General features: G+C 43.9%; 40 protein-coding genes and 1 non-coding gene across 55 annotated transcripts; 14 read left to right on the top strand and 27 right to left on the bottom strand.

Annotated features, from left to right (window-relative positions):
* Positions 1-818: 818 nt before the first annotated feature.
* Positions 819-12,045, bottom strand: LOC133931834 (neurabin-2-like). The gene is made up of 2 exons (XM_062378779.1): positions 10,050-12,045; positions 819-977 (listed from the first exon to the last, which is right to left on the bottom strand). The coding sequence occupies exons 1-2, from the start codon at positions 11,355-11,357 to the stop codon at positions 819-821; spliced, it is 1,467 nt and encodes a 488-aa protein (XP_062234763.1). The 5' UTR covers positions 11,358-12,045.
* Positions 12,046-13,909: 1,864 nt separating this feature from the next.
* sgca (sarcoglycan, alpha) lies at positions 13,910-17,408 on the top strand. Its single transcript, XM_062378373.1, has 10 exons — positions 13,910-14,046; positions 14,179-14,330; positions 15,289-15,355; positions 15,453-15,651; positions 15,733-15,901; positions 16,238-16,446; positions 16,571-16,597; positions 16,853-17,035; positions 17,132-17,158; positions 17,234-17,408. Exons 1-10 carry the CDS (start codon positions 13,998-14,000, stop codon positions 17,235-17,237), a joined length of 1,086 nt encoding a protein of 361 aa, XP_062234357.1. The 5' UTR covers positions 13,910-13,997; the 3' UTR covers positions 17,238-17,408.
* Positions 17,409-19,000: 1,592 nt separating this feature from the next.
* Positions 19,001-35,059, bottom strand: col1a1b (collagen, type I, alpha 1b). Its single transcript, XM_062413974.1, has 51 exons — positions 34,840-35,059; positions 33,198-33,389; positions 32,585-32,613; positions 32,401-32,436; positions 31,647-31,739; positions 31,169-31,240; positions 30,977-31,021; positions 30,715-30,768; positions 30,378-30,431; positions 30,072-30,125; positions 29,829-29,882; positions 29,662-29,715; positions 29,508-29,552; positions 29,326-29,379; positions 29,153-29,197; positions 28,942-28,995; positions 28,233-28,331; positions 28,070-28,114; positions 27,886-27,984; positions 27,719-27,772; positions 27,525-27,632; positions 27,165-27,218; positions 26,947-27,045; positions 26,778-26,831; positions 26,578-26,676; positions 26,364-26,417; positions 26,200-26,253; positions 26,032-26,085; positions 25,861-25,914; positions 25,531-25,575; positions 25,342-25,440; positions 25,080-25,187; positions 24,561-24,668; positions 24,202-24,255; positions 24,023-24,076; positions 23,789-23,896; positions 23,603-23,656; positions 23,461-23,514; positions 23,188-23,349; positions 22,989-23,096; positions 22,651-22,758; positions 22,466-22,519; positions 22,222-22,329; positions 22,078-22,131; positions 21,863-21,970; positions 21,712-21,765; positions 21,359-21,466; positions 20,982-21,261; positions 20,709-20,899; positions 20,343-20,585; positions 19,001-20,246 (listed from the first exon to the last, which is right to left on the bottom strand). The coding sequence occupies exons 1-51, from the start codon at positions 34,919-34,921 to the stop codon at positions 20,100-20,102; spliced, it is 4,353 nt and encodes a 1,450-aa protein (XP_062269958.1). The 5' UTR covers positions 34,922-35,059; the 3' UTR covers positions 19,001-20,099.
* Positions 35,060-58,435: 23,376 nt separating this feature from the next.
* On the bottom strand, positions 58,436-64,277 carry si:ch1073-13h15.3 (inactive all-trans-retinol 13,14-reductase). The gene is made up of 11 exons (XM_062413650.1): positions 64,040-64,277; positions 62,882-63,064; positions 62,135-62,376; positions 61,842-62,037; positions 61,287-61,484; positions 61,076-61,195; positions 60,854-60,992; positions 60,398-60,507; positions 60,025-60,191; positions 59,709-59,868; positions 58,436-59,440 (listed from the first exon to the last, which is right to left on the bottom strand). The coding sequence occupies exons 1-11, from the start codon at positions 64,194-64,196 to the stop codon at positions 59,286-59,288; spliced, it is 1,827 nt and encodes a 608-aa protein (XP_062269634.1). The 5' UTR covers positions 64,197-64,277; the 3' UTR covers positions 58,436-59,285.
* A 1,566-nt stretch (positions 64,278-65,843) lies between these two features.
* gngt2b (guanine nucleotide binding protein (G protein), gamma transducing activity polypeptide 2b) lies at positions 65,844-66,802 on the bottom strand. Its single transcript, XM_062413649.1, has 3 exons — positions 66,643-66,802; positions 66,386-66,474; positions 65,844-66,212 (listed from the first exon to the last, which is right to left on the bottom strand). Exons 2-3 carry the CDS (start codon positions 66,467-66,469, stop codon positions 66,084-66,086), a joined length of 213 nt encoding a protein of 70 aa, XP_062269633.1. The 5' UTR covers positions 66,470-66,474; positions 66,643-66,802; the 3' UTR covers positions 65,844-66,083.
* A 2,036-nt stretch (positions 66,803-68,838) lies between these two features.
* tmem101 (transmembrane protein 101) lies at positions 68,839-71,680 on the top strand. Its single transcript, XM_062378860.1, has 4 exons — positions 68,839-69,018; positions 69,756-69,936; positions 70,130-70,276; positions 70,596-71,680. The coding sequence occupies exons 1-4, from the start codon at positions 68,888-68,890 to the stop codon at positions 70,902-70,904; spliced, it is 768 nt and encodes a 255-aa protein (XP_062234844.1). The 5' UTR covers positions 68,839-68,887; the 3' UTR covers positions 70,905-71,680.
* A 1,267-nt stretch (positions 71,681-72,947) lies between these two features.
* Positions 72,948-78,636, bottom strand: lsm12b (LSM12 homolog b). Its single transcript, XM_062413850.1, has 5 exons — positions 78,471-78,636; positions 76,532-76,665; positions 75,522-75,631; positions 74,120-74,246; positions 72,948-73,571 (listed from the first exon to the last, which is right to left on the bottom strand). The coding sequence occupies exons 1-5, from the start codon at positions 78,595-78,597 to the stop codon at positions 73,479-73,481; spliced, it is 591 nt and encodes a 196-aa protein (XP_062269834.1). The 5' UTR covers positions 78,598-78,636; the 3' UTR covers positions 72,948-73,478.
* A 130-nt stretch (positions 78,637-78,766) lies between these two features.
* On the top strand, positions 78,767-81,947 carry g6pc3 (glucose-6-phosphatase catalytic subunit 3). The gene is made up of 6 exons (XM_062413849.1): positions 78,767-79,173; positions 80,072-80,178; positions 80,260-80,350; positions 80,450-80,568; positions 80,800-80,941; positions 81,018-81,947. Exons 1-6 carry the CDS (start codon positions 78,956-78,958, stop codon positions 81,358-81,360), a joined length of 1,020 nt encoding a protein of 339 aa, XP_062269833.1. The 5' UTR covers positions 78,767-78,955; the 3' UTR covers positions 81,361-81,947.
* A 239-nt stretch (positions 81,948-82,186) lies between these two features.
* On the bottom strand, positions 82,187-198,853 carry tanc2b (tetratricopeptide repeat, ankyrin repeat and coiled-coil containing 2b). 5 transcript variants are annotated; one of them, XM_062413844.1, is made up of 31 exons: positions 198,440-198,853; positions 186,976-187,092; positions 169,482-169,586; positions 146,004-146,075; positions 143,209-143,388; positions 123,579-123,695; positions 118,575-118,723; positions 114,188-114,371; positions 113,292-113,540; positions 107,645-107,776; positions 101,128-101,166; positions 99,935-100,216; positions 99,665-99,789; positions 97,775-98,006; positions 96,956-97,125; positions 96,270-96,548; positions 95,356-95,523; positions 94,978-95,138; positions 94,256-94,364; positions 94,021-94,143; positions 93,607-93,843; positions 93,313-93,519; positions 93,041-93,134; positions 91,333-91,466; positions 91,075-91,198; positions 90,799-90,974; positions 90,528-90,660; positions 87,872-87,963; positions 87,186-87,332; positions 86,888-86,988; positions 82,187-86,751 (listed from the first exon to the last, which is right to left on the bottom strand). In XM_062413844.1, the coding sequence occupies exons 3-31, from the start codon at positions 169,546-169,548 to the stop codon at positions 84,681-84,683; spliced, it is 6,354 nt and encodes a 2,117-aa protein (XP_062269828.1). In that variant the 5' UTR covers positions 169,549-169,586; positions 186,976-187,092; positions 198,440-198,853; the 3' UTR covers positions 82,187-84,680. The 5 variants fall into 5 exon arrangements, with proteins under 5 accessions (XP_062269828.1, XP_062269830.1, XP_062269829.1 ...); XM_062413846.1 differs by lacking the exon at positions 123,579-123,695; XM_062413845.1 differs by lacking the exon at positions 186,976-187,092.
* A 6,940-nt stretch (positions 198,854-205,793) lies between these two features.
* cntd1 (cyclin N-terminal domain containing 1) lies at positions 205,794-209,738 on the bottom strand. The gene is made up of 8 exons (XM_062413784.1): positions 209,677-209,738; positions 209,411-209,578; positions 207,690-207,765; positions 207,441-207,606; positions 207,186-207,348; positions 206,954-207,098; positions 206,309-206,405; positions 205,794-206,190 (listed from the first exon to the last, which is right to left on the bottom strand). Exons 2-8 carry the CDS (start codon positions 209,556-209,558, stop codon positions 206,053-206,055), a joined length of 933 nt encoding a protein of 310 aa, XP_062269768.1. The 5' UTR covers positions 209,559-209,578; positions 209,677-209,738; the 3' UTR covers positions 205,794-206,052.
* A 30-nt stretch (positions 209,739-209,768) lies between these two features.
* LOC133975795 (cytochrome c oxidase assembly factor 3 homolog, mitochondrial) lies at positions 209,769-211,792 on the top strand. Its single transcript, XM_062413783.1, has 2 exons — positions 209,769-210,098; positions 211,195-211,792. Exons 1-2 carry the CDS (start codon positions 209,897-209,899, stop codon positions 211,296-211,298), a joined length of 306 nt encoding a protein of 101 aa, XP_062269767.1. The 5' UTR covers positions 209,769-209,896; the 3' UTR covers positions 211,299-211,792.
* Positions 211,793-211,833: 41 nt separating this feature from the next.
* On the bottom strand, positions 211,834-247,564 carry wnk4a (WNK lysine deficient protein kinase 4a). Of its 3 annotated transcripts, XM_062413779.1 has the most exons (21): positions 247,351-247,563; positions 246,498-247,130; positions 232,337-232,509; positions 231,897-232,117; positions 230,983-231,140; positions 228,499-228,587; positions 227,742-227,961; positions 226,101-226,467; positions 225,363-225,514; positions 224,907-224,980; positions 223,077-223,212; positions 222,580-222,696; positions 221,122-221,295; positions 219,560-219,614; positions 219,107-219,238; positions 217,067-217,893; positions 216,396-216,483; positions 214,286-214,913; positions 213,773-213,978; positions 213,580-213,674; positions 211,834-213,477 (listed from the first exon to the last, which is right to left on the bottom strand). In XM_062413779.1, exons 2-21 carry the CDS (start codon positions 247,095-247,097, stop codon positions 213,475-213,477), a joined length of 4,515 nt encoding a protein of 1,504 aa, XP_062269763.1. In that variant the 5' UTR covers positions 247,098-247,130; positions 247,351-247,563; the 3' UTR covers positions 211,834-213,474. The 3 variants fall into 3 exon arrangements, with proteins under 3 accessions (XP_062269763.1, XP_062269764.1, XP_062269765.1); XM_062413780.1 differs by lacking the exon at positions 219,107-219,238 and having other exon boundaries at positions 247,351-247,564; XM_062413781.1 differs by lacking the exons at positions 246,498-247,130; positions 247,351-247,563 and adding an exon at positions 237,605-237,785.
* Positions 247,565-248,415: 851 nt separating this feature from the next.
* Positions 248,416-252,839, bottom strand: vps25 (vacuolar protein sorting 25 homolog). The gene is made up of 6 exons (XM_062413782.1): positions 252,730-252,839; positions 250,811-250,956; positions 250,449-250,502; positions 250,186-250,274; positions 249,520-249,595; positions 248,416-249,254 (listed from the first exon to the last, which is right to left on the bottom strand). Exons 1-6 carry the CDS (start codon positions 252,774-252,776, stop codon positions 249,142-249,144), a joined length of 525 nt encoding a protein of 174 aa, XP_062269766.1. The 5' UTR covers positions 252,777-252,839; the 3' UTR covers positions 248,416-249,141.
* A 919-nt stretch (positions 252,840-253,758) lies between these two features.
* Positions 253,759-276,101, bottom strand: arhgap27 (Rho GTPase activating protein 27). Its single transcript, XM_062414379.1, has 17 exons — positions 274,049-276,101; positions 263,371-263,844; positions 262,201-262,443; positions 261,904-261,984; positions 261,473-261,595; positions 260,183-260,269; positions 258,615-258,682; positions 258,376-258,463; positions 257,886-257,987; positions 257,159-257,257; positions 256,626-256,728; positions 256,330-256,464; positions 255,675-255,773; positions 255,497-255,574; positions 255,215-255,346; positions 255,009-255,114; positions 253,759-254,906 (listed from the first exon to the last, which is right to left on the bottom strand). The coding sequence occupies exons 1-17, from the start codon at positions 274,769-274,771 to the stop codon at positions 254,729-254,731; spliced, it is 2,919 nt and encodes a 972-aa protein (XP_062270363.1). The 5' UTR covers positions 274,772-276,101; the 3' UTR covers positions 253,759-254,728.
* Positions 276,102-277,606: 1,505 nt separating this feature from the next.
* LOC133932002 (U5 spliceosomal RNA) lies at positions 277,607-277,720 on the bottom strand. The gene has a single exon (XR_009911940.1). It is a non-coding gene; the product is annotated as a U5 spliceosomal RNA (small nuclear RNA).
* A 1,534-nt stretch (positions 277,721-279,254) lies between these two features.
* mfsd13a (major facilitator superfamily domain containing 13A) lies at positions 279,255-286,658 on the bottom strand. Its single transcript, XM_062378487.1, has 9 exons — positions 286,508-286,658; positions 283,620-283,882; positions 283,109-283,188; positions 282,336-282,785; positions 282,123-282,243; positions 281,719-281,815; positions 281,350-281,521; positions 280,475-280,668; positions 279,255-280,172 (listed from the first exon to the last, which is right to left on the bottom strand). The coding sequence occupies exons 2-9, from the start codon at positions 283,785-283,787 to the stop codon at positions 279,922-279,924; spliced, it is 1,533 nt and encodes a 510-aa protein (XP_062234471.1). The 5' UTR covers positions 283,788-283,882; positions 286,508-286,658; the 3' UTR covers positions 279,255-279,921.
* A 5,883-nt stretch (positions 286,659-292,541) lies between these two features.
* ngfrb (nerve growth factor receptor b) lies at positions 292,542-317,096 on the top strand. The gene is made up of 6 exons (XM_062378871.1): positions 292,542-292,852; positions 296,675-296,816; positions 301,925-302,281; positions 311,376-311,604; positions 312,514-312,674; positions 313,765-317,096. Exons 1-6 carry the CDS (start codon positions 292,805-292,807, stop codon positions 314,106-314,108), a joined length of 1,281 nt encoding a protein of 426 aa, XP_062234855.1. The 5' UTR covers positions 292,542-292,804; the 3' UTR covers positions 314,109-317,096.
* Positions 317,097-329,237: 12,141 nt separating this feature from the next.
* On the bottom strand, positions 329,238-356,164 carry LOC133931833 (IgGFc-binding protein-like). Its single transcript, XM_062378778.1, has 54 exons — positions 356,114-356,164; positions 355,721-355,784; positions 355,620-355,643; positions 354,989-355,012; positions 354,778-354,801; positions 354,575-354,598; positions 354,372-354,395; positions 354,155-354,178; positions 353,944-353,967; positions 353,741-353,764; positions 353,616-353,639; positions 353,461-353,484; positions 352,499-352,614; positions 351,960-352,238; positions 351,769-351,864; positions 351,474-351,639; positions 350,728-351,128; positions 350,062-350,638; positions 349,392-349,975; positions 348,692-349,244; positions 348,010-348,605; positions 347,581-347,735; positions 346,999-347,399; positions 346,690-346,886; positions 345,705-346,100; positions 345,325-345,608; positions 344,831-345,108; positions 344,566-344,685; positions 344,255-344,439; positions 344,002-344,162; positions 343,448-343,699; positions 343,165-343,324; positions 342,785-342,887; positions 342,594-342,682; positions 338,709-338,987; positions 338,098-338,263; positions 337,336-337,736; positions 336,666-337,242; positions 335,996-336,579; positions 335,300-335,852; positions 334,615-335,213; positions 334,294-334,451; positions 333,785-334,185; positions 333,483-333,679; positions 332,593-332,988; positions 332,215-332,498; positions 331,857-332,134; positions 331,642-331,761; positions 331,242-331,426; positions 330,945-331,105; positions 330,461-330,712; positions 330,216-330,375; positions 329,997-330,090; positions 329,238-329,846 (listed from the first exon to the last, which is right to left on the bottom strand). Exons 2-54 carry the CDS (start codon positions 355,764-355,766, stop codon positions 329,758-329,760), a joined length of 12,369 nt encoding a protein of 4,122 aa, XP_062234762.1. The 5' UTR covers positions 355,767-355,784; positions 356,114-356,164; the 3' UTR covers positions 329,238-329,757.
* A 9,607-nt stretch (positions 356,165-365,771) lies between these two features.
* LOC133931533 (neurexophilin-1-like) lies at positions 365,772-367,145 on the top strand. Its single transcript, XM_062378436.1, has 2 exons — positions 365,772-365,831; positions 366,218-367,145. The coding sequence occupies exons 1-2, from the start codon at positions 365,772-365,774 to the stop codon at positions 366,977-366,979; spliced, it is 822 nt and encodes a 273-aa protein (XP_062234420.1). The 3' UTR covers positions 366,980-367,145.
* Positions 367,146-368,121: 976 nt separating this feature from the next.
* Positions 368,122-378,906, bottom strand: LOC133931532 (speckle-type POZ protein). The gene is made up of 10 exons (XM_062378435.1): positions 378,781-378,906; positions 373,721-373,923; positions 373,514-373,635; positions 373,101-373,252; positions 372,847-372,974; positions 372,580-372,757; positions 372,394-372,449; positions 371,609-371,731; positions 370,983-371,125; positions 368,122-369,885 (listed from the first exon to the last, which is right to left on the bottom strand). Exons 2-10 carry the CDS (start codon positions 373,796-373,798, stop codon positions 369,741-369,743), a joined length of 1,125 nt encoding a protein of 374 aa, XP_062234419.1. The 5' UTR covers positions 373,799-373,923; positions 378,781-378,906; the 3' UTR covers positions 368,122-369,740.
* Positions 378,907-379,587: 681 nt separating this feature from the next.
* cenpt (centromere protein T) lies at positions 379,588-385,665 on the bottom strand. Its single transcript, XM_062413675.1, has 13 exons — positions 385,349-385,665; positions 384,445-384,565; positions 384,215-384,359; positions 384,034-384,127; positions 383,782-383,918; positions 383,556-383,613; positions 383,310-383,455; positions 382,232-383,152; positions 381,585-381,875; positions 381,290-381,389; positions 380,978-381,154; positions 380,731-380,835; positions 379,588-380,070 (listed from the first exon to the last, which is right to left on the bottom strand). Exons 1-13 carry the CDS (start codon positions 385,432-385,434, stop codon positions 379,941-379,943), a joined length of 2,511 nt encoding a protein of 836 aa, XP_062269659.1. The 5' UTR covers positions 385,435-385,665; the 3' UTR covers positions 379,588-379,940.
* A 457-nt stretch (positions 385,666-386,122) lies between these two features.
* ndufa4b (NDUFA4 mitochondrial complex associated b) lies at positions 386,123-388,467 on the bottom strand. The gene is made up of 4 exons (XM_062413687.1): positions 388,295-388,467; positions 386,927-387,015; positions 386,692-386,752; positions 386,123-386,422 (listed from the first exon to the last, which is right to left on the bottom strand). The coding sequence occupies exons 1-4, from the start codon at positions 388,340-388,342 to the stop codon at positions 386,366-386,368; spliced, it is 255 nt and encodes an 84-aa protein (XP_062269671.1). The 5' UTR covers positions 388,343-388,467; the 3' UTR covers positions 386,123-386,365.
* Positions 388,468-389,110: 643 nt separating this feature from the next.
* Positions 389,111-396,452, bottom strand: LOC133931697 (glucocorticoid-induced transcript 1 protein-like). The gene is made up of 8 exons (XM_062378636.1): positions 395,570-396,452; positions 394,272-394,417; positions 393,523-393,618; positions 393,090-393,206; positions 392,263-392,391; positions 391,950-392,130; positions 391,373-391,544; positions 389,111-390,959 (listed from the first exon to the last, which is right to left on the bottom strand). Exons 1-8 carry the CDS (start codon positions 395,691-395,693, stop codon positions 390,665-390,667), a joined length of 1,260 nt encoding a protein of 419 aa, XP_062234620.1. The 5' UTR covers positions 395,694-396,452; the 3' UTR covers positions 389,111-390,664.
* Positions 396,453-398,196: 1,744 nt separating this feature from the next.
* Positions 398,197-404,571, bottom strand: rundc3ab (RUN domain containing 3Ab). Its single transcript, XM_062414360.1, has 11 exons — positions 404,370-404,571; positions 402,051-402,166; positions 401,690-401,817; positions 401,002-401,087; positions 400,826-400,915; positions 400,650-400,730; positions 400,314-400,479; positions 399,972-400,129; positions 399,716-399,835; positions 399,437-399,531; positions 398,197-399,339 (listed from the first exon to the last, which is right to left on the bottom strand). The coding sequence occupies exons 1-11, from the start codon at positions 404,447-404,449 to the stop codon at positions 399,197-399,199; spliced, it is 1,263 nt and encodes a 420-aa protein (XP_062270344.1). The 5' UTR covers positions 404,450-404,571; the 3' UTR covers positions 398,197-399,196.
* Positions 404,572-406,160: 1,589 nt separating this feature from the next.
* Positions 406,161-413,136, bottom strand: pth3r (parathyroid hormone 3 receptor). Its single transcript, XM_062378447.1, has 13 exons — positions 412,925-413,136; positions 410,727-410,832; positions 409,857-409,967; positions 409,653-409,777; positions 409,271-409,365; positions 408,920-409,073; positions 408,644-408,797; positions 408,492-408,552; positions 408,342-408,408; positions 408,172-408,266; positions 407,848-407,989; positions 407,688-407,729; positions 406,161-407,585 (listed from the first exon to the last, which is right to left on the bottom strand). The coding sequence occupies exons 1-13, from the start codon at positions 412,988-412,990 to the stop codon at positions 407,145-407,147; spliced, it is 1,659 nt and encodes a 552-aa protein (XP_062234431.1). The 5' UTR covers positions 412,991-413,136; the 3' UTR covers positions 406,161-407,144.
* Positions 413,137-414,388: 1,252 nt separating this feature from the next.
* LOC133931772 (translational activator of cytochrome c oxidase 1) lies at positions 414,389-417,159 on the top strand. Its single transcript, XM_062378725.1, has 6 exons — positions 414,389-414,473; positions 414,605-414,893; positions 414,980-415,086; positions 415,757-415,890; positions 416,290-416,452; positions 416,756-417,159. The coding sequence occupies exons 1-6, from the start codon at positions 414,393-414,395 to the stop codon at positions 416,963-416,965; spliced, it is 984 nt and encodes a 327-aa protein (XP_062234709.1). The 5' UTR covers positions 414,389-414,392; the 3' UTR covers positions 416,966-417,159.
* Positions 417,160-417,818: 659 nt separating this feature from the next.
* kcnh6b (potassium voltage-gated channel, subfamily H (eag-related), member 6b) lies at positions 417,819-424,537 on the top strand. Its single transcript, XM_062414333.1, has 12 exons — positions 417,819-417,945; positions 418,413-418,523; positions 419,581-420,006; positions 420,534-420,927; positions 421,038-421,237; positions 421,323-421,575; positions 421,670-421,863; positions 421,960-422,068; positions 422,211-422,477; positions 422,584-422,764; positions 422,876-423,068; positions 423,528-424,537. Exons 2-12 carry the CDS (start codon positions 418,422-418,424, stop codon positions 423,789-423,791), a joined length of 2,583 nt encoding a protein of 860 aa, XP_062270317.1. The 5' UTR covers positions 417,819-417,945; positions 418,413-418,421; the 3' UTR covers positions 423,792-424,537.
* A 5,956-nt stretch (positions 424,538-430,493) lies between these two features.
* Positions 430,494-451,605, bottom strand: erbb2 (erb-b2 receptor tyrosine kinase 2). 2 transcript variants are annotated; one of them, XM_062378922.1, is made up of 27 exons: positions 451,345-451,605; positions 445,170-445,321; positions 444,897-445,077; positions 444,639-444,779; positions 444,286-444,351; positions 444,071-444,186; positions 443,821-443,962; positions 443,578-443,706; positions 442,804-442,945; positions 442,033-442,106; positions 441,824-441,914; positions 440,860-441,062; positions 440,382-440,511; positions 439,773-439,863; positions 439,406-439,560; positions 439,266-439,313; positions 438,632-438,770; positions 438,390-438,512; positions 438,189-438,287; positions 437,910-438,095; positions 437,168-437,323; positions 437,007-437,082; positions 436,745-436,891; positions 436,326-436,423; positions 436,002-436,193; positions 435,438-435,831; positions 430,494-435,255 (listed from the first exon to the last, which is right to left on the bottom strand). In XM_062378922.1, the coding sequence occupies exons 1-27, from the start codon at positions 451,415-451,417 to the stop codon at positions 434,912-434,914; spliced, it is 3,888 nt and encodes a 1,295-aa protein (XP_062234906.1). In that variant the 5' UTR covers positions 451,418-451,605; the 3' UTR covers positions 430,494-434,911. The 2 variants fall into 2 exon arrangements, with proteins under 2 accessions (XP_062234906.1, XP_062234907.1); XM_062378923.1 differs by having other exon boundaries at positions 435,438-435,828.
* Positions 451,606-454,645: 3,040 nt separating this feature from the next.
* On the bottom strand, positions 454,646-460,566 carry pgap3 (post-GPI attachment to proteins phospholipase 3). The gene is made up of 8 exons (XM_062378497.1): positions 460,066-460,566; positions 458,933-459,030; positions 458,667-458,819; positions 458,456-458,518; positions 457,839-457,900; positions 457,321-457,457; positions 457,007-457,211; positions 454,646-456,872 (listed from the first exon to the last, which is right to left on the bottom strand). The coding sequence occupies exons 1-8, from the start codon at positions 460,280-460,282 to the stop codon at positions 456,809-456,811; spliced, it is 999 nt and encodes a 332-aa protein (XP_062234481.1). The 5' UTR covers positions 460,283-460,566; the 3' UTR covers positions 454,646-456,808.
* Positions 460,567-461,265: 699 nt separating this feature from the next.
* Positions 461,266-464,628, bottom strand: mylpfb (myosin light chain, phosphorylatable, fast skeletal muscle b). The gene is made up of 6 exons (XM_062378881.1): positions 464,479-464,628; positions 463,840-463,938; positions 462,732-462,912; positions 462,402-462,480; positions 462,263-462,311; positions 461,266-462,165 (listed from the first exon to the last, which is right to left on the bottom strand). The coding sequence occupies exons 1-6, from the start codon at positions 464,479-464,481 to the stop codon at positions 462,064-462,066; spliced, it is 513 nt and encodes a 170-aa protein (XP_062234865.1). The 5' UTR covers positions 464,482-464,628; the 3' UTR covers positions 461,266-462,063.
* A 2,122-nt stretch (positions 464,629-466,750) lies between these two features.
* Positions 466,751-469,682, bottom strand: LOC133931860 (sesquipedalian-1-like). Of its 2 annotated transcripts, XM_062378805.1 has the most exons (4): positions 469,567-469,682; positions 468,980-469,073; positions 467,867-468,170; positions 466,751-467,328 (listed from the first exon to the last, which is right to left on the bottom strand). In XM_062378805.1, exons 2-4 carry the CDS (start codon positions 469,058-469,060, stop codon positions 466,904-466,906), a joined length of 810 nt encoding a protein of 269 aa, XP_062234789.1. In that variant the 5' UTR covers positions 469,061-469,073; positions 469,567-469,682; the 3' UTR covers positions 466,751-466,903. The 2 variants fall into 2 exon arrangements, with proteins under 2 accessions (XP_062234789.1, XP_062234788.1); XM_062378804.1 differs by lacking the exon at positions 469,567-469,682 and having other exon boundaries at positions 468,980-469,560.
* A 675-nt stretch (positions 469,683-470,357) lies between these two features.
* On the bottom strand, positions 470,358-473,343 carry LOC133931682 (zinc finger protein 596-like). The gene is made up of 3 exons (XM_062378620.1): positions 473,122-473,343; positions 472,191-472,381; positions 470,358-472,088 (listed from the first exon to the last, which is right to left on the bottom strand). The coding sequence occupies exons 2-3, from the start codon at positions 472,378-472,380 to the stop codon at positions 471,124-471,126; spliced, it is 1,155 nt and encodes a 384-aa protein (XP_062234604.1). The 5' UTR covers position 472,381; positions 473,122-473,343; the 3' UTR covers positions 470,358-471,123.
* Positions 473,344-473,406: 63 nt separating this feature from the next.
* LOC133931684 (zinc finger protein 79-like) lies at positions 473,407-475,742 on the bottom strand. 2 transcript variants are annotated; one of them, XM_062378622.1, is made up of 3 exons: positions 475,493-475,742; positions 474,847-475,045; positions 473,407-474,759 (listed from the first exon to the last, which is right to left on the bottom strand). In XM_062378622.1, exons 2-3 carry the CDS (start codon positions 475,034-475,036, stop codon positions 473,942-473,944), a joined length of 1,008 nt encoding a protein of 335 aa, XP_062234606.1. In that variant the 5' UTR covers positions 475,037-475,045; positions 475,493-475,742; the 3' UTR covers positions 473,407-473,941. The 2 variants fall into 2 exon arrangements, with proteins under 2 accessions (XP_062234606.1, XP_062234607.1); XM_062378623.1 differs by having other exon boundaries at positions 475,500-475,742.
* A 491-nt stretch (positions 475,743-476,233) lies between these two features.
* On the bottom strand, positions 476,234-480,138 carry pkmyt1 (protein kinase, membrane associated tyrosine/threonine 1). The gene is made up of 8 exons (XM_062378611.1): positions 479,990-480,138; positions 478,734-479,138; positions 478,384-478,621; positions 477,988-478,267; positions 477,783-477,889; positions 477,522-477,694; positions 477,076-477,296; positions 476,234-476,956 (listed from the first exon to the last, which is right to left on the bottom strand). Exons 2-8 carry the CDS (start codon positions 479,094-479,096, stop codon positions 476,575-476,577), a joined length of 1,764 nt encoding a protein of 587 aa, XP_062234595.1. The 5' UTR covers positions 479,097-479,138; positions 479,990-480,138; the 3' UTR covers positions 476,234-476,574.
* LOC133931688 (elongin-B-like) lies at positions 480,132-483,455 on the top strand. The gene is made up of 4 exons (XM_062378627.1): positions 480,132-480,272; positions 481,085-481,219; positions 481,768-481,876; positions 482,430-483,455. The coding sequence occupies exons 1-4, from the start codon at positions 480,270-480,272 to the stop codon at positions 482,540-482,542; spliced, it is 360 nt and encodes a 119-aa protein (XP_062234611.1). The 5' UTR covers positions 480,132-480,269; the 3' UTR covers positions 482,543-483,455.
* Positions 483,456-484,483: 1,028 nt separating this feature from the next.
* On the top strand, positions 484,484-492,569 carry LOC133931678 (transforming growth factor beta-1-induced transcript 1 protein-like). Of its 5 annotated transcripts, none has more exons than XM_062378613.1 (12): positions 484,484-485,045; positions 487,299-487,415; positions 487,717-487,865; positions 487,992-488,047; positions 488,408-488,544; positions 488,634-488,715; positions 488,901-488,985; positions 489,811-490,002; positions 490,282-490,455; positions 490,555-490,636; positions 491,007-491,155; positions 491,694-492,569. In XM_062378613.1, the coding sequence occupies exons 1-12, from the start codon at positions 485,033-485,035 to the stop codon at positions 491,958-491,960; spliced, it is 1,503 nt and encodes a 500-aa protein (XP_062234597.1). In that variant the 5' UTR covers positions 484,484-485,032; the 3' UTR covers positions 491,961-492,569. The 5 variants fall into 5 exon arrangements, with proteins under 5 accessions (XP_062234597.1, XP_062234596.1, XP_062234598.1 ...); XM_062378612.1 differs by having other exon boundaries at positions 487,717-487,889; XM_062378614.1 differs by having other exon boundaries at positions 484,485-485,045; positions 487,365-487,415; positions 487,717-487,889.
* Positions 492,570-493,322: 753 nt separating this feature from the next.
* patl2 (PAT1 homolog 2) lies at positions 493,323-499,048 on the top strand. The gene is made up of 19 exons (XM_062378607.1): positions 493,323-493,459; positions 493,593-493,764; positions 494,229-494,515; positions 494,602-494,664; positions 494,740-494,793; positions 494,883-495,032; positions 495,314-495,388; positions 495,488-495,636; positions 495,754-495,828; positions 495,924-496,047; positions 496,134-496,251; positions 496,636-496,742; positions 496,835-496,888; positions 496,971-497,113; positions 497,239-497,395; positions 497,469-497,609; positions 497,683-497,780; positions 497,870-498,010; positions 498,078-499,048. The coding sequence occupies exons 1-19, from the start codon at positions 493,436-493,438 to the stop codon at positions 498,109-498,111; spliced, it is 2,166 nt and encodes a 721-aa protein (XP_062234591.1). The 5' UTR covers positions 493,323-493,435; the 3' UTR covers positions 498,112-499,048.
* Positions 499,049-513,897: 14,849 nt separating this feature from the next.
* On the top strand, positions 513,898-517,131 carry cmn (calymmin). The gene is made up of 13 exons (XM_062378777.1): positions 513,898-513,949; positions 514,112-514,159; positions 514,261-514,332; positions 514,426-514,497; positions 514,712-514,783; positions 514,876-514,947; positions 515,033-515,101; positions 515,194-515,256; positions 515,343-515,408; positions 515,492-515,530; positions 515,626-515,895; positions 516,137-516,193; positions 516,983-517,131. Exons 2-13 carry the CDS (start codon positions 514,129-514,131, stop codon positions 517,129-517,131), a joined length of 1,032 nt encoding a protein of 343 aa, XP_062234761.1. The 5' UTR covers positions 513,898-513,949; positions 514,112-514,128.
* Positions 517,032-519,357, top strand: paqr4b (progestin and adipoQ receptor family member IVb). The gene is made up of 3 exons (XM_062378776.1): positions 517,032-517,359; positions 518,391-518,609; positions 518,921-519,357. Exons 1-3 carry the CDS (start codon positions 517,194-517,196, stop codon positions 519,355-519,357), a joined length of 822 nt encoding a protein of 273 aa, XP_062234760.1. The 5' UTR covers positions 517,032-517,193.
* Positions 519,358-519,740: 383 nt separating this feature from the next.
* On the bottom strand, positions 519,741-524,816 carry pelo (pelota mRNA surveillance and ribosome rescue factor). Its single transcript, XM_062378619.1, has 13 exons — positions 524,445-524,816; positions 523,643-523,735; positions 522,937-523,087; positions 522,686-522,776; positions 522,177-522,340; positions 521,825-521,885; positions 521,489-521,650; positions 521,369-521,415; positions 521,205-521,278; positions 521,045-521,116; positions 520,784-520,858; positions 520,653-520,684; positions 519,741-520,192 (listed from the first exon to the last, which is right to left on the bottom strand). Exons 1-13 carry the CDS (start codon positions 524,483-524,485, stop codon positions 520,098-520,100), a joined length of 1,158 nt encoding a protein of 385 aa, XP_062234603.1. The 5' UTR covers positions 524,486-524,816; the 3' UTR covers positions 519,741-520,097.
* A 153-nt stretch (positions 524,817-524,969) lies between these two features.
* LOC133931685 (serine/threonine-protein phosphatase alpha-2 isoform-like) lies at positions 524,970-531,573 on the top strand. Of its 2 annotated transcripts, XM_062378625.1 has the most exons (8): positions 524,970-525,197; positions 525,270-525,393; positions 526,576-526,707; positions 527,396-527,626; positions 528,385-528,489; positions 529,623-529,846; positions 530,155-530,289; positions 530,679-531,573. In XM_062378625.1, exons 2-8 carry the CDS (start codon positions 525,339-525,341, stop codon positions 530,772-530,774), a joined length of 978 nt encoding a protein of 325 aa, XP_062234609.1. In that variant the 5' UTR covers positions 524,970-525,197; positions 525,270-525,338; the 3' UTR covers positions 530,775-531,573. The 2 variants fall into 2 exon arrangements, with proteins under 2 accessions (XP_062234609.1, XP_062234608.1); XM_062378624.1 differs by having other exon boundaries at positions 524,970-525,393.
* Positions 531,574-538,111: the final 6,538 nt, after the last annotated feature.

Genomic DNA, 538,111 nt, shown 5'->3' with positions numbered 1-538,111 from the left:
CTCGTTAAACAATTACAGAACCAGTCTTTCACTATTTAAAACCGTATATTGTTTATATCAATGTTTGTTTGATTCTTGTTCACTGTCTTTGTTGGAGTATAATCTATCAATGCTACCAAGACGCTTGTGGTCTGCGTCTTCTCAGCACGTAATTACATTTTTTCCCGAGGTGCAGGTCCTAACTCCTGCCTTCGTTTGTTCCTGACTGAATTAACAAAGCCAGGACACCCAGTGGAAAATAATGTATAAAGAACATATGGTATCCTGTGTAATCCGCCCTGTACACAATTCTAAATAAAGCTTTCTATAAATATATTAATGCACCATAATGTTGCAGGGCTGATGGTGGTGTGGCTCACTGGGGAGGGAGGTAAAACCATAGCACTGTCTTTGCCCTGTGGGAGACGGGGGGGGCTGACAGACGCCCGGGTGTGAACACTGAGGGGCACTTTGAATAAATCAGCACCGGTTAGTGCGTCACTTTAAAAAACGTTAAAACACGTCATGTCAGACTTCATATGAACTGAGAGAATTTCCCCTCATGGAGAAATAAAACTTCCAGGTCCTTTAATCTATGATTTTCTCTTTTCTACTGTTTTTATTGAATCACATCTGAGAGTTTATAATTAATCCCTTTTTATTTAGGCCTGGGTTTTTCTTTCCTTCAGCTTGAGTGCTTGGTTTGTGACAATCGGCTACACACTACTTTTCACTATGCATTATGGGAAACAATGAATGCACTGTATGGGGTATAACAATTCTAACTAAACATTTGGACAGCCCTTCCTTCACAATGTCAGGCTCTGGGGACTTTAGAGTCAGTAGTTATCATAATGTTCAGTACCTTTCTCCAGCTCCGCGGGGAACAGGTCCAGCCTCTCCACCCTCTTCTCCAGCTCGTACTCGGCAGACGCGGCCATGGGATCCACGTCCTCGTTACGCCGGTCATAGTCCTCGTTGGGGTAAGTGGCAAACACCTGCCGGAGGAGAGAGAGACACCGGGTCAGACTGAGTCACCCAGTCATCCCAGTACTTATCTGATCATAGTTTTTGGGATTTCCTGGAATAAAAGAGACAGTTTGACACTCTGCTTCGAGTTAGACGCTAAAAGCTGCTTTCAGACATGTACTGTATTCCGGACATTTCCCTGAGTGAATGTTTCTGACCCTGACAATGTCCAGATAAGCTCTTCAAGGCCCAGACTCAACTTTCTGGAGATTTTCCAAAGGTCAATTCCGATAATGTCAAAGTCCTCCTTAAAAAAAAGTACCTTCTGACTCTCACTGCCTTGTTTTCACTCGGCAGAGAGGTCAACCAGCAAAGGTTAAACCTGCGGGAAAATGAAATGTGCGTTTCCTCTCTTTTCTCTGCAGCCACGCTGACATATCTCTGCTTTGTTCTTCTACCCACTTCTTCTTGGATTGTTTCCAAATATAGCGACGGCTACTGAAAACAGAAAAAACACTCGACTTCCTGTGCACCGCGGGGAAACGCTGAATCACTGGTGTGGATCAGCAGGTGAAAGGGGAAAACACATTCACACAGACAATGTTGTAGATTTCATATTAATCTTGTTTGTGCATGAATGTTCACATTTAAATCCTCACCTATCATCTGCTGAGACTAAACCAAATAGAAACTAGTTTTAAAAAGGTTTGTTATCATTTAGCTTCAGTTCAATGAGGGTTTTTTTCAGCACTTGTGTGAACAACTTCTCTAGAGAGTCTGGTGGTTTTTAAAAATAGTATTGAACAATTGAAAGTTCCAGTAAACAGACTGTTCTCATGAAACCGCATTTAAATTCACTAGATCCTGATTTGTATTCGCATCAGCAACAAATTCCCACACACACTCACAAATTGTGCAGAAAGAGGAAAGTGTAGAGAAAGTGAAAGAACATTTCCTAGATCCAACCCCTGAACAGCATCTGTTCCAAGATGTCAGTGGTTCTTCCCCGACATTCTGTGTATTTTGTACTCAGGAAAAACATAATCTAATACTAAATTCAATTAACACCAAATCCTGGGAGTCGGACTCAGCCGAGACGAGTCCGACTCGTGGTTTTGATAATAACTCGCCACCGCTGTTAACACAGACATGATTCAATTGAAATTCATCGACCAACTGATCCGAGGAGGCCGCAGCGTTTCCTCGAGGCCTCGGAGCCGGATCGCTTCACCGTGGTAATGTGCACCGAAAACACTGTGGCGAGAAAAATCAATCACAGCCACTGAAGTAGCTCCCATGAAGAGAGAGGGAGAGAGAGGGAGAGAGGGAGGGAGGGAGAGAGAGAGAGAGAGAGAGAGAGAGAGAGAGAGAGAGAGAGGGAGGCCTCTGTTTCCAGGGTCCCGGCTTCCCACATTCACTCTGGTCGAACAGCATGAAAGTTTACATAACCACCTCCAGCATGCTAATGGAGGCCTACTGCAGCTGCGCACACACACAGACACACACACTGACACACACACAGACACACACTGAGCTGAATCTTTAAAAGCCCTCACTTCTTCCGAGGTGATTATGCATGCACCATCTTGCACGGTCCACTAGCCTCACTGATTCAGAGCCGGACCTTCTTCTTCTTCTTCTTCTTCTTCTCCTCTCACACATTCTTTATTTATTTTATCTCTACACTTCTCTCCTTTCATCCCTTTGTTCTCTCCGCTGCCACATTTTAACACTTTTTTTCTCCTCTCTGTTTACTTTGCTCTCTCTCGCTGCCCCCCCCCCCTCAGCTGTTCAGTTTGTCCATCTGTGATACAACCGCTCGTAGCTTCATCTCGACTCCTCCAGTCGCCTCCTCTCCCTGGCAGCCAGCACAGTAAAGAGCCTGTCAGTCCTGACAGCGGCTTTGAAATGCAACCAGCCCCTCCGCTCTGCAGCCATTCAGCGCGGTTGTGTTTTCATGCTTCATCGAACACTGTACACGCTTCTGTTTCCACTCTTCAAGGCTCCATCACCCACCGGAGCAGAGGTTAAGATATCTTTTTCATCTCATCATCACCGTGAGATCACACAAGTGCTGACGAAGCACAAATCACACTGAGGCTTAAATATTACATTTACTCTGAAGTTGAACTGGGGTCAAACTATTAAATACATTTCAAGAACTACTCCCACGTATATTTAGTGCGAACTTAATCTCCCATTGATTAATGAACTGTGGTTTTTTAAGCCTTATTTATATGTACCAGATTGAAAGGGGCAGGGGGTGGAGCCTAAGTCTCATCTTCATATCAACTATACAAACACAACAGAGGTAAGAAACTGCTCATATAACTATATGTTTATCTGATCATCCTCAAATCCACCATTTAGCATTTAAAGATGCTAAATTATCAAATGACTGTTTCAAGCTTCTCAGATGTGGATTCAGGTCAAATTTCTGATTAATATCATTTGAACCTGAATATCTGAGGATTTTAGTTGGAAAAAACAAACGATTTGAAGACTTTCACTTTAAAATGTGATTTTTACACTTATCTTTAACCTTTTACAAACTGTACAATCCATCAGAAAGGGAATCGACATATGAATCCACAATGAAAATAATAATTACGTGCAAATACGACTCCACTGACACGATTTAAATCACAGTTTCTGACACCAAACTGGACCTGACCCCGTTGCTGATGACAGATAGCACGGCAGCAGCACTGACATCTAATGGCTTCTGATTTAGGTTACCTTTGTATTTAGAGGGATTAGCAGAATGTGGATTACAGACGATCAAACTACACTGTTGGCATCCTCAGTAAAAACAGCATAAAACAACAACAGCGCACGCCAAAGCCTGCGTGGCCCCCGTGCACCGCTCCGCTCCTTGGGTTTAAAGATCAAGGGGCCACAGCTGGTGGCCCCCGTGCCCTCATTCCACAGCCACGCCGCTGCAGAGGATCAGACCACCAGGCTCTGCTGCGTTTCAACGTGGCACTGGAAAAACATTGTGGGGTGCTGGGACCTGCAGCCTTGAGCGAGCAGCCTTGAGCGCTGAAGGCCGGGCGACACTCTTGGCCTCGCGGACACTTTCGCTTCCTGACGACAATGATCCCACTCTGGGACCCAGACTGGGCTAATTGGATCCCAGCATGATGCAACACTTCACCTCACATCCAGCCTGCAGCGTGGTAGAAGAACTCCTCGGACAGTGAGGTGGCTATCTTTGGAAGACAAACATTGGGATTAAAGGCAGGGTGGCGGAGGGGGGGGGGGGGGGGGGGGGTGGAGACGGACACTGTTCCAGTTGTGGCAGAGAGTAGGTCAGAGGAGCTAACAGATGGCCAGGAAACTCCCTTCCTCCCTCCCTCCCTCCCTCCCTCCCTCCGTTTCCAGCCGCATGGGATGTCCTACAAAGCTCGGCGAGCAGCGAGCAGCTCCGGAGCCTCGCACCAGCTCACAGATTGTGTTTTGCATCTATAACGGGCGCCGGCTCGAGACAGTAAAGAGTATAACACACAACCGACATGTGACAGCTAACACTTTACAATGCAGCTGCCGTGACAGGCGATGGCTAAATGATAGAGCTGCAGCAGAAGGCCTGGGCTCCCCCCCCGCATGTGGTTGCATGTTGATGGACCTCTGGCTACAGTGTGATGTAACACTGTGGTGCTCTAACCAGCAGGACAGAGCATACCCCCCCCCGAAACCTCACCACACCCCCCTGCCCACAGCAGCAAGTCAACCACCATGTTTCTTTCCCTCTGCACTCTCTTATTGTGGATTCAGCCAATAGGAAGTGAGGGGTTGGTGCCATTGGTTTTTCCCCCAAACAGAAATAGCACCTTTCCGCTCAGTCTCCCAACTTTCCACCACTTTTATTGACCTTTCGACTCTCGCAATTGTTTCAGCCGGTCTCCACTTCTGCTTTAAAACGCTGCAGTGTTTTAAGGTGATTACCGAGCCTGATGGGAGCTCGGTGAAATGGCTGCTCCTGCTATTTGGCTGGACCAAAAGAAGCTCTTCTCCTCTTAATGGACTAATGACACCCCCATTAATTGCTTTCCCAAACGACCACAGGTCAAACATGTCCAGAAGATGCAGCTGCTCCTGCTATTTGGCTGGACCAAAAGAAGCTCTTCTTCTCTTAATGGACTAATGACACCCCCATTAATTGCTTTCCCAAACAACCACAGGTCAAACATGTCCAGAAGATGCAGGTGATTGATCCCAAATCCTCCTAAAATTGGGGGTTAATCCAGGTCCCAGATGTACGACACGCAGATAGAAAATAGGGACGCCACCCCTCATGGCCGCCGCACTGGGCCGCTCTGCCCGGCCAACAAAATGGATATAGTGGGCTTGTCATCGTAATGGCTGCATGGCACCAGAGTTCATCCATTTTGGCAGGACAGTGTTTGGTCAGCAGTCGTATTTAGGCTTAGCACTGACTCCGGGGACAGACATGACAGCAAGAGAATAAGGTCAGCCACAGACAACTCAATAGCAGGATCGTATCTGGATGATGGAGACTTTACAACTACATGATAACTATACTGCTCACATCACTGTATCAATATTTATCTAGATATACTAGTATTATTTGTGTAATTTGTATTATACTTCATTATATTCGGTAGTCGACTAACTACCACATTATTTTCTATATATGTTGTTTGACAAGATATGAATAATTTAGGTTAAATATGATAATACATTTTATTCCCCGGCGCCTTTCTACATACCCAAGGACACCTGACTATATATAAAACAAATAAACACATGAATAATTTAAGGTAAACCATCAAATCACGACTAGACAATCATTGCTCGGCCTTGGCAGAGGCATTTCATCGTCACATAAATTGATTTGAGGACTTTCTGCAGTTTTATTTTTGCACATATTTGTTTTCCCGTATTTCTATGCACATCCCTTGTGTCGCTGTTAAATTAAAAAAATCACACACTTCACCGACAGTATTGTGTTATTCCTCTGTGCCACAGTTACCAACCGCTTGACAACACACAGCCTGGGTTGGTGTGTAATTGTTTACATGAGTCATAAGCAGACAGAATATTTCATTCAGAATCCCATTTGAATCTTAAACAATTAGCAACTCATGTAAACATCATGATCTAAATAATATCTGTATAATATCCGAATACTTTCCATGTGAACAGGTCTAGTGAGACAGTGCTGCACTGGTTAACATGGGACCTGCATCAAAACAATGGGGAAAAGTGTCGTAGAACAAATCTCGATCGCTTTGTGCTATGGAAATATAAAAAAGCATCTGTCTTATCTCTTAATTTCTCCGTTGGGAGTCAAAAAGCTGTAAAGTCTGGGAAGCTCTATCACTTCAGTCACTTCAACCAGCGTGTGTCGTTCTGTAGGAGCTCATCAAGACGAGGGCAGGTCTGAGGAGAGGACTTGTAATCCGTCTGCCCCCCCGCCCCTCCCGCCTGAGAGCAATTTACTGTACGGAAACGCCTCTGAGTCTAAGTAATAGACGGTTTGAGGATAACTCTGACATATGGTGATGCATCACCTCTCCCCCTGGGGCCGTCGCTCACCGGCTGACCCCAGCGGCAAACACTGAACATCCAAAGGGTTGCATTATGGGTACTCTTTCTTTCATGGTTTACAGCCATTCCTCCTCACTGTGCGTTTGTCAGATTTCAACACCCTCAGTTTATGATAATCTAAGAACAGTGATGGTTTTTGCTAATGATAGAGTGTGAAAGAAAATCATAGGTGTTCTTTGAGCCGAGTGGAGGGGCGGCTGCTCGGAGGCGCGTAGGCAGCAGAAACCCAGGTGTGTGTCTGTCTGTGTGTGTGTGTGTGTTGTGGTGTTGATTGAGGGGAGTGTGAGAGTAGGCAAAGAGTGAGAGCGAGGTGATGAGGCTGCACGGAAAATAAATCTGATTATTTTTGGTTTGGAGGGAACACAGTGTCAAGCCAGGGGAGATTATCCATTTCATCTTTTCTACAAAAAATCCCTCTCCACCAGGAGCCCAATACGATCAATACTAAAAATACAAATCCCCACATGCCAGGGGACCACGACCTGAACTTAACCATCCACAGACACCCGAGTGATTAGAGAAGGAAGCCATAACAAACAGGGAATAAATAAGACGGCTTCCTGCGCTGGACGGCGAGGCGGCCCTGAGAGGCGAGGCGGGTCTGTGACGATAACAATGCTGCTATTTTTACTAACAGAAGGAGACTGGTGACAAAGAGCGAGAAGGGAGAGAAGAAGGGAGCGGGAGAGAGAGAGAGAGAGAGAGAGAGAACGAGGAGGAGCAGACAAAGGCTGGAGTGTGAACTCTATTTTTTGCCGATTTGAGACGGCGAGGGGAGACAGAGACGAGCGTTCACAGAGACAGAGGACATGTGCCCAGACGTCCAACCGCCATCGCCACAACAAGCCGTGGCTGTGGCCCAGAGCTGAGGGGGGGAAATATGCACTGACATAAATGGCCACTTCCTGTTTGGAGCTGACACCGTGACTTCACAGCGACAGAGCCGTTATACAGTCGCATGACATTTTGAGCTGCATAATAACGCCCCTCCCATTTGACCTCGCTCCCCCGCCTCTCACCCAGCCCTGCATCAATCTCCATAACAAAGGCCACAATGATACAGTGTGAAGGGACGCAGCGGGAGGTTGTTCTCTGGTGACGGCAGCAGTGTCACAAACAAGTTCTGCTTTTTGTTTTTTATAATCCAAGCCTGAGATTTGACTTCTTCATCGCAGCACAAATAAAAGCTTCCTCCTCCGGCTCCATCCTCGATCTCGTGAGGATGAAAAGGCTGTTTTCTCATTTTCTCCTGCTTTAAACTCACAATGACGGAGACACTAAAGCTCCGGAGTGAGTAATAAGGGATTTATGGGATTTTCAGCACGGGTGAGGAGGGGGGTAGAGATCATTGTGTGGATATTAGAGCTCAACAGAAGCTCAGCACAAGTACTGGAGGTTTTTTTTATTTCTCATTTGCTTCAAAGCTGCATTTCTTTTTATTTGTTTAGTTTTTAACGTATTTGTAAAGCTATTATCATTTTCCGTCCTTTCCTTGAGGAGATAAGTTTACAGCCAGTGTTTCTCATGCATCATTGATGTCTCGACAAAACAGTTTAATGAATTTCCTTCCTCATAAAATAAACAAACATTTACAAAGCTAAATTTTATTCTCATTGTTTACCTCCTAGCTGCTCGATTGGGAGATTTCTTGAAGCACTGTGCCCGAAAAGACCAAAGCTTCGTCAATGGGAAACAAAAGTGACTCCTCAGAGCAAGAAACACTATTCATACAAATCAGCAACAGGGGGCGCTCATGCTCACGACCAGCACACGCTGCTACAGCCCTTTCACCTACAGAGGACAGAGCTACTCGATTGCGATGGCTCCAGATGTCAGTGACTGCAGTAGAACGTTGCTATAACAGTTGAAGTTACTCGAGATAACGTGACCAAAACATTGGCTGACGCACGCCGGACCAATCACGAGCCAGCTGACGTCTCAGCTGTCAATCATGAAGCTTCACCACATTGTATAAGCCTCAAGAACAAGGGGATGAAGATGCATTGGGCTTTACTTTAGCTGAGCAGTCAGGTCGGCCATCTTTGTTTACAGTCTACGAAGAGAACTCTGGACAGACACACAGATTGCCCCATTTGTTGGTACCTATTGTCGTGGTAATGCTCATCAATAGCTGGGTCTCAATTCTTTCTTCTGCGTTTGAAGACCTAGCAACTGGGAGACTAGTCTGTTCCAATTCAAAGGCTCCCACAAATGCCCCCCCCCCCCCCCCCTTCGGAGCACTGTAGGCTCCCCCAGGCTCAAAATATACCATAATACATTGGGCTTCATCCGAATTCATTCATATATGGAAGTACTCAAGTGATCAGCTAACAATGCGATCTATGAAGCTCCTCACACAGCTTAGGAATGTGTAAGGTGGAACTTCTGAAGGACCCCTAAAGGAGGGGGTGCCTTCAGTTGCCTGTTCAAATATTAACCATCAGTCTACAATATTGCTCAGGTCTCCTTTACAGACCTTAAGCTCATACACACGTTTCAGGACCTGGTGGTGAAGAGTCAATGTGCAGCCGGAAGAAGAGAGCAACTTCCAACTCGACTGGTCGTGATACGGGACAGGAGCCCTTTGTCACTGGGATGGTTTCAGTGTGAGGGGATGTGTGTCTGTGTTTTTGTGTGTGTCTGTGTTTTTGTGTGTGTGTGTGTGTGTTTTTGTGAGATGTTCAGTGTCAGGGCCCACTTCAGCTGCCTCAGACCTTGAGGCAGAGCAGCGAGTCTGAGCTGCTGAGGATCCGATGCTCCTCTCCGGATCATTACACCACCCACAGACACGCAGAGACACTTTAAATCAACTCTACCTCCTCCTCCCCACCCCCCCCTCTCCCATCTCACTGGTCCAAGAGGAGATTTCTCGCTTCCCCTCTCTCTCCCTCTCTCTCTCTCGCTCACACACAAATAACACTCCATTACTCATTCAGCTCCTCGTCCACTGTCCACTATCCACTCCTCTAAAAACAGGGCTAACTATCCAGGCCATCTTTTTTGTTCCTCCTCCTCCTCCTCCTCCTCCTCCTCCTCCTCCTCCTCCTCTCTCTGCACCCCCCACCAGGCAATTATTTACAGAAGCAGCTCCAGATAAGTATCTACATTGCAGCTCTTTAGGGGCCCGTGTCAGCTGCACAGCAGGAATGCACAACCTTCCGCTGACAACTGGGGACACTGGCCAGAGAGGGGCCGTGGGGGTGTGTTTTAGTGGTGTGCACTGCCACCCCCCCCCCCTGCGTTGGAACAGGGGTGAAAAATCAAAAAGGTCAGCATCATTGTGACACCGGCAGAGGCTGAGTGAGTTCATTAAAAGAGCTGACGGAGAAGACTGCGACTAAACCGCCGGTGGAGGAACTTTGAGGTCAAGTTCACACTTGACAGGCGGAGGAGAGAGAGGACAACCAGGATTCAGCTCCTCAGCCTCAGAGGGGGGGGGGGGGGGGGGGGGGGGTCTCACCTCCTCATCTTCATAACCTGGAATCAGAGCTGTTAGTTTGTTGTGTGTGCGGATCACGTGTCCTCACCTTGATGACGTCCGTGCTGAAGCGGATCTTCCTGGACATGGGGGGGCTCTCCTCCGCAGGCAGCCCAGCAATCTCCACACAGCTGGACTCCGGCTCGTAGCTGTCGTCCTCCTCCTCCTCTTCCTCCTCCTCCTCCTCCTCCTCCTCGTCCACTTCCCCATCCTCTCCCACCGCGCTGTAGGTGCTGATATCCAAAGAGTCCAGAGCCGACCGGTCGTCCCTCACAGTCCTGTCCTCCTCAGCATCCTTGTCCCTCTCCTGCCTCAGCATCTCTCCTCCCTGCAGGTCTTCTCCGTTCTCCACGGAGATGCGGATGTCTCCATGCTGTGTTGTGCTGGAGGACTCCGAGAGTTTGACCTCAGCACCTGCGTCTGATACAGTGCGTCCTCGCTCCTCTCCCGCACTCAGGGGACGCTCAGACTTTGGGGAGCCTCGGCCAACACTCTGGCCCCCATTGATGCCCTCAGACGGGGCAGCCATCCTTCCCCTGGGGGCCCTCGGGGGCCCCTCTTGGTCCCTCTGATAGCCTGCATCCTCGTCCTGGCCTCCTGCTGCAAAGGCACTGACTCTCTTTGTGATTATTTTGGAGTTCAGCACACCCACCTTGGCGCTGACCCCTCGGGAGGGCAGCGGCGGGGTGGAGGAGAGGCGGTGGAGGTTGTTCCGGAGCTCGGCGGCCCGCTCGAACACGGCACTGAGCTGGCTGACGGTGGGGGACACGGCCTCGCTGGTGTCCAGGCTGTCCAGGGACTCGGTGCTGCCGTTGAACCGAGCCATCACGTCCAGCCTGCCCTCCTGGAAGCTCGAGGCCTTGTCGGTCTTCAGCAGGACCCGGGTGGTGGCCAGCTTCTCCTGCTGCTGCTGCTCGAAGATGCGGCGGGTCTCCTGCAGCTTGGAGTAGCTCGGGGACGAGGCCCGCTGGTGCCCGTTCTCCGGCTTGGGGTCGAACTTGTTGACGCGCTCGGACACGGAGGACCCGAGCTTCAGGAGCGCGCTGTGGTCCACGTTCTCGTTCAGGCTCCCGGCTCTGGGGAGGGAGAGACGCACGGATTTCTCCGCGCTCCTGTCGTCCTCCTCCTCCGCCTCTGCGTCGGCCGGGGCCGTGGTCTGCATCTGCTGGAACATGTTCTTGATACGGTGCACGTTGGAGCCGTACCTGCGTCCCCGGGGGCCGTCCTGCATGTCCCCGTTGGAGGAGACGGGCCTCAGGGCCTGCATCCCCGCCTCGTACGCGTTCCTGTGCGGGGACGGGCTCCGGAGCGTGGAGCCAGAGCCGGTGCTCTTGGATGTGGATTCGGTCTTCATCATGGTCGGGTCAGGCGGCGCAGCGGATGCTCACGGACGGCATGCCTCCTGTCTCGAGCCCCCGGCGGTGAAATCTGTGCGGAGAGCCCGACGAGCCCGGCAGATGGAGAGAAACAAAAACAACAGATCGCATTAGAGGAAGAGGAGGAGGAGGAGGAGGAGGAGGAGGCCCTGTCTGCATCCGCTGCGACTCACGTCCCGACGCTACGGAGAAAGTGTGCACGATGCATCTGTCATTAGCCCGCTCCCCGCTACACAATGAGAACCTGCAGCGGAGAATCGCGTTGATGGATAAAGAGCAGAGACGCAGGAGAAGCGGAGCAGCGCGGATTGACCGCAGCTGAAGACAGATTGCTTACGTTTAATCCCTTTTTCCACTCAGCATCATTTTGATCTGTTCATTCTGGAAGCTGCAGATTTCTGCTGCTGCTGCTGCTGCTCACAGCTGCTGCTGCATGGAGGAGCGAGCCCCGGGTCCTAGTGCCCGTCCTGTCTCCTCCTCCTCCTCCTCCTCCTGTGGGTCTGTGTCTGCAGCTGCAGCAGCATCACTGAGACTCATTCATTTATAACCTGCAGGAACCGATAATGATAGCATGTGTTTGTGTGGGACATTTCATCCATAACACACTGGAAACAGGTTTTAATGGTGCAAAGTTTGGGATAAACAAAGGAGTCATGATAGAATATTATAGATACAAGAACAGCTCCAAGAGATAAACTGTCTAAAATGAATGAAAGAAATGAAGGCTCAAAGCAGTGTGTGTAATATATATGTGTGTGTTTGTGTTTTTATATAAGAATGCACTAGTTTAATTGTAAAATATAGAGTAAAGTTAAAAATAAGATAATAAGGTAAGATAAGGTAAGATCATTTAAGGTCAGATAAATTAATGCAAGATTATTCGAGATGGGGTAAAATGGTAGAACAAGGTAAGATATGAGAAGATAAGGTAAGCTAATAAGGTTGAAGAAGGTATGTAAGTAAATTTAAGATAAGATAAGGCAAAATAATGAGGTAAGGTAAGAAAATAGAAGAAATTCTGCATTCCATTCCATCTCAGAGCTCGTAATTACTGACCCCGAGTTGGAAGCTGCGACTGGAACTTTGTACACTTGATGCAATATGAATAAAGTTTTTTTAGTATCATTATTATAATTTCCCACATTTGAAAAAACCCTCTAACTCCATCTGACAGGTCAACCTGAGGTGTTCTGAACTCGACTCTCATTAGGACCCAGAGAAGCTTCCCTCACGTCAAATCTCTGGTAACACATCCGTTCTTCTCAGTCCACATTGTTGCTTCCTGCGTCCTGCGTCTGTCAGCACAGATGCAAACATACACTAGTATAGACAAAGCCCCCCCTGCTGCTCTCACACTGATCTGACTGTAAACTGATTCACCTGCACAAGGATACACACTCTGAGTCTCCATGGGACCACAACACACTGAACTCACTCTGTCTGACAGCAGAGACTCACTGAGGCTGAAGGACACAACTGCAGGGAGGAGGTCCACAGAGGCTGAGCTGCTGTCAGTGAGGCAACAGCGCCCCCTAGCCCTGCAGGGAGAGTCATGGTGTGTAACCTGAGGAAAGTGACTGAGAGTGAAAGAGTTGAATGAATAAAATTAATTTTTTTCTAACTTTAAATCAATTCTTGTAAGATATCAGTTTAGAAAAAACATTTAATCAATCAGAGTACATACGTTTTATTACGTTATTATTGTGTTGCTATTATTTTAACGTTTATTATTGCTGTGTGTGTTGTTATATTCCCTGACCTTATTTACCTCCTTAGCCCTGAAACGTTCTCATCCAGTTTAAAACATTTAAAGTTCTTTGTAACTGTGTTTTTTAAAGTGCTGTATAAATAAAGTTGATTATTTACTAACTTGTGCCGCCAGTAAATAAAGAGTAAAATGATTTTCTAGATATATGAATATTTAAAACTGCTGTCATCCATTCTTTCAGATGCATTAGGTTCTTCAATAGAAATTACATGGAGAAAAAAAATATGTAATCTATAAATCTACAATCTTACTGTGATTACTCTAATTAAAAATCTCAGTTTACCTCCAGCTTTAATAAAAGAACTGATCATACAACCAGGGGCAATAGTCCCGCCTCTGATTCCCTCCACATTTCACAGTGAAGCCGTCCGGATGTTATTATAGGTGAGTGAAGTATAAATAGACGTGACACGTCGCGGGCTGAGACCAAGCCCCTCTCCGCTTGCCCCTGTCAATCAAAAACCAAAACAAGATGGCAGGCTGCAGGAGCTGGGTCCTCTTCTTCACAGGCAAGTTTATTATTTCTATTCTATTATTTCCACTTCCTGAGACAACACAACAGCAGCAGGCCTCCATCCGGCTGGGGTATCAGATCTGTGGGTTGTTTAAGTGTAAACATGATGTCAGCTGGGAAGGATCAGAGGCCCTACTGTTAACTCTCCAACATCAAGGGGGGGGGGGGGGGGGGGTCTTTTAAGTGTTTAAAGTCAAGTTAAACTTTGTGAACATTCAGATTCATCTCTGTGCTTTTTCTCTCTACCTCGTCCTCCCAGTTTGTGCCCTCAGCTGGTTTGGGGCCGGGGCAGAGATCAAATTCACCATTCCTGTTGGGAAGTTTTTCACATACGAGCTGATGAGAGAAACTTTCCAGAACGACTTTGAACCTTTGTCCAAACTCTACGGTGAGACCCCAAAGTCCTGAAGTTCACCCATCAGACAAACTTCAACTGTGCTATTGTGTGTGTTTATTCATCTGCTCCTCTCTCTCCCTCTCTCTGTGTGTGTGTGTGTGTGTGTGTGTGTGTGGAATGAAGCCGGGTATTTGTATGATGACCCCATGATTTTTAAGTGCAACAGGCAGAACTTCCCCGACCTCCCGGAGTGGCTGCGCTTCACCCAGAGGCATCCCTACGATAACGGCTTCCTGTACGGCACGCCGATGTCTCCGGGGAAAAGTATCATCGAGGTAAAATGTCAACTCAGACGTGCACAACCAGGAAACATGTGTTACTGTAATAAACTATGTAGAAAATGCACAATACATTTAAAAATATGTTTACTTCTTGTTTTCTTACTTCAGGTTCTTTATATTTGGTTAAATTTGTGTTTTATTTTTATTTATGATCAAGTTTATGGTTAAACTGTATCAATCATTTCTTTATCATAAGGGTTTGATAATAATATTTATAAGCCACTATATCGGTATAATAAATTATTTTACTTCCCTTCAATATCAGCATCTGTTCCTAAAAATCCTAACCTCAACCGTGACCTCTGACCTTATTTAAGTTATATTCTGACATCTTGTTTTTCCTGTTCCTGTAATAAACCTCTCAGACATAAATTTCTACTGCAGCTAAAATGAAGGGGAATCTGAAAAGTCAATGGAAAACGTCAGGTTTCTTTTTGCAACCCTCGGAGACAAAGGCTTGAATTTCTCTCTGGTTCATCAATAATTCAGCAAGAAACTGATCTTTGAAGAAGAAGAAGAGAAACACAAATTTCTGAAGTTTCACTTTAGTCTAAAACAGAATTTATTACAACTTGAAAACCAGCACTGCTACATTTACATGTAGCCTCAGTTTACAGCTGTTCACCCGAACTCGACCCTTTACCCTCTTCAGACTTCATCACACACACATGAGATTCTTTTGGAGCACAAAGTCAAAGCTTTAAATCTAACTTCTCGTTTCTTTTGTACAAAGCTGCCAAAGACCTAAAGAAAATACACAAAAAATGACCAGAAATGCACAAATCTTTATCGTCAGTCACTTAAACAATTATTTTTCAACATTCCAAGGTTGTGTGTGCAATTTTGTCATTATTCCAACTAATTTTGCGCCTATTTCATGGAAAGTGTAACACAAAAAATTCCCTGTCACTTGATTTATTATTCTAATTAACTGTTATGTCCTTTCTGACAGGTCTACGCCATGAACAAGCGGAACTATGAAACTACCAGACAAATATTCGTCATTAAAATTGTTGCAGGTATTTAAATCATATCATAGATGTATAATTAACTTTACTGGTGATGATGAATAATTTGTATTTATATATAATTTGTATATTCTCATGTCTGGCTCAGAGAAGCTTCTGCCTTATCAAGCTGAGTTCTTCATCAAGCTGAGGGAGATTGAGAAGGTGCTGCCCTCTGCTGTCCAGGATGAGATACAGCAGGATCTGCAGAAGCTGTGGGACACTGAGGCCTTGGAGATCCTCAACATGACCAATGCTCTGGACCGAGGAGGCCGAGTTCCCCTCCCCCTCGCTGGACACTTCGAAGGGTAGACCCGCAGATTCCTGCTGCCTCATTGTGTGGACTGAAATGTGTGTTGGTTTAAAACCCCTCTGCCTCTCTTTGTCAGTGTGTATGTGAAGGTGGGGTCCGAACAGTACTTCTCAGACTGTCTCCTGAGGGCCCTGACCCCCCAGTACCAGAGGCAGTGCACGTCGGGGGCCAAGGTCAAGATCCCTGGAGGCTGTAACTTCTGCAGCATTCCCAGCAACTGCATCAGCTGGTGCAAGATGGAGCTGGTGAGGCAAACCCACTTCTGCACACTTGTAGTAAATGAAAATATAAAACACAAGATTACTTCAATGTTTTGAGATGAGGAAAAGTTATATGCAAAACTAATTATCTCTCAATATAATAATAATAATATATGATGTAAAGCAGTTAGTGACTTTTTACACACTTTCCTTGTCACTCCTCTCCTCCTCCTCCTTCTTCTTCCTCTCTCATCTTCTTCCTCCTCCTCCTCTTCATCTTCTCTCCTCCTCTCTCCTCATCTCTCCTCTCCTCCTCCTTCTTCCTCTCTCATCTTCTTCCTCCTCCTCCTCTTCATCTTCTTCTTCTCTCCTCCTCTGCAGTTTGATCTGACGAAGCGGGAGCCGGCTCCTCCTGCTCCCACCATCGGCTCCGGGATCCTGGAGGCCGCAGGGGACTTCATCCCCCCCGAGTCCCCCCCGAGCAGGGACTTTTTCCCGGACTACCTGGTGACGGTGATCGTTCCTCTGATCCTCGCCATCATCCTGTGTCTGCTGCTCGCCTACATCATGTACGGCCGACGAGAGGGAGTGTATGTATCTTTATCTTTACCTCCAGCCCCCCCCCCCACAACCCCCCACTACAGGGAGAGCCTTTGTAAACTCTTCATTGATCCCAGTGAACTTAGACATGTTGTTCTTTTGTTTTTATTTCAGTGAAAAGAGGAATGCAAGGACGAACCAGTGAGTACAATTACTTTTTCATTCTTTTCTTACACTTGCTGTTACCAGACCTTTTTTTTTTGTTGCAGTGGTGATATGTAACTAAGTACATTTACTTAAGAACTGATCATAAGTACAATTGTAAGGTGCTTTGATGAAAGGGGAATATACTATTTACTCATATTAAACTTGTTCTGTATAATAAACTATTTAAAAATGACGTGAAGCCTTTAGAAAACCCACCTCACAGTGAGTGATGCTCTGTTTTTCTTGCAGGATCCAGCTCTACCACCACCACACCATTCACGGCAACACCGACGAGCTGAGGAGCATGTCGGGGAGCCGCGGCGTCTCTCCACCTCTGTCCACGCTGCCCATGTTCAACAGCCGCACCGGGGAGAGGGCGTCTCCCTCCCTGCAGTCCGACAGCCCCACCATCCCCCTCATCATGGCCCAGCAGTAAGACCCTCACCCACTGACTCACCCACTCTGATGACTCCTGTCCCTTTTCCCTGATTGACTAACACACATTTGTTTTTCCTCCCGTCTGTACAGTGATCCCTACTGTGACACGCTGCCCAGGTAAACACCATCATCGGACTTCCTCCCATTCTTTATTACTGATGATTCAAACGTTTCGTTTCCTTTCTTTTGCAGATAATAAGATAAAGGACAGAGAACGTGTCGTTCATGCACCAGTCAGCTGCCACAGATGTAGATTTGCTGTGACAAATGTGTTTTTTCTTCTTTGCCATCTATTTAAATAGATGAAGTGTGCAGTTTTCATTATTCCACCCCTGTTGGATTATTAATAAAAAAAACATCAAAAGCCTTTATTTGTTGTATCACCTCTAATCTGCCCTTTATAGATAATTAACATCCACACCCTCCATTCTATAGATGCCTCACACAGCTCATTGCTACAGGAGCAGTTTACAAATTACACAGTGTATAAAAACAAGGACTTACCTCACCAGGCTCAATATTTGATTTCAAACTGAATGGAGGTCAGAAGTGCTCTTCTGTAAAACTCCGGAGTCGTGCAGGAGCCAGACCACCTGTAGCCGTACCATGTGACCTCAAAGCCTCAGGGTCTCTGAAGCCAAAATAACATTAAAAAAATAAAACATGTTAGCTGAAATTTAAACCCCAAAACAACCTCAGAGCAACAGAAATGACGGAGAATCTCCATCAAGTTTCCATAAAGCTCCACTGACGACCTGATGGGATTCAGGAGTTGTTGATTCAGAGGAGGTGTGGCCGACACTGTCAGCCTCAACTTGCATTTAGATGTATGTGTGAGTGGATCTCCCACAGTCCAAAGACATGCAGATTGGGGCTAATTGGTATAGATGATTAATGGATTTGTGTTAGTCTCAACCCACAATACAATGGATGTTGGCTACTTGATGGGGCCCTCCTGGTCTTTTTGTGGCCCAGACAAAATGGATATGAGTTTAAAGTGTCCCACTAAAAAAAAGCAAATATGGCCCAAATACCCCAAAACAGATGCCGGCCACTTGTGGTAAGCATGCAAGGTGTCATCTGGCTGTGAACCTGAAGTGGGCCATGTGGTGAATGGTGAATATGGTCCAAATGGCACAAAACTAATTTAGGCCACCTCTGCTTGACAGCAGCAGTATTGCCTTAGCTCACTCAGGGCCCAGATCTGGTAAAACAGGAAGTGGGATGTGGGCCAATCCAAGTGGTTCTCAATAAAGGGTCAGGACCCCTCCGATGAGTAAGAGGTGTCAAAAGAAATAAACACATCTGTGAAGATTCTCTGCCTGAGAGCTGAAGACTCAAACAACTCCTGGAAACGAATGACACTCTTTACACCTCCTCAGTCTTTTCTCAGCCTCTTTTACATTATCCAGTTTTGCCTGGGTGAAGGTCAAAGGTTAAAAACACTTAGTGCAGCAGCAGGTTTCTGATCCTGTTTGGTTCAGTGTTGATTTAAAGTCGCGAAGTCCAGAAGAGGTCGCTGGTGTAGTTCTTCTGTTTTTGTTGTGTTTTGGATTTTAACACATACACACACACATCTTCTCCCCTTTTAAAGGTGAACATTTATTTCCATGCAAATTCTTTTCCCTAGTTTAAGTCACATGCTAACTGACGACGACAAAATGTCCGATGAACAATTTTAGCTGTAATTCATTTTAAGGAAAACTTCTGATTAGATATTGGCCTTGTTTTCACTGCTGCTCATTAGAAACACATTCAGTGCAACTGCTGTGGAACAGATGATTTCTACTTTGCTTCCGAGCCGGAACATGCACCGTCTTTTCTTCTAAAGTATAAAAATTGCAGCTTCAGTGAGGAGCCCAGTGTTTTTTAAACCAAATCCTTAACCCCTGATTGTTTTTTTTTTGTTTTGTTCAGTTTCACAACAATTGCCAAACGGGACAGTGAAAACTCCGCCTCTGAGTAGACCACTTCACATGCTTTATTTCAGCACCCAAAATAATTAAAAACATCTCGATTTATTATACATGTACAAAATAAGTACAGAATCTCTCTTTTAAACCATGAAAAGTGGGTCTGCTTCAAATTTCTTTTTTAAGAAACCTTTGGCGGAAAAAAAGACATCAACAAACAACATAAACAACAGGGTGGGATGAAGTGTGCTGTTCTTTCTTTTAGTGAAGAGGAGGTTGGTAATTTTTTTTTTTCCACAGGGGCAAACAGACAGAAAAAGATCAACACTGAACACACGGGCAGGGAAATGAGATTTGAACCAGTCACTTGCTTCTGTTGTATCTACAGAGACATGCGTAACATGTGCATCGACCTCTGTCGTCAAACCAACACTTAAGAAGAAAACAATTGCATTGCATAGACAACAAATCAATTTAGTAGCACCAAAGGTTCTGCAGGCATTAGTGGCAGAGATTACAGTATTGACGGCTTTTAGTTTCACCATCAAACACCAATAACTGGACCTCTTTGATTTAGTAATAGCACCTTTGAATGTTTTCTACTCCCTCGAATACTTGTTTGTGTAAAATATACCCTTTTCGTTTAAGAAAAAAACAAAACACGGGGGTGACTTCTTGTTATGAGGTAGCCATCTACGCATTGTGAGCCTCTTTGTCTTTCGGGTGTTTCTCTTTCGTGAATTTAGAACAAGGAGACACTTCACACTTTTTACAATTTATTTAACACCAGAAAAATGGTACATATCACTTGTTGTTTTCAATGTCCTTCCGCACGGGTAGAAAATGGCAAAAGTCACCTGTGTTTCATTGCGTGTGGGATGTTTTTCTTTTTTTCTCAATCTCCAGGGGGACATTTTACACAAGTATATATTATATTCTTGTTGCCAGTGGAAACAAACGATTCTTTTTAAAGTGTCCTTGTGGTCGGTTTCAGTTGAAGTAACACCGTCTTCAGTAGAGTGGTTTTAAGCATGTGGACCAATGGCAGCCGAATGAGTTTTTGAATGCATAGAAAAAAGGATTTTTAGAGATGACCGCTAGAAAAAAAAACAACAATGTCATGTCCATATTTCTTTCTTTTTTTTTTACAAGAAGCAAACGGGGCCAACTTCGACGCCAAATTCCTGATCAGATGCACCAACATCCATAGGAGCAATGTCAATGATGGGCAGGCGGGATGTTTTTGATGTCTTGTAGTCGATGACTGTCTTGCCCCATGAGCCAGTGTGTGTCTGTGGAGAGAAAGAGGAGGAGAGAAGGTTAGAAGCAGCTCTGATTACATGTGCACAAGTGCTACAAGGAGCCAAATCTGTCCTGGAGGAACTCACCGTGCAGCCATCCTCGCTGACGCTGTATGTGAAGCGGCTGTTGCCCTCGGCTCTGATCTCGACGTCGTTGGAGCCCTGGAGGAGCAGAGCCTTCTTCAGGTTGCCGGTGGCGGCGTCCATGTAGGCGATGCTGTTCTTGCAGTGGTATGTGACGTTCTGAGAGGCCTGGTTGGACATCAGGCGCATGAAGGTCATCTGGATGCTGACATCCTCGGTATCAGCTCCATCGGTGCCGTACTGGAACTGCAGAGTGGAGGAAAGAGAGGAAAGCATGAGTAACTAAACGTTCTCCTGCAGTCTATCAATGGATGAGGAGGATTTCTGGAAGGTTTTTTGACTCTTTTCTTTTTCCCTCGACCTCCTCACCTGGTATCCACCGGTCATGGCCTCGCTGAACCAGACGTGCTTCTTCTCTTTGATGTTCTTGCTGTTGTACCAGTTCTTCATGGGAACGGTGGACTCGCTGGGGTAGACGCAGGTCTCTCCGGTCTCCATGTTGCAGTGGACCTTGATGGCATCCAGAGCAGAGCCCTGGTTGGGATCGACCCAGTAAGAGCCTGTAACAGAGACATTAAACATTGTGAATCAGAGCTTATCCTCATGCTATACTTAATCTCAAGGTCCCAGCCATGCACTCACCGCTCTTCCACTCAGGGTGGCACATCCTCAGGTCACGGCACATGCGGGCGGGGCTCTTCTGGGTACCGTCGGGGCTGCGGATCTTCTCGACCTTCTGGGTCAGGGTCTTGAGGGTGGTGTCAACCTCCATGTCGCGATCCTGCATCATTTTGGGGTCGTCAGCGCGGTATCCTCCACGGAAGGGATCGGGAGCCTTCTCCTGAGATGGCTGGCTGATGAAGTCGAATCCGCCACCGGGAGAACCAGGGGGTCCGGCAGGGCCTGGAGGTCCGGGAGGACCCTGTTTGGAGGCACCAGGGGTTGACAAGCTGTAGCTTCTTTCAAAGTGTAGCATTTTACAAATCTGTGGATATAATGTAGACAGCAGCGCAACTTACAGCAGGTCCCATCTCTCCATTGCGACCACGAGGTCCAGGGGGTCCGATGGGTCCGGGCAGACCGTTCATGCCATCCTTACCAGGGGAACCATTAGATCCAGCAGGTCCCTATGGAGTAAACACAATATGATGAGCAAGTGAAGAGACAATATCAATTGATAAGCGTCATGCTGGTGCTTTATATATTGTCCTGGTTATCACGCACTTTGTTTTATTAGTGACCATGAGTCAATGAAAGAATATCAAGTAAAAACTCCTCAACGCTAAGTCCTGGATTGGTCTGGAATTGTTTTTATTCTGTGTTGAAAGTAAACTACCAGTAAAGTGAGAAATGTGACATTAGTTGTACTTACTCTGGGTCCAGCGGGTCCAGAGGTACCAGCGGGTCCTCTCTCTCCAGATGCTCCCTACAACCAGATGAGGACATCAACATCAAATTAATTGTTTCTGAAATCTACAAACTTTTTTTATTGCTTCTGTGTAACTTTGGAGACAGTTACTTACAGCGGTACCGGGCAGACCTGACATTCCGGTGAATCCTCTGTGTCCCTTGTGGCCTCTATCTCCAGCCTCACCAGCCTCTCCTCTGTCTCCCTTGGAACCAGCTGGGCCCTGAACAGAGACAACAGGAGGTCAAGGTTTCATCTCAGGCTCTGCATTATTTAAAAAAATGATGCCAATATGTGTAAATTATGAATATTGTGTAGAAATTAACGTACAGCAGGTCCACGGACACCAGCGGCGCCAGAAGGACCAGCAGGACCAGCGGGACCCTGGAGGACAGAGAGCAAGTGGGAAAGTTATCTTCTCAGTCAGGTTCCAAATGTACAATTTTTACATTTATTTTGTAAAGTTGAACTTACAGCCTCTCCACGGTCACCATTCTTGCCAGAGGGGCCGAAAGCTCCGGGAGCTCCAGGAGCACCAGGGGCTCCAGGGGATCCAGCATTACCAGACTCTCCACGGTCTCCCTACAGGGGGAGCAAACCTCCAGTCACACAATGCTAGGTGGCTTAAGGCTAACAGTCATGTTTATGCAGGACTCAAGCAGAAGCTTTGTTTTCAAATATTATTTGGTGACGATTGAAAGAGGAACAGGAAGGTTACCTTGGGGCCAGGAGCTCCATCGCGACCAGGGGCACCATCGTTACCAGTAGATCCCTGTGGAGGAGCAATCATCACAGGGTTTGATGGTCAGCAAACCATTTGCTTGGTATCCGAGCTAACACAGTGCATCCTTAGCCAATAAATTAATAAGTGTTTTGTCCCTCCTGTCAGAGATTATCACGTACCTCGCGACCAGCCTCTCCGGTAGCACCAGACAGTCCAGGAGGTCCTGAAGGTCCAGGGGGTCCACGCTCTCCCTGGAGTCCAGAGGGTCCCTGCTTACCAGGCTCACCCTGAAGAGACACAAGAGAGGTTAGCGCTCTGCATGTAGGTGGACAGAAATATTGATGTGCTCAGGTGTGGTATATAATTATGAGCTGAAGCTCGTTCTACATTCATATACCTGTGTGTGCAGTACTGAGTTAATGCAAAGAAAACAATACAAATTCTAGCAATATTGTGTGTTTTGCTGTTATTTAGCCCACAGACAATTTAGGATGAACTTTAACCAGAGGGTACTCACAGCGGGTCCAGAAAGTCCAGAGTTACCACGCTCTCCACGCTGTCCAGGGAGACCGACCATACCACGATTACCAGCAATACCTTGGGGTCCGGGAAGACCACTGGAACCCTGCACAAAGAGACACAGCGAGCAGTGAGCAGGCACAGAAAGGAAAATACCTTGACACAACATCTAGTGCAAAGTCACAGCCGCAACTCACAGGGGCACCATCGGGACCAGCAGATCCCTTCTCTCCATTCAGACCAGGGGCTCCAGAAGAACCAGCCTCACCAGGGCGACCAGCAGGGCCAGTCTCACCACGGCCTCCTCTTGCTCCATCTTTGCCAACGGGTCCGACGGGTCCAGCGGGTCCGGAAACTCCCTGGAATTGAAAGATGAGTCGAGATATTGAGTCGAACTGTGCTGAAGACCATGATGGTAATATACAAGCAGGTTGAAGACAACATCACGTGTTGGTTGTGATGGTACTTACAGAGGGGCCAGGGGGTCCAACTCTGCCAGCGGGTCCAGGGAAACCAGTAGCACCCTAAAAGCACACATACACAGAAATGAAATCCCAAATGGAACTTTAAAAGCAACTTTGCCAAATGTTAAAATGTCGATGGGATACTCACAGGAGATCCAGCACCACCACGAGAGCCTTTAGGTCCAGGGGGTCCAGCAGGTCCCTGTTGACGGGAACATTTGCAGGTTAAAGAAGGACCACAATCCAATCATTTATCAGAAAAAATAGTTTTACAAATTTAGAAAGTGGGACCACATGCAAAGAACAGCAAGTTTCATCTGATTTGTGGGTCTACCTGGGGACCGGCAGCTCCAACAGGTCCAGAGGGTCCAGGGGCACCAGCATCTCCCTTGGGTCCGCTGTCACCAGACTCTCCCTTGGCACCAGGCTGACCATCAGTACCCTGAGGTCGGAGGTCAAGAGACAACACAAGTCAGCACATGCTTCCTTAATCCAACGCTGATCTCAGGTGTAATTTCACACAGTTGCAAGCATCTGATTCCTGAAATCGAATTATCAAAGGACTTACAGGAGGTCCAGCGAATCCGGCGGGTCCTGAAGGTCCAGCCTCTCCACGCTCACCCTGTTTGAGAAATAATGGAAGAAGTCTTGGGGTCATTCAAACGTAAGTGAGTCGAAATTAAATACATTTTCACTTTGTCTGGGTTTTTAGTCTGAAGCTAGGTGTGTGCTGGGAGAAGAGCTTACAGGAGAACCACGAGGTCCACTGGATCCAGCGCCACCAGGGGCACCACCCTCACCCTAAAACGAGAGGGGACAGGGAAAAAAATCATGTCAGCAGACAAATCAGTTGGTTGTAAATACTTATTTCACAGCTTGATATGAGCTTGATGATTCATCATATTGTTTAAAATAATAATGAAGGATAAAGTACGGGGACATTTCTAAAACTGATCTCAGCTCTGTATACTGTGTTTATGAATAAAGCTGCTGGGACAAGTGATGACAGACTTGACTTAATTCGTGATAACATAACAAAGCCCAGGCATCGTGAACCTGGATCTGTCATAGTTGCAGGAGAAGAGAAAAGCTGTGTCCGGTCTCACCTTCTCGCCCTGAGCACCAGGAGGTCCAGGGACTCCAATACCACCAGACATACCACGTGAGCCGTCTTTGCCGACTGCACCATCAGTTCCCTTGACACCAGCATCACCCTGACACGAGAACAAAGTCATGAAGGTCACTCTTGATTATATAGTTTAGCCAGTTTTGATTCATAATAAAAACCTAAATTTGTCAGTACATAATATTTTGCTGATCAGATAAGTGAGTGTACTACTAGCATTTTGATATTCCTTAATAATCTTCATATTTTCTGAATTATTGTGGTCTATGCTCCTGTCTTACATATTTTGGAGATTTAAGATATGTTTTTCTACCATGAGAAGTCAACTTAATATCTGAAAGATGAAATGATGTGACAGAAAGGAAATCTTTTATTTCAAGTGAAACTACACACCGAGATAGATTTTATCCCTTGTGACCAATAATTTAAACTGTCTCTCTTTTGGTTTGGGTCACGATAAACCTAAATAAATCAAGTGTTGTATTTGTGCAAAACTCACTCTCTCTCCCTTGGCACCGGAGAGACCAGAAGCTCCGCGCTCACCGGGCATACCCTGCATACCGGGGGCTCCAACAGCACCAGGGCCACCAGGGGCACCGGGCTCTCCCTGTAAGCAAACACAAAAACATTCAATAATCACAGTATTTATCTGTCGATTGATCAAATCTGCAGCAAGTCAAGAAGCCACTGGACATGATCAGAGGACAACAACGTCAGGTAAAAGTGCAAACGCTGTTAGTATTATTATTTATTGAACCAACCTTAGCTCCATCGTTACCACTAGGTCCGGGGGCACCACGGGCTCCAGTTGGGCCAACAATGCCGGAAGTACCGCGCTCACCAGGGAAACCTCTGTCGCCCTGAAGGAAAGAGCGGAGACGCGTCAGTCATGAACCTTTTAGCTAAAGAGGAGCTGAGGAACAGTTATTGGATTTGGAGGAGATACTCACTCTGGGTCCGAATGGGCCAGGGGGTCCAGCCTCACCGTTGACACCCTGAAGAAGAGAGGGGAAGTGGAGATGGTTATCATGGATTCTGAATTACTGTGACGAATTTTGAGCAGCTTGATCAGCAATGAATCTCCAGAAAGGAGTATAATGACAAAATATGTTGTTTGTGTGTGTGTGTGTGTGTCTGTGTGTGTGTGTGTGTATTAACTATATCCATGTTTTTATTTGGTTTATATCTGGTTCTGTATGAGATCTATGAATAGCAAAAGATTTTTACATTATACACAAAGGCCTAGTTAAGATACAAAACCAATTCCCTCTGACTCTTACCTGCTCACCAGGCTTGCCAGTCTCACCAGTAGCGCCTTGGGGTCCAGGAAGTCCCTGCGCAAATAAAGAAACAAGAAAAATGTGTCATTAATATTTAGAATTGTGACACAGCTCAGAAACACAATAAAACAATTTTTACAGTGAAAGAGGTCAGGCTGCAGAGAAACCGACCTGGAATCCAGGAGAACCAGCGGGTCCCTGCTCTCCCTTCTCTCCAGCAGGTCCCTGAGGAAAAAGAAGCAAAGTCAATAATGAGAAACTCTGGAATGGTCTTAAAGATGGGAATTTTTTCTATAAAATAAGCAATATGGGGCTAAATGAAGCAGTTGAAAAACCTACAGCAATGCCAGAAGGTCCTGGTGCACCAACGTCACCATCTTTGCCAGGAGCACCCTGTGAACACCAACATGAGCCAAACCAATTATCAACAGTTTTTCAGCTTGATCTGCATTTATTTTGAATTTAAATAAATTTACAGAGTTTGAAAATATACAAGTACTTACAAGAGCTCCAGTAGCACCAGCAGGTCCTCTCTCGCCGGGCTTTCCACTCTCACCCTGTTAACATGAACACAGTCCACACTTACTTCTGCTGATTGAGGATTTTACATCACCTTAGTTGTAGATTTAGTTCCAGTTTGTGATCTTATATTTCAATGAAAACTTTTTTAAATTTTGCATTTGAATGTAAACAATTGGCGATGTTCTGTTTACTCACACCAGGTCCCTTAGGTCCGGGGAATCCCATGACTCCAGGCTGTCCTCTTGATCCAATGGCACCGGCAGGTCCGGAGCGGCCATCTTGTCCAGGAGTGCCCTAACAGGAGAAGAAAGAAAACATTAATAATTGATCACAGCTGCAATCTTCTCCATTTAATAAAAAACTATATCAGATTCTACTAATGGCTCAGTACTTACGGTGGGTCCAGCTTTGCCATCAGGGCCAGGGCTTCCTGGGCTACCAGTCATACCCTATGAATACAGAGGATATGAGATTCACTGAGCATAATGAAAAACAATGAGTTTTATATAAATAATGAGTTTTAGTTTCATCAACACAAATGAAGGAATATGCAGTAGAACTCACCTTGGATCCAGGAGCACCAGGAGCTCCGGAGTTGCCAGACTCACCAGTGGCTCCCTGAGATCCCATTGGGCCGGGGGCACCACGCTCACCAGGGATTCCCTGTCAGACAAAAGAAGAGTCAGGACAAACAATGGGGTAAGTCTATGTCCATTTTTAAATCTCTGCTACTGTGAATTTGACAGACTTACTACTGATATTGGAAAGGCCGCCTAACTCACCTTGCCACCAGCAGCACCATCAGAACCAGGGAGACCACGAGTTCCAGGGCCACCCTAACAGGAAGAAGAGAGACAACAGACCATGTCACTAACTGTGGTCTCAATGCTCAGCAGTAAATCCCCTTGGGAATTTAGCATAGCGAAATTGTGCAAAATCCTGTGTATGAGCAGTGATAACAGGATGTAAAGAAGGAGATGTGATGTTGTGTTATTTCAATACAAGAGGGAGGTGTCATGGTCATTACAAATATTATCCTTAACATTTGGCCCATGATGCAGTCCAACCTCCTCCTTAAATCAGTGGCAACTACAGCATCAGACAGAAGTTTAGATGATGAAGGGAACGAGGGGGTAACGTACACGTTCTCCATTAGGTCCACGAGCTCCAGCACCACCGGGCTCTCCGCGACCTCCTCTCTTTCCCTCCTCACCAGCGGGTCCAGGGAGTCCCTGAACTCCAGCGGGGCCCTGGAAGAGACAGGAAGGTCATCGAAAACCAAGGTCTTCCATCTCTGGTTATTTCCGAATATCAATATTTTGTTACTGAAACTTACACCATCTCCCTTGGCACCAGGCTCTCCCTTAGGACCGGAAGGTCCATGGTCACCCTGTTGGAAAAAAACGAGAAAAGTTTTCATTCAAGTCTTCATATGATCCAGGATCTCTATAACACTGAGGAGCCAGGTATGTTAAAACTAAAAATGCACAGTTGTGTACTCACATTGTTACCCTTGGGACCAGGAGCACCAACGGCTCCCTGAGCTCCAGCAGGACCACGGGTTCCAGGGAAACCAGGAGCACCAGCAATACCAGCGTTACCCTGTGGGATGGAGAATCAATAAGTTACAAAACCTTAAATGCAGCAGATATGTGCCGTGAATGTGATCAATGTGCATGAGACTTACAGGAGCACCCTTGTTACCGGGGGCACCATCAGATCCGGGGTTTCCCTGATGAAAGAAGAACGACATAAAGTGTTAAGCATGAATAATACTAGATTTATTAATTTACGATATTAATTTTACAATGTTTGAAAGAGCGCATAGAGCGAGTCCAGTGTCTACTCACAGCAGGTCCAGCGGATCCAGCAGGTCCTGGGTTACCGGGCTCACCACGGGATCCCTGGGGTCCCTCGGATCCACGGCCTCCCTGAGGGCCAGTCTCTCCCTGTGGGGGGAAGCAACAGGCTCATCAATATTGTGACTAATAATGGAAAATAAAACAAATGACAGTAAAATAGCCCCGACACTAATCTGAAACAGTCCTTTCAAAAACAATTTTTTTCTCATCGTAGCCCAGCTCTTGTCTCTTCAAATAGTCAGAGTGTGTGTCTGAACAACAGGTGAGAGTTAGAGCAGCTGCAGCAGAGAGGAGGCAACAGGAAGTCAGGTCCATTTTACAGGTCAGCTGATGTCTTCTTGTGCCAACACATTTTGTTTTGTGTTTCCTCAGGGCTGACTCTGGAGCCTCGAGGGGGTCACTTATTAATCGAACTTGGACTTAATATAATTTTCCTCCTAATTAGCATAATCAGGGAGATGATGAGACATTGAGACAAAGTGAGGGAGGGGCTGATCAATTAAAATATGGTTTCATCAATAACAACATTAGCAAAATAGATTTAACGAGGCAGACCACAAAATAGTCTGATAATTGATAGACATGAAGCAGGAGAGCAGAGAGTTACTGCTGCACTGGATCTATGGATAATTAACATACTAAGCCAATTGTCTATTGGGATGTGATGTGAAGCTGTCTGGAGTATAAGGTCACCTACCTTAGCTCCAGCACCACCGGGGAATCCAGGAGGTCCAGCGGGTCCAGTGGGTCCCTGAAAAATAATGATACATGATGTCAGCAGAGAAAATGTATCCTCTAAAACATCCAAAGAATTCTGTGCTATCATCCTACAAGCATTTTGCATTAGTGTCACTATAAAGTTCTAAGTAGCCTGCATGAATCTGCAAGTTGCAAAAATACAAACTCACAGGAGGTCCAGAGCCACCAGAGGTGCCATCGTTTCCACGAGCGCCCTGGGGAGGAGGAAGGAAAATGTACGTGTGTCAAAAGATGACATTTTAAACTTTAACACATCTATGTGGCTAAAGATCAGAGGTAGACAGAAACACAGGTGTTTCAGTAAAGAGATAAGTTTACTCACAGATGGGCCAGGGGGTCCGGGGCGGCCTCTCTCACCAGGGAGACCACGTGCACCCTGTAAAAGACAAAAAAGGTTAGGGTTAGAACAAGAACAAGATAAACTTCACAGTGCAATGACATTTTTTCATATCAGCTTTTCTATGCGCAAACCAACAAAATTGTTTGACATGAACCCAAACCTACCATGGCACCGGGGATACCGTTCTCACCGGAGGAACCAGGCTCTCCCTGTGGACGAACACAGGACGGAATAAGAGATTAGACGGCTGTAACCTGAAGGTTCAAACTAAAACAAACGAGTAGATTTTGTCACGTAGAGCACATCCTGATATCTCACCTTAGGTCCAGCAGGTCCGCCGTCTCCCTTGGCTCCATCAAGACCGCTGAAACCCTGTGGACAAAAATCAATGAGCATTATGAAGCTCAGTCACTAAGCTGCTCACGACGACAGCACAGGGGTTGAGAAAGGAGGATTTGGGCTGTTCGATGCTTTTCCGCACTCACTCTGTGTCCCTTGATGCCGGGGAGTCCGGGAGTTCCGGGGAATCCACGAGCACCCTGCAGAAGGACAACATGATTCATATTAGATTCATATCTAATAGGATTTATTCTGAGTTTTGAGAACTAATGTTGTGGAATTATTTAAAATTACTCCAAAACAGATCATATGAGATATAGATACCAAACTATGGTAATGTTTTTTGGCTGACCACCTCTTGACCTTTGTCCTAAATGAGAATCACTCACCTGAGATCCAGCAGCTCCGCGCTCACCGGGGCGTCCAGGTTTGCCAGGCTCACCCTGTTGAAGACACACAGACACAAGGTAACGGGGTGTGGAAGAATCAACAAGAGATCCACAATAAGTAAATAAATAGTGTCTTAGTAGAGTTTATGACATATTATCAAATGATGCCAATGACTAGAACAACAGAACAAAGTAAAAAACAATATTTAAGACACTTTTAGCGCTGTCTTTCTGAAGGTCAAGTCTGAACATGACTCCTCTTAAACCAGGATAGACAGGGAAGGAAATAATCAATAAGTCACTTACATCATCTCCGTTCTTTCCATTGGGGCCAACAGGGCCGCGGGGACCCATGGGACCCTAAAAATACACAATAAATGACTTTATTAGCATCAATCAATTAATGATGAAAATTTACTCGGTAGAGTAAGGGAGTGGGGAGGGTGTGTGTAACAGGAAGTGGAAGAGAGAGAACAGGAAGTAACGTGTGAAACTTGGATAACATCTTATTCATCAATGATAGTAATGTAGATTCATGGTTTTTTTTCGTCAATGTGGACAAAGCCTATGCTTTTCAGTCAAACTCAACTTCCGCATAAAAGTGAACTAAGATTAAATTATTATTTTGATTTGATATACTCACAGCAGCTCCAGGCTCACCAGGCTCACCAGAGGGTCCAGTGAAGCCCTGAGGACCCTGAAAGACAACGAGACAAACAGATCAATCCAACAGCTTCTCTCTCTTACGTTTTTATGCATTGATCCTGTGTCATACATCTGTTGTAAGATGAATTTAAAAAGAGATGACAAATATTTTATATCTTTGGAAAAACTGTCAAATAATTACAGCACATTGCCAAAATGAATCACTGAGCTAGTCACATATTAGATAAGAGAACACTTACAGGGGAACCAGCTGATCCAGGAGCACCACGAGGACCCATAGGACCCTGTTGATCAAGAAACAAAAATAAAGCCTTAACAACTGACCAAACATGGAACTGGATTTCAAAAGTCTACTACTGACAATAATGTAAATATCTAAACTGGGAAATTATTGCTTCATATTTAGCAGTAAAGCAAAAAATCCTTCGTACCATTGGGCCGGGAACAGGTGGGCCACTGTTTGATTTGGAGTGGTCAGTGTAGCTCATCTGAGGAGAGAAGTTCTGCAGAGGACAAAACATAAAGGGTCAGTGACTGAGCTTCATGGAACCACAATTAAAAAGTACTGTCCAGTGTGTTATTTTATACAGTTGCTGTGACTTGGTTAGTTGTGTAAATCCTATAGTAATGTATTCTACCTCAGGAGAGGAGTATGACGTGCTAACGCTACCCTCTTCTTAGAGCCTGTAGCACAGATTCTTAGGTCAACATGTTAAAATAGTATAAAATGTTAATAACGCTAAGATATTCGGCATCTTCCCCAAACCTAAACCCTGAGGACCAGGAAGCTGTCTGCCCTCCCGGCACTGAGATGCAAACAGAGGAGATTACCCAGATTCTTTACGCCTCGGATTCACTTCTGATGAAACCCAGATACATTTATAGATGTTCTGACTCGGTGATACTTACTCCGCCAAGGCCAGGGGGGCCAGGGGGGCCGGGTGGGCCAGGAAGACCGTTCTGTCCGGGGAATCCATCATTGCCAGGAGGACCAGGCAGACCCTGTAGATAAAAGCCAAGCAGACATGGTGAGTTGGTGATATTATAAAATATGTTATTCATTTTTTTATTTAGTGTCCCTTATTTAAAGTCTATATGGCTTCACTTTAGATAATTTTCTCCACCTTTAATACACAAATCAGCTGTTTGAAGCACAACATTTTGAAAAAAATATATGAACATTATTTATATTCATAATAAATAATACAATAATAATATTCATTTAAAATGTGTAGGTTTGGTGTCTTCCTATCATCTTCAATTCCTTTCTAATCTAACTTGAGCGACGTGACTTGAACTTTTAATGACCTGTTGACCTAATTATCAAAGGTCATCAGCAGCTTCATCGGTGTGTTGGGGCTCACCCAGGAAATGACCGATACAAAGTACATGTTTTACATGTTTAAGTCACTAAATGGATATAACAAAGAAACATATTTCTTATAGTTAAGCATGTGCAGTGCATTAAAGTGGCCTGATTTGTGCCAACATTTTACATGTTACAGAAACTGAGAAGAAATGCAACATGTGCATCTGCCCAAACATTGCTCTTATCTGTCCCTAAAGCTACCATAAGGACAATACTTTAATTATTATTAAAAATTAAACATTTGAATCTAAAGACAGACAATGATGGTAAGAGGTGAAGTGAACTGGAACCTACCCTGTCTCCCTTGTCGCCAGTGGCTCCCTGTTCAGGCTACGGAGGAACAGAAAAAGGGAGTTAGGCTGCGTCGGCCATGTCGACCTCTCCAAGGAGAGAGATCATTATGATGTTCAGACAGGAGAATCAAACCTAAATACACATTAACGTCAGTATCAGTGAAGGTTAAAAAGGGGCAAAATACCTGAATCACTCCTTGGCCATCATCAATCCCTACAGAACCAACGGAGAAGAAAGTGTCAACACCTCTTGAACATTTATGAGAGAAACATTCGTTACTATGGACATTTACAAAAGGAAACGTGGCAGCAAAGGTGTTTGGGTGAGGATTAGCATTAAACTGAAGCTCACAGCTATCTACAGCGGGTCTAAACAAGAAGTCAGTGCTGACTCGAGTATGAAATACAGAGTGATTGTGAATCAAAGGTCGGCCTCTTTGATTCAAAATCATTTCTGCAAAAGAATAAGTGGAAAACAGAGTTTTTGGGGGGAGAAATGAGACATGTGTAGGCCATGTCGCAGCCTGCACAGGTAAGCATGATGATGAGAAATAAAAAATCACGGCCAGGCTTCAGGAAAGAGCAGGTGTAATCCGTCGTTAAAAGAAAGCATATTGAAATTGAAATGAGGTAAATCCAAAGCCACTGAAAATCCTCAGACAAGCAGGCAGGCTTAGGGCCTCGATCCATTCACGGCCCAGGAGCCTCAGATTGCCAGAGACAAGGCGGGAAGGCACTAGGTGGCGCCACAGAGCTTGTTAACCACACAAAAGGCTGAGGAGGATCAAGGCGCTGTACCATCATCGGGGCAGATGGGGCAGCACTCTCCGTCTGGGATGATTGGGTCGGCGCAGTCGGATGAGTCCTCGCAGATCACCTCGTCGCACATGACGGTTCCACTGTCGCAGACGCAGATCTGACAGGGCTCTGGTTTCCATACATCCTTGTCATTGTACAGCTGTCCTTCTAATGTGCAGCTGCTGAATGACACTGAAAGGAAAGAAGAGAGCCGCGATGAGTTTGGTAATAGTCAGAGTAAATATCCCCCCCTCAAAATAACAGAGTGATCAACTTGGTTTGAAGTTCTATGGGAGCCAGATGAGTCCCTGCACCAGACAAGGCAACTTAAAACTCATGAAAATAGCGCTGCTTGGATCCAATGGGACACACAAAACTTAAAATTCAGCAAAATATTGCCTTCTTCATTATTGTACTTGCACTGAACGCTGATATAAAGACCTGACCTCTGGCATGAAGCTCGGACCCTTTGGCCAATTTTTATTTTTGCAGACAGCAACCTTTGACCTTTCTGTTCCTTGATCTCTGTCATCCAGGCCACATTCAGATTGAACCTGGAACACGTTTATTGAAGGATTTGTGAACAGAAACAGAGTTTCTATGGAAGTTTAACATCAGGAATTGTTTTCTAGGTAACCTGGGCCTGTGTCACGTCAGAATACAGAACTTCATGGAGCAGAAGTAACCACAAGTCATTATCCAACATCTGCTAGACTGCAGTGAAGGACTTGCTCCTGTGGAAAATAACTCTGGGCATAATCACATTTCAATCTGGTGGTCGGGAGTTTGAGGCCTTAAAGGAGCGAGCACCGATGGATCCACAGTTCCAGTAGTGGCCACAGAGCTGCGCTGTTGGCCCACATAACTGTGTCTTCCGCACCCTTCTTCTCCTGCTTGGTGATTAATTGATGTCTAGACCTTTTTTCACTGTCGACGTCAGACTTTAGCGATTTTTTCCACTGCTGCTTTTTTTCCAGTAAGTTTAATGCAAACAGGACAAATGTTGTTTGATTGTGTGTATGGTAATTTCCCAAAACTTTTTTACTGCAAAATCTTTTAAAGCCTTATGAAGCCAGAAAAAGTCTCTATTGTCACGTTTTGTTCCTCAACAAACGTTTGTTTACCCCTCTCTGAAGAAGGTGAAGCTGTTGGGAGGGCAGGGACCTAAGGGGGGTTTGGGGAACGTATTGGCACAGGGTTGAAAAACCTTTCTCTAAACCTGATCTCCAAGCAAAGTATAACCAAGATTTCATTCAAGGCACTTTGGCCCTTTTTCCTCCAGATGTCTTAAATGCTTGTGCTCTGCTTCAACTCTCCCTGAACCCACAGTTCTGTCAGTGCGCTTCAAAGAGAACGCAGCTGCTCCCCTCAGGTCTGCGCTCCAGCAGGAGGACGCGCACTGAGCGTGTGTCTGCACGTCAGGGGGACAGCATCAAGCCCATCAGAACAAATCCAAGTCAATGAATTCCTACTGGCTTGCAGCCTCACTGGTTAACACCTCACCCCCATCACTGGAGCCAGGGATCCCGTAGAGGGCAACCAGTCCCAGCAAACAGCGCAGCATCCTCGCGCTCTACCCACATCTCGAGGGGGCCACAAGTCCCAAAAACAAGTCAAATCAAAGTGTGAAAGTGATACTTACTATCATCCTCGCCTTGACCTCTTGCCAAAAGCACTGCTGCGCTCAGCAGCAGCGCTAACCGAATATCCACAAAGCTGAACATGTCTAAATATTAGACATGTAGATTCTTTGAGATAAGGGGGAATCCTTTTTTTCCTCAGACACCACTCATGTACGGTAGGGTCCGGTCTTTGCGTAACTCCAATCCAGACCCTAGCAGAAACTCCCTACTGCTTAAACAAATGACTTAGCTTGGCTTTTATATGCCCAGAAGTTTTTGGGAGGTTCCGAGCGCAGCAGATCACTTGTACATGTTCAAGGGGCAGAGTCCCTCCTTCATCTGAGAGAGGGGCCGTCTCAAGAAACCATGTCACACAAGTTCACGTTTCAGCTCAAACGTGGACGATGAGCGCACTCGTCTTTTACGCACCGGCTCTCCACCGTTCAGACGTGTTCGGTCGCCCTCCTGTTCGCAGTGGATTTTCATAATTGAAACTTTTGTACTTTCGGCATCAAACCTGAGACACTGTGTCGCTGAGCTGATTTTCTATTGTTCGTTACTGGATGGTTTTCGTTTAACGCAGCACATCAGTTGCAGATTATCTCGGGTTTATTTCCAAAAGAAGCTGTTTTCTGTTATGCAGAAGGTTATTGTGTTTGAAAGTTTATAGGAAATGGTCATTTGGACTTAATGGTTTCTTTACAAAAATGGAGGAAAGGGATCAGAACTATGTCTGGTGATGCAGAATGAGGTTTGCGCATTTTACGCACAGGGAGGAAACCAGATGGAGACGAAAACGTTGCCAAGATAATTTCAAGCTCCAGTGTTTTAAGACTAAATCATTTTCTATATACAAGTGAAACATATCACCCTTCTTTTCAAGGTAGAATCACTTGGTGTCATTCACCTGCTACCAGGTGCAGATTCATCATGTCACACAACCATTGCATCCAAATAAAATCTACCAACCAGAGGTCAATATGAATTGTGAATATTCCCTAAATCATTCATATATTGTCTGTTTTCCATTTGAACCCTTCTTCTACCAACTTTCTAATGAATAATATGTGCCGATATAATTTACAATATCTGTCAATCCCTATAAAGTCCACAGTAAAACAAAAGCACACAAAACAGAGATTTAAACAAACATTGTACGTCAACCTGTGCATAATCCACCTTTCCAAAAGAGGCATGGCCGTCCCATGATGTTAGAGACAGGGAGGGAGGGAGGGAGGGAAGAAGGGAGAAGAAAAATCTGGCAGATCCACAAAGCATTCTGGTTACACTGTGGACACGTTGCAGCTTCTACAACTACAGAATGGCCTGATTCGAACTCTGAGTTAACCTCTGCTGCCGTCTCCTCCTGACATTCAAACCCAATGACGCTTCCCCGTCTTCACTAGCTGGAATCAATATAGGATTCGGACAGTAGATATTTAAGAAAATGGAGAAAGTATTACATTCCAACAAAGAAGCATTAGCACCATGTAAGAAAAATGCAGGAAATTTTCAAAACGAAAAAACTCAGTTGCAAGAGAAAAAATTGCATTTTAGTTTGCATGAAAACATCATACTAGGAATGAGAATTATCTTTTTCCACATTATCATGAATTCATCATTAAAAAGATGCACCCCCCCAAAAGAAACATAGCCAAACTCATTCAGATCTGACAACACAACACAACCACAGAATTCCCTGTGGACGTTTGTCTCCTCCACGTGTGCACACTCAGCACAAACTTTGTGTTATCTTCTCTGTGTTAGGTAGAAGCTCGGCTGCTGAGAAAATTAAAAGGTTCCAGGCAAAGAAACGTGTGTGGTTAGTGATTTTGTTTGCACTAAGTAGGTATTTTTTAGTTTTGTTTATAGCACCTGTTGCTCATCTAATGAAAGCAGCACGTCTGCTCAAACAACTCACACTAGAGAGACAGCTGTCAATCTTCACTTCAGCGACGCTACACATGTTTCTCCTCACCCTCTGTCTGAGGGAGGCTTATATAACAAGAAGATAATAGTGATATGTGATGTACACTGATATCTGCATTATGTGCATCTTCTTCGCGATTACCAGAGCATTAAAACTGTTCAGCATCTTTGCTATGTGATGATTAAAAAAGGGAAATAAGTCAACAGGGAAATAAAATAATATCAATAATTACTGCAGAATAATTTTCATAAATAGCAATTTAACAAAAGTTATAATGACAATATGTTGATATAATGCTAATGCATTGTTGAAGCACATTGAGGAGGTATAACTATATAAAAAAACAAAACATATATCAATATGACTATATAAAATGGATAAAATGACAGTTTCTCATCGTTCTTAACTCAGGAGCTAAAGACCAGTATGAAATAATATTGTGATAGTTATCAATATTGACATGAACATTTTTATCTTGATATCATTTTTAGGAGAAAGCTTCAGGCTATTGTTTGCAGCACATGCATTCTGCAACAATAGAATTACACAGCAGGACTGGAGCTTCAAGACAAGAGACACCATCTGAGGGAATTTTATTTCAGATAACAAAACAGTGGGGAACTGTAAAGTACAGAATATCTCATGTCTTCACGGTGCTTTGAAGGAAGTATAAATAAGGAAGTCCTGTTTCACAGAGTGCTGCTGTTTGTCCAAGAGGAAAAGTCATTTGATAAGACCTGTGCCGGCTCTCTGTGATTTTAACCTAAAACCAAACTGATATAATCGACTGGTTTCATTCTCACTGCAGTTTAAGTCTTCAGGCAGTAACTCACACATTCAGAAAGACTTTCCACCAGTGAAATGAAGCTGTAGCTCACAGGACGGTGTTTAAATAGAACCGGTAATTTTCTGGTGTTTGCCTTGGACTCAAGTTGCTGCAATCTATAATATATTTTTTTCTGTGGCGACTCTCTCTGTGTTCAGACTGGTGGTTTGGGTGGAAGTGCTCAGAATGAGCTTAGCTGTATTCAAATATTCTTTGACTCTGCTTGAAGCTAAGAATTTCCTGACTGACTGAAGATATTTAGCACCGTGCAGATGAGATATTACTGTCAAGAGAATCAGAGACATTCTCCAACTCTAATGTTTTACCAGCGTGTACAGGTTAGATCTAGAAATCCATCCTTCTCAGACAGTGAGTGTGTAACAACAGCAGAAGGGGAAGGAAAATAACTGAATTAGAGCCACCGAGCTCGGGGGAGGAAATTCCATGTTTGTCACTGGCAGCTTGTGGAGGTAGACGAGCCCAAGATGTAACAGGTTGTGGGAAAAGGTGTCTCCACACCCACTGCTACAGCTTTTGCCACGACTTTCTTTTCTGTTGACAGGCTTCAATTGCAGGAGCAGGAACTGAAGCTGTTTCATGGCAGAGGAAGAACACATCTTTGTTAAAAAGAGGTGGAGCCCCTCAGAAGGGGTCAACTCATGTGGGTCCTGTATTGGTGCAAGTGGAGCTACAGAATCACACAAGACAAATCAGTAAATCAGCATCAATCCGTTAGCTCTTATCCTTTGAGAGTCGCGGAGGATGCTAGCACCAATCCTCGCTGATACCGGGCGAGATTTGGGGTACACCTTGGACTGGGAGCCAGCTTTTCACCATATCTGTCAACTAAGTCTCCATATAATCTAAACCAAATCTGTATGTCTTTGCACTGCGGAAAGAACAAGCAACTTCAGACATATCTGTTTATTGATGTCTTTCAGGCCACGAGGAGGATGTGTTTTAGAAACGACTTACCAACTCTGTCTAGCTTTGCGTAAGTATAGGCCGACGTGCAGCACCGGAGCTTACACTGAAACTGAAAGGGTCTAAACTGTGCATTCCCCAGCAAGCCTCTGAGCTATAGCCAGCAACACGTAGCATCTGCCTGGCTCTGTCCACGTGTTTCTACTTGTAGGACACTGCAGCCTCTGCAAAGCCTCTCTCTCCGTGTCCCTCTCTCACTCTGCCTGTAGCCCTGGTTCTCCTCCGCCCCACGTAAAGGTGCCATGGGGGCATTTATTCATTGGTTGCTTGGGTCTCTTTAGCTCAAACCTCTCCTTTTGAGATAAGGCCACCATTTTAAACCATTGCTCGGGGCGTTTAGGATGTTTGTTAATTATTTTCAATGATGGGTTATTGCACAGACATTTCATGCTTTGTTTAGGTAGAAGCCCGTTGGAGGCCCACCTGCTTCAGACAAATTACAGGGTATGATGAGGAAAATTGTACAGTATCACAAATAAAATCATTAACTGTACGGTATATCTTTAAGATTTAAATGGCTGTTTTCAAGTGTACCAACAAACTGTAATACTGTTTATCAGGACAGTTTCCCCAAATCATGTGTTTGCTCATGACAATACTCTGAAATCAAATAAAAAGTTCTTCAAGATGGTTTCTAGATAATTCGTATCACACTGATGTTTGTTCAAGTGCTAACTGTTCTAGTTTTGCTTTAATTAGTTATTTGATCCTATATAAACAGAGTTGTGTCATGATTGACAGCTGAGACTGACTCCCCATCGGTGTACTGGTGGGATCCATCCCCTGATCACTACTGCGCAGACTCCAGGCAGGATTGGAATCTGGGATACTTTTGTTAAATTCTGGATGGAGGGAGGTAGTGGACACACATCATCCATCTTTATTTAAAGTTTAAAAGAGAATGGTTAAAAAGAATCGCTCGTAATGGAAGTGATAACAACTAATGTGTTATCATCCGACACATCTCAAATCATTCAGTGTTTCACACACTACAGTGTAGTTTTGTCCAAAAGCAAAAAAGCTATAGACTCCACTCTCAGCATCTCATAATCGTTTCCTGATTCACAGTCAGGACAGTGAGACCCTGCCGTGTACGTGTACAGACGGGAAAATAACTAGTGTGACTACAACAGTCGCCTGCATGAAAGTCAACTTTCCAGACTCTACAAGTTCATTCAAAGCAGCAGAATCCATTGAAAAAAGAAATGAAAAAAGGGACTTCCACGCGGCATTATGGGTAAAATGCTCAATTACAGGGTGAAGGCTTGAGCGCAATACTGACTGTTACTTCAAGCAGATCCCTATGTGAACTGCAATCATCTCATGGAGACCTGACTTTTGTCTCTTCAGTCTCCAGGCTGGCGTTCTTGCTCGCTGGCTGAGGACCAATCTCACCACTGCAGCAATCATTTACTGTGAAGACAGTGATTTTTGCATCTGTAGGACACTGTATAGATCAGATAGAAGATGCTATACTGTTCATTTGCTAAGCTGAACGAACCATCTTCTGGCCGGGGAACCTTGTGAGAGGTACTGAACTTGTTGAGTCATATATTAGGGATAGATTCCATAGACTGTAAATAAAGATGGAAGACATGTCAGATCCCCAAAATTGAAGCCCACTGGGTCGCTGTACAGGTCTTTCACTTTTTTAAATACACTTTGGTAATGATGGATATTATCACTATTATCCCCATCAGTGTCCAAGAAGTATTATCAGAGTTCCTGGACAGCGTAATATCAATATGGTATACTAATCTTTATATGGTTTACAGATAGCCCAGCCTCCTAAACTTAAGGTAAAGGGTAAATGGATGCCAGAGTATTTAAGTAGTTTAGCTTCTGAACGTACCCAGTGGCTCATGAACTCCACCCATCATGACACATCACCTCCCTTTTGGGGCGTGAGAGAACCCAAACCCACAAACCCTTAACCCCCATCGTGGCACCACGTCCTTCCTTACTCTAAATATAAACTGTTTAATGTTAAAAAGATGAGAGTACTGTTTTTTATTATACGCACATGGCACAAGTTCTGATTCGAGGTGTGCTGCACAGTTATCTCTTGGCTTCGCTTCGCTCACACAACTAAAATACGAGCAAAAGCCCATTTTTCTCTCTGTGTCCTGGTCTGCTTTTCTTCTTGTCTGCTCATCTGGCTTTCTCCACTGACCCAGCACCCCCTCCTACCACGTCCAAACTCCAGCTCTCCACCATCCCTCCCTCTTTCGCTCCCTCCCAGCCTGCTCTATTTTCTCTCGTCCCTCCACTCCGCCACCAGTGCAGACATCCAGTCAGACACAGAGAGCGGATGGAAAATATGACTGGATCCTTCCCTGGCTTCAGATAATGTGTGAGGCTGCTGGCGAGCGTGGCACCACTAAAAACAGGGGGAGCTCTGAGAGGGAAAGAGCAGGACAGGCTCTGAGAGGTTTATCTGAAGGGCTGCTCTTATTATCTCATAAAGTAAAGCAGAGAGTTTCCACTTTCTCCTGGTGAACGTCTCAAACTGCACAGGATGAAATGATCCATACATGTGCACAAGCGTCAGAACAACTTGTCCCTAGAAATGCGACACTGACATTTTATTATAGTGGAGAATCAGAGGATAAACCGTCTTAGTGACCCCTCATGCGACGACGCTTTATGTTGATTATTTACACGTTAGCGCAACGTCAGAGGCCACAGCACAGACCCCAGAGAGCCCCGCTGAGTGTGTGGGTGTCATGTTTCCCTGCCACAAGAGCTCCAGCTGTGGGAGGACCTTCTGCAACGCAGGCGGCGCATGCGAGTTAAAACAATGATGTCGGGATGGAATATTAAATTCTGGATGGGGAGACACACACACAGAGGAAAAGGAAAAAGTGATACAAGCTTTCAGCTGAGTGTGTGTGTGTGTGTAGAAACAGGATACCTATGCTACCTATTTTGAATCATTAACTCCAAGTTAAAACTAGAGAAAGCTTTCTCTGACGTGTTAACAACAAACAACTATTCAGTCGAAAAGCAAAGTCCCCCCCCCCCCCCCCCCCCTTCTCCTCTCTAAATGTAGATTCCAGATGACCTGCAGTCTCTTCAGGATGATTTCACGCCAGCATTTCTACCATCTGGGAAAGTTAACCAGTGTCTAAACCTCGCTGTCTTGTCCTAAATTTTCCTTGTTGACTCTTTTGCTTTATCTGCACAGCAAATCAAATGGTTATAAAAGCTGAAGTTTCAGAATAATCCACTTTTCTCTGTGTTTTGTGAATCTTTGAGTCTTGCTGAGCACTTTAATGTTTAATCTGTGAAGTTCTACTTTATAAACAGTGTCTCAGAAGCAGAATTTGAGGCAAAAGTCAGAGTCTGTCCCAACGTGAGTTTGCAAGGAATGATTCGGGGGGGGGGCGAATGAGCTCAGAGATCCCGTCTGGAAATGCCGTTACTCCAGCTGCCCTGCCTCCCTCTGCAAGAACTCATAAATACTGCAGCCTACAGAGATGTTCACATGTGAGGAAACACGGTGGGGAAAGTAGGAGGTACAGCTGAGAGGGGAGAAGGAGAAAGACAGAGCAAGAGAGAGAAACAGAGAGAGGCAAGGAGAGGAAAAATAAGTGGGAGGAGGCCGAGGATTCAAAGCGAAAATGGGAGTTTTACTCTCTATAATAGACCCCCATTACTTCTATAGAACTAACACATAGAGAAGAGCAGAAGAAGAAGAAGAAGGGATAGAAAGAAAGGGCAGAACAGACAGCAGGTAACCTCAAACTTAGGAAGACTGGAGATGGAAATAGAGAAGCCTGTAACTATGTGGGGGGAAAAATCCCATCTGTTGGATGACTCATACTCTCCCCTCGGCCACAGAAAGAAAATTAACAAGGTCCCAGTTTCCTCTCTGCTCGGACAATGATATTCTGGGCAAATATTTTAGGAATATTTATATAAACAAAAATATTTTGTCATCTTTACATATTTAACTTAAAGTCTAGAAGCACTTTCCATCTTTAGTGTGTATTACCCTAAAGACTTCAGATGGAATGTGTGTGTCTATATTTTGGGGTTAAGATGAGTTCATATCAATAAAAACCTGTTAATACTTCTGATTGTATAATAAGAAAATGGCCGGCCTGTGTTACCTGTCCAGGGTTTTTGACTGCAGGACAGTAAAATACAAGCTGTCATGTTATCTCAGTCTTGGCGATGTGCATCATTTAAGATTTTCCCTCTCAGTCACTTTTTCCCATACAGACGAGCAGAAGGTGAAATCATTAGTCTACCTGGCTCAGCCGCCGTCCACACACTGGATCTCTGGTGTTTTCTACTAGCTGCAGAGAGGAGAGAGAAAGATACGTAAAGATCGTAACATTCATATATTCTTTTATTGCAAATTCTGATATTCTGATAGCTTTGAATATAGAGGCACTGTTTGAACGTGACTTTTACATATATACAATCCATTTACCATTTAATTGAGCATTGATGTTTTGCAGTTTAACCACTAACTCCTAACAGATCTTTTCTGCAGGGTTTAATCTATAAAATAAAAGTTTTGACATCGGAAAACACAAATGAACCAATATGTCTGTGAGAGGCTCAAATCAACCGACACTGCTCCGTCATGTACTCAACTACAGTCGTTTCAATTGAATGTCTCTAGAACAGGGGCAAGAATGAATTATTGTGAGATATAAGAGGCCTCCTCACTTATTTAACTTTATTTACTACATTTCTTACAGACAGAATAAACTCTTTAACCTCGATTTAATCACCCTTATTATTCTGTGTTTTTTATTCTTCAGACTTTTCAAACTCTATTTTCCATTACTTTTTTACAACTGTTTTGACATGAATTGCCTGTTTTTTTTTTTTAATTAATTGTTACAAAAGCACATATAAAGTTGACACTATACTTTTAAAACCTATTTTTGTAAATACTGTTTCACAAACTGTATTAATGTGTAAGTTCTCACCGGGAGCTGGACCAGGAGGTCATTCACATTGTTAGCATGGGTTAGCTGTAGCCTAGCTTAACCCAGCAGCTAGGAACAGTTAGCATAGTTAGCTTCCCATCATGCTCCCACCTGTGTCTGGTGTGTTGAAGTCTTGTAAACGAGGCTAATTTCCTGCTTTCAGACTTTTACTATTTTTTAATTAAATTAATTGTTACCAAAGCACTTGGTCTGAATTTCATATCTGAAAGAAGCTATATATAAAGTTTACACCATATTTTTAAACCTATTTTTGTAAAAAATGTTTCACAAACTGTATTAATTGGGTAGATGTAAAATTTCACCGGGAGCTGGACCAGGAGGTCGTTCACATTATTAGCATTTGTTAGCTGTAGCCTAGCTTAACCCAGCAGCTAGGAGCAGTTAGCATAGCCTATCAGCTCCCACCTGTGACTGGTGTGTTGAAGTAAACAAGGCTAAATTCCTGCTTTCATACTTTATGCTAATCTTTGCTCAACAAAACACACACACACACACACACACACACACACACACACACACACACACACACACACACACTCAACTTGTTGTTATTAATATGATATGCTGAAAGTGCTCAACTTGGAAAGTATACTAATGAATGGAGTTCTGAACATGTTCTTCCTGTGTTTCTAATGGTAACACGTGTCTCATCCTTTAACAAGGCTGTGAATCAGTGTTACCTGATGGAACCCTCTCCTCACATTCTCCCCACTTTGTTTGCCCAAGGCCCCCGAGGTCCTAACACTTGACATCACAGCACATGGCAGCAAAGGATGAAAAGATAGCCCCTCAGCTTGGACTCCCTCCAGGGCTGAGCAGGAAACCACAGGAATGGTGTGCGGAGGTAAACGACCCTCGGTGTGTTTGTTTGTTTTATTTGTGGGAGAAAAAGTTGTGTGTTTATGGTTGCAGTGTCCAGGCTGGTGGGCAAATTAAGTTAGCCTTTACTAATCCCTGTCCCAAAACTGTAATGGGATTCCTCATTATTTAGTGAGCAGGGTAAACACATTTAATGAAAATAGTAAATATCCTGAAAAACACTCAAAGTGGTGCTTGAAGCAGTTTGACCCTTTTTCTCATAAGCTACTGTTCTGAAATGATGATGGATGAATTGAGTCTCTAAAAAGCTTTTCTCAGGATTATTCTAGCACCCAGTTCAGCTTCTTTATTGAGTATTCTGCTGGATGCTTCTGGAAACTGTGTCTGCTCGGAAAAATAGGAAACATCAGCCGGCAGACGTTGCCTCTGAGCATGAGCAGTAGATCCCTCACGGCTCCATTAGGTCGAGCTCTGAGTCCGGCCCGACGTTTGTTGAGTGCTTCAGAACGTTTGAGAAGAAAAAAAGTGACCTCAGTACAAAAGAATGCAATGTGGTCGGTTCTCCCTCCCCTACCATCCAAAAAAGCCTTCTCTCAACCCACTGTTTAGCAGAGGGAGTGTATACGGACGGAGACGTTTAAATGGCCACATAGCCGTCTGTGTCTCCCTCCTCACTCCTCTTCCTCCCTTATTTTCACCTCCTCTTTTCATGGGGAGGATGCGAGTAAAGTTGCCACGTTAAAGGCTTTCTCTCTTTCTCTTCCTTTTCTGTGATTGTTCTCACTTTGCAAAGAGGTTGATTTAAAAGACAAAGCTGCTGCTGGCAAACTCCTTTGTCGTTGTCACACACTTACACACACTCAAACACAAGTTATGATTGCTTCGTCTTTGTAGGTCACACCAACGTATGGCAGACGCTCTGCCTACTCTCAAGCTCTGTTGATATTTTCAGTCTCAGCAGAGGGTTTGGAAATACCAACTCATTCGGTCAAGTAAACAGATTCTGATCACACGTCCTGATAGCAGTGTTCGTTAACTTCCTTTTGCCTCGCCTTCCCTTTTTTTTCAGGGTTTGTGCATAATTATCCTGCCTGCAATAGTGAAAATGATCCTTGATTATCTTCCTCCTCGCCCGTTTAACCCCTTTACTTTGGGGTTTTACAGCAATTGGAACACAGGAAAGTTTAAAAGAAGAAAACATGTATTCTAACAGATATTTACTCATGCACAGTACAGTTGAATAAATCGTAATAAGGCCGTATTAAACTAATAAGAGACACACAGGATTTTCTGAATCTTACCATTTGAAATGTTCGCAACCTAAGGCCTCGAAAAGAACTGAATCTCATCCTAATTGCTTTTGTGGTGTTAATGTCTCTGATACTGTCATGTTGAGATTCTACCTTGGAGGCCTCAGGAGGAGAGGTTTCATGCCTGCTGAGGTGTCCTGGTGCCAGGCAGCCACATGTTCACAGCCCGCTGCTGCTGCTGGAGGAGGAGGAGGAGGAGTTTAGATTTATGCTTGCCTTCTGTGTCACCCTGAAAATGCAGGACTAACAGCTTTCAGATGTGTGTTGCAGAGGAAGTACGGAGGATGGTGGAGCTGGGATTAGAGGGAGTTGTGTGTTTGGATTGTGCTTCACAAAGTTAACTAATTATCTTTTTTAATGTAGGTATTTAAATATGTATGATTTATAGTGTGACCAGCAGAAGTACGGCAGCAGGGCAGCAGGGTCTGGTGTGCAGTGTGGCAGCTGTGATAAACCTTCAGACTTATATTGTATCATATAAAGTTTCTGTTTTCATTTCATTTTACACAGTTTTATTCATTCATGTGTCACGTTTGATTATTGATAGATTTAAATAACACTTAAGTGTTTGTTGAGACTACAGTTCCATTTCTTTGATGGCACAACAACTTTGTGCACAAGGTTCTACATAGAGAACAGAATAGAATAGAATAGAATAAATGCCCTAATGGCATTGTAAACCAAATTAGAGATGTTACTTGTGTATGTGTTTGTCCCATTTGCAGTAAACTTGTTAACTACATTCTTTAAAAATAAAAATAGGAAAGAATCTCCAGCAGAGCAGTATTTTAAATTGCTTTAGTCTTCATGTTAACGAGCAGGGATTCTGTTCTATATCTTTATAAAAAACAGTCAAGTAACACTGTGCTTTGCCCGGGTGTCTGTCAAAGTTAAGTGATGACTTGATGACAGCTCACATCATGCTTCTTCCCATTATTCTTCCCCCGGTGACAGTAAGGGCTTGGGCCATTCCCACTGAAGCCCTTTTCTGTCATTAAAACATCCCACTATAATTTTTTGCTGTGCTCTGTGCACCTGCAGGTGCGCTTCTGTTGCACGGACACCTGGATATTGCTGAAACCAGGGGAGCTAGATGATCTCCGTACAGGTTCGGCCATTTTTACTGTAGCGTGAGTCTGCAATTCTGCATTTAACTGCATCTGTTAAAATGTCAAATAAAGAGAAAAGAGTCTCTCCTTTGACCCCAAGGTTCGATTCCCAGGTAACAATTTCTAGTCACTCAGCCGTCCGTTAAAGGGGACATATTATGCCCATTTTACCGCAGTTGATATGGCTCATTGGGGTCTTAATGAAATGTCTGTAACATATTTTGGTCAAATTACCACAAGGATCATTTAAAACAGCACCATTTTTACCCTGTCTAAAACAGCCCACCTCAGATTGACCTGTTTCATTTGCTCTTATCCTACCAACATTGTTCTTCAACATAAACATGTCTTCAAATAAACTGCTCTGAAAATCATTGTCCTCTCAAGAAAGTCACAGATGAAAAGGGAGGACAGCGAGTGAATATCTCTCCCAGGCTTTTTGCATTGCACTATGTGACTTGAGTTCAATAAACTCTCATCCTAAAATACACGCAAAATTACAGGGTTATAGAGTGGAGGAGAAAAGGCCACTGGGCTGGGTTCTTGGCCCCACGCACAAGAAGTTTCTGCAGTTACTTTCCTGTGTCCTATTATTCCTGGTCTGCTGCCTGGATGAGACAAGAGAGAAAAAACTTTTGAGAGACCGAAGACGGGAGAGAAGGAGAGTGTCTGATGGGAGGTGAGACAGGGATAGACAGACAACGAGGAAGACAGAGAAAATCACAGGGAGAGGTGGAAGGGATGGGACAGAGCGGCTGTGTACTGCCTCCTTCAGTGTTTAAAAAACAAGCTTTGAATGACAGAGTAATGTAGAAAACTTGGGAGGTGTTCAAGTGCAGCCATTTTGTGAGAGCACTGGTTTCAATCCACACTAACATTTAAAAAGTGTACATAAAAACCCAGTTCGCATATCAAGCGCTTGTGTAGGAACAGTTCTTCACCAAAACCCAGGCAATAAACCAAACATGCTAAATAGTTCATTCTGACTCGTGGACGAGACATTCTGCACGAGAATCCATTCATATCAGAGGAATTTATATTATAAGTTGATTATTTGTCAGCTTGTTGGAAAGTAAAAAAATCGAGAAAGCTACCTGAGCTTATTAGCTGTGTCCGACAAACAGCTTTTACTTAAGGCGTCCCTGTCGGAGGTCGCAGGTCGCCAACATTACATTTATTTTTAGCTAAAATCACTTGAAGTTGGAAGTTGGAATCTGTGGCCCTCCTCTCGTAGTTGCTCTAGGTATTAGTCTGGATTTATCATCGATCACAGTGACTGGAAGTCCATTGACAGGCTGGAAATACGACAAACTAAACAGAAACTGTTATCATGTTCCTCACTCACACAAACATAGTTTTGTTCCATCCAGTGCTGGATGTTATCTATCGTTTTCCAAACACCGTATCCTCTGCAGGATTTCTCTTCCAGTCGAATTCTTTTTCTCGCGGCTGAGCCCTGATGTTTCCAAGAGTGACAAAGCCAGATGTTGTTGGACGCTGGTGCTGCAACCTGAGCGAACATTGTCCCTGCAGCAGACATCTGTGTGACACTCAGAGTAAAACAAGGGGCCTGTTGGAAATCTTCCTCAGTGAAAACTTAAGTGCAATATTCATCGTGTGCATTTCAGTTTTGTCAAAATTTGCATTTCCTGTTGTCACATCTGTTTTTATTGTATCATATAAAATGTATTTAGGAACCTGGGCCTCAGAAAAATCACAGACCAGCTTGTTGGTTTGGAGGAAAAGAGGCTTTTGCTCGAGTGTTTAATAGAGTAAGTCGAGATTCACAAGCAAGGGCCCTCACAGTCCACATTTAAAAGAGGCTCTTAGCTGCCTTCATTATTTACTAACTGTGAAGATCAAGGTTTTTCAGCACCACTTCGTGTTTTACAATAGCTATAGTGCTTCTGTTGTTTAACTAGGAGCCAGAAACCAGTTTGTGGCCCTTGCAAAATCTACAGTAACAGGGGTGATGGTCATAAAGGCCCCTACTGCGCTATAATAGGGCTTCATCTAATGTTCATTCAAAATTCATACTGAAAAATGTCCTCTCTTTTTTTGTACGGCTGTTCATATACTGTGTCTTTGATGCTTCATGATAAATATACATCCACTTTGCATAATGCATTGGCAATAGCCATTTTGTGCATTATTTTTAATAACAGGCAACATTAATCATTTCGGATTCTAAAGTTTGGTGTCACGGTATTCACTAAACCAGCAGTAGTGACCACAGCCATGTTTGTGTCTCCCTGATAAATACAAGTCTTATGTTTGCTCCCTAATTAACTCTCCTCCAGCTCCTGATGAAGGTGTCTTTCTACTTAATAGAATAAGCTCCAGTAGCTAAATGCTCGACTGAGTTCATCAACTTTGCGGTTTGGTTTATTGCCGAGGAAAGAAAAAGTACCTGCATCCTGCTGCTAAACACTAAAAGAGTGCTGAGCTAAAGAACTTCAGTTTGGAAACGAATGCATCACAACACTGAGCTGAGTGAGGTGATGGTTCTCTGTGGGTTCACTTCAAGCAACGTCTTTCACATGATATAATTATTTTGTGATTTGTTTAAAATCATGTCACCAGATATTTGCAGAATGTTGTGACACAGTGGTCAAGACAAATTAGGCTAAATATGAGTTCTTCTCTGCTTTCTCCTCACCTCACATAGTTATCAAATTTATATCTTGGGGTTTTCTTGTTAAAGACCAAACTGTTAAGCAGCAGAAAATAATCATGGAAGATAATGAAAATAATTGCTCGTTTCAACCCTTTTTTAATTGCCCATAAGAGTCAATTGACATCCATGGCCACAAACCAAAAGAGCAGCACTCTGACTAAATGACAAAAAATCTAACAAGAATAACGTTTAGAGTTTCTATACCTGAGCCAGAAGTACTGATTGTTGCCACCGGGCTTTAGGTGGTTATTCAGCAGTTTAAGCTAAGTGGGGATCACCTCTAGTTCAGAAACCTCTGGTGGGTGGGAGCGGGCTGCAGGTCCATATGTGGAGCACAGACAGCTGGTGACAAAGCTTTATGAGATGCTGACGTGACTGCATCCTCACGACCAGGTAGCTTCTGTCCCTACTTGTTGTTTAAGACCAACTCTGAGAGTATAAAGCAGCTCTCGTGTCCAGCACCTTCAGATTGTGTCCAAATCCAACCACGTTAGAAGCCCGAGGTACAAAGCAATCTGCAGACATCATTGTAAACTGTCCATGCCTCAGTGTTTCAGCTGCGTTTCAGACTTTGAGACTGACTCCTAAGAGGAAACACCATGACAGACGCAGAGAACAGAAGAGAACAGGTGTTCTGGAGCCAAACAGCAGCAAAAAGGCCTCCACGTCACAAGTTTGACTACAATAAGCACCGGCAGAGAGTTTAGGGCGAGTTGGGGAGTGGGCGGGAGATAGCTGGATGCTCAGCTCTTGATTGGACAGAACCAGTTGCCCATATTTAGATCAGCGTCCCTCCCTGGTCTGTGTTCAGCTGTGCTTTAGGAATGAGAGGCAAGATGTCTGGTTGCTCTCTCGCTCCACATCACATCATGGAAACTCACTGGGAGCTCGTTCACTGGCTCTGAGGCTCTGTCTTTTATTAGTGGAGGAGGAGAGCCATGGAAGTTTTGTTCCTTTCTTTCCTGGCTTTTCAGATTGTTGATGTAGACTCAAAGCAAATAAATGATCTGTAACACTTAAATTATCTGTTTGTCCCTTGTAGCCACGCAGAGTCAAATGATAAGATGAAGTCTGGGTTATTAGGGATTACCAGCTCTGATGTGTTTTTACAGGGATGAAAGACTCAACCCCCTCTCTCACCCCCATTTCCACTTTTACTTCCCAAAAATCACTGTGAAATAGAAAGAAGCATGTCAAAATTTAAATAAACAAACCAAGACCAGACGGGCCTGTCCGCGGCTCGTGCTTGCAGGCCGCCACTAGCCATTTGTCAAACCCCGACATTCTGTGTCATTGTGTTTGCTTCCCAAATTATCTGTCCACGTTTGCAAGCAAAGAATAAAAAAAAAAAAGAAGAAGAAGAAGAGGAGGAGGAGGAGGAGGAGGTGCTCTTCTGAGCCTTACATGAAGCATCAACTTTTCATTTCCCAGGCCTGCCACATCAACAAAGGGAGTGCACTTGGCCGAAGCGCAGAGGAGAGAGGAGGAACAAAAACAGCGTCGAGACGAAAAATGTAAGAATTGACCACAAGGGGGTTATGGGGGGGGATGGGAGCAGTTCAATCGGGTAAAACTGAGATTGTATGGTGAGGGTGGAGGAATATTTCACCCTGTGACACAATTCAGCCTACACATGGTCCTGGTGTCTGCTGGTGATGCTGCCACTGTTCCTGCACCAAGATGCAGACATAGAATTTATTTGATTCTAGATATTTGAAAATCTACATGAAATTAAAGAATCTGATGAGAAGAGCAGAGCTTCTTCCTGTATATCAAATGTGCTCTTGATGAAGGAAACATTTTTGTGAGGCAAGGTCTTCGCGGAATGACTCATCTCATCGCAGAGCACCAAATATCTGACTTCATGTGAAACAGATGGTCTCAGTTCAAACACTTTGTGTAGCTCAGGAAAGAATTGGGTTGTCCTATGATAGAATAAAATAATCTATATATTATGTGTTTGGTCCCAATCACACACGTGCCTGAAGTTGTGTCAGAACCACTTCAGTGTGCGACTGGCAGTTACCGAGGCGAGACTCTTCATTATCTTTAACGGTTATACTTAACCTGATAATGACAGTGGCCACCCACAGTTAGGACGCTTCCTGCCCCTTCCAGCCCCTCCGAGTCTAACGACTGCGCTCGAGCTGCAGGGCCACCTGGCTCATGGTTCGGCTCACTGACAGAATTAGCTTCAAGGATTATTCTTTAATCATATTTTCACGTGCATCATGTTTTCTTGATGTGGCATGTCGTTCTAATGCTGAAAGCCTGTTACCCCTGAGATAACGGAGGATGTAAACCTCTACTGAACTGGACTCTCTCTCTCCCTCTCTCGGCCCAGCGCCTCTCCCTCAACATGTCGAGACACTCAACAGTCTGCATTCCTACTTCCACTTTTTCCTGGAGCTCAGCCGTCGCTTAACAAGACACCGTTACAGAACAAAATCTGCTGATCCCATCATGTGCGACAGAAAATGTGTGATTTCATATCTAATGGCCGGTCCTGTCTGTTGGGATGAGGCTGTGTCCGCCTTTATTTGTTTGTGCTGCAGCAATTTTGCCGGAAAACAGACTTTGATTAAGTTCAGATTTGATTGTTGGTGCTTCATCTGTTTCTCTTTGTCGGCCACATATTCCTTCTCCACCTCTGCAACACATTTTGCCATCTCTCTCTCCCCTCTCTCTCTCTTTCCCTCTCTCTCCTTCTCTCTCTCACCCTCTCTCTCACTCTTCTTTAATTCTCCTGTCTCTACCTGCCTTTGCGCATTTCTGAAGTTCTTCCCCTCTCTTCAGTTCTTCCACCCCCCTGCCTCCCTCTCCTCCCTATTAAACACCCCTCATGCAGTGGGAGGGGGAGAAGCACCCAGTCTTAAAAGACTTGCCACCCCGGGGCGACATAAGAGTGTCAGGCTCCTCCTTCTCCCACGTCGGCTAAACCCAGCCCCAGCCCCACCCAGCTTCTCTCAGCTTTACCTATAGATATGTTTATCAACATTTGACTTTTGTCACTCAAATTCACAGAGGTTGTTTATGCAAAGTAGATGCAGGGTTGGCTGGTTTCTCCTTCTCCTTCACAGCAGTAAAGTTTGAGAAAAGATTACAGCTGTGTGACACTCCTCCCTCTTCCAAGCAGGATTGCCTTTGTTCCACATTTTCCAAACTTTTTTTATTGTTCTATATTCTTGAAATCTGATATCCCAGCTTGAGGGAAGACTCTAAGTTGTGTGCATCCCCCACAAACACAGGTAACATCTCTGAGTGTCTGTGTGTGTGTTTGTTAGGAAGCTGGAAAGAAACATATGAAAGTTACAGAGAATCGTTTGGATAGGGGTGGGGGGGTTGGGGGGGGACATCTTTTTGTTCTGTCTCTGCACATGAGTTCAATTCTTACAGCATCTGGAATCACTCAAAGCTGCAGTGCTGGCTGCATCACGTTCAGCTCTGCTCTGTGACTTCAGCTTCTCAACCAAAACCTTGAGGAGGAAAAATGAAAACACTCCTGAAACAGTCAATGTGGAGGGTAAAAGGTTTTTTGGTTACTTACAAAAATAAAGTATATATAGGTCTGGATATGCTCACAACTGTGCAGTGATTAATCCCAACTATCCCAACACATACAATTCACTGACAGGATTGTGTCACTCTGTCTTTACTTATTAATGAACTGAAGTTAAAAACAGACCCAATCAAACTATGCCGCGCAAATGTGTTTGTGTGAATAGCCAGTAATTTGAACAACCTAAAAAAAGGTGAAGTTTAAATATCACGGTGGATGTTTTTGTCCATGACCAAGACTGATAAGAACCAATCAGGAAGGAAAGGAGAGAGATTGCGTCATCGTTTCCAAACGATACAGCTTTTCCCTCAGATGGTTTCTGTCCTTTCACTGAGTTCTATCACACTGATGTTTGTTCAAATGTTAATTGTACCGTTTGAATTAATCGCTTGATGCTTCAAGAAACATCATGATTGACAGCTGAGGCTGACCAGTGATTGGTCGAGCAAATGTATAGGTGGGATCTCAACATCGTGTCTTAACACAACGATCACCACTGCGCAGACTCTGGCTTCAAATGATGAGGAAAGCACAAGATGGTGGCATTTGTGTTCATCAGCTTCATTTCAGTACCAAGGGAGAAGTGGAGATGCATCATGTGAGTGTGAGTGTGAGTGTGAGTGTGAGTGTGAGTGTGAGAGAGAGAGAGAGAGAGAGAGAGAGAGAGAGAGAGAGAGAGAGAGAGAGAGAGAGAGAGAGAGAGAGAGAGAGAGAGAGAGAGAGAGAGAGAGAGAGAGAGAGAGAGAGAGAGAGAGAGAGAGAGAGAGAGAGAGAGAGAGAGAGAGAGAGAGAGAGAGAGACCTGCAGTCTCTGTTTATTGCTTCAGTACCTTTAAGGCAGTGCAAGCCATAACAAGTAGGCTCCCTCCTCACCTGTCACCTGTAGCCATGAATACTTCACCCACTCACACTCTGCTCAGTTACAGATGCACAGGCGGCTTTGTTTCTTCCGAAGTGGATTCTTGACAATTTAAGGTCAAGCTGAAATGATCAGTTAGTTAATCATTTTGGATCGACCCGTCTCTCATCGTCCAATTAATAACATTAATTGGTCTCACTGGGACAGTAACACGCAGCCAGCTGGAAGACCAGACATTTGAGTTCAGAGGATGAATAATCGGCCATCTCTCCTCTTTCACGTTCTATGTGCAGTAGAGAGGAAAGTGTTTTTATATATAAATGTTCATAAACCTTAGAAAAGGGTAAAGCAGAATAGGATAATCTGTAAACCTTATATTTGACACCTGGAAACCTTCCATGTTGTCTCAAGTGAAAGGTCATTTCGCCAACGTCTCAGCGCTGAACACAACACATGTAGGTACGACCCCTCTGAGATCATCGCCCTGTGAGGCCTTGTCCTGAGACCTGGGGCCAGAGAGCAGAGGCCCACAGGAAAACAGCATCAGCCAATGGGAGAGCAGAATGGACACTTGGGATTTCACAGGAGATCAGGACCAAGGATTTTACATCAGTGGGCTGGAGACTGGAGCTCAGGGGGCAACAGAACAGATCCCCCCCGAAAGAGCAGTGTCTGTTTGTTAGTTGTGTTAAAGTAGCTAAAGTGGATAATCCAAGGAAGGTGCAGTGTCTCATGTTCAACAGTGAGGTTTAGCTGCAGCACTTTGACATTGCGCTCACAAAGTGCATGTGGGTTTGCCACGTTGTGTCCAAGCGCTTCTCATATCTGTGCAAAGAGGAAAAGTAAACAGTTAGTGTGTGAAGATCGAGACTCAAGCATGTGTCAGCAAACTGTGAAACACTGCAACATGTGGACAAAGCAGTGAAACTGGGCTCGAGGAGATATAAGCTAAAAAACAGAAATTACTCTAAATTCAAATTTTTTTCTTCAGTTGAAAGTTTCTTCCAACAAGTTGAATTCCTTCATGTTTTGAGCTCATCCCTTGTTTTTAAATCTTAAATCTGTGCAGCCCCATTCTCCCAGAGATGTTTTAACAATCTGTAAAGCATTTAACACCAGTCTCGGGTCGGGAAAAAGGAGAAGAAAGAAAAACGCCACGTAAAGAACAACGGTATTCTGTCTGTATCTGAGCCATGTGTTGAGGAGTCATCTCCCTGTGAGCGTTGGCCTGGAGCTGCACCCTCAGAAGAGCCCCCTCTAGCGCTCAACGTCCCTGAGTTTGGCTCACCCCTATCTTCACTGGCTCGCCATGTAAACACACCAAGGCAGAGAGAGCGGCGATGACGAATGCGGATGCGTCGCCCGTGATGAGGATTACTCAGTGGAAGGGTGGGCTTATTCCATCGGGAAAACGTGGAGGGGGGAGGCGGGTGGGAGAAGGTGAAATGTGAGCCTCTGGATCATGTCTGAAGCTGGAAGGAGGAGCTGCACTCACATAGTGCAGATGGGTGTGAAAAGGAAAGAGATTAACTCTTTCATTCGGGTTATTATTGGTTAAATGTGGGTTTCATCCTTTTTTTAATATGCGAGGTAAATGAAAAGAACAATTATTTCAGTATTCTTCTTTTCCCTGTCACAGGATGAAAGCTTCTGTGAAACACTGTGAACTCTGATGATCAAACAATAGAGTGTTGTAGCTTTGTGGTTCAACGGGTGGTGATTACTTTTGTTTTCTCCGTAACAACGTGTGTCTCCCTTTAGATTCAGCTGCAGCGCTTTAAATAAATGTAAAGAATGACGATGTGAAAACAACGTGTCACTTTAAAAGGGTAGAATTATCACCTGCAGCTTCACAGTGAGCTTCTGCCACAGGCTCCTCATAAACATGGACGACGTGACGACTCCCTGAAAGCTCCTCCTCCTCCATGTTAATGGATGGGGCACATGGTCTAGACTAAAAAGGTCAAATTAAACAACAAATAAATTTTTCTCAGAGATTGTTTCTGTCATTTTTAATAGTTCATATGTTTGCTTTTAATTATTTATTTGGTGCTATAAAAACAGGATGAAACTTTATGATCTACAGCTGAAACTGACTTAAGATTGGTTTAATTATTTATATAAAGTCTGGTATTTCACCTCATCGTGTTTGCTTGTTCCTCCTAGCCTTGTTTTTTGGTACAGAAGATAGCTGTTTTTACAATGTAATACATATACAATGTAATAAATAATAAACTCTAAAAACAAATAATTAAGACTCAATTGACAAGCTGGGAAATTGAATATTTCCTATTGTAGCTTGAAATAGTGAATCTCACTAAAAAGTGCATATGTGTCTCTTGTTTTTCTGCCAATAGACTAATCAGCTCATTGTTTCCGCTCAGTCCAAATCCTCATTTATGCATATTTAACAACAACATGACTGACTGTATTGTAGAGCAGAGAATAAAGATCTAACCTACGCACAGTGTACAACCGCTGTCTGAAAGACTGTCAAAAGAAGAGCAGAGAATCAGGGAAGCTGCAATTTTCCTTCGATTTTCCACCTAGCTCAACATAAAGTTGGCCTGGAGCTGCAGCTTCTAGCCGACATTAGAGACGAGGCTATCTGTGCAGAGCAGGAAAACATCTACAGTTTGACTTGAGGAATTCTTTGTTTCTCTCTCTCATTTCCGATACGCTTGATAGGTTGTTACCAATCAAGGGCATTGAGTATCTAGTTGTTTTCCATCACCTGCTCAGGGCCTGTAAACCCAGTCTGAGCCTGGCTGCTTTCTTTAGACTGGGTCTTGCGCTCATCTGGATTGTCTGAAACTTTCTTCTGAGAGTGTTCAGATTGATTGCAGCTGTGGCTGTTGGCTGGGTTCAAGCTGTGGGAGGCTGCAGCCGGCCAGCAGGGAGGAGCTTCAACATCTGGAAAAGAAGGAAAGCTGGCTGAGGCACAGAGACGAGAGCGCAGCGACATGGTTTTGCTCTCTGAGCCAGTGCTGCTGCCAGAGTGTTTGCAACTTAACTTTATGTGAATTAAAGGTTTCAGATGCCGGTGTTGTCGGATGAGCATTGAACCGATGCAGTGTGTGAAGTTTATTTAAAAAGCGTTTGTCTGATTGAGAGAGAGAGAGTGAGACAGAGGGGTCGGCCCAATGGAAAGAGTGGGGTGCTGTTGTTGAGATCCGACCCTATGGGCCCCTCTCGATGTTACAGCGTGTCTGAACATGTGGGAGCCGCCTGTAAAAGGAGAAAGAAGGAAGGGGGCGTTGAGTTTGTGCTTGTGCTGGTCAAGAAAAACTTTTCCTCCTCACATCTTTTTATTTTAGTGGACTTAACACACATTTCTTTCAAAAACCTTTATGTCTTTCTTTGATAAATCACTGATTTCCTCTTCAGTTCATTGTCTCTGTTCTTACTTTGTACAATTTCACTAAAAGAAAACCACCAGTAATGAACAGATTCCTTCAGTCAGTGATTATTAGAAGGATTTAATAACCACAAGTACAACTTACAAAAATAATATCGTAAATAACCTTCATATGGTCTGCCTGACCCTAGTTTTTGCGCAGAATGTGCAGAAAATAAATTAATTGTTTTAATGACAATATTTTAGTTGACCTTGAACTCATCTGGAGATATCCTCCAAAGTAATGTTTCCACTCAGATTGGTGAATAAATAATGATAAAAATTTGGATAAACACCTCATGGTGCTCGAGGTGAAGACAGGAGATAACCTGTTAAGTTCCTGTCGCACTGAATCCAATAGTTATGTAGATATTTCAAAATATGGCTACTTCTATTATTTGTATCGACTTTAGTATTTTCTTAAAAGCTGGTTTTACCGGGTTTAGGTGCGTCTGTTTATTTCCTTGTGAGTCAGTGAGAGGCACAGCGCAGGAAAGTGAGTTACTGTGGATGGATGTCACGTTTATTTCTGGTGGAGCTGTGCACTTTATCATGCAATGGTAATTATACGGTTTGGTCGGCTAGAAGTTCCAGCCAGGCAGAGTCAGTATAATTAACTTCTCTCTCCCATTTTGATCCTCAGCGCTTTAACTTTTCCTTCTCAGGCCCTGGTGGTGAACGTGTGCACCCAGCAGCTGAGGCAGAGAGAGAGAGCCATCCCTGGGTTTGCACAGCAGAGGGATGGAGGTTAGCAGAGCGAGAGAGGCACTGGCGTCCCACCGGCAGCCTGGACAGAAGGGGCATTCATATCTTCGGATCCCCCCGGTCGTCCCCGACAGACCACAGTTTGTCGGCAAATCTACTCGCCGTTTACTGAGGAAATGTTCACTTAGTGCAGGAAGTCTGAGGTTTCCCCCCAAACGTTTGATTCCAGAAGTTACCCAAACAACAGCAGGGTTATAGGCAGGGTCAGAACAACATAGGTGGGAACTAAATCCTGAGGAGCTTTAAATGTCACTGAACCAGCAGCTGATATATAAACAATTAGTAAATAAATACTCACCTATTACCCCTGAAGCTATATGATTAGTTTTATCACTAATACTCTCAACATTTAAAACATTATAATCTTTTAAAGTTTATTGAGCAAAAATGCAAATGTATTTTTCACAAAACAAAAATAAAGCAAAAGGAGTTACTGTACATTAAGAAAAAAAATCTTACATAGGTCAGTAAAATAAAGACAAATGTTTTTCCACATAGTTTTTTCTGTTTCTATCTGCATGTGATTATAGTAAAAACAATATATTATTATTTAAAAGTATGTAAGCAGAGGATAAACATATCAGGTAGTAAGCATAGAAAGAAGCACAGTGTTTATAGGCTGCAAATAAAGATGGACAACATGTCTCAACTCTCTGAAGTTGCAGGCTCTCGACCAATCACGAGTCAGCTGTCAATCATAGTGTTTCACCCGTTTTCATATCGTCAAATAACTAATAAGAACCAAACTCAAAGGGAAAATTGACATTCCAACAAACAGTGTGTTAAGAGCTTTGCCTAACTTAACAGAGACTTTTCGTTTGGTCCATTTCCACTTAGTGAAAGTTAAGGTTTGTGATCAACACTGCAGCCAGCCACTAGGGGGCGATCAAGGGGATTCGGCTTCCCCTCTGGGAGCTGTCATGTCCAACTTTTTATATAAGATCTATGGTTGGCAGCACTAGATTGAACGATCTACCAGGAGGGCATTGATCACGCTGGAGTATTTTACAATCTACGGTATGTTTCCAAGATAAAGGTAATTCAAGTTGGAAGGCTTCACCTTGTGACATTTTCCATGTCCACAATGTTCATCTTCCAATCTGTTCCCTTAATGAAAAGTGTCTTTTGAGAAGCGTATGCACAGACGTAGGTCGTATAGAACTAGGACACAGTGGGGGGGTGTTCCCGTCATAATCAACGGTCCTTCTGCATCAGGTTAGTGCAGTTTCACTCATGTCCTGCAGGGGAAGCACAACGCCGACTCACTGCAGTTTCTTCAGTTCTTTGGCTTTCCTCCTCTTCAGCTTCTTCTTAAGAAGCAGCAAGTCGATGTAGACGATGTGATCCAACACGGTAGAGGCGCAGAGGAGTCCGCCATGGAGAGCTCCTGCTATCCCACAGCTGAACACGTCTTGGCCTGGAACAGAGGGACACAAATTACTTGATGAGAGAAGATACTTGTATATTTGGACCTGGATCCAGGCTCTTGTCTGTGTTCCCCTTGAGATCTCAAAAATGAATACAATTTCCTCAATGTTTAGTTAGAAAATTCCTGCATTCCATAAAGTTATCAACCGTCCCACCTCAAGCAAATCAATCTGAGGGCTCATTGAGGCGTCCCTATGCCTGGGACACCTTCAGTCATCAATCACAAATGCATGTGCAGTAGTTTGAGATCTCCATACCTGACATGTAGAGGTTTTTGACGGGGGTGTTGCACCTGTTCCTCGCCACGGCCTCCGCATAGAAACGCTCAATGTTATGCTCTGCGGAGTACATGGCTCCACGTTGGGCACCCAGGTAGTGCATGTTGGTCAGCGGGGTCGCCACATCCTGGAAAACCAGCTGAGAACAAAAGATACGCTGCAGTTCACATTCAAACACAGAAAAGTCTCACATAGCTAATAAATAGATCTTATTTAAGTACATGAGATGTTTTAAATCATTGTCATGTTCAGGCCCAGACAGCAGAGCTTAGTTTTGAGATTTTGCAACATCTACCTTGTCTCTGATTTTAGGGAACAGCGTGCAGGCCCAGTCGAAAAGGTTCTTCGCAAACCGCATTTTGTAGTCGTAGTAGTCGCTGCCCCGTTTCCGCACGGTCGTGTCCTTCCACTCCTCGAACCACTCGTACTTCACCATGGTCAGAATTGTCATGCAACATTTTCCTGTGAACACGAAACACACAAGGCGTCACATTTTATTCATCTAGACTCTCAGATGGGTAATTTTTACGTCAGATCATATCAAAATACATAAGGTAAGGACTCATTGTAATTGCAGTGCAGCTTTAAAACATGTTTTATTAGGGAATTACCCTCAAATCTTTAATTTTATCTGTAACTTCTGTTATTATGATGGGTGTTGTTTGTACCTGGGTTTCTGATTTTGGACTCTGGGTCTTTAGCAGACGGCATCGTGATGAACATCATGGGGATGTTATCTGGTGCTTCCTCTTTGCTCAGTGCAAAGAAGTCGTCCATCCTAAAAAACAAATGTAAAATGATACATCAAAATACCAAAGTCAGAGCATCATCATCATCATCTGATCCTCGACGCCATCTAGAGGATGAAAAGGGGATTTCTAACTCCCTCATTGATTAAACTACTTAATATACAACATGTTCCTTTATTTAAACTTCACAGTTAATCTTAAGTTACAGTGTTATATCTCTCTACTGATGGATAAAATGTGGCCCATACCAGAAATTATAAATATGTTCAATGCCCCTGGTCTTCATTGAGGAGTCAGATGTATCACTTCTGCTTATACAATAGCTCCCCCCTGTGGTAACCAAATGCCAGAGAGATCACTGCTCCGTTTACTTACGACTTGTCCATATCATTGTTCTTGAACAGCCAGAAGTTTGTGGACTCGAGGCCCACCTCCTCCTCAGTCCCATCGAAGCCGCTGAAGACCAAGAACGACCCTCGGGCGTGTTTCATCATGTTCAGCCGCTCCTGGATATCTAAAATAAGTCACATTACGGATATTGACTCGTTTTTTACACAATAATGTAATTCTTCCATTAGGGTTATATCTGTCGCTCACCTTGCTTGACCCGGATCTCAGGTGGAAGAAGTTTCTCGAAGGTGGTGAAGATTCCACAGTTGGAGACGACCACAGGCGCGTGAACCTCCAGCTCCTCCTGGCCTTTCCTCACCTTCACGCCTGTCACAGAGATGAAGCCATCAGGTCAGTTCCCTGGACGACATCTCTTTACCTCTAACTGGTTCGTTAATGAAGCGGCTGCGGTTCTCACCGTACGCTGCCCCCTTCTCATTCACCAGGATCTGGGAGACAGGAGCTCGGACCAGGCAGTTTCCTCCGTATCTCTGGATGGTGCGGACGATGTGGAAGGCGATTTCACTGGCACCACCTCTGGGGTAGTAGGCCCCTCGTTTGTAGTGATGAATCAGGAGGGCGTTGATCAGAACGCTGGAGTCCTTCGGAGGAACGCCTGAGTGTAAAGAGTAAATACTTAATTATTCATTTAGCATAAGTTCAAGTCCCTCTTTCAACTCGTAAATTGAAGTTGATTGAATAACATGGAAATTCATGGTTTCAAATCCATTCCAATGTAAAATCAAATCCATTGATCATAGTCACTGTCCAAATATTTATGTACCTGACTGTTTATATAAATGGTCTATAGTATCCTCTATTCAAAACTATACGACAACACCTTATTGGCCCATAGTCAACTGTTCCATTTGAAAGTCAGGTGAGTTCAAGTTCAAATCTGACATGTCTCACTGTCCTTCTTTCCGTCTCTGCACTGTACTTTCTGCCATAGCAGCTTCTTTGTGGAACCCACCGTAGAAGAGGTAGGAGAACATGACGTGGAGGTCCTTGTTCTTCGTCAGTGTGTTCACCAAACCGGACGCGCCTGTGCCAGAGAGGCGGAAGACCTCGGAGAAGAGGTCTGCGATGCCGGACTTCAGCAGGAAGAGAGCAACCCACTGAGGGATCAGCTTCAGCGTCGCCAGGTAGTGAGTCTTCTTCGCTGAGATCTGAGGGAACATGGAGGCAGTTTGAAAAGGGAGGTTTCAAATGTGTGGTTTGTCCTCTGGAGGCCCGGCGTCACACCGATGGCATCACGCGTTGTACCTTCATGATTTTGAAGAAGGTCTCGATGGCCTCGGTTTCATCTGGAAACTGCTTCATCAGATGAGTTTTCATGTCCGTCTTACCAGACACCATGGTGTACTCGCGCTTGTCCTCGCCCAGGCCGATCTGGATGGTGTCGAAGTGGGGGTTCAGCTGCGTGAACTCCAGCTGACCCTCAGAGATCTGGTCGAAGGCGATCCGCAGCAGACTGTTCTCGTGGACCTGGCCAATGTAGTGAAGCCCTGGAGGAGAGAGAGGCAGAAAAGGAACCAGCTATTTCCTGCAGGTACTGAAGGCGTGAAGGTGTTTCTTATCTCAATCAAATTTACATCTTTACAACTGACATATCGAACCCATGAAAACATATGTGAGCAAGAATGTCTCATTAAGATGATGTTTAAATGTATTTGTGTTTTCTAAAACCTCTTGTAAATGAATCCTCTCAATTCTTTATCTGCAGTTCCTTTCTTTCTTTCTTTTTTTTTACCTTTAGGCGGTTGTGTTTTCACCCCTGTCCGTTTGTTTGTTGGTTTGTTTGATTTTTAGCAGGATAATGTAAAAACTACTGAAGGGATTGTTATGAAACCTGGAGGAAGGTTGTGATATAGGTCGTGGAGGAACCCATTAATTAAAAAAAAGGTCTTCATAGGTCTTGATGAAAAAAATTGGCACATTTAGGTAAATTCTCTCTATTAGTGGGAAAAAGATGAATAGCTGCTCCCTGCATCACATCCCCAGTTTTCTTACCAACATCAAACTCGAAGCCTTTCTCGATGTAGGTGTGGCAGCAGCCGCCGGCCTGGTCGTGTTGCTCCAGCACCAGGACTTTCTTCCCGGCTTTGGCCAGCGTGGCGCCGGCCGTCAGTCCGCCGATACCACTGCCGATGACGATGACATCCAGACCCTCAGGAACCTTGTCGAGGCTGAAACCTGGAAAGAAACGCACAGAGCTGATTGAAACGTGGTCAAACTGATCCAGATATCTTCAAATCAAGTATTATGAATAAGATTATAATTGTTATATTGTAAATGTGTTGTATCATTGGGTTACACAATTCGGTCTGAAGGTTGCTCTGCACACCTGTGTTTCCATGCTGGCTGTTAAAAGTATATTAGTATGCAAAGTTAGTCTTTAGGTCATAATCCAATTAAGATAAAACACATGGATGAAAAAGAATTACTGTTCTTCTGCTTATCTAAATGACCTGTTTGTTGGTATGGTGCAGCTAACAGGGTAATTTAGATAAACTTGTATCAGCACAGATCTGTTGTAAAAACGAGACTGAGTTAGTTATATATATAATTAAAACGTTTAAACCAAATTTTACTTTTTATATAGTTAGAAACACATTCATACATTTTCATTAATTGTAAATTTAATTTCTAGGGATTCTCTATCTGATTTGTTTCGATTTGGTCAAGCTGCACTTTGAAACACAAACAAAAGCTCCTCGTAAATTTAATCAGAAATATAATTCTTTATTAAAATCATGACCAATGTGGTTATTATCTTATATTTGACTGAAGTGGAACTAATGACAGATATTAAGTCTTCCATTTAGATTTCATAGATACATTCTACAGCTCTGACATATCCAATAACTCCATGTTCCATGAAATGTTTACTTCTACACTTGCTATGAATATAACTACAGATATAAAGAATTTTAACGATTACACAATAAGTAGATATGTTATTTAAGTGTGAATTCATTCAAGGTTCTTCAGATTATCGTAGTGAATTTATATCACAACATTTAAACTATTTAAACTATATTTTAGGTATTGATTTATTTTGTGTTAAATTCAGTTCCCACCTAGCTCATCAGGCTTAACTGGTAGAAGAGCATATATCAAAACTTTACATCACTTCCACTGGGATGTTCCTGACTGTGGCCGTTGTACCTTGCTTGATGACCTTGTCCCGCTTCTTCTGATCAAACTCTCGAGGTCCTGGTGGTCTCAGCGACTCCAGGGAGAACGGACTCGGTTTCCCAAACAGGTACCAGTACGTCCCGCCGGCCCATATCACCAACCACACTAAGAAAACCAGCAGCCACATTGTGGAGGAAGATGCCTGCTACAGCTGCAGAGCCCAGTGATCCCAGTAGCTTCAGAACTGTGCTGTCCTCACAAGGCTCCTTTTATAACGCCCAGAGCCGAAGGTCTGCAGGACAGGAGGGATTTCATGTTCAGGTGAGTAATAAAGATAAAGACCCATTTTCTCTAGTTATGAAACTGCATAGATGAAGGGTGCTGGCTGCTGCCCGCCTTAAACAATACTTAACATTTCACTTGTTTCCCTAGATATTAACAGAAAAACATATGTGTAAAGAATCTGTATATTAATATGTGAAATGCAGTAGTTTTGAATTAAATGGGCACATCCCCACTAAGGTTGCAAACTAAAAGTAATAAAATGTATATATGTCGTATGAAGAGCATTTATTGATTCCAAGGAGCTTATGGTGAATAGATTAGAACTATCCACCAATGCTCTTATCAGATAAGACAATTAAGATAAAGAATAAACTATGAACTAAAAGTCCGAGGCGTTTACACACTGTGTCCGGGTTGATAACTTTACAAGAGACCTAAACCTGAACGAGAGTTTCAACACTTCAGACGTGAATACAACAAGAAATCCAGATTCTACTTTGTAAATCTTTATACAAAAACACAGAAAGCAATAATCAACTCCATCTTCAAACACTTTCTTCTGAGAGAGAATAACAAGCGTGACTCGAATCTCCTGTGATCTCTGTTATTACTTTGTTTTCCGAACACACTTGTTTTGTGTAATCTCTGCATGGACTTTGCGTTCTGGTGAAACACTTCATCAGTTGACTTTGAGCCAGAGACGTAATCTGCAGCCTCAGATAACATGAAGCCCAGACGAAGCTGTACAGTGAATATTTAAACCTGTCAAACTGGGCGGAAGCTGCTGTAACTGATCATTTTCTTTAATTATGGATTTGTCTCACTTAGTTGATCCCAGGCCAGGGTCCTGTTATTCTAAGGTTAGGTTACAATACGTGTGTTTAACAGGGAATAGAGAGATCTTCAGAAGTTTGTTGGTTTTTAATTTCCTTGAAAATGTTCACCAAAGCAATTAAATATAAATATAAACAAGGATATTATCATATTTGAACCCATTCAGATAATTTTGACCTCCATCAAGGTGGTTATGTTTTCTTCTGTGTGTGCGTCAGTTTGCAGGATCACACAAAACCTCCTGACCAGTGGTTTTATCTGCATGTATAGTGGAATAAGTATTTTTATTGTGTGTGTGTTGAATCTCAGATTACTGCTCTCTGATGTGTAATCGGTCCTCACCAGCTCAAACTTTAACCCTGTGGTGAAACACTGATTCATCACCTTCGTCCTCTAAATGATAAGTGACCCATGGGTAGGTCACTATATTCTCGTCCAGGGCGTATTTTGTTGTTGCCTCGGATTGAAAGTGACAGTAATTGGATGCAGAGCTCGAAAGGCAAGGAGCTTAAGGACTTTGATACAGGAAGCAGCTCCCGTGTCACCGACTGCTGCAGATAAAGAAATCCTATTAAGAATTAGACTAAGCGGCAGCTGCACGACTCCTTTGACTTTGCCCTGTTCTTGTGACACCGGTGAGTTTCACCTGTGAGTGTCATGCAAGAGCAATAAAAGTGAGATTTACTAATGTGCATCAATAATCAGAGGAGCCAGGTCAGGTCAAAGCTTTGTACAGCTATTTGCATTTAATTACAAATTGACACATGAACATTTTTCACATCCACACATACAGACAGTAATCCAGTGATGGATTTCTCTTCTTGCAGTATTCTCTTTGTTTGCTCTCTACTGTACAATCTTGATCCACAATAACTCCTCTACAGGGGAAAATTTACAACAATGCAACCAGCTCCCGTATAAAAACCGTGTGCCGTTTCTCTGGTTGCATTGTGTGCTATGTTATTATGCAGCCTCCCTTGTCTCCCTTGTAGGGGTTCTTGTCGTCCGAAACGCCCTTGATCAGCGGGTCGTTTGGCAGCAGTCCCTCCACGAACTGAATCGTATCTGCACAGTTTGCATTCACCTGGAGAGACGGACACCAGAGCAAGAAATTAGTATTGTTATTATCATTGCAAGGCAGGAAACATTTAAACGTGCATGCTTTCTTTTTGATGCCTTAAATTAAAGAAAATGTTTTTTATTTCTCCCACACAGCTAATTTCAAGGAAAATATGAAATTCTGTTGTGTTGACTTACTGGTGTTCTAGGGGTGCTCACTTCCTTCTTCAGCTGATCCAGCTCCATTTTCAAGATTTCCTTATCTGACATATCCCGAGCCATCTTGGCTGCAAGAGGAAAGCAAGGTTGTCGTTTTGAGAGAAGTTAAAACATCACAAACAGTTGATAAAGTGCTCAAATCTGTAGTTCTCGTTCCTATTTGTGTTCAAATTTTAATAAATACACTAGATATAAATCCAGGAGAGACACAAGCATCATTAAGAATGACTCCTCACCTGTTGAATGGTAGGACCCGCGTCAATCTGAGAAATGTGTTGGCTCCTAAGAGCTGGTCCGATAGCTGCTTCACACTGACTGACTGATCTGTGCCGTCCCACTGCTCTTCATCCCCGGCTGATCCCCGGCTGCCGGCTTTTGGGCGAGGTCGGCGCAGGATTGGGCCTGATGTCACCAATCCCCCGTGATGAGATTAATCAATCAGGTGCCATAACCCCCCCACCCTGAACAGGAAGGAGGAAAGGAAGCGAGCACATAGATTTCCATCAGCTGTGAGAGAAAGTGTGACAGAGAAATAGAAGTGATAGATCTGTCTCTGAGTGTAAACTGTGGGACTCAGTTTTACCTGTGCATTGTCTGTTGGCGGCTTTTCTCAATATTACATCAGTATAATCAAAGCATTCAAAAGGATTTAGCCGTTATAATAGTTTGACTTTGCAGATGTTTTGTCTTGGAGAAAGAATATTAGCTCTGACGTTAATTTTCAGATTTGCATTCGTCTTTAATTTGAGCTGTCGTGCATCATGGGCACATTAGGGCCCGGTGCAAAGAGGAAGGAGGCCAAGTCTTCATCGCTGATTTGATTATTGATGTCAATCCAATCAGTTCCTCTTAGGGTTTGAACATCAGTCTCAAACTAGGAAACAGACGTTTAAAATGTAGGACAGGTTATCAAGCTTTTAAGAATAAAGTGATTAGTATGGTTTTGTTTTGGGCCTTTTACAGATACAGATTTATTCCTGTTTATAATGTTTTGGGGAAATCTAACTACTGCATATATTCTCTTTACGGACTTGTGAAGCACTTTTCATGCCACTGTGTTTCTTTCAATGCAATCTGAGGCGTTCTTTGTCACTGAAACCCAACTGGTTTCATCTATATGAACCGAAAAACCCAGTTTCATTAACAGCGATGATTATGGAGTTGATGTAGCTGGATCTGGAACAAACAAACTACCTGCACCATGCATAGTGAAATGTTCCTACATCTTATATAAAGTGAGATCCTCTCTGCTGTGCCTGTCGCCTTCACCTGACTTTTCACCTGAGACATCACAAGATACTGATCCTTCACTAAACCGTCAGCAGGACTCACTCTGAGCCTTCTTCAGGATCTGGGTTAGTCTCATCTGCTCCAGATTAACCTCACACACGTCACTGGATTAACAGCAGAGTGGTGGAGATGCTCCTGATCAGGAAGTGCTGGTCACCAAGAGCAAGATTAAACACTTTCATGCCTTTTGCATCTGGTTTTGTGTTTGTTTTAATGTTTCAAGACTTGTATGATGTTAGTGTGATATTGTAGTGAAATTTAAATCTCCAGGATTTTGATTTATGGGCCGACACAAGAAGCAGAAGACACCATGTTGTATTGTTTCAGGAGCTTCTATAGGTTTATAAATCTGATGAGGTTACATTGTGTTTAAATACATATATAATAAGTATAAAACTGCTAATAGAACCATTTATTTAAGATAAAAAGTGGATTTCTTTATCGCACCAATTATGACATTGTTGTGAAGGCTCTTGAGAAGTATAGGTCATCAGAAATGTTTTAAAATATTGAGATCGGAATCTGACATAAATCTTTTAAGGATTAACAGGGAGACTTTTGTCTTGGTTTCAGCCAAAAAATGTTTTTCCTCGAAATACACTTTATTTTATTGTTTGTTTATTCTGATTATCTAATTTTAAATGTACTTCTACGAGCAAACCTTTCCTGGTTTCATCTGTGCTGTTTGCTAATTGTATTATCTGCATATTAAATTGATTTGTTGAGATAAGATAAAATAATCCTTTATTAGTCCAAGTGAGTTAACTTTACCATATTACAGCAGCTAGAGTCAAAAATAGGCATCAACAAATAAGAATAAGTAACACGTAATACTTAAGTCTAACAATATATAAAAAATATAGAAAAATATGAATGTTCTTCTTATTGTTACTGTTTAATAAGGGCTTTATAAATGACATTTTCTGTGATTCACTTTTCCACCTGTAGGTGACGCAGTCGAACCTTTCGTTTCTCCAGGTCACTTCGACCTATCAACCAATCAGAGGACGCCTGTGCCCCGGAACAGAAAATCTTTTCAAAACAAGAGCTTCGGCTCAATACTTCGCGATTTCCTAAAATTACGTGGAGCGCTTCGTGGGCTTATTCTGAAAGGCCGCTGGTGTTTTGACCGGATATTCCTCTCAGGTTCCGGCGCTCTGTCGGCGGATGGGTGAGCGCTGAGCAGCAAACATGGCGGCTCCCAGCAGGAAGCAGGTTTTAAAGTTCATCAGCCAGTTGGGGGCTTTTATTCTGACCCGGTTCGGCTTCTGGAACTGCTTCTGCATGTTGATGCTGTTCGCGGAGCGCGCGGATTCCAAACGGTGAGAGGAGCTTAACGCTGCGGGAGCTAACGCGAGCTAACGCGAGCTAACTTAAAACTCAGACACTTTTACATGAACACATTTCTTTTTAAAACACATTTATCTAAACGGTTTATATCTGGTAAAGTGTTTTAATAAAAATAAAAAATGCGTACGTACCAACTTTTTCTGATTCATTTCCCTGCTAATGTTAACTAGCTACTTACCTCTCCAGCAATTAGACGGGGCCCCTCGAGCGAAGCTGCACACATGAGGAGTTGTTTAAATCCACCTCTGTTCCTCCTGGTCTGTAATTTTCTGTGTGGACAGAGTAGAGTCCCTCATGTCCCGCATTGAAACCGTAGTTCGAATCTCTGGTGTTCAGTGTGTGTGTGTTGTGAGTCTGCGGTGGGTGGGTCTGCCCTGAGGGAACCACACCCCTCTGAATTACCCAGTACTTATCTGAGCCTGTGTTCATGATCCTGAACTTTCATCATAGTTTCCTTGGCATGAAAGTGCAGCTCCAGGTGCTTCAGAGGGTTGATGTTTAAAAAACAGATCATAATTAGACAGAGGAAGTAAAAACAGTCAAATCTTTAAGGGGGGGGGGGGGTTGGGGTGTAAAAGTATTGTTAATCAATGTTTAATGTTCATTAGATGTCGTTGCTTCTTATCAGAGATAATGTAATCGCTGTAAAAATGAAATCAGGCCACTTTGTGTGATTTTAATTTGACTGTGTGTTCACTGTCGTCTCCAGGAAGCCAGACATCAATGTGCCGTACCTGTTTGTGGATATGGGGGCGGCTGTGCTCTGCGCCAGCTTCATGTCCTTCGGGGTGAAGAGGAGGTGGTTTGCGATGGCCGCCGCCGTCCAGCTGGCGGTCAGCACGTACGCGGCATACATCGGAGAGCAGGTGCACTACGGGGACTGGCTCAAGGTGAGTCACCGCTCCATTAATAGAGTTTATTAAAAAACAATGAAGCAACATTTCTTGGGAGGTCTTTTCTACTTTGTGTCACACGTGAAGGGACGATTTGGATTCTGGGTCACCACTACAGAAGTAGAAGGGGATTTATCAGAGAATATGACTGCAGCAGGAACTTAACAGCTTGAACTGTGTTTCCCTGCAGGTACGAATGTATTCCAGAGCGCTGGCAAACATCGGCGGCTTCCTGGTTCTGGCCAGCGGGGCGGGGGAGGTGTACAGACAGAAAGCTCGCAGCAGGTCCTTGCAGTCCACGGGACAGGTTTTCCTGGGAGTCTATCTCATCTGCATGGTAAGACCCACGTTGGATTTACAGATTGTTTGAGCTCAGAACCAGGAGGAGAGTCAGGATGAGACAGATCAAGTTTTCTGGACCATATCATAAAGTGTATTTGTTAAAACATCCCATAATTGTTAACTGCTGTTAAGTTCAACTTCAGTCTCTTTGAATTCAGTGTCTGACCAATACCATTTAGTGTTTATTATGCACTTTGTTGATGTCAAGTAAAACATGAATTAACCTTAAAAGTGAAGGAGTTAAATCAGAGTGTGTAAAACATGGATGTTCCAGTGTCCTTTTAAATGATGCAGTACCACTATCTTCCCACTAGGTGTACTCCCTCCAACACAGCAAAGAGGACAGGCAGGCCTATCTGAACCACATCCCCGGGGGGGAGATCACCCTGATGGCCTTGGAGTTGCTGTTTGGCGTCCTGGCTCTGGCCTTCCTCTCCGGCTGCTACATCCGTCTGGCGGCTCAGATCCTCGCCACCATCTTGCCACTGGTGATCCTGCTCATCGACGGCAACCTGGGCTACTGGCACCACGGCCGCAAGGTGGAGTTCTGGAACCAGATGAAGCTGATCGGACACAACGTGGGCGTCTTTGCCGCTGCGCTGATCCTAGCTACTGACGGCTGAACCCCCCCCACCACCGGACTCTCACAGGGAACTTTAGCGAACAGAGATGCTCTCGTGTTCGGGGGACGGGATCGTTGACCTTTACTGTTCGTCGCTGCCCGACTTTGATCTCAAAGTTTCAGTGACCCGCGGGACTCAAACGCTCCGAGCTGAGACGACTGGATGTAAAACTCGATGATTGTCTCTGCCTTCCAGTTTGTAACTTGACCTGCAAGAACAAGAAAACTCCAAGCTTCCGTTTTTGCGATTTAATAATTTATTTGAATTCATGTTTACATTTTGTCCCTCTGCTCTGAAGCATGACGCTGAGTAATGATGCTGTAAAGCTACATGAAACAACACCTGCTATTCCAAAATGTAAAGTTTCAAAGGTTTGATAATGTTTTTCAGTTTATGGTTGAAGTTTTTCACAGGTTGAGGGGAAACTGTAATAAACGTTTGTGGTATTGCTAATGAAATGGGGACGACTACAGCTCGGATCATCTGATAGGAAACACTATTGTTGCTTTTATCTGGTGCATTATTGTATCTAGACTTCCATTAAATTTAATAAGCAGAGTTTTTTTTTTATCTTCTGTGTAAATTGTTCATTTTTATACAAAATAAATTTAGTCGAGATCACAGCTGCTCCACGGCTCAACTGTTCCCTGAACTTCAATGAAGACTCGTGAATTATTCTGTGGGACATGGTTGAAAACGTCCTTGAACGCCCTTCATTGTTAAAGTGGTATTAAAGTGAATGACAAAAATAAAATCATCTAAACTGAAAATAATTATCTAGGGGCCTAATCTCCTTATTTCATAATACCTTTGTTCTTTGATTATTTATAGATTCAGAGTCAGTTTAGCTCTAAACTACTTCTGTACATCCACTTTACACTAATAGTACCAACTCCACTGAATTAAAACCGCTGATTTTCTCCACTTGAGGTCTAAAACTAAGTATAAAATGTAGAATAAGCACAATGAAATGAAATGCTTCTTTAAACTAGAGCAGTACCTGTGGCAGCAGAGTTTGGACATCAGGAGGATCAGGATCCACGACACTTTCAGTCCAACAGGTCGGGGGATTCGAGGAACAGGCCGGAGCCGGGACACAGCTTCATGCCCAACGCCACATTCATGAGAGGTGAATACTTCAGAGTGTAATCTCTGAAAGTATTTCCCTCAGGGCAACACAACTAACCGGTTCCAGTGCAGCGATACTGACGTGAGTGAATGTGAGCAACATCGAATGTTTTTGATTAGAGGGATTATGATAATTCAGATAATCACAGGACATTTGTCTGGTGAATAAACCAGGTCTGTTCTTTATATGAATGCAGTTACTGTATCCTGGAATTTCAGCATCACAGTGCAGAAGATTAATAGATTATTCATGAATAAATCTGGTTCAGGAAACCAGAATTGTTATTCTTGTCTTGACTAGTTGTTATGAGATGTCATGTCAAAGAGAAATCAAATCTTCATCGACCACAAGGTAAACACCACAGGGTGTTTTCCAAACTGTGCTCTGAGCAGCACCAGGGGAAATTACTTTCACTTTATTCTAATCTGCATCGTTTTTGTATTCCGCCATTTTATAAACCAAACCATTCCCAGATCAATAGAGTGTTAAGTTAACGTTGGTTGCTGCTCTGAGATAAATACACATCAAAACACTCGAGCCAGATATTTAGTTGCATTTCCACCTAAAAATCACAAAATCCCTGGTGCTCTTCAAACGTTTACCAAATAAATCCAGAGCAATTAGCTAAATTGATTTAACTTCATAAATCACATTTTTAATTAACACATTGAAAACACTTGCTGTCAAGTGTCGCCCAGAAACCAATTTAATTATTTGGAAGTGATGGCTTCAGTTGCCTGTAGTGTAATAATGAAACTTAAAAAAGAATCCTGTTTGTTTAAGAACAATGTGGAATCAACTCCAGACAGATTCAATTACCCCTCACCGCTCAGATGCTTTCCAATAATCCTCATGATCTCAGGCGGAACCAGCAAAGTTGGAATGTGTTCAAAAACTTGTTGAAAATTACAGTATTACAGTCAGAATTTTTGTTACTTTTATTTTAGAAAATGTCCTTTAAAGTGTGGCATTTCAAGTCACATTTTGTTTAAAATACAGAAAATACAGACAATAGAACATGGATACAGCAAAAAAGGAAACAATGACAGAAAATAAAGCTAACAAGCCTTTCTGACTGCGCTAGTTTTCTCTTTTTGAAATGGAACTGAAGGCAAAGGAAGAAGGGTGGAAAAAAAGAAAAGGCTTCAGGGGACAGGAGGGGTAGGGTGGGGGGGAGTGGGGGCAGAATGAGACAAGTTAGTTAAGGAAACTATGGATGCTTTATGGTTCATGTTTAAATTATTCTTTATAAAGTCTAATTTAAGATTTAATCTTTCCTCTTTCTTTTTTGTCTTTTTCATTTAATGGTATTTTGATCTTCTGGATCCAGGGCCCTCAGCGCTCCTCCTTGTGGTCTCGGACTGAGGACAAGGAATGCCGACTTCGTCTGGCAGCGGGAACAAAACCACCTGCGTCGCCTTCCCCCGAACGGCCGCGCTGCCAACTCAAGAAGATAAAGTGGAGTCCTTCTGTGTTTGCTGTGCTTGTGAACGTTGCATGGACTTCTGACTTTCCACGTCTCTAAAATGTTTCTCGACCTGCGGGGGGGGCAGAATAGATCGACATCAGTTCTGAGACTAATCTTAACGAGCCACTCAAGCTCCCTGACATTCCACCGAGTGCTGCCCTCTTACACTTCTACCAAATTAGTTCCGATTTTTTGTTTCATGCCCAGGGACCGAAGAAGACAGAAGAAAACACAACACAGTGCATCATCTCCACTGATAATGGACCAACAACCTGCAGTATTTTTATATTAAAAACAAATGTTGGCCAATAAATCATTGCAGATTCTTTAATTAGCAGTGTCTTAGTCTTATTCCTGTGGAGCAAAAGGTTTCAACTTCCTAAACGTGAGAATTTGATGTTCACTGGATTTAAAGAATGTATATAATCACTTTGATAACTCAATAACTTTCAGGGCGACCAAAATGATCTCAGGGTCAAATGCCCGTATATTATTTATTAATGTTACAAACTGAGTTTTGCGTGACCTGATGATTAATCAAGGAAAAATGAATCTGCAAACAAACCCAGAAGCGATGCAGCGTTAGTGAGATATTGTAAAGATATGGAGCTTACTTACTATTTTGCGTACATGACTTAAAGCGCTTCCCTCTTTGCCTTTGCAGTTCTCGACCTGGTAAGGCGGTGAGATTACGACGTCGTCCATCACAATAATGTTCTTCTCCTGCCATTTACAGTCTTTGATGCTGCAAAGGAAAGGGGAAACATTACAGGATGATTTATATCAAATGTAATGCTTTGTAAGACCTCGATAAATGTCAAAACGTTTATATAAACCCAAAATATTAGAATACCAACATTGAGTTAGGGTAATAAATTTCAAGTGCTCACTAATCTTTTACACAAACCTGACGACCACACAAGAAAGTTCTGATTTACCACAGGGGGATAAACACAGGCTACCACCAGAAGTGTCAAGGTAACGGTAGTGTCAATAAAAGCTAAAAACAGACAACTGACATGGCGCTGTGTCATGCTCTGCCCACATGAATACTTAATATTCAGTGTAGAATAAGTCTACGCCCATTGATGTTACGTTTTAAAAACTGGCAGTCTCTAAGTACTAAAGGTTTAAAGACGTGTTTAATGGTAGACGCTGTTTGTGTGACAATTCTCAGCCATAAATGCATCGCCTGCTAATTTAATGCTTTTTGATTAATTTATGGTCAATTTAATTGATTTTAATTGAAGACTTTTTAAGGAGCTGTGGGAACCTCATCATATCTGTGAAGCAATCAATGCAACATGTGGTTTTACACCAACAGGCTTAAGGCTGGAAACAGTGTTCACTCCCTACAAGAAATTGTGTTCATTGAAATAGTGTCGTGAACACTGACTGCAGTTAGAGCTGTTACACAAAGTATGAAAACACCCATGCAGGTTTCCAATGACGGATTTACACGACTAAATCCAGATCCCATTTAATACGTCACGTTAATTTGACACAAAGCAAAGTGAAACCTGTTTACAGAGGGAGACGGAGGACATGATCATGATTAGGTAAAAAATGAATAAACCCAAACACTGAATACAATATTTGTTATTCAGATATTAAAATAAATTGCTTGACAGCTACACTAAGATCCTGCAACAAAATCACCAACACAACACTGGTCTTGATTGAAACCTTATCCCCTGATCATCAGGGGAGTGTAGCTGTTTTCATACTTTTGGGACTGACTACATTTTGAATCATGTTTAAACGTCCCAGTCTTCCTTTCTGAAACAAAATTTGCATGGCTTTCCATGGGATGTTTCAGATCAGACTGTCCCGCCCTTTACGTTGAGGTCAGCCAATAACAGATGGCATAAGAGCCTGTTATTATTTTGGTGAGGACACACCTAGAGTGTATATGTTCTGATGTTTCTGGTCATCACTGTTAAGACTTTGCTTTGGCTCTACTCGATCCTGCTGCCCTGATGAGGGACATCCGGGAGAAGAACATGACGGAGGTTCTTACGTTTTGTGAATAGTCTGGAATAGCTGTTGGCCCTCCACAGAAACCCCAGCACTGATTGCATAGGCTTGGGACAGCTTGTCCTCCTTTTCTGACCGTGCTCGATTGGCAAGCTGTGAAAAGATGAACAGAACAAAGGGCTTGTTTAACATTAAGGGTTGAGGTTTAACAGCTTTCACCAAGGAACAGCCTCTTATTCCTAATTGTGACTCTGGGTCAACAGTTCAGGCTTAGTTTACACCAATATACAATTCATAAGCAATCTATTAACATTAGGTTTTTCTTCAGTTCAGGGTCAAGACACTGAATAATCCATATTCCCACAAAACCAGTCTGGTTTTACAGGTTCCTCCAAATGCAGTGAGAACTTCAGCGTGAATGTCCCGTCTCACATGTTTGGAGCAGTCCTGCTCATCTAGAACATGTCAGCCTCATATTTGCATTCCCATAGAGACCAGTCACCAGTATACACAGTAACGGAACTGGACTATAGGGACTTCACTATGTAAAGCAGACTGTCCATCATGCTTTCAAGCAACAAATCCCATTAACCTCCCACTGCAGACCGTTGAGTAAACTTTGGATGAACTTTTTAAACTTTACAGTGGATGAACATTCCCATTAGTTTGGTTTTCTTTCCTTGGAGGAGAAGCTTTTGTGGGTCATGTCTGTTGGAAATCTGCACCGAACGTTATTAAAAACATTCCAGCACACGTCTTACTCGCAGTGATTTGTATATTTGCTAAGTTTCAGTGCTAGACCTTCATTGAAGCCCGAGCACCGAAAGAACACAAACATATCACTGCAGGTAACAGGCCGTGATGGATTTTTTAATTAACGTTTGGTCCACTTACTTCTTCCTGACGCACCTGTCTCTAAGAACACAGGAACCTTACATCACAGAAACTTTTCATTTCAATTAAGACTCACATTTCCCTCATTATCATCAATGGAGGGATAAAGCAAAACACACGCACACACACAAACAACAGAAACATATAATACAGACTCACCTTGCTAACATTCAGTGATGCTAGTGGGGGTGGAGTCTCGGTGCGGTCATTTATTATGTCCACCTCGGAAACATAGGCTAGGTTGATCAGGATGACGTCGTAGAGGTTCGGCTTTCCGCTGGAGGAAGCACATTCTTCAAGAAATTAAGTTAAGGGACACAACTACATGACAACTACTGACCTCTGACCCCTGATTAACCTGAACACCAGTAGACGCACTGCACAGAGGTGCGTGTGACACAGAGCGCTGTGTCTGATGGACATGGCCAGTGAAAGGTGGTGCTGTTACAACCGGCCACTACCACAGGCTGTGCTGCCACCTATAGTGACCGTGGATGAATGAAGACTTGTTTGACAGGAGTTGAATTGTGCAAAGCTCCTGCACGTTACACCGAAAAGCATTTCCTGAGATTTTGAATGACTTCCTTTGGTTGAAATCCACTAAATCAAATAACGGTTTGGGTAAATTAGCCGATGGCAGTTTTCCGACATTCTCCTCCACTTCAATAAGTCCTGGCTTATTTTGTGCTTGATTAACACATTAAAATGACTCATTGGTTCTCTGTCTTTAGTTGCCCCCATTTCCTGTTGAATGAAATCCTCCCATTTCTTTTTTCAGGAAATGTTTCTCCATCTTAACACAAACCTCTGGTTTTCCCTGACAGTCCAAATGCTTGGAGGCGTGAACCTCACATGTCCTGTCAGTGACACAGACGGCTGGTCAGTTGTCTTTTTGTGGCTTCTGGTGAATCGCAGGCGTTTCCTTGTATTTTAGACCAAATTGTGAACAGAAGCAGATAAATTCAACCTAATGTCAATTTAAATTGAACATGCAACTCATTCATTAATTCAGCAGATCACACGCCTACATTAAAAGACAGCATCATGCATTTTCGTTAACTGCTCTAATGTATTGGCCGGTTTGCTAAAAAAAGAATTTACCTGTGAGGTTATTAAAATATCATGCAAAACGAAATACTGTCAAAATACTCAAGCCTGTGATGTCAAATCCACAAAGTATTAATATATAGATTCATCTGGTGTCTCGGTCAACTGCATGTCCACCTCACGTATTCATTTAAATCCGTGTAAAACATGATGTGGTTCAGGAGTGACCCCTGAATGATGTTACACACACACATCATGAATGGGTGTAGACACGTCCACCAGCGAGCTAGCATCGGTTCTAATGAACTCATGATGCCCGTGTCACTGGAATCACGTTGAAAAGCCTCCATGTTGGATTAAATATTACATTATGACTGGATTGAGGTGAATGGTGGTTGATGAAGCTGTGGATGCTAATTACGTCGGATGAGCTGGTAGCGGCCGTGTGTGTGTGGATGACCGAAACATAGCATGTTAGCCGAGCTAGCATCGAACCGACTGCAGCGTGGAAACCCCTCGGTCTCCATTCATCGTTAGCATTTCGAAATAGCTGTTAGCATCCCCGCGTAAGGGCGCCGCGGACCCCGGGGGACAGGATGGGGGGCGAGGCAGAAATAAGTGTCCGCACGCCGCACGGCGAGGGACGCCCGGTGTCAGCTAGCTAGCAGGCTAGCTGGCTAACTAGCAACGGCTTGTGCCTGTGGAGAGCGCACAGCCATGATGCCTCTCCGGGACCCGCTGCCAGATAGTGATCCGTGTTAAGGTCTGGCACCACAATGAGTGGATCCAGAACACATGCACCCGGTGGCGGTCGGCGCGAGAGCCGCGGTGCCGAGCCCGCGACACGGTCGAGCCCCGCGCACGCCGAGCCGCGAACGGAGGACGAGCTCGGATATTAAAGCCACTTTAACGCGGTTAGGAGATGTGGAGCTCGGTGACCACCAATTACGCCTGCGCGGATCACTATTTGACACAGCGTCGGTTACCCTACAGGCCCTTGCAGCCCGGCAGGCCAGCTCGACGTCCGGCGGCCCAAACCGACAAAGGATACTCAGGGTCAGCATCTTGGACTGGTAGTCGAAGGCGACCACCTCTCCTTGCAGACGTTGGCCCAAGCAGGTGAGGCAAGAGACATGGCTCCCGACGTTGAAATACTCCCCCGGTCCAGGAGCCGCCATCTTCTCCGCCAGGAAACCGGAGCGCCTGCCCTTACGTAAAAAGCGACGTGGTGACGTGGATCCCGACGCGACCTGGGCGTGGCCAAGCGCGGCTTTTATTCGATTATTTTAACGCTTTGGATTAATTTAAACTCGCTTTAAATCAGTAGATGACCCATATGGTGTTTTATTTATCGATTAAATTGGATTTTATTTGATTAATTGAAGAAGGCAGTTGTGGGCTTTGTCTCCCGGTTCAGAGATGGCCTCCCCCTGCTGGAGGTGAGCCGACACTGCGGGTTCCCCCCTCTCCTCCCATAACAAACACCATCTTCACTTTGTCACTTTTTCGTGTGTTTTTAAGAAGAAGCTCGTGAACATGGAGGCGCTCCACACTCAGGGGGTTCTAATGGCCGCGTCCCTGCAGCAGAGGACGATGGACCAGGAGAGGCTGTGGCAGGTGGTCACTCACATGGGGGACCCCAAGGCTGCCTTCCTGCTCCTCTTCCCCTTCACCTACTTCATCAGCCGGCGAGCCGGGGTGGCAGTGCTGTGGGTGGCGGCTCTGTCCGAGTGGCTCAACCTGGTGTTTAAATGGTAAGGCCGCCATTGTGTATGTTTGTTTTTTAAAACAGGGATTTTAATGTGCAGAGTGATGCCCCTTCAGTGGTCTGTAGCATGCTAGCATGTAGCTAGCTAACGTCCAACCCCTCCCATCCCTCCTCATATTGAAGCCTGTCAGTGTCACACAACACAGGTGTTATTTTTCAATTATTATCAATGGCAACAATGACAGTTAGCACACAGTTGTGTATTTTATTTTGTTGATGTCGGAGTTTCCGGGACAGAACTGTAAATGGTGGGGTCCCACCTCGGTTCAGCTCTCTGTGTCGTCCGGTGTAAAACAGACTTGAGAGGAACCAATAAGTTCTGTCCAGTTTACATTTTTATTTTCAGTTAAATATCAACATTAACCACATGTAGAATATATTGATATGATAGAAATCGTTTTAAGTATAACTAAATAAACTAAAAAGTCAAGGTCATGTTCTTTTATTGATAGAATTTAAACCGATCAAATATCAAGCAAAGAACAATAGAAATTGTCCAATATTCAAGTTGTTAAAGTGAAATGTATTGCTTAATTAGGAGTAAAGTAAAGAAACCATGAACTGATGAGCAAATAAACAGTTCTGTCAAAAGATGATTTAATGTTCATTATTAACACACATTTGGATAATGAGATCCTGCCAAGTTAAACAGGACAATTATATTAAAGTGAGAGGGATTATTATAGAATGTATGTAAGAGGTGAACTGTTAGGACATACAGGATTCAATTCAAGGTTATATATGAATAGGTTAGGGTTAGGGTTAGACACAAAGACAGAAACCGGTTCATAATTCGAAGTGCAAACATGAAGTCAGGATTCAAACTGGCACAGTGGGTGGAGACAGTCGTGTCACTTATTTGTTGTAAATGTTTTTTCCCCCAGGATGCTGTTTGGAGAAAGGCCGTTCTGGTGGATTGGTGAATCTCGTCTATTTGTGGACAAGCAGCTGACAGTTCAGCAGTTTTCCTCCACCTGTGAGACTGGGCCAGGTGAGATGTCCTCACTATGTAACACAGAAGAAACTTACTTCATTGTCAAGTCAGAGCTTTAAACTGGCCTCTGTTTCCCAGGCAGTCCGTCGGGACATGCGATGGTGACAGCGGCATGCTGGTGGGTCGTGGTGTCCTCGCTGGGTTCATTCCTGTACTCGCGCACCCGCAGGTAAGCTGCTTGCAATAAAATTATGTCTAAATGAGCACAATATGAAAACTGAGCACATCAGAGCTGTTTCCCTATTAAAGTCTTTCTCTGTGTCTCCAGTTTGGTGTTATCAGCTGCTCCCTTCCTGTTCTATGTGCTGATGCTGGTGGCCGTTGGAATGTCCAGGATCTTCATCCTCGCCCACTTCCCTCACCAGGTCATCGCCGGCTCCATCACAGGTCTGTGTACAGCGACATGTACAAGAGGGAGTATGGAGTATGAGTGGGCTGCAATGATTCAATCCATAACCAGTACTTCTTCACACTGATGAATCCAAAATTACCATAAAATCTCTCGGTTGATTTGGATTCCTGCTGCAGCCTTGTCTTAAGGACAATGTATACTGTCTTGTGGTATATATGTCATGAGGATTATTTGTTTTTTTTAACTGATTATTTGCTTCATGTCAGGTTTCATTCTGGGGGTTGTCTTGAGCTGCAGAGTACCAGAAGGTCGCCCCCTGCTGTTCTTCTTTGGCGTCAGCATGGGTCTGCTGCTAAGTGCTCTGTTGCTGCATGCTGGATTAGAGCAGCTGGGAATCGACCTCTCCTGGTGAGTAGCGACACTGACTGATCCGTCAGGTACCAGAAACCTGTCCTACCTTGATACCACATACTCTTTCCCACAGGTCTATTGCTTTGGCTAAGAAATGGTGCAGCCGCGCAGAGTGGATTCGACTGGACACAGCTCCGTTCTCCTCCCTGACCAGAGATTGCGGGGCCCTCCTCGGTTTGGGCCTGGCGCAGTACTGGAAGCCTGGAGGATGGTCTCTGCCTTGGGCTCCACGCGCTTTATCTTTGGCCATTTCATCCATGGGACTGTACCACGTGAACCGGCTGCCACTCCCAGTCCGACCACAGGGCGTCTTCTATGGCCTCTTCTTTGTCAAATTTGTCATCGTGCCTCAGATTGTTATAGTTCTCGTCCCTGGAGTGGTTCACCTCTTCACACACAAAAAGAAGAAGGACTAGACACTGTTCTGTCCATCAGGGGGTTTCCACACCTCAGGGGACTGTAGCTTTCCTCTTATAGGCAGTGTTTGTAAATACTTTGAACACCTGATGGATTTCATTGGTACTGTTGTAGGTACGGTCCCTGCAAATCATATTCAACAGCATTTGTCTTTCCACATCTCAGCGTCTCATCATTCCGATCATTATTTATTAAATGTTTCATTTCACAGAGCTTCATCAGGTCATCGATTAGATATAAAAAGATGACGGGTCTTAAACCTCATTGATGTGAGTGTAAATAGTCTGGGTGGATTTATTATATGTTCAATAATTTAGATTTATAAATCTGTCAATGAGACCTGATAAATTAAAACCTTTCAGTTTTTCGGGATATTGACACAAGGTCAGAGGTTTAACAGAGTGAATACCAGTGATACTAATATTGTTCCATGTCTGTTGTTCACTGTTGAGGTTCATCATAAAATAATAATTCAGTTGTTTACAGTTTGTTCTGTTTGTAAGCTTTACACATGTTTTTGTCATTGTACTGAATTGCTGTATATTGTGATATAGTGTGTTATAAAAGTTATTGATTTATAACGTTATATGTTGTTTCTTGGACTAAAATCTAAACTTTACATTTGTTCTTTGAATGCACACGATGGGTAAAATAAATAACTGACATGCAGGGCGTGTTTCAGTTGGTAACCATTTATAAATATGCTCTTTTTTGTTTTTGACTGTACAGATTACAATCAGTTATCATGAGATAAAAACACATTCTTTTTATTTGTTTTTAATTAAACTTTTTGTCACAGCGATCTGAAAGCTCACATTTACAGACAAGAGAACTCTGCTCAGCAAGCAAATACATTAAAAGAAAAGAAAAAATAACCTTTTCCCTTTTGTCTGGTGAGGTTTGAGGAAAATGATAAGGACAGTTCAGGGATCGCAGTCTCCTTATCTCGATCCAAACACTGTATCACACACCAGAGCCAGGACACTGCTATACATGTTTCCGCTTGAGCTCGTGGAAAGAATAGAACATGCATCAGACTATGTACAGCAAACTAATATACACACACAGCTTGAAACCATACACCCTCAACTGAGAAGTCCAGTTTAAATGAAGTATCTTACAGTTTATACCTTAATCTCTGTAAAGATAAGTCCGGCGATTCTCTGGTAGAAGGTGAACTGAGGATAAAGAGGAGATGTCTCCTTTTAGATATTCTTTATCTAGAACCAAAATAAAATGTTACAGACAAACGGTCTGTAACCTTTTCCCACATATACAAATAACTTGAATATTCTCATTATCCCACTTTTTTCAAGTCAAACTCCAAATACAGAGTTTCTGAAATGTCAGTCTTCGTTATTTTTTGTTTGCAGTAGATTCCAGTTATTTTCAAGGCGTGTGCAGGACCAGTGGATTGGACTGGCTCATTCGGAGACTTATTGATTTTTTTTATTTTATTTTTTTATCATTACTTAAATATGATCGGCTTCTTCAAACAGACTTTGCTTAACTAACGAGCCCGAGCTGGACGGAGTGGAACATCTGAGCCAGTATATACAACTTGTGCTAGAAAGTCTATACATCTTCACCTGTTTAAAAACATTGTTTGCTCTTCATATTGTCATTCATCACTGCTTTGTAAATCATATGGTATTAATAATAATAATAATAATAATATGTGTCCTTGATAGTCTGGTATCAGCGGCCAGAGGTCTGACCCATCACACACCCACGTTCTCCAACATTTCAACAATCAGAACAACACAGTAAGTAAAATACATAAAGTGCACCCTTAGTTAGGAACTTAACAGGCATTTTTAGTGCAGAGGTGACGGCGTAAAAATGCATTATGGGTAAAAAGAAACGGCAAGAGATAATGCAGGAGTCAGGGGGAGACCGTCTGCAACAGTGGTCATGTGTATGCATCTGCTTGCTTATAGTCTCTGAGCACTAACCATGTTTACCCATCACTAGCAAGTTGTCCCTCGTATGAACGTACTGTGTCGTTACGAACCGAGGAGGGACGGAGACGAACTTTGATCCTTAAAAGATTAATTTAGTGTTTATCATTTGATCCGGATCATTCAGATAAAGATGATTGATCGTTTCTGTCGACAAGGCTTCGAACTGTAAACACAGTTATTGCACTTAAGGCCTTTTTTCTTTTCTCCTAAGAGAACAAACTTTCCTTGTTATTGACAAGGAGCTGGAGACAAATATGTTATAAAACGTTCACACGAATGATGCTTCAAAAAGGATAAACAGAAAAATCTAGTGTCTCAACCTCAGAAATGTTTCAACCTTTTAAAGGTGCACGTATTTACTTTGACTGTTCTGGGATCAGTTAGATCCTGTTTCATCGACTCAAAAATGAAACAGTTTGTTAATTGATTGACGGGCAATTCGACGGGCAAGTGATTTGATAGTGAATTCATCATTTCAGTCAGATTTAGCTTTTTTTCTGTATCTTTGGGTTTTGGACTGATGGTCGTTTGTCTCATTATCATAAAGAGATAAATCAGAAACATGTGCTGGAGATTAACAGAAAATGAAAATCATCGGTTGCAGCAGTAGTTTACATCGAGGGCGTATTGCAGCAGAAAAAGCATAAACCACAACAAAGTATTATTTTTCTTCTATTTTGACAAAACCCGAGGTATTAATGTCTCTCAAAGTCGGTCTCCGTCCCTCCTCCCTCCTCCTGGCCGGTTTCCATATGACTAGCAGTGGGACACAAAGGCAGGAGTAACAGAATACAATTCAAACGCAAACTATGTTTTGTTTTTATTTCTATGTACAATATATAACTTAATTATAAATATTGTCATATTTCTCTAAGTACTGAGTTGTTGAGCCATTTTTGTTTTTTTTCTGAGCAATGTACAGTATTGAACATATAGTATTGTGTTACATAGAATAGAGCCTACTAGCAACCTTGCTTAAGAGCACACTTTGTAAGAACAGAGGATGGATGCAGAGTCCACGAGTAGAGTCCGATTATTGGTACTTTTCGCTCTGTTGTGTTCACCTGTGGGAACTTTGTGCCTCACCACCATTTTGGAAGTGCACTGGTCTTTGAATCAGTGTGAGATCAGAATTTGTGGAGAGCCTCCCGTTTTCTTACCTGTGTGCAGAGTATGAGAATGAAATAATCGCTTCACCATTGTGCCTGCTGTGTGGTTTTCTCTCTCTCCGACTGGATCTGTCTCTCGTCAGTTTCTGTATGACTAGTTCGTCCGTGTCACATGTACAAGGGTCTGTCCAACCGTCCGTTCGCCTCTAACGAGCCCAGTCCCACCGACCAGTCACAGACAGGCCATCACACGTTCGACTCCACAAATGGTCTCTTTGGTTTGATGGGGGACGTGGGGCCTTGGGAGCGGGAGTCACGCGAGAGCTGGCGGTACATGTTGTCCTGGTAGGCCTGTGCCACGGGCAGAGTCCTCGCCACCTTGACGTCCGGGTAGGTGGGCACCTGGCTGACCCGCTCCAGGATGTCCCCACCGCCGCGGGAGCCGTTAGACAGTTTGCCCAGGGAGGGGGGCTGGGGCTGGGTGTAGTAGTCCTCCTCCAGCAGGTGTCCGTTTTGGGCGTTGTTAGTCTTGTTATAGTAGGCGATGTTGCCCAGTGAGGCGGGGGGGCTGTAAGTGGAGCCTTGCTGGACCAGCTGGCCGGGAGAGGTGGGGCTAATCGCAGAGTCCATGGACGTCATGCCCCTGGACCACGTGGGCTGATGCAGGTACTGCTGAGTCCGCGCCGTCTTGTCGATGATGCCCATGAAGGGCGTGTTCCGAGAGCGGCTGGTCTCGCCCTGATACAGCCCCCCGCCGCCCTGCGAGGGAGAGATGGGAGAGATGTCATCACAGCTGCGCTCATATGAAGCCTGCAGGGGGATCTCCATCTGCTGAATGGAAGAGGAAGGCCTGAAGCCTGGCGCCAAGTTTGAGGTGGATCCAGTTGAGATGTTGTTGCTGGAGGGGGAGAACCGAAGGCCTACGCTCTGGGAGTGGATGAGAGGCCTGGGGGTGGGCACGTGCTGCTTCAACTCAGTAGTATTAGCACTGACGGGGCGTCTCACCATGTGAGGGATCTCAGGCGAGCCCAGCTGACAGGGGGGCATGGCGTTTGCGCGCTCCAGTATATGTTCAGAGACTGGGTAGTAGGCGGCCGACTGGCTGCGGCTGATCTGAGGTGTCTGGCTGTAACGGATGCCCCCTGGGCCCCCGCTGCTGGCGCGGTAGGCAGAGGAGGGGCGCTGGGGTAGCTCTTCCTTCAATAGGTTCGACTCCATAACCCCTCCTCGGCCGCCGTGCTGACAGAGGGCCCCAGAGCTGAGGCTGGCCTGGACCTGTGGCATGGACCGTCCATCCAGGGAGGGCTGATACACCAGCCGGCTCTCCACATCCACCGAGCCCCCTTGGTAGCGACCACCCATGGAGTGGCCCATCGGGCCTCCGTAACTGCTGTTGCCCATTACATTGCTGGGCTGGTTTGTACGGACTATCTGGGCTATAGAAGGCTGGAGGCGAAGGCCCTGGGCTTGGTGGTGCCCGGAGGATAACGAGGGCTGGGAGCTCAGTTGGAAAGAACGCTGACTGCTCATCTTAGAGAGGGGGGATTTGGGTCGGCCGGGGTGCTGCTCTGTCTGGTAGCGCACAGGAGACCCGGACTGGGACCTGTACAGACACACACTCTCTACCGGCGGACTGGCTCTGTATTGTGCAGCCCGACGTAAAGGGGAAGGCGGTGGGCTCTGGTGATCCATTCCCTGACCCCCGGTGCCCATAGGAGGTGGGCTGAAGCGGTAGGATGGCTGGTGCACTGGGGAGGTGTGAGGCGGGCTATGGCGGTAGTGGGAGTTCTGATGCGTTGGGGATAAAGAGGGCGACGTTGAATGGTACGTCCCGCGAGTTGGAGAGGACATGGAGGACGAGGTGGGGTGATACTCGTAGGGCTGGCCCATGGGCGAGCCTCCGGTTAAATAGATGTGATCTGGATGTGTGGGGGAGAGCGGTGGGCTATGAATGATGGGAAGGCTGGAGGGGTTGGAGAGGGAATCGGGCGGGGGCAGACCCATCGACATGGCCTCCAGCTCCTGCTCCAGGTAGTCCTCATCCTCAAACAGGTCCTGGACAGGCTCCATGTCCTCCAGGCGGGGCTCTGGCGGAGGGGGGAGAGGCATGGAGAGGGACAATGACTCCTCCTCTTCCGGGGGAGGCGTAGGAGGCGGGGAGGGAGGAGGCTCCAGTTCCAGGTCCTGCTGCTGGTGCTCCTCCTGGTCGAGCATGTGAAACTCCTCCTCCACCCGCTGGAGCAGCCGCTGGATCTCTCGGTTGTTGGGGCACTGCTTTATGGCTTCATTCAAGTCCTCTAAGGCTTCAGGAAATTGTCTGGAAAGGGGACAATGATAGAAAGATGGATAAACATGAAACAATTGACGAAATGTCTGTGAGCATGAGTCAGAATGTGATTCATTACGATGGCACGTATCGACTCTGTGATGTGTGGCGGTGTGAGAGTGTGTACCTGCTGCTACGCTTGGCGCGGGCCCTGGCGTAATAAGCCTCGTAAGAGTTTGGTTTCAGTTCAAGTGCCTTCGTAGCAAATTCCTCAGCCATCCCAAAGTCCTGGAGAGATGGAGCAAAGCAGAACGATTATGGAACAACACCCACACAGGAAGAAGTGGTCGACAGCAATATCCTCAGTATCGTGCGATGTTTAAATTTGGTTTGGTGTTTGGTTTTATTCTAAAAAGTTCATCTAACACTGTGACGTTCTTTGCAGTTTTTACCAGACGCTCGTTGTTGCGATTCCGCCGACTTACGTTCATTTTCCTCCGACATCGGGACAGGTTGAGGAAGAGCGATACTTTGAGTTCCCTGAACGTCTTGAGGTCCTCGCTGAAGCCTTCGCGTGGAAACTTTTTGAGGGCATACTGATAACGCTGCGCCGCCTCCTTCACCTTCCCCTTCTGTCGGGACACACAGAGAGAAAAACCTGGTCGTCTTTCGTTCACCATGAGATGAAGAAATAACTCGGAAACCGGAGCTAATCACGAAAAAACATCCATTGCTGCTAATAATTAGCAGGGTTAAGCAAAAACTATTCAGGGGATTTCCATGAAATTTTGTAAAGACTCAAAGAAGAACCCATGAACCCAGGAACTTCTTTCTCTCTCTTTAACAAGGTGATTTTGAACGTGTTTAACTCAGTTTAATTCAGAGAATAATTCCAGGATCTTGATGAAAAACATGTTTGAAATTTGATGCGGTTTTAAATTCAAAGGGACTGTTCGACCGTGGAGGAGGGATAACATTCTAGTTCTTAATAGTATGCAGAAAATGCCGTACAATTTATCCCCAGTGACCTCAAACAAGAACGACACTAAACGGATCAGTCTTTGCTGGAAAAGCATCTTTCCGTTTCACATTTAAAGGATATTAATCGTATCACATGATGTTTTGTAATTCACACTCTGAAATGTGAGCGGCAGATCAGCGGCTCTCTGACCTTGTAGAAGCCGTCCCCCTCCTCGATGAGTTTGCTGAGTAAGATGATCATGATGTCGGGTTTGGAGGTGGCCATGGCCCATGTGGCCGGACCTGGGGAACACAGGGAGGAGCAGATGGAAAAGAAAACCACAGTGAGACCGACTCGACAGTCCTGTGCAGAAGAGGAAGGAAGGAAGGAAGGAAGGAAGGAAGGAAGGAAGGAAGGAGCGACTGGGAGTCACACTACATACAACATTAATATCAGGGATGAGTACAACAGCCAAAATGGTTAATGGATGAGAAAAGACAGGCAAAGATTACAAAAAAATCTGTGGTGAAATCCAGAGAACACTGTGACCTCGCTGTGGGACGTCCCACCTGAGCCAAAGAGTATTTGCTGATAACAATGAGCCTTTTTAAAAACCTGCTGGGAGTCGCAGGGAGCTGGAAGTTGGTCTGACTGAAGTGCAGAGTGAGCACGATTTGAATTTCTCCTTTTAGCCTTTCATCAAAAGTAACTTTAGCGATTATCTGCAAATAGGTTTTGGCCCAGGTTAACTCACTGTAGATGTACTATACAAAAAAAGAAAAGTCACACGGTCATGTCTTTCAGTTGAGACGCATTTCTCTAGTCTTGTCAAGAAGTGCAGATGGAACTACCTCCACCAAGGAGGTTTTGTTTTCCTCTGCGTTCGAATGTCTGTTAGCCAGCAGGATTACTCAATGACTTATGGACGGATTGACATTGAATTTGGTGGAAGGATGCGGTGAAGGTCAGGAAAGATCTGGATCATGGGGCGTATTGCTATTCTACTGACAATTTGGTGCAGATCCAGGTCTAAATCAGGATCTAGTGAATTTGAACGTGGCTTCATGGGGACAAATGGACCTTGGCGGAGGTTTTCTAATCGATGTGCTACTGACTAATTCAGTAACGGCAGAAAAGCAGAAGAACACTCATCTCCCTTTAAATAAACTGGAGCTTCACATTTCTTCACACTTCCTCACCGCACAGTGTTTCATGACTGACAATCAAACACAATCCCTTGACTGGAACTGATGTGCATGTTCTGTAACTGAGCGACAGCAATCCTTGACACACGGAAACACACACACACACCACAGAGATGGAGGAGGAGGGGGGATCTTGCACAAGAGGGGGGGGCACAGGGGCAGGTACAATAAACAAGAGAGGCAAGCAGGAGGGGATATAACAGAGCTCTGCAGGCGTTAGCTGTCCTCCGAGCTGGAGGAGGTGGTGGAGGAGGTGCAGGAATGCTGCTGACTGGCCTAGCTGACACTGACGAATCGTCTGGGAGATGAGCGATGCACAGTACACTGGTGTGTCACCCCCGGTCTGTGGTGGTGGTGGTACAAAGGAGTTAACAAATACATGCACTTCCGCTAAATCACGACCCACGCAAGTGTGACTGAGGGCTCTCCGGCATGCGTCTGTGGGATGGGAGGTCAACACCTTGGCACGACGTCACAGGCTGGAGGTTTCGGGCATGCTGTCAATGACCACTTGAATGTTAGCGTCTACCTCTAGGCAATCCCCCGACTGCGCCACTGTCAGTGCTAATACCTTTGCGTGTTATTATTTGTCAGTTTGAGATGGTTTTGGTAGCTAAGCTCGCCTGCCGACACTTAGGACGACACAGACAACACAGAGAGAGGAGATAGAGCTGTCAAAATGCCTGGTGGGGTGAGAAGTCGACAGCCTTGGCTTTACCTCGGGGCCGACTGGGCAGCGTCTGACATCCTGGGGCCGGAGAGAGAGAGGCGAGGGATGGGGGGGTAAAAGAGAGAGAGAGAGAGAGAGAGAGAGAGAGAGAGAGGGGGCGGTGGGTGTAAGGAGGTGGAAGAAAGAGGGGAGGAGGTCATGAGCGAGGGAGAGGAGTGTGAGAGGGAGGGCGACAGAATTGCCAGAGAAAACAGGGGTGTGGGAGTGCGTAGGAGCGAGAGGAGAGGAAGAAAGACAGAGAGAGAGAGAGAGAGAGAGAGAGAGAGAAACAGCAGGTGGGTAAGAGAGGTGATGGTGGGTGGTGGTGGTGGATGAGGAGGAAAAGTGAGAAAAAGGAACACAAAAAAGCAGCAGTGAGAAGCGGAGATAAGAGCCTCGGCAAAATAAAAAAAAATAAAGGAAACATCAAAAGAAACACCACAAGCGCTAATAACAACCTGTCTCTGAGCAACCGCAGAGGAGGAGAGGAGAAGAGGGAGAACTGGGAGATATCATAAGCGATAGAGACAAACATGACAGAGAGAGAGAGAGAGAGAGAGGCAGCAAAACAACAGTGGTACAAGAAGAAACGGAAAAAACACATCAGAGCCATAAATAGCTGAGGATGATGCGGCAGCGTGGGGGGGGGGGGGGGGGGAGAGAGAGGATGACACACGTACAGTAGCAGGAAGTGGTTTAAGCTACATGGAGACACCATCCTGAATCCATGGCTTATTGCAGTTAAATGCCACGGTGCTCGATAATAAGCAGCGGGAGGCGAGAACTAAAAGAATAAAAGAAAAAAGGGAAGCGTGTTCCATCACTGGATTCTCCGTCATGCAGCTCATGCTTTAGCTCCAGAGCGGGATCCTTTTTTTTTATTACGATGCTGCGGGGGTGCAAGAGTTCCTCTGGGTGCTCAACGGGTTCAGTCCGCCAACGCCGCTCTTACCTATCTTGGCTCCTTTCTTGAGCAGGGCGACCACCACCGACGTGTTCCTGCAGCCCACCGCCCTGTCGAGGGGTCGCATCCCGCTGTAGTCCACGTGCTCTATCATGGCCCCGTGGTCGACCAAGAACTGGACCTGACCAACAGAGAGAAAGGTTGTGAGAAGACATCTGGACATAAAATGTGCAATTTCCCCTCAAATACAAAATCCCTGAAGAGATCTGATGACCCGTGTTTATACGCTGTAGGCAGAAGTCTTTAACTGGCCACCTACCACTTCAGAGTCGCCATAGAAAGCGGCCAGGTCGAGGGGCGTGCGTCCATTCTTGTCTGCGTGGTCGGTGGCCGCTCCGTTCTCCACCAGGCAGCGGACCACAGGTAAGTGGCCCTTCAGACACGCCCAGCTCAGAGAGGTCAGACCCTCCTTATCCATCAGAGACAGAGAAGCTCCTGGAGGAAGACACAGAGGAGGTGAGACACAGCAACCTGCCTTTAAACCGAACATCTCTTATGCATGTATTACATCACATACTTTCTAATGGTGATTTACCTTGAGATAGTAAATACTCCACAGTGCCCAGGTGTCCCTCTGAGGCGGCCATCATCAGAGGGCTGCGACCCTGCTTGTCCGCCAGGTTGACATCGGCTCCGTGTGTGAGGAGGAGGTCCACGATCTGAAAAGTCATTATATTGTGAGGTGAAAATCTTATTATCCATCAAAAATAATGTAGTTGCGACTTCTTTAGTGTCTTTTTTAATAATCATTTTTCCAGAGAATGTTCTCCATGATGAAGGGAAGATCACCAACCTGCCAGTGTCCCTGTCGGACGGCGCTGAACAGCGGGACGATGCCTCGTCTGTTGGGCTGAGCCACGGCCGCACCTTGTTCCAGTAACAGGCGACAAACCTCCAGCTTCCCCCGACCGGAGGCTGCGGTCAGGGCTGCAAACACACAGACACACAATCGGGGAAGTTAGTCTGGTAAACACGATGTGGAGAAATGAGACCTTTACATCTTTACAGTGCCGTCATGTTTGAGTTTATAACAGAAGGGAATAAAAAGGTCTGTGGGCAAACATCGGGAAGGATGAGGAGGGGAGAGGAAGAGGAGAAGTAAGAGAAGAAGAGGAGAGAAGATAAGAGAGAAGAGTAAAGAGGAGAAGAGGAGAGAAGAGAGGAGAAGATAAGTAAAGAGGAGAAGAGGAGAGAAGATAAGAGAGGAGAAGATAAGTAAAGGAGAGGGGAGAAAAGAGGAAAGACGAGAGGAGAGGAGAGAAAGAGATAAGGAAAGATAAGATAAACAAAGAGAAGAGAAGTAAAGAGTAGAAGAGAAGAGAATAGAAGAGTAGAAGTAAGAGGGTAAGAGAAGAAGAGAAGAAGATGAGAAGAGGAGAGAGGAGAAGAGAGAAGAAGAGAAGTGAACAGGAGAAGAGGAGAGAATAGAAGAAGAGGAGAAGAGAAGAGAGAAGGAAAGAGAAGACAAAAAAAGAGAAGAGAAGTAAAGAGTAGAAGAGGAGAGAAGTAAAGAGTAGAAGAGGAGAGAAGAGAATAGAAGAAGAGGAGAAGTGGAGAAGAGGAGAGAGAAGGAAAGAGAAGACAAACAAAGAGAAGAGAAGTAAAGAGTAGAAGAGGAGAGAAGTAAAGAGTAGAAGAGAAGAGAAGAGAAGAGAATAGAAGAAGAGGAGAAGAGGAGACCACTCGAGATGTTTTGGGAGCAATGGCCTTTGAACAGACGTCTTCTCAAATGTACTGATTATGATGTGAATAATTAAAGCAGAGTGAATGTATGACTCATAATCAGAGGCAGCGAATGGAAGCATGACCCTGGTCAAGCCTCTACAATCCCCACAGTTCACAGAGAGTAGTACATACATATATATATATATACATATACTCCCTCAGGCTGAATCCTGTACTTTCAGTTGACCTACACTGCAATGCATGGTTAAAAAAAACGTAAAACATCCTTTAGAATCATGTCCCTCTGACCCCTGATGAACGAGGAGATGACGTCTGAATGAGAACACGTCCTCTCTCTCTCTCCTCCTGACAGCGAGGAGCGGCCGCTCCAACCCTCCCACGGGGGGGGGGGGGACAGCTCTGGAAATGAGGTTTCATCGCTCCAGGTAACGATGGTACATTATATTCCTCAACACCATTCCACAGTGCAATCAGACTCGTCATTTCTGAGCACCCTGGAGCACACTCCCCCCCCCCCCCCCCCCCCCCCCATCCTCTCCTCTGTGTGAGCCCAGTCCCATCTCTGCTCCAATGACACCACTGCACTGCCAGCAGCAATCTGACGCAGCAGCAGACACACACAAACACACACACACACAATCCCTCACATCCGCACTGCAGCGCAGAGCACACACACACACACACAACACTCCACAGATGCTTTACAAACACACACACCGTAGACAATATGTTTGATGATACCACAACTACACAACACATCAGCCATTCCCAGTCGTGTGTCTGTATTGATTCCAGGGTTCTATCGGTATCCCCACCTGTCTCCCCCCACAGGGTGTCGAAGTTATTGATCTGAGCCCGCTCCACCTCCTCTTCGTCTTTCTCCGGCAGGTCCAGCAGGTAGGACACAATCTAAGGGGGGGGGGGGGGGGGGGGGGGGGTACAAGATGTGACACGGATTAACCTCAAAGTTCGCTTAATGAAGATGAAGATGTTTGATACAAATATAGAGAAAATAAAATCATTATTTGTTAAATAAATGTATTAATCATCACCACCATCACCACCTTCATCATCCCCCCCCCCGTACCTCTGTGTATCCCATACTGGCTGCGGCGATGAGCGCCTGCTGCACGGCGTGGCTCTTGGTGAACGCCGTCTGTTGTTGTGTCTGTGGTGACTGTTGCTGCTGACCCATGCTCCAGTCGCACTGGATGAGGAACTTCACCACCTCCATGTGGCCCCTCAGCGCCGCGTGCACCAGGGCGCACTGGCCGTTCTTATCCAAGTGGTCTACCTGTGGACGGGACACGGATTGGAATCAGGCACACGAGTAAAACACAGGAGGCGGACCCTGGCGTTTATCAGATCGGGAGGTTCTTACCTTTGCTCTCCTGCGGCAGAGGGCGGTCACGATGGACATGTGTCCCCCGGCGGCGGCGTAGCCCAGCGGCGTCAGACCGCTTTCAGACGGGGCGTCGACAGAGGCGCCGTACTCCAGCAGCAGAGCCACCATGTCCATGTAGCCCAGGTGGGAGTGGACGCACAGGACGGGGGCATTGTTCAGCACCTCCGTCCGGTAGTTCACGTTGCCACCGCCCATCATCAGTAACCGGCTCACCTTGGACGGAGAGGAAAACGGGTTAACACAGAAGTTATATGTGAGGATTCAAACTTCATCCGGAGAGATGTGGACGCCTGTGGAGCACATTTCAAATTCTCTTGATGCCCACAACATGTTGAAATATTCTCCAAGCATGACCCCCGCCCCCCCCGGCTGCCACCAGAGAGCCTGTACCTTGATGTTGGGGGTGTAGAGGTTTCTCAGTGAGGAAAGAGCAGCTGAAAGGCCCTCGGAGCTGTAGGATACCCACAGGCCTTGCAAGATAGATGAGGAAACACCAACTTTCTTGCTGAGACCCTAGAACAGAAAGATGTAGAGAACACATTAATTACTCTGGTCAAACACCCCCCCCCCCCCCACTGCTGTGCATGTATACTGCAGACAGAGGTTGGAGACCCGTGTGGTTCACCTTGAAGATATGTGCTTTGAGGATGTGATGGCCCTGTTCGATAGTCTGTTGTCTGTTCAGCTTGTTCTCCTGCCGAGAAAACCAGAAGGCCAGAAGGGTGTGACCGCTCCTGCAGAGGCGACAAGCACAAAGCGTTTCAGTTCTCCAGAGGTCGTTACCCCGCCAAGCCATCCACAAAATATAATACAAGGAATAAAATGTTCCAGGTTGAAATATAATACGTCCCCTGCTAAATAAATATAATGTTTCATGTGGCCGACAGAGCTGCTTGTAGAAACATCAACCATCAAATTTCTGTTAAGGCAATAAAATGACTCATTTATACAACTAATGCGGTCTACAGACATTTCATTACAGACTCAAATGAAGTTGTGTGACCTTCGACCAATCGAAATCTGTTAATTTACGAGCCTAAGTGAACATGTGCAGCAATTTTGGAAAGGATTCTCTCGAGACTTTCATAAAACCTGCAGGATAATGTGACATTATAGTGAGACAGGGCATTTTGTTCTTGTTTTAATTCCTTTGCTTTAATGGTCCCATTCTTTTCTCTGTCCCACCCCGACGTCCTCTTTCCACCTGGGGGTGATAAAACCTCCTGAAGCAAAACGTCTGATTTCCAGTGTCCTTACGTCAGTGCTGTCTGGGAACCTTCAGTCTCCAAATACAATCACTTTCAGCATCACAGGAAATAATCCACCGTGTCTCCTGTCCGTCCTCACCTGGGGTCACACAGGAACTTTGTCTTTTCTCCTTCCTCTCTCCAGATCAACCACTCCCTGAAGGACGGGTGAACGAACATCCTGGTGCCGTCCCTCCTCTTCACCAGGAAGACCGACAGGTTGTCCACACGTTGCTGGAAGTCCTCCCAGTCCAGGGTGCCCTGCAGCCACAGACATGGGCTCCATGTTACTTTATAAAACACAGTTTGTGATTGATTCCTGTATGTTTCTATGTCAGTGCAATGAATGTTTGAAAAAAATTGTTTAAATGTATTTCTCTGAAGATCAAAATCTTCCAATTCTTCTACTTCCTGCAGAAAGTCACCAAATGAGGGTTAAAAAGGTTAAAGGTCACCAGGTCGGAGGTCGTGTTGGTACCTGCACCGAGCCGGCGTTGATGGCCTGGTATATCTGCTCGTCGTTCAGCGGATGCAGCGACGCCACGGCCACGTTGAGCAGAGGCAGCGCCCGCTCGAACGACGACTGCGTGGGGAAGCGCATGTTGCACTGCAGCAGGTAGACCTCGGCCAGGTTGACCGGCACCACCTGTGGACGGGAGGGAGACAACGTGCGTCACAATGCTGATCACCACTACACAGCATGAATAATGGATACAGTCTGTCAAGCACATCTTCATCCTCGGGGTCTTCCTCAGAGAGGAGAGAGCATGGAAGCACTTCTGAATACATGAAGGTAAATGAATCCGGAGCTGTGAGATAAAATATTTCATCAAAGGATGTCGAGTGCAGGTACAAACTAAATCACCATCTCTTCCCTGTTGCTGTGAACTCAGTACTTTCTGCTGTGGGCTACAACTCCAGCTGATTATTGCATGTGACACCTTGAAATGTGCTGAATGAGCCATTAGCAGGTGATGTTTTATAAGAGCAGTGGCTGACAACCATCACTGGGGGACTATGATACTAAAGAGAACCTGATTTCTCTCAGGGAAAAGTCTGGGGCTCTAAGAACATTCTTTTCCCAGTGGACATGTGGATTTTTTCATGACTGACTTAATAATAAACTTGCAAGGGAAAGAAATAAATCTTAAAATATGTGCGCTAGTTCTATGTGTTGAGATTTTAATTAATTTCCTCTATTTTCTCAACAACCGTTCATTTTATCGGCTTCAGTGTTGATGCGATTTGGACAGGGTGATTTGTTCTTTATTAATAAACTTAATTAACAAGCGATCTGCAGCATCAGTGGCTCGAACGTATCAACACAACAATCTTCACCCATCTTTGTCTGCCTCCACATCTCTGAGCCTGTGAACATCACCACACACGCACCTTATAGCTGGAGCTTTTCAGAACCAGGTATCCCTTCTCGATGAGGTCAAAGGTGAGCTTGAGGTACAGATAGGAGCCCTGACTCAGGGCCTTGAGGTGGGCGCTGAGCTTGCCGAACGTGGTGTTGTCCATCTTGCCGTTGAGCGAGATGTTGTTCTGGATCTCCGGGCTGCTGTGGATGCGGTGCAGGATGTAGCCCTGCAGGTCCTGGTCGATGGCATCGTTCTCCTCCAGGCCGTCCAGGGAGATGCGGTGGAACGGCAGGGCGGAGGTGATCTCCTGAGGAATCAGATTATTCAGTCAGGGGACTTGTTTTTGGCAAAATCATCTTAATAATAGAATGGCCGACATACTCCCTAACACAGGTAGATGCTGTGACACGCTGTGAATAACTAGTGGAGTTCTTCCTCATGAATAAAAGATGAAGTGAAAGGACAGAGGAGGCAGACACCAAACCCCCAAAAAATCTGATTAAAGTCACTTCTATCCGTGTCGTCTGCATAATGCTCGCAGAGGAACGAGGAAAAGGTCGAGACAACGAGGGCAGAAACGCATTCAAGACAAATTCAATATTGTTGGTTAGTGGCCCCACAGGTGATGCAAACATAACCCCCTGGAAACGCTGATGTAAAACCCTCCTGCTGAAATCAGAGGTAACACTGAGATGTGGATTTACTGTCCTGTACCTGTAACGTGGTTCTGACTGTGACCACCAGCTTCAGCCAGGGAGGGAACTTGTGGACGGTTTTGGTGAGGAAGGACACGATGGTATCTCCGTAGTCCGGTTTGTGGAACTCTGCCTCGTTCAGGCCGTCGATGAGGATGATGAGGTCCTCCTCCGAGCTGATCTTCCTTTCTGGAAAACATTTATTTTAAAAGAAAACTTGCCTGTGAACTTTGATGTTGATTAAATTAAGAATACTCTTACAGAAGAAGGAGTCTTAACATCAATTCCTGTTCAATTTACAAAAACATCAATATGTGAAAATTGATAAATGAGAGTGGAAACAACGTCTTGTTTTTAACTCTGTTCAACTCAAACTGATTTTTATGAGCAGATAAATGAATTAAACACTTTTCTCTTTTTTTAATTCCTCATCAAAATTAAAATATGACATTTGTATATTTATAACATTGATATAAATTTTAAAACTTTGTCATTCACTATTACGATATTAATTTGGATTCACGTCTCTCTTCTTGGATACTTTCACATCTGTGATTATTGATGAGAAACTGTTGGGTTCAGTATTTTGCCCGAGGCCTTCAGAAGGCAAACTGGAGGAGCCGGGGATCGAAACACGACTTTCTGGTTAATGGACCCTAATGGACAACCCTCTCTACCTCCTGCACCACAGCCCAAGAGTTTAAAAGTTAGTTTTTTACCTAAATATTTTATACTCTTATAAAGATTTAGGTAAAATCTTAATCTGCAAAATAAGTGCAGTGAAAAGTACTTTGGCCTCTCTGGGACTCAACACTATTTCCACCTGCAGCCGTCTCACCTTTGTAAAGTGTATCCAGGGGCTCGAGCACCCCCCTCCTGAAGGAGGCCAGCGGGTCCTGGACGCAGGAGCGCAGGCTCAGGATGCTCTGGAGGTGCGGCTCCCTCAGCAGCTGCTCCCTGTAGGCCACGAGGTGTGGCGAGCGACACAGCAGAGCGGCCACGTTGTGCACGAACTCCGGCACCAGGCAGGTGTAGGCGTTATCCGCCTGGCAGTAGTGATACGCCACCACCTGGGGGCGACAGAGAGTTGGGAGAAGATGATGAACCAGTAGAGAAATGAGAAAGTGAGTGTGTTGGTTCCCGTCTAGTTAATCCTCACCTCAACAACCTTTGAATATTGCAAAAACCGATTGATATCAGTGTCACGGAGCACAGGACCCGGAGGACACGGTTATAAAAACAAGTCTTCTTTTCTCAGGGCTCTGCCAGTTTTCTACAACTCGTGGGATTGACTCAGCTTCATGGTGGATGGTTGCAGTGTAATGAAACATAATACTTCTCGTTTCGCTGCACGATTTCAGTCATTAATAATTCATGGCTTCCGGCTGGAGGTAGCTCATGCAAGCTCATGTGTGAGATGTCTGTGGCACGACGGAGTCAAGTGTTAAACTGTCGTATTTCCCCCGGCTGTGTAGTCAAATGAATGTTTAAATGCATTTTAAAAAGTTGTGTGAGGATGGACGTGCAGCGAATAGGAGGAGCCGAGTGGATGTTCAGAGCGTTTAGCATCGAACACACGAGCAGCAGGTGAGACCGAGAGCTCAGAGGGACGGAGAGATCACAAAGAGTTGGGTTTTTCAGAGGATGGTGGCGGTGATCAGAGGGCAGCGGGGGGGAGGACAATACAAAAAAAGACTAATCAAAATTAGAAGCAAATTTTTGGTCACAATGGAATAAAGAGCTTTTAAAAAAAAGGGGGTGAAAAAGGGAGCGAGCTCAATTATTAATGCACAGAGTTAACACGATCTAATAGCCTGGCTGGGAAATGGCTTTCTGCAGGTATACATATTTCATAAGGCTCCCTGGCAAAGTTGTTTTTTCTTTTTTAAACACATCTGCATAATGCATCAGGCTGGGAGAGCGGATGCAGATGGCTGAGCAGCAGGGGAGGGGTGTGGGGGGGGGGGGATCCGAGGCGCAACAGCAGACGAGAGGAAGAGCGGGAAAAAGAGGCGTGTCACACATCGGCCCCGGGAACAAGAAGCAAAAGTTGCTCATTTATCGTAACTTATTTTGAAGTTGTGAGTCGATGATATTGCGCTGATGGCGTAAAAACGTTGATTCTAACAGGACCCGAGCCACGTGCACGTTTGAACCACGAACGTGCACTTTCACGAGAGCGTATCATTGGCTTCCAATTAGAGACAAACTGCGGTTTGAAGATTTCACCCTGAACCACAAATTCACTATTATAGTAAAATTAGCTTTTTTAATTTTACAACAAAATTTTTCCTTTGATGGAGTAAAATATGAAAGAAAAAGACTATTAGCAAGCAAATGAGACCCTTGACACAATATTTGGCTATTCAATTTGTTTTTGTTCATTTTAAATGGTTGTGAATAAAAGGGAAATGGGGGGGTGGGGAGGCAGAAATGTGCTTAAGTGGCCTGGGAATGTGCACTCGTCTATTAAATGAGAGAAGAGGATTTTATATTAAAATCATCACAAACACACTTGTTTGAAGAGTATGGCTGAAACTTTTGAATAATTCAGAATTGCAAAAAGGAGGCGATGGGAGAAGAAACAAATGGACCATTAGAATAAAGCTATTTCTAAGTAAATGTTCCACCTGTATTAATCTGGATGTCTGGGAGGTTGTGTCTGAATTGTAATGTGTGGGATTACGTGTGTGTGTGTGTGTTTGTGTGTGTGTGTGTGTGTGTGTACCTGAGACGCCAGCCTCCTCATGCCTTCTTCCTGACGTCGCCTCATCTCAGGGGTCCCTGGACAGCTGCCTCCTCCCAGGGTGCCGTGCGTGGGCTGAGGCTGGGTGAGAGGGAGCCCCTCTCCATCTGGACATAACAGGACGAGACAAGGCAGCACACTCAGGGGACAGTTGCCTACTTGTGTCACATTCATGCAATCTCAAAACAAAGGGCTTGCACGCTTTTGTCCAGCTTTTTTCTAAAGGATGTTTGGATAAGTGTGGGGGCCTACGTTTGGGCGAGGCCTGCGGGCTGTCCGAGGCGATCTGTCTCATGCGGGTGCCGTGGCAGCTGAGCGCCACCAGGCGGGACATGATCGCGGTCTTTCCGAAGCCGATATTGCCGACGACCACCACGCCGCGGTTGGTGGTGGAGTTGGGGCTGTTGAGGTGGGCGTCGATCTCCTGGAAGAGCCACTCGCGGCCCGTGAAGACGGAGTCCATGGTGATGCTCGGAACCTCGAACAGCAGAGGCTTGAGGGCGATGTCTTGAGGCCGATAAGGAGCAAACCGTACTGTCGGGTCAGGGAAACAGAAAACTGGTTATTAATATTACAGAGTTGTATTCTAAAGGTTTTACAGGTGAAATCTCCCCTTGGGAACTAAAATAAGATGAGTTACTGTGTTCAAATACTTGTGATACTCAGTAATGGGTGCAAACATACTGTACAGCTGACAACAAAATAAACACAATCATATCTATGAATAATAAATCATGCATAATCAATAATTATGTTTCATTATGTGTATATATTTATAATAAATCATTATAAATGGTATTTATATTATTTCCCATTAAAGAGGAAGAGCCGGATTTAAAATGTCACAGCAAAGTTTAATTTGATGTGTGTTCTCCATGAATTCACTTTGAAGTAAAGTACAGCTTGTTTATTGTTGAGCTCAAAGTTTAAAGCCGATGACTCATTTTAAAGTTCATTCAAAAAGTGTCATATTATTCCATTGCGTTGACGAGCCTTTAATTTACAGAGAAATGTAAGTGTGTGTTTTCACTCGTTCTGCTTCTGAGCAGAATCTGCAGAAAAGTCGAGGGAGCGGCTGTTGGTTTTACTCACTAGGGGGCGTCGTTCAACTAAAGTCCTCCAGAGGTCGGGCTTCTTTTAACCACAACATATGGACCATTAAAGGCTAACGAGGGTAAAATGGATCTGGTTTGAACTTCTGAAGCAGCGCGATAAATTCTGTGTTACAATTTGCTCTCCCGGGTCGGCTGCTTTAAACTGATCTGAGCTTTGAGAATTAAATGTTATAAATCACACCAGCTTCCGAATGAATGAGTGACACAAACACTTTGCTAGGGAAGTGTGTGTGTGTTTGTGTGTCTCTCTGTGTGTGTGTGTGTTTGTGCTCCAGAAAGCAGGACAGAACAAGCTGCTTTATGCAACAGATGAAAATCAAAGTAACTTACGTGACTGGGATTGCCAGGCATTGCTGTTATTTGCGGAAGCTGCGACGGACATCAAGCAAAAGACAGAAGACAGACAGAAGACAGACAGAGAGAGCGAGAGAGAGAGAGAGAGTGATGAGGGAGGGAGGGAGGGAGGGAGGGAGGGAGGAGAGAAAAGGCAGTGAGTGTGGCTGCATTGTTGTCACAGCACAGGGCAAAGGTGTAGCTCAATGAAACACAACACAACGGGATGAGGCAGTAGTAGAGCCAGCCCATCGTGATGTCAGAGGTATTGGGAACCACCAGACTGGAGGTCGATCACTAATTGAAATCCAGTGAATTAAGCCGAACGCATTCCTCAGCGTGTCTGCGGGGGGGGGGGAGATGCTGGGGAAGGTTCGCACTTTTGGGAGAATCTAATTGGTTCCACTGCGCAGGGGCCGAGATCAATCAATCCCCATAAAAGTGGTGGAATCCAGTCAGAGCAGTAATTCAACCTCAACTCCAACCACAGTCTGTAGTGTGGGTATCACAGGCTGCTGAAGTCAGGTCAGTTCATTTCAGTGTAAGACAAAAAACAATTCCAAAAAATAACATACACATAACATAAATACACAAGGCCAACCTGATTTTGATTTACTTTCACAAATCCCATAGCAAAATCAATTATAATTTAATTAATAGCCATAATCATAACATAAATATTTAGTATTTTTTTATTTGCTTTTGGTTTGTAACTAAAGTAAATCTTTAGTTTGTCTGTTTTCATGTTATCCAACATTGAACTTGTTTATACGTCTGTAAAACAAACAAGGGTCTAATATTAGTTTTTATATGTTACCCCACAATATGTAAGAATATGTGAATACAAAATATGAAGTGTCTAAAGTCTCCCTTGCTTCGTACAGAGCTGCAAAACTTCATCTCACTTTCCTCTGTATATATTTACACCTCATCTATATGAGTTTTTTTCCCCGAGTAACTTTGTTAGTTACATCTCACCACAAAGCAACCCACTGCAGAATGAGACGAGTCCAGAATTTGGAGTTATTACAGGGGAGCTAAAACAAACTGTTAAAATGATATCTTCTCCTCTCGGCTCCTTTGACTTGATCAGACTCTCGACCGGGTGCTGAGAGAAATACACGGCTGCTGGTCAGAGACCGGGACGAGTGCAGCGGCTCATTTCACACTCTGCAGCGTGCGAGCAATAAGCACAGTGAGTCAGGGGCCGTATGTATCATATAGTGGACCGGCAGGATCAGACGCTGCTGGATTTCTAAGTGTCAGCAGAAATGTCTTCAGTGTGTGAGTGTGTGTTGCATTAGAGCCGCGTGTGTTCTGTAAACGAGTCCAGTCCAGATTCAGAGCGCGGGGACAGAACCTAATGAGCTGATATGGCTCTTCATGTTATTCTTTTACCGCACATCACACCAGAGTGCTGCAACAAGCAGGACCTCATCTTTCCAGGAAATGCTAATTATACAGAATGAGAAAAGAACTGTGATGAATATATTATATAATACTTAATCAGCGAAAAAGTGGCTGCTATACCTGAAAGTGTGTGACGAGCTTCTACAGAGTCAAACGAGTTCTGCTGCACCGAGCTCAGAGCCGGGCTGCAGCCCAATGTAATAACAGACATTTCATCCATATTCCCCAGTCAGATTATTTTAGCACTAACACAACACACACACGCACAGACACACACACAATCAGAGAGAGACCGACGACTCTATTACGTCTATAATTCACAAACTGATGCAATATTCCTCCAGTTGTGTGTCACGCTGTGAAAGAATGGACCTGACGCAACTCGGTGATGGGAAATGCAAAAAACTCCTCCGACGCTGGCATCTCTAAAAGCCCGGGCCCCCGAAGTGAGAGGCTAAATACCCAAAACCTTCTCCCTCTTAAGTGCCACTAACTCAATTAACTTGTGGTCGACTTGGTGCCAAGCGTGTCTTGGAAAGCTCCGGTCGCTCCTCGTGGAATTGTAAAACACACACTTCTCCAAATGGCAGAAGCGATTACACGTCCTGCGCATGAAGTCGTGCAGCCACTGCTGCTCCTCTGCGTCAGGTGTTCCAGGAAAAAACATGGCAGCCATGTTGTGAAGGGCGTCCGGGGGAGTTGTTCCCGGTGAGTGAGCGCGTGAGTGAGGGGCGGATGGATGGCAGTTGCTCGTAATCCAGCCCATAACGCTCCCCCTCAGGCAACACTGAGCAAGGTATCACCCCCCCATCCTCCCTCCATGGCCAGACGGAGCAGAGTCTCAGACGTTTTTAATTATTCACCAGGTGAGGATGACTCACGGTGGCTGAGCAGGCTTGAAAGGGAAGAGGAGGATGAAGAGGAGGAGGAGGAGGAGGATGAGGTGCGGAGGAGGAGAAGAGGATGGGTTCTGGAGGAGACCGGAGTTGGCACAGAGGTGGAGAAGGAGAGGAAATGATGGGAGGAGGAGGAGGAGGAGGAGAAGAGGATGGGTACTGGAGGAGAGTGGAGTTGGCACAGAGGGGGAGAAAGAGTGGAAATGAGGAGGAGGAGGAGGAGGAGGAAGAGCGGCTCAGATGATCAAATGCTTTCAGTGAGGGTTGTGGGGAGTGCAGCGATGGTTTATCTAAGGTCAAGCCTACGACCCTTGTGATGGCTGATGTGGGAGTTGGTGGATTTGTGAGTTTGTCGAAGGATTGTGGTTTTTATTTCTCCGTCTGGTTTTTCAGACCAAGGTTAAAATTCCAGACGTCTCTTCTCACAGCGGACGCAGAGCGACACAGCTAGCATACGCAACAGCAACAGGATCTTATGCAATTTCCTTCTTCCAAAAGAAAAAACCTAATCTTATGTAATTTGCACAGCAGGTTTATAGAGCAACAGCATAAATCTACATGTTCCTATATTCAAAATAAACCCTAATCTTCCTGCAAAGATTGATTCAACACTATATCCCTGCTGATGTTGACTGACAGAGTTATACAAGATTTAAAAAAACCTGCGACTACAAGACAGACCACACATTCCTTCTCAAAGTCCAGATTAAGTTAAAAAACACATTTATCAGATTAAGATCAAATCAAAGTGGCCGCAGACAAGCTAACGAGCTGAAACGAGTCATGGTTGTTTTGCTGTAATCAGGTTCCTGCACCGTCATCCCATCTGGACTCTTATCTCCTCCCTTGCCTGAGACAGCGATAGGGGCCTGTTTGCTGTAAACACATGTTTACTAATGGATTAGAGAGCGCACACCTCCGACAGGGCCCATCAGAGCCCCTCAGGAAAACACATCCACATTGCCTAGATCCAGATTGTTATTTGGATTTGCACCAAAAATTGCACAAACTCATAAATATCTAAACATGTCCTCGTGTTCTCATCAAGATCCATGAATTATTTCCTGGGAAAATTGGTCAAAATGTAAAATAAGACTTTTCTTGAATCCATGTTCCAGCCTTCCAACAAGTGGATATAAAAATAATAACATATAATCAACAATGTGTCTATGTCACACCTACTGAATAAATTGAACTGTATTTATCTTGTGCTTTTTTCCAGTCTCAGGGACAATTTGGATTCAGTATGTTGCCCAAGGAACTGGGGATCAAACCACCAACGTAATGGTTAGTGGACGACCCTCTCTACCTCCAGTACCTCAGAGTCTCCAATTAACACGAATGTCTTTAGACTGTGGGAAGAAACCAGAGTACCCAGTGGCAAGGGTGAGAACATGCATACACCACACAGGAGTGTCAGATTCAAACCCTGCGCCCTCTTGCTGTGACCAACCACTGGACCACTGTGCCACCCATCTATCTGTGGTAGTGGGCTCAATGCCTATAGCTCTTACTCAAGATGAAGACCAAATCCTTTTTTTGGTTTCATTATTTTAAAGGCTCAGTGATTTCCTAAGCATGACTGGGACTTAGTAGTTTTTCACAAACCGTGAGTGAATTAGTTTGGGTCTATTTTCAGCCGTGGTTTATTGCAGCAGCAGAACACTGTATGTGGAATTGACTTGAAGTAAATTACAGGGCCAAGCTCAACAACAACAATGGAGCTCTAAACTCTGTCAGGCTTCGGATACACAGACAATTCCTGTATTAAGAATCAATTCATTGCTGCTCTGGTTTTTTTTTATCAGGGATTTGACGGCTGTGAGAAAGATCTTCATTCATCAGCGGCCTGATCCTTTAAATGTCTGATCGATTAAAGCGCCTGGGTGGATTTCTGCGACTCATTATTATAATTTTTCCAGGGTCAGAGTGTGTATATGTTATAAAAACAAAAAGCTAGAACACAAGGCCGGCTCTGTGTCCGAGAGCAGAGGGATGGAGGAGGGACGGAGACGGAGCGAGGAGGACCAAAGAGAAACAACGGAGAAAGTGTGTTTGCCAGTGTTTCGGTTACGTGATGGAGTTTTGCGGTGAACAGATATAGGTGGGTGGTAGATCTTGGACGTAGGCAGGCGGGAGGAGCAAGAAGGTCCATTACAGTCTGACTCACACTCCTCAAAACAGCAGCACAGCTCGGGCCCCCGATGGCCGACATCAAATAGCAGCTTCGACTGAAGCCGGCCGGAGATAGAGCAGCCTCAGTCAGCTGGTGAGCACCGGACCAACACATAACCAGAGGACTTCTCTCCTCATCGGCTCCTCACAGACTGAATGAGACCAAATATCTGAGTTATCTGAGGCGTGAGGCTTCAAATATTACAATAAATGCCAAAAAAAGTTAGTTAAATTCCTGATAATGTCACAGAGTTGGAAAAATATTAGAGAATTAAGGAGGTTGTGTTTTCTTCTTTCCATTTGTTTGTTTGATGTAGATTCAAAGGAAATCACTGTGGTTCATGAGGTGGCTCAGTGGAGCAATAAGCGGTATCGATAATGGAAGGATGGAAGGATGTGGTTCATCTTTCTGAACATCAAACCAGTCAGATGATATCATGTGGACTGGGCCGAGGGTGGAGCTGGACATGGTTGTGATGGAGAATGTTCTGGGGAAGCGTGAATGTGTTCCCTGAGGACCATGTGATAAAAACATCAACCAATCACATAACAAACTCCTCATTTATCCGGTGATTCTTTACCCATTAGTTTCTTATTACAACTACCTTATAAAATCAGAGTCTGATGTTCAACTTGCTCTCCTCTCTGTCTCTGTCTCTGTCTCTGTCTCTGTCTCTGTCTCTGTCTCTGCCCTGTCTCTCCTGGTGAGGCGGCAGGAGCCGTGCACCCGGGGAGCAGTGACGCTGATCCGAGGAGGCAGGAAGCATGCTAGGACGCAGTCGGCTGGCTTGTAAACACACTTGGCCGCCCTTAGAGGACGAAGGTTGAATCAAGTGGCTGTGGCAGTGAACAGTGAAGCTCCTGCTTTACCTTTTCTCTCCCTCTTTTCTTCCATCCCTCTCTCTTCTACCCTCTGCCCGTCTCCTTCTTTCTCATGCTCTGTCACCCGGGCAGGGGAATCACATCGCCGCTCAGTGGAGCGAGCTCTCAGCTAAGTGGGGTCTTAACAGGTGTTTAAAATACACACGGACGCATATTTGTGTTCGCTTGGATGGCAGAGGGCGGCCATTAGGAAGCTCGTTACTGGCTAAGTGACGCAGGAAGAGGGGCGAGGGGGGGGGGGGGGGGGGGGGGGGCGCTCGACGATGTGACATCAGGCTGTTTGGTCATTTGGTGAGGAGGCCGAGGAGCGTGTGCTGTGTGCTGGACCTGAACGCTGATCGTGAATCTTTAGTGCAGAGACAAATCTTTATCTCTTTGGCTGAGTGGTGACACAACGTGACAAAATGCTCCATGTGTGTTGCCTCAGTCTCTCTCTCTCTCTCACACACACAAACACACAAACACACACACACTCTTGCAGACGCATCTGCCACATAACGAACTGCAAATCAACCGTCACCGACTTTTCATTTGAATTTTTATAAATAACTCGCCCGTCATGCTGCCGTCGCCTTGCGATGCTCAGCTGCTTTGTGTTGTGTGTGGATGGAGAACAGAACAGTGTCCTATTGTTCACGGGGGCACTGTGTCTAATGTGAAGCTAATCACAGCCCGGCCTGAGACCAAACTGCATTTCTACAGCTAAAAGAAAATCTAAGTAAATGATGGTTGAATGCTGAGACTTGTGGTTTGAACTGTTTTTCACCTACACTGAGGTTCCTAACCACAACCAGCATTTACTTTACAACATCTCTTAGCTTAGTGTTTCTTTTAGTGTATTTTTATTGTGGATCCAATATTTGTGGTGGCTGAGGGGTTTATACACTGCAGCCAGCCACCAGGGGGTGATCAAGACACTTTGGCTTCACTTCTGGGGAGCCGTCATGGCGTCCATCTTTATATAAAGTCTATAAACATCACATAGCATATTAACACAGCGTTACATCACTCAGTGTGACTGGCAGCACGAGACACACCTCACAGTCTCAACAGCTTTCAGGGCACATGCATGAAGGCCTTTGATTGTGCGGTCGCGTGTGTGTTTTATGTGTGTGTGTGTGTGTGTGTGCTCTCTCAGGCTGGTCACTCACCTCTCAGGTCCTGCCCGGAGCGACCCGGCCCACAGGTGGTGCTCTGCCTGGGCATGCGCAGCGAGGTGCGTAGCGGCGTGTGCCTCTGCTCGTCCAGATAGGCCAGGTCCTCCAGGTGGGCGGAGCTAGTCGCTGCGTTCATGTGGGGGATAGATGGACAGAGAGAGAGGGAGGGGGGGAGACAAAAAAAGACACTGCTGTCAACATATGTTCACATTATGCAACATATATAGTCAAAAAAAGCCCATCAATGCACAGAGAAGAAGGCGGCAGTGGGTCACGACCAGCCGGTGGCGGTTTGTCAGGTGACCAGGACTCGACCCTGTGTGGTTCTGCTCCAGACTCCCTCCTCTCAGTGTCTGTCACGCGGCACGGAGGCAGATGCCATCCGACCCCTCTCAGGATTAATTAGCTCTGCAGACAAATGTTTTATTCATGGCCTGAATGTTGTCTAACGCCGGCTGCTGGAATGTTCACACCTCGCCGTGTCTTCAGGGCCGACGCTCAAAAACCAGTGAGTGTTAAATGAGATAAGACGTCGGCGGTGAGGGCGAGCGACAGACTCGGTTCTCCGTCACACCCTGAACCCCGAAATTCAGTTTGGGGTGAGGGAGGATTAAGAATCTTTAGCATCCAGAGGGTCACCGGTACCTTGATGGGTGAGGGGACTCCATCAACGACTTTGAATTTCAACTCAGTGTTTCCATCAGTCATGAAAACACTTTTATTCACTGTAGAAATATCGGAGCATCTGAGGAGCATCATTAGAATGCAATGGGGCCGAGAAGCACGAGGAGTCAGACGAGCAGATTGGGAGATTTATTTGGAGGTGAACCTGAAAGTGAGTGCACATGAAATGTCAGTAATAACGCCTGAAAGCAGCGAGAAGCCAGTCTGTGAACTGTGATAGATGCTCCCGACAGACAGCCTCGCTCATAACTTTTACAGTTATCATCTTTTTCTCTCTTGAATAAATGTGACGAGCTCGGAGGTTGGGTTTAAATCATGTCGGTTCTGGCTGCTTGTGTTTCTTGCTCCATTTGATTAATGCGTTCACCGGATCTTGGCAATTACCTCAGTGAAAACAGATCCAGAATCATATTTATTGCCAAGTCGTTTTTTTTGTGAGAAATAGCTGAAGCCAGATAAAAAGGACGTTCTTCAAGTACAAGATAAAGACAGGAAGTTAAGAAGTGAAAGACGAGAAGGGGAGCTCAGTATCACTGCCACGGCACGACCTCTAAATAAACCTGATTGTTTTTCATCTAGACTTGTGAATTATTATCTGGGAAATTGATGAATTGGGCAAAAACATGAATGGATCCACTTCGTGATCCAGACCAAACTTTAATGGGTTCTTTCCTGACCAATACAAAGATCCTTCCACCGAGTTCCATGGCAGTCTGAGCAGTAGTTTGATGTAACGTAGATGAAATACAAAACAATCTATAATAGAGAATATGTACAATAAGATTGTACTTTTCCCTTTTCTCTACCACTCTACCTGTAATAGTCTGAGTTCCTGAGTTCCCAAGTCAAATTCAAGGAGTTGAGGGAGGCAGGAACTGTCAATGGCTGCTTCTTCTCAGTAATATCCTCTGTGTGTGTGTGTGTGTGTGTGTTTGTCTCCTGTCGGTCCAAACAGTAAGGCCCAATAATCCCTCGAAATGGCCGACCTCTGAGCCCAGCAGCTCTCCCTGGTGTAAAACTCAACATCAACCCTGATCCTGATCTGTCCTCCGTTCAAACAGCGGTTACTGTGACGGGGGAGTTAAGCTCAGTGAAGTGCTCAGTGTGTGTGTGATTGTGTGTGTGTGTGTGTGTGTTGCTGACTGCCTGAGTCACCACAACCATGGACCCAAAAAACGAGCCACATGGGTTTTCCCAAAATGGAGGAAAAAGGCAGCTGAGAATGCTGGAGGCTTGGCCCCAGTGGGAACGAGGGGAAGGGGCCTGCTGGTCACCAGACTGGGCTCCCAGCGGAGACAGTGGAGGCATTAATCTGCAGCTAAACCCGGGAGGACTGACTCAGGGCTGACATGTCCCACGTTTCTGCTCGTCTCTTTCAACTGCGTTTTGAATGTGAGGACTGGAATCTGTGCGCTCATCATCTCTATCTGCAATGCAGCAGGCTGCTGGGGATCCCATCCACAGCTCCTGTGCCAATGCGCTGAGACTGCACGGTGAGGAGGAATGAAGAGGAATGAGAAACCGAGTGAGGAAGACAGAGAGTGAATGGACAGAGGGAGTGGAAAAAAAGTAAATGAAAGTGATAAAAAGTGCAGCAGCAGAGTGCTCGGGCGCTTTGGGTGACGATACATCAGACACTTCCTGTTCCAAAGAACGCATGCTCACTCACACACACACACAAACACACACACACACACACAGACACAGACACACACAAGCTGGGCTGCCTTCCAGAGCCAGTCCCAGTATCAGCTCTGATATGAGGCTGCTGGTGATTTAAAACACCTCAGTATTCTCCTCACATCTCCCCAGGAGATAACCTGGGACGATAAATAACGGAGGTCCTGGTATTTAAACAATAAAGCTTCCGGGTGTTACTCAGTGTGGACGAGCAGACCAGAGACAAACAGGAAATCAGAGGAAAGACGCTGGAAAAGGAAATCGATGACACTCGTCCGGCCCTCAAATTGAAAAGTGTTGTCTCCGATGAGCTGTTATCTTCATTTAGTGAAATTAGAGGCGAGCGAAGGAGAAGCTCCCAGTGTGGTTTATATCCCTTTAGCCTTTGTTTAAGTCGGAGGGATTCCTCACTCCAAAGGCTGTTACATAAGCTTGTGCATATAGATGCTTCATCGTGGCTTAAAGGGTCAGTTCACACAGATTAGAAAGATAACTTATCCGGGTGAGGAGGCGATTTCTCAGCTTTTAAATCTATATCTCAAAGATGTTTGTGCATCAACCCCTAAATAAGAGAAGTGGATTAAACTATCAAAATATCTGTGGATTATATAAAGACTAAAAGCTGAATTGTTTCAGGAAAACCTGAATTTGCTTATATTAAAACAATCGGACAAATTAATCCATACTTCACCTAGACACTCAAGCTGTTGTTGTATGAGTTATTATTTGAAAAAACATCCTGTTTTCAAGCTGATTAAATTAAAATTTCAAACAAATCCACCAAAACAACATTTTCAGATGAACACAGCGATCAAACAACGCACCGAGACATCTGTGGCGCCGCCTCTCTTCACCTGGGGTTTGTTTTTTGTTTAAATGCAAATGTAATTTCATATCCAGATTCAAACAGCCTGCAAATATCAGATGTTAACGGGGCTTTAAAGTCAGGGATCTGCTCAATATCAATTTATTGTTTCCTCTGCCATGGTTTGTCTGTTTGTGAGCAGCATTACGCAAAAATGACAAATCAGATTATCATGAAATTTGGAGGAAGTAAGCGGATTGGATCAGGAACGAACCCATGGAATTTTGGCGTGGAACCAAAATCAAAATCTGGATGCAGTGAATTTAAATGTGGTTTCAAAAGGTTTCATCTTCCACATCCTCCCTGACTTTAGCACTATTGAATCTGCTGAACACCCCTGTGTGGATTCATCTTGTAGGGATCTCTGCTTTACACAAGCAGGACCGGTCTCTGCTCTTCTTCTCTGTTCTTACTTATATATATTTCCCTGAATGAAAACTTAGAAAAAACCACTGAGAGATTCACTCCTCTCTAAAACTCCATCACCACAAAGGGTAGAGATAACTCGGTCTTGGTTACTCCTTCCTCCGTATCCATCTTCAGCTCTGCCAACGCACTGCCTTCATTAGGTAATAGAGTACCCCCCCCCCCCCCCCACCACCACCACCACCACCACCATCACCACCCGCCTCCCTCCTCATTTTCTTCCCCAGTCGCCTTCTGCTCGTGCTCAGTGTCTCTCTCCCTCTCTCTCGCCCCCCACTTCAAAGTGCGAGTGTCTCTCTGTCACTCGGGGGGGATAGAAACGGTTAATGCCTGGGGCTTTGATGTTCCACTGCTGCGTGAGCCCAGCCAATCCTCCGCCTGCCGCTCTCCCTCCCATCCCTGCATCGTCTCATTCTTTGTGGAGGAGAGAGGAGGGAGGGAGGGAGAGAGAGAGAGAGAGAGAGAGAGAGAGAGAGATTATGAAACTCTCTTCCACTCCTCTGCCGCACGTATCCATCCCTCTCCTCGATATGGAATTCCTGTTCCTGACACACACACAAACGCCATCAGGTTGTTTTTTTTTCTCACTCCCCCTCTATTTTATTTTGGTTTGCATCATCTGCAGCTCATAGTTTTTCATGTTTCTTCTTCTTTTTTAAATCTGTCTGCGGCTCTAGCTCAGTATCTTTTGAAGGTCTGGGCACGGAGGGGCGGAGAGGAGATCAAGGGTTCATCTCTAAACCCGGCAGAGTCGCGGCGCTGCCAGACGGCCGAGTCAAACAGCCGAGCACGACCAGCATAGAGAGCGGGTCCCGGCGACCGGCCTCGTCAGGCACATCTACAGTGTTTAGTGAAATGCAGACGTGTGTGTGTCCACGCTATGTGCACACACACACACACACACATTATTTTCCAGTGGGAGTGCGAGAAGCGCAGAGTAGAGCTCATCGTCTGATGATGGGAACAATAACACAATCAGGCCCATTAGGGCGGCCCCCGGCGTTATGAAACCTGCATTTCTCCTGATATATCTACTGCTACTTTCGGGAGCTTTTCTGAAGCAGCTGCGGTCGACAATAACACACATCAATAAGACCCCAGTCAGCGACACAAATGGAAGCTTTCCTTATGCGATATTCTCCCAGTACGTTCTGCTGAAGCTGCTCTCTGGTTTCACGCCACACGAGAGGCATGAGAGTTTAGAGAACTAAATACCTCTGCGGATTTGCAGCTACCCGAAAAATCCAACTTAGCTATTTCCTCACTAAATATACATTTGATACCATGATGCAGCTCTTTCAAAAGGCCAGGCTCAGATTTTTGGAAGTTAAAGTTGATTTATCACAGATTTTCAGGAGAAATGTGATATGGAGCATATTTTTATATCTGGTGAATAAATGTGGGCCTCCTGAAGACAGAACTAGTCCCGATCATATATACAATTATGTGAGCTTTGTATATTACAAATCTAGATTGTTACCACACTACTAATAGCCAATGAGAGACGAGATAGTAATGTATTGACTGTAAAGAGGAGGGGTTTAAGCCATGTCCCACCTCGGTACCTGGCCCTCAGAATGACATCACATCTGAATAACCACAGTTGAAAGCATTCTAGTCTAACAAATAAAATCGTATAGTTCTCCCCGTTTAAAGTTTGAACCTTGCGTGAAGTTGCTCCTCCAAACCACAGATATGTTCTTCTCTTTTCAACAGGGTTCCATTGCTGCATTCGGGGGCCACACAGTCGGACATGGAGGAATTCAAAGGGAGGGATCACAGGTCACCTCGGCAGAAAACAGGCGAGGAGAGAAAGCTCGACGGGAGTGAAGAGGGAGCACGAGGACTGAAAACCAGCAGTTCAATCCAATTTTTGCCACAGACAGCTCTCCGCCTTGGCAGAATATTTACAGCATGCTCATGCACTGCTAAGAATCTGCTGCCTTTCACAGGGAGAGAGAGGGGGGGAAGGAGGAAGGGACTCACCTGCCACAGAGTTAGGGCGGGGCATGAGGTACAGAGGGATGGAGTGGGCGGAGTGGGAGGACATGCTCTCCAGGCTGCGCTCAGGGATTTTGTTGAGGCTGTAAGTGGAGGCGGTCATGTTCTCATCCACCCTGTACAGGAACGAGTCCATGCCTGATTTCTGGGACTGCCACAGCTTGAGGTTGGCCCGGGAGCCCTCGCCGTATTTGCCGCCTCGCTCCACGTTCTCGGAGTAGCTGGTCAGAGTGGCTGCAACAGAAGGAGAGACACCGTCACTTCACCCGTACATGTATCACTCTGAATCGACCTGCAGCTTGTTGATGTGATGTTTGCATCATCAAGCTCCAGCTGCTGCCAGAAAACATTGAATGACACAAGTCCTGATATAGTATTTTATACCAACAGCCCAGGAACGACCCTGCTGATGTCTACATGACAGTGGCACTTGATTCATCTTCCACAGACGGGTTCATGACAGGTTACCACAGTCTGACTGGAAACTCAAGACAGAGAGGAGGGAAGTGAGGAATCGTTTGCATTCATTTTGCCGAATCTCAATGTGAACCCCGCCCTAGTTTCAACTTATCGACCAATAGGGTCGGCAGTGAGATATAATCACTTTGGGGTTAAAAGAATCAAGCTGTGACCTCGGGCATGTTCCTGCCAACTGTCACAGGCTTTGATCTCTTCACAGATCCCAGACTTTGGAGCTGGTATCACGTGTTTTGTAGATTTGCTTTTATGATGTCACTGCCTTGCCTAAATTTTTACCATTAATAATCTATCGTTATTAGGATTTATTGTGTATCCCCCACAGCAGGGAAGTGTTTTTACCAGTCTTATCCTTTATATACTTTTATACATGTATTTGTAAATCCGTTTCCAGCTAATCTCACCGATGATCCCGCTGTCCCTGCTCTCCAGTGTTGAGGTGGGACTGGTGACGGAGCCGTAGGCGCAGTCCCTGCCGCCGGCCTGGCCTGGCATGGCAGGGGGGAGGGTGGAGCAGGGGCTGCCTGCAGGGGGGGAGGCAGTGCTGCTGGTCAGGGTGGAGCACGGGCTGATCCTCTGGTTCTGGCCCTGGAACAGAGACGCAGATAAAAATAAATAAATAATCACATTTCATGAGCTCCATTTGGTTTTAAATGAGCTCGATGAGAACACGTGGCAAAGAACAATGTCTGAACTTCTAATGTCTGAGTCAGACATAAAGGAAAATGTCATTTCAGTATTGCAGCTTTCAAAAGCTCAGCCCCCCCCCTGCTGCTTTCACCACATGAGTCAAGTCCTTCTTAGGATCGTCTCTCCCCCACACTCACAAAAACACAGTAATCATCATCATATCTAATGATTTGTGGCATTTTTGTGGGAAGCTGCCTCACAAAACAGACAATACTACAAAGCAAGTACAAAAATACAAGTATCCAGTGGGTTTAAATACCCAAACCACCTGTAACATCTACAGTCAGTGTGCTAATGTTAAAAATTATACTGCGGATGGGTTTCTCTATAATCCTGTAAGATCTTATTATATAAAGTGCCATGAGATAATGTTTGTTGTGATTTGATGTTAGACAAATAGAACTGAGTTGGCAGAACAAACCAGATGTTGTGTACACATCATGTGATGCACGACATGTAAATGCAGTGGGGAGGGGAGGTTTGCTGAAGGTGCGGGACAACCCTAAAAACAAACTGGAGTAACTGGGCCAAATAGATCTCATCATCATTTCCCTGAACACGCCCGATTTTCATCATCACGGTGGGAAAACTGACGCAGATCTGCAGCAAAGTGTAATGGCTTCTTCCATGACCCATGAGCCATCCTTCCACAAAGTGCCACCATCTTTCCTGGGGATCCCACCAGTAGTTTTTCCATAATCTTGCTCAATAACAAACAAACCAGCAGAATGGACTGGGGTGAAAACCTCGTTGGTGGAAGTTATAAATAACATGATGGATCTTACGCTCACTGACAAATCTATTTTCATTTGTTTTCCTCTTGACTGCCATGACTACAGTTAAGTCTAAAAAAAAAAGCAAGTGCCTGTGTGTCCTTTCCAGCCCCGGCAATGTTCGGGCCCCCTGCTGTGACCCTCTTCTGCTTCGGTTCAGGTGAGGAGACGAGATACCACGGGGGGAACAAAATAAAAAACACTCCGCTGTGTCTAATCTGCTGCTGCGAGGACTCACAAGTGCACAAACACAAAAGGCACACTTAACAAAAAGAACCACGCACACACAGGGATATACAGAAGCACGAGAAAAACAAGGAATACCGAATCTTTGCAAAAAAGAATCACAAGGTGTCTATTCAACAGTTAGAGAGAGAGAGAGAGAGAGAGAGAGAGAGAGAGAGAGAGAGAGAGAGAGAGAGAGAGAGAGAGAGAGAGAGAGAGAGAGAGAGAGAGAGAGAGAGAGACTGAAAACTAAAATGTTAATTTTCCACGTTTCTTGAGGATGACTGACAGGACAAGCTGAGCTGATAGCCACACCCACACATGTTTACAGTGAAGAGCAGGGCTGCACCTCATCATCAGTTTCATCATCGATCGATCTGTCAATTATCTGCTGGGGCGGCTGAGGCTCGTCAATTAAACACGTGGTCGGTCGGCTCAACTCCAAGTCCTCGAGTGAAACTCAGTGAAATAACAAGCCCCTGTTGGAAACTGTGTTCATGCACAGTCAGGCTTTAGAGCTTGCTCACATTGACACCACGTGTTCAGCAGGTTGTGAAGTTTTCATTTGAGACAAAAAGCCCGAAAAGGAGGTGCAGCTGTTGGGCCTGTCATTAGATTTGAGCCGAATTCGATCATAAACCAAAGTTTTGGACGGATTAAAAAGTCCTTCATGAGATTATTTCAGTTAATCCATGAGGGCAAATCTGAATTTTGAGCACTTTATTTAATGGCGATCGATTCAGTCAGTTTTCGACCCATTTCACTTAGAACCAAATGACTGGAGCTGAAGCTGAAGGGAGAGTCAGAGGATCGGCGTCAGGATTTATCCTCAGGAAACCAGAGATATCTGATCCATCGACTAGTGTCCAAAACAAAGTGGAGGCCTGATCCATCGTCATCCCTAAAAGCTGCACTGCGAGCAAATCCCAAAAGATCCAGATTTTTTATTTGGATCGACATCAAATTGCAAAAACAAAGCCCAGCCGTGCGTTTCTCCCTTGCTAACGATAATGTTCGGTTTCCATCGACACTGTCAGGAAGGTGTTATTAAAATCTTATTTACAGCCACTGGACACAATCAGACTGAGGGTTTCGCTCCGTCCATTTACAAACCTGAAGCGGAAGAATATTAGAAACACAAGTCGATATATTGTAAAGCTTTCCAACACAACAGGACTCGCTAGGAGCTGAGTAGTGAGCACTCAGATCTGTCGGAAACAAAACACAAACACTGGCCTTGAAGGACTGTGAATGATATAAAGCTCTTTCCCAATGTTATCCACCATAACGTGGCATTCACCGAGCGTGGGGTTCAGCATTGTGCACCTCTGTTCCTCCTGAGCCACAGGATCACACACACAACATCTGTAAACACACCATCAACACGCTGTCTATCAGGACACGTGACCTCTGGCCTCTGCTGTGTCCAACTGATTGACTGAGAGAATGAGAAACAACTCGCTCAGGTGTCATGTTTACAGGAGCTTGACCCAGTCGCACAACCGAACAACCACCCACACACACACACAGACACACACATGAATGGATACACCTTCAGACCTCTGCGCCCTGCGGCGACAGCGCAGCTCCATCCGGCGGGCTAATGAACCTCGTCTTGTGCAGGCCTGACCTTAAACGCCACGCGAGGATTGGATTGAACTTGGGAACGCTGCGTCTATTCGGGGAGCGAGAGCACGAGAGGCAATTAACTGCAGCGTGTCTGCGAGTTAAGGTCACCTTGTTCCGTCAGCTGCTGAGGTCCTGCACACCTCAGCTACTGAAGGAATCTAACCACGACGATAGGATATGAAAAATAATGTTTAACCCTCAACCTGTGGTTCCTTTTTGTCATTTTTTACAGTTGTTTACCTAGAGATTAATACACAATGTAAATATAGTCTCCAAATTAAACCTACTAAAAGTGTTTTGTTGAATTTACTTAATTTCTTTGGGCCAAATGGTTGCAAGAAATATCTTCATGTAAATCGAGACACATCTTCTAAGTTATCTACGAATGATTTTTAGGTGAAGTCCAAGTTAAGTGTACTTGTTATGTTTTAGATATGTTAATATAAATATATCTAAACTATTTTGAGAATTGTCTACTCAATTGTTTGATGTTAGGTATCCAAAAATATATTATGTACATTCAATTTAATTTAATTCTACAAACTAGATTTAAGTTTCTCAAATTAAATCCTAAACAAATGACAACAGTACCAACAGAAGCCTGCTCTCTCCTGTGTGCTCATCAGATGTTGCTCTTGTAATGTTTGCTGTTTAATGAGTCAAACAGATTGACAGTGTCGAACAGCATTTGGAGCAGATATCCACTAATAATACGTTTGTGCTGCGTGAACGATCCGACGCGGTGCTCTCGAGTATGAGTCACGTCTCCAAAAAGTGCCGCTTGAATAAACCTCTCTCAATTTACACCCCCCCACTGCAGCGCTCACATGGAGCACAGGCAGGAACCATCAGCCTGTAATCGCTTATCCACACCGCTTTAGTGGAAACCTCGTACCTGAGGCCTGCTCCAAATACTTTATGCAACAGTTTCGCCCTCCCCCATCTCCACCGTTACTCCCTCTCCCTCTGTGTTTCTGCCTCAGTTTGGAGAAACTCAAACCCGTCAAATCAGGTTTAGGAGGAGAAACGAGGGGATCTGCTACAGGGCTTCAAGCAGGAACCTTGTGCTGAGAGCTGTTTGTTGAACAACTGGTAAAGAGAAAAGGTTCGGCTGCAGGAGAGAAGCGTTAAGAACAACCTGCTGCAAGTCAACATCCGTCGGACAGAAATCTAAAGTTACAGATATGTGATGTTTTATGGGAAGGCAGGAATGACCCGTGTCTGAGAAGATCTGGTTTTTCCTGACTTTCAAAACGAGTGCAAACAAGGATGTGACAGAGATAAATGTCAAAACGGCTCAAATCAGACAATTGTGCTTTTGTTCAAGTTCCCCACTCAAAACCTCACTTATGATAAAGCACATCAATAGCGTTTAGGTTGATTGATTGATTTTTGACACCAGTCCAACCACAAGTCTCCTTTTATACCCCCAGGCTCCTGGAAAAGGTTTCTAATTGATTAGTGGGACCATTACCTGTCTCGCCTCGGGTTCCTCCATGCTGTACTGGGTGCCGGCTGGCCCCTCGTTCGCTTTGTCTCCCAGAAGGAAACCCAGGCGCGTCATCAATGTGTTGGCTGCCTCGTCCACCGACGGAGGGGGGCCCAGCTCCCGGCTTGACTCCCCTGCAGAGGCACAGCGATGGGAGGAGGAAGGAGGAGGTGGAAGAGAGAGAAGACGAGAGATGAAGAGAGAGAGAGAATATGTGTCAGTGGTGGGCAGGAACACAGCAGCAGCTTTTTTTGGACATTTTTTACACGGTCGAAAGAAAACCACCACTTAATTCTCTCTTTCTAGAAACACACAGGTTTTCCACAGCTCTTCTTTCACAGCAGACCTGGACAGAGGCTACACAGCACCTGCGCTCAGGAAATGAAAAACACCCTACCTGAGTTTTGCTGGAGCTCAGAGCCGTGCATTAAACACTCATTCCTCAACAGCTGGACCTTTTTTGTAATTTTTTTTCCCGTCGCTGCTTACATAAAGTCCAAAATCCCTTCAGCCACCGCCAGGGTAATCCGTTCAAACTGTTTACAAAAGCCCCCTCTCTCCACGCCGACGAGCAGAAGCCATATCAACACTGACGGCTACTCCTTCCGCACCAGCCGTCACCACTGCACCCTGTGTAATCAGATACGCCCTTCACCTGCATGTGTGTGTGTGTGTGTGTGTGTGTGTGTGTGTGAGAGAGAGAGGGAGGGAGGGAGAGAGGGAGGGAGCAGGGAGAGTGAGAGAGCAACAGCGTGTGACTTTTCAAAGTGGGTGTGTATCCACCTCCTTATCCCCCTTATCCTGTTTACAGAGGACTGAGAGCACTAAAGAGAGAAACACCAGGGTGAGCCTGCGTGATGATCAGATGATCAAAACACACACACACACACACACACACACACACACACATAGACACACACACTCACAAGCAAACACACGCTCATGGAGCTGAGGTATTTCAGTTGCCAACCATGAACCAAAACCCAAAACTAAAAATCCCTACACAAACTAATCTCTTTTTTCGGTGTTGCCAGGTGACTGCCCAACCCACAACAAACCGTCGCCTGTGGTGTCGTGTTTTTCCAAAAACACTTGGCCCTGGCAACCCCCCCCCCCCCACACACACACACACACACACCCCCCCCGAGGTCCTGACTATATCAAATTCAATTCAATTTCCCCCTTATTCACTAGTATCACTCTAATTACTCTCCCCGGTCGTAGAAGGAGTAACTGGTGGCGAAACACTAACAGCTGTAATTGGATCGTATCAGCCGGTGAATTGGCCTCGACATTGAGGATGTTGACGGCAACAGAAGGAGATGGCTGCTTGTTTAAATAAGCCGTGGCCAGGAGGCGGCTAGCAGCCGGGCTAACCGCTCTCTGCTCCTCCTCCTCCTCTCCTCGCTGGGTTTCCTGCAGGACAGGTTGGACCGGACTGACAGGTAGCTGCTGCTGAATCCTGACTGACGACCAATAGACAGGCCCGGGCCACAGCTCCACCCCCCTGAGGACAGACAGCTCGACTGAAGACCTGTGGGCCTCTCACTCTCGCCTGCTCGGGGGAACCTGGAGACAGATGTGAAGCTCGGATCCCCCCCCCCCCCTCGCCGCTGGACGGACAGCCAGGCCAGTCTGGGTCCCAGTTCCATTTACTCCACGAGAAAGACGGGGAGTTTTCTGAGGAAGCTTTGAAGCAAATGGAGATGACATGTTGCTGTGCCTCAACACACACACACACACACTCACACTCACACACACACACACACACACACACACACACACACACACCAATAATGAGCTAATCGCAGCATATTAGGTCCAAAGCGGCTAATTACGTATATGAGCTGTGATGAGATGGATATGGCTGCTCAGGAATGCAGCTGGACACTCTTAGCACGCAGCTGCACACGTTAACGAAGGCCCCCAAGGTCACAGACTCCCAGAGGGGGGGGGGGTCATGGAGAAGCTGCAGGTAGATGGAGTCAGGTGGATGCTGCACCTACATCTAATATCACAGGGGAGCGAAAAGCAAAACGTCTCCTCATTGTACCCTGTGTGTGTGTGTGTGTGTGTGTGTGTGTGTGTGTGCGCGTGTGTGTGTGTGTCTGTCTGGACATGGAGGCAGTGAAGGCCTCCTAGTTGACAGACTGGCAGTAGTAAGCGGTGAATACATTAGCACTGATTAGTCAAATGCTCCTGGGGGGGGTTTGTGGTCGTGACTGTGATCGAGCTCTGTCTGTCTGTCTGTCTGTCTGTCTGTCTGTCTGTCTGTCTGTCTGTCTCTCTCGGTGTGAGTGTTTGTCCTCGTCCCTCTCACCCGTCTCTTTGTCTACCTGTCGCTCTCACTTCCTGTTTCCCTCCGTTGCCCTTTTCTTCTTCTGATTTGTTACGTTTGAAACCCACAGTCCCCCCCCCTTCAGCTAAACATAGACCGTCCCCTGTGCATCCTGAAACTCTAAATTAAACCTACAACACAATCTAACACACAATGCTGTTTTCAACTACATTGTCAAATTAGCCGTCAGAATCTTTACGTTTGATTTGATGATGATAATGAAGACCATTTCATCTACATCCTGTTTTTTACACCTTCCTCTGAATGAAACCAAACACTAATGAGCTTCCATCAAAGGGGAAACATACAGGACATCACCATAATGCTTTTGTATTGATTTCTTTGTGTGTATCGGTTTATTTTTGTTTCTTTGAATGCACATGATGACAATCAAACGCACACGTCGTCTCACTAACGCCACCGACACGACAAACACGTAGACGCGGCTTCAAAGCCTCACGAACACTGAGCCACTCGACCCTGGGGGGGGGGGGGGGGGGGCATTCTCTCTCATCACAGTGACATCGTGAAATCCTTAATGATCACATTTGAATATGAAAAAAAAACTTATTTTTCTATTTCTCTTACACACACTACACACTAACTGTACAGACAAATACACACACACACACACACACACACACACACACAGACACACACAGACACACACTCCTCTCTATTGGATTCCTGAGCTGCGAAGGAGACAGATGGTCGCCATGGCAACTATCTTTGCGCGCAGCTCGGAATGTGTTTCTGTGGTGGCGCATCCGCTCCTACCCCCGGACCGTCCGCAGGTCTGCCCTCGTGCAGCCGAGAGAGAAGGGAAGCATGTGTGCTGCACGGGGGGGGGGGGCACAGGAGATTAGAATCAACGGGGGGCCCGGAGCTGCAGGTGAAGATGAACCATGAGGTGGCTACTGGTTCAACTGGGAGTTCTAGCTCAGTCCACACAGAAGCCAAGATGCAGACGTGCGGAATCCTTCTGATCAAAAGGTAAATACGTAGATTCACACTCGCTCCAGAGCTTCAGGTGTAATAACAGATATGAATAACAATGAGCAGATATTGAACGTGTGCACTGGCAGACACATCGAGGGGGTGGGAGGCTGATTCAAGAGATAAGAGGAGTGAATATCACATTCCTCATGTGCACGGTTTATCTTATCTACAAAACAACACTTAGATGTCTCCGGTATAAAAGCACCCAGCAGGACTCAGGATCAGTATCCACACCTATAGTCCCGCTGCTCGCTGTAAAGCAGGTTGAGCGCTAACATCAGTAGAAAAGCTTTCACTCCATAATGTACGGAGGACGGCTGGAGGCGGATTGTACAAGCGAACCTCACAAATTATTCACAAACCATATTTACGCCCCCTGCAAAATCTCTTTGTGGGCTCGTAACGATCAGCTGATACCTGACTTCCTTCCTGGCAGCAGAGAGCGATCCGATGATTACGTCACCGCCCCCCCGCTGCGACCGGTGCCAGCGAGTCCTTGTTAAGAGCTAAGATGTCCATCTGTCCACCTGGGAGGTCGTGAGACGTCACGCCTGAGAACTCTCTCCCTCTCTTTGTCCCCGGCCCTCCTGGTGCAGACAGCGGGCTCCTGTTTGTGATCATCTGTTGTGCTGCCTCCTCCCCGTGCAGCAGAGATTACCACTCCCACCCCCGAAATGTCACATCTGCAGCAGCTTATAGCCGCTCGGCGCAAACCGGTAGATTATTCCAAAGTCGGCTTCACGGGAGTGACGCGAAAGAAAGCGACAGTTTTTTTCCATCCTGTGAGATTTCCAACATGCATGTAAATCCAGGTGCTATAGCTCAAGGTTTCATCCCACGGTTCTACAAAGTATTTAGACTTATCTGCTATATACTCGAATACAGATCACCTGCTTAGAGCTCCCATTGAGCAGAGACTCAGCAGAGGAGGCTGACAGATGGAGAAAGATGGTAGCACCCTGTCAACCATTTCCCTTCTAAGTTACCACACTTAAGCCCCTAACATTCCATCCCTGTTTCCCTCGAGTCTTCGTCCACCTCGGGGGGGGGGGGGCTCGTTGACACTCAAGCCAACGAGCCGGGTCAGGAAGCTTACGCTGCGTTTCTCAGCAGCAACAGGAAGAGGAGAGGCAAGATGAGAGGGCAGATATACCAGAACCAAATCTCAGCAGAGCGCTATCCTCGAGTGACCCTTGTTACTGTCCTCCCTCCGGTGAGAGGAGGGGCTGGACAGGGACGGATATACAGGGGGGTGGGGGGGAAATCTGGACTGTCCGCGGGATTACAGAGCGACCGCCGACCGTGAACCGAAAACGGCAGCGCCACCGAAACAGGCTCTGCTGCCCGGGATCTGAGCGGAGTTGGGAGGGAGAGGGAGGAGGAGTAGAGCGAGGGAGAGGGAGGAGGACATGATGGTGGACACAGTGGGAACCAGCTACTCCTTTAATGACCTTAGCAATGTTTTCATCTTCACAGCAGCCTGCACCATAACTGTCCAAACCGATAAATGATCCTCATCGCCGTATGTACGGGTGTGTGCTCTCTCTCTCTCTCTCTCTCTCTCTCTCTCTCCGACAGGAACCGGCCAGCGAGGAACCGACATGCAGAAAGGCAACACAGCGGAATGAGGGATGAGCCGGCCAAAAACTTACCAGGGCAGAATGTGTCCAGGTCTGGATTCTTGGCAGTGGTGCAGGTGTGTGTAGGGGAGCCAAGCTCTGATTGAGGAATGCGCGGGCTCTCCACAAACTTTGCTTTCCGCAGAGGGGCTGGGAGCAGAAAGCACACACACACACATAGAGAGGGAGACAACATGCACACACACACAGACACACACACAGATCAGGGAGATGGAAGAAAGAGAGGAGTGACAGGCACAGGGACAGAGAGGGAGGAAGACAGTGAGTATGAACTTGAAGCAGCACACTGATAAAATGAAGACATCCGCTAAAGCTCTCTGAGGCAGGTTTGTATTCGTCTGGGGTCAAATAGAGCTAAAGCAGGAGCAGACAAGCACAGTGGCAAGTCGGGTACTGAGCTGAAGCGAAACATCTAAACCAGAAGTAGCTCAATGCACCAACTGGAAATATAGTTTCAGAAAACTGAAAAGATGCAGAGAATTAGAGATGTTCCTATTCCTGTGTCGGACCAAACCAATACCACGTCTTTATAGTAAATGAGTTTAACCAAGATTAAACTGACATTTTCTTCTTCTCATCCACTTCTTTGTTGCTCAATCATTGCTGAATCTCAAAGTATTTTATGAATCATCACACGAAACAGCACAAAGACTTCACCAAGCCCAAAAAGGAAAACAGGAAACCAATCGTTTTAAACTTTGCGATAAATCCGACTAAGACACACCCTCAAAGGAAGAGAGGTAACTGACAAACTTTTTAAGTTTATTCTATCTCTGTAGAAAATAAAATAAGTTCTAAGACATTCATTCTTTGTATACATTTGTTTTTCCAAGGGTTTTAACATGAGCAAGGTCGTACAGCAATAATACTGATCACTTCCATACAGGATTTCACACAGCTTCAAATACATGGTTATTTCGGTAAATGCACTGGCATCCGATCGGCACCAGGTATCGGGATCGATGCCCGGAAGGTGAAAGTGGCATCGGAACATCTCTGCAGAGAAAACGCCCGCTGTGTCTGCTCCTCCAATGTCACGATCACACCGAGGATGCAAATGAGATCCGTTTTGGGAATGTCCTCACGCCCCGAGTCGAGCGCAAAGTCTGAGACATCAAACGAGCCCCTTCACCACCAAGTTCACAGCGACAGGGGGGGGGGAGGGAAGGAGCCATTGGTGCTGGATGTGACACGATCTTTTTCTGGGTTCTCGGGCACGACACAGGGATTCACAGCACTGTTTCCCACGCCAGCTTGTAGTCTGCATATGGTGAGTGCGAGCAGTGTGGCAGCAGCAGCAGTAAAGTGACAGGAGTCTTCTAGCCGACAATGTGCAAACATCCATTCAGTGTAATCCTGCAGGTTTTCTTATTGTAAAAATCACAGATTGTGCTTGAATTAAACGCAACACTAGTTTCTTTTATCTAATCTTTTCTTTCGTTTGTACTGCTGAGGATGTGGGACGAGCAGGAGCTCTGCATAATTTCTCCATAATGGACTAATCTGGTTGAATTAGGGTTTAAACTCGATTATGCACTATATGCTGCAAAGTGTTAACTATTCATACCGCGGGTGAGTGCACATGTCCAAAGCTATCGGCTGCAGCAACACGGCACTGGAGCAGGAGGAGCAGGAAGTCAGGAGGAGCATCTGAAACATGTGTATGAGCAACAACGACTAGAGAACAAGCACAGGCTGCTTAAGATCTGTGTTACAACTACTGCTTGTATATTGTGTGTGTGTGTAACGGTCTACACACTGTGTGTCTTAGTTTATCAAAGAGACATTAGATCAGACCAAACTGCAGCTGTACAGATTTTTAGCTTTATGAATAAAACACAACTTGAGTGTTTTTGATGTTGTGGCTGATCTACTCATTCTACGCCAGCGGTAATGTGATTTAAAACCCTACAAATGTTAAAACTTTCAATTACTTTCACTAATTCAATGGGTTTTGAACATATGTCAGTGATAGAACATCTCCACCCATAGGGGAACATGTAATCCTTCATTTTGTACCTGCACAGGACCACGGGCTGTGTTTTAATGATCTCAGCTCTCGGTCTGAGGAACATGGAGCGAGTGCGTTTAGGGCGTGTCCCAAATCCATTTGTGTTAGTTTTACTGCTGCAGGTGCATGGATCAGACTCCCGGTGTTGTAATTAATCATGTGTGTGTTTTGGGTAACACATAGAACTAAGGAATTGGAGCAACCCCCCTTCCCCTCTTCTCCTAAAGACCCCCGGTGTGTTTACCCCTCAGCTTGTTGTTATGATAGCAGCTCTGCAGCTGCCTATGGGTGCATGTGTTATCTCATTCATCTGAAAACACTGCACCACTGACTTCACCACCATCTGGTTTTTGTTTGGCAAAAGTGAAATTGCCTCCCACTGCTTAAAGACAGCAACGCAACACAACAATGATCCTGACCACAGCTCATTTTCAGACTAACACGCCTATGGGTGCTCAGAAGGTCGCAAGTATCATTTACTACTTGAACAATGACAGCGCTTGACAACTTTGTGCCGACAACTTTCAGCCACACAACCTCCACAGCTTCTTTTAAACCTTGACTTAAAACTTCTATCTTTCTGAAAGCGTCTGGCCAATGTCCTTGTCTAGTTTTGAATTTTATGGTTTTACCTCTGTTATGAAATAAACTTTATCAGTTATATTATTAATTGTCTGATACAGATGTGCTAGCTGCTTAGTGAGGTCGTACTGCACCGTCATGCTTAGAGCTACAAGTGAACATTCTAAAATGTTGATGTTTATAATGCTGGAATTGTCCTTGTGTAGCATGTTAGCCGAGAGTGTTGGTGTCCTTAGTTTTGCAGGCACTTGCTCACGAAACAAATTTGACAACATGAAACTTTGACCTGATGTCGGTGCTGGACTAACGTTTTTAAAACAATTCCCGCTGAGGGTATAAATGTCATTCAGTCAAAGTACCAAAAGACCAAGTGACAATTTCATCCCGAGAGACAAACTACTCCTGTGGCTGAAAGAAAAACACAGAAAATCTGTCAGAGATGAAACACTGACTAATAATATGATGCAAGCACCAGGTATTTTTGCAGCGCCCCACATTGCAATGTTTTCCAACCAAAATATTTCCTGGATCCAGATCGGCTCTAAAAAACTACTTTTCTTTGTTTCCTTGACTTTTTCTTTGTGTTTCCAACAAAACACAGAAATCTGTTGTCAAGATTTGAGACATTCTGCTCACTCACATAACACTCAGTCAAACAAACAACAACAAACTCCACTTGGCAAGGGCCAGAGAGTTCTGTATTGGAGCTGCGTGCATGCATGTGAAGTAGATGGGTGCACGTGACACACACACACGCACAGAAATAGTGTTAATACTCTATGTGCGTGTGTGTGTGGTCTGGAGAAGACTCTGGTAATCGACCACATCTTGGAAGGGAGCCAGCACAGATGCCACAGTGAGAAACTACAGCTGACAGCCAGGCGGACGAAGGGACCTGAGTTATCCACGACTGGATCCATCGCACTGACAGAAACCAGGAGGGAGAGGCACATGATGTATTCTGACATGGAACCCTTCTGTCCCTGCTTGAGAGGAATCCACATCAGGCCACTGAGAAGGTGGAAACATATGGTGGTCTGCATGGGCTGGCGATTCTTTAGTCCATCAAGTCATTCCTCTATTTACTCCCTTCACACCACAGCCCTGACTTATATCATTAAGCTGCTTTTGCACCTGCACTGGCAAGCTTGCAACAGCTTGCACAAGCTTGTAACCAGCTCCAAGGTGAGTGTGAAGGACTGAGCCTTCACGTGACTGTGTGTCTGCAAGGGCATCAGCCTAGAGATACTCATGTGTGTATATATATATATACATGCAGAATCTGAATTTACCTTTACTCTGCAGTTTTTAGACCCTTTTTTTTTTAAATTGTATTCCTCCTGCAGAATATCAATTTCTGGATGAACCTACGGTGGATGGGAGATTACCTTTCCTTTTGTGTTTGCCTCCCTGATCTCACCTCTATAAAATGGTGAAGTGACACTGTCTATTGGAGTAAATCCCCTCTGTGGCACCGGCTCCAGCAGACTAAATCCCAGGGACTTCTCTCCTCTGCTGTTGTCACCGTGTGCCAGGCTGAGGATGGGTGACAGTGTGATGGATGGCAGCAGGCAAATCAACTCCTCTAATGAGCTTATGAATAAATATCTCTAGTCCGGGGTGTGCAGATGCACATGGCCGTGAAATAGATATTTGTTAAATGTGCTGGATGTGAGGGTGTGAATATGAATATGCATGTGGCGTGTATGGAAGTGTACATGTGAGATTAGAGCGAGAGGGGGGAGGCGATGCGGAGAGAGACTGGTGTCAATAAATGGGGCTACACAACAATGTGAACATTTTAAAAGAGCTGATCTCTATTCCCAAGATTGTCAAGCCAGCGCACACACACACAGACACACACACACAATGCCTTTGGTGAAAATATCAACAAGCCCTAAGTCAATATTGTGATTCAAATTCATGTGGCGTTGTGCATCTGAAAGAGCGAAGCTTCTTTTCAACGTGACAGTCCCCTCAGACTCAACCTGGGCTCTCGAGAAACACCTGACAAGATGTGAATATGAATCAGAAACTCTCATTTGCTTCAGATAAGAGGCCGATGAGCAAGAGCAGAGACACACTTCCACATGATGCAGTATCGTCTGCAGCGTCTCAGTTACATGTCACCTCGGGCACATGCTCAGACAAAGACATGTGCCCCACACGTGCGCACACTAACACACACACAACCACACACATATATATAGAACAATAATGTGGGTGTGGACGTGCACGTTGCCCAGCTGTCTGCACACAGCTCTACAGAAACCAACCACGCTGCCCCCGTGGCTATGGCAACACCGGAGCACGGGGAAAAAGACGCGTCCTGTCCACTCGTCTGAGGCGGCGGCAACAAACGCCGGAAGACGGAGATTCCACCGAGACCGGAAGCTTCAAGGGTCCCCGCGCATTTGCTGAGATATAATCAAACAGCTTGTCGGTGTGGACAGTTCTCGGCTGCTTCACGGGACCTGGGTCCTCCCCCCCCCCCCCCCCCCCCCCCCCCCCCCCCCCGTCCTCGCTAGTCAGAAAATTCAGCTCAGGAAGACGCTGGGGACGACACTTTGACATTTGAAGCTGTTAAACCCACTTTAGCAAGTTTCCTTAAAAAATGTGAGGACAACAAAGACGCCTTTACAGTTATTTTACATATGTTCGAGTTCCTGCATTTAGAATATATCCCCCAATAGAGCTGGAAGATCTGGTTCAATCATTATCACATCACTGTAAAATACTTTATTCAACATATAGGATATAAGACAGGGAAACTGATGCTCAAATGAGACGTAGTTTTGAGCCGAATTATTAATTTAGAACATAAAACAGCTGATTTATTAAAATCTTCAAGATCAAGACTATAAATTGTATTTAGAGGTGGAAAACCCTGCCTCCTCCATGTGAATAGAAGTCAAACGTCAAAGTATACATTCAATTTTAGGTAGTCCTCGTCTTTGTCCGAATCTTTGTCCCCTGATCACTACTGGGCTGACTGGTTTTAAATGTCACACAAGATGGTGTCCTTCATTTCCAGAATATTCTATGATAATCTATGATCAAGACTTTGTTTCAGGGACAAACAATAAAAAAAGATATGGATAATATAATATTCACCATGTAAATGCTGAATTTATTCTGAATGAATCCAACAAACAAACAAACTATGGTAAATAACAACATGACCTCCTCAACAAAGGTAAACATGTTTTTGATCACGTGTCGTCTGTGAAAAGGTCAAGCAGGACTTTGAATTCAATCTTCTCCACAACAAAGCAGGTTGTCTCCACACGGAGGCTTGTGAATTCAAAAGAGATGCACGTACAAAAGATTTAGTCAATTCAATAATAACCCTTCTAATCTTCTGTGACTCATTTGATGCATTTTCCCATGAATAAAATCACACAGATGTTGCTGATAAACAGTCGGGGGCTTAGCACTGAACCTGCTGTTTCATATGAATTCCACCTGTTTTATAATGTCTGACCCAGAGGCTTGTTCCCAGCGTGTGGACAGTTATCCGGCTCAGGGAGCTCAGGGGATTTTCCTGCGCTCGTCTCGTTTGACTTGTTGAACAAAACAATGCAGATGTGCAACACAGCGAGTCGTCTCAGTCCCGGCCTCAAAACACAGGCTGCTGACACTCAGCAGCAAGTGTAAGTCCATTAGCTTGGCTGCCTCTGCCTCCTTTTGTGCATGCGTGCGAGTGTCTGCGTAGGAGTGTGTATCCATCATTACAGCCCTGGGAGGATTAGCCAGGCAAGGTGAAGCACAGGCAGAATTTTAAGAAGGCGGAAGGAGGAGCTGATGTTCTAAGAACCTTCATTAGACGAGCTCTCCCTCGCCCCGAAAAGACGCTAATTCAGCATTTCACGTAACCTCATTGAGCTCGGATGCTGCTCACCAGTGATATCAAAGCTGCATCAACAAATGAGCAGGATAATGTGGAGGCCCTGAATGGAGGCGCGGGGGGTGGGGATGTTGTCGTCGGAGCTGTTTATCCACCAGAAGCACAGGGATTCTTCACAAAGCGTGGATCTGCATACAGAAGCACGGCCTCCGACTGAAATGTGTTTGGGTTTCAAAAGATTTGGAATCAGAGTTAGCTTCTGCTCACACGGGGCTTACAGAGCGGCTCCTCAAGTTACGACTGAAGTTGGACCCAAAGCACATGAGGAACATCCTCAATCAACAGTTCAGGATTTTTGTACATTTATAGCATTTTTAAATGTTATTTATCAAGTATATATGTTTTTTTTACAATCATTATTCAAGAGGGTGGTCTTTCAGGACTTATTGATTATCATATTTTTAAATGCTTTCACTCAAATAGCTTTCTTTGTTGGACAGATTTCCAGCTCGCCAGCTTCAGCTCTTCTCCTCGCACTCAGGCTGATTCTGTTAATCAAAATTCCCCAACTAATAAAATGCCAGGTGTTGACAAATGAACTGTCCCGCTTTAATTCTATGAGACCCCAGTACGGGCGGTTACTTTAACTGGGTTTCCAGCAGAAGCAACAAGGAGAAGAGCTGAAGCAGAAGATAGCTGACACGTTAAAGTTAAAGCATTACAAAATCTGACCGTGAAATTTACAAGGCCTGCTCTGAAACTCAAAGACCACACTCTTGTATAAAGAGAAGGAATAAAAACCCAGTGTGGCGTTTTATTAAAATTCACCACACCGAACCTTTTACTTGCTCCGAGCTGCTTTATTTTTTACCGTCACATCTCCTGGTCCCTGTCGTGTGTTTCCCCTTCACGTCCTCGCTGAAAGCTCTGTGGCCGGCTGTCTACTCTGGTGAACAATCCCTTCATTCTTGAAGGACTCCGGCCATTATGTCTCCGCCGTAGCAGCTCTGCAGCAACTGTTAACTTCCTTTTCACATGGTTCTGATCCTTCTGTGACAGAATGACACGGAGGCCTGACTCCGAACTTATCACACGCCCCCCCCACCACCTCCCCTCCTCAGCATGGGGCCACAGAGGCCGGCTCTCCTGAGGTCCGGGGGGATACACCAGCAGAGCTATGAAGTTAAATGTGACACCACTTTAACAGAGGGAAAGTAGCGTAATTGCCAAGGACACAGCGGTCTAATAATAGCCGGGCTGCGTTGACCTCTGTCCCCGGTGGAGATATTTTTAACCTGCAGGCTGCACATACCCCCGGCGACCACGCCCTCGTCATTGAGAAAAACCAGGACGAGCTTTGAGTTTCCTCTGTTGCTTTTCAATTAAGGAATTCAATTAAAGCAAGTCCATAACAGAGGGGAAGCTCCACATGACTGAGTTTTAAAGCTTCCAATCAAGCTTCTGATTAAGATGTTGAGATCATCTGCTGCTATATTTAGCAGGACATGAAATGAACAGCAAAGTCGCCGCCGCCCCTGAATTCCTCTCATGTCTGACAAACGCACTAATCAATGGTTGCTCTTATGCAACCCGGCAGACGCACAGTAGTTAGCAGACCGACTGCAGACGCTCAAAGTCAGAGCCGTGATCCAGACAAGTGCCTCATCGCGGTTCAGCGCCCTGAAATGACTGAGCAAATAAGTTAACGGCAGACAGACAAGTGGTGAATGCTAATGCAGAGGCTGGTGTCCTTGTGCTGCTGTCTGGAAGGGGTTGGGATATGCATGGACACGCGTACAAACACACACACACACACAACCACACACTTCTTCTTAAGGCCCCTATGTTTGCGTATCTCGCAGGAAAAACGTTTGCTCAGCTCTCCACCGCCAGCATTCACAGAAAGCAGTGAGGTGGTGTATGTAACCCACTGCTCTGTTTTGTAAGCAAATCATTATCACGGCTATTAATAGCACACTGCGGGTTTCTCTTTCCCACTTTTTTTCCCCAGACGGTGCTGCTGAAGATCCAGGTAAAACCAAACTTTATTTATAAAGCAGCTCTCATGAAAAGATCGATATCCCTCCGCTAAGCCCCGTTAAATTCAATGCAGACACACAATTACAAACACTCATATCAGAAATCATAAAAGTCCAAACAGTATTTTGTCTGAGAACTAACAGACGAACAAACAAATGCCAATGAAAACCAGGCGGAGTTAAAAAAGATGGGGTTTCTTATTTAAAAATATAAGACAGAGCAACTTCTTCTATTCTAGGATCAATTGGAAAAGCTATTTCACAAAAGCGCAGCCTCTCCAGTATAAGAGAAGCGGGGATGATATAAGGGTGGTAGCTTGTTTCAAGATAAAACAAACTATAAGAACCAGTTCAGCCAGTACAGAGTCACTAGCTGTGGCTTAATGTGATCTTTTCTCTTAACATTTGTTAAAGCTGCAGGAGAAGCGGTTATCTACGTCCCCACAGCTAAAGACTCTTGATATTATTATTATAGCAAATTGAAATTAAAATTAAGATTCAGCTCCCCGAGACTGAAATCGCTCTTAAATCCCTGAATCTTGGGCTGACGGCTGAATATCTATTCAAGTTCACAAGTTCATCTCTTTCAACCGAGTCCTACGTGAAGAAAGTCTTCTCCTCCTTTAACTCTGGAGTTTGCTCGGCCTCTGGGAATTTGTCTGGTTACAGAATTGGTTTTAAATATTAAACAGTGTATCGTCGGCATAACAGTTTAAGAACACTGATCACAGTACCAGGAGGTATCATGTGTAAAAGACAGTGGGCTGAGAAGAGTTCCTTGAGGAACACCAAAGTCAACATCACCAAAAAAAGTATGTTAAGTCAACGAAGTGTCACAGAAACTTGTCAAACACTAACTCCTTGTTTGCATCAACAAACAGTCTCAGTTTCTGAAGCGGCTATTTCTGTGCTGTGGCTTGTTTGAAAACTATTCATAAACTTTTGTAATATGCTGCTGTCAGCGAGACGACTGGGCATGTGGGTGAAACAGCTTCCTTCAGAGGTCTACAAGGAGAGGGAGATAACAGATGTGTCTATAATTGTACGGTCAGCCCTTGAATGGGTAACGTTTCTTCAGCAGATGGTATACGGGAGCTGCTTTGAGAGGCTTCGGGGGAAACAGGCCTAATTGCAGGTCGTTACCTGGCACAAACACTAGAAGCTGACTTAATAGAGCTCGGTCCTGGGGGGGGTCGAGAACACAAGAGGGTGACTTCATCTTGCTAATGGCGGCACTGACTGCAATTTCCCTCATCATAATAAGAGACGCTAACTCTAGATCCCGGGGAGTTTTTACCCAAGTCGAGCCATATTGCCTCTCTCATAGACTTATTTCGGATTATATTGAAAATGGCGCCTCAGTTCCGAATTCACGGGGAACACGACACCCTCCCACGAGTTCAGGGCGACCCCGGCGTGCGGCTCATCATTAGATTCTTCTTGTATGTGCAGGGTTTAGAAGGACAGAGGTGTCACCGGTGTGTGATTTACAGCCGGGGCGTCTCGCATAGAGCGGCGTGTAGCCACCTGTCAATAGAGCCGCTAAGTGGACAGCTTCGGCAATCAGGTTTCACCGGTGAAACACAAAACTCAGATGCCGCACTGTCACTACATCCCATAATTAAGACCATATTCATTTTCAGACCCACTCAAGATAAGTCCAATGGCGTTTGTTCCGTGGGAGGCTGCATGTCAAATGCTCCGACATATTTATTTCATAACTTATCTGACGCTCACAGGCCATTAGTCTGACACCGGCTCACAGGGATTGAAGGGAAGGGGAAATTGAGCAATTACATAAATCAATATCACTCTGAAGCGCAGCAAAAGGTACGCAAGGTCTATTTGGCGGATTTTCAGGGGAAAGTGGGCGAGAACGATTGAGAAGCTTTGAGTGATTTGTGTTAAACATAATATCTGTGAACTCGCCGGCGAGGACGTGGGCCACAACTCGGGCAGAAGCGGAAACGCTGAGATGAAAAGTAACCTTGGGAAAGACACGGTATCGCATATCCTCTCTGACAAAGGAGCCCATTGCGAACTGTCTCAAAGACTCGTCGGCGCCTGTTGAATAGCTGTAACTATCTTCTTCAGACATAACAACTTCTCGCATTAAATGTCCAGAAAGACAGGGAGAGGACAATCCTGTGGACGGACGCTCTCCATCATCACGGACGAGCCTTCGCCATCAGAGGCAGAACAAACCCCTCGACCCAGGAAACGCTCACAAACACAATCACGCCTCTTTAACCACCCTGAAATCTGAGTCCTTTGTGTCACTGGCCGACTCGTCCTCAATGACAGCTGACAGGCTCGGCTCATCAAACCACTCTCCAGGTGGTGACGCTAAGTGGTGCGAACGCCGACTGTGGGCGCCTCATCAAAACCCATTCACCTGAGACCGGCGCTGGCAGCTGCTGATGAGGTGCTTGTGTTTTGCTGGCAGATAGTGTTATTGAGACATTTTGTTCTGTTCACACACCAGCTAGCGGTCCCCTGGGACGAGGCAGGGAGGCAGGGAGCCCGCGGCACCGGGGCTGGAAGGAGGAACCACATCTCGGCACATGACGCGGTGATTCTGGTTCACAACAACAAGCTGCTGCTGCCTGCACGGTGTGAGGGGGGGGGGGACTCTCCCCAACAACCCGTTTATGCAACCGTATGGTAGATATGAGGCTGTGCTCTGGAAAGAAAAGTGAGACGCACAATAACAAGAACAAGCACCATTAGCCACCCACACCTTGTGCTTGGACACACACACACACACACACACACACACACACACACACACACTCTCAAAGACAATTGAATGCTCACCCACGCTGACGCATGAAACAGACCAGCTCGCCACGAAAAATAGCACTTGGCGTTGTGGTTGATTCACAGGTCCTCGAGCCTACACTGTCATCACAGTGCAGCCCTTTGACAGATGCATCGTTTCAGGGAGAGAAATCACTTTCCTGCACTCCTCCCTCCCGTCAGCCCCGCGTCCGCATGAACGTCATTCGATACGGCGACTGGTACCGCCGCCCCGGCTGCGGGATCAGCCAGCGCACGGAACCAGGAGCCAGCTCGGGCCGGGCAGAGGTTGAGCAGCAGGTGACAAGGGGAGGAACGGTTTCTCAGGCACAAATGGAGGAATGGAACAAGCAAAAGAGGGTGTGGCGGTGCTCACCATTCTCAAACCAGATCTGGCATTCCTGAAGGCTGGAGTACGGCACCCGCTCCCCACCTTCCCCCTCCAGCGACACGAGCAGTCCTTCCTCCCTGAGCGACGACCAGCTCATCAAAATCAAGAGGAGAAAAAACGGGAGGAAGAGGAGGAACGTCTGCAGCGGAGCAGGGGAGGATGAGTGCGGAGGTGCAGATGCTCTCCTCCTCTCCAGTTCCTCCTGTTTCCTTTGCCGATGAAATCTCCACAGGTTTCAGTGCTGATGCTGCCGGCTCAGCTCAGTCGCAGTAAGTGAAACGGAGCCAGGCAGATATGGTAGTGACGGGAGGAGCGAGAGAGGAGGAGGAGGAGGAGGATAGAAAACGGAAGGAGGGAGGCAAAGGGAAGGAGGAAGGAAGAACGGAGCAGTCACTGTGTCACTGGGGGAAAGCGGGGGGGAGGGGGGGGGACACAGAGGTGACACTGGCGGCACGCACCGGGGGGCCGAGCGGCGACCGAAACCTCCGCCGCTGTATGAAATAAATAAAAAAAATATGAAAAAGGACCACAGGGCAGAACAGGGAGTCGAGCACAGATTGGACCGAGCTGCTGGCCGAGCTCTGCGTGACTGCATCGGCGCTTAGCGTGTTATGTATAGATGTGAGAGGGCGCTCGCTCGCTCGCTCGCCCGCTCGCTCCACGGGAACAGGAGCTCAGGTCTCCAACAGATGAATGGTGCAGTGCTGCTGTTGTCATGGCAACCGCGGAGCAAAAAAAAAAAAGGAGGGGGAGGAGAAGGGTGGGTACTGGGGGAGGAAGGAGAATGGCATAAAAAGAAAAAGAACGGAGTGAGGGAGGAACGGGAGTTTTTGGCCGTTTGTGGACGAGGCGATAGGGAGACATCGGACCACGAGAGGGAGGTTGGGGGGGGGGAGGAGGAGGAGGGGTGTTATATGACAGGAGCAAGAGTTTCAATAAGACCTACTCCATCTTCCTCTGGGGCTGAAGCATCCCCGTCTGTCCTTGTTTTACCCTTGAAACTGTATTTGCACAGCTGCGGCCATGTTTTAAAGCTCTTTAAGGGGCTCGGGCCCTCGAAGGGACGGAGGTTATTGGGGAGCGTCTTCGTTTCTGTCCCGACTCTTTGTCAGACCACTATTTTCAGAGTATTTCTCTTTTATTAATCTCTTCCGGTAACACTTATTTCCCCAGGGCGACATTGCCCAACCCCGGAAAATGTTGCCAACAAGCCTTAAAAAGACGGTGACGGGGTCAAAGTGTTCAAAGTGCCCACGTCCCCTGACCCTCAGAATCCTCCTCTCATCAAACGTCTCATTCTTCTGCCTGCGTTGAACTTAACATTTAGAATCTGAGGAATGATAAGAGCGGAGTGTGTGTTGTTTGTGTGTCGCACGTTGTCAAGAAAAGGCAACGGGATCCAGTGGAATTACGAGTGGGGGTGGCTGATCACATGCTCGGCTGTAACTGTAGGCTTTTGTCCGTGGCTGGTGATTGTAAATAAAAATACTTTTAATGAATGAAAGCAGTTAGATGTTATATCCTCTTTATTCCCCTTGTAACATAATTTGTGTTTTTCTTAATAAGCAACAATCAGTAGTTTGTTTTATGTTAGAAACTCTTTAATGCTGAAAAGCTTAATTAGTTGTTTTGTGTAATTCAACATTATTCCCTTTGGGTTTGATACCTATTATACCTATTATATTTTCTAATGATCAGTGATCTCATTTTCCACGTTTATTATTTTAATAGCATTGTTTTTCACAACATCTTTAATCAATAAACTTGGTCTAAGATAATTTCCTTTTTGCATCCCAGACTTGAACTTTAGATATTGTTTTTTAAATTCATGTGTAAACTGAGCGATGAAGTTACAGCATAAACAAAACCCTGTGATGAACTCCAGCATTTCATATGAGGCGCTGCATATTTGATTTTGTGTGTCAACACACAGACGAGATTTCATCAAACCGAATTCCTTCCCTTTCTCTGATATTTGCAGTGAAAGTTTTTTGTTTGTTTGCATCAGTCGCTCCATGTTTCAGCTGTTGACCTGTTCCTTCTTCTCATATTCTGCATTTGAAAATACTGCAACAAATGTCAGATACAGGAATGTTTTCATTCGCTTCGTGCTGTTACATATACGCGGGCAAAAGGCCTGATGTTTACATCTAATAGAGAATAATGGAGATTTGCCCATGATATCTCATCACTGAAAGATCCAGACTACTTGGTCGAGGACTCAACTATGACAGGAATGTCTGTCACAGCACTTGATCCAAATGGTTCTCTACTGCTCCTCCTGAGGGCATCGCACTTCCATTTCAATTACTCCTTTCTGCACTTAACCGTCACTCTTTGTGTTTCACCTGTGACAGTGGAGCTGAAAATGTCACATTTCCTTTCAGCAGAACAAATGATTCAGAGGGTCCGCAGCGGCCGGGACGGGTGAAGCAAGAAATAATGACAATAATTGAAGAGCGGTTTCTCTCTGGGCGCTGCGCTGGGTAAGGAGGCGTGGAGATTGAGATGTCCCAAATGTCAGTGTTCATCTGGAATATTCACAGAGGATACAGATGCCATATAAACGCGGCGCTGGGTAAGGAGGCGTGGAGAGAGGGAGATTGAGACGTCCCGAGTGTCAGCCTTTCCTTTCTAGGAAGCACTGAGCGGACAGGATGTCATTAAATGTATTCACGAGTCGAGATGGCACAAAAAACAGAAGTGATGGATTTATACACGTTAATATTTTCTGATGCAACTGAATGTGTTGCTTCCTGACACCTTCAAGTGAATTATCTTTTAATGGTACTTTTACGTATAAATGACTTTTACTCATTGCATTTATCGGACTGTTGTTGTTACTTGTTACTTTGGAGGTTACGATTTTAAATGAATGGGTTGCTATAAATGTAGCTACCCAGCAGAATAAAATTTATTAAGCTACATAAAAATGCTAAATACATGTTGATACTATTGGTTTATGCACTTATTATCTGGCAATACAATGCAGTATAATATGATGCAAGAGCAAATAAGTAGGAGCTCTCTAAATGTTTTAGCTAGAGTGAAGATCAGGGCTATAACTCATCAATTAATACATTTTCTCATTAAATCCAATAATCATTTAGTTGAAATGAGCCCCAACATTTCCTGAAGCTCATCAAGATGTCTTCAAATGTCTTGTTTTGACCAAACAGTTCTAACTCCAAGAGAATTAATATAATATAAAGTTTAGATGATGAAAAGCAGCAAAATTCTCACATCCGAGACGTCGGAAACCTGAGATGAGTTACTTGGTCGATCTCATATCTAAATACAGATAATCAGATAATCACTGCAGGGCTGTCAGACAGATTTCCTGATTATAATCCACTGTATCTGGACTTGGCTCAACAGGATCATCCCTCACGTCTCCATTCGGAAACAATTATCTTCCCTAAATGAAAAATAGACTCAAGAATAAAAAAAGTTCTCAGAAATGCAGCATCCGTCACAAGCAGCTCCTCCACCAGAGCTTGTGTGTATTGTTCACTGCGGGTCCTTTAAGACCCCCCCCCCCCACACGCTGAGCTGTGAAACCTGACTAAGCAGTTCTTCAGACTGGTTCATCCCGACCCTCCTCACTGCAGCTGAGCACTTTCCTACCTTCATCACGTCCAATTAGAAGTGAGCTTACTGTAGTGTATCACCACTCCATTCATATACCGCTCTCACTGTAAGCACCACGGAGACAATGGATTTCAGATATACTCTTATTACTGTAATAATTGCAGTAGGAGTAGGAGTGTGGGGGGGGAAATAAGGTGCTATAATTAAACCACATCAAGCCTCGGCCTTGGCGTTGCATTCCGAGGGGAGGCTGTAATTGTATTGATTGCTGCCATTAATTAAGAGAGGGCATTGTGATCTGGAGAGAGTTGTTGAAATAATTCAATCGGGGGGGGGGGGGGGGGGGGGTTGGAGGGCGTAGCTGAGCCCCCCTGTGCTAAGGCACAAATAAGCAATCAGGTGATTAACCCTCATAACAATCAGGTGCTGAGGTATCACCACGAGACGGAGCCATTTTTGGCCCTCGAGGTCTCAGGGGGCGGCACTGAATAAAGGGAAAGAAGTTGATGAGGTAAACACAGGGGGGGGGCAGGAACCTGGGAATGCTGCAGATCTGAAACCAGGTGAGTACGTTCAGTATACTGCACTTGGAAGGTACTTTACTTGGGTATTTCCATCCCATGCCACTGCTGCACCATCACAAATCACAGAAGGATATTGTACTTTTCACGCCACTGTATTTCTGCAACAGCTGTACCTGGATTTTACATAAAACATTCATCATAACTGAATAAATGAACATCGCATAAGTTCTTTTTAATTTTGCAGGGACCTTTGTGGATAGTAGAGATGTTCTTATACCGCTACCAACATCGAAAATACCTCCAATACCACAGAAACCCGATTCTTTAAAGTAGTTGTTAGAAATCATCTCGACTTTGTGCGTAATTTCTGGAAGTGTGAAATTAGCCGGAGCGAGATAAAAAACTTTGATGTGAGCTGCTCTGCTTGACACTTACAGGTTGTTTATTTTTATCAACTGTGGAACTATTGGAAGGAAGTCACTTTTGGGTCTTTAAAGATTCATTTATTTGTGTTCTTTTTCCAGTTATAAGAAGTTACTTTCATTGTGTGTCTGTATTTTTCACATTTTCTTTTTAGTTATTCTTGTCATGTATTGTTTATATTTGTGTTTATACAAGAGTATTGTCAGGAGTCTGTGCCTCTAAAGAGATTTGAATGATTTGATATGTATATACAATGTTGTGTTATAAAGTGACCCTGAAGTGAAACATTGTGTTTTATTATTAGTAGTATTATCAGTACAAATGATGTGTCCATGTTCTAAGACAGTTAATTGTGTTTAATAACTGTGGTTTTTTTGGTCACTGATTTTCTGAGAAAGATCCAGGAAGAAACAAGTACATTTTTAATGACTCACTATACGAGACGATCTAGGTAACATTAACAATTCATTTGGAATTCATTAAATATAATCGTAGCAGTTGAACAGTCTGTACATTTTTCTCATAATTAGCAGCAAATTAAAACAGATTCTTCCAGGAAGATGAAATTACAGCTCCATGTGATTCACTCTCTGGTCATTTAGAAGAGCAATGGAGTAAAGTGTTCAAACTTTTATTTATGATAATTAAATTATTGTATGTCAATTATACTTTTACTTTGTAAGTGTTGCTGCTGTGATTTACATAAAGAAAGTGTTATTAGGACAGAGCGAAAACTATGTCTATAGCTCAATATTTGTAAGTTGTTTAAGTTTGAAGCAAGTCTTCTTTGAGAATAAAGTCTATTTGCTAAATTTACAGTATCTTTCTCAGACATATATTGTTTTTAAATGTATGTAATCTTTGTTATGTAAAAAGAATATGAGACAATGAAATGCAGGATTTCTTCTTCTCACTTTTCTTAGAGTCTTCTTCCTTTTTGGGATAAACTAAGTGGAAAAGTGCTTTTATATTCAATAATGTCCAAAGAAAATCCGGTGTGACCATCCGAGCACACCGTGACAGTGCAGCTCTGTACGGGTCCCTGCCTGTTCCACAACTAGAGGGCGATTAAATCAGAAAACTCAGTGATTCTCCAGAAAGGTCAGTTTTCGTAACCATCAGAGCCGAGAGGTGGAGTAACTCACCGGCACCACTTTGCCAGACGGGAGGGAAACGAGAGGGTGTGGTTGGCGGAGGCCACCGGGGGAAGATGACAGAGTGCCTTCAGACCTGCTGCTGCTCGCTCTCTAATGCACTTCTCCGTCACCTCTCTTTCTCCCACCTCTGCCATCTCTCTGGCATGGGAGCAGATCAGGCCTCACACACACACACACAAGAGCTCAGTACTGTCAAGCTGTGCAGGAAGTGGTGCTGAGTTGAATTAATTAAAGGGTGAGAAAGCCGGGGTGGATGAGGCCTAACAATCTGGTGCTCGATGCCACTTGAGAGCAGACGCAGGTCTTTGAGGGACTTGAAGGAGAAGGCACCTCCAGGCACCTCCAGGCACCTCCAGGACTTTTGTGCACATTGTCGTGACGCGAGAGCCGTTTAGCCGCCATGAGCCGAGTGAGGTCATATCGAAAAGTGATCTAAATACGACAGAAGACAGAAGCAATATCCCCTTTTTAGATAGAGAGTCCCGCGGTGCGACGTGTGTCACACACACCGGACACAGAGACACAAATCTGGAGGGATTAACACGCCGAGCGACTAATCCTGCCACAATTAAATCCCTCAGTGTCGAGCACACAAACACACACGGACACTTAAGATGACAAGTTTAAGTGGACAAATTGTCCAAAGGTAAAACAAATCAGACAAGGCGGAAAAAGCAGGAAAACACACAGTCGAGAAAAGACAATTCCTCGTTCCCACGTAAAAATCTATAAATACAACACAACACCCTCGCAACCAGCATCACCTGACTGGTAACACACATCAAGCCAAGTGACGACACGTGCATTAGTACGGCAAAGACACGTCTCCCTGCGTCAGGTGGGGAATAAGAACAGGAGCAAAGAGGAAGCATTGATCATTCACACAGAGAAACAATTGCAGCCATCTATTCAGGCTGAATCTGGGGAGCAGAGGGAAAGCCAGAAGGCCGGTGGTTCGATCCCCAGCACCTCCATTCTGCGTTGTGAAGTGGCCTTGGGCATCTGTGGATGCGACTTGTACTGTTAAGTGCTTTGAGTGAGTATTGCTAAACAAGCACAGTTCATTCAGCATCTATCTGCCACTGAACACTGTAAAACAAAGGACAAAGAGCTCAGAGAATCAAAGTGAAATATGGAGATTTGGCCCCGACTGTGTCTCAGATCTCTCATTTCCATTTCTCTCCACCAGCAGCTCGATCCCGTCGCACACGGAGCCCTCCACGGTGACGCGGCTCGCCCACTTACCGAGGCTGAGAATCTGTTTTGGCGTGCTTCCTCTTTAAAACCAACAGCTTGGAAGACCCGCGCCGGGGAAAGACCATAAATCGTTCTGTGTGATGTAAAAAAATCCTGGTCCCCCTGGCGTCATCAGAACCAGTTAACGATCTGAGGAAGCTGAGAGGCTGGTGCACCCTAGTGGTGGCTTCTGAATCCAGCTTGAGAAGTCCTTCACACCCACTCTCCCGTCACTGTGGAGGCTGTGCTCACATTACAGGCAATGCTTCATTTTCTCATTTTGAAATCCGGTGCAGCGGCGAGCCTCGGACCACAGCTTCCACCGAAGCACCAGAACAGCGCACACACACACACACACACACACACACACACACACACACACACACACACACACACACACACACACACACACACACACACACACACACACACACACACACACACACACACACACACACACACACACACACACACACACACACACACACACACACACACACACACACACACACACACACACTCATAATCCAGTTAATGGGGTTTCATCTGTTCTGGAGATGAGTGTGGAAGGAAACGATTAGCGGTGGGAGATAGAGTGCAATAAAAGGAAGCGGCTCACAGTCCGTCAGCTGTTCTGGGCACTGTCAATTAAGCAGGACTTTAGTGTTTACAAGAATTGGAAATTACAGTGTTTGCCACACGCCGCAGCTCGGCACCGGCTTCATGCTTCCTCTGCGGTAAGTGATTACTGCCAATCAGCGAATCAAACCACTCCTCTTCACTTTGACTCACAGAAGCTCCTTTAATTCCGAGTTTGACTCTCTGATTGGATGCAGGGGCACGGTGAAGGGTTAAACGGGGGGGGGGGGGCTGTCTTAGTACAATGAGTCCATGGGGGAAGACAAGATAGATCTGATCCAGATTCAGCTCACATCTCTGTTGGCTTCTTCCCAAAACCAGCTTTATTTGAAAACTCCCTAATTTAAAAAAGTAATTTAAATCCTGTGTGAATCCCCTGTGAGTGGGATCACAGGTTCTTTACCTGTGAGCTTCTTCACAGGCTGCAGCCGGACACTGATGGTCTGGTGGGTGAGCATCGGGGAGGAGGGCAGCGAGCGGGACACGCCCTCCATTATGCGAATGTGCTGCATGCCCTCAGTCATGGAGAGCGGCGGCACCGCGTAGTCTCCTTCGAAGGCGCAGTCGCTGTCGATGCTGCCACCTGCAGGACGGGAGGGAACACAGAATGTAGTGTGAGATGCTTTTAATAAAAATCTAAAAGACATTCTAACACTGACAGAGACAGTTTTCACATTTAAAGACTTCATGGAAGGACAAAAAGATAACATTCAACTTTGCTGAAGTTCTGCATTTGAGGATAAATAAACAAAATGATTTTTCTTCCTGAGAATGATTATGAGCTGATATTTATTTGTCATAGTTAATGAGATTGGACGAAACAACAACAAATAATCTATTAATGCACTGCAACACGACTCATATCCTCTCTGACACACTGACATCACTCATTAGATTCTCAATGTCTGTGTTTTGAACCTCGACAAACAATCATTTCCTCTGCAAATTAATTTGTTGATAAGATTTTCCTTCAGTTAAAGGTTCAGGGTGTAGAATTGAGTGACATCTAGTGGTGAAATTGCATGTTGCAGCAGAATACCCCTCCCCTTCCCCTTCAGTTGTCCTAAAAACTCAAACTATGTTTAGTTTGTCCAGTCTGGGCTACTGTAAAAGACCTGGTAGCCTCCGTAGAGAGGAGCTAATCATGATGTAAATATAAAGTATTTAAATATAAAGGGCTCATTCTAGTGTAAAGAAAACAACAATTAGGTCAATTTAGATGAAACGCACGTCTTTATACTTTATTATTTATTTCTGCCAATCGATCCCTTTCACCTAAATGTTACACACTGGACCTTTAACTGATTTAACAAGCTACAGCTTCTGTTTATCATTTTCATTGATGAACGACAAACAGCAACTTTATAATCGAACGGTGAGCATCACAGTGTTTATCTGACGGCTCCTGTTGGATTGCGGTGCTGTTGCTGTTTGTCGAGCTGCTGCAGAAAGTGTTTTTAACGACAGACATGAGTATTCTGAGCGTACGGCCTCTCCCGCTCCCTGGATTCTGGTCTCGGTGCAGCACCAGTATCGAGTGCAACAAGATTGGCGTGACCCAGAAGAGGGAAACAGCCCTGCAGGCAACACGAGCTGTTTACATTCACAGTTGTGAGCTACACACACTGTGTGACCTCTGAGGGACCCATGGAAACACAACACCCCACAATTCTACAGTAATTAGGGAGGATTTGTTCTAACCATCTGAAATATGTGTTTAAATAAACCAAATAAAAAGCAGCTGGGACCTCGAGAGCGCATTTTAATTGTAAAATGACAATGAGCAGTAATTACAGCCGGAGCACAAACAGCCACTCTCACTCACTCACCTCCTCTTCTAAAGCCACAAATCATGACAACTAAGGATTTGTTGCTTTTTTCCCCCAAAACTTCACACAATCGCTCCCCAGTGAACACAACCAGCCAGCTGTCTATAAACACAACATCCATTTTGTGAATCAGCTCCGGCTCCGGCTGCCCAGTCTCCCAGCAGGCGGAGCCGCGAAACCAACTGGTCAGGCAACAGTCTCACATCACACAGCGAGACGTGAAGCCATTATCAGACACCAGTCCCACAGGAAGCCAGCCCCATGTCTGAGGTGGAGATTCAGAACGAGCTCAGACACACTTGCACACAACGAAGAAACAACAAACACACACGTACACACACACACACACCCTCACACAGTCTCTCCCTCTCAGTGCTGGAGTCAGTCCACCCATTCACTGGGGAATGTCACTGCAAAAAGCAAAAACAGCAGCCAGAGCTGTGGTTTCATCCCCCGCCAGGAAATTCTCCTCATGTATGCAGAGAGCGGAGTGAATACCAAGTTCCCCCCCCCTTGGTATTTTGGTAGCAATTATCAGTGGTTGAGATCCAACTTCATTTGAATGCGTGCCAGTATTGGATTCTGCAAATATCTTACAAGCATCTTAAAATCAACAGTGATACCAAAGAGCTGCATTTAGAATTTCTGAGTTAAATTTATTTTCTTAATCATCTCGAACTAAAAGGTGTGATTCAGGGGGAAGGTGGCGAGGGAGGAGACATCCCCCCGAGTGAACACTTGGAGAGGAAATGATGGTCTTTACTTTTATATACGATGAGTGTCAGGTTCCCTCCATGACTGGAAATCAACACAAACACCTACCTGTCGAGGTGCTCGGCTCAAAACACGAAACGAGGAGGAAAACAAAAGGTGAGATGAAATTATAATTGCCCCAAAACATTCCCTGCCATGCGCTGACATCCCCCCGCTGTTGATAAACATCCACCGCTGTGCTGGAGGCAGCCGATTACCCCCCCGGAAGAAACTCAAGATTTACAGACAGAATTACAAGACTGTAAAATTCATACACTGTAAATATGACTTCAATTCCAGTAGTCGTAAACTTTTTTCGCTGGGAAGTCGAGTAAAATACAGCTCGAGAACTAAGGCCTCCGAGGGTTTCCTTCACGTGAAAACATTAAAGGAGAAGAAATGGAGTCTGGAAAGAGGCCGAAGGGAGAGAAGAGTGTAAATCAGGAGGAAAAGGTGGGAAGAGTTATTGATCTCAATCATTTTGCTTCTGATTCCCTCACATACACATAGTCACAGCTTCAAAATAAGACGAGCCACTGCTGGGATGCTGAAACAGGCACAACTCGTGAATCTGTGATATTTACAGCTTATATAATAATAAATGTTCTTAGCTTACCTTGGCCGACGTGGCACAGGTGAGGGTCTAGACCGGGCGAGCGGGCATCTGCCAAGTCCTCGCTCCCGCCATCTGCAGAGGAGGAGCACAAAGAGAAAGACAGGGATTGAGCTCGGCGCTGCAGGAAGCATCGTGGGAAGGTGCCGGCCAGCAGCAGGGCCACCTCCTCCTCCCCGACCAGCCAGGTGTGGGAGCGCAGGACTCCCAGCAGGCTGCTCACACACAGCCCCTCCACGCCCTTCCTCCTGGGGCCCAGGCGGCCCCTCATGGTGGCGAAGGGGGACCGCGCCACCACTCTCCACTTTTTCCTCCTCCCCATCGTTAGACTAAACATCGGCAGGGCCTGCCCATGCAGATAACAACGCAGTTTACATTACAGCCACTGTAGCATGAAGAAAGTCCTGTGGTCGAGCAGCAGTCCCCGAGCTCACTGGGCTCCATGGTCCAACGAGCAGGGACTAGCAGTGAAACAGTGGGCGTCTCCCTGGATGGATCCACATACGTTAATGATACGAGGATCAATTACGCCCCAGGGAGCGGGCAGGCCGAATTAAGCACAGTGGATGGAGCTGGAAGGGTAGGGGGGAGGGGGGGGGGTAGCATCACAGGGCAGCACAGTCAGTGTCACTGGGGATCATTTCATAATCCTGTTCAAGTGTGGAGGGATCTACTGTAAAGCACGACAGGCCGGCAGAGGAGCTTTGGAGCAACTGATTTATACTCTGAATAAATACGTCCCACTGGAATTAAATGGGCTATTAATACAATCTAAACTAAGCCACTTGTGTAGGAACTGGTCTGAGCCCATGGATTTCCTATGTGTGTGGAAAGATCAAACGCAGGCGAAGAAAGGAGTGGTTTTATCTGTGTGTTTCCATCGCTAGCTCTCGCCACCAGCCCGGCACAAACCCAAACAACTACGCAAAGAATTATCTCCACCATCACAGGCTTACACACTCACACACACAGACACACACACACACATTGTGCGGCAGCAGCCATGCAGCAGGCTCGATTGGCTCGCTGGTGGAAAGATCAAGCTTGTCGATGGACGGATAGAATAAGCCGTGGGGCATGATTGTGTGAGAACTGGGCCAGGCCGAGATTGACACCGATTGTGGGAGGAGTCTTCCGCAGAGAGAGTTTGTCGGCACTCGCTTACAGACGTGAACCAATGAGGACAAGTCAAATGAACACGTATACTGGAATGAGAAATGTGAGGCAATCTGAACATAGAATGGGAATGATTTAGTAAAAATTCCAGTAACTTTGCAGCAGTATTATGCAAAAAACTACTGGATGCATTTCCCACAAATCTTCAGGGGTCGGATCCAGAAAAGTTTTTTCACTTTCTTTAACATTGCGAGATATTTTTAACATTTTCACTGATTTTTCAGAGAATAACGTTCTAGTGAAATGTGGTTTCATACAGGTGGAGGTAGGTGTAGCTGGGAAATGCGATGCAGCCTTAGAGGCTTGTTTCGAGGGTCAGGGTCAAAGGACTGTTGGGCCTGGGCGGAGATATCTGCACTCCTGAGTGTCACTTTAGTTTTCAGGTGATTTTAAAACATTTTCAGCTTTTTCATTCTTGCTGTTAAAAAACTAAATCCTACATCCTGCTGCCGGCACTTCCCCATTCTGACGTCTCCATGTCTCCATGTCTCCATCGCAGGCACATCAGACCAAAAATAGCTTCTCACCTCGCCTACCTGATGAGCCCTATCGGCTGCAAAATCAATGTCGTGAAAGTCAATACGGGCTTTGAAGAGGAGCACTCGCTGTGAGCCCAGCTCGCACAGTGAGCCGTGAAAAAAGCACAACACATTCACATGCAAACACGTATGAAGAGTGTGATGCTGCGAGCGGAGAGCCCGGAGACATACAGTCACAGATTCTGCACGCTAGCTGCGCTCCTGTGGCGGAGCTGATTAGCACCTCGGTGACGTCTCGGAGCAACGTGCTTGTCATCAGATGAGTTGAGAAGCTGGAAATGTCACGACTGAGTCTTCTAATCTTTTAAATTGAACGGAGGACAATAAGATGTAGGATTAGATAGAATAGAGGACACATCTCTTGAGCCTGCTCTTCTTCAGGTGCGTGGGTCTGCAGGTTGTTTAATTGCCACAACTTAATTCTCCTAAAAGTAAAACACGCTGTTTTATGGCACAGATTTGATCTGAAGCTGAAAAGAGCTGCAAGCTTTGCTGCAAATGGAATAATTCTTATTCACGTAGGATTCCAACCAACATTCCTCCCATTTAATGACAAACATCTGCATTTTAAATCCTTGTTTACTGATGTTTCAGGTAAATTCCTCACCGGGCTTCACCTCTTTACCGCAGCCTCCTGTCTCCTGACTGAAGTTTCTTTTTTGGCTTGAGAAACACATCTTTTGTGTCTCTCATTTCAAAGAGTAAGCTTCTATTCTTCCGGGCCGATTGCTCTCTTGTTACCAGTGATCACTCTGCATTGTCCTGACGCACAGATCAATGGCATATTAAGCAGGGAACATGAAAGGGGAGGACCCACGGCCGTCAGAAGACAGAGACGTGTTTTCATCGCAACCACAGGGACACACAGTGGATATCAATCTTCTTCTCTACAGAACATCCGTCAACCTCTCGTGAGGATGCGACTGCACACGGCTCAGTGTCTGATTCCAAGTCAGTACAGACGGTCTGTGCTCTGTAACCACATCCTATTCAGCTGGAAAATCAAAGCTTTACTCCCTCTGAAAGTAAAAGCAAAGAAATAATGGTGCACTTACTCTGTTGGCTATTCTCTGCAGCCGTAATGCCTTGGTGGGGTGTCGGGGTGTCAAAGGAGCAAGCCAATTTCGCACTTTGACAAAGAGTCATTACGGGAGAAGTCAGTGTGACTTCTGATCAAGATCCCGCCGAGCGCGGAGGAGAAGTCTGCTATCATTAGTGTTCAGGCTGACTTTGATGAACCTGTCTGTGTTCGACGTGACCTCTGCTCCAACACCAAGCTCCTCTCCCAACTACAGAGTTATTACTATAAATTGTGCTCATTTGTATGATAGCCTTTGGCATAAAGAGAAAGACACACAGCTAAATCATTGCTGGTTATGACATGAGCGGGTTTTTGGATGTTTTTGCTGGACATCCCCAAAAAAACGGGGTGGAACAAATTAGGATCCGAGATGATTCGGTTCCTTTTTGCTGCGAAGGATCAATCACGTTACGCTCAAAAGGAACCGATGTACTCGCCACAAAATACAGTCGCCGCCAGTCTTTCAGATGAGAGTCGCTCCAACATGACCAACAGCAGGAGGAGAAAAAGAGATTGCAACTAAAGTGTGGAATTTAAGCTTTTTTCAGACCTGCACTGAACTCTGGATATTCCTGAAATAATCCGGAGGAGTTGTATGTAAGAGGAGAAAAGCGATTTCAACGTCCTACCTCCTGCATCATCTTCTCAGACGCCATGCACCCTCCACTTGAATGCTATGGAGGATTTCCTGTTGTAGTGTCTGACCTGGACAATCCCCTTCTATGTTGCTCATTGAGATTGAAAGTCTGGACCCAGTTGTCTGGATTCTTTCCAGAGTTCATTTCTGAAAACGTCCTGAGTCACCTTCCGTACAGGAGCCCTGAGATTAACTTCCTCCAGCTCAATAACTTCACCCCCTGATTTAAGGTTCAGCTCCTTTCTACCTTACCTTTGCTTATTGCCTCCACAGGGCCCTAATGTTGTGGTGTGGCCAACTTGTTTGTCAAGCCCCAGGAAGGAGTTGTAGTCTAATTAAACACCAGTTAGTCACAGCAAATCTTTCTCCCCATTCATCAAAATAATATCCCAGGTTAGAGGTGCAGATTTAACATCTATTTTATCACAGCTCCTTTGTTACGCTTTACTACGGACACAGAAATCCTGTTTGCACTTTGCATAAAACGTCTCAGAAGACAGGATAATAAAAGATTGATTCAAGAAATGATACATTTCTAATGAAGTGCGTGTCATCCTGGCAAAAGCCTGAAAGCCTGTTATACACTTCTTTTTCCAGCGTGAGCTAAATGTTTAACGATTTTAAATCCTCATAAATCAGATGCAGAAATGCACGAGCTGGGATATTAAGACACGCCGACATTTATTCAGGTAACTGGCTCACAGATAAAAAGTGAACACTGTATATCACAAGGAGCCGCCGCTCGTGTGAGGAGGAGCACCCTGGGTCATTTACACAAATAGACTTTGATTGTGTTAAAGATAAGCTGGAGGGGAAAAAAAAAAAGCTGATTCCTGCAGAGAGTAATAATCAGTGCTGAACTGCAACCGTTCAAGTGTGTTACAGGAAGTCAAGTTTATCCTAGAAATGACAAAGCTGCAGATGTATGAATCAACAAGGCCTCCGATTATGATGATTATCAATTACAGCATAATTAGTTTTGACTAACTGAAAACCATTTGTTCCGTAAATGTTTGAAAAGAGGGAAAAATGCTCAACGGGAGTTATTAGAGCTGATTCTCGAGACATATTCCTGAAATGATCTGGTGTCGCTGTATGTGACGATACTAATGTCAGAGTTAGTGTCTCCGAACATTTTCTAGAACTTTTCCTGTCAGCACCCTAAGAAAATGTCCCTTGTTTGACCGACAACCTGAAACCCAGAGTTATTCAAAACACTGTAAAAAAAGCTGACCACTTTAGCTCAATTTGACTTCAAGAACTTTTTGTTTGTTGATTCACTAATTAATTCATCAATTAATCGTCGCACCCTTTCAGCACAAGTATGCTAAAATGCTAAAGTGTGCGACTGAGGGTTTGGTCTCGGATAAAAACTCTTTAATCAGATTCACAACAAAGCGGAGCGTCTTAATGAATCACTCCACCGCAGCGCGCCGCACTGAGCCGTAAGAGAGCACAGACATCTGCTCGCTTGTAAAAAGTTGGCAGACAGCTTCATTAGCATGAGCCTCGGTGTACGCTGACACACAAGTTCATGCGCAGAATGATAAACACACACGTACACGTGTACACACACACACAAACACGTCCGCTATGAGAGAGCTTGTCGAGTGTTGTGTCTCCATTTCTGAAGGTTCTGACATCCTGGCACTGAGTAATGGGAATCTGTTTATCAAACCCTCAACACACACACACACAAACCAGACTTGGATAAATCCACATCTGGACAGCAGGCAGATGTGGAGGTCTCACTCTCCCAAACAACTATGAAGACAAATTATCCAGCGATATCCTCCCTGCAAAATATGATTCAAAGTGGATCTGTGGAGTTGTGCAATCTGCATTGACTTGGGTAAAGTTCAGAGAATCCACCTCTGGTTCAGTTATTCAGACTTTTGTTTTGACAAATCACACATGAAAAATGGAGAAGTGGTGATGGAAAAACAGCAGAATTAAATTAAACATATGGTAAATACACTAGTTGTATTTCTCTGTTAAAGCCCCTGACAACTTGGTTTGAAATGTTTATTTCCCTCAACTGTTGCCACAATTCGAAACTAATTCAATCTATTAAAAAAATCTCTCTGTAAAAATACCATTTTGAATTGTGGCCGTTTGAGATGCCAGCTAAATTACAGCTGGGACAGCAATTCAGAAAATACATTTAAATAATTTAAATAACTTTTTATGTATCCTGGATGTGCGAGACGGGACATGTTGCTCAGTGTTTCAATCATAAACTGTTTGTAAAGATGAATGACCCGTCAGCACTTCCTCCATCTTGCCCTTTTGACGTCATTTGGAGACGGAGTTTGCACAGTTCTGATGCAAATGTTCACTAAACAGTCAATCATCATGTTTCACCCCGTTTTTATAGCATCAAATAACTCAAACGTACACTTGAATAGACATCAGTGTGATAAGAACTACCTAAAAACTGTATTACCTGCCCTGACAGACCAAAAGACGAGCCTGTCAGCACTTAAACAATCCTCGATCGAGGGAGGACAAACTGCACCGGTTACGAGGACTCCCAGCTGAGGGAAGATGCTGTTCTGGACCTCTGTAGTTGTGAGTCTGTGGGGACGCCATAACGATGCTGATCCGGATAGTGGGAGGAAGATTGAGGGAGGGAGGGTTCGACGAGCCGGTAGTTTCACAAGCTGTTAACTGCGTTTAGGACAATGCCCACATCGGATTTGATTTAATATGTGTTTCCTCCTACTTCACAGGCAAGAACTGTAAAAAAAAAAAAAAATCCAACAACATGGTGGGCTGTGTGGGAGCAGACTCTTGTGAATCTTTCTGTCGGCTGAAAGAAGCAATAATGCAGCAGAAAACACTACCTACCCAACGTCAGGCCTGAATGCACAGACTGGATTTCAACAGACTGACTTCAGATAATTATTTTTTGTACTTGAGTCTGTTTATTACGAGAGGAGAAAGCAGGGAAACAGTGAAGCTGCAAACAATGAGCTGAGTGCAAAAGCACAATGAAAGGTAGGGGAGCTTCAGGTGATTATTCTCTGGAGGTTTGTCACTAGGAATGAACTCTTCAGTAGTTTCATCTTGTCATTAAAGACACTGTTAATATGAATACAGATTATTACTGTTTAAAATGAATAAAATGTACAAACCATGATTCATGCGTTTAAAGGTTCAGTGTCTAGGATTTAGTGACATCTAGTGGTGAAGTAGCATGTAGCCGCTAAATACCTCTCACTTCACCCTCCCCTTCCAAGCTTAAAAGAGGAAAGGTATTTAGTTCGTCCAGTCTGGGCTACTGTAAAAAACATGGGGGCCTCCGTAGAGAGGCCCGGAAGTATATATATATATTTGTATATATATATTTAAATATACAAATTAGAATAACCTAGTACAACTACACCGATAAAGTTTATACATCGGACAATATTAGATTTGCTGCATATATTAAATCTGTGTACAATAAATTGTTATTTCACATTTTAATGCATTTTTTTTAGCTGTAAACTAAATTATATGACTGTTATTTGATGAAACAAAACATTTATGACTACATTTGATTATTATTTATTATTATTGTCATTTATAGCGGCAAAGACCAAGTCTTGGCTGTGCCAGTGGTTCAAATGGTTCAGGATCTGTAAAGAACAAATCCTTATCCTCATAGATCGATTGAAAACATCTGATTTTTAAACTCTGAAATATAAATATTGGCACTGATTTCTAATAACCGTAAAGGCTTGCTTTTAACCTGTACATCTCCAGTGTACAGAATGCATGTTTGGTGTGTTGAGGACGTGTTTCCTTGGCTGAACATAACTATCTATCGCCTCCCACCTTCTAGAGAAGCCCAGCGCATGTGACCCCTGACCACGGAGGTATATCTGGAGGACAGTGAGCAGCATGGCGGCGGCGGTGGGCCAGAGAGGTGACGCATACATGAGTGGCTGAGTGCGTCAAGCTCTGGCTGACAGCACCACGACTCAGCAGTGTCCTGGATGGATGGACGGAGGTGTTATGATGGAGGAAGCATGAATAGAAAATGTGTGTACGTGTAGCTCGGAGAAAGAGAGAGGAAGCGAAAGAGAGAGAGAGAGAGAGAGACGGGGAAAAAGAAGAGTGATTCCTCGACTCCTACACGGCCATCCGATGCTGAAAAAAGCTGTGTCGCAGCACTGAGTGGGTGGGCTTCGTTTAAAAAAGAAAAAGAGTCTGGAAAACAAAGAGCGGCTGCATCAAGCATCTCCTACCTTCAGTCTGACACACCACTGGGGTTACATCACAGAGCGCAGAAGTGAAAAGCATGCAGCAAAAAATAACCGAGCGGAAATGGAAGTGTTAGAGGTAGGCTTTTTTTTTTTTTATTTGTTGCTTCGGCTGCCTTGAGACTGAGAGAGTGACTGAGAGCAGGAGCAGGGAGATAAAAAAAGGCTGGTACGGCTCCTGGACTTCCTGCAGGTGCTCCAGTGAAGAATGATGCGGTTGTTTCGGTGCCTGACAATGACATAGAGGGACCCCCCCAAAAAAAGACTGTGAGGTCTGTCCATTATATGCTGCAGGAACTCTCCACTGCAGGATCCAGGGTCTAAATTAAGTTTAGGGGGGAAAGTCCCTGCTCAGGGGCTAGTGCTTTAAAAGAGGTTCAACACTAGAGATGTACTCCAGCGTTTTTATTTCAACTAGTCAAGCTCCTCAATCGTTTGTTTTGTTGGTCATGCTCGTCTAAGTTCCCGGGACAAAAGGTTCCAGGTACTGTTGGTCACAACACAGAGAGAATGACATTTCCCCTTGCTAGCAGCCAATGAAGGTTATGTTTGAAAAGATATTAATCTAAATTTATATTTAACTTATAGTATTTGCATATCTAAGAACTAACACTACATTGCAAATATATATATATATATATTTTCAACCCTAACCCTTTTATATGGATCATCAACTGTTGAGGGTGCCAACGTTTTTCATTTGACCTCTAAGCTTTAGCCTTTTAGCACAATACACAACATGTGATACAGTCATCAAGGAGAAATTTAAGATCCTCTTTAGACAAAACTAATTCAAAAATCTGAAGGAATCATTTGATGTGAGGAAGACACGACGTTGACAACCAACTCATGGAGCTAATAATCGTTTAATCATCTCGCCGGCTGCATCTGATTATCATTTCAGTCACTGGTTAGAAATGAGAAGCAGCATTATTCTAACGTCCGTCTGAAATCAAGAAGCCATGGTTTAAGAAATACAAATAGATCTGCATCAGTTATCACTCTAAACTGCACATGAGCCGAGCAAAAAGAGAAAGGAGAGCAAACCATCGAAGGGAAATTCATTTTCTGTCGTCAGATTAATCGATAAGTTGACAAATCTTTTCAGGATTTGTTGATTCTTAAGCAAATAAAGACGTAGACCGATGTAAACATTATTCCTGCTGCACCTCCACCACCGTACTGCACCTGCTACTAAGGTAACCTGAGGTGTTGTCTCCTTGTCTCTGTTAAATCGACACGTCTCGGTCTGCAGCACAAACGCAGCCTCACCTTTCGTCCCCTTCGACCTGAGACAGACGACAGTGAGAGGAAGGACGTCTGTGACTCCTGCTCAGCTGCAAGTGTTTGTCTCTGTCCTTAAGAAGAGGTTTGAACCCTGATACATTCACACAAGGAAGAAGCCACTGCTGCAGACTGTTCATGATGGTTACTGCATTTCAAATGACTGCCTGAGTAAGTGACAGTCAACTGTTGCCATACAGGAGATATTATGCTCATATTCAAGATAAACATTTTCATTATGGTATATGGTATACTGTAAAAGGTTTTCATGCTCCAAAGTTCAGAAAACACTTTCCTCAACCTGTCCATCGCTGCAGCTCCTCTTTTAAGCCTCTGTCTGAAACACTCGGTTTTGAGCTCCTGTCTCTTTAAATCCCAGTCTGCTGTGATTGGCCAGCTGGCCCCTCTGTTATGATAGGTTAACCACTTCTACTGCTTCTAGAAATCTCTGCCTTCATTTTGCCTGACTTTGTTGTTATGCCAGACTGGCCAATAGGCATGCATTACACAAATGTTCGGGGATTGAGAAGTAAATGACAACAAGATGCAAAAATGGATGATTCACGAAAAGAACAACTGAGAGCCTCATACGTCTCCTTTAGAAACGTATGTGCAGGTTAATTCCTTCTTCCTGTTGCTCAGCGTTTTTTCTGCAGCGTCATGAAGGGAGTTTGACCAACTCTCACCCTCGTCATCTCCGCCGAGGACGATTTAGCTCAAATTAAATTCAAGGCACTGTTTGCTTCAAGAAAAAAATCAATGTAAACCTGTATACACAAAACTGAACTCTCTTCAATTCTATACTGCAAAGTCATAACAACGCCCGCAAGCAGCAATTACCTTCCCTCTTTGCTTCTGCCTTTCACAGAAAGAAAAAGTCATTCTAACAGCATCTTCTATAAAAATAAAAAATAAATAAGAGACTAAAAATGCTACGCCATGTCTCAAATACAGACAACCTTGTGTAGAATTCACAAAGCTCAATTAAGGCGATGGGTCAGTGTTGTGTTCAGGCTCAATGAAACAGCTCCAGGCTCTGGATTACTATATGAAGCCACATTTAAAGTCGTAATACTCTCTCGCAGGTTCACGCAGAAGTCAAGCCAACTTCCTGTGAACCGTCTGTGAGCTGTGTGACCAATGGACATCATCTCGTCGAGTGGCCTTTTGGACACATTCATTTTTTGAAAGTTTCCCCTTATTTTTAATGAATTAATGTGGGATGTCCTTTAGGCCCACAGCCACAGGGAGCTCCTCTCCTCGTGGAAACAGCAGCTAAATCCCAGAAAACCAACCACACAGACATGGAAATGATGTTTTTCAAAGTGCAAAGCTTTCAACCTGCAAAGGGAGGGTAAGCAATTAGGGGAGGAAGGAAGAAGTGGAAACAGCCAGATAGAGAAATAAAAGGAGAGGTGGCCATAGTAACAGATGAAGCATGGAGGACGGAGGGAGGTGAAACAGAGAGATGACAGAGGCTGTCCTTGCTGCTGCGCCCTCTCTCACTGCGCTCTGTTATTCTTATCCTCTGCTTGCCCACAGCGATGCAATAATTCACTGTGTTCTCAGTGTCACTGTGACGATAACGGGGGGGGGGGCGACTACTGCATGCACACACAGGGAACACACAGGCCCATCTCAACTGCAATGGAGATGGGTGTACAGTTGCAAACAAGGAGGCCTGAATAATGAAACGCACATTAAATATAGAGCAGACTGGGGGACTGTGCAGTGCCACAGCAGACACCAACACTTGCCCACGGTGAGGAGAGAGCAGGCTGCTGCACGAGGCTGGGTCGTCAACATGACAGCTACACCCGGTGCTTCAGTGTACATGTGTGATATGTGTGGATATATAAATATATACGCACGTGTTTAAACATTTGCAAGTGTCCTGGAGTGAACTGCTGCTGCTCGATGATATTCAATGGGACCATATCACATCTAAAAACTCGTTTGTTATATTCCACAAATCCACACACACACACACACACACACACACACACACACACACACATACCCACAAGTGAAGACGGAGGCAGTTATACAGAAGCTAAATAACTGTAGGAATTGGCTCAAGCTCAGAAACAATTGTGAATTCCACAATATGAGTCCGTGTGCAGATCCCCACAGGTCCAAACTAAAAGATGTTTATGTTTAGGACTTGGTTTTATGGTTCTTGTTGAAATGACATTAAAGGAGTCGTGATAATCTCGTCCTCCCAGTGAGTGTCAGCAGGAGTTACACCGATTGAGTCACAAACATGGCTGCCGGATACCGACGACAGAGGAGGGACCAGACAGTCAGACGGACGAGGACAGACACACACACAGAAGGTAGGTTGGAATTCACAGATGGCTCGAGAGCCGCCGTCAAATTCGAGACAGCCGAGGGAACGCGTGTCGGACGCACAGCTGGCCTGGGTTCGCCGTGGCCCCTCGTTCTTCCTGTGAATGGAAACGAACATCGCCGCTCAGTTACGCAACGTTGTGTTATTTTCCCGCTGTCTTTATTATGCGGCACGAAGAAACACAACATCCCTCAGTATGCTCAGCTAGCAAGGACACTTCCTGCAATTCAAAGACACACACAAAGCGTTGAGAGGCAATAATGAGCCCATCCACTTCAAGAGGAATAATGAAAGCCCATTTTCTCCCGACTGGCAAAAGACAAAACAACAACAACAACAACAATAGGAAGCTGCTGCAGTAAGCAGGAGAGTGGGGGTGATAAGTCCGGCATGGCATAAAAAATTTAAATGGGCCACCACCGTGTTATTTCATATTTGTCACGGCTAAACGCACAATTCAGCAGGATGCTTTGTTTACGGTGGATTTCAGTGTGGAAGGAAACAGGAGGGTGCAGATTGAGAGAAGGGAAATGGTTAACACAAGTGTAAGTGAGGACACGGAGTGGCAAACAGTTAACACCTGTAATTATGAGAATAGATAGATGATGAATGGGTAGGAAGACAAAAAAGGGGAAGATGAGGGGGAGTAAAAAAATAACCTCTCCTCACGGAAGGGGAATGAACGAGAGAGAATAAAGAGATGTGATGTTTGGACTGATGAAGTATGAAGGGATGATGGAGGAGGAACACGAGCAGCAGTGAGAAATGGAGAAGAGGTAAATTACTTTAAGGAGTAAGGTGGGCAACTTTGCTTATGAGATGATGTGGATAAATGGAGACAGAAGGACTTGAGAAGAGAGGCGGAGGACGGGAGGAAGAGAGAGGGAGAGAGAGAGGGAGGGAGGGTGAGGCGGTGAGGACTCATTAGCCTACGCAGGGCCGGTACATTAAGCCTTCCCTCCGTGCTCTCTCCCTCTCTTCTCACCCCTTTTGTTCTCCAGAAATATCTGAGTAGGTGGAGGAGAGAGTAGCAGCGTGTGCTGGAGAGAGAAGGAACACTTACAGTAACTGCATTGATGACAGAGTGAGGGGGAGAGAGAGAGAGAGAGAGAGAGAGAGAGAGAGAGAGAGAGAGAGAGAGAGACAGACAGAGGAAGTGAGCCAGCCTGACATCTTCAGACGCCTTCAGATGAAACAGCGACAGAGCCAATGAGATTCCTGATTTTCATTTTCCAGTACAGTTATTATTTGACGTGGTTTTATCGGTTTAATGATATTTTAATAGAGAAAACAACAGGAGAGAGTGAATCAGTAGGACTTAAAAGATAACGGGATCTCCGCTCACGTCAGAACAAAATGATTTCATTTTTTTGTGAAATATTAGGCTCATTAAGCTCCAGGGGAAAATAGGCAGTCGCACTAAATCACAGAACAAAGGCCGAGGATTTAATGAGCGACGCAGATTGGCTGAAGCCCTCGTCGGTTCTGAAGTTGCAGCAGCCGGGTTAAACAAAATCATAAAAGGAAAGTGAAGGCAAAACATTAAATTATTACCCAAACTGTCAGTATAAATATAAAACACTGCAGAGCTGAGGGCAGCAACCAATAAGCTGATAAACAGACATTGATAAGCAGGTGTTTTGATATTCAATTAATAGGTAATATGTCAATTGATCGTGGCATGGTTTTTGATATCTTCAGCTACTGGATTCACTTTAAATCACTAATTAACCAATTAGGTCCAGCAACAGTTAATCTCTGGTTTCAGGTCTGCAGTCCATCACAGTTCAATCCAACTACCTTCAACATACCTGTACCTGCTCCATGAGGAATGACTAAGCATTCAATACACGCTCACTTTTACTTTAACCTTGAAATACAAAGGCTTGTTTACTACATGTCGGTTTCTCATCCCCTAGGAGTTATTTTGAGCCAGTCGTGCTTCTGATTGTCTCGAATTCACTATATTTTGTGGTTACTGGTGTAGACAGTGGAGATCGAGGCCCAGACTCCGGTCTCCTCTCGGTCTCACACAGTCCGACAAGTTTCTTTAATCAAATGCATCAAGTTAATGTTTAATTTCCCAGTGATTTATTCTGTTAAACATTAGGACGAGCTGCTTATTTACAGAATTCACACTTATTTCAACTGTGCCACTGTGTCACACCCACGGTAAAAGTTAGGCTAGTTCACGTGGCTCAAAAGGGACAAAATACCAAACTGGGTCCACAGACGCTCTGGGCTTCAGCAGCCCAAAGACGTGGAGATGCCAACAGACAGAGAGACTTGATGCTATTAATAAACTTAAATATAAAGAGCGACAGTTGTGAAGAGCAGAGAGAATCAATATCTCAAGCTCTCATTTTATTCCCCAGACAGTTCTCTCCTCTAATGATGCTGCTAACTGCCTCTTGATCTATTTTCAGTTTGTATTCTACAGTAACACACACACACACACACACACACACACACTCGGAGTCTGTGCTCAAGGTGTGGCACGATGCCGGCGAGGCACTGATTGCTGACTACCTGGGTCAAGGTGACACCGAGCCCAGTCGCCACAACAGTCGCCAAACAAATCAGCCAAGAGCGAGACAACACACACTGCTGACACCGGGAGAACACACACACACACACACACACACACACACACACACACACACACTCTACACTGCTCTTAAATCACATACTTGAACCCTTCACCTCTCAAAGTACACACCGAGACGCCTACACACAGGCTGGGCGAGCGGGGAGCTGCTCAGACATGCACTGATGTGAAGAGACCAGGACAAATAATTAACAGCTGGATCCTCATGAATAGAGGCTCTTTGCAAACCCAGTTTCCACCACTCCCCTTATTCACAGCTGAATTCGGAGATCCCCCGCTTGTACATCCCTCCGTCCTCCCATCCATCCACCCATCCATCCGTCCATCCATCCATCCATTCTCCCGCCCTCGACTCCTCCGGCTCACCTTTGTCAGCCGAGCGCCTCGTCTGCCGGGGCAATAAAAATCCTGCCGCATAGTAAGAGAGATCCTAAACAAAAGGAAGAGGCTGAAGGGGCACGGAGAGGAAGAAAGGCAACATGGGAATAAAGGCAGAGAGAGGAGGACAAAAGATAGAGGGAGAGAATAGAAGGGGGAGAGAAAGAGAGAGAGAGAGAGAGAGAGAGGGGTAAAGAGTGGCAGACAGGCAGAGAGCGCTCCACAATGTGAGCAGCGAGGAAGGGCGAGCGCCAGGTGTCAGTACGCATACACTCAGAACACACACACACACACACACACACACACTCAGAACACACACACACTCAGAACACACGCGCACACACACACACTGAGGCAGACAGGCAACTCTTTCTCGCTCTCACCCTCCTTCTCCTCTTCCTCCGTCAGCAGTAACTCTCCTTCATCCTCCTCTCTCTCTCTCCCTCTCTCCCTCCCTCTCTCTCTCTCTTCTTTCAGGGTAAAATGAAGTCATTCTAAATCGATTCATCTCCAACAACACTCGCCCTTACTTCTTCTTTAATGACAAGTGAACAATTTGATTCCCTCTCTCAAAACCACAATTCCAAAATCACACACACACACACACACACACACACACACACACACACACACACACACACACACACACACACACACACACACACACACACACACACACACACACACACACACACACACACACACACACACACACACACACACACACACACACACACACACACACACCACTTGTAAAGGCTGCATCGCCCCATGCATTCGTCCATTTGGGGGCAGCAGAATGCAGAAACACCACCATTAAGTCAGAGTCACGTCTGCAGCCACCTGGTGAATATAAGTAACATTTTCTTTATCTCTAACTGATTGAATGAGCTCTCTGATAGGTGGCCGATGATGAGATGGTACAACAATGGTCGCTACAGTAAACAAACGGGCAAAAATGGTCATGGTCACGTCCCTGTATCGTACTATAAATTGATAACGTGACCCCCGAGAGTTTCCTCACCAAAGATACCACACACAGGCTGAACGATCATCCCTGAAGGTTCTCCCAGGTCATCACATGTTCAAGGTCTATCGCTCTCCATGACCACAAACCTCCCTCCGTGTTATCCCTGTCAGTCGCCACCGAAGACAGGAGGACGCCACATCTATGTCACAGCAACGGCAACGGCTAAATATCTGTCACGCTCCAGCCGTGAACACGTCCCTTTAATCAAGCTGTCACCGCGAACACAAAGAGCCGACACAGATCCAGCGTGAAGACGCAACAAAGGGCCGCTCGCGTTACAGGGGCACCATCATCCTCAATGTTCTGCCCACAGAGCGAAAGATTAGCAGGAAACTCACTGAAAGGAAATGAGAGGGGGGGGGGAGGCCACAGAGGGAGAGCAGGAACGTGAGGTGAGTAAAAGGAAATGGACACGTGGAGTGGCCCGGAGGGAGGCTTCCCACTATTGACGTTGTGATCAGAGAACGGGTCAGACCAACGTGAGTTCACCCACGCACCGGCTGCCCACTCCCTACCGCTCCGAGCTCGGCTCCCTTCACAAAAGAGCTGCATGGGAGAGACACGGCTTCGGACTCTGGTGCCGGTCTCCATTTTTTCTACATGGCGAGCGAAAACTACCCAGAGCGCGGTGAGATCAGCCATGAAACCAGGGCCGGAGTCAGTGCCGGGGGGGGGGGGGGGGGGGGGGGTGTCCAGACCCCGCAGAGGGCCGTCTCAGGGCTGATGGAAGGAGTCTAACATGCACTGTGCTGACTGTGGACATGCACGGGGCCATAAATACAGATTTATGACGGCAATCAATCCGGAACTGCTGAAATAGAAAAAAGGCCGACTGGTGTGGGTTGAGAAAGTGCGACATGATTCATGCCGTCTTTCACACACAAGAGTGTAGCGTAGCAGAAATCCATAAGAGGATCTACTTCACTGTGCTTATTGCGACAACGGTGATACAAACAATGTGCGGCTGAGCACCACTGGCAGCGGTGAGAGTCGGCCATTACAGCCGAGGATGCACTTGACAGGATTGTTTTTTTATTCAGTTGATAGAAATAACTGTATATTGTTTTTAAAGTGTTTCTATAAAGTAGTGCGACTAAAGAAGGGAAACAAATTACTTTTCCACTTTTTGATTTATCATAATAAGAAAAAGCACTTGTGTTATTCAAAATATTAACGACAATCCTCAGTCGCCTTTTTTCCATCTCAATGTGGTTTAAACTTTAACCAAATCTTCCAACAACAGTGCCAATGAATAGTGGAGAAGTGGACCAAGACTTCAGTTACTCTCTGATTTCATGTTATTGGATTTAACCATGACCTCCCTCATCTCTCGAGTCGATGGTTGAAGTGGTTTCACAACGTCACATCGAGCCGGAGGACTTGAAGGAGGTCATTCAGCCGAGGCCGGCGGGGACAAGGGTGGTGTGTGCGTCAAGAGGCGCCACTGCACCGTAATGATGGGCCGGTAAGAGCCTCCTACACTCCCCCTGATAGGAGAGAGCCACTGCAGACACTCGGGGCCCATCGCCCCCCCCCCCCGAGGATCCTCTGAATTGTCTTTGACCTTCGGCAAGCTTTTCGTTTTGCCACAGCTTTGTTGCCATGGCTTCCCGGTGACGGGGCCACAGGTGGCGGCTGAGGAGGTTGGCCGCTCCGGGGGCCGTGTTGCCCCCCCCCATCCGATCTGACGCTGGTGACCCCGCCTCTGAACCTGTGACCTTGAAAGGCTGACGTGGGCACAGGCGAGGAAGTGATGAGGTCTTCCAACCCGAGGGCCCTTTACGTCAGCCCCCGTGAAACCTCCCCCCCCCCCACCACCACCACCCCGACACAAACTTCTAATAAGATGAGGAAATTATACGGGACAACCCTCAGGGGACAGAACCCAAACCAAGAGCCTAAAACAAGCACTAAACACTTCCTCTCTTGAGCTCTGATGAGGAAAACAGATTTATCTCATTCATAAGGAGGTCGCTCACAGCTCTCACCCGCCCTCGATCCAGCAGCTCAGACGCTCAGTGCTCAGTTGCTCAGTCACAACCGCACAAAGGCACCTCGGAAATGTCAAAAGCTGAAGGAGGGGGGCTAAACGACACGTTGCTGTGAAGCTCGAGGAGTTTGAAGACATCACACGGTCGTCTTTAGAAACCAAAGGTCAGAGCTCCACTCGACAGCTGGGCGCCGTATTGATCCACAGATTCATCGTCTGCTTTCCATTACGTTTTCACACGACATCTAAACGTTCACATTAAAAGAGAATTAAGACTTAGAGGGTTTACTTAAGCCCAGCGTGAGATAAAGAGGAGTTGACAGATGAGCTGCAGATTGTATTTGCAGATGTGATTGTTGAATGATACAAAATGCAAACATCAGCTGATTAGGAATCCAGAAGAGAATAAATATTAAAACAATAAATGGCAACAATTTAGAAGAGAGAATTAGTCTTTAACTCATTTTAAATCAAAAATATGTATTCAGGTCTTTTCCGTTGTGAGAAGTTTACTGTTTTGTATCATCACCTCCAATAAGGAACAAAACAACGCATCTAAACTCTCAATTTAATACATTTAGAGTTTAGATGCGTTGTTTTGTTCCTTATTGGAGGTGATGATACAAAACAGTAAACTTCTCACAACGGAAAAGATCTGTAGATTTAATAATTGACACAAATGGTCATTACATGTTGCCTTAAATTTCAAATATCCATCATTTACAACATTCAAAATAAAGACCTAACGCCAAATGTATTTCGCTCTTATGTGGTTTACAACCCACCATATAAAGGTGGTTTATAGGATGTCTCCATACAGGAGTACAGTGATTCCTCTTAACAAGACCTTTTCCATGAAATCATCCATTCACATGTTACCTCTCCAGGGCTCATTAAGACAGGAAGGAAGGAGACATTCTGTGGAGCAGTAGGTGCCAATCTGTCGCAGGGTGGAGATCCGCCAGAACCAGCACATGTTCAGCTGCTGCTCATGAAGCCGTGTAGACTCATCCGATGATATTCCACCAGGTGGAATGATTCATTTCCATGCACTCAACCCGGTCACTAATGTTCACCGGATATTCTGAGGCTTTCTTTGCATGTAAGTAGCAATATATATGTAAATGTGCATCATCTGCATACAGATTGATCCCCCCCCCCCCCCCCCATTCCATTTAATAGATCTTAAAGTACACCGGCTACTCAACAGATACAATAAATATAAATGTAAATGCAAACACAATAATGGGAGGAATAATAATACACAAACGTCTCACTGACTGGTTTTGGGTACTGCTAATTTAACATCAGTCAAAGGAGGGATTAAACCATAAATGAAGTCCTCAGCATAGACTGGAGATAAAGATGGATGACATGACTGCCCCGTAAAGGTGAAGCCAGAGAGACTGGATCTCCCCCTGGTGGCAGGCTGCGTAATGGTCATAAAACCTGCCTCCTTAATGTTAATAGATGTATAAAAGTAAAGAGTACACCAATCATTTTTTTCTCAAAGATGGTTTCTGTCATGTTAGGTTGTCCTTTTCAAATTGGTGTATATGAAGAATTGTAAGTGTTGGAGAAATTCCTCAGCAGACAGGACGTTTATCTTTTCAACCACTAACAACTTTTTTTATTTTTTACAGACAGCAACAAAATGTTATTAAAATATAAAAGTGAAGCATTGTAAGAACTGTACGAGTGGGGCCACTTCTCTAAATAGAAAAAACATGACATTTTGTTTTCCATTTGAACGACTAAACTACACATAGATTCAATTTTGAGATATAAAACAAGTTTACTCACATTCTGACCAACCCTAATTATATGGGAGGAACAGAAACAGTTTTTTGCTCTATAATATATAAAACAAAGGTAAAGCTCTTTCCAGTTACTGCCCAGTGCAAGTGGTCTTATCCGCGGCTCCTCAAGATTGACTATAATTGCCTGCACACTGCATTAGGCCGGGCTGTTGTGTCACTCCTCGTGCCTTAGAGCTCGGAGCATGTTTGCTGATCTGATGATCTCTAATTAGATTTCCCCGGCACTGTGGAAAATGAGCCATCAATTAGTGAGCTGTGATTAGGAAGGGGAGGGGCGGGGCTGCCATTTGATTCCTGTCAAGCACCTGCTGCCGTCAGACTTGTCGAGTTACTGGAACATTCCGTCTGTGCTCGGTAGAATATCTTTGAAAAAACAGGATTGCTCGGCTTTGTATTTCGTTTAGTTAGTATTTAAATCAATTAGGATGAATTGGACGCTGACGTGCAATATGTGACTTCGGCCACTAGGGGGTCTCTCAGTCAATACAGAAACAGAAGACCTGGTTTGATGGGGTCATGGGGGTCATGGGAGGTGTAGCAGTGAATAATCATGATCCACTACGAGAGACCAATACAAACAACTGGTTAACAATGTGTTTTCCCTTTGTCATGTGTCGTTTGCCGAGAAGTTAAAGCAGAGAATGACAAGTCCAAAATGAAAGGTCCTGATCCCTTGAATATAATTAGATGTTTCTCTTGGGTTGAACTTTGCTAGAAACATTTCAGGTTCAGGGATTTCCCCAGCTCCATCACAAAATGAAAAAGGGCCGATTGAGCTCATGTCCCTCTCTTAAGTTCCTCAAATGAAACGTGGCGACTCCACAGTCCCATATTATTAGTATCTTTGTTATTAAAGGACAAGATGTCTCTTCTTGTCCCGTCTCTGTCTGTTCATCATCCGTTATGACATCACAAGGTCCAGGCACAGTCTGGAACATTATTGCTAAGAGTGAGGTTTTTCATTCTTTCAGTGAACAGCAGAAGGGATGAATATAGCAGAAGGTGCAGTGGAGCGAAACATGACTTGCATTTTTCTGTTTGAATCGCCCACATGATGATGCAGGATGACAACTGACATGTGGAATGTGTCTGAGTAGAGTTGTGCGCTGCCGTTTGATCTTAATGTTTAACCCTGAAGCCATTACTCTAAAATACGTTTTTATCTTCCATTTCAAAGTGAAGAAAACCTGAATATTTGACCATTTGTGGTTTTGAAATGATCCTCAGGTTCATGCCGGGTTCAGACGTGGTTTCTACTTTTAGAAATCATTGTGGTTCGGTCGGATTCGGACCCAAAAGACAGGCTCGGTCAGTTTTCTCGAGACACGCTCTCTCGTGCATGTGTGTGTCTCAGGGCTGATTAGTCATGCAACAGCTCCCTGTCCACACACCCCGACCTCTCAACCTCATTTCCCATTCCCCAATCAGCCAATGTCACGAACCGTAATTGCCGCGTCAGGCTGCTGACTCCCCCCCCCCCTTCCATTTGGGATCAAGAAAGAGATGGAGGTGAAAGTGTTTCCCAAAACGCAGCAAAAAAGTGTAACTAATGCCGACACACTCCCGGCTCTCACACACAGATTCAGGCGAGAACATCGAACGCACAACGTAATATCTGAAACCACGAGGGGATACTTTGCTTCTTGTTCACTTTACGGTTTTCCAGGCTGGTGAACTTGTCGTAGAACTGCTGAAGGCAACACTAACAGTTTGAAATAAAAAGTCGTACATATACACACACACACACTCACACTCACACACAGGCTGAGGTCTGATCTTTGCCTTCAAAATAAGTGTGAGATCTGATACACAAACAACGCTGCAACAATAACACAAACGACATTTCTTTAAACGCTCTCAGTCTCAAGTGAAACATTAATTTTGCTGAATGGTGTCTGATTAATCATAGAAGAACGAGTTGAAGGCCACATGATGCATTTACCCAGAAGATAAACACACGTCTGCATCAACGCAATCAGCTTATCTGTTTTATTCAATTAGAAACAAAATGGCATTCAAACAGCTCATCAACTTTGGGCTACAGCAATGTCTCCGGTGCAGATCCGGGGACAAGGGGGTTCGTCTGTTGCCTATTCTCCCTTTTGGAGCTCCTGCAGCCAGACACTTGCTTGTAGATGCATCAAAGACAGAGGATGATCATCTTATCTCACAATCTCACATCTGTACCGAACACTCATTTCATCAGCCGGTGCATCCATATATAAAAAGGGGCAGTTTTCGGATTGATAAGTCTCCCACAGTGGCAACAGAGGGATGTGGCTTTCTAGCACACCCTGTCTGCCGTAAGCTGATAAGTCAGGGCTGCTGGATCCAGTCCTTCAGACGTCCTTGGAAGGAACAGAGCAGCTAAGAGAATAACATGTCTGTGTGCTCTCTCTCTACCCGGGGCTCACCCTCTGGGCAAACAGGGTTACAAGTGTTGGTGGCAGCAGAGTGTGCACGTGTGTCTGTTGGAGCATGTATGAGGAACCCTGCATGATGTTTCAGTGGAGGTGGATTGTGAGAGTTGTTCTGTTGTGGAGGAGAGGACCCCCTGCAAAGTGACAGCAATATACCGGAGGGTGCTCCAGTCATGCGCTCGGTCAACTCTCCACTTCACACATTCAGTAAAAGCACAAACACACAACGGGCGGGAAGGGGGTCGGGTTTTGTCAGCAGCTAATTTCATCTTTGGAGCCTTTGTAGTGACGGACATCACAATATGAACTGCACTTGAAATTTTGCTATTCAATTTGAATTCTATGATCATACTTTGCCAATTGCATGTAGTCAAAAATAGAGTCAGCTGTGACAACAATGATTTCATTGAGAATACAAATATGTAGCAGTAAAAGCGGATCAGCTCCATGAGGAGAAGTCAAACACCGAAATCAGGGATTGTATTAAATGTCCTCTTGAAGTCTAGACGGAAAGAACTAGTGAATACTGGCAGCTTAAGAGCAGCTTTTATCTTTAACTCAACATCTTAAAGGTTGCCACAGAACCAAAGCTCTTTTCTGACTAGAACAACACTCAGTGGAGCGCTCCTCTCCACCAAGGACAAACAGTCCAGCACAGGTTTGTCTCTTTCTTATAGTAGGAATATAAAAGAAGAAGGAAGTGGACTGAAGTGTGGGAAAGATATCTTGTATCTTCCCCTTTATCCGCATCAGCACCAACATGTTACCAACATCCATGGTGACAATGATATGACATTCAACAGGCTACTTGCTTCAAACACAGACTCTTTCATAAACACGTCCACTGAAGTACAGTTAGATTGAAGGAAGAGGCGGTGACATAATAAACTGTGGGATATTTCAGGCTCGACTAAATTCATTCATCTGTGCAAATCAAGTGGGCGTCTGGACAAAGGCCCTTCGCAGGCACATTTTCACATTGTAATAAAAGACGTGATCCAGTAGAGACAGTTGGGAGAGTGGAGCGAGGCCGGTACGTTCACCTCACCACACAAAACGTATTAGATTCAAATAAGAACGACTGAGCGGTCTGGTGTCTGGACGGGATTAGACCACATCAAAGACCCCTGGTGTTTCAGAACGCCCGAGTGACAGTAATACATGTGCTGAGACAAAAGGTGGTTTTCCCAGGAACCTTGAAGTAACTCGGTTCCTATTAGTTCACCTGACTGTGGGAAAAGGGGATGTGGAGGTTGGTTTGTGTAGCACACAGAGAAATGGTTTTGTTTCAGGGGGTCAGAGTGAATGCTTAAAAAAGATCTACGATCAAGGTGAGACTGTTTAAAGGAGGCATGTTATATTTATTCAGGTTTTCTTTCCTTTAATGTGCTATATAGGTTTTTGGGTGCTGAATGTACAATTGTGGAAAGTTAAAAAGGTTAAAGTCCAGCCTAAAGAGAGAAAATCTGCTGCTGAATACATCTCCTCTAACAAACTCATTGGTCATACCAGTCAAAAATGATAATTCCTTGTAATCTTACTTGTAAATTGTTCAACGAAGCCGGTTGATTCTCCATGTACTGTAGCCCACATCATAAAACCATGTTTAAATACAACAAGAACAAATATTAATGAACAGGCCTCGACCTCTTGATCTGTTGAGCGAATTCGAGATTCACCCAAACTACAAATAGTGAGTGACTGGTGGGAAACTTGTCCTGTGACACAGGAAGTGCTGAGTTTGCTTTGCAGCAGGAGAATCATGTTGTTACAGGTCGGGCAGCGCGGCGCAGGAACACGATAATTCAACAGTGTGGTTCTTATCTGGTAAACAGAAGACAGGAAGAAGGACTGAAACGATCCTCCGGTGACAAACAGCGATGGAACCGGTAACTACGGGATTAACTCAGAGACTTACCACTGCTGCGACTCTTGCGGTTGGCCTTCCCCCCCGTCAGCAGCATCTTCAAGCTGTTCCTGAACATCACTGCAGCAGATGCCCTGGACCAGACTACAGAGAAATCTGTTGGGAAACACACAACACACATTAAATGCTTCTGAGATCTTGGGATCTTAACATAATCCTCGAGTTTAAAGCATCACCAGAGCGATACAAGGAAGACAGATTAACAAGACAAGAGAGGAGAGAGAAACTTTAAAAGAAATTCATGTGAATTATTTTTTCAGAAACTGGGAAAAATCTGACTAATGGTTCATAATTTAATCTTATGTAGGTCAGCTAAGTGCAAAGCTTCCTCATAATTAGGGCGAAGTACAGGGAAGAGCTTTTATTACTACTTCCTTCCAAATAACTGTATTCGTACAGACAGTGGTGTGGTCCATGCAGACTGCTTACTATACATTTTGTTTTTTAAACGTGGCTCATAATTCCCAGTCACCCACAGATGGGGGGCGCTGCCATGCATGGCCTTCGGGTCCGACTGGGATCAGTGTCTTTTCCAAGGACGCGGACATGTGGAGGCAAGAGGTCAAGGAATCGAACCACCAGCCGTGCAGTTAATGTTCCGTCCGCTTTACCTTCAGAGCCACAGTGGAACCATAACTTATTATTGTATCCCTGTTATAGTGCACTGTTATAAAATCCATCAAACTTTCCTCTAAAGACAAAAATATAATCCTACAGCTGAATCCATGCTGTCTATATTAACTGATGTGGAGGAGCATGACAAATGTGTTTATTCCTTTGAGTTCACTTTGATAAAAATATTGTAAAACTAGCATAAACTAGCGACCTATACTGCAGCCAGCCACCAGAGGGCGATCAAGATACTTTATCACTGTATGGACACGAAGCAGCGACATGTTGCAAATTTACAGGATGTGATATATGCGGGTTGTGTCGCATGTGGAGCAGACATATTGTTGCCGACGATACAAATCATACTTTGTAGAGTATCGTAGAACTACAGGCGATAGATGGGAGTTCCGGTACAAAGCAGGAGGGCCTCCGCTGACAGATAACACTTTAACCCACGAGATAATCTCCCCGTCTTGACTGCAACTCCCTCTATTCCACTAATTCCTCCTCCTCCTCCTCCTCCTCGGCTCCACATTCTCCGACAACCCCCCGCGGCACAGAGCCACGGTACAGACTCCTCTGCTGTGGGTCCTGGTAGTATAAAAAAAAAAAACATGGCAGCAGATTTTCTTCATTAGGTGGGAGTGACTCAGCAGAGCCCCACAGTCAGGATCCAGCCAGAGGGGGGGCTTTGGAGCCAAACAACAATAATGACCAATAAATGTATAAATCAGCTGAAAGAGGACGATGAGGTGTGCCCCCCCCCCCCCCCCCCCCCGTGACCTTGAGTCTTAAAAGGCTCCAGGATCACAACGATACAGGCGAAGAAACGACAACGAGACCGTGATTGAAGGTCAAGTGGGATGAAACCGAGCCGAGAAACATCTGTTTGTCTTTACTGATTAATTTAGATTGTTTGCCTTTTTGAGAGCATGCTAGGAGAGGAAGTCACACTTAATAATTTAAGCCCCCCGCTGTCTGTGGACGACTTGAAGTTTATTGTCTTGAATTCTAGTTAAGTTTAACCCTCGTCTCCGCCCAACAAACAATTTAGAAAACATGTTTTTCTGTCTTGGGGTCGTGTCTGGCCGGCTTTTCTTTGGAGGAACGGAGTCGTTTGGAGTAAGTCTCACTCCGATTGAAAACTGAGCAGCGCTGGCAGCTTCACATTTTGGGTTTAGCTCAAGTGCAAAGTGAAAAAAGAAAACCGAAAGAGAAGTCAATTTGAAGAACAACAAAAACATGGGATATTTGAGGGGGAGCTACTGTGGCAGCCAGAACGAGAGCACAGCAGCCTGCTACCACTTCAGATGCTTTCAGGGCACGACTCCAGCTGGGTCTGGTTTTGAATGGATTTCACTGGTATGAACTGTGTGCAGGGGAATAATAATGAATGACATTAGGAAACTACTCGGTCTTGTTGGATCAAATGTTGCACGAGGGAACATAATGTGCTGAGTCGCAGCCAAAGACTCAATATCAAGATGGACGACGTGACGGCTGCACAAAGTGAAGTAAAAGTATCTTGATCCCTGCCTCCTCCATGTTGGTGGATTGGTCATGAACCAAACAGAAAAGTAATTCTCGATGTTGGATCCTGGCACTGATCTTTACTGTAACATCTTCAGTCCAAATGGGAGCGTTTATCCAGAATCTTTCTGCTTCACTTCTGAATAGCGGAGACACATTATCCATATTTATATTCAGTCGATGATAGCCCTAATAGCAAAGTCTCAAAATGTCGCCCTTTCTGTGTGGAGCTCTGCCTCTTTCTCTAACAATCTTCACCATCTTTTATTCTTCTTCCCCGTTTTTGGTGTGAATTTTCAGGTCTTTGGATGTGTGCGACTTGCGATAAAAGGTTTCAGACCTCGGCGGGCTTTAATTGGGCCTGGACTGAGCTGTGGGAGAGAAGTCTGGGTGGGAGAGAACCAAAGGGCGACTTCATCTCAGCAATCGTTACAGCAAGATGGATGAAAAGCATTAGTCACATCAAAAGCGGCACTTCCAGTTCAAGGTGGCCGTCTGAGCCGTGACACATACCATGAGCGGCCACACAGCGCCGTGGGCTGACTGCAATTATCCAATCAGGCTTATTTATTTAGAGCTAATTCACACAGTTAATTAGGGTTTATTTCCCTGAGAATAACCATCTCCGACCCCACACGCCTTCTAATAAATGAATGAAATGTTCTGCTAAATTAATTGGTATGAGTCATGCGCTCTACCTTGACAAGATGTCCACAGCAGTGTGAGGGTGTGATATGTTGTGAGGGTGAGTTCCATTCGCATGCATGCTCCTCTCCAGTGGTACAACCGAGGCTGTGCAGGGGGGGGGGGGCGCCACCCCGGCAACTCACCGCAACGTCACCCCGGCATAAAGTACGAGCAGGGAGCTGCTTATTATGTATGGTCTGGGTTAGCCTGCAGGGCCAGAAGGTGTTCTGTGATTATAATACTAAATCAGAATCTTAAAAAGCCATGACTGGGTAAGTACATATCGCAGCCTGGGATGAAAATATAAGGATTTCACAGTCAGGTCCAATAAATCTGACCAAACCGATTGGTTTGCAGAGTCAGGAAAAGAGGGAGAGATGCCGCCGTCGGTTTCTCGGGCGGTAATCAATGTTTGGAATCTTAGAGGACAGGATAGTGAGTGGGCAAGAGAAAGAGAGAGGGAGAGAGAGAGAGAGAGAGAGAGAGGCACGCAGTCAGGAGTCTACCCGTATGCACAGCTGAAGCAATGTTTCATCCGAGGGTGGAAGCACACACACACACCTCTCTCTCGTTCCCACTCTCTCTGACCCTGTGTGCCGGCCTCTGTGAAGGGAAGCCAAGAAGCAGCATGCTCTCACCGATAATGTGCGTAAGCGGATGCAGCCCATCTCAGGCCCTTCCACGGCTCGGCCAGAATCCTGCTCCAGTGTGTTAAAAACCACTTAAAGGAACATTCAACCAGCCGTGCCTGAGGAGACGCTTTCCTCTGCTCTGGTCACCCGGAGCGGCCACACTTTGTTTTGTTTTCGAGAGGAAATAGAACACAGTCGGAGGCTGAATTTAAAATCAAAGAGGTTTCCAATTTGCTCATTTGGTGAAATAGACACCTGTGAGAATTGATTTAAAGGAGTCATCCTCCGCTCATACATGTTTGTGAATTTAATTTGTGTTCCAACTTAAAATGGTTTACATCCTCTAATGTTCAGAAAACATCACTTTCCTCATATGGTCCATTGCTGCAGCTCCTCTTTTCAGCCTCTTAGCTTTAGCTCTTGTCCCTTTAAGCCCCTCCCCTCAGATAAAGCCTATTCTACTTGTGCCAGACTAGCGGCATAATGCAAAGGTTGGAAATCGTGACATCACAGCGGTGCGGAAGTAACGGACAATGACAGACAAGTGATTCAGAATCAGAGGTTTCTTTCGGGGAGAGAAGCTCATTCTACTTTTTAACTTTGCAGACTTTTTACATTCACAAAAACAAACTAGACGAAAGGAAATTGAAAAATCAACAAATGTTTAATGATGCGTCGCTATAATATTAAGCTTCAAATATAAGTTTTGCTTGAAAATGTCTTCGTCATAGCTCGATTTTGAGAAACCAGAGTTATGATGATAAGCAGATTGTTTTAAACGTCCTCATTCTGCAAACCTCCTGTAGAATGAACTTAATGTTTAATGACTAAGCCTCCTCTTAACATCAAAAACTGGTGGCAGGTGCAGACGCCCCCCCACTGAGTCTCAGTCTGGACGGAGAACCGCCATAATACTCCATTAATTATATCTTATTTCCAATCAATAATGAATCCTGTAATGGGGGCCGGCCGTGGCAGAGGCCAGAGTTGCTATAGGATTTATCTCATGTTACCCCAGCAGGGCTCCAAATTAAAACTCATCTGGGAGGAAACCACACAGACACAATCACAGAATTAGAGAGGACAAGAGTTTCCCACGGGAGTGCTCTTACTGTGATTACCTGTGACACTGAACTTTCAAGGGAGGCAAATGACTAAGGAAATTTCAGGGGTAAAATCTAATTTCTACTAAAAGCTATCATAAGACACTGTCTTAGAACGGGTAATTGGGAGTCGCCCATGGATGAAACACAGCTCAATTTAGCCGTTAAAAAATCCCCGAGCAGCCGGAGCACAGTGAAGCATCCGAAGCGTCTGAAAATGACAAATGGACTCTGTCCTGGGGGACGCACGTTTCTCAGAGCAATTATGGTAGAATCCAGCTGTCTGACACGGGAAACATGAACGTCAGACCATAATCAAATAAGAAGAGTGGCAGAGGAAGCACTGCAGCATAAGTGAAGCTTATTCGTCCGCAATCCACTGATTTCCTCCGTTTGTTTCTGTTCACATTCTCGCTGTCGGGGGTGCAGGGAGAGGAGTGGTGAGGTGAGGGGGGGGTGGGGGGAGGGTGAGTGGCAGATGGACACATTCATTAAAATAAAATCCCGCTGCAGAAGAATATCTCCAAACACAGTGGAGAGAATATTCGCAGTTGAAAAAACAAAACAAAAGCAGGACTGGAGCTGGAGGCTGCTCCAGCCGGAGCGTCCTCCCTCATCTCGACCAGCAGTAGACACCCTGCAGCATCAGACAGGAATAAATCACACTCCCATCTCCAGTTTGAGGATGGCCAGGGGAGCGGCGGTCCATAAATCACACTGATATCAATAAGGGGAAGTGTCAGTGCTCGACTCACAAGGTGAGAGGGAGCTCGCCGGTAGCAAAGTTTTGCTCCCGCCCCGCCTGCGGTAGATTATTTATCAATCTGGATTAATGCCCCCTGCACTCATTGCTTTGCAGGGAAATGTGGTGATTTCTGAATTATGATCCAACGAAGAAACTGTGATCACTCACAGAGGAGACGCTGGGTCCCAGGGAGGCTGAGATTGCTGTCTGACAGCTCCTCAGCTCTTTATTATGAATTCTTCATGCGAATGGATCAGAGGTGGACGGCTCCGAGTGCAGGAGTGAGCGCAGCACTGAGATCTGTGGGTCTGCACAAGGACACCTTGTTAAAGCAGTGTGTACATAATCCCAACAGATTCATAGTGAACCAAAAATATCTTTAAACTGCAATATTTGCTCGTCGCAGCACAAAGCGATTGACCTGATCAATCGTCATCGCCCCCTGGTGGCTGGCTGCAATACACGTCATATACCACATGTTCTCCATGTTAGCAGGCGGGACAAGGTCCAAAAATATATATAAATTTATATATATATAGTTTTTCTAGTGTGCAAATCAGCAGGCCCCTAAAACCTTAACTCCACACTTCATCTACTGGCTCCATCAACGGCACAAGATGGCAGCGTTCGTGTCCAGGATTTTTTGGCTTCACTTCTGCATAGTGGGAGGAAGCGTTGGCCTCCATCTTTGTATACATGGAGACAGATCCGAACGGCAGGTGTGAGCTAGTACCCGCTCTGCCCTCCACCCACACATGAGCTGACCTCTTCTGTCAGCACACCATCTGTGACCTCGACCCCCAAGAGGTCAACGCTAAAGAGCAAAGTCAACATTTGGCCCAAGCTCCCGCTTCCCAGGAACATCTGTCAGGTCCATGTCTTTGACTTTTGGCTGATGTTGCCCAACTGATCTTCTGAAGTAATATAAAAGATGTAGAGCCAACAAGTTGCGTGTCTACGTAGGTGAATTCTCCTCGTTTCCCCTTTAGCAAAGTCCATACGTCTCAGGCAAAGTCAGGTTTAATTTGTTTCTTCTCGTTGGCACAGCCCACATATGGCCAAGTGAATTATTATGTGCTGTGGTTATGTCATCTCCCTGTGGGGAAACAGAAGTCCTCCTACACAGGCCAACTGGCACGCAGCTTCATTACCACATCTATGCCCAGTTTAAACCAGCTTAGACCTCTCTCGCCCTCTCTCAAATCTATTCAAAGGAAGTGACTGGAATAGCCTGTCAACCTATATCAGAGTCACAGGGAGCCAAATGAAGGAGGACGTCATTTATTGTCTTTTACTTTCCCCTGTTTGTTTTAGAGGAGGTCTCGGCACAAGCAAATAAAAGGGAGGACAGATGCAGACGATTCCTTCACCGAGACAGAGAGCACCGCATAAATTATTTAAATGCAGAAATTGTATTTATTCTCCAGAAGCTTTTTAAAAAGGTCAGTTGCGCCCGTCCCTGTCGTAATCTTTCCGATGGCGGACGGAGCAAAGGAAGTCGTTTCTCTGTGATTCTAAATGAAAAATATTCTTTTTTTTTCATTGAGGAAACCAGAAAGACAAGAGCGACGGCAGAACTGTGATTTTAATATGTTGTGAATGTGCTACTTCAATGCTGCCCTCCCTCCTGTTTGGTCGTCGCTGGGAGCAATAACACAAGGACTGTGTGGATGAGCAGCGGCGAATGTGGAAAATAATAAACCAAGCTTTGCCACAGAGTGAAGAGAAACACAGCTGATCAGCATCCTCCTAATTCTGATGATTAACAAGTGAGGCCATTCCAGTGATTAACGCCAGTAAATAAAACAAGGTGCAGACATATTGGAGTGTTCTTTAAAAAGTTTACCACCTACACACAAATGAGGCCAAATGATGATGTTAAAGGTCAAAGCCTGTTAAGTGTTGGATTCACCGAGAGAAGGATGGTTAACAGGACAGTTTGATGAATCCTGCTGCTTCCACTCCTCCCTCCTCCTCCTCTTCTTCATCCTGCCTCTCCATCCACAGACCTCACTGCTACACCTGCTGGCCGCTCGGAAGTGTTGCTGCTGCTGCTGCTGCTGCTCTCATCCTCATCGACACACAGAGCAGAGGTGCCAGGACTGGAATTAATGAAATGAGAAATCCGAACCTAATCTCAAATCATAGCCTTTTCATCTTTGCTGCTGACATATGACACCGAGATGTCCATCATCCCTCATCTGACGAACACACGGGGAAATTTTGTTTTGCATAAATCCCCCTCGGAGGTTTCCATTTGTATGCCTCTGGCACGCTGAACCTGTTCAAACAAACGGAGCCGAGCTGCAGGAGAGGAATGGCTGGGTGTTTGACAGGCAGCTTAAAGGGGCAAACACAGTCATGACACGAGGAGGGAAGGTCATCCTGCAGAAAGCCACTGACGGCCGGTAATCAACACTGGCAGAGGCGCACATTTGCATCGAGATGGAGGCATTTAAAAATCGGTTGGTGTCTCTGGTCTGGGGGCGGGAGAAGAAATTACATTCTCAGAATTAAACATCCTGTGGTTCTTTGGCATCTCCTCTTCTCACTCGCTCCTCATTTGCTGGCTAATCATGACTGGAATTCATGTCAGACTAAATCTCTGTGTGTTCTGGTTAATTGGAAACTGATGCACTGCAGAAAGGGATTTACAGAAGGTAACATGAGTCTTATTTTTGTTTAAAAAGATAAATAATCTCACTTTTAAGCATGTTTTGAGTCAGAAACTTCATCTCATTTTAAATAAAAACATCCAACATTGGTTACATATGATATCCAGCTATTATTGAGCAATTTGCAACCAGGAACAAACTATTACAACGATTTGCAATTGATCCCAGTGGAGAAACCAGATAGTTTCATATATTTTAAGAGAGCCGCTGCCCCCCGGCAGGTGAAGAGAAGCAGCTGGTGACAACATGTGATATAAGAGGTAACACCAGAGCTGAACCACTGACAGCGTGAAGTAGGTAAAAGCCCCCATGGGCCACAACACGAGGGGCCCCCTGCTCTGGGCTAACTGTGTCAACTGGTTTGTCCTAATTACGCTTTATGTCGTCTGCTGACATGGTAAGAAACTTAAGGTGGGTTCTCCTTTAGGGCCTAATCTTAAAACCCGGTCTTGATTTTTAGATTGACATAATTTCCCTTTCCCTGTTATCAAATTAAAAACACCTAAGAATTGCAGTGTTGGGAAATGTCACACTCCAAACTGGCCATTAATGTGACCATTAAAAATCCATTTGAATAATGAACACCTAAGCTGTTGCTGTATATTGTCGAGTGACCAAGGACCAGCAGTCCTCTAATGAAACCAAGTTGAAATCCAGACTCTGCATCAAATCACACATCCTCATGATTAGTTCCTTTAATCATGACAGATCTTTTTGATAAGATCCACGTATTAACAATTAAATTGGTTCTTCCCAGGACGATACCACTTCCTTCCACCAGGTTTCATGGCAATCTAAACACACGGTCAGACAAACAAACACCCTCCACCCGACAAACAAACACTCTCCACCCGACGTAACCAGGCCTCGGATGATGATATGCAAAAGGACCAATTGAGCCACTTCAAGGGAATAACTACACAACCAAGTAGCAGCCGAAACCTCCTGCTGGATTATATTAAAATTACTGTGCACATCCCAGTTGAATTCATTTTCTTAAAATGCTCGACCGCGTGTTACTAAGCCTGAGGCCTGTCGAGGACTTGTAGTAACTTCAGCTGCTCACAGATGCAGTGCTGGACTTCCTTGCCTGAGGCTGTTGTGTATCCACTACAGCTGAGTGGTTGATGGGCTTATAGCCCGGCTGCTAAGTGGAGTAAAACCACCAGGGGACTCCTGAGTGGACTTCCTTTGTGAATCCTCACATTTACACAAGTCTTCCTCTCAAAGTCGCTGCGGCCGTTTGGACCAACGTTTAAAAAAACCTTAAAAATGACGTCTGCAGCTGAAATTCATCACAAACCACAACTCAAAGCTTCAACCATCATTTTACAAAAATCGCTTGGCCATTTGCAAAGCTCAGCTGGTTCACCTTGCACCGCTGCTGGCAGCTACAAAACAAAACAGAGTTGTATATTTTCTTGTGTTGCGCTGCAGGGCCATTACTCAGGAGGTAGAGCGGGTCGTCCACTAACCGGAATGTTAGTGGTTCGATTCTCGGCTCTTCCAGTCTGAAGGGTCCTTGGGCGAGATGATGTGTTATAGAAATGGGTGAATGTGACTGTGTAGTAGATAAGACTGGGAAGTGCTACAGTTAATTCACCATAGAGCCAAACACAGCTCACTATTCATTTCCTGTTTTGTGTGTGAAAATTCAGAGACAGCTGAACACTTCAACTTTGTGTTTCCATCAAATACAAAAACCACAGATTCACCTGCAGAGTCATGAGTGACAGTGTGACACAGACGGCTGGAGACCGTCCTCAATCATGGCACCTCCAGGAAATGCAGGTAGTTCAAGAAGAGAACTGGGACTTTCAGTTTCCAAGGACAAGACCCGAAACACGAGGTCCTGCCATTGTGGATGAAACTGAGCTGACGTGTTCACAGCAGAGTCTCTGATATCTTACCACAGAAGAAGAAATGGACAGGTCAGTCAGGTGAAGGAGAAAGAAGAAGTTGTGTGTTGATACTTTCTATTCATGACATCCCACAAAGAGTCTGCGAACCCATCACGTACACAGCTACTGGCAGCGATTCATCAGACATTCAGAGAAAGGGTCTGGTTCCAAATCCAAAAGAACAGAACAGCTCAATAAGGTTTTTACCATCCAACCAAACAGGATGAGAGAACGAGAGAAAGGAACCGAGAGGCATCCATAATGACATCTGGTGCCGGCCAAATGAGTTTCTGCCGGCGTTAAACGTGACCGAGAAGCAGGTCCGACTGTCAAAGTGATTGTTGAAGTCGGCCTCGGTTTTGTTTCACGTCCGTCTGGGGAAATAAGTCGGTGAATTACAACTGGCATGGATACGAGCCGGGATCCACTGAAGCAGAGGCCCACTGACTGAGAGAGGAGATGAATTTGTTTCCTGGATGAATTATGTATCGTTCCTGTGTTACCATGTTTCACACTCACTCAGTGAGGAACTTCTTTGTCCACCGCGAATTACCCGCACCTCTCTTATCTTCTTTCATCTCATCCGCACACAGCTTCAGTGGGAGGCACGCGTGCTGTTAGCATGCTAATGGTGGAGAAGAGGCACTGACGGGTTCCAGGGATGTACTGTACTACAGGTTTTTATGTAATCACTCTCGCCTGCGGAAAGAAAAAGGGGATTTAGGTCTGTGACCAAGTGCAGCTCTGTCCTGACAAATGGGACGCGTGCCTGTAACGTATTTCTCTCAAGATTTAAGAAATAGTCCTTTTCTTTTTTCCCCTCCATCCAAGACCCACTATTTCCTCCAGAGCCGGCTATACTACACCACAAAGAGGAGACGCATTAGTGCAGCGATACCTCCAGGGCTGTGGCTGTGAATCTGGATCTGAGGGCAGTGTGGGCGGTGGAGAAAACATCTTAAATTACTTGCTCTTCCAGTTCAGCCCACCGCCAGATTGCCGACGGGCCGCGCTGACGTTTGATCGAAGGTGCAGACAAGACCACGGGAAACCGAGACCCAATTAGCAAGCGAGCCGGCCACTGACCTCTGATGGCGAGTTGATGGCCACCAATAAATGTCTGTTAGACCCCAGCCACTATCGCACCATGTGTCAATCACCCGGCTCACATGGAACTGCACCATGAGCTCGGTTAGAAAGAAACTATGTGAAATAAAGTGAGGAGATGATGAAAAGTCTTTTGTTGAGATGTTGGAAGTCGTCTGCGTCACTTTCCCTTCGTCAGTAAAGTGCTTTATTGGATTTTAATTGAAAGATACTTATCCTGAGTCATTTCATTAAGCGACTTTGATTGTTTTCATGTCAAATTACAATTATTAGGCTTATGCCATTATGAGTAATCCACAGTGTTGGGTTGATGAGTCGCTGCTGTGGAAATTAATGAGCTATACATACAAGAAAGGGCATCACCATCCTGTCTGCTCCTCGTTAACTTCACTTAAACAAGACAGTGTTCTTCTTAATAGGAGCTCGGCATCGACTTCTGGGTGATAATGTCGACACAACATCAGCTGCACACACGTGTGTGTGTGTGTGTGTGTGTGTGTGTGTGTGATAAATGCATGTCACACAGAAGATGATTAAGGCGGAAAATAGACGTCGTACTTCTCCACCTTAAAGATAACTAATTGGCGGAGGGGGCAGAGATATTATGGAGATGGAAAACGCAGGGTCACCTCCAGTCCTTCGCCTAATGCTGAAGGTCACAGGCCGCTGGATGAGTGCACGCCTTTCATCAGGCCCCTCTGCCGTCCACATTATCAGGCCTTGCCGACATCAGCAGAAGAAAAGAAGCCGGCTTCCATTACCCTCTCGAGATGGAAAGTGTCAGCCTACCGTGAGTGTAAGTAGTGCAGAAACAGTGTGACCGTGGGGAGGGATTGTGGAGATGGAAGAGAATAAGTGAGGATAAATAACCTTCCCCATCGATGGCCGTGTTGGATCGAACCACCGGTACGCAAGGATACATATTTAATTCATTACTGCCGAGGGCACTTGAGACCAATGCAGCAGCAGGGGGAGTTTTTTACGTAGGTCAATTTCAGGTGGAATAAAATTGCAGATCTTTCTATGATGTCTATTCTGGGACACTCGTCAGAAGTTTCCCTGACTGATGGATAAATTCCGCTGTGTGGTTACAAAAATAACTTGTCGACAGAAGATCAGAGGAGAAGATAACTGTGAAATCTAGCTTGAACCATCTCAAAGCGTGGACGTGTTGTCGGCTCACGGTTCAGTTTCATTACTGAGCTACGTAGAGGCAGGCAGCCCAGGAGACAACGCCCTCATGATGGAACCCTGCCAGGAACTTCGTCCACTGACTAATTGGCGGTGGTCACCACATGCTTGTCTGCTGAGGATGTGGGTGGTTTCAGGAGTCACGTGAGTCACTGAGGTGATAAACTTCGATATCAGAGAAGTCTCTAACTCCACGTTAATCATGAACACCATCATCGTTATCATGGATATTAATCAATCTCTTCTTTTTCTTGTTACTCCTACAGAGTGACTGTATCAGAGACTGGATATGAAGATGGACAACTTGTCTCCACTTCCTCCCACTGTCCCGAAATGAAGCCAACATATCCCAGATACCAGCGCTGCCATCTTGCACATTTGGAGCCAGAGTCTGAACTGGCTCGACCAATAGTGAGTCAGTCTCAGCTCTGAATCCTGAAATCTCACCCTGTCTTTTAAAGAATCAAATAACTCATTAAAACTTAGAGAATCTAAAATAACAGGCACCGCGTTAGAGAAAGATGGATTTGAAGTGTATGTGGACTTTTTAGTGCAGTCCATGCCCCAGCCACTAACATGGAGGAGGCTGGGCTTATTCCTATAAGTGCTTTACTTTTGGGGAGCGTTCATGTCGTCCATCTTTAAACAAGGTCTATGTGCTCTACTTAATATTAAATCCAAACAAAATTCCCCCTTTTCCCAGTAAGTACCGACCTGGGATAATCTTAGGGGCGGGGCCGCTACACCTTCTGCTGCTCTTCAAGTGGGACCACCCACCCATTCAGCGCGGCTTCACAACATAATTTACTCTCCTTTACGAAGCCGACTTCCTGCCAACTCTTTTTGTTTTTTAATGTATTAGTTTCTGGGGGAGGGGGGAGGGGGGAGGCAGCTGTTCTCGGGGCCCAGCTGTCGATGAGGGCTGGCAGAGACGAGAGGGGAGGAGCTGATATCGAACAAACCTGTGCACACGCGGTCCCGGAGGAACGCCGCTTTAAAGAACCCCCCTCAAACGCCCAGATGATAACTTGACGTCTCCGGTTACATCTGAATCTGCAGCATGTTTACGATCCCATACGGACGTTAATTATGCTGAACACCGTGATAGAGACGAAGCAAACATGACGGACTTGGCAGATTAAATGTATGCCGCGCCGCTGCACATTCATTTTGCTTTAAAGTCAGAAATACCCAGAAGATGTTGTGTGGGTGTTGCTGCATTAACACAACCCAACAATTTGCCCTGGACACACTGAGGAGGAGTGTGTCTGTCGAAAGAAAGTCTTGATTCTGACAGATTGAAAATTAATTCACAACAATTCATCTGGGCCGTATCTTCTACCCCCCCCCCCCCCCCCCCAGCACCATCAATTATTATGAATGAAGTGAAACTGGAACATTATTTGAAGTGAAACTGTGGTTCAGCTCGGTCTAGACAATGCAGACTTCTTCTCATGCAGCTCGTGTCGTGTGTTATTCCTCCAACCACACATTAGCACACACTGATTTCAGGGTCCTTCATTTCCTGTGCCGGTTGAAAACTGCCGACTGGAAACCAGGGCACTATTTATTTTTATTGACACAACTTTAAGATGGACAGTTGGAGTCTGTGGTTAAACTGCTTTTAGCTCCACAGGCCTGGATGCTTCTAAAGGTAGTAATTAAAAGGAATGAATGAAAGGGAGCATTAACGAGCAGCTGTCTGGAACAAACATTAAATATAATCAACTACAATTCTCAGTCTTTATCACACTCTGCACCAAAGTTGATTTTGTGTTGGTCTCTATTGACGAGACCAGCACAAATGTCTTTTGATGCTCTGCTCGGCCGCCTCCCATCTCGAGTCCAGAGCGAACCAGTGTGTCCGGGCCTCCGAGCCACCAGTGTAAGAAGTTTTAATGAGCTGCATGACAATTAGAGGAGCTTATAGGTTATAAGCACACAAGCCACTGTGGACCATACATTTTTAAAGCGGCATCGTGTTGGAGGTAAGGCAGGCGACATGCAGAGCTAGAATGACACTCAGTGGAGCGTATGCGCCCGACAAGGACCAACAGTCTCCTTCAAGCTGCTCCAAATAACACACACTCAGAGATTCCAGTTCCCTAAATATGTCTGTTTGTTTTTATCAAGATCTATGAGTTACTTCCTGGGAAAATTGTTGAAAAGGTTGCAAACCTCTGTACAGAAGCTGTTCCTCCTCAGACACATGCCTGAGACACTGCACAGACATAATGTGCATGAACATGAGGACATTAGAACCTGGAAATGAGACTGTGGAGGTCACTGATGGATCTTCTGTCACGGGCCAAGGAGCTCCTGCTGCTGCCTGAGTCGTATTCACAGAAACCGGAAGGGCTCGCTCCCAAAAGAGATGTCTTCTTCAGATAGAATTGTTTCCTAAGCCAAACAAGGATTTCACGGCTCATCATTCACTGTGTAATATGACCTCAAGCTGATACGTTGATAAGTGTAAAATCTTTCTGTGTTAAAGTATTTCTGGTTCCACAGAGTCACTTGTCGACTTCGCACAAGGCAGCTGGCTGACTCCTCACTGACAACCTATCTGCAGGCTTACCCGTTAGCTTTCCACGGCACCGAGGCAGCGGAGGAGGCTCCACACGCGAGCCCAGGACAACTGGAACAAATTTGACAACTTCTGTGTGTTGGAGGCGGCGACGGCACAGATCCGGAGGATCCAGACACAAACCGAGGGAGTCATAGGCGCGGTGACAATGAAATCAGTCCCTCGCTGGCTTCTTTACACTGACAATAGCCCTGACTGGAATGAATGACTAATCCAGAGTTCATCTTACCAGGAACTGAGCCTTTCTCTGTGGGTGAGAGTTGTGATCATGTGTCGCTCATGTAACCAGTAAAGATTTGTAGTTGCCTGCTGGTCACGTGTCTGAGACATGATGTGATACTACCTGCATCTCTTTCCCTGAACATTCCAGTGACTCCCCTGATCTTCTGTGGATCTATGTTGGATTTTGTGATGACATGTCCTAACAGAGCCCGAAGAGACACGAGTCTACAACCACAACTCAAACAGACTGTATTTTGCCTGTAGATTGGTATTCGGCACAAGCGGCTGTCAGTGTTTTGGCGTTTGTGGGTTACAGCGTGTCACATTTGACACGGCTTCCCTTCAGTGGCTGCGGGCTGTTGAGAGGCTTTCACACGCCTGCGCTGAAGAGTGACCCTCTTCTTCAGATCCCGTTCTCCAGCTTGACAACACTGATCACCCTCATCCTCGTCCCCTCCAGCACCCACCAGAGATCTACTGCCCGAAGCAGGAGGTTGGTCAAAGGCCTGACTCGTAGTTGTGGAAGAAAGAACCTGTGGATGCAACAGGAACCTGCTGCATGTCGGAATTAGCCAGCGTGTTGAAAACCACACCACACCGTCCGCCGCCAAAGGTTCCCACAGGTTAACGGCACATCACATCCGATGACATGCTCAAGTGAAGGAGTGGAAGCCAGTGGTTCATGTGCCCAGAGACACTGTCATGTTTCTGCATCTCTGCACCAGTGACCAACACCGGGGCCGTGCCACGTCAATCACAAGCTGACACATCCAGGCTGCCGGGGCCAGAGGGGACAAGGCCGCCGCTCTCCGGTCCAGGACACATGCAAATTACAGGACGCGTGTCTTTGAATAGATGTGGAGGAACACAGGGTCCGTGTGGAGCAGTTAAACAGCAGAGAGGTTTACAGAAAGCCTCGCCGAGCAAAGCCCTCATGTCTCCCAGGAAATGTGATGTGCATGACATGAACAATGAAAAAAAAAAACACCCGGCTCAAACAAAGAAATTCCTCCCTGACCCTCTAAAATGTGAGTAACACAGACCTTTGCGCCGGTTTATGGTTTGATTATAATTCATGCCATCTCCTCGGCAGCACTCGCAGACTGTGTCTCTTTTGTGCAGCCCGGGCTTTACAGCCACGGAATCTCCGGGGAAGAAAAGAGCCAGTGTCACGCGGTCAGGAGGCATTTGAGTCGCACGAAAAATTTGTGTCAGCACTTTCTCCCGGGGAGCGAGAGACCGGCATTCAGAGGAGCAGTTAGCGCGCTCCTCAGAGGACGGCCAGGGTTTAATGGGACTGCTCTTCCACTCCATTTGCCCGGCCCGCGTCTCACAGGCCGAGGCTGCGCACACGCGAGCCAGCAACTGTGACTCTGCAAACCTCTGTGCAGGCCGGGGAGCTCCACGCTGCCGGGAACAGCTGACAGGAGCTGCTCCTCCTCAGACACATGCCTGAAACACTGCACAGACATAATGTGCATGAACATGAGGACGTTAGAGCCTGGAAATGAGACTGTGGAGGTCACTGATGGATCTTCTGTAGCTCCTGCTGCTGCCTGAGTTGTATTCACAGAAACCAGAAGGGCTCGCTCCAAAAATATATATCTTGTAAAGAAAGAATCTTTTCCAAAGCCAAACAAGGATTTCACGGCTCGTCATTCACTGTTTAATATGGCCTCAAGCTGACACGTTGATAAGTGCTCGGGAACATAAGACTGTTTATGACTGACAGCTTTTTGACAGCTCACGCTTCGTTAAAATACACAATCAGACTATTTCCTGGTGGTGAGAGTTTAACTGGATAAACGGCAGAGTTGTTCTGCAGAACTCAACCACAAAGATGCACCACAACAAAGACAACTAACCAGCGGGTGGATTGTCAGACCATTAACTGACCAGGGGATTCTGAGAAATAAGATGCTTTTTCATATTGAATAATGATCATCTTAGAAACGTAGAATCCCTACTGTAGCTCCTCCAAGGCCAAACATTCCCCTCGTGAAACCACATTTAAATTCACCCAATCCAGATTTTTTTATGTGGATCTGCACCAGATTGCTCAGACTCATAAATACCAGTCCGGTGAATTATTCTTTGAGAAATCAAGCCATGTTGAAAAAAGGGAAAAAAAGTTCCGCACCAAAATGTGATGGGTTCCTCCTTGGGTCAAGCCCCACCCCTGGTAAGAATCCCAGTTATTAAATCCTGATACTGCTCGTTATATTCTGCTGTATGAACATCAGGGGTTAAAAAGAATAGCAGAGTTCAAACAGTCATCTGTAAACTCATTGGAATCCCTGCTTGAATAAAATCTGTAGGCAAAGAGAATGTTGTTTTTTTCCCCCCTTGGCCCAGTTGCATCACACAAAGTTTAACAATCGATCTATTGTCCTGTGAGAGCTCCTTCACACGATGACCTCGCTGTGATGCACCAGTGGAGGTTCCGGCCACAAACACTGGTTCAAGTGCCGTGAAACTTTAAAGATGACTCACCATGAGTAGACTGCAGACGCGTCTCCAAACCCGGGCTTTGAGAGCAGCCAGGCGCTACATGTCTCTGCGCTGAGCCTCGGTCCCGATCCCTCTCCAGAGGGGACGCCCAGCACTGCTCTGCAACAATGAAACACAAAACATCTTTAACTAGGGGCCGGGCAGCGGACTGAAGAGGCCCTGCATTGAGACGCAGCAGGAACACCAGTTTGACATCCGGCTCAGTGGAGTGGACGGTCTGTCACTGGTCACTCTTGATGATCTTTTTCAACACAGAGCACAAACAGAGGTCGGTGATGCGCACAGCGCTCGTCTGGGGGCGGCCACAAGGGCGGCCTGTCAGAGGGAGCAGCCTGGAACAGTGGTGACTTGTCAGTGTCCTCGCCGGGTGTCCCCGACAGTCAGTGCTGATCTCAGAGCCGTGATGTCGAGCCGCTCAGTCCCAAACGTGTAATTATGTCAGTAAGCAGAGATTGAAGGACGGGGGTGAGGGGGTGTAAAATTAGAATCACTAAAAAGAAGTAGAGAGATGTCAACATGTGTGTTTGCTCCCCTTCAAAATAAAGTTTATCATCACATGTTTTCATTGTTTGTCTTTCAGAAGGATTACTCAAAAACGAGTGAAGCGATTTCCATAGATTTTGTGGAGGGTGGTTCACGACAAAGGAAGAACTCATTAATTCAGTGGTTCCCAAACTAGGGGGTCGGGACAAGATGATTTCCAGAAAACAAATATGAAAGTATTTCTTAGTATCATATTTTAGCCATAATTGCTCCAAAAGCTAAAAGAAATACTAGTTCAATTAACGAAGACGTTAACTTGGAAGGACACAATCTCCTGCTGCTTCTTCTTTAGTGAAAGTCTGGTCCCAATGTTCCGGACATTTTCCCCGAGTTCATCTCTGAGACCTGCTCTCGCCTTCAGGCTGTGAAGTTGCTCTGTGGAGAATTAAAGCAGCCCAATCGTCTGGACGGAGGATATGACTTGATTTAAAGTTCAATTACGAGAAGAATGTTCCATTGTTTGTTAAGCAAACAAAGAGAATTCAGAACCCCTGTTTCAATCCTCAGCTCTGCCTCTGCCGTGTCAGCGCAGTTAACTTTTCATTTATTCGGAAAGGACGCGAAGAGGCAGAAGGAAGCTCAAAAAGACGACTTCAGAAGAACTGCAACACCATAATCGAGTTTGCTCCGGGGCGTCACACGGACTTTAACTGTTTCTTTTTTTGTTTTCTAATTATAGTTTGCACATGGATCTCTGTGGGGAACACTTTGTTGGATTTAATCCGAGTTTTACACCACGTTGCCAACATATTAATTAAGCAGAGACAATCAGTGGGAAGTTACAGCAAAAATAATGAGAAGTATCATTCACTGTTTGATTCTTACACATATTTTGTTTTGGAGCTTTTCCACGCTCGGAGGGGGAATTAAAAAAGCTTCTGTGACGCTCAGAGCAACATATGGCTTTTTTTAATTAAAGCAAATACCAAATATTTGTCGGTTATCTTTAAAATAAATTAAATCTTGTCAATCAAGACACATTTTTTTTGTCTGTTTCGTATTTAAAGGCATCTCTAAAAAAAACAGGTTTGTTAATGGGCAAGACAAAGCGTGTTACTGGTGGAGATGTGTAAATATAGCTAATGGTTTGAGGTCAGAGAAATATGTCAGGTCAGCTCCCCCCATCACAAGAGGCTCGTCGGGTCACAGGGGCCGGGCAGCTGTCCCCCCCGTTCCCCCCCGTCCCCTGTCCCCCAGAGGACGATGATTAGAAGAGACACGAGAGCCAGACACCTCCCTGTGCTGTTCGTCTGCTTCACCACGATCCGGACTGTGGGAGCAAAATCTGTCTTCTAACACACAACACACAAAAAAAAACGCATCCAGTCCCACAGACTCAAACCTCAACCATGTGACCGAATGCATAATTCTCCTTTGTCCGCTGGGTGTCTGTATTATTAACCGAAAAGGCCAGAATTTAGATCAAAACAAATTAAGCGACCAACACTCGAAATCCCCCCCGTTTCTCTGATAAACGTGGCATTTAAGAGTTCCCTCTCATCTCCTTCTCGGAGGCCACGAGTGCCGCAGCTTTCATGTAATACAAATGCCTCTGTGTGAAGGCGAGCGGTTCGTGTTCGCCTTCTAATCGCTGGTTTAAAGTGTACGGCTGCACATCGTGAAGAACACACTGCTCTCTCTGCAGAAACAGGCGCTCGTGCAAATTGGCGGGCTTAGACCAGACGCCACGCTCACAACGAGGTTACTACATTCCCCCTCTATCAAATTAATTATTCATTTAGCGTCTGAGAAATGAAACACAGGAGCCGAGCTTCACTTAGTCATATAAAGACAAACACCTATTGTTGTTATCCCCACTTAAATTTAAATGATATTAACCGTGACGCGAGATCAAGAAAACAAGCGCCGGTGAATTCAAAGCAAATGAAGTGACTCGTGATTGTGTGTTGTGGAGTAAATGGAGTAACAATCAATAGTGTATTGGTCATATAGAAAGGCAGTAAATGGTAGAGTGACAACAGGAAATTGAAAGATAAAACGGTGTCTTCCCGTTTGAATGAACCATGACACGTGTAAAAGGAACGTCCTCGTTGTCGGAGGTGAAGACTACAAACAATCCTGTGAACAACTTCCTGTTCCGTTCTTCTTCTATCGTTTAATGCCGCCTCAACTTCATGCAATTGGTCTGAAAGTCCGAACTATCCCCAAAAATATATAATTTCCACCTGATAACGATCCGCAGGGGAAACACCAACACCTCCATCAGTCGGCTAGGCTTTAACAAACCAACGTGTGCTCACCATTCAATCATAAGAAACCAATGGAGCCGCTGAGCAGGCGTCAATACGTTAAGTGGCGGGTGGAGGTTTGAATGGCAGTGTGTCGAGTCATTATCCCAACGCGGTGGATTGACAGGGATCAGCTTTAAACCCAGCATGAGGCGTCTGTCCCTCCACACCCAGCAACCAGTCAGAAGTCTGCAGACACTTCACAGCCGCTGACTATTTCGAGCACAAGCTTTTATTCAGCGCTGATCAAGATGAATGAGGAGAATACAGTCTGAGAACTGGAAAGGGGGGGGGGGGGATGCTGGAGCCTTCAAAAGCACCGAAAGAAGGGATCTTAGTTAAGAAGCCGGTTTAAAGATTAGCCCTGTTCTTAAAATCCATCTCATTACAGCGTTTACATCTCGTGAAAGAGTGGGATGATGGGAATATTACTGCTGCTTAATAATGAAACTGACGAGTCGGTGGTGGTGGTGGTGGTGGTGGTGGTGCTCCTCCCTCTCCTCCTCCTTTAGATTCCAGGCACAGAGCTGCAGGAGGAATTTAAAACTCCGACTGACCACAGAACAGAGCCAGTTCTCTCCTGGCTGCTCTGACATTAAAGTACTTATATATGGACTGTGTGTTTTTGTATTATCCTCCACAGCTTCACTAATGAGCCTCCGTGTCATTACCTCCGTGACACCATGTGAAATACTGCTCCGGGGGGGCCTCCTGTGTCTTGTTGGCTAAATTGAGAGGGGGACATTCTGCACTTTCCTTCAAACTGGCATTAACACTGTGGGGGTTTCAGCTGGATATCAATTAGAGGCTAATTAGGCGTTTCTAAATGGCGGCCCCCCCGGCTTCCTGTCGCCCACTGGGAGACTGGCTGACCCTCGGTTTGATGGAAGGCCGCTTCACTCCGAGTCCTTTTTACAAGCAACAGGCGTGATTCCTGCAAATATTAGACTTCAAGTGAACCGGCCACGACTTGGCTGATTCAAGACAAGATAACTTTTATTAAACAGGCTCCAACGGTAACAGGTGGTAGTAAAAATCACTCTTTGAAAATATAAGTACGAGTCGTGAAATCTGAATTTTACGTTTCAGCCCGTTTCGGTGCAGTCGATGAATTACAGGTGAATTATTGGATTCCCCAGCAGAGCACATTCCTCCGCCAAGGACCAATTATCCCCTGGAATTCAATCAGGCTGCTCCAAATCATTCCCTAAATATGCCTTTTAAAAAAAAAAAAAAATCCATGAATTATTTTCTGAGAAATTAAAATGTAAAAAAAAATGCCCCATCTTTCAATGTCTATTTATTGTCGTTTATTTTACCAGTGAATTAATTAAGAGCTTGGATAAGTCTTTAATACTTGACAAGTGTCCTGCATTTAGCTGTGTGTGTGTGTGTGTGTGTGTGTGTGTGTGTGAGTGTGTGTTTACTATTTATTCCTGTCCCTTGCTGTGTAGTTCGGGGCAGAGGTGCTGTGCAGTATTTTTAGCCCGACTCAGAGGGGACTCTTTGTTCTGAGCACTCACACAATGAACCCTCATGCCTGAACAAGGACATATATTTGGTGACTGGAGGCGAAGCACGAGACCACCAGACCCCCCCCCCCCTCCTTTTGAAAACAAGCTGCTGCTGAAGAGGGCCACTCGGCGGCCCTGGCACCGTGCGTGGAGTCTGTCAGCGCCGCCATGCATCTCCTCATATCAGAGGAACCTGTCTCATCCTCTGAAATAAAGGTTTGAGCGTGTGCGATACCACACATTCTGCATTTATACACAATCTTTAAAAACTCAGTGTTAAACAAACATACCTCCCACATTCAAGCTCCAGACATTTCATCTGCGACAGGCCGAGCCCACATACAGCTGCAAGCACTGTGGTCAATAACGTGACATTTGGTTGAACTGAGGAAAACTGAGTTCATCTTTTTGATGTGCACGTGCTTCTCCCTCTCGTGCGCAGCCTCAGTCAAACGGTCGTGGCCCGAGCAGAAGCCCAGAGTGCTGCTGAAACCAGCCTGCTGTGCCACGTAGCATCACAGGGCTGCAGAGTGACAGCACACAGAGCAGAGGCCGTTTATCGAATCACATTTTGTTGCTGTTGTTGTTGTTTCTGGGACTGTGTTCACTGATAGAACTTTTTCAGTGTGTACTTCTGTGCAAGCTTTCGTTGTATTTAACACCGAATAAAATCTAAAAAATGTGCGTAGAAGACGCCAAAGAAGATCATGATATTCTTAATTTTAAAAAGTTGCTGTAAGATGTTTTCAGTCAGATTACTATCGTCTCCAGTTGTGGGACATATTTCTCCCAGTGAATCTTCGGGCGTCTCCATTTACAGCCACTTATGCATTGTACTTCCACACAAAGGGCTTCATTGAAACCAGCGGTGGCCGCCACTCAAAACAACGCCAAGTTTCATGAAATCCCTTTTTTCTCCCGCACTCCTACACTCGGCGTCACCGCCCGGTTTAGCACACAAAGCCAATGGAGGCAGCTGTATTAACAACAACGTGTCCACTATGTCCCACAGACACAGACACGCCTGGCAAATTATAATGAAGTTAACCCACTAATGGTGCTTCACATCTCGGAGCTGGGGCCCATCTCCCACTGCTCACTGAGCGCCACACCGCGAGGAACAGGGGCTCCATTTAGATGTGACAGAGCACCAGTGTTTCATTGACAGCTTCACGCCGGCCCACAGATCACATTACACATTAGCCTTGGTGGCGGCGGCGGCGGCGGCGTCAATGTACAGGAATGAAATAGGTGACATGGTGGTAACCCTTTTTATCTTGTGAACCCCTCGCAGCACGTGGTTGAAATGCAGAGCTCTCATGACGGAGGGTCCCTGATAATCGGCTAACAGTGACACCAGAGGAGAACAGGGTGGACGGCTGCAGCGGCCAGAAACCAGCTGTTGGCGAGAAAACTGCATTTTCACCGTAAAAAAAATATTGACGGAGGAGTCACGGAGGTCACGGCTGCTCCAGAACAACACTGCAAAAGGAAGGGCTGCCGGTATCATAGCTGTGGTTGCTGCAGCGAGACGCCGCTCTCAGGTCTGATTGACACTCCGCCATTCATCTGCCATCAGCAGCCGGGGCCGGCTCAAGCTGCTGCCCTAATAGGCTAACAGGGATCTCTGGTTCCCCGGGAGGAGAGTTTGAGTGGCAGCCTGATTGGATTCAGCCGTCTCGCCGCTCTCGGTTATCTCAAAGCGAAGCCATCTTGGCAGATCAGGTAGTGTCACGTCCTTTTAAGGAAGTAGCACTTATACAATCATACGTGTAACTCTCCTGCTCGTCCGGAGAGAAGTGATTAACTTGATTTCATTAAGAGCTGCAATGCAGCAGCAGAGTCTCCGGTCCCAGCAGTAACTGCCAATATGAAATATATCTGTGCGAACTAGGGCTGGAGACGACTTCCCACACATCGTGGAGCTCAGCTATTGAACGAGCTCCCGGCCTCACACAGTCACGTCGGCGTCTTTCAGGCCTCGTTAGCTTTTTGAAGATAATTTCCTACGTCCACGCTGCGATGCCAAAACAACAGAACGCCACTTAAATGTCTTCTGCGGCACATTCACAGGCCACCTGAGCCAGCAGCTGCACGCCATTCACACCAAGTGGCTTTCCAAAGACTTGTGTGTCGCGTGTTTCTCCGATCACGCGGAGCAGGAAGTCCGTTGAGATTATCTCAAAGATTGTTCTCATCCTTGTTTAGGAGTTAAAACAGTAGGGTTGTTGATTCTAGCACAGGTCGACGTATACATGTGATTATTTCTGCATCTGCTGCAACTTCAGCTGAGAAGGTTTTCATAAGAGTTTGTTTGTTATTTAGCAGAGAACCCACTTGAGTGTGATAAGAGCTACTTACGTTTGATCCACGTCCCATCAAGTAACATGGATGAACAATTCCCTATACTGCAGCTAGCCACCAAACTGAATCTACTTTACTCAATATTCAATCCAACCCAAATGTCCCCTTTTCCCAGAGAGGGTGACCTGAAATCAACTCCACTGCGAGGCCTCTATACATGAAGATGCTTCTACCGCTCTCCTACAGCGTTCAGTATAACTCTGAGGTTTCCACATCCTGTGTAAATAGTTGTTAAACCTGGACGTGCAGATACAAACGAGAAGCAGTAAAGTAAAGTATTAGACTTTCCATTCTCTCTCCACACAGGCTCATCAGGCTTTAATCTATTCTGATGTGAAACAGCAGATCTTGTTACACACCTTCTCTTCGGGGACATATGAATAGTTACTGCTCATTGCAACCGAACACATGCTTCTGCCAGACACACAAAAATACAAAGCTGTGCCGCAGCCAGACTAAAATATGAAGTGGGGAAGAAAGAAAAAAAATCCCATAAACCTTGAGTTATAATATATTGATGCAGCACTCCCATTTATTGTTATGAAATCGTAAGCAGGCCGACGTATCATAGCAGCCTCCCTTGAACCAAGCCGACAAAAACAGCACTCTGATCCTGCACTGTATTTTTGGTTTGAGCTGCTTTTTTTTTAAAGGTGTATATTCAGCTGCTTTGAAGAGAATCAGGCAACAGCATGTAGGAGAAATACAATCACCAGCACCTTCCTGCAAATCTATTCTGGTTTTTTGATAATCGCAGATGTTTCCTGTACAAATTCAGAATTCGGCTGCGCTGTTGCTTTTTGTCGAACGCCCTTCTTCGCCATAACAAAGCAGCACAGAGCGATGTTGTGGTGTTTGTGGCAAATGGTTCCCCAGAACAACCTTGATCGTCTGAGACGGAGCTGCACCAGCAGACGGCTGATTCCTAACTCGCACTTCAACACCCTCCCCTAGTCGGAGACTCGCGGTACAGGTGAGGAGAGTCGGATGTAACCGCTGACTCTCAGCAGGACACCGAGACAAAGAGGAGAGACGCTGCTTTTATTCCGCGATGAAAAGACCCGACTTACCTTTGTCACTAACAAGAAAGAATGAGGCACTAAAAAAAAGACGCCTTTTCTGCATCATTATTATTTACTCAAAGGGCCACGCTGAGAACGAGGGACCTGCCTGGGGAGAGCGTGGCCCTCGTTACAAAGCAGGCAGGGCCCCGTCACTCCTTCTCCTGCAAATGAGGCAATTTCCTTAATGAAGACGTATTTTATGTACATTAAAGCACCTGTGTTTTACTGTACTGCCATTTGTCAACTATATACAAAGCCCCCCCCCCAATTCGCCTTGCGTTTAATATCATAACCGCCTGTCCCACTCCTGGGGGCTTAAATTAAGTTACTAACCAACACGGAAATAAATTATGACCAAAATATCAATTCCAATTCCCTTTGCATTGCAGTTATTTTCTAAACTGATGACCGTGCTGTTCGTACGACACAACACACACATACACACACACATGCACAATCATGCACATGCAAAACTGACAAGCCTAGCATTTTATTCCCCCCCCCAATTGGTTTTCCTGGTTTCCTCGACTGTTTTTCTGGATTAAAAGAGCATGAAGTGCCATTTGCCATCAGCGCTGAGGGGAATGAATCAAAACATCCCAGAGGACGACACCTTTATTCCCACTGCAGGAAACAATCTCACATTTTCAGAGCTGATAAGATTCAGAGGGCGACACCCAGTGCAGTCGGGGCTCGGTCGTGGACTCACACCAGAAAGAGCCATTTCAGCTCATTAAAAAAAAAAAAGACCTTTTCAAAACCGAGGGAACAGTCCTGCTTGAAGTCTCTTAATTAACTCCGACCACTTTGAAAGAATACAAAGTGCAGTTTCAGACATGGTGCATTTGTTACGAGGAACTGTTTTGTGAAACCGACTATAAACAACTGTTGGTGACTCTGCAAAGGAAATGTTATGTTTAATATCACTGCGGTTTTTTATATATATAATTTGAAGACAAAATGCATTTTTGATTCACCCACTTTGCCTCAGACTGTCTATTTGTTAATGTTAGGAGAACCTTTGATTTTATGGTTTAATAAAATACATTTATTGATGGTTATGGAATTATTGTGGTCATGCTTAAAGAATAAAATGATATAATAAAACCAAGTGTTGGTTGGAACCAGGAGACAAACACGGCCTCTCATCATCCGACTGCCGCTGGAGGACTTTGTTTTTTTCAGTGTACATTATTGTTGTTGCTCTTCTTGGGTGGACAAAGGGCCCCTGTACAATTACTGAGGCCTGTTGTAAAAACGCCAAGTGAAATAAATGTGTGTACAACTAAGATGTGATTTGTTCTGCAGGGACACAATAGTGTTTGCAATACAAATATCTGGATGTTTACGTCTACCCGACAGACATGGAGAATAAATGGACCAATTAACAAGATGGAGTAAATCCAAAGTGGTATTAAGAGGTTTAGTGGTTGAGAGGGTAATATGTTAAAGATTGGTCACTGAGATGCATTTATCTTTGACTACAGACTCATTAACATACGATATCTCACTTTCAAACGCCACTGCCCACAGACCTCCTTTAAAGTGGTATTATTCATCCACTAGAGGGCAGCGCAGATTCGAGAGTTTCTGACAAGTTGCGATAATGTTCCCTTTTCAAGATGGAAGCAATAACGTCTGTAACGGGCAAAGTAACACCATGTAGATGCCGGAAGTTTCTTACCAACTTACAAAGTCTCTCGTCAAAAAGATCAGATTCTGTTGAAATTATTTCCTTGTGTCTTTTGATCGTGATGCACTGCCCCCATGGAAATGAAGGCTGAGAACGATCAGAAGGTTCCGTCTACTTCCGTATCTAACGATGAACATACATGAGCCTCGACTCCGATGAACAGTTTTTTGCATTCAAAGATTGGTCGCATGTTTTTATTTATACAGCAGGTTTGTTGAACACAATGTGAGACCAGAGGCTGTTTTTTCTCAAATTAAGTTTCGGCGTAATCCTCCTCGTCCTGTAGCTGCAGCGGAGTCTTTTTATTTTAACCCCTGGCCTGTCAGTGAGCGTGACAGCAGGGTCTGTGCTGGTCTGTGCTGGCTCGGGCTGTGGAAAACAAGGCCTTGTCACTAACCCCTCCCCACCACCACCCCCCTTGAGCGGAGCGAGATAAGCACTGAAAGACAAAAAGTTTAGAGCTGATGGACTGAAAAAAAACACATCATGATCTCATAATGGAAAGCCTGCACACACTGTGAACTCACAGATGTGTGTCAGGACTCGGGGAGCAGGAGAAAAAGCAGAAAACTAGCACATGTCATTGATGTGATGAGAGAAGGCTTTGAGGATGACTGTCTTTTATCTGCGCCGAGTCGAGCTGACAACCAAGAACTGGAATAAAGAAAGTACAGCGAGAGACGGCGTGCATCTCCAGCCTCATGCAAAAACCATGAGTACACTGGAACTCAAATCTCACCCGTCTGCAGACCTATTTTTCTGGGGGGGGGGGGGAAAGGCTCTATCACACTAGTTCTCTGGATGAAGGCTGGTGATTGTGTGTGAGTGTGTGTTTGTGTGTGTGTAAACTATGCTACAGACATGACATTTTCTGCAGTGACAGCTTTTGCAAGTCTGACAAACCTCTAACCATGTTCAGGTCTAACCATGTAACAGAGTAAACACGGGTGGGGGGGGGGGGGGGCGGACCAGAGAACTGAGATTCTCCTCTTCCTCTTCACACATTCCTCATCCTGAGCAGAATCATGTTCCTCCATATAAAAAAAGTGGCGACTGGTGATCAACGGGAAATAAGTGTTTTCCCTTTGCAGAACAACAGGCATTACGCAGATTAACGGCCTTTGTAGAAACATACTATTACCACATAAGTCCCTGTCGAGAGGGACCAGATGTCAGATAATAGGCTGTGTAGAGTGAGGTAGGTGCTGGCCTGGAGCCATTGAGCAAGTAACAACAGCTTCTTCCATATAAACCTCTTTACTTTATGGACGGTGTGTTGTCTGGGTGGGCAACCCCCTTCTGGGGAGGGTATATACGATGAATATAGGTTACACAAGTACTCTGTAATAGGCCTGTACGTGCACCTTGAAGTATTTTCACCAGCAAGGTAAGGACGTATTAGGGCAGTTATTGGTTTTTAATAATGTAAACGTGCTTTAACCTTCTTGTACAGCAGAGCGTAGAGTCTTTATCGTGCAGTGGCCTGTCTACAGCTTAGGATCTAGATTTTTCTTGAGTCTATATCTTTACATCCATTCCTGAATTTCAGAATTTGGGGAAAAACGTCTCCAGTAGATCAGAGTATAGAAAAAAGACATTTAATATATCACATAAATATTAAAACAAGACAAACTGACAATCCTGCAGTGGTGTATTATCTATGTGTGAATGTTTTTCACCAGGAGATGATGTTAAAAACACACTATACAATATGTTGCACATGCAGATCTACTGCAAACACACATGTTGCGATCTGCAGGCATTGAAACGCGTGTTGTTGTGCACAAAGCAGCAGCTAAGTCCATCTCGTTAAACACTACTGGGGGGAGTTATTGGCTTATCTGACCGACTGAGCTTTGCCCATGAGCCCAGGCAAGAAATGAGCATTATGGATTATTGATTGGCTGAGCCGGACACCTCGAACACAAACATCTGATTAGAGACGTGATCAACTTTTGACATTAACACAGGAGCAGTGGCGGAGCAGTGGAAGTTCAAGAAGCGGGCAGCGCACATTACCTCTCAGACTCGAATCTTTGTTTTTCTGTCCAGCTCCGGCATCACCCTCCTCTGTCTCCTCCTCTTGCCGCCCGGTTCCGTGTGCTCCGCGGCCGCAGAGCTCCGCGCGGCTCCTCGCTCCCTCAGATTCACTCGACCCGGTGCGCACGTTCCCAGTCGCTCCGGAACAGCTCGGCTGAAAACACCCGCACCGAGCGACGCGGCTTCATTCGGTGCGGCAGACGCTCACAGCTGCGGCAGTGGCGCGGGATCGCGTACCGCAGGCTCGGCGTGCCGCAGGTCGCAGGGGTGCCCGGGATCGCGGCTCCGTCTCGGCCAAAGATTGTGCCAAAGGTCGATGCCATTCACGACATGCGTGCGCGCTGCAGCCGGAGCCAGTCGGTGCCCAGTGCCACGCAGCGCCGCAACATGGAGCGGAGCCACCGAGCGATGCGTGAAGATCCCCGCAGCTGTCAGGCTGCACACGTCCGGTGTTCCTTTTCAAAATAACACATCTGCAATGTCCACGAACTGAAATAAGGATACGCATAAAAGAAAAACACACGAATAGAAAAGATTTCTAGGGATTATCAGGAACCATATTCACAGATTATATGAATCTAAAAAACAACACAGAGACTAAATTTATGCAAAATAAATAAAAGATAATAAAAGAGGCAAAGGAAATAAAAGGATGAATCTGAATGAAACAATTAAGTTGAAACAGAAGAATAGTGCATATAAAACAGATGTAAGTGTTTTAAAATAATAAAGAAAAATACAGTAAGTATAACCTTGCAAAATAGCTTCGTTGAGGGCACGTGTGCGTTTAAAAGAATAAAGCACTTCCGGTACGAGTGTGTTCTCCAGCTTGACGGGAGGTCCCAGGAGATCACAGGCAGCTCAGCAACAAACATCCAGTGGGGGGGCAGGAGGCAGGTCTCGTGGATTATTCATGAGACCAGCGGAGGAACTAATACCTTAAATCATTCATAATTATTCAACGCAAACAAGGTCGATGCCAATCAAACTTCAATCCCCCCCCACCCCCCACCCCTTCACCCTGGCTGGACCACGGCGTGTGCCATTTAAAATGATAGATGGACAGAAGGTGGGCCCGTGTCAGACATTATCCTGACCTCCTCCCCCTCCTCCATCAGTCAATAACATTACAGGCCATCAGCTAGAATCACAATCAGGGGAGGATGGAGCAACAATAACTACACACTCTGCTCGACCTTAAACCTGTGAGGTGTGTGAGTGTAACGCCCATTAATACACACAGTTTTCTTAAAGGATCCGAGATAAAGGACATTTTGAAGGTGTTTTTAGAACAATTTATATTGATTCTACAGTTTCAAATCGCTGCATCGGTCTCAGTCCAGAGCGAAGGACTGTCAGCTCGCGATGGGGATCCTCAGATTGAGACCTTGTAATACTATACTGAAACAAAACAGTTCCAACAAAGAGCAAACACTGGGCGATTGATGGGGAGACACCCGACTCGATGTGGGCAACCATCTGCCTCGACCGGCTGGGGTGTGGGGGGAGAAGTGGGGGAGAGAGGAGAGGCCAGGGACAACTGTGTAACTGTCATATTTAAGCTCTTTGTGACCGGAAAATAATACTAGTTAATCTTACAGATGTAATGATATAGCAGCACCAGTTATTAATAATAATAATAATAATAATAATAATAGTGTGGCCCTGTTATTGCATAGTGGTCTTATTTTAAATACAGTTTTATTTACCACCACACAAAGTGCTGTTTTGCTCAGATTACAAAGCGGGAGATAATGTCCTTATCTGGCATTAGCTGTAATCTCCTTATTCTCTAATTCATTTGCAAACCAGTTTTCAGATATGAACTGTAGAGAGGTAGAACCCGTCGGTGCAGCCGCTTCTTCCCCAGTGCAACACCGAGTGTACTTCTCAAGCACCACTGATTTGGAGACTCTACCTTCTCTGACAGCCTGTTAAGACACAGTGAATAAACTTCAAGAGCTATTTTGACCTTTGTCCGTTCAAGTGTGAGCTTCACGGAGCTCCACTGGCAGCCAGTCGTCTTTTTCCCATTGAATCAAGAACTCCTTTTCCAGTTTTCTACTGTTGTGTTTATTACTGCTTTAATGTGTGTATTTTCTACTACTACTACTATGAGAGGGATGTGAGATGCAAGGTAATCGCTACAATTATCAGAATACAATTTTCATCAGTAGAAATATAACAATATACTGTATTATATAGTAAAATAGTTGTGAGGAGATGGAACCATAGATTGTAAATAGTGTAGGTCATAAACACCGCCTCCTCCATGTAAGTGGATGGGACATGGACCAAATTAAAAAGTAAAATACCTGTTGAATACGTTTTCTCAAAGATAGTCTCTTCATTACAGCTCAAAATGAACAACATGCTAACGTTAGTACCACAGATATTTTGGCTCCATTTCTGGATAGTGGGAGAAATAGACACGTCGTCCATCGTTAATTTACAGTTTATGGGTTTAACACTTTATAAATGTGTCATTTTCTGTATAAAGAAGAGTGTAAATACCACAACCCTTCACTCAGAGGCATAAATCTGTCTCTAAACTTACAAGAAATAATGTGACGTTTATCATGATAAATATTAGTACAGACTGATATTAAAGTACTTATCCTAATAAAAGGTGTGTCTCCTCCCGGCCTGTGATGTGCACTAAATCATTAAAAAGAACTAATTACACAGTCTATCAGAAAGAAGGAAAAACCTTTAGCTCCCATGTTTGACACTTGCCAACATCATAGGTCTCAGCTTGTAAGCAGTATCCCTAAATATATCCTTCAGTTGGCAGACATGACAAACCTGCCAAAGGGCATATTTGTACTTTAAACGGCCTCCCTCCTCTCCCCAAATGGAAATGAGAAATACCTGAGGGAGGCTATGGAAACAGGCACTGGTGCAGGCTATCTGCCACGGTGAGTGAGTGTGTGTGTGTGTGTGTGTGAGTGTGTGTGTGTGTGAGTGTGATGGACGAGTTGGTCACAGTGGAATCCAACCCCCCCTCCACCACCACCACCACCACTACCATCAGAAACCCATGCGCCTTCACCAGCACTGAATCAAACCCTGCCACATCCTTTTCTGTGTGTCCTCCACTGTACTTTCCCTGGGTCTGAATATGAAGAATGGAGAACAGTGAAGGGTCCTTCAGCCGACCACAGTGAGATTAATCAAGGGGAAACATAAGGGAGAAGCCGGAGAAGTCTGACAGCGACTCAGTGAAGCCCGGCCCGGCTGGATCCTCTGCCAGCAGCTCCTCTGGAAAACTGTGTGTGATGCCTGCAGCTGATTTAAATGATTCTCAGGAGTAATGCTGATTTGTGAATGAGCGAGTATACGTCTTTTATCAGAACTTTTACATTTGGTAATTTAGGTAAATTTGACTTTAAAGTTTTTCTATATCTAGAATGTAGGACTAGTGATACTTTCCTCACACTTTCTGATGAGGCGTCATTTAAAATGGGTTTTACACTTCCCTACATTACTGCCCAATGTTTTTTAAATCCGTGATTACAGATGAATAAAAACACATTTTGCCAAGTTGTGTCAAATCCGCCTCAAAGACATTGTTTAGCTCCTTTTTTAATCTCTTATATATTTCAGGTCGACCCCTCCTCCAATGGATCATTAGACTGCCTGTGTAGAAAAAGGGCTGCAGGACATCTGGATTACTTTCCATTGATGATGGATTATAGAACCTTTTATTTCCTCCCCCAACGTTTATCACAAGTGATTTACTAAAAAACCAAGAACCTGTATAAATGACACATTATTAATGCATTATTCTGACACAGTCTTTACAAAAATATTTTATTTTCCTTCTCTTATCATCAGCATTTCTCATTTGCTGTATTGTTTTGTCTATTTTTATGATATTTTAAGTTTTGCACGCATTGATTTGAATTTAAATGTCCTGCATCCCAGAGGAGTTACAGCCCAGAGTCCAAAAGTTGTTCTTATTAAAGACTTTTAAAGGATCTATAAAACATTAGTAGACCAAGTGATTTGTTAACCATTGATTTATCCATTAGTTATAAATGGTGCCTCTTCAGGAAGTGCTACTGCTACCTTTACTTAAGTAAAAGACCTGAGCCCTAACTATAACTGTTTCATTATCCTTTACAGCTTCTGTGTGTTTAATCAAAACATAATATAAAAAGAAGGAATTCATGATGAAGCACAATAAGAGAAAATGAAAAGCTGCTCCGACTCACAGGGCAGCAGCAGTGGAGACAAGGCAGATCCCCAAACAGCATTTGTTAAAGTCAAACATTTTTCCCGAGGACTTGTATTTCCAGCATTGCAATTCCAAAACAATATGTAGTCCAAGGAAAACGGTAACCTGAGGCAGAATTATATAAAAATAAGTAAAGAACACTTGTGAAGTTGTTGTGTACGTCTCCACGGTTGTGTTTGTGTGTGTAAGGGGGGGGGGGGGGTGTCTGTGTTTACCAGATGCATGGGATCTCCATGGAAACACATCATTGGGACAGACACATGAGAGGGTTGTTTACAGCTTCACAACCTCATAACATCATGTTCCTGCCTTCATCTCTCACACAGGTCTGTCCAACGGCTGAGGTGATGCATCACAGCCTCATTCATATACACAAGCTGTATATTTCCAAGTGCTGCATTTTAATACAAGGATCATCTGTATGGGATCCATCTGACACCCTTAGTCAACATTTAGTTAAATACTTAAATACTCACTTTCTGATCTGTTTACTGTCAAAGTTGAATTGATAAAAAACTCTTAAAATGACATTTTCAATTGTCTCCCAGAAGTGTAAATGCGAACTTTGCAGATTAAAAGTATAATTTAATTGTACATGAATCTCAATTCAATGAATGTTTAATTAAAAAATGTCTATTTCTCAGAAGAACACACAGGTTCATTAAACCTCTTCAAAGACATATTTGCATTTCTACCGAATTTAAATTAAATCTGTAAAAAGTATTAACATATTTTTTTACCTAGTCTTTTTTGTATAGACATTTTTTGTTTGACATTAAAGGTAAAACAGAACTTATTCCCTCTTATATATTACAACTTGTGAAAAACTGCACGAGTCTGAGGTTTAATCGTTAAGATGACTTAATGGTTAAAAGATTAATTTCACTTTAAGTTTCACTTTCTGCTCTTCTTTTCTTTATTTATCTGTGAATTTTTGTCATTAATTAAAAAAAATGAAATATGTTAAGACTGGGTAAGTTTCTGGCAATGCTTCCTCTCATAACAACTTGATGTTAAGTGTGGGCTTTGTCTTTACCTTTAGCTCTGTGGCTACAGAGACGAGCAGCAGTCGATCACACACAGTTAATCCACCTGACACCTGACACCTGACAGTGGAAGCAGGTGTTACACGCTCCTACTGCCTTGTTTTTTCCGACATGATTTCACACCCGATGATGGCTGAGCCTGTAAATGCTCTCCTACACTCGCTGGCTGCGGGTGCGACAGGGTGCTGACAACCTCGGTAACAACAAATGTGTTTGTGTTGCACTTGCAGAAAGAGATATATTCCTTTCACTGGATCTACTGCATCGATGCTCCTTTTGATGTGAAACAAGAGACTCCTGAGATGCAGGAGTTGTTTGTTACAGTCATGGTTCATGTTTTCTGCAGAGCTTGTGAGTAAAAAATACAACAATGACACTGAGTAGATTGTGTATAGATTTCTATTTGAATCTGCAACAACATGTGAAAAATTTTCCTCAAAATCCATGAACGATTCTCTAAGAAAATGACGGAAATATTGAAAAACAGTTAAATTCACCCCCTGATCAAGTTGAACTGGCTCTTCCTTGGGTCGTGCCCCCCCCCCCCCCCCCCCCCCCCCCCACACACACACACAAATTTCAATGGGTATCGGTTGGAAACCCAACCTCCTCGATGGAGGCAACAAACCCACTACCTGGACTCAGGAATTGGAAATCCAACCATACAGTTGCATAGTAGAGGTTATTCAATAACTCTCTTAAGAAATACGGCTTTCCTAGACAGCCAGACTCCAAACCCTCTTTGCATGCCACCTGCAGCCGCCCCCCCCCCGTGTGGCCCTGGGAAAGTGCTTCGTCTGAGCCCGTGGAACAAAGGCTCGGTGTCCTGCCTCCGAGCCATCTCCAGTGGAACCCAGAGCATTACTGCAGAGCTGGCAATGACTTCAAAGATCCCCCACTGAGGAAAACCCCCCTGGCATCCAGATGTAAGTCTTCTGGGATATGTTTTGCGCTGCAGGTTTATAGCAGGATTTCGACCGGCCATTTTTCCTCGCTACCTGCTGGTTTCCCTTTTTATCCATTCACTCGTCGAGCTTCTATTCCATTTCATCATCTCAGGTGTTATTATATTTGTGGCCATGCTTTCACTGGAAGCCAATATGTTTGATTTCTTCGGGAACACAGATTTTTCGCCTTCTCCTTTCCCAAGGCTATAAAGTATACACTCTGCACAGAATCATAACAATCACAGATCTGAGCATGTGAAAGGAGGGCGTATTAAATGGATCCACCCGAGGGGAAGCGAGCAAACAAACCCAAAGCCGAGACATCCTGAAGAGCGAGAACAAGATGAAACACCTTTTCAACCAAACAAACAGCGAGGAGATCATAAGACTCTGAGTGGACGACTTCCTGAGAGCGACGACCACTGCTCCACACATTCTTAATAAACTTTCTCTGGAGAATCTGAGGAGGACGAGGCAGAGATGACTTCTCACCCAACCGTGCAGGACGCTCAGCTTTCTGAGAAGAGTTTCTGTCACACTCCGACTCCACTTGCCTGACTTGTTACTGTGCTCCTAGCTCACACAGTCTGCAGTCTATCAGATCACTCAAGCATAAAACTTTCTTTTCACCTTAAAATAGCTGCTGTAATATTAGTTAGATGCTTCACTGACTTGGAATAATGAGAATGTTTCATCTTTTATTCCCACTCCGCACCCTGATCATCTGTTCTGTGGGTGCGATCCCCTATGAGAAGTGAAGCTGAACTGGGATCAGTTTAAAAGACTTAGAAGTCGTTAAAAATCTGTGTTTATCTCCAATGTTCAGCAGGAAACTTTTTAAATATGATATATTCTTAACATAGCTTAGTGGATTGTTACATTAAATTCAGCTACTACTGCTCCCAGTCTCAAAAACAAAACTAGGAAGAGTCATATATCATGCATATTATGTGCAATTACATACAGACAACCAAACACAAGTATAACAACAAACCACAATGCATCTAAATTAAGGGAAAGGAACAATATGTCATGGGAAATGTAAAAACTGTGGAAATATACAGTGTGTGGTGAGGTCAATGTAATATTTATTATATTTATATTTATATTAATGTTACTGGCAACAACAAGGCTGCAATACTGACAGGTCAACATCTATCACTATCAATTAAGCTTTGTAGAATATACAATCAAAATAAACAAGACATATTTCAGCTCCTGACACACAGACCAGTATTCTTTTCTCTTGTAACTACACTTCATTAAATTATAATCCCCTTTTTCTTGTCCCAAACATCATGGTACGTCTACGACTAACACACAATCTCCACCATAAACAGTGACAGTGCGACACAGTGCTCAGTAGGTGTGTGTCATTAGGTCTCGAGCTGGTGTTGTAGGGGAACTGGGGCTAACAATACCCATCAGTATCACATGGGTGAAGTCGCTGATGCTTCTGCTTGAGATTCCTGTGATGTGACTCAGTTCTGCCACAACCTGTGACGCATGAAAACAAAGCAATTCTACATGAGTAAAAACAGATGTAAGGATTATATACACGTACACAGGAATTAAGATGGAGAATTCACATTTATATAAACCCTGTGTGTTTTACCTGTTCCCATTTCCGGACCGAGAGGGTGAACGTAGCCACAGCAATGACCCCAACACCGAGAAGCATGCAGTCCTCAGTCACTGTTACAAACTTCTCTCTGGGTTTTAAACAAGATTTAAGTTATTTAAGAGAGTAAATGTTGGACTGTTCATTTGCCAGGTGGCCACAGATGCTATATTACTGTTTGTCTGCGTGATGTGTAAATAAGAAAATATTTGCTAACAAGTTGGGGTCGATGTCGTATTCACAGCTCGTTTCTGCTGCCCCCAAGTGGCCAAAGAACTCCACCATTTATCACAGGTTTAATAACTTCCCCCACTAACGACACCAGTCTGTAATCATTCTTAAATTAAAAACTGAGTACTCACATATGAGGAGTTTCTTTCTCCTAGTGCGTTATATATATATATTTTCTGCTAAAGTTAATTAAAAAGCCCAAAGGCGCATGGGTAAATAGGTTCCCAGGGGACAAGACAGAGGAAACCTGATAGCACAAGACAGAGTTTGAAACTGAAACAACACTGACAGTTCCCAGCTGTTTGGAGTTTACTCAACAATTCATCCATCAGCTTCTTCATTGTACCATGACGCTAACCACCTGTCCCCAAGACATCAGGGAATCTGTTTCAAACCCAGATGTAATACCTCTGTTCTCTGGAGGGGCTGTGACACCGGGTGGTCGTCTTCAACAACGAGTCGTAGACGGCGGCTCTGTCCAGGCTGACGAACTGCAGAACGTGGTGGCACAAGTCGTAGAGGTCCTCCACAGGCACAGACGGCTCATTGTGACCTATCAGAGTTCAAATGACCACAGATCAGTGCAGCCCTTTCCATTACTGGAGTCCTATATAGTGGCGCTGTGTTTGTGATGTCATACCGAGGACCTCCAGGAGTAGCTCTATGTATGTCAGAGGATTCGGGGCATTGAGTCTGAAATCAAGAGCTTTCAGGATCATCATCTCTGACTCTTGGAGTGTCTGCTTGGAAACACTGAGGCCGGCTGAGTGCAGAAAGTGCACTGCAGCCTTGTTTGTGATTATCTAAAAAATCGTTAGAGCAATTATCGGGAGATTTATTTACTTTTAATTGCAGGGAATTGAAAGTTATTAAGGGCAGACGTCTCAGAACTTACGTCCTCGAAGAGAAACAGTTTGCTCGCGAGTTGCACGCAGGCGAAGACGAACACAGGGAACTTATCCTTGATCTCGTCAAACACAACATCCTCATAACGTCTGTCGGCAGCTGCTGCTTGAAGTGTGGGGGAGGTGAGCAGATCGGTGAGGTGCTTGACCATGAACCTGAGGAAGATCAAAAACGAGCCTATAGAACATTTATGTATAAGGTGAGGCAGGGAAAAGGCAAATAAGCTGCTTCTTTTTACCGCTGAAGCAGTTCCATGGCGTGGTATCCAACCAGAGGATCGAGTCTCAGCTCCTTAGTTAGGAGGAAGATGCATTCTGGGTAAAAAAGCAGAGAGGGACACATGTTGTTCGCGAAAAACACAAAACGGAGAAATCCATCGTGGCTGTTGAGTAAAGACGCGACAGACCATAATCAGGGCATAAAAAATACATGCACGTATAAAAAATAAATTGTAAGGCAATATCATGCATGCAGTAAAAGGGAGGCAGTAAATGTGTGTGACTAATCCTGTGTAGAGTGACACAGGCAGAGATCTCGTCTACTTCTGTGAAATGAGATCAATAAAATGAAATCTGAGCCGTAACTCTCCAAGGATCCGCTGTCATTTATGAGCTCTCTGCCGTGATGCTAATTGAACATAGTGCAAATGAAAAACCATGAATATATCCCATCGTTTACCGAGGTACAAATCGTCCTTCGGATAACGATATAAAATAACGTTCCAATGGAGCGAAGAGTGAAGCATGTTAAAGAGACAGAACTTATATTAGAGGTAATCCACATGAATTAATTTGAGTAAAGTGCACTTAAGGTGTGGCTTAACTACTAAGAAGCTCAAGTTCATTACAATCATTAAAACTGTTTTCTATCCTCCATCCATTGACTGTCAGTTAAGATACAGACAAAAGTGAAGCCAAAGTGTCTTGTGTCTCGCCCCCTGGTGGCTTGGTGCAGTATAGGTCATAAACCCTGCCTCCTCCCTGTTAGTGGACGGCACATGGATTAAACTAAAAAGACATTTTTCACACTGATGTTTGTAAAAATCGTTGTTTTCCCAGTAAGTTTGGTCATTTGATGTTATAAAAATGTGTTAAATCATGATTGACAGCTGAGACTGAGTGGGAGGAAGTGAAGGTGTGTCGTCCATCTTTATTCACAGTCTTTAGCTCCCGCCGCATTGGCCGGGTTTGTTTGCTCAGGTGCCGGCAGTTGGGAGTTTGAAGCTGTTCTCCGTAATGACAGGGCTCACTCACAACCCCAGGTGTATGAAGGTTTACAGGGTGACGACAGCTCACAGCTTCGTTCCAACCCGATGTTCAGAGCGTTAAACACGTCACCATGTGCTCAATATCTTGGTGTAATCGTGGAATAAATCTGCATTATGGCATCTCAAACATAGCTAAGAAGCTAAAATGAGAGACGAGGCAAAACTTAGAGACACTTTGTCTTTTCACTGTCGTCCAGTTGATTTCAAAGTCTTATTTATTGTCTACAAGACTGGTTTGGGACTTAACTATACTTCGTTTACTAAGAGTTCTATGTAATTAGGCCTGATAGGAATCTGCTGGAGCTGATTAGTTAGTGGTGGCTGGAGATAAATTAACGAATGGGATTTATTCACTATACTGCCCCCTGCTGGACCCACTTCAACTCTGGGTTAACTCTCTTAACTGTGCAATAGTCTGTCTGTCTGAGTAAAACAACAATTCATGTACCAAGTACTCACACTGCACATAGTTTTATCGTTTTTACACTGTGTATATATGTAGAAGTACTGAATTATTATACTTACACTTGAGTATTACATGTTACTTATTACTTGTGCTTATTCCTGACTCTTGCTGTAATAAGGCAAATTTCACCATTATGAGACCTATAAAGGAATATCTTATCTTTATCATGTTAACAAACACAATGTTTGTTCGTTACCAACCTCAAATGAAGAATTCACTCACTCACCATATGTTCTCTGGTTCTTGAAGTTTGTGTAGTTCTGTGATAAACTGTGCAGGTTTTCCTTGTTTCTCTTGTTCAGGTCGATGAGAGCATCAGACAGTAAATCACCGGCGGTTTCTCGAAACCTGTGACTCGATGATCTTTTCGCCATTTTCAAGGATTAAATCACTTCTGTCGAGAAAAAAATTAGAAATAAAACCGTGTGAGTGTTCGATGATTTTCCAGAAGATGGAGCTGTTTCTTCTAACTGCAACTAGGAACTTCTTTACCTGACACGGCGGGGCACATTTGGAGGTAGCACAGTGGTGTTACATTCACACAGGTCGTAAGCGGAAACCCGTTCCTCCCAGCGCAGATCTCACAACATACAGATGGGCTGCTCTCTTTGGGGTTGAACCAGGACCGCGCGCAGCAAATCACTTGTAACTCCGCGCTGCGTGTGACCGGTGAGGAAACATCCCGTCCCCGCCGCGCACTGTGACAGCAGACATGGCCGACAAGATGCCGACGGAGTCCGGGTCCAAGGCGCCGTTCGCCACCAGGATAGACCCGATCAAGGCGGGTCTCTCCCTGGAGCAGATGCACTTCATCAAGCAGGTGGAGATGGAGCAGTGGAAGAAGAAGACGGTGCGGCTGCGGGGCAGGAACGCGGTGACGGGTCTCGCCATCGGGGCGCTCGTCCTCGGCATCTGTATCCTTGCCTTAGCGCGTCAACACAAGGTGAACTATGTAACGTTAGCTTAGCATGCTAACGATACTGTGTTCAAGTTACATCACCCCTGTGTTGTTTAATACTGAGGCTAATGCTAACTCACCTGCGTGACGGCATGTGTTCTTTGAAGTGAATGTCAAAGCCCAAGGACTGGTTCACTGAATGCTAACGATGCTAACGTGACAGTTAGCTAATGAGTTTTTTAATTTAAATTTAAAGTGCCAAGAACATCTGATTGACTCACCAACAGCTAGTTAGTCAATTAAACCACTAGATAGGCAGTTATAGACTTTAAATAACTTAATGTGATTTAATACTTTTAAAAGTTCGAACTTTTTAAATGTATAGTTTATATAAAGGTAACTTAGGGAGCAGTGTCTGTGTGATGCCCTCAGGGTCTTTGTGAGGACACAAATATAATATTCAGCTGTTCTTGGATTAATTACTCCCCCTTCTGAGTCCTTAAAACCCTTCTGGAGTTTCAGGGGTAAACAGCTTTGCAGCCAAATCCAATTCAATTGAAGTCAAGGGCCATTGATTCTTCAAATCGTCATAATGGTGAGGAGAAAATTAGTGAATTTTCATTTTTGGGTGAACTATCCCGTTTAAGCGATTACTTAATGCACAAAGTCCCAATTACAAGATGCTAAATAAAAATGTAGGTCCTGGTTTGCAGTATCAATATATTATGCCGTCTGATATTCATATCAATAACAGTTCTATGAATATTAAAAAACAGCACCACAACCATCAGCCTCCAAAATTACCTTAATAATGAATAAAAAACTGTATATTATAAGTGTTATTAAGGCAGAATGTATATCAGATCTGTCACATTGGGCTCCATAATCTTTATATATTATATAAACTATATTATATAGAACAAAGATGTGTATCTTTTGATGTTTCAAAGAGTAAATAAAACATAAATACAGTTTTTATAGCCTTTGCTGTATTTACAACCAGTAATAAGACTTACAAATCGCTGACATCACTTTGTTGCCATGTTGTGTCTGTGATATCATTGTGTTTCCTGCTTCCACCTATTTGCCTTGACCACACGTCCCCTCGTTAGACGGCTACACGTTTTACTCCGTCTCTCAGGAGACTGTCGTGGAGGAGCTGGATGAGGAGGCCAGACGTGCCAGAGCGCGGGGCCCAAAGACCGATGCCAACTGAAACACCTGATTTGCCTGCCTGTTGTTGGACTGTGTGTCCGTCCTGCACTTAACCGAGAAGGGACTTATGGTGGACACTGATTCATATTCCACTACTGGCTGCTGTTTTTCTTTTTCTTCCCCCCCTTGATGAGACAGCACTGTAGTGGACTTTGTCTTGATTGTGAAGCTCTGTTGCTAAAACTGGACGTGTGTTGATATCGATTTAAACTTGGCTGTCAGCGGAAAATACTAAATCACCAGACGTAACCAGACCTATCACATCATGTTAGACTAAAGGCCCAGATTGAGGAGTAATCACAACCTGCCAGGCTTCCAGCCCTGGTGATCATGTGACGGGGATTTAGTTTAGGGGCATAAACTTTACACCAGTCAGCAAATGTTGACTTTTGAGCAGCTTTTAATGGCAAAGAATGACACATGGATCCACTTGTTGAATCGTATTATTTATGTCAAAAAGAGTGACTTGTTGAATAAAAATCTATTGTATTTGAATGTTTCTCCAACTATATGCAGTAAAGATGACACGAGAGAAGTGATATTTACAGTTGCATTTATTAGTTGTCAAAGTTCGATACACTGTCTGATCTAGCCACCAAATCTCGAGAATAAAAATATAAAGTAAGACATTGTAAGGGAAAGGCACAGATTCAGCATGGCAGGACAGCAGCTTCTGGAAAAAGCAACACAATTTATATATTTACATTCAAAGTTCAGAACTTTCTTGTATATATTATGAATCTCACAGGAGAAAATTCAGTGTGTGTTGTGTATTTTCTCATCAAGGCCACAGATACTGATTCACAGCTTGTCCCACAAAATGCACAATTATCTCAAACGGCAGGCGGGCAGATCATCTTCACTGGGATCGGCCATGAACTGGAGAACACCTTCAACCTCATGAAAAAATAAAAGGAAAACATCAGCTCTTCCTCGACCGACTGAGAATCAAGATAGATTTTACTAAAGTGCACAAGGTGCTTGAATCATGAACCAAGCAACAAATAATCTTTTTTTGCTTGAGCAAGAATTAAGGTTGCGGAAACATTGAGTTTACTTTTAAAGTGTAAACGTGATCTAGAAATGCACTCTACTATATATACATGTATAAGCCAGTAGTCTAAAAACCTAAAATCAATATGAAGAAATACTTTCTGTACTGTTCAAAAATTGTTGTGATGCTCTCTTTGTATCTTTTGAAGGAAACTACGTGCTCCCATTGAGAACTGCTGCACAACTTTTCCTCCTAATGCATTAACATCATGATATTTTCATTATACTGCTTGACAAAGTGAGAAATCACCTTCACTCCATCTGAAAATGTCAGAATCTTATCAGGTGTCAAAACCAACAAAGAAGTAGTACTGCAGCAAAATCAAATTGTTCAATCCATCATGACATTGTCATCCCCAGGAAGGCAGCAGTCAGCTCCACTACATGAAAAATATAGTAACTGTGCTGAGACATCATTAACTAACCACATCAGATATGAGATTATTCAAAATATTGTCATCTGTGTACGAAAAAAACGAGAAGTGAGAGTTTCTCTGTGGTTCACGTCGCTGTGTTCAGAGCGATTAACGGCAGTGAGAAGACAGGAAAACTGCAACTATCAGGCATCTGGGTCAAGGTCATTGTGTCGCCATGACTCTGCAGCACTCGACTTGATCAGAGAAAACATTTAAAGGAGACATATCGTGCTCATACTCAGGGTTGTCATTTTAATTTGGGTTATTATTTGAAAAATAACACTATTGCTGCAGCTCCTCTTTCAGCCTCTGTCTGGAACACAAGACTTTGGGCTTTTCAACTATGCAGAACTTAAACATTCACACAAAAACAATAAAATACACAAAAAACGCATAATATGTCTCCTTTAAAACAAACTGTGATCTTGAACTGAAGCTGGTGACCTCTGACCGGTCAGCTCTGACACTTTTATTTACAAGGACAATCAGGACTGAACTGGAATCTGATTGGTGGATATTCTGCGCTACCGGTGACAGTTTCTGTACATTTGAGGTAAATGACCACTGGCAGAGGGAAGCAGGTTTTTTGTTGATTGGCAGGCGGGTGTGTGACAAGTGTTCACGTGATCCTCCTTCAGGACGGGGATGAGCACTTTGAGTCCCACTTCAGATGAGGTAGTCCAGATAAACAGCTCAGCTGAGCGTTTCTTACTGGAGAAGGAGAAAATTCAACGTTAGACTTGAATAAGAGATTTATTCACAGTTTAACTCATAATAATATGTATGAAGTTTGTTTAGGCAGTGAACACTCACCATTCTACTTATGTCAGTGGCAAAGGTGACCCCTTTGCTGGGTTTATCTTGGGAGCCACTACTGCTGCCTCCAAGAGAGTTTCTCCTAATGATACCTAGGGAAACAAAAACAGTACATTCACACGTTAACGTCCGTTTAGACACTAAGTCATCACACATTCAGTGGAGGACGTTCTTGGATTTTCTTCTTTACCTTGGAGTGGCAATATGTCCAAGCGCTGCAGGCTGTTCCGGCGCGATGAGGGGAAGCCGTTCCCCTTGGACAGGCGGCGCTGTCGACTGGACAGCATCGCAGCAGGAGAGACGATGCCCGGAGGAGGAACCTTACCCATCCGCTCATACAGCTCCTCGATCTCTTTCTTCTGGGCAGCCTGCAGGTCCTGCACCTCGGTCAGATGTCTGGTAAAGGATAATAAAATAACTTCAGTCTGGGAATGCAAAGCCAGTAATCTTGGTATTCGTCTAACTGAGCATGTAATACATGTATGAAGAGTCACAAAGCCACACAAATGTTATGTTATTGAATTTGAAACTTTGAAAATACTGTTTTTCCAGTAAAAAGAAAATCACAGAATTTCCCTAATCCAATTGGAAGTTTCCTATGTGTACAATATGTAGATTTACTATTTTAAAGTGAGAAATCTATTGTCTGGTCATATATTGATTGAAAAACAATAACCTGGTAATGGTCAACATTGTCTCTTACCTCTCTCTGAGTTCCTGAAGCTCCTCCACCATTTCCCCATCGTCACAGTCTGAGTCATCGCTGCTCAGGTAGGGAGCGCTGCGGCTGTAAGTCATCATCCATAAATGGTGAAGGGCATTCGTGTACTGCGGGCTGCCCGCCCCCCCATCCCACGGCCTCCCCTCCATCTCCGCAGCCGTCAGCGAGAGTCCACTGTCCGCAGACATCCCCAGCAGGCTGAGGCTGTACGCTCTCCTCCGACTCCTCTTCTTCGTCCTCTGTCGTTCCCCGACAACCTCAACCTCTACCTCTTCGTCCTCGTCCTCGTCCTCGTCTTCGTCCTCCACTCCTCTGTCCTGTGTCAGCTGCTCCTGCTGCTGTTCCTGGTTCCCGGGCCACACCGGCTGTCTGTCCAGCTCCTGGAGGACCACGGAGGACCCTCTCTGAGGATGTGGGTGAGGAGGGGACATGGTGAGGGAGGTGCCCAGGCTTGTCTCAGACTCCCCCTGCTCCTCTGTGCTGCTCTCTGATGTGGTGCTGCTGCTGACCTCAGGCTGCAGTGCAGCAGGGACAGACACAGCAGCCACAGGGATGTCAATGCTGGGCGTCACCTGGAATCGGCCGACAGTCACTGGAGTGGACTGGACTTCTAGAATATAGAGTGAAAAAGTTTGGGTTAAAGCCATTTAGACTAAAATGATGTAACTACCCTGATCGAGGATCCTAACTTATGTAATTTAAGCTGTGAGTTGTGACCTCGATTGAGAAGTTACATCATCTGGACAGAGAGTTTATATGATCGACAGCCAATCACAGGCTGAACAGTGATTGTTCTCTAACCTGATCAGAGCTGATTAATCATCAGGACCCCCCTCCCCCCCAAAAAAAAACCTGACGGCCTCAGTTTGATTAAAGAGGAACCCATTACAATGTGGTGCAGTGGTGTTGTGTTTCCACATGTTCTTTGATTTCTGGGGAAATAATTAATGGAAAAACGTGATGGAAAAACAATCACACACGTTTAGGGGGATGATATCATGAGTGTTAGTAATTTGGTGCAGATCCAACTAAAAATCTGGATCTAGTGAATCTAAAGTGGTTCTTAAGGGGTCTGTTGTGTTTGTCACACTTATTTTCGAGTGAAGGCTCAATGGGCCCGATCACATCTAAATAAAATGGTTCTGGGTCTGAACCCCGGTCTGGAGTTTGGGTGTCCACCCACAGTCCATAGAAATATAATTTGCCCATAAGTGTGAATGGTTGTTTTATGTGTAAGCCTTGTGATAGACTGGGAGTACCACCCACCATTCACTCAATGTTAGCTGGGATTGCCCCCCCCCCCCTCACTTTTAGCATAGCTCACTTTCTAAAATAATAATCTCCTGTGGGTAGATCTCCACTAAAGAGCCTTAATTTACAGCAGGGATAATAACTGATGACGATGGTGATGAGGTTGTTTATCCGTCGTGGCCTTTAGAGAGCAGAAACACTCGGCTCCCATCTGCAGACAATTTGAGGGTTCAGAGTCCTGCAGTGTCTCACTCTGCCCACTAAGTGTCCTTCTTACAGTAAACACAGAGCGTGCCTGGGTCGCTGCCCGCCTGCAACAGAGGGGCTTCTGTGCTCAGAGTGGAGGGAATAAACACTGACAGGTGTGGATGTGGGAGGAGAGGCGGCTAACGAGCAGCTCCCCTCAGCGATTGGCCGTCGACGGTGGGCAGGGCCGCCATCACACCTACGGCTGTGTTCATTTTGAATGGGACATTACATCCAGACGCTTACGCAACATCTCCAGAGGCACCGCTAATGGATGATAATGTCGCCAAGGATACGGCAGAGAGAAAGAGGGGGATGGGGAGGGGGTGTGGGGGTGTGGGGAGGGGGGGGGGGGGTACTGAAAGCAGCTCAAAAGGCAAATTGTCCAGGACAGAAACTTCAGGCTGTATTTAGACCCAACACGTTATAAACTGGAGCTCGGAGGAAAAACGTGGACCATTTGGCTGTGAGGGCGTTTGTGTATATACACAAGCATGTGTGTGGGTTTGTTTGGGGTGAAAACATGAACCTCGTCCATGTTATGCTACATCTGACGTAAGAGAAAACACGAGAGAACATTCACAGAATTTCTTACCAGATTCGGGGGAAGAGACTTTTGGTTTTGCGAGGCTGACGCTCATCTCAGGTACAGGGGGGTGCAGCTGAGAGTTGAAGGACGATAACTACACAGGCAGAATAAAGATTAGCAAAAGAACTTGCTTGGTGGATCCACTTTAAATAAAGTCTCTCTGTCAATGTCGTGCAAATTGTATCTTTATCAGTTTTCTTTTTTTCTTCCAAAATTCAAAATTGACAACTACAAAGAAATGTTGGTGGTTGACCAATGAAAAATACAAATTTAGCAGTTTTCAAAAAAAGTTGGTTTGAATTATCTTAAAATTTGTTGATTAATGAATTGCCCTTCAAATGTCAGGAAACTCTGAAAAATGTGCTTTGCAATTTCATAGACCCCGAGTTTGTGTTTTCAAATAATTTGTTTTGTTTGATCAAGTATTCAAACCATTAAGATTTTCAGTTCACAAGAAGTTTAATTCAAAAATGTAAAACAGACAATAAAGAAAAAACTTTCACATGTGATTGAAGCAGTGAATGTTGAATTGTTGCTTAACAAACGGCTCAAACTATCAATCAAGCATCAGAATTCTCTCCATGGACTCGTTGATTAATCAATCAACTAATTTGCATATACAAAGACTTGCTTTAGAATCAGATTCAACCCCTGAGATAAGAGTAATGATGACTCACAGTGCTTTGTGGGCTCTCTTGGGGCGAGAGGGAAAGATCTGACGAGGAGTCTGAGCTGGAGGTTTGTGGACTGGTTTGGGCCTGAGCTGGACCCTGTGCTGGGTATTGTGTCATGTAACTGTGGAGACTTTCCTCCTGGGTCCGACTGGGTGGACTGGAGAATCCACCCTGTTGCAGAAACTCCTGGGGAGTCGGCGGAGGAGTGGAAGCCATGGAAGGCGAAGAGACAGAATGCAACCAGCCGGGATAAGTGTTCTGAGCAAGGAAAGCGGCTCCATCCATTTGTGTGTTGTCAGGGCTGTGGTAGACATTGCTCTGCTCTGGGATGCCTTGGTACTGGGCCTCTACTGGAGTTTGGTACTGTTGTTGGTAGACCGAGGGGTAACCGGACTGCTGGGTCATGTGAGCGGGAAGCTGAGGGTGATACCCTGGAAAGGAGGGCATCCCCTGGCCGGGCAGATTCGTGAAAGACTGAGCCATGCTCATGGCCATGGAGATGACATTAGCCAATGAAAACAGGGGCTGTGTGTGGGGGGGCCACATGTTGGGATGCTGAGGTGGGGACATGTTGATGCTCTCATTGCTGCAAGGACTGGGGGTCTCACGCTGAGGACTGGGGGACCCGGAGGAGGGCGAGGGGATCGAAGAGAAGGTGGGGTTGCTGGCCACACGTGTGAGGGGAGGATGAAGTGCTGGCTTGGGGGAACCCGGAGAGCCAGGGTATGGGTACTGGAAGTGCGTGTGTCCCATGTAGGGTAAGTGGTAGTGCTGGTGGTGGGGCAGGAGGGACGCAGGGTGGGGATGGTGCTGGTATTGAAGTGGAGACCCTGGGAGACAAAGACACAAAAAAATAGATTTAATCTCATCTGTGCAAAAAAGAAACAAAAAATCCAAATGTCCTCATTTCATTTGTGCATCAGACGCAGGGCTGCAGTGGGATCTTGGACTGAGTCGACCCAGAGAGACGAGTGAGATCACTCATTTGTCCCCGCGTCTGATTCTCCCGTTTACCTCCTGCCAAGATGTTTGCCACGAGGAGCATAAATCTTTCCCATTCTTTCAAATAATGGGTTTCCATGGTGAACAAAGACATGTTGTTCAGAGTATAATTGCACTTTTAAGCCGTAGCACTTGCACATTAGACTCAGATAGCTGTGAGGGCTTCTGCACCAGTGGAGCGAGGGAGGTTTTTTGTGTATGACATCTTAGAGGAGTATAAATCAAACACACGTGTGTGTAAACAGCCTTTTTGGGACCGATTGTGAGATTCAAGCAGCCGGGGTTTCTGCATCACTCCTTTAGGGAAGCCAACGTCCCAGCTCCATCCATTGATTTGACATTTACCTCAACAATGGCTCCTCAGTTAAAAACCACACCTCCTGTTGCTGATGATGCAAACCAGCCTCTGCTTCTTTCCATGCTGAAATGCAGGTTAGGAGACACTCTATAACAGTGGCAGGTGGCCAAGAGGCAAATTGCGAAAAAAGCGACCATGGAGTGGACATAAAGCCGAGAGGGGACGCAGCGCAAGAGGGGATAAAGATGTTCAGATGGCCGCAGAGGCCGAGACACGGGGGCTCAGGGAGGATGTGTGTTCTTTAATTTAGTCCCCTGGGGAAGGAGGCGTTGAGGGAGGAGGGGAGGCTTTCTTGGAAACTCTTCAGGAGTGCTAGCTGGCAAGCAGATGTTGCAGACTATCGCGGCGCTGGAGAGAAGCTCCTGGTTCACAGCGACAGCATTCACAGCTCCCTCAGAGCTAGAAGGGGCCGTTCAGGTGAGGTAATTACCCAAGAGGGCCTGCTGCAGGGCAGAGACAGATGAAGGCTTTGAGGTGTGGGGATGGCGGATGGCGCCATGCAAATGTCAGAACAATACAGAGAACAGCCCCGTGGAGGAGGGGAGTGGGGGTTTATGAGGTAGCAGAGCTTTGCTTTGACTTATTCTCTGCCAGAGGACTGTAAGAATATTTCAGTGTGCTGACACAGTAAACAATGTTCGGCCTCTTCACGTGGGACCGGGGGGAGTGGGGGGGCTATTTACCTGGGGCCGTGTGGAAAGACTGCGAGCGCATTAGAGGTCGCCCAGATGAAGTCACGTCTGCACCGTGGACGTCGCCATTGGGGCACGGGGGAGAGCCACGTACCCCTGTGCTCGGGTTAGCCAGGTCGAAGTCTGAGACAACACACACATGCATGAGATGATGACAGACACACACACACACAAGCACACACACATACATATGTACACACACACACACACACACACGATGGTCATGCACAGAAAAATAGATTCAACACACAAATGCTAGGTCGTTAATGTTATTTGCAGAATTTCAGGGTTGCAAGTAATTACTACAAAAAGCACAGCGGGCGAGGCACTAATACAATCGTTAGTTTCTAGATTCGTATCAGTTTTAATCTCTTCAAACATCAGGTTGTCCACTTTCCTCTTACTGGGTTAAATGAGTTTATCAGAGCAGACGTGAGGTCTTACCGGGCAGAGAGGAGGACGAGTGTGTTCGGGGCAACGGCTGACTGTGCAGATTAGGCTGTAAGAGAGAGTGGATGAAGCTCAGTGTCCACTTCACTTATTCATTATTTATATTCATGTTCACATTGATCAACCGGCTTCTGCTATAACTTTGATTTCTAAAGAAACCAAAGAAACTGTCTGTTGAGGGTTTTTTGAGACTTGTATCCTCCCTCATACAAAGACTCCGACACGTACAATCCAGGTAAGTTCCCTTTAAGTATAAGACACTAAAGCACAGGATGCATCTGAGTTATGATGATGCATTGTGTGTGACTCCCTGAGACCTGACCCCATTCACACGATGATGTATTTATTGTCAGTGTTGCATTCAATCCATTTATATTAATTTGTGCAAAGAGCTGTTTTCTATAATAAATCTCAGCCTATTAACCTGTTAACAGAGCTATTATTGCTTTTGTTGGTCATTTAAAGGGATAGTCTGCACAATCTGATTAAGTGGCCACTTTAATCCAGCTCCAGAAGATATACTGAGACGTTTTCATTAGCCAGGTTAGCAGCTTGGCTCCGTCTGATCAACCAGTCTGTGGGATCGTGGGTTTCTTCCTGACTTAACCAGCGTGGTGTGGTTTTCGGGCAGGACGGTGCTGGGGAGCGCAGCCATAATGGTTCTTACGGGAAGTAATGGTGCATGTAATGTTTTTAATCAGGCGCTAGAGAGAGGCCAGAAGAGATCCGCCCCAAAGTGGTTCTGGGTAATTATAGTGGCCAGGGGGTCGGAAACGTAGTGAACAAGGTAGATGGTTGAAAGTTGAGTTTTACTGCTCTCACTCATCTCTTGTCCTACGTGAAACTGCATATAACTCTGTTTTCCACCTTCTGAAAACATCTTGGATTATTTCTACTCAAGGGGCAAATGAGATTTTTTCTAGAGTGGAACATATCCTGGCAGAACAGACACTTCTTTCCCATTAGTGGACAAACTGTATCTGATTTGGCCTCAGGACATATCTTGCACAGGATGGCATTGCTCTTAACAACCTCAATTTTCTTCCTGGAAGTCTCACAAGTTCACACAATCTTAATCAAAACAAACATTCATCATTTAGCCCACATTCAATGTGGGCACACAATCTGGAAAATGTCCTTATGGTGGAAGCACTGGAAACGATCTGTGGTTGTGGGAAAAAATAGTGTGTGTGAGAGAAGAGGGTTCTGGCTGCGCTTCCACAAATCACAGGGTTTTATGACATTGGTGCTTTTAGGAACATTATGTTCCAAATGAAAGCGCTACCTCAGGTGGCGCTAACAACACTTAACCCTCCATCTTTGAGGCCGAGGCTCCGGAGGCGACGTGAGGAAAGCTTTTATCATCCAGTGTCAGAAGCACAGCAACAGCAGCAGCTATGCATTAACACCAGATTTACGGGTCTGCTTTAGATAAGCACTGCCACACACACACTATAGCTGAGGTGATTTATGACGATCAGTAAAACACACAATGCTTTGTTCCCAGCTAACAATGCTGCGATGTGGATTCCTGGAGGGGAGCAGGTGCTGCTGACCTGGGAGGAAGACAGCGAGTTGACCCCGCTGTGGAAAGCAGGCTGGGGCAGTCGGTGCCCGCTGGCGTGGACCGGTGGGTCTTTGGACATCAGAGCCTTGGCCCGTTTGATGATGTCGCTCATGCGGTGGATGAAGCCCTCCTTCTCTGATGGCAGGATGAACTCATTGTGCACCTGGACGACACAAGGACAGTGGAAGAAGCATTCAGATAGACGACACGACTGAGTATGACAAATCTAAGTAGAAATACACAGGTATTATCCATAGACTGTTTCTATAAAGATGGACGATTCGTCTCCATTTCCTCCCACTGCAAGAAATTAAGCTTAAATATCCCAGAAATGGCTATCTTCCATTTTAGACATCATTTGGAGCCAGAGTTTGTGAGTAAGAAGTGAAAAATGTATTTAAAGTTTACTTTGGCTGTCTAGTTTGGGCTGTGTCCCATCTGCTAACGTGGAGGAGGCAGGGTTTATGACTCTTACTGCAGCCAGCCACAAGGGGGCGATCAAGATGTTTTAGGCTTCATTACAGTCATGGTATTATCGGGAAATGTACCAGAAGTGCCAAAAATGGTTAGTAAAGTAATATAAGAAATAGAAACTGCTTCTCCTGTTAATCCACAATGTAGCAGTTTATATGCAGAGTTTTTTTTTGCATATTCATACAGTTCTGAGTGTTGCTGTGAATTGTGGGGAGGGGTGTGGTGAGCGTTTCCTGTCAGCGTGGCGTAACTCAGCTCATTTAACCACAGAGGCTGTTGTGATGCCAAGCACCCCCCCACCCACTGTGCCAGGACTCAGTAAACAAAAGCCCACTGTTGAGAGGGTGAGGAAAACAGTAAATTCAGTGGTGCTGCACATGCTAACTCTTCAGGCCCTCATCTCATTCGCCCTCTCCAGCTAAGAGATAATGACAAGGGGGGGGGGGGGGGGGGGGCATTGGCTGTTAGCCTGCGTCACTCACTGCTCAGTGACTTAGATTAAATATCAGCCACAGTTCAGATCAACAAACAAAACGACTGTTAACTAGAGGGCAGAATAAATCGTGTACGTTCGACTGTGACACAGGAATCTGCAAAACGCATCAGCTGACACAGTGACCTCATGTTTCTGGTAGTTTCCTGCTCCATTGAAAACTGTTAACCCATTCATTTCATCTATATTCTTCCTTAGGGGCCTTTGTCCGATATAAGTGATGTTCACGCTCACTCACAGAACTGGTGTCTCCTCTATACTTTAATAAACAATATGAGCAGTAATAAATGTTTGGCTGCAATGCATGACCCATATATGTATAATTTTAATATATGGAGGATAAATGACTTGAAAAGTTGAATTATTATTATTGATTGTTCTTAGTTTATCAGCATTTCTTTCAAGATTATATCTACCAAAAAGTATAATGTTCAAAGTGTTTTCTTATTGATATTCTAAATATGATCTCTTGATCCCCACCATGACCGCAGCGATGTCTTCAGGGTTATCTCCATCCAGGTCGAACTTGAAGGTCACCATCTTGTCATTGTGCGTCTGCAGCTGACACTCGACCACCCGGTCCACTTTATCAGAGAGCTGCAGAGAGGGACACGGTCAGGACAGGTGTCTGTTTGCTCTCTGACTCAAACACAGGGGGGGGGACAATGTGTTTTTGTGCCGATGTTTACATGTGAGCAAACGTGTCACGTCATGTGTGTGGGTGTGAGTCTTTGACATGCACTTGTACTGTGCGCTCTTTGTAGAACATGTGGTTGTGCATGATGTGTTTGTCTCTGCCTCCAGAGTGTCCTGATCAGAGGAGACGTCCTGCGGTTGGAACAGCATAGCCACTGATAACATTGCACAACCAGGGTGGAGCCATCAGCGTGCATCATGCCTCCGCTCATCCAGTCCTGCCCGTTGATTTATCTGTTGATGATGCACTGTGATGTCACAAAGCTTTAGATTTATCGTACCCCTGTGATGCGCAGCCTGGAGCGCACCCTCTTCCTGAACAGCTTCGCCGCGGTTCGCCTGCCAGCCGTCTTCTCGCCCTTCTCTGATAGGCCCTCGTAGCCGTCGCTCAACCCTGAGGTCACGTCAGAGGCGTAGCTGGGGGGGAGATAAATGACAGAAGCTACTGGTTAGAACGTGAACTGAATCGTTCCCTCACGCAGCAACTTCGAAGTCAATCGATCTTTCCCAACAGAGGTGTGACGGGATATGAATATCTATCATGGTTGATTATCTTGGTCTCACACATAAGGATAAACTGCAGTCGCAAATGTCGTGATGTGTTTCTCGTGAGTGTAAACACTCAAAGTTAAACAATGCAACGTGATGGGGTCTGTTCAGACTCAGTAGGAAGGTGGTGTTGTTTCACGTCCACGCGATCTGTACGATGAAGGAGTTTTAGGTTTCAGAGAACTGGAGAACGTTCAGTGTGTTTTTTTTGTTAAACACTTCGGTTCAGCTAATTGCGTCTACTGGGCCTTTTCAGTTTGCTGTGGTCACACACACAAACACACACACACACACACACACACACACACACGCAAGCACGCACACACACACACACACACACTCACAAACTCACACACTCACACACTCACACACTCACACACTCCCCAAGGTCCGGCTCTGCAGCGCTGGCTGCAAACATTCACTAACATTTACAGGCCTGCTCCTTGGCCTTCGTCCACTCGTCTCTATTTAAAACCTCCCACCTCTCGGGTAACTCCAGTTCAAATTAAAGCCTGTTTTCCATTCTAAAATGGAAATTTAAACAAATAATATCTATTTTAAATCATTCTCTATCTTGAGATCTTTGGGAACAGTTTTGCTCATCAGTATTCCAGGGCTTTTGTAAGGATTGAGAATAAAGCAACTAGGAGTAAGTGTGGTTCTTAGATATTTAATAGTACTGCATGAGCTGTTGTGAAACAGGACACTCAACTAGACTTCAAGTGTGAAAAACTAATAACACAAATACATTTTAAAATGAACTGGCAAGAGTTTTAAAATTTAATTTGATCATAAAGGTCCAGATTTCTGTTTTCTTTTGTTTAATTTTAAACCAAATATATTTGAGCTCTGAACATGCGACCTGTCGAACCGAGGGTCATAGAGGTATTTTTTAAAGTTCATTATTATTCATAAATAAACACCCTATCTCGCAATGTTAAAGAAAGTGAAACCGTCAAAATCCGTCCTGTAGAAAACACAACCTCCTTGTTGGAGGTTACAACTAATATAATGAAAACAATAGTTTTAGAATTAGAAAGTGTCCCAGTCAATCGGGGCAATATAATTATGAAACATTGCCTTATCTGAACAGAAGATGGAGCAAAGATGAAAGCCCCTCACCACACAAACACACACCCACACACACACAAATAGTCTACACATCTATTATCAGCTCTCATGCCGAGAATAAAGCCCCCCCCCTTCCTTATATCCCACCAACATGGAAAACAGGGCCTCTGCAACATCTGAGGCCGAGTCACACAGAAACCTGCAAGGGTCCATTCTGCCTCGCTGCAATAAAAACACAGAGGAGCCCGTCGACTGCCTCGAGCTTGTTGTCACAGCCCCACAGATGTGGAGGAGGAGGAGGAGGTGGAGGAGGAGGAGGAGGAGGAGGAGGAGCAGAGGGGAAACCCAGTTTCTGTTAAATTCATACAATGATTTTTCAACTCTCTGACTTAAATAAAGAAGAGAAAGTTGAAGTCCATTGTTCCTCGAATCCTCGACAGAAAGGGAGGAGGAGAGAGAGAGAGGAGAGAAGAAGGGGTGAGGAGCTTTACCTGTCCACGGGGGAGCTGAAGCCGCTCGGTGGCTCCGAGTTGCCATGTTCCGTGTTGTTGGAGACTGCAATGCTCTTTGAATAGAAACGAGGAATGTGGAGGAGGTAAACATGGAGAAAGACTTTGATTCATGTATTTTCACTTATGAGGTTTTCAGCACCAGATAGTAGTCATGAAACTTTTTCCACATGCTTATTCTTGAGTGCATAAGTATTTAAAGTCATTCGGATTTACACAGTTTACTTATTCTCATCAAGTAGCACCAAAATACACACCACATCTATTTTCTCACTCCTCCTCAGGGAGTGTCTCCCTCATCTTTATTGTCCCACGCACTCAATTCCTTTATAGTTCTATATTGTTTGCATATGTGTCAGCGCTGTATTTGATTTGAGTTATGTTGTTTAACGAGGTCTCGTAAAATCTTGGAAATCGCTCTTTATGGCGGCCACTCACCGAGGGGAAGCGCAGGGCCGGGATGGGGGGGCCCCTTACGATGGGGGAGCCGGCGTGCACGGTGGGGGGGGTGGCGGGCGCGTTGAAGGTGCCGGCCTCCAGCGGATCCTGGAGCCCAGAGGAGCTCAGATAGCCATCCGTCTCGCAGTCAGCTGTTTCAACAAAGGATATAAAACCATTAGCATGTGATCAGCTGTGTGGCCTGATAGACCGACACAGACGGAACCGGACACACAGGCAGGGGAGATTTACCACACACACACACACACAAACACACACAAACAATGACAATGACACCACTGTGCGCCGTTCATTTAGACCAGATCCGACTGATTCACTCAGGAAGTCGTGTCGATAAAAACAGAAAGATTAAATATCTACAAACACAACTTTTGGTGATTGTGCATCTGTGAAAAACAGCCGTGAAATTACAGGGCCTGATTGATTCGGTTATCCACAGATTCACATTTCACTGAAGGCCTCTCATGTGCTCTGACATCTGAGCAGCTTTGACAATGGTTCAGCTTAATCAGTGAGAAACACAAACAAATCCAGCTGAGGTCAAAGGTCAAACATTGGGGGCCGACATGAAGTTACTTTGTGGAGCTACTTCACTTTGAGGTGCTTGTACTTGACTTAAGAATGTACATGTTCTTTTTTACTTTCTACTACTTTTCCACTACTACATGTAGAACTGTTTACAGGTCATGTTATGGGATGTGACATGAGGCCCCTCACAGTTAACCGAGGACAGGCTGTTGTGTCGGATGTGGTGGAAGTGCTGGTCGGCCTCGGGCTCCTCTGGTTCTGCCGGGTAGTTGGAGCTGACACCGGAGTCTGCGGAGCTGGTGACGGGGGACACGATGGGGGCCGGAGGCGTCATGGCCGGGGTGGGGGACTCCGCCGCCGCAACCTCCCTGACTTTGGGTGAAAGGAGCTGAGGCTCCGGTTCTTCCTCTATGGCCTCTTGCTCCAGCTTCTTCCTCTTCTTCTCCTCCGACAGCCGCCTCAGCTTCTCCCTCTGCCGCTTGATGGCCGACACCCGGTCCCGTATGGCCTTGGCCACCAGCTTGAAGTCGGCCTCGCACACGAAGCCGAGCACGACCTGAGCAACAACACACAGAGACGGTCAGGGCACAACACGAGCGGGGGTGCACACGTCATCGTCCGTTATGCGCTGTCTGCAATATGTCGACACGTTACACAGATCTGTTGCTCTTAAGGACCCGAGCACGCAAACTGTTACATCAGCTTTGTTCTAACAGCGTTTGATTTGATGGTTGTAGTCTTCCACCGCCTCTCGTGACACCCGGTGCAGCAGAGCGGGACTCTCAGGCTGAACAATGCCACTCAGCACACGGTCAGATTACAGCAGCACGCCGGCACTACACGTCCCCGTTCTGATTCCAAAATTTGATCTTGATGAAAACTACCCCAAAGAGATAAACAAGTGAGGAATTGTGGCTCGTATTTTCATTAAAAGTGACCTCTGTGGAGGACATACGGCCTGGTTCCTCACAACCCACAGAGCCATTATATGATTAAAGATGCTGCTTCCTGAGACATCCACTCGCATTTCCACCAACTGATGATTAAAGGTTGAGCCGTGTGCCCTTGACACACTTGTCAAGGGTTTGTCTTTATGGCCTGCAGCTCATCTCAATGTTCCCGCTGTTATAACAGAACCGTAAAAGTGTTATAATGATGCCGGGTGCATTAGCGATAATGCTTTTACTGTCTGGGGTCAAATGGAAGAGTCATTTATTTCTCTAATCATTTCAGAATCTATGAAATGATGTTGGCATCGCCGATAACAGGATCAACACAAGTGAATGTCTGCACGTTCATGTCAAATTCTTTAAAATAATATATTGATTTTCACAGATTTTTCATAAAAATAATTACTAAAAGTGTATTTAGGGGACTGATATACATTAATGTGTGAATCTTTCCAGAATTTAATGGAGACTGTCGGGCCTTGGCGGAGGTCTACGCTCTACTGAGTGTGATTCTAGCTTTCTGAATCTAAATGCTGTAAAAGTAAAAATAACTCATTAAGATAATGAGTCTACTTCAAGCAGCCATCTTATTACCCTTTTTAAAGCATCCAGATGAAAATTATTTTGTGAGGAATCAATTGGAGCCTTACTGCTCTAAAAGCAATAGGGGGTGGTGCCTTATCCCCCAGTCATGCTCCTCTAGAAAAACCTATAAAAATCTATAATCATAAATCAAGACCAGGATGCAGAGGACATGTTGAAGCCGCGTCTATCTCTTGATCTGGAATCAATTATTCAATTTCCTCCCTAATGGCTGCAACAAACTGGATCAGGCGAAGCAGCGGGCGGTGAAGCGGTGGAGCCGTGGAGGTCGACCTACCATCTCCTGCGCCACCTCCTCGGGCACGTCCTTGTAGAGCTCAAAGAGGAACTCGATGGCGTTGTTGTCCTTGTACTTCCCGTGGAGCTTCTTGGTGTCGTCCATGCGCAGCCACAGCTTCAGGCCCGACTTCACCGTGTCGTCCTCCTCCGCCAGCTCCACGTGCACGCCGTTGTTCTCCTGGAAGAAGGGGTGCTCCAGGAGGTCCTGTATGGTGTACCTGCAGGAGGAGAGGCATTTAGTCTCTTACTCTTGGACACTTTGGCTAATGCATTTCAAAAACCGTTTGAAAAACATTCAGCTTCACAGATCAGGGTTTTTCTCATTGAGCAGAAACTGTGAGAATCAAAGTGTGAGCCCACAACAGTAAAAAAAAGACAGTTACAAAACACGCTGTCTATCAGGCTGCAACGACCTTGTCCCTCTGTTTTCAGTATAACATAAGGAGAATACGACGTGAGAGAACGTTTGTCTGCACTGTGAGAGAGTTGTGAATGTTTTTGAAAGACTGAACTCTCCAAAAAAAACTTTTACTCAGTGAGTAGCTGCAGGAGAATAGTTTCTCAAACTTAAAGCTCTTTTCCTGATGTTTACATTGTTCAAATGATGGAAAACACCATTTTGGTAACCTTTAAACTAGAAAACATGCACTACTTTGTGTTATTTTTTTGTTTATATGTATATTTTAATATTTCATGATAGCATAGGGAGACTAAAAACAGGAAAAACATGGAAATATTCATTATTGTATTTGTACCTCTCATCGTTGTCCATACGAATGCAGCCCTCAATGATCTCCTTCAGCTCAGGCACTTTGACTTTGTAGAAACTGTCAGGTTTCATCCCCTGTAAGAGAAATCAGAGGAGGAGTTAGATTAGATCAGACTGATGCATTAATGAGAATTAGCCATCACCAATAGCCCTGTCCTGTCCTGTCTGTGCATTTATCCCGTGTAGTTCTGTCAAAGGAACAAAACAAAGCGCTCGCGGCTCTACATGCTTAACGTCCTCTTTGTGACATCTGCCCCTCGCCAGCATGACATTCTGCTCTGCAGTCATGTCAACACCAGGAAAACACAGCCACAAGTTCCAGCACATGGAAAACCCCCACAATGTGATAACTGAGAAGAGCTGCGGCTTGGAGCTCGCAGAAAAGTATTCAGGCAGGATTCTTCTCTTACATGAACCATAGAGGGAGGTTTTCTGAACTCTATCATGACAGCGGAGCTCCGATCCCTGTAACAACACTGATAAGGCAGCGAGAAACCGAGGTCAAGGAGAAGTTTGTCCTGCAGATGTTCAAACAACCGGCTGATGTTCACTCAAACCACCCAAATAATTCGATCTGCACATAAACAGGCCCGAGCGACACATCTCACTATCACATTGAGACACCGATATGTCACAGAGTAACCGGGATCTTTATTCTGTTGTGTGAACAACTCGTTTTCTCAAGATACTAACGCTTGTTTTAAATGAGACAAAGGAAGAAATGCTTACTGTGCAGAACTACTGCTGCGTAACAGAATAATCACCCTGTATAAACCCAACTTAATGAATAACTATATGACCCTGCCACACCGGCGAGCACCAACACAATCACAAAATGCTGTTATGGTGGTGAAATGTGATTCTGAAGATCTGAAGAGGAGCACAGAGGTTTCTTTGTCGAGCCGGTGTCCTCAGTCACCTTCAGAATAAATCACTTTCTCTAATCTAATTTGCGGCTCCGCACCTTTCCTGCAGTGACAGAGCTCCAGATAAGATCTGGGGTGTAATGCCGGTGTCTCTGACTTTGTTTGGTGAATCACATTACAGCTTGACCAGAGTGAGTGAAATTGATTGATTTGTTCATTTTGTTCAAAACCAAAGCAATTATCCGGCACAAATATTAGAATAAAGCACGGTGGTGGTTTTACAAACAAAGTGTGGTTTTCTTTGAGAATTGATTTAGAACAACTGAGAGAATTAACCTTGTGGCCAAAAGTATGAAGAACACATTTCAAGACACGAGGAAAAGCACCAAAAACAACTGTTAGGGTTTGCTGTTATTCTTGAAACTCTCTGGGTTTTATTCCGTCTGTTCATTTTGAGCTGTCAGCATATGTTACTATTTTCTGATATTCTAACTTTTGATGAAGATAATAGATGATAGATAGAAAATAGATAAATAATCAAATATCTATTGAAAGATTCTAAAAAACCTGCTGGAGAATAAAACTTCCCAGACCCTTATTGCAGCAGATTAACTATGAAATATGATTTTGGCAACACAGTACATATGAGAAGGCATTTTTCCATGATAAGAAAGCAACATTCTTTTATTTATGAATCTATTAATTATATATTTTTTGTGTGTTTTCTTCTCTGACTTCATAAGGAACGTTATAATGGCGTCCTGTTTGTGTGTGGGGGAGGGCAGACACACTCCGGCTTGTTGGCATTGTCGCCTTCTCACTTCCCAGCTTTCGTCAGACTTGGTTTGTTTTTGCATATGCGACGCTCCAGAAACAAACTGGCCTCTTTGTAGAGCGAAGCGTGACACACACTTTTCCACAACATTTAATTCTACCTTCGCCTGATTCTGCCCACCATGGCATCACCGCTGTACCTGGCAGCTTGAAGCCCGGCCGCCTGGAGCCACCGCTGGGATGCTTTCAAATCTCACTACTGTGTTCCTGGAGCTGTTTTCCTCTCCGAGCGGTTTCTGTTGGTCTGAATCGTACACAGCTCTAGTGGGTTCTGGGCTGGGATTCAAACCTACGTCATCCTTTCTTTTATCCTTATACCATAAAAGAAAAAGAGTTTTATTTCCTAACAAATCTGTCATTTGTTAGAATATTAGTCTGCGAGGCAAAGAGCTTAGACAGAACCTGTGCACAGGTCAGCGTTGATAGGTCGCATCAGTTTTCCATTCAAACATAATTTCCAGAACCAGTAAGACCGGATCCTTGAACCAGTAAAGACGCCGGCAATTAGTGAGTCAATGTTATGTGATCGTGCATTATGAAACATTTAGATCAGCCTGGCACGGTTCTGCACCCTGAGCTTGTGAAGGACAAATCTGAGCCTTTAATAGTTAAAGGTTTTGGTTCCATGTGGGCCCCACTTGTTTCCAGCGATTCAGGATATCCGCACATCAGATATCCTGGTTCCTCTCTAATTCCAATGTGAACACATGTGGACAATTACATTATTAAACTAAATTAGCCAGTCCCCCCTCCTCCCCCCCTTTACTCACGCTGGTGACTTTGCGGTAGATCTGGGCGGCGTTCTGGCACTCGGAGTACGGGTACTCGGAGGTGGCCATCTCCAGGATGCACATCCCGAAGGCGTAGACGTCCACCGCCTCGTCGTACTTCTCCTCGTACATCTCCGGGGCCATGAACTCTGGTGTTCCTGTCGGGGCAGAGGGGGGGAAGTCAACAGTTAAAAACTAAATAAGATCAAATCTCTGGATCAATCTTTTTTGACCTCACACATTAGGTAGAGCCGTTCTACCCACACTGGATCTATGAAGAACTTTCCTACTTGCATTATAAAGCCTTGACTTTTAAAATGCTGTTTCAAAACTAAAAAGTATTTATATGGATGTGGTCTAAATATAAATATACAACAATGTATTTTTCGATAATGTGTTCATGTGAATTATTTCAAATACATTTCAAGCAAACAGCCAGTATAAAGAAAATGACTGCTGCAAGCCTGGACGTTTATCTAGATGAATATCATTTGCCTTGTGGTGAACTTCCATGTTTGTGATTTCTATGAAAACCAAAACCTAATGGATTGAATTCGAAGAAAAATGGATCATCAATCAAATTATTCAAAAGAATCAAGTATCAACAAGTCGTTGTGACACCAACATTCAGCGGCACTCCCTGCATGAGTTTGATGTGAAGGACAAGTTCCCACTGAAATTAAAAAACAGTCGTGTCATCTTATACAGAGTCGTTCGTGGGAAAGAAGAAAATATACAAGCAGGAGAAACTGGAAGCAAAAGCTCAACATCTTCCGATTGGCTGCACGCTGCCTGTGTTGGCTCAGCTCCAGTAGATTCCCTGTCAACGGTTTCTTTCAGATTTCCTTTGAAAGTGATATTTGTGTAAATTATTCGCGGAGGGTAAACACACGCGGACCCAGCTCCACACTCACCAATGACACTTTTAGCAAAAGAGGCACTTTTGAGGGTGGCCAGGCCCAGGTCTCCGATCTTGACGGAACCAATGGGGCCGGTGATGAAGATGTTGTCGCACTTGAGGTCCCGGTGGATGATGGGGGGAGCGCGTGTGTGCAGGAAGTGGAGCCCCTTGAGGATCTGCCGGCTCCAGCGCTGCAGCAGCTTCAGCTTCATCTCCTTGAACCTTTTCAAGTACCTGAAACAAACGAAAGGTGAGATTAAACACTCAAATCTGAACACAGCAAGGAGAGGAAGCTTTTTTGATCGGTGTCCGAGAATAATTCATCTCTTATTTTGACAGTACAGAGGAAGTTTCGAAATTAATTTGTTTCCTGAATCCTTTCCCAGAACAGTGTAACTTCTGTCTGGTCCTTTTTTTATCATGACTTTAAAAGCACAAGAAAATCCGTCTCACGTTTTGAGCGTGCCCGACGTCATGAGCTCCGTCACCAGGATGATGCACTTCTGACCCTTCGAGGTCGACTTCCAGGAGTCGTGGAAGCGGACGATGTTCGGGTGCTGCAGCCCCTTCAGCATGTCCACCTCCTCGCTGAAGCGTTGCCGCTCCGCCTTCGTCAGCTTACGGGTCTGCAGAGACGAGGGAAAAAGCACATTCACATGAACATGACTGTTTGTTAAATTTTAAGTATATTCGAGATATGACTTCTACATGAGGTGTGAGAAACCTGGTTATTCAAAAACAAATAAATGAACAAGAAATCATTTAACATAATCAAATATTATAATAGTTGTGGGTTTAGATTGTTGTGTTGACCACAGAAATGCATTTGTGTTACTGGGGGGGGGTCACAGCCCAGCGAAGGTTGAGCTCCGCCTCTGTCACTGTTTATCTTACAGACCGGTTACGTAAGCGGGTATCAAAAAACACACACAAATACACAAGACCCATTTGATAAATCACTGTTACTTTAGCTAATGAGCTCACTGGGGGGGACTGGAAACCACAGCCTGGTCCATCTGGGTGACCCCCTCGGTTACATAATCCCAGTCACTTTCCAATGAGGGGAGGTCGGACTTTACAGATTGAAGGAGCAGGTTTTCCCCCCAAATCCATGTTAAACCGAACCACACACTGTAATCATGCTGCAGGAACAAAGACATTTTTGTGCTTCCTCTTGGATGAATGGAGCAATTTTACTGCTGCTGGAGTAACTCAGTCTGCGGTGGGTGGTTGGTCGGAAAACTCCGGGGAGACTTCGGGGATCATGAATCCTGCATTGAGGCAGAATTCTGGGAAAAATGCTCTGCATATGTTTATGCTTACAATCAACGTGACCGCTCCACTCTCTCCTTCCTCCTCGCTCCCTCCCCAGTGAGCGAGGAGGTGCTGCTGCAGTTAATGCACCGACTGTCTCAGGACCAGATGAAGTCACACAATGAAAGGCCCCATTTTGCCTGCAGCAGTCACCTGTCAACCATTCCGACAGGCCCCGAGCTCTTGAGCAAGAGCTGACTTCTGACTGAGTGCTTTGCTTTTAGGTCGACAGGGATCAGTTCATGATGTGAACACACAGGCTGCAGCCTCTTCCTCATGTGTACCACCGCTATGAGGAAGAGTCCTACATGACATTTAATAGATCATACAGATGTACAGTACATGCATCCTCTGAGCTAGTTACTCCTGATTTAATCTAATCTGTGCTACATATATTCAATTGTGCTTTCTGGTCCACATTACACACGCTGCAGGTTTAAGGTCGATGGATCTCTGTTCTGGAATATCAGTAAACGCATGTAATGTGACACAAATCAGGGTGAGTGTGTGTGCATTACACGAGCGCGCCAGGGTGAGTGAGTCAGTGGGTTTATAGGTTGATGGACATCTGGTTATTATCTAAGTGTGATAACATCAGACCGCCCCCCCCCCCCCCCCCCCGTGTAGCGAGCGAGCTTCATCTCCCGTGGATAGCTGCTTGCCTGTTGCCTCACAGAGTCCGTGTAGGACGCATTAAACAGCACTTCCAAAACCACAGGATTCACTCGGGCCTGGCGTGCTGCATGGCACGGCTGCAAAATACTGCAATGCATAAAGTTTTTGGAAGAAGCAGAAATCCTGCCGAGGCCACTCTGAACAAACGCTATTCATGAAGAGCGAACTGGAGCGAAATATTTCTTGTGACTCATCGAAACCAGTCCCCGACTCAAATCTGAGAAATCGCTCATTTAAAATTGTTAAAAAAGTTTAACGAGTAATGGGAAAGAAATCAAGGACAGACGGAGACAACAACAGCACAGAGTGTGAGTTGTGTTAACGCTGCAGTGGCGTCATCCCGTCGCATTGGTGCCGGATCTGGATAATTTCAGGGTAACATAACAAAGCCTCCTCCCAGCAAACACTCAGCCAGCCATAAAGTGTTGCTCAATATCGACTGAGACTTTTTAAACATCATAACCAAATAATAACAGGAATGACCACGAGTATTTCTCTCATTATAATGGAAAGTTAACTCTAAATTTGATTTATTGATATGTGTCTACAGTTGTAAAGGGGATCATCTGCTGACAGCTGAGTATCTATCTCACTTTTCCCCAGGATGGTCGACTGCATCTCTCTCCCCACCTGTCTCTTGCCCCTGCCCCCACCCCGAGGCCAGAACCCGGCCAAAAAAACGTTGCATAACAGCGGAGAAGGCCGATCGGGGGGGTAGGGGGGGAGCCACAAAAACAAACCATCTCTGTTTTGAAAAGACAAGTGGGTGTATCCACACAAACAGAACAGATTCAGAGGTGTGTTGAGTGAGCCGCGGCTAAAAGTCCGATCTTTCAGCAAGACGATTTATTCTTAGCCGCTGGGGGGGGGGTGTGTGTGTGTGTATATTGTGTGTGTGTGTGTGTGTGTTGGGGTCTGCAACAGCCAGTAGTGGGAATTCGTGGGCTCGGTGCCAGATAGGCGGAGTTACATAAGCATTGTCGATGGTAGAAGAGCCACTGGCATTAAGAAGTCCCTGTCAACCCCCCTATTATGACAACCAGGACATGGACACGACATGTCAGCCAACATCTACACCACAACCAGGTGGTGTAGCTCTGCGGCTTAATACGGGAACCAGGAGTTTGTACAGCACTGATGTTTCACTCAGAGAGATCCAGTCAGTGGGTCCGGGCTCTGGGCGACAGCCAGGCAGCGAGTGGTCGAGCTGCAGTATCTGTAGGAATCCACTTTGAGAGAAGTAGGGCAAGTGAAAGAAATGGATTCAGTCATACAAGTTATTGGCTGCAGGAATGTGTGTTAAGGGTTAGAAGCAGCGTTTTATATCTTGAACACTTGCACGTTAAGAATGATGCTCAGGGCAGTGCTGAAAAGATGAAGTCCATCAAAAGACTTTACAACATCTTTGATTAAAAGGATATAGCTCCTCTATGTCTCTTATTATTATTATTATTATTATTAAATTATTAAACTTCCATGAGAAGACAATACTTTTCCTGGACTTCAAAGTCAAGCCCATCTGTTCCTTATGAAAGCGTAATATTTAAAACATGTAGTTTAACTTCTTAAACTAGAATTGTCTCACAGTATAATAGAGTCCCTCCTTCCTGTGCTTTCAATCATTTATGGTAAAACAAAACGAATGGACGTTTATGGCACAGAGGAATTATATATATTCAACTTTGTCAACACAAGTAAAACTTTCTAGTCAATTCATTGTTAATGTTCTTCTCATTCTTCTTCAGCAGCAAATATTTTTGGGTGAGTCTCGCTTTTCTGAACCAATCAGAAAAAGCTGAAGTCAGGGGTTGAAGGATATAATTATCCTATTTCCATGTTTCCCATTGTATGATAATGGCCAAATTACCATAATTCTCCATAATTTCATCAATTAGTGTAATGACAGTATTAAGATCCATAATAATCATCCATAGAGGGATGTAAAAGTGCCAAATGTTCGCGTTGGTCAATTTTTCCAGCTTATATCATAGAATCTTTTCAGAAATTTTACAGATGAAACAATTAGTCAGTTAATTGAGGAAAAGATGAATAGTTGTTATCAGTGGCAGCCCATTAAAATCAGCTGTTAAAATAAAAAAAATGACTGAGGGGGGGAAACAAGTCAGAACATTTTGTGTAATTCCAGAGAGCTTCCATTTCAATCTGCCCCGGCCTCTGAACGAATTCTTCTCGGGACTAAAAGGGCGACAGGTAAACCGGAGCTGTCCTTCCTGTCATGAAGTTATTACTGAGAGTGCTGCTGGCAGCTCATAACTCCAGACGCTCCAGACTCTGACAGTCAAGAGTCCTGCTGACGAAGACCAGAGTTCAGGGAGAGAATACAGGACAGGACCTGCTCAGCCTCAGCAGCGTCACAGGACCTCTGTCCATCACAGGCGCTGACGACTGACTCGACAGGATCGAGGTCAAAGGCAACGTGGGGGGGGGGGGGGGGGGGGGGAGAGACAGCTCTGACCTCACCCCTCTGACACGGACATACCCTCGGGGTAAACACACACGTAGGCACTCACACTGGCGCAGTGTTGCATTCAGATGTTTGCAGGTGAAGACTGAGGCGGCAGTGTGCTCCTTCCTAGGAAAGCCCAGCGTGTTCTGTAAATGGAGCGGGCGCAGGGAGGTGAGCTATTAATCTGAAACGGATTGAGGACTCAGACCAGCCTCTGACTGCTGCTCTCACTCTGACAACCTGACCTAACGTGTGGCGCCCGGCTAATTACCTGCACAAGTAAGAGAGAGCTCGATGTAGGATTACATCAGCTCTGATAGCGGGGGGGTCAAGAAGTTCTCTGTCCATTTAGTCTAGAGACGTTTCCTCGATGTGAATAGATTTCATAGTCCAACCGAAACTAGATTGGAGGCAGATACTAATTAAATGACAGATATATATCTTGACTATAAATGCCTGATATAAACAAGATCAATATGTTTTTGTTTGCATTTGTTTGTAGGATCTAGTGAATTTAATCATAGCTTCATAGAGTGACTGCTTGGCCTTGCCCGGAGCTATGCACTCTAATTGAATGTTTTATTTCTGGCTCCTCGAATGTTTTAATCCTGTTCCAACCGCGTAAACCACTTTGCAAAGTGTGTTTTGGAAAGTGCCGTATGAATAAAGGTATTATTCCATGTGTCTGTGCGTGAGCTGTTTCACCACCTCAGTTTGAAGAGACTGACCTGGGTGTGTTTGCGAGCTGGGAGATCTTCTATCTTCGCTTGTGTTTACTTTGTTATTCTTAACATCTTTTAACTGTCTGCTGTTTGCTTTTAGTCCCTCGCCTGAAACCTCAGCTTCTATAAACTGCTCTGCACTTAATAGCACGGTCACTTAAGACTTCCCTCCATGTCCTCTTTGCTTTTAAACCGAGCTTCATACTGTGCAATTACCGTGACTGGTTGCTTCTCCTTTGCTGCTGCCAGATCTACCTCATCTCCTCTCGTCAGTGAGAACCATTACATTGTCTCGTGATGTGGAGCTTGTGATTGTGGCAAAGACAAAGAATCCCACAGTTGCGAGTAAGTGTGAATCAAATGCTGTAACTGTGAGATGCAACGGTTGAAATGTCAGCACAGCAAATGTTTATATGTAAGATGTTTGGGGACTTCAACCGGGCTGATCATAAATTGTGAATTATACAGCAACAGTGGCCCCTTTGTGGCTGGGACACTCAGCTCGGACAGTGTGTATGCAACAATCTGACGAACCGCTCTGACCTGTTTCACCTGCGACCTCTGGTTAAACACCGGCGAGAGGACATTCCTGTCCTCCTCCGGTCCAATAACCCTGCGAGGGGAGGCAGGCCTGCCAAAAGCTGGAGGGGAGAGAGAGAGCATATTAGCTGTTCTCTCCCAGCGTATTGGCATCTGGAGAGAGGAGCGTGAACGGGAACAAACACTTTGTCCTCATCGGCAAAACCCAGAGAACCACGGCCAGATCACAAGACGCCTGGAGGACACTACAGGCCCGGAGGAGTTGGTGTCATTAAAATGTGAGAGAGTGTGAGAAACACCGGTGAGCACATGTTACAGCGAGGGCGATCAACCTGGAGCTTGGTTGCGACAGGCTCTCTGTGATGAACGCAGTTGAAACGAGGTGATGGTGCCTATAATATATCAGATTGACCGACGATTAATGGGCGAAAACTGAGCTTCACCACATCGGCTCCACCACAGCTCACTGTAGCAGCCTTGTTTACACCCGACTCGCTGCTTAAAGCTTAATGGAGCAGCTGTGTGAGGATTCAATAAACAAGTCATGTGTCACATGAGATTCGTGCACTTCCACGAATAAGCAACGTATATTTAGCCGCCACTCATCCTGGACAGCGAGGGATGTTATTGAAAATTGTTCGTCAGGACAGGGACCAGTCATGTTCTGTCAAGGAAGACGAACCTGTTGGCTCCTAAACAATAAACTTTGTGGAATCATCGTTCTGATCATAGAAAGCAACAAAAAAAAACATAAATATTTGATTGTCTGTATTTTATATTGCTCAAATTCATGCCATTTCTTTTCTTCATGCTTTGCGTTTGCACTTTTACAGACCACATTTATTCAAGTGTAAAACAAGAACGCTGTATTTTATTGTTAATGTTGATTAATGTCATTGACCTCCAGGCATCCCGGGGGTTTGTAACACACACATGCTAATGCTACAACAAGGGCGTAAATCCCTTTTGTGATGTGAACACAAATCAGAAAAAGCTTTGAACTGCCACAGTTACATCTATTATCAGTTTTTATTGGCAGTTTAGCGCAGCTCAGATTTGATCTAATCGTTAAACGTGAGTGAAGCAATGGAGCTCCTACGATCTGATTCCGAGAAAGCTCCCCCCCTAATTACTTTGAAACAATATTTATCAACCAGGCTGCCGTTAGCAGACCACAGGCCTCGACAAGTTCACGACTATTCACATCTGACAGATTGTTAAGTATGTCCTCCGGGGCAGACTCAGTGTCACAGTGTTTCTGTTTGAAAGAGGTGGGTCCCCACAGGGATGCAGATGATTGTGGTTACAGTTCACTTAAGTTGACTCCCATGTTACACACGTGAGTTTTACCTCTAGAAGGCAAACACTGGATCGTTGCTAGGTAAATATTCAGATTCCAAGAATCCTCTACAGGCCCGGTTATGCAAGATTAGTGTTAAAAGAACAATGGAGAGGAAGTGTAAAGATAAACTACACTTGATTTAATGTAGACGACAAATTGGTACTGTTTAATGCAAGTTTAAGAAGCTATAACTAATGAATATGTGTTAATAAATCATTTAGAAATACTTTGTTGATCACTTATAAGCCATCACTACAACAAATACAACAACTTTAAGTCAACTAGGTTGCGACCAAATGATTTCTTTTTCATTTTGATTTGAAATAATGCATCCATAAAGTTTTGTTATCCATAGCAAAGGTTCTTGGGTTTCTCACTCTAATAAAACAATCAATTCTAAATTACAAAGTTAGACATTGAATTCCATGACATAATTATACAAGCAAGTAAAATAACAAATAATAATTTAATCAAAAGAAGCTAAATAAAATAAATAAGTAGAACAATATAAAAATCACAAAATAAAAAGGTGTTTCAGTTAGAAGGTTTCCTAGACAAATAAGTAAAAGCCCAATTAAATAAATATGTTTTTAAGAGGGATTAAAAGGAGCATAAGGAGTCAGCCAGCCTGATCTCCTCAGGATGTTTGAAATTAGTGGTTAATAAACCTGTTCTAGTTTTCTTGATAAAGACAAAGACTGTGTTGAGATGGAGTAAACACCACTGAACACCTGGCAACCTAAAAGTGGCTCCTATCAGATGCTTAATATTCCTAAATTATTCATCAGTAACGAAGCAATTACCTTTTGATTTCATATTTCCCCAGCCCTGATCACAATTCCTTGAAATGAATCGTTGTTTTCTCGTGAATCCCAGGAAGAGTTTGAAATTCATGTGGATGACAACGTCCAGATGCAAGAATCTCCACACATCTGCTTCTCCGGGCAACATGCTTAGCTTTGTCGGGAACTGCCGGAGATGTGACCTCAAGAGTGTTAGAGCAAAGCCTTTTGAAATTGTCACGACCTCAGGCTCAGCAGCAGCAGCCGGGAGGCAGAGGAGTCGCTTTCATCTCGACGCTGCTCGGCCTTGTTTTAATATAACCTTATGTGAAGTTAAAGCTGATAAAAAACCCTCAAATATATATGGAAATTCCAAATATCTGGAAAGAACTTCTCCATTTTTTTATATGCTTCAGAATCAAATAAAGATTTGTGTTTCGTTTTTTAATGTCTTTGTAATAGTCTGATAAAACTGAAAGGCCGGAACTGAGCTGTTTGGAAACGTGAACCGTGTGTTACTGTAAGTTTGGTATCTGGTGTATTTGTACTCCACTTTCACGCTGGGCAGCAGCATAGTGTTACAGCGACAAACAGGGATGTGCTATCAAGTGCCACTGGCGACCAGTACCGGATATAGTTTACGAAGTGTCGGTATGCGAGTGGGTGGGGGGGGGCTCCGTGTCCCAGGGAGGCAACAGCATGAAAGATTTATGAATCCTCGACCCTGCTCGACTCGGCGAGGAGTCAGAGCGACTTTCCAGAGCGTGAACGTGAGCTCCTCAGAAACCCACACAGCTTCGAGACTTCCTGTATACTCAGAAAACACATCGGCCGTGTTTGTTGATGTGCGCGCTGCAAGGTGACGGAGCCCAAACAGGTGGAGTCATCACTGCACACCAATGGCCGATTCATCCTTACCAGGACTCACATGGCCGACTCGGAGCAGAGTCACACTCCTGACACGCTCCGACACACACGGCCGGCTCAGAGATGACCAGAGGTTACCCCGAGGAGCAGGCTTTTCCCTTACCAACTATGGCCTCACAGTCCTAACAGCTATTAAAACCTGAGTTCTTGGGTTTGTTTAGGAAGCAGGACTCAGGCCTCTGCTGCACGGTGACCACATGCCCCCCCCCCCCCCCCCCATAGAGGAAAGACTGTACAATCTCACACTGTAATTACAACAAAACACAGAGGTGAGGAGACTGTTTTTCTCCCCCCAAAGTGAAATAACTGATATTTCTCCTACAGGCTGCAGATGAAAGTCCAGACAGCCGTAGGAGAACAAGATCTATCAAGCACATGAGATGTTGAGCAAAGAGAGATGAGCTGAACCGAGACATCCATATGTGTTTATAATCAGAGGAAAGAGCTAATCTGAATAAGGGTTAATGAACATCCAGGATCCAAACACACATTCAAAGAGCAGACAAAGAGCAAAATGAGAAAACAAATGCAAATACTGCTGCATAAATACAAAAGAAGAATGAACGTTGTTGTCACTTTAAGAGAATCTCAAGAGGATGAAGCCTTTAAAAAGAAACAAGCTTTCCGCTGTGACCTCTATCTAAGAAAAACATCGAGCAGCGGAGTTGGTGATTGTGCAAAATATGGGTCATCAGGGTATTATTACTGGCAGCTAAAAAAACTTTTAACAAACCTGGAGTACACACTTAAAACTCTCACATAAAGAGTCTCTACACATAAGGAGCCTAATAAAAGCAGTGACTCAGCTTTTACCAGCAGTACACAACTGTATATAAAAGTACAATAGCTCAGCCATTACAACTGGAAGATGAAAAACCAGTTTCCCAGCTTGTGTCCTGCAGAGTTAAGTGCAGTACTGACACCGGTGGAGATGTAACTGTGTTTTATATTCACTTTTAATCCACTGCTGATCGATGCATTTTCCAAATATGATGATATGATATATTTACATATTTAATGTTGTGACTTGAAAGAATATTCTGGATGTTTGTTAAGGTTTTAAATGTAAAACAAACGAATGAAGCCCGACTAATAATTGCTTATCTGAGCTATCATATTTAACTTCCTGTAAATCAAAAACCACCCACTCAAGCTTTTCTATTATTACTTCAACGTGAGCAAGTTTATTTTACTTTACTATAACTACATTGGTTACTTATCTTTGATGGGACCAAAACAGATTTTTAAACTTTAAAACATCCCTCTTTTCTTTTCTTAACCATTTCTTTCTTGGACTCTCTCCTCCCCTAAAGGTCACAACCTGGGGGGAGCGTGGCCTAGGGGATAGAGCGGGTGCTCTGCGACAAGAAGGTTGCTGGTTCGAATCCCACTCTTTCCCATCTGCATGCCTAAGTGTCCTTAGCAAGATACTGAACCCCTAAATAGCCCCTCATAAATGTTGAGGGTTACTAAAAATGTAAGTCGCTTTGGCATGTAATGCCCCCCCCCCCCCCCCCCTGCACAGATTAGGTAAATGCAGGGTACAGTAAACACACGTTCATGTTCGCCTGCACACCTACAAGCACGTTCGTTTCCAGTATAAACATACAAACACACCCAACGGCCCCGGGGCCCCTGAGCACACAGCCACCGCGCTGCCCCAGCTTGCACCTTCATCATCCAGCCTGAGACGACTCATTTACTATCAACAGCAGCCAATGCGACACTGTTATCTCATCCCAGAGTGGAAACTGTGCGGTCCAGACAAGCTGTATCTTGCAGCAGCGATCGCAGAATAAACGCACATTTATTACACTACGAGTTTCACAGGTGACGCAGTGTGGCCTTCCGCTCAGGACTGTGCAGTGCTAATTAAAAAAAACTAAACCAAACAAACAGCCCTCACGTCAAAGTGCCGCGTGGCCGTATGTAAACGCCGACTATCGTCGTGGGGCCTCCTTCACATTGGCCGGCTCTGATAAGCTCGCCTCAGCATGGCCCCTACAAGGAAAGACAGGGTTGATGTTGGCTCCAGTAGAACTGATAGGAAGCCCGCAGCTTGTGTTGTGTCACTGAACACTAGCCACATTCAGATAGAGGTTACACAGCCAGGACTGTATGAGGCCAAGGCTATAGCTCGACAGCGAGGGAGGGAGGGGCGACAGAAAATCCAGGACTTGTGCCAAATAAGATTAATAATTTGTAATTTAGCCTCATAAGTCAAAATACAAACGGTGCAGAGCCGGTGGCAGGACGTAAATAAGGTTCTACAGATTGAATTCAACCAGCTGTTATTATATGAGCTTTAAACTCGGAGCTCAAGCGTAAACAGTGCAGCTTTTACCCCACGGGCCCACTTTCACTGCTACAGTAATGCTCCCTGCTCTTATTACAGAGGTGGGGTGCAAATCTTCCACCACACATCCCCCCCTGCTCCTAATATTTGTCCTCAGGTAACTCTGGCTCTGTGAGACTAATGAGCTTTAAAGAAACAAGTAAAAGCTGCAACTAACAAAACTCATTCTGCTCTGAAAGTCTTCATATCGGACAATTTGTCTTTTGCTGATAAAACACTGAGATATAAGATGGGTTATTACAGTTTAGCGCAAATAGAAAAGCCTTGAATCTGATTCTTAAATGACCAGGGAGCCAAAGAGGAGAGTTTAGGACAGAGTTGATGGGCTCATACTTTTTATCACCAGTCAACATCCTTCACTCTGTATTTTGGAACCTTCTCTGGGCGAGTTAATGAAGATATACAGCCGGTAACAATGAGTAATAATAGCCCCACAAAGTCCAGTATCACCAGGAGACAGGCTGTATGTGTTCAAATGTTCTCAATTTAAAAATAAAAAGTTTATGACATCAACAGAAACCCGGACCACACAGGGAGTTCACCACCTTTGACAGCAGGGTCAGCAGAAAACTGTCCTGCTGGTATTTATGCATTAAAAGAGCAGCAGCTGATTGACTTGTGGGTCAGTTATTCTTTTTTTTAAATGCACTCAACCGGCCCATGTAAACTCTGATGATGCTGAACACAGGGGGCAGTGGTGAGGCTGTTTACACGGAGCATGATTACAGAGCGTGTGCTGCTTTAAGGTTAAAATAAAAACTCTAGAGGATAAACGTGTCTCCAGAAGAAAACTGCTGAATAAAATCCAGCGGTGTCCTTTAAAGGTCACAGGTCGGCTCAGGGACGGCAGCTCGTCATACTTGTTGCAGCTTTGTGACCTCAGCAATAAGTGACACTCGCCAGCAGAGTGACAGCGGCTTGTAAACCCTCTGTCCCGGCGTGATGAATGAGAGTGGGAGGGAACCATTGCAATAGCTCATCCATTTTTTATTACCACTGCGTTTCCTTCCAAGCTCTGTCGATGATGTCTATATTACACCCAGTCACCTGTGGAGCTCTGGGGGGAAGGGTTTCAAGGTACCAGGTTGTAGACGTTCCATTTTTTTTTAGAAACTGCAGTAGGACATGTACTAAATGGGATGATTTGCTTTCTGCTCCCCGAAATTGTAAGGGCTACATTTTTTTAATGACCTGCTCTGCCCATTAGCAACTGGTGAATGGAGCCCGGGAAACAAGGTGCTGTAAATAAACCCACTCGACCAGTTTCATCTGTCAATTATTACTTTTCACCTTGTTTTTATAGCATCACGTAAATAATTAACAACGTAAAATAACAGAAGCGATTTATTCACCGGCTTTGACTGACATTTCTTGATTTAATAAGCAAACATACTAGATATGCTGGGGATGCTATATCTGTGAGAAGATAGTGTAAGTGTCTCTAATCTTCTCATACTTCAAGTTGATTGCTTTATTACTTTTCTGTTGTGTTACAGCCGTGATATAAACATCTGGTTCATCTAGGAGCATTGACCTCAGATCATCCTGTGTTTAACTCCATCTTGGATGAGCCGTGGTGTTGCCTGTCATGCAGGATTCTAAATGCATTGTTTGCTTATTGTGCTGGAACACAAAGTAACCCCATGACAACGCCCTGACAAACCTGTGCTGCCTGCGGCCCGCTGCCAAGACACACGTGAGAGTCTCTCAGTGGGAGTCGTGACTGGTTCGAATGATGATCCGTCCAAGTGGGAATCAGGTTGAAAACAGATGTTGTCTGAACTTCCTCCTGGTTACCTCAACTTCCAAGAGGCCCACGTAATACATCATAGTTAAATGAGCTTATGGCATTTCTACCTGACTTGCAGTGACGCACCTTCAGCTTCTGCTCCATCAACATTACGGGAGTGATCGTGTTTAGCCACCAACAGCTGGCCTTTGTGTTCGTTTCAGGGATCGGGGGGGTGGGGGGGGCACATGCATGCAGAGGACGAGTGGCGATTCCGGTGAGGACATTCCTCCGTGGCCGAGTCCGACTCCTCTGAGGTTAACGTGTCACAACAGTAACCATATCAACAAAGGCCACCTTTAAGCTTATTAGGAGCGATTAGGGAGCTTAGCCGGGCTCACGTCTCGAGCGTGCCCCCCCCTGGTAATAATCTCAGTGTGTTTCCGAACCACAAAAGCAAGGAGCTTACTTTAAAAGTCAAAACCACAAACAGGGAGGAACTCCTCCCTGTGTTTGACCCGAGGCCGTGAGACAGTAAAGACTTGTGTTGTTACAGTACAGGTGATGGGACATCTGTGTATCACTGACTTGGGTGTCTACCTCCACTTGACATACACCTGTTGTGTGAACTGACAGGTGGGATCTCGAGGCAGCCGTCCCCACCTGCTCCTGCTGGAGCCTGAGCCTGGAGGGTGGCTTCACTTCACTCTGTGTAATCCCCGACTGTCTTTGCTCCGGTGTTTCCTGCAGAGCTCGCATGCGAGACAAAGACTTCCCCTGTGCATCTTCTAGAGAAGGGAGAAGGTGCTTTCATGTGCAGGTGTATCTTCTAAAAACAACATCCATTATCTTTAAGATGGGCTGAGGAGAACAAAAGCAGCTGTTGCCGGTAGGTTTGTACTTCCGTGTCGGTGGAACAGGGCTCAATTTGCACACATGCACCTCACACACACAACCGGCAAATGTTAACTGTCGACCTTAAGCTTAAATCTTTAAATCCTCCTGTGTTATCAAACCATGTCTGCAAGAGCAGGGGCAGCTGCTACCCAGGCTGCTTGGTGTCTACAGGCCAAACACTGGGGTGTAATAAAAAAAAAGGTTCTGACCCCTCTGCACCTTGACAGCAGAGTTCAACAGTAGTCGGCCTGTTCCACCTCTCGTGTTTACATGTGACCATGTGAGCAAAGGCGCCCTGCAACACGCTGGATCACCCGGCTGAACGTGATCACCCCCCCCAGCTTCCACATCACAGGACGGAAATATGTTAAAATGCATAAGGCTCTATTATCACACACCACTACACAGAGGGGGGTGGGGGGATCATCACAGCTGCCTCCGGTTTGCCCAGGAGACACTCCAAAGATCCCGGGCCTCTGTGTCACCGGTTTGATAATGAAAACAGAGATTAGAGGGGATCATGGCAGGAGGAGAAGTTCAGTTGGAGCCGAGCGCTGACAGGAGGAGCCGGGATGCCGGGCACAGGCCGGACACATCCAGACTCAAGGTCAACCGGGGAGAGAAGGCAGTAGATTAGCTGCTTCACATGGAGAGGGAGGAAGGGTTAGGGAGGTGGGGGGAGGGAGGCAGGATACAGATAGAGTACCTGGCTTACATGTGTTGATGGGGGAAGAGAGAGGGAGGCATGGTGCGGTGTATGCAGTGTAAACAACGCAATGTTTGTGTGATGGACATTAAAGGGACAGGGAGAAGACTGTTTCACAAAGTTAAAAAAGTTAAAATATGGAATCGGTCCATCCTACCTGGAGCTCACACCACGCCACCTCCACTGTTGTCTCGGTGTCCAGCCCTTTATAGACCGTCTTGAAGGATCCTCTCCCAATCTCGATGTTGAATTTGAGATATCTTCCATCAGGGGAAGTGGCCACTGCTTTGGTCTCCACGTCTTCCTTCTCCTCCTGCTCCGACAGTATCCTTTGCTGCTTATTGTGCAGGTCACTCTCGGAGTCCGAGTTGACCTCCTGGCCCCTGATTCTCTGGACGGGACCCCAGGTGCCGGGCACGAGGGAGACTGCGTCGGGCTCCTGGCTGCTCGGGGGCGTGATGGTGCTGGTGCCCGGGCTGGAGACCGGGGACGGACACGGTGGAGTGTCGGTTGTCTTCTCCTCCTCTGCCCGGGACTCGCACAGTGTCGGGATGTTCTCCGCGGACCACGACAGGGCTTTGGAGAGGACGCCACTGTATAAAGGCGAATCGATGTCCATGCTGATCTTCTGGAGCCCGTAAGAGTTTCTGCGTGCGCCCAAGCCGTGCGTCCGCCGCACGGACAGGCGCTCGTCGGTCATATCCACAGGCAGGCCAGGGAACCCGCGTCCTGCTCTCTCGACCTGCGCGTGTGACATGTTGGCAGGTTCAACGCCGTCTTGATCTGGAGCCTGGATGTGGAAACGGCACGAGGACAAAAGAGTACAGTTACTCCAAGTGACGCGTTACTTTTCCATGATGTCAAAGCCGTGAGTGGCTTTAAATAATAAAAACAAGGCTGTCACACAACTAAAGAAACATATTCAACCATAAACTGGCAAACTTCCAACCTTGGAAACGTCTGCAAAGTTGTTTTCTTTTCAAAACAAGACGAATAAGAACAATACTTACTCATCCCAGCTGCTGTGTGGAGGAAATATTTCACACTATTACGCACGAAAACGCATCGTTTCCATCAAATAATCCCCGCTGTCCTCTTGTCTTCACAGAGTCCTCAGCCATAACCTCTTCTGGAAGGACGGAGCTGCCTATATCCACCGAGCTGCTGAGGGCTGTGCGTCCTGTGCGCTCCCAGTGCGCGCTCCCAGCTCCGCCCCGCGCTGCTCGGACGCGCCCACAGCTCCGAACCACTCCGAACACACAGGGACTCAACACAACATCACCGGAGGAGTGTCCGCGAACCATTTCTCTAGAAACGGCACCGTCATGTTTTTCGCTTGGATTGTTGTTACTTCTTATGCGTAAATTGATATCCAAAGAAGATCAGGGGGATATCTTTAAAAGTCTGAAAACTGGAGGAGTGTTGTGCAAAATGCATGAGAAGTAAAAGAAGGGAAGGTTGTTATATATAATATGAGGATCAGTATTTGTATGCGTTTGTTTTTCTTAGTATTCATTGACTTAACAGGTGTCAAATGACATTCTACTACTGCAACAGAACATGATGTCTCCTCCTCCTCCTCTAATTGTCCCGTCTTGTCTCATCAAGACGTCAACTTCTTACATTTCTCAGAATTAAGATGAGTCACTTCTCTCAAATCTCATTTGATTAGCAAATGGATGCTGCAACAGGAGTGGACAGGCCTGCAGGGGGAGCCAGCCAGGAGAGCGCTTCTGCAGAAACAGGACACCTTTATCACCAGTGACCACACTGGGCCCCACCTGTCCCACACGATCTCACACGTTATCAGACACGCACACACGTGTCCCTGGAGCTGTGTCACCCCAACAGGCTGGGATCCAGCAGCACATGATGCAAGTGGACTGGGCCTCCGTCACTCACTGTATAGCTGCTGGCAGATATTAGAGCTTATCTCCGTCAGTGTGGTTGGAATCTGCACGTCTGCACTGTGGGGCCCAGTTCACAATATACATCATCACAAAAAAACATCAGAGACACTTCAGGGAAGTCGCATTGGGACGAAAAGTGTAAAGACAGGTACAAGAAGCAAAAAATAGCAAAGAACTAATTTATTTTCTTACACGATATGAAAAAAGATTACAGAGAGAGGGAGTAACAGGAGTGTCACAGTAGCTACTGCACATTATGACAGGATGACAGCAATCTGTCCGTGAAGTCCTGTGTTGTTACACTCAGCTGCGTGGAGCCGGGGTCGGTGGAGCGAGTCCCGCCGAGTTCCTCTTCTGGAAGATTTTAATCTCAAAATAAAAAAAAGTCCCTCTGGTGTCGTGCTCTGGGATTTCTTTCGAGGTTGGAACAGGAGGAACAACAGCCGGGCAAAGGTCCCGAGCTAATTCTACCGTGTAAATTTATTAACAGGGGGAAATTGCCATAAAACCGGTTTATATTTACTGCCTGTATTTACAATAAAGAGATAAAGGTACAGCTAGTGGGAATTTGAATCCCTTAGGTATTCAAACATATCTACGCCCCTGATATTAATTGCATGTTTACACGGCAACAAACGTCACCTGTGACAACTTTGAACATGGGTCAATGCTCTTTTTACCCAAACACTTACACATTGGTTTTCTTCCAGTAAGAAAAGGTTATGAATTCTAGGGCAAACCAAAAGGCAACAACATTTACTGTGCCAGCATCCTCCAGGCTGGGCACTGAGGTTCACCCTGCGCAGCCATAGTCGGCTGAATATTAAAAATGTGCCCGTAAGGTAGAGTATGAGGGTTTCCCGACAGCGTGAGTGTGATTCCAGCACCGCTTCAGAAGAATTTGACGCCCTTTCCGTCATCCAAGGTGATGATCTCAGCTTTGCCCTCTGTTTGTAAAGCCTGCAACGAGCGCTGGAGCATCCAGTCCTCAAGACCGTGAAACTCTGGAGGAACAAAGTCAGGCTCCGGTCAGAAGGTGGAATGAAAATAAACATCTGCTGTTTAGAACATTGACTGCGTATAAAGATGGACGACATGACAGCTCCCCGGAAGGTAAGCCAACAATGTTTATCGCCACCTGGTGGCTGGCTGCAGTATAGGTACAGGTTGATATTTGCCTTACTCAGCGATTAAAATTGTATACAAAATAAATCAAACTGAATAAATGTGTTCATGCAGATTGATTTTAGCATTTTAATGGATCCATACCTTCACCCTCGGTATCATCACCATTGGCCAACTCGTAAAGTGTAAACACAGAGTTGTTCATCCCATTTCTGGAAACCTGAAACATCACAATAAAGAAAAACATCAGAGTTACTTTAAACAAATGTCATGAATGAACCAAACCCAGCGGCCTGAGTCTGGTTCTCTGTCGGGTTCATTCAGGCAGACTTTTCACAACAGGTCCTGCTTTATTGAGACTCCTTTATGAACCAGGCCTCCTGTTACTACCTATGTAATGGAACAACATGTTTACATGCACTGTAGTAAACTGAGAATATGTTTACACGCAGCAGGTCAGTGAGTTTTTTTTCCTTAAACCGCATTTCAGAGGCCTTATTTTCATCTAAGCAGTGACACAATACACATTTACTCTATGTTCCATGTATTTATTCTGTAAAGAGCCTGAACCAGAGTCGTGTTTTAGTCTCTCAGGTCCTAAAATGTTGTGCATATTAGCAACTAAATATCTTAAGTGGCTTTGATAACATCATAAAATGGTTATACTGGACAACATGTTCTGGATCAACAACGTACACTCGCTTTAAAAAGGACACTTTGCACTCTCTTCATCTTTTACCAACTGGACAAATGAACAAAAATGCACAGTTTCACAGACGGAACACGATGTCTCCTGGTTCCATGACTCACCCACTGGTATATTAACTTGCCCCACTCCTCTGGTCGTCTCCACATGACCAAACACCGGGACTTGTTTTTGTCCAACCATTCCAGGTTACCTGAGGTCAGCCGCAACAATAACACAAGAAGACAATTCACTCTCAAGAAAGAATTTTCTGCATTGTGACAATGAGATTAGAATTATTTTTGGGCTCCAACTTAATGATCTGAACACATGATGCAAATGAGTCATTGTGACGAAAGGAAAAACATCTGGACAGAACAAAATGTACCTTTTTTCCTCAGCTCCTCGAACACAACTTGAATTGCTTCCATTGACAGTTTTCCTGGACTTCAGTTAAGGGAATATAAAACAAAGACTTGACTCTCGTGTACTCAACTCACTGAACAGATGAAAACCCTTATAACACTTGTAAAACTTCAGAGGCTAATTATTTTATATAATCATCAGACATGACCACCTGTACTGTAATGTGCTGCAACCTTAATATCCTCTGAGTGAAGTTTAATTATAAATCCAGCTAAAAGAGGCAGCCTATAAACCTTTGACTCATAGTCAAAATTAAACAATGGAGCTAAACTTGATGAGTGAAAACTGGTGCATCAGGATTTACACGGTGACGGGTTAGGATACGTTCTATCTTCTTGTTGTTGAACACGGGGGTTTCCTGAGCCTCCATGATGTCCAGGGTGTAGAGCTTGTGATGCCGGCAGTACGACAGAGCCAGGGAGCACCATGCTGCCAGCTGTTTCTGTCTCGTGTCCACATTGGGCTGTAGCCTGTCCGCAGAGAGATGAGCAGAAGATATAAAGCTTGTTTTTCAGTGAGCCAGAAAAGATTCAATACAGCTGTAGATCTAGTTTCCGTATCCTCTTTGTTAAATGAGATAATCAGTCATTCAGGAGAAAAGGGGCCAAAGGAGTTAGCACAGTCATCACATACTATCAGTGAGGTTTGAGTGTCACTCTTGTTACGAATGGATCTTGAACACTTATCAGAATAAGACTTATCAACAGGTTGCAGAGTCATAATTATTTTAAATAGTCACCAGTGTACAGCACAAAACACACAGTTACTACTTGAAGCAAAAGATTGTGTCCCCTTGTGTTTTCTTGTTATGTCAGTGTTAGATTTGTTGACAGGAATTTCAGCACTGAGGTCTGTAGAGGTGATGTCACAACCAGCTCATTGAATACAACTCACTCAACCCTTTGGAGTATAAGAGCTCAACACATTAAATTACATTCTAGTCTCTTTGTAATAATCAGTTGGCAGATTATTAGGTACAACTAGTTTAAATAATACATCAGTCCTGCAACAAGACAAGTTTGTGTTGAAGCTGTTTCAGAGAAGCGTAGATTCAACTGTATGTTACTTAATTGATGGATGTCGTTTGTTGTGCTGTTTAAGTGTTAAGCTTTAAACCGAGAGGTATTTCTGTTATATAGTCCACCTTTAGAGATAGAAATGGAAAATAATTATTTTCTCTGTTAGACGCGACATAATTTGCCAAATACTGTCCGTTGTGGGAGAGGGATCCTGACATGTCTCTCTCTCTGAGGTTTCTTCCCCTGTTAATAGGGTTCTTTGGTAGTTTTACTCTTGTTGAGGGTTAAGAACAGAGGATATTTAGTTTAATATACCTCACTCCTTCAACCTGTAAACTGCTGCTAGCCCTTCATTTAAATTTAAATTGTTGTACTATGTTATATGTTACTATGTTATGTTATTTTTTTTTATCTTGTATTGCCCGTCTACTGTGTAGATGTTGCCTGCCAGGTGATAAGAACTTCACAGTTCTGAAGACGCCCAGCCATTTGGTGCATGTGACAGTAACCTTTGATTTGATTTGATGTTGCACCTTGTTAAACCCTCTGAGACAAATTGTGAATAAGGGCTTTACAAAGATGTGTTTAGATGTGTTTAACATCTGTTGGTCAGTGTACATAACAAACTGAGCATAGTTAGACAATCTGCACAGATGTAAACACCTGTATCCATGTCAGCTGATCATACACAGTTTTGTAAACATGGACTTCTGATGTCTCTCTCTTGTTTTGTATTGGTTTCCTCCCTTTGCTGTGCTCGGTGGTGTTATGATCACGTATGAGTCACATTAAATAAAACCCTCTGAAGTGTCTAAATGCGGCTGCAGCTCCACAACATGTCACAGAGTCGCGTAAGTGTCTGTTCCTGGACGTGTTGTTGTGGCTGACAGCTCAGCTGTGACACGGAGCTAACAGCTAGCCACAGCTAAAGATCGCTCCTAACACGACCCTTGAGTTAAATGTTGATTTGGATGTTTGCACGATGACCTGCAGAAATCACGAGCTCAACGAAACTGACAGAAGCTGCGGGATAAACGTTTCTTTTTTTGAAATCCTCCCGAGTGAGTAAATCCACTTCCCTAGCCGCTTAGCCAGTTAGCCGGCTAACGTGATGCTAGCTCGTAAATCCACACATTTCGACTCTCTAACGTAGAAACAGCACAAGATAACAACCGACATTGTTCGTGGGATCAAAACGAGATTCGGGGGAAAAAGCGAACTCACGTGAAAAACGGTGGGAAATTGTACTGCCAGGGCCACTCGAAGCTCATCGTGCCACCGCTGACAGCTTCCGGAAACACGTCCCCCTCTCAAATGGCTCCGGACAAAACAACGACACAGGTTCACTGAAGGAATTAAAGAAAACGTAGAATATAGACTAAAGATAAATACAAATATGTTTATACTTTTATTTATTATAAGACTCTGTTTTGAACATAAATAAAACTGTAGAGACATTAAATAAATATTCTGTCTCACTACACATGAGAATTTAAGACTTTAAAAAAGAGATAAACACAAATAAAACTATTTAGACACACAGTAATAATCACAGGTGGAATGAGACTTATTAAAGTACTGTACCTTCTGAGGAACTTACTTCCATTGTTACAGTAGTAACCATTTCCGGTTCAGTATATTTTTCAGTCCAGTTGCATTAAATATTAAGATTTTACTTATAAAACAAGTGGTCAACGTACATAATATTACAGATTGCTATTGAAATTCCGAAAACTTGCCTTTGACTAATTTAATATAGATATTTTGAGATTAATTACACATAAGAGCATCAGTTAAAGGTTCAGTGTGAATGATTTGGTGCCATATAGCGGTGGAGCTGCATGTTGCAGCTGAACACCCCTCACCTGACTCCCCCCTTTAAAAGATGAGAGAGAACATGTAGTGGCCTTCAGTTGACATAAAAACTCGAAAGGCTTAGTTTGTCCAGTTTGGGCTACTGTACAAAAAACATGGCGGCCTCCGTAGAGAAATATATAGGCTCATTCTAGGGTCCAGAAAACAACAACTTGTACAATTTAGATGAAACTCAGTAGTGAAAACATCACTAGGATTGTTTTATATTCAATTTCTGCCAATAGATCCCTTATACCTGAATCCTACACCCTGGATCTGAAGGATATTAAATATGTCTGCCTGCACTGTGAATCACTTTATGTCTGTTAATGACAAAATCTCTGTTGAATGAAAATGTACTTTTCAACAAGAATAAACACACAACTTAGTTTTATTTTTTTTACAAAGTTACTTTATTATTCAATAGCTTGTGCATTTCCAACACCTCTCAGCATAAACATACTTTCTATTTCTATTTACAAGACATAAATCTCTGCTAATATCCGGTTTACCTTTTCATGGTCAGATTGACTTTACCACCGACTGTCAAAAATATGTCTTACTTATTTATATTTCTATGTTATTGTACAGTTTCTTCAAGTACAGCAAGATCCAAGAAACGTATTTTACAGTTCAGTGGAAGTATTCTATGTCACCATCTAGTTCACATTATTAATATTTCTTTTTTATACATTTCTATATTACAATAAAACATATTCATGGGTCAAAACAAAAACAAAAAAAATGCAGTATTGGATTATAATCTCAGTTATTGCAATATGTGATATACTTTAATATCAAATCCAAAACATTATTTAAAAGTCATTAAACTAGAATAAAGATGAAAGCAATCAGTGACAGTTCCTTACAGAGAGATTTGATGCATCTGTCCAGCTGTGACTTGGTTCCTATTTCAGCTGCGAATTAGAAAAATAAAACAAACTAACCAAAAAAAACAAAAATAAACAGATTAAAATCTCCAGAACGTGACTTGTGACACAGTTCTTCTTCCACCCAACAGAGAGGCTCAATAATCTGAGATGGGAAACTGAACCACACTGACACCTGTGCAGGTCAATTTCCTCCAATACTGCCAAACGTAGTTCTAACTGTGTGAGCCTCCTATGGAGTAAATCTGGTTACACATGCTTCATATATTCTCAGCAAAGACTATTTGAAAGTCCCTTTACTAGTTTTTACAGTGTTATCTTCATAATCTGATCAGAGAAAGCTTCAGGAGCCCTTTCACTTATGTTAAAAGATGAGTTTTGTCTTCAGGTGTCGCACCGAAGCCGTTTACGTGCACTTCAAACCACGTGAGCACATTTAGACATTTGCCCCCGTACTGCACCAGGGGCGTGTGACTGCCCTAGCTGGAGTGGAAGATACGCTCGTACTCGTTCAGAACGAACTCCACGATCTGGTTCTGATACACCATGTGTAACGCGATGTTGGACCCCTCCATCTCGGGCCGGAGCAGCGTCGGACCGAACACGATGGCGACGTTCTGCACAGACATGCGATTCTCCTCCCAGAACTGAATGACCCTGTGAAAAGACATTTAATCAACATCAATCTCTCTCTGTGGAAGTTCTCAAACTATTGTCATGAAACACACACAGATCAGAAGAGAAGATAATAAAGTTTACCTGCGTAAATGACCAAAAAGCATCTCCATGGTGTCGTGGTTTGGAAGGGGAAGGGATTTGACCAGATCACGCATGCAAGACACTTTCTGGTTATGATCAGGAATTCCTAAAAAAAAACAGGATCAATCAGTTATTAATTCATATAATCGTTTCGAATTAGCCAGACAAGAGCCCTTTTAGATTTAAGATTGTTAAAATGTGCTTACTGATGGCGCTGATGAAGTTTTCAAAGTGGCTGAAGGGGAAAAGCGGCTCGGGAAGCTCTCGGAAAAACAACTTGAGCGCTCCGGTGATGACGTGAACGTCCTCCCACTGTCCGTCCTCCAGGTCCAGCTCCTCTGTTGGGACAAAAAACAGGTGCAGGGACCATTACCACACAACAGAGGGCGCTGTTGTCCATTGTGAGATATGTCCACTTTCCTTGCATGCACAACCATTAGGTGGCTTATCCAGTTTAATGCACAGGAAGTTGTAAAATGGTTGTTTACCGTGATCCGCCTTGAAGCGCAGTTTCTGGATGACAGCGAGGTTTCCACTCACTCTGTAGAGTCCGTCTATTTCTAATCCTGTGAATGAAAAACACGTCAGTTCCTCAACTGTTTTAACTGCAAACAGTAAAAACACTTCAGTGGAATCCTGACTTTAAAACAAACTCTCATTTCTCACCTCTCTTCTCTACTGCTTTGATACACCTCTCCACAAAACCGGGGACCGTGGTTCTCTCCTGTGCACAGAGTGTGGATAGGTGGCAGCCAAACACATTGTCTGAAAGGAATAATAACACAATCACAATTATCTTTATGATTATTATTATTACTATAAGTAGTAGTAGTCGTCCTAGTGGTTGTAGATTACTACAACCACTAGGACGACTACTACTAGTTGTACTTCTAGAGCTCATAATACTATCTTTATTATCATCCAATTGACGATATTCATTATCCTTATCAATATATAAGATCACACAGAATTAATAGATGATCAGTTTGTGAAAATGTTGCATAGTTAAAGTAAAAAGTAAAAAATATAAAAGCAAATATTATATATTCAGTATGAAATGAATAACAATGAGTATAAGAGCCAAACAATTATCAGAATATGAAAAAGTGGAAATTTAACTTAAGAAACATTATTGCGGTCTATTGGTTCCATTCTCAGTTTAGCACATTGTTTTATTACTGTTTTTATTATCCCAGTTTTGTTTGCTCTGATTAAATTGACTTCCTGAAAACTGCAGTAACTCTGGGGGTTCATTTTCTCTTTGCACCTGTTTCCACGGGTTTCTATTGGAATATAAAAGCCCCACAGAGAACCACAGTACCTCGGATGTATCCCTTCTCCTTGACAGATTGCAGCGTGGGACGTTTCAAGAGGAACTTCATCAGCTTGGTTCGAACCCTCTTCTGGTCGTTCTCTCCTGCAGAGCTGGATGAGTGCGTGACACCCGGCTTCGAGGCTGAAGACAGAAATATGACACATTAAAACTGGTTGTAGCTGTGGCTATAAATATCTATAACTAATGTAGTGGATCTAATTAGGTCAAAAAACGATTACGTCAATCATTCCACATTTAAAATCAGACAAAGTTTGTTCCCACAGTGAAGAAGTTCATCTTACGTCTCCGCTTGTCCAAGGCAGCGCTGCTCGACTTGTCCTCTCGCTCCGCGATCTTCTCGTATAAATTCTCGTCCTCCTCCTCTGAGTGATGGTCCTGGTACTCCTGATGAACACACACAAACAGAGAGATCTCTATTTAACAATCATCTCAATTAACAAACCTGACATGAACAGGATGTAATCCGGTGCTGCTGAACACAAACACACCAGAGACAGCTACAGACACACAGGCGCTTGCCTGAGGGTAACCTACAACCACACAGCTTATCAAACCTTTTAATTTGTATTCTGACTTGTTAACAGAACAGGAAGCGTTAACTATTAAATTACTGACAGAAATGTCTTGACTGGCTGCTTTCTTTTGTTCCCATTAAGACATTAGTCTGAATAAGACACACAGGAATATGAATGGAATATTGAATTAGCAACTAATGTAAACAATATAATCAAAATAATGTCTTATTCAGAATATTTCTGTCCTTGTAAACTTAGCCCCTGATCATTGACACTTATTGGAGATTTGAAGTACATACCAGTTGTCGTATGGTGTCCACTAAGACTTTGTGCCAGTCGCTGATGATGCTTTCTGTGTCGTACTGTATCAGGAACTCCACACCGTTCTTTCCTTTTAGCTAAAACAGATAAAATCACATATTAAATGGACAGTTTATCACGTGTTTCGTATCTTAAGGCTCTGAATACTAAAACACCAGCCTCTGACTGAAGGGAACCAATGTGAACACACTGCTTTATATTATATATAAGATTAGTACTGCTGGGTTTACTTTGTTTAGTTATAATTTCTGTATGTTTTATTTACATTATTATCAATATCATTTTTGTAGCCAAGCTAGTTTCATAGCTCTGTGGTGATTCCACAGCTTCTCATTTATGACCAAAGATAATTTTAATTAATGTCTCTTCATTTTGCCAAAGCAGCATTTTGTGTTGTATTGTTGCTTCACAGAAACACTACAGCACATTAGATGTGGTTGGTAAACACTTACTTTTCATGTTTTTATTTACTAATGAGTATTCAATAACACATATTAAATAATATAATTTATTTTAGAAATGTATTTTCACTGTCTTTAAGAACAATGATGATTGGCCTTGTTATTCAAAGTAGGATCTAGTTAATATCTTGGAGAACATTCAATAACGATGCTAAAAATAGACGTGTGTTAATTCCCCTCGATAAAAAACACACAATCAAATGCCGCACATTGCATAATGGTCCAAGTCAATAAACGAACACACCTCTAAAACATTCTTTTTGCTGGACTTGTCCTTGGAGGCCCAGCCAATCGTGGCTCCTCGCAGGTCCACCGTGACCTCCGGGACAATCTGATTGGTCTTGCTCTGCACGGAGGGAAAGAACACAGCTGCTCACCAGAAACTGACGGCACCGCATTCCAAGAAACAAGCAAAACAAAAGCCAGGACCGTCAGCTGATGACCCGAGGGTTGTCTGCTCCGTCACTCCTCCCAGAGGTGCTACACACAACCTGCATCGTGCTGCCGCTTATCCTTTCATTTACTCCCCGAGTATGAAACATGATGTGTAAATAGAATGTATTGAAACTTCATAATAAAGCATCAGTGACTCATTCTTAAGGTAACACGAGCTGGAACATTCAGAGTCAGATGACTCTGAATGTGTTTGGTATAAATAAACATATCTTAATCTTATTCAGAGTTTCTTATTAATGCAGTCGAGCACTTTCTTCTCAGATGAGTGTTTATCGTACCGAGCCCCCCGTCACAGCAGACTTTGGGTCTTTGTGGAACGTCAGGACTCCTCCGTGGAGAACCGTCCATGTCTGGCCCCAGTTTTTCCTGAAAAGGGGAAAAAGACGTATTAGCAACTCAGGTCAAAGCCATGGTGAGTTCTTGGGGGGGCGATGACACATGACTCCGAACACAGTCAAACTCAAACACTGAAACGTGAGAACGTCATAATCTCACAAAGAGAGTTTTTTTCATTTACCTGACTTTCTTGCCGTTCTCAGACACTTTTGTTTTGTTGAGAATTCCGGCTTTTTCCAAGTTCTGCACCTGAGAATGTGAAATACAAACAACATTTAAAAAAACTTGCTGGATTATGCGTAATTATTCGGCTTACGCGTAAACACATATTACATGCTGATGCTGAATGAGGGACAAACAAAACTTCGGCAAATAAAGACATGCAGACAGATTGTGTTCAATGTCATTCTCATCCAGAGGGTGAGGAGCACATTTGGAGAATTATGATGAAAAACAAGTTGTAGCTTCATAACACAGAAACCAATGCAACATCCAGTCTGGTCAATTTATGTTTAAAGTATAAGGCTTTAAATATAAACCTAATGTTATTCCATATTATTATCGTCAACAAGTCCCATGATAACACCAAAGCTAACCATCTGTTTGTTTATGACTCGATACTTTCACATTTATTCATGTTTATAAGAAAACATTTAGTTTCCCTTCAATCTTTTTTGCTAAGTTTCACTTTTAGAACTTCAAACACAGCTGTCTACTGCAGTTTTCACATGAATTCAAACAGGTGTATCTACATATATATTTAATAAAACTATATTCGCATCTACAGGTTTTCTTTAAACAGGAGGTTAAAATAAAGTATTAACCTAGGCAGAAATACTTAGCACTGCAAGCCTCAGCTCACAGATGCTCTCACTTTCAGAAAGTACAATTCCCACGAGCAGGTGCTTATTTGCGGTTAAAAATTTCCCCCAGAATTTAAATTAGAAGCTGGTCCCTGTGATGAAACGTTCCTGCAAAGGTTCCTACTTCCTGGTTAAAGTTCCCCTGGTTGAAACGCAGCTTCAGTGAATTTACATCAATAATTGCTTCCTACAGCAGGACACAGTGAGCGGGGCGACTCAAAATAAACTAGTGTATGAAAACTGTAGGGATCCGCCTGTGACTGGATATGGAGTTAAGAATTAAAAACTCATAAAAGACAAGCTTGCCCTGTTCTTTAAGTCACAAGGGGGAAAACTCTTTCTTCTGCATTCAGACATGGATCTGAAACTACGGCTGTGATGGTTTGCATTGACAAATCAACTGAGCATTCTCCAATGTTGGTGTATTTTTAGAATAAAATTCCCTAATTTAAATATTTTCCATCCACTGCTGCTCAGCAAGAAAAACACGGAAGGGACTTTCAAAACAAAAAGGACAAACAGCACAATCCCAGCAGGGGACGTTCATCATTACATGGACGACACGGTGGTTTACATGTGATTTGACTCAGGGAATGAGACACGAGTACAACAAATGCTGCCTGTGGTGATGTACAGTCGCCTTTTGCCTCGTCATAGATAGACAGTGTTATCTATGGATCAGACTCAGGAGAACACTAACCACCCACGTTATAGCGCAGCCACCTGGAGGTCAGATAATAAGGGCTTCTCCAGGGTCTAAACCCAAAAGCCTTAAGAGGAGAGATACACACAACACCGTTATTTTTCCATCTGGTTCATCTAGAGCAGAATGAGTGTCAGCGGACTGGGTCAGACTGGTGGGACACGGGGGGGGGGGGGCACTCACGTTATGCTGCGTCTCTGGAGAGTTCCCTGTGCTGGAGCTGTCGCTGCTGTAGTCGGACGTGTTCCTCCTGTGAGTCGGCACGAATCTCTGTACGAGCGAGAGAGAGAGAGAGAGAGAGAGAGAGAGAGAGAGAGCAGGGAGAGTGAGAGAGAGAGAGAGAGAGGGATTTATACAGAAAATCAGACCAGAACATTGAAAACGACTCAGCGATGATAAGAGAGAGGTGTTAAAAGATATTCCAATATCAACTCATAGGATTTATGTTCCTTTGAGGGAAAGTAGCTGAAGATGTCAAAGAAAACATCAAAAATTTGTTATGTAGACCTTTTTCCATGTATAATTAAATATATATTTTATTCCATGTATTGTTTTCAGCGTCCGAATGAAGATAAAAATGTATATTTTGTACACTACGCAAATATTTTGTCTGCGATTGTCATTCATAGTTTGTACGACGTGACAGCTCCCAAAAAGTGAAGCCAAGTCGTTTCATCGCCCCCTTGTGGCTTGCTGCGGTGTACGTACAAAAAAAAACATGCCTCCTCCATGTAAGTGGATGGAACATGGGTCAACTAAAAAGAGTCAAACCACACATCGAAGTACTTTTCTTTGTTAATTTTTTTTTTGCACTGGGAGGAAATGGAGACGTTAGGTGTGATAAAGCTCCGACCACAACCACATCCAGTTAAACGGCCAACTGAGGCAGACCTAATAGCGCGGCATCATTAACCCTCCTCACTAACGCCCTTGTGGCTGAATGGGAACGAGTCCCTGCAGCCAAGCTCTGGTGGAAAAACGCTCCCCGAAGAGTCGAGCCTGCCGCTGAATTCAAGATTAAAGACACAGCTACAAACAATATGAAGGGATCGGAATATATTTCTTTTTAAAGCTGCGGAGGGAGATAAACAGCAGCCGTGACCTTAAATTCTACCACTGCTGTGTCCTTGTGTGAGTCGAACCCCCTGGCTGTCACTGGTGTGTTGCTAACATAGGAAAAAGCCCTTGTTTGTATCCAGCTGCTCTCAGGTGTGTGTGTACACATGCAGCCCCCCCCCCCCACACACACACACACACACACTCTGCCCTGGAGCTCGTACTGTCAATAGGAGCAGACCACAGTGGATTTGACTTGCTAAATAAGGGTTAAAAACCTCGGAGCATCGCTGGATCAACAGAGACTCTCCCTCAGTACTTAATGCGTAAGCTGGCTGACACACCCTGGAAGTGTGATGCTGCGTGTGCAGGTACATGCAGGTTTGAGAGAGAGTGTGAGTGTGTGTGTTAATGTACCACTTCATCCTGAGGTGAGCTGAGCTGAGCAGGTCCCATGGTGTGTCTCCAGTTTTTAATGACCGACACGTTTTCCACCTCCACGCCGTTCTCCACCCGAGAGTGACCCGGAGCTACGGGGGCCTGGAGGGACCAAAACTCTGTTAGTTCAGTTCAAATACACACAATTCAAAACTTAAGACATATGACAATAAAAGTTTTAATTTAAACCAGACAAGGGTAAAGAAACAGGTATTTTTCCAGATAATATTCAGCTGTAAGTCTGTTTAAAATATAAATATATAAACAAACAAAACATTTTATTCAAACCAAATAATATCAATTCAAACTGTTTGATAAATGTATGTATACTTGCCAAGTTTCATATACTTTAAGTTTTTTATATTTTATTAAAATTCCCACTCTGACAGACATCTGTTGACGATCTTTACCTCAGGCAGGTTCCACTGAGACCTGGAGCCGTCTCTCAGGTAGTAGTAGGTCTGCCCTCGCTCGTCCACAGACTTGATCCACTGTTGCATAACATACGTTTCTTAGTTAGAAATGGTTCAGTTATGTTCACTGATGTTTTCAAAGAAAGAAAATTGAAGTATTTTACTGCCTAGACATGAAAATGACCACTATAACTCAGAACATAGAAATACTTGTTCAACATTTGTTAATATTTCAACGTCTTCCCCTTCGACAACCTATAGAAACTATTCATGTTATCCAGCACTGGGACAAACCTGATCTGGAGACAGGTCACTGGTGAACACCCAGGTCCCGTTGGATTCCACGTTGAGGTTCCAGCCACTCGGGGTGCTGCGGTCCAGGGTGGCCCTGGGGATGCTGGTCCGGCTCACGTGGCTGAGGGTGTACTCCTTAGGGAGGGTGGGAGGTCCCGTGGCCAGGAGCTCCTTGTAGACCTCTGTTTGTTCAGCAGCTGATGGGTAGTCCTCCGGGGGGTAGTCCTCCTCGGGCAGAGGGGGCTGCGGGACGCAAACACGACAATAATGATGATTAAACACACACACACCTCGAGGGAAAGCCAAAATCTATAGCAGCTCATTGGTTTTATGGTTTGTTTTTCTCTTGTGACACCATTCACACCTTTCTTGGAAGATGGTAAACTCAGTAGCAGTTGATCTTTTCGGTCTTGTAACGTGAGAAGTTCCACATTTTGAGATGAAGAACTTCACACCACTCTCGTATGATGTAATATGAACGATTGAACTCAACAGAACATCTAAAACTCACCAATTAACATGATTTTATTTTTTTATGAAATCAAATCTCTCGAGGGAACCTGAAAGCCAATTCCCTCAAATCTGATTGAATTATTTCTCTAATCACGCCTGGGGAGTCCTGACCTTCAGACTTCAACTGAAGAGACACAGACACACTGATCTTTGTCCCACTTCAGTTTTTGTATAGAATAATGTCGGCTGAATAATTTCCTTCTGTGGCCCTGATGCAGAGCTCAAGGACTTTTCCATGACATTGATATATAAGTCACAGTTTTTTCTTCATGGCCTCAAAGTAGCTCAAGCTCGAAACACGTCATCGAGGAGGAGAAAAGAGGTCAGAGGAGACAATGCGGGAAATCATTGGAATAATGAAATATTAGAATGTGCAGTGGAATATTTTTACATTTCTTGACAGCCCTTGAAATCCTAAAACACTCAGTCTCTTGAATTACTTCAAAATGAGGACAGATATTTCCATTCTTTTAAAGTAATACTGGGGACAATCTGCATGGGAGCTGTTCGCTATCCTGATGAAAATGAGTCCTGTCTGTGAAGTGGGTGCAGGAGATTTAATTTGATTAAAAGCAGACTGTATTTGCAGCTTTCCCCTGGGTGAAGCTAAAACAGGAGATGGAGAGAGGCTATGTGGAGCAGCCAGCCCGCCCTTACCGGCCCCTCCTCGTGAAACCTGTGCACGCTCATCGGCTCCATCAGCGGCGGGTACGGGCTCAGCAGCTCTGGAGGCTCCCAGGACGTCTCCCCGGACATGGCGTTGTAGAAGTAGGGGCGACCACTGGTCTCATCCACCAACCGCTCCCAGTCTGAGATCCACGCAGGGGGGGAGGAGGTGGACGGAGAGAGGGCAGGGGACTGAGGAGGCGTGGGGTAGTAAGGGTCCTCGGCAGGGAGATGCTCGGGGTCCGTGGGGGAGTCTAGAAAGGGATTGTCCCAGGTAGTTTGGCCCGTGGACGGGTGGTAGTAGTACTCCTGTCCACTCTCCTGGTCAACATGCACCTCCCACCCCTCTGGGTCAAGGTAGGAAGGGGAGTAGGACGAGGGAGCTGAGGGGGGGGACTCAGAGATGCTCTGGCGAAGCTGTGCTACGTTGACGTAGACGGCTGAGCGGAGGCTTTCATTCTCCACCTGTGGAAAGAAAAATGAAGATTTAGAAACTCAAATACATCCACAGCTGGTTCTAGAAAACAAGGAGTAGAGCCAGGGGTGAAGTGTCCCTTTCCTGTTAGTCCTTTTTTAACAATACCAACAATAAATATGACAATATGAGCACAAAAAACGGTTTCTCGCACATTAGAACAAACCTTGAAGAACTTGTCAACCCCGAATTCACGAGCTGTGTCTAAGTTTCTGAAGCAGCAGGCTTCAGCTCACTGCTCACACTACACCTCTTGATAAATCATCCTTCCGTGTCTCTCACTCCGGCTCAGGAAGTAGCCTACAGCTAAAAACAAATGCACAAACCACACAACCCCTGCAACCCCCACAACAATGGTCATTGCGTCATTCTCACCTCATTTCTCATGCACACACAAAACTTGAATTCTCTTTGTCAGGAAACAATGTCAAAGTTGGTCTGTACTGATGAGTCCTCCCAGATTAGCATGCGCTGATCAGAGGTCTGTTCTGCTAAGATGCAGACGATGAGCAACGATTTAACCAGCAAACCTCAGAAAACACAAGAAAGACTGTTTCAGTTTTTCAATCGTCTAGCACAAACTACGAATTAGGTTTCAGAAGCTTATAAACCTCCAGAGCTCCACATGCTTCGACTCGCTGGGCGATTAAACAACAATAATTACTGTAATATGATTTAGTCAATAGCAATACAACAAAAGTCCAATGTTTATTTATATATTTTTTTGCTGTTATGGACATTTTTAAACCTGATATAATTTCTGAACATGCAAATAAAGTCTGAAGATGACAACTAGTTTGTTTAAAGAGTGAGAGAGGGAACCAGAGTGTGACAAAAGGCCGACACTGTCCCCAGCAGCTCCCCTGGAACTGTGATGCAATGACTCAGCGTGATGGAGTCACAGTTACTCTTGAAATGACCCCGGGCCCAAACTAAAACAAAGCAAAACTCAGTCATCGTTCCGCTTTCGGGACTAAAAAGAATGAAACTCGTCATCTTTCGGCTCTTCCCCCCTTCAGAGTCCGGGGTACTACAGACCTGGAGACATGTGACGCCACAATGACTGGTCACGCAGCTATTAACCTGAGACTGTCTGTGCTGTCTGTGCTGCGTGTTCATCACTGTGATCAATGCACAGTGCGATAAGGAAGAAACAGGTCAGTAGTGGACTGTCACTAAAACACATTCAGTCTAGTTTTGTTAACCTAAGTGCAGCTTTTATGCATCTTAGTTCTACATTGTGCGACATTTGAAGCTACTTCTTACTTTGCAAATCATGTGACAAATTGTATAGTTGTCCTGCAGAAATCTGTTTTCACACACGCGAGTTAATTTAGCCAGTAACTGAGATCTGGAAGTTTTCTTTTCCTGCTTAACGAAGCAAAATCTGACCAAGTGATTTCTGAAGAAAAACCTTTGAGTCACGCTTCCCTAGAAAAAAGTCTAGACAAACCGCTCTTCCTTGTTCGTTAGTGACTCAGGCTTCTTTTCTGGAGCATTTTAGATCAATTAAACTGGTAGAAGACATTATTCTTGCAGATTTGTCACAATGTGTTATTTATTGAAATTTCTTCAATCGGCCTCATAGTTAACATCTCATGTGAATACAGGAATTGTACTAGTTATATAAGAAATTCAACATTGTTTGGTGCAGCTCTTTCCTTGAGTAAATGACCTGAATACTTTTTACTGGGTCGAGATGAAGATAAAAGTAGAATAAAACTTTTAAAAACCAAAGCGAGGAGATGAGAGCATTTCTTCATCATCAGCCGTGTGATGTTGATCTATTCATTGTTATCACTTTGTTTCATTATTGATCTCAATGCAACCTTGAGCTGATCAATATAGATAACCAGACAACTGACCCCGAAACAGATTGATTCCAAACGGCGCTACACAGAAACACAGAGAGGAAATGAAAGAGCGGCTTCATCGATCTCTGACCCAGCGACGCTGGAATGTCCCTGTCCTCTGGAACAAACCTTTAAAACCAACCACAGGCAATGAAAGGAAACTACTCTCACTGTATTCATGAACAAGCAGATTCATATCAATAAACACTGTGATACCGATAGGCATCACTTTCAAGGGAATATTACAACTAGTACTCGAGTAACTTTCAATTTTAGTCAGTCCAAGAGCAATGACTCAAACTGGTTGTAGTATTTGAGGAACCTTTTTATTGGTACTTTATTTGACTCCAATGCTTTTCAGGAGAACATTCTGTATCTTGTGTTGAACTACATTTATCTGACAGCTGAACTAACAAGTTATTTTTCAAAATTGTACATTAAAACATGATTAATATCCTGTAAGATTTGAGGTGAACCAAGTTTTCAGCCTTTTGGGCTTGTGATCCCTCAGATCCCTTAGATCCCTCACAGATCTGAGCATTATTGAGACTGTGTAAGGGGCCTGAACCCTTTGATTGAAACCAGGGACGTGCCATATATGGCTGTAGATTAAGTGTTTCTAACATGCTGATGCATCAGTAACAACCTAATACTGTGATTTAGAACAATAGTCAGTCACAAGGTTAATTTCTATCCAAGTGTACTTTCACTTTTGATTTGTTTGGTACATTTTCCCGATAATTGTGCTTAGTTATGGTTTTAAATGCAGAAGTTAGGCGTATAGTATTTCTAGAGTAATGTGGGAACTGAATATTAGTTTAGTTTCTCTGCAGTGAAAAGGTGAAAACCAACAGTTTTCTGCCCAAAAGCCTCAAAAACATAAAACACGGCTGGAATCAAAAGGACATTCGGTTTGTTCCTGGATGAAAAGCATTTCAAAAAGCTGGTTTGGCTCTAAAGACTCGCTCGTATCCACAGTTAGTGACTGACGCTCTCGCTGTCGACAAACAAATCAATCAAACTCAGACCTTAACCCCCAAAAAATATGGTTCTTTGATACTCAAACTAAAAAAAGGTAAAAGAACGGCGTCTGAGCGACTGAACAACAGCTGCCAGCGCTGTCGCTTCTCTAGGAACAAGTGCAGATGTGAATGTTTAGGCAACAGCAGGAAGCGAGATTGTCATCAACACATCAGAAAATACTCCGACCACAGAGAGTGACATTCTGTTCTGTAGAAACAAACGCCCTCTCGATCGCCACCTACCTGAGGACCCACCGGCAGGGTCAGGCCCTGCTTGGCCCGGTGACTCGACCAAACCCTGGAGTACATGTCCACCATGTTTATATGGTTCTACCGCAAAGGAGCCATTCGTCCAAAATGTGCAAAACAAGGAACTCAACCCGACTCGAGCCAGCGACCACGCTACACCAGCTTGTGATGGGAGAGAGACGCGAGGCACACCCTCAAACACACATCCTCCCCTGGCTGCAGCTGTGACAGTTGCAGTGCAGACAGAAAAAGAGAACTGCGTTACAATAGCAGCAGGAAGGGACTGAGTGTGTGAGGACTGGGTGAGGGGTGTGTGTCTGTGTGTGTGTGTGTGTGTGTGTGTGTGTGTGTGTGTCTACGCATGAGCTGCCTCACACAGGATGGAGGGCTAGAGGGTAACTGTCTGTGTGTGTGTGTGTGTGTGTGTGTGTGTGTGTGTGTGTGTGTGGACAGACACAATGAAAACAAGGCAGAGAGGAGGTCTAGATAAATGGAGCAACCGAAACTTCACAGGTCACATCAACCTACTTCCTGCCTGTGTGCCCATATGATCAAAAAGGAAATGGAAACACATCTTCTACACAGCGCCTGACTTTCAGTTTAAATAACAAAACAACAACAAACATGCTACAGAGCAGGGAAAGCTTTTTAAAATGTCTTTTCTCCTCGTGTGCAGCATCTTCTCTAACATGCACAGTGATCTTCTGGTAAGTCACTGTGCCAATGATTCTTGAACAAAGGGGGAAGCAATCATTTCTCAAGATGAAACGGGAGAGGTGCTTTTGAAAAATACGTCACGTTGGCCCTGAAACAGGAAGTTTAATTGTTCAATCAACACTTCCCTCAACAGGAGACACTATTAGCCCGTCTGCAGACAGCGGACGCAGCATCATGTGGCTGACCCCGTCTGGAGGGGCCGGTGGGTAACTGGGACAACTTATCACTTTCACAGCTAAAGAGGAAAATGGTTGAAAATGTAATTTCACGATCATGGTGACCATACTATCGCAATTATCAGTATCATCGCAGTTTTGTTATAATGTCATGACAGTGTTCAAACAGTCCTGATAAACAAACTAACATTTAAAGGAAGAAGTTTAAGTTAATTAGGAACCTTTGTAAAGTGAAAACTTCCTCTAATGCAGGATTGAATGACCAAAACCGGAAATAAGTATATTGAAATGTGCCAAGTTGTGCATATTGTTTTCCCTGGTACAAAACCAGCTGATTTGTATAAGTCATTCCAAAATATCACGATAATACTGAAGGCTTCTTGTTTCATTTCGAGTCTGTCCTGAAGTTCACATCATCTACAGTCGAGTTTCTCTCTGAGCGGAGGAGAAGCAGAGGAGAAGGGTTCACGTTACGTTAAGTGCAGACGTCAGGACAAAGTATCAGCGTTTGTTTGCAGACAGGAGAAGCTGGCAGCTGCTAATGGCCGGAGAACCAGCATCTCCCCTGTTGTCTCTGCCTCACGCTGCTGCTAGCAGGTTTTTACTGCACATAGCAAATCTAAGTTGTCTTGGAGACTTGCTATCTTTGTCTGATGGTGCACCATGATACCAGTAAACGTTTCATCAATCGAAACAGGTATGCTTGTCAATAACTTTGTATTTTCCAGTTTCAGGTTCTCTGCAGGAGTTAAATATGAAACGTTTAAACACCTTAAGACCAGTGACAAGCACAACTGATATGAAGAATATCTTTACTTTTACTATCATTCATTTCCATCACTGAAGAAAAGGAGAAGTAGCTGAGTACAGAATCAATTTCGAATCTATTGTTTATCACTCAAACTACATAGTTTTGCCTTAGACAATAAAGTGTAACGCTATAAATTCTGATTTGGTGATGTAGGTTCCACCACCAGCTCCATGTTGGTCTAGGTTGTAGTTTTATTACAGTATGACACAGTCTGTATCAACCTGATGGAGACCAAGCTAAATGTCCTGTAGACCTAGTTCACACTATTTCGATGCATTACAGTTTGTATAACAATGTACAAACCATTAACAGAAGACAGGAGGTAATTTGTTATTCAAATGAATCTTTGAAAAAAACCTTGACAATACTGATGTTTTCAAATCTTAGAGATATGCAGGTGAAGGTCAACGTCATATGTTACGGAAAAGTTTAGTGTGTGAGGAGAAACTGTATTTAGCTTCTTCCTCTAACTGTTAATTACAACTGCATTTAACCTTTTCAAACATGATCTGCAAAGAGAATCCTGCAGAGCGGAGCGGGCGCCTCTCTGGCCTCAGCAATGCATGAAGCAGCAATCCGCCTGATTACTTAACCACATTAGCACTCATCCAATCAGACAATGGAGCTCCAAATTGGGGCCCAAATCACGCCACAAAGCACACAGTCCGGCTATTGAATGGATGTGGCTCCGCCCCCTCTTACATCACACTCTCCGTGGCCCAGAATCCAGGATACCTCCACAAACACTCGATGCAGAATCCATCTGACTATCATGATCCTTATCTTCAGCGCTTCAGGCCAGGTCTGCACGAAACCACACTCTGAATCTGCAACTTTCTTCCCACTCTTATTTTGTAGGTGAGATGCTTTGTGTGTAGGAGGGGAACTCTTTAATCGTCTCGAAAGGAAACCAGCCTATCGAAATGGAAACCTCTCAGCTCTGAAAAGATTTGACACTTAAGTTTCAGGTGCAGACATCAACACAGAGCATGAAAACAATCTGCAGAACAGACTGTGCATGAGGAATCCACTTCCCTGTATCTGCTCTCACACTGTGTATACTCTGTTTACACTGATTTTATTCCATCTGTAGTTTTTATATTTTACTTATTACTTAACGGATGTCTATTTTTGAATTTCAATTTCCACATTGTGGGACTAATAAAGGATTATCTTATCTTATCTTATCTTATATGACACTTTGGGACTGCCCTTGTGGGAACCAGCTGCTCCGCACTGTGCTGACTGTAGGGTGATCTGATTGTTAGGATCACTATAATCAAGCGTCGCATGGAAACTCCACAAAAACATATAACGAATAGTAATGACTCAAAAGACATTCCTGCTCCTATGACTCATGCAGCTCTTCACAGACCAGCTGAGGATTTCTGCTTTCTCTCGCCTCGTGGCTCAGGATGACAGTGAGCGCTGCTTCACGGAGCTCAACCCAATAACCATATTGATAAGAAACGATTTCAAAAACTCAAACCTCTGCCTTGGGCCTAGTTTGACCTCTCATGACTGACCAATCAGGTTACAGAGCAAACTTTGTGAAAAATATGAAAACATTTAATGCAGGAAGATTTAAACTTGTCTTGCTACTACTATTCATTGTCCACAAATAAATGATTAATTTCCTCCCGGATCCAAATCCACATGAAAGTAAAGAGTTCTCCGGTTAACAACATGTCATGGCATATCCTCAAAATGATTAAATTGCAGGTAAATAGGTGTTAACTTCCCAGCTGCAGTCATGAAGTAACTGTAAAGGTCGTATATATGAGAAGTACAAACTGGGGCCGGGCTTGTTGAACCCCCCATCACAGTTACATCTTGTGTGAGAAGCTTTAGGAACATACAGTTCAAACCAGTGTGTCACTCAGTGGAGCACATACCTCCGCCAGGGCCCAGTGATAAATTCAATCAGCTGCACCGAGTTTCACACATTCACAGGTTCCCTAAATGTGTCTGATCATCAAGATCCATGAGTTTAACATGTCAGATCAAACTTTGCTAAAGAAAGTGACCCTCACACCGAATCCCTCCAAGTTTCATGAAAACAAACCAACAAATAAACAGCTGTTAGAACACAACCTCTTCGGTGGAGGCGAATAAACAAGACACTTGTAAAACGAACACTGAGACAAGATGTCCTGCCTCAACTGGTTAAATAAACACGACAACAACAGTGAGAGTTAAAGGGCCTGACCAGGAACAAGCAGGAAGCGGAGGCTCCGTGCACCTGTTCTCGACATACACATATACTGTCCGGTAGGCATGCACTCAGAGCACACACTCACACGACCTGTTGGAGCAGTTTGCTGGCATTCAATGTTTTGTTTTTTTCAGCTCCACAGAGCAGCAATAATTACCGCTCTGTCGTCGTGGAGCAGCTCAGGGTGGAAGCTGCCGTTCCTCCGGCTGAGCTCCGGAATGATTTCAAGACATGAAAGAGATCGAGTGTTCAGGTAGAAACGCAGAATCATAACCGTCAGGACTCGGATGTTCACAAGAGGACAAGAGGCAAAGTGTCTTAGTGCTGGCCAAAGATCAATGGGACGTTGGACCCGTCACATCAAATAAATTGACGACAAGTGATAAAACTAAATCAATATCCATCATGGGTTCTTCAAAAAAGAGCTGTGACACACTGGGGCCACACAACCGTTACGATAGAGACGACACAATAAGATAAACAACACAAAACAGACTCAAATATTCATGTATTTTTACCTTTATGTAAATTAAATCAAGGAAATCGTATTCGTCACAATAGGCTGTGACCTCTGACCTTAACCCTCAGCAACACTGAGGATAATCTGACAACAACCCTTAAATTGTACAGTTATATTAGAACAACCAGTGGATTATTAATCCCACCTGGACCTGTCATCCACTGATCTGCCCTCGGAGATTCACAGAGCAGCCGACACGACCCCTCGATATGACCCGACCCACATTAGGGCTAATTACATGTCCTGCACATTACATGTGAACTCATACGTCAGCTGTCATGGCAGGGAAGGGGGGCACTGTTGGCCCCACAGCAATGCATGCTGGGAGCCAGGCCAGAACCCCCACCACAAAGCCCTCTCCCTCCTCCTCCTCACATCACCATAGGGATGGCCCTCCATTGTGGAATAAGAATTACAGCACTTGAGAGGTCCTGGCACGTCTGAGGTCACAAACACACGTTTCAAGCCGCAAATGCAGAAACTCATGTGAGTGCAACTGATTATTCTAAGAACAAGCGAAGCAGCAAACTTGGAATTGCATAAATATGTCAAACACACACACACAATCAGCTGATACACACAACAGGAGAACAATCCAAAGTTCAGAAGTGGAAAGAAATCTGCTCCAACTCTCCCTGACGCATGGCTGACGCGCTCCCTCCTGCAACAGGTGCAAAGACACCGACTCTCTCCAGACTCACCGGAACCGGAGCTTCCTGTCGCGCGTGCTCAACAAACTACATCCAGCAGGACCAGGAGGCGACAGGAGGTGTTCTCATGTGGAGGGCTTCATGGTTCCCCTGCGCTGCGGTGGATCAGGACTCCCAGGATCGACACCGGTGTTTGGGGGGGGGGACCAGGTAGAGCCAGCTGGAAGGTTTGGGAGTGGCTGCCTCCCTGCTGGTTAACTCCTTCCTCTCCGCAGCCCCGAGCCGACACAACCTGTTCCTATAACCTGTTCTGACTGAGCTCCGCTTCCCTCTGAGCCTGACGATGAACCTGCGGCTCCTCCTTCACCAAGTTCAGCCTCAGCGCAGTTCAACCACGAGTTCGACCAGAACACCTCGAGCTGGCTGTTTGGAAAAACGAGTCCCCAGCAGCAGAAACTTTCACTTTTTCTACTGGTGTTGAAAACCAGCACCTCTCCTCCTCGCCCAGTGAGAGGACAGTGAGAGGGGGGGGGGGGGGGGGGGGGGGACAGGAGACCATTCATATGCTGATGAGCTGGCACAGATACTGTGAACCCGACCACTGAGGTATTTCACTGGGAAAAAGTTTCAGAATCAACATGAGATTCAACAGCCACAAGAGTCAGCTACTGTCTACATGTTATGAATTATGAGGATTAAAAACAATAATCAATTTAATGGAAATCTTATAAGTAAATCAAATGAATCACAAGAGGATTAAAGCCTTTTTATATAAGGGATATTTCAAAACCCTTATTATTTTTCAGGATTAAAAGGCTTAGAATATAAAATCTGAAATATAGATAAATATGTAGCAGGACGAATCCTTATGCCTATATTCCTTTGCTGACCAAATACCAAGAGCACAACCACTGAGGTGTTATTAAATGTGTGTTTGTACACACATGTGTGTTTGACTCCGGGTCAGGAAAGTGAAGCCAATGTGGAAGTCTCTGAAACCTGTATTCTCTCGAATGGCCAGCAGAGGGCGACTCCTCTAGTTGTTTCTAAAGCAGTCTATGGGGAAATGTTTCAAACAGCATTGCAGAAACCCAAGCTCTATCTTTTATATGAAGATTTTTAAAAGCTGGTTTAAGTAAATAGGGCTTTAAGCCTAAACATGATCTTAAGAGGGAGTTTTGTGTGTTGCAGATTGTTTTCTGCAGCTTTGTCTCAGGACTCTTTTGGGGCAACATGAAGCCAACTCTCTGTTACCTCCATGAATCAGCAGCGTGAGCTCCCGTTGCTTCTCTGCCCCGCAGGCTCGTCTTTCCAGGACAAAGACTCTGTTCTGCTCAGTGTGTTTTTTTTTTATTTAACAAACAGCCCATTTAACACCAGGGTTTCATCATCTCTCCAAAAACTCAAGTGCATGTACTCAAGTACTGAGCTTAAGTACCACGAGGAGGTACTATGAGTACTACTTTTGGGCATAAAACCTGTAATTAGTGTCTCAATAGACATCTTATAAAGGATTCAACTAAATAAACACAGTAATCAATGTATTCAGGAACTTAAACATGTTAAAATCAGCATTGTAACACTGTAAAACTTAGACTCAGGTGTTTACAGGTGTATGTATACTACAATCAGCTGTGATATCTTAACTACAAACAAGTAATCCCCAAGTGACCATGTGACCATATACTACAACGATAGCTTGGATATCATATAAAATACTTGTGAATGAATTCTATGTCTATTTAGTGTTTGTAACTTAGTTAAATCACATTGAATGGTCTTTTCTGATGACCAGTATCAGGAAGCCTGAATGATGACAGCTTGTTTAAATGCGTGTATTATAGCACTCAAAATAATAGACCTCTACAGTGTTATGTTATAAAACAGCGCCCTCTGTTGGCTGTAACATCACAAGGACACATTTCAACCTATGAATGAAAACAGTGACAGAGTGGTGAGTGATGATGAATGAAATCCTCACCTGCTCAGTGAGAGGCGCCTCCGGGGCACTGGGACTCAGACTCTGCTGCTCTGAGGCCGAAAGGTCACTGGAAACCAGAGGATCAGAGGGTGAGTCCAGCTCTGGGAACAGCTCTGGGTACAGCTCTGGTATGGTGTTGTATATGTTTGAAGGAGGGGGTGAAGGGAAGGAGACGTCCTCATTATCCTCAAACCACTTTTCATCCCTGTCCGCCAGCCGGGGGCTTGGTGGCTCTGGTGGCTCTGGGGACTCTGGTGGCTCTGGTATCTCTGGTGGCTCTGGTGGTTCTTCCTCAGCCTTTGGCAGAGGAGGAGGTTCTGGAAGCAGCTGCAGGCCGTCGGTTTGCAGAGGAGCTGAGGTTGATGAGAAGCTTCCTGCTGAGACCTCCTGTAGATTATCCGGTGTGGGTACAAAGCTGCCTGAGAGTCCTGGTAGACTGTCACAGAAACCAAACGTAGAGAAGCGGTACGTCTCTCTTGAAGCATCGTGAGCTGCGACACGAACAACTGGTGTTGCTTTGCACAGGGTCATATCTGGGGTCACACACTCCACCACGTACTGTGCAGGGACGAAGAAAGGGCTGGAGGTCGGATCCCTGCGGACGTGCCACCAGTGCTGGTTGGTCTTGGACACCAGGATGTAGCTTTCGTTAGGCTTGATGGACACCAGGCGGCCGTTCTTCGCCGTGTACTCAAACTCGTACTGCACCGACACAAGCCCCATGCTCCGGTGTGGCCTCAGAGTCAACGGGCAAACATCACAGAGCTGTGGGTAACTGAGGAAGATGGAGCGGGTTATAATTACAGATGTCAGGTAGTGTTATTATCTAAAGAGAAATATCACTACTGGATAAACCCCCACACCAAACAGCTGTTTGTTATGAAGTTGTGGGTCTTTTTTATCTTTGTGTTTTAATTTTCTGTCTTTTTGTTGTAGTTTAAGTGAATAACTGTTTATTTTCTGTCATTATGTTCTTGTTTTTTGTCTCCTTGTACTTTGTTGACATTGTGTGACTCTGTAGTCATTTAATATCTCCTTGTTGTAGTTGAGGTATTTTGTTCCTTTGAAGTAATTCATGTAACATTTTGTGTCTGTTTGTGTTCATTTAGTGTTTCTTTGTTTTAGTGTCAGATAACTTCTTGTTTTTTCTGTGTTTGTGTTCTCGTTGTATTGGGGTGTATCTCTTTGTAGCCATTAGGTGTCTCTTTGTTTACTTTGTATCTTTTCTTTCTTCTTGATGTTGTCGTTTTGTGTCTTTGCAGCCGGTGGATTGACTGTGGAACAATATGTGCCACAGCAGCAGTGTCAGTGTGGGTCTTTGTGGATGGGTGAGCACTCAGTAATCCATGTTTGTCTAACAGTGGATGCAGATGCAGATATGAACTTGATGATTTTTATATCTGTGTACAGGAATGTGACAGGAAGCTGCTTCCATTTGCTGCAGAGCAGCTTCAGCCTAAACTTACAGACCATTTGAGCAGCAGCCTGAAAACTGCTGCTCTGCCACAAAACAGGAAGTCTGCACCAACCTCAGCTCAGCGTCAGTCCCACATCACTTTGTAATCACAGTTTGCCTTATCGGGCTTTATTTCACCCATAAAGCTCTCAGCACATTTACAGTTATAAAGAACAAACACTACAATAAAACCTCAGGACGCTTCTGTTAGCAGCTGAGTGACATGCAAGAGACACCATTTTGTGTTTTTGTGGCAGCCATATTATTAAATCTTTATATTTGAATTTCATATTTGGGTCAACTGTCACATGTTTAAACTGTGTGTACATTGTCAAATTCATAGGAAATGCAAAATAAGATAAGATATGGAAAATAAAACATTAACCAACATGGGAGAAGTAACTGAGTTAAAGTTGAATTAACACAAAATATAATGTTTAAATTTGGCAACTCACAATCATATATATCTAAAGGTCAGTGTAACAACAAATAACTTCCTGTAATTCCCCCTCACATGTAATAATTCGTCTACTCGCCTTATTCCAAGATGTCCCGGTAACAGTTGTGTGTCTGCAGAGCAGGAGTCGCACAAGCTGCTGCTTCACTGTAAACGTTTCTGTTCGCCTGCTCCTCGCTCTCATTTCCTGTTCTGTGTGAATGCACCTCGACTCAGAGAAGCAACCGGTGACTGATCTCAGCACTGAAGCCACATGAAATGGGAAGTCTGACTTTGTATTTTTGAATTCTGTTTGTGGCAACTCATGGACAGACGCTCGACTGGAATGAGCGCCAAGAACATGACTCACTGTGCTGTCACAACAAAGAAATACAGAAAAATGTAAAAGACTTGTTTTTAAAATATATATTTTTTAATTTGTTGCATTGTTTATGTTTATTTTAGGCAAATTATCAGCATAAAAAAATCACAGTGCTACTCAGTAGAGTGCATAACTCTGCCAGCACCAGACAGTTCCCTTGTGAAACCACATTTAAATTTACTAGAATCAGATTTTTATTTAGATTTCTCATCAGTATCACTCCACTAATCACGCCTGATTTTTTTTTTCATCAAGTTTTGTGAATTATTCTCTCTTGAAATCTACAAAAATCACACAATGTTAAAGAAGTTAGTCCAGATTTCATCCTTTCACCAGGTTTCTGGTCACACAGGTCAAACAATCAAACTAAGGCCAGAGGAAACACAACCTCCCTGGTGGAGCTTAAAAACTATCTAACTTTGTGTTCATCAGATTCACTGGATGCTTTAAAATTCAATCAAATAAAAATGGGTTTGTTTCTTTTTTGCATTGCAGTTACAGCCTTTGATCCATAGAGGGTGCTCCAGCCTCTCTTCAAGCCTCCTGGTCAACTTGTGAACTTTAACACTGTCAGAAGGTTTTTCAACGTAGTTTCTTTATTTAGGCTAAGGTTCTAAAGTTGTACATGCTAACATTACTTAATGACATTTCTATTAATAAATCACATTTTCTATTCAGTTTCTGTATTTGTCATTTTTTAATAATGCTTTCAATGAGTTTCTTTATTTAAAGGGTATGGGGTTCTTTTGTGAATAAATACATATAAATATAAAGTTTTATATGTTTATAGGAATAAATCATAAAGATTTTTATAAATGGGTAATATTGAGCATGTCCCAGACGATCAAATTCAGGCACAATAAAAGCTCATATCTCCACTCTTTCTTTTAGTGTAGTCAGAAAACAACAGTGAAGTACAATGTGTTAAATCTAACTTGTAAAAATAAGACTTAGAAGACAGATCCTCAATAAATATCCTACATTTTCAGGACTTCAGCCAAAAAGTTTCAATTTCAATTTAAGATAGATTAGATAGAACTGTATTTATCCACGCATCGGGGAAATGCACTTGTTACAGCAGCAGACAGGACAGAAAGAGGTACACAAGACAATACAGAAATAAAGGACTATAGACCAAAAACAATAAATAATTAAAAAGTTAAAATAAAGAACACAAAATATATAACGATAACATGTCAATATCAATCGCCTCCAGCAGTTGAAACTGGAGATCATCCACATGAGGATGGTTTAATGGTCACATTTTTTTTCACAGGTTCAGGAAGCCCCACTTGCGCAGGGCATCAAAAAATTATTTGGAACTCATATTGTTCCTCTCCACGGAAATCTTTAGTAAAAGGCGAAAGATTTATGCGATCTGAAGAGAAACATGAGTGATCTACCTTCTTAGAGGTTAACCGGAGTTACTGATTCCCGCAGACACGTCCTTTACTCACGGTGACTCCACACACCGAATCCCCCACACTGCCAATAATGCACTGTCATTACAAACATAAGCTGTGCTTGTTAATCATGTTATAAAAGAGTTATATAATACGTTATCAGATCCAAAATATACATTTAATAAGAACATTAGGACTCTGTCGCGCGGTGCATGATGGGTATCAGGGCTTCGATCCAGCCCCCTTCCGGCACTAACTCTGTCAGAGCTCGAACAAAGAAGACAACACGAACAGATGTAAACCTATAACCAGATTTGAAGTGGATGATTCACAGGACAGAAGATAAATCTGTGTTTTCACGAGTTAATAGAAGGATATCTCTGAACTTCACACACATGCGCAGGACATACACCGGAAGTAGGAGAAACAAAGCGAGAGGATTAACCTCCTGCTACTTCCGTCCTTACCGGAAGTCGTCCCAGCAGAAGATAACGCCCCTTCGTTCAACCAGTAAGCATGCTAAATGTAGTTTTGACAGAAGATTGAGGGTCCATGTATAATTCTGATTCATAACGTAATTGACACATTCATCACTTGTTTCTCATTTCTAAAAAAAATAGGCCAATTGATTACAACCTGCTTCTCCAGCGTCTGAAGATCCACAACGTGAGGAGGATAACCACTCTTTGATTGAACACAATTCCTGTTTACACCAACACGAGCCTCACTGTGTAAAGTGCCTCCAGAGAATGGATGTTTTGTTTGGAGTGAAACACATAAAATTGAATTAAAAACATTTATTATGAAGGGTCCCATATCAAAACGGTTGGGTGTCATTGTGTTACTGCGTTCAAACAAATACATCCTCTCCTCTCGCCTCTGGAAGCCACAAGTTGTTTATGAGAGCAGTAATTAAAGAATCTACTCATGTACTGACCAGCAGAAACCCTAAGGTGCTTGATTCTCTGCAGCACATTTGTAGCCTGCGACCCCCAACAGGTCAACAGACAACAGACATCAAATATAAATATTCAACCCAGCACGGAGTGGAAAGTTGTATTTCAGCAGGAGTGAATGACCTACTGATGAAAACTGCTGGACAGTGGATGTGAAACAATTTCATTGCAGTGAAAACAAACTGATCCTACCAGGTTCTAATGCTTTCATAAAAAAAGAGGAAACGCGTTTAGGGAAGTTTACAAGCATACAATCAGCTTTGTGATAATTTCCTGTTTTTAAATGTTCTTTACACAAATCAAACTATTGCCGTTTTCTCAGAACTGACACTTAACCGTAATGCTTATATGTTGTTTCCCCTGAACAGTGAGTGTGAACGACAAGTTGCAGGATGTTCACTTCTACAACTTGATAATCAGAAGTAGGACAACGATTTCACACAAGACAGATGAGTCAAACATTTCCCTTTTATGTCCCAGTTAAAAGTTTCTATTATACAAGTGTAGTGGCACAGCAGAGTTTAATTGACTTTGCATTTTCAGTCTTTGTAAAATTCAACACAGCTACCAGCATGAATTACTCTATCCAGTTTTATTACAACCGTACATGACGTGTGTCACAGTCAGAATGTTAGAAGTACAAGAGACAAATGGCAGTTTTGTGCAAAAAACATCTTCACAATCGACACCAACACCCGAGCGTCGTCAGAAAACAGTTAGAAACGGGTCCTGAGGAGCAGGATCCTCGCAGTACCAACGGCACTCTGAACACAGTCACGGTTTTAAAACATTTTATTCCTCCTGTTTAAAACGTTACAGATCACAACAGTAGCTCTGCTGTAAACACACTGATGTTACTGGTCATCACCGACTATTAAATTACACTTTAAAAGCCCTTTTTAAAGAGGGCACCCTATCTTTGGCCTGCACCAGGAGGAGTTGGTTCCTTGGTCCTTCTACACCAAACGGATTGATTGGTTCTACTTTAACTTTTGGTCATCTGTTCAAATATAAATATAGGTAAATATCTCAATATAAAAATAAGGCAAGTTTCGTGCTCCTTCTAGTGGTATTTGTGGTCACATTTTTTTCGCCATTTTTCTACCGACCATAAAGCCACATTCTGTGTTATTGAACAACGAATGAATCCGAGCAGGTTTCTGCTTCATCATCTTCAAGGGGACAGTAAACGTGATTAGTAAAAAGTGTCTGAGTGCAGCTGCGATCCTCTCTGCTCTGGTCATATAGCCTTGACATCGATGAGGTGGCCGTGCTGGGCCGACTGCCTCAGCGTCTTGATCCCTTGCAGCTTGCGGCCGTGAAGTGTGAACTGGGACCAGGCGGCCAGCTGGAGCAGGGCACAGGTGATAGGCACGAACACCAACATGTAAAAGCAGCCCAGGCGAAGGGGCGGGGTCCCTAAGCCGGAGGCAACGTCAGGCACCGCAACCAGAGAGTCCTTCACCGGTTCCCTATCGAAAATATCATAACCTGGGGAAGAGAGGAAATACAGTCACACATTCAAATATACCTCTCAAAATGGATGATTCAAACTGAAAGGATATGATGACTGTACATCCAAAAAATAAAACAGGTGAAATATTCAAATTGTTTCGTTTTGAATGTACGGCAAAGAGAATGTGGTTTGAAATATGCTTAGCGCCACCCTGTGCTGATTTTTCTCATTTGTCCAGTTACGTAAGTAATTTGAAAGGCAAATACAGGACTACATGAATTTGCATCAGTCGGTCATGTGTTCTTCCTTATGCAGGATCCAGTGTTTGGTTCTGTACCTGTGTAAACACAGAGCAGCCATGTGCCAATGAGTGGGGCGAAGGTCTGGCCAGGTTTGGTGAGCAGGGCGACCATCCCGAACAGGAGAGCGGAGGCGGCCTGCTGCCGTCGGTTCACCACAAAGTCTTCGTCCACCAGGTCGGAAATGACAAGTTTCAGCAGCTTGCACGTCCCCTCTGTAAACACTCGATTACTGGGAGGGAGAGAGAGAGGGAGGGTTACACTCATCAATCCAAACGGAAAACAAAGTAGTTCATCATTCATGTGCTGAGAGCAGCCTCTGAAGAGGGGACCAGAGAAAGCATAAGTGCAACTGTCTGTAAAACCACATTAAATGATGTGATCTAACAACTTTATCCCCCTTATCATATATGCATAGCTCTGCCTGAAGGTTTGAGAGAAAGGAACGAAATCATTCTGACACTTTTCACTTCTACCACAGCTTTGAATAATATGCAGAACACACAATCAGCTGCAAGTGCTCGACAAGGCAGTCACATCCTGATGTTAACTACAAGAGCAGCTCTGTTATTTAACATCAACAATGGGATAAGATGCCTGACTGAACAAAAACCTTTTAAAACACTTTATCTGAACAGATCTGTCGATAGAGGATGTTTTCAAAGCTTTTTGACGCAAATTCATGATTTAGGCAACATAAATAAAGCACTCTGTGTAGTGAAGTTTATTGGATAAAACTTGTTTAACTCAATATTTGGAAACAAATGTTGAGTTAAGTCACTGTCTTTGTGAATGTTCTGCAAAAAGCAACCCAAACATCCTTGATAAGTGATGTTGATAAGTGATATAAAACAAGCAAACAAAAGTACAAGCTGTCACCCATCAGATCCCTGATGCATGTCCAGGGCCGTACCTAGCAATGAAGATGCACAGCAGATAAATGTGGTCTGCCCCTGCCAGCACCATAAACACACCAAGTCCCAGCTTGAGCATGAACAGCCAGCGGATAATCTGGTAAACCCCATAGCGCTGGCACAGTGTGAGGAAATACAGGTTGTTCAGGTGGGGGGCAATGTAAGAGATCCCTGCATGGAAGCAGAAGACAGAAGCATTAAAAACTATTTAACAAATATCAGCAGAAATAATATGAGAAAATTAAGATGGATGGCAACAAACAAAACTACAAACTATAAGTATTGCATTGTTTTGTCTGTATAGATTCATCACACCTGCAGTGAAAAGATGTGAGAGTTATTGCTTGTTTCTTAAAAAGTGAGCTTACCGAGTAAGATAGAACCTGTGGAGGCAGAAATGTTGTCAGAGAGAAGATGTTCCAGGAAAAGAGGAAAGAAGTTGTTGTTGAAGTGGCAGTGAAACACCTACAGGGGGAGACACAACATTAATATAATATCACTGTGTAGTTGAAGTAGAAAATAGTCTGATTCAAGAATCAAGTAAAATGTATCTTCACATTTTTATGGTTATTGAAATTTAACCACTAGAAAAAAGGTGACTCCATTGAGTAAGCAATACTTTTTACATTATTATTACATGAATACATCTAGTACAAATTAATCTTGTTAAAATAATCCGCCCAAACTTTTAATTCTGTTTCACGTAAAGTGTTTATCAGTCATTCCCACTTTATCTCGCCCAGCACTTGTAGCACAATAAACAGTATCTCACCTGAACAAGATTCATTGACACAAACCACAAGAAATTCTTCTGTCTGGAGAGCTGCTTGAGGTACTGTCCAATCGAGACAGGTTTTTCTGGATGGCTTAGTGGTGCATGGCCAACACTCAATCTGGGACAGAGCAAAAGAAAGTGAACGGAGTGAGATTGAGAGGAGCAAAACCAGGGTCATTTAGAATTTCTAAATCCATTAAAAATCCTTACTCTTTGAGCGTTAGTGCCTCATCTTGTCTTGGACGGACTTCCTTTTGAAAACGACGCTGCAGAACCCTGGACACTAACACAAAGCCCATGATGGAAAAAGCTGCCAGAGCCATGCAGAAGAGACGGAAAGAGTAAAAATCCTCCTTGTTCCAGAAATAATAGGACAGAAAAACGGAGAATGAGCCCAGAGCGCTGAACACCGAGCAGTGGAAGTTGAGGCGCGTGCGATCTGTGGCGGACACGGCGAGGTCCGCCATCAGGGCGCTGTGGTGGAGGTCCACCATGGTGAGGAAACCGTCGTACATGCACAGGCACAGCATGAACTGCAGGCCTGGCCGGGCCCAAGCCACCCAGAAGGCCAGGAAGGACAGAGCGAAGAGGGGGCCATTAGTGGAGAGAGCCTTCAGGCGCTTCAGCACCACCTCCGGAGTTGTGATCGGAGAGCCCGTCCTGAGGGGGGAAACAAAAAATGCGACAGGAATAAGACACAAAGCTAGGTGATGATGAAAGACAAAACAATGTAATAAACAATCCTAGTGTAAAAATAAAATAAAACACTTAGCTACACTTTGCCTTATGATAGTGAAACACAAACACAAGCTTCAGTGTCTTGTTGTATCTCATTAGAATCAATGCTGGAACATTTGCATGGGCTCATTTTCATTTACATGTTTCTATGTTTAGATCTCACTGTGTAGGAAGCCCAATGTATTGGTTGACGACTGGGTTTACTCAGAGAGAACAGAGGGAGGAGGCCGGGTGGAGACACTTACTGTGGAGAGCTGAGGAAGGAGCGATCACTCAGCCATCCAAACAGAGGGTCATTCAGGCTGTTCCATAGAAGGAACACCGTCTGTGGAGCATCAGAGAGGAAGTCAGGGCAATTATATAAATAAATATGTAGAAATATGGATTTATTGATATCAAGTTTCTGACAGGATGAAGTAGGAGAACAGCAGATTTGTTAAATTAAGCTCTGGTGTCTTCTGATGTTTATGGTGAGGAAATGAGGGGAAAAGAGAGACTTGCAACACAGCAGATCTACAGAACTGGGACCCAGATGCAGAGTCTGACCTCTGTGACCATTAATCACTGAAATGATACTGAGAATTTAGACTTTATTTATAGAATAATAACGTCAAATACTTGTGTGCAAAGTAATAGGTTCCTCTCAAATAATGAATTCCATTTAGACATAAACACTCATAATGTTCCAACATAATATATATACAGTTTATCTTTTTCTGTGTATAAATAGTCAGACCCCAGTTTCTTCTCACTTACCTCTCCCACCCAGAAGGAGACTTTATCAATCTTGTAGATAGACACGAAGGTCTCCATGTAGTAAAGCAGGAACACATTGTGGAGGATGGAGGTGAACAGGGCCAGTGAGCCGTACAGCACCGCAGTAGAGAAGATAAGTTGCGAGCAGCCCCAGACGCTCCTGCCCATTCTCCTTTCTCAATCTCTCTGCTCCTTCCTGACTCCGAGCCAAGCTGCAAACATCTCACGGCCTGGCCGACCCAGGGTCACCACGTCATCTTAGCCTGCAAAAACAAAAAGGTTATTTTATCTTCAGAAGGCAAGGGGGAAAGTGTCCTCTCACTACAACACTCCAGGCAAATGATAAACGTGAAAAAGCTACAGACATTAGTCTTGTGGTGAAATCTCAGCATGAATAACCCAAAACCCTAATCTCTCACATTTCTGATTCGGTCTCCTCACAGAGGTTCAGCAGAATAAAAGGAGCTGTGGTACGGTAAGTGCTCATTAGTTAGGCTGAGGGCCAAGGCTCCCTTTCCCTCCGGCCCACTACCAGCTGTGCATTTGAGTAAAACAGTAATTTCCCTCAGTTATTTTTATGATGACTCCACCTCACTGCTCCTACCGCTCTGCTTCACAGGGAAACCACAACAGGGAAGTCACATGACCGTCTCCGCAGGCTCAGTGCTTTCACTGGGCTTTATTGTCCTCAGGTGTCATATTCAACATTGTGTTGTGATGGTGCCTGGAGGGTGCTACTCTATAATTTACACCTAAGGTAAATGCAAAGGGTGTGGTATTAGATTTGCAAGGCGCAACATAATGATATCTCTGTGTCACATCAGCCTGGGAAATAGAAAGACACACAGTAGAGCTTGTATCTCCGTCAAGGCCAAACAACAGTCCCCTTGCATTTAATCGAGTTGCAGCAGATTTCACAAACTCAGAGATATCAGTTCCCTCGATATGGCACATTTCTTTAATCAAGGTTCCTGGAAACGGACCTGGGTTAAAACATGACTTCCAATGGTGAAGGTAAAACCGACTCTGCCTACACCAGCCGAGGACAAAGCATTTCATAGAATGATGTCAAAACCTGCATCAGTTTTATTACTGTCAGTTTCCTCTCTTGCTCTCTGCACCCTTAGGGGTCACTTTAAAAGACCTCTTACTTCACACCTGATCGACACAAGATTAGACTCTGATCTATGAACACCTTTAGAGGGAACGCCATTTTATAGCTCTCAATAACAGTGTCTCAAAGTGATGTGATCTCTTCTATCAGAGGCAGCCACAATGCACTTTCTAAACACCTGCAAAAACCACATTTTCATCGCGGCATCTGAGTGATATAACGATCTTGGCAAAAGCGATCTCCTTGGAGTGTAACTAAAAGCTTTCTAACCCTGCTCCTATCAGATGCAAACAGTGGAGCAGGATGACAATCAGCAGGTAAACACCAGACCACATCTCAAACACATGAAACAGGTTCTACTTGCTGACTTTATTGTACACTTCACCTTTTGCAGATCTAAATAACTGTAATCCAGAGTTTAGAGTTGCACGTTTAGATGCATGATTTCTTTAAACAATAATAATTTCAAATACTGGCCAAAATCGGATAGAAAAAAAGATAGAACTGGCAGCAGAGGGGGGGAAACATCTACGTTTATCATTTCCACCTGTGAAGAGTCTTCTAGGCCTCGAACTTGGTGGCTGAGCAGGACAGGCGTCATCTGAACATGACAGATAGGGCTACCGGTAATCAGATGTAGGATACACAGGAAGAGAGACATTATCTCATCAGTACTTGCATCTCTACTCTGGCTTCCAGTGAAGTAAAGGCTTCAGTATAAGATTCTCCTACTCGTTTTTAAAGCTTTAAGGACCCCGCATACCTAGAAGTGTCAGATCCTCTGAACAGCTGCTGCCAGCTGCCCCTTGGTCGAGGGCAAAGAAAGTCGGGCTTTTACTGCAGCTGCTGTCAGTTCACCAGAACTGAAGACCCACGTGTTCTCTACAGGCTTTAGACTGTACTTAGTTATTTCTTTATTAACTTTAAAGCCTTTTACTGTATGTATTTCATCTGCCAATAAGGTATGTGCTTTGTTAAGATTGCACATAAACTACTGGATTGATTAGCAGGAAACTTGGTGAGGATGAAATTATTATGATTATAAGTATTGGTGAGAGAAGAATACTTTCAACTTGATTACAGATCCAGGGTTTGATCCACTTTGTTTAGAATTGCATTTTTCACATTTTCTTCAGAGAATAATTCATGGATCATGGTGAAAATGAGAATGATATTTCGGTGTTTGGATAATTTGATGCAGATCGAAGAAGAACTGAATTAAATGTATTATATTATTGTATTTCTCTTTGTTTGGATCCATTCTACATTGTTCCAGTCATTTCTGGTTATCTTGAACGTGCTTTGTAAATAAACGTGACTTAAAGGCCCCAGATGCTAACACACATGAACAGTGTCTAATAAAACAATAATGTAGCTATAGCTTAATTAGAATATAAATAGATGAAAAACACAGATAACAAAAAGTGTCTTAATCGAAAGTGGAGGAAAAGGTCGCTTACTGAAAACAGCGACAGACATCATCAATAAACAACGACACCTGTTATCGATTATCGATTAGAAAGGCGTCGTGATAATCGATCACATCCACAGGTAGCTAACTAGCTAACATTAAACGTGCTAGCAAGTGAGAAGAGCAACAACAACCACGTACAATTATCGAGTGCTAACAGGTGGAGAGCAGCTGACCAGTGCTGGATAGCGTTGGTTAGCATTGGTAAGATGCTAGCTGGTTAGCGCCGGTTAGCTGACTCGTTAATTTTGTCACCGTTAACTTTCACGTACGTCGCTACCGGAGCGAACAGACGCTACGTACCGATGAAGGCGCCCGCTGACCCGGGGAAGTTAGCGGCGTGTGGTTCGTTGTTTTGTCGGTCTGTGAGGAGCTGCGGTCGGTGGTGGAGGCAGAACACAGACTGAAGAAAGACAGACAGTCCACGTCATGACAACTACAGACGTGATCTGTTCTGTAGTCACACACACACAGGAGCGCTGCAGTGACACCTAGTGTTGAACTACTGTGCATCACACCACGCCCACTTCCCTGTGACGAAACAGAGACAATAATGATGACAACTAATAATAATACACTTTATTTATACAGCACCCTTCATACACTTCAAAGTGCTTCACAATAACATCAACTACATCAAATAAGATCAAACAATAACAACACGTTAGCAATGAAACAAAGACTTAAGGTTAAAAGCTTAAAACATGATTATAGAGATTTTGAGTTGTTTGTTATAACTATCAGCAGAAGTAGCTTGTATGATGTGTGGGGGGAGTTTGCTGCATTAACTTTCTGCAGTTCATTTTTGGAATACTTAGCAATATAATACTCACAAGACCTGAGAAACAAACTCTGATAAACATCATTAAAATATGAGTGTGCTGTACCACTAAGATTTTTACTTTTATTACCAATAACATATATTCTTGAACACCTTTGAGTAATGTAACAAATACCTGGTTATTGTCTTCTGTATGATCCTATATGTTTTTTTTGTGGTGTAAATTCATAGAATCTGTGATGGTGGAATTCCATGTATCCTTGTATAGATCATACAATCATACCTGAATGGAGTCGCTCTCTTCAGGATGATGGCCTTCCGCTCAGCAGGGGGCAGCATTGTATCATGGTTAGCAACTTCTAAACAGTCAAGTCTAAATTGATATAACTTCCCTATTGGTGAACATGTTATCAATACATGTAATTATGTCGGATGCAGTTGAGGTGCTTAACTATTACATGTGGGAAAAATCATGATTACACATCTGGAGTTTAAACAATGGTATCACCCTGAAACTCAAATCTGAGAGTATATCATGGAAACAATTGTTAACCATACCTGCATTTAAAGTAACACTATATACTGCATTTGCCGCACAATACTTCAGACTTTTTTTTGAGTCTGTGCAATTCTCTATGACGTGCACTTTATGTGATGGGAGGATTCTACCATTAAAGTGTGTTTACTGGGAATTTACTTGACTGATTAGTATTTCGGCGCTGCTACAGCTAAGTATGAACCACCCTTAATTTCAATGACTTGTGTATCTGAGCTCAGCAGGTTACCATCATATCTGTGAGTGTACTTGTCTCTTTGTCACTGAATGCATAATGGACATTGAAAGCAGTGTTAAAACTATGAATGGACCAAATCTGGTCAATACAAGGGCCTGTTCCGTCTCCACCCCCAGAAAAAGTCCTGTCCCTCAAATCGTCTTTCATCAATCAACAGAGGACAGCATTTATTAAGAAGGACATCATGCTACATGGAAGTGACTGAATATGCACAGAGAACCACACAGACACTTTCACCAATGCCTTTGCCATGACCCGGACACTATGCATCTGCGTCTGGGTTCAGGTCAGGTCACAGTTCAAGGGTCATGTCCCGAGTTCCCAAACATAGGAAACACAATAATTCACACACGTGTTCATTCAGAGTTTAAGAGGAAAGTAAAAGCAGCTTTTAGAGATCGACTGCACCCAGAGCCTCTGCATCTGTATTAGACTAAGACGGCTGAAAAGAAAGCAAACAAACACATATTTCCTTCCGTTATTACATTTGTGTTGTGTGTTTGTGTTGCCAAAGAGGTTAAAGGTCTTCAACACAGCTCAACCTCCTCCCACTATCCAGCAATTGAGCTAAAACATCCCAGATATATATTCTGCTGTCTTGCATCTTGCGTTTCTGAGACCGTGCAGTAGTTGATGAATGCGCTGGACCAATTACGAGTCAGTCTCAATCATTCACAAAGTTTCACCCCATTTGTTTTTATAGCATTAGTTTACACATTAAAACCACACTCATCAGGAAACGTAGATGCTTGAAAAAAACAACAGTGTGCTAAGAACTATACCTAAAACTACACAAACCATCTTTTTTTGACGTGTACTTTGACGTTTCATTTTGTTCCAGCTCCCATCAATTCACATGGAGGAAGCTGGATTTCTGACCTATACTGCAACCAGCCACCAGGTGGCGATTGATAGGTTTTGGCCTTACTTTTGGAGAGCTGTGTATTGTATATTGTGCCAACCGAGCCATCTAACAACCCTGTGATTCTGAACATGGTAAATGGATAAAGATAATTAAAAGATGAAAGGATTTTCTAAACTTTTTTAATCTGTGTTATCAGCCACGATCAAGCTACTTCTTATTATAACATTTTTTTGTGTTATTTTATTCCTGAGATGTGACAGCTGGTGAGCAGGGGGTAGAGGGGGAGGATGTACAGTACAGGGAGAGAAAAGGAGATCAGACAGTTCGGATCGATAAAGCACAGATGAGGGGGTCCCACGGGGAAAAGAGGGGTGTGCTGCCATCTGGTTTGAAAAACATCTCAGTTCAATCATCACATCCCCGCAGCAGGAGCATGCTGAAATCTAAGACATCTGCAAAGACTCACCCATCATAACCTTCACTGTGCTTAATGATGGTGGTTTGCTAGACTTCCTTTGTTTTTCTCCTATTCCAAGATGTTCTAGACGTAACAGGGATGCTCCTCCGGCCGCGCTGCACAGCTCTCACAACATGATACCTCTCTCATGCCGGTTATTGGTGTGAGTGCTCTCAGAGTAATTTAAGGGCTTCCTAGGCTAGTCATGTACTGCCTCTCCATCTATTACAGTACATTAGAAGGAAAGGAGGCCGGGGATCACGTTGCCGGAGCTGTTTATGCTCCTGCGTCACTGCTGTGTGTGAGTGACAGGTGAGCTGCTGCTTCTCCCTGGTCACTGTCACATGTAGAGGAATATGTACATACACACATATAGAGTATGTACATAAGAGATATAAACAAACTATACAGGGGCAGTCAGAGAATGCATAACTCAGTCAAAACAAATCGTAGTGGAAAATTCCACTGATCAATGTCTTACTACTGTGATGAATGTCAGACCACTGTTTTGCCTGTTTTCTGTGCACTAAGCTGATGCATGCCCTTACTTGGTAATTCCACCTCCTGTTGACCAGTATCTGTGCAACTGGGTGCTGGGGCTGATTCCTCTTTCTGTAGCAAGTGATGCCGGACAGCAGACGATTCCTGTCTGCTTTCTTTCTTGATTCCTGTTCATCACATTGTATAAAAATCTTCCTTTTAGACTTCTCCTGGTTTCTCTCTGAAGCCTTGCTGTTGACTGTGTAACCCTCTGCAGAGCTAATAATTAAAACTCAAAGACAACTCCGGTCTGAGAATCTATTTATTTCACATCTTGAGCTAAATTTCCACCGCAAAATGTAAACAACATTTCACACACATAGAAATAAGTCCCCCAAATATATATATTGAGTTTTTAAGACAACTGAAGGATGCCACATGTTCTCTTCCATGTTTGGAAGGCGAGGGTGAGGTGAGGGGTATTCAGCTGCAACATGCAACTTTACCACTAGATGTCACTAAATTCAAGACACTGAACCTTTAAAGTAAGTAAAGATAAAAAATCCTGATTCAACACCAATGGTTTCTTCTCTGGCACAAATTGCTTTCTTTTCGTCCAGTACATTTTTGTATAATGCAACAAACTAACAGACAGACAGAAACTCACACTGATGACATAAAGACACACACACACAGACACACCTTTCTACGCAGCACCGACCACCTGTAACAGAATCCTTTTCCTGGAACCTGAGCTGGACAGTGAACGTCTCCTGGACCACCCATCCTGTGTCCCCTCGCCCGGCGACAGATGGTCAGTGTGTGCGTCTTTGTATTTGTGCGCATGTGACAAAATAGATATCAAGAGTAGGAAAAAGTTTTACTTTGACCGACAAGCATTTCACTTCTTCACAGATTTTGAGAAACTCTTATTATGAGATGAATTGCTATGGTTGAATTAAAAACTGAAATTAGATTATTAAGTCAAACATCATGTGATTATTTATGTCACTATCATCTGCTTATCGTCTCCTATTGAATGAGTTATTATTCCCAAGTCTTCCATAGCCAGTCTGTGTTAAAGTGGTTTCTTGAGGTATTCAGGCTGCTTGAAGTGCTCTTATGTCATCTCAGTATCAAAGAACACTTATTTCAAGAAGAGGAATTCAGGTAGAGTTGACTGTGATCTTTGTAGTGAATCAACCAGGCCATAAGGATAGATAGAAAGCTGATTTTTGTTTTTAGGCACATACATGACTCTGAAATTGTGAAATTGATTATTTCTATCCTCTTCTTTCCGTCCGACCCCCTCTCTCTTTCACGTCATGCATTATTTATCCAACCGTAGCATCCCAGCTTCCCCTCTCTGCTGCCCCCATGTCCCCCATCGCCCTCGGTCCCATCGTAGTGTGTGTAAATCACTGACTCACTGAGATGATGCGTAGAAACGTCATTCTTAAATCTGAAAAACACTGGTACATCAATTAACAACGTGATGATTGGATGTCCTGAATCTATCAGAAAGGATAGGTGAGTAAAGATGCAGTATATTCCTCCGCCAAGGCCCAGCATTCAATATAGCGGCACTAAATTACAGACACTGATAGATATCAGTCCAATAAACATGCCAGATTTCCTTTTTCATCAAGACCCATAAAAAAATTCTCTGAGAATGCAGTAGAAATGTTGAAAAATATCTTGAAATGTTCAAGAAAGTGAAACAAACGTTACTGGGCACTTCCTCTGGGCCAAGCCTCCACAAAAGCAGAAAAAAACAGAACATGCATCTGTGCTTCCCCTCCTGAAAATACACAGAACAAGACACACAACAAGGATGTCCCAAAATAATTACTGTACCACTAATACTCCATAATGGATGTCGTGAACATGCCACAGACGATTTTGTTTGCGCAACACAATCGTTTTTATTATAAAGAGACAGAGACAGCAATGAACAAAGCCACTTCTTTTGCTGCAGGGTAAATGTGCTAATGAAGACTGTGCACAAGCACGACAAACTTGTTAAGCTCACAAACAAGTCTGTCAATCTTTGAAATCAACCTGTTCTCATATTGAATGCGATGACATGTATGGTCATGTTCTGAGCCTGAGCAGAACATGATGTGCTCCCTGGTTTATATCAGGCCAACATATCGCCCCAGGTGTCGGCCTTTTCTAACACGAGCTCTCCTCTTCTTATGCATAAAGGCAGCAGTGTTTCTGATGAGAGCCGCCCTGTGTTTTTACTAAACTCCCACAGATTGATGATATTTAACATGGAGGTTTTATAACACAACAGTGCAGTTTTTATGTGTTAAACCTAGACCTTGTTCTAAGAATAAGTGCAGCGATAAAGGTTTGAGGAAGATAACATTTAGCATAATTGGTATTTTAAGTCGATACATGCACGTTACTGCAAATAGTTGAATAGCTGTAGGGATCTCAGGATTCTGGGTTAAAGGTGCATTCTGACAGCGTGTCCTCAAAGGGAAGCCTCTGTTGATGTGGCGGCTGTCTTCAGGCACCGACAGGCAGTGAAACAAGGTCAGCTCCATACTTCAGGGAGATGTAGTCAATCAGGCACTAGCACAGTGCAATAAGATGGTTCAGGGTAGATAGAGATGAAGAAAACATCCAGTGTCTCGGTTGCATGTGAGACTTTTGGGAGATCGCAGCCCGGGAAACCACACACAAGCCAAAAGCACGGTTTACACAAGTCTTAATTTGTCTGTTGATTAAAATGTAACAGGGTTGGTTTGTGCGACTCAGCAAGTAACCACACAGAGGATGATTTAAGATGTTAAAGAGAGGGCAGGTTCATGAGTGTGTGCGTTTGTGTGTGTGTGTGTGTGTGTGTTTGTGGGCGCGCAGTGGGCGTGGAGAGGGAGATGGCTCCTTCCCTGAAGCTGACGAGCTGCGCGCTGCTGTCATATGAGCCAAGGAAAGCGCACGGAGCCAAACATCCAATGGGTCAATCTCAGCGACTTTACGCACCGACTGGATCCTGCTGCAGCCGGAGCTCGCGGACTGAGTGTGACACGAACCTGGTAGCGAAGAGTTACTTGGATGGTTTCATTTTTTCAACAACAACAAAAACCTAAAGAAACAGACGCGCAAAAAAAGAAAAGAAAGACGCAGAAGCGATGTTTATCTCCCGGAGAAATCACTGAGAGCCGCATCCTCCAGCGTCGCATCCAACCGTTCAACCAACCACCCAGCGCAAATGAGGTACAGGATGAATTCCGCGTTCGTAGCAGTGTTCCTTTCAGTGGTGAGTATCCTCTTACATAATCAAAGTGAGCGTTAAATGTGTGCCATGAACTTTACTTGGGTAAAACCTGCCACGCTCTGCGGCGGCACCTGCGCAATTACGCGTCCAGTCCACACAGCACGAGGAAGGGATGTGGGAGTTTGTGACAAAAAGTCCCCCCCCCTTCAATCTGCACAAATCTCTTTTTTCTTATGTAATCGTGCCCATGAATCCCTGTAAAGGTTTGTTTATAGCCCCCATTTTATTTTATGACAGATTACATTTCATGCATTTAATGGGATACTTTCTACAAGATGTCTCGTGGAGATTTTTATGTGTTAGAAGTAAGAGTCTCAGTCCGTGCACCTGTCCTGATCGGATGTACACGGCAGCCATTCAGGCTGTTACTCTATAGCTCCAGTTGGTGGATCTGTAGTTCCACCCGGCTCAGTTACATGTGGCTCTGCAGACATCAGGACAATAACAATGTCACAGCGGCCGGTGTGGAGGAGCTCACCAATAAACTATCTGCTGAGTTTACTGGATTTTGTTTTACCCCAAAAGTTTGTGAGACTCCAGAGAAACTGAGCTGTGGCCAAGAAAGGAGCAGCAATCACAGGCAGAGATCTTGAGTGAGTGGGTACATGAAATCTCTGCAGGGTCTCAGGAGGTCACAATTTCCCTCCCGACTTATCTCGGATTCCCTTGAGAACACGCAGGCCCATTAAGGAAATACACTTTCCCAGTTAGGTCCGTCTGACAGGACATGGTCAGTAAAGGCTGCAGGCTCGACAAGGTCCTGGTTTTAGGAACAGGCTGCATCACTGATACATGACAGCTGCTCCCTCTGATGGGTATGCATCCTCTGCTGGCTAAGCACATGCAATATTGATACAGTGAGCCCCCCCCCTCCACACACACACACACCAACACACACATCGTTGTCCTCTCCCTTCACCTCACACTCACGTCCCTTCTTCCTTTTCTGTCTTTCTCTCGCTCTCACCTCATAAGACATGATGCTTCAGTGCAGTTTGGGGGAAGACATTAGCGGTAATGTCATCGTCCACCATGTGTTTCCACAGCGGTTCAAGACCCGCGTCTGGATATTGAACTGGGCCCAGTTAGTTGGAAGGCAGAGGAACTCCTAATGTCTTAACAAGCGCTGACAGCCGAGGTCCAGAGGTTAAGTGCCTCCAACTGAAAATTGACCGGAGCATTAGCCAGATTGGTTGGAGCTCAGAAGTTATTTCTCCAGATGCTTCTGCACATGCATTTGAGAGTGCTCGCTGCGTTGAGTGTGTGATCGGCGGCCGTCTTGCTGTAGCTTCAGGGAGATCGGCTGACGAAAGTTGAAAGTGCAACACACAAACTCCCATCTAAAACCCAATTACAGGAATCAAGTCGAGCTACAACTTGCTAAGTGCTTCTCATCCTTTACTTTCTCCCCACAAGCTGTTTTGCTCAAATCCCATTGCCCTCTAATTCATCTGCATGCACAACTGAGCCGTGTGGATGAACTTTAATGTCACTGTTTAAGATTTTCGGGCTGTGAGACCTTTCGGTGTTTCAGTGTCAGTCAGATATTTTGGAACAGGTTTGTTCACATTTGAGGTTGTTTATGGGTTTGAGCAAACGTTTGTGTGCTGATGGGTGTGTACAGTATATAAGAGGCACTCAGGGAGAAGCAGGAGAGGGACGAGCGTGTGCACTGACTTGATTCATGACATTAATGCTCGTTACTAGAGGTGCGTGTGAGGTTAGAGGAAGACATGTGTGCAAAGCTTTGGTTCAAGACCAGACATCCTGTGAAGCTGAGGGTTGTCTGGTCTTACACGGCAGAGTCACAGAAAAGATCTTTAAACATCTCTTCAGCTCAAGGTTACTTATGTAGATTTCCTTTGTTTCTGAAATTCAAAAGGGTTATATTTTATCTGACATTGATGCATGAAACATTTCCACAAGGCAAACATACCATCTGGAACAGAGATGGGATAGATATTTGAGTACCGGGAAATGGAAGGTGAATGGGCCTTGACACCATCCAGTCCAAGAGAGAAATGTGTGTTAGAACACTTGCATGCACACACACACACACACCCACGCCCACACACCCACACGTTATCTTCCAGCTGACTCAGAGGTGCCTGAGGGGAAACTTGGTGTTTTGTAAACCTCGTCTCTTGTCAGCAGCATTCCACACACACCTGAACCTTGACGATTTTATATTGAGCATGTAACACGTTCACACTGACTCAAGTCCCAGTAAACACATGTTTCCGGACACACGCACACACTCAGGCTCTAGCTGCGACTCACATGTTGCTCGTAAGTTTGTTTCAGGAAACTTTAAAATCCCATTCTTAATAGTTTTGATGAAGATTAAACATAAGATAGAGTCAGACCTCATCTCTGGCTCGGTGTCACAAGGTAATTGTTGCTTTTATCAAGGTTTGATTTGGAGATGAAGGTGTGCAGGAAATTAAAGGAAGTGGCATCATAGAGATGTATAATAATGTTCAACTTTTAAGGCCACGTGAACTTTGAGGTGTCAGTCTGGAGTGTGTAGGAGCTCTAACGCACATTCGCTCGCGTGTGTACAGACACGCACAAACATCTTCACCTGTCATCATCGGGGAAGACAAAGCACTCTGCAGGTTCCAGATTGAAGACTGCAGAGACAACGTGATCCAGCTCAACCTGGAGTTGCTGTGTGATTTTGTTTGCTTTTTTATGACTGCACCATGTGACTTAAGGACCTATGTAACAATTCTTTATTAAAAAGACAATGTTACAACCGATGTTACTTACATTATCCAGAATGTTTCATCTTAAGTGCTTCACATCCACTTTACCGTCTATCATATGACGAAGGAAAGACACACTGGTAGCCACTGGTATTTTATTAATGTTACCATTTGTATTGGTCACTTGTAACAGATCACGATTATTCTCAATAAATAAAACCTGAATACGTAACCTCATCTGTGAACTTAATTAGTGTCCGAGTTGCATCAGGTAGATTTTCTTCTGCAATGGTGGTGAAGACAACAACTCCCATGATCCCACTCTGCTATATGACATCATGAAACTAGGTCTTTTGTTATTGTTTTAATTGAGAGACCCCTAGTGGCCAAAGTTACATATTTGACGTTTGAGATGTGGCTTTCACTTTGAAAAAATAAAGATTAGATTAGATTAGAATTACAGTTTTTCAAACTTTTGGCTGGTGCTCCTTTAGGTCCCACGTGTCTGTGTGTGTGGAGAAACTCCCTCCTGGTTATTTTTCCTCCTTAGATTGATTTGAATATTTCCAGAAGCCTGACAAGAACGAGTTATTTGGGATTGCATAAGTAAAAAGAAAATAAAGAAACAAGTTGGAACCATTAACAACTGTGTCTCTATGAAATCTACATTTTTGTTTAATCCCATCAATCATCTCCCAACGGTTCAGATTTATCTAGCAGCCCCTAGCAGGGTCCCGACCCGGTGCTGGGAACCACTGGTTTCGAGGTTCCAAAATAAATCTTAGTGGAAGCAGAACGATTAGAGCAGTGAGAAAGGGAACATGTTGGCTTCTCAGAGTGTTTTTCATTTTCTCTTTCTTTCTAACGCTTCTTCTTTGGAAGCACTGGGGTTTTTAACGTCTCTTATTGTTTGAACTGCCCTCAATGCATTGTGCCAAACATTGCTTTGATTAGAACAATAGAGTTAAGCTCTCTCTAGCCAATAATTAAAAGTAATTTGCGTGTCTTGTTTTGCACCAATAAACGTATGGATTGTGCTGAATGTGAATGTTTCTGTGCTCTTCCCACTTTGACTCATCTCTCTGCTGATCGACAGGTCGGGGCTCTGGCCAAAAAACAGGATTGTTTGTCGGGCGAGTACACAACCAGCGGGGAATGCTGCCTTCAGTGTCAGCCTGGAGAGGGGGTCATCAAACCATGTGGAGCCACGCAGACCGAGTGCGAGCCTTGCCTCGACAGTGAGTAACACACAAGAAAGGCTGCGGGAATGTCGTGTAGCCACATGCAATTTGTAGTGACATTCATGCAGACGAACACAAAGGTACATGTGTGTACTTGAACGTCAGCGATGGTCACAAGCATTGATGGCAGACACATAAAAGCACACACACGGCATGTATTCACTGCTGTGGCTCCGGTGACCTGCGATTGTGATTTAGTGTTTCATTTGGCACAGTAATGTTTCACTGCTGCCACCATGACATCCTCTCTTTGTAAATTACGACCGCCTCATACAAATCCTCGATTGTATTTGCTGTTCCAGAAGAAGACACGTGCTTATTAGGAGACTACTTGTAGTATTTGTAAACCGTGTGTACCACAGTAAGTATTCAGGGGTATAAATTAAGATCCAAACTCTTGTAGCTGGTCTATAAAGCAGTGCATAAATCTAACTATAATGATGAAGCTCTTGTTTTATTAGCCCATTAATAGTTTTGTAAGCTCTGCCACAGATTTCCCTTTTGACAAGTAGTAGTTCAAAGCACTTCATCACTTTTACTTAGTTCTCTGTAGCAGAAATGAATATTAATTAAAAGACAAAGACCAATTTATTATTTTAATCTAATACAGGCAGATTGAATTGGGTGGAGTTTGTATGTTCTTCCCGTGTCTGCGTGGGTATCTCAACATCAGCTTGGCTCAGAGGCAAAGGGGACTTTTGTAGACAACACTGGACGCACAAGTCTGACACTATAAAACATGTTAGAGGCTTCTAAACGTCAAGGAAAGATGATAATAAAGATGTAAAGGCTGATTCAGCGAGCTCCAGTGTCACTCCCCTGCTCGGGCCCTTACCATGTAGGGAGAGAAGCAGTGTCAGACCTAATGAGGACAGTGACAGTGATGCACAAGCTGGACCATTTCCAGTTGTTGTCGTTGCAATAAAATAATGTATTGGAAGATATTTAGAGCAGGACTTGGATTAATAGAAATAAGTTGTGGTGAATTAAACGCTCGCGAGGAGGATTTAAGTTCTTCAGCAGGAGGTAGATTTCTGCTTTCGTTCAGGGACACAACATTAACATGTCATTTTTTTTTTATAACTCTGTCTTATGAGTTCAAAGATCAACATAAGCCTGCAGAGGCCAAGGTTGGTCCTGAGCCAGTTCGGTCTCTGTTCCCAGAGTTCTCCCTGCAGCCTGTAAGAAATCCCTGACTACCCTGCAGCCCATGCCAGGAAGTAGTTGTAAACCTCCCCGGGTCAGTGAAGGATGGCAAACCGTGAGGCCCACAGTAAGAAAAACGATTCTGACTTCACAGGTCATGGGAGAAGTCACAGAGAATGTGGACTTGGAGAAGATAATTTATTTGTACAGTCGCGGCTCTTCTTCGGGATGATGTACACTCATGTGTCTCAGGTCAAGCGGTAGATTTTCTTGCCTTGTATAAAATCATTAATACTCAGACCACTTATCATCTCACTTCATATTTTAGGCTTCAAATGACAGCTGTGGAGTTTGCTGCTCTCACGGTGTGAAGGTTTTTTCAGGGTGATGTGTTTTCACTCTGTTCAGACGTGAACAAACACACACAGTGACAGACTCTCAGAGCTGTCAGGGGGCCAAACTGGCTCTTTAGTGACTGATGGAAAAAGCAGTAATGCAGAGCAGACAGCTCTTCATCAGATAATACATCACAATAGTATTTTAGGAACACATCAAATATTGATTAGGTCTGTAATGCAGGCTGATTGAGCTCAACTGTGCAGATGTGTTTAAACAACATGTTCTGAAGCCTCACGTCTCGTTTCCACACAGTTTCACTACGTGTTTGTAATTCCTATTCATATATCATTAAATTGATACGAATGCATTTCTTTAAGGATGGAGATTTCTGATTAAGGATTACAGACACTATGAGCTCCAACCTGTCCGTTAACCTTTTGCTTAAACCCAAAAACACGAAACAGTAGCTTATAGCTTACATAGCGTATCTTTGTCAATGTCAAATTCTATATTCAGCTTGTGAGAATATGCTAATTTTGCAGCTTTAATCTCAATCTACAACAGTTCCTTTCATGTTTATCGCCATCTTGCACAATGTTTATACTGTTGTGGTTATTATTAGGTCTGGAAACATAAGAGTCAGCTGCTAACTACAATTTCCATCTTTTTTGCTATCTTCCACACAAACTCTCCTTTGAGGGCCAGCACATCACAGGACCAACATTCACATCTACAATCGATTTAGAATCTTATATATTTTCCAAGTAACCCTTTTGCGTGTCTCTGGACTGTGGAAGGAAGCCGGACTACCCGGAGAAAACCCACATGAAAGGCTGGGATTCAAACTGCACCACCCTCACTACATTTTATTTTTAGACTTATTGTTTTCCAACATCAACTCCCAGACATCATTAGGTCTTTGCGTGTGCATTGTTTAAAAGTGTATCGCCCACGGTTGATCACTTCAAATGTGATAAGAAACAGTCTGTCTTTGTGCAGAGCACCAACAGGGGCCCTGATGGGCTAAAGAAGACGTCAGCTGAAGCACACGGAGGAGTTGGTATGAATGAACAGATGAGTGGAGATGAAACAGAGCGAGTACAGCTGGATGGAAACAAGGAGAACTTCTCAGCCAGCAGCGAACATTCATTCTTCTTCATTCACACACACACAGTCAGGTCTACATGACTTCAGAGGACAGTACATTGGCTTACACAAATTTTCTGAGATTTACTCTCACCTTAACTAGACTTACTATTTCCTGAGCCCTTACGCTAACGTAAACCTAAACCTAAACCTAAACTTAATACAAAACTAACCTAAGAACATTTCTTTACCTTAAGATTTCATGATTTAAGTTATGGGGACTTTTATTCCCATATGAAAGACAAGTCTCCATAATGTGTGGTCCCCAAACCATGAGTTAAACCTGGACCACACACACATACACACACATGTTTGCGCAGCTATCCTTAGGACCCATGAGCTCTACTGGTCTTAACAGGGTCAGGGTTTATACTTCAGTAGGTCCGAAAGAAATGAGTAAAACAAGTATACAGCCACAAACACACATGCACACGGACACAGAAATCTCCCCCACATGCACACACATGCACACACACACACACACATGCACAGACACCTCCCGGCAGAGTGGATAAACTCGGGAGTCCTTGTATGGTTGTTGAAAACAAAGCGAGGGATTGGATGTTGGACCAGAGGCGAAGCTCCTGTTATGATATGATATGTTGAGCTCGGAAAAAGCCGCCTGGTCCGTGACCCCCTCCCCCCCAATCCACCCCCTGCCCCCCCATGCTGCAGGCTAGTGTTATTAATGTATTGACTTGCATTATTGATGCATGGCATTATGATAATGGCTCTGAGAGCATGCGTGGGGAGTGGGGGGTGAGGGTAGTCTGAGTGTGTGTGTCGTCTGTTTGAAGGGAGGGAGGAGATAATGGGGTGAGGGCGGGGGGGGGGGGTAGTAACAGTATATGACTGGTCACTAACAGGCGAGTGAGGGACGACAGTGTCCACTTCTGAAGACATAATTAAAGAAAAATGTGAAGCTCCCACGTTTGACGCCACCGGTCGAGGACAGACGGATTCGTCCTCTCAAATAACACAGTCTCTGATTTCTTTTCATTCGTCCCTCTGTGTGTCCGTCTCCGTGTCTATCTCTCCCCATCTCTGTTTTAATCTCGGTATCGTTCGAGTGATCGCTTCGGTTGGTGATGCAGAGCAAAAACTTGATATGCTGCGAGACACTGAGCAGGGAAAAAAAAGGTCTAACATGGAGACTGCATGCCAAAACCCCTGCAGTCTCTTGCCACACAGAGTTTAGCTTGGTTTTGTTTCATGTAGTTTAGTGTAGAGCTGAAATAAAAACAACAATTTAGACATTAGGGTGACGATTTGAGGCATTTTCGGGCAAAATTCCAACATCCTATGATTCCAGCTTCTCAAATGGAAGATATTTGGTTATTTTCTTTATCATCTATGATAATATATTTAATATCTTTAGGTTTAGATTATAGGTTTGAGAAAGCAAGACATTATAAGACATTATCGTTTGCAATAAGGAAATTTGTATGGCCATTTTTCTCTGTTTCTCTATTTAATGAAAGCCAGCTCAGAAAATAATCACTAGATATTGATTATTTAAGAGGATCTGGAGGGGTGAGATCTGGAGGTCATAGCTGCAGTCAGAGCTTTCAATAAAGATCTGTTGAGTTGAGTTTATTATAACCTGACAAAGAAAAGTGTGAAAGCTTCACAAGTAAGACGCCGGAGTGAGAGAACACTTCATATCTTGAGCAATTATTCATTATTAATAATACATTTTCGGTCAATCATCTAACTGATTGATTTTTTCTACTTAACATCACCTCAACTGAAAATAAATCAAACCTGTGTTGGAAAGAATTGGCTTGTCAACTATTTATATGATAAAGATTTTGAGGATGTGCTTTCATCTCTCTCTCTCTCTCTCTCTCTCTCTCTCTCTCTCTCTCTCTCTCTCTCTCTCTGTCTCTCTCTCTCTCTCTCGCACTCGCACACACACACACACACACAGACACACACACACACACAGACAGACACACACATGCACACACACACACACACTAACGCACAAAGGCTGCTCTTACAAATGGCTCTGTTGCATTATTTAGTGTGTTTCCCAGTTCTCTATCCAGCTGAAATACAATTCCATAAAACATGCAATATTGATTGCATCCTCTGATATATATCGAGAATCGTGCAGGTATATAAACCATTCATGAAAAACAAATGATGCATGTACATTTGTCATCGAAAGAATCCTTTAAAAACAGCTAAGATATAAGCTGTTATGTTATAATTTTCAAAGTCATTTTGCTTAAAAAAAAATGTTGTTGTTTGTGTACATCTTTAGTTGCAAAAAATTCCACACACTCATAAATATCAGTTACCTAAATATGCCAGATGTTTTTCTTGGCCATGTTCCATCCTTCCACCAAGTTTCATCGTAATCTGCCCAGTAGTTTTTGTGTAATGCTGCTAACTAACAGAAAAACAGGCTGATGAAAACACCACCTCCTTGATGGAGGTAATAACCACGTCCTTCCTTCTTCTTTCAGGTGAAACTTTCTCAGAACACCTGAGTCACACAGACAAATGTGTTCCGTGCATACAATGCACGGGTCTATTTCGCATGGAAACACCCTGCACAGACTCCAACGACGCCACCTGTGTGTGCAACTATGGCTACTTCCTGAACGTCTCATCCGATCGGTGTGAGCCCTGCACCAAGTGTCCGGAGGGCAAGGGCATGCTGCTCAGTTGTGAGCTGGACCACGACACCTTGTGTGAGCTGTGCACCGCGGACACGTACTCAGACCAGGAGAGCTCTCGAGAGCCCTGCATCCCCTGCACCACCTGTGATGATGAGGAGGTGTTAGAGCCCTGCACATCCTTCACGGATACAGTTTGTCAAGGTAAGATGATAGGCTAGCAGAGAATAGAGTTACAAAATAAAGTCAAAGATTATTTGCAAGTTTGCTGCCTTGTATATACATATGTAGCTGGTTTGTGCACCACGATTTTAGACTTTGTGCAAACGTCTGCATGGACACCGCCCATCATAAAAATGTATGTCCTGCATTTTAAAGGTTACCAAGTCCAGAATTTCTAGTACTGAGAACAAGACATGAACGAGGCCTTCATAAGGTTGTTCTACTCTTGGATAGAGGGAAAATAATTTAATTCCTCATAAATCAACAAATTCTTGTAACAAGACAATTAATTCACTTGTTCAGAGATTTATTTTTCAGCTATTTAGCAAATGACTGTGGGATGACCCTATCAAAACAGTGGGCAAGCTTACCATGAACTTCTATGCAGAGTCATTAAAGCTGAATGATGGGGCGCATTGCCCGGGGTCATCATGGACTCATGGACATATTCACTGCTCAGCGCTGTATGCACAGAAGCCACGATGGCCTTCCACATAACCGGACCATCTCAGCGTGACACTATACACATTGTTGGCCCATCGACCTAAATGCCACGCCAAAGGTTGTTGCACTGTCTTCATCGACTCATCCCAGCCAAAGATACAAAGACCACTCTCTCTCTGTGTCGCGGGTTTAGAGGGAGGTCATATCTCGCTGAATTTCTTTTATATCATTGCACCCTGTGGGTATCACACTCCGAATCACAAATTCCTTATGACTACAGTCACTGCTCATTCCAATGACCTGATGCTTCGCAGATTAAATCAACGCTTTTGTGAGACGGCAATAAAAGGAGTCTGTTGATCAGCCATGCAGTGTGTTGGGGCAGCAGTCTGAAGGATGGTGTTAGCACAGTGATGAAGACAAAGCAAGGGAACTTAGGCTAAAGGGAATCTTTTGTGCCTCTCCCATGATCCTGTTTGGCCGGCGAGGGGTTTCTGCTCAGCCCATGGGTCTACTTGAAGGGACGAGTAATGAGTAAAACAGATTTGGGAAACCTATGTTGATTTTTCCATGATATATTGTGATAACTTTAGTGTGTTGTCTTGAATCTGAACTTAAATTACACCGGGGGATTTGGGCTATTTTAAGGATCTTGTAGAAATCAATGTAAGTTGGCTGCTTATGCTCAGCAGATACTCTGCAGCCTAATCCTATATTTTAACCCTGAATTGTCCCCCAATTTTAGAAATTTTCACCCGTTCATCTGTGGTTTGATGTTCAGGTTTAGAGGCGTTGATGAGATTTGTCTCATGGATCTCTGGTATGTCCGAAACGTTGGTGGTTGGTTGGTTGTCTTGGAGTTGAGGTATTTCCATGATCTGATTTCCCACTTGACTGCCATCAAGGGATCCATCATACACTGTAGTGAACTTGTTTTAATATGATGTGGTTATGAAGTATTTCAGGCATATTCACATTCATACAGCATTTCTATATGCACTGCTTTTTTCAGCCATCAGGGGCAGAGTGCCCAAGGACACTTTGAAATGGGGGATCGAACCACTGACCTTCTGGTTAGTTACCAATCATCAGTCAGTCTTAATCATGACGTTTTATAGCATCAAATTTGAAATAAAAACGGACTTACAAGGAAAAAAATAACAGTGGTAAGAACTTCCTAAAGAAACAGAAACCATTCTAACGTTGAGGAGGTAGGATTTATGACATGTACTGCAGCCAGCCACCAGATTGGGATCAAGACACCATGCCTTCACTTTTGGGAGCAGTCATGTCAACCATCTTTATACACAGTCTTTGATAAGTAGCGACAAAACAAAAAAGGAAAACAGACTTGGATTATATAGTGTGAGGTAATGCAACACACAACATTAACTTTATTAACGAATCTCAGTGTCTGCCCGGCGTTTAAAGAACCAGCAAAACCAGTTCTGATTATGTGATAACCAGAAATGGACAAAACACGTATTGATGTTGCAGAGTGGTCCTCTTCCTTTGAGGATGAGGCTTTAATGCATCTTGATTCAACTTGCAGCCTGAGAGAGAAGTGTGGTGGACGGAGGGATGATTCATCCATGATCAAGATATAAGGAACCAGAACTCCCAATAGGAAAACATCTTCTGGATAACTAATGCAGTATACCTCCTAATTAATGAAAAATTTGTTGTGTTTTCAGGCATGATGGCTCACAGTCATTGTGTATGGGCATCATCCTCATATATTGTTCCTCGCTCTAACTCAATCATGTGCTCTTTATTCCTAATGTAATGTCTTTACCGAAGCACAAGTGTTATCAGCGCGTACAAATCGGTAGTGCTGCCAGACGTCCATATCCATTAGTGTTGTGGAGTCGGGCGACACAGGCCTGAAGGCTAAACACGCTCAGGAGGGTGGACGGAGAGGGAGGAACACACAGGAGACCACTGCTCGTGAAAAGGCGATTCGTAACATGAGACTTCAGAGACATATTTACACCGAAGATGGCACGAAGGAGCTGAACATCACTTGGACTGTGGGTTATCTTTAGGGAAAACATTGGATTGGCTGTTTTATTTGAGTTGAGGCTCATGGGGAATTCTCCCTTGTAAGGATTTAGTTCCTCCCCTCTATGTGGCTGATATCTGGAGTAAAATCCAATTTCCTCCCACACTTATAAAGGGACTAGCGGTTTGTTTTGGGCCTCACCAGCAAAAACTCCCTGTCATGATTAAAAAATTGTTATACTGACCAGACTTTGTTTGGCTAGACCCACTGAGTTGAGGCTCTGAAGGCAAGATGCTTATCTTGTGAAGTGTGATAGGACTTCCACTCTTCTGTAGGCCAAAGAGGTTAGAGGTTGAAGGTCATGGGGGGTGGGGGGGCTTGTATGTGGAAGGGATCCTTTTTTTTCCGTGGAAGGTTCAGGCGATATTCCACCTTGAAGTTTCAGGTATGAGCCCTCAAGGCGAGTGGGAAACTTTGACTCTGTGATCCTGTTCCTCCTTGAGATTGTGCCCAGGGTTGACTGCACATATGCGGGCTGACCTACTACCAGAAGCACTGGGTTTCTGGTTCTGTGGCAGCAGCGGCAACTGGTTGTGGTTTGGAGACTTCCAAGTATATTAACCATGCACGTACATGCTGGGGGGATTGATAAGTCCATGGCCGAATAGAGGAAGAAGCCAAATTCTGGAAACCCAGCATGTGTATTGCATTTAATGAAGTTCACTGTAGTACGTATACTAATATACAGATCCCCTCTTTGTTGAATTCAGCATCTTGGACGTCCAATAAGTCGTCCACAGCAACAATGGTGCTGAGCGCCGTTTTCATGCTGGGCCAAATCAGGTCGGGAGGTGTTTGATGAATCCACATTCCTAGATGGAAGATGGATAATGGTACAAAGGCAGATTATTTTTTTCAATTGTCTCAGCCGATGTTGACTGACTTGCAATTTCCAGTTACTCAAAACTGAAATACCGCAAATGTTATTACCTTTCTGCACTGGAGTTGGTTGAACTACATGTGAATGTAACAAGAGCTCTTCTCCTTCTACCTCAGGCCACGCACATGTCAATCAGCCCTCTTCATTTAAAGGATTAGTCGACAGTGAGACTCAAAGAACCGACACACACACACACACACACACACACACACACACATACACACACACACAAAGCTGTGTATGCAGGCAGGCGGGATATTCCCACTCCTACACACGGATTTAGATAGACTAGATGACTTATTGAGCATTACAGGTCTGAGACAGCATATGGAAGCCTGAAGGTCAAATGGGTGGGTTAGAGAGGAAACAAGGGGGGAGGTGGCGGAGGGGGGTTGGTTGGTTGATTGGGCCAAGTGCATTTGGTTATTGAATTGATAGGTGAGGAGGAGGAGGGAGCTGTTTCCTTCCTGAGTCTGGTTGACCTTAACAATTGACAGGCTGCCCTCCAGAGCTCAGAAAGCGTAGTCTGCTAACTAGCCCCATGTATGCTTGGCACTCAGGGCCAGGGCAGTTCAAGTAAATCCAGAAAGAAAGAGGGAGGAAGGTTAAACTGTGGAGGGATAGAAGGAGAACGGGATGGAAGATGGTAATGAACAAAAGGTGGAGGGCCTTTCTTTACTTAAAATATAAATTGGTTGAAAACATAATCTTTGGCTGAATTTAGTTGTTCTTGAACCAAATGAGGACTTAAGCACTGAAGCACAATCTTCACCAAATCCAAAAAAGAGCAGAACATGCAACTTAACGTGATAAAATAGTAGGACATGAACAGGTTTTTTTAAAATAACATACAACTACACAAAATAAAGATTATTAGTTTACTGGAGATGTAATGTTTCCAGGTTTATTTTCAGGTCTGTTACTTTTGGTTTTGAAAATTATAAAAAGACACCAAACCCTTTGAATGCTGATTATTGCTTCTTAGCTTGAACACGCTTCCCAGTTTCCTCTACTATGATTGGACTGTCACTATATGTGGGCGGGCCTTAGCAAATGCAGTTCCAGCAAGCGTTTGACAGACGGATAAAGAGCGGGAGACAAACGGCCAAATTCCCAAACGACATTCCTGAGTCCAAATTACCACATCACTAGCTGTGAAGAATCCCCCAGCCCCAAAGTGATTTAACAATTCACGGTCTTTGTGTGGCACAGTCGCTCATTGTGTAGTTATAGCTTCATCTACACACATCTATTGACTTACATCTCCACTGACTTGGCTCTGTAGTAGAGCCACAATTGACCTTCCCTCTATAACTCTTTTCCTCCACACTCCACACAGTGTGAGCATTGTCGCGATGACGGAAGTGTTAAGTCGACTGTGTCTCTGCCAAACAAGAATCAACCTCTTGTGGATGTGACTCGGCATCCTGAAGCCGTCGGGAATTTGCCCCTTGAGGTTCAAGGGGACATTTTTGGAGGTGATTTGGCGTGAGTGGGACGTTTTGGTCCAAGGGTGACTAAACACTTGCGCTCTCGCTCGTGCCGTTCATTCATTGCCAGGATATCGGCCCAGGGAGTCAGGGTTTTCGTCTTTGGGAGTATTTGTTGGGGAATTGTGTCTCTGCCAAGCCACGCCTTTGTCTCAGTGAGATTTATGTTTGTATCTGTCGTAACTGCCTAAAGCTGAATTACTACGCTGCGGCATGGTAAAGGAATTTCATGGAATTTCGCATTGCATGATTTCTGTCACAGTGAAAGTCTGACTTGTGTTGATGATCCATATATACAGCTATTCATTAAACCTTTACAAGAAAGCAATATCAAAACTTTAAAACTACCCCAATGACAAGCAAATCCAAAGCTGAATTGAGAGTGGTGCACAGGAGGAGCAGCAGAGAAGACAGAGTTTGAGAACGCAGGAGAGAGCGGAGGGAGGCAGATGCTGAGAACAAGGTCTGGTCGATAGAAGCGATGGAGTTTGCACTCTCGGGTTTCTCTGGTTGACCTCTACGAGTGCTGATCACGTTCTGCCGCAGAACAGACACACACATGCAGAGCGATGCAGGCGTGCACACACATGCATCCCATACAAATGCAACAACATACATAGGGGTGTGTTTGCAGCACGTGGGCAGAAAAATGTGACAGTTTGTGTGATGGGAGGAACCGAGCTTGAGAGAAAGAGATGTCAAAACAAGAGATAACAGAAATGTCAAAGTCGTCAGGTTTGCACTCGTAGGAACATAAATATTGTAAAGATTGGACTGGTGAGGGCATTTCAGGTTTTGTGGAGCAGGTCTTGGCAGCAGTCTCAGCCGTGCTCAGGTCTAATGACATCTTATAAGAAGCTTGTGTCGTAAGCCCCTCCTCTTGTTTGGTTTCAATCCAGAGTCTATGGAAATGAAATGGCAGAAACAGCTGTTTGCAAGAAAGTGGTGGGAATGAGGAGTTTAACTCAGGTGTGGCTACCGCACTGTATCGCACACATACACACTTTAATTACAAATTACCCACACACTCACAGAAATGACATATATATTGGTATATAATTACTCCTGTGACACTGACAAGTACATGTGTGCCCAGATTTCCAGTCACAAGTTAATTATTAACAGACAAACCCAGAAGGAAAATTCCAGTAAATTCAGTAACGACTGAATAATGCTTAACAATAAATACAATAAATGGTTTGTTGAAAGGAGTCAAAGTTGACTCAACCTATAATTTCGACAGCTGAGTGTCTTTTATTATAATTTATTGAAAAGCTGTTGCCACATGTTGACCAGAAGAACATCAGGACGTCTTTTGCAAAGGATAGGATCAGACCACAGGAAGTTTGGGGCCAATTTTACCCTCAAGAATCTGATGACAAATCTGTTCTGTAACTTTCAACTGTAAAAGCTCTCCTCCAGTTCCTCTGAAGAATAGACACACCATGTTGAAGCATTGTTACCAATAGAGCGAATTGTTGCACTACACCAGTCTCCATTGTGTTTGTTTTGTTTGCACCCTCACATCAGAGATGTGACGTGAGGTGCTGCCTCGCTCACTCTGGAGTGATAATCTTAATAATCTCCTGCAGTGGGTGATGTGGTGTTATCTTTAAATATTGCAGTGTGTGCATGTTTGAGATTAGGAGAAGAATATCTGCAAAGATTATCCTGTAGAGCTCAATGCCACTTGATTTCAGGGAATCGTGGCCGAGCTAATCACTAAAATGTCTTGACTCTCTCTCCGCGAGCATTGGCCCAGTAACCAGCTGTGTGCACTGGAAACATGCTGAGGTCAGCAGGAGGCGGTCACTCCCCTCAGACCATCAAGTGAGTGGTTCAGTAAAGGCACTTAGGGTCCTGATTTAAGTGTTAAATATGGAGGGAGGCGGGGAGGGAGAGCAAAGTCATGATGCAGAGACCTGGGGAGTAAATGGACGGATGGTTAATGAACAAAGAGAGTAAAAAGACGTAACCAGGAAGGGAAGACAACCATCATCGTGTTTGCTTTTCAATGAAGGGGCTCGGAGAGGGAGAAATTCGCCATCCAATCCGAACTGATTGACAGACACTAAGATGACAGGTTGTGAGCGAGCAGAAGCACAAAGAGAAGCAGAATGGATAGACAGTGGATTGAAGGATACAGAGATGGGGAGGGGGCATTTGTACCGGACAAAGACGAGCTCTGTCAATGAATGGTGTCTGATTTCAAGTGTGTTTGTGTTGATGGGGGGGGGGGGGGGGGGGGGGTTCGGACATTCAGCATTCAGGGAGAGACAGACAAGCCACAGTGGTGATGAAGATGATGATGAGGATGTGTATGTGTGTGTCTGTGTTTGACCATGGGAGGATAGGGAAGACGAAGGAAAGGAATTCGATATCTTCCAGACCATCATAAGCAGCCACTTAGTTATTATTTTGTGTTTTTTAGGCATTTGATTCATAGATATTAGCTCAATAACTCACACTGGTCATGCTTATTACTTTATAACCCCATACTTTTTCACATTTATAGTATTTAGGCCAAGCTGACACCGACTCTCGTGGGAATTATCAGATTTATCGTCCACAAAATATTATTCAACTTGGTTCACATATGCAATTGCATGGAGTTCCCCATAGCAAGAGTTTAGCTTGGTTTCCCCGGTCCTTTTGTCTGTTGATTGGTTTTCTTGTAGGCAAGTTTACACAAGTACTGCTGGACGGATTACAAAGAAAATCAATGTAATGAGTGTGTGCGATTTGGTTCACATCCAAATAAAAATCAGGATCTAGTCAATTTAGATGTGGTTCCATAAAGGGAGAGATTTGGCGGAGGTATGTGCTCCACTGAGTGCCGTGAACCACTGAACCTCTTGGCAAAGGGAACCCAGAAGCAGGAAGCTCTACTAACCTGGCAGTGAAAAGGTGATGCTGGCGAAGGACCAATGAAAACAAACCAGCAGCAACACAAACTGCCAGTTTTGACAGATGTGAAATGTTAATACTCATAAACCTGAAATCAAATTGGCAGAGAAAAGTAAACAATCCTGTGAGCAAACGAGGTTCCTGTAAGTCCTCGGTGCGACATGACACCGCATCCATTTAAAGACAAAGTATTTCAGAAAAGAAAAAAAATCAATGCTTTTACATGTTAATGATTAAGGATGACGGACGTCCACCACTTTAAATTAAGTGGATGCTCTGTATATTGGTGCTGCCTTAAAATACTTCTCAGATCCTCTTTGACAAACCGCCCAGAGCTGCTTCGTGCATCCATCTAAATAAGCTCTCTGTGAAAAAACGTTTTTGGCCTCATTAGTGAAAAATGGCCACCTTGCACTCAACGGCTCTCCCGAGGTTTTTCAGAGGCCTTAGAAGCCGACGGGATGATTTCCTGTTGATGATGTGAGTAACTGTAAGTAAGTGACAGGCGAGGATAGGTCTCCACATCCGCGGTGAACAGCAAACAGGTCCGCTTAGCTTTAATGGCTGCAGGAAAGTGGGCAGGACTGGATGGACAAACTTGCTCTTATCCTCGTTCATGGCTCCCTGGGGACGAGGGGAAACGACCAAGTGATGCGGGATGTAATGTTTGTGTGGGTATGCTTGTTCTATGTGTGTGGGGCATTAGAGGTATTTACGGTTACAGTGGCTCGAGTAGATAGAAGCAGGGATAGGAGCTTGAAGATCTACTGTATCTGTCCTAAGATGATCTTATAAATGAACGCTGGGAAATTAGGTCCAGACTTAACAGACATTCTCCATTCGTTACAGCAAATTTCAGATACTGTCTGGAGTTTAGTCTCCGTATTATTTATTTTCCAGCTGTTTTAGAAATAAAAAAAACAAACATGCTAGCTAACGAAAAATACCCGTAGGTCAAGATATTTCCAACAGCAGTTGGTGGAGACCAAAGCGGTGGTAAAAAAACAAATGAATATTTGAAGTTACATTCAATAGATTGTTGATACATGGTTGTAAATAAATGCTTATGTGGCTCCTTATCTGCTAAATGCATACATAGCAACTATTTGCTACGAATTTTGTATTGTGTTTACAGTTTGCTTCTATTGCCCTCAAGTGGCCACCACAACTGCAAATGTCGGGTACATGGACAATGTCTCTTAAAAAAATATAAATGCCTGTTAATGCAGCACTGCTTTGTTTTTTCACTCTTGAATAATCTATTTTCCCCATGTGAATATTTCTCCTTCGCAGTTCCATACTCTTCATTTCCCCCGACCCCCTTTTCCTCCACGTCCACCTATGACATTTTTTTGACGGATGATCCTCCACCAGAGGGCTCGACGGACCGGACCACCACCACCACCAACGGCGATTCCCAGAAGCGTCTCTACCAGGGTCTGAACGACAAACTCATCCCCATCTACTGCTCCATCCTGGCAGCTGTTGTGGTCGGACTTGTGGCCTTCATCATATTTAAGAGGTGAGGACAGAAAAGTTATGTTGCGTCCTAGTGTCCGACCATCTCCCCCAAAAGAAGTGGCCGGAAAACAGCAAAGTCTTCTCTTCTGTTTTCAGTTTGTAGAAAATATTGGACTCTTTGATTCATCTTTTCTGAAAAGCTTGTGCAAAATCCATTCCCCAAAGGCTTTGTTCAGCAACCTTCATTTTTTCTTTGGCAAATGACACTGAGCGGAATAGTCATCACAAACAAACATTTGAAATCCAGCCGTCGAAGGGAAGAGAGAGGGGATGTTGCACTCTTTACAACTTCATACAGACAACAAAACCCAATCGGATATTGAATTTCCGCAGTTTCATATTTAATGAAATCATCTGCTGCTTTCCTGGATGAGAGTGCACTGCTGCTCTGTGGGTCACAATATGGTCCCTCTAGTCTCTTTTTTCACATTTAGAGCCCATAGTCATGTTTCCTACACAGACGACTCACGGTCAACTGCTTAAATATTGAATGTGCAATATGTTTATTGGATTGTCTTATGTTGCGTGTCTGTGCATTAAAACTCCAAAGCCTCTAGACAGATCAGAACACAGAAGGACGAGCACCGACGCTGAGAGCAGAGTTTTAACCATATAACTTCCACTGCCTCGCTCAATATCTTTGAATTTCATCATTATATGAAGTGTGACGAGGAGTCTGATGATAATCCTGGAACCCTGTGTTCATAACTACAGACTAAAATAGGCACTTAGGTACTAAACTTACAGATCTGCTGTATATTTACAGTATTGATAAGGTTGGTGCAGCTGGATGAACTGTTGTTTCGATCAAACTCCTCCCTTGTCCTCAAGATTTCCACTAATGTCAAACCAAGTGTGTTGCTTGCTTCTGCATTGAGATGATCTCCTCTTCTGACTCATCTTCATTTAGGTGGAACAGCTGCAAGCAGAACAAGCAAGGAGCCAACAACTGCACAGCCAACCAGAACCAGACGCCATCGCCCGAGGGGGAGAAGCTGCACAGCGACAGCGGTATTTCTGTTGACACCCAAAGTCTGCAGGAGCAGCAGGGCCAGACTCAGGCACAGACAGGTGAAACACTGACACCTGTACCCGCACAATGGCTTCTCCTGTTTGTGCCAAGAAATACAATAACTATCATTTATCAAACTGTGCTAATGAAAATGGGTGTGAGCACATTTCAGCTCTAAAGCCAGTGTTTATCTGGGGTTGGATTCCACTGGAAAAAAGTTTTCTTCTAATCCACATATAAGTCTGATTGATAGCACACCTGAAGTTTGGGTCAAAGAAAGAATTTTCCCACAGGAATGAGCCATCTGGTTGTTTCACCAGCTCCACCTAGAACACCACCTTTCACACTTAGCAAATCAGTAAACAAGGATTACAACCCTGACAGAGCTTTAACGTTGGTTTTTATTTGACAGCTCGTTCCCAGGAGTTTCCAGTCCAGTCCCGACAAACCAGTTTGAGAGAATTCAGTTTTAAAACACAAAGATAAGATGGTAAAGAAGGAAAAACAAAGTGGTGAAAGAAGCAGAGAGAGGGTTTCTGTCCATTCTTGTAAAGTTGTCATCTGTGGGATGTGAGATATTTTTAGAGATGAATAATTGTTGCGGTTGACTAGACAATCAGACGGAGCGAAAAAGCCTTTTACTCCTATTCTCTAAAATGATTAGTGAACGGAACTTGTCGAGCGGAGAGAATATCCAGTGCTTCTCATATTTGTCCAAACAAACCACGGTTGCTGCTGCAGGAATCTCCATCACTTCCTTTTAATCGTTTTTACAGCCACTTGAGGAGCTCACAAACAGGATGTGAGTCGAGTTCTGAAGGTGGTATCTTTGGCAGTCATGAGCTGTTTCCAGACAAGTTCTCTCATAAACTCACATATGAAGAATGCAACAGGAGACTCTCCGGGTTGGATGCGTTCACAACAACAGGAACTCTGGAGAGTTTCAGGATATTATCCAGAGTTCAGTGCATGTCTGAAAGCAGAAAGCAGAACAAGGTGGTCATTTGTCAGTTGATTCAGTTATTCGAATTGTTTATTTGTGAAGGTTGTGCAGATTCTGTTCAAACATAAATCCACTTGGTTAAACAGCATTATCTCAACATCCTAGAGTTCAAACAATGAGCCAACTTGTTCTTTTTCCCTCTGCAGTCATCACCATGGATGAGGAGCCCTGTTTGCTCCTTCCTCTTCACACCAGGGAGAAAGTGGAGAAGCTGCTGTTCAGGGGCAACGAAGGGGACGAATGCGACCACATGGAAGACAGCGACTGGTGCAACCTGGCGGGCCTCCTGGGATACGAGGAGGAGCGGATTGCGACCTTCCGGCAGGAGGAGCATCCCGTCCGCGCGCTCCTGTCCGACTGGGCGAGCAAGGACTGCGCCAGCATCGACTCGCTGTGCACTGCACTGCGGAAGATCAACCGTGACGACATCGCCCAGAGTCTGCTGCTCAGCCCGAGCGCTCCCAAGCCCACCGCCACTTCAGTGGTGTGATTTAGAGAGCGAACCACCTGGACCTTAACCGTAATACTCCTCCTTCCTCAATCCAGATAAATCAAGCTACAACCACTTTCAGTTCCTCCCTCGCTAACATGCTGTGATTACAAGTGTCATGTGTAGTGCAGTGTTAGGACGCCATGAACCAGACAAATTATAATCAGTATACTGAGTCAAGTGAATGAAAAAGACACAGAGAACTCTTCTCTTAAGTATCAGGATGTGCCTGTAATCTGTCCTTGTCACATGTTCTATAAAAACATCACAATGCAAAACCATTGATGATGAAGGGGAATCATTAGAATTCATTCCATTGTGAGCTTTGAACAGCCGCCTGCCTTTCTTCTCTAGTTCACATCCAGCTGACTGTTTAACTCGCCTTCGAATGTACGTTACTGTGGATAATCATTCATCTTCTTCACTCTCCAACAATAACAATCTGCTCCGCCCTTAATTACAGCCTTCATACGCCAGTGTTGTACCTCTTAAATGCTACCTTTCAAATGTACGCCACCAAAGAGGAGTAAACATCTCCAGACGGTACCTGACAAGCGACATTACTGACATGCCATGTTAGGCCTTTTGAATTTAAGTTGACAAGTGGCTTGTATCTGCAGCTGGGACCGGATGAGGCCTGCATACCGCGGAGGATCTGGATCTTTGCAAACATGACAATCTGAGGAAAGATGCTTGGACGCTTCTCAAATGAGCCTGTTCTTCGAACGCAAGCCAAGTTCTGCTCCGTGCTTGGACTTTTTGAAATACTTGTGTTAGATTTAAGACCTGGAGGTGCGGCACATGTGGGATTCATCTCAACTTTGGCTTCAGTGATTTCTGCAGACTGTTATATAAGAGCTGCCGGCTGGACTCTGCCAACCTGGTGGTCTGTGGGGCAGGTCACAGACGGAGGCAACATGAGACTCCAGTGATCAGGCCTATCCGCTTAACACAGGAGCACCCCCCACCCTCCCACAGACTCCCTCATGCTTACTCAGAAATGGGAAGGACGTGGTAACAAAGTTGCCCAACAACAATCATGTAAACTGTAAATAAGAGTGCACACACCAAATAGATTCTGTGTACACACATTAGACCCACAATATGTAGCCACGCATGCATGTACTATACAAACACACGGACCATGTATGTATCTCCATTCTTATCTAATCTAGAAGACTCAGAAAACTCCACATCCTGCCATATACTGCACCGAGGGGACCATACACTGTTTAATCTCACTACTAATAGAACATATAAGGTAACTCTGTGTCTTCAAAATATGTTTAAGAACCATATAATTTGTGGTGTGCACTGAAGATGGTGAAATGCTACGCTAACGGTAAACAGCATGCAGAAACTATAGCAACTAGCGCACAAATTCAAAGACAAAACAATCGCACACGTTGACAAAGTGACAAAATCCAGGGTTTTCTATCCTTTTCACTTCATTTCTCAGGGTTATCTTGAACGATTAATATTTTTGCCTTGTGTAGCTACCTGAGCGATTTCATTATTGTTCAGGGGAGACAGTGATTATCCAAAGCAGTGATCCTTGCGATTGACAATCCTTCAAAACAGGTGAAAAAGAGACGGAGGAGAGAAAAGACGAGGAAGGGCGTCTTGTTTCCGCATTGTTCGCATCAATGGCCTCTGGATAAAAGACATAAGTCACAGGAAGTGGTGTGAATTCCCAGAGAGGGGAAATGTTCGAATGACTTGAACGTAAATGGTCCAAACCCAGGAATCTGCATTTGCATTATTCATATATGTGATTTGTACTTTGTGTTGTGTTGCACTTATTTAGCTTTCTAATTTGTCAAAGCACACTTCAACAGTCTCTTTATCGTGCTGCCAAACCCTCGGACCTACTTTTTGCTTCACTTTCTGTTCCGGGGGAAGATGTGAAGGAGTCAAACCGCGTTAAACTCACCTATATCTCCAACTTCATCTGTTACTCACTGGTACAATTGTAACTAACCACTCACATACAGAGCGTCATGTCATAGTGTTACTTTAAATGAAGGTATTCTCACTTGTATTTTAATTCCCAAATAACACATGTAAATGCTATTATGTTTCTCTTATGTTGTCCTAGATTGTAGCACTTAAATGTGTAATTATGTCTGTCTTGCGTCACAAGTGCCTGGGAACTATTTCAGGTCCGCTGATGTACATTTGTTTTTTGTATGTTAGCTTCTTTATTTGTTTTTTAAACTTGTAAATAACGTGTAATTTTCAAGTTTTTATTTCACGTAAAACCTAGGGGGCGCCACTGTACAAAATGTGAACTTTGTTACGATATCAGCGCTGTCCTGGTTTAAAAAGAAAGGGCAAAGGGAAGGGAGGTACCTGTGCAATTAGCCAATTATCTACCAGGAGATGTATTAAGGTCCTGGGGACTGGTAATGAATATTAAAAAGTACAGTCAGAAATGGAAATGCTCTAATCTCTCCTTTTGTAAAACTCACTTTTTCAGTCTAAGGGCTTTAGGAGATGGAAACCTCTGTATGTTGAAAGAAGCTAACGCAAAAATCGTAGCTTAGCATAAAGACAAATTATTCGTATCACCTTAAGAACAAGCTTCTCTGAGTCTCTCTTCTCAAAAACTGGGAATGAAGATACAAACTTTTCCTTGAGCAGTTTTTGTTTACTTTTAGAGATATTCAATTTTAATTTGATCACAATGACCAGAAATTTAATTTCCTGTACAACAAACCGAGCCGAAGGTGAACACGTGACATCATTGCATTGGGAAGTTGAAGAGGGAGAAATAAAAGACTGTGTTTGGAAGGTTCATTGTTTTTAAACCCTGTTAATGAAGCTCAAGGTGACAAAGACTGACACCAGGACTGAATTGTACAGATGTGAGAAATACTGAATGTTCCATGTATACTAATGACATATACTGTGCTATACTTAAATGTGAATTTGCAGAATTCCTACAGCAGACTAGCAGTAAAACCACTAATAAAGCTCTTAAATCCACTTATGCTCTGTATTGATCCCAAAATGTCAACACACAAACCAAAGAGTGCACGGATCCATAAGGACATTCACTAAGATACACACCCACACAAACACACACGATAAATTAGATATTATGAAATTATATAAATACTCAATTAAAGAAATAATACTTTTTTGCTGGAGTCCATTCTGTTGCTCTAACATAAATGGATATCATGAAACAAACTTTAAAAAAATGTGAATCAGATATAAAACAAATCTATAATGAAAATGAAATTAACTAAAATAAAAACAATTGAAATAACATTTCATCATAACACATGTAGTTTGAACAATATCGCAACATATTTCCCCATTTATTATTCATTTATTCAGATATTTAAACATGTTATTCATGGTTTATTTATTTGAAATTATCTATTCCATTATTATTTGATATCGTCGCTCCGTGGCTCCATACGGTTTCTTTAGTATTTCGCCTTAAGACAGGACAAAATCCTTCTGTTATCCATCCTGAGCCAAATGAGACTGATCACTGGAGGCTTCACCAGTCACAACACAAGGAACAATGAGGGACTCTTATAGGAGGACGACCTGTACTTCGCTGGTTTCCTCAATCTGCATGAAATATGGAGACGTGCGTGTGGTCGGTGCAGCGATGGTGACAAAACACTACAATAATATACATCAACGGCCTGTCAAAACAATTAGGCAGAGTGTGGTGAGTGACATGGCAAAGTAACGGTGCGTGAAAAGACATGCTGTTTCCCACTGGTTTCATATTTTATGTCACTGTGGGCCCAGTGATGGTGTTACAAGTGTGAAAATATTGTGATAGGTCAGAGTAAATTATGGTTGAAGGTACGTTGATGACTTTTTGTTAGAGGGTAAATGTGGAGAAACTGTAAAGGAAGTCTGAAGATTTTAAAAGAAGATAGAAGGTAAGACAACAAGGTTAAATGTATATACATGCATATTCTGTGTGTGGACTGTGGGAGGAAGCTGAGTTACCTGGAGAAAACCCACACAGACACAGGGAGAACATACAAACTCCCAACTAAGAGGGGCAAACCGCTTGACCACCGTACCAGCCTGCATGTAAACAATACATTTTTATCACTTTTGAAAAGCTTGTAAAAAATGACTTTTTAATAAAAAAGACACCTCCTCATGAGACCTCCTACACTCGGCTCCCTGTTCAATTAAAAGGCGTAATTAAGCAGCAGTCTTTAACCCTCCTGCTTCCTCCAGTCTGACCTGCTTCTGTTTATCCAAATCACAAATGGCATCGGCGGGTTCTGACCCAGCCCCTGCTCCCGGGTTCGGTTTCTAAGTGAACCGTGGCCCGAATGCAAAACACATTCCCCCAGCTAACCGTTGCTAACCTCCAGTGAGTCGTTAGTGAGGAATGCTGATGTGTGAAAGGAACCATGTGTGCAGGAGTGACATGCTGGTGAAAGAGGATAGGCTGTGGCCAGTTTGGATGACCAGATGAGTTTTGGCAACACGTTGAAGAAAGTGAAAAAAAAGGCCGCTCTCACTAAATTGATAACAATAAGAACAAATCTGTGTGTTTCTGTGCACTTTACCAGTACATTAATATAAAAATTTATAATAAATACAATAAATACAATGGCAAATACACATTTCAATTACAGGAAAAAGAGAAATCAAGTGAGGATTTTCCATGTGGTATCCCTCCCTCCTGAACAGTTACCGTGTTTAATGTGATTTACAACATGTTATGGTCTATTTTATGACTCGGTCACAGTCTGAGAGTGACACGATTATTTACTCAGCAAATCACCGCTGGGATGAAGAGAGGACGTGGAAACTGGATTCCCCCGTGGACCGTCCACACATGAGCGGTTGGGAAACCTTGGCAGTGACAAGACCTTTCCACAGGTTTGTCATGATAACACAACAACACATCATAATCTCTCGGGGGCGTCGTCCTTCACGTCTCAAAGGAAATGACGCCCTGGTTTGAATTAACCATAACGATTCTTCATTAAACTTGACTTGTGTGCTTGCATCATCCAAAATCGAAAAATGTCAAACCCAGAGAGAGAGAATCAAAGTTACATGGTACATTTACTTTTGGCGGAGAAACTGAGCTTCAAATTATATTTGTAACTACTCTCAGTACTGAAAGGAAACAGTCCCAAATACTTGACCCCAGTCTTCTAACCTGTATCGTTTACGCCTCATACCATGCAAGTTAGCACAGTGTTCTTCCAGGAGGCCGTCAGTGACAGGGGGTCAGAGGTCGGAAGCATCTTCATCTTTACGACCAGCTGTAGAACACGTCCCGGAGGATGTCACCAGGCGCTCCACATGATGGACGGCTGACTGTAGCAGATAATCCCAGACAAGGGCACACGTGTTCTCTTTGGTCTCGGCACACCGAAACAGGGGATCAAACTCGCGGCGCGGCCTTTGAAAGTAACTAAAAGTTGTCGCTGGGTGGAGCAGTAGAGAGGACAGGACTGCTCACTGGGGGCAAAGGTCAACATCTGATAAGCTAATAGACGTAGAGTGGGTTTCTTTTGCGTCTGAGGTACGAGTAAGCATGAAGTTTAGGGTCAGTTTCCAATTTGTGTCCTGTTTTGTAAACAATGAATTTGAGCGTGAGCTACTTGAGAGCGAAATACCATCCTCCCGATCCTGAAAAATTCAAAAACAAGTTCATGTTTGATCTTTCATCGTCCACTCACGTCCATAAACCTTCATAACCAGAAAAACAACTCAGCTAGGTTTTCACGGAGGTCTCCTCTGTGTAGGAGAACAAGGCAAGTATGAACTTTAACTTGAATATTCTCACCAGTATAAATGTCAAAGTCAATGTAGGACATGAGATGAAATAATCCAATTGTGAAAACACTTGTATATTGTGCTCCGTTTCTCTCGGGGACCTTGAGAAAGTTATCCGCCCCCATATGTTGGCTTGGTTTCGGAGAAACTTGATGTTGGGGAGTTGTATCATGGGAAAAGTAGCGTCCAGTAATTTACATTTACAAGGAACTGGAAATCAGGATGTCTTGGCTTCTACTGCTGGGATTTTTTTGCTATTTTATTTATAATCTATCAATACACAGCCTCCACAGCTTCACCCGCTGGAATATCACTGATCCCCACAAACCTCACAGCCTCTTCATTCACCTCCTATTGACCCGAAATGCTCTTATTCATCAAGACAGTCCCAAAAACATATGGCTAAAGTGTCAGCCGTTTATAATATAATTTCAGTAAATACACAGCTGATGTTATTATCCCTTCATGGTAGCATCTCAAATATCTATTTATCAACTTTTAAATCTTTGGCCAAACTGTGTAAGTAGTGTTTTGTCATATGATCTCATAGGGAATGTAATCATTTGTGAGTGAGTTGTGTTCTTAGTCCTGTTAATTTAATTTTAATTACTTGGTGTATTTCCACTGTAAATATACTGTGTGGTACGACACAGTGTTTCTCCTCGATCCCTCTCAGTGTTGCACTGTGTTTACACTTGGCTGCTCAGAGGGGACCACGTAACCCATCGCTTTTACAAGCTGTCCGTCTATAAAAATGAAGTGATGTGGTATCCCACTCTGTTCTATTATTCTGCTCCTCTTCCTCCTCACCCACCTGCCTCCGTTGGCTGGAACAGAGCGTCGGGGCTCTGCCGGCAACGCGCCCAATTAAGTGAAGAGTGATGAAATTATATCTCAGGCCCCGACAAATGGAGGGACGGGAGGAAGGAGAGGCAAAGTGGGAAAGAGGGAGAGTCCATTCTGTTTCCTCTGGGGCCATGGGAAATTCTATTAGGCCTATAATAGAGCCATTTTTCACCTCCGTCCACATCAGTCTCTGGTACAATTCCTCCTCCTGTCCTTTCTTACCTCGTCTCTCCTCTTTAAGACTGCTACTCTTCTCTCTCATCTCTCCAAGGAAAACACCTTTCTATTCCATTCTCTTCTCAGTCTGGGGCTTTGTTCTTTTATTATACTGCTGTATGCTAACAGTCGTATGTGGCCGCAAACCAATCAAAACAAAGAGTCAAGTCATTTATAATACTGTTAATTTTGGGATAAATATAATGCTGTAGTCACAGGGTTACTTTGAGGAAACACTCTTGTTGATTGAGGGGTTATAAAAACGTCTGCAGCCTAAAAAGCAGGTGATTAAATCTTAATGAAGGTTAATGTGCCTCGGAGAGATGTGGCTTTTATCCTCCACAATCACTACACTTTCAGTGATGATTAAGCTTTAATGATTTGAGCAGGAAGTGACAAAATAAGGAACCCTGACACAATTCACAAAGTCTCTTTCAGAAGACTTATAACTTGGTGAGACATTCCACCCAGTGGCTTTGTGGCCAGAAAAGGGATTTATTTGTTTGTCATGGTTTGGTTCAGGGAGGAAATTCCTTGCAAACATTATTGGTGTAATTGCATTTAATGTAAAAGCTGCATATGCTGCCTGCTCACCAGGTGCCACAGTCAACTGTGTCGTCGGAAAATTTTCTGCCAGGAAACTGCTTTGAAAGAGAGAATCAATCTGTTTGTCACTGTAACAACAAACGTGCAAACCACACGAGCAGGTTGTTTAAAATGTTGACTTCACTCATCGCCTGTTCGTGTGAACGGTTTGTACAAGCCGGACATCTGATTCCTTTGTGAGACGAGTGAGTCACTGAACCAACAGAGCCCTGGTGTCATAACACAAAAAAGATCTACAGCACGGCAAAACAATTGCACCAAGACAACAAGTTCCCTCCAGAGCCTGATCTGCACCTAGAGACACGACACTGATACTCCGGGGCAGCTGTCGGCTTCCAATGCCCAACACAGAGGATCGGCTTTGAAACCAATTAGCCTGAAATACTTGATATTAAAACATAGTTTTTATGTCAGTGGACGTCATTAGACGACCTCAAATGACACGTTACTGAGAATAAGACCAAACGAATATGTTCTGTAGACAGGAATCATAAGATGTCAAGAAATTAAACCTTGAAAATGAGTTGAAGACTGTAAACAACAAAGCTGTGAAAAACAATCTTCCTCCTCCTCCTCCTGCTACAGACTCACTCAGCCAATCATTATCAGTGGCTTATGGTTGCTAAGAGCCAATGATAAATGTTGCTGTGTTGACGACATTCTAACTTAATTAACCCGGCATTACTTTCCTAACATAACCCATTCAACTCAATTAACCCTCCAGAGCGTCTCCTGTGCAGACGACTTCAGAGGTTTCCCCAACATTAGCAGCTCTTTATCAGAGTCAGGGAAGTTTCTGCTCTGGGAGACACGGTCAAATTCATTATCTGCAATAATGTAGTGACTGACTCACCAAGTCAATGGTAAAACAAAACTCTCTTGAGGCTTTAAGAGTGGAAACTTACCCTTTGAATCACTTTTAGGCGATAGTGTGCTGCACAGAGAGATCAGGTGACCGATTTAACATGAAAAGATCTGTTAAAGACGCATGGAGCTAGCATTAGCTGATAAAATCGTCCAGGTGGCTGCAGTCCGAGAAACAAGAACCCTGTTTGTCAACCTCTGAGTGAAATCAGAGAATAGCTCATGATTTCAAGTAGTAAACCAACTACAGTTATCAATATAAACTAAATGTGCCACTCAGCAGCATAAGCTTAAATGTTACCTAGGGGGTTGAGGCGTAGTGGACGATCACTTGCCTCATGGTCTGGGGACTTTGTCAGAACTTCCTCCATCGTCTCAATGTTTGTTTCCAGATCCTCTCAACTCTGTGCTGCCCTCTAGTGGATGTGTTTCTTAACAGCCACGGTAAAGGACATATGGAAGTGTGTCGGCAGTGGACGTTACATCGCTGGAAACAGACGTATCACTTTTTATACATAAAGGCAGCAGAGCTGAGCCTTCAGTGTCTCCATGAATGAGACTTGTGACACTTCCACTGTATCTGGTATCTGGTCTGTGCTCTGCACACAGGAAACTGGAAATCTGTCGCTGTTCTGCCTCATGAAATCTGATTAGCCTTCAAAATAGCCAAAGACAAGCGCTGATGTGCTGCATCTCATGTAATGCACAGTTTCGAGTTTCAATCCCGGCTCAACGCAGGTATAGAGTGATGGTCATGATGTCACATTGATATGGCCTCCAAATAAGAGAGTGATGTAATGTTGCACTGCGGATGTGGAAGAGGACACTGGAGCGGATTATTGTGCTCCAGCAGATAATACAGCTCTCCAGAATGGCACGGACCTTTTCCCACATCTCTCTCAACATCCAAGAAAGAGCCTGTGGGTTTCAATTCTTCATCTCAGATTTGTTCTTGCTATATGAAGTCATTGACACCATGGTAAGCCTGTGTTTTCTGATAGCGTCTAGTGAATGGAGACATCACTGAGCCAGAGAGGCCAAAAATCTTTTGCGTAAGGTAAGAAAGGACCCCCCCCCCCCTCCTTCCCTCCTCCGCCCCACCCTGCCAGTATATGAAGATGATACAGCATTCCTTCAAACAAGATTCCTCAAGAGAAAGTCCTGAATGCAAAGTAAGACATAGTGAAGAATCCTCGTCTTTCCACTCCATCATTCAGGTATGCTCACAGCTCTTGATGACAGACATGGGCCCAATCGGTCAACCTCAGTAATAGCCCTGACCTGAGGCTGAATGTGTCACAGCTTGTCTGTTTGTGGTGTATATGCAAACTGCACTGGGGATCTAGTGAACCAACAGTGCGCGGGCTTGCCTTTAAGTATTTCTGAGAAAACCTGAGCAAAGAACCATCACTTCAGTGACATGTGATAAGCTCGGATAAGTAGATACACAATGAGACAAATGAATAACTGAAGGACGACTGGTTCTAAACACAAAAATACAGATGTCTGAATGCCCCGTGTAACCCAAGGGCTCTTCGGCTGGCCACTGTTTAAAAGGCTTTTCTGTCAATTTAATTCAGCACAGCTCAGATTGCTGATGGCCAGACAGCACTCAGCCAATCAGAGCGTTGCAGCTAATGCTGGTGGGGCCCGGCTGTAAATACAGTCGTCAGAACTTCAGAAATGAGATCAAAGTTAAGACAGAGCTGTCTGAGGTGTCACTAAAATATCTTTCTGAATCCCACTGGTTCATTTCAAGACACAAATCAGTCATTCACTTCTCCCTTTGTAATGAACACTACTTTACTCACTAGTGAGCAGCACATCATCATCCTTTATATAACACTGTTAGCTACAGAGACGAAACAAACCTATGAAATTCAAATTCATTGTTACACACCCTGTCAAAGTCTGAGGAACTAGAGTAATGCTATATTTCATGATCTTGCCTCCGTCTGGAATCATCATAGAGAGGCGGTGGACTAGTGGCAGAAACTTGGACTATGGGCAGAAAAGGTCTCTGGTTCGACTCCACGGAGAAACATCAAAAGATGAACCTGGATTGATCTGTCCAAAAATCCAAGAGGATTCTCCCTACCCTGTCTAGCGCCCCTGAGCAAGGCACCTTACTCCCCCAACATCTGCTCCCCGGGCGCTGTACATGGTCGCTCACTGCTCTGTGTGTCCTGCACCAGATGGGTTAAAAGCAGAGGTTAAATTTCCCTACCTTCATGAGTGTGTCTGTGCATGTCTCTGCATGTGTGTGGGATTCATTTATGTATCTTAATCTTATGGACTTTTGTTTTATTTCTTTCGGGACCTTTTGTTTGACTCATCGTTTTAATGGAATTTGATCTTTGCAGTTTGTCTACTGTCTGGTTGGTATAGCTATAAACTGTTTCTAATCATCTCATGTTTTGCACGTCTACACTAAAAGTTTGGGGGTCTTCAAACTAAATTGGGCCCTGCAGTGTTTCTGGGACTGCAGGTGTAAAAAGGTGTCAAAAGTGTGGATGCAGTCCGTGTGTCAGCTCTGTGACAGACTGACAACCCTTAGAGGGTGCAGCCTGCCCATTGCCAAATGTCAACTGGGGTCGATCCTCCAAAGGATCAGCAGCATAGACAATGAATGGAGGCTTTTGTGTGACGCAGATGCTGATACACAATCCCACAACACCATCATGTCCAAGTTATATTTTATGTGTCCTTGTGAACAGATGAAAGTGACAAAAGCATCAAGAGACACTTGTTTACCCTGGAGGCATCCGGCCTCCTCAGCGTGGGCTGTGATCTCCTCGGTTGAGTTTAACTGAGAGGGGTCGCCACGTCTGTCTGGCACACCCAACAAAAGACACTCTCGCATTCAGCCCCTGCGCTTCTCGATCCCATTCTCCTCTTCCCATTCCACATTTCTACAGAGGCAGCACAGAGTGTCGGGTTCGGCTGTGGTATCGACTGTCAGGGACTGGAGTCAGATCAAAGTGGCACAGAGAAAAGAGCGAGATCCACACCCCAACCTTGGATCGTACAAAGACGCTGAGGAGCAAACCCCCCTCCCCTGGGAGCGGTAATGGGAGCGGCCGATTGCCCCTGTGTACCGCTGCCATTTGGACCAACCCAAGGGAGCCCTAGTAAAGAGGCCTAGGAAACAGTAGCATGGACCAAAGGTAGACCATTTCTAACCCTGACAGTAGTATGTTCTCCTCCCGATGTCAACAATGTCAAACGCTTTGCTCACACACCAGCTGCGCTGGCTCGTCCTTACACAACGTACTTCTTATTATTAGAAAAAGGCATTAATAGATGCACTCAACGGACCCATATTTAACTCCATCCTTGGTGTTGTTCCTGTTTGCTGCATTACAAAGAACCATCCTTCCCTTACCCCTCCACCCCTCTATGAAACCAGGAGCAAATCAAGTTAGGGCTGATCTGCAGCCCAATTTATCTCAAATCCTCGCCGATGCAGATCTAATTTCAGCCTCTTAGAACCACAAACAGGAAGGAGAAGCAAGTCGATAAGCAGCCCATGGTCACTGGCGGAGGGAGAGAAGAAGTGGTCGGGGGTTGGTGATGGAGGGGCAGGGCGGAGGAAAGACAATATGGTGATAGTAGAAAAAGAAAGCATGAGGTAGTCATTATCCTCCGTCCAGTCCATCACTCTCTCCATCAACCTCTGGCCTCCTCATTTCAGCGATAAATGTAATTAAAGAATGGAGGCAAATTCGGTAAAAGAATTATAAGTAAATTGGAAAATACTTGGAAAACTAAATGAGTAAATGACTTGAATAATGAAGCTGTGATATAATTTCTTCCCCCAGAGATATTGATTATTTTTATATTATTTTATTTTTACATAAACGTTTTTTTTAAATGTATTTTTTTCAAGGAAAACCCCCAAAACTGACATGTCCAGATGCCTTTGTAAAGATGTGAAACCCCGTTGGTGATATACAGTAGATGTGAGGACTAGAGGAAGCAGTCACGGGCTGACAGAAGAACCAGATGGCAGGAGGAAGCCCTCTGGTAAATCTCTGATCTAATATTTCAAATGGATGGCTGATGGAAACAGCACAACCCAGATAACTTCACAATTACCTCATTTTTATTATTATGGATTTGTGTGAAAGTATGAGCACAATCACATACCAAACAAAATACAGTAATTATTAGAGACACTCACACACAATGTTTAGTACTTAAAACTGTGTTTTACTTTGGAAGGAAGCCACAGGGACGTGGTGTCAGAACACAGAAACACATCAAGACAGTTTATAAGATTGGAATCTTTTTCACTCTCTGATATAATGTTCAGGTCAGTAGCGGCGTCAAAGTGAATCCACACACAGCTCAGCTACAAGTCACGGTACATACAGAATATGTCACTTTACAAAGAGCAGATTTTTCACACCTGGTTTGCTAAGTCCATTTCATGACTTCTAGGATTGCAGCTGCGTTCCCCCCCCGACCGTTCTGTTTTCTCAGGAGTATAGAATTCACCAGGGAAATTGAATTACTCCGTACAGAAACTGTAGATGGCCGGATTTGTCTTTATATGAGAAAAAAGGGTCCAAGCAAAACAAAGGGCACAGTGAAGAAGAACAAAAACTTAATACTTCATATTTTAGACAATGAAAGTGCCAGCAGGAATTTTATTTATCAGTAAAAGTATTTGTTTGACCTAAACTTGAAATATATACTAGTAAAATACTACATACTAGTGTTTTCACATTATGTCGTTACCCTGTCCATATGTTCCTTGAATAGTTTGTATGTAAGCGAGGTTTCGCAAAAACTACTGAACATGTGCTATTTGGTGCAGATTTGTTTTTATTTAAATTGATCTTAGTTGTGGTTCAATTGATATATAAATAATGAATTAGCTAATTCAGTCTTATTTTCTTATTCTTCTTATGCCTCCATAGTAAAAGCGTAAGTCCACTTTCCTCCTCATAACCCTCAACATATACACTCTAGTATGTAGTTGGTATGCTAAGGGGGGGGGGGGGAATAATAGATAAGCACAAAGCAAATCTATTCATTGAATCTTGAATAACTGGACTCCAGTTCAGATGGGATTATGAGCTGCAGCTTGTAATGGCTGCTGCTGCAGACATGAGGGGCAGCATGCTGGGAGCAGGAGGTCAAACATCAGATGGGACCATTACTGACCCCTGCAGCACACCACACTGGGGACTCCATGAGGGAATCCAATTTAGCCAACTAAGCCCTCGACATCTTGTAAAAGTCAACAAGCTGCCACTCATATTTCCCTCAAGTCCCGTCCACCATGTCCTCGTCTCCCTTCACTCCATCCCCCTTAAACTCCCCCTGTCAGAGCGCGGGGACGAGTATTAAAGAGGGTTTAATGTTTCAGAAAAGAAAACTGCAGAGATTTAAACTAAATCAAAGCAAAACTGAGGGAAGCTTCAACTTGCAAAAGAAATGTGATATTACGAGGTGCAGACTGTGAAGACAGCTATTCAAACTTCATAATAAATTCACAATATAACTATTTACGTAGCTCCAAAGATATTTGATTTATCATTTTCCTCTTATAGACACTCTTTGGATCAAGCAGAGTAGAAAACAGTGATCGTTTGCCAGCAGTTCCCGAATGACAGATAAGGTACGACTCGCCCACATGTGGATGTTGTTAAGTTTGACATATGTGCGCGGGTTCAAAAAGGTGAGACAAAATCTGTGAAGTTTCAGAAACTGCATTCACTTAATTCGATTAGTCACTGCATAGACCTGTGGAAGAAAAGAAGTGAGCCTCTGGAAAGACAGAGTGATGGATTTAAAGGTCACATACATTTACCTTTGGGGGTAAAGACTTCAGGGTTATAGCCACTGTTAGCCCCTCTACAGAATTTGGCTCGTACATTTATGGTTCCCAGAGGTTGAAGCTTTGCCGACGTTGGCAAATTTCTCTTGAATTTTCATGTAACATTTATCAACTTAGGTTAAAATATCTCGACATCAGAGAGTGATTGAAAAACATCACCACAGTGAAACCCTTTCATTTTGAGGCAATATTCAGTCTCTTGTTTATTTTCCCAACTGAACTTCAAAAAGATCCAGTTAAAGGATCATATTTATCAAACGTCTGAGGAAGAACCCTGTGCCTGTAACGTCTTTACAGCGAATAAAAGCTAGAGCTTTTCAGTGAGCAGAAATGACTTTCATACTTCTGTGATATTTGTTGAAGCATCCATCCATTTCCCTTCCTTCCTTCCTTCCTTTCCCATTTCTTGGAGGAAATTGTATTTGAAAGTCCTGTTATTTCTTGTTAGTTCTCTTTTATACATCATCACACATTGACTTTGACAGGCTGCAAATGCTCTAAGTGATAAAACAGTGACTGCGACTCCCATCACTGATTAACACGATCATACACTTCCATGTTTAAGCCTACTCCGAAGACAGAAGCTGTGAAACATGATGAGTCATCTCCACATAACGTGTCAGCAGTGTGGAGAGCCGGTGTCTTGGATCATGTGGACACGCGGCTCTTTTCTCTTTGAAGTCCCTGTACTGTAAAGTACCACCTATGACAAATTGCATGTTGTGGGTGTGTGGTGAGTGTTGCTATGTCTACAGTGGGTCTGGGCCCTGGGCTCTGCTGTGGACACACTGACTGACAATGATGAATTTCTCCCCTAAAGAGCAGACGTGGGAGATAACGGCTCCGTCCGTCTGCACAAAAGACGGAAACCTGACCTCTTGTATGAATAAGAGCCTCTCTCATGCCAAATGAGAACCATCCTGTATTTATGTGTGCGATGAAGAACATGCTGTCCAAAGTCCAAATTTAAGTCAATGCCATTTTTATTGAAAACAAGAGAAAAGAAAGTAGAAAGAGGAGGAAACCTCGATTTTTGGTTTATTCATAAGATTCTTATTTTTTTTTAAATGACAATTAAAATGTGTACTACTGAGATGTTTGATTGATAATAAATGATGCAACTGATAAACATTTTATGGAAAAAACATTGATTGAAGACAGATGCTGATGCAAAATGTGTGTAACCCGTACTTGATATTATGCTGCCCTCTAGCGGTTGAAATAAAAATATCACGGTTGAAATAAAAATATCTCATTTCTCTGACCAATTAGAGGGAAAAAGTTTCAGGAAATATTCTGTAACACCTATAACTTTGTTCGATAGATGTCTGAATCATTACTACAATTATCTGTGAAGTATATCAATAGAGTATATCATAAAATTAAATCAATGCACACAGGTTAAGCTACTGCTCAGGGATTGATGTGTGTATCTTGTGTCTCTCCGGCGTGTGTGTGTGTGTGTGCCCCTTTCATAAAATGTCCCTAAGTCAGAACTTTAGCAGTCAGCAAACAGACAAGCAGAGTCACCACGGAGGTCAGCTGTCCTGCAGCACTGCTCTGTCTCATTCTATCTGCAAGAGAAAAAAACAAATTCTAACTTCAGCTTTTAAATAAAGACAGATGGATGAACCCTGGCCTCTAACGTCATTAAACACTCACATGAACCTTTTAACCCCCTGATTTAATCTGCGCAGATACATCATCAACAAGAATACAGTTACCTTGTTTTTGGAAGAGTGGTCCTATTGAGATCGCTGCGCTGTCATGGTGAGAGACATCCCTCGCTACTCTATTGTGAAAGCCAGGGTAGCAATGCTGCAGGAAAAAGAATATGACATGTTTTCAACTGAACGTAGATCAATGTGGCTACAACAAATCAAAGAGGTTTTGTTTCCAGGGATGCTCTTTAAACTTGACACCGCAGGTCAGGTGGTACATACAGCTGTGCAGTTGCTGTGGCTCAGGAGACAGAGATGGACTTTGCAGTGCAGGTAGATGGATGTAAAGTTGGTGAAGGTGAACATCCTGAAGGAGAAACGGGCGACAGTGGAGATGCCGTTCTGAACCAGCTCCACTGTACCATCCTCTTCATTAGGACACCTGAAAGACAGGGAGGAATGAAGTAGGTTGTAATAGAGGGTACAGGTACCATGAATTAAAGAAGGGTTTACTGAAACAGCTTTACTCTTCACTAATGAGATTCCAGCGGACAGGGTAGCTGGCATCATTGAAAGGCGTCGCCCAGCACGAGTCCAGAATGGTGGAGATCTGCCGATCATCAACTCCCTTCGTCTGCACCTCGATGTACAACCTCTGATCGATTTCCATTTCTAGATTTCGGCTTCTCATCAGCGGGAAGCGGAAGCCAGCGTCCTCATAGGGGATCATCTTCAGGTGATAGAGACCTTGGCCAGATGGAAGCCTCTTGTTCAAAATGCTACACAAAAACATGACACAATGCAATTTACTCTTAGATTATGAGTAGTAGGATTAATGCCACAGTCGTTTTGTCAGGTATAAAAAAAAAAGTCTGGCAATAAGTACGCTGATATTTTCAAAACAACATGAGAGTGAGAGAGCTCCAAAGTCTATATCCTATTATAAAGTCAAACTCTTACAGAGCTCAAAATCAGCTAAATATGTGAGCAAGATGGTACAGTGGTTATCACCTCTCCATAGGGTTGATGCCAACATCCATCGACAGGGCCTGGGCCAGAGGATATTCACAGCAAAAGTGCAGCTGAATGCTCTTCTCACGGCTAATGAGGCCCTCATGAGGGTCGACGTCGCCTTCAACAGTGTTCTCATAGATGAAATGTGTCCCATTGCTCTATGAGAACAACATGACAAAGAAGTCCAACCATGTATTTTTAATGGAATATCACTTTTAATCATTCATATAATACGAAGCTGTTGGTTGGGAGAGTTTGCTTGTAGACAGTGTTAATGAGATGTATGGTCTGTACCCTGAGAAGTGTCCCACACAGCTGGTTGTCATTATTGAAGTGGAACAGCAGTCGTCCGTCCTGGAGAGAACCATTGCAGGAGTCGTCCCGCAGGTGCAGGGAACTAGGATGGAAGCCAGCCTCAAACAGCTGGCAGCGGGACAGCGACATGTTGGCTGAACTACTGACGCAAGTGATGGACGAGTCTGTGAAATAGAAAGGAACTAGAACTGAGGTGCAAGTGACAACATGATGCGTTTTGGAGCGGGTACAAGGATTTGAAGTTAAAGTCAGTGATATGTACATAACTGTGAATATCATTGACTTTTAAAGATCACTGAAAACCCTACAAATTGAAGAATAAATCAAATATGAGTTGAACAGACAACGATTACTTGTGAAAGAGACGTGTTACCCTCACCATAGCTCTCGTTGTTGGGGCGATGGTGGTGTTCGTCACACAAGCATCCGTAAACTCCGTCCTTCTCACCGCACCACTCGTGCTCGGAGCAGTCCTGCTGCTCACAGGGGTCCGACTCAGCTGCAGAAACCGTAGAGAAAGAACAGAGGAGACTCAACAGGTAATAGAGAGAAGACGTTTCGTTCATTTATCTCTGTGATCAAACCACGACATACCGCATTGCAAAGCCGGGCGCCACTCTGGGATGTTCAACCCCAGCACTGAGCAAGTACTCTCATAGGCTGAGACGGCAGAGCACAGCATGCCATTGGCTGGAGTATAGAGGCAGAGATCATAGACACAGGAAGTGAAGAACGGTTGGGGGTCGGTGTGATGGTGACAGGCTCTGAACGGGCCGCTGGTGTTGGTGATGATGCCGCACAGCTCCGTGTATTCTTCCATGAAAGCACAGTCATTCAATCCATCATCGTTTTCATCATCTGTTGATCCACATCTAGAAAAATGACAGATCATGTGCTGCCATTATTGTCTTCTGCAGTTTTCAACAACTTATCCTACTTCATAGCAGCTCACCCTGATTGGCTTGTAGGTGCCTTCCAGCTGTGTCCAAACTCATTGTCATTTTGTGCCAGTGTGCCATTGGGCAGGACTTTATCATCTGCAGGATCACTGTTGAAATTTCCACACATCCCAGTGACTCTGCTTTGATGATTTTGGCCGATTCTGACCAGTAAGGTACTGGTGCCGTCAAACTGGACCACCAGGTCATTGGCATTGACCACTATGTAGCTTCCCTGCCTCTCAATGTGAGCTAAAGCTCCTCCAGTGGTTGGAAGAGAAACCTCACTTCCATTTACCTGGAGGGAGGTGAGATTAGTAAATGACAAGAGTGATGCTGACACCAGACAAACGTAGAAAGTTATACAATAACACAATAATAAGTCTGTATACCTTTACTCTTTTGTTGGGTCCAATCCTGATATACACTCTCTCTGGTTGATTCGAGAGGAATATATCCACTGTTGATACAAATGACACACGGTTGTTGCCACGGTGTTTATTGGTGGCTACTACCTGGAACTGGGTTTCATTGGTGCCGTGGCCAACACTCTCAGTGATGGTGTAAGAGCAAGTGCCCTGGAAATGAGCCAGTGCCCCATCAAAGGTGATGTAATGTGGATCCCCCCACACGGTGCACGTGGACAGTGCATCGAAACAGCCCAGCTGGCCATTTCTGATGGTGCACTCTTGTTCAGACGTGCAAGATGCAGCAGAGCAGCGCAGGTCGTTTGGAGCATGACATTCACATCGCTCGGAGCAGCCGTCGGTCCAGAAGGACTCACCCGCCTGCAGCATGGGAGGAAAGGAGACACACATTACATAATAGGCCAAATGGGAAATGCACAGTTGGACGTAACAGTGAAGGCTGGGTCTTTCAATGGAACAGAGCCATTAATAATATCGTTCTGACACCACCAAGTGACAGAGAAACCAGACATAATTGTTTATTCTGGCCACAGAGGTTGATTGTCAAGTAAGCCTAACCCTGGAATGCTACCTGGGAGGTTCTTCCAGCTGCTGCATTCCTGGTTGAGCAGAGGTTATGATTCATAGTTTATACTTTTGTATCTAATTTAAAATATCAGATTCAATCTAAATGAAATTTATGGGATCTTATGTTTCACAGGAGGATACAGGTAATTTGATTCTGATATGATGTCGCTAGCTCATAAAGAGCATCACAGTGCAGAAACTATAGGTCTTCTCAAGCATTCGTCAGCATTTTAAGTACCATAGTAGCTCTGTGGATAATTTTTTATATTTATTGAGATGTGACTTACATCATAGTAGAAGCCGTCATATTGGCAGCCACAGTTTTCCACAGGGACACACCTCGTCCCACTCCTGACGAACCCCTCATCACAGAAACATCCCTCTGAGCAAAAATGCTCACAGGTGGCATCAACGCTGCTGGCACAGGTGTGGCCACAGTCGGTACCACACAGCTCATAATGGCTGTTGGCTGGACAGTTCAGTCCTTTTTAAGTGAGGAGAGAATGGTAAGTGTCAGAAGCTTATGAACTAATTATTTTAACTATTTGTCCAGAGTGGATGACTAAGTCTGAACAAATGCTTGACTCACTGCAGGTGGTGTTCTCTCTCCAAGGGTAGATTTGAACATTAGCAGACTGACAGGCAGTGACATAAGCTTGAATGGCCCTGCACAGAAGATCTTCTCCCGCATTACCCGACACACAAACGTCAAACACACAGTCGTTGAAATATGGCGCCGGGTCCACTTCCTCGTGGCAGAAGCTGAAGGGGCCGTCGGCTGCTTGAATCACTTCACACTGAGCTCGAGCAGGGCGCTCATCGGCACACTGAGGGCAGGAGGAACCACAGCCATCGCTGCAGGTGTAGTTTCCTGCCACCTTCCAAGATGTTCCAAACTGACCTGGAGTGGGGACTATTGCTCCAGATGGGGTGCGGAAGTCATCACTTTGATTTCCATTGAAGTTTCCACAAATTCCACATGTCTTTCCTCTGTGTGGGTGACAATTAATTAAGTAGATGCAGTGTCATAAATCAGAAGATACGTGATAATGAACATGACACATGAGTCATATTTAAGCTTAGGTGAATGAGAGATACCTGTAACTGGCAGGTACAGAGATGAACACTGTACTAATTCCATCGTAAGTGACACTCAGGCCAAAATCAGCACTGACAAATACACGAGATCCACTTGCATAGATAGACACCTGACTTCCATTTAAGAGAATAGGTAAATTTCTGTTTATTCCATTGACCTAAAAGGGAAATTGGGCAAAAGATCAGTTGTGCTTTTTGCAACATTCACATATTATTCTTCCCTCACCTAATTTTCTATTCTAATCATGTCCTTGATTAGTAAGTTTTAATGCATGGCAGTTATCTGATAAAACAATATCAGTCAGGATTTTAATGACTTACTTGAACCACATCCCTTCTCTCCCTTACAATATGCAGTCGGTAGCCCCACACATTCACAAAAACCTCAGCTGTGATTGAGACTGGCAACCCATTCCACGGCTCATTCTTAGCCTCCACTGAAAAATGGTGAAGTCCATCAGTGTCATTACAGAGGGTTGCTAGAACATATCGGCAGGTTCCCTGGAAGTCAAAGGCCTTGTGATCAAATGTGAGGTAATGGGGGTCTCCAGAGGCAGAGCAGGTGCCATGAGGGTTGGGATGGCAGCCAAAGTCGCCCCCCACCACACGACAGGACTCCTGGGGACCACAGGAGCTGGGACGACAGTGCACTAACCCAGTTGTGCCATTACAGGAACAGAGGCTCTGACATTCTTCACTGTCCCAGAACTGTTCTCCACCTTGCCGATAGCGTCCATTGTGATGGCATCCGCAGGATGTTGGTGGCACACACTGGTTGCCATTTAGGACAAAACCATCATCACACTGGCAACCCTCCTGGCACACAGTGTTACAGGTGAATGGAAAAGAGAGGCTGGGGCAAGTGGAAGGACAAGTGGTTCCACAAGGTTTATAATGACTGTTAAAAGGACAGGTTTGTCCTAGAGGAAAAGAAACCGGTTGAAAAGGTCATTATATTGTTTTATACCTTAATTAAAGTTAACACAACAGGAGGACAAGTGCTTACCACAGCTAGTTGCATTCCTCCAGTGTGGCAAGGCGATGCCATTCTGCTGACAAATCAGTGCATAATCCCGTAGGACCTCACAAAGAGTGGATTCTGGGTCACTAGAGCCGCCCAGGATCTCCATGCACACTTCCACATGTGGTCTTGGGTCTACCATGGCCCAACACTGGGTAAATGGTCCCTCTCTTGAGCCAATGATTCCACAGTACTCACTGGAGTTGTAGTTTGGTGTAGAATTATTAGTTACACTTTCTACACAGTGTGCAGCGAGGGAACCGTCTCGCCAGCTGTCTCCAAAGACCTGAGAGCTGTTGACCAGAATGCCATTGGGTGTGCGGAAGTCATCATGTGAGTGACCATTGTAGTTACCACAGAGTCCACCCAGGGAACCATTGTAAACACCAGGTGCAGTGACGCGCACAAAGTGAGGCCAGACTGTTTGCAAGGTCACACCAAAGGACGTGCGAATGATGATACTGTGAATGCTGCTGTGGTAAATTTGGATTCGGTTGGATGCTGAGCTGAAAGGAAGTCTGATCCGCTGACCATCCACCTAGAGAGCCATTTAAACAGCCAGAGTCAGACATGCTTGGAAATGAGATGTCTGTTTAAATAATCCAAAATGTATGTATTTGTTTGGACTTTCTTTCTTGTTTCTCTTCTCATCAAGTTTTGTAATATACTTAATTATCTTACCTGAACCGTGCTGCTGTTTGCCATCTCAATTGAGACTTGTGTTCCCTCTGCCTCAAACTTGAGCAACCTTGCAAAACCGTGTTGGCCTCTGGGTACTTTTTCTGCTGTCACCACAAAGTGAGTGTGAGCAGACGATCCCATCACTTTGGCCAGTGTCAGTCGACACGCCCCAGGATACTGGTACATCAGTCCATCAAATGTTTGATATGACCCTGGTCCCCTTGTCAGGCATGTTGCATAGCTGTTAGGTCTACACCCTCTTTCTCCCTCCTCCACCCTGCAGGACTCAAGGGGACTACAACTATGTGAACGACATGTCATGCGGCCAAAACTGCAGCTGCAACGTCTTCCACAGTTATTGTCAAGTATCACAGTTTGTCCAGAGCTGTAGTAACGACCCTCAAAGCTGCAGCCACACTGAGCATTAGGGACACAGACCCCAGAGCTGAGGATGTAGCCTGAATTGCAGATGCAGCTCTCCTGGGCAGGGAGAGGGCAGTTATGGGTGGAATTGGGATTGACACAGGTAGCTGGACACCCTGTGCCCTGGGACTCAAAGTGGCTGTTGGATGGGCAGGGGATTTCTAGATAAAAACATAAAAAAGACATTGACCTCATGAAAATGTTGAAATGAGGTTTTAACATAATGTTAAATTAGTGACAGACATACCACAGAATCCTTCTCTCCTCCAGCTTGGCAGCTGGATACCACTCTGCTGACACTGACTTGCGTAAACATTTAGGGCTTGACACAGAATGGGCTGGTACCCTTCTCCTACACAGAGATCAAACACACAACTCTCCACATAGGTCTGTGGGGGAAATTGTTGATGGCAGGCGGCAAAAGGTCCAGAACTGCTCTGGAGGATACCACAATGGTCTGCATTGCTGTATAAAGCTGTCTGCTGTTCAGTGCATCCAGCACAGTCCAGGCCTTCACATTGTGCCTCGCATCCAGGCTCATCGTCGTCTAATGCCTGCCAACTGTTGGCAAATACCACATCAGAGCTCACGATTTCACCTTGGCGAGTTTTAAAGTCATCCCTAGTGTCATTGTTGAAGTTTCCACATAGGCCACAAGTTGCATTCTGGTAAGTGTAGGGCAACCGGATTCTGACATACAAACTTTTGTCATAAGAAACCTCCAAGCCAAAGTCTGTACTGATGATCGCAGAAAAGCCTGATGTGTAAACCTGGACAGTTCCGTTATTGAGGTAAAGCGGAGTGGCCACAAAATTTCCATTTATCTGTAAACACACAAGCATTTTAAATTAAAAAAAAATTAATTAGGTTTTGTATAAACATACGTACTGAGATTAACTGTGGTAAAAATCATCAACCTTGGCTTTACCAGGATGTCCCTTGAGAAGTTCAATAGTGTCATTGTACACAAACACTTTAACCAGTCCAGTCCAAGAGACTCGTGTACTGTCCCGATGCTCGTTCTTGGCCTCTACTCGATAGTACGGCAGCTCATGACCACATTGTTCCGACAGAACATAAGTGCAGGCACCTTGAAAGTGAAACACTTTGCCATCGAAGGTATAATAATGTGGATCACCGCTCACGGTGCAGGTGCCTTTCTGCACCGTCTGGCAGGAGAACTGAAAGGCACTTGGGCGGCAGATTTGGGAAAAGGAGCAGGGTTGACTGACACACTGCATCCCTGCTGAGGTGCAGGTGCACTTCTGTGTACAGGTTCTGTCACTCCAGAATGAATCTCCAAGCTGCACAGGTTCACCTTGACAGAAATCAAAATAAATGTCTTTACGGCATCAACTTATTTGCGCGGTCACTACTGCATTTAAACCATTTCATTTGGGAGAGAAAAGTTTGCGAATGACACACACAAGTTTTAGTGCTCTATATATCGACTGTGCACGTAATTTATTGGTTCTAAAACAAGCCAGGGTGTATTGTGTTGCAAGTATATAGCGAAGGAGTGGCCACCACTGTTTCACTGATCTGAGTTTCACAATCTGACCGGGAATCAATTATTTCCAACTTTGGGTCATATTGGTTCAGTGTTGGGCAGTTTTGTTGCACGGGACTTCAGATTTGGCCTAGTTTAGTTCAGTAATCCTCCTCTGTGTCTGATTTACCGTTAAAAGTGCAGCCTCTGGAGCCATGGTCCGTCCGGAAGAGCCAGCGACCGGGTTCATTCACATTGCTTCTCAGGCGGAAAGATGAGCTACTGCCTGTTGCGGCGCCAGTGAATGACCCGGGAATGGTGGAATGGTGAGCAGAGCTAATTGTATCATAGCCAGCCTGCAAAAACAAAAACATAAAATCATATAACTTCATCAAGTTAATCTAGTAGTTAGTCCTGGAAACTATTCATATAATAACTTAAATGAGTTAGACCTGCACAGATTTCGAGGTTGAGGCTATTATCCCATAGTTCATCATGACAAACGAGTACTGGCCTCCAGAGATCAACACGGCTTGGACAGTGGTGCTCTAGAAAATATGAATGGATCATCATATGTACAGCTTTCGTTATGCTCTTCTGTATATCCTATATATAGATATCTATATAGATATTTTCCAATTTATTCATATTTCAATATCATCAAAACAATAAGGAAAATTTGATTTGACTTAAGTCTGTCACAGAATCTATGTTTGATGATTTGTCATTGTCCTATCACCATTTAAGAGGTAATTCATTGGGTAATGCAGAATTAGATTTAAGAAGTAAACTACAACTTACTGTTCCAGATTTTGGAAAGTAGGCCACCCCATACCATGTTGCAACAAAGACCCAGTTGGCATTGAAGTTAATGCTTGGGAAGTAGGTATTAATGTCCTGTGTAGCTTGTTGGAGGACACTGCCACTGGTGTACTGGTTGTAGTAGATCTGACCATTTTCCCTGTTGTCCAAATCGGTCCAGAATGGAGCGATGATGTCCTTGGAACCATGCATTGGAAACCTCTGAGGCGTGTAAGCTCCCCATTGAGCAGTAAAAGTCAGATGTCCATTCTGGTTGACCTGCAAATATGAGTCAACAATCATCAGCTGCAATTTAGTAATACAATATTTTATAATTCAATGTGACAAATTTTATCTCACAGTTTGTAATCTGTGGTGTAGGAATTTAATAGGAAAATATAATTCTACATACATAAATGTAATTATATGTCTGTCCAAAATAGACAAAAGGTCTCTGCAGAGTAATCCGTGGAGAACTTCCATCATCTGATGCAGGACTTGTTGTTCCAGATATTGGGTAAAGGGGTCCTAGGAAAAAACAGAGGGTCACACACAATTCTGTATAGTATTAAGTATATCGGTCTGGAACAGCGCAAGGATATAGTTGGTATTGCTATTCTGATATGGGGCAAAGTATTTGAAACGCCTAAGATTTAATCTTTACCGGAGATGTATGAATGACTGTAATACTGTCATAGACTGAAGTGATGAAAACCACATTTTAAAAAGGCGTCAAGATACGTGAACTTACTCACAAACTGAGGAGTCCCAAAACCTGTTAGGGAGACAAAAGAGGCAGATGAGGAAAGATATTTATTTCTCTATCAATGCAACAACCAATGATGATTAGATATAATGATAATTATAATGATAATAATAATAAGAAGGATTTGCATTTACATAGAGCCTTCAACAAAGTCTCAAGATTCTGGTAAAATGTGAAAGAGCGAATAAAAGCGAATAACTAAAAATATAAAATTTACATCGTAATCACACAATAAAAAGCAAATTATTAAATAAATTGATTTACTTACTTATCATCCCCAAAATTAGAAGTGCCAAAAAGATGTGATTTGCCATTCTGGTTGGCTCCGGAATCAAATCTGTTCAATCATTAAGAAATGTATAAGCTTAATACTGCAAGTACAACATTTATATAATTGAAATGTTATTGAATGAAAAAACATTCAAATTTGACTTCTTTAAAATAATCACCTGCTACCACTTATGCTGTTGCTCTCATCCGTGTGAGACGACAGAGCTGGAACGAGGCTTTAAACAGTAAAAGCTGGCATGGTTCCAAAAACCTTATTCACTAGTTGCAGATTTGTTAAACATTGGTTTTCTCGTCTCTTTTTGGCTCATTTCAGTGGATTAAAGTGGCAGAATCAACTTCCCCCCAGATAACCACTAAACCCAACATTTCTTTAAGCACAAATAATGATAAAATGTTTATTGCTATGTGCAGCATATGCATGAGAAAATGAAATTGAATACTGAGCCTTTAACTAGTTGTCGAAAGGGTATTTCTCAATGCCAGTTTGTAAGATAGAAGAACTGTGATGGTGAAAAGCTCTGCAGTAACTTTTATTGCCTTAGATACTGACTATATTGCCTCATATCCAATGACTCACTCAGTAAATAATTCTCACAATATTAGGGATGGGTAACCTCCTCTCAGGAGAAAGACACAAGGATGTATTGTTCTTTATTGTGTGTGGACACAGTTGAACTCTCTTTGCATGTTGATGATGTAGTTGAAAGTTCAGCCCGAATCAAAGGCCGTGCACTGGTCCACCATACCACAATAAAATATTTCATAAGCAGCCATGTTTATTCCGTCTTTATTCTTTGGTTTGAAGATTCTCCTTCGAGTTCCTGGGCCCTGCAAGTTGTGTTAAATATTACAGAAGAACAACAGGGAGGATGTGTTTGTCTGAAAGGGAGAAATGTTCAATAGGAAGTTCTGAATGCATCTGTGCTTGCCCCAGATGAGGGGTCGCAGCTTTGTTAAGACGTGAATTAGCTACAACATAAAAAACTATTAACCTTATATCCCCATGACTCGTTATTGACAGTCATGTATATATCAGTTAACTGATAGTATAAAAGTTTGATTGAAACAATTCTAGATGCGCCTCTTATGCATTTGAGTAATAATCTCAAAAAGACCAAAGGCTGGACTCAAGACTACAGGATATTCAACCCTCCCGAGAATCGGAGGAGCAATCTGGTATTGAACCTAGGTAAATAACGTGGGTACCAATGGTTGGTCCAGATCCTCAGGATCTGGAAGGGTTTACACACCACATGTTCTTTCACCAGGGAAAACTCCCGACAGGTATGTCTGGACTCATGAAAACCAATGAGAAGGGACACAGTGAGTCTGAATGATCCTTTATGGCTCTTCCCACATTACAGCCATGTGCAGTCGCCCCATCCTGCACTCTGATCGCCTGGTTTTGTCACTGACACATCCAGATAATTAATGAGAGTCTGCATCATGTCATTATCCCCCCTTGAGTTGCATCTCTGACGAGTTCACACTTTGTGATTGGCATCCAGTGATCGAACGCAGATTTAGCTCTGATCTGGAGCGTTTGTCAGCGACTTCCAAAACTTGCAGTGATTGGAAAGTCGGGCTAAAAACTTTGTGGCGCGAACTGGGCTTTACTTGGATTAAATTATACACAGTGATAAATGGTCGTTGATAAACTCTGCATCTCGTGTAAAAATCGTTTATTATAGTTATGCAACTCTGTTTCAGACAGATGTTTTATTGACTTCAATGATTTATAGCTTTTTATTGTAGTCTTTGTAATAGTCGTTTCGTTTTCACTATAAACTGTCAAAGTAGTCTTTTGTTTTTTGTGTTTTATGTGAGTAGTAAAGTCTGGCAGACAACCAACTTCCTCCTCTGGGCCAATTGAGACTGGTTTGATTGAACCTGTATTCCCAGTAACAAATAATAATTGTATCATGCAGGAGGAGCAGTATCAGATAAAAAATATAATAGCTTTTATAACAGGTTATCATCCAAAGCCTTTCCTGGAGGACACCGTGCATTTCCTGACAGCCTCAAAGAAAGAAGAGATTGCTCTGTGAGAACCAATCCTCTGTTACTCACAAAAATGAAATGAGGTAAATTGAGAAAGAGATGGTTCACGGTCAGAAAACACAAATGTTGCTAAACTCAGTGTTGGGATCAGCCTTTTTGACAAATTAATGAGTTACTCCACCAAGAAGGTCACAGTATGTCTGCATTTCTGTTTGTCTGTCTGTGAGCAGGATTATGCAAAAACTACTGAACGGATTTTATTGAAACCAACAAAGATCCACCCGAACTAAAGGGTGGATCAAATCATTTTAATCAACATCTTTAACATTGCATCTCTTTTCTTTTATTTGACATTTTATTGATTTCCCGTATTGAAATCCTCATATTGTAATGTAAAGCACTTCTTTGAGAACCCTCCACTATGAACAATCACGTACTTCAGTGTTCCTGCTGGACTGGGATTGTGTTCACAGTCAAGAAAAAAATCCTAGTCAAAAAATTAGATCTGTTCTCCAAACATGAAAATTCTTTAATTACTCTTGGACCTTTTACGATACATGATCATTTGATTAGACACCATCATTTTATTACATTACATTTCATTTAGCTGATGCTTTTATCCAAAGTGACTTAGAATAAATGCATTCAAATATGAGGCTACAAACCCAGAACAACAAGAATCAAGAAAGTGCAATTTTTCAAAAGAGCATGGGATTCAATCAACGAATATAATCTGTCAACAAAAAAGTGGTTTCAGAATCATCATGCTGTATGTAAGTGCCCCCTACTGATGTAAATCAAAATACTGATCATCAGTGATCTCCCTAGACCAGAATTTTGGCGGTTATCAAAGTGAGCAGCAGGGTCACCAGCGGAGTCAACAGGCCTGGAGCAGAGCTTGTTTCCCTTATTATGCCTGCAAGAGAAGAATCAAATTTCAAAACATGAATGACATCAAACTCAAGCTCTGTGTCATCTACAATAATGCAAAAGTTGTGAAAAGACAAGAGAGCTTTACCATGTGATTCTCCATTCAGGCTTAGGGGTCCAACTGACATGAAAGAAGTGTCATGGAAGGTTACGTCCCTCTCAACTCGCCTGTGGTGGCCCGGGTAGCAGTGCTGCAAGAAAGAACATGAGAGGATTATGCTAATTCACATGTTGACAATTAATATATTCCATAAACTGCATGTTAAGATGTGTCTGCATTTTTTCCACTGTATGGAAATGGATCTAAAACCTTCTGGATACAAGATGCTGCCATCTTGCACAACATCAGATAGCATCAATAAGCTAATCAAAACTAAACTTGACAGGAAAAGGTGACCCCTAACATTGCTGAGTTTGGGGTTATGACCTATCCTTTAGCCAGCCACCATATATTTTAATACAACTCACAGCTGTGCAGTTGTTGTTTCTCAGCAGACACAGGTGAACTCGGCAGTGCAGGTAAATGGAAGAAAAGTTGGAAAATGTGAACATCCTGAAGGAGAAACGAGCCGCGGTGGATCTGCCATTCTCAATCAGTTCTACTGTCCCATCCTTTTCATTAGGGCACCTGAAAGACAGGGAAGATGACATTGTGAAAGAAAGAAATGGTAGACCAAGTGAAGAGTAACACTGGCAATCAAGAGTGATACATCACTCTGTTAGGATGAAAGAGTTGCAATAGTTCCTTTACTCTGACTTGATGAGATCCCAGCGAACAGGGTAGGTCTCCAGGTTGACTGGCGTGGCCCAACAAGAGTCCAAAACAGTGGAGATCTGCTGCTGATCGACTCCGTCCGTGCGCACCTCCACATACAATCTCTGGTCTACTTCCATTTCAACATTCCTGTTGCTGGTGAAGGGGTGGCGGAAGCCAGAGTCCTGGTAGGGGATCATCCTCATGTGATACTCCCCTTGGCCAGCTGGAAGCTTCTTCCTCACAATGCTATAAATAAAACACACATAATGACTTTAGAAGGAATCCATTGACAGGTATTTGTTGACCTCTAAGCTCAAGAGTCTAAATTGGAAATTCGTACAAAATTGACCTATTCAAAAAGGTAAATGCCTGGTGATGAGTGGTATTTTGAGTAATTACACAAGGCTCTGTTAACTCTTTAATATAATTATTCTTTAAAAAGGGTTCAATTGACACTCTAGTAGCATCTTATACACCATGACAGAACTTGATGGACCGAAGTGATGAAATCAATCAAATACAACATATAGAGGAAATGGGATGGCTACCTCTCTACAGGATTAATCCCCACATCCATAGACACGGCCTGAGTCAGAGGGTAGACACAGCAGAAGAGCAGATGGATGTTCCTCTGGCGGCTGATTAGTCCATCATGAGGGTCCACATTGCCCTGGATGGTGTTCTCATAGATGAAATGGGTTCCATTGCTCTTCAAATTGAAATGACAAAAGAGTATTAGATGGTTTGGAAATAAATGGTCAGAAATGATATTATGTACGAACTGATCACGAGTGACTGCACCTTGAGGACCGTGCCGCAGTGACGCTCGTTGTTGTCGAAGTCGAACACCAGTCGTCCATTCTGAAGAGCACCTTTACAGGAGTCCTCTTTGAGATGGAGGGCGTCGGAGTGGAAGCCAGCTTCAAAGAGCTGACAACGGGACACGGACATGGTGCCCGAACTACTGACGCAAGAGATGGACGAGTCTATTAGAGAGAGAGTTAGAAATAAAAATTATCTTTAGTTTTTTAGAATTTAGTCTTGTTTTAGGCCACCTGAGCTTCTATGAAATTTGTATCTGCCTTTGTCGACAGTGTTTTAAGAGGCCTCACCGTAGCTCTCATTATTTGGCCGATGGTGGTGTTCATCACAGAAGCAGCCGTGAACCCCGTCCTTCTGACCACACCACTCATTCTCTGTGCAGTTCAGCTCTTCACACGGGTCGGAGTTGGCTGTGGAAGTAGTGAGGAAAGGACGAGAGGAAAATTAACGAAACGGAATAAGTCAAATTGGTGCAAACGGCTCGCTCTATTAACCTATTGAGTTATTGTCTCATTTTATAATCATGGCTATCAATTAGTTAAGTTCCAACTTTACCACAATGCAAAGCCGGGCGCCACTCAGAGATGTTCAACCCCAAAACGGTGCAGGTTCTCTCATAGGCTGAGATGGCAGAGCACAGCATGCCATTGGCTGGAGTGTAGTGGCAGAGATCATAGACACAGGAAGTGAAGAATGGCCGAGGGTCAGAGTGTAAGTGGCAGTTGCTGAATGGGCCGCTGGTGTTGGTGATGATGCTGCACAGCTCAGTGTATTCTTCCCTATACATGCAGTTGTTCAATCCATCATCGTTCCTTTCATCAGTTGATCCACATCTAGAAAAGGCATCATACGTATTTACTCTGCAAGAAACTGATTTTGTTTACTTTGCTACTTATGTCCACTTAACTGAGACTTGGAAACAATGTTTTAAATGTGTAGTGTTAAAGCTGGGGAAGATACTACCTACTCTATGTATAGGAAGTGTTTTAACTGACAACGATATTATGGTGGTGGAATATCCTACATAAGTTTATTCCATAGCAGCTCACCCTGATTGGCTTGTAGGTGCCTTCCAGCTATGTCCAAACTCATTGTCATTTTGTGCCAGTGTGCCATTGGGCAAGAATTTGTCATCTGCAGGATCATTGTTGAAATTTCCACACATCCCAGTGACTTTGTTTTGATGATTTTGGCCGATTCTGACCAGTAAGGTACTTGTGCCGTCAAACTGGACCGTCAGGTCATTAGCAACGACCACTATGTAGCTTCCCTGCCTCTCAATGTGAGCTAAAGCTCCTCCGGTGGTTGGAAGAGAAACCACACTTCCATTCACCTGGAGGGATGAGAGAGAGACAAAGAGTGAAGAGGAACTTGTTCACAGCAGACAGATACACAGACATGTTCTTTCTTAGAGTAATCACAGGCTTACCGTTACTCTCTTATTTGGTCCGATCCTAAGATTCACTCTCTCTGTTTGGTTTGAGAGGAATATATCCACTGCTGACACATATGACACGCGGTTGTTGCCTCTGTGATCATTGGTGGCAGCTACTAGAAATTGGGTTCCCCTGGTACTGTTGCCAACACTCTCAGTGATGGTGTAAGAGCAAGTGCCCTGGAAATGAGCCAGTGCCCCATCAAAGGTGTTGTAATGTGGATCCCCCCACACAGTGCAAGTGGCCATTGCACTGTAACAGCCCAGCTTTCCATTTCTGATGGTGCACTGTTGTTCAGGCGTGCAAGATGCAGCAGAGCAGCGCAGGTCGTTTGGAGCATGACATTTACACTGCCGGGAGCAGCCGTCTGTCCAGAAGGACTCACCCGCCTGTAACATGGGAGGAAAGGATACACATGAAATCTTCCAAAATTTAGCATTTTCTACAATATAACACAAAAAACGGAATGGAAAAATGTTATATAGCTCACATTTGTTACTTATCATGATTCGTAGCATGAAGACTTTATGTTCATTATGTATGTATATAGCAAATATATGTATTTGTGTCTTAAATCATTTAATGACAGACCAAGCAACTTCACTTTTATTTAATAAGGATACAGTTTTTTGATAAGTCAGTGATGGGTGACAGACGCAGGAAGTGGACATTAGGATTCTTACATTACATTTCATTACATGTCATTTCGTGACGCTTTTGTCCAGAGTGACTTACAATTAGTACACTCAACATTTGTGAGAGGCCATTTAGGGGTTCAGTATCTTGACAATGACACTTCGGCATGCAGATGGGGAAGAGTGGGGATTGAACCGGGACTAAGAGAGCTACTTAATAGCTCTTTACCCAATGGTCAATGGCCATATGTACAAAGACTGACATATTTGACAATATTCTACAGTTCAATTTTTCGAGCATATTGATGGAAATCTTGTTTTATTGTTCATTTGTGTGACTTACATTATAGTAGAAGCCGTCATATTGGCAGCCACAGTTTTCCACAGGGACACACCTCGTCCCACTCCTGACGAACCCCTCATCACAGAAACATCCCTCAGAGCAAACCTGCTCACAGGTGGCATCAACGCTGCTGGCACAGGTGTGGCCACAGTCGGTACCACACAGCTCATAATGGCTGTTAACTGGACAGCTCAGTCCTTAATAATTCAGGAAAGAAAAGGTGGCTATTAGATGTTTATGATAGATTAAAAAAATATAAATACAGTTGTTCAGTCAGTTTGCTAGTAATGCATTAACGGTTTGACTCACTGCAGGTGGTGTTCTGTCTCCAAGGGTAGATTCGAACATTAGCAGACTGACAGGCACTGACATAGGCTTGAATGGCCCTGCACACAAGATCTTGACCCGTATTTCCCGACACACAAACGTCAAACACACAGTCGTTGAAATATGGCGCCGGGTCCACTTCCTCGTGGCAGAAGCTGAAGGGGCCGTCGGCTGCTTGAATCACTTCACACTGAGCTCGAGCAGGGCGCTCATCGAGACACCGAGGGCAGGAGGAACCACAGCCATCGCTGCAGGTGTAGTTTCCTGCCACCTTCCAAGATGTTCCAAACTGATCTGGAGTATGGACTATTGCTCCAGATGGGGTTTGGAAGTCATCACTTTGATTTCCATTGAAGTTTCCACAAAGTCCACATGTTTTTCCTCTATAAAGATGATAAGTAAATGGGAAAATTCAGTGCCATTAATCCATCAATCAAACAGTACTTGTGTTACCCCTTTAATGTACAGTAGGTTAGTGCCATACAAAGACAAATACTTTAACTATTTACAGCTAAAACTATACTGTGAAGGTTGTTAGTGATTTAAACTTTGAATGGCAAATACCTGTAATGTGATGGCACCGAGATGTACACTGTGCTCCACCCATCGTATGAGACGCTGAGGCCGAAATCAGCATTGATAAATGTGAGGGAGCCACTTGCAAAGACCGACACATTTCCACTCAACAGAATTGGCAGATTGCTAATTATTCCGTTAACCTAAAACATTGGAGGAGAATATTGCAACATTAAGTTATAAATATAAAATGTAAAATTTGTTGGATATTTGTGACCTAGATTCAGTTGCCAGTATTCTATGGAGATCAAACTACTGTATGTGAAGGGAACATTTGTGAAGTACCTCAAAATTATCTTACAATTCTCTTCTGCAATTATCTTTTACCAGTTACAAAACTGTGTTTGCATTAAGACAGAGCCCAAACTCTTGGGCCTCAAAAACTGATAGTGATCTTTCAAACATTGTTCAACTCACCTCTACCACACCTCTGTTGTGCTGGGACACACGCAGTCGGTAACCCAATACATTCACAAAAACCTCAGCTGTGATTGAAACTGGCCACCCATTCCACGGCTCATTCTTAGCCTCCACCGAAAATTGAACTCCATCAGTGTCATTACAGAGGGTTGCTAGAACATATCGGCAGGTTCCCTGGAAGTCAAAGGCCTTGTGATCAAATGTGAGGTAATGGGGGTCTCCAGAGGCAGAGCAGGTGCCATGAGGGCTGGGATGGCAGCCGAAGTTGCCTCCCACCACACGGCAGGACTCCTGGGGACCACAGGAGCTGGGACGACAGTGCACTAACCCAGTTGTGCCATTACAGGAACACAAGCTCTGACATTCTTCACTGTCCCAGAACTGTTCTCCACCTTGCCGATAGCGTCCATTGTGATGGCATCCACAGGATGTTGGTGGCACACACTGGTTGCCATTGAGGACAAAACCATTATCACACTGGCAACCCTCCTGGCAAACAGTGTCACAGGTGAATGGGAAAGAGAGGCTGGGGCAAGTGGAAGGACAAGCGGTTTCACATAGTTCATAGCGGCTGTTTCGAGGGCAGGTTTGATCTAGAGGATAACATACAGGTTGAAAGGGTCATTACATTGTTTTATACCATATTTAAAGTTAACACAACAGGAGGACAAGTGCTTACCGCAGCTAGTTGCATTCCTCCAGTGTGGCAAGGTGACGCCATTCTGCTGACAAATCAGTGCATAATCCCGTAGGACCTCACAAAGTGTGGATGCTGGATCACTAGAGCCGCCCAGGATCTCCTTGCACACTTCTACATGTGGTCTTGGATCTACCATGGCCCAACACTGGGTAAATGGTCCCTCTCTTGAGCCAATGATTCCACAGTACTCACTGGAGTTGTAGTTTGGTGTAGAATTATTAGTTACACTTTCTACACAGTGTGCAGCGAGGGAACCGTCTCGCCAGCTGTCTCCAAAGACCTGAGAGCTGTTGACCAGAATGCCATTGGGTGTGCGGAAGTCATCATGTGAGTGACCATTGTAGTTACCACAGAGTCCACCCAGGGAACCATTGTAGACACCAGGTGCAGTGATGCGAACAAAGTGAGGCCAGACTGTTTGCACGGTCACACCAAAGGACGTGCGAATGATGATACTGTGAATGCTGCTGTGGTAGATTTGGATTCGGTTGGATGCTGAGCTGAAAGGAAGTCTGATCCGCTGACCGTCCACCTAGAGAGCCATTTAAACAGCCAGAGTCAGACATGCTTGGAAATAAGACTCTCATTTAAAAAATTCAAAACGTATGTATTTGCTTGGACTTTCTTTCGATCTTGTTTTTGTTGTCTTCAGTTTTTGTAATATACTTAATTATCTTACCTGAACCGTGCTGCTGTTTGCCATCTCAATTGAGACTTGTGTTCCCTCTGCCTCTAACTTTAGCAACCTGGCAAAACCGCGTTGGCCTCTGGGTACTTTTTCTGCTGTCACCACAAAGTGGGGATGAGCAGACAATCCCATCACTTTGGCCAGAGTCAGTCGACACGCCCCAGGATACTGGTACATCAGTCCATCAAATGTTTGATATGACCCGGGTCCCCTTGTCAGGCATGTTGCATAGCTGTTAGGTCTACACCCTCTTTCTCCCTCCTCCACCCTGCAGGACTCAAGGGGACTACAACTATGTGAAAGACAAGTCATGCGGCCAACACTGCAGCTGCAACGTCTTCCACAGTTATTGTCAAGTATCACAGTTTGTCCAGAGCTGTAGTAACGACCCTCAAAGCTGCAGCCACACTGAGCATTAGGGACACAGACCCCAGCACTGAGGATGTAGCCTGAATTGCAAATGCAGCTCTCCTGGGCAGGGAGAGGGCAGTTGTGGGTGGAATTGGGATTGACACAGGTAGCTGGACACCCTGTGCCCTGGGACTCGAAGTGGCTGTTGGCTGGGCAGGGGATTTCTAGACAAAAACATAAAATAGACATTGACCCCATTGAAATGTTGAAATGAGGTTTTAACATAATGTTAAATGAGAGACAGACATACCACAGAATCCTTCTCTCCTCCAGCTTGGCAGCTCGATATCACTCTGCTGACACTGACTTGCGTAAACATGTAGTGCTTGACACAGAATGGGCTGGTACCCTCCTCCTACACAGAGATCATACACACAATTTTCCAGAAAGGTCTGTGTGGGAAGTTGTTGATGGCAGGCGGCAAAAGGTCCAGATGGTGTCTGGAGGATACCACAATGGTCTGCATTGCTGTATAAAGCTGTCTGCTGTGCAGTACAGTCAGCACAGGCCAGACCTCTGCAGATGATCCCACATCCGGGCTCATCATCTCCTGGTGCTTTCCAACTCTCGGCGAATACCACATCAGAGCTCACGATGGCCCCTTCGCGAGTTTCAAAGTCATCCCTGGGGTTATTATTGAGGCTCCCACATAAGCCACAGGTTGCATTTTGGTAAGTGTGGGGTACGCTGATCCTGACATAATGATATGCGTCGTAAGAAACCTCCAAGCCAAAGTTAGTACTGACGACCAGAGAAAACCCGGACTGGTAAACCTGGACAGAACCATTGCTCAGGGAGAATGGAACAGCAGCATAACTTCCATTGACCTGTAAGCAAAGAAACATTGTTAACAATACAGAACACATAAAAAAACTATACAAAGAGGCGGTGCACATGTCGTGAGGTTGATGCTTACCTTAGCCTCACCAAGATGTCCTTTAACAAGCTCGATAATGTCATTGTTCACGAACACTTTCACGAGTCTTGTCCAAGAGACTTGCGTACTGCCACGGTTCTCGTTCTTGCCCTCTACTCGATAGTACGGCAGCCCACTACCACATTGTTCTGAGAGAACATAAGTGCAGGTGCCCTGAAAGTGAAACACTTTACCATCGAAGGTGCTGTAATGTGGATCACCGCTCACGGTGCAGGTACTTCTCTGCACCGTCTGGCAGGAGAACTGAAATGAAGCACGGCGGCAGATTTGGGAAAAGGAGCAGGGTTGCCTGACACACTGCAGGCCTGTTCTGGTGCAGGTGCACTTCTCTGTGCAGGTTTCGTCACTCCAGAATGAGTCTCCAAGCTGCACAAGATTCCCTTTGAGAGAAATAAAAATAAAGATTATTTGAAAGGCTTATTCTTCTGTTACTATATAACCATTTAACTTTTTGGGGCATTTCTGCCTTTAATTTCAGAGCAAACAGTAGAGTTGTGACACAAAGAATGAGAGAGGATGAATGGTTTGGCCGTGTTGATGATCTAAAACAATTTGACTTACAGAAATACTTAAGCGTCCTCATAAATACATCTTTACAAATCACCACATTCCCTGTGTAAAAGCCATCAGCTTTGTGCAGCATATAAAACCTTAATCAATGGCTTATTTGTTGATCACATATCCACATTACATTAAATAAGTATCCCCTCTGGTTCTGGTCTTACCATTAAAAGAGCAGCCTCTTTGTCCATGGTCTATCCGGAAAGCCCAGCGACCGGGTACGTTGACGTTGCTGCCCAGACTGAAAGCTGAGCTATTGCCTGTTGCATTTTCACTGAATGATCCTGGGATGGAGAGATGGTAAGGAGAACCGGCCGTGTCATATCCAGCCTGGAAACACATGTTGCAAAGATACAATTAAATGTTTGTTTTCTTTCTATTTCTTCACTGCCATTACTGCAAGAACAGCATGGAAACTTAAAAACATTTTTGCAATTGTTTTTATCTGGAGGCACTAACCTGTACACTGCGTGTTGTTGCTGCTATTTGACCATAGTTCATCAACACAAATGAGTAACTGCCACCAGAGATCAAGACTGCTTGCACTGTTGTTCGCTGTAGAAAATGAGTTGTTTTTACAAATAGTAATTGATTGAACACACATTCAGAACAAGATAAAGTATTTCCCCAATAAAAACAAGTTGACTTACTGTGCCAGTTGTTGGAAAGTAGGCCACCTCATACCATGTAGCAACAAAGACCCAGTTGGCATTAAAGCGCAGTGATGGAAAGTAGGTATTAATGTCCTGTGTAGCTTGTTGGAGGACACTGCCGCTGGTATATTGGTTGTAGTAGATCTGACCATTAGCTCTGTTATCCAAATCTGTCCAGAATGGAGCGATGAAATCTATGGATCCATAGATTGGAAACCTCTGAGGCGTGTAACTACCCCATGGAGCAGTAAAGGTCAGGTGTCCATTGTGGTTCACCTGGAAAAACATAAAACATAATTTTAAAGATTTAGTGGGGATTGATCACAGACAACCGTACAAACATCTGCATATTTATTAACATAAATGATGCAAATTGTTTTATGTTTATGTTTCACTACAGACCATTTGCTTCTCCAAACCATTTTATCTTTTTTATCTTAACAACTAAGATCTTGAATTGATAGGGATTGTCTAACCAGTGGAAGGAAATGGGATTTGAAGAAAATTAAATACAAGAAAAAAAAGAATTCACATACATAGATCTGATTATGTGACTGTCCAAAGTAAACAAAAGCTTGTAGCAGGGGAATTTCAGGTGAACTTCCATCATCTGATCGAGAGCTTGTTCTTCCATTGATTGGGTAAAGGGGATCTGTATAAAGAATGAAAGAAGTGCCTTTAAAAAATAGAACAACCATATTGGGGTTATTATCATATAACATTTCTAGATCTTCAAATCTAATCATTAATACCCTTGTAAAATCCTACTTGCAGAAACCCTGTAATTTTTGTGATCTCTTAAAGAAATGTACTGACCGACCAGAACAGATCTTCTTAATTTCAGAAATCTTTGCATGTCAACACGTTTTGCTTTTATTAATAATAATAAGCAAAAATTAAGAAAAGAGCAAATTAATTGAGACATGACTTAAAGGTTCATTATGTAGGATTTACTGACATCTAGTGGTGAAGTTGCATGTTGCAGCTGAACACCCCTCACCTCACCCTCCCCTTCAAAAAAGTGATAGAAAACCACTGGTAGAGTTCAGTTGTCATGAGAGTTCATAATACTTAGATAAGATAATTAGTTAGTCAAATTCTGGATACTGTAAAACAAACCCTGCCATCTCCGTAGAGAGCACCCACCCCTGATGTAAATATAAAGTATTTAAATACAAAGGGCCCATGAGAGGGTAAAGAAAAAAAAGATTCGTAGAATTTAGATTAAAAACCCACACTAATGAAAAAAACACTAGGATTATTTTATTTTCCATTTCTGCCACTAGATCCATTTCACCTAAATCTGACACATATTTTAAAGCTACTCACTCTTGCTAACAAAGGCGACACTGGTAATGGATGTAATCTGGGAGTATATGGTAAAACCCTGGCAACACATGCTTTGAGCTGACTAAACTGAATGTGTGACTACCCTCATAGGAGAATGATAAAAGAAAAAGTACGCATTTACTAAGAGTTTATTCAAACTTCAACTAACTTCGAGCCTGTGGTTCCGCTGTAGCTATTAAAGCAAATGATAAGATATAATTAGACAAAACCATGAGATTTTTCCACATCATTCAACAAGATGATCAGGTCCAAAAGTTTTCAAAGGCAAACAAATACAAAGAGCTTATTAAAACTTCAACTTACTTGGAGGCTGAGTAGTCCCCAAAGCTATGAAAGAAAACGTATAGATATAATTAGAAAAGACCTTGACCTCGGAAAAGTTTACAAAGGCAAACAAGTACAAAGATCTTATTAAAACATCAACTTACTTGTAGTCGTCGTTGGCGTTGAAGCTATTAAAGCAAATAATTTGATATAATTAGAAAAATACTGAGACTTTTAACATCAATCCACATAGATGAGTCAATGAATTTAAGTAAATGCAACAACAAATGTGTATCTCGTGACCTTCGCCTTGGAAAAGTTTACAAAGGCAAACAAGTACAAAGAGCTTATTAAAACATCAACTTACTTGTAGTCGTCGTTGGCGTTGAAGCTATTAAAGCAAATAATTTGATATAATTCGAAAAATACTGATACATTTAACATCAATCCACATAGATGAGTCAATGAATTTAAGTAAATGCAACAACAAAAGTGTATTTCGTTGACTTTGGATGAATCAGGTCCAAAAGTTTACAAAGGTAAACAAATACAAAGAGCTTATTAAAACTTCAACTTACTTGGAGGCTGAGTGGTCCCCAAAGCTATGAAAGAAAACGTATAGATATAATTAGAAAAAAACTAAGACCTTTAACATCGATCAACATAGATGAGTCAATGAATTTAAGTAAATGGCACAAAAAATGTGTATCTCGTTGACCTTGACCTCGGATAAATCGGGTCCAAAAGTTTACAAAGGCAAACAAGTACAAAGAGTTTATTAAAACATCAACTTACTTGTAGTTGGTGGTGGCGTTGTAGCTATTAAAGCAAATTATTTGATATAATTAGAAATATACCGAGACTTTTAACATCAATCCACATTGATGAGTCAATGAAATTAAGTAAATGCAACAACAAATGTGTATCTCGTGACCTTAACCTCGGAAAAGTTTACAAAGGCAATCAAGTACAAAGAGTTTATTAAAACATCAACTTACTTGTAGTCGTCGGTGGCGTTGTAGCTATTAAAGCAAATTATTTGATATAATTAGAAATATACTGAGACTTTTAACATCAATCCACATTGATGAGTCAATGAAATTAAGTAAATGCAACAACAAATGTGTATCTCGTGACCTTAACCTCGGAAAAGTTTACAAAGGCAATCAAGTACAAAGATCTTATTAAAACATCAACTTACTTGTAGTCGTCGGTGGCGTTGTAGCTATTAAAGCAAATGATTTGATATAATTAGAAAAGTACTGATACATTTAACATCAATCCACATAGATGAGTCAACGAATTTAAGTAAATGCAACAACAAAAGTGTATTTCGTTGACTTTGGATGAATCAGGTCCAAAAGTTTACAAAGGTAAACAAATACAAAGAGCTTATTAAAACTTCAACTTACTTGGAGGCTGAGTGGTCCCCAAAGCTATGAAAGAAAACGTATAGATATAATTAGAAAAAAACTAAGACCTTTAACATCAATCAACATAGATGAGTCAATGAATTTAAGTAAATGGCACAAAAAACGTGTATCTCGTTGACCTTGACCTCGGATAAATCGGGTCCAAAAGTTTACAAAGGCAAACAAGTACAAAGAGTTTATTAAAACATCAACTTACTTGTAGTTGGTGGTGGCGTTGTAGCTATTAAAGCAAATTATTTGATATAATTAGAAATATACCGAGACTTTTAACATCAATCCACATTGATGAGTCAATGAAATTAAGTAAATGCAACAACAAATGTGTATCTCGTGACCTTAACCTCGGAAAAGTTTACAAAGGCAATCAAGTACAAAGATCTTATTAAAACATCAACTTACTTGTAGTCGTCGGTGGCGTTGTAGCTATTAAAGCAAATGATTTGATATAATTAGAAAAGTACCGATACATTTAACATCAATCCACATAGATGAGTCAACGAATTTAAGTAAATGCAACAACAAAAGTGTATTTCGTTGACTTTGAATGAATCAGGTCCAAAAGTTTATGAAGGTAAACAAATACAAAGAGCTTATTAAAACTTCAACTTACTTGAACTCCAAGTAGTCCCAAAAGCTATGAAAGAAAACGTATAGATATATTTAGAAAATTACAGAGACTCATCGATCATTTTATTTAAAGAAAATACTTACTCATCATCCCCAAAAGTAGCAGAGGCCACAGGATTTGACGTGCCATTTTTGAAAGTTCAAAAACCTGCTGATCAAATATGATGCATCAAAATTCAAGGATTCAAAAAACTAAACTAGGAATCACACAGGAAGCACAGACCCCCACAGGAATGCAAAAATCCTGTATATTTCTATTCATGAAGCGCAAAAACGGTGTCTCTGTTATATTCTGCTCACTGGCTAAAGCAGGAATGATCCCCTATGTAACTGAGGTAATAATGGCATTAAACAATAAACTGGCAATATTAGAGGATGATAAAGTCTACAGATGGATATACAGTTTTAAGCAACATACCATCATGCAACATTGCGCTTCTGAAATAATGTTTAAATCTTTCCAAGGGAATGAATTACCTGTGCACTGTTTGCAGCTGCTGTTCAGTTCTGTCACCTCTCATCAATGTCAGACAGCTGGAAGTGTCCAGCCTATATAGAGTGAAAATTGGATCAGCTCCAGGAAGCTCTGGTTTGACCTGTTTACAGGTAATTTCTCGTTGCTTCCTCATATCAGAGTTTGATGAAGATAAACTGCAGAAACCGAGAGGGGAATGTTACGTTTATAATTATGCTTTATATAATTACCATAAAAAATATTATTTTAAAATTATTATTTTTTAATTATAATTATACTTTACTGCAAACTGTGCAAAATTCTTACAAAATACCCAAAAAAGCAAAACATGAACTTGAGTTCAGCAGCTCTTTGTCACACAGTGTTAACATCTGAGAATATGCCCTTTTGTTATCTTCATCATATTATCTCGTAAAGGTTTGGCGTTTTTAGATTAAAATAAAAATAATATATATTGTTTTGGTTTTGATTAATCTTGTGTGATGTAGATTAATGGAATTTTTTTTGAAAAACTGAAATTGATAAAAAATCAACTTTCCTGAATCTAATACTTTAACATTGTGGATAGTGTGCAGAACGTGAAGAGTTTTTACAGGTTGTATTTATGTGGTTTCATAAAATTTCCAGGCAACTTTTTTCCACTTTAAGATTTGATTGTTTAAAACTGACTATTCGTGGGGCACAGATTTGGGTGTGAACAGTCGGGACACGTCTCTTCCAGTGACCGGGTTTTGCAAAATTTCCCGTAATAAATTAACCTTTTTCATCTTGTGTTACCAGTCTAAGCAACATTTTGGAGTTGCCGCTTATATGCTTTCCACAAACAGTGATGTTGATAATGATGTGTCGAACCTCAAGTATTTTATAGCATAGTTTTTCATGGAGTTATAAACATCGTCTTACTGTAAAGAAAACAATTTTAAGTTTCTGTTTTAAGTTTCAGTGGTTGCACATAAGGAAATTAAGTTCATCAGGTCCATCTCATGTAAAAAAAAAAGAGCCAAAGTGTACGACTGAAATATTTACTGTGGAATGTCTGCCTCTCCTTGTCCATGGGTGGATCAAGAGCAGAGTTCTCAGGACATAGAACACACAAAGAAGTGAACATTCTTTTTAAAAGGTAACTAATCACCTGTCCAGCAGATGTCAGGTTATTTGTTTGGACATGGTGATGAGTTTGAGAAAATAAAAACAAATAAAGGGGAAAGTTTCTGTTAAGTTATATCAACATTCTCATTGCAGTTGTGTAAGTGCGCTCATGCACGCAAATAAATGACAGGTCACAAGTGAGCCTTGTCATTTTGGCCATCTGACAATAAAATGTCAGATTAGACCAAACCTACGCCCCAAGATCTGAAGATGTAATTAAAGTAAACGACCTCCTGTTCAAATACCTTTGATTTGAGTGAGACTATTCAAACTTACAATTTAATTATTGTCACCAGGCCTCTGCAGTATAATAAGAGTGTTGGATTTGAATATTGAGATGCTGAGAACATGCTTTGTGGGTGATTGAGGGATTGATGATGTTTCTAACACACGATGGACGTAAAACTGAAAGAAACAATAATAAAAAGAAACAAAACAATACAACTGAATAAAACAAGACAGCGACAAAGACACGATTCATGAGTTCTTACTCATGAGTTCTCATTGTGAGATGGCTGGTCTGTTTTCCTACTCGATCATTTTTTTAGGCTTAAAGATTTCATTTTATTATGTTTTCGGCTTGTCTGTCGTTCAGATATTTGTAGACCGCCTTCAAGGAATTTCTTCAAATCTGGTTCATACGTTCACCTGATGATGAATTAAATTGATTTTGGAAAGTAAAAGGTCTGTCTGCTGACCTCATGTTCTATGAGTGTGATGTAGCAGGAACTCCAAGTTTGTCTGTGTCTTACACGATTGTCTCCACTTTTTTACTGGTAGACAATTGTTTTAATTTTGCATCGTTGTGTGTTAGAATCAACACCGCCACTCGGGAATCCAGCGGACGAACCCCTGCTGTGTTCTCACATCGACTTCTCCTGGATTTCTACAAAACTTTATACCCGGCGGTCAGGTGGAAAAAGTCTGTAGAAAGAGCAGAGCGTCTCACACATGCAGCTCCTCTGGAGAAAATACGGAGCAACTGTGGAGTTCAGTCTGACAGCAGCTCTAAATGGATGGCGGAGGAATGCAACCTCAGTCACTGTAGACTATTTCAGGAAGTTACCACTGCACGTCAACAACACAAAGAATTTGGAGAATTGGAGGAGGGGCCGACATGCTGGAAACTTTGGCTTACGGAAAAATATAAATGCATCCTCATAGAAACCCACTTGCATACCATTCTGATCATGTAAAGCAAGTTAAGTAGGGGTGTGACTTATTTTTGCAGCTTCTTCAAGGTAAATTACTTTGTTGTAGCATAAGTTACTCCCTGGACCCGTCTCTAAAAGTTACATCTTAATATCACACCGCCCAGTTAAGGTTTTCTGATCTCTTATGTCCTAGTTGTGCAACCAGAATATCAAATTAATTTACACTTTATACACTTTTCCTGAGCTTTCTATATAACACCAGTTACTTTTCAGATTCTAAAAGATTAACATCAACACCAGTGACGGACATTTTTATTTTCTCACAGTCCGTTCATCCGTCCCATTCTTTTGAAGATATCTCAAGAACGTCTTGACAGAATTATTTCAAATTTTACTCAAATGTTCCCTGAGACTCAAAGATTAACTTAGATTTCAGTGGGCAAAAGTCCATGTGACCTCATTATAGTAGATACAATTTGGCAGGAACAGAGGTGGGATGCAATGAAGTATAAGTACTCGTACTATTACTGTACTGAAGAAGATTATTTTTTCATAATGGAAATATATGTACTTTCTACTCTTTACATTTTCAAAACTTTATTTAATTTTGGATCATCCAACACAACATCAAGACACTTGAACTTAAATGGACAAGAACACAATAACGTTTCCTCGGCCATCACAACATACGTTACACTGTGAGAGTGCACTGGTCGATGGAGGCATACAGCTATCGCCCAGGGATTCTAGTTTTAGCATTCTTTAAAATTTGCTTAAAAGCTAATCTTGACAATCAGTTGATACAGAATGAGATGATGTGTGGAACAAAAGAAAAGTGATGTACGAATGGTGAAGGCACACAACCCTCTCTTCATCTTCATCAGATCCAGGAAGAAACGCGTAAAGACGTTCTAATTACTTGACTGACTGTTAGCAGGTTAAACCAGTGTGGGTAGATGTCTTAGGTTTTCAATTAGTGGTTAGTGTGGAGTGTACTTACAGTAAACCTACAAGGAAGTCAAAATATATAAACTGAAACAGGAGCTGGATAATAACACATCAACAGAAACGCACGCAAAGCTTTTAATTGCTTCAACCATGAATTAACGTTAATAGCGACTATATGTTTTTTCAATACACGTTGCACAAAGGACAGGAATGATTTTAATTCAGGTTTAATTATAGCTGCCTGGTTGGTGTAGACTGTCAACTTGTCCTGTGCTAATGACGGTTGTAGCTTTATTTCTGAAACTGAAAAATTTACCTGAAGTCAATGAGCCGTGGCGAGTGAAGGCCGGCGACAGAAACCCGAGGCCACCGCGGCTAAACAAAGAGCTGGAACCTGTTTTAGGTGGAACTCGATTCATTCCGCTGAACCGGTGGTTATTGTGGTTGCCATTGTCACGAACATGCTGTTGTGTTGTAGAGATCAATGTCACTGATATCAATGAGTCCCAGCTGCTGCTGCTACAGAGCGCCGGTCACTTTCTTGGGCCCTTAACAGTACAAGTGCTAAGTGAGACGCCAACAAGATGAACGCTTCTCAAGATGTGCCGGGTTCGTCCAGACTTTCAGGGAGTTGTTGGATCGATGTTGACGGTGGAATCTCTCTATTGCTTCAAGACTTTTGTCTATGTCAACAACATTTTTTCATAAGCATTCAAACACACACGCAACAAAAGCAAATCTTTCACTTTTACACGACTTGATGCTGATAATATGAACCGGTTCTATTACATGCAACCAATGTTATGTTTGTTAGTTCCAAAGAAAGCACGCTTCTTAATGCAGGTGGCATGTTTAACATTTCACAAGATGCTGTTTGAAAATGCCTACTCTCAGATCCATGGTGGCACGAAGGAAAACAAAAGTGGCACCTTTTGAAGGCGGGTAACACGAATTACTGATTGAAGATTTATGCAAAGGTGCTCCATGCAGGTGTATTAGAGGATTGCATTTAGGCAAGCAACATCTAACAGCTGTGAAAAGGTGTTTTTCCTTTGTGCTGCTCAGTTAAAGTGAGAGTTTTGGGTCTTTATGTAATATATGGACTGGATGAAGGTGTTGACACCTGATGAAAGATGAGACGTCTACTCTGGCACAGGACAAGGTTGTAAACTTTGATTGCTTAGATTGAACACTAAACAGATACTACTCAGGTAAGGTCAAGTTACAATTTATACCTGTGTTCACATTGCCCATTAGAAATATGATACAGAAAACACACTCTATGACCTGAGTTTGTTTGAAATGACTGCACGAGTCACACTTCTCGCTCACACTCCACAAGAGTTTGTATGTTATCTGCCTTCGGATCTGTGGTTCAGTTCAATGTGTAGGTGTAGTTCAACCCTGCCACACTTGATGGACGTGTGGTTACTTGTGTATACAGAGATCTCCTCTGGAGTCTCAGCCCATCTTAAGAAGACTTTATGAAACTCAATAAACACCTGATAAAGGTTAAAGTTGACTTGAAGCTCACTCCATTAGCATTTCTGATGGGAGGATAAAGGTTATTAAATCAAATCAGTACTGATTGTTAGAGCGGCCCCACAGCCAGTGTAAACAGTTAAGATCCTTCACCACAGCTTCAATGTCTGTCTGGGAAACGTCACAAACAGGACTAACTACATTCACCGGATGGGAAGTTATGATACACAAAATGTCTTTAAAATATTCCGTCTTCATACCAGAAACCTGTGTGACTAGTAGCTTGCGAGAAGCAGCCGTGTTCCCAGGGTTTTCCCATCATTGGTTCAAACCCCCTGTTACACAAGTCTTACGCTAAAGATTACTTTAAGAACGAACGTTATAAGATATATCTCCTCTGGCTTGTTCATGTCTTCTGAAACTTGACGTATAGACAGTGGGAGGTACCATGAACAAGAGAGAGGTGAAATATCTGTGTCACCTCTCAAGGCTTTAATAAAAATAATATTAAATATGAGGCACGTTATGAATGATATAATGAAAAAACCAACTTTGCCTTTAATTTGATAAAAATGTATTCTTCCATTTTATTATACTGGTTAAACTCTTGTGTGAAAACCAAATAATGACCTTTGCCGTAAGACCACCAAGAGCACCAGACGCACGATTTTCAATGTGCGGCTGGCGTGACCGCAGTGATTTTACATAGCATCCATTAGTATTTAAACTAGCGGACAAATATCGCTAAGACTTGTAATCACAAGTCAATGGAGTTTCACATGGAGAAGAATTAGCATCCCCAGTTAGCTACAATCTAGAAGCTCAATTCAATTGTGCAATGACTCAGCACATGAGCTAGTAAAATGGCGTCTGACCTCAGTGCTGTTTTTTTTAATCAATAATAAACATGTGAACACAACATTAACGTAAAATTTGTCACTACGATAAATTTGCTGCCATCGGGTGCTCAGGTAAAAATGGTGTTTTGACCTTTCACCTTCAACATCTAACTCACCTGTTTGTGAGGAGGCGGGCTGAAGCTTCTGATTGGCTAAGGGGAAAGTGAATTTGACTTTATTGGCTGTTTCCATGCTTGTCCACAAAAACACAAGTTTATCTCTAAGGTGGTCAAGAGAGTCAATGCACTACAGATTAAGGAAACACATTCAAATAGGTTAGTCACGAACAATGAGCGACATTTGATCGTGTTTGAATCTCCTTCCTTTTCGTAAACCAGGGCTTAGAAACCGAATCCTAGAGACAAACAAAACTCTGCAATGTGACCTGAGCCACGAGCAAAGAAATGTCATTCAGTCAAGGTGCTGAGCAGGATCATTCAAAACAATCAAAAGTATTATTATTACAAAAGATATTAAATAGAGAAGAATAAAAGAGGTCAAAGAAATAAAAAGTATAAATCCCACTTTAATCAGGGTTCATGCATTTTTTTACAGACCTCTTTAAAAGTCTCACAAAAGATCAAGAACACGTGTTCTCAGCTGGTGGAAGTTACTAAGCACGGGAATCCATTCAGTGCAAACAGTGGTGTCGCGGAAATTTATCATGACATTTGATTTTGTTACGAGTTTCTCAGACAGGAGTTGTCTTAGAGGTTTAATTGTTAGCTCTGCAGGGGGTCACACAGTCAGCAACGTGGCTCAAATTCCAACAAGGGGAAGTTTAAAAGGAGAGAGTTAACATCTACCATGGAGAGGTTCTAGAACATACGATGCATAGCTATGAGGATGCAATAGGTCACGTTACTGTTTTTGTGCAAAGAAAAAAGAGCTTTCCTGTAATTGGGCTATTATATAAAATGAAAAAATGGGAGGTGTAGGAGGAAATCGGGTTACACAACATCATCATTATCACACAAGTCTGTTGATGGAAGTGGAGACGACAATAATGCAAAGAGAATCTCACAAGGTGAAAGATTAGACCTGGTTCATGTGAGACCTGTGTCTTCACACAACTTTGCAAGCTCAGTTCTGAGTGTAACGTTCTCTCGTTCCACAGCTCCACCACTGCCAAGGGTGGAGAAACCTTTCTTAAACCAAAGTTCCATGATCATAGATAACATCCCCATTTTAGGCATGTGATCTTTACCGTGAGCTAACTCAGATTACCGAGGGAAGAAATGCTTTGGCAGACAAGGTTTGTTCGGAACATATCACCAGAGGTCTTCCATAAGGAGAGCTCAGGAGGAGTAACAGTGGACTGTACTGCGGAGAGAGAGGAGGACAGATGTGAGTACAGCCACCTGTGTGTGTGTGAAAGAGTAAGTGGTAAGTGGGCCGCAGCTCTAGAAAATGCATCCAGTTTGGCTTTACCCCGAGTCACCACATCCTTAGCATGTGTATGTGAAGACATTTGCAGACAGCATCAGTTTTCGGGAGCAAAATGGCAGATGCTAATATTATGCTAATACCAGTAGGCAGATTGCATACTTCTGTGCTGTCTGGGCTGGAGGTGATGGGGAAGAGAACTCGAGAGGAGACAGCGTTATCTGAACAAACAGTGAAACCAACACAGTTAGTACCAGAGACAGGGTCACGTGAGGCGGACTGATCTACACAGAGAGTCAGAGAGAGGTCTGTCAGTGAGGTCAGGTCCTGGTGAACACTGGACTGGAAGTTCAGCAGCACAGTTGTGTTTTTTCCTAGTCGTCCCACAAAACAAACATTGGACACATTCAGAAAGTCCTCTGGGAAAAGGCAAAAACAGATTCATACGGGATCTGGTGCGTCTGTCAGATGGAAGGTGCAATGCAATGAATCAGTGTGCATAAAATCAGAGAAGGGGGGGGGGGGCAAGAGCACGTGACATGGAGAGCAGATCAGTTGAGGTATTTATAGGAAGATGTCACTGATATACAAACAGCTGCTCATGTGTGGTTTGTGACATGGGGAAAGGAGGTTAGGAGGTTAGGAGGTTAACAAATTGAGGCCTAACGCAATCATCAAATGTCTATGTATGTGTGTGTGCTGCTAGTACAGAAAGCTGTTCTTCTTCTTGTGTGAGCGTGTTTGTGTTTGTGTTTCACTCTCCACCTGCTCCCCCCTCACACTTTCCAGTCCCCACTTCACTTGGAGTGTTTCGAGGATGGGTCAGATAAACGTCCTTAAAAAACGATAATCCAGAGACAATGATAATACACCCCTTCCAAATAAAACCATAAACTTTTTATTTCCCATCTGTTGATTTTCTATTTGAGAAAGCCTCTAAGCAATCATGAAAAATCTGAATTTCAACATCCCACCAGATGTAAGATAAGGAAGAGAGGTCTTTGGATCCCTGTGAAGAGGGTCTGGAACCCCAGTCACTTCCGTCCACTCGTCTCTTAAAATCTTTCTCTCCCAGGTGGCCAACCACCGAAGACTTCTAGCATCCAGACGATCTTTCAAGGGATCCTGTTCGTGACTCCAAGATTGTCGTGGAAATTTATCATGAGATTTGAAAGATTGAGTTTCTTAGACCGGAGTCGTCTAAGAGGTTTAATTATCAGCCCTGCAGAGGGTTACCCAGTCAGCAACACGGCTCAGAGTGCAACAACGATAATTTAAAAAGGTTTTTCCAAGTTTTTTAACAATGTGATAAAAAGGGAACAAACCAGAAAGCCGAGAGAAAGTTGCACAGATAAAGGTCAACAGGAGTTTCTGTCAACTTTGAGATTGCATCACCTGACTGCACAGAAAATAGTCAAAACAGTACTAAGACATTGATCCATTACAGTGGAAGAGGCAGAACTGCAGAACAAAAGCTGACTCTAATGTCTGTTGTGCTTCTCGGGCGCTGAGATACATTATTCTCATAGAGCTCAGACTGGGAAACTACCAGATCTGTAAGCATCACTCCAACAATCAGATGGATTTTATCACGTAATCACTTTATCACTCAAGAATCTGCCTTTCCTTTCAATGCACCTGTCACCTGGAACTATTGGGCCTATTATAAGTTACACAAACTGAAACTGGAGTTCACAAAGTGATGCTAATAAAATGTATAAATGGGTTATTAAATAATTTAACAATTAACAACACAATACAGAATTACAGCCGGATTGATAAAGCAACACCGCCTCACTGTAAATTTGGCGGTGGCTTCATGTCAGTGCCAAAAAAAACATGACCGTTGGCGTCACAGATTGAACACTCATATATCAAAATTGCAGCCAATCCTTTTATAGCTAGTTATCTTAACTCTCTATTGTATTCAGGGCCGGGCCCGTTCTGAATCTAGTGCCATCCGTCATTCCTTTGCTGAAGGTCCCTGTCGTGCATCCATCATGATTAGCTCCACACCTTCCTCTGTGAAGACGTTACAGGATTATTCTGGATCCTGTATTTTGTCTCTAACAGAAGACACTTTCCTTTCCTGAGCCTCATGAACTGGAGTCTATGTTGGTGAAGTCTCATCAACTGTGGCAGCACTTATTGTATCTGGCCACAAGATGGCAGTATTACATATGCCTTGTACACAACATGACAGGGAAAAATTAATATTTTTGAATCAACCAGAAATTAATGCTTGTTAATTAATAAGATGATTGTCAGTGTGTGCGTGTGTGTGTGTGTGTGTGGGGGGGGGGGGGGGGGCTACAGTGTGATAGTGTTAACATTGCATATTCTTAAAGAATTGTGTGTGTGTGCGTGTGTGTGTGTGAGTGAGAGAGAGAGTGAGAAAGGGGTGAAGCAGAGAGAAAGTAAAAGTGTTGAAAATCTCCAGATCTGAGAAAGCCTCTCAGTGTGTGATGCTGAGGCTGCAGCTCTCTCTCTCTCACACACACACACATACACACACATACAGGCTCCTGCTGGTGTTTCATGTGGATGTATCTGTTCAACGCGGAATTTCCACAACTCAACTCGTATTCTTTAACCAGCTTCACGTGAGAGTGGATGGATCTTCTAGTAAGATTTGATGCAACATGAAGCATCTCACCGGCCGCTGCTTCACGTGGATCCTTCAGAGAGGAATCTTTTGTTTGGTGAGTAAAGAAAGCCTGAGACACTTAACACAAATTAGATGTAAGGAAAGTAAAGTGTATTCCCTAGATACAGAGCACTGACACTTACATAGATTTCTTTATGCAATTGTTTCCAGCTAGCTTTTGCAGTTTTTCATTATAGGGCTCTAAATTGTTATTTTCCAGTTTTACATGCAAAAATTCATTGTAAGCTATTAAAATTGTGATGCATTTGTACAGGGAAATCACAAAGATTATCACAGACTTGCAGATTTTTCATTTTTAAGAACATTATTGATGAACGTAAACATGTTTGGAATGCCACGTTTAGTCTTTCTTCTTTGTTTTCTCGTTTAAAATTGACTTCCAGTTGTACATGATGTCTAATTCCTCCCTTACGTCTGTAGTTAGTCCTTGGGCAACGTCATCATGGCGTCTTCACCTCGGACCACAGGGCATCAGCTGAGCTCACCGGACACCAGGAGGATTCTTCACAGAAGGATTCTTCACAGAAGGACCAGGAGCCTCAAACTCGGAGACTGATTCAAAACACCAAACTTCCCATTGGCCCCTTCATCCCTCTTTCAAAACAGGGACTTTGGGAAATACTTGGCGGAAACTCCCAGTCCCACTCCAACTCCTCCTTAAAAATCAAGTTTCAGCCGATAACGAAGGTTCATGGAACTTCTAAATTCTCCAGGAAGTTTAGTTGGGGGGACTTTTACTCAAACATCAAGACGGTCAAACTGAACTTGCTGATAATGGGGAAGATCGTGGATCACGGGAACGGCTCCCTCGGAGTGTACTTCCGCCACAACTCCACAGGTGTGGGCAACGTCTCCATCAGCCTCGTGCCTCCCATGAAAGAGGTGGAGTTCGACTTGGAGCGCCAAAGTGTGGTCAATCCCAAAGACTCCAAGACGTTCAGCTGCAGGGTGGACTACGAGAAGACTGAACGCAACAAGAAGGTGATGCTGTGTAACTACGACCCATCGAAGACGTGCGACCAGGAGCAGACCCAGAGCCACGTCACCTGGATGTGCTCCAAACCCTTTCAGGTCGTCTGCATCTACGTGTCTTTCTACAGCACGGACTACAGGCTGGTCCAGAAAGTCTGTCCCGACTACAGTGACCACAAACCAGGTGCCCTCCTGCCCACAGGAGGTTGATGCCTCAGTAGATCCAGTTTCCAGCTGTACCCACACTGTGGTGGATCTGTGATTTACATGCTTGAGCAGAATATATTTCTCGTTGTAGACTATAAGAGTTGTATTAGCCCTTTTTTCTTAAAGACATGCATATAACTAGTGCTGTAATTTAGAATTATTTTCACTCTATAGGTGCATATTATTAGTTTATTGATTAAAAACTTATAACATTTGATCATTTTAGTTATTTTTCATGAAAAGGTTACTTGTGTCCAGCTGCTCATGAAAAAACTGTCCCTTATCTGTTTGAAAATTATATATCTTTGGGTTTTTGCCTTGTGAGTGAACAGAACAAGAAATTAGAAAATGTCACCTTCCCCTTTGGGAAACTGTGTCATAGGTAAGATGCTGCGGATGAGCTGAATGTTTCAGGGGGACCAGAGATCAGAAGGGGTCCTGGAATAAGTTTGGGGGCACATACAGATTTGCAGATGTCAGTTGTGGCTTTTGCTTCAACGGCGACAACTAAACTACCACTCAGCCAAAGATCTGAGCTTCAGTTAACTCAGGAGGACCATCGTAAACCTGAAGGTTGACACACATACACAAGTTAAGTGTTTAGAATGAAACACAACTGTAGATTTTAGATGGTAGCTGCATGGTTTTAACTTGATGACAACTTTGTGTTGCGAGCGCAGACTGTAAATAAAGATGGACGACATGAGTGCTCTCCAAAAGTGAAGCCAATACCTCTTGACTGTCCCCTTGTGGCTGTCTGTCATATTGGTCATAGACCCAACCTCCTCCATGGTAGTGGACTGAAATTTTAAAAAACATTCTCAAAATGGTTTCTGTCATTTTAGGGGTAGTTCATCTCACACTGATGTTTCTTTACTTGTAACTGGTTAATTAGTAATTTGAAGCTGCACAAACAGGGCGAGTCATCATGATTGACAGCTGAGACTGACCCGCGATTGGTCGAGTGCATGTATGGGCGGCTCCGTGGCGACTAGCCCCAAATGCACAGGATGACAGCGTTTGTATCCTGGATATTTTGGTTTCATGATAAATTCCAAGTGAAACTTCCGCAGGTTTTTTTTTAATGACAACTAAAGGTAAAAAAATTCATCACATTAGTTTACACAAAAATACCAAGACAAATGTTTGCATTGCAGTCAATACAAAATAGTTGTGGTTTATTTTTTTTGGGAACAAAAAATGGCAACAACTAAGTGTCACTTCTCATGACCAGCGATATCTACAGGAAAGAAACAACCATGGTTCCTTCTTTTGATTTACCATTTCCCACCAGGTTTCAAATGATAACTTCAAATGTATTTCATGTGGTTCTCCATTGTTTCACATTCTGTCTTTTCTGAACATTAAAACGTGTTCAATTCAATTTCACTTCCCCCTCAGTCTTCATGCCTGCAAAGAAAACACTCGTCCACTTCTCTCTCTCTCTCTCTCTCAATTTCATGTTCCAAAATGCTTTTTGTTTTACACAGCTTCAAAAACACTAGTGTCTGTACAAATTCCTATGAAAAAAATAGAAATGACACTTCTGAGGGGAAAAAGAACAAATAAGGAATTTGTCATTAAAGAACATTAACATGCCCGACTGAATCCTAATGTTGTTTTTTGACTATTTCTGGACATTTAATTTCTCCACCACTTGTTTGTCTGACGACATCTTGGATTGCATTTTCTCTCAAGGGCTACAAAGACAGATCCACACACAAAATACTGTTCCCCCAAGAATGACATCCAGTTGTGCGTTGCTGTTTTTCCTGTATCCTCTCATCACTGGCTTTTATTTCTGTTTGTTTTTTTAAATGAAAACGGACGCAGATGAAGCTTGGAGAGTTCTGTATGGGAGTGTCTGTGTTGTTTTTGTCACTTGCTGATAAATCTTCTTAAAGGGAACTTGTTCTTGGTGGTCCAGCTGCGTCTTGAGTCCATGAAGCTTGCTTCAATGTGTGCTTGCCGACAGTATTTCTACATTACTGCTGGTAAGGGTTGACAAGGTGTAACCTGTGACTTTAGTGCAATGTTTTCCCAACGTCATTTAGGAAAATGATTTTGATTTTTGTCCCATTTTCTGCTTCTTTGTGACTAGCCCTTGGTTGTCTTTCTCGGGGGTGGGGGGGGCTTCTAGTTTGTAACCAACAGGCCCACGTCTTCTTCTTCAGTCCCTCATGGACCCATATGTCCTTAAAGTCAGGGGTTCTCCACTTGCTAAACTCCAAACTCTAAGAGCTGCGGGAAAAGAAGCCTGATGATTAAAGTCGACAGTTTAGACTTAATTTATCTGCACTTTTCCTTTGAGCCTTTGAAATGTCCAGACACTCGTCTCTTCGCTGGGTTCTCCTGTCCAGTTCGTCCTTCTGATCGGATTCGAAAGTAGGAACTAGCAGGACGTCAAAGGATTTCATTTTCACACGTGGAAAAGAGCACAACATCAGATCTCACTATGCCAGAGCCGAGGAGAAAAGGGAAGGTTGTTGTGGTTCTTTTGTAAACGACAAACATCAACTTCACAAGCCCACCTGTCCCTCTCTTCCTCCTCCTCCTCCTCCCTCTTCTTCTTCTTCCCTCCATCTTTAGAAGAGACTAAATACAGCAGGTTTGGATGGGGCAGAAGGGGGAGATTTGGGGAAGGCTGTAGGTAGTGTAGTAGGTAACAGCGATGGGAAGGTTTGTCCCTGTGTGTTTGAGAGGGGGGGTCTCTGTGTATGTGTGTTGGTGCGTATGAGTATGTTGACGCCTTGCTGTGAGGCTGTTAGGATTGTTTGAGGCGCTTGCGGGGGGGTCCGAGGAAAGGGCACTGAGCGGACGCCAGGGAGCGGTATGCCTCGGCCACCAGGTGAGGATGAGACGCGACCATGGACTTCCAACCGGCGGTCTCCATCACCTCGGCGGCGTGGCTGGAGGATGGGGAAGAGAGACAGAGAGACAACAGTCAGGGGAAATCAATTTGTGTAAATAAATACACCGCAGCATATTAAGGATAAGTTCACCATCGATTCTTTTCTTGATTAAACAAACGCAAGATCATATTTTTTTGAGGTACTAGTCCGGTTAAGTCTCTCACAGTTGTTTAGCTACACAAGAGACTCATGTAATGTGCTTTCCTGCTGCACAGGAAATGATGAAAGCGTTTGCCGTCATCTTTATTGCACAACCGGACTGAACTGAAGTCATGAGTCAAGCAGCCAAGATTCATCGCTGTCACAGCTGATGTGAGAGAAGACAAAAGTCTGAAGAAAATCATTTAGCGAGTTTCCAGAGCCTGACAGTCGAATGTGAGAGTCTGTGGTAGATGACAAACCTCACTAATCAGATCAACATCATGTTGTAATTGTAATATCTCTTGTTTCACTTTTACGTTAATTATTTCATTACTCAGACTCTTTTCTCCTTGGATTAGCAGCATCTCAGAGAAATTGCAGAACTGCAGGTGTCAGAAGTCTAGAAGTTAAAGATGTAGATTTCAATTTTTCATTGGCAAAAAAACTATTCATAAAAAAATTTAATATTTAATTATTTTCTCTGTCAATCCACTAATCTACTGGTTGTTTCAGTTCTGTGAATTTAAATCCTGAACCATGTGGCGAGGGGAGAAAAGCAATCTGAGGAGATTTGTGTGAGATGAACATTAGGGCCGACACATGTCCTGAGTTACGTTTGATCACACGTTCGAGTCAACAGAGGAGGGGACGGCCGACTGAGTGAGGAGTCAGGTTGCCCTGATCCCTCAGAAAGCCTCTACAGGATTTAATAATATCCAACAGACTACTTGAGGAAGGGACATGTGAAATTTGATTAACTGTGACACAGAGACATAAGTGGAAAAGAAGAGACCGGGGTCTGCCGCAGTCGGTAATGATGTGGAGATAAAGAGGAGAGAGATATAACAAATCGACAGAGACAAAATGTGCAGCGGACGCTGGATGAGTTTGTGAAACGCTGCTTGAAACTCAATTAGAAGTGGTGAAAAGCTCCTTCCTGCGTGTGAACTCACTAGTTGATGAAGTCGACGGCCTGTGTTTTGAGCTGGTCGGCGCTGTGCAGGTCGGCCAGGATGAGGATCTCAGCAGCGTTTTCCACAGACAGACTGGTGCACAGAGCGTCCTCGCACATGACCTTCAGTCTCTCCAGAGCATACTAGCAAAGAGAGGAGAGAAGGTTAACACACCTCCCTTCCTCATTGCTATTCAATTATTCATAGAAATGATCTTTGAGTTCAAAATGACAGCGAATCCTCAAATATGTACTTCGTTTTTAAGATGCAGGACTAAAGAGTAAACATTTCAATGCTCGACCTCTGAGGGAAACTGAGCCTAGAAGTAATTCTCCCATTTGGTTCCACAGTCCGAGGAGTGAGATCAGCGTGAAATCATCCAACTGTTTCTTGTAATCCTGATGGTTTACTGCGACAGGATCCAAACTGACAGAATTGAAAATCATATCACAGTACATCACACGACCATCCACATCCACTGGCCAGGCTCTTGCCGGTGTAGGAGGAAGCAGATTGTCTATTTGACATAAATGAATGATGAGACCTCTTCAACGATCTACAACCGAGTCCAGTTACCATCAAATGAAGTCTTCCACGACAAATACATGAATGTAGAAATGAATCACCTTGTCAGCTGCTGCCAGCAAGTCGTCAGCCATCTTGTCTAGGTTGGGAGCCTTGTCTGTGTAGATGAAGCACATCATCTCTTTAAACACCTCGGGCTCCACGTCGTTGATCTCCACGCGGTTCTGACGACAAAGAACAAAGCAGAGTTAGACCAGAACAATTCACCGTGACACAAGCTTCAACTGCTGTGATGGAGAAGGTTCTAACAGGAAAAAGTAGTCTTACAGCAGAGAAAGACTTATATATCCATCTTGTATCACTTAAGAAATTATCTGAATTATTATTGCATTATTATTATTAGTTTATATAGTTTTTCATGATAATTCAATGAGTAATTGATTTAAATCATACCAGACAATGTGGTTCTATCTGCTGGACATTCAAAACATAATTTGAAATACATATTTGCCCTGTATTCTATCCATTGCTGCTCCACATTTTGAACTGTTTGATTCCTTCAGACGGCCTTGATTTCAAAAACATCACAGCGGCTTCTCCTGCAATTTCATTTCTTGCAGTCACGTGCACAAATAGGAAAAAAAGCAATTCTCTGCTTCTGCAGCTTTGTCAGTGAAGGATGAATCCTGGCCCTCGTGTACAGCAGGACAATTTCATTCCAGGTGGGCGCTATCATTCAGTTTCACCAAACAGCTTTGTGCTGCGGCCAGTTGACAGCACACAATCCTTTACTCACTTTAACCCTTCAACGCAGCAGTGGAAGTCTGAGCTGGAACAAAACAAATTTATTTCCAAGAGTAAAAAAGCTCCAGGACATTGGGCTCACCTTTTTGCTCTCCTCCATCTCGTGCTCAAACATGGCGCTGAATACAGGGGAGCGGGCTGAAAGCAGGGTTGTGGAGAAAGATTAGGACAAAAGGATAAAACATTAATGTGTGAATAATTGTGGGAATAAACGTCGGTCAGAGGGCAGAGTGAGAGCAAAGACAATAGAAGTGACTCATGCTTGTACCTGCCAGGATGGCTTTGTGGGCCTGAAACTCCTGACCGGCCACACAAAGGGAACAGTCTGTGAAACGCGAGTTCTCCCACAGCCCCCCCAGCTCGTCTGCTAGCCGGCAGTCAGGCACCTTCACCATGTTCATGGTGTTCTGACCGGATATGTTGACTGAGTCTTGCACTACACTCACCTGGGGGAGAGAGAGAGATTCAATGAGATGCAAGACAGAACACTCTGCATGCTTTAAAAATAAAAGGTTGAACCAGAGGGAGGAGCTACCTCACAGAAGAGCGTGAGCTTGTCGTCAGGTAGAAGACCGTTGGCCTCATCGAGGAGGAAGTCTCTCCGGATGAACTTTTTAAAGCCCCAGTCCTTCCCCTGGACGAAGCGATATGCTCTCTGGCTTTCTGCAGACAGCCGGGACACAGAAGTTAAAGACATAAGACAGAGTAATGTTTAAAAAGTACAAGTCCATGTGACTCTATAATGGCCTCTGTCACAGCTAGAGAGTTTGTTGTATGCAGCTGACTCACCCATGGCTTTGGTCTCCTCTCCCTTGGCGTTGAGGATGGAGAACTTGAACTTGGCGCGCACCTCGGCCTTCGGACAGCTGACCAGCAGCAGGTAGAGAGACAGGTAGTCTTTACTCTCCTCATCTAGGCCCTTGGGATTCACTCGCAAACACCTGATCGTGGTGAAAGTTTCAGAAATTAAGATCTCTAGTAAAGGGGATAGAGTTAGTAATGAATTAATCATTTGATCAAAAAGATCTGAGAAGTCACAAGGTTCTGATTTGAAACTTGATACTTTAAAATTGGCGATGGACATAAAAGAAAAAGGACGAAAAGACAGTCATAAAAAACACGTTGGACTTTGTAGATGTTTCTTAGTCTAAAATACTGGACATTTGAATAAGATGAAACCCGGCAGCATCTTTCCCACTCACCATTTCAGCTTGTCATTGGCCCCTGAAGAGAAGGTGGAGCTCTTGATGACCTCACCCATCTCCTCACGACAGAAGCTGAAGTTGTTTATGGTCCACATGTAAGAGAACTTCACCACTTTGATCTGGTGGGGAAACACACAAAACACACGTATGAAGTCAGCAAAACACAAGTGGTGACAAGAGCGTGCTCTGTGGGGTCACTTTTACCTGTGTGTAGCACCAGCTCTCGGCCACTGGCCCGCTGGACATTTCCGCAGGGGGAGGGGGACTCGGGACTCTTGACATTGCCAGCGTGACAGAAGGTGTGGGGGCAAGAGGGTGAGGGGGATGAATCCGTCACTTCCACTCGTCAACGTGTTGTCCTGACGTCCATCTGCATCCGCACAGGCCAGATGGAAGCAGTTTGCCCCCTAGGAAACAAACAATGCGGGTGTGATTAACTGATGAGACGAGGAAATAATCCCATCTCCAGAAAGTCTAGTTAAACGTGAAACCTCATTCTTCAAACACACTTAACTTGTTTATTTCTGCATATGACATCTAAGCCTTTGCACCTTTTCATCATTGAACCTTTGAACCTTGAACAGAGGCAAGCAATCCCAGAAAACCATGCCTTAAACAAAGCACAACTTATTGTGATGTGACACAAACTCAGCACCTTCCATTAATCCAGTGTCTTTTAATTCATGTGCTTGGGTCTGTGGTGATGAGGAGAGAAGACTGGTCCCTGACCCATCGGGGGACAGCAGGAGATCGATGGCTTGCGTCTCTTTTAAGATCAATAACCTCTACAATTGCAATTAAGTCTCAAAAATGAACTGTAAATAAACAAGTCGTCTCACAGGACTTGTTAAATCCAAGGTTCCCTAAAAACTGTTCAGCTAAGACTATTTGATGCTGAGTTTTGTGTCCATCTCTCAAAGGGTCAGTTATCTATTCTTGAGGCTTTTACAAGGCTTTCATATCTTTCCTGTGAATATTTGCTTGTGTGACAAACTCCTGCCAGCTTTTTGCTCCCACAGCATTTTTCTACCACACAGGACACTGAAGGGGGATAATAATGCAATGCTCATGCCGGTATAAAAAAGGCCACCGAGTCTAAACAACAGAAAACAACCCACGACAAATGACTGGTTCTTCCCGGTTCCAAGACTGGCTTTACAAAATTCAATGAATGAAGAACCAACCAATCTGTCCCATTCCTCAACACTAGCCACCGGTAAGATGGAGTGAGACGATGAAGATAGAGGAAGGTGGCACAGGGGAAGAAAATGAAAAGTAAAGTGATAGAGAAGCCAAATGGAAAAACAGGTGGCGGATGAAAGATTGACCAAACGTCTGCAGGACCGACGCGAGGAGATAAATTGCAACAAAAAGAGGTTAGATGGAGAGAAAGGACAAATCCAACAGAGGTATGAGAATAAAAAGCCTGAGTATTGGGGTGAAGAAGACGCACACTGCAATAAAGACAGCGAGTTAATTTACAGTGAAATAGCACAGTAACAGTCTATTTTAACCATAAAATATCACAATAACTTTGTAGCAGTATTCAGTAAATACACCTCAGTTTTTATTTACAAATAGTCATTCAGTGTATAAACATGCAGAAACAATCTGTAGTTTAGTTTTATTAGCAGAGGCAAAGTGCAGCGTTCCCACGCTACCAACACACATGCGATCACAGCGTGTTGATGTCAGCGTCACAGTTAACTGATCTCTCTCTTCACTTTGTGTCAGGGCAGAATTGAGGAACTGCCAGCTGAACATTTTCCCCTGTCACTGTGATCACTCAAAAAACTGCACCTCCAAAGCAAATCGTGGTCATTTTCTGCAGGTTTTTCACGTAGGCACATTCACAGTGAATGAGCAGCTTCCTCAAACACGACGGCTACACCAACGTCACTTTGTAAAATTCAAGAACCCATCAGTCTCCACAAACACAAGCTGCCTCTAGAAGAGGTCAAAGGCTAAAGGCGAATACATCTTTACAGTTGTCAGCTGAACGTTAACCAGACGATCTATACACTTATCACCAATACACAATACATTGACTATCTGTGGGTCCAATAATTATAAAAAAAAGTTATACCTGGCAAGGTTTGTGCAAATCACAGTGATGGCGAAGATATTCAACAAACAAGGACTCTATTCTATGAATCCTTCAATCTGATGTTTTTTCTTTTCTACATTGACCCTGGGAAACCAGACAGAGTAGATCGTGGCTTCACTAACCCAGTTACTAAAAGCACAACTACAACCACATGATGCAAATCTCTTCTAATCCACTGAGACGTCACATTGTAGGTGCAGACTTCATTGACATGCCTTGGAAATCAGCACTAATTCGGAAAGCAAGATGACACTGCAAGAAAACTAAAACATTAACACATTCCTCCATATCTCTGAAATTCCCAAATGTTTACCGGTGAGAACATAATACATAAGGTGGCAGGTACGACCACAATGCCTTTTCTCTCCTGACATTTCACTCCACAGATCGAATCAATCTCTGCTCCAAATTAAAGACAGGAGGTGTGGAGCCATTTCAGACGGCAATTTCCAAGGGGGATGAAAAAATTGCAACCCCTTGTCGAAGTGTCGGTGAACACAATGTCTATTTCGTAAGCTTTGGTCTTGGAGGACTGCAGTAAGCCACATACAAACCTTAAAACTGTAATTGGTACAGGGCCCGGGGATCGATTGCACAGCGCTTGCTGGGCCTCTATGGGAGTGATTTCATATTCTGCCCCTGGTCACGGTGCTCTTCCTTTCCTAAAAACTCAATCTCAGAAAGGTATGAACTATTGATTTTGCTGCAGCGATCAGCTTGCCTCGCTCGCAACCTCGACTTTGTGCAGACTCACAATTACACTGAAGGGGATTTGAAGGGGCAAGAAAAGCATTAGCACCCAGGCTTCACCGTGCTGCCCCCCCCTTCACTTCACGAGGCATGGGAGGTTAAAGGGAGGAGGGAACTCAATGCATATCTAATGTCTCCAGTCACCTGCGTCATACCATTACAACACTAACACTTGACATGTTGACCTGCCAGACTCAAAGTGATATTAAAACTTCAAAAGGGGATTTAGCTTCACACCACAGCAGAGGACCTGTACTCTCACAAAATTAGAATGTGATTTCCCCTGGAAAGTTCATAGTTTACAATTTTAGAGAGTAATCTGGTTTGCCTGAACTCCTTATTGAACTATCGCTCTACTAATTCCAGAAACCTCTGTCTGTCGGCCGTTGTCATATCTCGAGAATAGTTCATCTTATCGGCTTCACACTTGTTAATTGTGTTTATTAAGTGCAGTGTGGAATTTGTGTTGAAATTTGAGTGACGTTGTTGATCAGAACAACATTTGTTTCTTCAGTTCGGGTTTTTACTCGCCTCGACTCAATGTTACAGTTTCAGGAGGGGAAACAGGAACAGTCATGAGCACACGTCAAGCAAACAACAGCGTGTTTAGAATGTGCAGTCATGCACTGCACTAGTTCACATCAAGTTTCTGACGTGCAACACTGACAGGCTTTTGGCAAACTAACTTTCTTCAAGGATTTACTTCACTTGAGCGATGTTCCAATCAAAAGGTGGATTAGTCTTTGCCACTGAAATGATTATGTTGCTCAGCAGGAATGCACGTGGACTCAATCCATCTCCCAAGGACACGAACCTCTGAAACAACAATGACCTAAAATCCCCATTTGCCAAGATGGTAAGTTTCCGTCAATCAACGACAGTATTTTAAGATATAAACAAAGGAACGTTTTGCACGTGATCACCAGAGTGCCCCTTGATACTGTTCATGCCATTGTGAGGGTTGAAAAACAGAGCAACACATTTGTACTGGTAGTTAATGGCACAGATCACTGTTTTGAAGGCCTGTAAATCATTAGTTGACATTAATTTACTTAAGTTTGATTTATAATACTCTGATACAGATATATAGAACTAGCAATCATTTACTAATTAGGGATGGGGAAAAAATGTGTGTTAAAATACACAAAATGCTATAACATGACACTGATGTAAAACTGGCCGGATTTCCCCCCCCCTGAATTGAGTAATGATTACTGAGAGTATGAAAACAAATGAACTCAGGAAAAACTTTAATTAAAGGCCATTTTAAATCTAAGTTAGTAAGAATTATTGGATGAAAGCACGTAAATGTTCCCTTAGACAAACACCCCTCTTCCATTAACCCGAACCAAGTCATAGTGCTGGTTCGAAACTGGTTTTGCGAACATTTTAAGAACCGGTTTGCTTTTCCAGCCATAAATTTACATCACCAGAAACCTCCTGTCTACATCTCTATACCTCATGTTTAGATTAACTCTCGACCATGCACTTATTATATGTCATATCAATTTTTATATATTATCCATTCATTCATTAATTCGTTCACACCATCCTGACTCCGACAACAGACAACGAAGTCACAGACTTTACAAAAAACACTGATTGTCTAATGGTTTCCACCAAAACACAAACTGTGGTGAAGCCACTTCTTTAAGTTCTTGGTTGCACAGATGAATATTACAATCTTCACAATGGACAAAAGACATAATGCTGGAATATGTTATATTATACTGTCACCTCCTGCATGGATTAATCAGCAATAAAAACAAGGATAAATTACATAAATCATGTCATATAATCAACCAAACAGCAGCATCGAATTAGCCCATAAAGTTTAACTTTAATAAAACATGTGATGAAGGCCCAGGACGTGTGTCCTCTCATTCCTGTATCCACTGAGGAAACACAACATGTGCATCAAGCTTTTAACCCAAAGACTGGACGTGTGAACCCTTCTGTTAGTTTACGTGTTCACTTGAAGGAGGTTGTTGTTGTTGGGGACATAGAGTCAGACAGGGGATGAAGGCGGTGACAGTAGCCGGTAGTACACCTGCTAGCAACACAGATAAAGTAGTGTTTTTACACTTTTAACTTGGCTCCTCGCTTCAGCTGCAGGTAAACAGAACCTGTGCTTTCCGGGCAGAGACACACGTGGACACCAGAACCTGGTTCTTCAGTCAAATAAACCAAACGAACCCACGTTAGCTCGGTGGCTAACTCCCCCCGAGCTAGCTGTCCAGTTAGCCCAGTTCCTGTAGCAGCTAATCTGAGCCAAACAAAAAAAAAGGTCGCGGAAAGAACCACAGACACCGCGCGTCAGTGAGCAACGCGGTAACACACGTGCCGCGTGATTCACGTGTTCTGTCGCCGCGTCGCTACCGGGTTGTGTATTCAGCGCCACACTCACCTTTGTGTTGGGTTTAATTATAACGGTGGTCGACCGGGATCTTGTGTTGTTGTTAGCTAGCAGGCTAGCTGTCTTCATGAGGGGCAGACATGGACAGGGTAATCTCACAACCAGCGCCCCCTGCTGCACGGGAGGGGTTTCATTCACAAGGAATAGTGGGAACTAAAAAGGTGAATGAGGAATAACAATGTTATGAAGTTTAATGATTTATATTATTGTATTAGAAAATACCTTCTTACTTGTAAGCTTTTAGCATTTAGGATGCACATTGTATCTGTTATATTGGGTTTAATCAAATATTTTACATACAGTGTGATTTTACAATTATTTTAGTGTTTTCATGCTTTTCTTTGAAAGTTGAATATTCAAGCCACAGGGGCCAGATTTGAACCACAAGCTGCTATCTTCCTAAATTAGACCAGTGTATTTACAAATATTTCCTGCTATCCAATTAGACAAAAAATCTCTACCAGTCATTCCCCTGGTTCCTCTGCCTCGGTTTAATTTCCACCATCACTGAAGACTAATTTATCATAATTTAATCAGCAGAGTAGATGAGCTCTTGTACGTTCACCAAGATTAACACCAAGATTAAGGGATATTGACTGTTGAAGGTTGAATTTAATTAAGATGTGAATGGCATTAATCTCTGGATTCATCAGCTCAGCTTGAATGTGTCTTTAATACATCTCTGTCCTCTCATGTTCACATATTAACGCTGGTGAATTGTGATCGTAAACTTCAAATATCAAAGAGGTGTTAGTTCTTCAAGGCTAAAAATGAAGCACAAAAAACAGGGACTGGGAACTTTATTTCAATATTTATTCATTTTCAAAGACTGTGTAGCCTGTTTTTCTTTTATGCTGTCAGACAAGAAATCATGTGCATAAAGAGATAAATTAAGAAAAGTGACAAATTCATCGATACCACCAAAATAATCAAAACTCACATTATGTCATTACAGAAAAAGCCCAGACAGAAAAAGTTATAATCATCACAAACAATTTAATTGTTAGTTTTGAATATATTAACAAATATGTACAAATCTATACAAAACGTAACATTCAAAACAACAGCATTGCAAAAAAATGCATGTAAGAATAATGTGAAGATACCGGAGATGAAACCAAATAAAAAGCATGAGGCTGTACATGAAATATTCAAATCTGTTTTTTAGGGATGACAACATTTCCACTCGTCGCGATGGGGATCAAGAGCTTGCGCTGCTCCATGCGAAGATATTTCTCAATGAGCACTTCCACCGGCACCTTGTCATTCACATGACCCTGCCTGCAGAGTGACACAAAACACACAGCAGTCAAGTTAGATGGCAAAAACTAATGCTCCCATAGGTTAGTGTTGCGTATCAGAGGGAGATGTCAGAGTAAAAGTCTCCTTCTTCACAATCATGCAACATGGAGCTCAAGGTTGCCATCTGGTGGTTACCAGATACTTGTGTGGCAGAGTGGTTTTCTCTCTTTTATCCTGTTCAGCTAGAAAGTTTAACTCTTCATACTTTAAGTCTAGGTGGTTACCAGATACTTGTGTGGCAGAGTGGTTTTCTCTCTTTTATCCTGTTCAGCTAGAAAGTTTAACTCTTCATACTTTAAGTCTAGGTGGTTACCAGATACTTGTGTGGCAGAGTGGTTTTCTCTCTTTTATCCTGTTCAGCTAGAAAGTTTAACTCTTCATACTTAAAGTCTAGCAGCATCACAACCATCTCGATAGCTATTGCTCTTCTTCACTGGGATATTTGCTTAACGTCTTAGGACTGTGTAATTATGGCCATTGATGCCCTGCGTCTGCTGCGTGTGTTATTGGTTCATTAATTGCATATAAGCCTAAAGGGAAAGTTGGAGCTGGAAGTCATTTGCAAAGAAAATAATATATGAATGTGTTTCACTTCAGAAAGAGCTGGTGCACGCTGATTTAATCCCACAACACACTGACCTTTTCAGCAGCAGCACAACATCCTCGACCTCTATGGTTTTTCTCTTTGCATGACCTGCATACGTCTCCAGGTCGTCCGCCAGCCGCTCAAAGAATTTATCCATTCTGTCAAAAAGATGACGCACATCGGTTATCTCACCAGTGACACATTCCCCAAATTACAAAACAAAAGATTCCAAATGGCTTAGAAATAATTTCAGAATTCAGAATTGTTTTATCAGTTGCTTAATTTGTACCAGCTACTTACACTTCATCCAGGACTGGGTATACATCTGCAGAGACCTTTGCTTTTGCAAAGTGTCTGAATGCGCTCATCAGGTAGCTCTTAGGGAGGGTTGTATTTTTCTTGGCCGGGGCTCTCTGCTTCCGCGGCACCTGCTTTGGTTTAGCTGCTGGTAAAGCTTCACTTGTACCACTGGTGGAGCTGTAGACAGAAGAACAGGTCATTTACATAAAACATGAGGAATATATATTCAGCACTGAACTGACTTTACTGTGAACCTCCGGCGAAACACACAAGCTTATTTTAACGTGTTATTGCAATGGAAAGGCAACTTACCTTGTTTGAATATTCTTCAGAACAGAAGTTGAGGCCTGACGGTCCAGAGGGAAAAAGGTCCTTTTCTCTTTCACAAAGGCTGGGGCCTCGCACCTGAAGTCTGAGGGGTTAGAAAATGGTAAAACATGTTAATCATTTGTTTAAAATAAAACACACACACAAGTTATTTTCAAAGGGAGACTCCATAGACTCTCATTCATTTCCTGGAGACAAACTCAACATTAACCTTATACCAAATTTAACCACAGACCCATAAATCAGCTTCAAGTGTGGACACAATGACAGAGACACTGACCCTCATTCTCTTCCACATCATCATCCTCCCACTCTTCCTCCTGTTCAGCAGGGTCCAAAGCAGCGACCTCTTCTTCAGATTCAGCGACACTCAGGTGGTCGTCATCTACGATATCATTCGTCAACTCCAGAGGAAGAGGAGGGTTTTCTTTATCAGCCTCATACTCTGTATCTGACTGAGAATCGTCATTTTCTCCTTGGGTTGAAGACTCAGCCACGTCAGGCATCTCAGAAAGAGGCTGGCTGCTCTCGCTCGGCTCTATAGCAGCGTGCGCTTTGCCCTCACTCCATCCTACATGTAGGCAACAACACTTTTATAAGGAAACATCTATAACTTGCATTGATTGATTGCATTGAAACATATTTAATATAAACTAGACATGACGTTCTAAACAAAACAGTGTTATGATGGATATTGATAAAAAGTTTGTGCATATTATTATTATTATTATACAGCATCAATTATTATATAGACTTAGTCTGTCAGTGATAAATTAAAAAAAAAAACTGTATTATATATATTTTAAATGAAGTGATAAGTGAAGTAATCTATTCCCATCGAGCTTTGAACTGATGAGTGAGGGAAAAACCCAATGATATTAGAAGATCCCTATTATCTACAGTAAGAGATTACATTTTGGACTTTACCTTCTTCTGTTGCATGTGGCAAATCTCCCCCTGCTCCTGCAACCAGCATAATGAGGCCACCCTGCGAGCGCTGAGCCCTTCGACTGATGTGCTCCAGCAGGTCTGAGGCCTGCTCACCTTCCTCCCCCTCCTCTTGCTCATCTTCAACCACAGACTTGACTTCCTCAGATTGAGAATTGGCTGCAGGTTCTTCTTGGTCACCTTGATATTCCTCTTCATCACCCGCTGCCTCCGACTGAGACCCGGCTTCAACAACCTCCTCAGACTGAGAATCAACGGCACCTTCTTCTTCCTCAGTTTGAGACTCAGGTGCAACCTCCTCTTCCTCAGACATGGCTGCAACATCCTCTTCAGGCTGAGAATCCACTACATCTTCTTCCTCAGTTTGAGACTCAGGTGCAACCTCCTCTTCCTCTTCCTCAGACATGGCTGCAACATCCTCTTCAGGCTGAGAATCCACTACATCTTCTTCTTCCTCAATTTGAGAGTCAGGTGCAACCTCCTCTTCCTCAGAATGAGACCTGCTTGCAGCATTCCCTTCGGTTTGAGAATCAGTTGCCCCTTCCTCCTCTGTTTGAGCTTCACCTCTGTTCTCCTCTTCCTCAGAGTGTTTAACTTCAGATGAACTCTTCATCTCCACCTCTTCAGCTGTACCCACATCTTTCTCTGACTGATCCTCAGAAACACCTTCTTCACTCTGAGGTTCAGCTGTACCCCCTCCCTCGGTTGGGTCCATGTCTCTCGTCTCCCCTTTGTCCTGTGTTGCAACGATGGACAAGCTGGAAGTCATGGAATTTGGTTCTGTGTAGAGGGCTGTGTTACAGTTGACGATATCTGTTGAGATATCAGGTTCACTGACAATACTTAGGCCCAGGTTGAAGCCCTCAGAGTAGGTGGTCATATTCGGATCCTGTGGTTGGTCTAGACGATAAAAGAAAATCAATAATTGTTGACACATACATTTCATCATTAACTAATAAATGAATAATCAGTGCTCTCTTCAACTTGTTATACATACGATATGAATTGGGGATGGAAATAGAACATTTGCTACGTTAAGAAAAGCTATTTAAATCACCATGATCGCCTCCCATGTGCCATTTGTTTACACCAGCACCAAACTCTTCTTCTGTGATTTGTCTACGGTTGGCCAGTCTCCTCTGCAGACCCCTTCTCTCAGACCGCATGTCCACGAAGGGGGTTTTCAAACCCAAAGAAGTGGAGCTTTCAAAGAAAGTAAAGAGACAATACAGTCAATTAGACACTCACTATTAACAGGAGTACCTAATAACCAGAAGTCAACTTTCTATATGTGAAAAGTTACCTTGTTAAGGAAAGGGATGAATGATCACATATTGAAGCTTCACTTTCTTCTCCAACATCTGTAAACATAAGGATCCGTGAGCGAATCAATAAAACAGTTTTCTGATGCAGCTCAAATTATTCAAAATACAAACATCTCAGTAAATTTATGAATTTACAAAAACAAACATTCATAGCATCTCAAACAATCAGTCGTTGGATCACATCAGAAGTTGCTTTAACCTTACCACTTGTGCCTTTAAGTCGTTTTTCAAAAGCTGTAACATTAAGGCTTCGGTGGGGCCTCTTTCTGCTCAGCCCCTTTGCGACGCTTGCCGCGTTGCCAAAAGTTAAATCAGGAAGATCCAGCCCGGAGAGCTCAATACTAAAAGACAAAAAAACAGTTATAACATATTTATATATACACACAGAACATAATTCAGCCAGTGGCCTACAAACTACCGATAATGGAGAGAAATCCTGTTACACACACAGCTCACCTGGGACGCTTGCTGGTCATGCTGGAGTCGGCTGAAGGCAGCTGTGGCTCTTCTGACGCAGCTATTTCATGAACCACCGGGGACCTCACCGGCTCTGAATCACACAATAAAGGACATTTTTAAAAAGAAAAACAAATATCTGCATCATGACGTGTGCAGAAAGACAGTCAGGCCCACGCACCCGTCAGCAGGATGTTCCTGAGCATGTGCCTCGGTGTGTCTCCCTCATCAAACAGCATTGAGGTCGGGGCTGGAGTGTGCATCTTCCGGGGCCCGGCAGAGGCAGTCCTCCTTGTAGTGGTGGGCAAGGACTTCCTGGTTATACTCTGAAAAGAAGCAGGATATATTGGTTTCATTAGACTTGACAACAACATGACAATCACCTGCATAGTAATTGCTCTTCCACCTCACCTCACGCATGTTATGTTTCAAGCTGCGCCTCAGGATGTCCTGTGGGGTCTGGGCTCCAGCATCTCTCCTGCTCAGTCTACTGCTGCGCCGGGTCTCACTGGCGCTCAATTCTTTGGCGGCACTAAGAGACGACAGTTTAAAATGTGTTCAATACAAAGTCGCTGAGACAAACGTTTTATCTTTAAAACATTTTTGGCCACAATTTATTGTTATTTTTTACGGAATTCGCTCCTCACTTCCAGACAGTAAGTTACCTTTGTTTCCTCCCATCTGCTCCGTCAATATTGATCATGTGACGTTATTATTTATTTTGGGTTTAAAGACTGATTCTTGCTCCTGAATGAAACTTGTGGTTTTAAACTCTATTACAAACACTTGAAAAACAGCTAAACACTTTATAAATCTGAGATTGATCAGTTATGTGTTATATGCTCACTGTACTGCACAATGCATAAGCTGTAATATATTGATATATCTTGAATATTTATATTGCTATTGATAAATTATACTGCAATAACTATAGCTATTGTTTTATTGCTCAGCCTCAGTTGGAATTTTACATTTTAAATACGGAATACACCAGAGAGGGTCTGGTGCTCAAATTCAATAAATCAATGAATCAGTTAAAAACAGTTTAAGGGAATAAGGGAAAACAATCATCAGCTGCAGTTATTAGCTTGATTATCGTGGTTTTACATCATCAGGATTTATAGCTCGTGAAGACAAACTTATAACAGACTTGTTATTACTTCCTATAATGTTTGTCAGGTCAGGTTATTCTTGGCAGATACACATCTCAAACGGGTCAGGATTTGAATCATTCGACTCTCGACCACAACATAGAGCACAAATAAAGGTATAGATGAGTGAATGATGAATGAGTGAATGATGGAGGGATGAGGACCTGCGGGTGATGGGGGTCCTGGGGGTCTCGGAGCTGAGGATGTTCCTCAGCAGGACCCGAGCAGACAAATCCTCCGTCAGATCCATGGAGCTGCTGCTAGCTGCTGTTAGCTGCTGTTAAGCTAACACACGGTACAACAAGCTGCGTTAACCGCGTTTAAAATCCGACTTTATAGAAACCAGGCGATTTAATCCAAGTGCACAGAGTCCGAGGGTCGCAGCTGAGCCCGAGCACGCGTCATCTATCGTAGATTCCAACGCGTTAAACGATGTTTGAGTTTGTTTACGTTCAACTCGACCTGCTCCTGTCGCGCTGCCTCCCGCGTTATTTTCAAGTGAGATCTCGCGATAACTTCATCTTCTCGTTCACAGCCAATTCAGCTCGTTACCGCCATCTAGTTGAGGATCGAGGGAAGACATGGAGTTTACTTCGTGGGAAAAATGATTTAGTTTAATGTTGTTTTTATGTGTTTTTAATCTCCCGAATTATAATTATTATAAAACGTTATATTTGTATGATCTTCGCTATATGCTAATGTGTGCAGAAGAAGAGGTTTAATTAATTTCCCTAAAAAGCTGAACATGCCGGTCAAATTATAAATGATAACTTTTTTTTTAATAATTTATCACATAAAAGCAGATTTATTTTGTCAGACTCTTAACTAACTTTGTTCATTTAACAAAAAGTACTGACATGTACTCTCATGGAACCCTGTAGCTGGGATTCCTAAGGTTTTTTAGTCTCAGGCCACAAGAGATACACACAAACGAGAGGTGGGGTTTATATAGATTTAATGATTTACAACAAAAATAAATTCATACATTAGTAAAACAGGTGGTTGCCTGCTTTATAAATTCAGACAGTCACTGATAAAGTGATTGATCCCGTCCTCCAGAACGAGCTGAATGAGTGCGGCAACCTTCATCCAGCATGACGGGTTTATTTCATATTTGGAAAAACAAATAAAAGTGCAACGTCTCTTCACAATGAAGACGACGTCAGAGGCGGACGTGCGACCTAGAAATCAGGCCTGTCCTTCTCCAGCTTGGAGTAGTCCATGTTTACTGCGAAAAGCTGGAAACATACACACATACACACACACACACACACACACACACACACACACACACACACACACACACACACACACACAGAGAAACAAACATACACAATCAGTATAAAGGAATATGGACTTTGAGGTGAGATAAGATATGGGATGTCCTTTAGAGATGGAGGTTCATACTGTTAATCAAACCAAGCTGTCACACACGAGTGTAACATCTAAATAGTCCATATCATTATTATTATCATGATCATTATAATTATTATCAGAAAGCTGTTACTTTGTACTGGTGGTTGGGCCCCAGTTTGTTCCAGGGCTCAGGGTTGTTCTTACGATCCCATCTGTGGACAAGAACAAGGACACTTTTGGAATTTGACTTCTTGAGGTTATTAATGTTCCTCATGCAACATGTGATACGTACAAATACACAAAGGTTTAATAATCATTGCTTGATACAAAACAATAGATCCACAACAAATGGTCTCTTAGCCGTCTGTGATATATTGAGTACGTACGAGACGTCTGGGTTTTTCAGAGCCAGCCGAGCCAGGTACGTGGCGCTCATGGTCACGCCACCACCGATGAAGATGAAGAGGGGGATCAGCTGGTGGGAACAGAACAAAATCTATTTGTCAAGAGAAAAAACATTTGTTCACAAATTTGTGGAAAATAAAGACCTTGTGTGGGTGTCCCCTCGTCCCTGAAAGTAGTTTTCTTATTTGCTTTACATAAACCATTCCATATTGAAATTGTATTCCATTCAAGCATCAAAATGTGATATTATTAGTATTAGTAGTAGTAGTGGTAATAGTAGTAGTAGTAGTATTATAAGGCCAATATGTTGCACCTTATCTTTGTGCTCTTCTGTTGTCTGATGCTGTCATTGTTTTCTATTGTTTTCCTCAGTTGTCCTTGATTCTTCACTTTTAATTTGTAAAGCAACTTGTAACTGTGTTTTACTTTATTATATTACATATTAATATTATAATATTCATAACATAAAATACACAGGATTTCCAATCTCTACCAAATGAACTGATTCAAATGTGATTATAATCACATATAAAACAGATTGTACTGATTATAATAAATGTTTAGAGACACAATGTCTCACCTCAACCACAGTTCACAGTTTGTAGCAGGAGACAGACACACTCAGCCCTTATTCAGTGATCTATTAATAGCAGCTTGACTCTGTCGCCCTTTGATAAACAGTAGAGAGTCATTCCAGCATGGAGTCCATACAGTCCATACAGTACAGTACGTGCTTCAGCGACCTTCATACATGGCTGGCACGCAGTGCTCGCATGGTGGCGCCTGGTTTCAGCTGATCTTTCCTTTCAGATCATCATTATTATCATTTTTACCATTATTATAACAAGTGAATATGGTGAGGGTGTTTTCTGCCTCGTCACTGCAGGTGATTCGTTTTTTAAAGCTGCCAAAAAGACGCTGAGATGGTGGCACAGCCCAATCTACATGCGCGCGGAGGGATCACACCACAAATACATGGATATGAGAGTAAAGATAGGGTTTAGAATGAAAGATGCATTCAAAATATATGACTGGAATATTATTTAATCGTTAATTTAATCACGAATCTGTGGCTGTAGAGGAATCATCAGATGAATAAACATGTTGTAATAGTCGCGTTTTTCTCTCCCCCCCCCATCACCAAATGTGTAAATCTGTGACTTTACGCATTGGCTGCATTTGGTGTAAATGCCATTGCGGTGCATTTTAATTATTACCAATTATGATTAAGGAGTGAATGGGGAAAAAACGGGAGCGCGCTCCAGGCACGCACCCACACAGCGCGCGTCCTCCCCGGCTCCCTTCAATGTCACCGGGTCGTTCACGCGTTAGAATAAAAACACACTTACAGCCGGGTGGCTCCGGAGCTGTTTGGCGAGGAGGCTGAACACAGACATGGCAGCGGGACCTCTCTCCGGCCGAGTCCGTAGAAGAGCTGATGCTGTGCGGCTGAGGGAGCGAAGGAGGACCGCTCCACAGTTTCCTTCAGGCCGGGACGTACAGTGAAGTGGACACCACCTCCTTGCAGCCTCAGCCAATCACACAGCGAGACGACACGACAGCTGCACATCTGTACAGGGCTGCGTCACGTGACATGGACATATATGCATGTGTCAGCAGGTGATGCATGATAAATCCTCCTCCCATCTGCATTCATTTTCACACAGAAATTGTTCATTGGGAATTTTAGACGATTCAAAATGCAGACAATTCAGGTCTATTTGAATAAATGGAACAATGCTGAAAGAGGAAACTTCCATTATTGTTATTAGTCTGCAGATTTTGGCTTATTCTTAAGCAGCACAAGCAGCAATTGCTCCTGTTCAGTAAACTGGAAACAGATTGTTCAGCACTTTAGTTTAAACTTTACAATCTCAATCTAATTCAACCCTTGAATTAGATCTGTTGTTTTTCCTACTGAGACACAACAGATCTGACTTTTGTTTTATTAAACTGAGAGGACAAAAGGTTGACTTCTTAAAGACAAACTGTGTTGTCTCACACGTCGTGATGTAACACCAACAACCAGCTCTGTTCCTGTGACACTGTGAGCGGAAAATGTTACAGCACAACTTGCAGATTAGATCATTAAAAAGGCGCTGGAACCTCAAAACCATGTCATCAACAGTCATAACCGAAGAGTAGAAATTCACACGGAGGCAGCAAATTATCAATCATATATTTATGTGGACAGAACACAGAACCTGAGATAACAGCACGTCCCCGGCTTCATCGCAGACTCAATAAACATTGACCTTGAGGCTAATTTGGAAAAAGACAATGTTTAAATGCATCAACAATTCACCAGGACACTTAAACTAGCAGAAGTTAGTCCAACAGTCAGACTAGTTAACTTCCCATCAACGTGCACACACACCCACACACACACACATATACATATAGACACACACCCATAAACAAAACTCCTCTCAGACACAATAAACCCAGGATTCACAAGCGTTTCCTCCAAATAAAAAAGCCTCTCCTGGAAGTGCATAAAAATCCACCTTTTACAACATCTCATGTAACCCCTGCCTCACTTATACTGACAGAATGAAACTAAAAGTAACTGTCTTATAGCTTATGTTGCAGGTAATTGGAAAAAAAGGTGTAGAAAATACACATTACTACAATTTACAATGAAGTACAAAAAGTGGATATAAAACTAAGAATTGCGACTCAAACGTAGCAGTTCAATTTGTGCAAACATGTCTACCAGAAATAAACGTCTATCTGAACATCAGCTTGTCAGCATGGCAGATGAAAAAAAGAACATGGTCAAAGAAAAACACTTGATGACAAATCTACACCACTAAAACTGGTTAGGTAGTCAACTAGGCTGTGAAACCTCCAAACTATAAACATACAGTCAAGCACACATCTAGAACATCGAGGAATAGCAGGTTTTCATCCTTTAACATGTGTACAATTTACTTTTTTGGAAGTAAACGAGGTACAACAAAAACTTTGAAAGCAGGAATGCATGAGGCTGAAGCCTTTAGGTACTGATGGTACCCAAGTCAGACAAATGGAATATTCCCTTCAGTCTACAGCTAACAAAAAGTTCCTTTTTAAATCAGAAAAAAAAGTACCGAACTGATTTGTCATGCTTTGTACACCAGCAACAGCTGAAGGGTCAAGTTAGGTGAAACAAAATCATGGGAGAATCGCAGATAAATATCTTTAAATGCTTAAAAACAAACTTATTCCCAATGTGTTTTTCTTTTTGGACCCAGACTCCCGACATTTTGGACCGAGAGGTACACCACAGTCAAGGGTTGTATAACCAGCATCAAATAAAAAGTCTATATCATGGCTTCTTTGGGGAAACGGAAAAATCTGTGCAGCAAATCAGTCAACGAACCACATCTCAGATCGTAAGAGGAGAATAAATGAGCCGTTTCTCACACTCTGGTTTGGCCAAAACTAAATCTTTGGATAATGAAACGTCTCAACTACAAAGCTCTTAATTTAGAGATGTCACGATCCCTCGAAACCCGACACAAGTAACGTATAAAGCAAAGCTTTGGATCATGCACAATTATCATATTCAATTTCTTTCTATATATATTTTTTTAACATAAGTTTTTTTTTTTTTTTATACCTGTGTAGAAAAGTAATGGGACCTTCCTATAATAAAGCAACTGGGATAAATCTGTCCCAGGAGACGCAAAGATTTGCATTATACAAACTCTTCAGATATCAATCTGCAGCACTGATCAGAAAGCGAGGCCCTGACCGGGGCTTTCTCCCACGGTGGCAGCGGCAGCAGCCGGAGGATCTGAAGCAGCAGAAGGGTTCTCAGAGGACGCCGCCTGACAGGAAATCGTACCCTGGTTTGAGCAGCTGCCTGTTGGGGAGATGGCGAGGCTGCGGAACAACAGGTCCATGGAGGGGAGCAGGGGCCTCAGGAGGCTGACGGGCCAGAAGGCTGAGCCCCCGTGGGGGGTGAAGTTGACCTTGTTGGGGTCCGGGCAGGAGGAGAAGAGGGTGGGCTTTGATTGGCTTTGAGTGCTACAGAAAGAGAGGAGAGTCGACATGAGACCAAACTTATATCCATCAAAGTGTAAGTGGTGAAAATCTGTGTGGGCCAAACTTTATTCTTCTCAAGATCGAAACAAGCTACAAAGGATATAAAAATAACAAGGAAAACTAAAAATCACAACAATGAGGATATTATCACATGATGACAATCATCAAACTTTTCGAAAAGGAGGACATAAAAATACATATTTAAACCGTATTGAATGAGACTATTAGTGTAAACACTCACATCAAATTCTAATTTATTCAAAAGGTGAATAAGACAAAGAACAAACTATAGTCACCACTAGAGGTCATAATCGCACTGACAGAGAGACAATACAGTAGAGTCCTGTCTCAACTACTGTCACGAGTGTTCAAACGAGAATAAATAAGAAATGTACCTGGTCTCCTCCCAGACTGTGACCTTTTCACAGCCTTCTGGAGGTTCTCGCTGGAAGCAGAAGCTTTTGTTGGGTCCTGGAGACGAAGAGATCAGCAGCGGCAGGGAGAGGTCCGCCTCGTTCTGGGAGGAGAACGGAGACAGGAGGCACATCTCTGCGCTGTCAGTGGAGCCTGAAAACAAGAGGGAAGTACACGCTCACAACAAGATCCGAGGCAATAAGCACACATTTGTTATTAAAGACATTTTTTTAATGTTTGAAATAAAGTAGCTATGTTTATGTCATCAAAATAATTGTAATAATATTTGTCAACAGGAGTTCAAGAGCATGAAGATCATGAAGCTTGTTGCCAGTATTTACCATTTCTTCCATTATTTCAAATATAAAAATAATTCTCAGAATTTCATGTTTTCATTGTAGCAGTGTGTCACAGCTGAATTATAAAACTTAAGACGTATTTAATACCACTTGAAAGTTCAAACCTGCCTAAGCTTTATTCAGCTCCTCCCCTGAACTACACAGTGTACTGCCACATCAGTACTGACCTTAAGATGGCCCCCTTTGCTAAAAGACTAACCTTGTTGCCGGTCCACAGGGGCCTCTCCAGAGTTGGGTGGGGAGGAGGAGATGTAGCTGGGAGAGGAGCAGGGGGAGGGGGAGGATGAAGATGGGGTTGTGGTGGTAGGGTCACTCTGGGAACCACTGCTGCAGCTCAGTCGCGGGACCGGAGCCCGGTGACCATCAGGCACCTCGAGGAGCTGAAAACAGGAAACAACCAGCGTTATTAACATAATCTATTATATTTTTGAGAGTTTTTAAACATTGTTCCTTTCTTTGAGAGTAAAACTGTTCCTGGGGTTTTCCATGTGTGGATGGTGAGTGGTAATTACCCTGTGCTGAGGATGCAGCGGCTGGCAGATGAACATGCCCTCCAGCTCCTGGTTGAGGCCCTCCACGCTGCAGCGCAGTCGAGGGACCAGCGTAGACAAGGGAGCGAGGGGGATGGGAATTGACTGAGTCTGAGGACACATGCAGTGAATAGAGTTTAGGCTGAATCCAGGTTGAGGAGCAACTTTCAACACATCAGACGCCCTTTTGCACAGCTGTCTTGTCAGCTTTTCTTGTTTCCTCTTATTTTAAAGCTACGTGAGTTACATCATTGGAAAAGTGCAATAAAAAAAAGGTTGTGACTGTTATTACCAAATCACATCCTGAAGCCTTCCTGTACAGTGTCCAAAGCTCAGACTTCACGAGCCCAGTATCAAAGCTACGTGTGCTGGAGATAACGGCTGAATTCACAGAATTCCACAATGATAATAACAACTGGGAGGCGTGCAACGTTTTTATAAATGCTTTAAACTGGTTTGTAACCTTTGTATATCAGTTTGCTGAGTCTCCACACGTTGATCTCAAACAACCTGAGACCAGGCATGAGTGGTAAGAAGCAACGAAACAGAGCAGATGTGCTGAAAAGAAGAAATTTCACTCTGAACAGAAGCAAAGTAATGTCCTCTTCCTGTTGCTTCAATGTTTTTTTTTCATTCACTTCCTGCAATGAGCTGCACCATTTCCTTATTCACTTTGATGAAAGTCAGCAGTGATCATTTGGAGACAGTTCACCCTGGTTGAAGATGGTGTTTTAACTAAACTTAAAGAAAAACACATACATGAAGTAAGTGGGGCGGTGTGTTTGTGTGTGCTGATGCTGGTGAGTTACCTGGGTGGTTCCTAGGCTGCCGCTCCTCTGAGGATACCCTCGCTGTGAGTTTTTGTCATGTCCCCCTGAGAGCGCAGGTCTGTTGCGCTGCTGCAGCTGTTGTTTTAGTTTAGCAATCTGCAAGGAACAGAGCGTTACAGTCAGTCAATAATTCTTTCAAACATCTCACACACACTCTGCAAGATCCCTTCAGTGGCTTGTTTTGATAACTGATCGTGGTGTTGGGATAAAAAGAGATGTCACAAGGAGTTGAGCTCTAGTGGAAAAAAGGGAAGTTTCTTTGAGATGAGGTCATTTGAGCTCCTCTTGCTCAATGCTGCCACAGTAACCGAGTCAGGGCTTCGTTCAGCAGCTTGTCCTCTTTGATTCAAAAACACAACATTGTCCTGAGTGTTAAAAAAACGTATGTTGACCAGAGACGGCTGATGCTGACCTCCCGCAGATGTTCATCACTGCTCCATGATGCTGATCGCTTGTGGCTGCTGCTGCCTCTCCGGCTCTGAGAGCCGTCTGACCACGAGTCTGGTGTCTGGAGGAGGAAGAAACCACAACATGGTCAGTTGCTATGAAAACAAAAACCATCAAAATAACATGGAATGTCACTGACACATGCGCGTGTATATTAAAGCTTTGTGTGAGGCTGTAATATTCTGACACTGACACTGTTATCACATTAAAACAATACTTCATAACATATTGCACAGATGTTTCACACCAAGTACAGATCAGCTTTTCATGCTGACAAGCTGATCTGCAGCCACATCACATCATCCACACCCACAGACTCTCTGTTCACACTCTGTTCGTACAAGAGTAAGAAACAGCCGGAGAAACTGAAAAAAAACAAACAGGGGGAGGAGGATGTGGGCAACCGAAGCGCAGTGGCGAGTGCCTGCGCAGAGCAGAGAGGATGGGTGCAGCCAAAACGGCCTCATCAGCTGACTTCAGGGACTGTTCTCACGGCTGCGGTTCTTAAGTCTGCAATAGCTGTGCAAGAACCGGACACTCCCTCCCTCCCAGTTTCTCATTGCAACCCTGTTCTCTGCAAAACATGCAAACTACTCTTCCACCATATCCTGACATTACTCACTTGAAAAGGTCAAAACAAACAAACGTACGCATGCTTTCATTCAAACTTGCCAGCATCATTATTAAATTCACACTTTTTCGTCTGGGGCTGACCTGAGTGGATTTGTCTTTGCACGAGGGGCTGCTCTGTCCCTCTGGTTCTTTGGGCCAGTGTCCCTGCAGGTACGGCCCGATGATGGCGTCCAGGGACATGGTCCGCCTCATGCCAGAGCTCAGCTGGTGCAGTGTGGTGTTTCCAGCTGTCAGTGTCAGAAACAACTTTATATTAAAGACGTGACAACAGATTCACATCAGCTTTTAAGTCTTTGTTTTTATAAGTCGTAAAAAGATTTGTTAAATTTTGAGCCTAGCACAGCTTTAAGGTTATTTATTAGATATCAGAAAAACATGATTAATATAATAAAAGTCATGAACTAAACACAAGGGTTTAATGTAGCTACATTACAAAAGTTCTAACCTACTTTACAACTATGAACAACATTGTTTTAAATATAATATTTTGCTGTCATTTTAAAAATAGATTAATAGTTAGGAAATCCTCATATTTGGGCTTTGGGTACTTTTCCTTTTATAGCTGAGAATCTGCAGCCGTCACCTCTGGAGCCTCTTTACGGCCATTTTGCAGAATTGTCTGACATTTATATCGGACTCTATTCTGATTCTATGACAATGTGTGACCTTTATAAAAGAGTAATAACTGCTAGTTTGTATTATCTGTATTACTTTATTTCCAAAGCATTGTTGTTATAAAGTGTCGGGCACATTTCCTTATTCGAAATCCAATAACAGAAAAACTAAATACACTTTCACATATAGAGATAAAGATATTAACAGTAAAACAATACAAAACACTTAATAATGATAAGTTGATCCGTAAATAAATAAATGATAATCACCACACAATGAATATTCGACTAGTGACGTTCAGTAAAAAAACTTGTTAAGAAACTTACAAAATGAGAGAGGAACCTCAAGAACCAGACGCCATGTGGCCCAGTGAGGTTGTATTGTTATCTTTTAACGCCTTTTATATGATTGTTATTGTAAATTTGGACCAAGATTTGGCTCAAGATTGTTAATTTTACTATATTAGTTCAACTTTTTCTAGTCATCAATGACATTACAAGTATTTAAAAAGCAAACTGATGAGGACGTAAGTGCTGTGCGAGGCTGCATTTATTCTGAAATAACTTTATCATAGTGGCAGCACGTTTATCATTTGCTTTTTAACTATTTATGATTGTTTGCCTTCACTTCTTAACTTTTGAACCAACTGTCAGTGAGTTTTGGTTAAAGATGCAACTTAATTCAAGTTTATCATCATTCTTATTTAAAACCATTAAGCATGAATCCAGGGGACCGGACTTGTGTGACAGGTGTCGGGCTCTTACCGGTCTTCCCATCCCGGTGGTGGGACCGGGGTTTACTGGTCAGCTGGTAGGGGACGGTGGCCTTGAGGGGCTGCGGGCGCAGCGCTGCCCCCTGGGTCTGTGGAGCCCCGCTTCGGCCGGACATGTCTCAGGTCGGTACGGGTCGGAGCTCGGAGTCTCTGCGGCGGTGTGGGGGTCGTGGTCCGGCCCTGAGGGTGAAGAGCTGGGGGGCGCTCTGTGGAAAACTCTGGTGGTCGAGTTACCAGCTGCAACTCTTCCTCCTCCTCCTCCTCCTCCTCCTCCTCTTCGCCTGATGATGATGATGACGACTCAAACAAAAACCCTTTTAAAACTCAGGCTTTAACTCATTTAACCAGTTTCCTGCCGAGTTAAAAGCACCAGGTAGACTCAGCTCGACAGATGACACGTTCCCAAGCCGCTGGTGGTGCGGTCTCCCCCTGGGGTGCTCACGGTTCTCCCCCGCCCCCCCACCGGAGCTCGGTTAGCAGCCTAGCAGGCGAACTTTCTTTGTGAGGATGTTCGGATGTTTCCACTCGGTTCTCGGGAACGAGGAAGCGGCTCCGGTCTCAAAAACTCACTCACGCGTCAACCCCGACGTCTTCCACGCAAAGCCCCGCGTGTGTTTTCATTGCACGGTCACAGGGTTTGTTTTGTGAGGCCCCCGCAGGTTCGCGTGTGTTTCTGGGCCCACGGTGACTCTCCGTGTTGTCGTTAACACAAACTCTTCTCCTCCACTTCCACGCTGCTGAGGGTTTAATCAGGGAGGAGGTGGGTCCCCCCGGCGGCCAATCTCACTTCCCATTGGTTTGCGGAGACCTTAGCTGTGATCCTATTGGACAGGCCGCCGTCAATCCGTAAGGCCTCTGGTTAAAGGAACTTTGCTGTCACCGCCCACAGGTCACTAAAACTTAAAGTTTAAACTTAAGTTTCCTAAAACTACTGTTGAACAACGCAATTATAAGTTTCTAAAAATCATTTAAAACTATTGGAAGCTGAGGAAACTACTGTAATTTACCATTCCATGTAATTTACTACAGTTATATGTTTTATATTTACACTTGCACAAATACAACCCAGCAAATTCCTTGTTTGTGTAAACATGCCTAGTATTTAAAACTGCACATGTATCAAAACTACATATTAATATTCGCTGGAACACAAACATATTCAAATAAACTAACAATACCAGAGTATAGAAACACATGTATTCAAAACAATGCAAATGTATTACCATTGTATACAATGTACACAGTAAAAGTGGCTATCTATAAATGTCCAATTGTATTATTGTTATTCTTAGGTTTTAATGTATGCGCTTCACTAAAGTTAGGGCTAGTTTAACTTAGGGATAAGTTATGTTGAATTTTTCATTTTCTGTTGAACAAATGAAAAACAGATAAGGAAATGACAATAACATGTCATAATTTATATAATTGAAACACACAAAACCACTGGTATGGTCCTCTTAATAACTTCATCATGATATCCTGAGGCCTATTAAATAACCCCAGCTGGGTGTGTATGCAGCGTCTGGGTGGACTGTGAAGTGGTTATGGGTGGTGTGCGAGACAGTGTGCATTTTAGGAGATAAATGTCCAGATTCTGTGTAATAGGGAGTGCCAATGGGACAGGAGATGGAGCCAAAGATAACATGACACGTCCTTTTACTAACAGATCTGTGGGCTCCCAGTGTCCACTCACAAGCTGAACTGGCCCAGAGTTACCCCATGCAGCCCACGCTCAGATGACATGCTCGTGTGTCTGGCGCAGCTGAATGGGAGTGAAAGTGCTTTATCACGAAAGGGTGAAGTGCTGAACCATGTGTCCAGTGGCCTGCTCATCTATCTCCTGCGACTGCACCCGGCAACTGATGTCACCGTCACACAGCAGCCAAAGATAAAACCCAGGAACCAAACCAAGCCCTTTTTCAACCCCTCAGTGTCCATTCATTTACAGCCAGGCAGTTAATTGGACAGTGTGTTGATGTGGAATGTGTGTCCTGCATAAAGCTTTTCCAAAGGCGCTTCAGCCGCTGTTTGTTCAGCTCTGTGCATTTGTCTGTTTTAATGAATGAATGATCCTGACCTTTGACCCCACGTGGGCCATTTTAAACCCATTTGAAGAGACACGACGTCGTGCTGCTCAAAGTGTAGCAACAAAGAGGAGGCATGAGGACAAAAAGTGACCGAGGCACAGGGGCAAAGGTCATGTGCTCTTGGACCTACAGTTAATTCATTCATTTTTTAAACTTATCTCAAGAAAAAAAAGAGAAATTATAAAATAAATAAACAGAAAAAGTATTATTTACAAACAGTGATGAGGAAAAAAAACACTTAATGATTTAATCTACATATTTGAAAAGGAGTGAGAAGTACAAACTTACCACTTCTCCATAAGTAATTACTTAACCAGCTTCCTATATGTCTATAAATGATTTGTTGACCTGTGCTCTACATTGTAGATCATGCACAAATAATATATGTAGAGGTGAAAGAGCGACTCAGTTCTCGGGGCGTTTGTGATTTCAATCACTTTTGGTGTAAGTAGCATCGGTGAAGCATCAGTAGCATTAATGCTAACAAGAATACACATCCAATTCCTGCCAGTATTTACTGTTTCAAAAAAAGGCAGTTTTATTGCAGATTTAAATAACACATCATAACACAACTCTCAACAAACCCTGCATGAGATAGCAATTTACATGACGCTAAATCACATTGGTAAGTACTCCATGACATAAAATGAATTACAGTACAAAAAAGTAACGATCACAAGGAGACAAAAATTAAGACAAAAACCTGATGACACACACGCACGTTACACATTCACCTTTTCTCTCAAACTATTCTATCGAGCCAGGTTTGTTGAAAAAGAAAAAGAAAACATTCACGCTGCATAGTCACAATGCATTTTTGCATTTGTATGCAATAGATATTACATCTTTATTTTTTTATGTTCACATCGTAGTGCCCCTGCAAACCTTAGAGATCATTTGTGTCACATCCTCAAACCTGAATCTAACCTACTGTATGATTGAATAAGGTCTATACTGGCATTCATCCTAACATCAACAACCTCCCTTTTTTATCTCTTGTAATATGGCAAAAACATTCTTTCTGTTTCGTAAAACAGCTCAACAGACCTGCCTGTATTTTGCAGCAGACACACTGAACGACTGATAAGACACTGACAAACAGACAGGGACATACAGAACAACCCCTACAGTGAGTATTGGACGAGTGGGACCGGTACAGATGCAGAACTGCCATTGCACAAAATCAAGTGTGGTGATGCAAGAGAGGTCAAACATGAACCAGTTGTTTGCATTCCAGGAGGCTTAATCATGTCAAGACAATGAGAGACAGTGAAAGTGAGGGAGGCCGTCGGGCAGCACAGCAGCTGATCCCTGCGTCTTTGTTGGGACAGTCCCAGACGGGGAGGCCACTCTTCCTCAAACGCTTGAAAGGTGTAGCTAGAGAGTGTGCCGTGCTCGGAGCGTAAAAGGTAACTGGACGCAGTCGAGGGCCGCGAAAAGACAAGGCGTTTGTATACGCCTACCAAAAGTCCTCTTTTTGTTTTTTGAATTGTCTGTTTGTTGAGTGGTTGGCAGTTTTTCTTTGGCGCCCCCTAGCTGGGAGAGAGCGCAGGACTGTTTTCTGTGCTGATGTCAACCAGGCACTCACTGGACTTGAGGCTGTTTAGAGACTTGCAGCTCGGGATAGAGGCCAAGGACCCACACAGGCCCATCATGGAGGGGGTGTAGTCCTTTTCTGGAGGGGGTGGGACGGACATAGAGTCAGTTACTCACAGGTTAACTCACATAAACACAGTGTGGCACAGTCACTATATCACTTTTTATAATGTTACCTGTGCACCAGTCTCCGTTCTGTTTCCCCGTCCTATGAGAGTCTGAATCCAGGCTGAGCTCCACTGACAGCAGCTCCGTGCTGGGGAAGCTCCTCCTGCAGGAGAAGCAGAAATTATGGACACTTGATGCCACAATCCTTGTCTTAGTGTGTATTGTATGTATTTAGTATTTCTGATTCTATTTTCAGTTGTTGTCATGAAGGAGCAGAAATCATCCATAACCCTAAACAACTGGTCTCTGTGTGTTGCATGTGAGATAAGTTGCACTAGGAGTCAAACCTGCGGAACAGCTTGACGTCCGCTTGGTTGTTGTACGGCTGCAGTGCCGGCCACTCGTTGATCAGGGGTATCGAGAGGTTCTTGGCCAGATGATTGGAATCACATGGAATCAAGCTTGTCCTGGGGATCATGAAGGAAGATATTATCAATAACTTATCATATCCAGACTTCTGGATCAGCCATGCCTCAAACGTTTTACTGTAACTAATCAGCTTTCCAAAATCTCATTGTGACCTTTAGTGTCCGTTGCACTCACAGTTGCTCCTGAAGCTCCAGGATGACGGCCTCCAGCTCCTTCTTCTCCAGATGGCTCTGGCTCCTTATCTCCTCCAGCCGGGTCTTCAGGCTCTTGTTCTCCGACTCCGTGTTCTTCAGCTGGGACTCACGCAGGCGCACAAGCTCCTCCAGGTAACCCTGATAACACACATCCACGCTGAGTGAAAAGAAATATCCACCCTCAGCTGATGCATTTACACTTATTAATCACTTTAGAATGATTGAAATGTTCCTTTAAGGGATATTTTCATTAGTATATTCAGACCATAGACTGTTTAAACATAGATTCTATGGTTCAAACCTAAAAAGCATGGCCTCCTACCTTCTGAGCATTGACAATCTTGAACCTCTGCTCCATCTTGCGACACTTTGTGCTCCAGCTCTCCTCGTCAGTGACCAGGGGGATGTAGGGGTGATCGGGGACGCTGTCATCGCTCATGCTGCTGTCGACACTGTGCTGATCGTCATCATCACTCTGGTAGTCGTAGCTGCAACAGACGAGCACAATTATTTCAAAAACATAAGTATCTAGATGACTTAGTATCTAGAGGTTGGTTTGGGAGTTATTCCTGTGAGTGGTTATTGTGTTATAGAGTGTAAACCTTTGTTGGCAGTTGTAAACTAGTTGATTATTTATCTACAGTGTCAATGAAAGTACCTTTGTGTGAATTTCAAGTACGGTGTGTAATCGATCACTGCCGCAGATTTCCCGTCCAAGGCCTCCCCCTTCAGACAGAAACTGTGGAAGAGAAATCAAACAGAAGGGAATAAAAATAATTAAAGACAAACAACACAATCAAATGTAAATGTTTAAAGCTCAACTTAAAAGGTCACCTGAAGTCTATGGCTCCGAGACCGATGAGCATCCCTGTAAGAACTGTGGCTTCCTCCCTCAACATGATGGCTCCTTCTGCGTATAACCTCCTAAAAGAAACAGGTACGACTGGGTGGGAACATGGTTCTAGTGGCGATGGGGTGATGTAGCTGTGTAGCTGTGGGGTGTCTCCTACCTGGTTGTTCTGCTGTCCCTCAGAGCAGTAACGATGTATTCAGACAGTCTCTTCTCCATCAGGGCGACTCTCACCCAGGCTCGGCCCTGCAGAGGACACCAACATGTGAGACAAACATCTTCACAAACAAACCGAGATATCTAGAAATAATCATTTAGCTTTAATATATTGAGTCAAAGGGACAATTGGTCAAAATGTGAGGAAACTGTCTAAAGGCAGAATTCAGATATCATATTTAAGAGGCCAAATACTTATGTTTCGTGAGGAAAACATGACCTTTGACTAATCAATCTAATCTTAATTGACAAGTAAATATCTGTGACAAATTTGAAAGGATTATCTGAAAGTATAATTAAAATTATGCGTTCACGTTGCAAAAGGTCACAGTGACCTTGACCTTTGACCTTTGACCACTACAATGAATCAGTTCCTCTTTGAGTCCAACTTAGTGTCTTTAGAATAAACTAAATCGCTTTAAAACGGAAACAACTCATGATAGTAGAGTCTAGAAAAGAGACTGAGATTAATTTAGCTAAAGCAGTTTATGATCATTGTCTGATGAAGAGATTTGAGCATCATTGCTTTATTATATATGTTGAAACTCTTCCCCCTTCCTCCCTCTCTTTGCTTTTCTTTATTCATGTCATCATTTATAGTAGTGTCCATTATGTCGCTATGTTGGACTTGCCTTGGCTCGTGAGGTGCTGATGTTTTCCATGCTCTCGATGCTGCCGATGCAGCTGTTGGGGACTTTGGCACATGCAAGGCGGACGTAGTCCCAGTAACTCCTCTGTCCATCGAACCAGCTGCCAGAGCCTGAGGAGAAAATGTTACATGAGTATTTTAAACGTGACGCAAACAGACACATAACATCAATATTGATCCAATTAATTTGTTCAATTAACCATCTTATTTGATTCCACTAAGAAATAACGAGATTTTGAAACTGATCAATATCGCTTCTTTATGTGAGATCTGTGAGAATGACTTTGATATCGAGTTTCTCTAACATGCAGTCAGTTTATTATTCTTCATTGCGGGATTGGCACCTTTGAATCGGTGGCTGAGGATCTGCTCGAGGATGGCGGCGAAATTGATGAACTCCTCGGATGAATCATCGATGGGCTCGGCTGTGTATTTCTCCAACAGCGTCTTTATCGAGAATCTGTGTGGGGTGGAGAGAGAGAGAAAACAGAGGCTTTAAACAAAGAGTGTGGTTCCCTGTAAGAAAGTCATGATGGGAATTCATCAGTCAGGGAACAGATTAAAAGATTATTTCTTTTCTTCCTTCAGTAGAGTTAAAACTATACTTTTTGTTATATAAACTCATTTTTTGGATAAATTAAAGTCTAATTTATTGAATAGACAATAACAGATAATTAAATCTATTGAGCGTCAATCTTAATTGTATTTATCAATGTCATTCCTTTGTGTATCTCTAATGTGAGCACTCCCAGTGAGCCATCCATTTCCTGCTCACTCCCATTTTTACAGCCAAGCCAGACGTCATCCATCTGCGAGGAAGATGAGCTTCACAGGAAGTGGCCTCATGCTGTAACCCATACCATAACCCCGTGTTCTGTGATGGCTCTATGATTATTCCGGGTTAAAGCTTGTGCTTCTCCTGAAATGACCACTCCTCAATATTTTCTATTTGCTGCAAGAACACCTGCCAAGTGTTATTTGTTGGATATCCTGTGTAGTTGAAAAGAGCCATATGGACCAAGTAACTCAAAGTAGACAGACACGGCCCTGAAGCCGGCACAAGAATAATGTCAGATATGCTGACAATTCATTATTTCTGCCAAGGATGTTGTGTTTTAGTCAGTGATTGTCTTTTTATAGCCTTTTTCAGACTTTTTCAAACACTGGAATATGTAGGTCTTGATAATTTCCATGTGAGACATATGAGAACTTCAAAGTACACAGTCAGTTTGTGGTGGGCGTGTGTGTGTGTGTGTGTGTGTGTCTGTTTGTGTCTCAATAAGACAATGCTTATCCTAACACAAGCCACTGAGGCAAGTGATTTCAAGCCCATTGTTCCAAAGGCCACAATGTCTCATTGAGCTGCTCCGACTGTGGCCAGATAGAACAATAATTGGCTGACTGACCTCAAAGCAAGAGACAATCCCCTGTGTATTCAGTGTATCAGCACTGAGACGTGACACACACACACACACGCAGAGAAATAAACACACACACACAGATACACACACACAATGGATCTGAACATGCGTTGTGACTGGACCTTGCAATCACATGACTTGGGCTTCAAACTGTGTTTAGAACAGACTCATGGAACGAACATTATGATGGTTTATCAGCATTTCTGCTGACAACAGCTTTCTGCTATAGTGGAAAACGAGGCCATAATAAAACCAAAACAAAGAGCTGAAGGAAGATAAAGCACTGCAGAGTCACGTGAGGTTATTCTTTCACCATAAACCATCTGATGGACGACCTGACAGCTCCCTGAAAGTGAAAGCAAATCATCTTGATCGCCCCCTGCTGGCTGGCTGGCTGCAAAATAGGTCATACATCCTGCCTCCTCCATGTTAATCGATGGGACATGAGTCAAGTATTTAAGTCTGCTTCTTAGTTTATTTGTTAGTAGAATTACACAAAAACTATGACCCTGATTTCCGCCAAACGAGACAATAAAGTGTAGGACTGTTACTAACTGACTGAGGGTGTGGACATTTGGAAAACAGAGGTCAGACTCAGCCACAGAATAAAAATCTGCTGTCTTTTGTCAAGGTCTCCTCCATCTCTGCCTCCCTACATGAACACATGCTGCTCTTTAGTGAAATGCATCTTTACATGTGCACTGAGAAGTTCACAGATGTATATATATACTCATGTAGGCTAAAGCAAATAGCCCAGTTTCAGCCAATGACCTGACAAGCCTCTCACTTGCCTCCCTGCACTGAGTCTCAGGGGTGCCGGCCAGTCCTTGCCCCAGGAAGGTTGTCCTCATAGCAACTACGCCATCAGCTGTTGGACAACACATCAACCCCCCCCCCCCCCCCTCCCACAAGGATGACAACGCTAAACTCCAACACTGTCTGCGTAACGTCACATTTCACGTAAAGAAAACCCAGCAGCTGTCAAATAAGGTCCTTGGTGCACATAGTGGCTTCCAGGGCTCATTCTAATAACTTATTATAGGGATGACATGGGCATGGGTGTCAGATTATATCATATGGACTTTTTATATGTTGTCTATGGTGAGAATTAAACACCAAATCCAACGTTTTTTTCCCCTAATTAATCCCAGTCACATCACACATGACCACTTGGACTAAACATCTGGACCAATCAAAGCGCAGCAGCATCAGCATCATCCTCCTCCCTGACGGTGGACTGACCTGCAAACGGTGATGAGGTTCTTTCTCTCCACCGACACGTTCCTCACCGACGCTTTCTTCGACACTTCTCCCGTGGCCATCGCTGCCTGCACAACGCCGGGTGGCAGGAGGAGTTGGAGGAGGAGGAGGAGGAGGAAGGGTATGGAAGGACCCCTCCCTGTTGGCTCCCCCCCACACTCACCGCTTCTGGAAGCCGGAGAGGAGGATGCGATGTGCCGGCATTAGAGCTGCAGACAGGCGGACACAGCTTCATGCATCACACGCGCACAGTGTTGTCCTGATTGTTTATTATTATTCCTCTAAAACAGACAGACGAGCCACTTACATCTGTGCTCTCTCTCTCACTCTCTCCCTCCCTCTCTCTCTCACTCTCTCTCTCTTCCTGCCTCTCTCCACCTCTTTCCTCTTACATCATCGTGACGTCACTGGATGCTCTCCCATCATGCAATGTGATCATGACAAACCATCTCAGCAGCTTTACTGACATGCAACTTTTACAGCTTTAATATGTGACTAATGTATAAGTACTTAAATTATTGTGCATGTAAGACACACAATGACACAAATATCAACCTTTTGTAATACATATCTATTGAGTGTATATAAATGTAAAATACAGTAATATGCTCTTTAATTATTTGTTGTATAAAAAATACAAATATATTTCAGGTGTATCTGTCAATGGAAGAAGGTTTGGTATCTGTAATTTCTTTAATTTCTGGGTAAATGTGTTTTCAGCACAATAAGGATGATATCATCAGCACCATCATCATATTAAATCATTTCCTCCTTCTGTAATTTCCCGTTAGCCTCCTCCTCCCTCTCTTCTTTCTCTTCCTCTCGCCGCCTGAACACGTTGTTGTCTTTGTGTATCGAAGTCGAACTCAATCAGTTTGGAAGTGTCATTAACAAGCTCGTGGAGACGCCCTGATCTTTTCCTCCCTAATGAGGTGACAGCTGGTCAGCCACCACACATTGGGGGGGGGGAGGTTGGGGGTCGTGGTCTTTTTGTCCTTGTGCAGGAGGAGTCACTCATGCATATGTGTCAGTGCCTCAGTGCTTCAAAATCATGTCTTCAGTGAAATTGACGACTATTGTCTTGGACGTGAAAATGAGCACATGAATCCCACTAACCTCTTATTCAGCATCACCATAGTCTGCTTTGTGAATCTTAAATTCCCCCTAAAATAAATAAAAATCACTGTGCACTCATTTTTATTTCTAACAGGGGACAATGGTTGCTGAAGGTCAAGAGAGGCCACAATCTTTTCATATAAAACATGGCTGTGTTGCTTTTAGACATTTTAAAGAAGAATTGTTACATATTATATATTTAAACTGAAAATTATTTGCAAAATTCAACCAATAACCATATTCCCATTGCTCTACACTGTTTCTCAGTCCTAGATTGCATATATACAGTATGACACAGAACCACGAGTAACTCAAGGAGGTCAGAAAGTCCCATGATCACAGTCAGTGTCAGTCAATATTGATTTACTTCCCTTTGCACTTCTTGTTCTTGGCTTTTCCTTTCTGTTGGTGATTTGTTCTTTTAATTATCATGTATTATCAGCGTCAGTCTGCAGTAGGTCAACATATGCTGCAGCTGCACTAATGGTTTAATGCATGGTTTGCAATTTGAATTAGTGACCTTCAGAGAGAGTGAGGGGAAGTGTATGTTATATTGTTTAAAAATATCTGATATTAGAAAATAAGAACGACAAACAGCGTTTTGTTTTATACACACAGAATTGAGAAGTCGAATGGAAATCAAGTCCATTCTGCTCAGTCATTCGATTTACTTTATTCAAACTCTGTTTAAATATTAAATTATCACAATTATCTTACACTGTACATACCATACAAACACAGAACAGTAATGTGGAAACCTAAACCCTCCTGACATATTGACAGGCCCACTTTCCTGTCTGCTCATCGTGTGAATTCCTCTGCTGCGCGTTTGTCCGTCACAAACAGCTCAGGTGCCTCCTGCTCCGAGCCGAGGGCCCGAGGGGAATGTGTGAAATTCTGTACGGTGTTGTGAAGGCGTTTGGGGCAGAGGTTACACGGTGGGGGGAGATTTGCTGGTGAGGGGTAAAAGGTTTGTGCATCAGCCGCGAGGGTCGTGACAGACTGATGCATGGAGCTGAGTCGACAACATTGGACAACAACAAAAGGTGCAAAGGGTCCCGGTCTGTCTAGACATCCAAAATAATCAATCAGGGACAGTTGTTGGGGTCACCGCTACTTGACAGATATTCAGAAAGCTCCCCCCACCAGAAATGTGTGGTGGGAACCTAGAGGTCAATATTTTGGGAAAAAAGAGGATTGTCACACACACACACACACACACACACACACACACTCACACACAAGTGCAGTTTGAATTGGGGTCAGCCAGTCTCGCATGGAAAATCCAACACAGGAGAGGCGAGGCAGGGAAATAAAAATATGTAATTTTCTAAACATCCAGGTCTGTGAGGTCTGTCCTTAAACTCATCCAGCATCACATTCCCACACGTTGTTTTGACAGTTGTCTTACGTTCAATCAAGCTGCACCAAAATTTCACACACTCATAGATATCACATCCTTAAATATTTGTTATGAAGAACCATGGATACTTTTCTGAGAAATCAGTGAAATGTTGAAATAAACGAAGTCACTTAAAGTGTTCTCAAAGGTCAACCAACACGGAGGATTTTTTTGCAGGTGACCTTTCAATTCAGACGAAGCCAAGTCTCTTTGTGCTCGTCTGATTCATATAAACACAATCACAGGATCGTCTCCAGCTCTTTCACAGTTAAAGAGTTTTCTGGATCTTCAGCTCCAGGTGATTGGATCGAAGGCACAGTGTGACTTTTGGAGTCATTGTCCCCTATGCTGGTTCTGACGTGCCTGGCAAAGACGCCCGAGTTCTCGGTGTCACCAGGAACAAATCCAAGTTGGGTGGTTTGCGTTTGCAGCGAGGTGTGGCGTGGCGGCCTGACCCCTGACCCGCCACCGGCAGCTCCACCTGATCCCACCACGCCTCCTGTGAAGGGAAGCGCTCTGGGGTTGGCGGCAGACAAGCTGACACTGTGCGTGGTGGTGTGAGACATCATGCCGCCGTAGTAGCAGCTGCCTCCACCGCCGCTGCTGGTCATCCGGGTTTTCTGTTTGAGGTCCTGAGCGAGGCTGCGTCTCAGCCACGCCTTCTTCACCTCCGCCTGCACCTGAGAACAAGAGGAAGGAGACAAACAGAAGGTCAAGCTTTATCACAGTAAGTAAATCTGAGTGTTTGTCATTCAAACTAAATAATAGCTTTATTACATTACCTCCCCGTTGCAGAAACAGTAGATAAATGCAACAAAGAAGCCCTGGTAAGAGGAAATGGAAAAGTTGTTAAAGAAGAAGAAGAACCTCCACATTGGTGTAGAAGATGTATCTGGAATATAGATAACTGCATTCTCTACCTAAGAGGATGAATATTCTGACCTGGGAGGAGTTGAAGAACATCTCATAATGCATCTGCACCTGCCACAGCAGCCCAGTGACGTCAGTGTAGGGAAGAGCCATGAACACCATGTAGTGAACGCCGAACAACGGCATGAGCACTAACGTGGACTTGAGCAGCTTCCTGTCGAGAAAGAGAAGAAAAGATCATGTTTTGTTATTTGAAAAGTTTTTAGCCGTGTGTCACAATTCAGGGTCTGCATCCTTCGGATATACAGGCTTGTTTACAACAAACAAACATATCAACCAACCAAAAGACAAATGAATAGGGGGGAAAGACAGAACCTCCTTGGAGAAGGTAATTACCGGTACTGCTGTCGAGGATCCAGTTTACCAGTGTTGGTTTCCCACAGTTTCGAGGCCAGAACTCGGATTATGTTGACAAATAAGAGGAAATTCACCTGCAGGAACAGAGATGACAAACTTAATCTCAAATCCCCTTCAACAGTATTTAATCATTCAGCTGTTTTCCTTACAACAATGGCTGCCAGAATGGGAACTTGGTAGATCCACTTCAGGTTCCCGGCACTGATGTCCCAACATCTGAAAGCAGAGGGTTAGAGTTCAAGCAGGAGTTTGTGACACAGACGTAAACACGAGGAACCTGAATGCATCACGTGACTCACTGCGTGTCGGCCAGCGACGCTCGTGCACTGACCCAAATGGACACAAACACAGCTGGAACACCTGGAATGAGTGCAGAGGGGGGAGGAAGATAAATCTGCAGTGTGACGATTCACCATTAATTCCATTTTTGAGGACGGGGCGACCTGCTCACCCCAGCCGATGATGGTGAGGGCCCACAGGTAGCTCTTGTCGGAGAGGAAGGCCATGAAGATGAGGCTGTGTAGGTACAACCCCTCTACCAGGATCCAGTAGTGATTGGTCGCCAGGAAGTACAGGAAGAGAGTGACAGCAACTTTACAACCGGCCTGTAGACACAGGACAGAAGATAAACAGAGTCAAACAGAACATAATATGCTAATAAATTAATATATGTTGTCGGTCAAACTATGAATAAATGGACATGGATATAAAAAAGCGTATGTTTTACCATATTTGGTTTCTGTGCAGTGAACTCAGGCTCAGCCCTGCTGTCATCGGATATGGAGTAGAGCACCGCGTCCTTCACGAAGATGCTGACTGCTCGACATATGAATGAGGTGAAGAGGTGAATGTGGATGAAATTGCGTGTGCAGTGGAGGCGCCTTGAAGTGTGTGTGTGTGTGTGGTTGTGTGTGTGTGTGTGTGTGTGTGAGAGAGAGAGTGGTTAGATCAGGAAACGATTGATGTCTTATCATGAAACAAACCAAAGCTGTAGATTTGTTTTAAAACAGAGGCAGCTAACAATGGATTCCAATCATTTTAAGGTCTGGGTCACGTTTTCTAGTTTTCCGATTCTTACTTGAAGTAGCAGAGGATGGAGACGGCCACCATCAGCGACGCGAGAGAAACCGAGTACCCGACGGTGTACATGAGGTGGAGTCTCTCAAACACCTTCTGAAACAAGACAGGAAAACACTGAGAGACACAACTCTGAGAAATAAGGGTCTGGACAGCTGTGTATAATATGTGAAACACATTTACAGGATTCAGACTCTTTATTCCAGTCAGAACAACAACCCGTGGGCGGCAGATTAATTTTAAGTACAGTCTCTCCTCCTCCACAGAGAACAGAGCGGTGTGGAGAATTGTGCAGATTGGAACATTCTAATGTCTGCAACACATATTCAGCCAATAACCAGATTGCATGCAGTCTATATACACATCTGGACACATGCACTCACCTCTTCTTGTCTCCTGTGGTTGGAGCTCAGGTATGTGGTGCACTCTGTGTAGTTAGCCCACGTGCGGTTGATGCTGGACACCTGCTCCCAGTTTCCCGAAGCATCACACTGGCGGTAGGCTCGTCCTGGGGACACAGGGACATTGTTAACTTCAGCGATCATCCTCTTTACAGTTCATCATGGGGGACCGAGGAGCTCTCCTACCTCCGTGGTTGAAGTCGTAGATGTACTCCGGACACAGCACTGAGACCAGCTGACCCTCTCTGCTCCGTGGCCAGCAGATGATCCCGTCCCACTCTGGGATGCAGTCGCCCTCTTCACCAACAAAACGAAGCAGATCAAACATATTGTTAGATTTATACTTCTACAACTCAATACTTCTAGAAGTCAAATTTCTAGAGCTGGTTGTCACTTGTGCTCTCGGCCTCTAATGAAGGAATCAGCCAAAGTTTCTCTGGTTTAAGAACTTTATTGCTGTTGTTTAAACCCCCAAAAAACAGCAATATCTAATGAATAGAGATTAAGATTAAAGTTTAATCTGCGGTTGTGGGTTTTATTGTTTTTGTGTCCATGATCTGATGCATGACATTGCTATATTTGTCCCAATCCTTCATCCTTGTTTATTACCTAGTTATATTTAGGTTTCCGTACTGCTTATCTGAAAGTACGCTGTTGTCTCATTGGACCATTACGCTGCTTCTCTTCTGTCGTACTGTCTGGCTCCAACCTGTTAAATTTATTTTCACATCAACCGTTGAAACGCTGTCATCAGGCTCCACGTCACAGACTCAGTTTAAAATGTCCTGCTATTGTCTGCACCTGCATTCAGCTCTACTGTGATCTCAGTGATACTGGGCAGCAGGATATTAGATGGGTGTTATATCCGATGTACATAAATCAGCAGGTTCTGTATTGGAACACGCACTCACTGACCTCTCTGAGTACGGTTAGTGAATCCTTCACTCCTAAATAGAGAGAGCTTTTAAATATTTGACTTTTATTATATCTGGAAGTTTAAATCTGATTTAACAAAGATTTTCGGACGAATGCAATAATCCCAAACAGCACATTTACCTCTGACCTGGGCCATCTGCGCCTGGATGCTCCTTTCACACCTGGCGTGAGCACCAATCAGAACGTAGATCTGCTCGTCTCGCGTGATGACATCATCAGAGTCGATCTGCAAAAGAGAGAAAGAGCTGAACCAAACCTCCAGAGACAAACTTCTGTAGTTACAGACTAGACAGACACAAATAAAGTCATTAGAAAGGTCTAATTTGCTCAAGCAGATATTCTGCTAAAATGCATCTACAGCAGTTTGATCTTTTTCAAGCTTCCCATATTTTCCGAATGAAAAACTCTCTGATGTCTTTTTTCCAAACGGGACCGATCTATCAAGCACAAACGCTCCTGAGGATCCGATGTGCTGCCTCAAGGTGTCGTGAAATAGTTGTGTGAGGGTGCGGTATGTGATGATCCCCCGTCAAACCCTTCTTCTGCCGTCGGCCACATGGGGGCCCTGTCCCCGGGGCCTCGGCCACGCCGGTGAGAAGTAGCCCACACAAGGGGCTTTGTGCTCCGGGATACATTTCACAACAGAGCAGCAAAACTAGCAGTGAGTCAACCAGAGGACTCACACATGAGAACGATTCACCAGAAGAAGAGGAGAGGGAGAGAGAGAGAGAGAGAGAGAGAGAGAGAGACAGAGAGAGACAGACAGAAAGAGGAGAAAACTCGATATCGGAAATAATACTTACTGAAAACGTTACCATAATCAAGATCTAGTTGTTTATCTCTGCTGTTAGAGTATTTTTAAATAGTGAAATTGGCACAATAAGGTACCTGAGAATATTACTTCCTCTCACCAGCTAAACAGCTCTGGTTAAACAGACTAGACTCCAAGTGGAACAATCAATGGACGTGTGATAACTATCATTCTTTGCACGGGCCAGTAAAATAAACTGTGAATGGGTGTAAAGTGTTTTCGTTATATTGTCTCAGCTCCCATCATCACCTACAGGGATTTGTTGGGGAAGAGAGTCTCAGCCAAAGTCCACTCACACAGCGTTGAGCAGCTCTGTCCACTTGTTGTATAGTGAAGGATTATTACACTTCATATATGTGTGTGTGTTTCTGGCTTCAGGGTTTTAAAGATCACATTTTCCAGTTTCAACCTTGACATGCAGCCTAGTTCAATACCCAGAGGTCAAAAATGTTCATAAGTCATTTACTTTTCTTTGTTGCAGGTTTTTCTGCTGACGGACAGGGAGTGTTAGCAAAACAATTAGTCTATGGACGTCCCCCTCGCCTTTGTGTCGTAATTGAATTTATGGTCTCAGGCCTCTGCTTCATGTAAAGTGATTTTCAGGCTGACCGAGCAGGAGGTTGTAAGTCTGCAGGACATCGACACTCGGGATCGACCCGGGGGAAGGATGAGGAGAAGAGGCTCGGAGGTGAGGGCGGCTGAAGCGAGTGGCAGGCAGGTGGGTGAAAGGGACCAGAGCTGATGGAGGTTTGTGACAAGACAACAGGTGATTTGTTTTCACCACTGCTGCAGTGTGATGCTGTGGATGTATTTTGGGTTCAATATTTGTGTTTTGTCTCGTGTACTGAATGAAAACAAATCCTCTCACATTCTCCTTCACTCTGATAATGCATTGACTCTGGATGTTGAGAAAAACAGAAATATCCCACTGATACTGCTGCACTTGAGGCCAAATATAGACAACGTCATGTATCTGTGACTCTTTGAGCTTTTTGAATTTTAGACATATTAGCGGAAAAAATCTGATTTGTTGAAAAAGTACAAGTTCAAAGAAAGTCACAGATACATAAAATTTTCTATATGTGACCCAAAGTGCAGCAGCATGTGGGTGTTACTTCTGACGCACTGTCATAATAAAGTGTGTGAAATGATGCTACGGTGTGAAAGGTACTCATATAGAATATAAAATACATACTTTTTTATAAGAGAAGGATTTTTTACTTGCTGCTGTGTTCATTTATCCTCATGAGATCCCACAAATATTTAAAGATTATTAAACTTCACACAAATCTGCACTGAAATGTTTGCACAAATGAAAAAAACATTAAAACTGTGAGGCGTTACAAATATTTTTGCTTACTTTGAGATAGAGTGACAAAAATTGTGAGTTTAAACAAAGAAAAAATACATCTACGACTGGAAAAAAATACCTATTTAACCTATTCAATCATTGAAGTGGTCATAAACACAATCACCTAAATATTGAGGATAAGTCAAGTTCACTCACCAGAGCAGCCGCTGTTATTACACAGTGGAAAAGAGCGAGGGCACCGATTCCCTGTGCACACAACATGATCTCTTTTCTCCAACAGAGCTGAAGTTCACCTTCCCTGCTCACTCAGATCATTTACTCCTCCTCAGGCTGTGTTGAAGGAACTTGTTTCCCAGAGTTAAAGACTCTTCTTCTGCCCCAGTGCCTCATCAGAGCTCATTCTTCAGCTTTGGGCTCTGGTGACCTCCAGTTTCAAAGATGTCTCATTTTCTTCAGTCCTCTCCTTGAGGCTCAGCGGACTGATCAGGTTTGAATCACCATGGGGCTGACAGTGTGTGGTCTGAGGAAGAGGAGCGCCGTGACAGACGCCTCCTCCTCCTCCTCCTGCACTACTTTGGACTGTTGTCTGTTGGAGATGGGTTGGTCTTGATTGGCTGAAGCCTCCACCTCTCTTAACCCGTTGTGTTCCTCTGCTGTGGTCAACTGTCTCCATCTGATCTCCTCTGAACCAATTTGTCTCAGCTATTATTGATCCTACAATCAAATGTGTTCTCCAGTATAGGTCCGTATACATGCAGAATGTCAGTGGCTTTTGAATTAATGTGTCAAATGTACCATCATCACACATAGATGCAGACTTGATATATAATCCTGAACTTACTGAAGGTACTGATCTCTTTAACCATTATTGAGATTACAATAGGTGGGGGTGGTTGCAATGAATGGATGTTGAGTGGATGGATGGATGATTGTTCTGAATAATTAACAACACATTTTAACTCATTACTATGCGTAACATTACTAAACAACCTAAAAAATGAATAATGTACTTTAAGTCCAATCCACTAAGTCGACCACATTTTTTCACCAGTTCCCACAATGGGAAACAATATGATGACTTGTGTTGCTGTTTATTTTTAAAGACCAGCTGTTAAACATGTGTGCTGTTATTTGCAGTTGATCCCCAATCTCAACCAGAAACACCCAGGGGTCCTCAGAAGGATTTAAAGTTCCCATGGTTCAGGATTTGTTCGTGGACTTGCTAAATACACTGAATGAGGAGGGAAGCATGAGAATCAGTTCATGTGAATGACTCAACTATAAACAGAAAATAAAAAAGCAGCACGAGAAAAAATATTAACTTGAAGAGGAGCCAGAAAAGTGCTCGTAAATATTTGACATGAAAGTAAAGCCTGAAATATCAGCCAGTTTAAATCTTTAGTTGTTGCTGAGCTTGGTATTTATTTCAATTAGATATATTTGTTTAATAATTAAATACCTAAATACTTAAAGACAAGATATACGATATTACTACTTAATAATATATAAAATAATAGTAATCTGAGACGAAAAATAAAAGTAAACAAGGCAAACACAAAAATAGTTGTAATAACACTAGTAGGTGTTGATGATGATGATGTTGATGATGATGTCATAACAGGATTGTTACAGAGCGAAGTTGAACTTTTATTTTGAAAGACCAATGTGTGAGGTCACAGGAAACAGGAAGTGCCGGGTTCACAACAAGGACAGAAGCTGCAGCGTGTTTTTCACGCTTAACTCTGTAAGTTCACTTCCGCTGCTTCCATTCATTTACACAGCGCTTTCTGAATTAACAGGCGTGTGTGTGTCTGTGTTGTGTGTGTGTTGTGTTTGTGTTTGTGTGTGTCTGTGTGTGTCTGTGTGTGTGTAAAGGGCATGGTGGGGGCGGCGGTGCTGCGGGCTCTCCGGACCCCTCTCCTCCGGACACTAGCGCCGGCCTCCTGCAGGTGCTCTGCCCCGGTGGAGACCCTCCTGTCGCCGGCTCTCCGTGTGGTGTCTCCCCCGTGGTCCAGCTGCTCTGTGCGGCCGCTGCAGCTCTGCTCCGCGCTGTGTGCAGGACACAACAAGTGGTCCAAGGTGAAGCACATCAAGGGACCCAAGGATGAGGCGAGGGGCAGGATGTTCATGAAGTTCGGAATGATGATTAAAATCGCAGTGAAAGGTGAGGCTGCAGAGGGGCTGTCACTTATCCTCAGTCCTTCCCTGGACCCGCAGCTAACATGTCACTTGTTGTGGTTTCACCCACAGAAGGTGGATCAAACCCGGACATGAATTTAAACTTAGCTCACCTACTGGAGCAGTGCCGGACCAAGAACATGCCCAAAGCCTCCATAGACGCAGCCATCAAGAGTGCGGTAGGTTGACAACACTGGCACGGGGAAATAAAGGGTGTTGTTTAGCTCTGCCAAGGCCCAACAGTCTCATAAACACACAGGTCTGGGGCTCTTGCCGTCAAGATCTAGGAATTATTCGTTAAAATATCTCATCTCACAATGTTAATGTATCCATCCTCGATCCAGATCTGCACCAACATTTAATGGGTTCTTCCCCGACCCATATTTCATCCCTCCACCAAGTTCGATAGATAGATAGATAGTTAGATAGATAGATTCACAAAACCGTCAAACAAAAGAGCATAATAATAACAAAAGATAAAATTAGTTAAGATTAATTTCACTGCAGTGAGATGAAAGTCCAGCCACCAGAACTTCTACAGAGATGTCCCTGTAGAGAAGTATGCGCTCCTGGAGATATTGACATTACAAATATTTTAAGTAAGTGAGCTGATCGAAAGACCAAAGTAACTGAGTATTAAAGACAAATATAAATACAGATTTAAAGATAAAAACGCACTTCATCAAAATCTGTTCTGTAGTTTTGGTGAAATCTTGCTCAAAAACAAACCAACCAACAAACGAGGGTGAAATCATAACCTCCATGGCAGAGGTAATTAAGTGTCACACAAATAGTTCCAGTGCTCCATTCTCACAAGCCTGATTCACGTCCCCCCTCCTGGTTCTGCAGGAGAAAGCCAAACCAATGTCCCAACAAATGTTTGAGGCTCGGGGGCCTGGTGGATGTCTGCTGCTCATCGAGGTCCTCACCGACAACAACACCCGCAGCCACCAGGAGGTTAAACGCCTGCTCAACAAGAACGGGTCAGAAATTGTATTATTTGTACCGGTACTAGAAGTAAGTTGCAGTGGGTGTTGTACAAACAGCTGTTAAATACTGTGTGTACTGTGTACTGTATTGTCCCTGCAAGGTGCAAGAACTTAGAAGGTAGAAAGGGATGATACATTATTAAATAAAATCATGCATTAGTATCATGCAAAACATAGTTATTGCTGAGCACTGGTTAAGCCTCCTACCAAAGTGTAATAGCTAGTAACTACAGTTTATTCATTTCATTCCAGATTCATTAAGTCTGCCGCTATATAATTAAAAATACATAAATCACAACCACCTGCATTTTACTTTACCTTGCAAATACATAAGTGAATGGATGTGATGTCAATGTGATGTTACTGAAGGTGTAATTCTCTGCTTGTCCACAGTGGGATGCTGTCAGACGGGGTCCGCCACAACTTCACCAAGAGGGGGATGGTGGGGGCGGCGGGCGACACCATCTCGGCAGAAAGAGCTCTGGAGCTGGCCATCGAGGCCGGAGCCGAAGACGTCCAAGAGACGGAGGATGAGGAGGAGCTGCCTCTCCTGAAGGTCAGAGAAGAAGAGACGTCTCCTCAGTGCAGACACAGGAGGAGACAAAGATGCAAATAGCAGCAGCTGTGGTTGAGGAATTTACATTTTAAATGAACTTATGTGCCTGAATGTGCTCGGACCAGTGGTATTCAGTTAAGATTCATAGAGCTCAAGATAGAGATCATGTCACAGTCGAGAACATCCGACTGTCTGAATGTTGATTGGGAGTTTTTCTGTGTTTTCTGTTGCTTCTAACATTTTACAGACTTAAGTTGCTTCCTGCTACAGTTTGACTCATACTTTGATTTGCTCTCCCTCCAGTTCATTTGTGACACAACGGAGCTGAGTAAGGTGCGAGCCTCGCTGGAGAAGCTGGGGATGCAGATCACGTCTTCTGGGATGGAGTTTGTTCCCAGCAACATGTCGTCTCTGGACCAGGACCAGCTGGAGGCTGCCTCATCACTAATAGAGGCTCTGACTGACTGTCCAGAGGTAGTTAGAGTGTGGGACAATATCCAGGCTGACAGCTGAGCACGACCCCCGGACACCGGGCTGGACACGGAATAATGTGGAATATTAAATTACACAAAGAGAGGTTTTGAAAACCTTGTACATCTGTTGGTTCTGATACTGAAGCTTGTTGCGTCATTATATGTTTTTGCCCATTTCGAAATAATCTATATGGGAAAAAATGAAAGAGAAAATAAATATAGATTTATTCATAATTTGTGTCTGGTTTGGTTTTTGTCTTTCAAGAAAAAAGTTAGATTACCAATTTAAAAAGTTTAAAGACCAAAATTACTTTTTCCCTCATTGATAAATCATGCAAAACTGTATTTATGTTAAGTTGATGGGGACAAAAAGTATACAGACGACTGAAGGTCAGAGCTGAAGGTCATTTGGAGCCAATGTCATCACAGGTCATTACCCTCTCATATTACTGTAGTGTCAACAGTGGAGTCAATAAGATCCCACATTAACAGTATCCATGCAGCATATTGAGCGGATACTATACATTCAGCTGATTTTATGATTTTCGCACCACGCTGACATATACGTCACAGACTGAACTATATTTGAAATGTCCAGTGCCGAAGCCAACTGCCTACGAGAATGTTGAAATGGTAATTTGATGTTAATGGGAAGTCCTGTGCACCAGCTCTCAGCCCATTTGCTCTGTTTATCAATGCCCGTCATAGATTTTCCTGTCAGTTCCTCTCAGCTATAGTATGGCATCGATTGTTTCCCAGAGTTGGCGAATGTCGCGCCGCAACATGCGAGCTGCAGGCCAGTCCTCTGCCCCGTGCCAGAGCGGAGGGTTCAGCATCGACGTCTGCGTCCAACAGTAAAAACAGACGTGCATTTGTTTTGGGTAAATATGAAGCAAGAAAGAGGAGCGTGAAGTTTTTACATACTCGTCCAAACTAAAGTGTTCAGGAGGATGGAAGTTTGAGGGATGGCTGCGCGCTGGTCAAGGTCGAGGAGGATCTGATATTCTGGTGTCAAATCAGGTGAGTTGTGTTTATGACTGGAGTTAAAAACGAGAGTTGACAGACTGGTGAGAGATTATCCTGTGTTTGAGGACAGAGTGTTTTTGGGAGGGGCAGAGGCATTCTGGGAAATCACAGTAGAGAGGAATTGGACCGCATAAGTCTGTATTGGGGAGAGTTGGGAAGACATGCAGCAGACTGACATTGTTTTAATTTATATAAAGTTTTCTCAACTAAACCTCTTTATATGGAGGCAAACTAGCAGGCGCCCAATATATGGAGGCTTACATTAGAAGTTTATTCTTAATTAGTCAATGAAAGGATTCAAGTTGAGCATAGCAAGAAAAGTACGTCACAAACACAATGGGAGTATGAGTTGTAGTAACCAAATGTCTTCGTTGAAAATTAGAGGAATCAAAGTACCAAAGAGGTTGTTTTCATCTCTGTGGCCTAAGTATAAATAAATAATGGGATAACCTGTAATCCAGCAGAGCTCCATGTCTGAGGCAGACCTTATGAAGAGCGGGGGAGCCGGCAGCAGGGGCCCCGAATGCCGCTCGCCTCCAACCCCCAGGGCGGAGCTGCTCAGCCCCTCCAAGGTGAAGGACTGCTCTCAGCACGTCACAGAGAAGGTCACGCAGGTACAGGGGCCAGGGACCTCGCACAGGGCTCACTCAACAGTTTACACACTCATTCTTGAGTAAATTTCAAGTGAGAGTCCGTGACACTAACGGCCTGTGATGCTTCAAAGGATTTTCAGGTTTATTTTCAAGAGCCTTCCTGGAAGTTGGCATGATGGAAAATTGGTGTAATTAACCTGCTGGTGGAAAAATCAGTATGTTGTTTAGCGGCTGAATGTTTTTCTCCTGGGTGTGAAAAGCAAATTTACATGTAGCCCCAGCTCAATGTGAGACCTGCTGCTGCTGCTGCCGCCCCAGGCCTCAGCATTCTGCATCACTGCACACGCAGGACGCTGATATGAAACAAACACAAAGGAAGTCTTTGCAATGACCCCCGCGACCTTGGTGCACGGGGTCACGTGTTGATCCCTGTCTGCGTGTCTGTTTATCTGATGGTCTTTCACGGGTACCTGTTTATGAAGCTGCGTGTTATATCAGAGAGATTCATCAGGGCAACAAGAATCACTTTGAAATTGAGCGAGAGAGAACATCAGGACTTTGGCAGCACATGAACTCATGTGTCGTGTGTCTGTGACGCCCAGTTTATCATTACAGCTCCAGGCCACCAGCAGCAGTCAGCTCAGGCCGGGTTGATTACAGCACTCTGCTCCTTTGCTGGAGTTTTTATCTTTTGCGATCTTGAAATTGAATGCTATAAATATTAAGCGGATGTAAACTTTACCCAAGTCTGAGATTGACCAATGACACGATGGTCAAGGATTTGTCGGAAGTACAAGGTCGTAGAGCGCGCAGCCTCCACCAGCTCCATCAAAACACTGCATCTTCTACAGAGGTCTGTTGGGATCAGAAACCTGTTTCTTCTAGAGAACATATTTTGTTTAGTGTCTTTTTCTTCAGAATATCTTGTTTTCTCAAGTTGCAACTAATAGTTTCACATGAAATTTCCTCCTGAAAGACTGAAATTCTGTGTTTATACGTGAGAATCATGGCATACTGCTGAATTCTTTGTGCTCAGGTACTTTCTCTGGAGTCGGATGTGCTTCCTGAATACAAACTCCAGGTGCCAGATACAACATGGTTGATCCTGCTTCACTACAGCCCCTTCAAGGCGTTTTGGGACTGGATCATTCTCCTGCTGGTCCTCTACACGGCCGTCTTCACTCCTTACTCGGCCACCTTCCTCTTGGACGTGCACGGGGATTTACGTCAAAGGATCTGTGGCTACACGTGTAACCCTCTGAATGTGGTGGACCTCATGGTGGACGTGCTGTTTATTGTGGATATAGTCATCAACCTTCGCACGACGTACGTGGACAAGAACGACGAGGTGGTGACACAGCCGAGCCGGATCGCCAAGCACTATATTAAAGGCTGGTTCCCTATTGATCTGTTTGCAGCGATCCCCTTTGACCTTCTCATATTCAGATCTGGCTCTGATGAGGTAAGAACTTTGATTGTTCTCACTGTTAATTATAATTTTGACGGTGATCCTTAGATATAACTGAGCTGTCTTCAAGTGTCTTGGTTTCAGAAACAGCTCTGACAAGATGGTTCTGTTTTGAACTCCGTCTGTTTGGTTGTGAACAAGATTACACAAAGACAACTGTACAGATTTTCACGAGAATTGGTTGAAGGAGGCAGAATGGGTCAGGGAAGAACTCATTACATTTTGGTGCAGATTCGAATCAGGGGGCAGAAGTAACTACTGAATTCACCAAGGCCCCAAAATCCCCTAAATTTCAATCAAGCTTCAACAAATTCATAGAGATCCGCCCCCTGATCTGGATGTGGAATTTCATCTTGCAGTTCTCCTGTAATCTTGCTTACAAACACACCAACCAACAAACAAATAGTCAGGGGTAAAACCGTAACCCCCTTGGCAGAGGTTATGTTTTTTTAAGCTACTCTTCATTGTATGGTCATTTCCTTGCCTAACATCGTCCTACCTGTTGTTATCGGACGTCAAAGATGGCCACCTTGACAAGCCTGCTGAAAACCGCTCGGCTGCTACGATTGGTCCGCGTTGCAAGAAAGCTGGACCGATACTCGGAATATGGAGCTGCCGTCCTCTTCCTACTCATGTGCACCTTTGTTCTCATCGCCCACTGGTTGGCCTGCATTTGGTACGCCATCGGCTTTGTGGAGAGGCCGTACACGGAGACCGGCTGGCTGGACAACCTGGCTGAGCAGCTGGGCAAGACGTACAACGACAGCGACTCCAGCTCCGGCCCGTCGGTCAAAGACAAATACGTCACCGCTCTGTACTTCACACTGAGCAGCTTGACGAGCGTCGGGTTCGGCAACGTTTCTCCAAACACCAACTCGGAGAAGATCTTCTCCATCTGCGTCATGGTGATCGGATGTGAGTTGAACAACACTGTAAAAATGACATGGCATTACAGACACTCATAAACATCATCTAAAATATCCTGGGTCTTATTGTTCGATTGCGTGTGTCCTCTTCTGCCTCAGCTCTAATGTATGCCAGCATATTTGGGAATGTGTCTGCCATCATCCAGCGGCTGTACACGGGTACAACCCGCTACCACACCCAGATGCTGCGAGTCAAAGAGTTCATCCGATTCCACCAAATCCCTGGTTGCCTGCGTCAGAGGCTGGAGGAGTACTTCCAGCACGCCTGGGCCTACACAAACGGCATCGACATGAACGCTGTAAGTAAAAACGAAGACAGTTTGCAGGTGGTTCAGGTTCAGGTTTTGCTTCTAATTGCTGATTATTTGATTATTCGATATTCAGGTGTTGAAGGGGTTTCCAGAGTCGCTGCAGGCCGACATCTGCTTGCACCTGAACAGATCCCTGCTGCAGAACTGTAAGGCTTTCCGCGGAGGCAGTCAAGCCTGTCTGCGCGCCTTGGCCAAGAGGTTCAAGACAGTCCACGCTCCTCCAGGCGATATCCTGATCCACTACGGAGACATCCTGGACTCCGTCTTCTTCATCTCGCGTGGTTCGATCAAGATCCTTAGGGATGATGTGGTGGTAGCCGTATTAGGTAACATCTAATTACAAAGTAGTGCCTGAAAATCTCCTAAATCAAACTTTAAAGACAGCAGCCACTCGAATAAAAAGTGTTCATGCTCTTGCAGAAAGGAATGACATCTTTGGCGAGCCTATCCACCTGTATGACGACCCGGGGAGGTCCAACTCCGACGTGCAAACCATCACCTACTGTGACCTGCACCGCATCCAGAGGGAAGACCTGCTGGAGGTGCTGGATATCTACCCCGGCTTTGCAGACAAGTTCTGGAGGAACCTGGAGATGACCTTTGACCTGAGAGACGTACGTTGGACGGTTTTGTAAAGGAAACGGTTAAGATCTTGGTATTTTATATTTCACAGATTCGTGAGAATGTCTTTTTTCCCCTGTGTTCATCAGGCTGATCAAGTCCCGCCAAAAATAACAACTGATGACTCTGGAGACGACTGTGGATATCACCACAAGCCAAGACACAAGCTCCACTCCCTGGACTGCAGAATCAGACCAGGTGAGAGATGTAGTGAGTTGAGTGTTTTTGTATCGATCCTCTGATAAATGACTGCATAGTTTGTACTGCAAAGAAGTAATACCTATGATCTGTGTAGACAAATACTGTAACTTCAGCTCTCGAAATTATTTTCCGTGAACAGATGGAATCGATCACGAGGATTCTTACCCCCTTCAGTCCTTACGTCATCGTCACTCCCCCTCCCAGGCCCACTGGGACGACCGCTGCAGCTGTGGATCCCCGTGCTCCCAGTCCAGCGAGGACCTGGAGACGACTCTTGCTCACGGTGCCAAAGTAGAGCTTTGTCCTCCAGAAGATGCCGCACGGGACTACTCCCCCTCTGTGGTGCAGCTGCGGCCCCCGAGTGGCACATCAGTGGGGAAGGAAGCAGGGGACAGAGGTCACCAAGGTGGGTGGACAAGGTTCTCGATTGTCCTGGAAAGAGACACAAGAAGTAAATGTTGTAAACGATTACAATCTAATTATATGGATTAAACTTGTTTTATTTTCCTTAGCTTCATCTGTGAATGTGCCGGCGATGTATCCCTACTGGCCTGACCGACAGTCACAGCAGTTTTCTGGCCGCGCGTGGCGATCGTCTTCTGTCCGCAACTCATACCATCCACCGCCGTTCACAGAAGAACGGCCCATTGAGCTGGAGTCTCGACTGGAGGTTTTACATTCACAGCTCACCAGGTGAATTTTCCTTATACTCCTTATTTTCCTAATAAACTTTAAGTTTCATTAAAAGAGTCTTTTCTCTGTAGCTTCTGTGTGTAAAGATTATTTTTCCACATTCTACTCCAGACTGGAGTCGCGCATGACAACCGACATCAGCGTCATCCTCCAGCTTCTCCAGAGGCAGATGGCTCCCGTGCCTCCAGCTTACAGCACTGTATCATCCAGGACCCTCCCCTCCAACTCACCCAGTCTGTATGGGACTGGGACACCAGTGGTGCACAGCATGTATCCCAACTCTCCCATACAGATGGACTCACAGGTAAAGACTAATGCTACAACTAAAAGGTCTCCATGTGAAACCACATTTAGATTCAAACCATGAAGATTTTGTAATTTATGCTTTTACTTAAAGGTTCAGTGTGTAGAATGTAGTGACATCTAGTGGTGGAGTTGCATATTGCAGCTAAATACCCCTCACCCCAGCCTCCCCTTCCAAAGAAAAAGAGAACCTGTGGCAGCCTTTAGTTGTCATAAAAACTCAAAAGAAGTCTAGTTTGTCCAGTCTGGGCTACTGTAAAAAAACACGGCCATCTCCGTAGAGAGGACTCGCTCTTGATGTAAATATAAAGTATTTAAATATAAAAGGCCCATTCAAGGGTAAAGAAAATAACAATTCGTACAATTTAGATGAAACACACTTTTATATTCAGTTTCTGCCAATAGATCCCTTTCACCTAAAAGTTAAACATTCTCATGTCTCCTCTCCACATTCACCCAGAGGTCCCAGGAGTCCCTGTCTAGTGGTATCCCTGTGACCGTGGCCTCGGACGACACCATGTTCATGACCGTCACCCCCGAAGCTGAGACCCGTCCGGGGTTAACCCCGCAGCCGCCCCGGCCGTCAGACAAATCCTCCCTCGTGGAAAACCCCCGGCTGTGTGGGAGCCTCCGCTGCCCGTCGCTGCCGGGGAACCTGGACATCAGCTCGGGACTGTCTGAGATCCAGAAGCATCTGTCTGACCCGGTGCTGCCCGTCATCTGAACGCCTGCAGTAGAAGAGACAGTGTGACCGAGAGAAAGTAGTAAAACACCGCTGCTTGCAGATGTGAGGAAGAGTCCATCTGCTATCAATACAGGACAGGAAGTAGTGTCTCGACGTCAGATAGTGGAGGCCTGCAAGGATTTCTGACTCACACAGGATTACACTCAGTCAGCGATGTGTACTACAGTTATCACACTTCCCACAAGACATCTGCTGATTTACAGTTTGTGCATGAGTCAGATCTTCATGGTTTCTGTTTTGTGAAACCACTTCTGTTGTGGTTCAATTCTCTGTCATTTTCTTCCTGATGCTGATCAGGTCCGAGCCTCTATCACAGATTAGAGCCTGATTTACACTGAGTCCACAAATCCATCGGCAATATTGTTATTTACGAATAAAGGAAAAGTTTCCACCTTGAAAAAGCTCATCTGGTTCTCTCTAAATCAGAGCTAATACATTATACTTGGTTTGTTAAATTTCCAACATGGGCTTACCTATAAAACCATTTTGTTGAGGAACCATTGAATGTGGGGAATTAAGCAAGATGCATTGGTTCCGACCCGTCAGTGAAAGGTTTTCGTCGGCTAACAGGTTCATCGACCGGGCTCCACTCGTGTTTCCCACCAGATTTTGTAACTGTACATTTGTACAATATAAAGTCTCATCAGTGTGTTAATGAGTCGCTGAGTTCCTATTGTCTACATATAAAAAATAATGTGTGTATAATGGTTTAAACTGTGTGTGTGGGGGGGGGACTGTTTATTTCTGTTTATAATTAATTTAGGTTAATAAAGTTAATGTTGCAGAAATGGCAGATTATGGTCATTTAATACCATTAAACTGTTATGTACTGGTTTTCAGTGGAATAAAACACAATTATACTAATCACAAAACAAGTTAATACATTGAAACAAATGAAAGAGAATGAAAATTGAGGACAAACAAACTTTTAACTGTCTGTTGGTTGATTAGACGACCTGCTGAGAGACTGAAGGGAATTGAACCTTGAGTTTTTTGTCTCAGTGCTTGCTCCAGTTTTCTGATTCAGTGCGATTTTGTATAGATGTGTAACAAGGTCAAGCAGTGGGATCAGCTCAGATATTTTCCAGATATATCTTCCTGAAATCTAATAGAGGGGCTCACATGGGACAACACAAATGCTCGAGTCGGTTTAGTCAGATATTTACGTGTACGTGCCTGGAAGTAGCTATTGTAAAAAAATGTTACACACATCATCTGCATCAACTTGGCACCAACACAATCCTGTAGTTTTGTCCTTTGCCCTGTGAACGTTGCTGAGAATGGTTTCGCCCACTGTACATTATTGATCTCTCCCTCGACCGTATAGGCCAGCATAGGGTCCTCGATGGCCCCAGGCATCTGCTGGATGTCCCAGATTAGAGCCTGGTGGTCATCCGCTAGACGGAGATGAGGGGAAGAGGTTTGATTTGAATCGATTTATCTTGTTTGGACAGGAAGAAAATCATGTTACTAAACATCACATGCTACTGGCCTGATTCTGCTCAGTAGCTGTTTTACACCAGGTTGTTTTTTCATCCAGCAGGAAAGAAAGACATCCAGACAAGATGAGAGGAAACACAAAAACACAGTATTGTACCACAGGAGCAATTGACTGACTGCAGGTCAATTGAATTTCACACATTTGTTTTTGTGTATGTGACTGTGCTGTTTAGTTGCTTTGGTCAAACATATCTCAGTGAATGAGATTAACTTCAAAAGCATCCAGAGATTCTGTTGCAGACATCAAAGCTTCTTCTTCTCTCTAGTTCCGGCTCAATTGCACTTTTCAGCTCTGATGACGACAAACGTGTGTTTACTGTCACAACGTTGAGACGAGTTCACACGTGTGGCAGAAGAAGGACGTCCCCTTGTGGTCAATTTTAGCAGCTGCAGAAATCCAACTTGTAATAATTCATAATAATAAAGATAATGTCTCTGTTCTCCTCCTGCAACAGCTCCTCGACCTCTGGACGGAAAACCAACTGGACAGAATGACAATACACAAACTGCTTTAGTTTTGGTTTTTTCTTTTTCCAACTGCAACAACAACAGTTTGCAAATTTACATCAACATTTACATCCCCTCCGAGAAGCTGAGGTTGAGGGTTATTTAAAGTGTTTTCTATACGTTATTATTATTAGCTTTACATATTTTTTCCTCTCTATTGGCACATACTCTTTTCCACGATCATCACTAATACTCATATTTCCTCCTCATTTAAGCCACGTTGTTTTTATGTAATGATATTTTGTGCTGACATTCATGGTCCCGGATGATAAATCAAAGACAAATATTATCCATTCTGCCTGAAGGAGGAACCTCATTGGTTTTCACTCAAAACGTAAAATATCTATCAAGTTTTTGTTTCGATTTATTTAGAACAGATCAAACAAATAAATGGAAAAATTACGAATAATGATGTACAGTGCACAGGGAGGCGGGGCTTATTTTTAAAAGCCTCGACCTAAATATTGTATAAAACAAAGTTGACAAATGTGACAACTTGAGACACAAATTAGTAACAGCAACTCCATCATCAATCCAAAAGTCAACTGACAGAAGCAACAGACTCAGACTGGACAGCATCATCCATCGTCTGAACCTGCTGTGCACTGGGACTCACTGTTTTGTTTAATTAAGTATTTAAAAACCTTTTCTTTGTGCTTCACTGACGATGCTAACCTGCCCGTCACCTCAGAGGAGATCAGCTGATGGTGCAGAGTCAACACAGAAAACACTGGTTTTGGATAACAACCATTAAACCCATCATTACCCCTGTGAACCCCCTGTAACCTGTGAGTTTGCTCGTTTCCATAAATGCTTTTGCAAAACAGCCACTGACACATTTGACTGATGCCTCAACACAAACCGTGTGCAGCAGCTTTTAAAGACGTGTCCCACTTCCATCAAGGCGACAAGTCACAGGAGTCTGCAGCACAACAACTTCCTCGCAAGGTAGAGGGTTCACTCACGTGGATCAGTTTTCTGACGGGGTTCCTGTTTGTTGTAAATTCTTCTTTGTCACGAATGTATTTGTCCTGCTCTAAAACTCTCCCCCTTGTTTCCTCAGGTCTTGAAATCTCCTGCTCTGCCCAGTCGTGATGCTTCGAACACATTTTGGCTCCAACACATCTGACTCAACCCACCATGATTTTTTCGAATGTTCAGGTTATGAGTCGAGTAAGTACATATGGGTCGTATGCACATTGTTGTGCTCGGTTGTTGGTTTCCCTCCATGTGTTGCGATCCTCTGGGAGATGTTTCAGACTCGCAGGAGAGGAAGTCCCCTCACACCACATGCTTTTTTCATCCTGAACCTAACCGCCATGGATGCTTTCTTCTTGGCCTTCATCCCACCTGCGATGATAAATCACTTAGTTTGGCAGAATATTTGGTTTGATTATGTCTGGAACGGTGTTTATGGTTTGAACATGTGTGGGAGACCCCTGCTGATGGTGTGCGTGTGTCTGGACTGCTACCTGGCTGTGGTTCATCCAATCACCTATCGTACCAGGAAGAGTATGACGCCCCGGGTCGCGATGGCCGCCATCGTCTGGACTTTGACAGTTGCCTATGGTCTCGTATCAATGACTCACCCCCATTTATACATAACCATGTTAATCCCAGCGCCATTTATAGTAGCCATTGTAATGATTGGCGTGTGTGATTGTTTCATCCTTCTCACGTTGATCAAGTCCGAACAAGGCAAGAAAAACATCCACCCGCAGAAGCAGAGAGCTCTTCAGACCCTGATCAACAGCCTGGTCCTGACTCTCGTCTCGTACCTTCCACCAGTGCTCATGTACATATTTGGCCTTGCTCTCATCAGCGACCAAAAAATCCTAACGTGTGTAATTTCTATTCCGGCCACCATTACTTCCAGTCTGGGATCTGCTGTCATGCCTCTTCTCTACCTGCATAACATTGGGAAACTGGATCGTTTCAGGTGCGGATGCTGCAGGAAAACCTAACTCACCTCGTCTCCTTCCTTTCAATTCGGGCTGAGGTAGAAGTTCAGTTTTTTTTGGTCCCACTGGGACATGTTTTTATGTGTTTCCTGTGATTTTGTTCTTATGTGTTGTTTCTCATTTCATGTGTGTTGTATTTTTGCATGAATAGGCCTATTTGTATTTTGCTGTGATGAAAAAGTACTTTAAAACGTAGAAGAAAAGTTCAAATGTAGTTCTCCTTCATTCTTTGATCTGTATCCTCAAGACTCTAGACCTGTTTACCTAATGTTCATATCGAAGTCATGAAGGAATAGTTGTGCTACAAAATAAAAGCGTACAATGAATAATGAAGTTTCTTTACTCGGTAGGAACCAAGCTGATCATACTGTAGGGAACTGCTATCTATTTATTTATCTTTATGGTTGTTTCTATATATTAGCCTTATGATACACTGGATAAGCAGCATAGATAAAAGATGGACACACATGTGGGGAGATGTAGCATATGTAGTTTGCATCTTCATCACTAGGTGGCAGGATTGTTGTTTACAGCAACTTCCATTGACTCATGTCTGAGTTTTTACATTTTTCTATCTCATAAAACTATAACAATCAGCCAGGAGACAGTTAAAAACAAATTTGAATCATATCATCTTGATAGAATCGATCACACATTAATGGAGTTATTTTCAATACCCTGGTTGGCAGCTGTCTCTGTGTAGATCTCAGGGTTTAATTCAGTTTATGTGAAAGTTGGAAAATGAGAACCGCACAAAGAATACCCATCATTAAAACTTTGAAACCCCTGTAACCTGAGGGTCTGCTCGTTTCCATAAATGCTTTTGCATAACAGCCACTGACACATTTGACTGATGCCTCAACACAAACAGAGTGCAGCAGCTTTCAAAGACCTGTCCCACTTCCATCAAGGCGACAAGTCACAGGAGTCTGCAGCACAACAACCTCCTCTCAAGGTAAAGGGTTCACTCACGTGGATCAGTATTCTGACGGGGTTCCTGTTTGTTGTAAATGGTAAATGGTTTTGTTTTAAATAGCGCTTTTCTATTGTTGTAGATTCTTCTTTGTCACAAATGTATTTTTCATGCTCTAAAACTCTACACCTGTGTTTCCTCAGGTCTTGAATCTCCTGCTCTGCCCAGTCGTGATGCTTCGGACACATTTTGGCTCCATGCATCCGTCCAACACCTCTGGCTCAACCCACCATGATTTTTTTGAATGTTCAGGTTATGAGTCGAGTAATTACATATGGATCGTATGCACATTGCTGTGCTCGGTTGTTGGTTTTCCTGCATGCGTTGCAATCCTCTGCGAGATGTTTCAGACTCGGAGGAGAGGAAGTCCCCTCTCACCACATGCTTTTTTCATCCTGAACCTAACCGTCATGGATGCTTTCTTCTTGGCCTTCATCCCATCTGCAATGATAAATTACTTAGTTTGGCAGAATATTTGGTTTGATTATGTCTGGAACGGTGTTTATGGTTTGAACATGTGTGGGAGACCCCTGCTGATGGTGTGCGTGTGTCTGGACTGCTACCTGGCTGTGGTTCATCCAATCACCTATCGTACCAGGAAGAGTATGACGCCCCGGGTGGTGATGGCCGCCATCGTCTGGACTTTGACAGTTGCCTTTGGTCTCGCATCAATGACTCACCCCTATTTGTTCCTAACCATGTTTATGCAAGCGCCATTTATAGTAGCCATTGTAATGATTGGCGTGTGTGATTGTTTCATCCTTCACACGTTGATCAAGTCCGAACAAGGCAAGAAAAACATCCACCCGCAGAAGCAGAGAGCTCTTCAGACCCTGATCAACAGCCTGGTCCTGACTCTCGTCTCGTACCTTCCACCAGTGCTCATGTACATATTTGGCCTTACTCTCATCAGCGACAAAAAAATCTTAATGTGTGTCATTTCTATTCCGGCAACCATTACTTCCAGTCTGGGATCTGCTGTCATGCCTCTTCTCTACCTGCATAACATTGGGAAACTGGATCGTTTCAGGTGCGGATGCTGCAGGAAAACCTAACTCACCTCGTCTCCTTCCTTTCAATTCGGGCTGAGGTAGAAGTTCAGTTTTTTTTGTTCCCACTGGGACATGTTTTTATGTGTTTCCTGTGATTTTGTTCTTATATGTTGTTTCTCATTTCATGTGTGTTGGATTTTTGCATGAATATTTGTATTTTGCTGTGATGAAAAAGTACTTTAAAACGTAGAAGAAAAGTTCAAATGTAGTTCCCTTTCATTGTTTGATCTGTATCCTCAAGACTCGTGACCTGTTTACCTAATGTTCATGTCGAAGTCATGAAGGAATAGTTGTGCTACAAAATAAAAACGTACAATGAATAATGAAGTTTCTTTACTCGGTAGGAACCAAGCTGATCACACTGTAGGGAACTGCTATCTATTTATTTATCTTTATGGTTGTTTCTATATATTAGCCTTATGATACATTGGATAAGCAGCATAGATAAAAGAGGGACACGCATATGGGGAGATGTAGAATATGTAGTTTGCATCTTCATCACTAGGTGGCAGGATTGTTGTCTACAGCAACTTTCATTGACTTGTTTCTGAGTTTTCACATTTTTCTGGCTCAGCATAAGCGTAATATCAAAATAATGATTCTGTATAGATCTCAGGGTATAATTCAGTTTATATTAAAGTTAGAAAATGAGAACTGCACGAATAAAATTCAGCATCACAACACTTGGGAGGTTTAAATGTTTTATATGCTTTTGAAAACACACAATGTCTGCAAACGATTCCATATAAAAAAAACGACCATTTCTTCATAAAATATTTTCTTATGTATTTACCCCCTGCACATTAGAGCAACTGGTCACAATGTTCAATGTATTTAATCAAATTAGCTACCAGAGTGATTGTTTTTATTGATATATATACACTGAATTCATATGATACACATTTACAGGATGGGACTTACTGACCAAACGAGTAGGAAAGGATGCGTTATTAAACTCCCAATAAAACACTTATTATTCATGTCCTGTCCCAATCACACGAATTGCGAAAGATAACAAAAAATAAAAAATATTCACATGAAAAGTAAAAAAAGATTTAAAAAAATTCTTCAAAATGTAAGTTAGAGATATTTCATTTTATTTAAAACCTTCAGCTCACTCCTGTTCTTTAAACTGGTTCTTTCTTCCTCTCTGGACAATAACATGAGCGTTGAGACCCATCGACACACTTCACGTAGATTGTTCACAAATTTATGACGACAAACATTGTCCGTTTTTTATTCAGTTTATGTTTCCTCCTTCCTTGTATCACGGTGACACAATTTATCAGCACCAAGGTCCTCAGGCTCTGTACCGGGGAGGTGATTAATTACTGGATTACGCAGAAACTACTGAACCCCTTTTCCCCCTGGTGGAAGGATGCCGTATGGGTCAAGGAAGAACTCATTTAATTTTGGCACAGATCTGGACAAAGGGGCAGATCCAGGAATTTCTTTTATTGCAAGGTGGGAGTCTTTTATTATATATTTCCCGCACGGATATCTACGAGCGTGTGCAATCTGGTGCAGCATGATTGAATTTAATGGGACTATTGGACCTTGGAAGAGTTATACACTCTACTGAGTGCCAGTATATTCAATCTAGAATAGCACTCAATAGAGCACACACCTCCACCAAGGCCCAGCAGTCACCTTATGAAACCACAGATCTCTCCCACTCATAAATATGAATCCCTTTAACTTGACCTTTTATTTTTTAATCCTAAAATTCCTAAATCCACCCTGTGATCTGGGTCCAGGACTGAAGTTAACCAACAGACCGATAGTGTAAGAACATAACCTCTGTGGAAGTAGAAAGAACAACAGCAACTATCAAACAGTATAAAGGCGAACTGATGAGATTCCTTAACGATGTGCAGACGACCTCTAAAATGAACAATTCATACAAAAGTGACACTACAGTGTAAACACACACACAGACACACACATATTAACTGTGGCAGCTTTCAAGCTGTGTGTCGTGGTCTCATCATTTCCATGTGAGATAGAAAACATTTGCGAGCTGGTGTTACCACCCGCTGTGAAAACCGGGTTTTTTTTCCAGCAGAGGTGAATTCTCCTTCCTCAAAAACAACTTGGATGCCTTAGAGGAAATTGAAAATGTTACTGGCGCTACTGGGTCTTTAAATTATGATTTAAGTTTAGCACACTCCTCCAGATGCAGACAAACTTTTACATTCATTAGTGTTTTTAAAACTTTTTCATAAAATACCACAGAATCAGTGTAATATTTGTGTAAAATCTGCTTTTCTCTTAAAAGACACGAGGTTTTCAACTGACAGCAATAACACATGAAGGGTTTCATTCCAAAACACTGTAGTGTGTATTCATAATAATAACAAAAGACATGAAAAACTGTAATATGAATCTTATCACTCAAAAATAATTCAATCAATTCATTGTTAGTATACAATAGTTGCAGGTATGGATGTAAAGTCTTATGTTTGTATTTAAAAAAGAGGTTATTCTTAATTATCTAAGATTAGGTATACATTTCATATTTTTATCCTGGAACAAAACTCTTCAAAACCCGTAAGAGAACATGAAAATAAAAAGCAAGTTTTGCCAAAGACTTGAAGAGTGAGAGTGACGGTGGAGGCTGATGTGGATCTGCCTCAGACCTCCCACTCCGCACTCTGTTCATTGTGTGGACGACCTCTGAGAAATCACACATCTCAGGGAAGAGAAGTTCCTCCTCAGAGAACAACGTTAAATCTCAGTAGTAGCTGGTGGCAGCTGGAGGAAGAGCTGCGGCTCGTTTAGTGAACGACAAGATGCCGGGAAATCTATGGTGGGATAAAAAAAAAAAAAGCCCCCGAACACTGAAGCACATTCTGCTGCCGGGTCTCAAACCTACACAGAAATGAAAAACCTTGACTTCTCTCTTTTCAAAGCTGCGACAACACCAGTCGCTGGGACGTGTGACTTGGGAGAGCACTGACTTTCCAACAAGGACATGGGGGTTGGGGGGGTCATACAATGGCTCCATTGACTTGTGTTGACCTCCCCCGGCCAACGCTAGTTAACATTAAAAAAAAAAGTCTTCAAAAAAATGCTGTTGATTATTAACTGGGACGCCAGTGTGCTCTCGCCGAGTGGAATTTGAGCCATGCATTGATTATTCAAATCGAGCATTGGAGACATTTTTTGTCTCCTCAGAATCACATTGAGCTCCAGTGTCCAGTGCACAAATACACAAACAGCAGAACGACAACACGGGTTTGTTACGAGGCAGCACTTTCCACAAGGATACAGAGAGGAGGGCCAGTGGGAGAACGCAAGCGGCTGGAAGAGTCGAGGAGCAACAACAAACATCTGAAAGGCGTTTGTTTAACACCTTTGCAATGTTTAAAGCGTTTATTAATGCGGCTCAATGCAAAAACCAACGCTTGGCTACAATATGGCTCCCCCTACAGGTTGGGATGCGTAATTCGTAAATACAAGTTGTGGCCTTAGCCCCCTCCCGGTGCACACAAGTGCATTTGTTGACAAACTGAAGATGAAGAAGCCAAGAAACCATGTTGACTGACCACGGAGAGATTTTACGCAAATACTAGTCTAACAACAACAACAACAACAGAATCTAACCGACAACTTTTGGCCTCTCGCCAAAGACTGCGATACGGTGCAAAATGGCAGTGGCAGTGGCAGTAAAGTTGTGTCCACACTGACGATGCCTGGTGTATCTTGCTGCTTACGCTCGTTGTTAGTGCACTTCCAGGCCTCCAGGGGGCACTGTGGCGATAACAGACGACACCGTTCTAGCGGTCTTAAGTTTGTGTAACATCAAAATGATAATGAAGCTTTATTCTACAGTATAAAATTACCTACTGTTGCTTGAAATAACTGTTTACTTATTGAACGCACTTATTCTCTCACAAACCACAACGAACATTAAGGAAGAAACTTCAATGAGCAGTCGGTGATTCGTGGAAAAGCGCTGCCTCGGTGACGAGCAGAAAGAAATTCTTCATTTCTTTTGGAATATTTAACAACAGCTCATATGAATTCTTGCACAGTGATCGGCCTCCGAAATTAAAAAGGCTCATTGTGATAACACAATTTAGGGGTGGGGGGGCGGGGGCCACATGCATTACATGCCCCTGCATAATGCATTATTTAAAATGCAAATAATTCTCCCTAATACTTGGCAAAACCGTCAATCCCTGAAAGGTTTTCGCGACCCTAACTACATGTTAACTGTGATTTCAACCAAAACAATGAATTTACTGAGATCCGTGCGGTTTAAAAATTCTGCAAGTACCTCATATCTCATCAGCCGTACCACAAAGAAGCTGCAGCCACAGTCACTAACAACCACATACATCAGTGCAGCACAATGCCTCTGTCTTCTGCATACAGGAAGCCTTTCTTTCTGGGAGCATATCTACAGGCCAGATGGGCTGCAGGGCCCTCGCCGGCCAAAACAAAATGGCTTTGAGTGTACTGAAGACCCCCATCAGGTCCCGGAGAAAGTGACCAGAATACTAAACGCAATCCTGAGTGCAGACCATGGCTCACTTGTCAAAGTCTTCTATATAGTTTTTTTGCCCTGTTTAGCTGGACTGGAGCAAATCAGGACACGGGAGGGAAACATGGGAAATATAAAAAAAAAAAAATGCTCCACATGTAGAAATAACCACAGACAAGTTAAAAGAAAATGAATGTTTAAAGAAGGAAAATGAGCCTTTGTGAATCCAGTCACTTGTTGGATTGTCAGACTCTTCTCGTACCATGCTGGGTCTCCACCAGTGACTCTTCTGCTTCTCCAGTACTGGGTTATTTACAGAGGCCAAGTGAACTTCTTTTTGACCCTCAACAGATTGCTGAGAGGAAGGCAGTAATACAAATGATGCCACAGACACCAGATTAATTCCACACAGTGTTGTGCCACAGCTGGTTGATTTGGTGACATTTGCCAAATATCCTCACCTGGCTTGGATCTTCAGAGGATTCAGCTCCATGTGCTCTTTCCCAACGTCACACACACACACGCATTCATCTTCCCTTTCTCTCACTCATCTGTTACCTCAGTAGAACTTAATCTGACTCCTCTTGAGTTCATCGCATTACTTCTGTTCCCTCTCTTCAAGTATGTCCGCTCCAGGTGTCTGCTAGTCCCAGATACTCTGGATTCTCTGCTGTGGAGGTCACATACCCGTTCACGTGCCGGGGCATTCCTCCCGCCCCATCCCCTGCCCCTGCTACAGCGTTGGCTTTGGCCACAAGGTCCAGATAGTACGGGTTGTCAAAGGCCGGAGAGGTGGAGGAGCCACAGCTTGGAGGGACCAAGTATCCTGGGTTTTCCACGCTTTGACCGGAGTTCAGGCCGTTGGGGAGGCGCCGCTCTACTCTGGAGCCTTTACGAGGCAGCGTGGAGGCACGATCTGGGATTCCCGGTCTGAAATCCTGAACCTCCTGGTTGACGTACTCTGGTCAGACAATGGGAGAAACATCAGAACAGATTTCCAGTTCAGGGACTCAATCATACAGAAGCTTTGCAAATCGTTTATAGTGATCAACCGCTTATAGTGATCATCGTGGCCCAGGGGACAAACGTGATCACTATAAGCAGTTTCCACTGTATTACTTGTGGGAGGAATCCGCCGCTCACCTGGACCAGTTTGATTATGATTCATTCCATGACTACGTCTGGGCAGCGAGTGACGAAACTGATGAGGATGATGAAAGCCGTTCGGCCCATCTGTCTCCAGCTCCCCTTGGCTGCCGCCGGGGTCCGTGGGGTCTTTGCAGTAGCGTCCAGGGCTGGCCGGGGGCAGCGAGGGGTCGTCAGGCCCCCCGTCGATGAAGACGGAGTCCGACTGGCTACCGGCCGAGGGGCTGTGAGCCAGCGTCGGGTACTGAGAGGGCCAAATGCCGTTGGAGTTGCTGGCCCCTAATGGTAGGGTGGGGTACTGGCTGCGCCCGAGAGTGCTGAGGGAGGAGTACATGCTCCGAGGGACGCCAGCGATGGACGGATCGACGTCTAATTCCTGATCTCTGCTCTGCTGGTGAGAAAAGACGGAAGATTCATGATGGATGAAAAACAGACACAGTATTGGTGAGAGGCCTTGTGATTTTTTAACCTGCACATACGTGTAATCAGGGGAAAAGAAGCAACAACCATATGTGCTGGGACGGGGTAACACAAACTCAGTCCCTGTCATCCACCACTCACCCTGTGTGACTGGTGTCTGGACGGCCCATTGGACTGAGCCCCGTCTCCTGGAATCCTGGGGAAGAGGTTCGGCTGAGGCACCAGATACTCCTCAGCATCCAGCAGCTCCCTTATGTTGTCCCCTTCCTCCTCCATGAGCGTCCGGAAGAACTGGCTGTCCACCGGGCAGGACATGCTCATCTGCTCATCGTTCTGCAAGAAACAACACGGATGTAACAACAGCATCAAATCTGGACATGTGACAGAAGATTTTCACGACATCGAGATAAGCTGGACATATGCACTACATCAGAGAAACAAACACACAGCGTGAAACCCACGTACCTGAATCACTACATAACGAGGAGGGTCTCTGGCCATGACGCTGAAATCATTCACCAGATTTTTGAACTTCGGTCTGCTCTCTGCATCAATCATCCAACCTGCCGTTCAAACAAACCATCACAATGTCATTAAAGTAGTGTTTAAACTACCACTACTATTGGATCTGATGTTTTAAATTATCCATTAAGAAGCAAGTCAGTTCAGAGAGCATGGAAATCTCTTTTTTTTTTAAATACAAAGTTCTTTATCCTACAAAGTTCAACTTGACAGGATCATTGACTCCTCTGCTTCAACCAAAAAGAAAATGTTTTCTACAACATGAAAAAAATCATGTTCATGTCCTGTCTGCACCAGACCAGTAAATAGTTGAATTGCTTAGAACACTGAGACACAAACAGAATGTATCAACAGCCACTGACATTTGACCATGATCATGTAGACGTTGATGGTGCAGATGGGCGGCTGGGGAAGTCGTTGTCCTCCCTCCAACAAATCTGGGATTTCCCTCGCCGGGATCATGTCGTACGGTTTGGCTCCGAACGTCATCAGCTCCCAAACGGTCACTCCTGAGCAGGAAAGATACAAGTTCGGAGTAAGACACACAGCAGAACGTTAGGTAATTATAATTTACTGATTCACTTCATGAAAACTTGCAAAAAAGGAAAATTAAACATCACTGACCGTAGCTCCAGACATCGCTCTGATGAGTGAACCTCCTGTGCAGAATGGACTCCAGAGCCATCCATTTAATTGGCACCTTAAAACAAAGACCCACCAGTTCTTAAACAATAACTCGAGATGCACCTCTCTGTTGATGCTCTGACAGAAAGTCGTGGTCTTACTTTCCCTCCCTCGGCGTGATACTCTGTCTCGTCTATGTCGAGCAAGCGGGCCAGGCCGAAGTCTGTGATCTTCACGTGGTTTGGGTTTTTCACGAGAACGTTGCGGGCAGCCAGATCTCTGTGGACCAGCCGGACCTCCTCCAGGTAACTCATGCCCTACACACACACACAAACAGACACAGACGCACACATCCATCACCCACAAATCCATATGTCCACAAATATACAAACTGATACCACATCAAATTTAAAAAAGAAACATAAGGTGACAGACACAATCAGCAACACTCAGACACTTATATACTAAATATAAGTAAACTTCTAGTTGTAATATTTGAAGCCCTAATACCATTCTGTGCATCTAAACTAAAGACTGTATGTAAAGATGGACGACATGACGGCTCCTAAAATGTGAAGCCAAAGCTTCTCCATTGCCCCCTGGTGGCTGGTAGTAGTATAGTCTATAGATCCCACCTCCTCCTTGTTAGAGGATGGGACATGGACCAAACTAAAAAGTCAAAATACACTATTTTTCTTGAAGATTTATTCTTATTGCAATAATGTTTGTTGAAGGGGTCACGGTGAACTGTCATGATTGACAGCCGAGATTAACCACGATTGGTCAAATGGTGCATCGGTGGAATCATCGGCACAAGATGGCGTCGTCCATCTTTACATCAGGTCTATGTCAGACAGTCTATGACCTAAACCAACAGAGATGTTGTGTTTCATGCTCACGTACCTTGGCGATCTGCACACACCAGTTGAGGAGGAACTGGGAGCAGATGTGGTCCTTGTTCTCCCTGACGTAGTCGAGCAGGCAGCCATATGGCATCAGCTGAGTGACCAGCTGCACGGTGGAGGTCAAACAGATTCCCAGAAGACGGCACACATAAGGGCTGGCCACCCCCGCCATCACATAAGCCTCCTGGGAGAACGCAGACGACAGGCGTTGAGGTGGTTGTGAAATGTTTTCATCTGTAACTGTAAGTGTTTACATGTGTATCTGGGTTATACTTACATCAAGGATCTCTTTATTGGCTTTTGGCGAGGTGTTCTCTCGTAATACCTTAATAGCCACCGGTATTTTCACGTTCTCCCCGTCCGGAGCCCACACTCCCTGAAACAGTTATCAAAACCTCATGAAATACTAATGACAACTAAGGCTGTATGTGTGCATCAGTGAGTTTTGTGGATTCTGTGGAAGAACTGGATCCCAGACCTTGTATACGGTACCAAAGGCCCCTGCCCCCAGCACCCTGAGCTTCTTCAACTCTGTCTCCTTAAGGATACGCATCTGAGCCTGATTGGGTGAAGCACCACTGGGCGTCAGAGGTTCTACCAGCTACGCACAGGGAGAAAGCAGACAACAGATTCCTTCAGTACGAACACTCAAGTAATTCCCATGGAAGCTGCTACACGTCTAAAAACAAAAACACATCCATATTGGTGATCCATGCACACCTCATATTCTTGCAGGATCCTCCTCATGGTCTCCTTCTTCTTCAGCTTCTTTTGCCTCCTCAGGTAGAAAACCAGCAGAGCCAGCAAGACGAAGAAGAGCACCACGCCACCCACTGCAGCCGCGATGGTCGTACCCGGTCTGTTTAGAGAGAAACAGGTCAACACAGCTCACCAGTGAGCAAATCCTGATTAAACCTGTATAAACTGTTCCAGCATCAAATAATCTGAGTGTCTAAGTGAACATTTGTGCCAAATTTGAAAGGATTCTCTTGAGAGTTTCTTTAGATAACATGTTCACAAGGCAAAAAAGGGTTTTATGAGATCACAACAACCTTTACCTCCAAAATCAGTTCATCTTTGAGTTCAAGTAAATGTTTGTACCAATTTGGAAGAAATGTCCTCAAGGTGTCTCTGTCCTGTTGCATTCACAAGACCAAAAAATGTGTTTTGTATGTGTGTGACCTTGGCCTTTGACCTTCAACCAGCAAATTCAGATCAATTCATCCTTGACTTCAGCTGAACGTTTGTAGCCAATTTGGCAGAATTTATTTAGATATTGTGTTCACAAGGCAAACAAATTGGATTTGCTAGGTCACAGCGACCTTGACCTTTGTCAGTGATAGTAGTCTCTCACCCTGTCCTGTTATCGACGGGGCAGCCTCTGTCGTCCCTCTCCGTGCAGCTGAAACAGAGGAAACATTAGGTGTGAGTTTGTTCTCGTTGTGCATGCAGCGGGTTCTTATAGCTCTGCGTCTGCGATGTGTGTCCACTCACGACAGCGAGCAGTTGGTGCTGCAGGGGAGACAGTGTCCGGACGCATTCCTGTACTTCCACACTGTCTGCTGATCCTCCTTCACGCCGCTGGGACAGTGCTTCACACAGAACTCACCGTCCTTCGAGTTTTCACACTCGGTGCAATGATCAGCACCCTGAACGCACAGAGAGATATTGTAGAACGTTTTTTAATATATTGAGTCAACCAGTGTTCACAGAGGTTACGTTACTTTATGACTCAACACATTTGGAGTAGGCTTGAAGTGGGGGGCTAACTTCTGACATGCAGCTGGCCGTTTAGATGAGGCCTCTTTCAGATCATATTTAGAAATGAAATCCACCGTGATCACACTGAGACATAACTCACCGGTCCATGACAGGAGGCGGAGCCGTTCAGTGGGCGACACTCTGAGTGACAGACAACACACAAAGATCCGTCTGCGTATTCACGGACGTCCCTGCAACGAGCACAGAGGGGATTTAACACAACAGAGTCTCAATGCATCCCCGCAGTGTCAGGAGGGAATGTGTTCTGAAAGGTTCTTCTTTTCTTATATAAGTTTGGTTTTAATTATCTATTTGATGATATCAAAATATTAAGTTGAGAGAAAACATGATTTTGTGAATGGATCATTACTAGAAACGTTTGTCCTTTGTGTATATGAACTAACTTTAAATCTGTGCCATCTTGTCCCCAATATTATCATCACATGTATTCGCTTCTGCAATGATGTACAGTTGCTTTAGGGCACAATCTGAGCTAAAAGCTTTCAGATTGATTTATTGTGACTACTGTCAACCACACACATGAACTCATTCACCTTTTTACCATCAGCAGGTTGCTAGGTTTAGGTTACTTACCGGAGAACTGGTTTCAGGATTATGACTGTGTTCTATAGAACATTATCAGCTGGGTTTTTATTGACGTAGTGCAGCCACACCCTCAGAAAACCAACACACGTACACACTTTCTTACCCCTGATAGATGTCACACTGCTCTACACACTCGGTGCCACGTTGAAAAGCTTTGCAGGAAACACACTGGCCGGGGCCCGGTCCCCAACAGCCACCTTCGCACAGCGGGTGACAAATGTGTCCCTCTGCCTCTGAAAACACAGAGACAGCAGAGCATGATGCACATGGTGTTTCTTACTGGCTCCTTTACAGCATTAACACTTGAATGGACTCGACGTGTTACAAGTAAATTCCTTGTAACAGTGAAAATTGTGAATGAGAAAAGTTATAAAAAAACTAATCCAAAAAGTAATAATTCCCTGAGAAGGACAGTGCAGTCAAGCAGCCACCTTTCCAATCAATTACTAAAGCATAACACAAAAACAAACATGCAGGTTACGTCAAATAAAAAGCCCAGAAAAGTATTTTTCTCTGTTGTTCTTGCTGGATTACTATTGGAACAATAAATGGGAGTGATCGTTGTATCTGGTGTTACGTACCGCAGACAGCTGCGTCCTGGTTGAGGCTGACGATGCGGTGGGGTCCCTGGGTGGGGTGCAGGAGAGTCCCCCAGGGCAGTGAGTTGGTGTAGCACAGCTTGGAATTGTTGTTCAACAGCACCAGACCTCCACTGACGCTGCGGAGAGAACGCAACCCAAGAGACTGGATGTGCAGATTTTGGATGGCAAGTGAAAACACTCCCCTAAGAAAAGAGGAAAAGAGGCAGTGCTGGGTTATTTCAAATCAAAAATCATCTCCCATGAATCATTTCTGCAAGATGATTTTTTAAGAATAAATCATGGATCTTGATGAAATAAAAAAAACTGGCACAGGAACAGAAAATACTGAATCTTGGACACAACTGTAAAATAAAATACATTTAGAAAAACTGGAGACAAGATAAAGGAGCAAAGTAAAAAAAGTAATTAAAAAAGACACATACTTTAATGACAGGACAGACATAACAAGACTGCTTTTATAACCAAAAACAAGCTTATAAAATCAGACCTTACTCTATAACAGTTTCAGAGCGTACACTTTAAACTACGGCCTAGTTCTGAGAATGCTTGTTATCCCTGGTTGATGTGAGCTGCAGGTTAAATCAACAGCGCTGGCTAATAATTAGCCTTTATGACATTGAAAGTGAACAAACTGGAACCGATCACACATCTCAGACACAGAGTCGGTTGATGAACATCAACACTGAGAGAAACAGAAACTCTGCCTTGACTAATAAAAACATGTTTTTCTAGTCAACGTCTTCCTTCACACAAGTATTATCTTGCAGGAAGCTAAAATAACAATGAAACCCACTCCAGTCTTGTATGAGGATGATGTAAACATATATATATATATATATATATATTTCTAATTTGACAGGTGGAGGGGAGGGGGGGGGGGTAATTAGAGAAAGACGGTGAGCATTATGACACACAGGTGAGGTGGGCAGTTTAAAAGTCTTACTTGTAGAGCATCCTGCCTCGTATCACCTTCAGGTTCTCAAACACACTCAGGTTGTTCCACTCCTCCGGCCAAGCTTCAATGTACAAGTAACCTGCAAAATAAAATGAGACCAAGATACTAAACACTCCAACAGAAGAGATGTAGTACACCGGGTATAACATCTATGTAGTGTTTAAATACATTGAAACACATGAAACTCTGTCCAGTACCTGTTAACTCCTCCAGGTGCTTGAAGGAGCTCAACTGCTCCAGAGTCACACCTGACGTGTTGGTCTCCGGGTCCCTGGACAACGACAATGGAAAACTTTCATTGGATTTGAATTTTCCGAATACTAATATATTGTATGCTTTGATGTGTTTTACTCCATTTTATGTCGTCCACTCAGGCCAATACCTTTATAATATTTTAAAAGCTAACTTCAACTGTAATAGGTCAACCACTAAAACCATGTCTGCGTATAAGTAAACAGAGCAAGGAAACTAAACTGTGAGTTCTTTGTTCCATCCAAACTTCCTTTGTTCGATCCCTAGAAAATAATTGTGTTGTTCCAGTCATGATAGCTAACTCAGACTAATTGCTTTCTTTTCAAGAGAAATAGAACACTGGAAATTTAAGCATAAGATAAATCATACACTTTCATTGTGAACTGTTGGTCATCACTGGAAAATATCATTTGAAAGGATTTGACATCTCTGCCTCAGTAGATCACATATTGACAGGTCAAGCAACTTTGTATTAAATGTCCAGAGCACGTTCTTTATATATATATATATATATATATACACACTGTATATATTTGAAGGTACATCGTTTTACTCTTTACTGTCAAACTTAATCTCAATGATAAGAAGAAGAAGAAGAAGAAATCCAGGAGCAGGAAGACTCGTCCATAAATGTCACTGCAAAGGGGAGATGTGGCTCTGTGGTGGTGTTTCTATCTTTCTGAGCTAAAAATGTACAAAAGTTTGATATCTCTTACCGTGCAAAGCTCTGAGAGAAGAAGGCAAGACTTCCGAAGATCTTCTTGCACTTGTTGAACTCCTCCACGTTAGACGATGTCACCATGGTAATGCCGTGGTTGTCCATGACACCTTGGTTGTCTGTCCCGAGGCCATAACACACTGCAAAACACACCAGGGTAACACATGTTTCATAAATCCAGATAATAATCTGAGCTGAGTGCCCAAAATGACAGCACCAATGAACGTCCATATAAACCAGGACATTATCAGCATAGAGTGAAACACAAGCTGTGTTTCATGATCCAAAAACAAGTGAAACAAAGAGTCCAGCCTGGGGCCTCAAGCTATTTGGACAAGTAGAGGAAATGCCACCAATGAATCGTATAATTCTTTGAAATCACATTATTAAACTCCACTCGAGAAAAAACAGCAATCCCTCAAGTGTAGAACTGGAGTAAAAAAATTAATGTTGCACTTTCTACTATACATAAATTATCTAACTTATCTAAATCTACCAATCCTTGTTCATGAGATCTGCCCGAGTCACAACAAGGTTATGCAGGAACAGGTTAGTCCACTTTGCACCATAGTAAGCGCGTGATGCTTCTGAACATTAGTATGTGCAGCAGAAAGAATCTATAACATCATCCATAACATCATCCATAACATCATCCATAACATCATCCATAACATCATCCATAACATCATCCATAACATCATCCATAACATCATCAGAGCCGCGTAATATGAAAACAGGTTTTTCTCCTGTTGGACTCCTGGAGGAATTGTACCTTTGGGACAGTCTCCTTCACAGATTTTACAGTTCTGCGTCTCGCTCCCATCAGGGTGGGTGATGATAACTTCCTGGTTGGCTTTGGGACAATTCAAAGTACAGGCCACATCCAAAGCCAGGTAGTTATCTACAGACAGGGAGATAAAGGAAGGGAACAAATTAAATTATAGATGATTCCCCACAAGAAACACTGAACCATCAGCTGCACAGTGGCCACGAGAAGAGCAAGAGAAATTCTCACAAGGACACGTCTTGATGCAGGTCACTCCAAAGTTGAACTTCTTGTCTGGGTTGGGTTTGGACTGATAGGTGAGGGGGTCGTAGATCGTAGGTGGAGGACAGTTCCCCTTACACACACCGCTGTCGTTCCAGTGACGGCAGGCCTGGAGGCAGGTGGAGCCAGGGAACACACGTTACTCAAGAAAGGTCAAAGGACTGTGACATCACAGCATGCTCGTGTGTACATGTGTGTAGAAGTTTGTGTGTTCTACCAGGCAGTCGGAGTCTTTGGGTCCTGTGCATCCAGCAGCACACTGCTTGTGACAGCAGTCGTTGGACAGAGGACCTTTGCACCGCTGACAGCCAGATGCACAATGGATTCGAGTCACTTTGAATAAAAAAGGGGAAAGGTTTTCACTGCTGTGATTCTTACAAATGTAAAACCAAACAGCGTCACGTTCATGCTGTGCGCTCTGTTTTAACTCACAGGCTTGGCAGTCCTGTGCAGTTTCTCCCCAGCAGCTTTTCCCACATCCAGAGGAGCAATCTGGACCTGCACCAGGAGGAATAAAAACAAATGAGGAGGGTGAAGCACTTATCACACGATTTAACCAGAAAACACAAGACGAAGGGGAATACTTCGAATCAGAAATATGTCATTACCATTGAGCCCAAAACCCTGATCGGCTTAATCTCAGGAACATGCCCAGTATTTAGGCATAAAACAGGTATTGGGCATTAAGAGGTTTAACAAAGTTATCAGAACTGCCTCCATTACAATCTACAGAATAACTGTCATTACAACTCTGATGATCCCTCAATTGTCAATTGTCTGCTCACATTCTGAGGCTCGAGCCTGCAGTCGGAGCTGCCTGCTGTTATGGGGCTGCTCGTCCATGGTGTCCCTCCAAATGATGTTCACAGGGTCTGGGAAGCAGAGCTGAGGGTTCCCCCAGATGTACACACCGCCCAACAGGATCTCTGCAAGGGAGACAAAACATGAGAAAACTCCTCCTGCTCCTCTTCCTCACCCTACAAATCTTCCAATTAACTGTGTGTTTGTTGATGTTTAAGGCTCTACTATCTTAATTATCTGACCTGTGAGGCTACGAAGCCGCAGGGTCCTGAGCCCCTGTCCGTTCAGAGTGTTATCCAGCACGGCCAAGGTGTAGCTGGAGTTGTACTTCTGGCTGCCCCGGATGATTCGCAGGTTGTCCAGAGGCACCAGATCCACCGACACGTGGGCTACGAGGACATAACCCTGCACCTCCACGATCCCCTGAAGAAGAGAGGCGAGGAGACAAAGAGGATCCAGTGATGTAGCAGAAGGAGGTCGATTGAGTGAAAGCACCATCGAGAACAACAATATACCTGCAGGAAGGAGAGGTCGGGTTGCCCATGAAGGTGTGTAATCTCCAGGTTCCCGTGGACGACCTGGCAGCCAGTGTAGAGCAGCCTCAGGGTCTCGTAGTGGTTTTCCAGGCTCGAGGGCAGGGTCAGCTTCATATCTGTACCCAGGCATACTGCAACACACACACATGACCCCAACTACATATAAGTGCACACACCTCAATGTGTCAATACAGTCTAATTTTAAAAAGGTCTGTCCAGGGGTGTTTGTTGGATCAACTAACAATGTTGCTGGGAGAGGAACAGCTAATCTACTGTTCTACACCGGGACCTGATCCCAGATAAGCAGCAGAAAACAGATGCTTGGATGGATTTGAAGAGGTTATGTTTTTGTTTGTTAGCGGGATTGCGCAAAAAGGACTGAACCGGTTACTACGCGCAGTGAACAGTAACGACTTTATGGACAACAGCCCGAGCACAACTGCGGGAGGAACATTTTGTATTCTGTGAAGGTGAGTTGGGGCCGTTACAGCTCAGCAGACTCATGTGATCTCTGAGCGACCTCCTAGTTTGCTGTTTTTCTCCATTTCAAATTGAAATTGAAAATAAATATCTTTGGGTTTTGGTCTGTGAAGGAGCTGGAAGAGGCCAAATGACCGTCAAGATATTTTGTGACTGTTTACAAGGGGCCTCGAATGTGTTCTTGTGAAATGCAAACCCCACTCACTGCCTCGGTCTGTCTCTGAGTACTTATGATATATTTTCCACTGGCAGCAAAGAGCACAGATTCCCAACAGTGGGTCACACACAGAATTACTCTCAGGGTCACACAGTGTTACAATTCACGGGGGGGGCACTCTCACAGACACATAGCTCCCATGCTTTAGCAGGCAGTCACACAGTGGATGGTCCCTCCTCTGCTGAGGTTATAAATGACTTCCTCTGGCTTCCTTCCCACAGTCAATAGTCAACCCCCACGTCTCCCAATTGACCCCCCCCCCCCTCCTTCCTGTGTTATCTCCTTTCAGAGAAGACGAGAACTTGCTTCATCCGAGGAACAGGAAGTGGAGGAAGATGATTTTCACGATACACTGAGCCTCAGGTGAGTTCTTGTTAAATAGGCTATATTAATTATATATTAAAAATGAGTGTCCGTCCAGAACTCCAGTCATTTAACAGCCCCTTGCGTTATTGGGTCATAAAGTGTAAAATAAGATCTGCATTCAAATCTGACAGTGAGCTCCTGCGGCAAACGGCTCTGTGATTAATGCTGCTCCTCGCTGCCAAAAATACACACCCCGCCGTTGCAGCTTGTGTCAAATATCAAATCAAATGACTAATCACGGCCTCCTTCTGCGATGTCATCATGGAAAACTGTTTTACACGCGAAGCCAAGTGGGAAGGCAGGATTCTAATCCTCGAAATCATTTTTTACTAAGACGGAATATCGCAACCCAAACAGAAGCCGGCTTCCTGAAAATCGCACAAACCACCAAACACACACACTTCTCCAGTACTGGGGATTAGGTAAATGTGCCGTAACAGAATGTACAACAGAGTAGATTTTCCATTTCTAAAAGTGTGTAAAGCCAGTTCTCAGCTTCCTCTCCTCTAATTCCCTTATTGTTTGCTCTCCAAAAGTCTCTCAGCAACGGCAGTGTGTGTGTCTGTGTGTGTGTGTGTGTGTGTCTTTGTGTGTGTGGCCTTGTGAGGAGCTGCCCACCCCTTCATCCCCACAGACTAAAATACTCTCTCTCTCTTTTATCACTTACTCTGCCGTCGTGTCCCTGCCCTCACATCGTTTCATTTCCTGGTCCAGAGCCAAGTTATCTCAACATTCCCCCTTTATTCACTCATTCTGTAAGTTTCTCCTCGGTCTGTGAATTGTTGCCCAACTCTTTTTTTTTTGGGCTCTGCAAAATGTCATTTCATAGGAATGCGTGTCTTCGCATATCTCAATGATGACACACGTGTACGCTTTTCCACCGGTGAGCGAGGAGAGGGGCCAAGAGGAACCAAGCTCTAGTTCAGTGTCTCGTCCAGAGACATGATGGATGCCCCTGACCCTGAATGTCTTGAGACGATGCATGTGTCTGACACACACACTCACACACACAGACACACACAGCTGAAATTAAAATGTGTGTCAAATGAGGCAGAGAGTTACAGAAGTTGTCAGACACAGAACATTCGATTTGTTTCAGAGAGGTGGTGGGGGGGCTGCTTAACTTCCTCTGTCATTCTTTATCAAACTCACTACTCTTGCTTTACTTCCAACTCTTCTCTGGAACAATAGTTTAACATTCGATTGCAACACCTTCTGGCTTTCATGATGCATCTAGTCAGCATGCATCCGTCACCTCGTCAGGTCAATATCAGCTGATGAAGTAACTGAACAGAAAGTGGATTGTTCAGTCTCTGTTTCGACACATGTCAGCGTTAGAGGCAGGGAACTCCTAGCTGCTCGCTCTGGGAAGGAGTGCCATTGTTGACTAACTGGGTGATTTACAATGGACTGGGGAGCTGCAGGACAAGTGAATCATGAATCCTTGCAGGTGGTTCGGAGGAATTTCTTCGATATCAGCTGGTTTGGAAACAAAAGCTGTATTAAGTAATCCCTGCATCTAAAAAGATAGCAGGATTATAAAGATATCAAATTAATTGAAAGCACGGCCTCCTTGTTGCACTTTCCCTCCCCCGATTGTTTGTCTTCAAGTCAACTGCCTGAAGCCCTTTGCTCCCTGTTTATGATGTTGGACACACGACTTGTTTTCATCACCACAGACCGAAGCGTCTAAGAATGAACAGTAACTGATTTGATCTTGATCAGTCGAGGAGAGAAAGTGTTGACGGTGAGACAACTGTGACCTCCTGTACCTGGTGTGCTACTCGAGAGAAAAAACTAGAAGCCAGCTTGACGCCACACCTGTGTGTGTGTGTGTGGCAGTGTGCCAGCGAGCAGAGGGAGTGTGGGCATGTGTGTTTACCAGTGGGAGCACGGCAACAACCATGATGGCAGGGATGCTGCTGCAGGAGTGACACTAGAAGCGTGGTGTTAAAGTCTGCAGGGCAACACACCACAACCGTCAATAAGATCCTCCGGCCTCTGCTCTCCCCTAATGGATCAGATCCCCTCAAATCTCAGCACAAACAGAAGAAGCAGATCCAACAGGACTCTCTCTGTTTATTAGCTCTCAGATTTAACAGGTCCATCTTGATTCTAACACCGAGCTAATCCTCGCACTGGGTCTTGCATAAACTTCAAAATTCTCCCAACCTCCCCGAACACATTCTTTCTTCTCCTCCACTGTACGGCCGAGTAAAAGAAAACAGGTATTGCTCAACAGACAAGCAGAACAGGATCTGTGTTGTTCTGGGGCTGCAGACGTGAACGGCTCACTCTGTCACCCTGTCACGAACAAACGACAACAACTCACACGTCACCGCTGTCCTGCCTTCTTAGTCTGCTGCAGTTTGAAAGCGTCCGTGCACAGAAAGGGCCGAAGAATTCATAAAAATGATTCGATTCACGTTTCAAGCAAGTGTATTTAATGTTTTTTTTTCATTTTAGCAGTTAAGTTAAGCGGAAGTGTCCCTTTAATGAACCATTTCATCACTCTCACTCTACGATCGTTTACACTTATATAACTGATTATTATTCCAAATTGATATTTTACACTCTGGAATTACGAAAAATGTATCAGACATTCAAACCAAGTACGTTACAATTAAATTAAATCAAAAAGACAAAAATGTATTGTTTGTTCCTATAACGAGGAATTTAAAACTGTGATTTCTTCTACAGAATGTCGGGAGGAGACACAGGGAAGTGTTGAACGTCTCCTGTGAGGCTGGTGGAGGCCCACTGGCCCCTTCCTCAGCTCAGAGAGTTAGATCACTAACACGCAGGCGAGACTGACTCACGGCTGGCTGAGTTAACCTGGCACTGAGGCCGATTCAGTAGCTTAATCACTACACCGGGGGTTCAACTTCAATGGGTGAACTGGAGTGTGACAAAGGACATGAACTCTGCGGACACCACACACACACACACAGGGGCAGGTTGCTAAAATAATGTTCCAACCACAAATGAAGGAGCAGCAACACAAACGCTGACCTTTGGAGCCATACACAAGTGTGTGTGTTTATGCGTGTGTGTGTGGGTGTAGGTGTGTGTGTGTGTGTCACTGACATAACAGTTCCTTGTAACCAATCCAGGACTGTTCAGATTTGTCCGTGTGTTGCTTAACTCGTGGTTTAATGACCAATCAGAGCGCTCGTACTGAACTGATGCTTCACAGATCAACACTGTGGAGGAAAGTGCACCGACCTGTTCCCACTAACAATGCAGATGTATTTGGGAACTTACCTCACCTGCGACTGTTGGCTGTGTGTGTGTGTGTGTGTGAGTATGTGTGTGTTTGTGTTGGACGCTGCAGATAATTACAATCACGGGACCTTCACTATACTACGTCTCTGTTTATTAGTAAACAGATCTTGAGTTGAATATTCCCTGATGGAGATCGATTGACAAAAGAAAGCCTGGTGGTATTTCACGTTATTACACTTTTTTAAAAATCCTTTGTGTCCTCTCTCACTAAACTGTCAAGTGCATGTCAATAAAGACTTAATGGAAAGAGGTTTTCTCTGTGTTGTTCAGGTCAATATTTTTGCCGTCAGCTTTCTCCATAAAAAGGCTTTTAAAAACATCAGAGTGGGTTTATTGATATTCCCCTTAATAGATTTGTATCAATACAGAAGCCAGTGCACCCAGTAGGATTATTAACTGGGGCTTCTACCAACAATGGTCGAGTTTTCCTTGACTATCAAATCCAAATCTTTAAATATTACATTTATTGTAATGTAATGGAGTATTAAAAGCAGCAAATACTTATATTTGAGAAGCTGCAACTTGGGCTGAATGATATTATATAAATATATTTTGCTCCTGATTGAACGTTGTGGTTTTAAACTCTTCTTTATAAGCAGAGAATAGTGTTTCCACAATGCACTAACATTATATTGATATGTGAATCTAACCTTTATTATATTGCTATTGATGACAATTACTCTGCTTTACTATGTTATGCTATTATATGTTTACGTTTTTTATAAATCAGGAGTTAGAAAAGGCAGCAAATCCTCACATTTGAGAAGCTGCAACCATCAAACGCTTTGAATTAACTTTTACGCGTAATCAATGTTCTACATCAAACTATGGATTTAAAATATCTATAAATAGAGAGTAGATAAGTAAATAAGATCACACAATTTATCAAATCTTCGGCTAATCTTTATTTTATTTGGATCAATCTCCTTTTGCTCTGTTAAATCTCTCTAAAAATACACTTTTGATTGTTTTAATCAATTTATACTGTAGTGTTTCTTCTTGTGTTTACTCTCTTTTCATCTGTAACATGTTTTATTTCTGTATCCATGTTCTAAAGCTTTGTGATTTGCCTTCATTGCATCTTTTAACTTGTAAAGCACCTTTCTAACTTTGTTGGTAAGTTCTACAAAATAAAGTGTGTTATCATTATTATAGTATTATCAACACTTGGATAATAAACCCTTTCTTTTTTATTATTAGGATTTGTTTACCGAGCCAGTAAATATGCACTTGTTGCACTTTCAGTTTAGCTCCTGTTTCCCTGGCAGCCTGTCCAGCTCCAAGTGGGACAAGTGGACCCTCTGTGAGACAATGTCCCCTTTGGGGCCAGAAGTGAATAATTGACATCGTCATGATCCTTGTGGAACAATCACTGCTCTGTGGCTGTTGTTGGTTTGTTTTTGTTGACGAGCTCAGAAGAACCAGCTTCATGTGTGTGTGTGTCTGTGTGTGTCTGTCCTGCAGCTGAGAGGCAGCTTCCCCGCATGTCTCTGCTGTTCCTGGGGCACTTGTGTGAACGTGTGACGGTGAAGCTCCAGACGCTTCTGGGTGACAGGTGGGATCTTTCTCCTCCGGCCGCAGCGGGGACTGTCTGCACGGGAGCGGGGGAGCGAGGGCAGCGGACCCGCGGAGGAATGCGGTCCCGCGGCCAGAAATATCAGCCTCCTTCCTTCGGGCCCCCGGCTCGACCGCAAATATCCCCCCCACACGTACGCAGCTCACATGTTATTATTGTTTCATATCCCCCGGTAAGTGCCGCGTGTGTTTCCCTGTGAAAGAGCGAGAGGAGCCATGGAAGTTACCCACCTTCTCTGCCCAGCGCGCCCGTCGCTCCGAGCAGCACGGCCCCGACAAACACCAAACTTCTCAGCGCCTCCATCTGCCGCGACCCACCGCCTCTAGTCCATGTTCCTCCGCTGCAGGTCCCCGACGAGGAGCCGCTGTGCTGCGGCTTCTCTGTAGTCCCCAGGTTAAGTTTGGAAGTAGTTTCCAGCTCGGTGCGTTGCGGCTCTTCTTCGTCTCCCAGGCGCACGGACTTCCTCCCTGTGCCTGCTGGTAGTAAAGCGTGACAGCGGCCGAGGGGCGCGCTCCCGTGAAGGCCTGAGCGGGGAGTGGCAGGTTGAGTCCGCCCTCACTCCAGACTCCTGCATCTGCACAGACTGCAACTTCCCTCCTTTAACCTGCAGAACTGAGTAGAGACTTCAACTAGTTTAATTTAACCTGCAGATCTGAGTTGAGACTTCAACTAGTTTCCTACAGAACTGAGTAGAGACTTCAACTACTTTAATTTAACCTGCAGATCTGAGTTGAGACTTCAACTAGTTTCCTACAGAACTGAGTAGAGACTTCAACTACTTTAATTTAACCTGCAGAACTGAGTAGAGACTTCAACTAGTTTCACTTAATCTGCAGAACTGAGTAGAGACTTCAACTAGTTTCACTTAATCTGCAGAACTGTGTTGAAACTTCAACTAGTTTCACTTAATCTGCAGATCTGAGTTGAGACTTCAACTAGTTTAATTTAATCTACAGAATTGAGTTGAGTCTGCAACTAGTTTAATTCAACCTGCAAATCTGAGTTGAGACTTCAACTAGTTTCACTTAATCTGCAGATCTGAGTTGAGACTTCAACTAGTTTCACTTAATCTGCAGATCTGAGTTGAGACTTCAACTAGTTTAATTTAATCTACAGAATTGAGTTGAGTCTGCAACTAGTTTAATTTAATCTACAGAATTGAGTTGAGTCTGCAATTAGTTTCACTTAATCTTCAGATCGGAATTTAGTCTGCAACTAGTTTAATTGAATCTGCAGATCTGAACCTCTGCAACTAGTTTCACTTAATCTGCAGATCTGAACCTCTGCAACTAGTTTCACTTAATCTACAGAATTGAGTTGAGTCTGCAATTAGTTACACTTAATCTGCAGATCTGAGTTTAGTCTGCAACTAGTTTAATTTAATCTTCAGATCTGAACCTCTGCAACTAGTTTAATTTAATCTACAGAATTGAGTTGAGTCTGCAACTAGTTTAATTTAATCAGCAGAGTTGAACTGAGTCTGAAACTAGTTTCATTTAATTTGCATCTGAGCTGAATCTCTGCAACAAGTGCATTTTCCTCTCCTGGACTTGTGGTATAAAGTCCATATATAGAAGTCGATGTGAGAACACAACAGGGGATCGTCTAAGCCCTTTTCAGACATGACCTGCGGGTGAAGTCAGGAGGATTGGGTCCGGACTTTATCTTTCACACATGCACAACGCAGTTCAAGACTTGTCTAAGACTTGTATCTACATATTTAGACATACTTAGGACAGTTGGTGGAGGTATGTGCTCTATTGAGTGCAGTCCTAGTCTGTTCATCTATTCAACACTCACCTCACAACCATAATTCATCTGACTTCCCTCAGAGTCCCTCTTCAATGAGGCCTCCTCTCTGTGTTATTATCAAATATTACTTTTTATGCTAATATAATACAACTTAATTATGGATTTTTCACTTCTACTTTTTTACCAATGGGTTTTTGTGCTTCATTGGTTTTTCTAAAGGGAAATTTCCATGCCAGGCGAGTTTGCAGAGCATCTTCTACTTTTCTCATGCCCTTCACTTCGCCATCACAAATCAGGAGTTAAAGGAGGAAGAATAACCTCCATTCATCCCAATCTGTCCAGTCTCCCCACCCACGGCAGCCGAGGGTCAGAGTCCAACGTGGTGCACAAGGCTATCAGGAAACAACAAAAAGTTACTGACTGAGCCAGACAGAACACGAGTCCCAGGCGAGGGTTAGTGGTTCTGCTGGTGTTTAAATGTTTGATTCCCACAATAATAAGCCCAGTTGAGTGCCACTGTGGCCTTCAGGGGACTGAGCGTGTTCAGTATACTGGGTGTGCGATTTACTCATTTTTAAATATCGTAAAATAATAATACTATAATATAGTAATATAGTAACTTTAGTCAAATTAATTAAATCAAGTGTTTTGAATTCTTAAGAGATAGTAAAACCCATATAAACACAGAGAAGGGTTTCAAATAGTTAGCTTTCATGTTTTGGATGCATAAATAATGAATATTTGTTTGGGGGCCTTGTGGGTAGAAAAGTGAGGAGGCTTGTGATACTGTATAAAACTCATAGAGCTCAAGGACAACGACTACACATACTGAATAAATGTGTAAGAGAGGCTTGTTTTTTTAAATGTGCAGTATCGTCTGACAGACATAACAAATACAGACCTTGGGATATTCGTCACATAATGACAAATAATCTGTGCGTTTAATTCTGGCACAAGGTCAGTAAGACCTTCAGATGGGTGTGGAAAAAGAGAGGAAGGATTCAATTCATTCACTCCAGAGTAAATTGTAGGTTTTACAGCGTTATTTAAAGGTTCAGTGTGTAGAATGTGGGGACATCTAGTGGTGAAGTTGCATATTGCAGCTGAATAGCCCTCACCTGACCCTCCCCTTTAAAACATGACAGATAACCTGTGGCAGCTGTCAGTTGTCATAAAAACTCAAAGGGTGTTTAGTTTGTCCAGTCTGGGCTACTGTAAAAAACATGCGATCCTAGATAAATATGAAGTATTTAAATATAAAGGGTCTATTCAAGGGTAAGAAATAAACAACTTGTTCAATTTAGATGAAACACATAAGAGAAAACATCACTAGGATTATTTTATATTCAATTTCTTAAATCAGTGTGATACGAGATGCCTAAAATCTCATTCATTTTGACTTTACCTTTTGGTCCATGTCCCATCCAGTAACATGGAGAAGGTGGGGTGTGTGTACCAATACTGTAGCCGGCCACCAGGTGGTGATCAAGACGCTGTGGCTTCTGCTTTGGGGAGTTATCTAGGGCCCCCAAGCTGAGGGGGGGCTAGAACAGCTGATTACATTCGTCACTAGTGAAAACCCCCCCACAGGCCATGATGGGCTCCGATGCTGGGAAACACCCCCACCCCAACAAAACCCTCTGTCAATAACTTACTGCTCAAAGATTAGTACATTTAAATGGGTGTGTATGAGATGGAGGGTGTTGCACTTCAACTTGAAATTGAAGACACGAATCACATCATCATGTCGGGGGAAAAACCACAACAGAGCCTGAGTCCTTCACAACAAAGAACACTTTTATTTGTTCGACTTGTTAAATATTTTTCTCTTTTTGGTCAAATAATCGGTGCGAGGAGGAGGAAAGTGCCCTCGGGAGGAGAGGTGATGGGGTGCAAGGCAGTAGGCAGGGGGCAGCAGATGGTTATGAGTCAGACAGAAGAAAGAACAGTGAAATGTACAGAGCACAAAGTGGAGTTTGATGTTAATTCCTCCAGAAACAAATAACTTCAGGTTAATTCTCAAAGGTGGACAAAGTATTTGCAGTTTTAATAGATTAGTGATGAAATTAGATTTTGCTCAAATGGGCTTTTCAGGTGTTTATTGTTCCATCGACACCATTTCACAAATGTCCAATACACAATAACTGATTAAATACACCTTTACCAATATGAGCTATTTATTGTTTCTTGTCTCCTTTTTGCCACCAGGACCAGTGACGACCTCTCCATGTCTTTTGTCCTCTGTCTTCCCCCACCACCCCCCCTCACAGGCTGTCAGCAAAGCTAAATTTACCCATCGTCTCACACACACATTCACTCAGCGAATGTCCAACACACACACTTACACATGAGTACTATTACAAAAGGGTCGAGCACAATCTAGCTCACTCCCTCCCTCAAACACATGCACACATAATCAGTGTATCATGGACAAAACAACACAATGTCCAGTCAAGGCAACGTGTACACACAGAGTGGTCATTGTTCACATTCTCACACAGGAATACAACGGTAGAGGCAGTATTTCAAACAAAAAAACGCATGTACAGTACACACACACACACCCATAAAGTGCACATATGGAGGGGAAACTCTGAGGGGTGAAGATGGACACGGTGGGAACTCGAGGGTTTTGCTGGATGGAAACGGATTTCATCCAAACAGTGGAAACATGGTCTTGGACAAGCAGGTTGTGATGTAAGGCAGGTTGTGATGTAAGGCAGGCATGGAGGGGCGTGGAGTGTTTCACATGATGGGGGCAGTTTTCTGTGAAGCAGCTGGTTGTGTGTGTGTCGTTCTGGGGATGTACTGCAGCGGCAAATCCAGCCAAATCAAAATAATGGACGTCAAACGCCTGAACACTCTTTCTCGCTCACACACACACCTGCATGCACGCACACACACACACCTCCTACCTCCAGAATTTATTAGGAAAGAAAAGCACTTCCTGTTGCAGTGTTCATAAATCCTACCTCACACTTAAAGGCAATCCAGGTGAATAAAATAAACACTTTTATCATCATCATCAGAAATACCCCAAAATACCCAAATTAAAAGTCAAGTAATCAAAGTAAAAGTGTCAACAGAATACAGCACAAATAGGTCGACAACAGTGGAAAATAACAAAATGCAGCTAAAAGGAGAATCTAAAATGAGACAGATGAACATGAGAAAGAAAAGCAGCGATGGAAACATCAGAGGCACGGAAATAAAAGGTGTGATGGTGAGAAGAGAGGGAATAAAAAACACAGTCAGCTAGAACGGCCTCCAAACATAAACCCCCTTCTCACTCTCTCTAGATCAATCTGCTGGCAGTCAGCCGACCCCCCCACTGTAACCCCCCTTCCCAACACCCATCGCTGGGCCTGCCAGTCCACATTTGGCACGGACGGACCCTGGACTCAAACTGTACCAGCCAGAAACAGGTTAACAACAGCCTGGCAAGTGATTTGGTGCCATCTATTGTCAGCAACAGCAAACTGCCGCTTGTGCAGATACAAGAAGCTGGTGGCACAGACCTAAAAAGGTAAAACATGGTTTCAGGGATCAATTTCAGAAGCAACAAAGAGTCACAGTTAACAGGATATTGATCCGCAGCGTCACAAACTGGTTCTGCAGTGGCAGAGAATACAAAACATTTTCCCATCATCCTGTTTTACAGTGGGAGCGATGGCAAAAGAAAGGTAGCACACGTGAGAACAAGGCAAAGTTAAGACGAACAAGCATCAACGGTGATAATTCTCATAAAAAAAAAAAAAGAAGGAAATAAATACCAGAAATTTGCAAACAGGATAAATGTAAACAGAGGCTACTTCGATGGAAGTCCTAGCGGTGTCATGCATGTCATCTGGGAGGCTGAGCTACTTCCGTGTTTGGGTTTCCAGCTGCCCCGGTCGCAGGGGAGTGAGGGCATCGGCGTGGTGAAGAGGCATTGGGCTCCTCCTACTCGACTTTGACTCCCATCTTCTCTGTGTTCAATAAGTAGAGGCTGTCGTCGATCAGGAAACTGGAGGAGGAGCAGAGTAAGGATGAATCATCAGGTGTTTATCTATGTACTCTTGCTTTTTATTCTCTCCCAATATGTTTTGTCTCTCCTCAGTGACACTATGAAACAAAGAGATGGCAAATGAGCGGTCGAACCTGTAGAAAAGGAAGTGCACTGGGATGGTGCTGAGGTGCCACACAGCATGAGCATCGAGAACCCAGTGCATCGGGGGGAAGTCCAGCAGCTCCAGAAGGGCCAGGCCGTGAAGCAGCACCACCACCAGGCCGCACTTCCACCAGTACGGCAGCGTCCGCCGGTTCTGCCAACACCAGCACAGCCACCACAGGAGGTTCACCATACCTGGGATGATCGAGAGAGGGAGGGAGGTGGAGTCAGGGAGCGCTCGAGAAAAATAACACAACCATTAAAAACAAACCATTACTAACAACCAATTACAAAAGGGATGTACCTATGCTGACGTTAGCAGCCATGTTGTAGCCGTAGTCAAAGCTGACGAAGGTCAAGTAGGACACGTGTGAGGTGAAGGCCAGGATGAGCAGGACTCCCACCATGCTGGAGACCCCGGGTCGCCTCAGACCCACAGTTCTGTCAAAGAGACAAGTGAGACCAGAGTGAATATAAATAACGTTACGGGAATGAGAGTGAGACTAAAATGCTCATAATAACAGAGAACACTTCTTTTTTCCCTTTCTTTCAGGCTTCTTGACTTTATTAGTGGTTTCTATTTATGTAAATAATAACAAATCTATTTAATCCTTTCTGGATGGGACTCATTAACATAAAGCCCAACAAAAACAACTGATTCTATGTTTCATGTTCTGCTTACTGAGACCATCTTCACCCAACATTTAATAAACAGGTTAACACAGTTCAGAGAGAACCATCATTACCACAGGCCAAACAAACAACCCTGTCCAAACAGGGATCATGAACTAAATGAGATATTCCCCTTGTGTTATAGCTCACCTGACACAGCACAGGTAGATTGAGTAAAGAATCACAGCTGTTGCACAGAAATAATCCATTTTCTGAAAGAGGAAAAACATTTAGTGAAGTCGGAAATCAACATCACGGATCAAGAGAAGAAAAACTGACTGTTGTGATATATGTAACAGAAAGTACAGAGCAACAGCTGGGGGGGGGGGGCTAGGGTAACAGCATTGTTAGTGATTAGCTTAACTCATTAGCTGATGAGCAGAACACTGATCTCAGCAGATGGCAGTGGGAAAGGCAAATCAGCAGTTAAGAGGTTTAATTTCCAATTAACAATTAATGAACTGGTCCCCTGTTAAGTCAAGTTGCTTGTCTAAGTATTGGAAACTCCATAGCCTCCATATAAACAAGGAGAAGCTGCCGCCAGCAGATAAATATTTTCCTCAGTAGTAATTACAACCAACTGGAGCTATAAAAGCTGAGAGAGGATTCAATTGACATTAGTCAGATGGAGTTACCTGTGTCGCTCTCTTTCTGCTCACGAGGCTCTAAATCTGACTGACAGGCTGCTGATAAAAGCTTATTTTTTAAATGACTTCCACTCAATGAACATAAACTTAAAGAAACTCTGAGAAACTGATTTCCATTACCTCAGTGAGATACGTGTCCCGGGTGTGAAACACTGTGGACCAAAACCAGGCGTTGAGAGATACCTAAAGAAAAGAAACACACAGGTCTTAGTCAGCTGCTTTCAGACATTTACAAAAAACCTTGTTGCCGGCCCTCTAGTAAAATGTCTGGAAAACTGACAGTGAGCAACTGTTCTTGTTAGTGACCAAACTGAGCACATGTCGGACCCACCAGAGAGAAGGCGTTGATAGTGCGGTACATGGGGCTCTGGCGTGGCACCATGCTCCGATAGCGCAGCAGCATGAGAAGGCAAGCCAGGCCGTTGAGCAGAGAGGCCAGAGCAGACGCTGGTTCTTCAAAACACAGGAAGCGCGTAAACGGCCACTGTAAAGACAACAAAAAATAACCATCAAATATATGTGAGCATTATTTTGTGACCTGAATCTAGTCTGTCTGATATAGAGTAATTTCAGATTAAGGTTTTGGTGAACACGAACCTTGCCGTGGAACTGGGGGACTCTGTAGCCCTCGGCCTGGTAAAGACCCACGGTGGTCCACATGCACTGGTAGCTACAGTCGTCACGGCAAGTCCAACCTGCAACACAGGAGCAACAGAGATGCTGAGGGGGTCAGAGATCCTCTTATGTCGCCAACAAATAACTCAACAAATTGATTAATATAAGATATACATATTTATTAAAGTCAAATATGACATCTGTGCTTGTAAAATACACACAAATTAGATCATTATTGAACCTTAATTATAGATATAGATTATTGTTGTTGTATTGTATATCCCTGCCTATATTACTTTTTTAACTGATTTGCCAGTTGTTGTTTTTTTGATTGATTGTGTAAGGTAACAAAATAGTGAAAAGGGGGGGGCATCACAATGTCAAGGTGACGTCTTCAAATTGCTTGGGTTGTCCTAGTTACAGTTAAGATAAGTTAAGATAAGATACTAAGTAAGTTAGTAAGTAGTAATAAGTAACATGCAATACTTCAGTGTAAGGAAATATAGTCAGAATTAGACAAATATGTGCTTCAAAATATAAAAATCACAATCATGAGCTCGAACAAGAGGACGTTGCGTGTTCCTTCTTGAGAACTGAACATAACTTTGTGATTGACTGATAAGCCAAAGGTTCAGCTCTACTTCAGTTTACTTTGCTGACAATTAAGTCAAATTTTTAAACATCAAGCTCAGATGGAAACGTTAATTTAACAGATAAGAGTCTCTCTACTGAACTTCTAAGTCTCTTATTAGAAGTGTCCTGCTGTTGGATGTGGTTTGAAATCTGTCACAGTGCCACCAGCACACAACTGCTAATGACTGATGGTTGCACGGGCCTCCACTGGCACCTGAACCAGCCGGTCAAACTGGATTTGACAGTTTCAACCCAGTTCGTCACAGATCAGCGTAAGTTTCATGCAGACATCCGAGGCGAGGACTAAAGAGCTGTGAGTCCTGAAGCAGCTCCAGCAGAGAGCACAGTGAATACAGTGCAGTCAGCTGATGACACGTGTAGTAGATGTAAACATGTATATCATCACAGGGGGGGCAGAAGCCTCCAGGGTGCTAGCCAGCTCCGTTAGCCTGACCCACCTGGCGGCAGCAGCTACCTCTCACCTGTCAGCGCCATGTACTGCGGCTGGGCGGACTGGAAGCCCCGCAGCCGGGCTCCGGTGCAGTTGGTCCGGACGCACAGCTTCACGCAGTCCCGGTACACCGGCTCCTTGTCGCCCTGAGAGGAGCGAACCGCGGTCACCGACAGCAGGAGCAGGGCGACCGCGGCCAGCAGAGCGGGGGGGCGGACAGATGTGCAGCGGGGGGACGCCGAGGCCATGGCTGGCGGGCTGGTGGGTCTCGGCCCGGGCGGGACTCGCGGAGGAGCGGCTCGGTCTTCCAATGCCGCCGGTGCTCGTCAGCGTGGAGCCATGTTGGGTTCAGCGGAGACGAGCTGGGCCGGTTGTGTTGAACTGGGACTGTGGGTCCACTGACCCCTGATCACATACGCACACAAACACACACTGCTTCCGCTTTCTGTCTTCAAAATAAAACACGAAATCTCCTCTGCTCACCTGTAGATTCACTCCCAGATACTATTCTGTGCTTTTATTTTGAGGCGTGAACGTGTTGTTCCCTCCGGTTTTACTTCCGGTTTTGGTTGGTTACGTCACCTGGTCACGTGACTGCCTGATCTTTGAGGTTAGATATAAATAAATATGAAATGGTCGTAAAATACTTTTTAATATCAAAAATAATAAATAAATAACAATATAATATGTCAGTAAATTTAATTCTCAGACAAACTTGAATGTCCATTACTCATTAAATAAATGAATTCTTCTGATTCTGAGACTTTTACTCTTAGCCTGCGTGAAAAGCTAAAAATGAAAACTGTTTTACACTCATTTTAACTTTTATTTAAACTGTTTTATTTTGTTTATATTTCCCGATCAGAAGTCGTCATGTTTGCAGAATTTGATCCAGCAAACCATTATTGACAGAATTTCAGAATCTCAACCTGTTCTCATTTCAGTCGTGGTTCATGATCCACAGGGAAATGTGTTGTATGTATGTATTCTGTGTATGATTGGGTGTTTTCATTATTATGACCCACTCTCTTGTACAGTTATAGCTGATGCAGCATGGCTCTGCACTGATGTCGGGACTATGAATAGACTTTAAAGCTCAGAAGTTTTTGGCCAGAAATGATATACAAATATTAATCACCATTAAACTGATCCTATCCTGACCTTTTGAAGTCAGCGTAGTGCCTGGTCAGTCAGCTTTCACCCACAGCCCCACTCAAACCAAGACACAATAGCATACAAAAGATAATGTATTTTATTTGTCTTTCTTTATTTGTTACAGTGGAGGCGCAGACAACAACAGGAGGGGAAACACCAGTGAGTGGGAGAAAGAAGAGTCCAAAACAAAGCTGTTTTACTTTTGTTTATTTCTTTCCTCACTCCTGCTCACCCTCTTTCGCCATCTCTTTCTCTATTTACATTTACTTTCCTCTTCTCACTGCAACTCTTCCTTGTATACATGTGTATAAGAGAGACAGATTTAATAAGAGCCGGGGTAGGGAAACTATTATAGCACAGTACTCCCACTCTTTCACTGTGCACCCCTCCCTCATACATTTGAAGGGACAAACCCGTCAATCATTCTGTGTCAGGTTGAGACTAACAGGGCACACAGGTCAGGTTGCTCACTTGTTTCAAGCAAGAACCGCTGCACCCTGAGAGACGTTCCCTGACTGACCGCCTCCACGCAGAGGAGCAGAATGAGCAACGGGAGGAAAAGCAGGAGGAACAAGAGGCAGGGACAGAGATGGAGAGAGAGGTTAACTGGCACAAGATTATCTTTTATTGAAAAATAATCCCATGCTCCCCCTGTTGGTACTCACACACAAACACCCCCACAGCCTCCATTCCTCTCACTGAGGATCTCGATAAAGGAGACAAGTCTTTTCGTAGTGAGCTGGCAAGCGGAACGAGTGGGCCAGGGCGTGAGTGTGTGCGAGGACGCCTGGGTGCTGGAGAAGAGGGAGTGAGTTGATGCTGAGGCGTGAAAGAGCTTGAACGGAGGTAGAGGTCATGAGAGAAGGGGGACGATTTATTCCTCCTTCTCTTCTCCGTGTGTGATGACGTAGCAGATGTTCTTGTAGTCAACATTGCCGGCCACATCTGGGGGGAAAGCCGCCCACAGGTTGGTCATCTGCAGAGGAGAAATTAAAGATTCACAATCCTGGACAACTTAGGGAAAACGACAGAATGTGAACCCCCGACGGGAAGAGAAAGACAGAACAGCTCACCTCCTCAGCGGTGAACCTGTCGCACTGAGTGGTCAGGAGCTCCTCAAGGCTGCAGGGGAAAAACAAACATGAGCTGTCGTGTCCAGATTCAAGACGAACAGACGAAGAAGCTGTGAATTAAAGTGAAAAAACAACTCACAATTCCTTCTTGATGGAGCCAGTGGCCTCGGGGTCCAGGACCTTGAAAGCGCTCACGATGACGTCCTCGGGATCAGCACCTACAAGACCAGACAGCATCATTAGTTGATAAGATATGAGTAATAAATGTGCGGAAATATCCAAATAGAAATAATAAATGCAAAGGAAAAATCTGCACTGAGTAAAGGATAAAAAAATCAAATTTATATGAACTGCGAATTCATTGGGCGGGTCGGAAGATAAACGTGCCCCTTGGAGTTCCAAGTATTTGATGAAATAAGAAAAGGAAAATAGATAAGAAGTTGTGTGTTAAATATCTGCGTCGACGCACCCTTCAGCTTCTCGCCGAACATGGTCAGGAAAACGGTGAAGTTGATGGGGCCGCTGGCCTCCTTCACCATGGCCTCCAGCTCCTCATTCTTCACATTCAGTTGGCCCATGGTGGCCAGCACGTCCCTGAGGTCGTCCTTGCTGATGATGCCATCTCTGTTCTGGTCGATGATTGTGAAAGCCTGCCATGGAACAAGTAAGACGACACCTTTAATCTACATGCTTAGCTCATTAGAAATAAAAACACACATCCTCACATTTCTAACGAGGTCCTTATCGCTTGTGATAATTATTTCGTGCGGTAGCCGGCCAACGCAAACGTGTAAACGTGGCGCTGTTATCCACTTCTCGGCCCACGGAGCTGGGCGCAGCCGCCAGTGAAACCAAAGATGGCTTTGGAAACCTTTTGGGACTTGGCAGCTGGTCCACCACTTGTCTTTCTAAGGTGTTAAAACGGTCTAGGAATTTCAGACAAGCCCCTTGCGACATTTAAAGAGAAGGTATTGATTACAGCTGTCACCCCCCACCACCCCACCCCCTCCATACCCCTTGCTTCGTCTCATGACAGAACAACCTGCGCCAAATATTCTTTCACCTTGTGTTGCCTCTAAGGGATCAGCTGACATCAGCCATTTTGTTCTTTTATTTCTACCTGCATACCAAAGTAAAGCCCCCTAATAAAGCGTCAACATTTTGCGCCCCTCTTTCTTCCCTGTGTCGACTCAACGTAAGATCTATAACCTTTATATTTTTGCCTTTGTTCTTTGGACCTTGATTGCGACTTCCTGCTTCGAATTTATGTCACTGCCCACCAGCTGTTGGGCGGCATTCCAGTGGGGTCACAGAGCGACTGTTTCCAGTCTCAGTGGCAGATTACTGAGCTGCCACCGGGGAGAGGTAGCTGCCGTCACCAGAGAAGTTCTGATTTACTGTCCTGTCATGCTGACGGGGACGATCAGGTCTACATCTCTCTATAGCTTCCTCCTCGGCTTATCTCTGAGGTCAAATGACAGCGCCACTAAATGTCCCTCTTCTCACACGACCCAAAAGGAACTAAAATCTTACTGCTAGAAAAACATTAAGAGATCATTTGGGGAAGAGGACGTTACCTCCTTGTACTCCTGGATCTGGCTCTGCTCAAACATGGAGAACACATTGGAGGATCCACCCTCACCCTGCTGCTGCCTCCTCTTGGCCTTCTTGGGTGCCTGGGAAAAGATGAGAGGGAAAATACAATTGAAACAAATAAAAAATTAAACAATAAATACATCCTGGCAATCTCACAGAAAAATATAAAGATATTAACAGCTGTGTGTTGTCAAACACCAAAGGATGCACAGGTGCAGGTTTAAGATATCTCTAGGTCCAAATTACTCAAACAAATAAAGCCCCAAATAATGATTAAATTGTTCTGATTCTGCCATAAGAATCAAAACAGTCTTGGCAGGAGGTGATTTGTTTTCTGTGCAAAAATAAAACAGAGTATTTTAAATCTATAAGTTTAGGGTTAATGACTAAATCAAATCTATGGGGACTATGATGTTAAGCCAATTATCCCAGAACAGCTCGTTTCAGAGTTTAATCCTAAGCCAAACGGCTCAAGCAAGCAGGTTAAAGTAAGACTGGGTCCACATCCTCAGCTTAAGAGACGTTTGTGGGATGTTGGTAATCCAGGCAGCAAATACATCAAGTGATGCTTTTCACCTCATCAGATCCTAGATCCCTAGAGGCCGTTCTTCCACACTCACCATCTCTCAAGTTTCTGGGGTTGTTGTTGATGGTCAAGAAGAGAAGCCTACGCAAAGACGATGTGACTGACATGTAAGCAATGGACTCTAGGGGCCTTATATACTAGCCCACGGGGGGCTAACTTTAGCCGCACCATCAGGTTTGGCAGGAAAACAGAGCCGGAGGAAAGTAAGTGAAAGAGGGAGGAGCGAGGAGGTTGCGGGACGGATCGGCTTACCGATGCTCCGAAATAGGCCACTGGAGTCTTGGAATGAGGTGAATTCAATGCCAACAGAGGCCTGACTTTGGTGACATCTGTGGACTAATATGGCCAAACTGACAGACAGGACATGCTGAGGGACAACTGAAATCCCCCCCCCCCCCCCAATACCCTTCTCCTCCTCCTCAGGGGTCTTTGTTGTGGCTATTTTGGTTTTTGATATCCACTGCGAGGGAGAACAAACACCCAGTACACGATGATAGGTAACCGCTGCTGCAACCGGGAAAGTTATCCTGCAGTCAACCACACTTTCTACGAATTAACGGTCCTGATCTCCACCAGGCGCTGACGTGTAATTGCAGTTAACATATCCTGGAGTCATCGCCTGTCCAGATGAAAGGTTTGGTCTGAGGTTTTGGTCTCACTATGAAGCGGGGATCATTAACAGTCATGAAACTTGAAATCATTTGGCCGATACGCTTTGGTCCCGCTCCAATAATGACACACGACTACTACTAGTCGTCCAGCAACAAGTGACCTTTCATCAATGAGAAACGTAAACAACCTTTTATTACTGACACAAGTGGTGGAAGCGCTTTGTTCAATCCATTGTTGATTTTTTTTGTGTTTTCTACAAGCAGCCTGCTGGTTGTGTATTTTATGTTTTTCGTTATTTTGTGCACATGTAGACTTTCCAAAAAACTCACAGTTAGAAAACATATGTATAAATTAAGCTAAGTATCATGGGACATAATTTAAAGATCCTTCACTGACTTCTGATTCCCTGAGATTGTGGTGTTTGGAGTAAATGAGCAGCTTTCCCACTGCGGAGGCACTAATTTTGGGTGCTGCTGCTACAGGCGCCCAGTATAGTTGCTTTAGAATAGGAGGACTCCGGTCCACCCACCTCTCTCCATATATGAGCTACGTAGGCTGCCATCAATCACACCACCGTACAGCTAAGGTATGTATTGGGACCAGTGATACTGTTCCCTCAGCCGTTGGTACGCCTACCATTTCAAGTCGCAAAAAAATACGACCTCATTTTTCCCAAAGGTACAAATGTTTACGTGTGGTTCCTCTGATTGAGACGTTTGCAGGAGAATCAGTCGACAGTGAAACGTTGTGCACGGAGGGCTTAGTGCAGGGGAGCGACCATGTCAAGTGTGGGGCTTGAAGGTGAAAAGAGAGCGAGAGACACAGAGGGAGAAAGAGACCAAGCTCAGTCAAAGACCATAAAAACAAGACAGCTGGACAGACTGAAATAGCCCCGCCGCCCCCCCGCCGTTCTCTTTATCAGCCATTTTGACTCACGGAGAAAATTCACCAGACTTCACCCTTCTTGGCCTGCGCTGCCCCCCATGCAACTGCTAGCCTTATTTTACCCATGGTCGGAAAGTCTAATTTAGTCCTGCACAGTCAAATCGGTCAACTAAGGGATCACTAAGATCTGATTATTGGTAAATAGGACCTGGTATAAAACCCCTGTGCTTCTTACGTATTGAAAAACAACTTTTCTAGTCAAGGACTCAAAGTAAGAGCTGGACAATATCAGCCATAACGATACCAACATTTTAAAAAAAGTAATCAGCAAATATCAACAATTATCACGATAGATGCCACTCTATTTTTAATTTTATTATTGCTTCTGAGTGAAAGTTGTGGTTTTTAACCCTTCTTTATGGTCAGAGAATGACAAACACATAATTGATAAACAGCTAAACTTTTTACAAATGTGAGGTTAGTCAATAATTTGTTATACCTCCTCACTGTGTTTACACAATTCATCGTTATTATATAGATATATATTTGATTTTAATTATAAAGCTAGTGATGAATATATATCTAAATATACCGCGATAATTATTGATATTATTTTATTGTCCAGTCCTACTCAAATTATTATTGGCTGTTATGCTATTGTGCTATTATGATTACCTTCTAGTTATTGAAGAATATAACCATACAGCCCCTGTTAAAAGGTTTTTGAAGAAATGTATGGTGTGTTTGTGTGTGTGTGCGTTTGTGTGAGATTCACGTCACTATCATAAGCAACAGTAATCAATAGGGAATCAGGTCACAGATCATTTATTGACTCTATCACATCGTAAAAAAAACTACATCTTAAAAATATTTTTCATATTTGTAAAACCTATTTACATTGGTCCTTTGCAATGTTACCAAAGTTACTGGAATTTAAGTTTAGACCCATCGCATTCATCGATCTAACCAAAATCGATCAAGTTCTCTTCCTGAACGTCTTCACCCGCTTGTCCTCGTTTTGACCAATTAAAAATCAGTTCTTTGACTTCTCTTCCAAAATCTTCATGCAGTTTACTGAATTCCTCCAAGCACATCGCTGACCACTCCCCCATGGGCGGAGCCGGGGCGTTAATCGGCACCACGTTGGCGTTCCTCTTCGGCCAGAGCTTGGGCGATCTCTTACTGGTTGTTTTGGCAGGAATGGTCGGAGTTAGAAGCATCGGACCGGAGCTCAGCCCGGGGACTGCCACCACGGCTGGTGGTGCGAACAGGGGCGGCGTTGAGGGGGGTCTGCTCTGATAGGCTGCTAAGGATCCGGCCTCTAATGTGCTGAAATTTGGCATCGTGAACGGGTTTGTCGCTTCGCCGGGTAATTCGGCTAAAAGATCTGTGTAAGAAACAGAGAACAATGATGAAACAGCTGAAGTGACAGCAATGACTGACCCTCTCTGCCCCCCGAGTCAAAATCACATGTTATCCACGTTCAGGAACATGACAAACTTAATTAAATGTACTATATGTAACTTTACATACAAACACCTGTCTCATATAACCTTTAAATGACCCTGCAGTAAAAAACAACCTTTGTTAAGTTCATCAGGTTCATGTTCAGTTGACTCGTAAACAAAGAGACACTGATTCAACTCTTTTGTGTGATTGTTCCACACACACACAAACAAACGACAAAACAGTAAGAATTTTAAAATCAAATACAACAGAACAACAGTACAGAGTTGAATTAACAGCTCTCAAACTTGTATCTACAGGAATGTGACAGGTGTTTTTTAACGCTGTACCACCGTGTACATGGTGTCTGATGTGGTAAACAGTGACGCACACGCCTCCTCCCACAGCTGCTCCCCTCAACACAGACCCCTCTGCTTCAGCCACAGAGATAAAGACACCCGGAGCTTCCTGCCGCTCACCTCTGTACTTATTCTCCAGGTCCATGACGAGCAGCGCCAGGTAGTTGTGGTTGGCCGACAGCAGGGCTTTGATCCAGCTCTCCTGGCCGGCCTGGTCCTCGGCAGCGAACTTGTACGTCCGCAGGCCCGGCTCGGCCCACACCAGCGAGAAGGCGAACGGCTCCTCAGACTCACACAGCTGGATGGTGCAGCCCTCCAGCACAATCACTCCGATCAGGTCGCAGTCGGCCGCCCGGTCCTTGTAGAAGAGGAGGTTCCCCTTCAGCACGCACCAGCGCTTCGAATAGGAAGTCTTTATCTCACCCTGTGTGCAGTCGAGACAGTTACTGAGTCGGTTACTGACTCATTTACGCAATTTATTACACAACTGTGCGGGTGAAGTAAGCAGCGAACAGGGAGGTGAAATGTTGCAGAAGCTTCCAGGAAACTACAGAGTTGTTTATCTGACCTATTAGGGCTGAAATGTCATTGAGGCCTGGGAGTTTGAGGGTTCTGCCGGTATGTTAGCTGACTGTGCTTTTCTGGACATGACCTTGAATCTGCTGGAGCCACTCTCCCAGTTGAGGGGGGGTCACAGCCCCTAAAGCTCCCACTACCACATGGATCACGTTTCATTTCACCTTCCACATCTGTTCTAGCTGCTCTTTCAGCCCTTCAATCTTCTCTCGCTCCCTTTTCCTGCCTGCTGGGATCTCCCCAGTTCTGTTCTTTGTCCACCACCACTGGAATCTGAAGTCCCACAGGATCTTAGCTCCGGGGGTACATGTATATCCCATTGGGACTTGGGCACCTCTAATCCCCACCCGGCACAGATGTACCTGCACACTATCACAGCCACCTGGTTCTGCCTGTCAGTGTCCTCTGTCCCAGCCTGCATCTCACACCCTGTCTCACGGGCATCTTTGCATCTTTGAGGTGGACTCTAGCCTCTATGGATCTTGTGCTTAGGCCCTGTTCTGGTGCCTCAGACCAGCCTCTTACCACCACTGGTAGGAGAAGGTACACATGCAATAGAGCTCAAATAAAACAGACAAAAGCAAGTCATGAGGAGAATCATTTCTGTTTTGAAATATAACATGATCTACTTGAGCATATTGTGGTATTTTGATTTACCTTCTTGAACAGGAACCCCTCCTTGTCCACAGGTGAGTTGCACGATTCAAAATGCGCCAGAATCTTCCCACCAACCTTCATTTCAACACTCAGGCTGCTCACACAAACAACAACAACAGCAACAACAACACAACTTTATTCAGCTCATACTTCCTCATGTGTTGTTACCATTATACTGACGTGTTCAAACAGCAACACAACTTTAATCAGCTCCTACTTCCTGGTGTGTTGTTCACATTATACTGTCGTGTTCAAATAACAACACAACTTTATTTAGCTCTACTTACTCATGTGTTGTTACCATTATACTGACGTGTTCATACTGGTAACACAACGTTGTTCAACACGTTTAATAAGAAGTCACGCGGAGTTTAAGTGTGTTGTTTTACTTTCACCGCCATTGGAGACGACGTGTTTGTTTTGACGCGTCGGTACAGTTTGTTTGAGTCGCTCGTTATTTTCACTTCCTGTTTGCAACGTGGCGATTTACCAGTGAAAAGAAGAAGAGGAGGAGGAAGAAGAGGAGGAAGAGGAGGATACGATACAGTTTGTGGTTCAGGGATCAGACACGTGTGGGGTTCACTCACCTTCCTGTAGTGTGGAAATGAGTTTCAGTTTCCTCTGGGTGTGTGTGTGTGTGTGTATGTCCCAATCACTTCCTGGTAGCGAAAGGTGAGGTGACGTCAGCACCACGTCACAACTCCAACATCAACAGTGTGCACTAAACTTTAAAGATATAGAATTAGAATAAACATTTCGAATCATATAAACCGTGTAAATCGAATCTTACCACAGACTCTTTCCTGTGCAATAATACTTGAATATATATACTCATACATATCAATACTCATTTGCACCCTTATTTAATTTGCATCGTTTTTGAGATTCAATTATTTCATTTCTTTGTATTTATTTGCTGCTTCAGCTCAATTTTTAGATTCTATAGTGTTTATATTTCAATGCTGCTCACGGCTCCTCAGTGCCTCATGTTTTGGAACAACACCACATTTTTGTAAACGCTATTACACATTTAAAACATGTTTAGGGTTAATTTTTGTACATTGTTATTGTAAGAGGAATAAGCCTACACACACACACACATACATATTTTTTCGTACTTGTAATGTAACTTAATACAAGGATCTGTAGTTCCTCAGATGTAACTTGATAATGATATGCACTGTCTGGCCGGGATTGAGTGTGTGTGTGTGTGTGTGTGTGTGTGTGAACTCCATTGCGGTCAGTGTTGCATGTTCTTTCCTCTGTGAAAATCCCTGACAACTGTTGTAAAGTCATGTAAGTGCAGGTGATAATTTCTCACACGTTCTATCTGTGTAACATGACTCAACACAAATAATGAAGTACAGGACAACACACATCCTCAGGACGTTATTCCTATTTAATGATTTTGGTCACAAGACGATGTTTGTTTGAAGAGTCACTCACTGAGCTGTATGTGCCAGTTTATCATATATTGAGCTGTGCAAGGTTCATTTCTTTTTATCCTAAAATAACTAAATTAATCTGCAATAAATATATACAGCAAACAAGATTCCGTCTTTCAAGAAAATTCTCATTATTATTATGACATTCATGCTGTTGAGAATTAATTCAAATATTCAGTGTTAATCATTCACATTATGCTTTTGTTTTTGCATTTATATACCACGATAAAAAAATTACACCGTGCCTTTGTATCACCAGCTGTAAATCATCAGCCTCTTTGGTCTTGTTACATCACAATAGACTTTTTACACAGCAGGGGAAGTGAAACTAATTTCATTCACTCCCAATAAGTGCTGAGCCAGTGTGCACAACAACAGAATCCTCGAAACAGATAACCTGATCAATATGAATGTATTTTTAGTGTCATCAGTTACACCTGTGATTTTCATGTTAGGAAATGTCAAAATGGCAGTCGTGATAAAATCGTATAAAAGAACACAAGAGACTAAAATCCCAAACAGCAAGCGACTCCTTGGAACAATCAACCAATGAGTTACAGGAAAGTCACATTTACACAAAGTCCGTAGCTTTAATTATTTAAATATATTTTTTACTTGACTTTTTCCACACACGAAAAAGTATCGCTCACAATCAAAGTGTGCTGATTTGAATGACTCACGCTGAGTCTTGTTTCATAATCACAACTGCTGCTCCCTCCACGTCTGCTGTATCTGCAGTCTCTCTCCGATGTGGACTTTCTGGTGTCTCTTCAGATTCTCCCCTCGACTGAAGCTCTTTCCACACTGGTTGCAGTAGTACGGTTTCTCCCCCGTGTGAACGCGCTTGTGTTTCTTCAGGTCTCCTGCCTGACTGAAGCGCCTCCCGCACTGTACGCAGCCATGCGGCTTTTCCCCCGTGTGACAGCGCTGGTGGATTCGCAAGTTCCCCACCCTGGTGAACGTCTTCCCACAAACAACACACAAGTGGGTGTCGTCCACCGTGAAGTCCTCCCTCTTGATTCTCCTCACGTCAAACAAAGTCCTGTTTGGTTTTGCAAATCCATGCCTCCTCTGTACGCTGTGCTTTGAGTGGGCAAGGACGAGTTCGTAAGGGTCAGTGCCGACTTGTGGCGGGGGGGCCTCACCAGGGTTATGACGAGTAGAGTTGCAGCTTAAGTCCACACATCCGGGATGTTGCTCTGGAAGAGGTAGAGGTTCTGATGAGCTGCAGTTTGTCAGCTCTGCTTCTATATTGACGGCAGCCAGGTTAACCTCAAGTGGACAGATGGAGGGAGGATTGTGCAAATGGTGAGATGAGACAGACCTGATTTCTCTGTTTGCACTGTGTGATAGTTGAACAGTCAGTGACTCCTCAGTTGCGTACATCCCTTCCTCGGTTATGTGCATCTCCTCCTCCGGTTGTGCTTTGCAATACTCAAGCGATGTTTGAGCTAAGTTGCATTCAGCCAGTGATTCAGTATTATTGTGGCTTTCATGTTCTCTGCTTTCCTGCTTCACGTCATGGTCAGGTGTGTGGATGCTCATCGGCTGTGGCTCTGAGTGTGTGACGCCTGAGTTGTGCCTCTGAGTGACACTGGAGTCCTGCTCGTGAGTCTTTGTGTCTGGTTTTTCTTCAGGCAACGGTCCACTGTCAGGCAGAGCAGCTGAGAAACGAATCATACAAATCAAGGACTGTTTAATAACTTATCTACACAGTGGAGCCAAAATGGAACTGATGCATTATCTGTCATCACGACCAAACTCACGTGCACTCTCTCTCGTTATTTTGTCCTGAAGCTCCAGCAGTCGTCTCTTCAGACTCTTGTTCTCCCTCTGTGTCCGGGCAGTTTTCTCCTGGTACTCCGACACCGTCTCCTTCACCACCTCCAGAACCTCCTGCACCGCCTCAGACAGCAGCTTGGCCACGCGAGCATTCAGACGCTCTAGTTTAGACATCCTGAAATGAAACAGCACCCAGGGTGAGAAATGACTGTTTGATGAGGCAGGTTTTAGTGTGAAGGGGTTGAAGTCTGTTCAGCCTGGGATCAGATTAAGTATGTTTTCTAAAAGTTGTAAATTTTATCAATTTGACATGTCTGTAAATATTATCAGTACATGTTTTTACCCCCTTTTATTGAGCCTTTCTTCTATTTATTTGTTTTTTTTTATTGTTATTATAGCTTTGTAAATCTAGTTTATGGTATTTTATCATCAGCATTTATGTGTTTTGTCTGTTCTTGATGCATCTGTCAGTTGTGACTCGTAAACAAAGAGACGTACTAATAAAGTTTGATTGATTAATTGATTGACTGGTGACTGTGGACCAGTTATGGATCAAGTCTCTAGACAGGGTTGACAAATATTGTTGTTTTGTTGTATGATGTAAAAGACAAAAGATGGTTGATAGGATACAAGTCCATACTTCCAACCTTATCATATAAGCTATGAACCTCCACTATGAAGGTGACGAGTTGAATAACCATTAAAAGTACTCGAAAATCTACAGAACCACACAATATCAATGCAAAGTTTCCTGATTTGGAAATTACAAACATCCCATGTTAGCTTGGCAAGGAAGGTAAAGTTCATGTTTACTTGATATCTAATGATAGTTGGGGTTAAGTCGTGCAGTTAAACCAGTGTAAACCAGTGTAACCAGTGTGTGTTTCCTGTAAGAAGACAGAAGAGCTGCAGTACCTTGGAGCTGGTTCTGAACTTAGCGTCTCACTTTGACTCGTTAGCCTCAGGAGCTAACTCCGTGAACATCGCGGAGCTTCAACACACGCGTCCCACGATCTCCGTCAGCAACACGTTCACGTTCAGTCACAACGCGTCATTATTAACGAACTAATCCCAGAAAAGGTTCAAACAAATGAAAACGCGTCATGGGATCATAACAAATACACAACACCAGGAAGCGGAAATGGATTCTCTTGCTTTTCACAATAAAAAACCATGGCTTTAATGCGTTTGTAAATTTGAAGTCAACCTTTCTGTTTATTGATCCGACTTTGTTCATTTGACAACAACAGAGCTAATAACCTCATATTAAATTGTGTTTAAATTACATAAAGCAAATGATACAATAAATAGTAAATATAATAGAACAACTTTAGTAAATACAACTTTAAAGGTCAAACAAGCATATCCCATTGACAAACTCTGTAAAAGAAATATAAAAGGAATAGGAAATGGTCTGTTAACCTAAATTAAATAATTGTCATTAAACACAGTTCAAGAAAACATCCCTGGATCTTCCAGCAAATTTGTATTTTTATCCAAATTGAATGGCTTCTCCCATCCTACCACAGAGTTCAGTGGATATCAGTTTAGAAGTTTTCGTGTACCTATAAACCAACAAACAAATACAAAGTGCAGTAGCTCCAGTTATTGGTTGTAGAGAAGCCGGCATTTTACAGTTTATTCCCTTTCTACAGTAGATTAAAAATGTAAGTAAAACATCAGGATATCACAGCAGAACGACATGGATCAGCAGCTTTGTAAAAACACAACCCCCTCACAGGTGCGTTTGTTGGTGTTTCTTCAGGTTACTCGAGTGGCTGAATCTTTTGCCGCAGTGGCTGCAGCCAAACGGCTTCTCTCCCGTGTGGTAGCGCAGGTGCACCGTCAGGTAGCCCGACTGACTGAAGCTCTTCCCGCACACCGAGCAGCAGTACGGCTTCTCCCCTGTGTGCACCCTGCTGTGTTTCTTGTAGTCGCCCGCGTGGCCGAAGGTGCGACCGCACAACGAGCAGCAGTAGTTTTTTCTGACGTTTCTCTGCAGGGATGCTGAGTCCGAAGAGCCAGAGTCTGCACCAACAATGTTTGTGTGACTGTATATTGGTGATTGAGGCTCTTGGCCCCGACTGAATATGAACCCCGACATGTTGTAGAGTCCTGAATTGGGTTGAGGGGGTTCAAATTGGAGTGTCGAGCTTGTCTCAGCATCATCATGATTAATGTGTGTGTGCAGGTTCTCCTCATCCAACATGGGCTCCTCTTTCATTTGATTTGATGTAAAGGATAAAACAGAGACATTTTCCTTGATTGTAATTGTAGCAGTGGGTTCTACAGGATTTGTAGTTGGTGATGATAACCTGTCATCAGTCTCAATTTTGAGAGTTCTGGGATTGCTCAAGTTATCATCGTGCAAATGTGATTCTGTCGTAGCTTCAGGGGAGAGGCACGGAGTAGTGAGGGATGCTTCACAGTCAGTGTCTGCAAATAAACCTGAAACATCCTTATAAGCAGGTTCAGGGTCATCTACCAGCTCCTGGTTCTCTCTCTGTTCCACCTCCGCCTGCTGGGTTCTGGTGGGAATTTGCAGCACAGCCCCTGCAACACAACAAAGGCCATGAAGAGACTTAATAAATCATCAGTTTCCACATGTCTGGACGCCAGTGCTGAGCTGTGCTCTCTTACCACCGCTGACCAGGTCGATTTTGTGTTGGAGCTCCTGCAGCCTCCTCCTCAGACTCTGGTTCTCCCTCTGAGTCCGGGCTGTTTTCTCCTGGTACTCCCACACCATCTCTCTCACCACCTCCAGAACCTCCTGCACCGCGCTACACAGCAGCTTCTCCACTCGCATATTCAGATGATCAATTTTGGACATAGCTATGAACTGAGAGGAAGACAAATATGGAAACACTATTAAGAACAAGATAAGATAACATAATAAGGGGAAATCAGGGTAATAGGTTAAAGCAATGAATCACAGGTGGTGATAGAGCGTGGTGAAATATTGTGATGTATTATACGGTAAACAGTCGAGCAATATGGGTCAGCTCCAGGTTTATAATACATATATAGAGGAAATATACTATGATCACAGTACTAATAGTAATATTACAACCCTACAACAATACAAAATAAGAAGTGATATATAAATACGACTTAAATTTGCCATCAAGGTTCTATCTGATCATCTTTCTCAGTTCATTCGAATGTAAACACAACAAAAAATCTGGATTAACACACAATCTTATAACAACATTAATGAGAATTACAGATATCTAAAATCCAGTATAACAGCTGTATTAACATTCTTAAAATAAAAACAGAAACCAACCTCCCACCCAGTTCACTCTGTGGTTGAATCCTCTTTATTTTCAGTCTGTGGTTGAATCCTGATTGTGCAGCGTCTTCAGTGTGAATCCCAGCTCGTGTGACCCGGATGTGAAACAGTCATGTATTTACAATATTCACATTAACGCAGCTGCTCGTGCTGAAGCTGCAGAATCCTCCACACGAATCAGATCGATGAGTGAAAACTATTTTAAAATCACACATGTAGCGAAGAGTGTGAAATACCCATAGATATCTTCTTCCTGGGTCTTTAAGAAGGGTTGAAATGCAGCAGCTGGTGCGTTGCTGCCATCTGCTGGTCAAGAGGCCAACAAAAATACTTCAAGAACACGTATGATCTCCTTAAAAATATATTTAAATCCAAATTTTCAAATGTGTAATTTTTAAAAGAATGATTAACAGACGTATTTCTAATAGCTACAAGTGTACAAATGTTTTTTTGTTTCCTATTGTTAATTCAATAAGAATAGAAGCATATTATATAAACATATATATATATATAAAAGAGTTTGCTTCTGCATGAACCTTTTCGGTCACAAATTAAAAAAGAGTTTATACATTGCTTACACGTCAATATTGTTTATACTTATTCTACAATGTGTGATTAGGAACTTTGATCAAGTGACTCTTACACTGTCACTTGTCGTCTTCAAGTCACATGAACCTTGAATAAGAGATTTTGTATTTTTAAGTCACTTATAATAAAAAAAACACACCACACAGGTTGAGATTTTGCTTGTTCTCCTTGTTTTATTTCCCTTTGCAGCTCTTGAGGTACACGACTCAGAGCACACCAAGCTAATGATAACTTATTCAACAATAAACCAGGACTTAACTAACACATTGCATTTACCCAAACATAAAAAGTGCTTTAAAGGTTTGATTACATGTTCAACGCTTATCCCTAAATCTTTTTTCCATCTTTTCAAATACACGTTAAAAGAAGCGGTTGTAAGACTGTGACAATATGGCAGAGAAAACAGTTCATACGAGCTGATTGGTGAACGTAGTGCATTCAAACATCAGGTGGTTTTAACCTGACACCTGGCAGGTGAGGTGGCAGTCTCACTGATTGTCCTCCAGAGTTGTTTCCTCGAACAGACTGAGCAGGTTCTTTGGTTCAAAGCCGGGTCGGGGTACAACCTCCTCCGCTCGCACCAAGTCGGGGCCTCGCCGCTGTGATGACTTGGCGGATGAAGAATGGCGGCTGTGTGCTGACTTCTCATTCACGCCGTCTGTGTGAAGCTCTGTGTGTATGGGGATGGCACTGGGGGTCAGAGTGCGGCAGGAACCATTTGAGTGGATGCTGGAGGGGGTCTGAGCCAAATAACAGGACCAGTCATCCTGATTTGAGAGAGTGGGTGTGCGGGGTGCACTTTGATGACTGCGTGTCGGTGAAACTGGGAGAGGAGTGGATGTGCTTTCCACAGACATCCTGGATCTGACCCTGTGTGAAGGAGAAGATAAAAAAGAAGTAATATAAGTGGACTGTAAAGTGTTTCTGAAATTAAGACATTTATAAAATACAACAATAAACAACAACTTGTGAACACAATGATTCTCTACCTCTGTGAGAAGGTGGGGGAAAGCTCCGGGTTGGTGTGATCCATCAGAAACACTGCGTCATCCCCTGGACTGCCTGGCTCAGCATGCATGGCGCTGAGGGACAGGGACAAACTTCTGTCCCAGCTGTCCTTAGGAGGGGTGCAGGGAGCTGGTTTGGTCCAGCGAGGAAGAAAGGACAAGTGAAGGGAGGACAGTAGTCTGCAGCCAAAGCACAACACCAACTGTGGGGAGAAAAAGACAAGAACATATTATTAAAAATGTGTTTTCATGTAAGAATAGTTACAATTTGTGAGCTCATTTGTTTTTACAGAAGGCAGTGTTATATTCATGAATATAACTTGTTAGAGGCTGTTGATCATAGACTATGCCAGTGGAGTCAAACTTTGTAAAGCCACATGATGAATATATTTGATTATATTATTCAAACTCAAAATGTTTGACATTACCTGGCAGAGGCTGGTCAGATTCAACAAAGTCTCTGTGACCACGAGATAGATGCGCCTCTTCCACCTGTGCTTCCTGACGGAGGGAAGAGCCAGAAGCTCATCGACTGTTGGTCTCTTAGAAGGTTCTGGGACCAGCATCATCTTCAATACTGTCTGCAGCTCAGTCGACAGGCCTGCAAATACAGACCGACGGGGTAAAAAGTCATAGAGATAAATAAAACAGGACAATTCACGAGGTATTAAAAGAAGAGTTGGACCTACTGCTGGTAAACTCTGAGGGGAGGCAGCCCTGTCTGAGCTGCTGCCAGCCCTCACCACCATTTGGAACTTCCATATTACAGGCAAGCTCCAGAATAGACACGCCCAAGCTAAAGGAAAGAGGCAATAGTCAGGCTCAAATTTAAATCAAATCAGTTCATCAGGATCATTTTAGAATTACACTTCTTTTCCTTTGTGGCTTTTGTACCTGAAAACATCTGCAGCAGGTCCATATTTCCCACGGAGGAGCTCAGGGGCCATGTACCTGGGGTCCCCCTCCTGAGCATCGTCTTTCACTTTCCCCTTGACAGACTCTGAGCTCTTGTGTCTGAGCTGGAGCAGCAGCCCGAAGTCCCCCAGCTTCAGACGACCAGAGTCGGTGATGAGGACGTTCGACGGCTTGAGGTCCAGATGAACGAAACCATGAGAGTGCAAGTGCTGCAGCGCTGAGAGGAGGTCGCACAGGTAGGCCCAGGCTGCAGGCTCATCTGGATTGGAGAGATTTAAACGACAGACATGTCAGCAGTAGTCTAGAATATTAAATTTAACTGGGGTAGAAATCACAGCACGTTATGCATCTCGTTATTGTCCTTTTCAGACAGACCTGGGCCGGGAGGCTGGTTCTCAGCATGGAGCAGCAAGCTGGTGCTACACAGCTCGGTCTGGATGTACAGTCGACCATACTCCTCCCAGGCTGCCACAAATTTCAGGATGTGGGGGTGAGGACACAGACGCTCATGGTTCCTTGCTTCCCTCACACTCAGGTTCCTGTCACTGTTCCCCCTGAAGCGATGAGCCGAGCGCTTCACTGCGTACTGGCGACCATCCTCTCTACTTAAGACCTAAAAAAAAAAAAATCTCTGGGATCTCTACTTCATGTTCAGAGACAATGTAAAGTCTCCAATTAGCATTTTGAAAGAAGAATTCAACTTCCAAAACCTTTGTCTTGCTCACCTTGTAGACCTCTCCAAAGGATCCTCTTCCCAGTAGACCCAGATTAGTGAAGCACTGACTGAAGTAAGACTGCTGTTTGCTGGGATCATACAAAGAATTTGTACTGGGAGATTTACTAAGGGAACAAGACAGGGGCGTCCAGGGGGATGGATGCTGGGGGAACACCCTGCTCGACGGGGGACATCCCTTGGAGGGTGGCAGCGGCGGCAAAGAATGTGAGACCCGGGCAGGGGACGAGAAGGACAAGTTGGACAAAGACAACGAGGGGACATGTCGCTTTTTGAGGGAGAAGGATTGCTCCGCATGGGAGAAGTGGGTCGGGAGAGGAATCCTTGACGTCGTTGTCTCCAGCGCCACTGACATTGTGTCGGTTCTTTTTCAGTTCCTCTCTCTGAAGATGGCGTGCTGCAACAGACACAAAAAAGAAATATTGGTTTTGATTGACAGTTGAGAATGTACCACTGAGTTTTTGCGATGCTCGTCCAACCCAACCTTTGGAATAGACGTACACGATGAACGATGTAGGACATGACACAAAACTCAGTGACCTCGGATTTATGAAATCTTTTGCTGTTTGTTGTTCTTCGAGTTTAAAACCTAAACCTTCACTCAGGAGCCCAAGTTACTCTTTAAACTCACAAAGTGATATTATAGAAATAATTATCGATATCAACTGGTATGAACATTTTTATCCTGACACATGTTTTGGACATAATGCTCAGCCACCAAGCAGAATCAAAGACTTACTACTTACTACTTGACACTTCGTACAAATCTGTATTGATTTTTGTCTTTAATACTAAGTCAGCAAGTAAGTATCAAAGTAAGTAAGTATACAAATATGTATCTTTGTAAGTCTTAATACTGCAATACTCATCAGAGACATCCACCCAGGTCCTGTAGTAATTCTATCTGAGTTGAAGTAAATAAAGTGAAGGTTTCGCTCTGACTTCCTGTTTGACAGGTTCAGGACCTGAAACCAGGATCCACAGATGTTTTGATGCTCACGTGCAAAACATCTGGTCTCAGCTGTGCACGTCACGAGCCACAGCTGAATAACACGTAACGTGAAGCACACAATTAACATGACACGCGTGACAACCTCCGTGTTAACCTCTGAAGTTGCTAAATTAGCTTCGTGCTAACAAACAAGCAACTGGCCCTCGAGAAAAACGTCACCTCAGATGTTAGCTAACTGTCACCGAACAACATATCCACGTTAGCTCGCCGACTCGCTCACAGACAGGGTCACGTACCGCAACTGACGGCGTGTGCCAGGTGGGCTTTAGTAACACCATCCCACCGACATGGATCCCGGTCACAAGCACCGACGGTCTTCACCCCTGTGAGAAGCGCTGGAGTCCGAGTCCAGCCCTAGAACAAACCTGGCGCCAAATTCTCCACACGGCCACGCAGCGCCTTCGTAGCGGGGCTCTGTGAATACCCACTTCTTATCTGAGTTGCGCAACATCCGCAAGCGGTGCAGTCTGGGCTTGAACACAGAGGGCTACGTGCCTAGCTAGCTGACCACTTGAAATGGTAACTTCGTTATTATTGTCGATCGCTTTGTGAGGTTTCTTTTACCAACACGTAAACAATCCAAATTAACGTTCGGTGTGTCATTGTGAATACCTGTGAAAAGATAACAAACTACACTGTCGTTTATTTTGGGAGTGTTTATTTTCAGTTTGTGCTAGCTTAGGCTGCTAGCGCTAAGTTTGCTGTGTTAGCTTAGCCTTCCATCTGTGGGGAGAGGTGTTCGCGAGGTGACTTGTGTTAGCTTGGCTGACGTGTGTGGGGGTGGTGGTTTGACGGGAGACGTCCGGCCCATCTAGTCACACACCACGGACACACACTGTCACAACCGCCGGGTTTATTAACGCAGAGCTAACTGTCAGGCCCATGGTTGTCTCTATGGAGTCTCTATGCTAAGCTAAGTTGGCGTTAGCTCAGAGCTACGTCTGCCTGCTGCTGCTCCCCGTTGCTAGCCAGATTAGGAATCAATGAATTACAAGCAGCTAAAGGAATCAGTCAAACACGTACATGTCCCTTGTCCCTCTTTAGAAACACACGCTGAGTGGACCTGAGTGCTAGTGATGTATTGAGAACAGTCTCCAGATGGACGGTGGTTAAACACTGTCATGGCCTACTGACATGTTTTGTTAGAGAAAGACGGTTTAGTGTCATTTAATGGGAATTGTCCCTCGAGTCACACAATCTGTCTTCCTGCTTGATCCTGTGTTCAATCGAGAATAACGTGTTTTTCTCCCCTGATCTGTGAATCTGTCATCTTAACGTCTGTGCACTGGATTTACTTGGACTTGTTGTCCTGTTGTGCTCATTTCTTTCAGGACGTGTTCTTAATGATCCGGCGTCACAAGACTACGATCTTCACAGACGCCAAGGAGTCCACCACCGTCTATGAGCTGAAGCGTATTGTCGAGGGAATTCTTAAAAGACCACCAGAAGACCAGCGACTCTACAAAGTATATATCACCAACACCAAACTAAGTTCCATGACCAAAATAATTAAAACATCAGAGAGCTAAAGGGATCGTTCACCCACTAATACAAATGCACTCATCTATTAACCACTATGTTGATGGATGGGTGGGTGAAGTGTCCACAAAACACTTTTGGAGTCTCGAGGGTAAAGAGCGTTGCAGCCAAATCCAATAAAATTGAAGTAAATGGTGAACACGTCTTAAAAATGTGAAAGAACGACAGGAAAAAAAACATTAAATGCCTCCACACTGCTCCTGTGATGTCATCCAAGTGTCAAATTCGACTCGAAACAGCGTTCTTTACACCGTGTCTGTAGGCTACATGTCATATGATAGCCTCTTCTTAGTAACTGCTGCAGTTCTCGCAAGTTACTGACAATTAGTTATTCTCACCGACAATATCGGCACATTACACTGTAATTTTCAGTGTTTTGTAGGGGTTGCAGTTTTTTTGTCTGTAAATTTCTCACACATTCATACATTTGGGTCCATTAGTTGATTTTGAGACATTTTCCTCTCTTGTTCCACAGGATGACCAGTTGCTAGAGGACAGCAAAACTCTGGGCGACAGTGGATTCACCAACCAGACTGCCAGACCTCAGGCCCCAGCCACTGTGGGTCTGGCCTTCCGTGTAAATGGTATGTATAGTTTATGCTATTTGTGTGAGTCAGTGTTTTTTTTGTTAACTTTCTTTGTTTCATTATCTCTTTCCTGCTATTACGCCTCTTTCCAAATGTGCTATGAATAAGGATTCTTAAGGCCATAGATAGAAACAAACTGTCAGGAAAATTGTTCTGAACAGTTTCTGGGGTTTGTCTTTTTTTGTGTATGTGTATGATGAACTAAGCAGGACATTGTTCTGGTCAGACAGTTTTACAACCACATGGCCTGAAGCCACAACTGTCTCATCTGCTCCATATGTCTGTGATATCAAGTGTGTCTTGAATATATATCTGTCCAGACTTGATAAGAATCACATTTCAGCTGCCACTTTAAAATACTCACTGTGGGTTGAGAAAATAAATGATCCTTATTGAATGAATGCTGTGGCTTAAGTCATAGTGCATGAGCCACATTATTTTGTACTTTTCAACTTGAGTAAAGTTAATATTTACAGTAGCAAATTTGTGACATGAGTGATGTATCCAACTCTGCCTTCATGATGGAGATATGGTTTCCTCTGTCCTCCAGATGAGATGTTTGAGCAGCTGCATGTCGAGGCCTTCTCCAGCCCCCCGGAACTCCCCGATGTGATGAAGCCGCAGGACTCTGGCAGCACTGCCAACGAACAGGCTGTGCAGTGATAGCAAGGAGGGGAACCGAGCGAAGAGGGGAAGGATGGAAGTGGGTGTGTGTGGATTAACTGCATTGGAGAAGTAGCGGGGGCGGAGGATGTGTAATATAATTTCAGTTGATGGATGGGAACACTGTAGGTAAACAAGCCTATCCATGTTACCTTCATGCTATCATCCCAACACCCTTCCTCCTCAAATTTGCTTCACAAATGTTTTTTTTTTTTTTTTTTTTAAACTCTTAATAATTTCCACATCACCTGCAGTTCCTGTCCTTGACTTTGCTCCTAAGCACCAACTTGCTCAAACCTGTAGAGGGAAGAAGGTGGTTTGGAAAGTATGATTGTGTGTATGTGTGTGAGTTATTATAATTATCCTCATTAATATTTTTTTGGAAAAGGCGAAGGCGTAGTTGTGTGTCACAGTGCTCTAGAAGTAACATGCATGGATAAGGAGTCTGGCGTCCCAATCGGCAAACTGCATGATCAAATTAAAAAACGATGGCTTTACTTTCACTGGATCAGATAAACCTTCATGTTTTTCCTTTGTTCCGATTCTCCCAGTTTTGTTGTACATTTTAGATTTGATTTCATAGCAGGAAAAAAACACCATTATGGTTAAAAATGTTACTTTTTTGTTGGTGTTGTCATTTTGTGTCTTTAGTTTGTTTACACTTGTCAGTTCTTTTGTTGTGTGTATCATGCACTGAGACCAAAGGCAGGTACCTCTTCAGCAGCAGAGGGACGTTTTGGTCAGAGGACATTCTGTCTGTGACATACAGTGAACGCAGGAGGAGCATTCTCTTGTGTTAAAATTACATACATCACATGTCACCAACATCAGTGTGGCACCTTCCTCTAATCACTTAAATATAGCCTGTAACTGTAAGTTTGCTTAATTAAAAGTTTTCCTGTTTTGTTTTTTATGCTGCTGACTGATTCTTATTCTAAACTCATGTTTGTGTCAACATTTATTTGAAAATGACAGAATTTAAGGGTTTACACTCAACAGAAGTCGGGCAGACTGTCGCTGCTGTGGGGAGTTTTCTTTATTTTATTTATTATTAAATCAGACATTTAGACTCGTCACAGATGGAAGGGTAACACTGGCTCTGTTCTTTTCAAGTGTCACAATAAGTGGTGGCAGCGAGCCAGCATGCACACGACAGGGAGACTCAAAGTCAAGCAGCTAAATTAAATGAAGCCATCATTCATTTTATTATGTACACTTGCTGTGACATGTCACAATGTCTTCAATGAGATGGCTCCAGTGAGGACACAGTGATAATAGCCCGAGTGTTTTTATGTGCTGGGAACATAACTGCAAATAATAGTATAAAATATAGTATAAATTTAAGTTTCGAAGTGGGTTTAAAGAAAAGGCAGATATATTTTTATTTCAGCCCAAGAGAAATATTAAAAATTTATAAAAAAATATATAAATAAATTTAAAAAATGAATATAAACAAACTAAACAGTTTTCCTAAATGCTGGAGATGAATGAGGCAGGATAACCAGAAAGTCCCAAATTCAGTGTGTATCCATCACTTTTTAGATTAGATTAGATTACCTTCGAATTAGCTGGGCAATTTGTATGGCTGTTATCATGTGTGACCATCTTTGTATCATCTTAGTCGAGCACCAAAGACCATAACTCTTATGAATTAACAATTCATATAATAAATACAAATCCCAACACTCACAAACACCAATGTAAACAAGCTCAATATTATACAAAATGCATTCGTTTTATTTATCTATCTAGCTATCTATGTTTGCACACACACACACACATATCTATAGGTGTATATATATATATGTCTATGGCCCCCTATATACGTATGCAATAGGAGTACATACATATATACATCTATTTATTTACAGCTTAAACACAAAATGCACATTCTCATGTAATAACCTACATCCAGATACACATATGTGGTGATATCACAGTTTCCAGAGTTGGATCCACATGTTTGAATCCAGATGTTGTGCTTACAATCTTCTCTCATTAATAATGAGTGTTGGTCTGTCAGGGATGTTGTTCTGTGAAGGTCAATAAAATCCATTTCACAACATTTCCCTCTGACACAAGTTTACAAACAGTCGCCGCAGCAGCAGCAGCTCCTCAGCGCCACGGAATCCTCGGATCTGCCTCCCAAATAAGGACGAGGAATGTCCGGGATGACGTCTGTCTCCGGGGTTTGTGACCACATTTATTTAACTACGCCTTCCCCGCTCGGAGGTCCTGTATTACACAGGAAGACAGCGGTGTAGGAAAGAGAGACGGGACCTCCTCCTCCTCTTCCTCCGCCTCCTCCTCCTCCTGCGCCTCCTCCTCCTCCTCTAGGCGGATAACGGTGTCCAAGAAGTTGTGGAGGAGCGACGCAGACTATAGCTCCGAGCCCCCTGTGTCTGATTCTCGTCCATCACCTCTGTCTCATGCTGTCGTCCTCCTCCCTGAGTCTCACACAGAGGAAAACACTCGGCTGAAAACCACATCATGGACGATCTGGGTGAGTATCCGAGCTGTTCTCCGTCTGCATGGTATCTGGAGGGGGATCTGTGGGAAGGGCTGGTGTGGCCAAACAGAGGAAATGAGCCCTGTGTTGATCCTGGCAGTCTGAGAGTACAAGCTTCCCCCTCTTTTCCCCTCAAGGACATGCATGAGGCTGGAGTATGAAGGGAATATTCTCTGTAAACCTCCACTTGAAAATGTCTCACAACTTCTCTTTTGTCTGAGGATCCTGGTTTCAGAGCGATTCTCCTTCACTCCAGATGTTTATACTCTCATCCTCCTCCTCAGATTTTGCTTGCAGTCACATTCACACAGGTAACACAAGAACTGGTGCTACACTGCTCGGGGTCCGCCCGCCATTGAGTGTTTCCTGCAAATTCAATAAATTCTTGGTAAATTAGATTTGAAGGGTTCCACAGCCGGTCGCCTCCATCCATTAATATTAACAAGTCAGGGGACGGAGAGAAAGTCCCATAATGTTGAGCAGAGTGTCGTCCATTTTGAAGGATGAAACATCTAAGAGGACTGTTCTTTCTGATAAAGATGTTGAAGGAGGATTTGACTCTTTCTCTCCCGTCTCAGAACAACATTATGAGGAGCTGCTGAAGAGGCCCGGAAATAGCCCCGGGGCCATGCTGCTATTTCAAAAAAGCCACAGAGTTCAGTAAAAATAGAAAATGACCTTTTGCCTCAGCTGCCCATTTGCTCGCCCAAGAATATCGATATTTTTTTGTAAGAAACGTGGGAATGTATGCTTTTCAAACAAGGCTAGAAGGAATGGCGAAATGCAGAGCCAGGCACATCTGGATCCCATTGGACACCCAGTCACTGGGAGACTGGGTGAGTGGTGGTGAGGCAGTGGCCATGTTCGCGAGGCTCAGTTTATGCTGTTGTCCGACAATGTTGTACGTTTATGTATTGGATCTGGCGACCACTTGTACGAGAGGCCGTCGGCCAAGACAAACAAGTCGGCAGGCAGCTCTAAATATGGTCATAATTCCCAATGAGAGAGGTCCAACTCCTTATATGAGCAGTTGAGTCCGTACAAGTATGTGTGTGTGTGTGTGTGTGTGTGTGTGTGTGTGTGTGTGTGTGAGACAGAGGCTCACAGCAGGAAAGGAGGAGGGCAAGTCGTATGTGCACAAGATCCCCAGCACATGGTCGTACCAGAGGTGTGAATCATCTGGGACTGAGGTGACGTCAGGCCTGGTTAACTGGTCGTGTTTATGTTCCACACGTCCTCCAGGGACTGGGACGACCACAGATGGTTCAAACCGTACTTAACAGACTCTACTCATCGTGCATCCACAGAGGGTTCCCAGAACCTGAGAAGCGGGGGGTAAATGTCTGTGTTTGTGCCTGGAAACAGAAGTTGAACAGCAGCTTGTTCAACAGAAACTATGACTGTGTCGTCCAAACGCTAACATCCAGCTCCTGACTCTCTGACTGATGAGGAACCAGAAGTCTCGGTTATGTCGTCTTACCTATGGATACTGAAAAAATGAAAAAAATTGGACCAACAATACCTCAAATGGTAACTAACAAATGAATTTAGCTTTTTCCAAAGTCAAGAATAAAGTTTTTCAACTTAAAGTTAACAAGTGACACAAACCGAATTGTTAACTTTAAGTTGAACAAACTTTTTTCTTCTATTTTTTTTAAGCCGGGGTTCAAAATTGAGTTCAAAATAGCTGGATTGTCCCTTTAATGGTGTTAAACTATATATTTGGTGACCTGTGCCCTGCCTCTCATCCAGTGCCAACTGGGATTAGCTCCAGCTCCCAGCAATCATCAAAGGATAAGTGGTACAGATAATGGCGCTGGTTGATGTAGAACTCTAAAAAAGAGCGAGGTTGATCATATCATCAAAGTTAAATGTCCAAGGTTAAAATCCCTGAAATTCAGTCAAAGCTGCTCCACGACGTTAAGGTTGTAATAACTCAGGATCAGGCCGTGTTTTCACCTTCTCTACAATCGTACATGGATTCCCGGCTCTGACTGAAGTCATACAGCTCCACACACTCACACTTCAGTTTCAGAGTCCACCTCGTGTGCACTTAGTGTTTATGCTGCCGGAGGAGTAGGTTCAGATATCAGCTTCCAAACACTCTTCCTCCGCTGCTTCCTTTCTCTTCTGGCATGTCTCGGACACGAATGCAGAAATGTCTGTGTGCTGAAATACGTCGGCTGTGTTGAAGGTTAATCTCGCGGCCGTGCCGGCTCTGACTGTTCCTGTCCTCTGACTGATTAGTTCATCGGGAGGCTCATTGTGTTCCATGTCATGCACCGGTCACACGGCCTGTCTGTGTCTCCTCAGAAGGGCCTGAGCCACCTAACTACCCTCTCAGTCCTCGTATTGTTGTGTTTGGTACGTAACTGCCTGTGCACGTGTCTCTGAGTGTTCTACTCGTCTGTGCATGTTTTCACTTCACGTGTTCTGTCCGTGTTCCAAGTGTGTTGCATTGCATGATTTAATCGTCCTTTCATTAACTTGTATTTCTTACTGTCCACCTTTAATACCCCATTAACCACGAGAGTAAAAGTACTGATATATTTTAATTCCCTTCACTTTCAATCCAACCCAACCTTCATCCCATCCATGCTGTTGTGTGTTATATCGATTTCTCTCTCTTTTTATTTACTTTCTTTTCCCCCCCTCTCCCCTTCAGACGCCCTTCTGGCTGATCTGGAGAACACCGGCTCTCCTCTAGCCCGGTGTCCCGTCCTGCTCACCTCGGACCCCCCTCAGAATGCGGATCCTGTCACCCAGGACCCAGCCGAGGCCCGGCCACCACCCCCTGCCTACACCCCGCAGCAGGTAGACCACCAACAGGGACAATTGGTACTCGTCAAGCCTTATGTAAAAACATTTAACGTGATTTCATATCATTTAAAAAAAACTTTTCACTGTACATATGGATCGTTCCTCTGTTTCGTCTCTCAGACGGTTTCTGGTGCAATCAAGTCCTCCCAGAACTCCAACCCAGACAAATTATACAGGTAACTTCCTCCTTGATATTTCTAACTCTATCTGACACCATGCAATCAAACCCACATCTCATCTCTCAATAAGCAGAGTGAATTATGGAATACGTTTCTGAGCCTGATTCCAGACCCTTGAATTATATAAAAATTATAGATTTGTGTTTTCTTGCAATATTAAGACGTTATTCTCGAACTTGCAGATTTCCCCCCACATATTATTTTAATACTCTGTCACAATATTCAAATGAGTGAGGTGACACAAATTTTAAGAGTATGTTTGGATCTTAAAACCTTGTTATAGACAGACCAACCACATCAGTGATAAGATGCTTTATAATCTGTGTTAATTTTAGTCACTGCCTCTTTATCTTACAGCACAGTGTGTAAACCGCGGTCTCCCCGCACAGCCGACCCTCCTCCAGCCTTCTCCTCCTCCTCGCTGCTGGGAGGAGGTCTAAGTGAACTGGACCATCTCTTACAGGAGCTCAACGCCACCCAGTTCAACATCACAGGTGAGCGATATAGAAGGTGTGCTTTTCTTTCCCTGTGTTTAACTCTGAAGTGAATTTCTTTTCTCATGGCCTCGTTCTGTTGTCATCAGACGAGATCCTGGCTCAGTTCCCTTCTTCTAAGAAAGATGAGCGGGACAAGATTAAGGACAAAGTCACAGCCGCCTCCTCCAGGTACAGAATCTTATCAGTTGGGATTTATCTCACAACTCTGATAGAGAAATTAGATGACAATACACTGTGGGTTATATCAGTAATACCAGAATTTACTGTGTAGATTTTTTATTTTGGACCCTGTTCTTGATTAGATCAGATGGAAATGTGTGTTTTGTGGGTTTGAATCATCCTTTGTGTTGTAGCTCCGCGAAACCTTCAGCCACATCAGCCACCCTGGAACTGGACAAACTGATGGCGTCTCTGTCGGACTTCAGAGTCCAGAGCACGGTAAGAGTCCACTCGACAACGTCTGCAGGAGCGGGATGTTTATTTCCTGTTTAAAACAGCCCACGCAGCTTCACTGTGGATCCATGAACACGTTCCCTGGACCTGGCGCTGTGACAGTGTGGCCGGGCCGCAGCACATGCCTCCGGGTCATAAATCAGTCTCCAGATAAGACCTGAGGACGGAAATTAGTCTTGCTGGGAAAGATTTCCAGCGTCGTAAATAGCTTAAGATAGAAGTGAGAGTTATAGATCTGCATTTGGTTTTGGATATAATCTGGTTATTGTGAGTCAATGACGAGCATGTGAGCGGAGGACGTGCTTCTGTGATTATGAGGCTGCTCGGTTCCAGTTTGCAGTTCAGTTGTAAACAAGACCAAGAGTTCAGAAACAGAAGAAAACACATTATTGGATATTATCATTACTGACATGAGATGTTCAGTGCTGCCGTGTTGACACTGAACCCATTTCAGTCAAACAGATAACAGCCAACACAGAAAAGCTTTGGAGGCTCACAACAAGCCCCTCGTCTCTAAAAAGTCTCACGACTGAAACAATTTCCATGACATTCTCCAATTAACAAATAACACACACTCATAGAAATCAGTCCCCGGGGAAAACAAGACCTATAACACCTCCTTCCACCAAGTGTTGTGTAAATCTGTTGAGTGTTTTTGTGTAATCTTGCTTACAAACCGACAAACAAATAGAGAGGGTTTATAAAAAGCACACCTTCTTTGGTAAAACGAAGAAACAATGACAAACTCCTGAAGAATTTAAATCCCCCACACATATTGGCAATGCATAATTTCTCTGTCTCCTTCCACAGCCGGCTGCACCCGTCGTCAGTCCTGTGGTGCCGGCACCGCTGCAGCCCGCCGCCACCACCCCCCCACAGCCCTCCTCTGGCGGCTCACTGGACAGCATGCTGGGGCTGCTCCAGTCAGACCTGACCCGCCAGGGCGTTCAGACGTCCTCCAAGGGAAACTGTTCAGCCTGTCAGAAGCCGGTAGTAGGACAGGTGAGGAGTTGTCTTTTGTTATGCCTCCCTGCCAGTTACAGCCAGCTGCATAATGTGTCCTTGTTGTGTTATTGTGATCACAACATCTCAAGAATGCCTTGTTAGAGTCTCTTCAAATGTTATACAAACGTTCACTTGATCTCATGGATGAACTGATTTGATTTTGCCGGTCAAAGGTCAAAGGTTAAAGTGGAGGGTATGAAACCGCTCTGAGGCACACAAGGTACTTCAATTTCTTCTTTTTTAACCGAAATTGATTTGAACCATCTCCTGGTGCAGGTGGTGACGGCTCTGGGGAAGGTGTGGCACCCCGAGCACTTTGTGTGCACCGAGTGTGAAGCGGAGTTGGGCAGTCGCAACTTCTTCGAGAAGGACGGCCGCCCGTACTGCGAGTCGGACTACTTCACCCTCTTCTCCCCTCACTGTGCGCAGTGCAACAAGCCCATTCTGAACGTGAGCCTCTTGGATGTACACGTGTCTCCGTCTCAGTTTTATTTTGCTCGAATCAGCCCGTGTGAAACCGGTGTCCTCCTCATTCCTCTCGTTGTTTAGAAAATGGTCACCGCTCTGGACAAGAACTGGCACCCGGAGTGTTTCTGCTGTGTGAAATGCAGCCGGGCGTTTGGAGAGGAAGGTAACGGGCGGCACTGTTTCCTGTCTGGGCTCAACACACATCTCATCTGTTAACAGTAAACTGCAGCCGGCAGCTCACACCTACATTGATTCCTCTTATCAAACATACACAGATAATCTGTTAATCATTGATTAATTATCAGGGATTTAGTGTCAAATGATGTTCATTGAATTGGTCTTTGGTCAATTGGTTATATTCTTCGAATCACATTCACCATCAGTGTTTGTGTTTGAGTTAAAAATCTCAAGAGCTGGAAAGAAACACTGGATCTTTTGTTTTCATTTAGCATGAAATTGTACAAAGTTAAAACATTACAAGCTTGTTCATTTATCTAAACAGGTGCGTACGACTGTGACTGTGTCTCCTGCAGGTTTCCACGACCGTGAGGGGCAGCAGTACTGTCAGCAGTGCTTCTTGACCCTGTTCGCTTCTCGCTGTCAAGGCTGCACTCAGCCCATCATGGAAAACTACATCTCAGCCCTCAACTCTCTCTGGCACCCGCAGTGCTTCGTGTGCAGGGTGAGTGTTTCCCCGTGGTCATAGTGAAAGTCTGTTGCATTTAAACATTTAAAATGTGTTGCAGTTCTAATAGGTTTATTCTGAGAAAAGGTCAGGGAGGGTGGAGGAATAATGACATTTATTTAGGGGCATTACTTTCTATGGGGTCTTGTAAAATGCAGATCAGCTGCTAGCATCCGCAACTGACTCTGACACCCAGGATAATCTCTGGAAAATATCTAGTGGATGTCTGACAGCAGCTTCATGTGGTCGAGGTCCTGCAGTGGCAGTGAGGACATCTGCTATGGGACTGGAAATGGTTTTAATGGCACATCTCTGATATTTGCCTCTATTTGCCTATAAGTGAAGCTCAGTGACCAACAACCCAGAATGTGGTTCCTGAGTAAAGGCGTCACTCTCAGTAAAAATAACATGTTAAAAGGGTTTTCAAAATAGATGGAATTATGTCATGAGAAACGCTGTAATTCTAGTTTCTGGAGCCAGGACTCATTGCCGTGACTAAGTTTCATTTTTCTCTCCCTGTCCCTCTCGTCTCCAGGAGTGCTACACGCCCTTCGTCAACGGCAGCTTCTTCGAACACGAGGGCAAGCCGCTGTGCGAGGCCCACTACCACCAGTCACGTGGCAGCATGTGTCAGGCCTGCCAGCAGCCGATCCTGGGCCGCTGCGTCACCGCCATGGGGGCCAAGTTCCACCCCCACCACCTGGTGTGTCACTTCTGCCTGAAGCCCCTGAGCAAAGGCTGCTTCAAGGAGCAGGAGAACAAGCCGTACTGCCACCCCTGCTTCATCAAACTCTTCGGTTGAGGACACAGCAGGACTTTGCCCACTTTTCCATCCTCAGGGTTAGAGAGGCGTCGTGACTCTGAATTCTCAGTGTGTGTTTTTTACTGTGGGAATGAGGGTGGAGCTGGTCTCTCTGTTGGTTTTAAGAATATTTTGGAAAGGAGAGAATCATCCTGCCCAGCTTATTTCTGCGTTCAGACTTACAGGATGACATTTAACTCTCTTATTGCTTAGACACGTACAAAACAATGCCAAATGATCTTTTTCATGTATGTGAATCTTTTGCATACTCTATTGATTCAAATTGAATATATGGAAGATTGAATTCTTTTGCCAAAGGTAGAAAAACAGAATGAGAACAAATGTAGTGTTGCAGTGAAATACTTTGTACTGTTGTGCAAGAACATCCCCCTTTAATATATTTGCTTTGTATTGGAAAACAGAAAAGTGTCGAGTAAGTGTCGCAGCAGTTGCTTTTTATATATTGAATGCTGATCGCCATGTTTATGTTGTTGTGTAACAAAACAAAGCTGTCTTATGTTTAAAATGTGCATTATTCTTTCACTTTTGCTCTATGCAATACGCCAAAAAACAATTCCAAAGAATACAAATAAAGGAGAACACAACTTGTTTTTGCTGTTTCATTGGTGAAACGATCACAACATTACAGATAAGCACAGGTAAGTCTTTTTAAACAGGAGCATGAGGAGAGTAACTATCTAAACAAAGATTATTGGGAAGAAAGAGATTTGATGTAAATTATTGAAATACAACAATACGGCTGAATTCATCCATCTATCTATCTATATCTATCTATCTATCTGTCTGTCTGTCTGTCTGTCTGTCTGTCTGTCTGTCTATCCATCTATCTATCTATCTATCTATCTATCTGTCTGTTTGTTTATCTATCTATCTTTCTCGCTATCTATCTCTCTCTATCTCTCTCCATCTATCTATCTTTCTATCTATCTTTCTATCTCTCTATTCCATTTTATTCGTGGAGCACTTTGAGCTGTATTTTATATATGAAAGGTAATATAAAAAATAATAATAACAACAACACAAGTAGTAGTAGTGGTAGTAGTAGTAGTAGTAGCAGCATTAGTATGAATCCGGTATACAAATACTCTCACCACTAGGGGTCAGTATTGGCTCGCTGCTTTTTCCATAGAAACAAAACACATTTAAAAAAAACCTGCGTTTTGAGCTCGTTCTGAATTAAAAACAGCAAAATGTAACTTAATAGTTTAACAAAAATAAATAAAAACGTAGAACATAACGTAGATAAATCCAAATAAAGTGCATCACACAGGGGGGTTGAGCGGACGTTCAGCGTGATGACGTGGGCAATGGGCACGCCTCCACAGGTGAGTTCATTTAGAAGGTGATGAGGCCCCTCGCGCTCTGAGCAGAGGAAGAAGAAACCCTCAGAGGAAAGTCACCGTTTAACCAAGAGTGTCACAAAGAAGAAGAAGAAGAAGAAGAAGAATCACACAATGAGTGAATCAGAACAGAAACCAGTAAGTCTGTGGATCCAGGTGCTTGTACTCACTGGTCCTGTTGTGGAAGGGAGCAGGGGCTGGTCTCAGTTTGGGGCCAAAGTAACCATGTGTTGCACCTCCATGTGAAATGTGTGTTTCCTGTTGTGTCCAGTCGTGTCCCCCCACCCAGCAGCCCGAGGAGGTGAGCGAGCCCCAGTGGCCTGAGAACGGAGGCGAGTGGAGCGATGCAGAGGAGGAGACCCACATGGACTGTGGTCTGCTGCAGGCCATGGCCGAGGAGGACGAGGACATCAACGTCCACAACGAGGAGACATTTGGAGCCGGTGTGTTCAGGTCTCATTCCACACAGGGTGTAAAGTGGATCATGTGGTTATCAGGGGTTGATTCCCTCCACACTGTAAAAAAATAGACATTTTAAAGGAGATACTTTAACATTTTGGGACATGCGTCTCATCACTCTGCAGCTGGGCCGTCACTTTTCATTCCGAATTTGAACATTCACATTTGATCTGTGAGGATCTGTTTTGAATTCACAACGATCAGCTGAGACGTGCAAGGCTCTGATTTTAGTTTGCCCTGTGGTCCAGCAGGGGGCGCTCACTGTCAGCCGGACCCATGTCGTGCCCTCTTGACCTGTATTAATAACTTCCTTCAGGAAAACAAACTACACAACAAACATTCTCACTTTGTAACTTTGATCACAGTTGAAGATGATCAGGACCTATTCATCGAGTCTAGGTTATTTTCATATTTCAAAGATATTGGTAAAGACTCGCCTGTCTCGTAGATCTCGAGGCCAGTGAGTCTCCAGAGGAACTGGGCGGCAGTCTCCTTTCGTTTGCAGAGCTGCCGCCGCCTCCCCCGCCTCCCCCGCCATCGCCACCACTACCGGACCCCTCCCCTCCGTCTCACCGCAGCTCCCCCTCCCCTCCCAGACAGAAGACACAGGAGCTGCCCCGGGGCCCCCCCCGGCAGTGCAGCAGGGGCAGGGGATACAGGGGCGGCCTGAACAGGGGACAGATGTTTGAGGATCCAGCTGTGATGAGGACAGTGGAGGGACGACCCAATGTCAAGGTGACAAAAAAGTGAATTTATTAATTTCAGTTTGACGTCTCGCCTCAAAGCAGCTTCTCCTCATATTGCTGTGTTGTGCTTCTCAGACTCTTGACAGTGCCATCGTGGACTGTGGAGACACCATGTGCCAGGAAATCTGTGAGGACGACGTAAGCGTCAACCTTTTTAAAGACATTTAATTCACGCTTGTGCTTTGAAATTCACTGTTGAGTTTTTGCCCTCAGTGGATGGCGCCGTCTTACAGAAAAAACAGGCGGATCTCGGGTTCACTACTTCAGGTTAAAATCACAAAAGAGCACATGTGATCATCTGAACGAGTGTTTTTTTACTCAAACAAATAGCTGTTTTATTTTATTCTGTTTCTCAGGACCATGCTATAGTTTGTGTGATTGATGGTCACAGAGGCGGAGGTCAGCACCTGACCGCCGACCTCCTGGATTTGCCATATGCTGTCAGGAGAGGGGAACCCAGAAGTCCCTACTGCAGGAGACAGTTTGGTGAAAGAGGCCCGTCGCAGGTGGACTATTCATTTGGTTAATTTAGCCTCAGGATTAACTGATGAGATTTGGAAGGTCGAGGTCATGGTGGTCTCAAACATGATTTTAAACACTACTCCCTAAACACTTTGTCTAATTTCTTCAAACATGCTGCATCTCATTTGGTAAATTCATACAACTTTCTTGAGTTTCACCATCCCTCAAGGCAAATATATAGTACATAACCATATTTAACAAGTGGGAATCGAACATTGCAGCTGGTCAACCTCCTCGCTCTTAATATCTGGATTTTGTCTTGCAGATGCATTCACCACTGTTGCCAGGGTCGCCCATCTTCTCACGCCAGCCTCTGACCCCGCGGCAGCTTTACAATCAGGTTCAATCCACAATGATTCTTTCTGAGGCAGTGAAACATCAGATGTGTTTACACAGACGCAGGTTGTCCTGACTCGTGATGTTGTTTGTGTCGAATCAGACGGGGAGGTTCATGTTTCCCTTCAGCCGCCCGTGTCCGTCCACTCCTCAGTCTCTGACTCCTAAGATGATGCAACTTCGCTTTGGTGCCAACTCCCCGAGACCATCCCCCTTTTACAGCCCCTCGTCCAATCCGGTGCAGCATTTCAGGTGCGTGGTCAAATGTTTGATTTGTGGCCTGAAAGATTTTTTTCAGCAAACGGGCATCTCTTTTCAGTGTCTACAAGTCACAAGCCTTTAAATGTGACTTCTCTCTCGGACCCTCAGGTACCCAGGTCCCGTCACTCAGCTCCACCCCCAGCACAAACGACTACTCAGTCAAAAACAACGTGGGTTCCAAAGGTTGGTTCGACATTAAGTGAAGATTTTGAAAAATGAATCGTATTCTATGTGCTGAGAAAGAGGAACAGACTCTTTAACAGAAGGTCTGTTTGTAGAAAGATGGACGGCTGGGATCCTTACTGTAATCTCATGACCATCAAAGAGAGGGAGTGGATCACCAGGCTGCAGATGATTCAGCTGCAAAGTGAGAATCCTTATCTCGAGGATTATTACTACCAGGTAGGAAAGATTTGTCATTATTAATTTGTATTATTAAAACCACAAAGTTTGACTTTTCTTTGGAAACTAAATTTTAAACTTTGTAGGAGTACTATCGACGGATAGAAGCTAAGATGGCCGAGGAGGAGCTCGGCATCAGGAGCAAGAGGGAGCCGCCCAAGCTCACCACACCGTACATCACCAAGACGGAATCCTACGCACCAGGTTCTTCTCTCATCACCGCCTCGCGCCACTAGAACACGTTACTTCCCATTTTATGAATCCCGCATTAAGTCAAGGTTATAGCTTCCACCTGATCTGCCTTGGTGGAGAAGAAATACTTATAGATATTAGATGTTCGGGCTGACCAACGCTACATCCTGCTGTCTTGGTAAAAATATTTGGTTTAAAAACATTTAAAGCGTTTATATCCGGTTACATGGTCCTAATTTCTTTCATTATGTCTTAAAGTGAGTATCTCTTGTCTTAAAGTCAATTTGCATACTTAATTCATGTTTGAAACCAAACCTAGAATAGTGCAGGACCTTTGTCTATAAGTTTTCAATGCTCTGCACGTTTTACTAATACCCAGTCTTTGCTCATCCCCAGTTGTGCACATCGAAGGCTCTTTGGGTCAAGTGGCTGTCTCCACGTGTTACTCCCCCCGTCGAGCCATCAGTGCAGTTAATGCCGTCCAGGCTCAGGGTCCACTGGAGGTGACCGTGTTCGCCGAGACTCATTCTGGTAACTTTGGAAGTGAATTCATCTGCCGTCTCTGACACTGACATCGTTGTTTCCTACGTTCCAGGAGCAGAAAGACGTAAGACAGCAGCGGTTAGAGGTCCTCAGCAAAATCGAGAAGGTACCGGCTGGTTTGTTGTTTTAAAGCAGTGAGATGCTTTTCTTTTTAAATCCCTGTCTAATATTCAGCCTGTTTGCTGCAGCTGTTCGTGGCTCTGTTGGAGGTGGAGGAGACGGCGAGAGTAAAAACCCCTGTCCTGTCTGAAGCAGAGGAGAGACTGCTGGTGGAGAAAACCCAGTTCAAGGTGCAGCACATCTACTCCCAGCTGCAGAACCACTACCCTGCGTGAGTCACATACCCCCTCCCCCTCCCCCTTTGCGGTTATTGTTTGGAGATTATTTTGATTAATCTGTTGAAGATCTCACAAAAACTAAGGTTGAAACAAAACGTTCTTGAACTTTTTGTTGTAGAGATTCAGGAGGGGAGTTTCTTCCTTTCCTGCACGTCTCAAAAGGGAAAAAGCTTCTCTCCCGTCTGATTCCGTTCCTGAAGCACGATCCTGCCCTGAAGATCTTGCGTATCGTGACATCGAACCTGCCAACGCTGATGAGCAAAGACACAGAAGAGGTAGGGGAATGTTTTTCCTTGAAGTGGATTGTGGGTATTCAAGATGGTGACTCTATAATCTTCTATCTTGAAGGCTCTTCCAGTTCTTTACCCTCCCCTTCGAAATGTGATCGGAGCACTGACGTTCAGTCAGCTCATTAGAGTCCTGAAGGATCTGACGTCCTCGGAGGCTCTGTCCACTTACGAGTGTCTCACGCTGGCCTGTCAGAACAAGGTCGGTGCTTCTGTCTTTCTTTGTCTTTATTAGAAGTTTCTGGTGTTTTCTCACCTGCTGCTTCTCCTTTCAGTTCGGACTGTCGTTGCTGTACGCTCTCCTCTCCCAAGGGGAGAAGCTGCTGTCCTCGGGCGTTCCTCTGGAGCCCAGCATCGGGGACTTTGAGACCTGGTGCGCCCTTTGAGTCTAATATTCCATGAAGGGAAGTCATTTTTTAACATTTGTGTTGGGTTTGTGATGTTTGTGTTCCTGTGGTTTAGGACCGACACAATATTCCAGGTGGCGGGGCAGCTGTCCCAGTGTTCGCTGGTGGAGCCGCTCATTCTGCCCTCGAACCTGCTCACTCTCTTCTGCCGTTACCTGGACAAGCGCACCGTGCATCAGCTGAAAAGCAACATGGAGTAAGTTGACTGTTTTTAATGCTTTACACAGATCTGCTGGATCCTGATTCAAATATGATTCATTTAGGTCTGTGACTGGATTCCTGGCTCTTCCATCATAAGCTGGACTGAAGCTGACTAGATGCTCGGCTGATAACCAGGTTGTAGTGAGCAGTGAGAGGAGCAGAAGCACAAACTCCTCAGTGTTCGTTATAACGGAAGCTCTGTAACATAATGTGATTACTGTTAAAAAAAAAATGCTTTAATTCTTATTCCCCTCCCTCCCTCGTCCCTTCACGTTTCTGCACTCCAACTGTTTCCCTTTTTATTTCCTTTATCTGATCTTTTTTACTTTCCTCCCATTGGTCTCCACCCAGTTGTCTGAAATTACAAGCTGCGTTTCTTTTTTCCCATTTCATTATTTTAACCTTAAGGTGTTGATCACTTCATTAGATCGACACGGTGGCATTAACTGGTGGATGAGGCGGTTTAACGGCTTCTATCAAACCACATTACATGTATTTATATCTGAAAGATAATTACATTTAGGACAATAAATCTGAGATAAATGTCCTTGCTCAGATATATGCAAAACCTTTTTTACTTAAACCTAATCCCAAAGTAATTTATTTATTACTGATCTCATATAAAAAACAATCATTGTTAAGAAGTGAATCCTTCTTTCCTTCAATACTCACTTTTCTTTTCTGTGATACAAAATATAAGCACATAGTGGAACTCCTGTTTCCAAAAGTAGCATCTTAGTTCATTAGGAGAATAAACTACGTGTTGTATAGGACAATGGTGACCAGGTTGAGGATTGTATAGTAATATGATTGTACAGCTGAACCTGTGTTCATATATCGTTTTTGTTTTTGCAAAAAAAGCATGCATTGTGTATACATGTGTTGAAATACTAAATATGATGTATTTGTAATTTTCCCTCTCAGATGTTTCAGTTGTAAAGAGATTTTTATTTTATTGTATTCATTTGGAAACAGGAAATAATTTAAATTGCACCATTGTCGAGCACTTGCAACATAAATAAAAAAAATATTTCAAAATGCTCAAAGGTTTGATCTGGTTTGCAGAAAACGCTCCGGCATCAGAGTCCTGGACGTCTTATTGGGTCTTAATTCTTAATATAATCAAGTCTTTCCTCCAGATATATTGTTTGTGTGGCTGAGTTGAGATTGAACCAAAGTAATTGACCTGTGTTGAGACACCAGTGTGTGACATTCCTCCTGGGAGAAACTGGCGGCAGCAGCGAACCACAAAGTTGATGTAGTTAAGTTTCTGGAATTAACAATATATCTACTTTTACATGGAGGAAAACTTACAGTAAATTATACTCAAAAGAAAAACAATAAATTATTTAATGTTATATAGACACTGCTCCAAAAAATTAAAGGAACATTTTGGAAACACATCAGATCTCATTGTGAAAAAAAGTATGTTGGATATTTATACTGATATGGACAGTTTAATGTCTTAGGAACAAAAGGTTGCCACATCTTTGATGGAAATAAAAGTTTTCAGCCTACAGAGGGCTCAATTTTATAGACAACCCGAAAATCATAGTGAAAAAGTGATGTGGCAGGCTTGTCCATTTAGCCGAAATTCAAATTCTGTAACTCAAAATGCTTCTCAATATCTTGTGTGGCCCCCACCTGCTTGTATGCAAGCTTGAAAACATCGCGGCATGCTCCTAATGAGACAACTGATGGTGTCTTGTGGGATGTCCTCCCAGATCTGTCTAAGGGTATCAGTGAGCTCCTGTAAAGTCTGAGAAGCAACCTGGCAGTGTCTGATGGACCGAAACATAATGTCCCAGAGGTGTTGTATCTGGTTTAGGTGATCGTGAGGGCCATTCAATTCCTTCATCCTCCAGGTACTGCCTACATACCCTTGCCACATGAGACCGATTCTGGTGTTCTATAGCAAATGCCAATCAAGCTCCACGGTGCTGGGCAGTGAGCACAGGGCACACTACAGGACGTCGCGCCCTGAGGCCATCCTCATGAAGTCTGTTTCTGACTGTTTGGGCAGAGACATTCACACCAGTGGCCTGCTGGAGGTCATTCTGTAGGGCTCGGGCAGTGCTCAACCTGTTCCTCCTTGCACAAAGCAGCAGATATCGGTCCTGCTGATGGGTTGAGGACCTTCTACGGCCCTGTCCGGCTCTTCTAGAGTAACTGCCTGTCTCCTGGAATCTCCTCCATGTTCTGGAGATTATGCTGGGAGACACATCAAATCTCCTTGCAACGGCACGCATGGATGTGCCATCCTGGAGGAGTTGGACAATCTGGTCAAGAGGGAGAAACTTGAAATGGCCTCCACATGCAAAACCACTCCTATTTTGGGGGTCGTCTCATTGTTGCCCCTCTAGTGCTCCAGTTGTCAACACCAATCCAGCTGAAACTGATTAACAACCCCCTCTACTACTTAACTGACCAGATAGTTATCAAAAATGTGCAATTGAATTCATGCCAAACCCTGATAAAAAAGTGTTCCTTTAATTTTTTTGAGCAGTGTATATATAATGGTAAACGATTGAACACTACATGATGTGTTTGAGATGCTGACGCTGCATGTCTGTGTTTATCGAGGCCTCTGTTATGTCCATATCTGGGTTCTTGAAGATTTGTTCCAGGACCTCAGGCTCCAACAAATAAACCAGTTCCTGTGGATAAAAGATTATGATCTTTTGAACTCACTAGACTTGTTGAAACCGCTGCTCAGGCCTCTCAGCTGTGGCTCTATCAGGTGGAGTTCAGTACAGTACTCCCAGTGCCAACCAGCTCTGGACACTCAACAGTTGGCAGATTCCACTGGCTGTTAACCAAACACTGAGTCAGAACACAGTTGGCCTGGTTCCTTCTTACAGCTGCACACTTCTGGCCAGGGATTCAGTCTTCTTGAAAGCCAACAGTTGACAACCTGTTCCCACTTCCTCCCCCCATCCAGAAATGATGCCAAATATCCCGAACACGATGCTACCATCTCGTGCAGCTGTCAATCATAATGTTTCACCCCGTTTTGATGGCATAAAAGAAACTACAAGTACCGTCTTGTCCAATATTCTAAACTTGGGGGGAATTTGCACCTACGCAAGTGGAAGGGTTGAGGGGTGAATTGGGACAGGCCCTTGGACATCAGAAGAACTACCTACGTTTGACTGACGTGTACTTTGACTTTTTAGATTGGCCCAAGACCCTTCAGAGAACATGGATGAAGCCGTCTTATCCTCTGGGAACCCTGAATGTCTAAAGAAAAAAGTAATCCATGCGGCACTTGGATGGGCTGCCCTGGCTCAGGGGTAGAGTGGGTCGTCTACATACTGAAGGGTCCGGCACTGAACCTCAAACTGCTCTTGATGGATGTGCCGGCAGAGTGTGAATGAGATCCTTAAGACTTTAAAAGTGCTTCATAAATGTCTGTTCCATTAGTTGTGAGTGTAAAAACATTTTTATTTAAGCATTAGTTTCTGTCCCATGAGGTTTTCATGAGTGATTAAAACCTGAGGGGTCAGAGACGCTTCGACCCGCCCGGTGAGGAGTTACAGACCCCTTGTTTGTCAAAGGTTGTGAGTTTGTTGAGAGGCCAAGTATGTGAGAGGTTCTTGGGGTGGGGGGGGGGTCTGCGAGGTAAGACGTTAACCTCTCCTTGACCCCATAAGAAGAGGATTTGGACTTTAGGTGAGGAATCTCTGTGAAAGGTGAGACATCTCTTCTCTCTTCACCTGCTTTTTTCTTGAAGTATTCAAAGGGGCCGCTCTCGTCCCCATGGAGTCGTCAGGGCTCAAAGGAGACCAGTCACAGTTTCCATCACATTACCATGGTGAGTGACATTGTGATGGTCAGAGTCCATTGACAACTGAAGCTGCCGTCCAGACAGGTGGTGCGTTGAGTTGCCCACTACTGTAAATATACATGCAATAGAGTTTCTGTTATGTACCAAACTAAATATTGGACTCAGCTGCTTCCTCTTTAGGTTTTTGCCTGTTTATTTTTTTGGGGATTTAGCTGATATTCATCGAACCAGTCTGAAGTTTCAACCGTTCAAATCGTCATTTTATGTCTGTTTTTATATTAAACAATGTGTCTCCGTGTGATCTCTGCCATCTTACACATTAAACTGACACTAACTTAACCAATGGACTGTCTTAATATTGAGCTTTTCCACTCATGAGCTTTACAAGTTGCATTCACGCATTAGCCAATATTACCAAAGTCACTAAATCCCAGTAAGAATACACACAAACTATTTGAAACTATGGCAATGATCCCAAAACGCTTCTAAACAACTGGGTCTTAAATTCATCCATCTTGTGTGATGGACCCTCCACAGTTAATCGGTCACTGCCCTTGCTCTCTTTGCTTCTCTTCCTCTCCCTTCAGTGTTAATGTACTTCAACTGTCCAATTATTCAGTTGGTGTGTGTCTCCGCTCCCAAACCGGGGGGGAGGAGGATCTGGAGAAGAGGAGGTGAGAGGAGGAGCGGACCTCGGACCAGACTGTATATCAGACCCTCACTATCACGCTCTGCTCTCCTGCTGGGTCTGAGATCCTTGTTTCCTCCGGCTCCACTATGTTGGGACAGCTACTTCTTCAGAGTGCGGTGATCCTGTGGCTGGTGCAGGCGACGCGTACGACTGGTGAGTGTCTGAGGCCCCTGCTGCGAAAAACAAAGATCCACTCAGTCAGATGGATTTGTCTTATAATGGATTTATATTCCTATATTTTGCAAGATTAAAATTGTGACCTGACTGAGGCCTTGGATCAGGGATGTCAGTTTGAGGAAAGTGCCTTGTGTAAATGTTGATGTTAGAGTTCAACTTATCATGCAAACGTGAAGGTGATAAAATCATTGTTAAGCTAATACAGGCCTGTAATTGGTCGATTAAGGGGTTTTAAACTTAATTATCACAGTTATTCGAATCCTAAAAGAAACTGAGCTTTGTGGTTTATGTTTCTGGGACCTGTGGTCATGAAGTTGAGGAAACTGCTCAGTGTCTCTTCCCCTCCTGCTAGATTGGATGAAAAGACATAAAATATACAATGAATGTGTCCCTGTCATACATTTTAAGTGCAGCGTTTCCTCTTGAAGAAAAATCTGTTGATAAAAGTTTATTTCATCAACTTTTTATACTGTATTATCATGAGAAGGTCTTAAAACATATTTTAGTGATATTTACCTCCGCCAAGGAAAGGTTTGCGTTTATGTTTGTTTGTTTGTTTGTTTGTTAGCAGAATTACGCAAAACTACTTAACAAATTTCCAGAAAACTTTGTGGACATTAGTATAAAGAAGAATTTTTCAACATTCTTCGTTGATTTCTCAGAATAATTCATGGATCTTGATGAAAAAGTTCAGGTTTGTCTAGAGGACTGATATGTGAGAGTAAATCCAGATCTCCTGAATTTAAATGTAGTTTCTTAAAGGGACTTAGATATATTTGGATTGTAGCATTCAAATCATTCGAACCAGTCAATACATTTAGTTTTTTACAGTATTGCTCTTTAAATTGATTGGACACCCTCCAGTCCGATACCAGAACTGAATTATGCAACATTCGTCCAGTTTTTAAGATATTGTTGATTGAGAGGAGCAGAAATCACCAAAAGTAGAGTTTAAAATAGTTTTTCCTTCAGTGTTGTAAGACTCAAACTGTGTTATAATACCTGCTGCCTCTGTCTCGTGTGGGGCGACCTGCTGAGACGAGCCAGAGATGACACAGATGTCTCTCTGACGGTCGGGTTTGCCTGTCAAATTTCTAATGATGATGTTAAACTGAAATCTTAGCAACGCGACTTGTGAAACTCCTCCGTGTGTCTGGCGCTCCTCCAACTTTTCCTATGACAACGCGAAGCAGCCAAACATCCAGTTTCCTCTTGAGGCCGCGGCCTCGGCTCCTGAAATCAAAGGCCGCTGGGCTCCAGTGGCAGCAGCAGTCTAAATCTAACATCCCCCTGTGAGGGGGCAGGAGACTGGTTTTACTGCTTGTACACAGTCACTCCACTGAGTCCGCTTCAGTCTCACAGAGAATGTTTGACAGACTAGTGACTCGCCAATAAACTGACTTTAATGAACGTTAGTGTGTAATTATAATCCAGGGACCTAATGAAGACAACGCTTAACTTTTCAAAAAAAAAAAGGCCCTTCCCATCATGATAATATTTTTTGGACACCCTCCCCCTCATTGGCTTACAAAAGATAATTATAATACAGCTAAACTTTAGGGTCAATATCAGAATACATTTCAAGAAATAAGGAAAATTAAAGTGAATACAGAACAACTAAATGAAGCGTTAGTACTGAATTGGACAAAGATATGGAAGCATTCTTATTCCAATATTTAGCAGATGACCTGACAGTAGTTTTATATATGATGTGTTTAAGGTTATGGAGCTGCATCCAATGGACAAGGGCAGCATCCTCACGGTGAATCCTTCACTTTTTTTACACCTTCTATCTTTATTCCAATCGTGTAATTTTGACACAAGCCAAAGCTTTAATTCAAATGTGTTTCTCCTTGCTTTAGGAAACATGCCCCAAAACGGTGGAGGTTTGGGAAGAATGCTGATTCCATCAAAAGGTACATTTCTTTACCCATAAACTCACCTTTTCTTCAGAATTACAGCTTCTGTTTGTCTTCTTCTTATTTTACTTCTTGTTTTGAAGGTGTGGGTCAGGCCATGGGAGCACAGCATGGATACGGTGGATACCCTACGAAAGGAGCAGGTCAGTGACCACAGAGCGTGAACACTGAATAAATCTGTGACTGCAGGTTGATCTCATTTGAGAATATAATTTACCTGATGTTTACCTCAGGTTATGGACGAGCAGCTGGAGTTCCAACAGCAAACGGAGCAAAGTCTAATGGTAAATGTGTTTTCACATCAAATTATCAGTGTGTTAAATGAAACTTCTTCTGACCACATATATGATCTGATTAAGGCTACAGAGCCGCCGCTGGTGCGACCAATGGAGGAGGAGTGAAAGGTGAGTTCACCATAAACCTGTCTATATTAAACAAATCATCATCATATACCATAAGTGATAAATATCATAAATATACTGAATGTTTTGATTCTGTTTTAAGGCTACGGAGCAGCTGCTGGTGCGACCAATGGAGGAGGAGTGAAAGGTGAGTTCACCATAAACCTGTCTATATTAAACAAATCATCATCATATACCATAAGTGATAAATATCATAAATATACTGAATGTTTTGATTCTGTTTTAAGGCTACGGAGCAGCTGCTGGTGCGAACAATGGAGGAGGAGTGAAAGGTGAGTTCAACATGAACCTGTCTTTATTTAAACAAATCATCAATATATACCATTAGTGATAAATATCATAAATATGCTGAATGTTTTGATTCTGTTTTAAGGCTACGGAGCAGCTGCTGGTGCGACCAATGGAGGAGGAGTGAAAGGTGAGTTCAACATGAAAATGTCTTTATTTAAACAAATCATCAATATATACATAGGCTGAATGTTTTGATTCTGTTTTAAGGCTACGGAGCAGCTGGAGGGACAAATGGTCAAGGTGGCAAACCACAGGGTACGTATAAACTCAGTGAAGTAAAGTGCTGTATTATACTGAACTTTATCATCTATGGTAAATTAGCTCATACAGGAATGTAAAAAGGCAGATGTTAAAAGTTGATTATCATCTATTTAAATTCACTTTAATGTTCCAGAATCTGTTTCCCCCTGTTCAGCTGTCTGTCTCTGCTTTGTGCTTTCTGTTTCTAATGCAGGAGGAAACCCAGCAAACGTACCAGGTGGACATGGCGCTAAATCCTCTGGTAGTTACACTTTATTGAATAAATCTCTGCACCTTCACACCGATGGCAGCTGCCTTTACCAAGCCACTTAGTGCAATTGATAAAACATAATCATGCTTTGCAGGATATGGTGTTCAGGCGGGTCCAGCTAATGGAAGACAAGTGAAGGGCAACGGTACAATGCTGAGGACACACACACACACAAAAACGCACACACTGAGCAACGACACCAATTAAATTAAATTATCTTTCCATTCCAGGCTATGGAGCTCAAGCCGGTGGATACGGAGGACAGGGAACTAAAGGTATATTAGATGTGATGATGTGATGATTTACTAAAAGGTTCATCGATTGTAATTTTTCAAGGGCCACACTTTTTCTGCTTAGAGACTTTGGGACCAGACTTTAAATTAAAAGAACATTATTGTTTGTTTTATCAGCCTATGTCGTTGTGAACAGACTCAAACACATCAGGGATCAGTAAATCATTCTTTATAAAGTTTATTCTAACAACAAAGGGGGTTTAATTAACAAAATATCTCTTTAATTAGTTTTTTATAATCGTATATAGTTAATATTTTGATTGGGTTTACGTTATAGAATTATAAAGAGTTATCTAAACGCACTGCGTCTCTTTTCTCTGCAGGTTACGGAGTTCCTGCTGCTGCTGCACCAAATGGAAACGGTGGACAATCGAATGGTGAGTCCACGGTTTCAGTTATTGGACAGTTTGCTGTACCTATGTTACATTAATAGTTGAAATAAAGTGAATTACTTTAAAATCAATCACAAAACTACACAAGACCAAACGAGTGTCTTGTCTGGTTTTCAGGTTATGGTGCTGCAGGTGTTCTGGGAGGGAACGGAGCTAAATCCAATGGTGAGTGAGATTCCCACACTGATCTGGGTTCAATAAGATATTACAAAGAAAGATACATTAGATTTCACATGCATCGACAATCTTAGGTAGATGAATCAAGCCCTATGTAAAAAAAAAAAGTGATTTATTTTTGCTTGATTTAAATATTAATGTTTGTGTTGTTTGTATCTGTAGGAAATGGTGCTGCAGCTGCTGCACATCATGGGCAAGCATCTAAAGGCAAAGGTTAGATTGGTTTCATGTGAATGTTGATTGATCAGATTGATTTTTGATTAACTAGGCAAGAATTCAGTAAAATCAAAAAGGAGAATTAAAATAAATGAAACCCTTGTACAGTTTTTATTAAAACGTTATTTTGCTTGGTTGTACCTGATATAAATGTGGATAAAACTGACATATAATAAATTGGTGTCAGATGTTTGAATATAATAATTGTTCTTCAGGTCAAGGAGCTTCAGCCAGTCCTTCCAGTGGCAATGGGGCGAGACCAAATGGTGTGAATTGGCAGCCGGATGAGTTTTTATAAATACAAGGTGTTCGTCTGTTTGACTGAAGTTGTCTCTCTCCGCTAAAAGGACACGGAGGAGCCGGCAGTAAACCCATGAATGGATACGGGCGTCACCCTTACGGGGCAGGTAAATCATGACCTGCCACGTTCTCGTCCAGGGAACCAAACGTTCACTTCACACGTCTGTATTTGTGTGATTTCAGGTGCGGGTGTGGGAACGGGACCCTCCAGAGGTGCAGGAGTTCCTCAGCTGGCCCAGAACCAAGGGAAAGGTCAGTGGAGGTCATGCCACAGAGCGGAGGTCAAACCTTCAGAGCCACCAGTTAACAATATGTTTCTGTTCTTCCAGCATATGGCGGTAATGGTTACGGAGCTCAGCCCATGGGAGGTGAGTCATACACCAGTCAGTGTGTGTTGGTATCAATTCAGGGTCCATGGTGATCAAAACATAAATAGTATTTGTTAATATATGTATATGTGTGTGTGTGTGTGTGTGTGTGTGTGTGTGTGTGTGTGTGTGTGTGTGTGTGTGTGTGTGTGTGTTTTATAGCCTATAATGGCGGTTATGGTCAGGCTGGTATGGCTCTGGGGTCTCGGTATGGAAATGGAGGAATGAAGGGGCCGAAGCACGGTAAGGTTCTCTCTGCTGCTTAGTGAAATAAAATAAAAAATATTTGTGATTATTACATGTTTATTAATTCAGCTCAATTCCAATTTGATGTTAAAATGTCAGGTTCCAATGGGGCCGCTGGTGTTTCCAATGGACAAGGAGCAAAATCCAATGGTAAATGTTATATAATACATATATCTCACACAGCAACAATAATAACCCCTCAGATCAACTATTAAATCATTGTATTTTAAAATTTAAAAGGTTATGCAGGAGTCAGAGGCCCGGGGGGAAACGGAGCCAGGCCAAATGGTGGGTCAACTTCCAGGATATTTACAAATTGTTTTTATTCTAATCACATTTAAAGAATAAGATCAATAATCCTCTTTGTGTGTGTGGAACTGTTCAGGTTATGGATTCCAGAATGGTGGAGCAACAAGGCCGGCAAATCCAGGTTTGTGCATGGTCCCGATTAAATAACCTCGATAATTTTCAGAAATCACACATAATGTAGATTAATGTGTAATGTAATGTCATTTTTAGGTTATGGTGGCTTTCCTAACGGTTACGGAAACAAAGGTGAGACTATTTAATCCTCTTTCAAATGATTGATGATGATCGAACACATTTCAATCAGATGAAGAAGCATTTTGTTTTGATTGACAGGATACGGAGCCAACAGGGGAGGAGCAGTGAGAACTCAACCAGGTACGACTCGTGTTTTACACGTGTCACAAACTTCAGTTTTAAATATAAAGTCAGTTTTTAAATCTTTTCTTTAACGATTTCTTTGCTCTCAAGGTTATGGAAACGGAAATGGAGCTGCTCCCAATGGATATGGAAATAAACCCAATGGTGACTGATTTAGATTTAATGCTAGAAAGTATTCATCATGTAGAAATGAGGCCCTGAGAATTAGTGATATGGAGAATATCTAATATGTTGTATTGTGTTTGACCCGAGGTTATGGAGCAGGAGCTGGAGCTGGAGTTCCCAATGGATACGGAGCAAAACCCAACGGTACATCCTCTTAATATGCAACTAATACACTGAAGTAAATAGTTTTAATACACTAAAATAAATCTAAAAAAGAGATTAGTTGGGCAAAGAAACATTTGGGAAATTATTTATTTATTTGTAATGTTATGTAAGCAGAACTGAAAACAGATTTTTAATTGAGGAATTATAGAAATATGATTAAATATTATTTTTGCATTTAATCATGACACCATAAATGCATCTTTAAAACGAAAATACACTTTACAAGGTGAATTGTATTTATTATTGTTTTTTACCAGCCTTGCTCACGTTGTGTTAAACCTTCTCTCCAGGTCATGGAGTCAGAAATGGAGCTGCACTCGGGGGATTTGGAAGCCGTCCCAATGGTTCGCTGCAGCTTGTATTTAGGAAATTCATGAATTCTTCCTGTGTGTTTTCGTTCATCTTGTGAGGATTAGTCAGTTTACAGTGTCGCTGTTTTCAGGACATGGAGGCCACAGAGGAGGCGCCAAACCTCAAACCACCAAAGGAGTTGGAGCTGTGTCCCCGGGTCAAGGAGCTAAAACTCTCGGCACCGGTGAGAAGTCTTGTTAATATACATATCTATATATAACTCATGCAATGTCTGCACTGCTTGTGTGATTTGTGAAAATGTTTTTTGTCAGGCTATGGTGTTCCTGCTGGTTTACCCAATGGACAGTTGGCAAATACCGGTAAATGCACTTAATCTGTTCTGTTGATGAATATGTGATGAGAGGCTGTGAATTTATTTATTTAGCTGTCTTTTAAATGATGCTCAAGTGTTTTTTTTTCTCAGACTTGGTTTGGATGTCTCTTCTGTGATGGTTCTCAGGTTACGGCGTGATGCCGGATGCGAGGGGTACAAAGGGGGCTTCCAGTGGTAAAGGCCTCAAGGGTGGAGCTCTCCCCCCGACGCAGCCAAGTGCCGCACCACAGGAGGGCGCTGCGCCTCGACTAGCAATCACTCAAGGTGCAGGGCCTGTTGCCCCGGCTGCCCCAGCCCCTGAGCCAACCAGTGGCATCCTGGTCATGGTGACACAGGAGAAATATCAGAAGCAACCATCACCTGTGCCACAAGGAAAAGGCTACAAGCCGACGCAGCTCATCCCCACACCAGCGCCAGCACCAGCACCTGAAGCCACACCTGAACCAGCACCCCTGGTCCCACAGGGAAAGGGTCTGAAGGAAAGCACATCCGGACCTGAACCAGGGATTTCCCACGGTGACCCGGAACCAGAGCCTGCAGCAGTCGTCCCTCAAGGCAAGTATTTTAAACCTGAATCTGTGCAGTGCTTCACGGGTCTATGCACCTTAATGAATAACGGTATCCTCTGTGTTGGACCACTTGATTTCTATCGAACATTTCCAAGGTGCCTCTCAACTAGTTTGCAGGATCTGTCAAGTATTGCTTTGCAGATTCACTGCAACACAAAGTGTAAATGCGAGAAGACATTTGTTTTAATCTTTCCTTCATATTCATTGTATCCTGTTTAATGCTGTACAGAGTCAATGGGTGTAATTGATCTTAAACCTCTAGGTTATGTGACTGGCAGTGCTGTGCCTGAGCAACAAGGTGCAGAGACAGACGTTGATTTTGGGGTAGACATCACTGGGGAGGGGGGTGCGTCCCCTGAAAGCACCACAGCTGTTCCTGAAACAGCGACAAACACAGGGAGCACCGTTGCAGCAGAGACTCCGACTGTGGTTGTGACTGAGGTTTCACCAGAAGAGGAGGACGTCCAGAGTCCGCCTGAGGAGGACGTCCAGAGTCCGCCTGAGGAGGACGTCCAGGGTCCGCCTGAGGAGGACGTCCAGAGTCCGCCTGAGGAGGACGTCCAGGGTCCGCCTGAGGAGGACGTCCAGAGTGCGCCTGAGGAGGACGTCCAGAGTCCGCCTGAGGTCGGGGTCAAAGGTGTCCCTGCAGGGGGAACAGGGGCAACTGGTAAACTGAAGCTCTATGTGTTGTGGTGTTGGGCTGCATGTGGAAACTGAAACCTGCATCCGTCCTAACCTGCATCCGTCCTAAGCAGAATGTCACATGGTTCATCAGCCTGCAGGATTAATGTCGTTTTAATGGCTAGAATTCAGTCCAACCTTTTGTTAATGGCATCGAAATATTTAGTATCGAGTATTTATCTGAAGTATTGAATGTATATATCTTTGAATACAGCTGTTACTATTACAACAGGATCTATTTGATGCCCTGCAGGCTCACAGCAGACCTGAGACTGAATCCTAATGGTTGCTGATGTTTCTACAAATTAACTGTGTGATCATAATTTATCTGTTTCTGTGTTGCATGAATAACTTGTGTTCATACGTATTTATCCCGTGTTCCTGTTGAATTCTCACTCTTAACTTTGTCGTATTTAAACTTGAGTCACTTAAGTTGTTTTCAGACTTGACCTGAGCAGCGTTACATGTGATAGACAGATGTGTTGTTTCCTATCGTCTCAGTCACAAAGTGACTGTACTTTGTACAGTCACTGTACTTTGTGAAAGTAGTGAAAGTATTCTGGGAATGTTTGAAGCAGGTTGTGTGTGTTGATATTATGGATTCATTCTCAGTGTGAGAAAAACTGTTGGAGTTGTTTTTGTTTTACTTTATTTGATGATGTTGAAATGTAACGAGATTTAATGGATGGATTGTTTCCATCCAAACACAGATTTTTATTCTGTCCCTCTGACTTTCAGAGAACGAAGGATCTCCTGTTTCCAAGGGAAAGCGAACGAAACCTGGTAAATGTTAAATTACTTCCTTGGCATAAACATAAAACTTCCAGGGAGATGTCAGTGAATTAGTAAAGTGATTAGTGGTGGCCTAATCTTGCTGCTAGTACATACTTGTATCTGTGTGTTTTAATACATGTTCCCATTCTTATTATAGAATGTGGACCATCAGGAGTACCAAACGGACAATGGATGAAAATACCTAGGCCAGGTGAGCAGAGTATATTTCATGGCTGGTGATGTGTATGATGTGTTCTTTCACTTTTTACTGCATGTACAATATACTCTAATGGGATCGGGACAGTTCAGTAACATTAACACAAGTTGAGAAACACAATATGTACTTGATCACGACCCTTATTATTAACAGAGTCGGAGCAGATGATGAAAACTGAGTGTGCATGTTGATTTCTCTTTGTCATTTCAGGTTACAATGAAGGTGCTGGAGCATCTGGCTCCAATACAAAAGGTACCTGTACACTGAGTTCACAGTACAACACAGGATATTTTACATAAAGAAAGGTTTATATAATACATTCAGGATCCTTTCATTTGTTTTCAGGTTATGGAGCCGGAGCTGGTGTTCCCAGAGCACATGGTGCTAAACCCAATGGTAAATCTACTTTATTCTTCACCACCAATATTCATGTGCATGAAATGCTCACAATGGAACTTTAATGCAGGTTTTATCATTGTGTAAAAGCAGAAATGACTGTAGGTGTGTGATGTGTTATTGTTTAGGATATGGTGCCGGTGCCGGTGCAGGGGCATATTCAAATGGAGGAGGGACTAAAGCAAACAAACCAGGTAAGGAACCAGGATATGAACATCTGGACTGCACTGATCTGCTAGTTTTCATTCATATAACTGTATTATTTTAGTTTTTAATGTAATTCTACCTGTTAACTTTACCATGATATAAATAAAACACCTTGTAAATCTGAATCACGTTGTTTTTCTCCACAGCTTATGGAGCAGGACGCTTCCCTGGACTCGGCAACGGATATGGAGCTGGTAATATTCACTGTCAATATAAACATACAGTGAAGAATAAAAATGTTTTTTTACACACGTGTTTTTGTTTTACATGTGCAGGGTTCAGATCTCCTTATGCCGGGAACCGTAAGCAGCCTGGTGAGTTGAGAGAAATTCGCCCCGACAATAATTCTAATTAGACGTGTGCTTTGCATTTTGATAATTGTTGTGTCTGATCTCAGGTTACGGACAAGGAGCGCACCCTGGAGCCGGATATGGAAATGGGAATTCATACGGAGGTGCACTTTCCAAGGATATCTATAAATTATAAAACATACATGAGGCTGTGAACTGGTTGATGTGCACGAAGGTAGTTTTATGAGTTCTTCTTCTTTGCAGGGTATGGGAACGGCTACACTGCTGGTGTACAACCCGACTTTGCAAGCAAGTATATTTTTATATACATATTTAACTAAGGAAATCTTTTTGGCAGCAGTGGCATCTGAATTACAGTAGAAGTCAACGTTTCTCTTTCCCTCAGGTCTGGGCCAGGGTGTACCCAGTGACGGCAAATCAGGTGAGATAGAGAAAGTGAACATGAGATTAACAAGACTCAGAAAGTGGAGGTGTGATAGTAACACATGGTTCTGCAGGTGGTGCGCCACAGGTTCCCTACAACGGAGCCCCAGTGGTTCCTGCTGGACTTGATGGTAAGATCCAACCATCTGGTAAAAAATCCTGCAATGTGTAAATCAGCTCGTGGTGTAAATGTAACCAGGTGTGATTGGGATGTGTTGTCCGTGCAGGCAGTCAGTTTGAGCCTCAGGCTGCTGGCCTCGGACCAAATGGAAAGCAGGGCAGCATGTACGGTGGTATGTACTGTGCAGCTTCACACGTTCAAATCTTTACCAACGTAATCAGTGAGAAAAGGGATTTCTATTTCAGGAGAGAATGTTGAACGCTCTTCCCACTGTTACAGGAATGGGCGGCTTGCCTTTCGCTGGTCATGGAATGGGTGCAGAGAAATACAACGCCAAGTACGGTGAGTTCTTGGAGAAGCTCGGAGAACTTGACTCGACTTCAGGGGTTTATAACTATAAATATAATTCTGCCTTACTTTGAAAACAAGACACTCTAAATCTTTAAAGTTTCTTTCTCGTTATTCATGTTCCAACCAACTCACTGTGTGGCTCCTTGCTTCAGGCATTGGTGGCTTGCAATTTGGTGGACAGCCCCTCGGTACAGGGACGAACGGAGCAGGAAAGCATGGTATGTTTGTTATTGTTGGATTTATTTGTGTGTTTTGAATGCATAAGCTAAGATGTCCACTCAGGTGTCTCGTTAGAGTAAGTATGTGGCCGCAGTAACCGTTTCGATTCCCTCCAGGATACGGTGGAGGACAATATGGACCTACAGGTGATGGGAAATCCGTTGGGAGCTATGGTGAGAGTCTTGATGCTTTGGCCTCACTTTTGAGTTGCAGTCGTGTCGGCCATCTTTATTTACAGTCTACTAGTTGGATCCATACCAATATTTCTGGCATGTTGGCACCAAACTGAGCTACTTGATATATTAATGTTGAGGTTAATGCCAAAACTCTTTCAGGCGGCCTCGGTGCCGGCATGGGAGGAGAACCTGCCCCGGGACAATATGGTCAGTTCTTACTGTGACTCGTGGTTTAATCCTCATTACTGTAGACACTCCAGAGAAGTCATGTGATCATTATATACTGGTTTCTCTCCATGTCTGCTCAGGATACACTGGGTTCCCCAATGCTGGTCAACACCTCGGTCATGGCAGTAACGGGAATATAGCTGGAAAATATGGTGGATAATTAGACGCACAGAATCCCAGTCAGCGTTTTTTGTTTTTGTTCTTCTTTTGTTCATTTTATTCCTGTTTCTCCTCTTCCTGTGCAGGTTATGGAAGAATGCCTTATGAAGCTCAGCCGGCTGCACTGAGCCCCCAAGTCAAATCTGCTGGACAATATGGTAAAATACATTTCAGAAAAAAACAAAAAAAAGCCACCAGAGCGCTGTACATGGCTGCTCACTTCTCTGTGTGTCCTGCAGCAGATGGGTTAAATGCAGAGGATAAATTTACCTACCATTATCTTAATCTTAATTTTATAGATACATCCACGTCCAAAGTTTGTTTTGATCTGTTATTCATCTATAGGTTCAGTTATATCCATTTTTCTTCCAGGTCAGCCTGCGTCACCATATCAGCCTGAACATCTCGGACTTGGACACAATGGAAAGCTGAGCAGCCAATATGGTGAGCTCCAGCAGACGTGATAGCTTCTCTCCACACGTTTCTCCATGTGTTGGTTTTAACTCGTCATCTTTGTGCGGCTGCTTCCTGCGCAGGTGGCGGAGATGTTCCCTACACACCACAACCTGTTGGTTATGGGGGCGAAGCCGAATCTGCTGGGAAATACGGTACGTCCCTTTAAATGTTTGTTTTTCTGTTCTTATCACATCAGCGTTTCTTTTGCTTAATGGTTTCACGTCAACCTTTTCACAGGCAACCAGGGGGCGTACCCCTCACAGCCCCTTGAATCAGTATCTGAAGGCAGATCTGTTGGAGATTACGGTATTCCTGTCGTTATTGGTACCATTTAACCCTCAAGTCAGACTAGAAATGTGCAAATTAATAATTGTTTGATATGTTTTTGCTTAAAACAGAAACGGCTGGTTTACCATACGAGTCCCTGCCCTCTGAGCCAGATTCACCTGGAAAGTCTTATGGTGCGTCAGAGGAGGAGGTTTCACTGCAGAAACAGAGCGAACACCTCAACCTCTTCTGATCTCATGTGTTTTTACTCTGATCTTAGTGAAGGGAGAACTTCAGGCTCCAGTGGCTGCAGCAGAGAGCGAGGGGATGTCTGTGGATGGATATGGTCAGTTTACTGTGTATCTCTACATGTCTCTTGTGGCTCCATCTAATGTTGATAAATATTCAGCTGTTGTTTGTCACTTTCAGATAATATGGGCTATATTAACGGACATGTGCAACCTGAAGGTAAAACTTAAGACAATCATTTCATCATTTTAACACTAAATAATGCAATGACAAAAGGAAATTAAATTATTTCAAATATTAACTTTCTTCCCTAGCGGTGTCATTTCCTGCTCCCACTCCGGAGCCCACCCTGGCCTACCCCTCGGTCCCGTCCTATCTGCCTCTAGAAGCCTCCTTCACACCTGATGTGTTGCATGGAGAGGGCGTGGAAGACCTGCCCGAGTCTGCAGGCCCTGCTGACCTCGGTCTGGATTCTGCAGCCGCCACGGAAACGCACGGCGCGGTCGAGGTGCCTGAAGAGTCCGACGACCTGCCACGGCAGATCCACATTCAACAGCATCTCAAGCTGCATTTTCACCCACAAGGTGAGTCCTGCAGAGGTAGAAGAACCACCGACAGAACTTCTAGACTTGAGATGTTGTGCAAGCATGTGACACACAACAGAAAAACACAATTGTCCTCTTGTGGTTGCCAGAGCAAGATATTTAGAGATATTCAGTGATAAAATAAGTTATTGGTCATTTGCAGACTTGTCAAAATTTGAATCCGGGAAGAGGCTGAAAATTTGATTTGTAATAACATGTTAATAAATGTCTTTGTCCTCAGGAGCAAAGGATAGAAAATATAATCTGAATGGCTTCTTTGGGAACAGTGGTTATCAAGGTGAGTAAAACTTCGTTCACTTTGTATTTTCCTCAAACCTCCAACTCATCGTCGTCCTGTTTTCTTTTCTCCTCGCAGGTTAACTCTGCCGACAGAGACAACGACATCTGTGTGTGTCACTCTATCTCCTTCTCTTCTAATGTATGATATTTGTAACTTTTTTTCTTAACTGTATAATAATTGTATTTTTTTGTCACTGGTATCGTCAGATTTTGTTTGTTTGTAAACCAAGAGATAAAACAACATTGAAGCAATGTTGAGTTGTTAGGTTTTAGTGTAAATTTCTGTGTTTCCTATTTGTCCTGCACTGGTTCACTCACTATAGTAAAGAACTGGTTGATGAAGACACGGACATTAATTGCCTCACGCAGTCAGGGATTCAAAATACTTCTATAAACCTTAATTCAGACTAATTTATTTTGCACCTGAATGTTTTTGTTAGTTCTTCATTGTATAGTATTTGATCGATTAAAAACCTTCTAAGAATTCCAATGCTGTTTCACTCATTTCTGTGCTTCCTACATGTATTATTACAATTTATTATGTTTAGACGTACAGTCAATCATTTGTGAGCCACAGATCATCAGAGTGCAGCAGCGTGTGAGCAACAGGTGAATGTTTGCCGACTACAATGAGAGAAAAATGCAGAATATGTCTGTTTAGGATGAAGTTCAGGTGAGAGTGAGTCACGAGCTGCGTTAGGGAGCAGCTGTAGTCGTGCACGTGGCTTTCCTTGAGGATTACCCCAGATTAGCGGTAAGATCTGCCCTGGGATTGGTCCCACTGAAGGCATGCCACTTGGCCAGCTCAACAAGTCGCTCGCTTGGAATTACACCTGTCCAATGATGGGTCTCGAGGAGCAGACCTCCCCGGGAGCTGTGGTCATGACTGTGCGACAGCGGAGTCCTGAGCAGAGCGCGGCCTCTTCTAGGATGTAGATGGTGAGGAAACCTGTTCCGTCAACTGAATGTGAAGGGGCCCTCGGCTGCAGGAAGTAGTGATGGGGCTTTACAAAGGGCCGCGGCTGTTGGACTTTGCAAAGACCCCTCTGCACCTCCAGTTCAACAGATATGTCCTGACGGGCTACCGGCCGGTGTCCTCGGCTCACGAGTGCCTCGGGAGTCTCTTCTACGTGCACAATGAGCTGGGGAACATCTACACCCATGGTAAGTGCAGAAATACCTGTGCACACACTTTGCTTTCAGCTCTCGTGGTGTCAGTCTTGACCAATTGTAAAATGTGTTTTTAAAAATGCATCTCATTTAAACACCCTATACAATGTTCATCTCGTCTTTGCACCCAATTTAAATAATCAGCGGATGTACAAATAAAACAATTCACAAACGTGCACTACTCTCACTTGCAGCCAGATAAGTAGACTTGACAAGGGTGTGTAATGAGGATAGGGGGTATTAGCCCTAATCTGCCCCGGGAATACCTGCCCTGGAAATATCCTCCTGTCAACTAGCTCCTCAGAGGTTTGTGTTTGCCCGACACTTTTCAGCTCTAAATGCCCCTAAGTCTCTTCAGCAAAGCAAACCCTGGACTCACATGAAGCGTCACTGCACATGAGCTAAGACCCGTGCACACTTCTGAAGGCATCTCCTGCTTGCTCCATTTTCTTTCCTTGGCTGTCCCCTAAGACCATTAAGACTAACACTCTTACTTAGGGGAAGTAAAGGGCATTAGTGTTGGAGCGTTACTCTGGGTTTCGTCTATGCATCTACCCAACAGCCACATCGTTCACAGTGATCCTGATAAAACACTTACAGAGGAACAGTTCCTCATATTGATCCGCAAATAACGATGCATCTTTTTAACTGTGGCACCTATAATGTTGGGCTTGAACTAGACTACTAGCACCCATCCCTGCCAGGGGTCAACAGTAGCTGAGGTTCAGTCAAAAGGCAAAAAATGGCACACTCATAGATATAAGTTCTCTAAATGTGTATTTTTCTCATCAAGGTTGCTTTATTACTAGCGGGAAATCTGTGAAAATGAACAAAAATTTTCACAACATTATAGAAAGTGATGAAAGATTTGTGGATCAACATCAAAATTATACCGCATGCTATACAGCAGACGCCACACATCTTTTCTTTGAGGATAAGATTGTATTGACTTTGTGCAACTGTCTCCTGTAACCAGACGAATTCAAACCATTTTCATTTCCTTATCTTCTCTCCTCCCACCTCAGGAATCCCCTTTTTCCTTTTCTTGGTGCTAATGCCTTTCAGCATCCCCTGGATGGAGGTGGACAACATCTGGATCTGCCTGGTGCACTACCTGGCCTGTCTCTGCCCCACCGTGGGCTCAGTGGTCTATCATGTGTTCATGAACCACGTGGGGGGGGAACACGTGTACGACACCCTGCTGTCCCTGGACATGTTCGGAGTCTGCCTGGTCAACACCCTCGGTAGGTCGTTCAAGTCTTAGGGTTTAACGACCTTAAGTTCGGTTGGTTGTATTCTGAGCAGTTTTTCAAGTAAAGCAAATGACATGTCTCACTTGTCGTGACGTGGTAAATGCTTGAATAACCACACTGTGGTTGTTTGCAAGAATGTCTCAAATCAGGTCTGCAGGAGAGTTTCACATCCTCATTTTCATGACTTCAAACGTCTGACTCAATCCAAGGTTCTGCTCCTGTTGTAATAACAGTCAATAATATCCGGGTTACTTTCACTGACATGGTTTGTTTGTTTGGTGCATCTTCCCTTTTCTGCGCAGGAGCACTTCCCATCATTTACATCACCCTCCTGTGCTACCCCATCATACAGCAGGCGGCCCTGCTGACCTACATCCTCCTGTCGGCCTATGGCATCTACTGTGCCACCACGGCCCGCACCAACGTCCTGCGCCTGCAAGCTTTCATCTGGCAGGGTCTGTTCCGCTTTAGCCTCTTCCTGTTCCGAGTGTACGGCAGCGGGGTGGGCAGCCCCCACTCCCTGCGCCTCTTTGTCATCATGGACGCTCTGGCTGTGCTGGGAGGACTGGTCAACGTCATCCAGATCCCTGAGCGCTTCAGCCCGGGCCTGTTCGACAACTGGGGCAACAGCCACCAGATCATGCATGTCATGGTTGTTTGCTCCATTATCTACCTGCACTGGGGCACCCTGGAGGATTTAGCCTGGATTAAGAACTACCAGTGCCCGAATGAGGGTTAGGGTTATTCCGGTTGTGCCAAGCAACCGTGAACTGAACGCTGATAGAAATGAGATTAAGTTTGAAACGAGAGGCGAGTTAAAATGCACTTTAGTCCTATAGCTGCTGAGATTCTTCATGAGGGAAGTTTATGATTTGATATTTTGCGAGAGAAGAATAAAAAGGACCTGTCTGTTGTGACATATCAATTAAAAATCCTGAGCATGCTTGATTTTTAGTTTGTTGAAATGCAGTAGTTCTGGGTATTTTGAACCCATAACCAAAATAGATTTTAAATGGACAATGAAATTATTATATGTAATAAATTATATTTTTATATCTTGTCTCAGCTTGCTGTTTTTCTTCCATGCATGATGAGAATGATTTTGTGACACAGGGAAATAAGTCGAGTGGTTGAATGGTTCTGTTTAATTGCAAAAAGAAATCTTGTATATACACCGAAAAAGATCGGTTAATTTATTGCTAAAAACTGTTTTGGAACTCATTTGAAACGTGGCAAAACATAACATTTCTTTGCATTGGCATCCTTATGAACTGAGAGCTCTGCGACTTTAGTAGAACCAGCCGCTTCTCAAACACAGTCACGTCAAACCAAAAGCAGCATGTCATAATGTGCAACTGTGGCCACTTTAGAAAATGTGGAAACTGCACAAGTCTGAGAGACAGGTGCAGTAGAGGTGGAAAACATAAACCATAACACAGCAGCTTCAGTGTTTTATAACACACTTGTTTTCTCCGCTGATCAGTCTTCGTCAGAGCTGCTGTCTTCCTCTGCCTCCGACAGGTCGGCGATGGGAAACCGCAAGATGGCGGCCACTCCACTCAGCTGGGTCAGCTCTTAGGATGCAGATGGGGATAAATCAAGAGATGAAGACACCGGCGGCACCAAGGCTGACTCCATGTTTCAGTAGAGAAGGGCAGAGTCATAGCTTCTGTTCGTCCTTTACTTCCTGAACCGAGAGCGGCTTCGACAGGGAGAAAGTCACCCCATGTGTGGGGAGTGCTTTTGTTTCAGAGCGATTCATTGACACCAGTAAATCCCTGTTCACAACTGGTATTAGCATTTGTGATCGGATCTCACTTCCCTGTTCTAGATGCAAATAATCACAAACGTCATTTTCGGTCACGAAGACAAGTTACTTTACAGATGTGTCCGATGATGATGTTTGTGTGTCTGCATGATTTGACAGTATGTTGCTGGGTTGTTAATCAAATTAAGGATTTTATAAGTTAATATTTAAAAAAAAAAACTATTAATATAGATTGAATACAAATTTGAATAATTTTTATTACTTACGTTCACCAGACACATGAAGGCTGGAAAATATTCTGGAGGAAAAAACAAAGGAAAGAAAAATTGCCATAAGTTTTGTTGTGTACTTCCTGGGGAACGATAACATAGTGAGTCATTATGAAGATCACTGGTACCTGACGGTGCCGCCATTGTCTTTCACACTGTCCACCAGGCGGACGTAGCGGCTTCTCGTGGGGACGTCCTGATGTCTGCATATACACACATAGACACACAAAACATGTGACTGTGTGTAGATCACAAACAATCTCTTGTCTGACCAGTTTACAGCCAATAGGGGGGCAGGAATAAGTGGGTAAAAACGAACTGTCCCCTGCTGTGTGTATTTAACCTAGATAACCTAAAGATATCTGGCAGTGACAGATCAGAGCATGTACCTGAACAGCTTATCACTTATCAGCAAGATGTCGACGCCGAGAAGTTCAGCAGCCTTCTCCACATGGGCCAGTCTGAGAAGATGCAAAGATACGAAGGTTGTTGGTTCATCAGTGAGAAGGAATGAAGCTTCACTGGCTCAGGGTCTACGTCACCACTCACCCATAGAAAGCTCTATCTGGCTCATGCTGGAGCATCTTGTAGAAATCCTCCAGGGCTCTCACCTCTCCTGCTGCCTGCATGTTACATTTCACACCAGTTCACACCACAATAAAAATACATCTAATTAGCATTTACAGGACGATGTGTAAAACAAACTGATTTACCCTGGTATCAGAGAGTCGACTTGTCACAGACGGATCAGAGAGGATTTCTACAAAACACAAGAATTCTACTGAGTTTACATTTTATTTTAAGATTTGATTGCGTTATTGTCAGTCTCTTACCTTTTAGTGAATACTTGTGACCTGATGACGAGTGCACCAGCATGAATTTGGGGCGATTCTCCAGCAGAAGCTTGTTGTCCTGACGCACTGCCTCTTTAAAGAGGTATGCAATGAACTGGTCCTTCACAAACCCTGGACTGGCAACCAGGACGCACTTCACCACTAGTGGAGGACGAGAATTCAAAATTGTAATTCCTCATGGTAGAAAACAAGCAAAAAATGTATCATAAAACTGACAGACACAGAGTTAGATGTGAGAGGAACAAATAAACAGAAAAGGAGAAGAGTCTGATGCAAAAGAGGAACATGGTCTACGTGAGTGCACAGCAGCCGTACCATCAAAATTGATGTGGCGAAGGATCCCCTGCATCACAGCCTCATAGAACCTCTCCAGCGCCTGCAGACAGAGGGACAACAGCCACAAAACAGTGAGAGATGATGTAAATATCTGTTGATCTTATTTTATCAAAAAAAAAACACAAGAAGAAGGGCTGTCTCTCAATTAGGGTTGACGGACGGACACACTTCCCTAACTCGCCGACTGCCTACTTCAATCAATCTGTCAATCATTCTTTCAGCTGCCTCTCTTCATAATTCAGTCCTCTGTGACTCACTGTTTATAGCGACCCTCTCTTTCCTCCTCTTTGCTCTGAGCAGCTGGAGCTCGTCTTTCCGTGCAGTGACGTACCTTCTCGTGCTGAGTGCAGCTTCCTCGTCTCTTGCGTGGAATGGTGACCTCCACTTTGGCTCGGAGCAGAGTCATGGCGGGGGTCACCAGCACCAGGTTGGCCAGGCCCTCCTGCATGACCACAGCTGCCACATCTGCTTTCTGTGTGGCGTCACATGCCTGCTCTAAATGTTAAGAACAAACAAGGGAGTGACAAATAGATCATCTGGAGGTTGGTACTGTATAAACACATTTAAACTGTCCTGGTGGGAAATTACAACATCAATGACTCAATGGACCCCCACTCCATCAAACACATGAGGCCCATCTGTCAGCTCTGGTTTCACCAAATTCTGTTTCCATGGCAACACACTGTACTTGGTTATGTAAAAAAAAAAATAAGGACGGTGGATTTTCTGTGAGAGAAAACCCACTGAAGTGTCCCCCTGTCAGTCAGGATCAGCTGGGATGGATCAGATCGAATAAACCGCAGCAATGAAAGAAGAAGTTCAACGGCAGCAGCTGCTCACCGATTCTGTCCAGGACGACGCTGTCCCAGCTCTTTTTAGCCAGAGTGAACTTCCTGTTAACTTCAAGCTCGATAGTGTGGTAAGCCCCCATCTGAAGAGAGAGGAACACATTATAATCACCATCCTCTCATTTTAAACAGAAGTTAACATTAAGTCCAAATCAACTTTTACAGTTATAATAAACCTTCAAATATTTTTTTTTTTTTTAAACTTCTACCAATGTGACACAGCTACAGCTGATGTTTTCAGACCTTGACATACTGGTTCTCCTCTAGGTTAGTGCCCTTGACTCTCAGCCTACAGGCCTGGGAGTCGAAGTCGATCGTCTCCACACACAAAGTGAGAGTGGTGCGAACTCTGGAGCTGCCCACGCTTCCGGTGGTGGACTCTGTCTGCACCTTCCTGTGGGAGCGGGGGGGAAAGGGACTTGATTTGTGATGCTGATGACAAGTTGATTTGAGTTTTCCAGACCAAAACCCAGAGTGATACGCAGGAGGAAAGGGTGGAGGGAAAGAAAAACAATCTGAAGGACAATCGCAATCATTCACAAACACAGACTGAATTTAATAACTGACGCTTTATTTAAGCTAAACTGGAATCTGTCATAGGAGCCTTACTGGAGTAACCTGCATTAACGTTGACATAACATTGAGCTGCACCTGAACCGAGAGTGTCTGCTTACTCACTTTCCTAGAATAATAATATAAAAGCTTACTTCATTCTTTGTGTTGGGTGTGTATTTGGTTCATTGCAGTGGTTGTAATTAAGCAATGGGCATAAACCTTCGCCCTGATATCCTACAAATGCACACAGTGACAGAGCAGCATTTTTAATGATGACTAACTCTGGGAAGAACAAAGCAGTGGTTAGCGAAACAGGTCCGGCAGAAAGATGCTGCCCTGGAAAAGTAGTGTAGTGTCTTCACGTCACGCTTACGTGCGCGAGGTCAGTGGTTACCTGATAGTGGAGGCTCTCAAGCTATCTCCGACTTGCAGCAGGTTGTAGGTGTGCCACATGTCCTCCGCCTCCTCAGGCATCAGAGTCACCTGACTGGAGAAACACACGCAGTCAACAAAACAGCTCCTGTGTTGACGTGATAATAAAACTGTGGATGGCTGCCTACTTTAAACACATAGTTCAGCCCAAAGTGAAATTTCACTCATTATCTGTTGTTTGAGTCCACAAAACACTGTGGGAATTCCAGGGGTAAACAACGTTGCAACTAAATCCAAAACGATTAAAGTAAATGGCGACCAATTCTTCTAGGCGTAACTTGAACCAAGTTTTTTGCCTACATTTGAATGTCTGAGTTTAGGGACACCAGAGGACCTGCATGGAGGCATTCCATGTTTTCTCCATTTACTTCTATTGTATTGATTGTTTACTCCTGAAAGTGAAAAACTTCACCCAACCCCTCCATCAGGATAGTGGTGAGTATATGAGGGGATTCTCATTTCTGTGTTTAAGATAATCCACATTATTAGGGGGTTAAGATGGATCAGGAGGTGTTTTGTTGACACTTTTTGAGGTGAGTTAGCTCATGAGTTACTGAAGCTGTAGCTACATAGTCTGATTGCTCGTGCAGTGATATATTGTGTTATTATCTGTATATAATAACGATTACAGGGTCTGTTTCCCTCCACACGTCTCTGTGAGCAGACGTTTCCATCACTTAGTGGACGCATGTACAGTCAGCTGGAAAGAGGCATGCTGGTTAGCTTGCTAGCATTAGCCGTTAGCCACCAACTCACTCACTCACCCGGCATAGTCTTTCTCAATGTCTCTGGCCAGCAGCTTCATGGCTGGACGGGTGTTGTGTGTCCGTGTTGTTACAGTGAAACGGGCAGGTGAACGTGGGTCCGGCTCATGTTTGTGTGGAGCCGAGGCAGCGGACGAGCCGAAACATCTCCTCAATGAATCACTCGTGTTGTCAGGAGCCGTGACGACACGTCATGGCGTCAGCTCGCCCATCTTGGTCACTTCCGTGGGTGTCGCTGCTGCTGCGACACAAATACACTGCGATTCAAGCGCCGTTTTCTGACTAAATGAGGATAAACGCGCAGAATCTAACGTTATGTAACAAAATCATCCATTGAAATTCAGCAAAATGCGAAATAAACCCGATATTCGTTGTTCTTTTTTCATGGAGCGGTTTGAGATGAGCAAATGCTGACAGGCGTTGCGCTCAGCCAATCGGGGAGAGCGACGGTTGGTGTAAATACCGCCCGCTGGCTCATCCAACCAATAGGGGCGAGCGAACCGCCAGCCCACTTCCGTTCATCCTCGCTTTTTCTGCTAACGCTCCCTTAGGCTCTTTTGTCGATGGCATGGTGCTGCTAGCTTCGGCTCAAACGGCGTCTTCACGGGAAAACACGCGCATTTAACGTGAATCCGGACATGTAACGGGGGAACCATCGACTAAACGCGGATTTCTGAAGTGCGCGGCCCGCCATCACGTCTTTTTTTACAAGCCAGCGCCTCGCGTTTTTGAGGTTGCCATTTCTGCCCCAAGGTTAGCTAGCTAGCGGGCTAACGATAGCCGATTAACGCAAAAAAAAGAAAAAGCTAACGTCTTTCTCCGTAGCTCCTTGGCCCGGTACGACGACTCGAACTCGCAGAAGTCACAAGAACCAGACCGAGTTTGAGGATTAGCATGGCCGAAGCCGACAAGTTGAACATCGACTCCATTATACAGCGTCTGCTGGAAGGTAAGAGCCACAGTATCGGTCGATATCTATTCACCGAGGTAGCCATCTTAGCTAACACAGGGAGGCTAGACAACGGTGCTCCTGCTTCGCTCGGGCTCTCTCCTGCTTCCTGCTAAACCGCACTTAAACGTATTGTTTGAATTAATGGTTAAATCATCATCTGTTGATCCAACGTTGTGCGCACGGTATGAATATTTAAGTATTTATTGTGCTCCAGTCCCGGGAAAGTGTCCACACGTTGGACACAGTTGGAGTTGGGTGTTAATCCTAGAATTGTCGCCACAGAACCTTGCACGGTGCCTCTGATCGGTGTGTAAAATGAAAAATTACCAACTGGAATACAGAGTTATTAACATTTGTTTGTGTTGGTTTTGTCCATCACAAACAACTTGGTGGTTCTGGTGGGGTTGTGTTTTTTTTTTTGCTGGGTATTTACATCCAGAGGTTTTTAAGGCGGGCTCCGAACAAAAAAACACCATTTTACTATAAGCGGACTTGGTGCTGCCTCAGAATGCCGAGAGGATCCAGCCCTCGTCTTAACAGGGTGTTCCTCTGTTTTACACTTTTAATCCTGCTTTATTCTTCGATGTTGAACCAAAGTTAACAACACCCTGTGACACAAGACGTGAAGCATTTTAAATATTCACTTCAGGCGCTTGCAGATTATTGTGGTAGATGAGTGTAAAACATTCCCCCCCTTTCAGTCTTCAATATGAACACATTTTTATCGATTTTCAAAATGTGTTAGTCCATCTGATGATCTGAGGGAAAGACATGCAACTATTTTGAGAATTTCAGTCGATATTTGCTGCTTTCAGCTCCTCAAATTTGCTCCATGAAAGTAAACGCATGGTTCTGATCAATCCAGTTTGTTGATTTCATACCATTGGGGCGTAAATTGCAGTATTTACATTCAACACTTTAACGAGAGTTCACCTGTAGTTTCAGCCCAGATTTTATGATTATGGTTTTGAGAAGTAAAGGTCGTGAATTAATATTGAGCAACATGCTCGTGTTAACCTTCCATGGCGTTGTGCCTATTTAGCAATATGTCCATGTGAACTCACGGAAATGCAAAAATTCAATGTATGTCCTCTTTAACTGTAGAAATGAGGGAATAACAATATACTTCCATGTTCCTGATGCACCGTTTCTCACCCTCTGTCCCTTTCTCCCTCACAGTGAAAGGCTCCAGACCTGGCAAAAATGTTCAACTGACAGAGAATGAAATCCGTGGTCTCTGCCTCAAATCCCGGGAGATCTTCCTCAGCCAGCCAATCCTGCTCGAACTCGAGGCGCCACTCAAGATTTGTGGTGAGGCTTAGTTCTTGAGAGTCGAGGGAATTCTCAAATTTGGTCCCACAGCTTTCACTAAGACTATTAGATGGCTGTTTGTAGAGTTTTAGATTAAGATAGCTGGAGTATTAGAGAAATCGTAAACATGCAATCATTTCAAGTGTTTTAATTGCAAGTGAAGATTCAGGATCTAACTTAAAAAGAGAAAACAATGTTTGAATTCACAGGACGGCGGTGACCTTGCCATGTAATTGCAGGACTAAAGAAACAAACAGATAATATAGGCTTGTCTGCACTGTGCTGTTTTGCACTTCCAGTCTCCTGGGACTCGCCCTCCTGTGTCATTCTGCTGATGCCAGTTAATGAGGAATGCTAGTTTAAAGGAACATCCTGCAAATTTCAGGAACAGGCCAAGTGTGCACTGTAATCAGAATTACCAGCATCCTTGCACTAAATGCAAGCTTGCACATTCAATGAGTTGTTTCGTCATAAAAAAACACAGGAATAACAGTGTTCATCTTAAATTATGCATTGGCAACAGCCGATTGTTGTGTATTATTGGTGTTGCTGTTCATTTGCAGCGTGCCAAGTTTTGTTGTACCTTTATCTGACTCCCTTACCTTCTGTTGTGCTCATACACACAGCGTGGTAATCACACCCTTGACCAGCATGGCGGTTTCCACTCTAACACTGCTTTTCTCACCAGGTGATGTCCATGGGCAGTACTATGATCTCCTGAGGCTGTTCGAGTATGGGGGCTTTCCACCAGAGAGCAACTACCTGTTCCTGGGGGACTACGTAGACCGAGGCAAACAGTCCCTGGAGACCATCTGCCTGTTGCTGGCCTACAAGATCAAATACCCAGAAAACTTCTTTCTGCTGAGGGGAAACCACGAGTGCGCCTCCATTAACAGAATATATGGCTTCTATGATGAGTGTAAGTCTTGTGACATGCACTCAGATACTGACAATAATCTTATCATTGCTGTTAAGTTACAACTAGAATGATAAAAGTACAAGGCTTAACCTAAAGGCCTCAGAGTAATAGAGGTCCTTTTCAAATGTAAACACTGAAAGAAGAGAGATCAATTATTCATCAGTAAACAAGCCCTCGTATTTGGTTAGGTGGTTCATGTTGAGTATTTGGATTAGCATTATTTGCATATCTTCTTAATTTACTTGTATTGTTTATATATGTTTTTATTATCTTAAAGTGTTAAGCACCTTTTTACAGTCAAAATTATTTAATGTCAAACATATACAGTTTTCCTCGTTGCTGAAGAGCAGAAATATCTTCCTTATTTAATTCACCTGTGGTTGTCAGCCTTTTATTAACATTAAGAAAACGTGCCCTTCACTTTAAGCCGAGTCTACAAATGAAGCCTCATTATACTTCAAAACTCATAAGAAACACTAAATAAATCATGAATCTGACTCTGAGCTGTTCCTTTAAAGCTGATAGAGAATTTGGATCATTAGTCAAACACAGATAACCCCCAGTACACCAGGCTCTTGGCTAAGAAGCATGATCAGGCAGAACGGGCTGTGATTAATCACATGCCTTTCTCTGTGGTTCACACAGCCAGGATTATGTAAAATGTTGTTTGAGGTGTGATGCAATATGTGCAGCGGCTGTTAAGGTTTTATGGCTCCTGAGATTAGATTGTGACAAATTAATTGTGTTTCCTTTCACAGGTAAGAGGCGGTACAACATAAAGCTGTGGAAGACCTTCACCGACTGCTTCAACTGTTTGCCTGTTGCCGCCATTGTTGACGAGAAGATCTTCTGTTGCCATGGAGGTATACTTATCAGTTAATTTTCCCTCTATCCTCAACAAACACACACACGTGCACACACACACACACACAATGTCGCCCCTGCTCTGTTGTGGCTGTCAACACTACAGTCAAAACCCTTCAGGACTGTGGTACCTTTATTTGCTGTTTGAGTATATTTAGATTATGTTCCCCAAATCAAGTGACTTCTGATTATAACTTTTTTTATTATATATTTAATAGTTCATCTGGCAACGCTTTCAAAAAGATTTAATATAACTTCACAAAGTAGATTGGATTGTGGACTTAGCCAGATAACATGGGAACCGAGTTGCCACAGACCTTTTGTAAACATTCTGACTTCAACACAGTTCATCTTGTGAATTAAAGATTAACCAGAGATTTTCAAAAATGTGGCAGTCAATTAAATATATTCACCTTAACAATGTAAAGGGGTTTAAAGACAAAGTTTAGTAAAGAGCAAACGCTTATTGAAGAAACACGAATAACATAGATCATGTATTTTGTCATCAATTTGACTTCTTTTACAGATCAGAAAATAGTATAATAGTAAAGACCAGTCCCAGTTATCTAATGTCTGTGAGAGACACGATACAAAGTGTGTAAACAGACCCCCGTAATCATGAGGGTAGACACAACCTCCCTCTTCAAACAGAAGGTTTCATAAGACGGCTCACTGAAAGGATATTGTATGTTTGCTTGGATTTGTTCTGCACATTGCAGTTAAATCCCAAGGTCATATATATATATTTAAATCACAATAATTGTATACACTTGGAATTGACAAGTCTTTAGAACATTTAAATAAATGCTTTTTTGTGTCTCAGGTGATTTGTAATTTTATATATAGACGCCATAAAAAGATATCTGATGTTGACACAAGGCACAGATGTGTCATCGGATTGGATTTGGATCATTTTGCTCAGACCTCTGTCTTATCAAACCAATTCTGCGATGACTAGTTATCTTGGTTGTCACACGTCAGCCCCGCCTCGTTTCTACAGTAAAGATAAAAACGAGCAGTAAACCTAATTCCAGGCCTCAGAACATAAAGAAACTTACCGTACGTGTAGAATCACACACACCTGAGTTCAAGTTTTCCTGCTTTCTGACTCCACACTCATTTTCCCCTCCAGGCCTGTCACCAGACCTCCAGTCTATGGAGCAGGTGCGACGGGTCATGCGTCCCACTGATGTGCCTGACCAGGGCCTCCTCTGCGACCTGCTGTGGGCCGACCCGGACAAGGACGTGCTGGGCTGGGGCGAGAACGACCGCGGAGTCTCCTTCACGTTCGGCGCCGACGTCGTCACAAAGTTCCTCCACAAACACGACATGGACCTTATTTGTCGGGCCCATCAGGTCAGCACAAGAACTTTATTCTGGGGTTGTTATCCTAAGTGGGAGTAAAAGGAAGTAGAGATAGAAACAATCCTTATACCTCTTTTCTCTGGTAAGCTTTGGGTGTGGAACTGAGAGTCAACGCTGGGACAGTAAGGTGGATCTCTAGCCCAGTGGGGTCAGCTCAGTTTTACTGGTGGCAGGTCATCGGAGTGAGCATTAGAAATGTATTTTCTCTCTTCATAAGTCCATGCTAAATTCCAGTAGTATCCCAGTAAGAAACGAGGCTAAAAACCACATCCACTAACTTGTGTTGTATCTGCTTTCAGGTGGTCGAGGACGGATATGAGTTTTTTGCGAAGAGGCAGCTGGTGACGCTGTTCTCTGCTCCTAACTACTGCGGAGAGTTCGACAACGCCGGAGCCATGATGAGCGTAGACGAGACCCTCATGTGCTCATTCCAGGTAAACAGGAGACCCCAGAGACAGTTCTAACTCTGACCCGCGTGGCCCAGCAGATCAATGCTGGCAAAAATGAATGATTGCACTTTCCCTTGTAAAACGACAACATATGTGGACAAACATGGCAAGAAGCATTATGTTGTGTGGTTGTAGGTCTGCCAGTCAGTCGTGTTCTTATGACTTTGATGTGGTCAAAGGTCACGTTTACTCTGACCTCACAAATGCATCTTTGGACATAACTCACTAACTTATTAACTTATATTGAATTCCTTCAAAGTCTTCACTACATTTATGATGGGACGGACATTGTTGTAAACTGCAATTTAACTGCTCGTGGGGCTGTAATTCAGTGTTTGTTTATTTGCTTATTTATTTCATCTTTGTTTTCACAGATTCTCAAACCTGCAGACAAGAAGCTCTTCTACGGTGGTGGAGGGGGAATGGGCTCTGGCCGCCCAGTCACTCCCCCAAGGAAAGCTAAGAAATGACCCGAGTAGTTTGCCCTCGACCTGCGACCCTTCCCTCCTGCCCTCTCTACCTCTCTTCTCCTTTCTTTTCACCAAACAGCCAGAAATCAAACCTATACCCAGGGCTTTTTTCCTTTTTTATCTGTACTTCTTAAAACATTTAATGTTATGAATTGTCTGAATGAGTGCGTGCGCAGGCGACCAACGCGTCCTCTGCCAGTGAACATTAAAATCATGTGTGCACGTGTACATTTTGTGTGAGAGTATTAGAGATTTATACTTTCCCCTCTCTCTTACCACTCTTCCCGTGGAAAGGTTGAACCACAGTGTCTGTCTGTACAGTAATTTTGACTGAAGCAAGCAGGGTTTGGGAGACAGTGGGAAAATCGCTGGACATGAATTTTAGCAGCAAACCCTGCCAGTAGGTGGCGTGTGTGTGTGTACTTGTGGAGGGGGGGGAGTATTTTGGTTTTTTTTCCCTGTCCTCTGTACTGTAAAATCTCAAAACACAGGTATGTGCATGTGAGTGTGTGCGTGCATGCTAAGTCTTGTCTCGGCCCGAGCGTGGTGTCTCTGTATCCTCGGACAGGAAAGAGCACTTCACCTTTTCTCAGGCGAGCAGGCGCACGATTATTCACTCGTGCACGCACACACACACACCACACATGCATATGACTCTCCAGATTCATATGAGCCAGAGCTGTAAAAACCCCATACAGTTTAGGTTTGTACAGATTTGATTACTTGAAAGAGATTTTTTGTGAATTCGTTTTGTAGTCTTTCATCAAGTTGACCAATAAAGCGAGAATCTGAGCTACAATGATGACTTGTTTTTATTGTAAACCTGTATCTGATATAAATATGGATTTGTTTCTGATCTCCTGCAAGTAGCTGTTTCTATGTCTGGTCCCAGTTACTCAAAGTACTGGGAAGTAACTGCTGATCATCAATAGTTTTCAAACCCATACTTCTGGCGTATGAAATTTGATAGTATTCGACCAAAAGTAATAAGTATAAATTCACATGTTTTGATTTGTAAACAGTCATGGGGTTAAATTATTGATTGTTATTTAATCCTCCCTCTTCAGAGTTGACTGCGGTCAGATTTTATTTCTTTACAGGTCTGAAATAAAGCCTGCTGCAATAACATGAAAATATGACCTTATGTAAGGATGCATAATAAAAACTGAAATTTCCGATAGCAAAATGAGTTTTAAATGAATTATTTCATGGTCACAGTGATTCTTTTGTCCAAATGTATTCATATAATTATTAGCTTCCAAAAATGTAAGTGAAAATGACTTATTGAGACGACACACATTGATCAATGTCAAATTGTCCTTATGCTTGTCCAAGCATTAAATTAACAATACAAAAATATTCTAAAAACACTTTTTAAAATTTAAGTTTGTAAAATAAACTTAATACTTTACTGAAAGGAGCTTGGAGTCAAGCTGAAAGGGAAAAGGTGTAACATTTAGAAGTTAAATGCCATTTTATTCAATTATCAATTATTTCAATAGATAAAAAAATTGCCCTTTAAAATAAATAAATTTTCAAGAACTTACTTGACTGATATTTGATTGGCAGATGAGTCTAGTGGCTGCTGTGTCATCCACACTGTTCCTGCTGTCAGTCCCCACAAAGTCCAGAATGTGTGGTTCTGCTGTTCTCCACAGGGAGGCAGTGCTGAGCTCCTTTTCCTCCACCAGTCAGTAGAGCCACTGTATGACGCAAAAATGTCACTGAGCTGTGACTTAAATGGTAAAGGTTCTGTATTTGTATATTTTCTAATATTGATGACGACTCGAGGTGCTTCCCAGTACAGTTTACTGCTGTCCCCCATTCACTCACATTCACACAGTGCATTTACGCGATCACTTTTTCTATGGGGGCAATTTGGGGTTCAGTGTCTTGCTCAAGGACGCTTTGGCATGCATATGAAAATTGGGAATCAAACTGCTGACCCTCATGTGGCAGAGGAGGCCCCTTTACCTCCTCAGCCACATGCTTGGTGCTATACTTTGCCTCCAGGGAACACAAACATGTCATAAGCACTTGCATACAATGCAACAACACTGTTCTGCTGCTGCTGGAACTGTGATACTTTGCACGACATGCATTTACTTAGTTGTTAACAAGTAATATTCGACTCTGGTTGCTATGCAGGGGCCGTGCAGGACACTCTGTATTGCTCTTTTTCATTCCTCATTCTATTTTTATCTAAAAAAGGATCCCATTTCTTTCTTAGGCATTTCTCGGGCTCTTTTTGCATTCATTCGTCTTCCTGTCATCAACACCTCTTCTTCAGTCCATCACCTCTCCTTCCCTTTACAGGACCATGGAGGTGAGGGGTGAAGGGTATAGGATTAGTACTTGTATACTTATTTTTTTTTAAAAGAGATAAAGATTTTCTGAAAATTCTCTGTGTTGTAGACTGAAAATTTCCACTAAAGTTCGAGACATCCAGAGTAAAACAAGAGGAAATAGTTTTACTTGATAACATCCTGATCCCCGAGACCATTGTAATCCTCTGTGCATCTAAGTGTGGGTCCGCGGCCTCTTTCTCCTTCACTACAATCCTCTGTACATTTATAGCCAGTCAATGGAGACTTAAGGTCACCCTTGGTCATCAGAATTTGCCGGTGGCTATGTGGTCTCAAATTCCTACCTTGGCCCTTGGACAGGATTATGTTTCTAGCTTTCGTGTTGGGCAGTGAGTCCCGGAGACATGTGAACTTGTTTCTTGTGTGTGTGAATTTGTTTTCACTTCTCACAGAGCGGGATAGAAAAAAAAGAAAAAAGAAGATCAAACTTTGGTCCAGAGATGATGGGACTATGACTTCACATCAGTCATAGTGATCAACCCAGAAATAGAGTCCTGGTTACATAAGAGTTCTCAAAATAGAACAGATATTGAAGACGTAGTATCCAAGAGTTCGTCTTTCAGATGATACCAAATACTGTACATACTAGTTCATACAGCTATTCTGGCCTGAAACACTAAACTGTGGAGTTTATGACGCTATTATCAAGCTTCAGAACTATTTTGTTCTTGTGCAGACTTCTACAAAAAAAAACATAATAACCCAAAATGCTGTTTGGGGAACATACATTTATTTGTGCCAATTAAAAGCTTTACGATTCAAGGGACTTCCTTTGAATCAAAACTTAAAACAAACTTATATTTATCGCATTTCCTGATTTAATCTATTCTAGTTTATTATTATTATTATTATTATTATTATTATTATTGCTATGGGTTCTATCATTATTTATTATTGTCATAATCCTCAGCTTAGAAACATTGTAAAATGTTTGCAAACAGAAAAGATCCCAGTCCTTTTCTATTCGGTTATTTGAATGCCATTTAATAACTAGGAGGAGATGATGAATATTTAGACTAAAAGTAAAAGTTATTCTCTTAAGTTTATTTGAATAAGAGTAATACAATTAAAATACAACTTTTTATATTGCACCTTTTAAAGGGCTTTACAAGTTAAAGATGATGAATTGAGGGAAAACCAAGGGAAAAAATTAAAAGCCATTTAAAGATCTCATCAGCAATAACCTGAGGGCTTAAATATGAAAGAATTAAAATGTTACAGATTAGAAAAAACAATAAAAAACATTATAAAATGATAAAATTCAGATTAAAAGCAAATAAATGAATACAGATAAAAAGTGAATTCCGACTAAAAGTGATTTAAAAATATTGCTGTATTGAAAGTATTGCAACAAGTAGAGTTTACTCAAACTGTTCCACTGTTGAGTAAACAGAACTAACTGAATTTCCCACTGGATTAATAAAGTATCCATCTATCTATCTATCTATCTATCTATCTATCTATCTATCTATCCATCTATCTATCTATCTATCTATCTATCTATCTATCTATCTATCTATCTATCTATCTATCTATCTACCTATCTATCTATCTATCTATCTATCTATCTATCTATCTATCCATCTATCTATCTATCTATCTATCTATCTATCTATCTATCTATCTATCTATCTATCTATCTATCTACCTATCTATCTATCTATCTATCTATCTATCTATCTATCTATCTATCTATCTATCTATCTATCTATCTATCTATCTATCTATCTATCTATCTATCTATCTATCTATCTACCTATCTATCTATCTATCTATCTATCTACCTACCTATCTATCTATCTATCTATCTATCTATCTATCTATCTATCTATCTATCTATCTATCTATCTATCTATCTATCTATCTATCTATCTATCTATCTATCTATCTATCTATCTATCTATCTATCTATCTAACTTTAGTTCGTACCATTGAAACAACTTCTCTGCAAAACTCTCCCTCTTAAATTCACTACACCTCAAAATCTGATCTGATCTGATCCTGTGAAGCTAAATGACCGGTTCCATCAGCAGCCATTGATTTTCCCCGATCAAAACATCTTTGCGTGTCATTGAACGCCGGCGGCCTCTGAGAAACTCCGAGCCGACCACGCAGTCGACCCTCGATCAGTAGAAACGAAGCCACTTTTGATCAACAGGCCTGCTCCTCTGCCGGCTCCCCCGTGGCTTATATAGTACAGCCCTAAGTGTGAGGAATGGTGTGAACAACCAGGAATCCTTCGGGCCCGATGTCCCACGTAGGCACCGGTGCCACAGTGGAGTCAAATGTGTCCTCCGACGTCTCGTCTTATTTTCTGCATGAAAGTCAGACTTATACGAGCAGGAACCGAAGCTCCAGCATTCTGAAATAAAAAAGCCGCAAAGCTGTGGTGGTGCCAAACCCGGCAGCACGGTGTCACCTGCTCTATTTATATCTCGCCAGGAATTCTGGATTCAGAGACTCAGCTGCCACTTCTATTATTACTATTAGCTAATACTGTAACAAGTACCCTGCTAACACTGATGCTGTAGCTGCCCTATAGCCCCTGTGCTAATTATGTCCTCACTGTCAATACCACACGTGTCCCATGTTATTAGGTTTGATGCTGCTGCTCAGAGAACATTTCTGGGATTTTATTTTGCATGTGCATGAACGTTGAAAGGGAAGGTTCACTGAAAAATTCAAATGCACTCATTGTCAGTTCACCACTGTGCAGATGGAGGCAGTGGGTGAAGTGTTTGAGTCCACAGAACGCTTCTGGAGTCTCGGGGTGAACAGCACTGCAGCTAAATTAAGTACTATTGAAGTCAATGGTGACCTATTCTTCAAAAGTAAAAAACTATTCAGGAAAAAACATTAAAAGCCTCTGTGCTGCTCCTGTGGTGTCCTCCAAGTGTACGGAAGCCCTGAGATTCAAATTCAACTCAAAGCAGTGTCATTTACACCGGGTTCCAAACCAAAAGGTCCCCTGTGATCGTCCTCTGGACTTTTTGGCCCAAACATGCATTTTTATGTATTTTTATGTGGTTTTGATTTTACTTTTTTTTCTTTTGAAGAATCAGATAATGAGTGGTTTTTCATTTTTTGGGTGAACTATCCCTTTAAGAATGAGTGAACCAGGAAGTTAATGGATTTATGGACAATGCTGCATTTTAAAACTAAGACTGGCCTGGAGCTTGAGTGAATTAAAGTTGACATTCTAATTTGTCACTTAAAAGATAAGAATCAGGCTGCCACGGATTGGTGTTGTGGGTCGTGTTTCCTGAGACTACAGAGGAATGTGTTTATGACCGACGACTTTAAATAAGGGTTCCCTCACTTGATTATCTGCCCCCACAAGGACGGCATTGACCAGCTGTCCAGCGTGCGACCCACCGAATGAGCCGTTAATGATAATACATTAGGATCCATACGTCCGAGACCACGTCCCCCCCCCCACACTCAGACTTATGGCCCCCCGCTGTATGTCTGTCTTCCCTGGGTCCCTCTCTTAAAGGTGACAAATGTCGCCTTGTCCCTCTCACTTTGCTTGTCCCATGCAAGTCAGCAGAGACGGACTTAGTTGCGTAAGATGGCTGCGCGTACAGCTGCACCCCCCCCCCCAGTACTTAACACTTGTACAGAACTGGGAACACGTATAGAGTTCACAAGCCGAGGAGGGAGGGAGGGATGGAGGGTGTGCTCGGCGGGGCTAAGGCGGCACATGGTGATCCCTCAGCCTGGCACGAAGGTGTGGCATGTTGGAGCCGAGGAGGGGGTCGCAGTTGATGGGTGTCCCAGCTTGCGGGGGGGTTACACTGTAGTAGTCGCTGCACACGCGCGCCACTGACACTTCACAGATAGACGGAGGCGGAAGATGGAGGGGAGTGAGGGAGAAACCTTATCCTTCTGGGATATTGAGTTAAATGTCACTGCTCTGCCCTGAGGGAGACACTGACAGGCCGACCCCTATCACAGGCCCCAAATCTCAGAGGTCACAGCGGCTGTACGACAGCTGAGGCCCGGAGAGCGGCTGGCTGAAACGGAGACGGGGACACTGGCAGAACAGAACAAATATAAATGTTTTATCAACATGTCAAGGAGCGAATAAATAAATAGAGCCTGTGCCAAACGTTTATTTTGCTTGTAGATGTGGGAACAAATTGATAATTGTAATGTACTTGGCTGACCCACAGGTTTGGCTGGGCTGGAGATATCAAGTGGAATGTGGATTGTTGGTTTAGATGAGTTTAGACAGTCATCAGCGCACTAATGGTTCTCATACCTTTCGTAATGACAGTGAAATCAGGGGAAATGTTTTTAAAGAATTATAAAAAATTGGATTAAAAATGTAAATACAATATATTTGCAGCATTAATGTTTATTTGATGATATTGATTCACACCAGTAAAGTTTAATTTCCATCCTCTGTGTTACCTTGATGCTATTTCTGGGCTTTACTCTACTTCTGCTTAAAATATGCATTAAACTAAGTGCTTTCGTCATTGGTAATTTATGGCGCCCCGCCGGAATGGAGCTGCCCCTCAGCAGCAGGACTCAGGGCCGACCGGCAGCCGGCAGCTGATCGGAAACCTGAAAGCTGCAACAAAAAACACTTCCAATTTTAGAAGTTTTCTGCGAAAGAGCAGCAGAAGCATGTTTGTGTTACAAGTAGGCCCCCACTGTAAACTCTGTAAATACATAGTTACAGTTACAAAGTGTATCAGGAGTAAATCACTCCACATGACCATGTATATGTATGAATATGTGAGGCTCAGACAAATGAAATGTATAATAGATTGTTCATATACTGTGTGTGTGTGTGTGTTGATGTGGTGTAAAATCTAATTATGAGCTATTCTCAGTTTAGAGAACATTGGAGAAGCTCGTCTTTTTTAATGTTTTTTTTTTATACTTTTATCTTCTGCATTTAGTCAGATGATTGAGAGACTCAAGAAGCAGCCATTATGTTATTATCATTCCTACATCTTT

This window comes from Platichthys flesus, chromosome 20 (genome assembly GCF_949316205.1).
Source record: "Platichthys flesus chromosome 20, fPlaFle2.1, whole genome shotgun sequence".
NCBI lineage: Eukaryota > Metazoa > Chordata > Actinopteri > Pleuronectiformes > Pleuronectidae > Platichthys > Platichthys flesus.
The sequence above is the reverse complement of the archived record's forward strand: the minus strand, read 5'-3'. Positions and strand labels throughout refer to the sequence as shown.

Excerpts from the sequence above, each read along its gene's own strand:
- LOC133931834 (XM_062378779.1), bottom strand. The coding sequence starts at position 11,357 with ATGATGAAGACCGAATCCACATCCAAGAGCACCGGCTCTGGCTCCACG. Across the intron at positions 978-10,049 it reads TCAGCACGGACGTCATCAAG|GTGTTTGCCACTTACCCCAA; the intron begins GTGAGGACACGT and ends CTCCTCCGGCAG.
- sgca (XM_062378373.1), top strand. The coding sequence starts at position 13,998 with ATGAGAGAAACTTTCCAGAACGACTTTGAACCTTTGTCCAAACTCTAC. Across the intron at positions 14,331-15,288 it reads CGGGGAAAAGTATCATCGAG|GTCTACGCCATGAACAAGCG; the intron begins GTAAAATGTCAA and ends CCTTTCTGACAG. Across the intron at positions 15,356-15,452 it reads CGTCATTAAAATTGTTGCAG|AGAAGCTTCTGCCTTATCAA; the intron begins GTATTTAAATCA and ends TGTCTGGCTCAG.
- col1a1b (XM_062413974.1), bottom strand. The coding sequence starts at position 34,921 with ATGTTCAGCTTTGTGGATATTCGGTTAGCGCTGCTGCTGAGCGCAGCA. Across the intron at positions 29,716-29,828 it reads CCGGCATCAAGGGACACAGA|GGTTTCAGCGGTCTTGATGG; the intron begins GTGAGTGCGGAA and ends TTTTGTCCACAG. Across the intron at positions 20,247-20,342 it reads TCAGCGAGGATGGCTGCACG|ACACACACTGGCTCATGGGG; the intron begins GTGAGTTCCTCC and ends TTCTCTCCACAG.
- si:ch1073-13h15.3 (XM_062413650.1), bottom strand. The coding sequence starts at position 64,196 with ATGTGGCTGCTGGTTTTCTTAGTGTGGTTGGTGATATGGGCCGGCGGG. Across the intron at positions 62,377-62,881 it reads AGGCTTCGAGTTTGATGTTG|GGCTTCACTACATTGGCCAG; the intron begins GTAAGAAAACTG and ends TCTCTCCTCCAG. Across the intron at positions 60,508-60,853 it reads AACAATGATATGGACAAGTC|GATGGACGACTTCTTTGCAC; the intron begins GTAAGTAAACGG and ends TTTGTTTTTTAG.
- gngt2b (XM_062413649.1), bottom strand. The coding sequence starts at position 66,469 with ATGGCTCGGGATATGTCAGATAAGGAAATCTTGAAAATGGAGCTGGAT. Across the intron at positions 66,213-66,385 it reads TGAGCACCCCTAGAACACCA|GTGAATGCAAACTGTGCAGA; the intron begins GTAAGTCAACAC and ends CCGTCTCTCCAG.
- tmem101 (XM_062378860.1), top strand. The coding sequence starts at position 68,888 with ATGGCGGCTCCCAGCAGGAAGCAGGTTTTAAAGTTCATCAGCCAGTTG. Across the intron at positions 69,019-69,755 it reads GAGCGCGCGGATTCCAAACG|GAAGCCAGACATCAATGTGC; the intron begins GTGAGAGGAGCT and ends TGTCGTCTCCAG. Across the intron at positions 69,937-70,129 it reads ACTACGGGGACTGGCTCAAG|GTACGAATGTATTCCAGAGC; the intron begins GTGAGTCACCGC and ends GTTTCCCTGCAG.
- lsm12b (XM_062413850.1), bottom strand. The coding sequence starts at position 78,597 with ATGGCGGCTCCTGGACCGGGGGAGTATTTCAACGTCGGGAGCCATGTC. Across the intron at positions 74,247-75,521 it reads TTCCAGACTATTCACAAAAC|CATCAAAGACTGTAAATGGC; the intron begins GTAAGAACCTCC and ends TTTCCTTTGCAG. Across the intron at positions 73,572-74,119 it reads TAAGTCATGTACGCAAAATA|GTCGAGAAACATTTTAGAGA; the intron begins GTAAGTAAGCTC and ends CCCCCCCCGCAG.
- g6pc3 (XM_062413849.1), top strand. The coding sequence starts at position 78,956 with ATGGAGGCGCTCCACACTCAGGGGGTTCTAATGGCCGCGTCCCTGCAG. Across the intron at positions 80,179-80,259 it reads CACCTGTGAGACTGGGCCAG|GCAGTCCGTCGGGACATGCG; the intron begins GTGAGATGTCCT and ends TCTGTTTCCCAG. Across the intron at positions 80,351-80,449 it reads CTGTACTCGCGCACCCGCAG|TTTGGTGTTATCAGCTGCTC; the intron begins GTAAGCTGCTTG and ends CTGTGTCTCCAG.
- tanc2b (XM_062413844.1), bottom strand. The coding sequence starts at position 169,548 with ATGTTCAGGAACAGCTTGAAGATGCTGCTGACGGGGGGGAAGGCCAAC. Across the intron at positions 98,007-99,664 it reads TGAGGAGGCTGGCGTCTCAG|GTGGTGGCGTATCACTACTG; the intron begins GTACACACACAC and ends TGTCGCCCCCAG. Across the intron at positions 93,520-93,606 it reads TCTGCCGCAGGAGAGCAAAG|GTAGACCACTTGGATAAGAA; the intron begins GTAAGAACCTCC and ends TCCCGTCCACAG.
- cntd1 (XM_062413784.1), bottom strand. The coding sequence starts at position 209,558 with ATGGCGAAAAGATCATCGAGTCACAGGTTTCGAGAAACCGCCGGTGAT. Across the intron at positions 207,607-207,689 it reads GCCATGGAACTGCTTCAGCG|GTTCATGGTCAAGCACCTCA; the intron begins GTAAAAAGAAGC and ends GATCTTCCTCAG. Across the intron at positions 206,191-206,308 it reads CGGTCCGGAAATGGGAACAG|GTTGTGGCAGAACTGAGTCA; the intron begins GTAAAACACACA and ends CATGCGTCACAG.
- LOC133975795 (XM_062413783.1), top strand. The coding sequence starts at position 209,897 with ATGGCCGACAAGATGCCGACGGAGTCCGGGTCCAAGGCGCCGTTCGCC. Across the intron at positions 210,099-211,194 it reads GGCGCTCGTCCTCGGCATCT|ACGGCTACACGTTTTACTCC; the intron begins GTATCCTTGCCT and ends TCCCCTCGTTAG.
- wnk4a (XM_062413779.1), bottom strand. The coding sequence starts at position 247,097 with ATGTCACACGCGCAGGTCGAGAGAGCAGGACGCGGGTTCCCTGGCCTG. Across the intron at positions 225,515-226,100 it reads CAGCCTGTCCTCGGTTAACT|CTGACTGCGAGACGGATGGC; the intron begins GTGAGGGGCCTC and ends TTGTTGAAACAG. Across the intron at positions 216,484-217,066 it reads AAGAGAGCCCACAAAGCACT|TTATCGTCCTTCAACTCTCA; the intron begins GTGAGTCATCAT and ends CTGCCTGTGTAG.
- vps25 (XM_062413782.1), bottom strand. The coding sequence starts at position 252,776 with ATGAGCTTCGAGTGGCCCTGGCAGTACAATTTCCCACCGTTTTTCAC. Across the intron at positions 250,503-250,810 it reads CAACAACAAGAAGATAGAAC|GAAAACTGTCAATGGAAGCA; the intron begins GTATCCTAACCC and ends ACTGAAGTCCAG. Across the intron at positions 250,275-250,448 it reads CGAGGAGCTGAGGAAAAAAG|GTAACCTGGAATGGTTGGAC; the intron begins GTACATTTTGTT and ends GGCTGACCTCAG.
- arhgap27 (XM_062414379.1), bottom strand. The coding sequence starts at position 274,771 with ATGGGGCTTGTGTCGGTGCAGTACGAGTTTGAGTACACGGCGAAGAAC. Across the intron at positions 260,270-261,472 it reads GCTCACCTCAGGATGAAGTG|AGATTCGTGCCGACTCACAG; the intron begins GTACATTAACAC and ends TCGCTCGTACAG. Across the intron at positions 258,683-260,182 it reads CTCCAGAGACGCAGCATAAC|GTGCAGAACTTGGAAAAAGC; the intron begins GTGAGTGCCCCC and ends TCACATTCTCAG.
- mfsd13a (XM_062378487.1), bottom strand. The coding sequence starts at position 283,787 with ATGGGCAGGAGCGTCTGGGGCTGCTCGCAACTTATCTTCTCTACTGCG. Across the intron at positions 283,189-283,619 it reads TCTCCTTCTGGGTGGGAGAG|ACGGTGTTCCTTCTATGGAA; the intron begins GTAAGTGAGAAG and ends GATGCTCCACAG. Across the intron at positions 280,173-280,474 it reads GCTGCTCTGTGTTTACACAG|GTTATGATATTTTCGATAGG; the intron begins GTACAGAACCAA and ends TCTCTTCCCCAG.
- ngfrb (XM_062378871.1), top strand. The coding sequence starts at position 292,805 with ATGAGGTACAGGATGAATTCCGCGTTCGTAGCAGTGTTCCTTTCAGTG. Across the intron at positions 296,817-301,924 it reads GTGCGAGCCTTGCCTCGACA|GTGAAACTTTCTCAGAACAC; the intron begins GTGAGTAACACA and ends TTCTTCTTTCAG. Across the intron at positions 312,675-313,764 it reads CCAGACTCAGGCACAGACAG|TCATCACCATGGATGAGGAG; the intron begins GTGAAACACTGA and ends TTCCCTCTGCAG.
- LOC133931833 (XM_062378778.1), bottom strand. The coding sequence starts at position 355,766 with ATGGCACGTCAAATCCTGTGGCCTCTGCTACTTTTGGGGATGATGA. Across the intron at positions 354,179-354,371 it reads AACGCCACCACCAACTACAA|CTTTGGGGACCACTCAGCCT; the intron begins GTAAGTTGATGT and ends TTTCTTTCATAG. Across the intron at positions 342,888-343,164 it reads GAAACAACAACTGCACAGCT|CACTGCTACCCGGGCCACCA; the intron begins GTGAGTTGTATT and ends TCTTTCTTGCAG.
- LOC133931533 (XM_062378436.1), top strand. The coding sequence starts at position 365,772 with ATGAAGCATCTCACCGGCCGCTGCTTCACGTGGATCCTTCAGAGAGGA. Across the intron at positions 365,832-366,217 it reads AGAGAGGAATCTTTTGTTTG|TTAGTCCTTGGGCAACGTCA; the intron begins GTGAGTAAAGAA and ends TTACGTCTGTAG.
- LOC133931532 (XM_062378435.1), bottom strand. The coding sequence starts at position 373,798 with ATGTCAAGAGTCCCGAGTCCCCCTCCCCCTGCGGAAATGTCCAGCGGG. Across the intron at positions 372,975-373,100 it reads AGAGGAGACCAAAGCCATGG|AAAGCCAGAGAGCATATCGC; the intron begins GTGAGTCAGCTG and ends GGCTGTCTGCAG. Across the intron at positions 371,126-371,608 it reads TGCTGGCAGCAGCTGACAAG|TATGCTCTGGAGAGACTGAA; the intron begins GTGATTCATTTC and ends TCTCTTTGCTAG.
- cenpt (XM_062413675.1), bottom strand. The coding sequence starts at position 385,434 with ATGGATCTGACGGAGGATTTGTCTGCTCGGGTCCTGCTGAGGAACATC. Across the intron at positions 384,128-384,214 it reads CAGGAACATCCTGCTGACGG|AGCCGGTGAGGTCCCCGGTG; the intron begins GTGCGTGGGCCT and ends TGTGTGATTCAG. Across the intron at positions 383,919-384,033 it reads ATGACCAGCAAGCGTCCCAG|TATTGAGCTCTCCGGGCTGG; the intron begins GTGAGCTGTGTG and ends TTTGTCTTTTAG.
- ndufa4b (XM_062413687.1), bottom strand. The coding sequence starts at position 388,342 with ATGTCTGTGTTCAGCCTCCTCGCCAAACAGCTCCGGAGCCACCCGGCT. Across the intron at positions 387,016-388,294 it reads AGCTCCGGAGCCACCCGGCT|CTGATCCCCCTCTTCATCTT; the intron begins GTAAGTGTGTTT and ends TGTTCCCACCAG. Across the intron at positions 386,423-386,691 it reads GGCCCAACCACCAGTACAAA|CTTTTCGCAGTAAACATGGA; the intron begins GTAACAGCTTTC and ends GTATGTTTCCAG.
- LOC133931697 (XM_062378636.1), bottom strand. The coding sequence starts at position 395,693 with ATGTCCGGCCGAAGCGGGGCTCCACAGACCCAGGGGGCAGCGCTGCGC. Across the intron at positions 394,418-395,569 it reads CCACCGGGATGGGAAGACCG|CTGGAAACACCACACTGCAC; the intron begins GTAAGAGCCCGA and ends TGACACTGACAG. Across the intron at positions 392,392-393,089 it reads GCAGCCTAGGAACCACCCAG|ACTCAGTCAATTCCCATCCC; the intron begins GTAACTCACCAG and ends ATGTGTCCTCAG.
- rundc3ab (XM_062414360.1), bottom strand. The coding sequence starts at position 404,449 with ATGGCCACGGGAGAAGTGTCGAAGAAAGCGTCGGTGAGGAACGTGTCG. Across the intron at positions 401,818-402,050 it reads CCTCAGCCACCGATTCAAAG|GCTCTGGCAGCTGGTTCGAT; the intron begins GTGCCAATCCCG and ends TTTTCTCCTCAG. Across the intron at positions 399,340-399,436 it reads GAACGGAGACTGGTGCACAG|AAAAGGACTACACCCCCTCC; the intron begins GTAACATTATAA and ends CACCCCCTCCAG.
- pth3r (XM_062378447.1), bottom strand. The coding sequence starts at position 412,990 with ATGTTGTGTGCACAGGGAATCGGTGCCCTCGCTCTTTTCCACTGTGTA. Across the intron at positions 409,074-409,270 it reads TCCATCCTCTGCTACTTCAA|GCGCCTCCACTGCACACGCA; the intron begins GTAAGAATCGGA and ends ACACACTTCAAG. Across the intron at positions 408,798-408,919 it reads CTGCACAGAAACCAAATATG|GCCGGTTGTAAAGTTGCTGT; the intron begins GTAAAACATACG and ends CTGTGTCTACAG.
- LOC133931772 (XM_062378725.1), top strand. The coding sequence starts at position 414,393 with ATGTGTGAGGTCACAGGAAACAGGAAGTGCCGGGTTCACAACAAGGAC. Across the intron at positions 414,894-414,979 it reads GATTAAAATCGCAGTGAAAG|AAGGTGGATCAAACCCGGAC; the intron begins GTGAGGCTGCAG and ends TTTCACCCACAG. Across the intron at positions 415,087-415,756 it reads ACGCAGCCATCAAGAGTGCG|GAGAAAGCCAAACCAATGTC; the intron begins GTAGGTTGACAA and ends CTGGTTCTGCAG.
- kcnh6b (XM_062414333.1), top strand. The coding sequence starts at position 418,422 with ATGTCTGAGGCAGACCTTATGAAGAGCGGGGGAGCCGGCAGCAGGGGC. Across the intron at positions 418,524-419,580 it reads AGCTGCTCAGCCCCTCCAAG|GTACTTTCTCTGGAGTCGGA; the intron begins GTGAAGGACTGC and ends CTTTGTGCTCAG. Across the intron at positions 421,576-421,669 it reads TGTGGTGGTAGCCGTATTAG|AAAGGAATGACATCTTTGGC; the intron begins GTAACATCTAAT and ends ATGCTCTTGCAG.
- erbb2 (XM_062378922.1), bottom strand. The coding sequence starts at position 451,417 with ATGGAGGCGCTGAGAAGTTTGGTGTTTGTCGGGGCCGTGCTGCTCGGA. Across the intron at positions 443,707-443,820 it reads CTGCATCAAGACGTGTCCTT|ATAACTACCTGGCTTTGGAT; the intron begins GTGAGAATTTCT and ends CCCTGTCTGTAG. Across the intron at positions 440,512-440,859 it reads CCAGGACGCAGCTGTCTGCG|AGGCAGAGGGACACATTTGT; the intron begins GTACGTAACACC and ends CTGTGTTTTCAG.
- pgap3 (XM_062378497.1), bottom strand. The coding sequence starts at position 460,282 with ATGGCCTCGGCGTCCCCCCGCTGCACATCTGTCCGCCCCCCCGCTCTG. Across the intron at positions 458,820-458,932 it reads TCCCCCAGTTCCACGGCAAG|TGGCCGTTTACGCGCTTCCT; the intron begins GTTCGTGTTCAC and ends TTGTCTTTACAG. Across the intron at positions 457,901-458,455 it reads GGGACACGTATCTCACTGAG|AAAATGGATTATTTCTGTGC; the intron begins GTAATGGAAATC and ends TTCCTCTTTCAG.
- mylpfb (XM_062378881.1), bottom strand. Across the intron at positions 462,913-463,839 it reads AGATCCAGGAGTACAAGGAG|GCTTTCACAATCATCGACCA; the intron begins GTAACGTCCTCT and ends GTTCCATGGCAG. Across the intron at positions 462,166-462,262 it reads ACAGGTTCACCGCTGAGGAG|ATGACCAACCTGTGGGCGGC; the intron begins GTGAGCTGTTCT and ends TCTCCTCTGCAG.
- LOC133931860 (XM_062378805.1), bottom strand. The coding sequence starts at position 469,060 with ATGAAGGTTGGTGGGAAGATTCTGGCGCATTTTGAATCGTGCAACTCA. Across the intron at positions 468,171-468,979 it reads AGGGGTTCCTGTTCAAGAAG|GGTGAGATAAAGACTTCCTA; the intron begins GTAAATCAAAAT and ends GACTGCACACAG. Across the intron at positions 467,329-467,866 it reads CCTGGAGAATAAGTACAGAG|ATCTTTTAGCCGAATTACCC; the intron begins GTGAGCGGCAGG and ends TTTCTTACACAG.
- LOC133931682 (XM_062378620.1), bottom strand. The coding sequence starts at position 472,380 with ATGTCTAAACTAGAGCGTCTGAATGCTCGCGTGGCCAAGCTGCTGTCT. Across the intron at positions 472,089-472,190 it reads AATAACGAGAGAGAGTGCAC|CTGCTCTGCCTGACAGTGGA; the intron begins GTGAGTTTGGTC and ends TTCGTTTCTCAG.
- LOC133931684 (XM_062378622.1), bottom strand. The coding sequence starts at position 475,036 with ATGTCCAAAATTGATCATCTGAATATGCGAGTGGAGAAGCTGCTGTGT. Across the intron at positions 474,760-474,846 it reads AATCGACCTGGTCAGCGGTG|GGGCTGTGCTGCAAATTCCC; the intron begins GTAAGAGAGCAC and ends GTTGTGTTGCAG.
- pkmyt1 (XM_062378611.1), bottom strand. The coding sequence starts at position 479,096 with ATGTCAGTGGCGCTGGAGACAACGACGTCAAGGATTCCTCTCCCGACC. Across the intron at positions 478,622-478,733 it reads CCTTTGGAGAGGTCTACAAG|GTCTTAAGTAGAGAGGATGG; the intron begins GTGAGCAAGACA and ends TTTTTTTTTTAG. Across the intron at positions 477,297-477,521 it reads ATCTGACCAGCCTCTGCCAG|TTGGTGTTGTGCTTTGGCTG; the intron begins GTAATGTCAAAC and ends TTCTCCCCACAG.
- LOC133931688 (XM_062378627.1), top strand. Across the intron at positions 481,220-481,767 it reads AAGACCAGCGACTCTACAAA|GATGACCAGTTGCTAGAGGA; the intron begins GTATATATCACC and ends CTTGTTCCACAG. Across the intron at positions 481,877-482,429 it reads TCTGGCCTTCCGTGTAAATG|ATGAGATGTTTGAGCAGCTG; the intron begins GTATGTATAGTT and ends TCTGTCCTCCAG.
- LOC133931678 (XM_062378612.1), top strand. Across the intron at positions 488,986-489,810 it reads ACTTCAGAGTCCAGAGCACG|CCGGCTGCACCCGTCGTCAG; the intron begins GTAAGAGTCCAC and ends CTCCTTCCACAG. Across the intron at positions 490,637-491,006 it reads CCGGGCGTTTGGAGAGGAAG|GTTTCCACGACCGTGAGGGG; the intron begins GTAACGGGCGGC and ends TGTCTCCTGCAG.
- patl2 (XM_062378607.1), top strand. The coding sequence starts at position 493,436 with ATGAGTGAATCAGAACAGAAACCA. Across the intron at positions 495,637-495,753 it reads AATCCGGTGCAGCATTTCAG|GTACCCAGGTCCCGTCACTC; the intron begins GTGCGTGGTCAA and ends TCGGACCCTCAG. Across the intron at positions 496,252-496,635 it reads GACGGAATCCTACGCACCAG|TTGTGCACATCGAAGGCTCT; the intron begins GTTCTTCTCTCA and ends GCTCATCCCCAG.
- cmn (XM_062378777.1), top strand. The coding sequence starts at position 514,129 with ATGGGAGGAGAACCTGCCCCGGGACAATATG. Across the intron at positions 514,498-514,711 it reads CAAATCTGCTGGACAATATG|GTCAGCCTGCGTCACCATAT; the intron begins GTAAAATACATT and ends TTTTTCTTCCAG. Across the intron at positions 516,194-516,982 it reads TGGGAACAGTGGTTATCAAG|GCATGCCACTTGGCCAGCTC; the intron begins GTGAGTAAAACT and ends GTCCCACTGAAG.
- paqr4b (XM_062378776.1), top strand. The coding sequence starts at position 517,194 with ATGGGGCTTTACAAAGGGCCGCGGCTGTTGGACTTTGCAAAGACCCCT. Across the intron at positions 517,360-518,390 it reads GGGGAACATCTACACCCATG|GAATCCCCTTTTTCCTTTTC; the intron begins GTAAGTGCAGAA and ends CTCCCACCTCAG. Across the intron at positions 518,610-518,920 it reads CTGCCTGGTCAACACCCTCG|GAGCACTTCCCATCATTTAC; the intron begins GTAGGTCGTTCA and ends TTTTCTGCGCAG.
- pelo (XM_062378619.1), bottom strand. The coding sequence starts at position 524,485 with ATGAAGCTGCTGGCCAGAGACATTGAGAAAGACTATGCCGG. Across the intron at positions 523,736-524,444 it reads ATTGAGAAAGACTATGCCGG|TCAGGTGACTCTGATGCCTG; the intron begins GTGAGTGAGTGA and ends GTGTTTCTCCAG. Across the intron at positions 522,341-522,685 it reads CGTCGTCCTGGACAGAATCG|AGCAGGCATGTGACGCCACA; the intron begins GTGAGCAGCTGC and ends CTTAACATTTAG.
- LOC133931685 (XM_062378625.1), top strand. The coding sequence starts at position 525,339 with ATGGCCGAAGCCGACAAGTTGAACATCGACTCCATTATACAGCGTCTG. Across the intron at positions 525,394-526,575 it reads TATACAGCGTCTGCTGGAAG|TGAAAGGCTCCAGACCTGGC; the intron begins GTAAGAGCCACA and ends TCTCCCTCACAG. Across the intron at positions 528,490-529,622 it reads GATCTTCTGTTGCCATGGAG|GCCTGTCACCAGACCTCCAG; the intron begins GTATACTTATCA and ends TTTCCCCTCCAG.